A 572718-nucleotide genomic window follows, 5' to 3' on the forward strand; every position below is an offset into this window, starting at 1 on the left:
AAAATATGATATAATAACTTATAATGTAAAAGAATCTGAAAAATAATATATATATGTATAACTGAATCACTTTGCTGCACACTTGAAACTAACACAACATTATAAATTAACTATACTTCAATTTTAAAAAGTGCAAAAAATATATGATATGAAAGAATTATAAAGACATGCTTGGAGAAAAAAACATAATTACCTAAAATAACACAACCTTGACACAATACCTACTTTTAATTTTTTTCCAAATTATTTTTTAAAAACGCTATAAAGGCAGATATCTTAGAGTAGTTCTTTCAGGTACACTTTTAACAAAGAAGGAGTAAATAATTACTAATATTAATGGTCATTAGACATAAACTTCATTTCGCTAAAATTCTGGCATGAGATCATGATTTCCACATTTAGGTTAGGTCTTGTTTCCATTGCACTTATTTGGTAGAAAAATCTGATTTGGCTATTTGAGTTCACTATAATCAACTTCCTTTTTGTGATTGAACCCAAAAGCTATAATTCTAATAGTTTCAGACCAGTCTGAAGACAGAATAAAAAATAAATTAATTTTCTTTCCCAAGAATGAAATCTTTTCATTAAATAGAGGTTGGTAAAATAAATTACTATCAACCAGTATAGCTTGCTAGGTACTTTAATGGATTAAACAATTTTAAAGTGCATAGTTTTAAATGCATTAAAAGTTTTTTCAGCTCAGCTCCTTGGAGAATACATATTCTAAGTTCAAAGGAGAATAGTTGATCTCTCTGTATTTTTATAGAGAACTGAGGAGGCAGGGGAAGTTTCGTTGCTCGCCCACTGCCTACTTCATATTAATGCTTAATAAGTATTGGTTGAATTAATTAATTTTGACCACAGGAACTGGAGGGATGACAAGGAGTGTCATCTCTTCTTGGCAGAAGAGCAGATTAGTCATTAAGATCAAGTAGAAGAGAACATAGGATTTAGCATATGATTTAAATCCAGATTACTGGAGCCATTAGAAGGCAGGCTCGTGGGGGTGATGGGAAAGTGGAGACAGTCCTATGAATAAGTTTGTATTGGTCTGGGCTGCACTCCTTTCTCCACCTGTTATCAAAGACCAACCGAACCTGTCACAACTGGAAAAATGAAAATGAAACAGGGCATCAGGGTATCAGTGGGGTAAAGGGAGAGGGATGAGAATAGCCACTGTGACAGAAACAGATGGCTTTTAAGAATGTATCATTTTGTTTCTGTTGCCTCTGCCCTGTTATTATTCTCCATCCTGGCATCTTCTTTTCTCCTCTTTCCTTCATTTTCACCTAAAATGGGACTGCCAAGAAAAATGACTGGTTAAATGTTAGAAGCTCTTGAGCATTCTCATGAGGGTACATATTTTCTCCCCTTTGATCCTGTGATCTTTTAGACCCATTTCTGACTATTAACTCCATCATCTTATGAGTATGATAGTTAAATGGAGAATGGCATTACTCTTTCCAGGTGAGAAAGAATTGTTCTGTATATATATGTATATATATATGAAGACATATTTCTCATATATAAAATATCAGTTCTATTTCTCTATATGTATCTATGAAATATATGTATTATATATACACATGTGCTATATCTATATTATATATCATATCAAATTATTATATTATATATGTAATTAAATGTATATATAGAGGGAGAGAGAGAGAAGAAAATAAACTGGTAAAGTTTTTACCACATAACTATTCTGTATATAATTTTATTTTTCCTTTAGACATATTTTAATTGCTACTATTTGATATATGTTTTTTAAGATATTCCAATTTGGGGTTAATAATTTAACATCAAATAATACCTGTTTTAATTCTATTAAGGACACATCATACCATACTATATATCATAACTGTGTAGGCACTGACTAGGCCTTTTTTGGTATTATCAGATTGTTGAGAAATCCAAGTTCTATATGAATGTGTAGAAAGACTTATCACTTTATAGATAAAAGATAGACTGAGATAATAGATAGATAGATGGATACACACACACATACACTAATTTAAACGCATAAAAAATGACCCCACCGTAGGGGATATTTATTTTAAGATATCAGTATATTTATATTGTTTAAAAAGCTGAAATTAGAGTCCTATATCACTCCTTTTGTCTTGTTTTATTACCTTATTTTCACATAAAATGAGACCAGAATCTCCTACATGGAAGTCGGCTTGGCATTTGTCACATCTATATCAAGTGTCTGAACTCATTTTTATTAGCAGCCCTTTCCCCCATTACACTTCCTGTATTTGGAAGTGCAGACAAACAGAACATTGTGTCACTGTGCTGGTGACACTCCTTATGAAAGCCAGGGAGGAACGAAAGCTGGAACTAGGGTTAAAGGGACTTATTAAAAAAAAGAAAAAAAAAGTTTGGGTACCACTCCCTGATCTGGAGGGCCTGCTAATCTCGAGGTATGAGGTAATTCAGACTCTGTGACACAGAGCTCCCTCCCAGGCATCTGCTGTTTCAAGAATGCCCTGCACTTGGTGTCACATTTTGTCTTATACGCAATCAGAATAGTAAGCTTCTTGTAAACTGATTTGTGAGATGTTTGGAATATGTTGGAAGAGTCCTCCTTCCCAAGATGCAAGAAGCCAGTGAAATTATGCAACTTGTAAACTGAAAAAGGGACATAATCTACTCTGATTTCAAGTCATTATTTCTAAAACTGTCCTCATTCCCAAAATGTGGACTTGCAGCTGTAATGTGTATTTTCAACACCTCAAAATGAGTTTGGAGGGAAGAGGTCAAAGAGGTTAAACCAAGGCTGAAGGCAACGTGGAGAGTGTCTTTTGTGGGTGTATGCAGTATACTTTACATTTTCAGTGTGGACAAGGTCTTTCCAGCTATTGTGGTGAATTTGAGAATCTAGAGCTGTCACTTAACACCAAACATCAGCTTCATCTTTCAACACTGTGCCTCAGTTGTACCAGGAGAGCATTTATTAAAATGAGGTTCTAGCTGCCTTGTGAAATGCTCCTACAGATTTGTCTTAAAAGATAAAAAGTTAATTTAGGGACTTCCCTGGTGGTCCAGTGGTTAAGACTCACCTTCCAAAGCAGGGGGTGTGGGTTCAATCCCTGGTCGGGGAGTTAAGATCCCACATGCCTCGTGGCCAAGAAACCAAAGCAGAAAACAGAAGCAATATTGTAACAAATTCAATAAAGACTAAAAGGATGGTCCACATCAAAAAATAATCTTTTAAAAAAAGTTAATTCTTATAAAGACCATCTGACCTACTGATTATTATTATTATTTTTTAACCAGACATGTTTGGAGTAAGATCCTGCCTAAATGCCTGTCCTCAAGGCTTGTAAAAATTATCTAATGTCCGATGGCTCAACTCTGGTAATCCCCAGTGTTTGGATCCCCTCACTGAGAATGCCATGGTATAGGACAAACCAGTGGGGACAGTTGGACAGAGGTTGCTGTCCCAAAGTTTATTCCATAAAGGAGAGTCATAAAATTAAGTCCCAATGGCAGTTAGGGCTTAAATAACCTAGTTAGACTGTCCATCAACACTGCTTAAACCAGAGAAGGTAAACCAGCAGTTGGTGCCCTGGCTTGAGTCTCAGCTCTGTCATTTACCAGCTGTGATTTGGAGCAAAATGACCTATATTTAAATCCTGGTTTCAGTTTTTATGTGGATGCCCTAGGGCTGTGGTTCTCAGACTGGATGACTAGAAGCATCAGAATCACCTGAGGGTCTTATTAAAACAAGGAGTTTCTGGGTTTCCCTGGTGGTGGTGCAGTGGTTGAGAGTCCGCCTGTCAATGCAGGGAACGCGGGTTTGTGCCCCAGTCTGGGAAGATCCCACATGCCGCGGAGCGGCTGGGCCCGTGAACCATGGCAGCTGGGCCTGCGCGTTCGGAGCCTGTGCTCCGCAACGGGAGAGGCCACAACAGTGAGAGGCCCGCATACCACAAAAAAAAAAAAAAAAAACAAAAAAACAAGGAGTTTCTGATTCAGAGGTCCAGCATGGGGCCCAAGGATTTGCATTTCTAGTAAATTCCCAGGTGATGTTGATGCTACTGGTCTAATGACCACACTTTGAGAACCACTAACATATGGCAACTAGCTCAATCTTTTTGTTGTTGAGTTTTCTTCCCTGTAACATGGGGATGATAACACCGCTGCCCTTACAGTGTAGTGTTGAGATTAATTAAAGTAATATTGGGAGTCTTAGAATTCTGTGCAGGATATTGTGTTAATTAAACATTAGCCATCATCACTGATGATAACAATGATTGAGCATACTATCCTCAGACTGTCTTATGTTTATAGACATAGGCTAGCTTTATATCGGAAAAACCTGTTTCAAACATACTATTAAATAAAATTATCCAAAAGTACTGAATATGTAAGCTTTGGAAAAAATGCTCTGACTTTTGGGTTTTTAATAAAAGCACTTTGCCATTGTAAAACTTCTTTGGGAAGCAGAGACCCTTTGAAAGCTATGGAAATACACATAGGATTGTGACAGAACTTCTCTCCACAAAGATGCTTATATAAGCCTGTCCCTGAACTTGTGTTTATGCAATAGCTGCTTTGGATGCCCAGATGAAGGACACTGATAGAAGAGCTGCTTAAGTCAGGGGGGTAGTGGGTCCCACAAGAAGCAGTCAGCCGTGCCTTTTCTTCCTTATTTTTTATTATTTAAATTATGTAAAATAATTTCCATCTTCTCTGATGACTTACCTCCAAGTAGGGCTGAATAAAAAAGAATCCTGTTCTGGAACCAACCACCCTATATCCCAGGGCCAGCTCAGGGCCATTTAGGCAGCTGCTAGGACCTTGGGAAAGCCACAGACCCTCTCTGAGGCTTCGATTCTTTAACTAAATGAAAGGACTACAGTAGATAATGTCAAATCCCCTTCTAGAAGGGATGGTGGCAATTATCTTAGAAGATAAACACACTGCCAGTCTTAAGAATAGAGCCTTCTTTGCCATCCAGTGTCTGTAATAAGCTTTGCTCACATCACTGCTGAATTCTCATACGCCCGTTCCATTATTGAACACATATGAATTCAAACCGTATAAACTCAAAGGCCTCTCTTTTCCATAGATGTTTTCCTAATATGTTAATTTTGATACTTTGTCTTTTCTACCTAAACCAGTTGGGTACATCTCAGGTTATTAGCACCTGAATCATTAGCATATTCTCTTTTGCCTCCAGAGCTTCACTTGGTGACCACACCTCACCCCCTACCCTCGCCTGGAACACTCCTTCCCTCCTACTTGACTTCCTGTCCAGCAGCTCTCTCCCTCCCTCAGCACCCTTCTCTGGCCTCCCCAGTCTGGCTTCATCTTTTCCGCCAAGTTACAGCTTAGATTCCCTTCCTCTGAGAAGCCAGGATTGGGCTAGCATCTCCGACCCCATACAGCCCCACAGCCCGCAACTCCTTTATTGCATTCCTATTGACCTATGACTTTGGAATTTGACAAATATGCACTTACATCTTAGCTCTGGCACTTACCGACTGTTTGGCCTTGAGGAATTTTCTTTGCTGAACTCCAGGTGCTTGATCCGTAGAATGAAGCTAATGAATAAAACTTCCTCATTGGGCTGCCATGGGGATTAAATAAGAAAGTACACAACACCCAGATCACTGGTTGTGAGTGGTGACTTCCATCATAACTAACTCATCATTATTTTTAGGCAGCCTTTCTTAAATGTAAGAAAGCTAAAGTAAACTTTTGAAAAGTCATGGATCATAGTCAAATTATGGTTTAAGCCTTGGACATGGTATTGATTGAAAAGGGAGTCCATATGCTTTATGTCAATAGTTAACTCTTTCATGCTCCAAAATCACCTGGGGAGTCTAATTCTGTGCTCTCCCCCAATCCCCAAGAGTCAGTCAGCTAGCCTGGGGCAAGGGATGATCTTTGATGTCTATAAAGGCCCTCAGATGATTCTAATGAAGAGCAAATCTGGGAGCCCATGCTTAGGATGACCCACAAGCTGGTAAAGCAGGGGCCACGATTTGATGGAAGCCTGATTTGCATCTTAGAATGTGTACCTACCCCATTTATTTAGAAGTGGACCATAGTGGTACTTCTAGAAAAGTTGAGATGACATACACTCCTGTACATGTACACAGTGGGGAAATCCACCTCATAAAATATGGGAAAAGTTAACTTGGTCTGAAATTGTTTAATGGCAAGAGTTTGCAAGTGGCCATCTCAATCATAAAAGTGGTCCAAATGAGGCTGAATACTCATATGGAAAGAAACCAGCTATAAACCATAAATTCATGTAGCTGAAAGATTTGAGTGATTGATCAAGTTTTGTTTCAGTTTCCATTCAATGCTGAAAACTGTCAACCCAATACAGTGACTTGGTGGGGGGGGGGCATGATTGATGCTGAGCTGATATTTTTGAGTGTAATTACACAACAGGTTCAGCTACTTCATAAGGATGACTGCAGGTCTTCATAACATAGCTAAGGCCTCAATTTAGTAGACAGTAGGTGTCTTCTTGTTGGTTATGGTGTCTTATAGCTGTATCAAATTAGTTAAATATGTTTGATTTGCCTATGGTACATGACTTAATATTAGGACTAATCAGTCAAAAGATAGCTCCAATCCACTGTGAATTTGGCAGCAGTAGTAAGATATAGGGTTTGGGACAACATTAGAAGTCTGGGATGGTTATCACATTTATATTAAATAATCATAGGGTGTCCAGAGCTAATGGGAGGGCATGAACACTGGAATAAATCAAACATCATTCTCTACGTTTGTTCATGAATACTGAGGAAGAATTTGACACAAACAACAGTGGAATAAAATCTCACTCTAACATAAAATTTTTATTCCCCCCAATTTACAAACTATGTATATCATCACAAAGTAGAAATATATATGTAAAGACCTGACATAAGAAAAAAATCAATTCAACAACATTGTAAATCAACTAGACTCCAATAAAGACTTAAAAACTTTAAAAAAAATCAATGCAAACAAAAATATATCTTTTAAGAAGAAATATAAAACGGTTCATAAACTATTTATTTTAATTGTGACAGACAAGTAAGGCTTCTTGTCACGTGAATTGTAATTCTGATTCCTTGCTAATAGTGGTAAGCCAAATTATACCTAGCCTTCTCACACTGTCATAGAAGTAGATTATGACAATAGGTGAATTTCGACCAGGTGTTTTCCTCTTTTTGTGCAGATTTTCTTGGAGAAGTGTCTCATTATAAAAACACCATTGGCTGTCCTGATTTCTTGTGATAGAATCATTATCAGTCCTAGCAGTCAAAAGTAACATGGCTAATGAACTCTTGCACCCAGCAAGTATAGGTTGCTGGCTCAGAGTATGAGGCATCCTGGAGTTCAGGATGCAAAACTGCTGAAGAAACATGCGACTCACTGGTGACCAAGAAAGTGGCTCAAGAAGGAGAGGGTATTTAGCCCTTCTGTGAACCTCTGCAACTTTCCATGAACCAAGATCAGAGTCTAGCCTAGCTTGAAGGCTATCCAAAAAAAGAGACCAATACTTTGCTTTTGAAAATCCAGGTTTCTGTAGACAGATGAGGTTAAAGTCAACTGACGCTGAAACATTGGTTTGCCATATGGTTGTGTCCCCTGACTTCTGTTCTTTTCATTTCTACAGATTTCTCCGAGTTGACCTCATCTCAGATCATGACCTCACTTCCCCTTTAAATGCTTAAAGCCTTTCCTCCATCCAGCCCAGGATCTGGAGGTTCCATGGTCACCTTAAGGCTTCGTCAGGTCACTCTTATACCCTCACTGGTCCTCCTCTGCCCTCACTTCCTCCACCTGTGCCACATTGCTGCACTTCCCCCATCATTGCCTTAACACTCACATCTGCCTAGGATGCTTTCCCCCCAGACATCCTTGGTTGTCGCTTCCACAGTAGGCCCTTTCTGGACCATCTTGTCTTCTTGCTCAAGATGACCTTCCCAATTCCCAGCACTCCTGCCCCCACACATCCTGCTTTGCATTTCCCTTGAGCCACAGTTTAGTGGGCTGAATAATGCCTTCCCCTTAAAAAAAAAAGATATCTGCATCCTAATTACTAGAATCTGTGAATGTCTCTTTATATGGCAAAGACTTAGCAGATGTGATCAAATTAAGGAGTTTGAGATGAAGAGATTATCCTGGATTATCTAGGTGGGCCCTTAATGTAATCACAAGTATCTTTATGAGAGGGGAAGCAGAGGGAGATTTCATACAGACAGAAGAGAAGGCAGTGTAAACTTGGAGGCAGAGATGGGAGGGACGCAGCCACAAGCCAAGGAATGCTGGCAGCTGCCAGAAACTAGAAGAGACAAGGAATGAATTCTCCCCTAGAGACTCCAGAGGGAGCCATGCTGACACCTTGATTTTGGCCCAATGATACAGATTTTGGACTTCTGGTCTTCAGAACTGCATGAAAATACATTTCTGTTTTATGCCATCCACTTTGTGGTAATTTTATTACAGGGGCCAGAGGTAACTAATACGCATAGCAATTGCAACCTCTTTTCACACTATAAAAATTGCTTCTGCGTTATGTTTTTGGTGAATATTATGAGTCTCTCTTCACTAAAATAAAAGCTCCAGGAGGCACAGATTTTTGTCTGTCTTGTGCCTGATGTATCTCAAGTGCCTAGAACAGTACCTGCATATAATGGCACCAAAATATTTATTGGGTAAATGGTGAACGAATTGTCCCCACCTGCCTACATCCACTCATCTTCTCAAACCCATCAAACCGGTTTTCTTCTCAATTCCCTGTTTCGGGAATGGTGCCCATCAATTCATGCTCTTCAAATCCTCCCTCTCCTTCACCCCCTACCTCCAGCTGTGGCCACATCCTATCCAGTCTACCTCCTAACTGTCTCTCAATTCTCTCCTCTAATCAAAGTCCCCAGCCATGGCCTTGGTTCAGTCACTGATCATTTCTCTCCTGGATTGCAGTAGACTCTTAACTTTTCATGGTTCTCTCCACCCTTAGCTCCTCCTGGCTGGTACCTCATTCTGCCTCCTGCTCTCCTCCCCAGCCTCCTGACCCTCCATAGCATGATCTGTATTCCTGCTAAACTGAGAGCCAGAGCGTACTTGCACCCCTGCTCTGCCTTCCCTGTGAGCTTTGGGTGCACATACTCTTCCCCCTTGTCTACCTTCACACTCTGGTATCAGGGAGCCTCTAGTGCCAGTGCTGGCCCTGAAGTTTACTCAGCTGTCAAATGAATGCAATGATATTACCCACATCAGAGATTTTCTATGAGGGTTAAAGAAACCAACGTGTGCTGTGTTTGATTGATAACAAAAATGTTCCCAATTTTCTACCCTCCTGTGTCCATGTCCGTTTGCATTGTGCCTTGCAGGTTTTCCCATCAAGAGGTAGCATCTATGTTCTCTTGAAACCTTTCCTCTTGGATCCCCTTGAATGCCCTGTCTTGCTTTATCCTGTTGAAGACAGCAGAAGCTGTGCCATGCCAATCTGCTGCCTCTCAAGGAACCCTGCCATCTCCATGTGAACAAGCTAGGATTGGCACACTGGAGCACAGAGTCCATGAGGGAGACTGAGGCAGCCCAGCCTATAGCCAGCTGACCCCCAACATCTGAGGAAGCCCAGCCTAGATCAGCAGAGTTGTCCACCTCAATTTCACTGACCACAGATTCATGATTGAGTCCAGCCCATTCCAGGAGAACCATCTGGATGACCCATAGACTGATGAGTATGAATAAGTAATACTATTATTTTAAGCCATTAAGTTTCAGAATGTCATGCAGCAATAGTTAACTGATACATGGACAAAGAACAAATGTTAGGTACTATTATTAATTCATATTAAGGTAGAATGTTACCATTCCAACAAGAATTTTCCATCTCCTTCAAGAGACAATCACTTTGATATCCCATAGCACTCAGGCATAACATGCCCTCTCTCTCATCTCTATTGTTTTTCTTATCACCTTGGCATTGCTAGTATTTGTATATTATTTATACATGAGGCAGTGTGTTGTAATACTCAATGCCATGAGTTCTGGAGCCAGGCTGTGTGGGATTGTATTCTGACCCCATCATTTATTACCACATGACCTTGGCAAGCTTTTCATCTATCTGTGTTTCAGTTTTCCCATCAGTAAGACGGGGATAATGATAATATCACTACTTATTAGAATTGTTGGAGAATCAATTAAATTAATGTCTAGAAACCTCCAGGTGTGTACACTTTGTTCAGTGAATGGGGAAGGAGGAGAAGAAGGAGGAATTTGTTTCTCCCAAGTAGACAGTTGACTTCTCAGGAGAAGCCTTCCTGTTCTTTTCATCTCTGTGTTGCTAAGTGTAACACAGAATCTAACATCCAGTAAGTTCTGAAAAAACAGCAAATGTCTTTTTTGAGTGGATGATTACATACATTGAAATCAGGTCCATTTTGTCAAAAAGGATATGGGATTTTCTGTTTGTTTGTTTTGTCTTGTTTTGTTGTTTTACACTTAAAGAGAAACTCACTGAAGAATTGCTAAAATTTTCTATTGCTACTGTAACAAATTACCACAAACTTAGTGGGTTAAAACAGTTCGAATATGTTGTCTTACAGTTCTGGAGATCAGAAGTCCAATGCAGGGCCTCCTGGAATAAAATTAGGACAAGCGCAGGGCTGCATTGCTTTCAGGAGCTTCAATGGGAGAATCTGTTTCTTTGCCTTTTCTAGTCTCTAGAGGCCTAGTCTAGTCTCTAGGCCTCTAGTCTGTAGAGTCTCTCTCCTTGGTTTGGGGCTCCTTCTTCCATCTTTAGAACCAGCAGGGTTGCATCGCTGGCCACTGTTCTTTAGTCACCCCTCCTGCCTATCACAACCAGGAAGATTGTTCTGCTTTTAATGACTCATGTGATTGGGTTGGACCTGCCTGGATAATCCACGATCCTCTCCCCATCTCTTGGTCTTTAACTTAATCATAGCTACAAAGTCCATTTTTGCCATGTTTTAAGATAACATGTTTACATATATACATATAGATTCTAGAGATTAGGATGTGGAAATATTTGAGGGGCCATTGTTCGGCTCACCATAAGAGATAACAACATTGGTCAAATCTCCAAGTATAACCACAGAATCCCCAGGGAAATGACTGAAAGAACTCTTGAAAACCAGTTCATCCAGCCATTGGGGGCACTATTTACAGCGAGGCAACATGAATGGAGCCCCTCAATGTTGTGTGAATTCAACAGAGCTACCAGAAATAGAAGCAGTAACTTAGAGAGGGCTTGTCTGTTCTTCCATGGTGTGATCTTAAGCTTCAGTTTTGGATCTGTAGCTGCCAAAGTGAGGGTTTTTTTTTTTTTTGTAATTTATTAGAATTTAAAAACTATTTAAAAGTCCTTCTATGTCCTGCCTTGCTGACTGGAAGATCAGTTTAATCAGGTGCAGTCCAAAGCACTGTTGTAATATGTATAGATTCCTAAGTGACATTTTTGTCTGAAAGAAAAATATGGTTCCATTGTTTAAAACATGTGTAAGCCATTCTTCTGAAAAGATGCAAATAAGTTATATCCTATTTAAAATGCTCAATTTGCCTTTCCCAAAGGACCGTTTAGAAATGTCAAGAGAACCTGGTTCTTTTTGGTAAACATAACGACACTGATTGATTCAAGGCATCATCCTTAAGAGTTTGACTTTCTACCTGATTTTTTTCTCAGCCCACCATATTGTCTCTGTTCCCAGGGCGAAACAGTAACTGATACATATTTATGTTCTTAATAAATATTGGAATTACAAATAACAGATGAGGAGAATTGCTGGTGCCAGACAATGTCATAAGTCCAAGACTAGGTTTTCCCATTCTTTGAGACTGAACGACACAGTCAGTGGTTGTGAAACTCGGCCATCTCTGAGAATCACTGGGGCTGCTTTGTAATGAGTAAGAAAGTCTGGGGCCCAACCCAGACTCACCTAATAATCAGAATCTCTGGAGGTAAGGGTTATGAATCTATAATTTTAAATACTCCTAAAAATCAAAGGAAAAGGAGTTAATTTGGATACAAGATGTAAAGACAAAACTAATGCTTTTTGAAAAAAAAGTTTCTAGATTTAAAAGAAAAATCACTAAGATCAAAATAGCCTAAAGCTGTTTGTTAAAACCAATGTGTTCTAGAGACAATAAAGGCAACAAAGGCAAACAAAATTTAAGCCCCAGGGGCTGTGCCAGAGACAGAATCCCCTGCAGACACCCAGCTGTGAGTTTCTAACCTGGTCCATCCAAGCTTGGAGTTGCTAGTCTAGGGGAAGAGGCCCACTGTCAAATGCAAACCAGAAAAGGGTATCTGCAGCTGATTCTCTTACCAAGCCACCCCCTGGCAAAGTGTTATGTTAAGAAGCCATTCATGTTCCTCTCGAAAACTCCTGTCACCTGCAAGCATCAATTCTCTGCTCTTGGGTGTCCAGACTCGTCCAGGGGTGGACATACCCGGGTTTCAGTCCCGGGTATGAGTGGAAGGTTCCAGGGTGCAAGACATGAGCTAAGCACTGGGGATTCTGAGGCACAGTCCTGGTTCTTCCAGAACTCAGAATACAGTGAGTGATTTTTGCCTAATTGGGGAGGAATAAGATATGGACCTGAAAAGAGAATACTTACAAAGCCACCTGTAGACATATATGTGACAACATGCAGTGAATTTTTTAGTTGACATCAAGAAGGAAAGGGACGTTTCTTTTATCAAGACTTTCTGTAACTATCACATATGAATTTCCAGTTAGTAGAGCATTAAAATGCAGTGCAATTATTTGAGGAGCGAATTATTGTCTTTTGATGAATCAGAAGGGATACATGCTCCTAAGCCATCAGTAAGACGATCATTAGTGTTACAGCAGTGAAGCTCTGATAAGCTTACTAATTAGTTAGCACCAATTAATTACTGTATTAATCTAATTAATAGACAAAATAAACTTTATCAGCATAGGATCTATAGTTTGCGTATTCTCACCATATGCTGTTGGATATATTGCATAAAATATTTTAAACTAATGCAGTCATTAATAAATTGAATCCTATCTCCACTGAAGTATGACAGGGTAAGGAACAAACCTCAGACGAACCTAGCAAATACTCGGAGGGGACTGAGAAGGAAGAAGGATGTTTAGAGAATCACAGGGGAACAGTCCCTTGATACTGATCTTATTTTCTGTGTCCCAAACGCTAGTCTTTCAATGTGAATGACTCACTTGTACTCTGAGCAAGCCAAGAATATGTTTCTGGGGCTGGATGATTGGTATATTGGGCAAGTCCTCTGACAACATGCAGAAAGATACAAAGAGTTCTCAGATTTTTGGTAAATGATTTTTTCCTCACATGAATCTAGATTCTCGGCAAATCTTCCTCAGTTCACCCTAAGGTAAAACAGCTAAAATCTTGTGTATCAGTAGAGTGGAAATACATCCTGAGTCAGCCAATTATTGCATGCTGTTGTAGCATGTAGCACACCCAGACTAAATTTGGTAAGGTAGGAGCTACCCACATGTTTTTACCCAAACTGAGAACTGGAATCTATTTTCCTCAAAATGAAAATATCTTTACTGTTTTTTCAGATTGCCAAAATAATAGTGTGACTTATAATATCCCAGAGGATACATGTACTATATAGAAGAAAAAAATCTCCTGAAACAGTGTTACTTAGAGATGAGCACAGTTAAACGTTTGGTAAGTGTCTAGGTACATCTCTAGCCATATACAATTTTTTATTATTATTTTTTTTTTTGCGGTACGCAGGCCTCTCACTGTTGTGGCCTCTCCCGTTGCAGAGCACAGGCTCCGGATGCGCAGGCTCAGCAGCCATGGCTCACGGGCCCAGCCGCTCCACGGCATGTGGGATCTTCCCGGACCAGGGCATGAACCTGTGTCCCTTCCATCGGCAGGCGGACTCTCACCCACAGCGCCACCAGGGAAGCCCAGGCATATACAATTTTAACTAAACGGAATCATGTGGTTTATTAACTTGTTTTGTTAGTTAACAATATTGCGGTCATCTTTCTATGCTAATATGTATACATTTATACCATAGCTTTTGATAACTTCCTGGTATTTCATTTTATGACTATACCAAAATGTTATTAACTCTTCCCCAGTTATTAACTATGTTGTCTTCAATGTTATTAACTATGTTTTAATAACCATCCATATATATATATATATGCACATACATATTTGTGGGTATACTTGCTTGTCTTCTTCGGATCAATTCTTAAAAGTAGATACATACATTTTTAAGGTTTTGGTTTTTGGTTTCCACCTTCAGATTGCCCTCCTCCAGAAAACTCATCCAATTTATGCCTACGCTAGCAGTGTTTGAAAAACAGAAGAATATTAGTTCTCTTAATCAGGAATAGCCACTCAACTCAGGTGTTATTTTAACAAACTGAGGATCGCTTAATGCCAGCCTTCATGAAAAAAAGTGTTGCGTTGAGGATAACTGAATTTGAACTCTGGAACGAGATCTACATACCTCTCCAAGGGTGGGTTTCAGTTCATCCTCACAGGGAGGCTGACCCTCTCCTTATCTGATATGGCCAAGAGAAGAAGATTCCCTCTTGTGGTCCCACATGGATCTTGCCTGCTCTACCCGGGGGTTCCTGCTTCTTGATCTCAGCTCCTACTTCTGGTCTGCAGTTCCCCATCTTTGTGTCTCAACCACAGGAGGCTCCTTTCCTGGCCGTGATCCCTATACCGATCTTCTGACATCTACTATCTTTGTGGCCAGAACAATATGAGAGTTTGTAAAGCTTCACTGACTGAAAAAGATTTCTTCTTATTTGAAATTCCACATCGACACAGATCCTCCGTGTGCAGAGATCCTTTGCAATCCCTTAAGCATCCATCATGTGTGTAAAACTGGGCTACCCTTTCCTGCACACTTCTTACAACTACATGTTACTCCAGCCATTTATTGCAGCAACCATATAGCCTGACAGCCTCTTGCCTCAGCTGTGCTGATATCTCTTGCTTTCTAGGTTTAGATCAATAATGTACCTTTGGATGGACATTTGTTCCTTCCGTTTCCCTCTGTCCAGTCTCCCACTCCAGTTTCTTGTGACCTTTTCCAAAAATAAGCTACACACAAACCTTTGTCTCACACTCTGGTTTCTGGGAGAACCAAGGCTAAGATCCTGAACGACGTTAAGACTTGAGATGAAGTGAAGCAGCTTTAATTAGTAGCAAATATTTCCCTCTCAAGGAACCATTAAATTAGGGTGCTCTAAGCAGCTGTTCTAGAATTAAGAGCCCAAGGCTCTATTGGGAAACCCAAAGGCAAAATTGGACCAATAGTTATAATTCAATTTTGATAAAAAAGGGGTAAAATGATGCATCCTAAAATTATTCCAGTGACACTATATTAAAGAAATTTGTGTCCTAGAATATATAACAGAGGGCTGCATTATCTATAGATATATAATAGCTAATTTTCAATTAGCTGCCTAGGCTAAGTAAATCTGAATCCTTTATGCTTTTTAAGAAAGTAAAATTTTATTAAAAGATTTTTTTATATTCTTCTTTTCAAGACACCTTCCCCAAAACAGTATTTTTTTCTTTTTTTTTACAGAGATATAGTCTTGAATTAAAAGGCTCCAAATAGAGACTGAAAGTGCAAATGAAAATATCTGTTTTCTCAATGAATCATCACTGTGCTAGCCTAAAGAAAAAGCATTCCAACTAACAAAATGTAGTTTAAATTTCTATGACAAATTTTACTCTAGTATCCAAAGAATAGGGAGAAAACAGTGTAGGCTGATGTATTCATGACCATCTTTGTGCTGTTCTGTGATCATTTTTTTTTTTGAAGTCTTAGTTATAGGTTCCAGAGAATTCATTTTCTCTCCAATTTAGATGTCACACTTTTAATACTTGCCAACTTGAATCCATATTAGATATCTAAAAGCTCTTTAATCAAAAATCTCTCTAGAAATATCTGGAATAGGCAAATCCATAGTCAGAAAACGGATTAGTGGTTGCTAGGGACTCAGGGCAGAAAGGAATTGGGAGTAACTACTAATTGATAAGGGGTTTCTTTTAAGGGTAATAAAAAGGTTCTAGAATTAAGCAGTGGTATGGTTACACAACTTTCTGAATATACTAAAACCACTGAATTGTACACTTTGAAAGGGTGAATTTATTATATGTGAATTATAGCTCAATAAGGAAAAAAACCTTAAAAACAAAAAAAACTTTCTAAGAGTAGTTGATATTGAATATTTTTTTCCTAGGAAAATCTTGCATTCACTCGTTTTCATTTTAATTTTTTTAATTGAAGTATAATTGATATACAATATTACATAAGTTACAGATGTACAATATAGTGATTCACGGTTTGTAAAGGTCATACTTCATTTTATAGTTATTATTTTTTTAAAATGGCTACATTCCCTGTGTTGTACAAGGTATCCTTGTAGCTTATTTTATACATAATAGTTGTACCTCTTAAATCCCTACTCCATGTTGCCCCTCCCCCCATCCCTGTCCCCACTGGTAACCACTCTTTTTCTTTTGTTCTTTCTGCTGGAGAAAGGAAGGAGCTGCAGGAGGCTCCCACCTGACTTCCCTGATGGTCACGGTCAATTTGGGCCCTTTGCTAAATTATGTTACAGAAGGGCAAAGCATCCTTTTGACCCTAAGTCTGAAGTTTACCCCCTATGACCCCACCCAGTTGGATACCTCTATGGTACACTGCACATTTTATCAGTCTGACTACCAGGAGGCTTGACCACATGATTCCCTTGGTCAGGACTGTCGATTTCACGCTGTCATAAATGGCAGGACTGCAAAGAGGACAGCGGTGACAATCGCTGGGACCTAACCCCGCCCAGGAGCCACTGCCCACCGCAGCCACAAGTTAATAGTCAGCAGAGAAGTCGTGGAGGCTTGGCTTTTAAATCACAAGGAAAAAAGCAATCCCTATTGGCAGCTGAAGAGACAGCCCCTCTGGGGACCAATTATTCTATTTTGCGCTGTCCATACTGTAGCGGGCTGCTGCCAGCCCCCTTGGGAGCTGCTCTGCTGGGCTTCCCTATCGGAGGCCAGGCTGGTGCTCCAGACACAAGTTGCTCTTCATGTCAAAACTGCTGCTAATGACACAATTAAGTAACCGGGGACTACAGAGAAGCTCTTAATTAGGTAAACATGGCTCTCTGAGAAATGATTGCCCAGTTTTAGGCTAGCCGTTGCTGTCAGATTGCTAGAAGATGCATGCTCTGTGGATAAATGAAGCAGCATTTTAAAGACCCAATTTCTCCCTGACTATTTCTTCTTATTTAGCAGTGGAGGATACTTAACATTTTAGAAATAGTGTGGGTAGCTCCATTTTAAGAATTTATATCCTTTAGTTTTGCAAAAGGAAAACAATTGCATGGGGAGGAAAGAATTGCTTCACTTCCCTCCAGGCACCAAACAATTTGACTGTACGCGACCATCTTTTGGAATCTCTAAATGACTGGTATCATCTTACATGGACCAAAGTAAATGCACACACATTTAGATTAATTTCTCGTTCAAATTTTCCTGCCCCACCTGCCCCCACTATGAATCATAGGCTTCACTATTTTTTTCCTGATCATCCTTAGTTAGATTGTTTTTAACATCAGGTTATATTTAAGGGCTGTTGAAGATAGGCTGCGAATATTATTTTCACCATCTATTGACTGTATTTTGATGAGCTCCATTTTAGCCAGGAAGCTGGAAGGGCCACAACCCACTGGCAGATCTGAACATGATTTTGCAAAGTAGTTTTCACAGTCCCTTCCTCTCATAGTGTTTGGATTTGGGTGTTGTTTTATATATTTTTAATATGGAAACCACTTGTCTCACTTTAAGAATCTGAGTCAATGCTTTTTAAGGGCTCCACGGCTATTTAATGTTTGCTGCCTTTGATAAACAAACCTGGAAGTTCAGTTAATTTGCTTTTTGTGTTACAAAATGATAAACTAAAGCTGTTTTCTCCCAGTTATTTATTGACACAGTTTATTGACACAGTCAATAAATATTGACAAATATTTATTGTTATGATAATATTTATAGAAACAATACGCATGTCCATTTTTATCTCTTTTTTTTTACTGTCTTGGTTCATTCTTATATCAGATTGGGTGCATTTATTCTAAAATGGAAGTTTAGATGGTCATATGAAATGTGTGGAAAAGTCAGCACAGTTAGATTGCGTGTGGATAGAAAACGACGTGGTGAAGACCATACTGAGTGGTAAAGATATCAGAGTGTCCATTTCGTCATGGTTCTCATTGCATAGTTCTCAACTGTATGCAGTGACTTTATTCTTAGGGTTAGTTCTTTGTGCTTTTATTAACCTGATCATATGTCTAGAAAGTTAAGATCATTGGTGGACAAGGGAAAGAGTAATCTGCCTTTTCTTTGCTTCCCACTGGTCTGTGAGCCTCACTTCACTTTCCCTCTAATGTCCCTACCATCTGGCCAGCTCTACAGATCCTCTCCCCAATCATCACCCTCTTCCATGGTGACTTTAGTGGCTGAAGCACAGTTTTCTTTTCCATAACCCAGATGACTCCACTGATATCCAGCTTTATTCACAGTCACATACCAGTTCAGCTGCCACCTCTGACGTTCATGCTCTTTGGCCCAGACGGGGCCTCCAGGATCTTCCCCATTTCTGCTTCACTTTGTTTTTACCACTTGCTACTCCTAAGCCCCATCCAGCTGACATTCTGTGGTCAGACATTTCAACTTTGCTCTCACGCTCAACCCAGAGCCTCAAGGCTCCTTTGACCTACTCTTGAGCCTGTCCAGCCAACGTCAATCCTGGCCAGCTTACTTCCAAAGTCCCTTTTCAGTTCTTGATTTTAGACTTCAGTGTGTCACTGAAGAAAGTCACAGACATTTGCAGACCTGATCCTTGCACAGTGCAATCTGGGATCCAATCCATAAATCTTTCATTCCTTTGGGCTGTAGAGCTTATGTAAGTTTTTCAAAGAAGCTGTAGATTGCCTTTTCTCTTTTGAAAGCCAATCTTAATACTACCTCTTGCTTTTTATTCAATTAGCAAAGGTTTTTTGACCATCTCTTATATGTTCTGAATGAGTATGCAGATGCTGAAGATACCAGAGTAAAGAAAGCAGACACTGCACCTCCCTTCAAAGAATTTAGTGGTGGTCATGGGAAGGTTGTGGAGAGGACCAATAGGTACATAGATTTTTCTGAGATGTTGATGGGAGAGGGCATAAAGAAATGGAAACAACGTGAGACTTAGGGCCAGGACCACTTCTTTATTTGATGAAATCAACAGCATCCAGCATGAGCTTCCTTAGTTAATTTCTTCTGAATGTCAAAGAATTTCACTCTCTGATTCCATCTTTAACTCCATTCCAGCCTCAGAGGAAATGCTGCCCATTCTTCATTATAAGTCAACCTTTCCATCTGCCTCCTTAATACCATTCTCTCCAGCCTGCTCAGTCATCCCACTACATAAATCATCACTCTTAATAGAATAGTAAATCTCTCTTTTCCCACTGGCTTCTTTACATTTGCCCTCAAGACTATACAGGTAATCTTGGTAATGATTAAACTCTGCTGCTCACCTTTACAACAGGCTGCTCTCTCTACTAAGAATCTAGAAAGAATCTGTCTCCAGTTCCTCACCCCATTTACCTCTTTCTTCCTAGACTTTTGAAAGAATACTTCATATGTACATAAAGGAATAAAAGTGGTATACTGAAATACATCTTATTGATTAGTCAATAAAATTAATTAATAAAAATAGTACAATAATGACTCTTGTGCTTACTATCCAATAAAGTATTAGAAATTAAACATTGCCTTGTCATTATGTCTCTTGATATCATTCTCCTCCCAGCCTCATGGAAAGAACCATGCTCTGGGTTTGGTGTTTCTCATTCCCATGCATTTAATTATAGCTTACTACATGCTTTTCTAAAACACAACAAAGTATGAACTTACATATAAACTCCAAATAAATGGTATTACACCTATGTATCCTTCTTCAAATTGTCATTTTCTTCAGTACTTTGGAGATATATCCATGTTGATACATACATTTTGCTCCTGAATTGTATTCACATTTTTGTGAATGTGTGTTTTGTTAATGTCCTCAAACACCCAAATGTATATACATACATGTGTCGCACTTAAAATCCATTCTCCTGGTGTGATAAATTTAGGCATTTTTATATGTTTACAACTTTTGGCCACGAATATTCTTGTTTGTGTCTTCTCATGCACATGTGCAAGAATTACTCTAGGATAGAGACTTGGAGTGGAATTTCTGGGTTGTTAGAATGAATGGATAGAAATAACACTGTCATTGCCCCTTGATCACATATCACCTTGGAAACATGGAGCCCATTTTATGGCTGTAAAAAAATGAGGCAAAAAGAGGCATCATGTCATGATGGCATAATTACGGTGTGACACAAAACACAAATCTTGATTCCAAACCTCTGTGCAACAATCACTGTAGGTGATCACCATAGGTAGGTTGAAAGATAGTGAAACCCAAAAGTTAGTCTTCAAAATTCAGGTTTCCAGCTAAGATATTTTCCACTTGAAAACATTGCTTGGCATTAAGTTTTTAAATGTCATTCTCATTTCTCTGTCTTTTTAATTTAAAAAACCAGAGCAGTCTTTTCTTGTTGATCTACCCAAGACAAGCTTGGCCAAATAATTCCAGAAGGCATGTGTGACTCTCATAACTGAGGTCTAAGTTAGTCTAAATTAACCTGCTATGGCAGTTTGCAAATTCCTTTCCTACCGTGAGCAGTTTTTTCCTCTGCTCAAGGATGGTAACTAACAACTGTGCAATGGTTCTGAAACCAAAGCCACAATTGCAGTGCTTAAATTTAGGCCATTGCCTTGTGTTGCCAATTTAGAGAAGATGTGGTTAAACCAACAGTCACTTAGGCTGCTGACATTTCTGATGTTTTGAATTAAAAATAAAAGTCACTTTTTCTTCTATAACAAAATTAATTTGCTATTGACATAGGAGTTAAATGACACATTCATCAAGATATTTCTCATCCACAAAATAAATTGAACGTGTCAACCCGGAAGCCTCATGGGATAGTAATTTGCCAATATTTAGTATTTATTCTATTTCAGTGTTTCCAGTAAATAGAAAGACGCCTTTTCTATGCTTTAAATTTGCTGTTTTGACATTATTTGTATAACTGGCATTCACAGCTGACAGTTTCTATGTGTACTAATAACACTCTTATCATAGAAGAAAAGTCAAAACACACTGAGATGACTGGGCAGGTGGAAGATTTCCTATGGAAAATAAACAGCATTGATTTACTTCCTTCTTGCCTACCAATATATATTCTATCAATGGTCACATGAAGATATCAGCAGAAATGCTGTCACATCCATAGACAAAGTTATCAAGGTTTCTTATCTAGAGCAGAATGGACAGATGTGTTATTCCCGCCCCAGCACAGAGAAATGTTGAAGATGTACCTCTTCCTCAGAATCATTCCTAATGAGTTTTCAGAAGATTCCAATCTGTGTTTGGAGACACACAATCTCTTACACAGCCTAAGCCATCTGGGGAGATTAATGTATAACGGATTTGGGATTATAAAGAGACAACATAGATGTTAGATAGTTGGTGATGGAAAATAATGTTAATAGAAATTGATTTGCAAAAGGAAAAAAGGAAGTATTTTAGAAGAAATTCTTGCTTTGTATTAAAAAAATACAGTCAAGCAGTTGAGAAAATAGTTTTAATAAAGATCTATAGAGGTCACTTTGTATGTGAGTGGCCTCTTGATTCTGATTTGATTATTAAGGCTAAATGCATAATCCCTCATGTCAATGGGAGTAATTGTGAAACCAAATCAAACTTTGATTCATCAGCATTGGGTTCTGGCCAATCACTCCATTCTTTCTTATTGTGACCCCAAAATCGTGCATTAATTTTAAGTCCTCTTTAGCCTGTCTTCTTTCCACTCTGGCAGATGGTACAAATAGTTACTCTTGAATAATTAACAAGAGTTGGTATAACAAAACCTACTAAAGGCCTTAATTATCAATAAAAAAAATATTAAGTTGGGCCTACAAGTGATATGGTAAATGCTCACATTACTCGGTTTTCTGTTGACTCATGTTATTATTCTTATAAAAGGTGGGTGACATAGAAAAATATTTACTCTCAGCAACAAATTTTCCTTAGAAGTTTTAGACACTAGGAATGTATTTTTGTTTTTTGTTTTTTGTTTTTTGTTTTTTTTTTGGTTTTTTTTGCGGTACGCGGGCCTCTCACTGCTGCGGCCCCTCCCGTTGCGGAGCGCAGGCTCAGGACACGCAGGCTCAGCGGCCATGGCTCACGGGCCCAGCCACTCCACAGCACGTGGGATCCTCCCAGACCGGGGCACGAACCCGCGCCCCCCGCATCGGCAGGCGGACTCTCAACCACTGCGCCACCAGGGAAGCCCTAGGAATGTATTTTTAAAAGACCTGGAATTGAATGAATAAAAATAAGAGAGATGAATTAAAAAAAACACAAATCTGGATAAGTAATATTTCAGTTTTAGTATCCTACGGAAGCAATAAATAATTAAATTAAAAGGATATAAACTAGTTAAGGGAGGTTTTGTTTTTAGATTAAATTATTGAGAAAGACTTAGTTTCCTTTAAAGAGAAACATCATCATTTTTTTAAAGAGCTGACAGACTACAGAAGGATTAACAAGTTTAAAGAAAAAAAGATTATAAATGTAAATAAATGGATCATTCTCTAACCATCACTGAACCACTTTGAGCAGCAATACTGTAGAAACCCATGTCCTAATTAGACCTGTCTTGGTAAGAAATATATTTGGCTGGGAGAATAACCGATGACTTGGTGTTATTGATTCAATACATGTCACTCCCTTCATCGCTGCTAGAGAAGGGTCTTGGCTGAATCTTAGGAAGCAATGGCCCTTTGAAGTGGTCTTTTTTCTAGTCTTAAAACCATTGGCTTGACCTGGTTAAGTCTTTCAAGAAAATGCCTTGGAAACCTTACATGTATATAGAAGCCTTGACACTGATGTCTTGACCACTTCCTAACTCAGAAAATTGCATTCTGATTATCAGTGCTCTCTTCTTGTGGCTCTATTTTTAAAAGATTAATGACTCTGGTTGGAATCTAATTTCCTTTCAGAATTAATGCTGCAAAATTAATGGGCCAGTCAGTCACGTTTCAAGGGGCAAATAAATGGTTATCCTTGTTATGGTCAGGGTCATTGCTATGTCTCCTCAGTGACTCACGAGCCATGGGTGTACACAAAGGATTGGACCCGTGGGCTGGTAAGCCACCAACAGTAATGAGCATGACCAACAGGTAGCTGGAGAACACACTCATCATCTTTCTTCCAATTTATCCAATAGTCTAATTTTTCCAGCAATCATTAGTGTTGAAGCTGCTCTTGGAAGGAAGCACACAAGGCTCCGTGAATCCCTTGGCTTCCTCAAGATGCACACATGCACACATATACACACAACCCACTGTAAGTCCCAATAGAGCAGGGGCAATATTTACCAAACCTAGCTCAATGCTTAGCACAGGGTGTGAGTTCACTACATGCTTTTGGAAGGAAGGAAGGCAGTCCTTCTGACTTTCCTTCTGACTTTCATCTCCGTTTCTACCAGTGCAATCCTGAGGATGGTCTTGAGTCTCACGTATGTGCTTGGAGTTGAATAACCCACCAACAAAGAGCAGTGAGTGATTCATTGTGCATGCTCATGTTTGCTGGTGCACAAACCAGTGTACACACTTACATCCTCATAAGCATAATGAGGGCTACCCATACCCAGAAGCATTTTCTACAAACAGGGCAAACACTGATTTCCTCCATTTGGAAGGATTGTCCTCATCTGAAACCTCCCTGACTCTCTATCATGACATATTTCTCATGACCCTTGGACTTTCTTCATGACATGGTCACTATTCAAGGGTCACATACCTTTGGATACTCTCTCTTTTTTTGACAAAATTATTTACAGTAATAATTATATAATAATCTATAATAATCATGATCTTCTTAATTCATTCTGTAGTTTTAAACCAAATAATATTTGTAAGTAAATTAATTTCAATTTTAAAGATACTATTTAACTTCTATAAAATAGCACCTGTAGGAACTAAAATTTGCACTTACTAAGTAAAATTATTATGCCTTGCAGTTTGCACTCTGCTTCATCATTTTAAGTTTTAAATATGAATAACGTTTATAAATGAACACACAGAACAAAATAATTGCAGTAACTCAAGTTCATTTTTTCTATTTTACACCAGAGTGCTATTATCATTCATTTTGAATCTACTCTTTAGAGGTGAGAATATTATAAGGGTTGGAGAAAAGAACAGAGCCCAATCAGTGACAAACTAACTCTCAAAACAAATTCATGGAGCTGAGTCCTCAGGTGAGACTATATTCCTGGGAGTTGTAGAATTAACTTCCCTATAGAATACAATATTTATTAAAGGACAAGCAATAATAATGTGCTAAATGAAGCTGACATATATATTATCAAAACTCAACAGTAACTGCAACAGTTGTTTATAACTTAAACCAGGGATTGGCAAAATTTTTCTGTAAGAACCAGATAGCAAATATTTTATTCTTTGCAGCCATCTGGTCTCTGTCACAACTACTTAACTCTGTCTTTTTAGCATGAAAGAAAGCAGCCATAGATAATACATACATGAATGAGCATGGCTGTGTTCTAATAAAACTTTATTTACAAAACCAGACAGACAGCTGGATTTAGCCCACAGGCTATAATCTGTCAAATCCTGACTTAGACCAACAAAAGACTTCCTTGGAAGGAGGAGTATTTTATCATTGACTTTGTTTAGAATGATTGGCTCTTTGTTTTATTATTGTTTTTAAATTCTCTATGGAAGATGCACCCTCTTATTGCCAAAGCTGGGTTGCACCCTACTGCCTGCTATTGGCACAGCATCATCTACTTCTAACTATAGTGTAGGCCCTTGAAGGCATGATTGATGTCCAGTTCTTCTTGGTGGCCCCAGGATCTACCACTGGGCCTTGTACTTTAGGAATATGTTTAATAATTATTTCTGAAATACCATTGAGCCTTGAACAGTGGGGGGGATTAATCCATATACAACTTATGGTTGGCCCTCCGTACCCATGGTTCCTCTGAATCCCTGGATTCAACCAACCATGGATGGTGTAGTATTGTAGTATTTACAACTGAAAAATATCCACAAATGGTGGACCACAAAATTCAAACCCATGTTGTTCAAGCCCAACTGTACATTGATCTAGCTATACCTTAGATTTAAGCCTAGACTTACATACTAATTACTCTCATACAAATTATTTAATGTACTCCTAGCAGACTTTTTTAAAAAATGAAATATTATATATACTCCAAACATATTTATAATTTTCTTCCTACCACTAAACAAGCTTCTTCCAACATTCCTCAAAAAACAGGTCTGTAATTCTTACAACTACTGTTTATATATATACTTAGGGGTAGCTTTGTTTCAACGAATGGATTTAAAATTTCCATTCTTTTTTCTTCTGCTACTTCTACTCCATCATTTCCTAGAGGCATCATCTCCCAACCCATTCCTTTCCTGTTTTGTTTGCAAACTTAATGTTTTGAGCATTTCTGCTGATGCTGCTGTAAGTGTTTCATGTCCAGTAAGAATTCTTTGTTGTTTCTTCATCTGCCCCACAGCCTGGTTCGCTGAGGCCAGAGCTTACCCATCCTTCTGTCTTATAATCTTTGCCAGCTGTCTGGAAACCTTTGCCATGGCACGTTAGGAGAACAGGTGTTGCTGCATCACCCTTTCTCCACCCTCCATGTCCCCCACACAGGCGGGTGCTCCTTCCCCTAAAACAGACACCTGTCACCTTCTGCCATCAGCTTGTTTTGTAAAATTGCCCAGGTGACATCTCCCTTTCATCTGAAGTCTCCCATTTTCTGAAGATGATGACTTTTCTTTTCCCTGGATGTGTTTCCCCTCATCCACTAGCTTCTTGTGCAGGGTGGATGGTGATGTCCTTGGCTTTTTTTTTTTCTTTGGCCCTGCCACAGGGCTTGCAGGATCTTAGGGATAGAACCCGGTTCCTTGGCAGTGAAAGAGCTGAGTCCTAAACACTGAACCACCAGGGAATTCCCTCCTTTGGCTTTTGTTTTACTGACTCCTAGTAACGTGTTGGTTAGAAACAGTCTTTGAGAACCAGCACAGTGGAATCAGACACCAACTTCTTATTAGCTGGATGACCTTGAGAAAATGTCCTCTTTAAACTTCAGTTTATCTTCTCTTTAAAGTGAAGTCATATCATAAAACTGATGTGGAGATCTGATAAAGTAGCATATACAAAGCAGCTAATCTAGAATCTGGCTCCAGCAGCAACTCAGCACATGGTATTTGAATATTATTTTAGGGCCACCATGTCTGGTTGTGCAGTTAGTGTACTGCACAAAAGTGCCCAATCAGCTAGGAAGGGAGCAAGCAGGAGCTGAGAGAGTCATTTTCTGCCATTTATCTTCCTAGAGGACTCACCTTGTTTGAATGTGTCTTCCTAAATGTCTGTCTTTGCTTCGATTCATCAGCCAGGAGGGGTGTCCTTTGTGACAGGTGCTTGTCATCCCTTGTGGGTCTTTTACCTTTAACCTCGCGCACAGGCTGCTCCTCCCTCCACTCTCCCTAGGTTCCCTTTGGAAGGCTTTCCCCTCTCCAGGGGGACACAAACCCTACACCAGGGCCCAGCATGGTGGTTCACACCCCAGTCTCTGTTGGGCAGAGAGGAGCTGTCTTACCTTTCAGTGCAGGCAGGCTAGAGCTATTGACTGTGCCAGCTCTGTGCTGTGGAGGGGACCCTGATGCCTTACCAGGGTTCATGGCTGAGTGGAGGAGTGATATGTGAAAAGGAACAGTGTCCATGGAATGGGAAGGGCTGTGGCGGGTGGGATGTGGTTCCCAGGATTCTTAGGGCAGCAGAAGGGCCCCTGCCCAGCCTAGACATGGATAAATCTGCCTGGAGGAAGCCATACTTGTGTTGAATCTTCAAAGATGAAGACTTGTCCAGGTGTAGTCAGGTAGAAAAAAGTCTTCCAGGAAGAAGAAATTCAGGATAGAAAATAAAGTTTGTATTAACAGTGTTATTCACCTTGTCAAGGAACAGGCCCCTGAAGTGGTTTTACTAGAACTTCTGAATCCCGCATGTTCACTTTCTCAAGTTTCCTTGGTCTTCAGTGTTCCCCGGAAGTTGGCAGGAGGGTGCTGTCCTGGCCTCTGAGAGGTGAGGGCAGGGGACCCTAAGACCTATCCTACTTGGCTGAGGACTGAGGGTGACTTAGTTCCCAGACACTTCTCAGGCTTTGCTTGACCCCAAGCGTGGCCTTTACTCCAGCTCAGCCTGGCTGTAACCAGATCCCCGTGGCCACTTGCAGAAGAGCCAAAACCCTGTTCCCAGAAGAAGAGATGCCAGTGCCCATTGGGCAGCCTCTCTCCCATCTGCACCTTTGACCCAGTTCACCCAAGAAAACAACACTTCTGAGATCAAGCTGCCCTTGGCTTTCTTTCGGAGCTGGGGTGGGGAAGCTATTATGTTTCCACTAAAGGATTGTTTTTTCCCCGAAGAGGAAGCTCAGAGAAGGCCAGGGCTGTGCCCTTCAATTCTCCCATCACTGCATCACAAGCTGGTTCAGGGAATCAACACCATCTTTTTCTGCTGGATTCTCCCTCCCCTAATTAAAGTCTCTTCTTGCCCCTCTGGGGCTGCATGAAAAAAATAAAAAGGGGCTCCAGCCCTCCTCTCTCTGGGAAAATCGAATCTCCTCGTCCCCCATTTAGATCCTTTCATAGTTCCCTGTAGACCTCCAGACACAGACCACCCACTGTGGGGGGAGTCATAGTGAGGGGGGAAGAGCATGGATCTCCTTGCCTGGAGCCCCAAGTTGGGTCTCTGTTCTGCACTTACCAGCTATGTAACCTTGGGTGAGTTATTTAGTCTTTCTGATTCTCACCTTCCTCATTTATAAGATGAGATGACACCATTGCCTACCCCATAGAGCCATGGTGAGTAGCCCATGAGATTATGCATGTGTGGTATTTAGCATTCTGCCTAGGATAAAACAACCTCCCCAGACAGGTTGGCTATTCCTTCCTTAAAATTTTTATTGACACTTTAAGTTCTGAAAGTGGTACTTGCTCAATGAAAAGAAACTTAAAAATACTGAACTGTATAAAAAAAGAAGGAAGGAAGGAAAGAAGGAAGGAAGAAAGGAAGGAAGGAAGAAGAAAAGGAGGGCGGGAGGAAAAATGGAAGAGAATAAGAAAGAAACCTCTCCTTATTCTCTCTCCCAATAGGTGAAAACCATTCAAATGTAGTATATCTCTTTCTAGTCTATTCTTTATGCACTTATGATCTTTTAAACATATATTATGTGTATATGCCCTTTTATGTTTACTTTTTGCAAAAAATAGAAACCCAATATACAAACTATCCAGTAATTTGCTTTTTCTGCTTTGTGTTGTAGAGATAGCTTCACAATGGTACATGGAGGTCTATCTCTTTTTCTCTATTAACTGAATAGTATTCTATGGCATAACTAGACCACCATTTATCCAACCCATTGCCCACTGACTGACAAGCAAGTTGTTGTTAGTTGCTTACTTTTATAAGTGATGCTACGATAAAGCATCATTGAGTGGACCTCTCTGTGCTCATCTGGAAGTACCTCTTTATGATAAATTCCTAGAAGAGGCACTGCTGGGTCAAAAGTTAGGAATATTTCATATTTTAGAAAAATTGCTAAATTTTGCTTCCTAAAACACTGTGTTGTTTTCCCACCAAACAACAGTGTATGAGAGGACATTATCCCCACTGCATGAAATGGGGTACCAAGATTGTATATTTCTTTATTTCTTTGGAACTATCACACAAGATGGACCACATTGAAAGAATATTTGTTTCCCAGCCCTAACCAAATAATTTTCGATGTGCAAACTTCTATAGTCATAGCCCATCCAGATGTGCCTACATTTATTGCTCTCTTAGATGACAATGAGGTACTCCAATCAGGCAAACTCTCATTTTTACAGAGAGCAATAAAGAAGGAAGAATGCAACTTCTTGGGCTTGTAAATTAGACGTTTCTTTTGTGAAGGTCACACCTGGTCTTCAGTGCCAGAATTTCTCTTATATGTTGTCACCCAATTCTTAGAAGCATTTAACTTTCCAAAGGACACAGCCTGCTTTGCATTGGCAAGAGGGGGTAGGATTTATGGCTCCTGGGTCACAGTTTCATGCCAACTTCTGAGTAGAGTTTTTCCCTATCTAAATTTGGACAATGTGCCTACCTTTCCAGAATTTGATAACTGATGTATTCTCTAACTGATGGATTGACCCCAGAGAAAGCAGAGAATTGGATTATCTATCCAAGGGACTGTGACAAAATCAACTCCTTTCCACAGCATTTCCTTATAGTTCAGAAGACACTTTTTCTTGATGTTGCAATCCAGAATTTCTCGTATTTTCAACTTTCAGGGATGTCTAACTATCCAAATCATGACCAATTTTATTGAGAAAGGGAGAGGAAAATTTGGGGGGGGGTGAAATTGTCAATGAGTGAATTATCTGTACCCTTGTAGCAGAGCCAGGGTCAAGTCTTTGTCAACAGCAGATGGGACAGAGACCTGCCAAAACCAAATTACTGACGTGAAAGGAAGCCCTGATTCCTCGTCCTGATTCCTCCCCTGACTAGCTGTATGATCTAAGGCAAATTACTTAACGTTTCTGAGTCTCAGTTTTTCCATATGCAAAGTGGGCATAAGTCTTTGCATAACTCATACAATGGTGATGAAGAGAAATGCCATAATGGGTATAAAAAATGTGCTGTCTACTGGGAAACACATAAACATGAAAGGTATGGATAATATTTGGTTTTAAAATCTAGCCTTCATTTTATGGTGCCTGATTTTCTTGGCATTCACAACACTTAGAAACTAATAATAAAGCCATGCTGTCAAGAGTGCAATTAAGGACAAGTTGGAAGAATGCCCAGATCCTGAGCATTTGATCTCAGTGGAGCACAGCACATTTGAAAGCGCTGGTGAAGAAGAAGCCAGATTTCTGGGGAAGTCCCTCCATGTGATCCTCGTAACCCTCCCACCTCCCATCCTTCTCCCAACTCCTCAATAATTTGCTCCGCTCCGTCCCCTGCAACCTTAAGAGTCTAGGATCCCAAGATCAAGGTTTGTCCTAGGGAGGGATGGACCAAGGCAGACTCTACTTTTCTTTTCTCCCTTTCCCAGCCACCTAACTCAAGTATGTAAATAAAGGCTAGGAAAAGTCTTGAAGGAGGATCAGAGGATCTCTGATTTAGGCAGATAGGCGAGAAGGGGAGGGCTCCTTATGAGAATGTCAGAACTTTCTTGGCTCTGACTGAGGGTCTACCTTGCCCCACTCCCCGTTTTTCCAGAAGCTAGTAGAGAGGGCTCTCCTGGACACCCGAAGAGTCTAAGTGAGCACACTGCTCACTGACTACCTTGCTCCTAGACTCCCACGCAGGTTGTATGACTTTTACCCACTGGTCAAATCCTGAGCAACTTAGAGAACAAACCAGAAAGGGAGATGAAATTTTGCAGATAAATAGGCATCTCTCAGATTCCTGTCCCATCTAGAAGGTTAATCCACCCTACAAAACCAATGGGCCCATCTCCTAATCTCTGGTGTCCCAGCAATTAGATAAATTCCCCTGATGATGGGGACTCCATGAGAGGTCACCTGACAAGCTCTGTGATTGAGAATGACCCATTCCCCTCTGCTGAGGCCAAGTCACAGTCTTGCTGTCACTGAAGGTCACTGCAGTGCCCCTTCCTGTAGATCCTGACCTCAGGAGTCTCAGGCCTCTTCCCCCACTCCTGAGGCCCACAGATACAGCCACTGCAGCAGGCAGTTCTGGTTAGTTCTGAAATAAAGGAACTTAGGTCAGAGTTCTCACCAGAAACAGGGCACACAGCCAGGGGAGCACCGGGCTGGGGAGGCAACACAATTCGAGTAAACAAAAGGACTTTTCAGAAATGTTCTCTGAACCTACTCAGGCCCCCGCTACCTTCCTGGAAGGTGGGAACGGCCATCTAGTGGGATCCCCCAAACCCCCACTCACAGCACCTGAGTCCTGCCTGGCATCCATGTTGCTTTCCCATTTGCTAAAAGGCAGATTACCTCCATTCTCTGTTGCTAATTCAGTTTCAATGTTTTATTTTTTATGAACTCATACTCTTGTGACCTGGTAGCATGTGAAAAATCATTTAAAATGTTTCATTTGATACTCTCTTCAGAATTCTCAGATGGTGGCATGAAAGCATTGTGGAATGTTTGCTTGTAAATGACTCATGTGGTGGGTGTGAATATGTGGTGTATTGTGTGTGTGTGTGTGTGTTATGTACAAGTATGTAACATGTGTTGTGTTATATGTGTTCTGTGTGTGGTGTGTGTAGTATATGGCGTGTGTTGTGTGGGGTGTGTGTGTGTGGTGTGTGTGTGGGGATGTGCATGAATGCACACATCTTCACGAGCACACACTTGCTTGTGAGTACGTGTCCTCTACACTGAGCAGTGGGATAGGAACAGAGCTAAGAAAACACACGAGCCTCACAAATTTAATGCAGAACAAAAGATGCAAAGCTCACAGATTAATTCACTCATCAGAGAACCATTTACAAAGGTTTTGGTACATCTCATTTTGGCACATACATAGGAGGAAATCTACAAGGAAAACCAGGATTGCTGGGCCCGTGATGTATCATTTATTCGTTCACTTGATACCTATTCATAGAAGTCCTACCTTGGGCACCCTCTGTTGTGCCTGTACCTCTGGCCACACAGTGAAGAACCACAGTGACAGGGACCCTGCCTTCAAGGAGCATGCAGTCTTGGGGGAGAGAAAGCTCACGACAGTGCAGCCTGGGAAGTGCTTTGGCAGAGGAAGTACAGGGAACTCTTTAGCCCCCTTTGCTTTTATACCCCTTCCTGGTTTAGCCTCAACCTGACTGCAAGACTCCTTCTTTCTTTCTTTCTTTCTTTCTTTCTTTCTTTCTTTCTTTCTTTTTCTTTCTTTCTTTCTTTCTTTATTTATTTGCGTTACACGGGCCTCTCACTGTTGTGGCCTCTCCCGTTGCGGAGCACAGGCTCCGGACGCGCAGACTCAGCGGCCATGGCTCACGGGCCCAGCCGCTCCACGGCACGTGGGATCTTCCTGGACTGGGGCACGAACCCGCGTCCCCTGCATCGGCAGGCGGACTCTCAACCACTGTGCCACCAGGGAGGCCCAAGACTCCTTCTTGTTACTCAAACCTACCAGCCTCAAATCTGGCTCAGCTTTGGGATGCCCTGATGAACCCTCAGGAAAGGAAAGCGATGCTGGGCCCCTGCTGCAGGGAAAGCCAGAGCAGCTGAGCACAGACTGGGCTTTGAGGTTCCTATAGGACATGGCAAAGAGGGAAACATAAAAGACCACATGACCAAACTGTCTCCTGAAATACTCTGACAGATTACATCATCAAATGGTAAAATTTCTCCCCTGTCATTCATCTATTATCTAATTATTGATTTCAAGTACAGTTAGAGAGTACTGTATTCTCTAATTGCAATGTTCTCTCCTTTTCCCTCTTGATTCTCATCTTCCAACATTTGCAGAAATGAACACATACTGATGAAGAAAATTTTTGAAATTTTTATTCAAAATTTATTATTATCTGCAATTTTTAAGGTGGATTTTAAGACAATATTTAAATATTTTATATTAAGAAATGTTTCAAACATACCAAAGAATATGTGTACACATAATTTACTTTCAAGGTATAAAATAAGCATTCATGTACTCACCTCAGAGCTCCAGAAGTAGAACATAAAAATATATTGAAACTCTCTTTGCTTTCTTTCTAATTAGCAGGTAAACAGTATCTGAAACTTAGTGTTTATTATTGCCTGATTTTCATTGTAGATTTTCCCTTAGGTATGTGCCAACACATACCTAAGGGCGCAGGCCTTCAAGGACCCTAGTTTTACATGGGTTCACCTAACTCATCAGCTCACCACTAAGTTAAATCCAAAGCCCTAGCCTCCCGGAATAGCCAGGCAACTTGGGCTGAGGACAACTTTAGTGGTCACCTCTCTGGATTTGTGCTCCTGCTTTGCTTTTTTGGCCTCTGATAAATTCCCCAAGCCGTGTACTTAAAGAGCATTTAATATTTTATCCAGCATTATAATGTGTTTTGAAGAGAGCAGGTTTTAGGATATGTTGGGTGCCATATTGCCAAGGAAGTCTACCTGCTCCTTCATGGGCCTTTCCAATTGGCAGTCAGATCTTCAGTGTAGGAAACCTCATTCTGTGCAAATCCAGTGCACTGAAGTACAACCAAAGGGAAAATATCTTGGGGAAAGAACTGACATTTACAGAGTGTTTGCCATGGGCCAGCTGTTACAAAATGTAATCCTTACCTAATGCTTTGAAGGAGATGCTTTTGTCCTCACAGACTGAGTCTTCGGTAGTTAAGAAATCAGTCCACAGTTACACAGGGGTGGAACTGGGACTCAGAACCCTTTTTTTTGCTACTTTATAGATTCAGTTGTTCCTTCACAGCTCTTCTCCAACCATAGAAGAGTTTTTCTCTGCTGATTAGAAAGTTATCCAATGTCTTCTTAAACAGCAAAGGACCAGGACTTCTCTTTCACCAACTGATGCCAGACAATCTCATGCAAAATCTAGAATTCTAACCAATTTTTGGAAAACCTTATAACCAACATTTTTATAACTTAGAAAGAGTGTATATATATATATATATGTGTGTGTGTGTGTGTGTGTATGTATATATACACACATGTATGTATATTACATATATATATATATACACACACATGCACACACACAGACACACCTTCTTTGAAAATAATGAAAAAACCCTTTAAATAACTTTGAGACAGACACTTCTTGAATATCGTCAGGCTTCACAAGCCCCAGCACAATACCCTAAAATCGTAGATATTCATTAAATACTTCTTGAATGAACAATTGCTATTACTCGTTACTGCAGAACCAAAATGTGTCCACAAACATCAATGTCATGGATAATTCAAAATGTGTTGAGGTGTTACAAAGGCACATGCCTCCAAGATTAGGGTTTGAACATTCCAATCCACCCTGTGCTGTTCTCAACCACATTTCTTCTCCCTGAGTCAGTGTGCATCCACTCCCCAACCTTTGTCATTTCTTTTAGCGCCTCGCACCCTCCTCTGGTATGTGGGAGAGTTTGAGTCCCAGATTTCATTGAATCTGAAATCAGTGCACTCGATTTCTCTCAGGTGCTGTCATTGGTCTCAGTGAGGAGGCTTGTGCCCCCCTTCCCAGCATATGTACCTGCCCCTGAGAGCAATGTTGTCCTTAAACACCCCCTCTGCTGGGGGAGCCACTGCCATCTTGCAGATCTGTGATGCTTCCTGATACATTATCAGATTTTTCCATTAGACTCTTTGGGTTTACTGATAGCCCTCTTCAATGTGCTCACTTAAGAAGGGCAATACCTTGCTTCTCTTCAGTTGGTGGAGTCACCTAATCTCATCCAAGGATCACCTTCCGTTAGTGGCTTTGAGAAAGTCCACCTCTTTCCCTGGCAAGCTCATCTTTGGAAAGAGGTTGCTGTTGAAAAAGTGAACCCATGGAGGCTTCAGCTTTGCTTTGCTAGTGTAAAGAGACAAGAAAGCAAATAACTTTTTCAATATCACTTTAAGCAGAAGGGTAAGACTGCCTCTTTGAACTGGGAAATATTTATTTTTTAGTGAACTGCTCTTGGCAGGTTTGCATCAAAAGGCTCTATGTATGGGGAAGGAGGTGGAGACAGGTTAATCGCCTTGAGAGAAACAGCTTGTAACATTAGGTTCTTTCTCTCCACCTTTTCTCCAGCAGTAAGAAGAGCTCAGCTCAGAACTATGAAAAGTTGAATGCTTGGAAGCCTTCATCTGACTGCACGTTCATGTTCTAAGGAAACTGGTCTCTAGGTGTTTAGAATACTGAGAAGCAGTTTTTCTTAGATCCTGCCCTAGCTCACTGAAAGATTAAAAAACAAACAAAAAATAATACATTTTTATTTAACCTCCTTCTCTAGAATTTTGCTACTAACTGTAGTGTCAAGGGCAACAAATTTAGTATCTTAGAACATTTAGCAGTCTCCAAAAAGTAAAATGTTTCTTAATTACAAGAAAAGTTAAGCTTGTATTATTTGAACAACAGGGAATTTAAGTAAGCTCAGATTAGAAATAGAAAATATAATTTTTAAATCAGTACCTGAGACAATTGAAAAATATCTGGCTAAATTGAAAATGTTAAGTGCATACTATATATCTCCAATTAAGTGACCAAAACCCATGAATGCACTCTAAATAAATTTGTATTTATTATGATGAATGAAATCAGATTTTTACTTTGGGAGGAAGAAAAGTGCAATTTTTCTAAATTGCCATGTATGATTTTAGAAAGGTAGAAGAAAAGTGAGACACATTAGAATGAAAGAATTGTCTCATTCAATTTTGTGCACTTTTCTTGACAAAGAGGCAACATCATTGGCCCCCCACCTCAACCCTACCCTTTTCATACTATCATCCTGGCTTGAAATTCTACCCATTCTTGCAGGTGAGTTGCAAGTTCCATTTCTGGGAATCCTTTTCCATTCATTCCAGTCCAGGCTAATCCCTCTTTGGCCTCCAAAGGTGCTTTCTACTCTGTTTTCTCATCTGGCTTCAGTTCCTTCAACAAATACAAGCCCCACTGAGGTTCCCAGCTCTATGCTGTGTCCTGGGGATGCTGCAGTGAACATGACCCATCCCTGCTATCCAAGAGGAAGAGGTAATTAAAATATGAGTCCACTGTAAAGGTAAGTTCAGAGGGTACTGGGAACCAAGGACTGAGCATTGCTGAGGCAATGAGAGACACACCCAGAGAAACAACTTAGGACTGCAGGACGCTGTAGCTTAGCTGCTCTGGGCCACCTTTCTTCGTCTGCAAAAAACAATTGTTTCAAAGGTGTGTCAGGATTAAAGGAGGTAACTTATGTAAAGCCCCCGTCCCAGGGGCCAGCACTTTTGCACACTCAATGCATCCCTTCTGGGAAGCTTTGTTCTATGAAGCATCTGAACCAGGAGGCAGAAGGGAGGCCAACAGCTTCTCAAACCAAAAGTCTGAATAAGATAGTGTTGTTCACGCTAAGTAACTTCTGCTCTAGTTTATGTTAGAAAGTCAGCATAGGGCTTCCCTGGTGGCGCAGTGGTTGGGAGTCCGCCTGCCGATGCAGGGGACATGGGTTCGTGCCCCGGTCCGGGAAGATCCCACATTCTGCGGAGCGGCTGGGCCCGTGAGCCATGGCCACTGAGCCTGTGCGTCCGGAGCCTGTGCTCCGCAACAGGAGAGGCCACAGCGGTGAGAGGCCCGCGTACCGGGAAAAAAAAAAAAAAAAAAAAAAGTCAGCATAACACCAAAATCCTAAATAAGTGTGCTCGTGAAATGAAAGTTTGTCATTTCTATTTCCACCAATTCAAGAGCTAACATCTGCCATATCTTTCCAGAGGTGCATATATTGCTTAAATTCTATCCATTCAGCTCATTTCTCAAAAATGTTTCAAACTGAACTGAAACATAAACAGATTCCTCTGTATACATACCACTATTCCAACTGGGGAAGTTATTTTTGTAGAGAAATTCTTGGTTAAGTGATAACGTGGTACCTGGCAATGAACCCAACAGATATTTCTGTTAAACTGGGTATAAAGTAGTGATCCTTTAAGGATACTTACTTGCTATTTGTAAGTCGTCAGCTTATGATTGGGGAATATTTAGCAGCTTTTACTTTGCACAAGACTGTGGGACTGCCTTTCAGGTCCAGGGATGACAGACATCTAAGGGGACACAAAGCTGACCTCCACAGCTCCCATGGTGGTGATGGGTGGGTTTGCAGTAGGCAGAAGAAGTGCTGGTAGACCAGCAGCCAGAACATCCCTAAGTCCCTGCGGCCTGATGGAAGGAGAGGTTTGCCTCTTGGCACAGCTGCCATGGCCAACCCACTTCTCCATAATTCTCAGTTCCTGGGCTCCATCCATCCTCATTCTATGATTCTAGCTTGATGAATAGAGGACCAGGAAACTCAAGGTTTGGATATAAAATAAATACAATTTAAAAATCATTGCTGGGCTTCCCTGGCGGTGCAGTGGTTGAGAGTCCGCCTGCCGATGCAGGGGACATGGGTTCGTGCCCCGGTCCGGGAAGATCCCACATGCCGCGGAGCGGCTGGGCCCGTGAGCCATGGCCGTTGAGCCTGCACGTCCAGAGCCTGTGCTCCACAACGGGAGAGGCCACAACAGTGAGAGGCCCACATACCACAAAAATAAATAAATAAATAAATAAAAATAAAAATAAAAATCATTGCTGTACAGCAGAAACTAACACATTGTAAATCAACAATACTCCAATAAAAATTAATTTTAAAAAAAGGAGGCAGGCATAAAGAAGAAAATTGACACTGACTGCAACAACAAGCAAACACAATGAATTACACTGACAAGAAGTCCTCAAGCAGAAATAAACCTGCAGAAAGACCTTGGGGGAAAAACAAGAACTTCACAGAATTTAGTTTGTGAGAAGTATCAAGTTTTATGACATAAGATATTATGCTTAAAGACACATAAAATGATTTTAATATCCGTGTATCAGTCTCCAAAAGAGATCTTTCCATACTTATCTATCAGGAGACCTCTCCTGGAACTATTTTGGTTTTTTATTATTTTTGTTGTTTACTATAAAGTAAATACCAAAGCTACTTGAAAAGAATCAAAAACTAATAAATGTAATTTTCGTAAGAAAAAAAATTTAAATAAAAATATAAAAATTACTTGAAGCAATTTTGAAAATTTTTATATATCTACTTGAGTATGGGACCCTTCAGATTATCCTTTTTTTTTAAACTAAAAGACTGGTACTACCCTTGCCTTATCATCCATCTTTTCACCAAACCTTAGCCATTTGCAGAGTTCCAATCTATCCTCCAAGAACCAAGGTTCAGGATACTGTATATATTTCTTTAAATTGCAGCACAGTCTCCAAAGCCATCAAAACAGAAGCTTATTCCTATGTAAAGTAAAAAAGGCCAACTTGAAAAAAACAACAACAACAACACTGAAACCAAAACCAACTTAAATTTTTCTCCTATTTGAATGTTTCCCTTTCCATAAATTCAGAAAACACTTTGCTAATTAATTTCCTTACAGTGACTGGAAGAGCAGACCAAGGAAAACCAAACAAATGTAGAAACATAAGCAATGCTTCCCAATGAACGAAGAATTAAAATCCCAGCTCACTGTATGTATGTAGAATATCCCAAGAGAATATCAGCCAGTGCTCCCTAATGAAATAATCGATTCCGAAAGTGTTTTGGAGTTTTCTAGACACAACTTGAAGTGCCTCCCTAGGCTTTGCATGTACTGTCCCCTCACCCTGGAATACTTTCCATCCCTTGTCTGTCGGTCTGTCTGTCTTATTCAAACAGAAATTAATTCTTCAAATGTTAGATCTGTCTTTTATTCTTTTATAGACACTTTCTTAATCCCCTCAGAAGAATTCATTACTTCCTTACTCCTTGGAATCTTATAAAAGTATTTCTTGTGGCACATATTCTGATGTTTTCTTATTAATTCTTTCCATATCTGTATCTCATTGTAGACTGAAGTGCCTGTACTCTTCTTTATGTTTACAACATTGTACATAGTAACCAGGGCATGGTAAGTGCCTCACAGATGTTTCTTGAACTGAATTGGGATGACCTTGAACTTACATTACTGTTTAGTTCATTTTCTTTCCATTAATTCTCCCTTAGGTTAACCCCAGTTCTCCCTCCTTTAACGTCTACTCACTGCCGCTATTTCACCCTTTTGAGGCAACAGAGAATACGTTTATTTCCTCTTCCAAATAAAGCCTCATGCAAAATGGAAGGCATCATTCATGACACCCATAATGAAACACCCCTCAGTCTTTACCCACATGACATGTTTCTAGGACCCCTCACTGGTGCATGGATATGTATACTCTTGCATCACTTCCTCCAAGTGTGGTGGCCAGAATGAGAGCCCAGAGAGCAGACGTAGACTGACCAGTGAGCAGCATGAAGCATCACACTTCTGCTGGAGCAACCTACAATTATATCAGGGTCTTTTTAACATATGACACTGCACTGCTGATTCCAGTGAAATTCAATACACTCTAAGTCAGAAATAAACTGGCATTTATGTTACTATAATCTCTCGTTTGCACACTTTAACAATTTGATCACATTTTTTTGTAAATGATCTTAAATAATTCTCCAGATATAGGCAAAGACCGTCTGGCTACTGGCAAATAGGGATGTCTTTTTGACCTTGTGAATTATCCAGTTATGGATCATCATGTGAGCAGGGTTGATAAATACCATGAGGACAGATAAACAGGATGATTGTCAGACTTGAGGCTGGGGATTCTCCGTAGAAACCTGCTGCAACAGACCTGCCTATTGTTAAGATGTGGAGATGTGTCCCACATCAACGGGCAAAGAGCTGCTTCCTTGAGCCCCTGGAGTCCATTACAAGGAGTCGCCAGGAGGCTGCTCAAGCTCTGTGCTCAGTGGCCAATCCAGCTGCATAAATGCTCTGGCCTCAGCAGTTGTTAAATCTTACCAGTTGTTATAAATTTTGACCACCCTCTTCCCCCTGAGCTGAAAGGGGATTTCACGTGGACTCCAAGTACACAAATGACTGTTTCAGAGAATCATAGCCAGTGAGTCTCCAAATCCACAGGGAAGAAGGCAAAAGGAGATGCGTTCAGCTCTAGCAAGGACCTAGTGTGGACTCCAGGATGCGGGGCTGACCCAGGATGTTCCCGTTCTCCCATCGGTCAGCCTTGTAAGCCAGATGGGCCCCCCCAGGCGTTGAGGATAAAAGCCCAGGCCTGCCTGATCATGGCTCCGCACGGTTCCTCAGGGTCTGAGATCCTCTAGGCTGAAAGCCAGAAGAGAAGGAGCATGTGTAGGAGGAACCGTTCTCTAATATTAGTCTCTTGACGCTTATAAGAACTGAAACAAATGATCGTTTACTGGTATCTTGCACCAAACCCGCCTGGAGAAGAGAAACTATCAGATGTTTCAACTCAACAGCTGCACATCAAAAATAGTAGTCTTTTAGACACTGGGAGCTGCGAAACGAATGCCAGAAGCAGGTCCAGGATGTTGGAGGCGCTGACGTTTCTTGTTCCTGGAATGAAAGGAAGCAGCATTGCTGTCGCAGGTCCAATTGAATGCATTCGTGATTGCGATCACACTACTGTGTGTGTGTGCGTGTGTGTGTGTGTTTGTGTACACATGCTTGAGCGTAAGCACTCATTCCAACACAGGCAAACAATGGTTAAGGAAAGTATATGTTAAAGAGCTAGTTAATCACCATTCAAAAATCTCTCTAAAAGGATCCATGGGCTTGTTTTCTTCTAAACTAATCCATCAGGAGACTCACAAATTTTCAAAAGCTACGTCTATAGACAAGGGCATTCTGTGCACGATCTAGGCATTTCTCCCACGTGTTATACCACAGAATACACAGAATGTGGTCTATTCTCTGGGAAACATGATTTCCATACACAGGCTGCTATTGGTGTCATCGGGCTGGTAGTACATCAGCCTGCTCCGGGATGGGTATACTAGTTGTTCTACAACCAGCATCTGTTCTGATGGGTCAGCATCTAGACTGTACAGATTGATAAATATTTTGAATGTTGTTCCCAGTTATCATGGGCTTGTAATTGAGAAATAGTACCATGAACATAAGAAAAAATGGCATAGTGTTCTCTGCTTTGGAAAGCAGAACTGCTTTCTGGAGTGACCGGCTGCTCAGTTGACATTATATTCTTTTGTTCACCAGTGGCAGTTGTGTAAGGTTCTACTATGTGTTTTGAATCTAGAAATCCACTGACTTTGGTCTGATCTTTCATGATATTTATAACTTGTTTAGTTATGTTTAGGATTTAAAAAAAATCTTCAGTTAGCACCAGTAAAAAACATTATTGCTATTAAAATTTTATTATAATTGTTCTTCAATAAAAATACCTTTAAGTTCTTTTCCTCCAACTGAAATAATTATTTTTATAATGCAATTCTTGATAATCAAGAGTTTTCTTTGAATCCCAACAGCAAGTAACAGAGCAAAATTATAGCTTAACCAAATGAAAACTTCAGAGTGTAAGCAGTCCAGGGCTGGTATGGTGGTTACCTGATGGATGGCTCCCTAAAATACTCAGGGACCTAAACGCCTTCTAGCTCTGTGCTTCATCAGCACTAAAGTACAGCCTTGTTCCTCAAAGTTCAGTATTGCAGCGAAAGCTCCAGCTATTGCACCTTTATTCCAAGTATCAGAGTAGAGAAAGAGAAAGAAAAAAGAACGTATAGAGAATGCCTTCCAACTGTCATTCAAGGTAGGATGTCAGAGTCTGCTATAAAACACACAGCAGGTGGCAGTCTGATGACTTTGACTACACACTTATAACCTGGGTTTTGTAGAGAATGGAATGAAAAGGTGCAACATTTAGCTTACATTGTATTGGTCAGAACTTATCCAAAATGGATCACATCTAACTGCAAAGGATGTTAGGAAAGTCTGTTTTTTTTTAAGTGACCATGGGCCCAATTAAAAATCAAGACTTCTGTTGCTATGGAAAAATATTAGACCACATACTGGGAGACAACTAGTCATTTCTTCAGCAAAAGCCATGCCTTTAGAGAGGAACAGGTTATATCGTATTCACTTCTGCACTGAATATTCACTAGCTATTCTTATCCTATTCAGAGGTCTATTCACTTCTGAACTGAGCCACCTAGAAAGAGGGTATTTATAATTTTCAGACCCCCAGGTGGTTTTATAACTTCATTCATTCATTCACTCAATATTGACAGAACACCTATTATGGGATGAGACCTCTACTAGAGTTTAGGGATAGTGAGATGTTCATCATGGCCCCTGATGTCATGGAGCTGTCAGTCACAGAGAGAAGACCAGCACTGAACAAGTGAAGATAATAGAGTGTATACTCTGGGAAGCTTGGGGCAGGGAGACCCAAGTTAATGTGAAGTGACTAGCGTGTGGATGAATAAAAGGTACTGACAGAGTATTCCAAGGAAAGGGAGCACATGTCCCAAGTCCTGAGAATTAGAGAGAACACAAGATTTTTGAGGACCTGACTGATTTTCAACATCTCTGGAGTGTTGAATTCAGAGGGGAGAGTGCTGAGAGATAAGGTTGGTGAGAGGCAGGGACTCCAATATGAAGAGTCTCTCAGCCATATTAGACTCCGTAGCATGCTTATGGGCATTGGTCAGTCATTGAAAAGGAGGCTTATTGTGACTGCTGTCTAATAACCATACCCAGCATCTACTGAGTGTTGAATATGTGCTTGACATTGTGATAAATGTATTCCATGCATCGTCTCATTGACTATTCACAATAAACTCTGAGGAAGATACTATTTCGTTGTCCCCATTCCATAAGTGAGAAAAGTGAAGGCCAGAGAACTGAAGAAACTGCTCAAGGTCACTTAGTTAACAAGCGGTTGTACCAAGACCAACACAGAAATAGTCTGAAGCCATCCTCAGTCCATGGCCTAGACTCCATGCAAACTAGATGCGGCCAAGCCTGGAGTCTAGCTATTGGAAGGCACTAGGTGTACAAACACATTATTTTAAACTACAACTTTCACTTCTACTGCAAATCATTTCAGAGATCCTGGCTCTGAACCTGCATCATGGTGCTGGATTGTGACAGTTTGACCACTCTGGTAGACCCCACTTGTTCTTTTTTTTTTTTTTTTTTTTTTTTTTTTCGGTACGTGGGCCTCTCACTGCTGCGGCCTCTCCCGTTGCGGAGCACAGGCTCCGGACGTGCAGGCTCAGCAGCCATGGCTCACGGACCCAGCCGCCCCGCGGCATGTGGGATCCTCCCGGACCGGGGCACGAACCCGCGTCCCCTGCATTGGCAGGCGGACTCTCAACCACTGCGCCACCAGGGAAGCCCCCACTTGTTCATTTTTAAATGGATGCTGTTCTTTCTACTCTGCCAGTCAAACAGCACTCTTGTCTGCCTCTGTAGACCTGAATTGTCTGACCTGTGGGTCACAGGGTCCTCTGATTGGTTCTAGAAGCATATGGCACTCTCAACACCAGCCGCTGTGATGCTGAGCATGGATGATTCCCAATAATCTAGAAAAGAGGGGATATGGGAAAAGGAAGAAGCCCTAGTGCTGGCACCTTTGGAAAATGCTTCCTACTCCTGCTTTAGATTTTTAGTGTTCGTTTGTTCCCCTGGCACAATTAATGTTACTGACTACAGTGGGCCAAACATAGTGACCCCAGAGTCAGGTGGCTCCTTGGATCAATATGCATGAGGTTTCTTTGCTGCAGTAGAAACTACAACAGGGCTGACTCCTGATGCACGGTCTGAGTCAAAACTCCAGGTTGCCCTCTTTTCCCCGTGCATGCGTGTAGCCTCCTCTCTGTTGGCTACTGTGCAGAGAGCTTAGACAGCACCAGGCAGTGTCGTGTCAAGGTGCCAGATCCTGCTGTTACTATTTTTGACAGCAGCGGTAACTTACCACCAAACCTTGGACTCGGAGGGCCAGGAAGACCCATGTTCTCATCCACATCTGGTACTGCTGCTAAAACCAGCTCTGTTTTGTCTGCATTGACAGCATACTGAGAAAATCCAAGCATCCACAAAACAGAAAATCTGACAAGTAAAAATACCTCAGTAATGTACAAAGAGTTGAGGTAATGGGTTTATTCATTGTAAAAGCAGCTGGTTTTCCTTGTCAATGTTTGTTTGGTTTAAAACAAGGGAAGATCCTTGTTGCCAAAGGAATGGATGGAATACACTGTAGTTTCTTCTCTTTGAGTTCTCTCACTTCTAATAGAGGCAAACTGTTGATGAGTCTGCCAAGAGCCCTAATCTTCTTTGTCTGGATGATGTGTTAGATGGAGTTTAAAATTCTGGGATACAGCCTTTATCACATGCTTTTCTTTGTGGGAGGATCAACCCTCCACCTTCCTGACATGAATTTTATGATGGAACAAAAGAAAAGCTCAGAGCTTATTCTGATGGAATACTGTATTATGCTAAATGATTTTTTCTGGATAGAATCAGAATAATATTTTAAATTCATTAGATATTCACTGAACCATAAAGCGTTCTCAGTGAGAGCAAAGTGTTGACACTTATCTATACTGCTGCATGAAACGAGAATCAGTCCTGTGGTGGGGAGGAGAAAAGAGAGTATCAATTTGGTTTTTACCACAAAACTAGTAGGAAATGAGGGACTCGGTGACTTTTGTCTTTTACTTTGTGAGTTTTGTATATGCCACACACAGCTATTCCTGTGAAAACGCACAGTGGAGTTTGCGCTCTAAAGAAGCAATAGGATTGAACGGGGCTTGTCGTATCATCATTGGTGTTTTGTTGGTTGTGATATCATCATTAGTGGTTTTTATTTGGGGATGGGTGTTCTTGGGGAAAAAAAGGTAAAGAGAGATGTGTGACAGGGAAGAACAAATCTGACTCCATACTGGATCTGTTTCTTTTTCTTTAACCTTTGTATTCTATTGCTTTTACCACAAGTTAGTCAGTAATGGGATGTTTCCTATAGCTTAAAGTATACATAATGGCCTGTCTCCAGGAACCTTGCCTCCCATGCCTGAGCTTTAAGCTAAAATATCTTTGTTTAGCTCACAGGAAACATCCTGACCACCTATGAATGGCTGAAGAAAGAAGAAATGAACACATCCCCTCCAGTGTCTGAGCAGAACCAGGAAATAGTTGCAACAACTTAGCATCTTTTTTACTTTACCTCCTCACCTCCCCTCTTTGGTCTATAAAAGAAACTGATGTTCAAACCCTGGTAAGAGGGTTCTTTGGGACACGAGTCCACCATCTTCTTGGTCTTCTGGCTTTCTGAATAAAGTCGCTTTTTCTCTCCCCAACACCTCGCCTCATGATCGATTGTCCTGCTGTGTGGAGAGCAGTATGAGCTTGGCTCAGTAACAGATGGAGTGAACACAAGGAAGAGAAGGGCCCCAAAGTCCCCAAAGCAACAGAGGTGGATCCCCCAGGACGAAAACTTCATGATCTCGACAGCTTTTCCAAATACAACACAATTTCATTTCTCATCTACATTTTCCATATTTCCCGGAACCGTAGGCTGTTTACAGAGTCAGGAGAGTTTTTGCTTTGACATGAAGTAATCCTGTCCTTTGGGAGCCCCCAAAACTTAGCCAAGGTTTAAGAGAGTTCCAGAAACCACATTTTCGGTCCACCGTGGGTTTGTTTGCTTTCCTGTTGTGGGTGCTTATGTTGGAGGAAACAACCACACTGCTAGCACTTTTAAAGCTTTACTATATGGGAATATTTTTTTTCCCTTATAAAATCAGTCATGCTGTGAAAATCATGAAACTACTTCAAAATGTTCTTTACTGTCATCAAAATTAGCCTGGCTCAAAATGTTATGACATTTAAAATTAATTATACACCAGCAATCTATTTCAAGATTATCTGGGACTGAAGAAAATAAACAAGAACCGACAAAGAAAAAAACCAAAACCCTGAAGCAATTCTGCAAAGTAGATCATTTTTATTAAATGTATCCATTTCTATTCAAATCATTTACGCCTATGTAGTGCATGTTTCTAATGAGCACCCTTACAGCTGAAGACTGCTTGAACTGAGTAAATGTATTACTGAGCTCTGGGCTAGCAGCTCAACAGCCTGTACAACTTTCCAGAGGGTTCCAGAAGCTTCCAGCTCTCCAGGGTGGAGGAGAGGGGTCCATGGTAGTAGTAGATGTAGACCTGGTTCCACAGGGGTCTCAGGAACTTCTCATTCTTCCTCTGAGATGGAAACTAGGGATGGTTCTTCTCACATGGTAATATGCCAGGTTAATTAGCCAAATGCAAGCCATCAAGGGAAGAGGGAAGCTACATCGGGGCCACCCTCGAGGGTCCTGGAGAGGGCTGCTGACTGCAGATGTGAATAGCTAAGCAGGCTGGAGGCCGGAAGTGACCCTTGAGCAGTGACTCTGGGTTTCCAGGCTGTGAGATATGCTGAATGGGAGATAAACCGTGGGAGGGGGCCTGGGTACGTACGACCCTTGGCAGAGTATCCCCACAGGTCCCCTGTCCTGTGCCCAGCTGCAGTGTTGGGCAGTGCTCGGCAAAAGCCAGCACACAGGTACAGCCCTCCCCTCAGAGGTTACAGTCGGGTGGGAAGACAGACTCACAGACACCTAACTGCAGACCAGGGCTCCAGGCCGCTCTGGGAGATGAGGGCAGGGACCCACGGTGCTCTCCCCTCGGCTTTGAAATCCCAGTTTACGCATTTGACTCTTTATTTCAGAAGATGTTTTGTGGGGGCGTGAGGTGTGCTTTATTCACTTTTCTCTGTTTCAGTTGTGGAACCACATAGCAGTATGAATTATTTCACTCGTAGGGGAAAGGAAAAATAAGTTCACACATGTAAGTGCATTGTGGTGTGGGGTACCAACGTCCACTACGTCATAGGCATCCCTTGTGAATGTTTTTTTTCCTTACAAGATTTCTAAGGGCCAGGAATCCCTTGGTCTCCTTTGCCTCTGTATCTCTGGAGGCTAGGAAGAGAGAGGGAGAGATAGATAGAGAGGGAGAGAGAGAATATGCATGGGGCCCCAATGTACATAGACATTCCTTTCTCCTCAGCCACAAGTCAGTCTGAACATTTGTCCACAGTCTCATGATTACCCTTCCCCACATTTCCTTCTTCCCACTGGTCTGGAATTGCCAGTCTCTTAGCCAAGGTAGATAATGAGTGCAGGGAGGGATGATCGTTCATACTTTGCCAACAGCTTCGAATTAGACGTGGCCCAGTTTCCTGATAGCCCCTCCTCTTACACACGCCAGCGTGGACACTGGTTCTGAGCCCACAGGCAGGCAGCAGAGCCTTCTCCATGTTGGGCCTCACCCCCTCTCTGTCCCCAAGGCACATGGAAAGCCAGGTGTGTGTAAGTATTCCAGCAAGGCCAGGGAAACAAGAAAGAGAGCAACTGAGATGTCGAGATTAAAAATAGGATAAACAGGAACTGAAAAGTCTGGGTTTCTATTTCTTTTCTGGTTCACTTTGTTTTCACATTCCCCCAGTGAACTGCTGTAGCTAGAATTTTTCTCAATTAAGCGGTCATTTGTCATCGGGGATAAGAAAATAAGACTTCTCGGACTTCTCCATGTAAAATTCCCCACCCTCCTCCCGACAGCATGTTCATTCTCAGCACCTATGAGAACAGTCATCTAAAAAAAAAAAAAAAAATAGTATCAACTTCAGGCTTTGCCCAGAAAAGTTAACAGTTCCCTTCACAGCCTTTTATGGTCTCAAACTGAAAATGACATAGATGTAAGAATATCTGTTTAAACAGATATTAAACAGCCAGAAGGCCTCACAAGTTGAGTTCTCACTACTAGGGTCAGCCCTGAGATGGGCAGCTGTGGAATGAACAAGCACCATGTCATCACTGCCCTAGTGACGACCAGGTTTCTACGTGCGGGCACCCATGTCCTCCACGTTGCCTGTCTGGCATCTTCTTTAGACCATCCCAAGGGAGGAAGGGTTTGCCAACCTTGTTGTGTGTGTGTGGATCCCTGAGATCAACAGCCAGACCCACATTCATCACGACTTTGCTTCCTAAAACTATAACTCCAGGCATGTAAAGCTCCTTATAAATCAAAAGGCCCCAGAGGCTTCACTAGCCTGAAACAGTAGAGACAGTGGGAGGCGCCTGTGTTGTCTAAATGAAACGCCCACTCAGCCAGCTGCAGGCTATCTAAAGCAAACATCCCTGCCATGGCCACTTGCCCAGAAACGGCAGCCGAGCTAGCCTCCCTGGGCGGAAGGACAGCCCAACTCTGAACAGAGAGGTCCATGGATAGATGGATGGTGGTGGCGTGAGCTCTCAGGGCCCATCTCCCTCTGCCACCAATCAAAGTGGATGCTTCAAAATGACTCTACACAATGTGGACTCTCTAACTGCTAAGTCGATGTTTATTATATTCTAAGGAGCAGGGACTCTTCTGAACTTCCTGTGATCAAAAACGCTTGTTAATTGTTCTTACTTAAAGCCACATCTCCCAACATACAACTCTGTTACACATGGACTGAATTAAAAGCAGGAGATTGTTTTTGTCTCCAGAACTCAGCTAATGCCAAAACAAATGTACATTAAAATACTGGACCCTTTTTTTTTTCTTTTCCTTTTATCTCTTCCTTTATTTTCCCCTACAGGAGGCAATGAAACATAGGAAAGAAAAATGAAGATACTGGAACTTGAACCTCAGGGTGACTGGCAGGGAGTTTGCATTCTGTCTGGTGGAAGTATTAGGTCACAGGATTCATTAAATTGTCATGTTGCTTTTACTTTTTCCCCCGCTGGTTTTCTGGGGGTAGCTTTATAGTATGTGTTAATGGCTGGGAAAGGCCTCTCCAGAGTGGCTATTTTCTTGCTTAAATTAAATTTTGTTTTGATGTATTTCCTCTAGATTCCCCACTTCTTGCAGGACAATATTCAGAATGGGTTTTTGATAAAGTAGTACCTCAGAAGAGCTCATGCATCTCGAAGGGTTACCAGATAAAATATAGGTTATTCAGCTAAAATTTAAATTTCAGATAAGTAGCAGGTACATTTTTTTTGATGTCCAGGTAAAATATGAATAATGAAATGTTGCATGGGATATAGAGAAGCTAAAATGTCATCCGTGTTGACCTGAAATTCAAATTTAATTGAGTGTCTTGTATTTTTATTTTTTAAATTTGGCAACCCAGGACAAGACAGCTCATTCAACCCTAGGGTCCTCTGAGCATTTGGAAGGTTGAACGCATTCTAGATAGTAATTATTCTATTCACTGGAACAACTGTTTCATTTCTATATTGCTACTCATACCAGGTACCTAGAAATGGTTGAGTCAACTAACATAATATTGCCAATTTGTTATCAGGTCGTATGAGACCATCACTAGCCAGCCCCAATGAGAATCTGAAGATTATTCCAACATGTTTCCTAACAAGCTCAAGCCCTTTAGACTTGACTGGGGAAAAAAAAAAAAAGATTTTTCATACAAGTAAAAAAGGCACTGAGTAATTAGTTAGGAAGTCTTGACCATGAAGGAAGGTGGTGATGCTTCTGTGTTTGAATCTGAGTCAAGGCCAGAAGTGCCTGCTATTTGCAAGATAGTTTCAATAGAAGATTATTCCCTAATTAGTTCCAAATTTGCAATTTTCTGAAAGTAAAGAACTGAAGAGTATAGAGGTAGTCTAGGACTTCTGACCTTCCTTTCAAATCTCAATTGCCAAAGTCAAAGGAGCCTGCTCTGAATTTGAAAACATTCCCAGGTTTGGCACACAAGGTCTAAAATTAAACTTAATTATCATCGCTTCACGATGCTCTGTTAGAGGAAAGTCTGTGAGTCAACAGGAGACGTCCCGCTCAACCTCTGCTCATCACCTACAGAGTGGTCCAGCCAAGAACGGCTAGAGACGCCACCACCTGCATGTGGACTAGGACAGGGCATATGTGATCACATAGCCTCATTTTAGACATATATTTCTCTTAAACATCAAAAACAACAGAATGATTTTCTTGACTTACTGTTGGATGCACCTTTTTGTCTTTTAAAAATGTTCTTCCCTACACTAGCAGGGACCCTGCTGCTTGTTCACTCAAAACACCTCATGGGAAACTCTGAGAAATGCTTTATTTAGAAGCAATTGAGCCTGTGAGTCATGCAACTTTTTGCTTGTGTTTTTCTTCTTCAGTTCTCCTGCTACCATAAACATTTATATGAAGACAGGATATTTTACTGCATTTGAGAAGTCCATCTGCCACAGCTGCTTATTCCCCACCTGAAGTCATCAACTTTCATGAAAAGAAAATATCTGGTTTTCTTTCAAGTGCTGATAAAGACAAAAAAGAAAAAAATAATGACCCTTGAGCAGAATTACCTCTTCACTGAGTGTTTCTCACCATCCTCAGTAAAGCAGTGGTGCTTGTTTAATGCTGGAATCAGGCCTGTGGTCAGAGGTTCAGTTTTATAAGATGAACAGTATTCTAGGGCAAAGAAATCACCAAAGATGATGTTCCCTTCACGGGGCAGTGGAAAAATTACTCCTTTTCTTTTGGAGGAGACTGGGGAGAGAAGCAGGCAGTGTAAAAAGCACAGATTGATTTCCTAGTCACATTTTCCTTTTAAGTTTTTCAGATGTTTCATTTCAGCTCAAAAGTAGCCACTTGCTGAAAGTAAGACATTCCCTAGGTCTAAGGATTCTGATATAATTTAGTATATTCCTTCTTGGCTCCAGGGTAGGTTTATGGGTTTTAGATATTTGATTAAAAGACAGATTTCATTTGTGATCTGGAATATTGCTGCCTTTGTGCCAGCTTCAATCCTCTTTCAACAGCAGTTTTATCAATACTTCCTTGCTTTTAAAAAAATAAACAATAACAAAATTCTTTCTTGTTGTTTTTCCTCCATCACAGACTTATCCACTTTCTTTTTGGATACTTTTCCTTTCATGTTTTGATTACCCCTTCTCCAAGGTGCTGTCACATTTCCCCTGGATAGTGCTTAGCACTGGAAAAAAACGGGTTTAAAAGGTTACCTTCTCAACTATGTCAACACCAAGTAGATGTTAGTAATGATTCCTTGTTTCAGATGTAGAAAACTGACAATACACATCACTGCACATCCCTCAGTGGGTCTACAACATGAATCTGGAAAGCCAAGGCAGGCAGTGTGATGCAGCGATGGAAAGTAGAGGCTTCAACATTTCTCCAAAGAAGACATACAGATGACCAACAGGCACATGAAAAGATGCTCAACATCAGTAATTACTAGAGAAATGCAAATCAAAAGTATGATGAGGTACCACCTCCCACCAGTCAGAATGGCCATCATTAAAAAGTCTACAAAGGGCTTCCCTGGTGGCGCAGTGTTTAAGAGTCCGCCTGCTGATGCAGGGGACGCGGGTTCATGCCCCGGTCCAGGAGGATCCCACATGCCGCGGACCGGCTGGGCCCGTGAGCCATGGCCACTGAGCCTGTGTGTCCAGAGCCTGTGCTCCGCAACGGGAGAGGCCACAACAGTGAGAGGCCCACATACCAGGAAAAAAAAAAAAAAGTCTACACAAAAATGCTGGATAAGGTGTGGAGAAAAAGGAGCCTTCCTCACTGTTGGTGGGAATGTAAATTGGTGCAGCCACTATGGAAAACAGTATGAAGGTTCCTTAAAGAACTAAAAATAGAATTGTCGTATGACCCAGCAATCCTACTGCTGGGCATATATCTGGAGAAAACTCTAATTCAAAATGATACATGCACCCCAATGTTCATAGCAGCACTATTTACAATATCCAAGACATGGAAACAACACAAATCAACATAAGTGTCTATCCACAGATGAATGGGTAAAGAAGGAGATATATATATACTACTCAGCCATAAAAAAAAGAAATAATGCCATTTGCAGCAGCATGGATGGATGTAGAGATTATTGTATAAGTGAAGTAAGTCAGACGGAGAAAGACAAATATCATATGATATCACTTATATGTGGAATCTAAAATATGATACAAATGAGCTTATTCACAAAACAGAAACAGACTCACAAACATAGAAAACAAACTATGGTTACTGAAGGGGAAAGGCGGGAGAGGGATAAATTAGGAGTTTGGGATTAACAGATACACACTACTATATATAAAATAGATAAACAATAAGGACCTACTATATAGCACAGGGAACTATATTCAATACTCTGTAATAAACTATAATGGAAAAGAATCTTGAAATGTATATATATATATATATATATATATATATATATATATATATATATATCCATCCAGTATCTATATTATGACTTTGCTGAATCATTTTGCTTCATACCTGAAACTAACACAACATTGTAAATCAACTATACTTCAATAAAAAAAAAAAAAAAAAGAAAGGAAGTAGAGGTTCCAGAGCCAGGTCATAGATATCTGGGTTCAAATCTTAACCCCATCACTTACTAGCTGTGTGAGCTTCGGAAAGTGATCTCATTGACTGGAGTCTCAGCTTCTCCATCTGTAAAATGGGGAACCTCCCACTTCATCTGGTTGTTGTGAGTATTAAAGAAACTGGTATTAGTACTTAGAAGAGTATTTGTCCCATGGTAGGTGCTGTGAAAATGTTGCTATTGTTATTATTGAAAGGTTAGGCCTATGGAGAGATACTCAAGGGGCTGGACGTGGAAACTTTGCACACTGCGAATGATAAATGAATGAATGCATAGTATTTACATGTGTTTATTGGAGAAATAGTTACTGAGCACTTACTCTGTGTCGGGTACTGTGCTAGGTGCATGGATATAAAAATCCAAAGTGACAGAATGTGCCCTAAGGTAGCTTAGTCTTGGGAGGAAACTGTGGGAGGGTGTGAGAGAGCAAGGTCATAGGGGTCAGAGAGTTCTCAGTTTGAGTCCAGCTCTGCCAGTAGAAAGGGACTGGGCAAATGACTTCTCTCACTTGTAAAATAGAGATAATATCACCCCATTAGGTTGTTATGGAAAGGAATGTAGAATACAGAGTACGTACGTGGTAAGACTCAATAAATAAAAGGTGTTGTATATCATGTAAGCACATGGTTATATCTGTATCTATGTGTTTAGACAGGGAAAGGGAATTATGGTATGCAATTCCAGTCACTCTGGTAGGTTTGTTCCAGGTGAAGTTGGAGGTCATAGTTAGCCTGACTGGAGAAGTCTAGTTGTGGGGCGGAGGGAGCAGAGACAAAGACGACTAGGTCTGCCTTTGCAGGAGAGCAGACACGTCCTAGGGAGGCAACAGTACACACAAAGGCTTAGGGACCAGAGGAACTGGTGCCTCTGGGGACGACCATGGGTTCAGTATTGTGGAACAAAGTGAGAGACAGAGAGGTGGTGGGAATGGTGCTGCACAGAGAGGAGGGGACTAGCTCACAGCTTTATCAAAATGTCAGTGTCTCAACGAGGCTTTTTTTTTTTGCGGTACACGGGCCTCTCACTGTTGTGGCCTCTCCCGTTGCGGAGCACAGGCTCTGGACGCGCAGGCTCAGTGGCCATGGCTCACGGGCCCAGCCGCTCCGCGGCATGTAGGATCCTCCCGGACCGGGGCACGAACCCATGTGCCCTGCAACGGCAGGCGGACTCTCAACCACTGAGCCACCAGGGAAGCCCAACGAGGCTTTTCTTAATCCTCTATTTAAATAATCCCTTCCCCATCATTCCCTAGAATCCTGCTCTGCTTTGTTTTTCTCAAAGTCGTCCTCTATAACTTTTCCACAAGTCACCTTCCAAACATACATATCGAGGTGTGTGTGTGTGTGTGTGTGTCTCTCACACACACACACACACACACACACAATTTATTTTGTTTATTATCTCTCTCCTCAGTAGAATGAAGTTCCATAAGAGCGTGAACCTTGTCTGCCGCTGTATCTCCAGCATCTAGATCAGTGCCTGACACACAGTAGGTGCTCAATAAATAGAAGTTGACCTGAAGGGATGAGGGTAGTGAATGCAGAGCTCTCTCTGATGGGCAAAAATGTGAGCTTACCCTTTGGCCAGAGAAAACCTGAAGAATTCTAAGCAAGAGAAAATGCAGTCATGTTTTCCTTTTGGAAAGAGTGTCTGGAAGCATCATTGAGGGTGAACTGTTGAGGATTTCTTCTAACAACCTGAGCTGCCTGGACCAGGGCCAGACCAATGGAGTGGGGAGAAGTCGAGGACCAGGTGAGAGGCCTGGAAGGCACAGTGGACAGGACCAGGTAACAGATCGGAGGGGACAAAATGAAGAGTGGACAGTTAAGATCCCCTCAGGTGTCTGCCTTGAGCAAATGAGCTTTATTCACTGAGACAGGAAAAGAATATAAGTCAATGAAGCAAAGAAAAAAAATAATGCTCTCACTCCAAGAAGGGTCAAGGACATCGTAGCTGCTCATTGTGGATGACTGATTGATTGAAAACATTAGGAAAGAAACTGGCTGGTCAGATCCTATTAATTATTAAACCTATAGCCTCCTGAATTACGTGTGGTCTCAGAAAGATGATGAGACTTGAGAAAATGTCTTAACGTGAATGGGAAGAATTCAGCAACAGATATCTGTGCAGAGCCAATAACTTCTTGAAAGACAATATTTCACTTGACATTATTGTTATTTGCTTTAACAGGGTATGCTTTGCATGCACAAATCTTTTCTACACAGCTATGAGCACTGTATTCAGTCCCTATTGATTGGCATCCACAAGGCAAACTGAAGAATCAGTGAAACCCAGAGATAAAACCCAAACCCATTAGAATTTTTCTCCAAACGCCTTTCTTGGAGGCAGAGGTGAATCCAGGAGTTGCCAAGCCTGCATGATGACCCAGCCAAACAGCTTCCATGGGTAAATCTATGGATGAGTTATCATCACCCAGTCCTGGCTTGTACTAAATTCCTGGCCAGGTTACTGAGCTACTTCTACTTTCTGAGGAGGGGTAGAATCCCAGGAGGTCATGCGTTCTGTGTGGCTGGCTGAGGTTCTTCAATGGCCTTCCAAACACTGAGACTGGATAATTCTAAGCAATGGCCCAGCAGCAATCCACCCTAGGCTGGCCTGGCAGAAACCATTGGGATGGGCCCAGTGTATAGCTCTGTCTCCAGGTGGCTGGGCCATCCTAGAAACAAGCTGGTGTCTAGAGCAAAGGAGGCTTCTCCACTTGTGAGGAGAGAATAGACGTTTCAGCTTTACTTCCCTCACCCATAACATGAGGCTGAGAACACCCACTGGGCATTGTGTTGAGAAAAGTAAATGGAATAAGACCATCCAGCTTAACACAATGCCTGAATGGGGAGGTGCATAATTAGTGAATAGTAGGTTTGTGGTCCTGTTGGTGTTCAGTCCTATCTCTGCTTCAGGGATGTTGAAACATGGACAGATGTTAAAGCGAGAAATAAGTTCAAAAGAGAAGAAAGTAGAAAACATGAAAAACTGCTATGCTGAATATGAAGAAGATTTGAGTTTCCTGAAAGGACTTGGTCAATATTCAAAACTGACATCTTTAACTGAAATGTATAAACAAATTTAAGCCAATTCAACATTTTTATGACTTAGTATGTACTATTATTGTTAATATTTTGGAAAATCATGTATTGTTAGAAATGATTTTTTTTGTTTGTTTTTATTTTATTTTTTTTATTAGTTTCTGCTTTATAACAAAGTGAATCAGTCATACATATTCATCTGTTCCCACATCCCTTCCCTCTTGTGTCTCCCTCGCTCCCACATGATGTTTTTTTTTCCCCTATCAGTTGTGTTTTTAAAAATTGACTGTGTTCCTAAATATGGTTTTTACATATATGAAAGAACTTTGTTTTCTAAAAAATACATCCCTGATTTTGCAGTGGGAATCAATGAAAAATGTGGTTATATTCTTCAGAAACTCACTTATTCAAAATTTGGAAAGTTCCGAATTTTGTGGGAGGTTCCACTAAACAAGACTTATCAACATCTGGTGTCACTTTGATCTTTCAAGTCAACTGTGCCAAGACCCAATATTTTGAAAGAAGTTGTGCATATGTATTCCCACTTATAGTTTTAAAAAGTATATGTTATGTTTAGTTTATTAATTTACAACTTCCAAAGCCCATTTTTCCTCCCAGCAGTTTCTCAGGGTTGTATTCTTATGTATCATTTATCTTTTCCTTTATATGATAATATATCTTTTATAATTCAACCCCAAATCATGTATAAAACACTGTCTATGTACTATGTATTGTCATACCATGTAAATCTAGAATCCACTATGGTCAGAACATTTTATTCCTCTCTTTCCCTCTTTTCTCCAGTTCCCCAAAGAATCCAGAAGAATGAGGTTTGCCAGAAATTTCTGAATGGAGATCAAGCTTTTGGAAAACTCTCTTCTCTTTTAATTTAATTCCATTTGAATCTATGACTGTTGAAGTTTTCCACATTCTTATACTGACTCAACAAATGTCTCCTGGGGTATTTCCACCCTCTAACCATTAGTTCACTTTCTTTGCTTATTCATTTCCAGTTGCTTCATGGACTGAGCCAGGGTATCAGTGATTAATGACTCAGTGCTATTTCAGGAATCCCCAGCATCTTCCATATGCTGACTCACCTAACAGTTTTCTGTGTTCACCTGTTGGGAGCATGGCTTTGGCAGAGCATTTGAGGCTTTGGGTGGCCAGAAAGCTCCTGAGACTTATATGCAACTGCAAAACTGTGATCTGAACAAAGTTCTTTTGCCTGTTTTTCCTTTGACATCTTTCTTCCCTTAAGTGAATTCCCTGAGGATAAGAGAGAGATTTGTCTTAGTCATCTTTGAATCACCAATGACTACCATAGTACCTGAGGCACAATAAAACATCTATGCTCAATAAATATTTATTGAGTGATGGAATAATGTAATCTCAAGAAATCTTATAGACGGTTAATTTGTATTTTGTGGATTGTTATGGCTGTAAATACAGAAAAAACATTTTAGAAAGACAGAGACTTAGGTCAATATTCAGGAATGTATTTAAAAGTACTTAGATGGGGAGGGATAAATTAGGAGTTTGGGATTAACATATACACAGTACTATATATAAAATAGATAAACATCAAGGGCCTACTGTATAACACATCTGAAAGGTGCTATACTCAATTTTGTAATAACGTATAAGGGAAAAGAATCTGAAATATATATATATATACATACGTACATGTGTGTATATATATATATATATATATATATATATATATATATATATATATGTATGTATGTACATATAACAGGGTCACTTTGTTGTACACCTGAAGCTAACACTGTAAATTGTTAAATCAACTATACTTAAATTTTTTAAAAAGTGCTTGAATTCTTGGGGTTATCTGTAAAGAATGGGAATAACCAGAAAGTCATAAAAATATCAAAAAATAGTTAAAGCAGTTGAATGAAACCTGCCTAGGGTTTCATCACCATGGAGCCTGGTGATCTTTCTCTTAAGCCCATCTTTCCTACACCCCTCTTATTTCTTTTTGCTTTTAGAATTCAGTCCAGCTCTTTTGTTCATTCTGACTTCTGTCTCCAAATGTATGACATGAATTCCATGAAATAAGAATACATGTGTGTCAGGAGTCCCCAAGACAATCCCCAGAGACAATGATTCACCAGAAAGACCCATAGGACTCAGCATATAGTCATAGTCATGGTTACAATGTATTATAGTGAAAGGATACCAAGGAAAATCAACAAAGGGAAAAGGCACATGAAGTAAAGTCCAGAGGAAACCAGGCACAGGCTTCTAAGAGTCCTCTCCCATTGGAGTCACACAAAACAGGCATAGTTCCTCCAGAATTAAACTGGGACAATACACGTGAACTGTCGTCCACCAAGGAAGCACGTTAGAGACTCAGCACCCAGGATTCTTACTGGGGGTTGGTCATGTAGGTACTCTTTCCCCAACACATACCAAAATTCCAGACTCCCAAAAGGAAAGCATAAATCCCATTGTGTGTACAAACAGTTTAGGCACAGTAAACTAACCTTATCTGTTAGAGAATGGTGAGAACACTACCGAAATCCAAGTTTCCAGATGTCAGCCAAGGGCCAACCTTGCAAGAAGACCTATCTAAGTCCCAGGTCTGTTACATTACCTCTTTTCTGCACACATGTGTACACCAAGTTCATCCTCTTTCCCAATTTTGGAACATTCCACCCTCCCAGTGCCAGCAGTATAAGTAAATATGAAATCCACTGCAATAGAGGCCAGTACTAAAGTTGTCCACAGGGGAATCAATATCCTATATCAGACACTTGAAAACATGAGAGTGGATGAGCTCTCCCAGGAGCAACTTCTGGGCCACACCATTTCATTGGTAAGCAGAAGAAACTGTGTCTAAGAAAGTGATAGAAAGGATAGAAAGAGAATCAAGAGAGTACAAAATCATGGAAACAAAGGGAGTAAAGAGCTTCATGAATGTGAACTTGCAGAACCTCTTCAGAATTTCAGTGGAAAATTCCTCGGTTCTCCTCACAGAGCCCTCCATCTGCTTTGGGTGGACCTCTCCAATCTCTTCTTCACTACTTCCTTATCAGCAAAGCTTCAAAAAGCCTGGAAACTAAGGACTGAACTTTTTAGTAGAGTTTTCAGTAAAAAGATTACTGGTTACACTGAGAGAACTATTAAAATAGAGTATGATGATAGGACCAAGGAAGGAATGGTAAAGGAGGAAAGGGCATACTGGAAATATATGCTGTTCTGAAGCCACGTAGACAAGATGGAAATAGATAGAACAAGTTGGTGGCTAGATGAAAGCCCAATCCAGGAAGAAATGCTTACATTGGGAAAATCTTGAACCCATTAGTAGTCTGAAGTACGGGATCCAACTGAGATAAGTTCAAAGATATGGGAGAGAGTAAGGATGATGAATGAAAAGGACTTGAGGGGAAAAGAAAGAGGTGCCAATAAAGTCATGGCTTGTGGACTTCAACAGGAACAAGCCTCATGGTTTGAAATGGGAATCATAAGCATCCGAGTTGGTACACACAGATACATTTGCAGCAAGGTCGTGGAATAAACTGCCTATCCACTTCAATTTTCTATTAAAGTGTCAAGTTTGTCTACGAAGCCATAGGAGTTTGTATGAGAAATGGTTCTTAAGAAGAGTGATGAAGGTTTTTCATGGACATTGGAAAAGTATTGGAAAATGTCTTGCCCAACAATAAGTAAAAGAATTGATTGATGATTGAGGATCTAATTGAGACATGAAATCATACATGTTCTTTAAAAGTCCTCCACCTCCACCACCTTGGTCCGGGAGCCAAGAAGGTAGCTGGAAGGATTGATTCAATACTGTAGTTTTGTTGAGTGAATGTATAGAAAGCTAGAGGGTGAGAGAACTGATGGTCCTAGTGATGTTAATGGTAGGAGCCAAGGGAGAGAAAGAGATCAGGAAAGGCTGATTCTGAAAGAAAGTGAGGTATCAAAGGGCATGGTAAGTCTAAAAAGCAGAGAGAGTAGAAGTAGTGATAAAACCAAATGAACTGAAGATTTTAATCAAAGAGTAGAATATTTGTGTTTAAGAATTCAAGGATGGAGAAATTCTAGGATTTAACCTTGAGAGAGAGTGCCTGAAAAAGAGTGCAGATGAAGGCCATTGTAGATGTGGAAGTTAAGAAGTAGAGAGAAAGGAAAGCAGAAGGGTCTGCTTGGACTCCAAAGTCACTGAAGATAATGACTGATGAGTGAATTTTGAATAAAGAGGAAACATTTTTTTAGGTATCAGATTCTTCAATGGATGTGTAAGGTTGGCTTAGAAAATGGCAGGCAACTAAGAACAAGAAGAAGTAGAAAAGGATAATGTGAGGAGAATTTAGCCTCAGTGAAGCCATGATATTTCGAGGGTATTGGGGTAATGGTTTACAAGCCTCAGTGTAAAGTAAAAAGAGTATTTAATTCCACCTCTGACACCTACATCCTTGAAAAATAATCAGCATTCTCTCTAGGGGCTGCAGGGAAGTGGTATAATGTTCAAAAAGAAAATAAACCACTCAACCAAATTGAAGTCATATTTTACCCTTGAAATGCTTATCATTGTCTTCATTGTCATATGAATTAACCAACTATAGATATTTTGACCTCTCTTTACCAGGTTTAGTAATTATGTCAGAAGCTTTCAACAACAATCTGTGTATATTTGTATTCAAGCCAACAAGATTTATGAAATCTATTTATTTTTAAAGAATGAATCACAAAATTCCGTTACCTAGCTCTGCCAATCGATTTCAAATAAACATTCAAGACTGGTTTTTAGTAAAAACATACATCTCATAAAGTTTTGCCTAAGATTGTATCTAATTGCCATGGTTTTGAGACAAGCAGTTTGGTGTGTAGGTAACTTTATTCTGGAAAAAAAGGATTCAGATACTGTAAATAGCATAAAGTCTGTTGTTAACAATAGCAGTCTAATAAATATTAAAATCTGGTTATCACATAAGATCAATGAGTGATTATTTAGGTTTGAACACATGTTAAAACTATTTGGCCACAAAGTAGCCCATTAAAATAGTGATGATATAAAATCAGATATAATCCAGAAGCAGTTCAAACATGGAAATACTTAATCTGTCCATCTTTTTTTTTTCATCTTTTTAAAACTCTTATTCAATATTCATAATGCAAAATCTTCATGTTTTATTCAGAGATCGGCAATTTGGCAAATCCTATGTGAGAGAACTAAACAGTTTCACATGCTCTCCAGGTGTCTGTCTCAAAATTACTCCCTGAAATATTTTTTTAAAATATTATTCTAGAAAAGCAATGATTAGTGTAAGAAATGTAGCACTGACAGGTATTTTCCTCCTGCTAGCATTATTATTTCTGTTGAACATATGGAGCCATTTAGAAACTATTTCAGTCTCTCCAGAGCATCCTATCATACAGTTGTAAGAGATAATAAAAATAATCATAGTCACTAATTTTTTTGCATTTATTATGCTCCTAGCATGACAAATGACTTTATTTGGATTATTTTATTGAATTATCACCAAAAAGCTCCCATAAGACAAATACTACTTTTTTTTTCCCATTTTTAAAATGAAGTAACTGAAGCTGAGAGGGTTGAGTAACCCTATTCACAAAGCTGTTGAAGGTCAGGCTGGGATTTGAACCCGAGTCTGCCTCTGTATTACATACCTATTCATTTACATGAGCTCAGAAGTCTAATTGCCATGGACAGACCCTCACGCAAGGTAAGCTGACCTGCTCACCCTCCCTCTCTTTCAAGTCCATTATCCATAAACTCAAGCTGTAAATCAACCTTCCTTGAAAGGCAGAGAGCCTGAGGATATTTTTAATTCATTAATGGATTACTTTTGGGGTGGCATTTCCTTAATGATTTGCCTGTGTTTGTAAACATCAGGCAATGTTATAAGTTGAAGGAAACAGAGTTCTGGAGCCCAGCCTCTCATTCAGTGCAGGAATCTCTTTCTTTTCCCTGGCCTTCTTACACTTTTAGAGCCCAGCTTTGGTTTAAATATTACCTACCATGAAACTAGAGGGTGCTAATTTCTTTCTTCTATATCTTGCTTAGTGTCCTCAGTACTGATTCCTGACGTGGCCCCTGCCTTTGAGCCTTCCATATCTTGCAGCCAGATCCTGTTGCTCTTAGTTCCTTAGAGCTGTTGTATTTAGTGAACATTGAGACCATTGCTATGGATCTGTAAGCACAAGAGGATTGTGAAATCAAAATTTTTAATTCAAGCTTGTCTCAGTGAAGACAGCTTCAGGTGCATGCTGAGACACATTAAAAGACCTTCAGGGAACTCTACTCAATGTTCTGTGGTGACCTAAATGGGAAGGAAATCCAAGAAAGAGGGGATATATGTATACGTATAGTTGATTCACTTTGCTGTACAGTAGAAACTAACATAACATTGTAAAGCAACTATACTCCAATAAAAATTAATTTAAAAAAATAAAATAAAATAAGCTATAAGGATATTTTGTACAGCACAGGAATATAGCCAGTATTTTATAGTGACTATAAATGGAGTATAACCTTTAAAAGTGTGGATCCAAATCATTATATTGTACATCTGTAACATATAATATTGTATATCAACTGTACATCAATAAATAAACAAATAACCAAAAAAAAAAAAAAAAGACATCCAGAGATAGGTAAGTCCAGGGTCAGTTTGGTGGCTCATTGATGTTATCACACACTTGGGCTCTTTCTCCTTTCCTGTGTGCCATCCTCTGGTCACAAAATGGATACAGCTATTCCAGCGATTACTACAGCAACATCTGACCATAAAAGAGGAACATGTCCTCCTGGGTAGTGCTTTGTAATTAGGAAGTAAAACCTTTCTCATAAGTCCTGCAGATGTTTTCCACTCAGATCCCAGTCTACAGTTGATCCTCATGATCTAGCTCTAAATCTAATACCTGATATTTTCAGATACTCTAGTGGAGGTGAGGTCTATGAACCTGTAGGAGTGTGGAGGGAGGAGAGAGTTGAGTGTAGACAACAAACTTAGCTTACTACTCTGCTAGCTGTCTCATGCTTACACAGCCTGGCTAACAGAAATGAGAACTTCAGGGGTCCTTATATTTCCTGAGCCACCATTTCTAAGGCAAATAAGCAAACATTGGGGTCTAGTTTAAATGGATTAGACCTGGACAAATGTATGTATTTATCTGAGTCTAAATGGATAGTCTCAATGAATTTTAATTGAGATTAAAAAATATCCATAATCAGAGCAAAGTCAAATATTTCTCATATTTGGCAAAAGCAAATGGCACTGAGGTAGTTGCCTTTATTACCAGTAAGGTTTATTTTCCTTACTGTCTGCCTGTTGGTATTGTGTTTGGACACCAGGAGTAATCCTAATAAAGTTACCACCTTACTTACCTTCCTATGGGCCAGCTGTTCCATGGTTGTTTGGTCAAAGTTTCACCCAACACAGATGAATACATCAGCAGGGTTGGGTTCTCCCAAACCAAATGAAATAAAAGAAACCTCATTGAGGCTGAAAACTCAGCATAGAACACCTTTCTGTGAACCAGAACTTCATTTGACCTTTACCAGGTTGAGATAAGCAATAGCATCCTGGAATAATGACTCATTTCTGAATAAGCAAGGATAATTTTCACACCTGTCTTTAAAAAACTTTGCCCCCGGAATCTAGAGTCCCAGCAAAAAGACAATCTGTCTAGTCTTCAGAGGAAACAAGGTCACACTTGTAGGATGACCTTGAAAGAAAGGGAGTTACAACATTGTGGCAGAGCTCCACAGCTACCATTGCTGGCAAGAATGTTCATCTGAACCCCCAAACACCCTCCTGATAGTAGGTGAGGCTATCTTGAAAAAGAACTTTAAAAATAAAATTTCACCTGAAATATAAATTGAAACACTGTCTATCTATCTATCTATCTATCTATCATCTATCTAATCTATGCATCTATATAGATAGATATATCACAATGGCTATTTAGAGAGGGTATTGTGCTTATATTTAACACCCAAACTTTAAGGTATGGATAAATGTACAAATACTTTTTATATACATTCTTTAATGCCAATTTGTCTTTTAGAAAGTGTGAGTGATTCCTTTTAAATTTACTGGGGTATTTGGAGATACACAGCTTAACAATCTTTGGTTAACTATCAAGTGTCAAACTTGAGGATGAAACAGAAGTTTTGTGTGTGTTTCTGAGCAATTTTCCTGAAGCCACTTGAATTTTTTTTTTTTTTTTTTGGTAGTCTCTCTCACTATTAGCAAACATTGAAATGTATTCCAGCCTATGGAGCTTTCAACTTTGAAATTAGCCTATCCCTAGTCAGACCAGGTGCTCCATATTTTCCCCTCCTACCCACAGCAAGAATCCCTTAGGAAAGAAGGGAGGAAGGAAGACGTTTGACATGTGTGTGTATTGAAAAAGCTCAACAGACAATCAAAAAATGACCAGAGGCATTCTGTGAAAACCCAGCAAAATGATCTAATAAAACCTAACTTTTTAAATGTAATACAAGACTCATCTCCGTCTCTTGCTTAGAACAAAAAGCTCCCCCTTTCTTGTATTTAAACAACAGCTATCAAAGATTTAACGATTGGACCATTGGATACAGTTCAAACAATACAGGCAGGAAAGAATGTACAGCTGTCGAGGAACCAACCCAGTCAGAAGTGCCCCAGACACATCACTGCACATCATCGTCTGGTTTTAATTAACAGCAGACTCCAAGCTGTTTTTTCTTCCCCCCACTCTTTCTTCGGTAACTTTAAACAAAGTGATTTGTAATGTTCTGTCTTATATAGTATCTACCCCAGTGGAAATGGAGGATATTCATGGAAATAGCTGAGCCAAAGTTCAAAGCAGATTACAGCATCTAAAGGATACCTTGAGATTTTTATCTTGGCCCTCGAAGAAGAATGAGTTAAGTTTAGTCATTTTTCCTCCTGAAGGGCTGAATCTCTTGTGAAGTGAGGTTACACGGTTATTATTATACTGGGTTGTTATGAATGCTGATCCAATTTTAAGGACAGTTTTATCCTGTCGTTAATGAAAAAGCATTTTCTGTTGCAAACAGTCAAGAGAGATTTTTTAGAGCTTTATTTAAGGGAAGACTTCCTTTAGTGAGTAAAGACCTTCTTCAGCAAGGAAAGACTTCCCTCAGTGAGCAAATACCATGGGGAGCCATTAAATAATATAAATATTATTGATGGAAGATACCTTAGAGGTTACGCAGCCTGACCCTTTTATTACATAGATGAGAAGACATGATTGCTCTATATTAATATTTGTAGAATAAATGAATGACACCAATGCCCAGAGATAGAACTTTCCCTGAGGTCCCAGGCCTGGTGTTGAAAATGCCACAGCCTGTCTGCATATGACCCCCATGAAGGAAGGGGGATTAAAGTGATGAGAAAACATTTAACATATTGACAGAGAACTTACTGTACCCAGTAAGTTCTATACACATGCTGCCTGTTATAAGTAATACTGACCTTCATCCTTCCTGATAGGATTTCCAATAGTATGGTGCCAAAGATCCAAGGCACCATTTGTGGCCATGTTATTGGTCTGTAAATTATTTTGGGTCCAATATTTTTTTGTGGTGCTTTTTTTTTTTTTTTTTTTTTTTTTTTTTTGCAGTACGTGGGCCTCTCACTGTTGTGGCCTCTCCCGTTGCGGAGCACAGGCTCCGGACACGCAAGCTCAGCAGCCATGGCTCACGGGCCCAGCAGCGCCGCGGCATGTGGGATCTTCCTGGACCAGGGCACGAACCCGTGTCCCCTGCATCGGCAGGCGGACTCTCAACCACTGTGCCACCAGGGAAGCCCTGTGGTGCTTTTTGATATGTTTTGAGAAAGAGGAGGCTTGGAAATAAACTTTTAATCTCAATAAAACACACTGGTGTTTTTGATGAAATTGTCAAGAACAACATCATGCACATGCACAGAGCATCACCTGGTGCCATTTTCAGGAGCGGAACAGGGACTGAAAAGGGTATTTCCAGGTTCTAAGGTGGCATTTGGAATCCTCATGTAAACCTGACTCCACACGGAGGTTACTCAAGAAAACAAGTTCATAGAGAATAGACAGTATATGTCCAAACTCACCTTCCAGTTTAAGAAACTTCTCACTGCTTCCAGGCAGCTGTAAATGGGATATTCTGGCTAATCACATTATTTGGCAGAAAGGCTAACACTCAGTATCTCATAATCAGAATATCAAGCCTTGATGCGTTACCAGGGGCTGGCAAAATATGGCCTATGGGTCAAATCTGGCCAAGTCTTATTTTGAGCTAACAGTGTTTCTTTACATTTCTAAGGAGTTATAAAAATAACAGGGACTTCCCTGGTGGCACAATGGCTAAGAATCCGCCTGCCAATGCAGGGAACACGGGTTTGATTCTTGGTCCGGGAAGATCCCACATGCCACAGAGCTAATAAGCCCGTGTGCCACAACTACTGAACCCACACACCGCAACTACTGAAACTGCGGGCTGCAAGTACTGAAGACCACACACCTAGAGCCCATGCTCCGCAGCAAGGGAAGCCACCACAATAAGCCCGCACACCACAATGAAGAGTAGCCCCTGCTCACTGCAACCAGAGAAAGCCTGCATGCAGCAATGAAGACCAAACACAGCCCCACCAAAAAAAAATGAAATATACAACAGAAGCTGTTTGCAGCCCACCAGGTCTAAAATATCTATTATTTGGTCCTTTAGAAAAGATGTGTTGACCACTGAATTAGGTTATAACAAAATACATTTAACACAAAAACCTCATGGAACATAATTTAATTTTTTATGATTAAAAAGTCACTTCTAACTTGTAATATTCCAGGTTCAAGATTATGAACCTCAGTTACGATTAGCCTCTACAATGTTATAAGTGTAAATTCTGAAATCAGATTGCCTTGGATTGAATCAAGGCTCTGCCACTTGCTAAGTGTGCAGTCTTTTTCAAGTTAATCTTCCTAAACCGTGGTTTCCTCATCTGTAAAAAATAAGCATGATAATAGCCACCTCATCGGGCTGATGTGAGGAGATAATGCAGGCAAAGTGCTTTGCATGTTGGGGATGTTCATTAAATATGCATTTAATATGAGTTATTGCTGTTATGCCTCCCAACAAAAATCATATCGTTCTTTGAGCTTTCTGGTTATTTATATTGTTGTGTGAATGGAAACTGACAACACCTTCATCCTGGCTGGGATGATGTCAGTTTCCTGACTCTAACTGCTAGTTTATCCACTATAATACATCAGATTTAGGGGTGCCACATGTGGCTGTCACACATGATTGGAGTTTGAAAAGATTGAGTGAGGAGGATAATCCCTGCCAAAATCTACACACACATATTTACACCCTCCTGCCATGTGTCCCTTCTAGCACTGAAGGCTGCACCTGAGATGTACACATTTCCCTTCCTTCTAGGATCCTTAGAGCCCTTGTGTGGCCTTAAGATCGCTGTCTTACTCCAAGATTCAGGTGAATTGTGGTGATCATTTCACAGATATTTATCAAATCATAAAGTTGAACACCTTAAATATATACAATTTTTGTCAGTTATATCTCAATAAAGCTTAAAAAAGAAATAGTACACATTAAAAAAAGACACTTACAAAGAAGTTTGGAAATGATGCTTAAATAATAAAGTAATATAATAAAATAAAATTATATTTGCAGCAAAAAAGAAAAGAAAAAAGAATTACCCTGTAGTCGCAGAGGTAGGAGTGGTCCAAGTCTGCATGACTGCAATTCTTGGCCAGGGTTATCAGCAAAAAGTGCTCCTTTAATTCAGATGCTAGAATGGAAGGCACGTGAATAAATAAACTTTCATTTTTAGAAGCTTCTCATATTTGGGGGATCATGTATTATTACAAGATAACCTTGCAAAGCCTGATTCATGCAATAACCTAAATAAACCTAATAGGAAAAATCTATTTCTGTAGAGTTTTCTGATAAACCTAGTTTCTTCAAGTGAGGATCATCACTTGCCCATTTCTAAATACAAAAACAATTTTTTTTTGAGATTTGTGGTTCAAAGTCATGAGGTAAATTAAGAAAAGGTAAATTTTCAGTTCTAAATTGTACTGGAAAGTGTTTCTTTATCCATGTTTGAATATTCTTACACTCTTTTATCTACGTTTCTTTAAGGGTCAAAAAAGTCTGAATTTTCCTTCAGGCTTACATGACAAGTATTTCCTTTTAACACTTCAATTAAAAATATATAGAAATTTTCCGTAGATCTAAAAGGCTGAAGAGCAAGACAAAATTTCCACTGAATATTGGAAGTTGGCCTCCCAAATGGAACACACAGTCAGGGTGAGAAAAGTAGTCCTCTTTTACAAGGTTTGGAAGCCCAGTAAAATTTCTCCATCTCCCCAGTCTCTGACCAAGGGCAAAAATGCCCATGCACTATTAAAAAAATAAACAAAAATGCAGCCCACGACTTAGAGGAATATTAGAATAAACTATCTGAGCCTCATGTATCTTCAAGTACAACATCAAAGGGCTTTTATACTTGGGAGAAGATAAAGCAACATTCCCTTCCTGGTTTATCAAACACAACTTATAGTCTAAAATATTTCTACCATGCAACTTCAGTTAATATGAAAAATCTTAGTGTGAAATTGCTTTCAATAAATTTCTCATTAACCAACAACTGTCATTTTATCAATTGATTTGAACCACTCAGATTATCAGTTTGATGGCTAATAAACAGAGGCTTTATTAAGAGTTTGCTTTCCGATTTCTTTCTTAGCAAAATCCCCCACTAGTAGCATTTTCCTTCATGCAGTCCTAGGAGGGGGTTACAGGGGGATTTTCCCGTACATTACATGCTGTTTAGTATGGGCCACAGCTGCAGTAAAATGCTTAGTTTCCACTTCTTATGGAAGTTGCTTCAGCTTGCAGCACTGCCTTATTACTGCCATTAAGAGATTTCATCTTTGTGAATGGAACAAGTTAATAAAACGGGTCCAAATGGGTCCCGTTATTAGAAGCAACTCTCCATACTCAACATGGAAAGCACTATTCTTGGAGACTGTGCAATTTCCACTGGAATTCCAGCCTGATGGACTGATCTCCATACACTTCTTCAAATGCACATGTTAGCGTTACTGTTGTTGTTGTTTTTCTGGAAACGCTCTTCCTTGACCCAGGAGTGACGTACATCCCTAACCCTCATCTCTTCTATTTCATCCTTTAGCCAGAATTATGAATATGAGGAGCAATTAATAATGATGAAATATAAAATAATATTATTTAATAATCAGAGCTGGTGTAGTACAAATAATAGCTTAACTGGAAAGAGCATTGCCTCATGGAGCCTCCAGTGTCCCTGCTGTTCCATCTGTCTCATGGTAATTATTGTTAACTCACATTTTTGTTCATCTCCATACACCCAGAACTGGGGTATATACCGCTCACACCTCTCTCCCCAGCAGGATTATTCCCAAGAAATTTCTAGATACTGTAGCCAGTTTTCTTATCCTCCCACTGCAGTGGCCTCCTCCACTGTCTCCTGAGAGCCCAACAAGAACAACTTTCCATCCCAACAGGAGTTGGGATCATTTTCACCTTTCCACTTGTGAGCCAGTCCAACAGACTGGGCCAGCAGATGAAAACTTTCTTATTCATCTTGTTTTGTTTCTTTTGGGTCTCATTCAACCACCTGCCAGAGACCTCACATCTTTTTAAATGTATATGATTCTCACGATGACCCTAAAGATCAGTGTTATTATTGATATTGTTTTGAACAGATAGGGAAACTGAGGTTCAGAGTCTAAGCATTTGTCTAAATGTTGTGCAGTCAGGCACAGGAGCAGCTGGAGGATTCCAGAGTCATTGTAGTACATTCATTAAGCACCTACCCTCCACAAGGTACTCTCTACAATGTTATTAGTCTGTTAGTAAAGCCAGATGTGGACAAACACACTCACCCTGTTGACAGTCACTCCAAAAATAGAGTCAAGATGTCAAACTGTTAAAGAATCAAACTGTAGACATTCTATAAAAGTTGAAGATCTGAAAGGCTGGGATTTTTAACCATGTTCTGAAGTAGCTGAAAGTATGAATCTATAATTGTCTCCATTCTACCTTGCAGGATCCAGCATTTGCCCATAGCCCATGAATTGTTCATACCTCTAGACCATCTGTAACCTCTCTGAAGCTAGTGGTTTGGCGGTAAGGGAATGGAGTGGGTCTGCCGGGGAAAGGGACTGAATCAACCTTTAGCCCCAAAGTGCTTTCTTAGAAATAGCCTCTTCAAAATCATGCATTTCTTGAAATCTTGTGAACCTCATGTGTCTTCCATGTAAATCCCTGTTCATCTCCCTAGGGACCAGTTTTCTGTTTAGTTTGGGGGAATTTGATTTTACTTTAGATTACCTGTGTCTTATCCTATGGGGCATACTTCATTTCTAAAAGTAATATTTAAATAATTGGACAGCGTGACGCCACTTGTGTTAAAATATAATCCTCAACTCAGTGAGAAACCCTGGGATTTTTCTTTTCAGTTTCTTTTCATTTTTTTCCAACACTTTTCAAAAATTTGTTTTATTTTATTCTTTTATTAAAGTATAGTTGATTTACAATGTTGTGTTAGTTTCAGGTATACAGCAAAGTGATTCAGATATATCTATCTATCTATACATCTATGTATATAGATATATATATATATATAGAGAGAGAGATATTCTTTTCAGATTCTTTTCCCTTACAAGTTATTACAAAATATTGACTATAGATCCCTGTGCTATATAGTGGATCCTTGTCAGTTATCTATTTTACATTTAGTAGTAACTGAAACTTTCAAAGATACAAAAAAATTGGAAGGATTGTACAGAAAATACCCATATCCACTGCCTAGATTCTACAACCAATAGAAGTCCATTTTATTTCTGATGCATTTTAAAGCAAGTCGCAGACATCAGTATACTTCATCTGTAAATATTTCCTTATGCATATCATTAGTGAGAGCTCAATATTTTCTTATATATATTTATTTAGGAAAAAGTTGCCTGCAGTGAAATGCATAAATCTTATGCGTACCTTTCTAAAAGTTTTGACAAAAGCACACAGGTATATAATGCAACCCTTATCAAGCTACAGAACAAGACCAGCATCCACTAGGTTCTCTCATGCCCATTCTCAAGTCAATCCCCACCCACTCTGAGGCAACCATTTGTTCTTTTTACTTTTAATTATGCATGAAATGACATTTTCCAAAAGACACTAATACAGGATTTACATCTATACCACTGTTGGAATTTGGCAACAATTCACCTATTACTACCTAGAGTATAGAATACGCATAAGTAGGAACCTCATAGTTGCCTCTTATCACAATTCTCTCCATTTGTCCTTTCTTTAACCGAGTGTTATTTCCACCATTGGCCAACAGTTCACCCATCTTTCAGTGATTTCCAAAGCTGCACAAACAAACTTCAAGGAAGTTAAGGCTGGCACTCTGTGCTTCCTCAGTTTGGCTTTTACAGCTTCTACTTTGCAGTTGAAGTTCCATTTGGCTTTGGACATGGTTTTGTTATGGGGCACTAAGTATATACCATGTGCAGAGATCATTTGCATCACGCTGACACTGAGATTTTTCTGTACTCACTCATGGGGTTTCTTGGCTTCATTGGGCATTGCTCATTGGACACGGGGTACTGTAGAGTGATAGGGCCACCTGCTCCAGCTATACTGCACAATGCTCAATTCAGGTCCAGTCGTTAGTCAGATGGCACATGCTTCTGACTAAGCTGATTTTGTGTGTGTGTCACAGGATGCCATGAAGTGGCGTGACCTTTTACAACATGAACTGGTACATTCCATTGTAATCAGTGAGTTTTTGTTGGATTTTCTGCTTCAGGAGACTGCCAAAGTAAAGCCGTAGGAGGAAGAAAAGAAAATCCATAATGGAGTCCTCCCAGCTCAGCGGAAAAGAGAGCTGGCTGAAAAGCCACAAACATGGGTGCAAGTTGTACATTTGCCATTGAGATGTCCTTGGGCAAAAGTATGAGAAACGGGAAGGGTGCTAATATCTCTATGATTTGCCTCAAAAGAAGTTGCAAACATTCCTTCAGCAGATATAGACACACTCTTTGAAAAATAAAAGGCATAACATAAAGCAAGATGTTCTCAGAATTCTCGGGCTCCTTTGGAGGTATGTTTTCCACGGAGGCGGTGCACAGACTAAAAAGGCTAATCCTCTAGTTCTCACAGGTAAATACGGGCTCAAGGTCCTCACTGCATCTTCCAGAGCATGGGCCAAGGGTACCACAAGAATGATAAAAATGTTTGCTAATATTTCTTGGTGCTTACCATAGCCATTAGGCTCCTAGCAAGAAAAAGATGGTCCGCCATTAAATTGTAAGAATTAGGGAGAATTTAATGAAAGTAACAATTTACAGATGTATACGCTTGGGAAACTCATAAGGAATAGTGAGGCACCCAGGTAGTAGCAGCCTCTAAGTCTGAGGAAGTAAGGGGAAAGAGTAGAGCTGAGATTGGATGCAGAAGATGGACCATCCAACAGGAGCTGTAGCCATACAACCTGGTCCCCCGTGAAACTATAGCAAGGTGGGAAGAGGGGAAAAGAAAGAAGTGCTTTGACCTCTCTCTCCCCTCTTACTGCAGTCTCCTGCCAGAGGGCAAGGCAGCCCAGGGAACACAGTCATGCCCCACAGAGGTCATCCCCAGGGGCATGTAGCAGGGCAGAGGATCGGGGCAAATGGCTGTAGAGGGGAGCACAGGGAGAATAAGCAGTACCCTTATCAGAGCCACATCCTATAGGGCTCAGGACGGCAGGCAGGCCATTCTGATAGCCTGCGAAAACAGCCCTCAGGGATCATTCCAAAAGCCTAATTGGAGCAGTAGAACCAGCAAGTAGACTACGACCTACAGCTCATCAGGGAATTTGCAGATCTGCCTGAGATCAACAGAAAGATCTCCTTTGTGGTTCTGAGCGCTTTGTTCTGGAAACCCTCCTATTAGCATGAAGGGTCTAGAAGTTCTCTTAGGGCATGAACACTGAGCCTTGCTGTTTCTGGGTCCCTAAGATCATCTCCTGACCTGCAATCTTGTAGGTTCCAGCTTAGAGTTGGAGGTAGACCAGACTCCCATGTATCGTGTGTAGGCGCAGGGGCCCCAAAGCCTCACCTGCACCACCCTGCTCCTCTCCCCACCATGGGAAAAGCCAATTAAGCTCATCAGCGTTCCCTAAGATAAACACTGTGCCCTACCGGAGACACAACTCTTCAATTATTCCCGAAGCACTGATTGCACACCCACTCTAAAGCATTCAAACTTTAGGAACTGAAGTGTCAGCAGAGGCTTTTGAAAAGACGGATATTATGAGCTGATCTGTCTTTAGCAAAAAATAAACTCTAACAGCAGAGAGACTGGTGCCAAGAGAGGCGAGAGGCCAAAGGTAGGAGGATGTTGTCAAACCAGGATCGTGGGCCTGGAAAGGTATTCCAAGGGGAGATTTCACTGGGTTTCCAGGCTCTTTCCATGTGAGAGGTGCAAAGAGAGAAGAGTCCAATGTGCCTGTGAGATTTCTAAGATGCAGGACTGGGTGAGCAGGAGTGTGGCTGGTGAGAGTCAGAACCCAGGTGAGAGTGGGAAGAGAATATAAAATGGTTCTGTTTGAAAGCTGTTCAGTTGACTGGGTGAATGGTATACTCAAGAAGATGCTGATCAGGGAGTTGGAGCAAAGGTCCAGAGCTCTTGGGAAGAGTTGGAGGTCAGAGTTTGGGAGTCATCGTTTTGAGAGGAGAGTTTGTTGATGTTACCGGAACAGATGACATTGCCCTGAGAAGTGGTAAAGTCAAGAAAACAGAGGCCAGGAATGTGCACTGGCAGGAAAAGCATCGGGGATGGAAATGAGATAAAGCCTCAGAAAGGGAGGCACCTCAGAGTGGAAGACTGTCAAAGGAGAAGACCTCAGGGAGGAAGTAAGGGGACAGAAATGATATCTATTGAGCTTTTAGCTTGTACAGGATCTGTGCTAAACTGGCTCATCTAATCTTACCAACCTTCATAAGAAGGTTTTAAGTCACATGTTGCAGGTGAAAATAGTAAGTTGAGGTTGTACAAAAATCTTGTTATCAGTAAAGGTAAAGACTAAAGCCAAATTCATCTCTTAATGATTTGATAGATAATCTACTCCATAAATCCAGGACAGCAGGGATGGAGTGAAAATCATGGGGGTGAGAGAGGTAGGTAGGCCAGAGGTTGTAGTCCAAGAGTAGACTTTCAGATTGTGTGTTCCTGGAGGGCAGCAGAGGGTGGCATTTCACTTGGCAAGTGCTTTCCAACACAAGGTAGACAACTAATCCCTGGAACCTGCAAACATGCTACTTTCCATGGCAAAAGGGACATTGCAGTTATGATTAAATTAAGAATCTTGAGAGAGGGGATTATCTGGGTGGGCCCTATGTAATCACAAGGGTTCTTATAAAAACAATGCAGCAGAGTCTAAGTCTAAGAGATGTGACAACAGAAGCAGAAGTGAGAATAAAGTGGGGCTATAAACCAAGGAATGCAGGCAGCCTTTAGAAGCTGGAAAACGGAAGGACACTGATTCTCCCCTGGAGCCTCCAGAAGAAATGCAAATCTGCTGATACCTTAATTTTATAACTGTAAGACCCATTTTGAACTTCGGAGCTCCAGAACTGCAAGATGATAAATTTGTGTTATTTCAATACATGGTTTGTGATCATTAGTTACAGCGGCAAGAGGAAAACAATACAATGTGCATTGAAGGCCATGTGTGAACTATCTGCCCATTTGGACAGCCCCTTTATCTTCCTGTCATTACCCCCAATTCTCCTCCCAAGGGAGCCTCACTGCCATCTCGACCTCCGTCTTCACATGGCCATGTTCCCTGTGTGCCTTCACTTTGTCTTTCCTCTGTGTGTGTCTGTCTCTGCATCTCTTCTCCTCTTGTATTGGGACCCATGCTAATGATTCACGATTTGAACTAGATTAGAACTGTAAAGACCCTTGTCTTAGTCTGGTTGAGCTGCTGTAGTAAAATACCATAGACTGAGTCACTTAAGCAACAGAAATTAATTTTCTCTCAGTTCTGGAGGCTGAGAAGTCCAAGATCAAGGTGCCAGCTGGTTTGATATCTGGTGAGAGCTTTGTTCCTGGTTTGCAGATGGCCACCTTCTCACTGTGTCTTCACATGGCAGAGAGAGAGAGGGAGAGAGAGAGAGAGAAAGAGAGAGAGAGAGGGAGCACAAGAGAGAAAGAGAACAAGCTCTCTCTTCCTTTTTGTATAAGGTTGCAGTCCTATTGGATTAGAGTCCAACACTTATGATCTCATTTAGCGTTAATTACCTCCTGTATTATCCAGATATAGTCACATTGGGGGTTAGCTCAACATATGGATTGGGGCTGGATGGCAAATTTCAGTCCCAGCAGCCCTATTTCCAAATAAGATCACATTCACAGGCCCTGGGGGTTAAGACTTCAACATATCTTTTTGAGGGACACGATTCAACCTACAACAAAAGGCAGTGGGCCTGGGGGTTCCATTCAGAGCCCCCTGGAGGGTGATTCTGGAGGACTCACCTTTCCATACTTGTCCTGGGGGGACCCCCACTGAGAACAGAGATGCTAGTGCCAGCCTCTTGTGGGCTTCTGACAACTGGAGGAACCTCAGAGCAGAAAGGCAGCTGTGGCTGGGGAATAGGGGATGCCCCCCACCCACGTTTGCCTGCACAGGCGCAGGACGGATCCCAGGTGCCCAAGGCTGATGCAGGCCACGGCTTTGGCAGGGAAGGTGAGTCCCCCAACGTGGGCTCAAGCTGCTGCCTCTGGCCTAAGGCTCTAGGGCCTTTCACACCTCTTTCTTCTACTGCTCAGATACCTTCCACAAGTCGTATACATGGGGGTGGAGGGGGCTTAATCATTTCCTTCTTTTTTTACTACACTGATTGGTTACATATGCCCATTCTGGGAGGGTCTACACTATCGGAGGCGTTCCACACACCCGTAGCCCATCTGAGCAAGCTTGGCAAGGCCAGAGACCTGGCAGTCAGATGTGGGCAGAACCACTTTGGCTCAGGGAAGCTGGAATGCCTCCCTGATCCCTGGGCAGGAAATGCCCTCAACAGGGAATCCCATTTTTCATTGAGGAGGGAGCTGTGAAATTGTGATTAGGAAACAGAAAGATCTGCTTTTCAATCTTCGTATTTATACGACTCGAGGGAAGTTGCTTAAGCTCCCAAGCCTCATCTTCCTCATCTGTAAAATGGGGCTAATACCAGTGCCTACCACAGAGGGCAGTTGTAAGGACACAATGAGATGATGAATTTAAAATGCTTTGTGTGTTAATGGCCATTTAAATTTAGTCACATATTATCCTTTCCATAATTCTCATTCCTTCCTGAACTGCCATGATTCTATCTAGGTTCATTATTCAAAAATTGAATGTCCTTTAATATTTACTTTAGTGCATATCTTTTTTTAAATTACTGTAGCTTTAGAGTAACTCTTGAAATCAGATTGTTTATGTCCTCCAAATTTGTTTTCTTCTTCAAAATTGTTTTGTCTCTTCTACATCTTTTGCACTTCTACATAAATTTAAGGTTATCTTGCCAATTTCTAGAAATATAACTCTTCATTTTATTCTTTGACTTTGCTATTAGTTCTAGTATCTTTTTTGAAAATTTCTTAATTTTTTAATACACAGGATCATGTTGTCTATGAATAAAAGGAGTTTAACTTCTTAAAAAATAATAATAAAATAAAATAATAAAAAATAAAATGCTTTGTGTAATGTGCTGGGTCCTGGTTGGTGACACATCACTCCATCATTCACAATAATCATTTTGTTTTATACACATGCCTAGTAATATGTGTGCACCCAGCGAAGCATCCAGTGAAGAGGGGAAGCAAAGCAACGGGGACACACGATCCACTGGTCCATTGTGTTTGAGGCTCACCTGCACAATTGCCACCAACTTTCCTATCCACTAACCCTAACCCGAACCCTAGCCCAAACTTTAACCTTAACCCTTATTTGGTGGGGTAGAGAGAAGGCAGCATCAGGTCTTTGGGGCATGTCAATTTCCCTCACCACCCAGGCAGCCCCATCCTGAGTTGATTTAGGGAATGTCTTTAATGTGGCCTCCAGGATCTCTAAACCCTTTACAGAGCAGATTTATTCAAGTTGCTGCTCTCAAGCCCCTTTTAACTCCACGCTCGAATTTTATTTGTTTCCCTGGAGTTGCCAACTGAGCTGTGTGATCGGGAAGGAAGTATTTACTGAAGTGAGCCATGAATGGTGTAAAAGGATAAAGCTGTGACGATTTATGTATGTGATACTGCTGGTCCCAAAGCCAGTGCTACTAGAAGACAGAGCACAGAAGTCACCTAGTACTTCATCATACTGCTGGTATCGTTGTTACCGGCATGGCATTTTGTTATTAGAAGAGTTATATCACTTTTATTTCGGAAGAAAGTTTATTCACTGAAGACAGGTAGGTACCTTTATTTGCTTTTAATAGGTGAGGACACTGATGCTCACGGAGTTTGAATGACATTGAATCGAGAAAATGGGAATTTGAACACCGTCTCCACCTGCTTACTCATTATATAATTTTGTCAAGTTCATTATTTTATCTGAACTTCTATTTGTTGGACTGATGAGTACAATATATATTTTTCAAGGTCATTGCAAAGAAGCAATAGAGCATCTATAAACCAGAGTGCTTGGTACACAGCACTTACCTAAAGTACTTACCTAAATGATCTTACCTAAAGCAATGAGAAGTGAAGTGGCAGAACAGACATTCAGTAAGGGCCCCTGTGCTTCATAGTCTCAGGTCCTAGATGGGGCTAGGCAAGCTTTTTCTATGGGCCAGATAGTAAGTATTTTCAACTTTGTGATCCATGTGGACTCTGATGCAACCATTCAGATCTGCTGTTGTATCGTGTAAGCAGCCACAGACATTACTCAAATGAATAACCATGACTGTGTTCCAATAAAACTTTATTAATAAAAACAGACAGAAGGCCTGATTTGGCCCATGGCCCATGTGACAACCCCTGACCTTGAATAAAAAGTTGTATATAATATGATAAGTGACAACATCTAGTAGATAAACCCCTATTCATCTTTTAACAATTTAGTCTCTATCCTCCCTCTTCTGTGAAACTTTTCCTCCTTGACGATGCTGGGCAGATTACAGGTACCATGATCTCTGTACCCTTTGGATGCAACTCATGACAGCCCCCTTCCTATTGGGAGGAGAATGCAGGCGCCATTCCCCAGTGGTCTGGGTGGTCCTGGGAGTCACTGGCTATGTTTCTTCATCTTTCTTAAATATTTAAAAAATGAACAACAATACTTCTCATCTCCCCAGAGGATAAAAAAATAGTGAAAAGGCTTAAACTGACGTTGGGGGAACTTAGACTACTCAGTGGTTCTCAACGGGGGAGACATTTGACAATGATTGGAGACATTTTGGGGTATCAAGATGGGAGGAGGGGTCCTATTTACATCCATCGGGTAAAGACCAGAGATGCTGCTAAACATCCTACTGTGCACAGGACAGCCTCTCACAAGAGAGAATGATCAGGCCCCAAATGTCAACAGTACTGAGGTTGAGACACCCTGGACTGGCAAAAAAGGAAGCATTTTATAGGCTACTAGTGTAAATCATGCACACAGCTTATACATTGTATACAACTTTACAGCTTATACAGTGTTACCTACTCTGTTCCCCACAAAAGAGCATGGGGAGACTCAAATGAGTGAGGTATGTGAAAGGAATCTGCATAAATCATTAAGTTCATGCTAAAGTAAAGTCTCTTCTGTCACTGAACCAATCCCGGAGTGTTGACACATGTAGGCTAATTCTGGAACATTCTTCAGTTTATCCCACCCAAATCTCCCCATCCAGTCTAAGCCTTTTTCCCATCACTCTCTTCTCATCAGGAATAGGAGTGCCTTTGGACACCTTTCAAATGCGGGGAAACTGGGAAGCCGCACCTCAGTCTGCTTTCCTGCAGGCGAAATTATCAAATTCCTTTCGGCTTTTTCTCTAGGTCCTGTTTTTGAAGTCTTTAATTATTTCAGTTTTTACAAAGATTTCCCTGTGGATTTTCCCTTAGTTTACCACATACCTCCCACAATAGTCGGTCTTAACCCAAAAGGGCTTCCAATGAGTCTTCCTCTTGGACAAAATTACCCCACGGTTTTTGCAAGCTATGCTGGCTTTCATCTTCCATTCATTTTTGCATGTAACTTTGGTGATAATCCGTCTTCCTGCTGAGTTTGGCCCACTTTTCTCTTTAATGTGAGGGAGTGAAGTGAAAAAGTCCAGTGGCTGTTGTTTGGGGGAACGGCTCTAAGCACCTAGGTCGACAGGGGGTACGATGCCTTGTTAGGTGTTTGCCCACTTAGGGAGACTAAGTGGGTCTTAGGTGGTGATTTCTTTTCATTTGGCCATGCTTTAGATTGAATTATGTCCTCTAAAAAAATAGGCTGAAGTCCTAATACCTCCATACTACAGAATAACCATAATTTGGAGAGAGGGTCTTTGCAGAGGTAATCAGGGTAAAATGGGATCATTAGGATGGGTCCTAATCCAATATGATTGGTGTCCTTATAAAAAGGGGAAATTGGACACAGACAGACACACATGGAGGAAAGGCCATGTAGAAATGTACAGGGAGAAGATGGTCATCTATAAGCCAAGGACCAAGCTGCGAGGCCGGGAATCTATAAGCCAAGGACCAGGCTGAGAGGCCGGGAACAGATCCTTCCCTGGAAAGTTTAGAGGGGGCATGGCCCTTCTGATACCTTGACTGTGGACTTCTGACCTCCAGAACTGTGAGACGATGTATTACTCACTTTGTGGGACTTTGTAACAGCAGCCTTAAGAAACTATCTGCTGTAGTTTCTGCCACAGATGCACTCGCTGGAGTTCATGATCATTTCAGAACATTTCTGCCAAGGATGGTTTACTACCATTCCTCTATGTAGCAGATGTCACCGGTGGTCCACACATTCATCCCATACACACACACACACACACACACACACACCTATCCCAGAGGCTACCTGTAGCCCTGCTGATGGCTTCCTGCATCTCCTGGCTAAGAGAATCCTCTGACCATGGGCACACACACTCACATACAAAACAGGCTAAAGTGCCAGAAAGTTCCCAGAGTGACCATCAATCATGGAGAGGCAACAGTTGTGAATAAAGACCCCTGATAGGATCACTTAGAGTTGGGTTCAACAGAACTTTTCAGAAGGTCCCCTGCAGCCTGAGCCCAGTTTGCGCATAAAGGAACCTACTAATTAAGGTATCTCTTCTTAACTTTGCACCCTTTACTTTCCCACTCCCTCACCATGCAAATACTTGGCGCAAATCCTTGTCTTGGGGTCTGCTTTAGAGGAACTTCATCCTAGGTCACGCTGCTTCAAAAATATGAATGACCGGAGTTGGGATATGAGCACCAGCACCATCTCTGAGGCTAAAAATCAAAGGAAAGGGAGAGGAAGTAGGTATTAGGAGTCCAAGAAAAGACATAGTGTCACATCAACCAGGGGCGAGGTCAGAGTCAAAGCCAAAACCTGAACAGACACGGGATAAGATTCAGAGGTCCTAGCCAGAGTCACATCAGAGAATGAATGGTTCAGTATTGGTATGATCCAGCCATTCCCATGTTCACTTAGGAACCACCTCTATGCCAGACACTGGGCGGAGAGCTAAAAGCACAGAAGGAGATAAGACACATTCCCTGAACTCAAGGAGCTCACCTTCTTGAGGGAAGAGATCAAGGTGTAAAAATATATGATTTAGGTGTCATGAGACAAATGCTAATTGGGACCCTGGGGAACCCAGGATGGAAGCCTTGTATACTGTGCTAAGGCATTTGCATCTCTTACTTGTAGGTTATAAGTGGGGCTGGGTTCATGACCATGTGACATGGAGAGTCAAACAGGGTCTTGTGCTTAGAAAGCCCCACCTTAGTTTAATGTTCTCCTGTCACCATCTTGAGTTTGTTAATAATTTTTAAATAAAGAGCCTTGATTTTGCACTGGGTCCCCCAAATTATGTATCTAGTCCTGACAGTAAGGAGCGTAGAAATGAACACCATAAAGAATGGTGTAAGCCAGGTCAATGGTGTATGAGTTGGAGATTTCCAAGGAGGGAAGTGTGCTCATGGGAAACCAATGGTGGTTGCTCCACTGGGGGGAATTTTTTTTTAATTTATTTATTTTATTTATTTATTTTTGGCTGCTTTGGGTCTTTGTTGCTGCGTGCAGGCTTTCTCTAGTTGTGGTGAGCGGGGGCTACTTTTTGTTGTGGTGCACGGGCTTCTCATTGTGGTGGCTTCTCTTGTTGTGGAGCACAGGCTCTAGGCACACAGGCTTCAGTAGTTGTGGCATGTGGGCTCAGTAGTTGTGGCTCGCAGGCTCTAGAGTGCAGGCTCAGTAGTTGTGGCGCACGGGCTTAGTTGCTCTGCGGCATGTGGGATCTTCCCAGACCAGGGCTCGAACCCATATCCCCTGCATTGGCAGGCAGATTCTTAACCACTGCACCACCAGGGAAGCCCCACTGGGGGGATTTTGAGGAGCTCACTGACTGATCGGAACTTCTGCCTCCAATTATATTGGGTGTGAAGGCAGTCAGGCATTTTAATGCTTCATTCATTCATTCATCCACTATGCATGAACTGTTTCAAACCCTTCGATATATTAAGACACATGACACAACAATATTTATCATAAAGTGAGAAGCCGGGTGTAAGTCATGTCCATGTGGCATGACTGTCTAGGGAATTCAGTCAATGCTATCTCTATCTACCATCACTTATGAAGCATTTTTCCACCCTCGAGTATAATTCTTTCAAGTTATCTGTGTGGAAGCTATTGCTTTCCTTGTTTCACAGATTAAAAATGAAACTCAAAGAGGTTTCATGTCATGGAGGATAAATCCAGACTTACTAGGACTTTTTTTTTTTTTTAAGAAGATGTTGGGGGTAGGAGTTTATTAATTAATTAATTTATTTTTGCTGTGTTGGGTCTTCGTTTCTGTGCGAGGGCTTTCTCTAGTTGTGGCAAGCGGGGGCCGCTCTTCATTGCGGTGCGCGGGCCTCTCACTATCGCAGCCTCTCCTATTGCGCAGCACAGGCTCCAGACATGCAGGCTCAGTAGTTGTGGCTCACGGGCCTAGTCGCTCTGCGGCATGTGGGATCCTCCCAGAGCAGGGCTCGAACCTGTGTCCCCTGCATTAGCAGGCAGATTCTCAACCACTGCGCCACCAGGGAAGCCCCTTACTAGGACTTTGAGCCAAGGTTCCATCTAGGTCCTTCTCTCCAGGGGCCCCATCCACCTCTCCACCACTGTTTCCCTAATCACCTCTCACTCTAGGGTCTCTTGCAGAATTGTCTCCAAAAGTGAGGGTTTCTTAAAGCAGTCACTGTATTTTATAGACGTAGTGGACAATATTTTGAGGCAGTATTTTAATCTCCTTCTTGATTGTCCTTTAGTTTTGTAAAGTATTTTTGAATCTCTGTGGAGAAGCTCAGGATTTTCTACAGCATATGTTTAGTCAGTGGTATGGGCTTTTCCATACTGACCATGAACCCAGCTCTTCTAACAGGAGGGTTGCTGGGGATTACCTAAGTGATGTCCTTGTGTCTCTATCTTATCCTAGAGAACACTGGTTCTCCTCCAGTATTTACATACACACACACACACACACACACACAGCCATGGTCTTACGGGAAGCTGACCCATCCCCAGCTCCAAGGGGACCTGATTGGTCTGAGGATAACCCCCTCCTCTTGCATGACTGGAAAGGGCATGTGACCTGATCTGGCCAATGAGACAAGGGGAAGTTTAGGGGGGCATCCCTTCAAAGGAAAGTTTCTTTCTCCCTTAAGAAAGAGTCACTAAAAGTTTCAGACTCCTGTCAACCTTCCTACATAGCCTTTTACCCATATGAATTCCAATCCTCAGTGACCCTGGGTAAGTCACTAAAAAAAAATGGATGGAGTATTTTCATAAACACTATCTCACGTTTTGGTTTTGCAACTGAGGTGAAATTAACAAACCTAAAATTTACCACTTTAAAGGTGAACATTCCAGTGGCATTTAGTACATTCACAGTGTGTGTGACCATCACTTCTCTTTAGTTTCAGAATGTTTTCATCACCCATTCTTTGCCCATTAAGCATTCCTCCCGTTCCCCCTCTTCACAGGCTTTGGCAGCCTCTTACCTGCTTTCTTTTTCTGTGGATTTAATTATTCTGGGTATTCATATATATGAAACCATACACTGTGTGACTTTTTGTGTTGGGCTTCTTTCACGGAACATAACGTCTTTGAGGTAGATCCACATTGTATCTGTACTTCATTTCTTTTTTTAGCTGGATAATATTCCGTTGTCTGTAGATATCACAATTGGTTACTCACTCATCTACTAATGGACATTTGGGCTGTTTCCACCTTTTGGCTATTGTAAATAGCACTGCTACGAACATGCATTTACATGTATTTGTTTGAATACCTGTTTTTAATTCTTTTGATATATACATAGCATGGAATTGCTGAATCATGTGGTAATTTTAACTTTTTGAGGGACTTCCAAGTTGTTTTCCATAGCAGCATATATTTATATTATATATTCTCACCAGCAATGTGTGTACATTATCTATGTTGCCATGATACCAACTTGATGAGGTCAGGTTATCTTATAAAGTGGAATCCTAAGATTCAAGGACCTAAAATCACTTGCCTATCTCAGTTCATCGTGTCAGAATTTGATTCCACATCTTTGAAGAGATTTCTTTCCATTGCATAAACTTCTCAGGTCTTTAGCGTCCTCCTCTGGAGAGAAAAACCACAGGTCTATGATATATAAGATCATCCAGATATCGATTAAGAATTATGGGAAAATTCCAGCTCAGAGTACCAGGCATTTAATATTCTGTTAACACAAATATATATGTTTATTTTGCAAACTTACCATCTAAAATGATCTAAATGATATCTAAATGATACCCAGTTCATAGTAAATGCTCAGAAAATATTTGAATGAATGAGTCTTGTGCGTTCATTTACGGGTTCATCTTTTGTGTCTCTGGCAGCTAGCCATCCATATGCTGCCTTTTCTTTAACATCTTTCTTTGGCCCTGTAATGCTGCCAGGAGAAAAAGGGACCGGATCCACCAGATGTGACATAACTCCATCTGCGACAGAATGTCTCTCTAACCTTTACCAAATATGTCAGTATCCTTCTTCAAATTGCATGGCCATACCTTTCTCAATTTGACTTACTATTATCTAATTATTTAATCTATAAACAGATATATCACTGATGTATTTTAACCAGCATGTTTGTTATTTATTTATAAATCAGTGTTCATCTTTCGGGACTTTGATGTTCTCTTGCCAAGAAATAACTAGTACTAATTTCAAATAAGGAATATCTTTTGTAGTTAATAAAAGTCTTCCCAGATCAATAAGGTTAATAAGTGATACTGTCACTTGGGCATGTTAATAAGTTTTTAAAAAAAAAAAAGAAAAAGAGGCCTAGCCAATTGAAAAGCTGGAACTGAAAATAGATTATAACATTTTGCCCCAAGGCTTTGGCAGCAATTGAAACGAAGTGTTTTGAAACAGAGCAAATTGGCATTTCTTTGACTTCTAATGTTCAGTCTCTCCAAGCAGGACACCTGGTTCAACGACACAAAACAGCCATTCAGAATTACAGTCTGAGCTTTTGTTATGCAAAAGGTAAATGAGGGCAGCAGGAACTCTTCCAGGAAAAGCTGTTTTTACTTTTTCCCTAGGGAGAGCTCTCATCAAAAAAAGAAAGAAAAAAAAAAAAAGAAGAAAGAAAAGCAAAAACTGCTGTTGACAGGAAATCAGGAGTCTTGAAGATGAGTGGGTTCTGAAATTATCTTATAGAAGAATATTTCATACAAGGCTGTAAAGTGTTTTCACTGTCAATGAATTAAATGGAAGCCGCAGCCTTCCCTGTTTGAGAACACAAAGTTATCATAGTTTCCGGCTGGCTCTCCTTCTCCAACACTCAAACTGCAGGGACTTGCTTTGGTCTGAGTTGCATTCATGCTCTAATAGAAGCAGTTTGACCAATACTCCTGTTGACCCGTTAGAAGAGAACCTTGGCTCCATATGACGACAAGCCCATGAATGTGCACATACTCATATGCAGATATGTGGTTTGCACAATGCAATGCAGACAGTGTTGAAAACTGCACTTGAATTTAGTGTTGAGGTTGCTTGTCCTGCTGTCCAGCCCATTATTGTAAAAGCCTAGAGTCCAGAATAAAAGGAAAATGAAATGAAGGTCGTTTCACCAAAGCAAGTGCATCTGAGAAGCCTGCCATTTGCCTCTACGACTTTTAACCTTTGGATCCACTGACCTCCCTTTGTTATGTTGGGTGGGTGCTGGGCACTTGTGGAGCCAGACAGCTTCAAAATCTAATGGAAGAGTTTTCATTGGATGAGTATCAAGAGAATGAGGGGATTGAGTGTATTGTGTGTCCACTGCGTGCCAGGCCTTGTTCTGGGGATGGGATACACGGCAGTGAATGGGACGAAGCCCACGCTGTCATAGAGGTCACCTTCTAGCAAGGAAGACACATGAAAAGAGGCCAGTGATGTTAGGGAACTGTTGACCCAAACCGCCCGCCTTGGCCAGGCATGATGATAACTGCTTGCCTGAGTTGTCTCACAACAGGAGGTTCTGATAAAAATCTCGGTGCTGTCACCGAAAACTAACGAGGAGAATTCAGGAGGTGGTGAAAGGAGCGGGGGCATGCCAGCCCATAGTATGTGGTGTAAAACTAACCTGGAAGAATCTGGGAGGGGCTAAAAGGAGGAGAGAGGAGATGACCAACATTTCAGAATCCTTTGGGCTGGAATCCACCTTGGCTGAGAGATGTGCACGCCACCAGGAAGGACCCTGAGTCAGACCAACTATGGGCCAAGCAACGTGATTGGCCTGAGACAACCCCAAAACTAACCCCATCACCATAAACCCTGAGACCGTGAGCCTCGTGGCAGAGCCGTCCTCCTGGGTCCCCTAACCCTGCTGCTCTCCTCCCGAGCACCCTTTCCCAATAAAGTCTCTTGCTTTGTCAGCACATGTGTCTCCTCTGACAATTCATTTCTGAGCGTTAGACAAGAGCCCACTCTCGGGCCTTGGAAGGGGTCCCCCTTCCCGCAACAGCAGGACTCTAATTGCCCATGAACAGAAGTGATATGAAGAAAGAGGGGAGAGGGGGGCATTTTTAGTCCACGGAATTAGAGAAAGCCTTAGGAAAGGGCAAGCCCTGCCAACAGTTCGGGGACACATCAGAAGGAGCAGTAAATGCAAATGTTCTAAGGGGGCCATGATGTGTCTGGAAAAATCATGACTGTGAAGGAGAAGAGTGACCCAAGAGGAATACCAGAGTGATGGGCAGGGTAGGCAGGGCCAGAACATGGGGGCCTGGAGGGCCTCTCAGCCTCAGCCCCCTTGACCTTTGGGGCTGGAGAGTTGTTTGTCATGGCAGAGGGAGGGAGGTCAGAGTCCTATGCATAGTAGGACGTTTAACACATCCTTGGGCTTTACCCACCAGATGCCATTAGCACCTCCATAAGTTGTAACTACCCCAAAGTTTTCAGACACTGCCAAATGTCCTCGCATGGGGAGGGGTGTGTGTGTGTGTGTGTGTGTGTGTGTGTGTGTGTGTGTGTGCAAAATCACTCCTGTAGGTTATGGCAAGAATAGGTCTTGGCAATGACTCTGGGTTTTATTCTAAATGCAATAGAAATCTGCTGGAAGATTTTCAGCAGGAGAGTAATGCAATATAATTTTCATTCCAAAGAGAACTCTGACTGGTGGGCAGTGAAGGTGACTGCAGGCTGGGGGTGGCTCAGAACGTGGTGAGTGCAGGAGCAGAAGCTTGGGTTTTCACAGGACATCTAGGCTAGGAAGGGAGAACGTACCCGATCCTCATGCATGTCCCCAGGTATCCAGCCATGTCATGAAATGACCTTTCTCTACTGTCCAGCACCAACTCCAAAAGTGCTGAAGCAGCAGTGGTCGTGACCAAACAAGTAGCTCCTGATGGGAAAGGCATCTGGAAAAGACAGTTTCTTAGGTGGTTGAGAGCTCAGTGGTAGGAGGCTAAGGCTGCAGGTTGGTCCAGGCACAGCCAAGTGGATCCGTACACATGGTACCTTGGGTGCATGTCCCCTCTCTGGATTGAATATGCCACATCCTCAGGCAGCACCAACAGTCAGTACTACTAGAAAACAGCCCAGTAACAAACATTCTTACTGGAGGGTCGCTCTTTCCTCACTCTGCGAGTCCATTGCGGAGAACTCGCAGATGCCATCTTCGCGGAGGTCTGTAAGCCTCCAAAGTCAGAGACATGTCTTCTCATCCACGAACTTCTCTCAAGCAGTACATCATTCCTTTTAATCTGAGAAACTGATTCACTCCATAACTCTGAAATGCTGTATCTTTTCAGTTCCATTCCGTGTCACCATTTCCCACCACAGTTCCTGTTACACCCTGAATTGTGTCCAACCCAACTGCATCTGCTGAAGCCTTTACCCACAGTGCGACTGTATTAAGAGCTAAGGCATTTACAGAAGCAATTAAGGTTAAATAAAGTCATAAGGATGAGGGTCTCTTCCAATAGGATTGATGTCTTTATAAGAAGAGGAAGAGGCACCAAGAGTGTCCACACACAGAGAAAAAGGCATGTGAGGCCACAGTCAGAAGGTGGCCATCTGTGCGCCAAGGAGAGAGGCCTCAGGGGCCAGACCTGATGGCACCTTGATCTTGGACTTCAGCCTCCAGAATGATGAGAAGATAAACTGCCGTTGTTTCAGCACCCCCAGTCTGTGGTACTCTGTTATGAGCCTTAGCAGACTAATGCAGCCCCCTAGATGTCATCCTTAGGTAGATAATGTCACTCTACCTCCAGGGTATTCATCTGTGACCTCAGCCTTGGTAGCTACTTTTGAAATCCTTACTGAAATGCTCTCCTCCCACCCACAGCCCTGAGTTTGCCTCATATGGTGCTTTTTGATTCTCCAAAGGATCCTCTAACTCCTCTCTTTTGCTTTGCTTCCCTGACTCATCTTTCTCGGCTTCACTCTTTCACGTTAGTGCTCCCCGGGGTTTTTTCCTCAAAGCTCTTCACATCTCAAGTCTAGACACTCTCTTAGGAAGGCTCATTTGTTCCCAGAGCTTTAACTATCACTTCCATGTGTATGACTCATACATTCATTTTCCCAGACTCAATATCTCTCATGAGCTCCAGAGATTTACTTTCTGGCCCTAACTTGACCTTTCCTCAATTGAGCATGTCACCACCAAACCTCTCACCTAAGCAAGATATTTGAAAGGCACCTTTGACTCTTTTCTCTTTTGCTTCAAATTCAGATGACTCACGGGCTCTTTTTGATGCCATTGTCTTCCTTCAATGTGTCATCTCCTGAATCAGCTTCCTAACACTTGCATCTCATCATGTTATTCCCTTACTTAAAAGTTATTAACACTATATAAAGTAGATAATAATAACTACCTACTGTATAGCATAGGGAACTCTATTCAAATACTCTGTAATGACCTATATGGGAATAGAATCTAAAAAAGAGTGGATATATGTATATGTATAACAGACTCACTTTGCTGTACAGCAGAAAGTAACAAAACATTGTAAAGCAACTATACTCCATTAAAAAAAATTAATTAAAAAAAAGTTATTGGGCCTCCCTGGTGGCGCAGTGGTTGAGAGTCCGCCTGCCGATGCAGGGGACACGGGTTCGTGCCCCAATCCCGGAGGATCCCACATGCCGCGGAGCGGCTGGGCCCGCGAGCCATGGCCGCGGAGCCTGTGTTTCCGGAGCCTGTGCTCCGCAACGGGAGAGGCCACGGCAGTGAGAGGCCCGCGTACAGAAAAAAAAAAAAAAAAAAAAAAAAAAAAAAGTTATTAACAGCTTTCAATTACCTATTGAGAAATCCTAAGTCCAGTCTCCATAGCATGATACCTCTCCAGTAACACCTTCTCCCCTTTTCCCACCCAGATAACTTTTGTTCCAGGCCCACTGACACCAATTTTGCTCCCTAAAACACATGTTCCTTTACATTTTTGGCCTCTTCTGACTGTAATGGCTCCACCAGCAACCCCATTCTTTTGTAGTCAGGTCTTCTCCTTTGTCCCTTCTCTACTTTGCAAACCATACTCATTCTTACAGACCAAGTTTATATGTGCCTTCACCCACAAAGCCATCTTCTCCTGCGCCAGAGTCCCCTGATCCATGTTATGTGTCCCCAGAGCATTTTGCATGCCTGTCTCCCCTGATTGATTAAACTTCTTTACCATTGCAACCATGTTGCATTCATCCTTGAAGTGCTAAATAACCTGGTATTATTCCTGACATCCAGTATGGGCTGTGAAAAGTCCTAGTTGAATCAAGAACAATGAAGAAATATCTTCTGTGATTACCTGTGATGGAAAGCTCTTCCTCATTCTGCCATTCCTAAAACTGAGGTTATAGTAAGGCTCATGATTGGAATGCAAAAACAGAGGGTATAACTCTTTCGATAGAACTAGATTCAAAGGAACAGCTGGGGGAGTAGAAATAAGAAGGTATACATTTTCATAGAAATCATGTGCCTCAGGTCCAAAATAACTTGGGAAGTAACTGAGTGAGAGGAAAACCAAAAAATAAATTAATGTTATCAGTGTCATGGAAGATGGTTACAGATTGCCTAGCCAGACAGAAAATACAGATGTTTCCCCACACCCAAATAAACTATGAAGGTGATCAGGGATGCAAGACATCCAGTATTGTACCAAGACTTTACTCTGTCAAATGCAATTATTATATATTGAAATGTAGTCATTAAAATATTTTTTAATAATTGTAAATAGTGATTTTATGCTTCTTTATTAACTCATTAAAAAGCAAGGTCTATTGCTGAGACGAATGACTTTAATTTCAGGGTAGTGATGAGCATACACAATATTTTGGTACATTTGTAACAACTGTAATGTGATTTGAAAATATCTGTAATTTCTATTGGTGAGAAAGTCATAAGTATTTCTAATATTACGGCCATGAATTGTCTATATTCATGATTGAAGAAAACACTGCATTTGAGTTAGAGGTTAGTAAAGTAAAGATGTATTCTAGCCCAGGTCACAAAAATGCTCCTCATAGAAGAACTCCTGAGATGCAGAGAGACGTTTTCTTTTACTTCTTCCTGAATAAACAACCCTTGAGAAGCTACATTTAGAAGGACATCATAAATAGCCAGTGGGCTCTTTGATTCTCAGGATAACCAATACTGGATTCCTAGAGGGATTGCAGACATTAATGTCACCATCAAGCACCTGAAAGACACAGGAATGGTGATTCCCATAGCATTCCCATTCAACTTGCTTACTTGGCCTGTGCCAAAGGCAGATGGAGCTTGGACAATGACGATGGATTATTGTAAGCTTCACCAGGTGGTGACTCCAATGCAGCTGCAGTGCCAGCTGTGGTTTCATTGCTTGAGCAAACTAACACATAACCTGGTACCTGGTGTGCAGCTATTGATCTGGCAAATGCTTTTTTCTTGAAATATATTAGAAAAGACCAGCAGAAACAGTTTGCTTTTAGCTGGTAAGGTCAGCAATACACTTCCACTCTCTCACCCTGGGGGTATATCAACTCTCCAGCCCTGTGTCATCACAGGGCTGGAGAGTGATGAAAACCCTGTGATCTGCAGGGAACTGGATTGCTTTTCTCTTCCATAAGATATTTATTATACTGGTCATTGTGTTGATGACATTATGCTGATTGGACCTAGTGAGCAAGAAGCAGCAACTACTCTAGACTTACTGGTAAGACATTTGCTTGTCAGTGGCCCCCCCTACAACCAAAAGGAGGCACAGTGCCTAGTGGGCCTCTTTAGATTTTGGAGACACCCTATTTCTGACATGGGTGTGCTGCTCCTGCCTGTTACTGAGTGACTTGAAAATGTGCTGCTTTTGAGTGGAGGGCCCAGAACACAAGAAGGCTCTGCAGCAGGACCAGGGTCCCATGCCACTTGGACCCTATGAGTCAGCAGATGTAAAGGGCCCTGATGGGATGGCAGAGAGGGATGTTGTGTGGAGACTTCAGCAGGCCCTTGTGGGTGAATCATAGTGCAGGCTCTTAGGATTTTGGAGCAAAATCCTGCCATCCTGTGCAGGTAACTGCTCTCCATTTGAGAAACAGCTCTTGGCCTCTTACTGTGCCTTAGCAGAGACTGATTGCTTAACCATGGGCCACCAAGTTACCATGTGACCATAAACCATTATGTTGGGGGTGTACAGCAGCACTCTGTTGTCAAATGGAAGGAAGTGATACCTATGTGATCGGTCCCAAGCAGGCCCTGAAGGCATAAGTAAGTTACACAAAGAAATGGCTCAAATGCCCATGGTCCCCACTCCTGTTACACTGCCTTCTCTCTCCCAGCCCATACCTATGGCTCAGCAGGAATTCCCTGCAATCAGTTGACAGAGGAAGAAAAGACTTGGGCCTGGCTTACAGATAGTTCTGCATGATATGCAGGCACCACTAGCAAGTGGACAGCTACAATGCTGCAGCCCTTGGGGACATCCCTGAAGGACAATCCTTCCAATGGGTAGAACTCTGAGCCATGCCCTTGGTTGCACTTTACTTGGAAGGGAAAAGGTCAGGTGGGTGATTATATACTGCCTCATGTGCTGTGCTCAATTGTTGAGCAGGAAAGTCAAGGACTTGGAAAGAACAGTATTGGAAAATTGATGACAAGGAAATTTGGGGAAAAGGTATATGGATAGACCCCTCAGAATGGGCAAAAAAAAGTGAACATATTTGTGCCTTATGTGAATGCTCACCAAAAGGATATCTCAGCAGAGAGGCAGTTTGATAGTCAAGAGAATAGGATGACCTTTTCCGTGGGTACCAGTCAGCATCTTTCCCAGTCATTCGCATCATCACTCAATGGACTCATGAAGAGAGCGGCCATGGTGGCAGGGTTGGAGGTAATTCATGGGCTCAGCAATATGGACTTCCACTCATCAAGGCCAACATGGCTCTGGCCACTCTGAGTGCCCAATCTGCCAGTGCACAGGCCAGCACAGAGCCCCCCGACGTGACACCATTACCAGGGATGATCACCAGCCACCTGGTGGCATGTTGATGACATTAGATCCTGCCTTCACAGAGGGCTAGCATTTCCTTCTTACTGGATAGACACGTTGAATATGGACTTGCCTACCCTACACATAATTCTTCTGCCAAAACTACCATTCGTGGACATATAGAATGCCTTGTCCATTGCCATGGTATTCCACACAGCATTGCTTCTGACCCAGGCTCTCACTCAACAGTAAATGAAGTACAGTAATGGGCCCATGCTCATGGAAGTCACTGGAATTCTAACTGTATTTCCCACCATCCTAAAACAACTGGCTTGATAGAATGGTGGACTGGCCTTGTGAAGACTCAGTTATAGTGCCAACTAGGTATCAATACCTTGTAAGCCTGAGGCATAGTTCTCCAGAAGGCTGTGTATACTCTGAATCAGCATTCAATATACGGTGCTGTTTCTCCCAGAGCCAAGACTCCCAGGTCCAGGAATCAAGGGTGGAAAGGGGAGTGGCACCACCCACTATTACCCTTAGTGACCCACTAGTAACACTTCTGCTTCCTGTTCCCATGACCTTAAGCTCTGTCGGCCCAAAGGTCTCAGTTCCAAAGGGCACGGTGCTTCCACCAGGAATCACCACAATGATTCCATTGAATTGGGAGTTAAGACAGCCACTGGGCCCACAGCCACTCAGCCCCTTTGGGTTCCTTGTGCTTCTGAATGAACAGGGAAAGAAGAGGGTTACTGTGCTGGCTGGGGTGACTGATTCTGACCTTCAAAGGAAAAATGGGCTTCACCTGGGCCTCCAGCTTGCTGACTATACATCTCAGGACTCGTCAACCTCCATAATTACATGAGCCAATTCCTTATACCAAATCTTTCTATAATAAATCTTCCTATAATATATATATATATATATATATATATATATACATACATACATATTTACTATTGATTCTGTCTCTCTGGAGAATCCTAAATAATCTCAAAATAGTTATTAAAATAGTTTTTTTTTAATTATAAGTAGAAACAGTTATGCTTCTTCACTAACTCATTAAAGAACAAGACCTATCACCAAGCTGAACGACTATAATTTCAAGGTGGTGATGAACATATACAATATTGTGATACATTTGCCACAACTGTAACATGGTTTAAAAACATCTGTTATTTCTATTGATGAGAAAATCATATGTCCTTCTAATACTACTGCCATTTGTTCTCTATATTTGTGATTGAAGAAAATGCTACTTTTGAGTTAGAGGCTAGGAAAAATAAAGATGTATTTTTGTTGTAACCAGTCTCATAAGGATCCTCACTATGGATCCCTCAGGGTTCATAGAGCTCAAGAAAAGAACCTCTGAGATAAAGAAAGACAACCATCCCTTTACACCTTCCTGGATAAACTACCCTTTGAGAAACTACCTTTAAAGAGACATAGTAAATACCCAATGGGCTCTTTGATTCTCAGGATAACCAAACATCTGAAAAATATCATGTGTCCTGTAGACAAGGAAACTGAAGTAGACTTTGGTTAAAAGAGAAAGAGAGAGAGAGAGAGAGAGAGAGAGAGAGAGAGAGAGTCTCCTTTTCCATGATTCATTGGTCTTTGGGACAAAAACTTGATCCCTACCACAAACTATTTTAGCCCCTCTGGGTCCCTAGTGTAGTACTTCCATGTAACAGACACTCAATATTATTTACTGAATTAATGATTATCAATGGATGGATTGACAAACTTACAAAAGTGTCACTTAAAGTTGCAAAGAGAGCAGTGGCCTCACACAGCTTGTTTTCTTATGTGCTCTTCTAAAGTGTCCTCTTTCCTTTCATGCCATCTGTGAGGCAGGCAGAGGCACTGTCTTTCCTTAGAGCAGCTGGCTCTGGCGGCTGTCAGGCATCGTCAGCCAGAAGCCAGGTGGTCTTACGTTCCGTTCCTTCCACGCCAAGGGCAAAAGGGGCAAGATGAATACGCCCAAACCACTTGGTATTCACTCTTGATTTTTCCGTGGAGGCACACAAGGCTATGTCCCATCAAGAACTCTGCCCTTGTTGGTTAATGGATCCTTTTCTAAATGCACGCAGGGAGAGCACAAGTGCCCCCCTCATCAGATAAGATTCGCCACTTCAAACAACCATATTTTGTGCTAATGAATTTACATATTAACTCTAATGTACACAGTACCGAGGAGAAACAGAAAATACAAAAAGAGAAACAAATACATATCTATTCCTACAACCCAAATAGACATATTGTTAATATTTTAGCATATTTGCTTCAAGACTATATTAGCTTTATTAGCTTTTGCATAGTTTCCCTCCCACCCTGTGGGGATTTTTGTCAAGAAGAATGAGAATGAGGGGTTGTATACACTTGTGATGATTCTAGCGTACACTATCTTGTTCCCATTCCCCATCATTTACTATAATAGGTTTTTATTGTATACATATAAATAGTGTGTATATGCATACAATTTTTATGTATATAATAAAAATAAATTTATACCTATAATAAAAATAAAGTTGATAAATAAAAGCATATATATGTATAACCCTAACCCTAATACAAATATGTTTTTATTTATCAATACTCTTTTAATGGTCACTTATTAACTCATCAATTAAACATATTAATGACATATTCACACTGTTTCACCTTTTCTCTCTCATGGATAAGGCTCCCATGCACATCTCTTTCAATTCATTTTTTCCTGTGCTTACTTTATCATTGGAATGGTTTCCTTGAAGTGCAAATCATGAATCAAAGAATGAAATTGCTTAAGGCTCTTAATATAAATGGCAACCAAACTGCTTTCAATATGTTTTTTTTTAATTTTAAGTTTTAATATTTTGGTGGCTTCATTACCTAATTCAGGGGAAATTCTTGAAGTCTCAAACAATTTATTTTCTTTCATGCCCAACAAGCCTAGAACTTTCTCAATGCTAGCACGTGACGAGCAGGATCATACAGCAAAACTTGGTCGTCAAAAGCACAGGCTTGGAGTTAAAGTCATGCTTTCAATCCCCAGCTCTGCCCCCCTCCTGCTGGGCAAACTTGGGCCAGTTATTCAACCCCTCTCTGCCTAAATTTTCTTATTTTAAAAGTCGGTATAAACAACAGTACTAACTTAATAAGTAATAATACTTACTACATATGGATGCCATGAGGATTAAATGAGCTGCTGCATGTTAAATGGTTTGACATATGGTATGACTCCAAAATTAGTTTTATTGTCAGTCACTGAGAGCACAGTTTACAATAACTGTGGTCTTGTAAATACTAATATATTTGAGACAAAATTTGCATCCTATTATTTGCTTTCTACTTGTCCTACCTGTTTCTATATTGCTTTTCCTCTGTCCTCGCATTATTTTGGTTTTAAGGAGTATTTACACTTGTTTTTTTTTTTTTTTTTTACATCTTTATTGGAGTATAATTGCTTTACAATGGTGTGTTAGTTTCTGCTTTATAACAAAGTGAATCAGTTATACATATACATATGTTCCCATATCTCTTCCCTCTTGCGTCTCCTTCCCTCCCACCCTCACCATCCCACCCCTCTAGGTGGCCACAAAGCATCGAGCTGATCTCCCTGTGCTATGTGGCTGCTTCCCACTAGCTATATATTTTACGTTTGGTAGTGTATATATGTCCATGCCACTCTCTCACTTTCTCACAGCTTACCCTTCTCCCTCCCCATATCCTCAAGTCCATTCTCTAGTAGGTCTGTGTCTTTATTCCTGTCTTACCCCTAGGTTCTTCATGACATTTTTTTTCATAAATTCCATATATATGTGTTAGCATATGGTATTTGTCTTTCTCTTTCTGACTTACTTCACTCAGTATGACAGACTCTAGGTCCATCCACCTCATTACAAATCTGGTTTTCCCCTCTGAGCGTCGGAGTTACTGCTTTTTCACAGCTGACTTAGAGGTCCCTGCAGACCCGCTTGACTCACAGATTGAATCCTTTTCACCTCATTCAGACAATGCAGGGACTGCTTTACCCGCCCTTTCAATTCATTTGCTATTGTTGTCATTTAATTGCATACATATTTCATATTCTATTCAAATATTATTATTACAGATTTGTACAGTCAACATTCATTTCAATTTACAGACATAAACGTCTTTTCTTGTTCTTCATCCTTCCTGCATCTCCAGGTCCCCATCTGGGATCATTTTCCTTCCCCCTGAAGAATGACTTTTATATTTTCCTGCCCTGTAATATTGCTCTAGTAAGTGCAAGCTTGCCAGTGACAAATCCTCTCTGTTGTTTGCTTTTCTGAAAATGTCTTTATTTTGTCTTTATTCTTGAAGATGTTTTTTCACCTAATATAGAAGTCTAGGTTGGAAATTAACTTTCAGCATTTTGAAAATTTTCTTCTGTTACATTTTGGCTTCTATTATTTATTTTATTTTACTCTATATTTTATTTTAAATGTTATTTCATTATATATTTTATTATTTTTATTTTATATTTTATTGTATGTATGTTATGTTATTTAATTTTTATTTTATTTATAAATATTATAATTTAGTTTTATTTCAATTTATTTTATTCTATATTTTATTTTACTTTATATTTTAAATTTTATGTTTTTTATTATTTTATTTTGCTTATTTTATTTTTATTTTATATTTTCAAAATTAATTTTATTTTACTTTTAAAATTCATTATTTTATATCATTATTTTAATTTATTTTCTTTTTCAAATGACAGCTGTCAATCCACTGTTTTTCCTTTGAAATCAATATGTCTTTCTTCCTCTGGTCACTTTTAAGATTTCTCATTGTGTTTGATTTTCAGCCATTTTTCTCTGATGTGATTTTCTCTGAATTTATTCTGCTTCTTGAATCTCTACTAGTTTGGAAATTTGTCAGTCACTGCCTCTATTTCCACACCATTCTCTTTCTTTTATTCTTCTGAAAGGAACTTATTACATGTATGATAAATCTTCTTATTGTATTCCTTTTGTCTCTTACCCTTTCTTCATTTTCCTTATTCTTTTTTCTCATATGACTTTTCTGGATATTTACTTTGAATCTATCTTTCAATTCACAGATTCTCTTTTATCCTTTAATAGGCTTCATTCCTTCTACTGTTTCTAATTTTAGTTATTACACTTTTCAATTCTAAAATTTCCCTTTGATTATCCTGACAGTTCCTATTTATTCATCAAACTTCTTCATCTTTTCTTGTATCTCTTTGATGATTTATTTACAATTCATTATGTTAAATTCTATTGTTGGTAACTCTAATCTGGATCCCTTAGGGATCTGTTTTTATCTGTTATTCCTTCCTATGTCTTGATATTTTTGATGAGCTACCTGGTGTATGTCACAAATTATATAATTTATTTAAGACTGTAGCTTCCTAGGGAAATGATTTACTTTTGTTTGTGACCAGAAACACCAGCATGCTATTGATCAGCATCAATTTCAAGGACTGAGATGATTCTAAGACAGGCTTCCATTCCCACAGGGCTGCATTATATCCCACTCACCCTCACTCCTATTATATAGGACTTAGGTGTCTCAACCCAAATCATGAGAGGTTTTCCAAGCCCTGCCTCATGGGGGGCCTTGAACTCCTGTTTTTCTCCCACTCACCATGTGAGGTTGGCAAAATCTCAGTACGTATTTTCAAGTTCTTAGCTCCTGCTTCCTGAATCCCATTCACCTTTAGAGTAAAAATAATCCCAAATTTTGGGACCACCTCTATGTATTTCTGTCTCCTCCTGGATCTTGACCTTGTAATTCTTTATTGCATTGACAACTCTCCAAAGACTTCAATTACTTCAATTAGATGGTGTGTGTGTGTGTGTGTGTGTATGTGTGTGTGTGTGTTTTACCTAACTTTCTCCTTGTCTTCAGCAAAGAGTTGGTCCAAATCATCTGGATCACCTAGTCTACTATTTCAGGAAGTAGAAGTTTGAAGTCTATTTTTTCAGAAGTATGGCTTTCTAAATTATTATTATGAAAAGAGATCCAGGAAAAAAAATGTTTAATCTCAGTATTCCCAAACTTATTTTACTACAGATGCCTTTGTTTTTGTGAAGCAGCCCATAGAACAAATGGTCCACAGCATCTCAACTTACAAAAGGCTTAGATTTCAAAAGGCTGTCCCTAAGAACTTTGCCTTGTAAGTTCAAAGTGTTGTTCAACAAAGAGCCATTGTATTCATGTTTATGCAAAGTTAAGTTACAAGAGAAGAACTCTGATGGTTTTGCTGTGACGCATCCCACTCCATGTAACAACTGCCATTCCTTCACCACTTTCTTTTGTTATAATTATTTCTACTTTTATTTTCATTGTAATCATACACACAGAGAAGATAGGATTGGTCAAGAAGGCACTTTGTGACAGGTATGTAATGCCATTTTTAAACACGTTTTATTTTGAAATGAGTATAAGATTCTCAGGAAGTTAGAAAAATAATACATGGAGTCTAAGTGTACCCTCTGCCAGCTCTCCCCAATGATGACATCTCATACAACCAAAGTAAAATATCAAGACCCAGAAGCTGACGTTGGTACAATACTATTAAAAGGCCTGCAAACCTTAATCAGTTTTTACCACTTTTTAACATGCATTCATTTGTGTGTGTGTGTGTATGTATGTGTGTAACTCTATGCAACATTATCTAGTGTATAGACTCATGTAACTACCAACACAACCAAGATACAGAACTGTTTTATCACCACAAAGAAACTCTTTCATGCTACACTTTTACAGGTATACCCACCATCCTTGTCCCCTGGCAACCACCAATCTATTCTCAATCTCTATAACTTTGTCCTTTCAAGAATGTTACATAAATGGAATCAAAGACTATGTAACTTTTTGAGGTTTACTTTTTCACTAAGCACAATGTCCTTGAGGGATCTACCCAGTAATAACATTTTTCCTAGAGCCAGCATCTTTTCTATCAGATCCTTAAAAGATATAAGTTTTTCTATTTCCTTTCCTTTTTTTTTTAACAGATAAGACAAGAAACTGACTAAAAATCATGAGTAAATTCATGACAGATTTCTTGACCCTCTAGTTCAGAGTTACAGAAAATAGACCTTGTTTCTCCGAAGACCAATCTTTCTGTTTCCTGACTAGTTTGGAACAACAGGTCAGCTGAAGGTCATGGTTGATAAACACAAGCCACTGAGTATTTAATCAGAAGTTTGTTATAGGGAAATCAAATTTTTCTTGACATTGCCTGCAGCAACTACTGCATTATCCCACTAAGTATGAACTACAGAATGGGTTACTTGGAAGTCATTTATATACTCACTGTTGCAAGCATGTCTAAATAGAATTTCTAAACTCTTAACTCAAGAGTTGATAACTTCAAAAACAAGAAATCAATGCTTTGACTGGGTCTACAAGTGACATTTCCTAGTTTTTTTCTTCATCTTCTCTCATCTTTGGGGGTTTGCCTAAAAGTCACCAAGTTAGGTCACCAATGAACCTAATAAGTATTCGACAGCTTTCTGGAGTGGTGGAGAATGTTTCTAGAGGGGGCAAGAATATTTCATGAAGTCCAAGAGCAGACAGTAACAATCTGAGGTTTGTACCATCCCATAAGAACTTTTGAAGAATCGTTTTTTAAAAAGTACGGGATACAAAGGGACCTAATATACCTATGCAACCATGTTTTCTCAAGTAGCCTCCCAGGGCCATCCAGTGTTGATCAAGGAAGCTTTTCACACCAGTCCTTACCTGCTGCAGACTTTCCTAGCGTGAGGCCCAGAAGAACATCCAAGGACCAGGAGGTCCACCTGAGTGCTGGTCAGTCTGTACTAAGTGTAGAGACACTTGGAATGGGTAGAATTTAGGGACAAGAAGGGAAGGCATCATTGCGCAGTATCTTACATGACTGACTTTCTCTTGACCAAACATCCCACTGGAGTTATGCTGTTTGGGAAAGGATGAAACTCTCTTCTTGGCACAGCAAATGTAGCAAAATAATTTTAACCTAAGGAACCACAGCCAGGTTTTTAAAAACACTTCCTATCTCAGGCACATTCCTTCCAAAACCACCTTCATAGTCATCTTCAGAGATGGGCTGGATACTGATTCTGGGGCCATGCTTTAATTAGCGATCTCCCCTATAGATGCAAGGGTTGATCTTCTATTTGGGAAAATTAACTCATGTAATTTATTCACATCTGTAATAACAGGTGAGCTGCTCTCCCTTTAGGACTTCTTAATCACTGAGTCCTTTTCCACTGATGTTTTATCATCATAACAGCATTTTTAAAACGTTGGCTCACAGGCGATTTGCCTTATAAGGCATTTTTATGTTTTAAACATGGTAAACATTAGAGTTGCTTAGAGCAGATTTGGAAATTGGAAGGTGCTTATCTAAACAGAGGAAGACTTTGAAGACCTTGTCATTCTTCCATTAGTGCTTAATGATAGTTTTTTCCATCAAATGAGGGAGACCTGTAAACTTCTGAAGCAAGAAGACTCAGCTACTAAGAAAGGAAGGTGCTTCTTAACCCTACCAATCTGTAGTTTGGAGAACTGAAACAATTTAAGACGTGGAAATTTTAAGTTGCAGAGAATAGACTGAAATACTGGATATTGAAGATAATGTGCCCTTGGCAAAAGGCAATATCTTTTTTCTAGGAAAAGAGCTTAAACAAGCCTTATTTAAAAAAAATAAAAACGGGGTATATTGAGCACCAAATACCTCTTAAACAAGTAACATTTGGGTGAGTTAACTGTAAAGGTACCCACTGTGTATTAAATTTTCCTCTAAATAAGAAATTCATGGGTACAAAAAAATAAGGTGGAAAATTCACAGTTTTTTCCCTCACAATACAGGGTAGAGGCCACCCATCCAGTTTGGGGGTCCTGCACCTTTCATATTTAAAGTAGATCAAAGAGCATGAAAACCAAAAGTTGACAAACTCAGGATATTTTTATAACCCAAGGGGGAAAAAATCATTTTGAAATTTCCATTACACACAGAAAAGTGATTAATTATATTGGGAGGGAGAAACTTATAATATCAAGGAAACTATATTATTCCTCCTCATTTTATACTTGGTATAAAGGCCAAAATGCTTTATGGCAATGCATGGGAAGGTAGTCGCATGGGAAATGAACATGTTCAATAATCTATTACTGAAGTTTAGAATTATAGACCTTTACTGACTTTTCAAAGGTAGAAAAGTTTCGAAAGGTAAATTAATATTATTGTTATTTACACCAAATGACCATCCATGGATTTCAGAAAGACAACGAGATAAAACATAAAGTGTTGCCTTAAAAGACTATCAACAATGAGTCTATTTTGCAAAAGCCCCACCCATCCAACAATGCAATCATTTTATCAACGTTCCCCTTGGAATATGCTTTCAAAAGATGGGGCTGTCCTGACTTGTAGAAATAATAAACAATCTTGAGAGATTAAAATAAATGACTGCAGGCTTCTTTTAATTTTCTGCAAACCCTGTGTGAGAATAAAAGAATCACTATCCTTAAATAACTGGAGAATTACATCATTGATCAACTATGTCCCCAGTGGATAAGAGCTCAAGGTGAGACATAGTGTGTGTGAAAGAAATTGCTGTTTGGTAAAACCCCTCAGCAATTAACAACTCCAGACAAAGGACCTTCTCTCTCCATCCTTTGCCCCACCCACTATCCACCCTTCCTCACCCAATGGGGAAAAAGACCAGAAGTTTGGTTGTGGGAATGTGACACAGTTCTGGTTATATTTTTTCCTCTCTCTAAGGTTAATCATGAAAATATTATGACTTGTGGGTTGGAAGTGGTTTTGCAGAAAGTGTTTTTAAGCATTACAAATGTTGAACATTTTGAGAAAAACTTACTGTATTGAACTGAAATTTCATTCAGGTGACAGTTTTTTTCCTGCCCTTCTATAATAAGTTTTGGTTCATCTTGGAGACTCTTCTGACGTTGGTTCTGTGGTAAGGTTCCTGTAAACCACTGCAGAGTCACCATTAAGATGGAAAAGAAAGCAAACTATTAAAGGTATCTTCTGTTCAGTGAACAATGATCTTCACAGGGGTCAGAGTTGAGGTTAGGAGTCTAGACAGCTTTTCTCTGAAGAGTGAAACGTGGAACGTGTGACACAACCAATCGATAGGATTCTTTAAGATTGGCTTTGAGCAAAAGAGTATTTAAATTTGTGCTTCTGGGCTAATTTACTACATATGTCAGTTTGGGGGTTGTGATGACTATTTGCAAGTCAAAATGCTTTTACCCTTTTGTTAACTAGCCTGGAAATGTTAATGATGATGTTGATGTTGTTGATGATGATGATGATGATGATGATGATGGTGATGATAGTAATAGTGGCTGAAAGTGAGGACTGACTCTGCACTAGCCCCCTCACTGAGCATTGTACGTGCAAATTCCCAGTTAAACTAGTCAACAGTTATCTGAGATAAATACCATTATTCCCACAAAGAAACAGCTTATAAAATCTTATAGGGACTTCCCTGGTGGTGCAGTGGTTAAGAATCCACCTGCCAATGCAGGGGACACAGGTTCGAGACCTGGTCTGAGAAGATCCTGCATGCCATGGAGCAGCTAAGCCAGTGCACCACAACTACTGAGTCTTCACTCTAGAGCCCATGAGTCACAACTACGGAAGCCTACATGCCACAACTACTGAAGCCCACATGCCTAGAGCCTGTGCTCCGCAACAAGAGAAGCCACCAAAATGAGAAGCCTGCGCACCGCAACGAAGAGTAGCCCCTGCTCGCCACCATCAGAGAAAGCCCGTGCATAGCAATGAAGACCCAATGCAGGCCAAAATAAATAAATTAATTAAATAAATAAATTTATATAAAAAGAATCTTATAGCATGTGCTCATGGTCACCCAACCAGAAAGGGATAGAGCAGAGAAGGAAGCCTAGAGGTCTCTGAGTCTTTACTCATTCTGTGATGGTCTTTCTCATCAGCAATACTTTACAACTCTTATATGAAGGCTTTGTACCAAACCTTTTCATCTGAAAAGCAAGAAACATTCAGACTCTACCTGCTTTCCCAAACCAAATTGTTTCTTTTCACTTACTTAATTAGTTACTACTCTGGACTGAATTGTGTCCTCCCCAAAAATTATATGTTGAAGCCCTAACCCCCATTGTGACTCTAATTTGGGGATGGGGTCTATAAGGAGGTAATTAAAGCTGTGAGGTCATAAGGGTGGGGTCCTGATCCTATAGGATTAGTGTTCTTACAAGAAACACCAGAGTGTACTCTCCCCTCTCTCTGTCTCTCTGTCTCTGTCTCACTCTTTTCCTCTCTCTGCCATGTGAGGACATAGTGAGAAGGTAGCTCTGCAAGCCAAGAAGAGGGTCTCCAGGAACTAGATCTGCTGGCACCTTGACCTTGAACTTTCCAGCCTCCAGAACTTTGAGAAATAAATTTCTATTGTTTCAGCCACCCAGTCTGTGGTCTTTTGTTATGGCAGCCTAAGCAGACTAATCAACTGTCTATAAAAAAAAAAAGAAAGGAAGGAAGAAAGATAAGAAAAGAATGAAAATGAAGCAAAAGAAAGAAAACAAGTCACTCATGAACACATAAATTGTTGAAACTGTTAAAAAATTAACCCTTGAAATCCACTGTCCACTGCAGCCAGTTAGCAGCAGACCAAAGACCATGACTGAGGTCAGATTAATTGATTTTGCTATTCAAAAGATTTGGTTGCGAAAGGACTAGAGGGTTCTTTTTTGTAATTTTTTGGACATAGCTAAAGTTTGACAGATTAAGGTGGTAACACAGTAGAATGAGTTCAAAGTTTTCAATAAGCATTCTATTCAATGCTGTATTCCTAAACCATGATAATTCCATAGCAATGTTTAAGGGAGTGACATTTGGATTAGCGTGTAATTTTCCAAAGCATCCAGAGAAAATACACACAGTGCCTTTTGTTGTCCATATTCGGAAATGCAATTTGTGTTTTCATCCTTCTGGGTTAACAGTGTATTTCAGACAGGAAGGCTTTGGAGCTGCACATCAGCCATGGACTGTTGTATTTCCAGCAACCCCGTCTGGGATCTAAAGCTGCAGCCTACCAGGCGCCCTGCCAGTGGTGGAGAGGATTGTAAATCTGGAGAGGGAAATTGTGCAAACCTTTTTCTGCTTAATTAAAATAAATTGGGGGAAATAGATAAGGAGAAATTCACTGCTTAATAGGATCACTAAATATCATCCTTCACACCAAATGACTTGTCAAACTGCAATAGGAATATTCATGTGAAAACTTGTCAGGAATCCTGGCCAGTGAATCAAACCGTACACTCTCATCAGACTTTCTCATCAAAAGCAACGAAGGATATTTTGGAACCCAGGTGTAATTTCCAGACACAGAAGGAAGTTAAGGGGTTTTCAAAGGCAGAATTGTCAGTGATTTCAGGACTGTCTCTGCTTTCTCCTGAAATGGAGAACAGAGCACAAAGAGTACAAAGTTAGGAAGGAAATTTCAAAAGTTGTAACATAAATGCATCCAGTATTCAGGTGAGTGTTTAGGGGTGTGGCCGGGGATTCTGTTGGAAAGATGGCAGCCAGGTCTTTGCAGGGCACAGCGTCTAGATTATTTTGCTTTTTTCAGACTCCACCAACTTCTGCAGCTGCTACAGGACAGGTGAGAAATTGGCGGGGATGCTTGCTCTAGAGGAAGTCAGGACTTGAGATGTGTTAAAGGCTGCAGAATGAGCCTTCCATTTCATGCATGCCAAAATGTACAATTCTGATATTTCTAAGAAGAGTATGTATTATTTCTACCCACCTTCCAAGCTATGGTTCATACCTTGGGACACGTGGCAACTTCTCCTTGCCCAGCACCATCACTAGCCAAGCCCAGCAAATCTTAGGCTTGACCTAAATCAAAGCCTTTTCTGGGAAACTTCCTCCTAAAGGCCCTGTAGACTGACAGTTTCACTTGTTAGTAGGACTCTTCTCTTAGTAAACTAATACTATCAACAGAAGATTCTTTGAAAGACATCACTATTTAGCCTTATCAAAGCAATGTAAAAATTATTAATATTGAAACTTTCAAGGTGAATGTTTTCAAACAAAATGCACTCACTTTGAAAATTGTTTATAAGCTGCAGTCTTCTTATTTGGGGGACAAAATAAATAAATCATTCTAGATTCTAATCTAATACACACTGAATTCATACAGGAGGGTTGCTGCTATTAAAACAAGGAGTAAATTTCTGTTTATTCATTTAGCATGTCTAGTCTAAGATCTTGTGGTCGTACAGGGAGATATTGTCTGTGATCCCCTCCCTGTTCTTGAATTTCTAGGCATCAGCTCTTGTTCTGTAGCAAATGTCTGTGATCGACATTCTATGGAAACACTTCTTTACAGTTAAGTGCCATTGCCTTGGTACTAGAAATAGATGCCAGTTGAACCATGGGATTATTTTTAATAGAAATGACTTTATTGCTTTTTATATTATGAATATGATGGATAGGTACTCTAAAGAAATATTGAAGAAACTTTAAAATACCTTATTCTCAATGCCCAAAGAGAAATATTGTTAATATGTCAGATGGGGGAGAATTACAAATTTCCCAGCCACTGCTATTTCAAATCTGTGCCACAAAGATGAAAAGCCATGTCCAAAATCACACAGCTAGTTAGTGGCAAGACTGGATGATTTATTATTCTACTTTGCTCAGGTTTGTCCCAGGTTTAACATGGAAATTCCTGCATCCTGGAAAATATCTCAACCCCTGGAAAAATGAGACCCTAGGCAAAACCAGGATTGAACCTCAAACCTAGGTTTTTGTTGTCAACGCATACATACTCACTCATACATGTTAAAAAATGAGCACCTGTGATGCATAGTTTGGTAACTTTATTCACTTTATATACATGAAACATATTTCTATGTCAATAAATGTAATTCTGCAATATAATTTTTACCAGTTGCACATTATTCCTTTGTGTGGATCTATCAAGATTTACCTCACCAATTCTCTATTGATGGATATTTGGAATATTGCCAAATATTTGATACCATAAGAAACCCTATGATGGAAAAGATCCTTACACATACATCTTAATACACTTCTCTTTTAGGAAAATTTATTTAAAATAGAATTACCTGGTCAAAGAGCATGCACGTATTTTAAGGCTTTTGCCAAACTGCTCTGCAGAAAGGTTATGTCAGTTTACCTTAGCACCAGTCATCACATCCTTACCAATAATGGATATTATCAATCTTTTAATCATTCATAATTTGATAAGTGGATATCAATAATTCACAAATATTTTAATTTATATGACTTTAATGATTAAGGAGGTCAAAGACACTTTTATGTTTTTATTGGTCACTTAAATTTCCTTTTGTGTAATTTTCTATTCACAGGTTTTAATCCTTGTTCTATTGGATTATTCATCTTCTTATTGATTTCAAAACATGCTGCACATAGCACTTTATCATCTATGTTGCAAGTATTTTTGCAAGTTAAAACATGCCTTTTAACTACCTTCGTGTTATTGGTGGTGGTGATGGAGGCCATACAGAAAATTTTGATTTCTGAATAGTCCAATGGTTTATGAAATCCCAAATGTTCAATTATTGATATGTTTTTCTTGAACTAATGTAATTAAAACCTTTTGTGTACATTTAAAAGAAAACTTTTACATTGAGGAGTATGGGCATCAGATAATGCAGTGAAGAGGAGGAGAGGTGGAGTCAGAAGGCTGGGACTCAGAATCCAGTCCTGCATTGTCCCTAATCAGTGAGCGGCTTTGGACATGGTTTTTACATGTGCGAGATTAGCCTCATCCAGCCCCTTCATTTCATCTGCACGACAACAGAACTTGCTCTAGCTGGATGGGCTTCAACCTTGACTGCCCTTGTAATCACCTGGGGAGAGGTTAACAGGCCTGACACTCAGGACACATCCCAAACCATGTAAATCAAAATCTCTAGGGTGGGATCCAGGCATCCTCACTTTTCTAAGCTCCCCCGTGATTCCAATGTGCAACCAAGCTTGAGACCACAGATCCGGATGGAGGTTGTGTTTTTCAAACTTGCCTAATGATTTCTATGATGGCTTACCAGGCCTCTGGATTGGGAATTTAGATAGAGTTAAGTCTGCCTTACGTCCTGAGAATCAGTGTCATTAGCAAGCTTTTTCACAGTTCTTCTTTTTAATAACATCCAGTTATTTTAATAGTCTTTTTGAACAGTCTTCTTGCAGCAATGTTTTTCAGAAGCTGAAGTTACCCACGAAGACTTGAATTATATCCTTGGAATTAGCACTCTGACACTTGTCCATTTCCTTGACACCATCACAGATGATTAAAACTGTCTGAGACATTGAGGATTGTCCATTCCAAACCCCTAAAAAATCTGAAGGAAGGCACACAACGTCACCCAGCTACCGAGTGGCAAACCCAGAGATAGGACTCAGGCACTCTGGCCCCTAATCCAACACCATTTTCACTTCCTCCTGCCTCAGTCTCTTCATCTATGAAATGGGGGTGAGGGGGTGAGAGTGTCTCTGTACCTTCCTTTGAGGAATGTTCTAAAGGCTGGTGAGGTAATGTCTGCGGAGCTTGGGAGTGCTGTGGAAGAAAGAAACCGTAATGAGTACAAAGTACTATTTTTCGTATTACGCTTTAAAGCTCTATAAATGTTGAAAGGCCCTTTTTATATAAACACGCAGAAACAACAGTAAAAAGGAAGTCCCCCTTTATCCTGCTGCTTTTTTTTTTTTTTTTTTTTTTTTTTTTTTGTGATACGCAGGCCTCTCACTGCTGTGGCCTCTTCCATTGCGGAGCACAGGCTCCGGACATGCAGGCTCAGCGGCCATGGCTCACGGGCCCAGCCACTCCACAGCATGTGGGATCTTCCCGGACCGGAGCACAAACCCGTGTCCCCTGCATCGGCAGGCAGACTCTCAACCACTGCGCCACCAGTGAAGCTCTATCCTGCTTTTTATATTCCCAGATTCCTTCTACCCAATAATATTTTTTGAGTGTTGCATGGACCGTGCACTTACCTGGTCAGGAGCTGGAGGAGAGAGTGTGGAGATGACCAAGCGCTATTCTCAACCACCTTCGCCCGTTTTACTCTCCCAAACCAGCCTGTACTTTGCTTTTACAACACTAATCAGAACTTGAGCTAAAATACTTCTCTGCATGATCATTTGCTTAATGCCCGTCTAGCCTGCTGGAGTGCGAGCTGCATGAGGACAGAAAAAGATCCAGTGCATGTTTCCTACGCCCCAGAGCCTGGGATGCTGTCTGCCCCAGGGATTTTTTAAATAAATAAATGCATGAGTGTGTGAATTAAAGATCCCTGTCAAAATGCAAGGCTAACTGTTGAGTGAAGCCAACAAGGTCACTTTTACAAGCAAAGAGGATAGTTTGTACTTGAGATCTGCCCCCTTCACTCTGGGAACTTCAGGTTTTCCTGGGCACACTATCCGTTTACCCCATCTCTATCTACCTCTACCTTGAAAAATGTGTGTGATGCCGGCTTTAATAATTGTCACTGGGGTATATGGGAGGTAAGGATTGGGGGCTGGAGAACTCAGTGTTTTTAGTTGTTACGACTAAATTCTAAGTTGTAGCTAAAGTATCCCCATTTTAGTTGAGGGTCTACTATGAAATAGTGTACATTATCTCATTCAGAATCACTAAAACCATGGGAAATAGGTAATATTAGTCCTATTTTGATCAAGAAATCAAGACTCAGAGAGGTTAAGTAATTAACACCAGGTCACACAGCTAAGACTTGACTCAAGTCATCAGGTTCCTAAGTCCCTGTTCTTTCTGTGATATCACAGTGCCTTCCTGCCCCATGAACTTAAGAAGATTTTTTTCTAGACTGTCTCTCTTGGTCATAAATAAGGAGCCTTCTCGAATGACAAGGTGGTTTGTTGTTTGCAGGGGGGTGATGGTCAAAACATTTAAGAGCTCACAGGCACGGACCAACCAGTAGACACAAATGCTGCTTGTAAAACCACCAGTTCTCTCCATAAGTGTCCCAGATAAAGATACAGGACCTTAAGGTAACTTTAAATTTCAGATAAAGAACAATTTTTCAGTATAAACAATACTTGGAACAGGCATATACCTAAAAAAAAAAAATTGTGTGGAGCTGAAAAACCTGGGCTTTCAGTGCAACCTCACACTCATAATAAGCACACAACACAGAGCAGTTCACTCGACCTTCACTAGTAGTTCACTAGTCTTGGTGGCCAGTTTCTGGGGATAATGTAAGAGGTGGTTTAATGGGAGAGCATCAGCTTAGTTCTTAGAAGTGAGCTGTTTTATTTTCAAAGCTTGAACAGTTGTGATTGGGGCAAGAACCTCACCTCTAGTCTACACCTTGTCCTGCATCCTATTGTGATTCCTGTGTACTCTGTTCTGATTTTATTTTTATGATAAATAAATTTGCATCCCTAGCTAAAACCACCCTCTTCACTGAAGGGCAAAGCAATGAAAGTTTGAAAAATAAGATAAAATAACAGCATTATTAAAATATATGTTAATTTAAGACTAATCCTGCACTAAGATCATCATAGTTATTATTTGTATCAAAGACTAATAGAATTCTAATTGTTTAATAATAAATACATATTAAAACCATCCAAATGTTCAACAAAAAAGATTGGTTAAATAAATTTGATAATACTTTTTCCTGGGTTGTGGGCCTGTAGTTAATTTTTCTTTTCTTTTTCCATATCTACATTTTGAAATGTGCAATAGTGAGCCTGTATTGTTTTTCTAATCAGAAAAAATTAAAAGAAATGACTTTTAAAGTTTCATCATGACCCAAGAACTTGACAATCTACAGCAAGATCAGGAAGCAAGAAGATGAGGGATGATAAGTTGAAAAATGTACCTTGTTCATGAGGGAACAGTTACATTCATGGAAAAATGTGGCAGTTAAATTCAGAGTGAAAATGGCAAGGATGGCTCATTATACAGTGGAAATAATCAGTCAACCAACCCAGTGTTTTGTCTACATGACATAAATAACTGAGCTGTTTGTTTTATTTTTTCCACTCCATTGGCCAATTTAAGAGTACTGTGAACAGAAGATTTGATTTTAATGTTTCCAGAACTCCAGTTTAGTGTGAGGTGTAGCTTAACGTTGACTGTGAATGTTCTTGAACCCCCATCGGTAATGGTCCCCACTGGAACAAACACACCACCTCAATCAACACCCCTCCCAAGTGTCTTCTGTCCTTGCAGAGCTGACCCAGTAGATGAAATATTGCTGTGTTTTCTCCCTTATAGCCAGGGTGTGTTGCCTTCCCCTGGAGAACATTTGTTTATAAAGGGGTATGAGTTTTTAATATATTTTCAAAAGACAATAATAAAATATGTCTGGCCAGAACATAGTCAAGAGAGATTGCATCTAGTTTCAACAACTCAGAGTGCCAGGGCTGAAGCCATTTTTACCGAAACTCACATTTTCAGGCCTGTGAAGTTACCACCCACACAGGAAATGAGTTGGAACAGGTGGTCCTCAGAGCTTGCTGGTCTTGTCTGGCTCCCGGGTAATGCTTGTGGGCTCCTGAGTCACTGACTAATTATGAGCCCGAACAAAAGGCTCTCAGATAAGCTTGAAGTCAAGACACGGAAGAAGGCAAGGTGTAGCCAGTGACTGCCTCAGCGTGCTGGCTGTCCAGAGTCGATGAATGTGGTTCCTTGGGAAACAATGCCCCCTTGGTTTGTGCTCTTCACAGCTCCCCAGACACCTGGTGGCAGTGGGATGAGAAAAAAAAGGTGAGGCAAGAGCCGTTGCACATCTCAGATTTTAATGAATGTAAATGCATTAGAAAACATCCTACTTGGAGTCACTGCTCGTAGGGACAATGAAGTATCATTTCTCGAGTGTCTAAGCTATCAGGTCCATCCATGGATGTGCGTGCTGAGCAGGTACATGCTTTCATCTCTTTGATCCCTTCCTAGACAGGGAGGTAGTGATGTAACACTTCCCATTTCACAGATGAAGGAACTGAGGCTGTAGGAGCTCACATGTTTAGCTTTAGTTTTCAGAAAGGGGAAATGGAGGGTGTTAGGGATTCGACTGTATCCCTTTAGAAAAGATATTTTCGTGTCCTAACCCCCAGTACCTGGAATGTGACCTTATTTGGAGATAGGGTCCTTGAAGATGTAATTAGCTAAGATGAGGTCATAAAGGAGAAGGATGGCCCTCTAATAAAATATGACTTAGAGAAAGAAGTCCATGTGAAGAGACAGACACAGGGAGAAACCCACGTGAAGATGGAGGATTGGGGTGATGCAGCTACAAGGCAAGCAACACCAAGGAGTGCCAGCAAACCACCAGAATCTGGAAGAGGCAAGGAAGGCTTTCCCTACACGTTTCAGAGGGAGGACGGCCCTGCCAACCCTTTAATTTCAAACTTCCAACCTCCAGAACTGTGAGAAAATGAATTTCTGTTGTTTTCAGCCACCAGTTTGTGACACTTCATTAAAGACAGCCCCAGGAAACTCATACGGGTGGGAACTAACATTTATCAAGAGCCTACTATGTGTCATTTTGTCTAACTTCCACCATTCCCAGAGAATGTGTACATCATATCAAGTCTACAGATTTGGAAATGGAAGTAGAAGTTTTCCTTTTACCTGGATATGTAAGCCTTAAAGGAATCATTTAAAAAATTATATCGGCTGAACATAAGAAGTAATTGCTAGTTTGGATATAAGTGACTCAAATGAAAATACTGTAGGTGGATTAAGTGCGGCCAAGAGGTAAGAATAAGAATAAGTAGCTCTTAGGAAGTGGAGAAGTGAGAAGGTTCTAGAAGGCTCACCTTACAAACCCTCAGATCCTCACTTCAGGAAGAAGACCCCAGGAGAGAGAGAGAAGGCTCTTGCTTACAGTAGACTGGCAATTTCCAAATGGTAAATGTAAAAGGAGTGATGGAGTTGAAAAATCGTCATTACGTATATTTTAAATTTTCCATTACAGAATTTTTCTTTTGATTAGGAAAATGTAAATAAAAAGACCCCAGGTGAGAACCCTCACCAACTGCGAAGTTAGAGGGACAATGTCTGGAATATCACTACCTTCACTTCTGACATCAATTGCAAGTCCACGGTGTTCTGAAAGCAACCTTAGTTTCAATAATTCACTAGAAGGACACACAGAGCTCTTTGGAAGCTGTTATCCTCCAGTTGCATTTGTTAAAGGAAAAGAGCCCAGGTTAACATTAGCCAAGGAAGCAGGAGCATGGGGTGAACTCCAGGAGGGCACCAGACCCAGAGCTAGGTGTCCTGTCTGTGCACGTAGGACAATTATCCTCCCGGGGGTGATGTGTGATGTATGCACAGAGCATTGCCCACCAGGAAGCGTACTTGAGCCTTGGGGTCCAGAGTCTTTCCCGGGGCTCCATTATGCAGACAGAGTTGAGGGGCAGAGCAGACACCAGGGGATCCAGAGCCCCAACCCTAGAGCATGATGCTGTGGCTCACAATCCCCACCCTAAATCATTCTGTTATTATCTGACTGGTCCACGGTCCCGAGGCCAACAAAGACACTCCTATCAGGATTGACATTACAGGGGCTTAGCGATTACCTCCTAGAAAACAAGGGCAAAGACCAGCTCTCTCTTTGGGCAAGTTTAAATTCTTCACTACCCTTTAAATTAGACACAGACCTCCATTTTTCCATCTAACCTCATCCCGAGGAAACAACATTGCATCCCCAACTCTGGGACCAAGCTTTCCTCCCTGTAGACCCGCAGGATGGGAAGAAACAAGGCCATGCCACCCTCTCATGGGCTCCATGGTGTTCTGGCAATGGACCTTGCTCTGAACCTTCTCACAGGTGGGGGTCATTTGTGCAGCTGGCTCCTTGGGATCCCCAATCTGTTGTACTCACTGGACCTGCTGTGCTTGAGAACAAGACAGAGCTGAACCCAGGAGGAATAAGAAAGGCCCGATCAACAGGGATGGTGTGTGGGACAGGGGGACACAGGGCTAAGAGAGGGAGATGACACGGCAGTCCTGCAGCACTGGGGGTCCCCAAGGTCAGGGTCAGAGCCTGCCATTCTCTGCAGGTATCCCTGTGCCAGAGATGCAGGGAAGACGATGTCCTCCCTTGGCTCAAGTCGGTGGTGGGCTGGGGGAGGAGAGACAGTCCTCTCTTTCTTATGATTTGGTTTTACTCCAAACTACAGTGCATGTGAGACTCCTCAGAAGCTGCCTTCCAGAACCAAGTTAACCCAAAGGAGAAGCCGGAAGCAGACCTACAGGCGATGCTCTTCCTTCTGCTTCTAGCATCTGTCTCCTCCCTTTTCGTAAAGTTCAGAGTCTTTAGAAAACACTCACCTCTCTTTTGTCCATAAGCACATCCATGCGTCTGTCTAATTTCTTAAAATTTCTCACCAAACGGTATTTTGTTATTTCCACATTTCCGTTTAGCACGCCAACATTTGTTGAGCATTTGAAATATTTTTACAACGTGGACAAAATTACTGAGTGAGGGAAAAAGTTGCCTGAGTGATGCTCCATACCAGCTGCTGCCTTAATGTACATCTTCTGTCCTCCTCCACATGTTTGATGCAAAATATGCTGCAGGCGAAAGGGACAATTTTAAAAGGCAAAGGAGAAAAGAAATGGAAAGAAAACAGGAAATTAGTGTAATCATTTACAGCCAATTTGAACTTTTTTCCACGATTTTACAGGACTGAGAAAGATTCATTGCCTGATAAATGACTGAAATGAAGAGATTTTTTTTTAAGAATAGAACTCTATGAACAGTATACCTTCAACTGACAATGAAATTAAAGTTATCAGAATCATTTCCATGGATGCAGGAGACCTACAGGACGGAAGAAATGTGTTTCAGATCTTGAGTTTTGACCCATCATTTGAAATTCATTTTCTCTGACTTTTCCATAAGCCATGCCAAAGAAAATAAAGGAGCCACCCCTTGCCCCATCATGGGGCTACCCGCTTGCCCACCAGGCCCACTAGCTTTCCTGTATCACCATGTGGTACCTCCGGAGTCTTGAGGATTCAGATGAATACAGAGCAAGTCATCCTGATGCCTGTTTTTCATTGACAAGAGCAGAAATTAGCATCACCTTCGGGCAGATCCTGCATTGTATTCCATAATGCATTAGGGGCGCCTTTATGGTTTTGTTTCGTATCCTGGCTTGATAGCACAGTTTCTCCTAACTTCAAAGGTTATTCTCTGCCTGAGTAACTCCTCCAAGCTTGGGGAGGTAAAAAATGAAGCTTTATTCTAAATAGGAATTTACCTCCCAAACCAAGAAGGGATCCAAAAGGGAAAAAGTCCTTGATAATGAAGTAAAATAAAATAAAACCTTAATAAATCCTTGGATGAGAGAGAATATGTTTTCTTTAATTTAGAAAAATCCAGATCTGGCCACACCCTTAGGGGGTGACTAATTGTTATAAGCATCCTGACACCAGCCACTGCAAACCCTAATACTCAAAGCTAACTGTGAACTGTTACTTCTAATCCATTAGGGGCATTAGCATGGCTTGGTCTTTGCATGGCACATTTGTGCTTTTCCACTTTCCACGGATCCTTTAGAATATATTAATATCATGCATAATGTCAACATTTGGAAAAGGTTTGTGACTGACGGGGCTGAAAAGACATATTTCTCCAACAGTGTGTTTCTATCACGGAAGTCATTTTTCTTTAAGACCCAGACCACCATATGCTTCCACTTTTTTTTTTCTGTTTTTATCAGGAGACCTCAGCACACTGGATTTCAGTATAAATTTCAAATATATTAAGACAGTTCCAAAAATTCAAGCCAGCACATCCTCGGCTGCTCGTGGCCCCCTCTCATGAGGATTTATTGGAGCCTTAGAAGCCTCTCATCTGTAGCTGGAGTCAGCCCTAAAAATAGTAATAGCTGATGTTTATTGAGTGTTTACTATACATCAGGCTCCATACTAAGTGTTTTATGCGTGTTGGGATATTTAATCCTTCCAAGAACTCTATGAAGGACAGATGAGAAAACTGTAGCCTTGAGAAAGGTTAAAGAAATTGCCCAAAGGCTCAGAGCTGGCACAGGGAGCCAGCCATCCAAAGTTCAAATCCAAGTTCTTCCTTTGCACCTTATTGGCCTGCACTGACTAGGCCCTGCTCACAACAACACACCCACAGGGACACAACCACACACGTCCCAACACCCCTTCTTTCAGAGCTTTCACTTCTACCGCTAAGGAAACAGGTCCTTTTTTCCATCCCCTAGTTCACTCTAAGCCCTCATGGGGGTGCAAGGGGTGGGGGGAGGTGTGAGTCCCTGTCATGGGCTTTTGATCCACAACTAATTGGAGAGCCACCCATCTGTGTGATAGAGAAGTCATCCAATGCTATAAACATTTAGTAAGCACATATTATTTATAATATTCATATTATTATGATGAGGATAAAAATATTTACAGATTCCTGGCTTCAAGCCACTCTGCGCCCACCTCCACCCACAGACACACACACACACACACACACACTCACACACACACACAGTTTAGAAGCTTGGTCTTCTGGGCTTCAGAGCCTTGTGCTGTACTCAGGAATCAGGGTGAGGAAAGGACTCTGAGTTATTCACAAGGGATGAGGACAAATCTGGAAAACGACAGTGAAGGAGGCACTTAGAGAGAGAAGGTGGGATGTGGGGACTGGAGAGGGATGCGTCTAAGCTGGGTGCTGAGGGCGGTTTCATTCTTTCTATGGAGCATCATCCCCAGGCTGCCCCGTTTCTGCCTCTTCAGGTGACTTCACTAAGGACTGACCTTACTTCCCAATCTCTCACAATCCCAACTGCACCTCTTTTAGATGTGCAGCTTTGAAGGTGGAAGTTGGGAGTGGAAGGCAGTTAGACTAAGAGGGACATGAGGATGACCTCTGACCTCAGAGAGCTTTCCCCCAAGGTTGCTATGAAGGCAAATACCCAGCAACTCGAATGCAGAATAAACACACTGCAGTACAAGGTTGAAACAGCATTGAAAAGAGATCAAAACTAGTGTAAGGCATCGAAAAACTGAAGATGATTTCTATGTGGTCCTGGGCAGAGGGAGAGGGGTGTGCACGGAGTTTGGAGGGGTGCTGTCTGTGAGTGAGGAGGGGGCCTGACGCCCTCTCCAGCAGTGCTTCCTGTCTCAGTGACCCCATGTCCGGGGAAACCGGACATGCTGAGCCTGTGATGCAAAGGGATTAAAACTGAAAAAATCAGACACTATGTGGATTTTATCACTTGGACCTCTAAGTGTTTGCTAGCATGAGGGTGAAGACACTAGTATCTCTAAGCCATACGATGTTTCTAGGTTCCTTCACATAAGCAAATTCAAAATTTATCTCAAAAGATAGGATGGAATAGTCATACATTTTGTGTCTTGCACCTGTGGAACCATAGAATATTCCAGAACAATCTGAATGGACCTCCTGATAGAACCATGAGCTGCTGCCCTATGCAGAAGAATCAACAAAGCTCCAACTTCTTCCAAGTCTTTTTTTCCTACATTGTTAAGGAACCTTAACTGATGTCTTGATCCAGATTTAAGAAAAATTTAGAGTTCCTTGGCCAACATGAATATAGAAGTGACATCGTTTTGGTTCACTACCCTGTTTTCCTTGGAAGTCTAGAGGTCTGAGTCCCTCACTCTTGCTGGTGTGTAGGCTAAGGAGACATTTTTCCTTTGTGGATCAGTAAGGGTCAGGGAGATGACCTGAGTATCTTCTAGCATTTGGAATAGTCTTCATCATCCTGTTCTAAATTCAGGGCACCAATCTTGTGCTATAGGGAATCTTGGAGAATGCCATTTCATGTGTAGACAGCGCTCCTTACTTGTCCTCTCAGGGTTCCCATGAAAATGTCAAGACTGAATTAAAATCACACCGGAAGGATTTGGGTTGAACATTTTGTCCAGGGGGTACATTACCCCTGAAGACCTGTTCAACTCCTCAACTGGAAGTTTGATAAGTCTCTAGGAAAGATTGTTTGGTTTAATTAGACAAAAAAAGAAAAAGAAAAAGAAAAAAAAACCCCATAGGATCACCATCAATAGTGATAAATCTTTCTGAAATTTTAGGAATCAGACTTTATCATCTGCAGCTGTTTATTTTCACAGCCCTCTTAAGATTTATACCCACGGTTTTATTGCAATCATTAATCTAGATGATCTAAGATTATGTTATTGCCTTAAAGGCTAACGTGATGAAAAGATCGGGGCATTTAATGAAGTGCAAAATTCATCCCACTTAAGAAAAGCAAGGCTTTGCTCCCAAGGGAAAACCAGACAGAAAATGAGGTTTTTTCATGAAAGTTATTTGTTTTTGTTTAAAATTGTGGATGGCAGGATAAATCTGTGTCATTCTCACACATAAATAGCAACAAGTAGCAATAGAGCAATTGATTTCCTTGGCACCGGTCCTCACTTTCCAGCTGAATACCTCCCCATTTTAATGAGATACATCAGTAGAAAGTCACTTATATAACCGAGGGACATAGATAAAAAAATGTAAGACCCCTGCACCACTCCAGGATTGGTTTAGGAGGTAAAACACCTACTGAGGGCTTAGAAGCTCAGATCCACTGCGGTTCTGGCTCAACTACCTTTCATCTTAAGTTTACTCTTTACCTGCAGCTAGAATTCTGTTCTAAAAAAAATATCATTTTTTTCTTTCTAAAATCACATATTTCTTTTTTATTGTGGTCAAATACACATAACATTAAATTTACCATTTTAGCCACGTTTTAAGGGTCTAGTTAAGTGGCATTAAGTACATTCACACAGTTCTTTCCTCATAATAAAGATTTAGATAAGTGTTAAGAAAGGAAATTGAGAGAATTCCTTGGCAGTCCAGTGGTTAGGATGCCGAGCTTCCACAGCAGGGGTCACAGGTTTGATCCCTGGTTGGGGAACTAAGATCCCACATGCCTCGCAGTGCAGCCAGAATAAAAAAAAAAGGAAATTGAGAAAGAAAATACATATATGATGGATGATATGGAGGAATCTAGCCACATGCCATATCACCACTGAATTGGTGATAGACAGCTGATTGGGAGAGAGGAGACAGCACAGAATATATTCAAGAAACTGTTGTTCTTTTAGACTGAAGTCAATCAGAAATATTGGATGGACTCTTCCCCAAGGTCTGAAATTCAACATTTTCTATGAATTAACACCTGATGCTTTCTGGAAATAAGTGCACACACTACTTTCACAAATCACTGTTGCTTTAATAGTACCATCTTACTCATTCTTATGCCTTTTCATATGTGCCAATATTTTTTTATCTTTCTTATCTGTTAGCTCACTGAAGGTAAGAATTAGGCCGTGTTCACACTTGTGAGTGTCAAAAGTAGAAATAATTGACTAATCTCTAAAACTTTGAGGGCTTGGAAAAACCACAATGGTGTTTTTCTTGCAATTAATCTTCTAGACCATTGACAACCAAGCTGGGATTAGGAAAGAGGGTCACAAAGAAAGTGAGCTGCGTGGGCTCTGCCTGCATGTCTAACTGTAAACATGGAGCAGAGAAGAGGAACTTGAGAATTAATTTTTGTCCTTTTCCCCAAGAGCAAACTTGTCAGTGAAATCTCCCATTTGGGGTTAGTGATGTTGAAGGTTAGTGTGGATCGAGGCAGGCATTTGGAAACATTACACGAGGTTTGAGTTAAAGCAAAGTAGGAAAGGAAGACTGGCTAATACCAAGTGAAGGATGACAATGGATGCCAGTTTCCAGAGTGTAATTGATGCTGAAACTTGTCACGTCACTCTTGAGGCTTGAATGCTTCAGAGCAGATGTCTCTGTAGGAAGGGACCCACCCAGCGTGGGGGAAGGAGCCCAGAAGTAAGAACCAGCAGTTCTATGATCAAGGCTTGACTCTGACGCTAACTGGTGGTGGAGGTTCCAACAAGGCCATAAATTCAGTGGCTCTCAACTCCCCTTAAAACGAGGCCACGTGGGGAACAAAGGTCAACTCCAGCTCCTACAGAGTGTTGCAGTGTAAATCATAAAGGAAAAACCAGCTCCAGGACTTGTGATATTGGTTTCAACCTAAAAACTTTCTGATTGAAAACGTCCTTCCCGAGGCCACAGGGATGAGAGAGGTACCAGGGGTCATTTGTGAACCCTGAGCTGCCACTTGTCAACAAAGCCCCCCATATTTACGAGTGTCCTGAGTGCTATGAATCTCAGTGGGAAGCAGAAATTGCAGCTCTCTTGAATCACCTATTTAACTCTATACCATTCCCTATTCCATATTCACTTTCTAGGGAATCGGTTTCATCAAGCCAGAACCAGCAGTCAAAGTCATTACATGCGGGCTTTCCTGGTGGCGCAGTGGTTGAGAGTCCGCCTGCTGATTCAGGGGACATGGGTTCGTGCCCCGGTCCGGGAGGATCCCACATGCCACGGAGCGGCTGGGCCCATGAGCCATGGCCGCTGCGCCTGCGCGTCCGGAGCCTGTGCCCTGCAACGGGAGAGGCCACAGTAGTGAGAGGCCCGCGTACAGCAAAAAAAAAAAAAAAAAGTCATCACATGCAATCAAGGGTCCAGTGTCCAACTTGGTCAACCAAATCTGTCTTGCCCCTTCACAAGAAGCAGAATCACAGAAGAAAAGCTCATGGAGAAAAAAAAAATCTAGCAAGGAAACACAAAACTTTTCTTATTCTGGCGTGCATTAGTGAGACAGTTGATGAAATGTGTAAATACCTCTATGCATATTAATAAAAACCTTCCCTTGTGCATGTTTATCCTTTAGCAGACCTTTAAAAAATAGATCTCAGCTTGTTTCATTTTCTCTTCATTTTTTCATATTCTGGATGTAGGATTCAGCAGCATTCCCGTACTGGGGGTACAGAGATGTGTTCTGTGGGAGTTTTGATAAGTTGCTCTGTACTGGACATGGTACTTTCTACTGCATTGAAGCAGTTCACATGCCCTCTATTGTAAATCTCTGCTCTGGCCTGCACTTTATGGAATGTTTTGGGAGCAAAACATTGTTTAAGGGTATACATTTGCAATGAATAGTAAATAAGACAGACATCTGATGCACAATATAATGAATACAGACAACAATATTGTACTATAATTATGAAGGGTGATAGAGGTGCTAAATATCACTACAATGACAATCATATTACAACATATAAATGTATCCAATTAACATCCGGTATACCTTGAGTTTACACAATGTTATATGTCAAATACACTCAATAAAATAAAATTAAAAAATAATTTCAGTGGGCTTTTTTATATCCATGGGGGGAAATACGCTTTCCATGTCACGCCAAGACTGCTTTGCCCATGAAACAGCCTGATCAGAGTCCCCTCTTCATGTTAGTCCCTGCAAAGAAGATGTGACTGACCCTAAATCTCACAGCCCTGGAACCTGGGAGTGGTGAGAAAGGAACAGCAGAATCCAAGAATATTCTTTCTCTAGACTGTCTCTCTGTCTCAATTTCTCTTGCTCACCTCCCTGGTTTCAATTTTGTGAGAGGCTGAATTTTGGAAGATGGAAAATAAATGATTGTTTATTTTGAGAAGCAAAGGGAAACAGTTGTCACAGAGAGCCCTCAGCTGTACAAATATTATCTCATTTAACTCTTGTTATTTCTGGGAGATAAGCATTATTTTTATTGTGCCTACTTTAAAGATGAGGAAACTGAGGCACAGAGAGATTAAGTAGATTGCTCAAAGTCACTCAGCCAGCAAGGGGTAGAGGCAGGATGCTATCACCTAGGCAGGCTAGCTGGAGAGCACATGCTCTTTACCACCAGTGTTTGTTCTCTCCAGGAGAGCCTATGCATGGAGAAGGGGGCTGGAGGCAAAGAGAAAGCCCCTAAAATGGGCCTCGTGGGGAGTTTTCACATGTCCCCTCTCTGGGCTTTCAGGGGTTGGTCCCCTGCCTCATTACCCTTGCCTTTATCTCTTATAAATGAGTCCCCAGATGATACTCCATATTTCAGTGTGCTCCTGGATCCTGAGTCATCCCTGCCTGAGGTGGGAGGAGCATCCTCTTGTTCTTCTCCCTCCTTCAAGTTTGGTGGATCTTGGTAAGAAGCACCCCTGGACCCAGCATTTGATTACAACCTTGTTGTCAGCAGTGAGCTCCTGTCAATCAGTGCCTTTCCTGCAAATCAGACCAAGCCTGCAGCCCTCGGTGGTGGCTTCCAGGCTGCTGTGCTGCCCCAAGTGCCCCCTCTAAACTCTCCTCCCCACTCTGAACTCTCCTCCCCACTCTAAGCTCTCTTTCCCCAATCTTTGCTGTCCCAGTCTATAAGGCTCCACACCCTTCATCTGTGTGGGCGTGTGTGTGTGTGTGTGTGTGTGTGTGTGTACATAAATACATAGACACTGCTGACTTTGGGAGCCAATGGGCATATAGGGTGTTAGCAGCACCCTGATCTCTTTCCCCTGGATGCCATTATCCCCCTCTCTCCATTATTATGCCCCTAAACGTCTCCAGACACTGCAAAATAGTCCACAGTTGAGAACCTCTGAGCTAGATTTGGGCTTCAATTCCTGCCCTTCCCCCACTTCCCCTCCCTTCTGCACTGCCTATCTTGCCCCAGTCCTCCACCTTGGACCCCACTGTCCATGAACAGGTGTCCTTGGTGAACACAGCCATACACTCCAGTCCTGAGCCCCCCTTGATCCCCCATGTCTGCAATCTACCCCCAGATTGGGAAACCAGAGCTGCCCAGTTTCCGAGTTGACAAGACCCTTGGACCCCTTGGACACTGGGTCCATCCTGTCTACCAGAATCTCCGGAGTCCTGTTCCAAAGCACTCTCACTTCTCCCAACCCCTGAGTGCAGTGTCATCCCTGGTCCTGATTCTGTCTTGAGAGAGCCACCACCATTCTTGAGTCTGGGTAAAATCATGCATTCAGGGACGAACAACCAACGCTGTGCCTTGGCATTTACTTTCGGTGCCAAAATTGCCAGGGCACAGCACCTAAGGGAGAACAGGTGAATGACTCCACCCTTCTGCTTTTGAGAACATGAATTTGAGCAGAACGCTTATATGGGGTGGCCAACCTGATGGTGACAACAGCTTGCTTTTGTGTGTCCACCTCACCAAACCACGGAAAGACTGATAATGTACTTCCTAAGTGTCAGGGAAGAATTTAAACCATATATTTTGGAATTTGAATAATTTTGCTCTGATAGAGTACATCTGCTGTACACAATTTAATTCAAATCAAATATATACAAGGATATTCCAATAACTAATTCATGGTATTGTCCAGGTCTCTTGTGCCCCAGCACTGTGGGGTGACCCCAGGAGAGAAAGTCAGCCCAGGGGGCCACCAGACTCAACAGGTCACATGGGAACAGCACTTCAGGAGGTACGGGCTCAGTGGCTTGTGCCCACTGAGACACATTTGTATGTTGGACAATGTGATGGCTAATTTTAATCTCAACTTGACCTGACCATGAGTTGCCCAGATATTTGGCCAAACACTATTCTGGCTGTGTCTGTGAGGGTGTTTCTGGGTGAAGGGAGCATTTGAATTGGTTGACTGAGGAAAGCAGATTGCCCTCCCTTATGTGGGTGGCCATCATTGAATCTGCCATAAACTGAATGTTTGTGTACCCCCCCCCCCACCAAATTCATAATGCTGAAATCATGACGCTCAATGTGATGCTTTTAGAAAGTGGAGCCTTTAGGAGGTGATTATGTCATGAGGATAGAGCCCCCATGATGGGATTAGTGTCCTTATCAAAGAGATCCTAGAGAGCTCATTTGTCCCTTCCACCACATAAGGACACAGCAAGATGATGACTGTCTCTGAACCAGGAAGCGGGTCCTCATCAGAGCTTCTAGTGTTGATCTTGCCTTCTCAGCCTTCCGAACTGTGAGAGACAAATATTTGTTGTTTAAGTCACCCGGTCCAGGTATTCTGTTATAGCAGCTTAAATGGATTAAGACAATCGAATACGTGGATAGAATAAAAAAGCTGAATAAGAGGGAACTCCTCCTGCCTGAGTGCTGAGCTGGGTCATTGGTCTTATCCTGCCTTCAGACTTAGCCTGAAAAATCAGATCTTCTCAGATCTCAAGGCTGTCAGCTTTCAGACTCAAAACACACCATCCTCTCTCCTGGGTCTCCAGCTTGCCAGCTACAGATCTTGGGATTTCTCAGCCTCCAAAATCACATTAGTCAATTCTTTATAATAAAAGTTTTGTCTCTCTGGAGAACCCTGACTAGTACAGACAAGATGCACAGTACCAATACTGTCAAACAAGAGTGCATGAGAGGTGAAATCACATTTCAATCATGCTACTAATCATTAGCTCTCTCTAGGCATGGTAGAATGTGAGTGATACAATAATCCAAGCTTCCAAGAACATAAGACAAACAACTTAATTTCATCTGAACTTGGGTGAAGGCAAACTGCATCAAAGAAAGAAAGAACGAAAGCTCATGTTGAATAAGAAAGTGCTTGACGTTCCTAGCAAATATTGACACTAGGATTAACAATCAAATAACTCAGGAGAGGTGGATGACACATTAAAATAAAAATAATGACCAAGAGAATAGTATAGACCTTCATCTATTAAATCTTTATTAAAATGCTCTTTATTACTAAATTAATAAATGTATGTTGTAGAAATTTCAGAAATTACTTGTAAGAAAAACAAAAGGAAAAATCATATCTCCCATGATTCCACGGCTCAAAGATAGCTGTAGTCAGCATTTGGTGTACATTATTCAAGTCCCACCCCCCCAATAGTGTGTGTACACATGTGTGTGTATATATAGACACACATACATATATATAAGGTCAGACTATATACATCACTTGTATATATATATATATATATATATATATATATATATATTTTTAGCTATGTCATGGACACCTTTGCACGTTATTAGATATACACGTTATCACACCAATTTTCACCATGATTGCATGATAATCAGTCCCAGGTCTGCAGCCCTCAGTGGTAGCTCTGCTGCCAAGTTCCCCCAAGACCAGCTTTCCTTTCCTCTCTCCACTTCCTCTACTGTCCCCTGAGGTGGTTACCTGAGCTGCCGAGAGCATTCTTATCCACACGATCTCCCATCTTTGACAGGACTGTTTCAGCAAGATAAAGTCATAGAAGTAGAATTATGGGGTCAAAGACTATAGAGGTCTTTGAGACATACTACCAAATTGCCTTCCAGAAGGTTCTACCAGTTGGCAGCCACTCCAGCACCATGCGTGACACTCTCTCCCTGCCATGAGGGCAGTAAATGCCTGTCTTCATGCATTAAAGGGTGCTGCCTGGAGCTGGAAGCAATTAGGGGTATTTTACTCAGAATTTTTTTTTTCCTGAGAGATCTGTGCCTTCCTTCATCTTGCAGTTTTTGGCAGCAAGGGTCAGCTTTTCAGCCAAATTCGGCTAAAGAAGCAAGCAAATGAGATGTACTGATAAGGCAAGCATTCCTATCGTATTTTTTCTGTCCTTGGACGGTGCCCATATAGTCAGCCCTAACTTTGTTTAGAGAGTTTATGTAAGTTCCCAGGACAGCTACCTTAACTTTTGTGATCTCTATTTTTTTTAATTAAAGTATAGTTGATTTACAATGTTGTGTTAGTTTCAGCTGCACAGTAAAGTGATTCAATTATATATATATATATATATATATATATATATATATATATATATATATATTCTTTTTCAGATTCTTTTCCTTTATAGCTTATTACAAAATACTGAGTATAGTTCTCTGTGCTATACAGTAGGTCCTTGTTGATTATCTATTTTATATATGGTAGTATGTGTATGTTAATCCTAAACCCTTAACTTATACCTCCCCCTACCTTTTCCCCTTTTGTAATCATAAGTTTGCTCTCTATGTCTCTGGGTCTACTTCTGTTTTGTAAATAAGTTCTTTTGTATCATTTTCTTTTAGATTCCACATATAAGTGATATCATATGATATAAGTCTTTCTCTTTCTGACTTACTTCACTTAGTATGATCATCTCTAGGTCCATCCATGTTGCTGCAAATGGCATTATTTCATTCTTTCTTATGGCTGAGTAGTATTCCATTGTATAAATATATGATCCCTATTTTTTTAAAGCATGGATTTTCTGATTAAAATTATGATGTAATCTCTTACGATCCTTCACAAGGGAGAGTGAAGTAGAAGCTCAAACATGAACCTTGGAAGCACGCCATGTCTTCGTGACCTACATCTGTCCCACAACATTGAGTGACTGGTCTAGTCCCACCTGAGCCCATCTTTCTTCATCTTTAAATTGGAGTAGAGTGTCTAACCTCTGTGAAACTAGGAAAATGGCCCTTGTCTCACACTATTGCCAGGATTCAATAAGATCAGGATATGTAAGCATTGACAAAAATGTTATTCATTAGTATTAAATTTGTAATGATGTAATTGAACACAGTGGAATCATGGAACTCTGTATTGGTTTGCTAGGGCTGCCAGAACAAAGTACCACAGACTGGGCAGCTGAAACAACAGAAATGTATTGTGTCACAAGTCTGAAGACCAGATGTCTGAGATCAAGGTGTCAACAGAGTTGGTTCCTTCTAAGGCCAATTTTCTTGGCTTGCAGATGACCGTTTTCTCCCTATAGCCTCACGTGATCTTCCCTCCTTACATTTCTCTGTATCCAAATAACCTCTTTTTATAAGGACATGAGTCATATTGGATTAGGACCCACCCTCATGATCTCATTTTACCTTGATTACCTCTGTAAAGGCTCTAGCTTCAAGGATCACATTCTGAGGTTCTAGGGATTAGGACTTCAGCATATGAGTTTTGAGGGGACATAATTCAACCCAATCTCTGTAGCTGAAAAGAAACCTAGAGATTCTCTATCATAATAATCTTGAACCTACCATAATAACTGGGAGACAGGTTCAGAGGGGCAACATGCTCTACCAGGGACTCCAAAGAGAGCAGTAGCAAATGCAAGAATCAGTCTTCCTAGATGATAAAATGAATTATTAACTTGGTTCCTCAGATTTCAGTTCACTTTTATTTCCTCATGCACTCGAGTACACAACATTTTTAAACACAGATTCAACATTTTCTCAGTGAATGAAGGTAAGAGGCTGAGCTCACTCCCTTCCTCACACACAAATCACCACTGATCAGAGAAGGTAAGGGAAGATTCACCACAGCTCAGCCAGAAGGAGAAAATCATTTCTTGCTTCAGTCAGAAAACCATAGTGTCACATGATTGTGTTTAAACTCAAGTGTGTGAAGGTACCACATCTAAATATTAATACAAAAATCTACACTTAGGTCAAGATTGGGAGGCAGGAAGTTAAATTTTATAGAAGATCATGTTCTATGTAACAGATAGGCCTTCGGTGCTTTCAGATAACTTATTTCAGTTCAATGTACGTGCATTTTAAATCAGTTAACGTTTTGAATTCTCTTCCTCAATGCTTGTGTCCACCCACAGGAAAGCTAAAGGCTGCCTCTTCATCTTAAAGGGTGGAAAGATGACTAATTTTTTCCCCAGACTGGACACCATAGTTGGGCAACCCAGTCAAGTCTTCAGACTCCTTTGTCTAAAACCCAGTCTTTGTATGTGAAAAATGGTAATAATTAGCCCTATGCTCTTTTATCTCCTACTAAATGAGAAGATAAGTGTACTAAGGGCTCTGGATCAACTAGATAATTCCTGATATAAACAAGGCCAGCAAAATGAGTAGGGTTACCATGTATTGCTTCCTACAGGTCAAGTCTCAAGGAAAACTTTGCAGGAAGTTTAGTGTGGGTGAAAAATGTAGGGTGAGAATCAGAAGTCAAAAAAATGTGAAGGAAATGGAGATAAGTAGACTGTTTCTCAGTGCTAATATAAAATATGCAGTATGTTTTAAATGAAGAGACTTGGGACGTTTTTCCTTGAACTTCTTATAAGCTGTCATGACGGGGATTTGAGAATGAAATAGATTAGGTACTAATTTACCAACCTGGATTTTCTGGAAATGAATGTGCTGGATTCCAAGGGTGTGGAATCTCCAACCAAGTTACCAGAATCCAAGGGATGATCTCAGCTTCGAGCACCATCCTTTACTCCTTCCAGCTGGAGGCCAACCAAGTCAGTGACTAATAGAAAAATCCAGTGTGTACATCTCCACCCCAGACACTCAGGTAGATGGAGACGGGGCCTTAGGAATGGTTAAAACACTATGTTCAAATACAGGCAAGATGACAATGGAGCAGTTCACACCATCATTTCTTGGGCACTTTTTTTTTCTTTTTTTTTAAATTTACTTATTTATTTATTTATGGCTGTGTTGGGTCTTCATTGCTGTGTGCGGGCTTTCTCTAGTTGTGGCAATCAGGGACTATTCTTGGTTGCAGTGCACAGGCTTCTAATTGTGGTGGCTTCTCTTGTTGCAGAGCATGGGCTCCAGGCTCACAGCCTTCAGTAGCTGTGGCACGTGAGCTCAGTAGTTGTGGCTCGCGGTCTCTAGAGTGCAAGCTCAGTAGCTGTGGCACATGGGCTTAGTTGCTCCACAGCATGTGGGATCTTTCTGGACCAGGGCTCAAACCCACGTCCCCTGCATTGGCAGGCGGATTCTTAACCACTGCACCACCAGGGCACTCTTGATGTTCATCTTCCAAACAAAAGCAACTGTGTCATCCAGAAGCTTTCCAGTCTCCATGGCATGTGCTGGGTATCTTCCCGGAGAGCTGTTCTTACTAGGGATTTGTTGAAGCAGGAAATACACTTTCCACTTTGGGTTGATGAGTGGACGAGTGGGTGTGGGGGGCTGGAGATGGGGATTACAAGTAAACAAAGAAAGAAAACTGTGGCTTCATCAGCTTTCTTGGTGTCCTCATCTCTCTGTAGCTTGGTTATTACTCATCTTTTCCAAATCACCCTCTGCTCACCCATTCAATGTCAAGTTTCACAGAGTCTCTTGTTTCCCAGAGTCTAGGTTGCTCTTATCCTTGTGCATGGATTTTCTTGTGCTCATAATTGTAGTTTCCAGGATGTATTGAGTCCATCTCTGCATGCATTGTTCATATATCATACTCTCTTTTTTAGTTCAGTCCCTTAACTCATCAATATATATATACAGTAGCTTCCCAATTTGTCTCCCTACATAACAGACCCTGGGGCTCATTTAGCAAGCATCTAAAGATGAAGCAGCCACTTCTCTTCTCCCTTGTTATTTTAATTCTGATTTTTGTTAGATATCAACCAGAAAGCTCTTGATATCCATAGAAGAATTGTAAGCCCCTGACTGAGGGCTGTGTCTGTGACTCAGAACTGGCCACAGGATGTGAAGGGATGCCTGCTGGGCACTTCTGAGAAAATGTTTTGATCCCTGATTATAGTGAATTGGATTGTATCACTCTACAAGTTATGTTCAGGTCCTAACCTCAGTACCTGTGCCTGTGACCTTATTTTGAGATACAGACTTTGCAGATAATCAAGTTAAGATGAGGTCATATTAGATAAGAGAGGATCCAAAATGCAATGACAAGTGTCTTTATAGAAATACAGGAGATGGAGGAGATGGAGATTTGGACATACAGACACAGAGAAGAGACACAATGGGAAGAAGTCCAAGTGATGACACAGGCAGAGATTGGAGGGATATAGCTACAAGCCAAAGACTGCCAAGGATTGCTGTCAACCCCCAGAAGTTAGGAAGAGGTAAAAAAGGATCCTAGAGCCTTCAGAGGGAGCCTGGTTTTACCAAAACCTTGTCTTCAGACTTCTGGCCTCCAGAACTGTAAGAGAGCACATTTCTGTTATTTTAAGCCACCAGTTTGTGGCACTTTGTTAGGGCAGATTAAAACACTGATTAAAGGTGAAAGCAACACAAGCAAAAAATTTTCTTTGCCTTGATGACACCCCTGACTCCTGCTCTCATTTGAGGTTATGAAACATGAAGCTAGCAGTCATCTTGTGGCCGTGAAGTGTAAAGCCACTAATGTGTGCTAAGCATGGCAGAGCAAAACAACAGAAAGAGCTGGGGTCCTTTGTGGTTATAACTGAACATCTGACCCCAGCCAGCCACTAATGCCCTCCACAGCCTGGGTTACATGACAAACACAACCACTCTTTATCAGCTCCTTTTACATTTACCCTGAGTTGCAGCTGACTAACTGATGATATACCACCGCTAGTACTTTCCCACTAAATCTAACTTTCACATTGTTCCTACTCAACTACACATCTGATCACAAACTTCCCAGTCACCTTCCCAATAAGGTCCAAACTCCACGTCATGTCATTCAGGTCCTATCATGATGGGGTCCAGCCTCACTTATTATTCCCCTAAATGGTTTCAACACAATTCACAATTCTGAACGAAAAACTTACACTTCACCTCATTAATAATCTCTCTGACCCCACTTTCTCAACTCATCCAATTCAATCTCCATTTCATCATGAATTCCTTTCTAAAGAACTCTTCATAGAATAGTACTCAGCTGAGTTCAGTCCCCTTTTTTTCTGTTACTTGTTTGGAAGTTTTATATTAAATTTTTATACTTTTTCTTTTTCAATTCCAAACTAATTAGACTTTTAAATTGCACATTTTTATTTAATATTAATCAATATTCCCCCTCCTCCTGAATAATTAAGAGAAAATCAATATTGCTCTAATTCTCATCACCCTACTTCCTGTCTTATATATTATAGTTTCCCTGTACTGGGTTTTAATTCCACAATGTTCTCTATGCTATAATTCATCATTATTACTACTGTTGGTTTATACAATCAAAGTGTGTTTGGTTTTATCCCCATGGTTCCCAGTTTTTCTTTGCTCACATTCCTGAGCATATCTGAGATCTGAGATATTGCTTCTGTATTTATGTTCTTTTTCTCTGAAGTACAGTCCACCCTTGAACAACATGGGTTTGAATTGCATTGGTCTACTTATACAGAGATTTTTTTCAGTAAATATATTGAAAAAAATTTTAGAGATTTGCAGCAATTTGAAAAAACTCACAGATGAACCATATAACTAGAAATATCAAAAATTTAGTGTATCAGGAATGCATAAAATATATGTAGTACTGAAATATAAGATATTGCTTTTATGTGGAATCTAAAAAGAAATGATGCAAATGGACATATTTACAAAACAGAAACGGACTCACAGACTTAGAGAACTGAACTTATGGTTACCAGGGGTGAAGCGGGGGGAGGGATAGTTAGAGAGTGTGGGATTGACATGTACACACTGCTATATTTACAATTGATAACCAACAAGGACCTACTGTCTGGCACAGGGAACTCTGCTCAATACTATATAACAACCTAAATGGCAAAAGAATTTGAAAAAGAATAGATACATGTATATGTATAACTGAATCACTTTGCTGTACACCTGAAACTGTCACAACATTGTTAATCAAGTATACTCCAGTATAGAAAAAAAAGTTAAAAAAATATTTGTAGTACTAGTCTATCTTTATATAGGCATAAGGTGAGTGATATTTAATATAAAATTAATAATGTGTTAAATTTCTTACTATTTTATAACTTTGTTTTCAAAAAATTACATTATTGTACAGTATGCCCCTCTCATACTGGAAGAAGATGCATTTCAGCCTATCATCACAAGTAAGTGTTTTTTTAAAAGATGTAACAATGTTTGCAGGACTGTATTATGAACATGATGGTAATACTGAATGTCAAAAAAGTTTTATAATGATTTATTCATTAGTGTATAGGCTGGGCTACCATGAAGCAATCGTATCTATTACACTAGGATATAATAAGGCAATTATATTGCTGCTTCTTTGATTTCAATACATGAATCATTATACCTGTAAGTAAATATAAATTTCCTTTTCACATTATCTTTTCATTGTTGATGTCTAGTGTTAGTAATAATATAACATCTACAGTGTTTTGTATAATATAAGACAAGATTGATGTAGGAACTGAGAGAAAGACTATTTTGTAAACAGGCAATGTAAACTTATGGTATCAATAAATACAGTGCAGTCCCATAAATGTATTTTCTCTTCCTTATGTTTTTTAAATAACATTTTCTTTTCTTTAGTTAATGTTATTGTAAGTACTCAGTATATATAACATACAATATATATTTGAATCAACTGTTTATGTTATCAGTAAGGCTTCTGGTCAACAGTGGGCTACTAGTGGTTAAGTTTTGGGGGAGTCAAAAATTATATGTGGATTTTTCACAGCACAGGGGTCAGTGACCATAACCCCAGCATTGTTCAATGGTCAACTGTATATGTTTTAAAAGCTCTTCTTTTGAGGATTCTTTGGAAGTGAGACTATAGTTTAACTAGGTAAATTTATTTTCTCTTTGCATTTAGTTCACTGTCTTTGGACATCCATTATTGTTGAAAATTCTGCTGTTGATATGATTATTGCTCCTTTATGTATCTGCCTTTTCTCTATGTCAGCTTTGAAGTGTTTCTGTCAAAATTCCATGTTTGAAATTCTACAATGACATTATAATGTGCCTTGATACAAATTTCCTTTTTTAATTCCACCTGAGATGTATTATGCTCTCTGAATCTAGGTCTGTCTTTCATAATGTCTGAAAACCCATCAGCCTTGATATCTTCAACATTTCTTATCTCTCAAGTCTCTCCTTGAAATTTCAACTAGTCCTTCTTATTTTAATTGCCCTTTCATATTTTCCATCTTTTCTCTGTGGGCAGCATGCCACATTTCTTCAAATCTATATTCTAATTTGTTATTTTGACATTCAACTGCTCCAGGAGAGTAAGAACAATGTCTCTCTACTCTGTGCTATGCGTGGAACCTAGGAAGGGGCCCCAAACATCTCTTGACTAAATGAATTAATTTCACATTTTACAGGACACTGAAGTTGAGCGATACCAGAGACTTGCCCAACAGCACCCATCAAATGCCTACTAGGATGGGTTCGCCCTGACCTAACTCCAAAGCCTGTGAATAAACTAATGAGTCAAGGAACACACGAAGTAAGAAAATGGTCCAGAGACTGAAAACAAAGGTCCCAACACTTCTCCACACCTTCTCCTGATTATCAGAATGGAAGATTTATCTCAGAGCTTTTATCTCTCTGCGTTCTCAATATTTATATTTAGTCCCTCAAAATAGCTCTATAAATGTCTCCAGGATATCTATGGGAAACGCTATAGGATTACTCTCAAAGGTTCATCAGTGGATGACAAGAAGCAGTAGAATTTAGCATCTTCCATTCACTTTAACATTTTTTTTTTCTTTTTGTAAATACTGACTGTACTGGGCATGTTGGCAGCTTGGAGAGTCAGGGAGAAATTGTGATGGAACCTGTCTTTGCAGAGCTAAAGCTACATGGTGGAATACTCCATCTGGTCCAAATTAGGAAACCAATAGACTAGAATTAGAATTTCCCATTGAACTTTTAGGCTCCTTCTGGATAGTAGAGGAGGCGTTTTTACATTGACACTTTAAAAGGGATAGGCAGAAAATGGAGAAGAGGCAAACTGCGTGTCCTACTCTTCTTAATTTTTTTTAGCTTTTAAAAAATTAATTAATTATTTTTTAACCACTTTTAAAAATTGAAATATAGTTAATTTACAAGGTTGTGTTAGTTTCAGATGTACAGCAAAGTGAGTCTGTTTTATACGTATGTATGTTTTCAGATTCTTTTCCATTATAGGTTATTACAAGATATTGAATAGAGTTCCATGTGCTATACAGTAAGTTCTTGTTGTTTATCTATTTTATATAGAGTAGTGTATCTGTTCATCACAAATCCTTAAATTATCCCTCCCCACACTTCTGCTATCTCCTTTGGTAACCATAAGTTTGTTTTCTATGTCTGTGAATCTATTTCTGTTTTGCAAATACATTCATTTATATCATTTTTTAGCTTGCACGTGTAAATGATATCATATGATATTTGACTTAATATTTATTTTTTATTGAAGTATAGTTGATTTATAATATTATATTCATCTTGGGCATACCCCATGTGATACTAATACTAAATAATACTCCATTTAGAGTTATTATAAAATACTGGCTGTATTACGTCCTTGTATCTTATGTATTTTACACCTAGTAGTTTGTACCTCTTAATTTCTCCCACTAGACCTAGCACACCTCTGAAAGGCTTGTTATAGGTTTTTCCAAAAGCTTTGGCTGATGGCCCTCTCCCGGCCCACTCGGCAGGGCTGGGCTGGCCCCAGGCAGTGGCTATCTAGGGACAGGCTCCTTCCTGCTGTGCTGACAACAGCAGAAAGCTGCTTTGAGAGCCACAAGCCACACTAACAACCACTGGCTGGTCTTGGGAAGAGTTTCTTCCCTGGCAGATAATTCAGGGTTCAAAGAACAAACATGTTGAAAACTCCAAGGAAAGTTGTTAAGAAATGTGATGTGTGTTAAGAAGATGCTGATGATAACAATGCTTTTTTCTCAGAACACCACTTAGAAGAGCACTGTTTTTCACATTTACTTAAGGCTGCCGAGGCCTTATCATGCACTCGCCATGTGCTCCCACTTATCTTCCAACACTGACTCCACTGAAGGCTGCACTCAAGTCCAGCTCAGCACAGATGACCAACAAATGAGGCATCAGGTGTTAGAAAAGAACTTTTTCTCTCCCATGTTTATTCTCAGTACAACTGTGTGTTTCTCTTAACAGCAGTAAGAAAAGTGTCTTTCTAAAATTATCACAGTTAGGTTTGTATTTAGATTTTTAGTGACCTCGTGTATCTAAAATAGCATGAGGGTCCTATTTGCAGGAGCAGCTGAAGTTGTAAGATGAGTTATCGAAGTTCCTTTGGATACTGGGATCATGTATAATCTGAATAGTCATGATAATCTGAATAACCCATGGCTGGAGTTAGTTTTCTAAGAGAAATTAAGAGATACAAACTACTAGGTATGAAATAAATATGATACAAGGATGTAATGTATAGCTCAGGGAATATAGCCAATATTTTATAATAAATATAAATGGAGTATAATCCATTTCCCAATCTATACATTTGATCAAATGGTGTTCATAGTCAATAACCGTAGATGTCCACTGAGTTGATCCCCTAGGGTAGGGAGGCAGGATTAGATTTGCAGTATTAAATCAAAAGATTTGTGTTGATCTAAGTGAAATCACGGACTTCTGTTCACACACAGACACACACATGGACATATAGACATACACAGAGACACACAGACATAGACACAGATACACTCTTTCAGGTTAGCATTTACACATATAGATCATATGTACACACACGTACAACATGGGAGATCTTTATACAGAAAGCCTAGTGCCATGGTTAAGAGCATTGACTCTGAAGCTAGACTGACTGGATTTGTATCGTAGCTTCTTCTCTTAAGAGGTACATGACCTTTAAATATTCAACTGCAAAAGTAGGATAATAATAGTCTGTACCCAAAAAGGGTTCATGAGAGAACAAAATGAGCCTGTATGTGTCAGGGACTAGAAGAGTAGCTGGCACTCAGGGAGTGTTATGTAAGTGCTTAGTAAATAGAAGACTCTCTCTTTCTTTATTAGAAGGAGGATGTGGTCTTTCTGTCTCTGCCTGGGCAGCCATGAGTCCAGCTAACTGAGGCGTGCTACCACTGAAAGCCAAGAGAGAAGCAGGATGGTGGTGGGTGACCAGTAGTCTCTGCCATGCTTGTATTGCTGGGCTGATTTTTGTTTTTGTTTTTGTGAATATCTGATTAACATTTGTATTCCTCACTAGACAGCAGGGTCCATGGGACGAGGGACAGTTTGAGAATGTCTCACAATTTTCTCCTCAGTTTATAGCGTGCTGCTTGGCAGATGCTTAACAAATGCTTAAGCACTTGGTAGGTGCTTAACAAATACTCGTTGAATGAATGGTAACTGCTGCTATTCCTACTTTTACTGCTAGTACTACTACTATTACAATTATTGTCAGAACAGAATTTGGTTTTCAGAATTATTATACTGAAATAAGAATTCTTGGCTAGAAATTGTATCTCATGAAGATAAGCCAAAAAAAAGTTCAAGTAATAATAACAATAGTAATAGTAATAACAAACAACTTTGTTCTGTAAAAAAAATGGAATAGAAAGTTAAAAATTTAAAAGTCAAAGCTAAAAAAATAAAGAAGAAAAATAAGGCTTTGTTCTGCAAAAAGGGTAAAATCAAATAAATACTGGGAAAATTTATGTGGAAACAGAGAAAATAATACTATATAATAATACTACTGAGAAGGTAATTCACAGTCAAAAATCACTCACAAGAAGCCTAGAATTAGTGCTTTTGTCCATATACAAATTGGTAAGCATAAAATATAGTTAACAAAAAGGTAAAATGGGTTTTAACAAAGGAAGATAAGCATCACTTCTTGTCATCACCAGGATGTAAAGAAGCAGAATCTTGACTGGCTGAAGACACCACAGTCTAGGAAATGTCTGTTCAAGAGAAACAGGTTCAATGCTCAGCCAGACAGAGTCACGAACACCTGAGATGAAACATGTGACTAGGATGATGCTATCATAGACGAGAGAGTTTGGTTGAAGATTAAAGGAAAGAAGCAGAGTGGGACTATGCTGAGACCACCCATCCAGATGGAGGAAGCGATGATGTTTTCCAGGCATGGATCAAACAGCAGACACAGATGCAGCAAGAGGAGCTTGTGATGGCAGAGGAAAGGGGCTGGATGGGAGGAGCCGTAGAGACATCTGCTAGAAATTGACTTGCCAAAAGAGGAAGCGATGCAGAACTGCTTCTCTGGATCTATTCTAACCAACCAGGAAGTGGCAGGGGCCCTGGAAGAAAAAAAGCAGGTTACTCCAGAGACAGCCAACGATGGGTGAGCTGGGTATTGTCAGATTCATGACCTGGTTTTGAGAAGGCAGAGTTCTAAAAGTTGAGAGCAAAGACCAGTGGGATTCTAAGACTTGATGAAATAGCAGCTTGCTTCCAAAGGAATAGGGATCTCTTGTTAATAACATAATCCTGACTGGGAAGAAAATGGGGAAGTAGTTAAAGAGGTGGCCAAACAGGAAATTCTTTGTAAAGTCAGATGTAAAAACACTTGTAAAAAAAATGAAGATGAATATAAATGAGAGTAAGAAATAGTGTCAAGAAGCCTTGTGCTTTGAAGAGGTTTGAAAAATATGCTAAGGTCTGAAATGAGAGTCAAGAAAAAGAACAAGGACAGGATAGACATTCTGTAAGGGCAGCTGGTACAAAATATAAATAGACAACAGAGAGGAAGGATAGCAACTCAACTCAGTTCAATTAAACAAGTATTTACTGTCTTCTATGTAAAAAGCCATTTCCAGGAACACACAAATCACTAGATTATGCATCAGGATGGTAAGTTTCCATAGTGTTGAGGGCTTCAGTTAGGAAACACTTCACCAAGGAGAAGAATGGAGAGGTAGGTTTTGAAGGATGCTGGTAGGGGCTGTGGATTGGGATATGCCAGTGTTTAAGGGAAAGCAGAGGAAGAGGGACCTACAGAGGAGTATGAGAAGAAATGCTCAGAGGAAGAAAAAGATCCAGGAGGCGACTATCACAGCAACCTGGGCTGGAGAAAATTTCCACCCATATAGTCCCTGAAGAGGCTGAATGATGTGAAACGGTCATGCATGATGATAGGAAGATCCTAGTGATTTAAGGATGTATTCGGTGGAGTGGTGGGACAGAAACAAGGTCCCTAGAAGGTCTATGAGATGAGGCAGAGGAGGCCACTATTTCCAAAATTTGCCTGTTATGTGAGTGAAAAAGTGGACACTATAGAAAGATATAAGATCAAGGATGAATTTTGTGCTTTGTTCTTATTTAAAATTTTTGTCTGTTTATACATGGGGGAATATTTAAACATAAGTATATGTTTAGAGGAAAGAGAAAGTAGAACAAAAGTCACTGGAAATTAAAGATAGTGAGGAGGTAATTGATAAGGAAAGACCCTGGAGGAAGCAGATAGGGGATAGGAGTTGAAGGCCATGTGAGGACATTAACTGTGAGAAGGGGACATCAACTTCTCCATGGAAGATTCAGGGCCCTGAAAACAGGTCCCCCTATCTTCTGCTTGGGGAAGAACATGAAGGTATTACATCTTGTGGTCTCCATTTCTTAGAGAATTAAGAAAGATGGCATCCTCTAAGAAGGAGAAGGGAGATAGTCCCAGGGTCTGTAAAGACTGGAGAGAAGTAGCAGTCTCCATTCCATTAGAGAAATGAAGGAAACAGCTATCATGAGATTTGTAGAAAGAGAATTGGATAGAGTTGATCTCAGCTCAAGATGGAGACTATGGATGTGTAGGACCCCAATCTACATGGTATCCAAGTTTCATCAGTAGTCCAGGTGCAGAAAAGCTAGATGGTTGTGTGGGTCCAGGGATGGGGCTTACCAAGCAAGTGTGATGAAAGGATAAGAACACCTGGGAATGGAAGATGAAGACAGGACATGGATTGAAGTTGTGGGTCATGAGATCTAGGCTACTTAGTCCTCAAAGTGAGACTAGTAAGGGATGAAGAGCCAACAGATCTGCCCAGAGATAAAAGAACAAATGTAGTAGTCATATAGCAGTATGAACGAAAACATAATACAATATTGTGGGCAGAAGGAGAAATAACTGGGTGTAAGTTTTCATAGAAGGAAGAATTCCAGGTTATAACAAGATCCAGTGCATGGACCTGGGAGTGTGTCTGGAGTGAGGTGGGGGTGTGTGTGTGTGTGTGAAAATCAATGGTGTTGAGAATGTCCAGAAAAGAGTTGAATGAAAAAAAATTTTTTTTTAATCATTGCTATGTTTCTTTGCTCTTACACAGGGGAACAACTTAAGCATGCTTCTGTGCTAAGGAGAAGGACCTGGAACAGAGGGAGATGTAAGGATACAGCCAAGAGGGAAGATGGTTGAGGGGTCAAGGTCTGGAAGAAGTAGGAGAGAGAACAAACAAGAGCAACACTAGTAGGATTGGCTGAAGAGAGCTGAAACGAGGGGCAGGAGTTAAAGGTGAGTCTGTGCATGTGATACATTCCTCTGGGCCTTCAAGACAAGAAGTTGAGGGGCTGGTTGTCCTCAGAGGCTAGGCCATCTGCTGTGATACAGGAAGCTAGTGAGGCAAAGGCATGGAGAAAGGAGATGGAGGTTTGGAATAGCCACGCAAGCTTCCTGGTGTGACTGGTTGAATAATCTTAGTGATTTTCTCCATCTGTACGCTGCCTTCCAGGCTTGAGAACAGAGAAGGTCAATGATGGAGGGATTCGACAGTTGGCATTTTGCTGGGCCTGGATGACAAGAAGACAGAGAGAACAGGGGATTACCAGTGAAAACTAACATGCCCTGTAAACCAAGGAGCCTGGACTAGAGAAGGAGAGAAGCCAAGTCTGGTAGATCCTGATGGATTGAAGGAAAATGGAGGAACCAAAGTCTGGACAGACTTTAGGATATTAAGAGTGGGAATGGTGAGAACAAAACTTTGAGGGAGTGTAAAGCAAAATGGGGAGCTGTGGCTTAACAGAATTGGTGAGGACGGTTTGGGCGTTTGACTTAACTGGAAGTATCTATGAGTCAGAACTGAGATGAAATCTCTGTGATAGGAGTTGACCTCATTACACTTGAACGGAGACAACACAAGAATCTTTTTCTTGTTTAGTAAAGCTAGAGGGCTGGGCGAACACTTAGTTCCACTTCAACTCTGAGAGTCTATGTAAAACTCCACCCAACACACACTGAAGGACATACCATTCAATAAACATATTTTGTATAAACTCTTACATAAACCATGGACCACTTGGGGAAACTATGTTTTAACTCTTTTTATGCTCTGCATACTATACATATGTGTGATGCTCTTTTAGACACATGCTGAATTTGGGGAAAAGGAGGAGTTAATCTATGTCACCATGGCTCTTATGCTTTAAGATGTAGGGATTAAAGAGCCCAAATAAATATTTTCCTCATGTGTGTCCAATAGGGATGAATAATTTAATCCCTGGAATTATGCTCTTTGACAGCCCTGGAAAAGGAGGCTAGACCAATTAGATATTGTTTGTGACACACGACCATTTACTTTATAATAATACAATAAGAAAACTAGAAAAAAATGTAATGAGTACACCTTTTAATTTAATTTAACCCAAACAAATGGCTATATTTTTTTCTTTATAGAGTCAAATTATTATATTCCTATACATGGGAAGGTTTATTTGCAAGCAGAGCAATGTACCTGATGAAAAAATAAACCCAGTGGTCATCTGATTTCTCTTTAAACCTTTATATATTATAGTTTAACCTGCAACTAAGTCCAAAATACAAATTATATGTAAAAAACCAATTTAAATCAACAGGACCTCAATGGGCGTTGTCATTAGCTAAGAGTAATGAAATTGAATGTCATAAAGACAAAATGCATGTAACTCCCCTCTCTCTTCCTCTCTTCATGGTGAAATGGTCACTATTGTTGCCAGCATAGACCACTGTCTTCAAAGATCAAAAGTCAGTCAGAGGAGTCCAGAGTTAAAACACGCCAGAAGGTTAAGTCTGCCTCAGCTACATCCATTTTAGGAATTACTCCAAACAAGATGATGATGATGATTATAGATAGACAGATAGATAATAGATAGATAGATAGTAGGTAGATAGATAGATAGACAGATAGTAGATAAACAGACAGAGAGAGGCTATGGAAAGACAAATGTAGCCTAAACAACTCCCCAAGGGTCCAATCCATACTCAAAAAATTCAGTCTTCTAAGAATTACAAAGACTCTCCATTTGCTGTTTCCCTCCAGAAGTAGCCAACCCCTGTTCCTTTTCTTCCTAGGCCTAAGAGCTCTGTGGCAATGGGCAGTCCCACCAGAGGCATTGAATCTTTTTTTTAACTTTTTATTTTATATTGGAGTATAGTTGATTAACAATGTTGTAATAGTTTCAGGTGTACAGCAAAGTGATCAGTTATACATATACATGTATCTATTTTTTTTCCAATTCTTTTCCTGTGTAAGTTGTTACATAATATTGAGCAGAATTCCCTGTGCTAGACAGTAGGTCCTTATTGGTTATCCCCCGTGCACCACAACTACTGAGCCTGTGCACCACTAGAGAGAAGCCCGCACACCACAAAGAAGAGCTTGCACACTACAAAGAGGAGCCTGCGCACCACAACGAAGATCCTGCGTGCCGCAACTAAGACCCAACACAGCCAAAAAAATAAATAAATTTTTTTTAAAAAGAGGCATTGAGTCTTTATAATCCTGGAGTTGATATTTTTAGATTGGAGTCAGGTATTGTCAGGTTTGTAGGTGTCATGAAAAGAAAATAGTTCAGTCTTCAATTTGACTGATGATCTTCTTGCCAACTCTGCACCCAAGATATTACTATCCCAAGGTGTGGGAAAATGGATTTCCTTAGGTCTAGAACTGGGTTTGAGACCAGTGAGAAAATAGCATGCTAGTCTGAGACTGACACAATGAAAGAAGTACTGTCACAGTCTGTTCATGGCAAAAGCTGGATGGAAGGGGCTTTACAAATGCTTGAATGAATGAGTGAATAAATGGATACAGACTATTCCATTTCCTGCTTCTTAAGTATCTAACTCTAAATACCATTCAATAAAATTAAACCACATCTGTTTCAGAAAAAAATAGAATCTTCTTGAAGAGTTTCAATAATAGGATGGACTCTACCATACTGCTTGGGTATCCTTGTTAATGCCCCAGGAATGGAATTCATGCCACTGGGTGAAGTAGACAAAATAGTTCAAGAGATCATTTAAAATATTTTTATTTTAATGTATCTGATGGACATAAATGTCAATAAAATATAATATGTGATTTAAAATATCAAAGGTGAAGGATAAAACATCACACATCTCTGTCCTTTATTGGAAACTGTTGGACATACTCTTTAAGTGATGGATGCTATTGCTCTTAGACCATACAAATGGAACACAGATAGACATGTATATGGAGGATACTTATCTTAAAATAATAATTTGTAATGGTAAAATACCAATAACACAAATATTAACACTAGAAAGAAATATATCCCTGGCACTGGGAACTTCAATCCTTTCTTGCTTTTTGTGTGTGAAATCATTTATCAATATGGGGCCTAAGAGTATCAAGTTCCCACCATGAAGCCCAAATTGCCAAAATGATTTTTGAGGCCAAAAGTCAAAATGTTACAGTGAATGTTACCAATATTATAGAAATAATTTCTACAGAATTACCAAATAAGACAGTAAATGGATTATTTTACTCAACTTATCCATTGTTCCAGTGGGCCATACGAGGTGAAATTTAAAGATGACCTTGAAATTGTTTTTCATAGGCCCTGGGAAGAATGGGAGCAGAGTGAACAGCTTAAACTCATTGACCTTTCCAGAAAATCAGAATAAAAGATCCTCATGACCCTGGGCTCTCCTGCCCGGATCCTTCAAGGTGCAAGAGAGCTAGTGTGACACAGAGGTGTGAGTCAGCCTCTGAGCCAGCCTGCCTGGGTTTTAACCCCAGCTCACCTCTGGATAGCTGTGTGATCACAAACACACCACTCAATAGCTCTAAAGCTCAGTTTCCTCATCAATTAAATGGGAACAATAATAATGCTTATTACATAGGACTTTGGTGAGGATTCACTGAGGAAATTTAAATGTGGCCATACATTGAGCCCTCAAGAATTGCTTGCAATCATCATAAACCTTTACAAAACACTGTGAACTTGGGCTTTTTCACCTTTAAAATGGTTCGGAAATTTTCTATACCCATTATTGCAATTAATGTGATTTCATTAAATTCTCCACAATATTTCTGGTGCACCCACAACTGCTCTGTGTGCTAGAGTCTGCCAGTCTGGCTGAAGATGCAAGTGGAATTCACTGAAATTCTGACTCTTTCTTTCTATCTTTTTTCATTTTAAATAATGGTGTGAATAAAACGCTGTGAGGCCAGAGATGAGAATAACTAAATCTTCCTGGGGAGTCATGTCAGGGACACATTTAATAGAAGGGGTCACATTGGGTCCACACCTTCACAAGGGAACATGAATTAGAAAAGAGAAAGGGTGAAAATGGATACGGGAGGAGGGTTTATAAGCGGGGAAACCTTTCAGGGAGAAGTTTAGACCATATGAAAATGCAGTGTGTTTCCAGAACACTGTGAGACATTAGATGTGACTAATGCTTAAGACTCGGAGGGAAGGTGAATGAACCTGGAAAGTTTCCCCTCCCCTGTGGCAGTGGATGCCCTTGAATGCTGTACTAAGGAATTTGGCTTTTATGTTATACGGTTGTGGGCAAAGGGTTAATCGACCAAACTGTCTTGCCTTCTGTGTAAGAATCCAACCTTTGATTAGCTCTGTTCTCCTGACACCTGATAAAATTAAAATGTCAACTGTGTTCCTAGGCAGCATTCGTTATGGTGAAAATGACCCTGACGTAGCTCACATCTGGACTGGGAGAAACTATCAATGAACCCAATTAGGGTGTGCTGTTTGGAGGCTTCCCTGAACATGGTAACTCTTACAATTAGATAGGACTCTTAAGGGGACCCTGGGAGCTATACCTCTGCAGTTTTACAAGATATGTTGGTGCACTTTGCAGGTATGAGGCTTTGAAGTCAGGTCAGATTCCATACATGCCCAAAGTGGATTCATCTCCCTGCTGTGTAGACAACTATTGCAAGAACTCCTATGAATGTTAGATATTTGTTGGCAAACTGTGACTCCTGTCCCACATCCTCTGAGTAAATGGATGTCAAGCATATCCTGTGATAACTTGCGAGTCTGAAGGTTTAGTTGAACCTAAAGAAGAACCCTTGGTAGGCATTGCGATGGGTAACAAAAGACCAAAAGAAAGCAGTTAAGTGAGACTGTAAGAAAGAAAAATCTGATGACATTATTCAGAATTATTTTTATTGTAACTATGGGGAAGAGTTTTCTAGAATATGGAATTTCTAAATTAAAGCATTTTGGATGACTGTGTAAAGTTCTCGAAAAAAACACATTTCTTCAAAATAAAATTTGGAGGGCAGCAATCATAACATGTAGATGTGTAAGGGTCGAGAAGGTTCATATGGAAACAGTAGAACAAGCAGCAGATGGTTGGGAAATTATTTCCCTGGTCCAAGAGACTGGATGAAATAGTCTACTATGACCCAGTTCACCTCACACTTCCACTGAAATTAGGTAATAATGAGCAAAGAAACAACTTCAGGTGCTAAGCATTTATTTCTCTTTTTTCACCATAGCATCTCTATGTGAAAAGTATAGCAAACTGAAAGGGATTGCCTTTACTGATTCAACAAGTGTGTGCTAAGAGTCCTCAGTGCCAGGCTGTGGGTCAGCTCTGAAGATGAGAAAATACATGATGGAGTCCCACCCCTAACAAAACTAACCATCTGTCTGGTGAGGGAGACAGACACACAAACACCTAATTACATTCAATATACTAAGTGCTTATAAGAAACGTGCCCACGTTCCTATAGGAACCCAGAAGAAAGAACCATTAATTCTGCTTGGTTGGTCTACAGAGGCTTTCCAGAAACAAAACAAAACAAAACAAAAAACCTTTAGTCTGCATTTTTAAAAATAAATAGCATTTTCTAGGCAGGGAAGAGAGAGAGAGAAAGTGTGTGTGTGTGTGTGTGTGTGTGTGTAAGGGTGAGTGGGGAAATATGGAGGAAGATGCTAGATAACGCAATAATAGCGAAGAAGTTCCGTATCTCATTCACATCAAATACCAGACCGCTCAGAGCACTGAAGTTCTTTGCGACGTTTCTGCCAGCATCAGAATCCCCTGTGCTCTGATGATAGAAAGACCATTCTACCCCTCCTTCTGGAAGAACCACTGGCTGCCTGAGGCCTCCTCTCAAATTGGCCTTTCTCCACTGGGCAGACCTTGACATTTCTTATATTGTCCTCACCAAACACTCCATCTGGTGAGCAGTAGTCTTCTAATAAAATTCTTTTATTCACCAAAGCGGGTATACAAATGATTAACACGTACATGAAAAGATGCTCAACATCATTAGAGAAATGCAAAACAAAACCACAATAAAATATCATGTCACATCCACTAGGATGCTTATAATAAAAAAGAAAGACAAATCTAAGTGTCGGCAAGAAGAAACTGGAATCCTCATGTTTTATGGTAGGAATATAAAATGAAATATCCAGTTTGCAAGCAGCTTGGCATGTTCTTAAAAAAAGCAAAAATAAACTTACCAATGATCCAGCATCACTTATGAAAATATTTGTCAACACTAAGACTTGTTCATGAATGTTCATAGCAACATTATTTATAACAGCTAAGAACTGGAAACAATACAAATGTCTCTCAGCTAGTGAATGGACAAACAAATTGTGGTACATCCATACAAGGTACACCCATACTCAACAGTAAAAGATACCCCAAAACTACTGATACATGCAACAAATGGATGCATCTCACAAACATTAGATGAGGTGAAATAAGCTATAATCGGAAGTCTGTTTGCTGAATTTATGGGAGCAGAGATCAGACTAGTGGTTTCTAAGGGCTGGGGTATCAGGATAGGACTGACTGCAAAGGAGCAAGATGGGGCAAAAGGTGACTTTTGAGTCTGATGAGAATGTTCTATATCTAGTTTGTAGTGGGTGATTGCATAGTTGTTTGGCAAAACTCATTAAATTGCGCAGCTAAAAATGGTGAATTTTAATATATTTAAAATATACCTCAATACACTTGACTTAAAAAAATGAGAAACATTAAACTAGACTCAGGGAAGCCAGCTAACAGAACACTGCTAAGGGAGGAGAGCAGTGAAGAAAGGGAAAGGATTTGATGAGGGGAAGCCTGCTTAAGAAAAAGGAACATGATAGAGACAAGCTTCCTGGAAATCAAAGAGTTTAGAATTATAAATAGAGAAGGCGGAATGATAAAATACAAGACTAGTTGGAACAGCGGAACTCAAAGTAGCCTCTTTGCAGAGACAAATACCAGGATAAAGAAGAAAGTTCTGGTAAGTTTGTCATGAATAAGGAGAAAGGCATGCACACAATCACTCATTCATTCATTCATTTACTCATTCATGCGTTCATTCTTTCATGCACGATGCATGCATTGCATTTTTTTTTTTTTTGTACTTACCATGGACAGTGGTCAGGGCAAAGGAGAAGATGGATAGTTGAACTCACCCTGTAGCACCAGATGCCTGGGTGCAAAGCCCAACTTCAGACTGGGTTCTTATGACCCCATGTTTACCCAGTAGTTGTTTTCTCCTAATTTTGTTTCAAAATGTTGAACAGAGGTAACATCATCCCTAGGAAATGAGGCTCTTTCTGAATTTAGCATGAATCCTTATTGGCCTGAACCAGTTGTGGGAATCCTAATACCCTTCACCAGTGATTAACGAGAGACGGGAATGTGCCTTTGTTCTCCAACTTGAGATACAAAGGGAAATATACTGGAGGATCTTCATGTTCTGAATCAAAACACAACTTCTTGAGGAGAATGCCTTTTGTGTCATTCCCTTCCTTCCTGCTTGACAAACTGGAACGACAATGTGTCATCTGGAACCATGTCAGCCATCTTATCACCACCAGGTGACAAGTCTGTAGACAAAAAGCCAGCTGGCCAAAGATCCCAGAGAAGGGAGGAGAGAAAGAGCCTTAGTCCTTGAGGACACAAACCATCTGCTACACCAAAGATAAAATCATCTACCTCCAAACGTTATGGAAGATAATAAAATGACTGTACTTCTGAACCACAATTACTTTCTTTCTGTTCCTTGCCATCACAATGCAGGCAGCACGGATTCCAACGGGAGGTCTCAGAGTAAGAACCTAGCGATGGCCTACGTGGTTGTTCATGCAGCCCTCACTCCCAAGGCTCATCAAAGAGGTGGAGAGAGGACAGGAAATCTCAAGGACATGGAGGAAGGAAAGACCCTGCCTGGCTCTAGGGAAGGATCTCATCCCTGAAATGGGGACTAGTGGGGAAATGGAAGGTATCAGAGATGGGATAAAAGGTCAGTTCTAATCTCTGGAGCCAATGAGTGACAATGAGAACCAGAGATTAGAGAGAATAAGGACCCATAGTGGAGGGAGGGATGAGTAGGAGGTCCAACTGGTAGAAGTATTTTTTTGCACCCACGGAGAATGAACCCAGAGTGTCTCAGCAATGAACCCAGAGTATCCCAACCCATTCATCCTGTCATCATCAAGTCAAGGATGCAAAGGAGATATGTAATTTACTGTCATGCCATTTCCTACCCCATTAAAGTGTAGGCAGAGAGCACTGAGATGGAGAGCTAGGAATTTGGGAGTTCAGGTCTATGCTGTCAAGGCCCTTTGAGGGTAGCCAGCGGGGTCAGGCAGTTGAAGTCTGAGGGTTCTTTGATGATTCTCTTGGCTTTTGATGCAGAGTTGAAATTTCCTTCACACAATCCTTCTCCTGCTCCACAGGAAACAAAATGTTCACAGTGCAGCTCTGCAAGTAATTTCCCAGAGGAATTGGACTAGAAGGGAAGCAGGGAGATGTTAGAAGATGATCAGTTTGGGTTTTATACAATAGTGGAAATTTTAAGAAACAGATGTGTTGTCTTGAGACTGCCTTTTCAGTACCTGGTTTTATACTTTCTTCATATTGTTATTTTTTTAATCAATAACAACTATGGTAGAGTGACTGTGCTTTTTCAAGTTCTTGGATTATGGTTTGATTCTAGAAATTGGAGCCCAATCTTACCTAAGTCCAGCTATCCAGCCATCTCAGCTCAACTTTGTCCTATTACACAACTATCCTCTTTATCTATCTCTATCAGGCCTGACCTGAAACTGATAATCCTAAGCTTTCTAAACCCGAATCAAGGCAGAGAGGAAGAACAGATGAACTTAGTGGGAAACGCCAGCATCAGTCAATGTCACAATGCTTGTATCCTGGCCCTTGGTCCGTACTTTACTAGATGTGTGATAATAGACAAGTAGGTTAATGCCCCCTGCATCACAGTTTTCTCATCTCTCATAGGGAGTAGAGTCAGTCTTTCCAGTCCTACTTTACAGAATTACTGCAAGGATGAATCAATATTGGATTGCCTCATTTTAAAATTTTTTAATAAATTTATTTATTTATTTATTTATGGCTGCATTGGGTCTTCGTTGCTGCATGCGGGCCCTCTCTAGTTGCGGCCAGCGGGGGCTACTGTTCACTGCAGTGCACAGGCTTCTCACTGAAGTGGCCTCCCCTGTTACAGAGCACGGGCTCCAGGTGTGTGGGCTTCGGTAGTTGTGGCGTGTGGGCTCAGTAGCTGTAGCTCATGGGCCCTAGGGCACAGGCTCAGTAGTTGTGGCTCACAAGCTTAGTTCCTCTGTGGCATGTGGGATCTTCCTGGACCAGGGATCGAACCCGTGTCTCCTGAATTGGCAGGCAGATTCTTAACCACTGTGCTCCCTGTCTCATTTTTTTTAAATAAAGAGGGGAAAAATTAAACCGAGACTATGTGCTTTGAGTACTAGTGTGTTATAGAATTGTAAAGAGTTATTATTATTAGTTATTGTTGTCATTATTGTTATTATTTAACAACGTACAGAAATACACAATGAAAAAATATTTCCATAAATTGATTTCACTGTTCTAACAAAAGTTTTCCTTTAAATCCCCCAAATTTATCTTTTCTAGTTTCTGTATTTATACCCAACAAAGAGGCAAATCAAAATAAAAATGTAAAAGTATCACAAGTATTTTTTCTTATTTTGCAGCTTACCACATTCTGACACGTTATTCCACTGAATGCTTTTGTTTGTTTGTTTTTTTCTTTTTTTGCCATTCACCTATTTTTTCAAAAAAGATTATACTAAGTTAGACTGTATACCTTTCTTTGCACTAATATATATCATCTCAGTAACTGCAGCTTCCTAATAAATCTTGAAATCTGGTCATATGAATCCACCAACTTTGTTCTTCTTGAACATAAAACTTGGCTAATTTTGACCTTTTGCATTTCTACATAAATTTTAATAGCAACTTGTCCATTTCCACACACATAAATACAAATTTGCTGTTATTTTCCTTTAGATTATATCAAACAGAAAGTTTAATTTGGGGAAAATTGTTATGGTGTGATATTGAGTCTTCTAGCCTCTGAAAATTATCAACTGTTTTGTGTTTATTTTCATTTATTTATGTTCATTTTAATTGATCACAAAACACTTGTAGTTTATAGTTTTCTCCCTGCTCTAATTTGGATATTTTCTGCTGACAGATTCCCAGTAACAAGCCGTCCTTCAGCTGTGTAATGAATGCCAGGTTCTCTTCAATTAGTGACCTTTCTCTGCAAGATATTAGACCCTCAAATATAGTTCATTTTAGTAACTCTTTACTCAGACTCTGTGCACGTGTGTGCATGTGTATGTGCACACACATGTACACAGGCCAACTTAATCCAGTTTTTCTTGGTTCTTGACTGCAGTACTGGTTTGTCTCAAGCTGGTCCTTCAGAGCTACTAGCTGAAGTCTTTTCCTAGAGATTGAAAAACCAAAAAATACAGGATTCATAGTAACCTTTCCATTAAATACTTTTTCTTTCCCCTTTAGGGTAGCCTGGAAGAAGGGATTTGAAGAAAATCTTGAAATTACCTAATTTCTCAATAGAATTCCATGACACTGATGAAACACTGACACGTGTCAGGCATAAAATGTTGTCTGGTTTTAAAGGCCTTCCATATATTAGACTATGAATTCTTATATTACCACAAATGTAGTAGTCATTAGTGCTGGTTTCCAAATATTCTCATCCTTCCCTCTTCTCAGCAATTTCACCTTCTGGACAATTGCCCACCTTGGCTCCCTTGTGGTGGGCTATGACTAGCTCTGGCCAATACATTGTGAATATAAGCACGTGTGTCACTTTCTGGCTGGAGGAGTTCCTTGCCCCAGTGAGACCCTATAGAACTCTCATTTTCTTCTGCCACAGTCACCATAAATGTTCCAGTTAGTACTGTGTCCCAGACTGAAAATGATGACAACAAGGAAGAGAGCCCCCACCCCAGCCTCAGGGAATGAACAGCATGGGCAAGAAATTAACCTTGTTTTAAATCACTGAGATTGTGGGATTGTTTGTTACTGCAGCATAACCCAGTTTATACTGATTGATACATTAAGGAAGGCAAAAAAATCTACAGTCCCATTTCACTGATAAAATTAAACAAGACTCAAATTCTTGTCCAGAAACCTCCTTATGAATGTGAAGAATGTCCTATTTATTTTTACTGGCCTTTTACCTTGTATGGTTTAACTAAACTATTCAATAGAGAAGCTGTCTGAGGAATTTTTGAAATGACTGGATAGATGACCAAATTAATCCCTTTGAATGAGTCAGTGTATATAAGAAGACAGGAAGGCAGGATATTATGATCTCATTGATTTGGAATCAGATAAATATGTATTCAAACCCTGATGTTATCATTAGCTGTGTGACCCTGAGCAAGTTTCTAAATTTCTCTAAGTCTCTGCTTCCTGAACAGTAAAATGAGAAAAACAATACCAACCTCTAGGGGTTGTTATGAGAATTAAGTGAGAGGACATGTTACCTCATTAGCATAGTTTCTGGAACTAATATTCAAAAATGGCAGCTATCATTATTATTATCCTTCAAAAACAGTTGAAAAAAAGAAAGATTATAGGAAGCAACATAGGTGAGGGATGTCAGTATTTCAGAAGTTACTTATATATTCCCTCCAGACTTTCATCAAAATCCAAGAAAATGAATCTGGAGGACAAAACAAAGCTAGTTTCCAGAAAAGTGAATCAAAAACTAAAATAACTGAATTTATTAATCCATTCAAGGAACAATGAAATTAAAATATAAAGTGTTAATATATGTATGTGTATATTACATATATGAGATATATTTAAAATTTGATATTTGAGATGCATGAGTAGATAAATAGATAGGCCAACAGATAGTAGCTAGATATTGAATACGAGGGTCATACTCATAGAAACTGGCAATGATCTCTTGAATAGAGTCACCGTGGTGTAATTGAGAAAGGCTTCTAGGAGGAAATGATTGTTACTTGGACATCAAGTCATTAAAAGGAAAAGCTTCATAACCTGGAAAAATATACATCATTTATGCATGCCAGTGATGGCATGAAATTCTTAAAGATTCATCTTAAAGACACCACAGGATAAGCAAATACTTCTGATGGCTAATGTTAACAAAAGTTTTTTTAGAAAAAAAACTTTTTGGCTCCAAAGAAGGAGCTGATGACATGCTGATGCAATCTTTGCATCTGAAGGCTTGAATGGGCTGGGAGTCCAAAATGGCACACTCACAAGGCTGGCAGCTGATGCTGGCTGTCACCAGGGCGCATGGCTGGGGTTGTCAACTGGTTCACACACGGCTGCAGCATGGTGGCTATGTTCCAGAGGCCAAGGCAGAAGGTGCCAGTCCTCGTAAAGGCTAGGTCCAGAACTGACATAGCATCACTTTCACAAAGCTCCATTCATCAAAGTAACCACAGGCTACCTCATAGTCAAATGGAGAAGCAATAGGCCCACCTCTTGATGGGGACGTGCCAAAGAATTCGCGCCCATCTTTATTTTGCCACAGTCCGGTACATAGAAGGCACTATACAAATATCTTTTTAACAAGTGGCTGATTAAGTAGTTGACCACCTTAACCTGTTTCTGTTACATGTATGTTCTCTTCTTTTACCTCTGAATATATCGATTTCCCATATGTTCCAAAATTTTAAAGTCTTCCCTTCCACCCTTCCTTTGTATCTTCCTTCCTTTTCCTCCTTCTTATCAATTTCTCTATAAATCATTCTCTCTTCATCTACCTCCCTGCCCTAACCCCCGCCACATACACACACACATTGCCCATGGTGAGGGAATATGGCAGTAATAAAAGATGGAGACTCATCCATGCAGTTGGTGTGGATGCTTCTGGAATTCATGTGTTTGCAAGTTGGCAATGCCCCCTTTGAAACTTGGAAGAGGAGAAAGAAAACAGCAAACACACATATTTCTTCATTGTACAAATTTGTGGTTTCAAGTCTACACTTTGCAAAATATGATTTTACTTTTTCAAATTAAATAAAGAACTGAAAAGATCTGGAAATCACAGAAGCATCATTGAGTAACATCTTGATGATTTAAGTGTAAATGGATAAGAAACATATGGATTCCATTGCACACAAGTGCACACGTTGGAAGTGAGTGGGGAAAGCATCTGGCAAAACGTGTTTCTGGTTTGGGAGAATTCGGACTGCTCGGGAGGTGTGGTTCAGGATGTCAGTAGCCCAAAGACCAAGTATGAGCTGAGTTCATTTCATCCTGCTGCCAAGGCAGAGCTGGGAGTTCATTCACGTTCAAATGCACCTCACCTAGGTTTTTTTTTTTCCTCCGTATTATAGACTTGGCAAAATTTGAAGATTCCTTCCACTTTGGGTTCACGTGAGCTCTACGTCCTGGCATGAGGAAAGTAATCTAATACAAAATGATGTAAAGTTTGGGAAAACCGACAATCTGATCTCATGTTCACTTTAATATGGAAAGGTTGATAACATTCAATTACAATTCACTCCAATTTTCATCTTCTCAATGAGAGGCAAGGGGCTGCCAAAGAGAGGTAAGCTGGGAAGATTTCAGCACCTGAGGAGGGGTGGGAGTAGGGAAGGGGTTCTGCTGAGGGTGTGCACAGTCCTGCAAAGATTTAAGTATGTGGCACATTTCACAACTACATGATCATCTACCTCTCTTCCCTTTTGTGATAAGTTAATTTACAAGACATGCTTTAAATAAAAAGAAACTTTACTCTGAATTAAACATCAAACATTTGAAAAAGAAAGATCAGTATCTAATTCTAAACACAAGAATTAAGGATGGGGAGAGGAGAGGAAAGGCTGGTAGAAAGATAATCAGAATTGATAAGCTACTTGTAAGGCTGTCAAATTCCATCCCCACATGAAATAAGAAGTTTGAGAGTTTATTTCTGTCTGATGAGCTCCAACAGTGATCTGTAAATGGAACAAATGCCATCTTGGTTGACTTGTCCTCTTACAAATACTTTGTGCTGCCCAACCCCTGTCATGCCCTAACTTTGGCCATTATCACATCTCTCTGGGATCCTTCAACCACCCAGGGCCTGACCCCCACCATGAGCCAGTGCTCTCTTCTCAGAAGCGAAGTCTGATCATGCCACCCCCCCGCAGCTCAACACCCTTTAGTGGCTCCCTAGTGCTCTTAAGCTAAGCTGTGACTTCTACAACATCTCAGAAGAGGTGAAAGATAATCAGCCCCCAAGTTCACCCCTCTAGCTTCATCTCACCAGCACTACGAGTCTCGCATTCCTTCCCCATAATGAATTTATTTCAGTTTCTCAAACACCTCTTGCTTTTCTTTTACTCTAAGTTTTGTCTCTACCTGTGATACTCCTCCTTCCTTTACCTTCCTCACTTCCCTTCATTCACACCTATTTTCCTCCCAGCTTGGAGGAAACTTTTCCAGGCACCACAGCTGTCAATCAAGACCCCTTGGGGTGTTCTCCACACCTCTACACACCTTCAGGTGTTGTAACCGCTGCCTTGGTTTGGTCTACATTGATGGGTTGATGGTAAATTCTATGGCATCAGAGGTCACAGCTGTCCTGTCCACTGCAATATCTCTAGCACTTAGCACAATGCCTGACACTTACTAGGTGCTCAGGAGTATTTGAAGAACAAGTCAGAATTTCAAGTCCACATGCTCCAGTGTATAAATGTGACAGTTAATTTTATGCATCAACTTGGCTAAGGTTACGGTGCCCAGTTGTTTAGTCAAACACCAGGCTAGCTGTGGTTGGGGAGGTATTTTTTAGATGTGATTAACATTTAAATCAGTAGTCTTCAAGTAAAGCAGACCATCCTCCATAATGTGTGTGAGCTCCATTCAACCAGTTGAAGGTCTTGGGAGCAAAAACTGAGGTTCTCCAAAGAGGAAGGAGTTCTCAAGACTACAACATAGAAACCCTGCTAGAGTTTCCAGCCTGTTGCCCTGTGGAATTCGGACTCAAGACAGTGACCTCAACTCTCAGCTGAATTTCCAGCCTGCTGACCTGCCCTATAGATTCCAGACATGCCAGGTTCACAATTGAATAAACTAATTCCTTAAAATAAATCTTTCTCCTCTAATGGTTGTTTTTCTGAAGAACGCTGATGAATACATTAAGAAAAGTACATCTTCAATTTCTATTCTGACTCTCTGTTCAGAATCACTGGGTCAGAATGCTCATCTCCTCCAACTCAGTAGCACCTTCTTGCCCAGAGTCAAAGCTCCGGGCTATGCCGTGCCCACTCAGGGTGGGAAAGTGGGACCTGGGTCTTTGGTAATCTTCCATCTCTAGGCTTGAAACTACTGAGATGGCCATCATCCCACCTGGCCGTACAACTCCTTTGCCTCACAGGTGGGTGGTCTCTTCCGACATGGCTTCCTCTTTCTCAACTGTCTCCAAGCCCCTCTGAGACCCACAGACATCATTTTGCTGAATCTAGAACTCAGGAGCTCAGAAACAGCCAGAGAGACTTGTCTGCCTAGGTAACCTAAACAGCTCTTTGGCTCTGAGCTCTTCCTCCTTCCCAGAGTTTTGTCCAGGGAAGAAGGCCCTACCCAAGGTCTAAACCAGGAGGGTTCAGTAGCTCTTTCTCTTTCTCATCTAAGCTCTGACATTGGAAAAGGTCAATAGTGGCCCCCCCAAATATACATACATCCATGAGCTAACCCCATTCACAGAACCTGTAAATGTAAACTTATTTGGAAAAAGGATCTTTACAGATGTAATTAAGGATCTCCAGAGGAGATCATCCTGGATTATCCAAGTGGACCCTAAATCCAATGACAAGGGTCCTTAAAAATGCTCAAAGAGTAGAAGACATACAAGGAGAAGGCACAGACATGAGAAGGCCATGTAAGACGGAAGCAGAGACTAGGGTGGTACAGCCCCAAGCCAAGGGACACCTGGAGCCACCAGAGGCTGGAAGAGGCAGGAAGCATCCTCCCCTGGAACTGTCAGAGGGAATATGGCCCCATCTACACCTTGATTTCAGACTTCCGGCCTCCAGAAATGGGAGGAGAGTACATTTCTGTTGTTTTAAGCCACACAATCTGTGGTACGTTGTTACAGCAGACACAGGAAACTTTCCCCACTAATTGCCTTCCCTTTTGGGGGAGATTTTGTAGTCAAGATGAGAGGGATAGTAGGCTACTCTTACTCATCATCAAATTTTTTTGATCTAATGTACGTGCTAGGAATCTTTTCCATTTCACTCTGGGACCAAGCTCTTGGAGCTAAGGGTGTCAGCGAGAAACTAGGTGACTAAGCCAGGCGGGGTTGGGGGCAAGTGAGGCGGGAAAACACCATTACACCAGGGAAATCTGTTTCAAGTGATCTCTTCCGAGATCTTTTAGGAACATAATATTTTTTTTTCTGAAATTGTCCTGAATTCTCACTTCGAGTGTAAACACACAGTCCAACAGACACATAGCACCCCAAATGCTACTTTCTTAAGGTGGAAACCAATCTACCCTCCACCACCCCCATTCCTAGATTTGTTCTTCATGAGTATACAGCCTTCTTTGCTAGCTTTTCCTAATGTGTGAATATGACTTTCTGTGACCAAAAGAATTCCCATTAACCAGGAAATAACTTCTGCAGTGATAGTTCTTTGGCCCAGAGGTTGTTCTTGGTCATTATGTTTCAGGATCTCCAGACACCTCTCAGTTCCATGGACTCTCCTGACTGCCTTTTCCCAATAGCAGAGAACCTGCCACCCCTGAAACATCTCCAAGGCTCTAAATGATGAGCTAACTCAGGGACTTTTTTCAGAATAGAATAATAAATTATGTATCATTGTCATTGCAGAATGATTTGAATATAAGCTTTGCCTTCATTCCAGCTTTGCCCTAATAAATGTGTGACTTACAGCTAATTATTTAAATGCTTGGTGTCTCAGTTTCTTTACCTGTGTAATGGAGATAACGTCTCACTTATAAGGCAGTTGCGAGGAGTAAAAGAGTTATAGTATGAAAAGGAATTAGCACTAATTGTGTCATCTTTTCTCTGTTTACTATTTCTCATTTATTCCTAAGTGGATTCTTTACCAACCATGCTGGAATAGTATGTAGCCATTAAAAATAATTCTTCATAAGAGTGTTTAATAAAGTGGGTGAGGCCTGGGTCATATTACTGAGTCAAAAATGTTATTAAGCAGTATAGATGATATGATACCCATTTACATTGGAAAATATACAAGAACCTATAAAAATTCTTACTTCAGAAATTATAGAAAAATAGAAGCATACATACCCAAGCTTTAATAGTGGTTTTCTCTAATTGATGGTACTTTATGAGTAATAAATGTTCTCTTTCTCCCCATAGTTTTCAAACGTTCTATATAGTACACTTATAATCAGGAAAAAATATTGAGTGTGGCCTTGGGGAAGTGACTTTGCCTGTTTGCATATTGGCAAATTGGGAATAATAAGAACTTCTTAAGATCAAAGGAGAAAATACATATAAAAGTGCTAGAAATCTAATGTAAGAAATCAGTTTTCATTACTAACATACTATGACTGCATCATTGGGCTGAAAGGAAAGTTTTAGCACAAAGTAAACGTTCAATTGCTCTACGCATGTTCTTTGCTGGCTACTTGTAAGGAGATGTGTGTGAGTATGATTACTAAAGCAGTTGGGGCTGGCAACAGGGACATGCGACCCATGTGGTCTTACAAGGATTCATCTCAGAAAGGCTTCATTCTTGGTTTAATGCTCTTGAAATTCTGTTGCTGCCATCTTGAAATTCTTAATAAGTTTGTTGCCATCTTGAAATGCTTTATAACAAAGGACCAACATTTTCACTTTCCACTGGGTCTCACAAATTATATAGCCTGTTCTGAATAGAAGTGACTGTGTGTATGAGGCCTTGCATATATTTAAATGAACTGAATATTCTACAGTAAGAATGATGGATGGCAAACGGGGGGAAGGAAGTGTATTTGGCTGAACCTGGAAGAAGCTACAGGCAGAAATGAAGGGGTTGGAACCCACTGGGAACTAACCAAGCAGGAGTGGCAGCTGGTTGTCTTTCTGAAATATGTAATCTGCTGGCAAACAAAACCAGTTAATTGAAATCTGATTAAGGGGCTCTTTCCTCTCAGTTCATACTAAACATTTGAGGATTTGTTCACACTTCAGATAAGATTCTAAGTAAAATGGAAAAGACATCTATAAAAATAGAAAATGCTCATTCTAAAATAAATCAGTGGGCTCTGTCTAGGAAGGAAAACTATTACCTAAAAAGACACCAAAGTCATGCTGTCTATGGGGCCCATTTCTGCCACAGAAATCCTTAACATGATCTATTCATCCAGAGATAAAGGCATCTCAGGGATTTGTTTAAGACTTGGCTGGATGCCCCTGGTTTTGCTCACCCTGATGCTTCCTGAAGGCTTAGGCCATGGGGCTGGGTGATGAAGAATGGGTGATAGTGGTTGTCTGTGGCCACTTCATCTCAGCCAATGGGACTGGCTATTTCAAAGTTGTATTTAGCATACCCTCGGACCTTTGGGATGATGTCATCTTAACTCACTGGGAGGAAGTTGGTTGCTACCAGTTTCTGAATTAATCAGTTCTTCTCTAAGTAACAGATTTCACATCAAGAAATTGAAGAGCTAAACATTTGAAGTCAGGGCCGCCACCCCCAGCATTTTTCAAACCATCTCTTTTTGGGTCAAAGAGTCTCCTTCTCACACCTTCTTTTATAAGTATTGCCAATATATTTTTTAATCACAGTGGTTAATTTTTAATTATGGAAAGATAACATGAGACATTCAAAACCTTCTGCCACACCTATATTTGTCTTTTCAAACTGCCCCAGCATTCCAGAAACAATTTTAAATATCTTCAGTAATGCACTGTGTTATTTGAGATTTACTTTCAGAAACTGGACACCTCCAAAGTTCACAGCTAAACATGGGAATTTATGAAAATAACAGGAAGTTCTATTGGTTATTCAATGGTCACTTTTGTCCCTTGCTCCTTATGGAAAAGATGTCTGTGTCCATATCAGACATAAATTTTTAATTTTATAATTTTTATTCAGATTTCATACTTACAAATGCCAACTTCATGCCCTGGCACAGCACAAAGGTAAAATCTTTGCTCCCTTGTAGGTGAAGTATATCAAGTAATTATCTTCCCTAAGGTGAAGAATTTGGGAATTCCAATCTCAGAATTTTAAGAACCCTAGGATAGGTCACTAATTTTCTATAGCTAACGACTACAAAATAAATGCAACGTGTTTATCTAGGACTGTGGTTTCTACACTGTAGCTGTAATTATAATTTTTTTTAACTAGATATAGGTAAGTTCTGAAAGGACCCTCTTCAAGCCCTTCTGCATCTTGTTAATTTGGAGCCAGGAAGTGAGTGTCATCCCTTTCTGAGCCTGCTTTGAAACCATCACTCAGGACTCTGCCTGTTTTAATAAGAAGACAACTATAAAGAGATTCTCTTAATTCACTTAAAAAATTCTGACATCTATTCAAGAAGTGAAAGTCCCTTCCTTGCTCTAGTATTCAAATTATTTCCTTGAAAGGTGATGATTCAAAATCAGGGAAATCATTTGCTCTTTACCCACTGAAGAGCTTAACCCTCATGCTTCTAAACTGGTCTGTATCACAAACCATAAAGCACAGAGATAATGAGAAGTGAGCAAAACCCTTCCGTGGTTTAGGCTGGATAAGCTCACCAGAAACGTGGCCTTTCCAAACAAACTTGGTTTTGTAAAACAAAGATGGGAGTTCCTTAGCCATCCAAGGAACTCCATCGAAAGCAGGAATCAGGCATCTGCTTCCTGTATTTTTCTCACTAGCAGGTCAACCCCACCCGGCTTCCCTACCTAATCTCCCTTGCCTGTCTTTGCGCGATCATTGTGAGCCTGACGTAGAAATCGTTTTGTCTGTGTGTAGTGGAAAACCAAGTTTAAACAGGATGTTGGAGATCATGACGGCTGACCCAGAACACGGGCCAGGGCAGACATGAAAGCACGAGAGTTTCATTCACAAAGGTTTCCTGGGACCAGCTCTTTCTCAGCCTAAACAGAGTCACGCACAGGCTGGCCCCAATGCTCCCACACTGCTCCCAGAGAGGACACGATGGCTTTGAACGTCCTGCAGAGCTGCAGCCTCTGTGGATGGCAGCCCTGAGCACAACTGGGAGTAATTACCAGTTGGAGAGCGTGCTCCTTGCAAAGCCAGCCCCTCTGCCAGCTACTACCCTTGCAGAGCAGGAGGGAAGGAACACAGGCTGTCCCACGCCTACTTGTTTTCTTTCCCTTCAGTGGGACCGTTTCAACTGATTTTGATTACCCTGGCGCCAAATAAATGAAAACATTTCATAGACATATAATCATCCATCACTGTGAAGAAAGGAAAAATGTTTCACGTTCAGTATGTTTATAAATACATTTAATGAAAAAAGGACATTGCTGTCTTTCCTCCACTACTTCGCTGCTGCTGTTGGCCAGATAGTTCAGCTCTGGGATCCCCCCCAGAGACCCTACCACCCTCCCCGCAGACAGTTCACCCTGACAGCACGATGGCGCTCCAAGGAAGTCAAGGGAATGACCCATTCCTCCAAGGTCACCTTCTAAACTCTAGCCCCTCTGCCAAGACAAGAGAGGGACAGGGAGCTAGGAAAAGGTAAGTGGCTTGTACATTAGGAAGGCAAAAGCCAGCCTTGTTTTTCCCCCTTCTAGCTTAAGTCAGTCCCAGCAAGTGAAGAAGCTCCATTTCAGAGGAATTAATGATTGTATGTGCAGAAATGGTACAGCCCTTGCCTTTGGGTCTGGTTATAAATGAATGGCAGGTTGAACTTCATATATTGTGTGTGTTATGTCAATGCCAAGAAGAGGGGAAAAAAAAACTGTGTTGTGGGTTTGCATGTCCCATTGTTTTACATACAAGGTGTAATGCCATTTAAGCTAATTTGGGATTTAGGATTTATACAGGCAGTGATAAATCTTTTGGAGAATCCAGAAGAGTGACAAATTCTCTCTAACCTCTCTCAGGCTGGCAAGTTCTTTTATTTTGGGGTCCCACGTGCTCTCAGGCACCATAAATGTCCATGGAGCCTCTCAGAAGCCTCAGTTGCAGACTAAGAGGCAACTTAGTTGAGAAAGTACAATGTGGGCCGTTCCCTACACATATGAAATCAGTGTTGGTCTTCTTTCCCCTAAATGTCATTTCTTGTGATGTGTCAAATACTTGCATTCACACTTGGCTCATAAACAGGGACAGACCCCTGGGGTATGTAAGAGACTCCCTAAAAGTCATTTATGCAAAATGCATCTCTATTTTAATCACAAGGGATGTCACAGAGGGGGAAATCCATCCATTCAGATACAGTCGGCCCAGCGCTCTGTATCTGTATCCTTGGATTTTGTAATCGCCCATAGAGAGGGCAAACTGTATTCATTGAACTGAACCATTTCATAAGAGATTTGGGCATCTGTGGATTTTGGTATCCATGGGGGCTCCTGGAACCAATCCTCTGCGGATACCGAGGGACAACTGTTTTCAATATCACCAGAGACTATTTCTCACATCAACAAAGGCCATAAAAATCATCCCAGGCAGCAATAAAGAGGGAAGGCCCCATCAGGCTGTGACACAAAATCTGGAAGAGGAGAAGTTGTGACTTTATTTTTTTTAAGAGCTTGTTAATCCTTCAAGCAGAAACAAATAGAGAAGTCGGATGTTCTGTGTGCTGCCCTCCTTCAGTGTGGGAGCCACCCAGGGCAGGAACACGTCTATACTTCAGAAGGTGAGGGTTACAGCAGCAGATGTAGACATTTTCTGCATTTCAGGTGGGCTCCTGTTGACACCTTGTACACTATGTAGGACCATCCGTGATTCTCAGGAGGCATCAGATCCAGGTCTGGAAGAAAGTGAAGAAATGCTGCTTAAAGAGGTTGACACATTCTTTGTCGGTGCTCTTCAGAATTTGTCAAGAACTTGAATTGTCAGAAGGCTTCTCAACCTCAAATAAAATAACAGCAATGATGATTCACACATGCGTCGAGATTTATAATTTACGAAGCAATTTGGAGTGTGTTATTCCATCGGATTCCCCTAACAAACTTGAGGAGATGAGGAACTGTGATTAAGGACATGACATGACATGACAGGATGAGATATGACGTGTTCGTGACCCATCATCTATGGAAAGGGCAGGGACTTTGAATCAGCTGCTCCACCCTTACCCTTCTTCCCATTTCATGACACCATTCATTTTTATTTATTTATTCTAGTTGTGGCAGATTGATTTCAAAGATGGCCGCAATTCTTCACCCATCCTGTGCACCCATCCTTTATAATGTGACTCTGCAGCTCTTCCCATCAAGAGATGCAGCCTACTTCTCTACCCCTTGAATGGTGCCTGGCCTGGTCACTTGCTTTGGCCGATAGATTATAGTAGAATTGACTGCTTGTCATTTCCCAGCTTAGACCTCTAGAGGCAATATGTGTTTCTGCTCGCTTTCTCTCCCTTCTACCTCCATGAGAACCTGCCTAGGCTGGGGTCCTGGAGGACAGGAGACCATGTAGAAGACAGTCTGGCTATCCCAGCCAACTCCCAACCAGTAAGAGAGCCCAGCCAAGATGAGTAGAGCTGACCACCCAACCTGCAGCTGACAGAAGATGCATGAGTGAGCCCTGCTGACTCACAGACCCAAGAACGGTGATAAATGTTCATTGTTAAATGCACTCAGGATTGGAGGATATTTTTTAATTCAGCATGATTTTAGCAATAGATAATGGACACACTAGTTAACAAAAAGTGATGGGCCCCTACCACTTTCTAAGTCCTAAAGGTACCATAGCAATGATTGAGACAGGCCCTTTGCACTCCAAGTATTACAGTCTGTCAGGGAAGATAAGGTGTGGGCATTGGTAGCTAGGGTGGTACACAATATTAATTGCATGAGTGGTTAAAAAATGCCCATGGTACTTGGAGGAAGGAAAGATTTCATGGTCATTTTGAATGACCTCACAGACAACCTAGTTAACTGCTAAATCATCCCCTTCCCTTGTTGAACAAGATCTAAAATGAACTAAATGCATCCTATGTTTCACAAAAACAAGGACACTTGCAGGCCTAGGCATGGTCAACTTATATTATTCCTGAAAAAAAATGTTATTTAAATCTCCAAAGGGAACATATGACCTCTTTGTAGTATAATTGAACATCTTATAAATAACTCATATTGTGGAGACAAGAACGACCATAAAATTTGGAAACTACCTCCTAAAAACCCTCTGAACTTGAGTGAAAATATTTCTACTAACCTCAAGAAAAAGATCCCAGCGCCAATCTACAAAGCATGTAAAATTTGACTTCCTGTTGAAGCAAATCTTCTCTTTCCTAATCTTAGCTGATTCTTGGATTAAGAATAAAAACAAAGAGTAAGGATGAAGGCATGGAATATTCTGAGCACTATTATGTAGTGAGGACGTGCGTAGAATTTGGAGTCAGGTTACCTAGGTTTGAAACCCTGGCTCCCCCACTTTCCATCTGTGTGGTCTTGGAAATTACTTAGTCTCTTTATACCTCAGTTTTCCCATCTGTAAAATGGGGATAAATATGGGGTTGTGAGAATTAAATGAGTGTAAAGCATTTAGCAGGGGGGGTCAACCCATGACAGTTGTTAGTCTAATTAATAAACTCAATGAATTCCATTGTTGATGAAATCAAGATGTCACATGTCATGATGTGTCAAAGATATATCAAGTGTTTTCCTATTATTTCTTCATTTTTAATTTTTTTATAAAGGGAGATGTTTTAAGTTATCAAAGGTTATTAATTTGGCAATTAAAATAAATAGAATCATTTCTTTCCTTTTCTGTTCATACAAAGAAAACTTTCCAAGTGAAAATATGGTTACCAGAGAAAAAAAATATTTCTTGTTATTATTATTATTTTATATCTTTTTAGTCTAGCTCCTTACTTTGGTTGAGATGCAAAACTCCAATTGTCGATCTTTACATGAAATGTTAGGTTTATTTGTTTTAGAGTTTAGACCTATGAAAATATTTTAGAACTTATTAAAAGCAGAGTCATTTGGCAGTTAATAACATATGTCATATACCCAGAATCCTGGAAAAAGTGACAGTTTAAGGAATTTTACTCCTCTATTCCTGGACCCCAGTGTGTATAACATTCCAAGTGCAAGTGGATGACAAGGGAAAAGAAATAGAAGACTGGACCCGTGATCTAGAAAGTTCTAGCCTGACACTAATGTCAGTCAGAAATATGTTTACAGTGTTTATCACCTGAACTTTTTTTGGAAGGAAAACGGCGGGAAAAAAAATTATCTTCTTCTCCAAAAAAATAATGGGGTGGTGAAACCTGGAGAGATTTTGGTTACCCTAGATATCTGCCCAGAAGAGAAAAGTTACTGAGGTGTGAATAGCCAGTAAGAGGTAACTAACAGTATTGAGGAGATAAAGGGGACACTTGGGAAGAGATTATTTTAATTAAAAGCAGTGTTTATCTTGGAAAGCTAATGAGGGAGGGATGTGATTTAGGTTGTAACCCTTATAAAGGTTACTAGTTAGGGCACCACTAAGACAATACCAGCTCATAACTAGGGCCTAGGGCTTGAAGTGAAGGGTAGGTGGTAAAAGCCAAATATAACATTACTTTACACAGCATATAATAAATGTCTAGAATTCTACATGTCTTAAAACAAATGTTTTCCACTCTTTTGATAAGCACCTGAGGACAGGAACCCTGCCTTATGCATTTCTGAACTGTCTCTCTGCTTCTCCCAGCACTTAGTCCAGAAAGTAACATAGACTGGGTGCTATCAAAGGGTCTGTTAAGTGAATAAGTGAAAGAATGGTGCACTGAGATCAATGCATGAGTGGTGGAGCCATAATAATTTAGTAAGGAGACAAGAGTTGTTCTGGATGCAACCCTTACTTTTTAGTACATGAAACTTATACTCTTTCTATAATAATCAACCAACTAACAAAAAAGCCATAGTTGACTTCAGAGAAAGAGAGAAAACCATGAGTTAGGTGAAGCCAATATATCAGTCAGGATGGGCTAGATTATGGCCCCAAACTACCCAAATCTCAGTGGTTTACAACCACAGAGACTGAGTTCTTGCCCACGTTGCTTGCCAGCTACACATTGGCTGTGGCTCTGCCCTTTGACTGCTGAAAAGCAGCCCCAGCCAAGATGCTGCCAGGCTCAGGGCAGATGGAGCCATGAAGGATGCGACATGTGATGGTGAGGCACCAAGGAACCCAGAGAACACTCTTGACAAGAATCCAGTCTAACCATCCAACAGGATAACTCTGATTTCTAGTTTGGTGGTGGTAAATGTGCTTTCTACATGTTCTGAAAGATGGCTCATATCACTGATGCCATTCTGATAATTTTTAAAGAATTACTTAAAGGAAGAAATTCTTTTTATTGTATAGCACAGGGAACTATACTTAATATCTTATAATAACCTATAATGGAAGAGAATCTGAAAAAGTATATATATATATATACACACATATATAACTGAATCACTTTGCTGTGCACCTGAAACCAACACAACATTGTAAATTAACTATATGTCAATTTAAATAATAAACAAACAAACAAACAAACAAATAAAAGAAATGCTTTTGACGTTTCGGGACCAACCAAGAATGTGGCGAATAAAAACAATTCCTTAAACCATTTGCTATCGTAGGAGGGCGCATGAGCATAAAAGCCCATCTGCCCAGTCTTCCACTAATAGGTTTGAGAGGTAATAGTTTCTCCCTTTCTCCATCATTTTTGCAACACGTCCCACAGATAGCACATTAATTAGCATTGAATAGCGACTCAACGATACCGCCAAGTAAGGGCTGATAGTGTGTGCCAAGGGTTTTTCTAAGTGCTCCATGGGCATTCACCCATGTAATCCTCACAATACCCTGTGAGGTAAGAAATATTATTATTGTCATCTCACAACAGCCATATGAAGGGAGTAATGATATTATCCCCATTTTTCAGATGAGAAATCCAGGTCACAGGTTAGTTAGGTTGCTTGCCCAAGGATGCAGAGCTAGTAAGTGGCTGAGCTGGGAGGCCAACTCAGGCAGTGTAGCCCCAAAGTTCACATCCATAACCTCTATTCTAGACTGCCTTGCCCCAGAATTTCAGTGGGACAGGCATTTTTGTCTATTTTGCTCACTACAGCAGTGCCTGGCACACAGAATGTGCTGAATAAAGGCTTGTTGAAGGAATAGAAATTTCAGTCCCTGAGCTGTGAAATGGAGATGATGTCTTCAATCCCCCATCTGCACCCCTCACCTCTCCCCCTCCACTTCCTAATGTCCTTTTGGGGTTTTTCTGTCAAAGTCATACCTTGGGGGAAAAAAAGAGATCTGTTTTTCCTTTTACCAATTTCACAATTAAGTGTTTCATAGATGACTAGTTATGTCCTGCTTCTTTCCCTTTATTAAAGTTTTCCCAGCACTGTGCATGATCTGTACCAGTTGTTTACTCAAAATAAATCAGGAGATCATCTTCCTAAGTTCCCCATCTTTGGCAACACTGAAGTCAGCTGTCCCAGGACAGAAGTGGGAGGGAGTCCTAGACTCAGTTCCGGAGCCTGGCCACTGCAAGGGGCCCCCAGCGCCACGAGGAAGGTCAGGAGCCCGCAGCAGCCCCATCCTCCGGTGTTTTGTTGCTTGAGCATTTGCCGCCCGCTCATGGTGGTTGGTAATTGCTGGGTTCATTGTGTGCCTTTGGTCTCTCAGGTGTATTTCCTAAACCAACATAAAAGGAAAATGATAAGGGCAAGCACACGGAGGTGCTTATGTTTTCAGCTCTATTGCTTAAGACCAAAAACAAAAGTTAGTGCAGATGGAAGGGTGCAAGATTATGACGCTGACTACAATGGAGACCCAAACTTCTCCTTGTAGAACGTGCCTTGCCCCCAGCTGTCGTCCACCTCCACTGAGTGGGGCTGCCACCCAGCAATTAGCACACCTGGGTTCTCCTTTGGAAAAGGAACACAGAAGAACAATGCCACAATGAGTCCTCCTGGACAAGAAAGCAGGTGAGTCCAGCATGGAAAAAAACAAGGTAAATGATCCCTTTGGCCATTGTTTCTTTACTGTTGGACAGACCACTGGCAAGGTGAGCTTGGTTTTAAACACTCCTCCTGGGTCTTGAAAGGGCTGCAAGAAAGGGGAAAACAAAAATCCACCCTAGCCTGCCGAGCTTGAAGTCCACTGGCACATTCTATTATCTTCTCCTGTATGCTTAAATTTACTCCCAAGCTTCCTGCTTCTTAGATGATATGTATATAGATCCATATCTCACATCTTGACCATCAGTGAGGACTGCCAGGTAAAATACAGGACACCCAGTTAAATGTGAATGTCAGTTAAACAGTGAATAGTTCTTTACTAGAAGTATGTCCCATGCAATAGTTGAGACATATTAAATACGTACGCATTTTTTCCTCTTTAATTCAAAGATAACAATGCATCTTTTTTTGTTTTGTTTTGCTAAACCTGGCAACCCTATCAGATTGCATCACAGAAGCGTAGAGATGAACTTGAACTTGAAAGTAAGTGATAAGCCAAAAATATGTTTCTCCAATAAGGTTAGGGCTTGAAGTACAGTGAAACCACCTAATTGTTCCAGATGTTTTCAGTCCATCCTAAAAGAGAGAATGAGCTAAATGAATAATGATGGAAATCTTGGAGTTAAAAGGTTCCTATTTCCATAGGTGAAGTGTTCTGAATCTAAAAGAACCCATCAGTACCTTCTCATCACCGTAATAACCAGGTCCCAGGTAGTCCAGGGACAGCATGGCACAGGGAGCATAATTGTCAACATGGAGTCATTCCTCCATCTCTTACTGTCAATTTCCACTGGCATATCTGAAAAGGGAGCACTGGGGGGCACGCCAATCCCAAAGGATAAAACAATTTAATCATCATGTTTTCATAGGTTCATCTTATTGACCTGGGAGCTAGAAGCCCAAGAGGCTGTTGGTGAATCCTTGAGGAGATCCAAGAAAAAGATAGGTATTGTGTACAGTTAATCACAAGTGGCAACATATTTATAGTTCAGGCATCAAAGAAGGTAACGTCTGCATGTTAAGATGCTGCACAAAAAGATTAATCATTGACTCATCAATGAATCAGTTATCTCCTCTAGGTCTGCCCTCTGTGTGGTCTACTAGTTACAGGAACAGGGAACATCGAAAGATAATGTTTGAGTTTGCTCGCACATTGGTGGCCAAGTAAGGACAGAATCAGTACCCTGGATTCAAGTGTGTGTGTGTGTGTGTGTGTGTGTGTGCAAGCACACACACACACATGCTCATCTGAGTGTGTGGGTCTATCTAATTTTTGAAACAAAATTTATTACAAGATAACATATCCTGGGAAAAATCTTAAATTTCACTTTTCTCAACTTAAGATAGAACTCCAGATTCTTCTATAAGCAAGGAAAAAGTATAGACTACCATGTAAGGTGCAGCCAAAGTCAGAAACTTTCTGAAGAATCATTTTTTCTGGGCGGTCTTCTGATTTCTTCCAATTATCATAGAAATAATAAAGATTTAGTAAATGCCTATCAAGTAATAAGTACTATTTTAATTGTGTCGCACATGGAGGTAAAGGAAACTTCTCGGGAGTCTCAAGCCATAATATATACTCCACTGACTCAATTACCTAAAGGCAGTATCTATACAGGTAGACCTCAGAGATACTAAGGGTTCAGCTGCAGACCATCACAATAAATCAAATATTGCAATAGAGTGAGTCACATGAATTTTTTGGTTTCCCAGTACATATACAAAAGTTATGTTTACAGTATGCTGTAGTGTCTTGAGTGTGCAATAGCGTTACATCTAAAAAACAATGTACATACACTAAAAAATACTTTATTGCTAAAAAATGCTAACCATCATCTGAGCCTTCAGAGAGTCATAAATTTTTGCAGCTGTCCTATGAGAGATCACTTATCACAGATCACCATCACAAGTATAATAACAATGAAAAGATTTGAAAGATGGCAAGAATTACCAAAATGTGACACAGAGACACAAAGTGATTAAATGCTGTTGGAAAAATTATACTGTTAGACTTGCTTGATACAGAGTTGCCTCAAACCTTCAATTTTTAAAAACTGAAATATCCGCTAAGTGCAATAAATGGAAGCACAGTAAAATGAGGTATGCCTGTCCAGATCGGGCTGTATCTATTTTAAACTGATGAAGCCAGCATTGCGAAGGAGAATAAACAATAATTAATAAATAAATCCCACTGCTACTTACCCCGGAGCTTTGCGAATCAATATACAAGAGTCCTACCGTGGATATAATCAGTTATTTTGGACATAAAGAATTCATTGGGTCCAATCATAAAAAACACTTGACTTTGCTTTATTGTGGTGAAATATACATATTCATTATTCTTTTTATTGAAATGCAGTTAATTTCCAGTAATGTGTTAGTTTTAGGTATATACATATATAACCGAATCACTTTTTTGATTCTTTTCCACTATAGTTTATTACAAGATATTGAATATAGTTCCCTACGCTATACAGTAAACCCTTGTTGTTTATCTATTTTATATATAGTAGTATGCACCTGTAAATCCCATACTCCCAATTTATTCCTCTCCCCACCTTCCCCTTTGGTAGCCATAAGTTTGTTTTCCATGTCTGGGAGTCTGTTTCTGTTTTGTAAATAAGTTCATTTCTGCTATTTTTCAGATTCCACATATAAGTGATATCATGTAATATTTGCCTTTTTCTGTCTAACTTACTTCACTTAGTATGATATTGTCTAGGTCCATCCCTGTTGCTGCCATTGTATATATATACATCACTTCTTCTTTATCCATTCATCTGTCAATGGACACTTAGGTTGCTTCCATGTCTTGGCTATTGTAAATAGTGCTGCTATGAACATTTGGGTGCCTGTATCTTTTCAAATTAGAGTTTTTGTCTTTTCTGTATATATACCCAAGAGTGGGTTTGCAGGATCATATGGTAACTCTATTTTTAGTTTTTTAAGGAAACTCCATACTGTTTTCCATAGTGGCTGCACCAATTTACATTCTGACCAACAGCATAGAAGGGTTCCCTTTCTCTGCAACCTCTCCAGTGTTTATTATTTGTAGACTTTCTGATGATGGCCATTCTGACCCATGTGAGGTGGTACCTCACTGTAGTTTGGATCTGCATTTCTCTCTAATAATTAGCAATGTTGAGGATCTTTTCGTGTGCCTGCTGGCCACATGTATGTCTTCTTTGGAGAAATGCCTATTTAGTTTTTCTGCCCATTTTTTACTTGGGTTGTTTGGTTTTTTTTGTCATTGAGTTGTATGAGCTCTTTGTTTTGGAAATTAAGCCCTTGTCAGTTGCATCATTTGCAAATATTTTCTCCCAGTCTGTAGGTCATCATTTCATTTTGTTTTCACATTTATCATTTTAACCATAAGTGTATAATTCAGTGGCATTTACAATTACTCTCATAATGTTTTGCAACCATAACCACTATACATCTCCAGATTTTTCATTTTCCCAAACTGAAACTCTACACCCATTCAAAAATGACTCCCCAACCCCCCTTCCTCTCAGTCCCTGGTAACGATGACTCTATTCGTTGTCTCTGAATTTGACTACCCTGGGTACTTCACATAAGTGAAATCATACAATATATGTCTTTTCATGTCTGGTTTATTTCAGTTAGCATGATGTTTTCAAGGTCCATCCATATTGTAATACATATCAAAGGTCATTTTTTTTTATGACGTATTCCATTGTCTGGATGTTCCATTGTCTGGATAAACCACAGTTTGTTTATCCGTTCATCCACTGATGGACACTTTGGGTTGTTTCCACCTTGTGAAAAGCCACTTGAGTTTTGTCTTTCACTGTCTTTTTAAATCTGTTTAGTGTGAGTGACCCTTTTCCTGATCCTCATGTAGATAACAAAAGTCATAGGGACCCTCTACATTGTATACAGAGTCCCAGATAACCAAAACTGCAAACTTGGTTAGATGTCCATGGCCGCAGGTGACGCCCATTGGGCTGACTGCTTGGGTGGTTAATGGAGTGTGGTCCAACTCCTTTCTTCTTACAGCCTAGCATTTGTCTGTCCACCTCCAGCTTTTGGTAGCTGAAGCTCCTCACAGGGCAGTGCTTGGGAGGGCGAAGGGAGAGAGGAGAGCGATCAGGAGGCACTTACTTATCAGCCACTGCTGCAAATGGCTTGGCTCTCTCTGGGCCTCATAGATGTTTGATATGGATTGTTTCTCTGTGTGTACTTTTGTGGGTTCTACATTGGGCTCTCTCATCAGGCTCCTTCTGCTATGTCCCTTTCTAGGCTCTTGGCCCCCAATCCATCTCAATTCCTTCTCCCAGGGATTCACACCATTACCTCTTTGGGGTTGAAATCATTTTACCTGGGCAGCCCAACCCTGGGCAGTATCCCTTTTAAAATAGTGCCAGCATCCTACTTGGGGATTCCATATTTGAGGCATCTTGGAGCGGGTTGCTGGAAATTCCTAATGCAGCCCCCATCCTACCTTGCAAGAGGTCACTCGCTCTCCCAGGGGTGACTCAAGGCCCAGACTGAGGGACACATGATTGCTGTATGGTCCAACTCAAGCCCCCTCACTAGATTTGTTATCTCAAGTGACAAACTCTCTCCTAGGCCTTGGCCACTTGGGTGGGGGGAAAGGAGTGGGGTAGTCACACCTCAAAACCCTCTCCTAAAACCCTCCTCTTTAATGCCCACTCTTGACCCTTTATATCCTCACTGGGGATCAGTTGTCCAGGTGGATCTTGAACACCTCTTTGGAAGTTTACACGTGGTACATGGCTCACCCCTCACTCTGACATGGAATATCCATTATATCTTGGTCACATGGGTGACCACCATAGTGGAGGGTCCATCTCTTTGAAGCGTCCCTCATTTGTCCTATGACAGCTCATCTCAAACATACCCTCAAAGTCTAGCCACTTTGTGGGATACAGCAAAAAACACTACTCAAAATCTTTCTTTGGATGCACTTTCTCTCCATTCTCTCCCGGTAGATGCTCTATAAACATTTCTTTTGAATTGAATTGAAACGGAAAAAGCCATATAACCAACTTAGATATATTGGGACAAATAGAAACGTGTAATAATATAATTTCATATTAGCTTTCCATTCAAGCAAACGAGGAGCTGCTTGTCTGCCTACCAGCAAAATTAGATGTCACTCTTCTGTTTAGTCTGAGGAGGCATCACAAAGGAAAAGATCTCAAGTGGGTTCTATTTGTCAAATCTGTTGACTTTCCCAAAGTTTTTGTTTTTCTGGTCTCTCTCATTTCCACATCTAACTCTGTATACCATCCATCCCTTGAAAGTTCTTCCTCCCTTGGCTTGTACCAAGCTTCTTTTTCTCTGTCCTCTTTCTCTTGCTCTCTTCCTCTGGCTCCTGTCTCCTCCCACTCCCTTCTTATGTGGATTTCCCATCTTCAGCTTTCTATTTTCTTTCACCTTGAAAATTTACTGATTCTGCCTGATTATCTCAGCCAGCAGCTCAGCACTGCTCTTTCTGCATCTCCACCTCTTCTACAACAAAAACTGTTTCTATAATGATGCAACGTTGCAAACCACCCCAAAACTATGGCTTCTAACAACCACCGTGTGTTACTGCTCATGTGTCTATAGGGAGGCTGGGCAGTTGTGCTGGTCATGGCTGGGTTTGGCTGGTCAGTTCTTCTGGGTTAGGTGGAGCTCGTTAAGTATCTGATAGTCAGCTGACTACTGGCTGATATAGGATGGCCTCTGCTGGGACAACCACACTCTTCCGTGTGTTTCTCTTTCCAGTGCACCAGCCCAGGTGTATTCAAGTATGCAAGCACTTTCCCGAGCCTCTGTTTCCATCAGCTTGTTACTGTCCCATTGGCCAAAGCAAGTCATAAGGCTGAGCTCAGGGTCAGAGTGGGAGGGGACCAAGTTACAGGTCAAAGGGCATGATTCCCCAGCCTCTTGTCTTAATATAGCCTCATATTCATCTATCCAACTGTCCATCCACCTGTCCATCCATCCATTCATCCATTCATTCAAAAAGTTTCCACATACCAAGCATAGTGATAGATGCTGAAGATACATTAATGACCAAAAATAGTAAAGACCCTACTCTCAAAAGTCAACAGATGAACCAAATAACCAGAGGTACCACTGCCAGATCAATTTGCCAAAAGCTCCAATTTCACTCCATCATTTTCCTGGTCCAAAGCTTTTGACAGCTCCCCATTATGTACAGAATAAAGGCAAATTCCTTATCCTGGCCTTTGCAGTCCCCTTTACCTGGCCCAGGCTTTTTCTTTCTAGATGGGTCCTTCTCTGGTCCCCTTCACCACCAGGCTAGGCTTCTCACTATCTCCCAAGAAGGCTGAGTTTATTTCTGATCTGCCTTTGGCCTCAGAGCTCTGTTCCATCTGTCCTTTTATCTTTCAAAAATGTACATGTCAGGCTTCCCTGGTGTCGCAGTTCTTGAGAGTCTGCCTGCCGATGCAGGGGACACGGGTTCGTGCCCCAGTCTGGGAGGATCCCACATGCTGCGGAGTGGCTGGGCCCGTGAGCCATGGCCATGGGGCCTGCGCGTCCGAAGCCTGTGCTCCACAATGAGAGATGCCACAACAGTGAGAGGCCTGTGTACCAAAAAAAAAAAAAAAAATGTACGTGTCTGGTGAAGCAAAATGAAACCCATATCTGCCAAGGTCCAGCTCAAGACTCCACTATTCCGAGGCTACAGGCTTTTCAGCCACACAGTTTCTTCCTGACTTAGACACCACCCTCTGCCCAGCCAGTGGTCTATGTTCAGTTTTGTGAGCCAGACCCAGGGACTGGACTAGGGTGAGACAAGTGAGGCACCTAGGGTGCAAAATTTAAGGAAGCACTCACTTCTAGGATTCTGCAAGTTTAGGGTTAAATATTGCATCCTGGGAGCCTCACTCACCTCTCCCCAGTCCAAGCCCTGGCCATACCTGTCATTTTGGTATTTGCTATTCATTTTGTTTCTCATGTAAATGGTTCATACGATTGTAAACCTTCTTCTGAGCAGGACCAAGTCCGCCTCGCCGGAGGTTCGGAAATACTCAGTGAAACAACAAGGGTTGTCGTTTCAAGCGAGGTGTTCCTGATATTTGGTAAAGCCCAGGGAAAAGATTGGAAGAGGCAAAGAATGAAGGGATAAAGGGTCAATTGGATAATTCTGCCAAAGATGAAGACAAGCGAATTCATGTTGTGATAAGAGTTAAAGGCAAACAACACTGCCATGATATAGAACATCCTTGGGAGGTGCACTGCTCACTGGATGTAGAGAAGCATAAAAATTGGGAGCCTGAGGGGAGCAGAGGGAGGGTCCAGATGTAAATTCATAGAGATGGAAAAAACTCACATAGATGGGGAGGCCTGAGTTTTTGGGTGAGGATAAAGCTAAATACATACATACTTGGCTATGGCCATAGACAAGATAGGGGGTCACGAGAAAGGAGGCCCATCACATCATGGAAATGTTGTGATTTTAAAAGGACCAGTCAGAAGGACAATAATGGGTTCCCATTTAACAAAGACAAGAATTATGGTTACCGGGGGGGAAGGGTAGGGGGAGGGATAGATTGGGAGTTTGGGATTGACATGTACACACTGCTATATTTAAAATAGATAACCAGGGACTTCCCTGGTGGTCAAGTGGTTAAGAATTTGCCTTCCAATACTGGGAATGTGGGTTCGATCCCTGGTCAGGGAACTAAGATCCCACATGCCGAGGGACAATGAAGTCCATGTGCCACAATGGGTTAGGTGGAGAGGACATGCGTCCCACAACTAAGACCCGACACAGCCAAAAATAAATGAATAAACAAATAAAATATTAAAAAATAAAATAAAATAGATGAACAACAAGGACCTACTGTAAAATAAATAAATAAATATAAGGGAATTTAAAAGACCAAGGCACAGCAGGAAAAGGTTTAAGGTCACCCACAAAATTTGGTAAAGTGCAAGTTCCTGAAAGTCTTTTCATTGACAATGACAGTAATGTAGATATAAGAAACAATATTCTCAAGGAGCTCAAAAATTTTTTAAGAGCCTCAGATGACTTGGGTATAATTCCAGACCTTTCAACATTCATTAGATTGATTTTCTGAAACCCCTTAATGTCTATTGGACAACTACTTTGAGTTTCAGTAAGTTCTGGAGTTTCAGTTCACACCATGAAGACCTTGCGGGCAAAAGCTAATGTCTTGTGTCTCCATTTTCAATATAAATTAGAGAATTATAAACAAGCATTGGTAAAATCTGAAAAAGCACAGGGAAACAAACTAAGGATAATACCTCTGCAACAATCGAAGGCCGTTAAAGCTCTGATGTGGCCTGCAAGCAAAGATCATTGACTGCCCTCTGATGATGGAAACCCAAATGAACACTCCTCTGTTTTACCTCTCAGTAACCTTTTTTTTTTTTTTTTTTTTTGCAGTACACGGGCCTCCCATTGCAGAGCACAGGCTCCGGACATGCAGGCTCAGTGGCCATGGCTCACGGGCTCAACCGCTCCGCGGCATGTGGGATCTTCCCGGACCTGGGCACAAACCCGTGTCCCCTGCATCGGCAGGCAGACTCTCATCCACTGCATCACCAGGGAAGCCCCCTCAGTAAGTTTTTAGTTCCACTAACGCTTTCCACTCCTGGAAATTTCCTTATCCCGCAAGGAATATTATCTCAGATATAAGTCCTATGTGGGAAGCAATATCTTCAATAAGATCTGAACATGTATATGTATCTCTTAAGACCCCAGGTCCCAGTGGTAATGTTACATGACTGGCCATTCACAGGAGTCCCAGATGCTGAGGGATTCATGGTCTGATAGTTGTATGTAGCAGAGTGGCATAAAGTGATACCTTGGTTTCTTCTTTCTGCTTTGAGTAAACTAAAAACTTGAGAAGAAGATGAAATCAGAACCAGAACATGAACAAGACTTTTCTTCCTGCCCTCCTTCCAGAAACCCAGCCAGTGTCTGAACTGGCCATAAGAGGGGAAGGGAATTTAAGGAGAAGGAAATTAAAATACACACCACAAATTTTAAGTGTGATATTCTGTTTTCTCAATAGAGTTGATATTTTTTTCATTTTGACATTTTGAGGTTCTGTAAGAATTTGCAGCCTGCATCTGTAAGGCTGAATGATATTATTCCAAAAGAACATTTAATTCAATAATTAAGTGATGAACACTAAGGATTTCTTTCCGCAGAGGAGATTTTCAACTCATTCTTACCCAGACCTCTAATTTAGGGGTCTAATGCCATGTCTTTATGACACTTGGCAAATGCAAGTATTAAAATTCACATATTGCATTTTTCCATATTGAAACATCAACCACAGATCTCCCTTATTCCATTCAAACCCGCTTTGCATAGTCCAAAAATTACTGATCCTCACGGCACCCCAGTGAAAAAGGTAGTATTATGCTTCAGTTTCTAAAGAGCCATGTGGACGTTTGTTAATTTGCCTACCACCAGGAAAATGAGCAGCAATTACAGTAAAAGTCAAAAGTTCCTGAGGCCAGGTGCTTTGCTCATACTGGGGATACGCCCCACTCTTTGCCACACAAACTGTATTGTTGACTCCGCCATTTAACCAATATGAATTCTGGCTTCTCTCACTCAGAAAAATTTTAGTTTCCTCATTTCCCTTAGCTTTCCCTGCCTGGATCTCATGCTAAAATTAACCTCAAGGTTGGAGGACCTGGAAAGTTCAGTACCAACCAGAAATGTTTTCCATCTTTTGACCAAACCTCGAATACTGAACATTCTAACATTCAAGGAGGGTTTGTTGAAGTTTTCCAGCTTTACCCTCCTGGTTTCAATTCAAATGGCACCAGAAGCAGAAGAACTAAAATGCTGTAAGGAGAAACTATTCCAAACAAGATTCTTGGCCCAAGGCAGGCCTGAAAGGATCCAGATGCATCTGAAAGAAGTAGCCAAACTCCTGGGTGCCTATGGAAATGGGGCCTCTGGACTCTGGAAGGTTTGGCTGTTACAAGCGGGTGCAGGGTAAGGCTGGGTCCCTTCTTCTGGACCAGAGTGTGGGTGTGACAGTGGCAAGGCCATGGCTGGAGAGCAGAGGCAGGCAACCAGTGATGAGGAGGACAGTCCATCATGGAGTTGGAGACCACCTGCAATGGTGTGATGTGCTGGAGGAAGTCTCAGGATGAATGTGCTTCCAAACTGCAAGCTAGGTGAAAACTGAGAGTCTCATGCCTCTGGAGGAAAAATAAGCCTTCTGTTTACATGCATGTGGTTGCCGCCCTGGCAGTGGGAGGGCACGGGAGCCTCCTACACTGTGTGTCTGTCAAGCCTCAGACTGCAAACGTGACCCGAACCCAACACTTGAGTCAAGAGTGACAATCCAAGAAATCTCAATCTTGGAGGCCATGAACCATGCCTCTTGGTGGTGTCTGTTGTCTAGAAATATCCAGGGCTTACAAAATTATGCCAAGGTAGCAAGGTAGAAAAGTCAGACCTTTCAGAAAGTTCCAAGGAAAAAAAGCGATCTCAAAGAATGTAGAAAATTATCACATTCTTTCTTTACCAAATTCCTACATTTTCAAGGCTTCTCTCTGAGCTACGTTTCTCAGACGTTAATGTGTGTAGGAATGCCCTGGGAGATCTTATAAAACTACTGGATTCTGGTTCAGTCGACCTGCGGGGGAGCCCAAGATTCTGATTCCTAACAAATTCCTGTGTAATGTTAGTACTGCTGGTCCACAGGCCACTCTTGGAGTCAAGTAGCTTAAAGTCTTATATTTGAAACAATGGTCATTAAACAGCTTTTTATACCATTAGACGGCTTTCATCTGATGGGTTGGTTTCAATGCCTTTTTTAAAAAAATCCTATTTTCCTATTTCCCCGTTGAGCAATACATCTTCATCTAGGGAAGGTTAAGAAATAAATACTGAAACCCTTGCCTGACTATAAAACAAAGTCTTACATTTGAATTGTACTTTTATCCAGAGGGGCTTGTGCATAAGACAGATGTGCCCCACTGGTGACACCACCATGAGGGTCCAGGAGAGAAAACCTTTAACGTTTGGGCCTGCAGAGCTCTCCAGTTGTTTTAAAATACAGGATTTGCCAAGAGCAGATTATATTCCTTCCATGAAGCTCTGACGTCTATGTCCCAGTTTAAAAATTATCACTGAGGTCATTATCAGCATGGCATGGAAGTTTCTGGATAGCACCTCTGTTGGAACAGAAAGATTTAGAAAATAATGGAAACGTGTGCTACGGAGAGATTATTTACAAGCCTTGTCCTCCTGGGATTTTAGACTATATATAGTTTGAGGGGGATCTTCTTTGCCTCCATTTTATGGCCAGAGAATCTTCTTAACAATAAACACGTTCAGAGAGAGTGTACAGTAATCATGGAATGAAAAAGCCTAACAGAATGTTTGGATTGGATTGGACTGCACACAGAAGCCTATACATTATTTATAAGGTTACACAAATATGCATCTTCCCACCTTTGCTAGTATTTTTACAGAACCATTAAAAATGACACCTGAGCACATTTGCCTCCCTAATAGAAGCTGTAGCCAAACTGAGCGGGGATGAAAACTGCCATCCAATTACTTTGCAAAGCCACAGTTGCTGTAGCCGCTTGGGTAAAATTCCCAAGCCAGCAGCCCAGAGTCTGAGTCACTTGAAGGAAGTAGGAGAGAGGGTGTGGGTCAGTGCACAAACTTAAAGAATCCCAAACGGTTCTAGCTGAGATACAGTTGAGTATCCCCCTAGGCGGTTCACTGATGACACACGTGTCCTTTCGTCTTGGGCTCCTAAGGAAGAGAGAAGGCCAAGTTCACCACCAGCTGGATGAGTCTTTATTATTGTCATGACTTGGAGGATGCCCAGAAAAACTCCAACGGTGGCCTCAGCGAGCCGTCAAGTTCTGCTGTGGGTTGTCATGTCAGATAACCCGGAGGAAGGCAGCTCAGGGCCGGCGTGCAGGCCTTCAGACTCTGCCCCCTGGTGCCCCATGGAAACCCCAGCCCAGATGATTACAACAAACCTCGAGGCCACAGCAAATCCCAGCCTTACTGTCATCTTTAAACTTGACCTGTCCTACGAAGACCCCATGGGAAAGATACGTATTTGACTCCAACTAGACCCACAGAGAAAAGCCAAGAATTTGGGCATTTAACTGACACATCCAAACCCTCCCCTCAAGCATCTGGACACGTAAGGCTAAAATCATCTGGGGAGTTCCTAAAATGAGATATCCAAAGGATTTAGCTGCATCACCACTCGAATTTCTAAGTCATTATTAAGTCTCAGCCGACTCTGAAGTGACAGCTGCATGTTAACAGCATTGAGCTCCTAGGACCCTGCCAGGCAGTATTCAGTGTAGCAGAGAGAAAAGAACTTGATATGGGGTTTAACCAGCCACGACTTTATCAGGGAGCCCAGAAACATACTGTTAATTTTCTTCACAAAGGATTTTCATTGAGAGTTCTACGCAACACGCATGGCATTGAGATCTTCATAAACTTCATAAAAGAAATACACACATTATTACTCTTTTAAATATTAATAAGGTGTCAACCTTTGCCAAGCTAACTTCACACAAGTCTGAGAGAAAGCAGTCTCTCGAGTTTCAATTCCTGCTTAGGTCAAAACAGGAGTTAGTAAAAATCATGTCTATTCCTTTTGAAAGCCCTGCGCCATGGCCTTTGAATGTGTTATCCCTGGTGCGTAGGGACAAAATTGAAAAGATGAGGGGAAAACCTGAGGAGCTGTCCTGATAGTACAGACTTTACAGAGTGCCTTTGCTGGCTATCACAGACCAGCTTGGAACCCAGGGTTGGCATTTTAAAACCTCTCGTCTCATAGTTTCTCTTAACCGTGTGCGTTGAAACTATACACAGAGTGCCATGGATGACGTATATGGAGCAGAACAAAAGAAATAAAGTCACTAATGGGGAAAGGAGATGCTTATTTTGGAACTTCAGATCAATATTTGATTTGTTAGCAGGTAAAACCAATGGGCAGGAAAAATAAATAAATATGTGTGCCCAGGTTGGCTGGCCCATGTGCAAAATTAACCTATTTTTAGCACTTCCAAGCAGGCATGTCTTCTTCCTAAGGTAGAGGATGAGCTATATAATATTCTTTCATCAGCCTCTTGCTCTGGAGGATCACCGCCTCTGGTTCCTCTATCTTTTGTGAGGTCTTCTTAATGCTTTCAAAGTACAGTTACAGTCATCCTTGTCTGAGTTTTACCTAGAGGTATGAATTAGCCTACTGATTTGAATTGAAAAGGCAATACAGTGATCTTTCATGGGTAAGAACAAAAAATAAACAGTTGCAAGATAGCCACTGCTTTGACCCAAAATACAGAATCTCTCTTTTCTTTGTTTTCCTTTAGCTTCCTAAGTTACATGTGTGTATGTGTATGTAAGAGAGTACTATAATTTTATCTCTTTACTGAAAAGATGTCCAGTTAGCAGGAAGTAAACCACAAACTTTTGGTTTTATTAAAATGGTCTTTTGATCACAAAATTAAAATGCTTTCCTTTTTACAGGCTTTAAAATACCAGTAAGTTGCTAGACCCCCTTAGGGGTCAGACTCTCATCAAAACATTTCCTTTTAGGTTTTTTTTCCTTTTATAGTTTCACTTATGCCGTGATCGTCTTTACCAAGGGCTGAATTCTCCTGAGCCAATGCCCAGCATCTTAAATGGTGAGGTCCACATCCTGTCTGAGCAGCAGCCTGATGTTAGGGTTGAATTCCTATTGAATAAGCAGCAATGAAATCCTTATCAAAATAATCAGGAGTTCCCAAAACCACAAATAACAACAACAGGACCCAAGTTGTACTAAATCAGCAAAGACCATTGATAAAATAAGAGACTGAGTCACTTTCTTCTTCAATCTCTCTCTCTCTCTTGCAAAGCCTACTCGGCTATTTTCTTGCACCGCCCGGGGGAGGGCAGGTGGAGGGAAGGAAGGACATTGCTCAGAAAGTAAAAAAAAAAAAAAAAAAATTGACATCACTGAAGTCACATGATTGGCGAGAACCAATTAAGATGGGCTGTGGAAAGGGGAACAGTTAAATTTGTAATTTGGGTTGTGTGAAAACTTCTTTGGGCCTCATAAACAACCACAGAACCACAAGTTGGGTAGCCTGGCAGTGTCAGAAGTCTGAGCCCGGCATAGTGGTCAGCAAGCAGGACGAATCACACTGACTGCAAACCACAGGGTTTTGCAGAGTTTTGAACATCATCAACCCACAGCCAAGACGCCGCTTTTTTTTTTTTTTTAATCTTTACCAATTTGAATATTCGTCTTCGCAAAGGTACATTTTTTTTCATAAGGCTCAGGGAGCCCCAGAGGCGTCGAGGGGGGAGAAAAGGAGCTGTAGGAAACCATGGTTGGGGGTGAGGTTAAAACAGTCACCTTTCTTGGGTTTTCGTTCTTAAGGTAAAAGAAATCATTGAATCCCCCGCCTTCAGAAGAGGTACCTTTGCAGGAGGAAGCGATGGCTTCAGACAGCATATTTGAGTCATTTCCTTCATACCCACAGTGCTTCATGAGAGGTGAGTACGCTCTGGGCTTTTCATATCTACTTTTGCTCAGCTTTGCTGATAATGAAGAGGCAGCCTGTTGTAACTTGGTGCAGAGAAAGCCCCTGCCGGTGCCCTGTCTGTTTGGTATAGGAGGATTTCAGACTCGGGCGTATGATTTCAAGACTATTGGATTACTTCTTCATCAGATGGCCACTCTTCAGAAATGTTTTCATAAATACTTAGTTAAGCTGCTGAAGGGTTCAGTCGGTGGGTGAGAACTTTGTCAAGTGCAAGTAAGTTGGGCTGCTCCTGATTAAAATCCTAGAGATTAGAAAGTTTGCAGGAAGCTCTCTGGGTTTTCTTCGGTTGCCCCTTGCCTGGGATGACTGTGGCTGAGCTGTCCTGCACTCGGCATGCAGTATGCCCCACATGCCAGCCTGTCCCGGGCTTTAGTGGGCTCATGCACTGCCAGCCAGGAGGGCCGGTGCCAGCGTAGGGCAGAGGCAGAGGTAGGCTCACAGCCCGGGCGGGAACAGCAGGGACCAGGTAGCAAGTCAGTTGTCTCCAAAAGGCAGAGAGAACAGGAGCTGGGCAGACTTGTGTAGGTTGAAAGCCATAGGATGGGGCCATGCTGGGTTATTCCTTGCAGCCTCAGTGCAAAGAGGCAGCCGGCTTCTTTTGAGAGAGAAAGAAAGCAAGGAGTACAGAGGTTTCTCTCGCCAAGAGCAATGAAAAAGTTGCCTAAGTCAAGCGTTTGTGGCAGCTGAAGTCATTAGATTACCCGTTTCCTAATAGGAGCAGCTACTGTGGGATACCTGTCTGCATTTTTGCAACCAGCCTCTTGAAATACACAGAGCTGTGGTTGAGCTCTGAGTGTATGAGTACGTGTGTGTGCATGTGTATTCGGTGTATCTTTGCTGGGAATATAGGGCCGCGCCTAAACCAACACAAATAATAACATGGAAATGTCACGGAGGCATTGCCGTGTGCCGGGGCAAGCACTTTGACCGGTGCCTGCGGAGTGTGGCTTGATGGTTTGGCAGAGCTGGGATAGTGTGGGATGGATGGGATGGGGAAATAATTAATTTTCTGGCTACAAACTCTCGCGCGCACCCAAATAGTATCTGTGACTCATTATTTATTCATCAAGCCAAGTGAGCCGAAGAATGCAGAGGGCTGCCAGCCACTTTGTCACAACAAACGCTATTGTGGATGTCACAGAGCTTCTATGTTTCCGGGTCTCTAAAATTTAAACACTTGACAAAGATGTGTGTGTGTGTGTGTTGGGGGACAGTAGGATTTCAGACAGAGAAGAAAGCAAGTCATTAACCAATTCAAAGCTTCAAATTAAAGGGTTTTCAAGTGCTTCTTTACTGGCAGCTGAGGACATTTTAGTGAAGTTGAATCATGCGATGCGTATGAGTCACACATCCTCACGGCGATGGGCCGAAACGCCGGCCGCTAGTGAGAAGCTGTGGACGACTCTCGCTGCATTTCCTCTAGGCAGCTAACAAGCAAGGAAGCAATATTTGTAGAATAACAGCAAAAAAAAGATCTTCCTGCCTCGACTCTGCTTTCAATACCCCCTCCAAACGATGATTGTTTCCTATTCTATCAACTCAGGAAGGCAGATTCAGGAAATTTTTCAACATTCCACTGGGTAATAGATTGGATTTCTGTGTGCAGTGCTGGCCTGTCTTCTGTCCTTGCTGGTCGGACAGCAGAGATAGTGAGGGGACCAGTTGACCTGCTCAGATGCCGGGAAAGACAGGGAGCTCAGCCTCTAACGCAGCCCCACAGCCGCTGTGTCCCCAGGACAGTCACCAGCCTGCCCCAGGTTAGGAACCGGTGGCAGTTAGCTTTCAAGGGGGCAGTATGGAGCGGACCCCAGGACCCCAAGCAAGACCTAGAAGGGCTCGTGGGTAAAGGTCTTTTCACTCCTTCTTCTCCAAAGGAACTCGGGGCCTCTCATAATCTCTAACTCAAGGATAGAATATTGAGATTGAATTTCAGAGAATCAAAGTGAAATCTTGGCCATTTTCACAGCTCACTTTATCTAGGTGATTTGTCAAGCCAAGGGTTTACGTTGTCTGCGTTCGCTGTCCACACCACTCATCTGAGCTGGAAAGGTGGCAGAATGTCATGGCATTTGGTGCTATGTGGGCAGTGCCTCAGAGTGTGATGCTAGAAGAATCGCCCCCTTCTCTAACAAAGTGTTCTCCCCAGAGTCGGTACCCCTGTTTCCCCACCCCGGCCATCAGCGGCTCCCAGCACTGTGGTCATTTCTCACTGCCTGTAATTTAGAGCGTGTGTGCCCTCCCCAGCTGCAGCTCCGAGCGAGCGGGGAAAACATCTTGTTTTGTTCCTGGGATGGTCCTTTATCAGTGCATGCAATTCTCGCAGGAGGAAACCCGTAACTCATTTTTAGCAAGATACCCATGTGGAAATGGAGGGGAAAAAGAAGTGTGGCGCCCAGCAAACCAATGTTCCCTTCTGTGTGACAGGCAAGCGAGAGTCTGAGGGCCTGGCATGCAAAACAAGTGTGGTCTACCACAGAGAAGGCCGTTCTGTTTCTGTCCCACTGCACCAGCTTCTCACTGAAGGTGCTCAGGCAAGAAGATGAGGTGTGGTTGAAATTCCCTGGCATGATCCCACGTGGTTCACGGCGTGAAGTCCCTGCAGGACCCAAACTTGGGTCTCCTGGCGGGGTACCACGTGTGGGCCCTCAGAGCTGCGGTAGGCTTAGAGAGGAAGAGCATCGGCACGTATGTTTTTGCAAAACGCCTCAGGTAGCCTTGTTCTTAGAAGTGGCTTAGTGGTCTATGCAAAGCCTGAATGCTAATATGCCTTCGAGTTCCTAGAACCACAGGTAAAAATCTCAGCGGGGCTGACTCTCCGCTGTCTTCTCGAGGCATCTCTCAAAAGGAATTGCAGGATCCAAAGCTGCATGTGTGAAGCGTGCTTCTCTGTGAGCCTCGGTTTGCCTCTTTTTTCAGAGAATATTTATGAAGGCACTTCTGGCTCTGCTGAAGTTTTAAGATCACAGAAAGCCGTCGCTTTAACTGGGTATCAGACACCATGTGAAAACTGTATTCGTTTGCTAGGGCTGCCGTAACAAAGTACCATGGACTGAGGGGCTTCAACCACAGAAGTGGATTGTCTCATGATTCTGGAAGTCAGAAATCTCACGGTGAATCCTGGTGTAGCTTTGTTTTTTTGGAAGGTTTCAAGGTGTCAGGAGGTGGGTTTCTTCTGAGGCTTCTTTCTTTGGCTTGTAGAAGGCCATCTTCTCCGTGTCCTCAGATGGTCTTCCTTTGTATTTACCTATGTGATCATTTCCTCTTCTTACAAGGACACTAGTCATATTGCATTAGAGCACACCCGAAGGACCTTGTTTAATCTTAATTTTCTCTGTGAAAGCCCAATCTCCAAATACAGTCACTTTCTGAAGTACTAGGAGTTAGAACTTCAAGTATGAACGTGGGGAGGCCACAGTTCAATCCCTAACAGTGTGTGTTAGCAAATCTGATTCCCTCTGACCCACCGGGAACCTGTACTTTTCCTAAGTGCCCTCCTGGATGTGGAAGAATCAGACCCCAGCTCCCCCATATGAGATGCAGCTTTGCATTCTGAAACTGCCCACACATTTTGAAACTGAGGGGGAAAAAAAAGGTGTTAAAATCTATCTAAACTCACAATCATAGCCTTTGCCATTTAGTTCCTTTGCATGCTAAGAAACCTTTGAAAAATGACAAGGCAATTTTGAAATGCTGAAGCTTTAAAAGAGCAAAAATCAGTCCCCAGAAAGACACCACCTCCTTGGCTTTACCGCTTCCCCAGGGATCGTCCCTGTAATTCCAAACCCTCCCAAGACACACTCCCCCCTTGGGGGTGGGGGACAGGCCACAGGAGGCCCCACACCTGCCCACACTCCAAGGGCAGGCACGGTGAGCCACCAGGGCCAGAAGCAACTTCAGAAGAAGCAACTGAGCCAGAATCTAACCAGCAAGACGACTTGAAGAGCTTTTGGAAGCAAATTCATAGCCGGGAGATTGCTCTCTTCTCTTGAAATAGATCTGAAATGTGTCCTCGGAAAAGATCTGCCCCTTTACTGAGAAAGAAAGTGATGCTGTGGCCGAGGGAGGCTCCAGGGCCACTGCACGTGCAGCATCTAATAGGGAAACGCTTGCGGGTGTCCGTCTAGAGGACAGGGCCCAGGAGTTTGTAAAAGCAGCCAGGACCAGAAAGAGAAGGCGCTGGGGCTGAATGAGGGACAGGCACAGACTTAGTACAGTGATGCCCTTTTCTAGCTTTTCCATTTTTCTGGCTTTTCCCAAATAGCAGCTTCTCTCTTGAGCTTTGGTTTCCTCGTGTCTAAAGCGAGGATGGTAGGAGGACCTATCGTTAAAGTACCTGCGTGGACCGAACTAAACAACCGGTGTGAAGCGCTCAGCACAGTCGTAAAAATAACGGGCAGTTAATGTCAGCCGTGGCTACTGATGTTCGGTTTCCTAAGATGACGCTCAGTCAAAGCTGTCTGCTCTCAGAAAGGAGAGGCCACGAGGCCGTGGGGGGACCCTGGGAGAGGCTCCCTGGGGACGTAGAGTCCCAGGGGTTGGGGAGGAGATGGTGTGGACGGTTGGAACCAAGAAGGGAGGGAAGGGGGGTGTAGGTGAGGGTCCACCCAGGGCAGGTGGAGTGGCAGGACCACAGTGGGGTGTGGGAGGTCCACGTCTTCAACACCATGTTACCCTTGTTTTACTTGTAAGTAACCAAAAAGAGGAGAGAGGAACAGCAAGGACTCTTTACATCACTCCACGGGCTTAGCTTTTCAATATCAAGGCTAATTGGGGCGTGTTGTACTGGAACCTTGACAGAAGTTTCTCCTCCTTGAGGTCCTGGTGTCGCTTTATTCTCCTGAAGGCCCTTCTTAATGAAAAAGCCACTTCACCCGGTGACCCTCTGCAGGTTCCTGGCTCCACGCTTCTGGTGACATTTCTGACCATGCATTTGTCAAAGCCCAGCAGTGAAGGCACCTCGGGTGCTTGTCCTGTTGGGGGCAGGAGTGGAGGCTGCACAGGAAACTCAAGCGAGTTTTCAGTTTCTCAGGTAGCTTCCTAGTGACCTAGATGAGTCATTAGACATCTCTGTGTCTCGTCTGAGTTCTGCAAAAGGGGCTAATAATGTTCTAGACAAGCCTGCCTCCGAATGACAGAGTTCCTGTTGGAAATCTTTGAACGTGTCAGAAAGAGGTACCATAAAATGCGTCACAAATGTTCTTAGTTGAACAACATGAAGAGACTATTTTTTTTAATTATTTTATTTTCTGGTGGGAAACAGTGATCCTACCATTTCACATGTGGCAAGCATTGTCCCATATTCTCTCAAAAAACAATTGCTTTTTCCAACCCCCATTCTTCAGCGAACTCTCCAGAAGCTGCTCTGGTGCCTGAAACAGACCTTAAAATTTGCAAAACACTTTTTTCTGAAAAACTCTTGTTCCTTAAGCTCCCGTCCCTTCTCCTTGGGGCCGCCAATACCCTGCCTCAGCCTCCTTGCTGAGTAAAATAAGCCCTAAGTGATGTGTCTTTCTTGGCCTGCTTTCACCCCCGCCCCCATAAGATGATGCCCCAGAGTGGTAGAAAGGGAGCATTTCTTTTAAGAGCTTTGCAGGCTGTGAACATAATCAGGGGGTGCGTTCAGAGAACTGTGGGTGATTCTTGAACATGAAATGGAGTTTAAAGCCTCACGTAACCTTTGACCTACTGGACAAGTAAGATGGACACTCCCCTGGATCACACAGACTTCCCTTTTCGTCGGAGAGACATCCCCTCATCCTCTCTTAGCTTCCTGAGTCTCTCGCTCCCTGATCTCTCTCCCCTATCCTCCTCCCCTCTACCCTCCAGATACCACTGAACAATGCCAGAGAAGGGAAGGAAGGGACTCAGGTGGAAAAGTAAACCACGCATCCAAAAGCCGACTGAAGTGCTGCATTTTCTAACAGTGACATAAAGGGCGTAAAGCTCTTGCTAGGATTTACCAGTGAGAACTGTGTTTGGCTGCACATTATGGGAAACTTGGCTACGGTGGCTCAAGCAGCCAGGCATGGATAGGGAGTTAGTGGTCCAGGGCTGATACGGCGGGATGCTCCTGTGCTCTGGTTCCACCGTGAGATGCCTGCGTCTCAGACCTGTCCAGGCAGGAAGGAGATGAGGGGCTTCAAACCCTTCTCCTTGCAAAGCTCCATCTTTTTACTCAGGGAAGGAAGCCCCTCTCTGCCAATGTCCCCTTATGTATCTCATAGGCCAGAACAATGTCACAGGGTCTCTAGCGGGAAGGAGCCTAGGACAGTGGACTTGTTGCTTGTCAGACTGCTCCCAGGCAGATATCCTGTTTCTTCCAGGTGACATCTCACCTCCTATATTTTCCATGTGGATAGTGCTTTGAAAATACATGTAGAGAAACTCGAAGTTCTTCCTTCAGTCCTTCTTAGAAGTTGCAGGTGGATGCTGGGGGTGTGGGAGAGGGTGATATTTATCCTTATTTTTCTTTCTTTCTTTTTTCTTTTTCTTTTTCTTTTTTTTCTTTATGGAAGAAAATGAAGGCACCTTCAAGGTCTTTTTTTTTTTTTTGGAAGTGTAATTGATTTACAATGTTGTGTTAGTTTCAGGTATACAACAAAGTGACTCAGTTATATACATACATACTATATATATACATATATATATAGGATATATAGAGAATATATATATCCTTTTTCAGATTCTTTTTCATTATAGTTTATTACAAGGTATTGAATATAGTTCCCTGTGCTATACAGTAGGTCCTTGTTGTTTATCCGTTTTATATATAGTACTGTGAATCTGTTCATTCCAAGCTCCTAATTTATCCCTCCCCTGGCCCCTTTTATTCTTGACTTACTGAAAGCAAAACAGGCAGGAGATGGGAGGGGGCGGAGCAGGGAGCTGGTTAAAGGGAAGCCAGGGTTACACCTATTTTCAGGGTCAAAACCCAGAAGCACACTTGACTCCCACAGTGTTAGGAAAGAAAAACAGACAGCCTTGTATGGACGGGAGTGTGGCTTGTATATGAACCACCACACCTGGCCCCTGGATTGATGTATCTATTAGTAACTGGAAATAGTTTCCTTTTTTCTCTTCCTCACTCTTTTGAATTCTCAAAACCCCACAGCCCACACGCTACGTATTTTTATTTTTTTTTTTTTGCGGTACGCAGGCCTCTCACTGTTGTGGCCTCTCCCGTTGCGGAGCACAGGCTCCGGACGCGCAGGCTCAGAGGCCATGGCTCACGGGCCCAGCCACTCTGCAGCACATGGGATCCTCCCAGACCGGGGCACGAACCCGTGTCCCCTGCATCAGCAGGCGGACTCTCAACCACTGTGCCACCAGGGAAGCCCTACATCTTTTTTTAAGAGAATTCTTTCCTACAGAATTTCTTGAGGGAAATTTTCTTTTAAGTCGCCCTCCTTAAATTTACCTAAAGATGTTTTTACCTTTGGTTGAAATACGACAACCAGATAATACCCCTCTATCTGGGTATTAACACATTCATACCTTATATTTCCACAAGTTACAGATTATTTTTGCTTCGTAATTACTGGCCTGTCTACTTCCTGAGTCTGGATACAAATCTACCTCCCTACAAGTCAATGCCATTAAAAAAAAAAAAAAAAAAGCCTTTATTCAGTTTTTCCCTGAACTAAGAAATTGTGTCAAGCTTTCATTTTGCTTTGCTGCAAGATGAGTATTCATTGAGGATCATTGCTTTCGTGGACAACACTGCCCTACCAGCCCGTGGTCCTTCTGTGTCTATTTTCAGATGGAATTCTTTTTAAACAATGGGCTCCCCCAGACATTTTTAGGGGCTCCCAAGGTGAAATGTCACCCAAAATGGAAATCGCAATTGGCTAGTTGGGCTTATTCAATGGCTCTGCTGATTTCCAAGTCTGATGCTTTTTTGTGTAAACTTGCAGCCTGTGCTAAACTGATGCAAAGTTAACGACTCAACTTAAGTCTTGAAACCATGTCCATTGGGAGAAATATGTGACTCCAACATTTTGCAAAACTCCTACTTACCTTCCCTGCCAACCATCTGGCTTTTACTCCTGGTCTTTTGGATGTCCTCTGTGAAGACTAGCTAGGACTCCTAAAATAAACCTTCTCTGATCTCTGATAGGGAACAAAATTACAAGATATGAGCAATAAATCAAATATATCCTGGGACATCAAAGCAAGCCTCTGTCTCCTCTTCTTGAGAGCTATGTTGGTCCTGATCAGCACTTAAGTTTTTCTGAAAATGTGTAGGAATTCAGATTTTTTCATTAGTAGTAGATCCTAAAGACCGATCTAGAAAATATTGCAGTAGTCAGGTTGCTAAATAGGGATATGTTAAAAAATAGCAAACAAAAGTCAGAACCCTGGGATTAACAGATACACACTACTGTATATAAAATAGATAAACAACAAGGACCTATTGCATAGCACAGGGAACTATATTCAATATCTTGTAATAACCTGTAATGGAGAATAATCTGGAAAAGAATACCTATATAGATATACATGCAAAACGGTATCACTTTGCTGTACACCTGAAACTAACACAACATTGTAAATCAACTATAATTCAGTAAAAATAAAGTCAGAACCCTGAGCACGCTGTTTGGTGGTCACAGGCTGTTGTGGGTGAGTTTTTTAAGGGAGGCTAAGCAGAAAGTCTTTAAGGGAGGTCATCAGAAAACCTCTTATTGCTCAGGGGAGGAATAATTTCCATTTTCTATATACAAAAAATCTTGACATGTATAGGCTTTGATGTTTATTTCTTATTACAGCTTCAAAATGTGCAAAAGAGAATATAGACTAAAATACATGAGTTAGGGCGCCATTTTTCCAGGAGCAGTTTCAATGCCAACCACAGTTTGCTGCTTTATTACACAGCTTCTGTTTGCACTTTGAACTACGTGCATGAGGCCCCTCATTCCACACCATCTGCAGGCTGCATCTGTGCAGCCCTCTCCACCTTGCTAACAGTCACAGCTGAACTTGACATTAACCCACTTTGAAAGTGTACAGTTTGTAAACCCTGAAACTGCATATAAATATACATACATGCAAGGGTCTGGAGGAATTAGGGGGAAGGGAAAGAATAGCCACATCTTTTATGAGTTTTCTCTCTTGTCTCTGCCCTTTGCAATCCAGCCTGAGCAGCATGCAACCACTGGGCAAAAACGAAATGATCTAGGCATTGATGGGTATGAACAGAAACTCACACTACTGTTTAATTATCATCGACTCCGCCATTCATAAAAATCAGAATGGCTATGACTCTCAAAGTCCAAGAGGAGAGGAACAATCACTGAACAACCTTAAACAAATATTAGGACTGCGAAGCGGGTGGGGTCGTATAAAGAAGTACAAATGCCAACAATGGAAATTCTGTTCAACTGTCAATCATCCCACATCATTACTTCATGTTAAAAAAACAAAAGCTACACCTCCTACATGCTTCCCTCTAGATTGTGTTCAAAACAAAGAAATAATTGTATCCTAGAGGTGGATGAATCTGTTTAAATAACAAATGAACTACAAGGCATAAAAACTATGAGGCACTGTCCCGTGTGATACTTTCTAAGTTATGTGTGTGTGTTTTCTATATATAACTCTATATAGTTTCAGTTGGCATCTGAAACTATATAACTATATATAACTATATATATAGTAATATATATTACTATATATATATATATATAGTTATATATATGTGGCTGGAATCATCTTAGACATCTCTCTGCCTTAGGGCACCACAGATATTTCCTTGTCCGAGGTCCCACCACTGGTCAGTACCTGAGACAGAGCCAGAAAATGGGTCAGCTCTCCTCCTGGCCCTAGAGTTTTGCAGACACTGGACTTGGCAGACTGATTCAACTTGGGGGTCTAAATAATCAGCAGACTCCTCTCTTAATCATGCTCCATTCCTTTGCCTTAGTCAGACACCACAGCTCTTGACAGGCCAAGTCCCTTTCTCTGTGTGGAAACATCAAGTAGACAATTTATGTGGAGCCCACAGCCCAGAAGAACTGCTGTAGGTACGTGTCAGGAATGGAACAGCCTCACTAGTGCAGGCTGGACACTCTTTCCTGCCCTGTGGTTTGGGTGTCCTCTCTTACCCAGAAACCCAGCACTGCCTTAACAAAGCACCCACCATGTGCCCACCGTCCCCCTTAGGCAAGTGTACAGTTAACCAGGTTGGTTTTGATGAGAATCTCTCGTGAAATCTGAACGACCAGCAGAAGAGCAAGCAAGCATGTTCACACAGAGGGTGCAGAGACCAGCTCTCAAAGGAACCCCTGAGATGTGTGTGATTGCTGTCTTCCGACCAAATTTGAACCCAGCTACAATTCCCATTAGGGATATCTATCTTCACAGCACTCTGGATTCAAAGCTCTTACACTCAGAAGTGGCCTCCCTCAAGAGAAATAAAGCCCTCTCTCTGTCTCTCTGTCTCTGTCACACACACACAAGCTGGTGTTCAATTCTCATGCCTTAGAGATTCCATTGGCATCTCTTCCCCTGACGTACTCAACTCAGTGAAGCGGCTTCCAAGTGGACCAGGAACAGCTGAGCAGCAAGACAGTCATTTCCAAACTCTTCTGATCATGCCAAATATAAGTAAAACCTATTTAGCACGCCCCCAAACCTATGCACATTTATTTATTTAGAAATTACATGCCTGCGCTACTGTACTCATATAATTATAGTATGCGCAGTATACAACACATCCCCAAAATAGAAATTAAAATAAGATAAAAACTAAAAAGGCAAGTTGTGATGTTTTTTCCTTCCACCCCCCATGAATAACTCAGTTTGAATCAGGAGGTCCCCAGATACCTATACTTTTCGTGTCTTGCTCGCTGAGACTCAACTTGTACCAGCAGTCTTGAGTCTTTCAGCTGAAGTTCCAATCAATGTGTTTTGTTCTTTTTTCGTTTGGTTTGGTTTTTTATTGAAGTATAGTTGATTTACAATGTTGTGTTAATTTCTGCTGTACAGCAAAGTGATTCCGTTTTATATATATATATATATATATATATATATATATATACATATATATACACATACATTCTTTTTTATATTCTTTTCCATTATGGTTTATCATAGGATACTAAATATAGTTCCCTGTGCTATACAGTAGGACCTTGTTGTTTATCCCTTCCATATATAATAGCGTTTATATAACCTTAACCTCCCACTCCATCCCTCCCCCATCCGCCCATAGGTGTTGAAGTATCAACTCCACTCCAGAAGGGACCGTGTGTTCTTGAGCCCCAGCCCTGCTCTATGAGCTGTCATTGACAGGGAGACCACGAGAAGGACAGGCTTGACCACCGAGTGGGTCGGGGAGAAGGGAGCCCAGCGCTTTGGGGCCGGGAGGTTCGTTTCTACACCCTCACCAGCACTGACCGCCTGTGTGAACTTGACTTGCTTCCCCAATCTTGCAGAGCCTGAGTTTCTCACCTGTGAAGTGGGTGCAATGATCCCTACTTTGTATGGTTGTCAAAAGGGTTTGAGATAATATATACGAAGCAATGGACACAGAGAAGAAGTCAGTAAGTAAAGGTAACTCTGGAAAATGCCACTGAAGGTGTACAGAATGGAGGTGGGGCAGGAAAGGAACCTGTGCTAAGCCCAGAACACGGCCCTGTAGCTGTGCCAGGAACCAGCATGTAGCAGGATGAAGACCTGGGTCTCTTCCTCTCACCATGCAGCAGTGCACAAACGGTCTTAGTGCTCCTTGGCAGACGCTGAGCTTACAAATGTTAAAGAGGACCATAGCAACAGGTAGTGTTTATTGAGCATATGCTATGTGCCACCGCACCAAGCTTTTCCTTGTGTTACCTCGTTAAATCCTTCACACAAACCTGTGAGTAGGTACGCTCATTACTAATCCTATTTTATTCAGGGGAGCATGGCATGAAGAGGTTAGGTAACCTGCCTGAGGTTAAGCTGCTGGTAAATGAGGGGTTTGCTCTGCAGAGCCCAGGGTCTGCCTGCAGGGAGGAGGGTGGATGTTACCATTCTGTCAGTTTGACACAAAAGAAAGCTGAGCTTTGTGGAGTTAGAGACTGGCCAAGGGCCCTGGACAGCAAGTGACACTATGGGGGCGGGGGGCTGAACCTCAGGTGGCCTCAAGCTGAGGCCACTGTCCACTGTCAAGTTCACCGTCCTGGACTGTTTGCATGATTCTGGAGGCATTCGGTGGCTTTAGGTCCCCAACGTTGGTGTCAATGTCTCCCCTGACCACTGGTTTCATCCTCATGGCCCCTCCCCATCAGAGCAGCCCCCCAAGGGAGACATCCTAGTAGTTCCAGGGTTGTCCACAAGGGATGCTTCTCTAAGCCAGCAGTGCTCAAAGAAGTGTACATTGGAATCACCTGTTCCCAAGATGATGGTGAGATGCTGGCTGGGGGAGAGGGTGGAGGGAGACCATGACCAAGTCTATCTTCCTACCAGCTAGTTGCCAGTTTATCAGTCTGGTAGTCCATCTGGGGTAAGACTAGTTTGATTCAGCGAGGCACTTCCCCAAAAAACCTTCAGGAGGCGCTCACTTTCAGGGTCATGTAAGGCTGACCCTGCTCTCACATGACTTGGAGAGACATTTTGTGCCCGAGATGCCTCTCTTGCCCCATCCTCGTCCATGTCCTGGGACCCACGTACAGAAGAACCCATGGAATGATCCCTCCCCCACCAAAATCATGGGCCTCATACGGGAGTCCATCCTTCAGGACGCCGGGGAGCCCCTGGGAGCCAGCCTGTCAGGACCTTGATCCCAGCCAGGGTTTTCAGCAAGGTTCCCAGCAAACACCCACATCCTGTTATTCCCATGGTTGGGATAAAAATTCCACCTGGAAGCAGTTGATAGTAAAAGTGGCCTCACGCCCTCCTGTCAACAGAACTCTCCACATCACAAAGTCCTCAGTTGTAAAGCCAGAGACCCACTCAGTGATGAGACTTTGGGAATCATCTCTCCATCCTTCTGCAGAAACATCTGCAATTTCAAAAGTCCACGTCACCAGCCCTCTGACATCATTACAAATCCTTTTCTCAAGTAGCTGGGTTTGAGGTTTTCTTTTTTTCTCTCTAACCTTATTTGTACAAAAGGCATTTCTCATCTGGTTATTCTCCAGCGAGTGACCACAGAGTCTCAGAAAGTTCCTTCCCTTTCTCCTTGGGCTCCACGTGGCAAAGGACGGAATAATTAATTACATGCCCCCCCCCCAACAAAGCCAGGTCCCAGCCAGCCCCGCGAGAGTCCCCTGCTCGCCTAGAAAGAGGGAGACCTACCAGCCTCTAACTGTCGTTATGCAAACGTCTCAATGGGAACAAATTAAAAGGCGCTGGTGCTAATTATTCTTTGCGATAAAACTAATAATAAACTAAGAAAGCTCCTTTGGAAAGGCGACCTTGTGTGAGACTTGCTTTCCTTGTACAAAGTACTCAGGGAAACAAAAACTCCGTGGCATAAACTGAATGTTATAGTTGGAGGATTCTTGTGACTCAGAAAACACCCTTGCCGTGCTTATTTAGCACCCTCTGCATACACCCCAGGGCCTGGTCTGTCCCAGCCCCACTTCCCTCCTTCCCTCTTCCATCTTTGCTCTGCGAGATCCACTTGACCTTTACTCAGGCTTTGGTTCCTTCTGGGGAGTCCTGCCCTCAGGTCCAAGCTGACCTGCCCACAGTGGCCTCCCACCATTTTGTGGGACACATTTCACCCCCAACAGGGACAAGTTAGTTTAGAATCCAACAGGTCATTTACACAGAAGTAGTTGGAGTTGTTTCTAAACAGCCTCCTCTCGCTAGTCTGATTTTCTGTAAAGATCACACAGCCTGAAGGAGTAGAAAAACAGAGAGGGACCTCGACCCTGTGGCCTCACGTGAGCCTGGACAGCCCTTGCAGCCTGGGCCCAGCCATGGGTTCTGGAAAAGTCCACACCAAGGGAGATAGAGAGGGAGCCCCCTCCCCCAGTTACATCCTGCCTCCTTCACGCTCTTGCTGGGAAAGATTCTGGTCTTCACATTAGATAATTAAGTTACATTGCTGCTTATCAATAATGACAAGTACAATTAACATTCTCCAAGTGCTTACAATATGTCAGGCACATCCCCTCCATCATCCCTTTTAATCAAAAACCCTTGTGAGATAAATACAGCTCTTAATCCCCAGTTGATTAAAAAAAAAAAGGAATACAAAATATTCTGTAATAACCTATATGTGAAAAGAATCTGAAAAAAAAAGAAAGGATATATATGTGTAACTGAATCACTTTGCTGTACACCTGAAATTAACACAATATTGTAAGTCAACTATACTCTAATATAAAATAAAAATTAAGTAAAAAAATAAATAAAACTCATAAAATAAAATAAAAATAATACAATTTTGAATAAAAATAGATTAAAATGTTTAAAAATAAAATAAGTAAAATAAACTAAAAGCCACCCAGGCCATACAGCTTGTAGGAGGCTGAGCCCATGGGAAGCGTGTATTCTCTCTGCCTTACCCAACTCCCATCCTATGGGCAGACTGCCTCCCCACTCTGGGCCTCGCTTTTCTCATCTGTACAGAGTGACAATGACGATGATGCCACCTTATAGACTGTCGTGAGGCCTGAGTTAGGAGCACCAGAGGGCTGCCTGACACACGGAACACTTCGAGTTGATTCTATCGATTGTAAAGCGCTTTTCCTTTCCACCTGATTTGCCTCTTTTTCATTAGACACCGTTCTGCTTGATTTTCCTGTTTTCCTCTTTACACACTACGGCAACCCAAATCCCAAAAGTCAACCCTAATCCTGTCATTCATGTGACCGCACGTGGCCTCTAATGCCTCCGTGCTGCTGGCGGTGAATGGCTGATATATGGGGCGAGTCATGGAGTGTGACAGAAGGAGCCTCGGGCTGACTCGGGGTCTCCACTGGGGTTCTGTGCGCCCTTGCACCCTGATCTTCTATTCCCTGTAAAACTAGGAAGCAGGTGCCTGAGATCTGTCAGCTCTGGTGTTTTAAGGAAGGCATCATGCAGGCTAAGAATTTGCCTTGAATTAACCTCACCAATGTTGACATGGGGGATGGGCTCATTCTTCGTTGAAGGGGCCTGTAGATCGCAGGATGTGTAGCCGTGACCCAGACCTGCACCTACTCGGTGCCAGTAGCACCACCTCTCCAAGATGTGACAACCAAACCTGTCTGCACACATGGCCCAATGTCTCCCAAGGGCTACAATCACCCTGCTTGAGAAACACTGCTCCAGAGAACCCTTAGGAACAAGTGCACTGTGGTCAATTCCCATTTACTTATGGGCTAAGGAAATAAAAAGATGTAATGAGTTGACCCTCTGCAAAGTGTTTTTACTCCTACGCCTAGTTTGAACCCTGGTCCCACCTCAGCCCCCTCTTGCTGGTTCAAGCCGTCCACAGAACCTAACAGTCCATGAGCAGGGAGCTTGAAAGCAGGGCAGTCAGTCATATACCCCATAACTAAGAGCAGAAACTAAAAGCATCCATGATTCCAGTCTGCTGAAGACAAACCAGAAAGAACTGATACACTCGGATTACTTTCTAGAGGAAGCCAAGCCTGTTAACTCAATTTTTAATAATTTTTCTACTGAAAAACTAGGGCAAGGGAGAGAAAATTAGGTACTCCTAGAAAAATGCATCCAGGTTGCTTTGGTTAATGCACACTATGATTAAATTCAGAAGACAGAAGTCAGCTGATAGGAAGTGATGAGAAAGCACTGCTGGAATGTCAAGTTTTATTGAACAAGCACTATTATGAAGCATTTTCCATGGGCTGGGCCCTGTTGCAAGTGCCTCACAAATAGAACTCATGTCATCATTGTCACATAGACAGTGGGGACAATTAGCCTCCTCATTTTACACATGAGTGGCTAAGGCCCAGAGTGGCCCAGAGATTTGTCCAAGGTCACATAGCTGGGAAGTGGCCGGGCTGAATTAAACTCCAGTCTGGTTTTGGCTCTTCAGCACTTAACTACTAAACTATGCATGTTCCCAAGAGATGATCTTCTAGAGAGGGTGTAGCCTGGACACTCATGTCGTCTGAAATAAATTCAAAATGAGTGATCTGAGTCTCTAATTACAGACATCATGGGAAGTAGGACTATGATTTGATGATGAAAGAGCCCTTAACTATTCTAAAACTGTACTTGAAATGCATGGTACTGTCAGTCTGAATCCTTCCAGTGCCTGATTTTGAATAACTTGTTTTCCTTCCCTTTTCGTAAAGGGATTGTTAGCATGTCTTTGATGAGGCTCTTGAAATCTAGAAAAGGGGTAATCAAAAAGACCAGCTAATGATCGATCCAAGGATCCCTGAAGATTTGGTCAAAAGTTTCAAAAATCCCAAAGCACATTCAGTTTCACTTTTCTACATGCTATTTTCAAATCTCCTCTGGGAGTATATTTCTCCATGCTCCTTTGCACAATTTCCACCACTCTCATAATTTCTGGTAACAGGGTCACTGGAGCCACCTAACTGGACTGTTGATAAATGGAGGGAAATCATTGTGCATGTCACAAGTGCTGGGACATGTGTCCACGTGGGGTGCTGGGGTACCAGAGCAGGCCTCCCCACATCTCCACACAGACATGGATGGACACAATGTTTGCTCCCTGAAGCAGTGGGGTTACCACAGTGATGCGCTGATGACCAAGTCTTCTAGGATACCCACTGGGAGCTCATGCAAAAGACCATGCTCTAGTTATGACTCCTTTGTTCAGTCCATATATCTACTGTAGCACTTACCAAAATATAATGCAAAGTTTTCTGTTTATAAATGTATTCTCCCAGAGACTCTGAATTCTTTGAGAGATAAGCTCTTCTCATTTTTCTCTTTATTCACAACACATGGCAGTGTGGGGGCACTCAACAAATGTTGGATGGATGAATGGATGGATAGACAGATGGATAAATGAATGGATGGATGGATGGATGGATGGATAGATGGATCAATGAATGGATGGATGGATGGATGAATGGATGGATGGATGGATGGATGAATGGATGGATGGATGGATGGATGGATGGATGGATGGATGGATGGATGGACGGATGGATGAATGGATGGATGAATAGGTGGATAGACAGGTGAACAGATAGAAGGATGAAGATCCATCAGCCTTGTACTTAGTGCTGAGGTGTAGAAACCCCAGTGGGTATGAGCAGAAGAGTCCGCAGTAGTGTCTCCACCCACACAGCCACAACAGGGAGCAAGTAATTGGACCTCCAACCAGACTTGGTTCCCCTTAAGACTTGTGATCAGCTAAGAATAGGAAAGAGTGTGTGGGGATATTGGAGCAAAGAAGAGCATGTGGCAGGGGCTGGTTCCACTTCTGTCCAAAGGGTAAGGAGCTAGAAATCCTGTGCGTGTTCCTTGTGGGAGGTTAGACAAGTGCAAGAAGAAGCATGTGAGAAACACTACATAGTCAAGGGGATTCTTTCTGTTCCTGAGTTGATTGGTTTGTGCATTAAATAGAATACCTATGTGGAAAGATAAATGTCTATGACCAAGAGAGTCATAATCACAGGACTGACAATGAGGTCCAGTCCATTTCCTGCTGGGTTACCTCTATGACACCAAACAAAGGCCAGAAAGGATGCTCTGTATTCTTCTGTTATCTGCTCAAAGAGACATTTTTTTTTTTTTTTTTCTTTTTGCGGTATGCGGGCCTCTCACTGTTGTGGCCTCTCCCGTTGCAGAGCACAGGCTCCGGATGCGCAGGCCCAGCGGCCATGGCTCACGGGCCCAGCCGCTCCGCGGCATATGGGATCCTCCCAGACCGGGGCACGAACCCGTATCCCCTGCATCGGCAGGCGGACTCTTAACCACTGCGCCACCAGGGAGGCCCAAAGAGACATTTTTTTAATGGGAGAACTTAACCATGTTTTTTCCTGTTCAAAAGATGAAATTAGTGGAAAACCAGAAAGGGTTTGGTGAATAACTTACCGTAGATTTTGGCATGAAGCTCTAGGTCTTACCTATCTCGGTGAAGTTGGGGAGCTGAGTGTGCACATGTCCTGTCCTGCTGGACCTCGAGCCCATTGTGCCCAGCACTCCTTCTCTATATCCCTCAATTTAGGGGAGAATTTTCTTCAGGGAATTGTTGGGCAGGTGATGTTGTATTGTGTGTTTTCCCCTTCCATTCCAAGACCTTTGGCACCTGTTGAATAACTGTAGGGTCTGGTGCTCCAAATCACCCCTGACCATTCTCCAAAAGTCCCTCTGCACCTAAATCCCCTTTAGCCAAGCCTGGACTTCGGTCACGTGGAAACACTCACCTTTGTCCATAGCCATGTCCACATATGAGAGGAATTCCATGAAGGTTGGACCTCATTCTTTTCTCAATTGAAAAATGTTCCTTAATGGATCTTTTGTCCAAATAAATGCCTTCTTATCTTTGTAATTGTCATACTTTTCCTTAAGATTTGATCTCATGGCTCCTTCCTCATGGGTCTGTTTGTTCAGACTCCTTTCTTTCATTTAAATCATATACAGGGAAATTCTTGCCAGAGCAGTCCTTTCTCATTACTTTTCCCACTTTTTTCTCCATGCCTATCACCTTCAGATATCTCAAATCAGTGGTTCTTAACTGGAGAGAGAGGGTAAGAGGTAGGGGGCGTAGTTTTGCCCCCAGGACACATTTGGTAATGTCTAGAGACATTTCTAGTGGTCACAACTGGTGGGGAGGAGGAGAGGTGTATTGACATCTAGGGGGTAGAGACCAGAGAAGCTACTGAACATCCTACAAGGCACAGGACACTGCCCCCACCAACAAAGAATTATCAGTTCCCCAAACTGAATAGTGACAAGGTTGAGAAATCCAACCACCAGAATGAAGCTTGTAGAGACGTATTTTGGCCCTTTTTTCACTCTTGGTGTTTTACTTTCTATAAAGTGAAACCCTCATTGCCTCCCAAAATTGGGAAAACAATTGTGCGTGTCTTCATAACAAGTTCCTGTCAAAGGGTAAAGGGGGAACCTGAAAGGTCTTAGAAGTTGTGATGGTAGCTGTCACAAGGATCTCCAAGGCCTTTCATGATCCAGTATCTATTGTAGGCACCTTAATATTATAAAAGGGGATCCTAATCTCTGTATTATGTGGAGGAGGGAGGTATCACCTTAAACAGATGGTCTGAAGACTATCATAAGGCCTTTGAGCATCAGAGGAAAAGGAAGAAGACAGAAGAGAACTGAGTATGAAAAGTCAAGGCTGCAGGAAGCATTGAGAGGCCCCAGATCAGAGGCTGGAAAGAGAAGGCAAGGTGAAGGAGTCCTCGGAGCAGAGTTGGGGGCACCACCAGGCTGAGGGTGACCAGGTGGCCAACAGGGCTATGCCTGAAACCCATGAAGGAAGGTATTCCTACAGAGGCTGAAAGATTCCCTTAAGAGAGAAGCTAAGGACTGGAGAGCAGCAGCAGGGTAGGACAGGAAGAGCAGGGGGACTGAGGCTGAGATGATAGTAAAGTGTGGGAAGCAAAGAAGAGCCTAGAGCATGAGGAGACATTCATCCAGGAAGTACACCTGGGCTAAGGGGCAGGGAACTATGGGTTACTCGCAGCTGCTGGGAGCCAGGATCTCTCAGCAGTCTCCGAAAGTTATTACACTGACCCACTCGATGCCTTGTGAGCTAATATTGTTAGGCTGACTTTGAAGATGAAAACACGGAGGCTCAGGGTTTAGATAAGGAAAACCAGAATAGTGAAGCTTAGAAACATTAAGAAAGAAGAACAAGGTTGCATGATCAATAACCCTAGCCATGTCGGGATTAAAGCAGAGGTATGTTGGGAGTTCCCTGGGTGTCTAGGGGTTCGGATTCGGCGCTTTCACTGCCATGGCCCAGGTTCAATCCCTGGTCAGGGAACAGAGATCTCCCAAGCCATTCGGTGTGGCCAAAAAAACGAACAAACAAACAAAAACCAACAAAAAAAAGAGGTATGTTTATAGCTTTCCACTAAATCATTAAAGTACTACCATTCTTTTAATCTGCCTAGCTATATGTCATACCCTGTAATTTCTTCCAGTCTGAGCTTGGAGTTTGGCTATTGAGCTGACCACCAGCTGGGCAAAAAGGAAAGAGGGAGGCCAACCAGAGCAAGAGACAGTGGGCCACCCAAGAAATCTACCACTGGGGGATGGGAGTGAAAAGCAAACACCATCCCTTCGGTTCCTTTATTTAATAATCTAGATTTCAAGTAGAATGCAAACTATATTTAACAAAAAGAAATCCCTTCCCCAATTCATAGAGCAGAGAGATGAGTGAGGGTCCACACTCCCTTTTTCTCACTTTCTCTGTGTCTTTTGTGACCATATAACCAGATTATCAACTCTCTCACCACCACCCCCATTTCCCTTCCCAGCTTCTTCCGATCCCAGAACCTAGTGTACCAGGTTCATCACACGCTGTAAAACGTGTCAGTGATGACCCATCGGTAAATTTACTGAACAGTTGATGTGTGTGTGATACCGTGTTAAAAAATGTTCTGGAATACAAAGATCATATGGCATGAAATGTCTCTCCAGAAGCTTACTGTCTAGTTAGAGAGGCCAAGCAAAGCGTCAGAAATAGGCAGTGAACAAAATGAGAATTGAATAGCACAGGCCTAATGCAAGAGGAGGGCAGGAAAATAACTGATCACTGAATGAGGAGCCTTGATCTGAGGAGGGCTGGGAGAGGAAGAAGTCATTTTATACAGGGCTGGGAAGACGCAGGAGATGAAACGAAAGAGGCAGACAGTCAGACTGGGCCAGGGCGTGCTTATGGGCAATGAAGAGGCCACTTCAGCTCACTGGTGAACAGCGAAACTGAAGGCAGATCTTTGAATGCTGCAGCAAGAACGCTGGACTTGAACTTGCAGACCAGGCAGTATGTCAGATCCTCTGGCGTGTCTGTTAAAATGCACATTCCTGGATCCCATCTAACCTAGGCTCTCCTGAATCCCTGAAGGTGCTGCCAATTAGGATTTAAGAAATCTCTTGGCTTTTTCAAACTTCCCTTCCCTCTGGAGCACAAAGGAAGTTTCTTCTCTATTAGCAAGGTGGCTGGTGCTCAATCCGAGCCACGGGAATAAATACAGCTGCGCTGAAATACTTGCACGGCCTGCATTAGGATTCATTCTAATGTGGAATCCTCTGTATGTGGCTTGTAGCCTGTACAGAGACAGGCGGCAAGAAATTTATGGAGGGCTTCCCTGGTGGCGCAGTGATTGAGAGTCCGCTTGCCGATGCAGGGGACACGGGTTTGTGCCCCAGTCTGGGAAGACCTGGGCCCGTGAGCCATGGCCACTGAGCCTGCGCGTCCGGAGCCTGTGCTCTGCAACGGGAGAGGCCACAGCAGTGAGAGGCCCGCGTACCGCAAAAAAAAAAAAAGAAAGTTATGGAGAAGGATTGGACAGGAATCCCCCAAAGCCTTTGCCATTCAAAGTGTGGCTTTGGATCGGCAACATCAGCATCACTGGGAACTGTGTAGAAGTGCAGAATCTCAGGCAGTGAGTGTCCCAGACCTGTGGAATCAGAGTCTGCATGTTCACAAGAGCTGCAGGTGATTTCCGTGCACATAACAGTTTGAGAAGCCTTGTCCCGTATCTCCAACCTTTCCCATGCTTTGGGCCTCTCTGACTCAGTGGAATCGGCTGCAGGGCAGGGGGCGGGGACGTGGAGGGGGACGGCAGGTTTCACACCCTCCTGCCTCCTCGTCCTTGTTAATATTCTCCCAGCGGCTGCCCCCGCAGTGTTGTCGCCTCTCTGGGAAGCCTCTTGAAACAGAGCCCCCTGGCCTTGCCTCTAGGGTGGGGCTGCACTACCTCTTTTCTCTCAGAGACTGGGATGCTGACAGCCTCAGATGGAGGCATCCTGTTTGTCGAAAAATAAACCGGCAGTTAAAGCAGGGTTGCGAGAGCGAGAAAACCACAGGCCTGCGCGCCTCTGATAACGCGCGGGCGGGCAGCTTTTGCAGAAGTTCCGTCGCTGCAGCGCGCGGAGCACCAGGGCCCGCGCCACCGCCGCCTTTCCTGTCTCGGCCGCTCGCGTCCTCGCCGTTTCTGGCTGTTGCCTCTGCCCTGCTCTTTCAGTTACTTCACCCATTGTTTTTTCTAGAGGATCCCCTCGCTGCTCCCTGAGGAGGGATGGAGGGACTACTCCCCTGGCGGATAGGCGTGCAGATCCCTGACGGGCCTGAAATTTACAAGCTGTCAGGAAAATGACAGTTTAGGAGAGACTGAAGTTTCTCTCTCCCCTGCAGTATGTAATGCTTTGACCTGGCTTTAAAAAAGAAAGGCAAAGAAAAAGCAATCCGGACGGGACCTGTAAGACCAAAATCTCGTGTAAAAGGAACTCCCAAGTCCAATATCCACATTGTTTTCTTTCTTGGAGTAAAGCTGACCTGGCCTGATTCCCTGCGGTGAATAACTAATTACCAATCTTCCCCTTTTGGGGGATATTAAAAGCTCTTTCCCCATTCGCCTGTTATCAGATAAGCAAAGCAGATGAGAGGTCGGTGGGTAACCACAGGTACAACCACAGGATTCGCTGGAAACCAAAGGACTTGACCCTCCAAGGCAAAGTGTGTAATTGAGAATTAACCTGAAAATAGGTTTGCACAAGCTGTAAAACTCACTGTTCTCAAGTCAGGAACGCAGACTTCTCTGAGTGTAAAAAGAACAACCCCCCTCCTACCCCCTGCCACAAACACACACAAAAGAACATCTCCAGTCACAGAAAATGGCTCCTACGAGGGCTGATTGAAAATACAGCAGACCACCGTGCTTCCAGGGGTCAGGATTATTGCTGGGGCCTCTGGCTACCCTGACTAAGACTCTCGTCCTGAAGTTTCAAATTTGCTTCTGTTATTTTTCTTTGCCCAAAAAAGCAGGCTAGAAACAGACCACACACATTCATTAATGTTTCTGTGTACATGATGAATAACTATGCTCCGTGAATAAGAACATACCTATTTTTAAGGATTTCCAGAGAGCCCTGTCATTTTTCCGTTTCCTCCCCCAGAAACTTCTGCAGAATTGCTAACTCTTCTGTTGAGCAATTCTCCAGGGGAAATCACTCCTCACACCTCTAATTAAGGAGCTCCTGTTCCCATTTCTATGACCTTTTGTTCTTTTATCTCATGGATGGCCTCATGTTCTATTGTCTTGTTCTCCTGGTTGGAGTTCTTTGATTTGATGCAAGTAAATAAAGAGACCCATATATTTTGGCTAAGCAAGGTACAGACTCTAACAAGGAAAAAGTCAACTGTATAATGAAATAAAGGAGTGAAAACTCAAGTCAAAGGATGGTTGATTCTTAGGGACAGAGGAGAGGATGAGATGGGCTGACATGAGCCAGGTAGGATTGGTGATGTACACAGTCTAATGGGGAACATTGGCTGTCTCCTAAGACTGGCCTAGGGCACCGGAGGCGCTGGGGGTGAGGGGTACGTTGCTGCTCTGGTGGTGAAAGGCCAACGGAGAGCTCTGAATGCACTTAAGAAGGAACTTTCTTTTGCGGGCCATTGCCCAAATTAATGCGTGATTATTTTTGTTATATACTTTGCAGACCCCAATGAAAGGTCCTAAGTGGACTTCCTTCTCATTTAAAAATTATCATAAACAGATGAGTACAAAGATTGTGGATAGAAAATAATAGACCTGATTTTAACTATACAGTCTGGACTTTACACATCTATAATTGCAGTGTCCTTCAAAGTAGTCCCCTGGGGAAAATACGCCACCATTCCAACAGCTGCATTATTATTTTAAGCCTTTTGGGAGCTGCTGTTTTGAAATGACTTTCAGGGCAGCTTATTGGTTAAACAAGTAAAACAATCTCCTGACTTTTACATCCACCTCATTTTTGACCCAGACAAGCATCACCAGTCTTTGTTAGCTACCTTATTTATCACTAGTCTCCATCTTAAATGGCTTCTGGCTGTTCCTAAAATTCAAATCCATTGCTGATGTTACAGACATTGTGGTTATTCCAGAGAATATGCTCCATCCTATGAATGCTCTTATTAAAAAGGAATTCTAGCTGGATGCTCAGAATTTCAGCATCACCAAAATATAATGTAAAGTTGCAAGGTATCTAGGTTGAAAGAGGAAATATTATCAGCCTACAACCTCTTATATACAGTCTAAAAAATCAGCTTCAACTTACAGTCACACCTGGTTAAAAAGAAAACAAAAAATAACCAGCCTGATGCACTAATGTCATGATATAATACTTTTAGCCTTAAATTACTTGCACTGGGTAGGAACTTTACTGTATAACTTATCCTCACTATTTAAAAAGTTAAAAGAATAAGGTGCAAAAATTGAAATTCTGTAAAGTCTTTTGGGGAATGTTAAGAGATCAGCTATTACATGCTCTAATTATTAATAGCAGGCTGATAAATACATTGTGCTGTATCAGGGTATTGGTTTGCCTGCTGTAACAGAGAGACTCCAAATTATTTGGGCTTCAACAAAATAGAAGTGTGCTTCTCTCCTTCGTAGAAGTTTGGGTAGGCTGGTATGGGATCTTCATAATCACAAGGAACCAGGTCTCTTCTCTAAAACCTGGTTCTTAACTCATGGCTCAAAATGGCTGCTCTAGCCCTCAACATCACATCCACATCCCAACCAGCAGAAAGGGAGAATATGGAAGGAAAAGATCTATTCTTTCCCTTTAAGACCAGGCTCTGAAATTTGCCATAACACACCTGCTCACAATCCGTTGTCTAAACAAACACCTAGGGGTCACCTAGCTGTAAGGGAAGCTGGGAAATGTAGTCTTTTGCTGTGCAGCCATGTGTCAAGCTAAACATATATATTTATATCTATTCATATTTAATATATTAGCATATATTTATATTTAATACAATATGTAAAAAATATATATTTAATATAAATATGATATAATATACAATAATTTAATATAATATAATTAAATGTTTAATTTAATATATAATTATATTACTATATTACTACCTAAAATAAAATATAATTATATTAATTGTAATAATATAATAGAAATAGTTTAAAGTATAGATTATAAATATATTAACATACTATATTTTTCTGATCATTATAATAATATATCTTAACATATTAAAATAATAATATAATACATATCAACATCTAATATATAAACATGTAGTTAATATATTTATATTTTAGATTTTATCTATATATTATCTATATGTACAAAAGAAACAGTCTGACATACGGGAACTTCCAGCATCCACAGATGCTCCCCGTATTTCTCTCTCCATCATCCTCAGTTGTACACACCAGCGGTCCCCAGCAGTCACCCTGCGGACTATGCAATGCTGGGCTGATTCCTAAGCACCACTCCCCTACCTTTTCCCCACCCTCAGGCTTTTGTCCCATTTATACCCAGATATTTGCACATGTATGGGAGCACCCAGGAGAGAAGGCCGGGCTGCTCAGCTGGGGCACAAAGGCCAGGGAAGGCTCGTCTGGCCCGCAGGCCTCTGACCTCTCTGTGGGAAGGGAGCCGGTCATTTGCAGCCCTCCCAGTTTGCCTTGTAGTGGGCTGCTTCAGCCCAATCTGCCGCCAAACTGGGAGGGAGAGAGAATCACAGAAGGAGAAGGGAAAACTTTGTGGCCTCTTCTTCCCACAGCAAGGAAAGATGGGTTTCAAACATGTCATGCCTGACTCATCTCACAAGAGTCACTTGCAAATTTGCAGGAATTTTTCATGCTGGTAGTTAAATACAGCCATCATTCAAAATGAAATTATATAAAGTTGGAGTTCAACAAATTACTTTACAACACATGTAATAACTACTCGAAACCCATCACTGCCAGATTATTTTACTACAGTTTACAATGATCAGGTCATTTACGCCAGTTGTCTCTAAACAGTGAAAACACTATATCGTGGATGGCTGCTGCAGTGCGGGAACAGTACCGATGGGTAATCGCTGAAATCTGCATATGCCCCAACAGACATTTTGTCCTGGAGACCTGGTTGTTAAATTCTCTGCAGGACCCGCTGGTTTAGGGCTGGGAAAGAGCTGCAGGCTCTCCTTCAACGTCAGATGCATTTCAGGCCATCCTGGTGGGTCTGAGAAGACCATGGCCTCCATCAAAAGCAAGGCCACAAAGGAATCTCTTTGTCCCCCTGACCCTAACTCTTGGCCCCCTTTGATTGTACCCACCCAGTATAGACGCTTCCACTCTGCTTATCCTGTTCAAAGACAAGCCACACTCCTGTCTTCAGTGCTGTCTGCAAACCACAGGCCCACCGAGCAGCTCCCTCTGGAAAATTGCTATTACCCACATGCCATCTCAGCTGCCCACGAACCTGTGCCCAATCCAGATTAGACAATGATGGTCCTTCAGCAAACTGCTTTTTATACTTAGGTTGATGGTGTCAAAAAAATAAAAATATGGGGCTTCCCTGGTGGTGCAGTAGTTGAGAGTCCGCCTGCCGATGCAGGGGACACGGGTTCGTGCCCCAGTCTGGGAAAATCCCACATGCCGCGAAGTGGCTGGGCCCGTGAGCCATGGCCACTGAGCCTGCGCATCTGGAGCCTGTGCTCCGCAACGGGAGAGGCCACAACAGTGAGAGGCCCGCATACTGCAAAAAAAAAAAAAAAAAAAAAGTAAAAGTTGTAGATTAATTATATTTCTGTCACTTACTTTTTAAAACCAAGATTTCCACCTGTTCCTCAGCCTAGCCCCCAGAGAATCAGTCCTGGCTTAATTCTAAAACAGAGATGGAACGTGGGGTAAGAGGAAGAGGTCTGTGCAGGTGACATTGGCAGCTTCCTCTCCCCCATCCTCAAGATGACAGTGAGACTGGACTTCCCTGGTGGCGCAGTGGTTGAGAGTCCGCCTGCCGATGCAAGGGACACGGGTTCGTGCCTCGGTCAGGGAAGATCCCACATGCTGCGAAGCAGCTGGGCCCGTGAGGCATGGCCGCTGAGACTGCGCGACTGGAGCCTGTGCTCCGCAATGGGAGAGGCCACAACAGTGAGAGGCCCGCGTACTGCAAAATAAATGAAATAAATACATAAATAAATAAATAAATAAATAAATAAATAAATAAAAATATGCATTTCTCACTGATTCCGTGTTAGGGTTAGGAGACCATTTTCACCTGCTCCTGGAGCTCTTGCCATCCTCGTACATGGGAACTCCCGCCCTCTTGAAACATGGAGATAATAGCTCTGACCTTCCTTTTCCCTCCGTCCCCCTCCTCCTGTGGGAGGAGAAACACATCTGATGGGAGCCATTGGGACCAGCCTGCCTGGAACGGGTACATATCCTCCGGCTCCCATCTCCTGGGATGATGCCCCAGGCAGGCCGGCCTTCCAGATTTCCTGCTCCTTGCCCAACTATGGCAGATCTCAGGGCTCGACAGAGGTAAGGAATTCAGGCCCTTGTGGCTGGCTTTGTGGGTCCCTAGGGGTGCTTTCCCATGGTCCACACTCGGTGGAGACTGCAGGAAACCCCAGTTGGACTCCTGGATTCAGAACTAAGCCCCATCCTCCAATCCATCTCTACAAGCAAAATGTTGACACCTTATGTTTCCATTTGATTTTAGGGTCTATTTCTCAGTTGCTTTTGCTTCAGAGTTTGAAGTGGGGAGGTCAGTAGTGTTTGAGTTGGCATATTTCTCTCATGTATATATTCACAAATACACAGAATATACATAGTGGCCCATTTTAAGTGGCTATGTTTCAAGTTTCTGTGATTGCTACTTATCTCACAAATAGCAAACAAACAAAATTTCCCCAGTAGAGAAAAAAATTCACTGCCTGGAAGGTTAGGACCATCTCATTTATTTAGTTAGTTACTTAGTTCACAAACACTTACATGCCAGGCATTGTTCTAATGTTTGCAAATGATAACTCATGTCATCCTCAAAGTGGTCCCCTCACATGGTAGATACTGTTGTTAACCCCATTTTACAGATGAGGAAACTGAGGCACAGATTGGTGCCCAGGGTCTCGAGTTCCAACTCAGGCTGTTTCCTGGGTCCAATTCCACCTTGCCTAAGTGTAGCCCAAAACCCAAGGACAAGGTATCCACTGGGCTCTTGCAGGCATGGGCTTTTCTCTCTTGAGAAAAGCCACATACGTCCCCACCTCCCCCCCAACCATGGTCAGTTCCCAGGTGCTGCTGCCAGCCAGCATGGAGATAAGCTGGGAATAGTGTGAGGCCTCAAGGTCCTCTGGGCACCTCATTCCCCACCTCCATCCAGGCCTAATGAAGCTTTCTGATGAGTCACAGATAGGCTAGAGCCCCTTCTTATGGGGAAGAAATAACGGCCTTCCCATCACCCTTCTCAAAGGCCACCAACAGAAACTCAGGTCAGAACCTTCTGTGAGATACCTGGAAGAAAATCCTCTTTTAAAAGTTGTAGAATACACTACTATATATAAAATAGATAATAAGGACCTACTGTATAGCACAGGGACCTCTACTCAATACTCTGTAATGGCCTATATGGGGAAAGAATCTAAAAAAAGAGTGGATATATGTATATGTATATTTGATTCACTTTGCTGTACGGCAGAAAGTAACACAACATTGTAAATCAACTATACTCCAATAAAAATTTTTAAAAAACAAAAGTAGGGCTTCCCTGGTGGTGCAGTGGTTGAGAGTCCGCCTGCCGATGCAGGGGACACGGGTTCGTGCCCCGGTCCGGGAAGATCCCACATGCCGCGGAGCGGCTGGGCCCGTGAGCCATGGCCACTGAGCCTGAGCGTCTGGAGCCTGTGCTCCGCAACGGGAGAGGCCACAACAGTGAGAGGCCCGCATACCGCAAAAAAAAAAAAAAAAGAAAAAAAAAGTAAAAGTTGTAGATTAATTATATTTCTGTCACTTACTTTTTAAAACCAAGATTTCCACCTGTTCCTCAGCCTAGCCCCCAGAGAATCAGTCCTGGCTTAATTCTAAAACAGAGATGGAACATGGGGTAAGAGGAAGAGGTCTGTGCAGGTGACATTGGCAGCTTCCTCTCCCCCATCCTCAAGATGACAGTGAGACTGGACTTCCCTGGTGGCGCAGTGGTTAAGAATCCGCCTGCCAATGCAGGGGACATGGCATTGGTCTGGGAAGCCCTGGTCTGGGAAGATCCCACATGCCATGGAGCAACTAAGCCCATGCGCCACAACTACTGAGCCTGCTCTCTAGAGCCCGCGAGCCACAACTACTGAGCCTGCGTGCCACAACTACTGAATCCCATGCACCTATAGCCCATGCTCTGCAACAAGAGAAGCCACCGCAATAAGAAGCCTGCGTACTACAAAGAAGAGCTTGCTGCAACTAGAGAAAAGCCCATGCACAGCAACAAAGACCCAACACAGCCAAAAGAAAAAGATGACAGTGAGACTAAGAAAGCCTCCAAGACCAAGGGCCTGCATTTTTCTGGGGGACATGGATATTCTTTTGCATAACCAAACCCATTCAGGTCTCATTTCCTTTAACTTTCTTCTCCCAGTCTCACCTCTGCCAAGAACCTGACAAAGCCCTTCAGGATCATCCCTCAGAAATCAGGATACAGTCAATCTTTCTTTAGCGGCCACTTTCTAAATGAGGGCAAACCAAACCCAACCACTAAATCACTGTGCTTTCTACCGGGCACCACTGCAGCCCAGGATTCATGTGTGCTAGTAAATAGATGACTTTGTGATGACACATGTACAAGAGACCATTCTGTGTGTTTCCAGGCTCTCTGGAGAATAAGGTCTAGGAGAAAATGACAAAAACTTTCTACAGCGAGTTTGAAATAGAAATCGCACTATTTCTATTTCAAAACCACTTATAAATTTTAAGGATTTAGGGAATAATAATTTTTCAGCTCTTTCTTTGCTATATATACAGTATTGAATCATTTGGGGGGAAGGTAACGACTTGTTTTGATGTTTTCCATGTTTGAAAAATCTAAAATTGGGAAACCCTAGGTATTTTGTATGCCTGAGACTGTGCAAATGGCCCATTATCTGCTTACAGTGCCCTGCTTTGCCATGAAAATGACATCTTGCTGATAATCTGCCTTCTGCTAGAATATTCTGGGTGCAGGAGAAAGTTGGTGCTGTGTGCCAGCCAAGCAGTAAATGGGTTTCCCAGTGAGTCCATGTGCAAAGGGCAATATTAACTGTCCTTTTGTTCTGGCGATGGTCTTGGCTTCTGTAGGTTTGGGTTTATGATTAACCAGACAAGAGGCTGGCTTGGCGGACTATCAATCCCGTTCCCTGGATGGTTGCTGAGAATAACATCTTACTCATCTTTCTAGGGCAGGGACTGTGCCATATGATCCCATATGACCTGGGATCTCAAGGAACTTCACCTCATTTACTTACTTTGAATTCAGAACGTTTTACCCAAGTGTAGGTAATCTCAATATTTTTCCAAAGAACTTATTTTTCCAAAGGACTTTTAAAAACATATGCTAAATCATTTTTATTTCCTAAACGTTAGTACTTTATAACAATTTGTGGCTGACTTGCTCTGCACATTGACGGTAGTATACCAGGCCTCTTGTAAACACAGAAGAGGCCTGTGTAGCTTCTGCCCCCAGCAATTACATAATCGTTGGGTACAAAAGACACGTGGGCATGGAATAGCTGTGTGGGTGGCATCCTAAAACTGTATGAGATTGAGCGATACCTGCAATCATGCAATGGCAGTTCAAAGAACTGGCAGGTCACAATGTGGCTGAAGCCATCACAGAGGCCTCAGGCCAAGTCAGGATTTAAATATTAAGAGGAGAACAGGGAAGAGTTATCCAGGAAAGGGGAACAGCATATGCAAGGCAGGAAGTGCTGACACATGGTTGAGTACGATGAGCCGATCAGTTTTACTAAACGGAGTGTAGGGTAGTGAGGTCATGTTGGGTTGGTGGAACCAGTGTAAATTAGTCCAGGCCAGTCTAAGTCAGGTGGTAGGACTTCATCCCCAAGGCAGTAGGGAGCTATGGAAACTTTTGAGCTGAGGGGGTCCAGGTGAAATTATTCCCTGCTTTCCTCCAAATCCAAAAGCAAATCAAGATGCTTTTTTTAAAATCTATTTTTTTAATTGAAGTATAGTTGCCTTACGATGTTTCAGGTGTACAACAAGGTGGTTCAGTTAGACATATATAATATATATATATTTTTTTCCAGATTCTTTTCCATTATAGGTTATTACAAGATATTGGATATAGTTCCCTGTGCTATACAGTAGGTCCTTGTAGTTTATCTATTTTTTTAATTATTATTTTATATTGACTATAGATGATTTACAATATTGTGTTAGTTTCAGGTGTACAGCAAAGTAATTCAGTTATACCTATTCATATATCTATTCTTTTAAGCTGCCTTTATTCAAACAAGAAAAGTTAGCTAAGGGTTCTTGGAGAGCCAGCCCTGGGCTAAGTCCTAAGGCCCCAGAAAGAGTAAGATAAGTCCCTGTCCCTGACAGGCTCCTGGTCTCATGTGGGTTCACTGTGGATAGTTGAACAGGTTGGGCACTGAACAAGGCAACCAGCTGAGGGGACAGTGAGGGCTGAAATCCAGCCTGGGCTCCACTGGCTGATCAAGAATCACTGTGTGGGGTGTGACTGCCCAGAAGAAGAGGTGCCTTCTTCAGACAAAGGGATCATCCGCTCACCAAGCCACACAGCCAGGGACCTGCATATGTCTAGAACACCTTTATCTAGTCCCCAAATTGACTAGTCACTTGAACAGTATCAGATGACCCTAATAATCAAATTACTCATGGACAATTCCACTACTCAACTTCCATTCTTTAGCTGAAGAATTTAGTTCTCTCTCTGGAAGGGTTGCTGGTCATTGGTATCCAGAACAAAGGGCTCATAGATCCCTTCCTGAAAGCTGGTTATGATAAAAGCGAATTGGAGATGCAGAACAAGGAGAAAGGTTGAGGACACAGGCTCCCCGGGGCTTGAGTAGCTCCCTAAATATAGACCCAGAGCAAGTCACAGCAAGACAGACTTCAGGACCCGCTTGTTCCCTGCCCCTTTCATACATCGGTGCTTCCTGGCTCAGAGAGGTCAAGTAACTTGTCCAAAGTCACACAGGGCAGCATGACGACCTGACCTCGGACATCCTCATTTCCAGTTCAGTATTCTTGCACTTTTCCACAGTTGAGCCTGGTTCCTTCTCATAGTTTCCAGCTCGGACTTTCTGGTTCAGAAGTGGATAAAAATGAGCCTGATTCCTCACCTAAGGGTGATGCTCCAACCATCTGCAAATTGGTGATTTTTAGATTCTGCTTCTCTTCCTCCAGACCCCTTTATACTCTCAGGGCTCCTCCACTACCTCCAGCTTTGTGTTCTTCATTCCTAATGAACCAGACAGGTTCTGAGAATCATTTAAAGATGACGTCTACTTGTGCTGGGGTGTCACCGCACCCAGAAGTCCCTGATTTCACTGTGGAATGACGGGCTTGGCCCTACCGAAGACATTTCTCATCCTAAGCAGTAGGGACGATCTGGGTATAGGGAAAGGAAGGCTGGCACGGGCCCCGCTCCCTTCATGCCTCCTAGGTGGCAGGTGAGTCCAGCTTGGTTGTGAGGGAGGTCCCCTCCACCCACTCCTCCCACCCCCACCTACCTCTCTTCCACTTAAATCCCTCGTCCCCTCCCATCCTTTGCTTTCTCGCTGTCACTCAGCCTTTTCTGAGCTTCACTGCCTCCTGTTCCATCCCAAGGCCATGGGGATCTGGCATCAGCTCCCCAGACACACACAGAGAACATCCACACGGCTTAAGCCCCAGAGATTCTGATGTAAGAGCCCCTCTGGCTGCTCACTTAGAGCCCTCAGTGGGAGGACAAGAAAGAGGCCTGGATGCCTGGGCACCTGGGCAAGCATTGGGAGGCCCCCAAGGGCTCCTGTCTTGGCCCCTTTATTCCTGGATCCTCCTGGCCCCAGAAATGAGGTTTGGAAATGACCGCACTGACCCTTGGTTCATGGGCCTGGAAGGATTAGGGTTGATTTATTGAGCCTGTCCATGTCCCCTTGGTAGAAAGAACTTGCCCTTCTGACTTGTAGTGAGATACACAGATGACAGTGGAGGCGGTGGTGACCCAGGTATGAACATCAAACATTGGTACTCATAACAAGTACAAGAAAACTCATGGCAGGGCTTGACTGGACAAAAGTCACCTGTCTACCAGGTGTGCCTGACGATGATTCAGGAAGGAGGAAGCAAAGGTGTATCTAGTGAGCACCTACTGTATTCCAAGCCCTGGACAAGAGGAGTGTTTTACTTGCATCATCTCCCATTTACCTCACAAGAACCCGATTGGGTAGGTGTCGTCCCCATTTTAGGGATGACAAAACCGAGGTTCAGAGAGGTGAAGAGATCACCCGAGGCCAAGAGCTATTTAATGACACAGAAGAGAGTTCAGCTTGGGACTTTATGACTCCAACACACTAGCTGTTTAACTCCATACCACGCAGCCCAATAGCAATTACAGAAACCATTGTATGTATGTTAGGTTAACTGTTGTGATGTGTTGTTTTGTTTGATGACAGTAGCCTGATCACCTAATCACAGCTTTGGAAGCCTGCAAAGAGCCATTCAGTGGGAAGGAGACAAAGCTGGGATACTGGGTGGACTGGAAACAATTTCTATTTTGCGAGTTTGCTGAGGACAGGCTTTGGGTATAGTTAACTATATTCCCATTGCTCACCGTCTGCAACCCAATGTGGCATCATCTTCCAAAGCCCCCTGCCTCACTCGGGCGTGGGGGATGGCTACAAGGTGAAGGGGCCAATCTGGAGTGAGGGTTGCAGGATGTCCCCTGCTTCTTGTAAACAACTTCTCTCATAAAGAGCACTGATGTGTAAGTCGTTTGGAGCCTGAGTCAAGTTTTCTATTAAAATAAGGTTATACGTGGGAATTAGGTTTATGGGATGGTCCCCATCATATGTCAACTGCAGAAGTCACTGAAGATCCTAAGATAAAGGCACCACGTGCTGTAGGAGGAAGAGGTAGCAGTCGCCCCCCTTCTAGAACACAAACAAATTGTACAGTAGGTGTAGTTTATGTCCCTCCTCCTCTTTCTTCTTCTGTAAAGTCTCTCTGGCTGTGCTCCCCTCTCTGTGGTCTTCCGAGTGTCCTGTTATCCACCCTGGGGCAGACTTCCCAGACTATCCAAAGGAAGCCACGTCCTACTGTCTTCTCTGTGCCCAATCAAGAGATGGCTTGTAGCCCAAATACAAAGGCAGCCTGGGACAAGCCTGCATATATGCAGGGAGATTTTCTCATTCAAAGTGGTCCCTTTGAAAAGGTGCACATTCCTCCCAGGGATGAAATCTTTATGGCAAAGGGAAGCACACTTCACAGTGGTTTTGCATTAATCTTGGTTCTGCAACTCACTAGCTTTGTGGGTCTAGCCAAGTCACCTTACCTTCCTGGGTGCATGCCTCATCCAGAGGGTGAGAGGGCATCACCAAAGTGACTTTTTTCCAAAGAAGGGTCCCCAGAACATTGGTCTTAGTGATGTTTATGGCAGATATGTTTCTGTTGTCCACAAAGCCCCCTCTGGAAGAATCACAAGGCCCACTGGTACGTTAAAGGCTCTCAGAAGTTCTGCAGGAATGAAAAGTTCCTATTTGTGTTTAACTCTGTTCCCCAACTGATGTAACAACAAACCCTCCTTTTATTAGTACCCCAGGACATGCACACATTGGGATTAGCCAAACAGATCATATGTAAGGAGATCTGTTTTGAGATCTTCTCATTTGGAAATAAATCTCTGGTGAACATCTTCAGAGAAGTGGGGAAGAAAATCTTCTTCCTTCAAAAGCTGATTGACTTCTAAAAAGAATCACAATTCATGGGGATCTGAGAATGGACAATAATATGTATTTTATGTAAAAACTGAGAAATACTGTGAAGGACTTTAATGTCCTGTGGAAATCACAGGCAGCCTCTAAGAGAGGCCAGGAGGGAAGTCTTTCAAACGGTTTGAGAGGCAGCAACTAGGCTGGCCACACGTGGAGCCTCCCTCTGTAACCGTGTCCACTGCCCCCCGCCCCGCCCAGCACCTCCCCGAAGGGAAAATCCACTCGGATGCCCGTGTGTCCGAGCAGGTTGGAGCCCATCTGTCAGCAGGTTTGAGAATCCACCGCAGAAGGAAAATGAGACCCTGACCTCACAGGGACAGCTGCTCAGAATGAAGTAGAGGATGGAAGGGAAGGTCACTGGGGAAGGTCAAGGTCAGGTTGAGGGTCTTGATTGAGGTTTGGTTTTTGAGATTCATGTTCTACCTCTCACGGAAGTCAGGGAGGAGACAGATGTTGGATAACTGGTTCAGATCATTGTTTTCTGTGCTTCCTGAATTTTAACCATGGGCCATGGGGCGCAGACTAGGACTGGAGGAGCTGAGTCTGCTTGTCATTGGTACCTGCAAAACCCCCCGAGCCCATCGCCTCATTCCACGTGCTGTTGGGAGCCCGTTCTTAGTCGTCCTCCCATGCCTGTGCCTCCCCTCTGTTCTCCTCCCCAGGAACTCACGCAGCCACTTCCCGGGAGCCACTGGTCAGCTTCTAGAGACTTCCAGCCCCGTCATCGCTGCTTTGGCTGCAGTCTATGCATCCGTCCCTTCTGCCCAGACCACCTTGTGGGACCCTGAGTTATGCTCTTGCTTCTCCCTTGGCCTCCCTCCATTCCCATGAGTGTCCACACTCCAGCCAAGGGCCAACACCATCACCGCCTTCACCACTCTCAGCCCAGAAGCGTAGTCCGGCAATCGTGGGTTCCAAGCTCATTTTACTTGACCTTGCGGCAGCCCCTTCGTTCCCTGCCACATCTCTGCCGGCTGCTGCTCCTTCCCCTCAACCCACCTGCCCCTCTCCTTGGGCAGCCAGACCTGCATCCTCACCTGCAGACTTGCACCCTCCATGCCTGGCTCCCTGCACCTCCTCCCATGAGCCCCGTCCCCACCTGCGGGTGGAAACTGCCCATCAGTCCCGCCCTCCCTCTCCACTCATACATATGCCCAAGAGCCTCTTGTGCTAAAACACAACAAAACAAAAACCAAAAAACACCTAAATATCTTCTGTCGACTTTCCTCTGACAGCGACCGTAATAATAATAAGAGCACGCCCTCACATGGTACCTCTCCTAAGCGCTTTATATATATTAACTCCTTTAATACCCACAGCAGCCCCTCGAGTCAGGTAGAATTATGGTCCCATTTTACAGGTGAGGAAGCTGAAATGCATGGGGTTCAGGATGCCGGGGTCTCCGCCCTGGGAGAAGGCAGAACTGATGGACGATCTCGGGCAATTGGCCTAAGAGTCTCTGCTCTGACCCACTCTCCCCCCTTAGCTGTGTTCTCTCCTTCTTCCCCAAAGCTGTGACAACTTGGATACTCGCTCGTCCTCACAGGACAGCTGCGTGGATTGTGCAGCGTCAACTCTGCCACCCGGACCTGGCGGGAAGCTCGCGGGAAATCCCGGGTGCATCAGCCCAGCTCCCAGCAGAGGCATCCCCGTGTAGCTGGGGAGACACACACACACACACAGAGTATCCACGATAATGCAGCATCTCAGGTGCTGGGATGGGTCCACAGAAGCAGTGCACCTGCTCCAGGGTTGCAGGACTGGAAGTCGGTCAGGAAACTGGAGGTGCAAACGTGAAAGGATGTACCCGAGACCCGACTCCCCCAGAGCTGTTCTGGATACTGGCGAGCTAGACTGACCACCATCTGCTCTTTCCTCACCACGGCCAAGGCTGTCAGCTTTCAGAATCTCCCGTCCCGCCCTCCCACTTGTCTGCATATTCTCTGGGGTGAAATTTTAGGCGGGTCATAATTACCTAGGCTGGAATTTGACCAGGTGGTTGAGTTGAACATTTTTACCTTTGCAGATGGGTTTGAGGACAGTATGACTTGAGTTCCTAGAAGGAAGTTCTGGTTTCCCGTTTTCCTCGGCAGAGGAAAACCTGCATTAAGTAGAAAGTTCAGGAAGAGTCTGGCACATTGGATTGTATGGTTGGCTCAAACTTGACCAGAAAACGTCTTTTGTTTCTACCTTGTTCCTCACCACCACTCTAAAATCTTTAAGCTCAATTTCCTGTCTAAATACTGCATATAGTATTATGTAACTACTGATTGAGGTAGAAGACCATGATTTTTTTTTAATCCTATGTCTGTTTTTCACATTTACATACCTATCATGCTTGACCTTCCCAGCAGCTCTTTGGAGGTAAACTGAGCAAAGATGATTAGCTCCTTTTTATAGCTGTAGAAACTGAGGCAATGAGTTATGAAATGTGCTCAAGGCTAGACTTGATCTTGGACCAGAAGGAAAGTTGTCTGATTCCTAATCCAGTCTATATGGCATCAGCTGAGCAGGACTTACCACACTATAATTCAGTAGCTGCAGGAGACTGATATATCAGACTGATTCTGTGTGGTCCTCAGTGTGAAAACTGTACTCTTAAATACCTGGGGAGACTGTCCATTTCTTTTTTTAAAAAAATCCAGTGAATTAAAATTCCTCTGACTCTGGTTAATCACAATATTGATTTTTAAATCAAGTTTACTTTTTTCTTTTTTTTCAAAAGTTGATTATAAAAAAGAGTGGATATATGTATATGTGTAACTGATTCACTTCACTGTACACCTGAAACTAACACAACATACTCCAGTCAACTACACTCCAATAAAAAAAAATTTTTTTAAGTTAATTGGAGAAATTTTGAAAAATCGGAAAAGTATAAAGAAGAAGTTTGCATCGTCTATAAGCCTAATAATTATTCCTGCCCCTTGTTAACATTTTGGTGTCCTTTAAAGTATATTTTTAGTTGACATCACATTTGAAGTATTACTTTATAAACTACCTTTCGAAATTTAATTTTTCTTTTATATTGGAGTATACTTGATTTACAATATTGTGTTAGTTTCAGGTGTGTAGCAAAATGATTCACTTATACATATATTAATTCATATATCCATTCTTTTTCAGACTCTTTTCCCATACAGATTATTACAGAATATTGGGTAGATCTCTCTGTGCTATACAGAGGGACCTCATTATAAACTACTACCTTTTATCTCTTCAAAAATATTGTGAGCATTTCTGTGCCATTAAAAATTATTGTAAAATGTTATTTTAATTATTGCATGGATTTTCATGACACATAATTTATTTAACCAGTCTTAAACCTTTGGTAATTTCTATTGTTTCCAATGTTTCACTATAATGATGGATGTGACATTGGACATCTCTGAACATAAGCTTTGGGTGCATTTCTGATTATTCTTTAGGATAAATTCCTAGAAATGGAAGTTGGTTCAGAGGCTACAAGCAGTTTTTAAGAGTTTTGATTCTGATACGTTACCCTCTGGGAAGGCTACACCAATGAACATTCCAACCCAGAGTGCGTGACCCTTACCATCACTGAACAAGAGCTTCACTTTGTTTTATTCTTTTTTGATTATAGCCCATCTCCAGTTTGGGGGTGAGGGCCTTTAATAAACTCACCTCTGATCCCCTCCCCCTCTCATTTCAGCTTCTCAGAGTTGCTCTTTTATTTTGGCAGCATTCCTTACTGTTTGTGGATCCGTGATTAAGTACATAATGGATAGAACAGTTGATATTCAATTAGAAGCCAGATTTATACGTATGTTTAAAGGTGTCTATGAGTTAGTTGTATCTAGATAAGACTTCATATCATGCAAGTAGCAGCTCTCAAGTGCATCGCCTGAGCCCGGCTCTCTGCCCTACAACACCAAGGTGAAAATTCAACTACACCTGTAGACCTCCATTCAATTTCATTTACTTACAAACACAGGTGGATAGGAAAAGGGCGGGACATCTTTAATGAAGGGAAATGATGGCGATGTGTATATTAGGACTGGGATAATCTATTTGCAAATGTGCTATACTGTGGACATTTGCATTGCGCACTCACGACCGGAACTATCATTTATATCGGGGATCAGCGAACTACAGCCCATGGACTAAATCTGGCTGCCACTTGATTTTGTGAATAGATTTTTATTGGCAAAGCCACGCCCATTTATTGACACACTGTCTGTAGCTGTTCCCTTGCTACAGTTTCACAGTTGGGTCGTTTTGGTACGGACCTTATCCACAAAGCCTAAAATATTTGTTGTCTGGTACTTTACCAAAAAATGTGTCCAGTACCAGTTTATATTCTACTTAAGAGCATACAAAGGGTTTTCACTAGAAAGACCCATTAATTCCTCACTGTCCCGTGACAGAGAGCTGGCAAAATTAACTCATCTCAGTGTATGGATGTGTAAATAGTCTCTTCAAGGTAAAATTTGTGTTCAAGATCATGCTTAGTTTCTGTGAGCAGAAGCTGAAGTTTGAATCTAGATCTTCAGGTCTGATATCTGATGCTTTATATTTTCTAGACACAAAAAGCTACTATATTTTGCCCATTCTTTTATCTCTCCTCACCAACCACTGTGTGTTATTTTCTTCCCAAATTCTCCTCATAAGCTCTTCACTTTGGTAACTTGAGAGATGTGATGGTGGTGATGCCATATACAAATAGATCTTAGCCTATATCTTGTATATATAGATATAAAATATGTGGATATAAAATTGGAGTCCTAGGTATATTGACAGAGTTGACATCTAAGTTAATCTTTCTTCCATGATTCAGAAGCCCAAGGCATCTTCAGAAATACCTGAGAGTTATCATAGGAAAATCTATTAATATAGCATTGCCCAGAATTATAGGTGTGTGTGATTGTTCTGAATCCCAACAGACCTTGTAATATCCCTCAAAAGTGACTTTAAAAAAATCCTCCCCCCACTGTCAGTTCATTAATATTCCACTAGGTTTTCTCTCATAAAGGCAGGAAAGGCAAAGTCATGTGGGTATTTGAGCTTTTGGAATGCTTGGATCCTGATAAATAGGAATGTACTGGAAATTTCATCATTAACATTAAAATACAACTCTTGGAGAAAAGCACAGAGATCTATACACAAATAATAGATGCACATGCCAACCAATATTTTTAAACCTCGCTATTAAATGTGAGCCTCATGTTAGATACATTAGATACGGGAGATTAAGCTAACGATCATATTTACTTTAGTAAACTCTTTTAAAAAGAACCCTAATTCAAAGTTTGTTCCTGAGCAGCTACCTCCTTAATCCCATAGCACCTGCCAGAAGACATCCAGTAACCCACTCTTTAGGTCAGAGAAAAACATACAAAAGAGAAAGCCTTGACTGGAATGACTCATGTTACAAGCCAGCTGCTTTCCAGAATCCGTTAAGCTGTAGGGTCCAGATCTCCTTTTGTGGCTTTCTACAGACTTTATTTGAACAGGGAAATTACAACAACCCTGCCCACATAAAAGCCAAGGAAAGAAGCTAGTTGGGGTAGAGAGAGTGCCCCAAGTTTTACTATACTTTGAAACAAAATGGCAAGGGTGTTAGCAAGCATTCTCTTTGTTTTGTGGTAATAAGTGTTCCTCTGCTTTCATTCGCTATTAAAATGATGAAACGTGAATGCGATAGATACCATTTGACAATCAGTAGAAATTTGTTTCCTCAGGCAATGACTGTTAAGGGCACTAAAACTTCATCTGGCGTTTTTGGTTACTGTAGCTTTATCACCTATCTTCCTTTACTTCCTTTGACCAATATTAAATTGTTTTGAGTTCTTTTCCATTTCAACCCATTGAAGGATCTACCTTAACCCAACACATGAACATATTCTTGGCCAGTGAGAAGCCATGTCTAGTCCAAACATTGATTTTCTCCCAAGTGACACCTCATGAATCAGTAGTGGCCTTCCCAGTGCCTTGGAGCTGGGGGAGGAGAAGGATCTCCAGTGAGGTTGCCAGGATCAATTGTTTCTTGTGCAGGACTCTGTGTGAGTGTGTGTGTGTGTGTGTGTGTGTGTGTGTGGTGTGGCTGCCATCTTTTACATTCATCTATTGATTCCTTTAACAAACTTTTGTTGACCATCCTTCTCTACCAGGAAGTATTCCAGAGACTAGGAATGGCAAGAAATCCAAGATACAATCAGATAAAGACATTCTCATAAACAAAGACTGTGCCTTTATGTGACAAGTATAGTAGGAATATACTAAGTACGGGAGTTGTTGGTGTTTTGGGCCTCTGCTTAGTTAAACATTAAGGTGGAAAAGACGATGAAAAGGAGATTAAAGAACAGATTAAATTTCCAACTGTGGTTATCAGTATCCCCAAATCTATTGTATTGGGTATTTTTAAGAATTATTTTCCTGAAGTTTATGGAGCAATAATCCCCTGCTATTGGTCTAAATGTAGGGGGAAAATTACTTGAAACCAGAACATGCAATATGGTTTTCATATACCCTAAAGCCAGAGTTGAAAGAGACTCTGACTTCATATCACCAGGCAATAGTCAGACTATCACAGACAGAAATGCTTTCCCTGAAATATTCTAATGTAAGATCTCATTCTCGACATCATCAATTTTTGAAACTCTGGTGAACACTCAGGGGAGATTTTCATCTAGAATATTTATACAGGGGTGTAGTTTGTCTAACACAAATCACTGATAGTTCTTCAACGTCCACTGATAGAACTTTTGTGTTTGAGAGCAGCATGGGCTCATATGCTCATTTTCTGTGCAAAAGGAAACTGAAGCACAGAAATTTTAGGCTATTTGGCCACAGTTCACATTTAGTTAGTGTCAAAATTTTAATCCAACTGGAAAATAAGAACCTAGAAAGAGCCATTCTTAAAGCATTTAGCTTCCATTTTCTTCCTCAATAAGCTTCATTCCATCTAAGTCAGAAGTACAGTGTGTTTCTGTTGTCGATTCGGACTGGAAACAGAGTTGAACAAAGCCAACTCTAATCAGCCCAGGTGGCCCTGCATTAAGTGGGAGAATGTCTATTGCCCTCCAGCTGGCCTGGCCCAATGGAGGGTTTGAACCACCCTGGTCTCCCTTATTTTTCAGTGGTGCACATTCAGTATCTTGTATGCTTGTATGTAAAGGTACCATTTCCCAGAAATATAATAATATAATGAAGTGTAAGTAATACTAAAATTGTATTGACCAGGGTGTCATTTTCTTTGAAGAATCAGACCAAACTTCGTGGTCTTGCACCCCAAGTTCATGGTGGAAAGCAACACACAGTTGATTTGTGCAAAAATGTTGCTTCCTCCCTTCTGGATTGACTGCCGGATGGCAGAGAAGACATGGAGATGGATTAATTTCAGTCTTCAGAATCACTCAGCAATGTCACAGGCCCAGTTTGGCTTTTTCAAAACATGTGTCCTGGGAGAGAAATTTATCCTCACATCAACTTTCACCAACAGCTATTTGTGAGACTTCAAGAATAAAATACATCATGGAAATAAAATACATCATCAAAAATAAAATGCATCATCAACCCAGCAGAGTTGGCCCAGGGTTAAAAGATGCAGTAGGATTTCCCTTCTGATAGATCATATTTCCCTTTGATGCTGTTCAAAATTCTTTAGGGCCAGCAAGGAGACCACCGATAATTGCCTGTAATACAACACACACACGATCAGCACTCCTGAAAGCCAAGCATGAACTTCTCTATTACAACGGATGGCCTCAAGTCTGGGTTTGGTTTTTCCCTTTATTTTTTTTCCCTTTGGATCTGTGTCTCTTTTCATGCAAGGTCCTGTTTGAATCCTAATATAAGTGTAATTTCATCTTTCTCCAGAAGCCTACCTTTTTCATGGCCTCTAACGACCATTCCATCATCAGTGTGGTTAGAAGGACTGAATCCACCTCTAGGCACCTGTCATACCTGTAATGAAGGGAAAGAAGGTGGAAGTAGTGGAATAAACAGTGTTTGAAGCACATCCTGGGCTCAATACTCCTGACATTTGATCTTTTTCTTTTTCTTTTTCTTTTTTTTTTTTGCGGTACGTGGGCTTCTCACTGCTGTGGCCTCTCCCATTGTGGAGCACAGGCTCCAGACACGCAGGCTCAGCAGCCATGGCTCACGGGCCCAGCCACTCCGCGGCATGTGGGATCTTCCCGGACCGGGGCACGAACCCGTGTCCCCGGCATTGGCAGGCGGACTCTCAACCACTGAGCCACCAGGGAAGCCCCTGACATTTGATCTTGATAGTAAATATTCTTGAAGTGCATATTCAACAAATATTTTGACATAGCATAATTAGAAAATCTGCTTAGAAAGATGTGCACAACCTCACTTTTCCCTTTTTCTCCTTAAATGCCACCTTGGTCTGGCCCCTCCTTATCTGCCCTCAAGGAATTCTCCCAGACCAGAGCTGAAACAAGCCTGGCAGGCAACCCCTCCCAAGAACATGCTAAGCTCACATTTGTTGCTGATTCAACTCACCCTCATGGATTGAGCACCTTTCAAACACTTGTTGGAAATCGGGGCTACTTGTCATGGGGAAGGGAGGGTCAGAAGATGAATAACCTAAATATTAAAGAAGTCTACCTCTAGCTGGGAAGAGGAAAAACTCATGTAGATGATGCTAACATGGAACCAACTTGAATGTGCTATCACGGCACCATGATGAAAGTAGGAGGATACATCAGTTCTCCCTGGGGGAGGGGCTGGGGAAGCTTTTGAAGAATGTGTGTTTTAACTGCATCCTCAAAGCACATGAGGCAGTGAAGATGACATTGGCAGCAGGAAGCAGCACCAATTAAAGGCTTAGAGGTGAAAGGGCATGGTTCATCTTCATGTAAAATAGTGTGGTCTGGTGAGGGGTGGGGGGCATAGGGTAGGTGGGAGGGACAGGGAAAATAACAGGGAGTTAAGCAGGATCCATAAAATGGGTTCTCAAGGGCTTTGGGATGAAAGAGCTTAGACACAATAAAAGGCCAAGAACATTTTTTAAGTTGAGATATGAAATAGTTCTGGATTGTAGAAAGATCTTGCCAATGTTGCTTGGAGAATGTTTGGGACAGTGGTTCTGAGAGAAGCTAGAGGATTCATTTGCAGAATGTTGAAACAATATTATTCTATTTTTATAAGTGGGAATATTTATTATTAAAGAATACAGATGCCTGAACATGGACAGTAGTAGCAAGAATAGTGAAGAGATGTGACAAAGACGTGACCCAGGAGATTGGCAATTGGTTTAGTCTCTGGAGGGAAGGAGTCAGGGCCAGTGAGAGGTGCTGTGGAAGTCTGGAGTCTGGTTACCGGAAGAGTAGTTACCCCAGGTGAGAAGCAAGACCAAGGGTGGAATGCAGGACATGATGGGGTATGTTTTGGATTTGTTGAATTTGGGCCCTTTTCAAACATCCATGTGATGACATGTAGCCAAGGTGCAAAGGAGAGAAGTCAGGCTCAGAGGCAAGGTTTTAGGAGTGGAGATGCAGCCAGCCAAGGGCATTATGGCACAGTTCTGTGGCGACGATATTTGTCCCCAAAGCCCGAGAGAAAATTTGATGGCAGGCACAGCATATGTCCAAGAGCAGTAACGTGTGTATGGTCCACAGAGCTTAAACTCTAGAATAGCACTGTCCATTAGAATATAACACAAGCCCACATATTAAATTTTCTAGTAGCCACAATCAAATAAGTAGAAAGAGACATGCCAAATTAATTCTACTTATATTTTTACTTAGCCAATATAGCCAAATATTATCATTTCAACATGCATTCTATTATAAAAATTATTCATGTGATAGTTGACTTTTTTTTTATTAGCCACATTTGCTATTGGCTACGATATTGGACAGCACAGCTCTGGAAGCTACTTGAGGTAGCTCATAGATAGGGTGACCTCATCATTTGTCCTCCTAACTGGGGCACTTCCGGGAGTAGGAAGGGATGTGGCAGTAAATGAGGACTGTCCTGGTGAACCGGGAAGGGTGGTGTCCTACACAGGACTCCTTGTAAGACCTCTCATTTTCTCCCCTGTTATTCCAGTGCCTTCAGCCTGGCAGAGGAAGGGAATGGGCTGTGTCCAAGCATTGGTTCAGGTCTTGCCGGCAGCCTATCTAAAGCACCAAGCTGAGCCCTGGCATCAAAGGATTGGCTGACATGACTCCTGCTGCATGCCCCTTGTTCCTACCCTGAGAAAGGAAATGTTAATCATTGCAATGTCACTAACACATACTGAACATGTATGTGCCCCATGCTGGGCTGAGCACTTCGTATGTGACACCATTGACATTGGTATTACTGTTACCTTCATGAGTTTCAGAGAGGTTGCCTAACTTGCCCAAAGTCACCCTGCAGGACAGGGACTCATGTTCAGATCTGACTGACTCTAGTTCTCAGGTTCTCAGCCTCTGAGCCACAGGGAAAATGTTCGTCTGTGTTGGCTGGAGGGAGGGTGTTACATATGGAGGGCTTTGGAAGCCTTGAAAGACAGAGTAACATGGCTTTATTTTGTTAAAAACCAGATGGAATATCCTTCTCGTTGTGCTTTCTGAGAAAGATATTGAGTTCAGTTTGCCTACGTGAGGCTTTTATGCAGGCAAAGCAGATTTTTTGTAAAAATATCGAGGACACTGAATTTGTAAATCTCCAGTCTTCAGTGTGTGCGTGTTTTCACGGGATCCCTCCGTGGATCCCGTCTCTCAGATACAATGCACCCGACCCCTGGCTACAGAGTGACACATTAGCTCCTCAACACTTAAAGAACTTGTGGCAATAATTGATCAGACTTGTCAGTCTTGTCTTGGAGGATGACTTACGACTGGGATCAGCCTGCCAAGGATGATGTGAGAAACTTACACATTGTCGGAGACCCTGGGGAGACGCTTCCCAGCTGTGAAGATGCCGATGCGGTAAAATACAATCCCAGGCATTCCAGCTGGGGGTGGGGGGCACTGGCTGCCACGAGTCCCAGTTGAGCAGGGAGTAACTTTAAACGTGTCAAGGCCGTGTAGCAATCCTGCCGGGGCAGCAGGAAAATCACAAAATAGTGACACCCCACGCTCTGGGTATTGGCATGAAATTCAAAGGGAGCTTCAAAGGTATGAGGTCAGGCAGAGGTTCCAGCTGCAGCCAGATGCCAGGTTCTTCCTCCTTAGGCAGCGTCCTCAGTGGGGAGAAAATGTGCCCTGTGGGCAAGCTCTAAAGGAGCGCTTAGAGTCCCACTTACTGGAGGCTGAGCTTCAAGAAGGAAGCTTAGGGGCAGCAAGAACAATTAGTGTCCTTTCTGGGGATGGAGATTAGGTGCCAGGGATGAGGATGGGATCGTGGAGACTGTCTGTTAAGCAGTACAGTATGCTTGGAAAAGGGAGAGTTCCTAGGCTTAAAAATAGAGACTAAGTACTGTGGAGTTTCATAGTATTTATTAATTAAATAATTGGTGGGGTCTGGAGGGATGGGGGCATAAATCAAATCTGATTCCAATCAGACTCAAGGCTAGAATTTAAAATGTGGTGCTTTGGAGGGCAGAAGAGACTATTCTCTGGGATATAAAATGAGTCACACAGAATCCAAATGGTGTTTATAGACTGTAGACAGCCTGGTCTTTAAAAAGTAAGATACAGTCTCTCTCTCTCTGTCTCTGTCTCTCTCTTCCTCTGTCTCTCTGTCTCTCTCCCCCTGCCTCTTTGTGTCTCTCTCTTCTCCTTTCTCTCATCTCTGCCTCTCCTATTTCCCCATCGCTCTGTCAAATGGGATGAGCATACTGGTAAAAGTAAGAAGTCCTACCCTAATAAAGGACATGCTTCCTACCTCTGTATAGATCCATAACATCTGCCCAGGACTTCTTTTTCAACAGTGAGGCAGTGACAGCAGGTTTCAAGATTTTTGCTGCAGATGGAAAAAGCAGGAATGAGATCGGCTTAAAACACTGAGGCACAAGAAACTTAAATTAAAAATAAGAATTTCCCAATCTCATCTTAGAAAGAGCTAAAATCAAAGTCCCTTGGTGATGGGAAAGTGATGCGAATTTGAAACACAGGCATCACATCCAAGTTGTGCTCTTGGAGGCCTGGGCTTTTGTCCAGGGCTGAGGGCGAGCTGGGCCTGGGATCATGAGATGGTCACTCCTCCAGTAGGCAAGCAACAAGCCAGGACTGGACTTGGAGCTGCCTCCTTCGTGAACCTGAAAGATTAATGTTTCTGTTTCCCCTGGACATGACCCCAACACATGGTGAAATCCCAAGGCACAGAAGCAATAGGATAAATTGGAGGTGGGTGGGATCAGGTAAGACCCCACTGCAAAAGATCCCTGGTCCATTCAGGAAAATTAAATGGTTAATTTTACAATGAACAATGATAAGAATAGGGTCAAAACTTCTGGGCTCTAGTCTGAGCTTTATGGGACTTGACTGGTGATACGCCCTTAGCTGTGCCCTGTAATCGCTGGGCTGTTCTTTAGGCAGCACAAGAAGAGAGCAGATTTTACTCAGGGTCCTTTGAGATTTACCATGATGCTAAGGTCTGCAACTCACATGCTGTCACAGGAGCTGCTATGGCAATGCAAGTGAGGTCTTCGTTATTCATATAAAAGGGATGTCCTAGTTATAGCTTCTTGGCCTCTTGGCTTTTTAGAATTATTTGATACAACAAAATTCTGATGCAACCAAAGATGCTGAGCCATCCGTGGAGTACCATCATCATGGTGTGACTCATATCACATCAGTCCCTTGGCTCAAGTTTGAACAAGTAGCCAATGGCTGGCAGAGCCGGATGAACACAGTTCTGAATTTTCAAGTTCTTCCTTCTTTGACTCTACCATTTCCTGAAGGCAGCTACCATGGCTACCTCGTACCTTCATTTTCTCAACAGCAAATGGTAGTGAAAAGCTTTTCCACTTTAAAGAAATCTTATACAGGTGGGGTTCATGAGTCTAAGTGGATTATTTTGAAAATATGTTGACTACATAGATAAATACAAAGTTGGAAGGTACACACTTTTACCAAAAGAGGCGGCAGACTCCTCCTTCTTAAGGGCAGTAGCCACCCTGTGAGAATGGAAATGCAGGAATTGAGCCTTGAAGAGGGGCCGTCGTGATGCATTGACCCTCCCACTGAAAGTGCAGTTTTGTGCTGTTCTCTGGCGATTTCACGGATTCATGAGGTCATTGATGTAATTCAGGAGAACGCTCTCAAGATCGATTTAAAATAAGACATAGATGAGTCATTCCTTTTAACAGGCAGGTCTCCTCCTTCTTGTTCACTCATCATCATCACAGTGAAAATCATAAGTTAAGTATGTGAAATTGTAAATTTGTTTGGCATGTAGTTGCGTCTACACGTACTAAGTTTCCCACTCGTGGGAGTCTCCCGTTACTGTTCATCTCTTTTACTTCCTTGCATACATTCCTGTTATTTTCCTACCAGCTGTCTGCTTGCTCCCTTGGTATTGAGATTTGCTCTCACCCAGCCAAAGTCAAGTTCTTGGCATCCCACATAGAGTCATAACTGAATCTCTACGCACTCAGTTCCTTTGCCATGGAAGATTAAGATGGATTAAGATACTCTGATGACTTTTTCAGACCGGGAAGTGATTTCAAATATATTGGGATTCAGGGAGCTGTACATTGGAGAGAGAATTGATGATCTGAAAACGGCCCAAAGTGAACATGACTTTCGAAAAGGAGGAAATATTTGCATTCACCACTTCTTTGGGTGTTTAATGAAGCTGTATTGTTCTTTCACCAACGTGTTTCTTTCTCTTTAATGCTAAATTTTGTTAAGGAGGATGTGAGGCAAAACTCCAATTGGTAGTCACTTGTTGGTCTTGTTTCATTACAAAAACAATAGACTCAAATCTATTTATTGTTCTTGTGTATTTTACATTCATTCCTGCTCTCAATAAATATCTATCTTTAGTGCCTACTATGTGCCTGACACGTTCTGGGTGCTGGGAGTATAGCAGTGAACCAAGAGACAAAAATCCCTGACCTCATCAAATTTATATTCAAAAAGGGAAGTCAAAAAATAAATAAGTAAAATATAAAATGTGGGCAGATGATATTAAGAGCAATGAATAAAAGTAAGGCAAATAAGAGATGATTGGGAGTGCAGGGTGGTGAGGGAGGGCCATGATAAGAAGATGACAGGTGACATGTGATTGAGGTGGTGACAGCCTCATCCTTACCTGATGGAGGTGAGACAGGGAGCCATGCAGATAATGGCAGAGCATGTCAAGCAGAGGAAACCACAAGTGAAGAGCCAATTAGGATTTTAGAATAGGTTTTCTATTTCTGTAAAAAACACTATTGGGATTTTGATAGGGATTGTGTTGAATTTCTGTATTGCTTTGGGTAATATTAAAATTGTGAATTATGCATCATCTTAACATTACTAAGTCTTTTAGCCCATGAACGTGGAATGTCCTTCCATTTATCTAGATCTCCTCTAATTTCTTTGAGTAATGTTTTGTAGTTTTCAGTGTATAAGTCTTTGCCTTCTTGGTTAAATTTATTCCTAGTACTTTGTTCTTTTTGATGCTATTGTAAGTGGAACTGATTTTTAATTTCCTTTTTGGATTGTTCATTGCTAGTGTATAAAAATACAACTAATTTGATGTGTTAACCTTATATCTACAGCTTTGTTGAAACCACTTATTAGATTTAACAGGATTTTTTGGAATTCTTTTGGGTTTTCTACATATAAGATCATGTCATCTATGAACAGAGATAATTATTTTCTTGCCTAGTTGCTCTGGCTAGAATTTCCAGTACTGTGTTACACAGAAATAGCAAAAGTGGGCTTCCTTACCTTGTTCCTGATTGTAGGGGAAAAGCTTTCAGCTTTTCATTGTTGAGTATAATATTAGCTATAAGTTTTTCATATATGGTCTTTATCATGTTGAAGAAGTTCCCTTCTATTCCTAGTTTACAGTGTTTGTTTAGGGGTGTTTAAACAGTTTTGGTAATAGATAGTGATAATAGTTACACAGCAACCATCGTGAATATAATTCATGCCACTGATTGTTTACTTAAAAGTGGTTAACATGAAAAATTTTATATTATATATATTTTACAACTCAAAAAAATTAATAATATAATATACCAAAAATTTGAATTTTACACTTTAATTAGGTGAATTTTATGTGAATTATATCTCAAATAAAGATTTTTTAAAACTTTAAAAAAAGCCAAATAAGAGAATATTGCAAATGGAGGCAAGAAATGAGGGTAATTTGTGGGAACAATAAAGTGGCCATTTTAAAGGTTCAAAACATTATTTTATGACAGTTTGGATGGAGAGCATGAGCAAAAGAAAAGAGGCAGGGAAGAATCAAATGTTCTTTAGCATAAGCCATCTGGAAACTACAGTTGCTATAGAAGCAGGGAAAACTATGGGAGGAATAGATATGGAAGAAATGATCAAGAGTTCAGACACACTAGGGGCTGCCTTTTGCTTCCTGCTGCCTTATCCCCAGCTCACCCTGACACTGGAAGAAGTGGCCCAGCCACTGGTAACTAACTGTTCCCTGTATGTGCCAGGCTAGCATCAAGAGTGACCCCAAACCCCAGCTCCCCAAGAACAGACCTCAAGTTAGGAGGTCACTCCAGAAGACAAGGATGTGAGACACAGTTGAGAGAGATAACAAAGAATTTCTAAATATTGAGAGCAGTTATTGCTAATGATACAAGTGCAAAGAGCAAGAACCACTCGACCATGGGAACATTCACAAAATAGCTCTCTTTGTGCCCCACAGAACCTTACACACAGTGGGTATATGGTAAATGCTTGTTGGTTGGTTGGTTGTTAAACACTAGTTTCCAATGAAAATTCTGGGACCATCTTCCCTGTAGATTTGAAAAAGTCAGTAGATGTGAGTTTCCTTTTTTGGAATTCATTATGGCTCAACACTGAGTAAAGATCCCTTAGACATCTTTCAGCCTAGTGTTTTGAGATGTCTCAGTGTCTTACAGTTTAAGTCCTAACCCTGGAGATCATTGGTCTTCAATTGGATTTCATTTGTGTAAGAGTCAAATATTGTAAGTGTGGCTCCAACATCTTTGGGGAGAAGCTTATCTCATTTCCCCCAATGGAGATGAAGCTCCACGTGGGCAGATGAGGCTGAAATAGAACAGGGCCAGCTGAAAAATTTCACTTAGTAATAGACTAGCAAGTTCCTCTTTCTGTTGACTGGTGTCAGTGGTGAGTTCCTGAGAAAGTTTAGCCTTACGGATGGTCATATTGTTAAAAGGAGAAAGACCAGAATCTGCATGTTCTTATGCTTCATAGGAGAGAAGACCCAGGAGAGAAGAAGGAGTCAGGTCTTCTGCTCATTTCCACGTGCTTCCTGTGGGGTGAAGGCCTCACCACGTGTGGTCACAAAGCCCAGTACTGAAGCAGCCGACCGCTTTCATCTGGGTCCCCACATGGTGAACACTGGCTTGTGTGTGTGTTTTTAATACCACTCTCTCTTCCAGGGAGTTTGGAACACATGTGTTCCTTTTAACTCCCACCAGCCCCTGAGATCTGCCAGCCAGCATGACCATTCTGGAAGGAGTTTGGAAAGGTTGGAGGAAGCTGTTTTGCAACAGCCCGAGACTCAGGAAGCACAGGTCTCCCAAGGTCAGCCCCTCACCACTCACACTCACATGGCAGAGCTCAAAGGCCTTGCTGTATCTTGGTTTTGTTGCCCATAAAACACAGATAGTAACACTTGCAAAACAGACACTAAATGGAATGCATTTTGTGATCTTTGGAGAAAAGGCAGCCTGTTAACATATGCTGACAGTGTGTTATTCTGGGGCAGGCCTGGAGTCACAGCCCCACATTGCCACCAGAATTGTTTCTGGAACCCGTGCCAAGAGCAGCCCGAGCACTCCAGCCTCCAAGGCCTGTCTCTGGGTCCAGCTGGCAGGGGATTAAGGGCTGCTCTGCCCAGCTGTTTGTGCCCTGCTCACCCACAGGACTGAATTCAAGGCCCCCAATGCTTGACAGCCACTGCAAGTCACCAATTTAACCTCATAATAAACCTACTTGCTAGCGTATGCCTGCCTCAGGTCAGGTCTATTAAATCGCCTATTTGTAGGGCAGAGCAGTAAAGGCTGGCTCCTTCAAAGAGAAGGGTCTTGCTTTGGAACACAGATTCCTTGATTGTGCTTCATGGGTGGATATTTAGTGGGATAAGAGGGTTTGTGGTTTGTTTTGGTCTTGAGAAGAAAGAAATTGACAAGATGGGATGCGGATTGAACTCACAAGATTCTGGCTCCTTCCCCGCTCTGCAAAGTTGAGGTTCATGGTGCCCAAAGCAAAAGAAAGATTCTCTGGGGAGGAAGACAGATGATGGAGGGGGAGGGATGGAGCAAATGTTGCCAGGAACTGCCATCGTTATCTCTGCGAGTCACACAGTGGTCTCTGGACATTGTGTGGTCCTGCTGAGGAAGCCACAAGGAACGTTCTCAGGGAAGCGAGGCTGATCTCTGTGGTCCCTACTCAGGTCCCCTTTTCCTAAGCCCCTTTCTTCTCCTACCCATCCCCTCTCCCAGCCTGTCTTGCTTCCCTAAATATTTTCGAGAGAGGAAATCAGGGCAGCAAAGATATTAATTTTAAGGGACTTAACCTTTTCCTGATGGACGTAAAGTTTCAAAGAGAAACATAGAAGGAGGGGCAGTGCTTACCCCAGAGCATAAATCTCAAGTGGCAGACATTCAGATACTGTCACCAGAGCCAGGCAAGGCGGCTGGAAAGGGAGATAAGAGGGAGATAAAGATGCTGCTGAGCAGGTGACCACTCGCTCGCTCGGCCCCAGTAGGAGGCTGGCCCTGACCCTTCCAGCCCTCCTTGCAGGATTTCATGTGCGTCCCAAATGCACCCAGAATACCAAAATGAAGACCATAGGACAGCATCCCAGATGAATAGGAAGGGCCAAATGATGGTCTCAGATTATTAAAAAAAAAAAAAAAAAAATCTTAGAAAGCCTGGAGGAAAGTACAGGGCCTAGCTGCCCCCCATGTGCACTGAGCCCCGAAGTAAGAGGAAATTGACTTTAATATCAGCATGAAGAGCTTAAGATAGACGGAGGAAAGAATCTCCCAGCAGAAAGGCATTCCTGCCTGTTGCATAAGCCCTTCTCTTTGAAGGTCTGGAAGGTCTGACGGGTTCTATCGTTGATGGAAGCAGATGATCAGCAAGATCCCTTCCAGCCCTGAGACTACCTCACCATCTAATTTTAGCAACTCCTCTTGACAGATGGTGGGTTCCCCCGCTTCCCGGGGCTATCTGGGGTTCCACACACCATCTCCTACAGCTTCCTTTGATGTTGGTGGGAGGCTCTGTGGACTCAAGGCCAGATACACTGCAGGAAGAGACACGCTCAAAGCCATTACGCTGCCCTATCTCACTGCAGCAATAAGAAGCCTGCTTTTTTTTTCTTTCTTTTGGTTTTTTTTAATTGTGAAGTTGCAATACTTGAAGTTAAATACGGGCCGTCAGATTTGGGATCGATCCTCAGAAACGATCACGAGGGCAACTGCCATCCAATATCCTCTCTTTCTTTGTAGGGGAGGATGTTTAAAGCATGACGTTATTTTGACTAATTTAAAGATTTCATTCATATTTCTCACTCATTATAAATGAATGCAATTTAAGCCCATCACGTAATGACAGAAAGTGGCCAGAAGCCATGGGAATGTGTTTCTCATTGTGGAAACTACAAGTTAGTCATTTTCTTCTCCCAGTAAATGTCTTTGGTTTGGTTAAGGGAATTTTTTTCGAAGAAATCATAAGTTCCAAATTAGTTTTTCATCTCAAAAGTTAACCCTATGGAAAATGTAGCAATGTTTCTGTAATTTTGCAAATGTTTTGATAGTATCTATGTCCTTTTGCTCAAGAGCTAAAATCTTATTTTTTGTTGGGTTGGGTTTTTTTTTTTTTCTGTTTTTGCTTCTCCTGGCCTCATAGTGTAAAGAAAAGCGATAAGCTCAGGTGAAAGTTATAAAGCAGAAATGCCGATGTTTCTAGATAATTTACAGCCACACTTTCTGTAACAATGATCTTTGGGAAACTAGCTTTTTTTCCACTTACAGTTTTAACAGAGGAGAGATGGGTTATGAAGTCAAGTTGGGAAGGAGAGAGAGAGAGGAGGAGTTTGCTATTCTTTTTCAAGCTAACTGTTATTGCGTCAATATTTTTCCGAGAAGTCTGCTCTTAGGCCAAAGTTTCCGTCTTCGAGTTCTCTGCAGCACCCAGAAACTCTAGATGTGTGCGATGGGCTGACTTAATAGACTCATCTTCGGGGTCTGAGAAGGAGGAACAAGGGCCAGAGGCAGGCGGGGCAGGACGTGGGAAGGCTACGTCTCCAGCCCTCTTCCTTCCATAGAAGTCCCCCAGCTTGTGACCATAGCCCCATGGGCAAAACCTCTCCTACCATCTCCCGTCTCTCCATTTCCTCTCCTGCACCGGATCCAGGGCTTTCCTCACTTTGCCCACAATTTAACTCCCTCCTCATCCCCTCTTCAGCAGAGTTATCACATCTGAGCTCGCCAGCTGGGCTGCAGGACAGAAGCAGAGATGGAGCCTGGTTAAGTTACTTTGGGGAGGATTCCTGCCCCGTGAAGGGAGAGTCCCATGGCTCCACAGTCCTACCAAGTCTGAACTTTTATTATTCTCCATAACTAGGGGCAGGCTGCAGACATATCAGGTTCAAGGTGTTAAAAAAAAAACTGATCAGGAGCTTCAAATAATTCTCAGTGTTCAAAATTCTAAAAAGCAAGTGTACCCTGAAGGTGGGGCAAGGATATTCTAGAAAGGAGGAGTGATGGATAGAAGTAACTAAGCACACAAAGACATACCTACACATAACCATACCTATGCATACATGCCAAGAGGCAGAGGAAAGACAGAAAGAACAAAGAAACTGTTAGTTCCTAGTTCCTGTAGCCTTTGCTATAAACCATGCCCTGTGTCAGTACAGGACAATGAGTAAATTAGAACATTTACACATTTAAATCTCAAATTATCTCCCAGAAATTTACAGTCTGGATTCCAAAGACGTCGTCTCCAACAGAATTGTAAGACTTTTTTTTTTTTATTTTCAATTAGGAAAAAGATGATTTTAATGCATTACTCATTCCATCATTTTTAGTTTACCAAAAGCAACGAGAAATTAGTTCCCAGGTCCTTAAAGTCCACCCTCTGTGGTCAGAGCTGCAAGGGTTGGTCCATCTCCACTGGGAAGGGTGGAGCTTGGTGTGTAGGGTTGGTGGGGACATGCTGGCAGGCCCTCCACGGCCTCCCCCAGACTGCACGGCTTGCTCGATGCCCTTTGTTGACTTCGGCTACTAGTCAAGTTTCCTCTGGAGCCCAGTGCCAGGGATGCCAGTGCTGAGCTGACTCATGCTTTCCCGGACTTCCTGACACCCTGTTCACGGGCTTGTCTGCAGCTATAAGACTCTCTGCCCCAACGGTGTCGCAATTCCAGTCAGGAAACCAAACTAACCGTCCCAGAATTTGGCTGAGGTCTTTGAGGGTGGATAAGAACAGAGGTTCCCAGTCAATATTGAAGCTGGAGGTGAACGCCAATTTTTTTCTGTTTTTTCTTCCGCTCTTTTTTCTCCCCACTTTATTGAGATATAATTGACACACAGCACTATGTAAGTCTGAGGTGTGCAGCATAATGATTTACGTATCTTATGAAATGATTATCACCATAAGATTAGTTAACATTTACCGTCTCATATAGATACAAAACACCGATGCCGATTTTTTTTTAGGTCAACCTACCACTATTGAGGAATTTCTCTACAAGCATAATAATGTGGATGTATATGTGCATGAGTTTAAACAAGAAACCTTTCATTACACCCTCACCAGTGGGAAAAGATAATGGATCATTTCATTTAGACAGTTTACATCTTGGGTTTTTTGAATTTTTTTAATTGAAGTATAGTTGATTTATAATACTAGTTTCAGGTGTACAACATTGTGCTTCAATATTTTATAGATTATACTTCATTTAAAGTTATTAAAAAATCTTGGCTATACTTTTTAATTTTTTTTAAGAAAACTTTGAATGTCAATGGTCAAGAAAACCCTGTTCCTCCTGGTTGCGCTGGAACCATTAAGTGATCCAACGATCGTCAAAACGAGTTCCATATTTATTCAGTTAGAATCACTGCCTTCATTTTCTCCTTCTTCATTCACAAAGGGGAGCTTTCTTCTGTTGCTGAAGGGGCTCTTGAGATACCTTAGCATGTTAACAGAAACCTCAGAGAGAATCTGACTTTCCCCAAACCCACTTGTCTGACTTCAAAGTATATGAGAAAATCAGCTTTTAGGAAAATTAGTGAGTGGGGAATTTCAGTGAGTGATGTGGAAGAAATTAGACCAGTGCATTTATTCCAGGTTTTTCCCTCTACATTCCTCAATCACTTGTGTGTGTGTGTATGTATGTATAGTAACAAGCAAACAGGCCAATATTCTCTCCCAACCCCGCATTGGCTCATAGTAATGGTGTTTGACCTCAGAATGCAAATCAAGTGAAAAGTCAGTGAGGACGCAGGAGCCCTGGGAGCAGTTTTGTTTGCTCCTCTCTCCAAAATAGTTCTGTTTTACAATAATGGTTTCTATTATCCCGTCACTAACAACACCCTGTATTTTCTATTATCCTTTTCTGTAGCTAAGTCACTGCGCTTGCATCTAAAACCATCCTTGTTCATGTTCATTATCATGTTCATTAGATTTGTTCTTCCTGAAAGTTTTGTTCTTCCTGCAGTTGGCTCCATGTGTCTTTCTCAAAGCGGCCACCCGAGATGCACCCCCGGGGGGATGGTATCTGCAGACGAGAGACATGTCCGGTGTCCAGCACCTCTCGCAGGTATCCCCAAAGGCCCTGCGGAGGCTCTTCCTGGCAGGAAGGAGCGTGGCCCTTTCGGGGAACTGCCGGCCTTGCAGCCTGGGGAACTGGCCCGGGGGACACACTCTCCCTCCTGCGAGGTCTGGGCAGGCTGCATGCCCAGTCATCCCTTTTATTGCTGGCCTCGCAATGGAGAAACTAGACTTGGATGGGCCACTCTCTGACGGCACATTAGGCTGGCCTCTGGCACAAGTCTAGTGGGGCCAGCCCGAGGACCATCTGAGTCTGAGCTCGCAGGGTCCTGCCTGGTCCGCCACGCAGACACTCGTGCAATCATTAACAAGGGCAAAGAGCATCACCATTCAATTTGGTTTTTTGGTATTTATTTATAATGCTTAATTTTGTGAAACCTCACCATCTTTTGAGGGGGGAATTTTCCTTCCTATCCCTTGTCACTGTTTGTATTCATTACTTGTTTACTGATTGAGTCATAGCCTGTCTCCCCTAGCGTGTTAATTTCGTGGGGACAGAGACGTGGTCAATCACACTGTCTATTGCACTCCCAGGGCCTGACTCTTGTTCATGTAAGGGCTCCACTTTTAAAAAATGAATCTTGAGGCACCAGGTGGCCACCTCCTATCTTCCCAAAGTCCAGCTGCCAGCAATGTGCCCCAGGCTCCTGCCTTGTTTTCCAGGCCTGTGTCCCTCCCAAAGTGCCATCTCATGAAAGGACAGGCAGGCTTGCTCAGTGTGTGTGTGGTCTGGGAATCCTGCCACCGGGCAGAGCTTCCAAGGGAAGCAGGCCCGCTGGCCCTCTCCCCTGTCCAGGGAAAGCACGGGGATGCCACAGCCCCCAGAGAAACTTCCCTGCTCTTTCTGAGAGGTAGTTTATTATTTTTCTGTGTCTGCCATAACAAACGACCATAGCGCAGATGGCTGTAAACAACAGAAATTTTTTTCTCTCATAGTTCCAGATGGTAGAAGTCTGAAGTTACGGCAGGGCCAACCTACCTCTGAAAGCTTCCAGGGAGAATCCTTCCTGGCCTGCTTTTAGCTCCTGCTGGTTGCCAGCCATTCGTGTCTCATGTCTGTCTCCATCATAGTGGCAGTCTTTCTTCCCTCTGTGTGATTCTGTTTTCTCTTCTTACAAGGACATCAGTCAATGGATTTAGAGCCCACTGTAATCCAACATGACCTCACTTTAACTAGTTGCTTCTGCAAAGACCCTATATCCAAAGAAGGTCGTGCTCTGAGTCTCTGGGTGGGCATGAATTTTGGAGACACTCTTCAACCCAGATCAGGCCTATGGACACCATCCACCACTTGTTAGTTGTGTGACAGGCAAGTCGTCTGACCTCTTTGTGCTCTATTTGCTCACCTGTAAAATAGCAACGGCAGTAATCCCTGCTTCCGTGGGTTATTGTGATATGCTTAGTAGGGTGGCTGGCACACCTTGAGAGCTATGAAGAGTAAGATGAAGTCAGCCAAGTTCCCGGAGACATTTCACAGAGGTCAACTGGAATATCCATGTCATCCAGGACGCCTCTGGGGATGACAGACAAGGAAACAGACTCACAGGGCCAGCCAGGAAGCACAGGGCAGGACACCCAACCAGTTAGAGGAGGCGATGGCAGACATGAATATTCTTGATCTGGAAGAACTGACCCAAGGGAAGAGGGGGAAAGGGGTCTCTCATCTGGAAGGAGGGGAATGTTCAAGGATGCGGGCGGTCAGGAAGGGAACTGGTGTGTTCAGAAAACCCCCCATTGGTCAAGATGGTTAGCAAGAGAGGTAGACAAGGTGGAGGCAAGGGGCCAGGCCCCTGGGCTTCACCAGCCCTGGAGTCCACAAAGGTTGCTTCTGGCTTTCGACTGTCTTAGTCCGCTCAGGCTGTGCTATCAAAAATACCATTGACTGGGTAGCTTATAAGCAGTAGACATTTATTTCTCACAGCCCTGGAAGCTGGGAAGTCCAAGACTAAGGTTCTAGCAGATTTGGTGTCTGGTGAGGGCTGGCTTCCTGGTTCATAGATGGCCATCTTCTCTGTTCTGTCCTCATATGGCAGAAGCGCCAGGGGCTCTCTGGGGTCTTTTTTATGAGAAACCGAATCCCACCCATGAGGGCTCCACCCTTATGACCTACTCACCTCTCAGAGGCCCCACTTCCAAATACCATCCCCTGGGACATCAGGATTTAACTCGAGTTTACAGGGGACACATCCATTCAGTCTGTGGCATCAATAGTTCTCCAAACTCCTGGTTGGTCAGAATGACCCAGCATTCCCTTGAACTATCCAGCTCTCAGGGCAAACATGTGGGTTGCCTGTGGCACTGTGATCACAAATGAAGCCCAGAGCTGATGTTTCCTATGAAAGAGGTGCTGAGCTTTTGTCTAGTTTTATGAAAAAATGTCAGCAAAAATTCATTTCGTCTCCCAGCGTTGTACCTAGTAAAGGAGGCATTCCAGATGTGTGTGTGTACATCAGCCTGGTTCATGATGCAGCCACAGCAGGGCAATGAGACTCACCATCTTGAAGGCTTTCAACTTGAACCCGTCCTTCTGATCTACCTTTATGACCTATCACATCTGCCCATTTTTCCCACTGTGGCAAGGACCCACACCTGATTCTCTTTGATGTGAGACCTAGGCACACAGGTACCTCACTATTACACATCTGGCTCTCCCATCCCAGGGATCCCTGCTTATACGTGGGGAGCTTCCAGAAGAAGTCACCTTCTGCAAGTCCTCCACGATTAGTAGGGTCCAGACCTTACTTGCTTCACAAGCAAACTAGAAATAAAAGCCCAAGATTCCAAGTCTCCGTGACTTGTCCAGGACCACTCATGCACTCGGGGTGCGGGCTTTTCCTTCACCTGGCTCTCCTGGCATCACTTAGGACTCTTCCCCAATGGAGCGAGCCTCCCCACGAAGGCAACAGCCTCCAGGTCCATTGAGAAATCTTGTCTTTTTCTTTTCTCTTCCTGAGTAACTTCTGGTTCCACTGAGTTCCTGCTCCTGCAGAGCTGTAACTGTTTCTCATCCCTGTATTCCTTGGTGAGACTTTTTTTTTCTTTTTGGTTTTATGAGACTTTTTTTTTTAGTGATGTCAGGCTTCAAAGGAAGCCTCCCACCATAAAGATCACGAGCAGACTCACATTTGTGATTCTTTCTCATTCCTGAGGGGAAAGGATGGTGGTGGTAACACATGTCTCATCTCCCCTTGACATGCAGTCTCTTTTAAGTGATTTCACAAAGCCCCCTCACTTTCTCTTTCGGGTCCTAAAATAGTATGTCAGGAATCAACAGCTGCCTTCCCAGCCAAGAAGCTGAGCTCCTGGTGACTTCATTCGTCACCCACCGCCCCGAGCCCCCTAATCTCCACACTCTCTGCCTCGTGTCAACACTGGGCTCCCCGTCTCATGTCTGGCTTTCCTCAGTAACTCCCTAAGTACCCCTGTTCTCACTAAGTCACCAAAACCCTGGCCACAAGGTGGGAGAAGTGAGATTTTAATTGAATCTTTTGGCAATGATTCACAGAACAAAGTCCAATGGTCTGACCTGGAAACCACATAGTGGGGAGTTTAGAAACCATCGGCGTAGTCAAAACAATGTTCCTGGTTCAGCCATTGATTAAAGTTCAAAGGAACAAAGATGTAAGTCAGAACGATGTCATGACAAGGGCGGTCCGAAGAAATACACTTACCTGGGCATGAAGCCTTCTGGGGCGAGGTGTCCCGAGACTCTCAGTCATGTTAGTTACAGGGAGACTGGCTCCAGGGAGGAGATTCCCAGGTGGGCAGTGACAAGTAAGTCAGCAGGGTTAGGGGATGTATCAGTGTCCTAGGCTGCCGTAACAGATGACCACAAATGGGCTGGTTTAAAACAACAGAAATGTATTATTTCACAGTTCTAGAGGCTAGAAGTTCAAAATCAAGGTGTCAGCAGGGTGATGCTCCCTCCTAGGGTTCTAGGGAAGATCCTTCCTGACTTCCAACGCCTCCCAGTAATCCCTGACATTCCTTAAATTGTATCTGCCTCACCCAGTCTCTGCCTCTGTCTTCAGATATGTTCTCTCTGTGCATCTGTGTGTCTCCTCTTCTCACAAGGACATGTGTCATCAGATTTAGAGCCGACCCTCATCTGGTGTGACCTCATCTTAATTTAAACCAATCACATCTACAAAGATCTTATTTCCGAATAAAATCACATTCTGAGGTTCTGGGTAGAAATGCATCTTTGAGGCCACTCCAGGGACCATGGCTCACTGGCTGTATTCCACACATCACCGCCTGTCCCATCTTGGGGAGTTAGTTGTTCCTGGCCTCGATTTTAGAGACTCCTGGATTGGAACCTTGGTGCGTAATGTTGAATCCTGACCTTTCCACTTTCCTGTTTGAGAAAACAAACAGTGTCAGCCTGTGACACATGAATGGTCTGGTTTGATAGGAAGAGTATTGGATGTTACTGCAGTGAAACCTAGAAAGTGGAATGCTGGGCAACAGCCAGTCTGCAGAGTCTGGTCAAAGAGTTACATACTGAAGGACCAGCAGACACATTTCCCTAAAACTCTTTGTTACATCTGATGCCCCATCATTGGAGAAGGAAATGTTGATTCCAATAAAATGACAGTATTAAAATAGTAAAAGATAATAAAATATGATTGAATAAGATACATGTTTACCCCATACATAATAATCTCTGTCCACATGTGAGAAAGGAAGATACACCCACTAAGGAACATGGGAGGAATCCCAGTAACATGTCCCAAGGACCCCCCTCCAACTTTTGGAGCAGGGAATCAGGATGGGTGTTGGGGAACTCATGGCCTTGGAATGTTTTAATGCTCACCATAGGCTATTAGCCTTCAGAGCAAAAATGGTACTGTTTGCAAGAGTTTACATTCTGGAATGTTCCTCCCTCCACAGTCTCCACTCTTTCCCGCCAACCATCCTCACTCCTTCATGGTGACCCCAGAGGTCTCTGGCCAACCTTTTCCTCAAGCCAGGCGGCACCTTGATAATCCCCGTCCCGCCACGGTGGGCTCACCCCTCAGCTCCTTCATTCCCTGGAGGTCTCACCAGCACATATAGATGCCTACTCCCATCAACCCTATTGCAAGGCACTGTGACTGGACCATGGGGAAACGAAGGGCTTCCAACGCAACACTCAGATGAATTCCCTCCTCCTTTCAGCAGGGCTCTGAGCCCCTCACCTTCATTCTTTAGCCACACAGAGTGACTGTGTCAAGTCACTTCTCTTGTAGGCACCCCACACGTGCTTTCTCTACCTTCACTCTAAGTCTCCTAAACATTGCTGGAATCACAAAACCACTGGGACACGCGTTTTCTTAATTCTAACCTGGGCTTCAACTTTTCAGACTTTCCATCTTCCCTATTTCTGACAAGTAGCCCTCAGTCCCCAGGGCTAAAATTTCAGACTTGACTTGAATGCCTTCCCCCTTCACCCCCACCACCAAGCACAGCTGAGCTCTACTGACTCCACGTCCACAATGTTTCTAGAGCCCATCCTCTGCTATCCAAGAACCAAATGTGTTGTAGGTCCAGAACGCAAGAGAGATTGGGTGTGTGAGACGACGCAGTAAAGAGACTGTGCATCATTGCATTTATTGTAATTAACGTTTATTTTATACCCAGAAGGCACGGGGCATGCTATCAGATGTTTTGATGAGCAAAGAATCCAACATGTTGATAACTTATCAAAAAGTGAAAGCGATTTAGTAGTAGTCGTAGTAGTAAATTTAGTTTAATATTTATTAGTAGTAGCCATAATAGGAAATTTAACTCACTTCTATTTTACCCTGGTTTATAAAAGTCTATTAAGAGTTTGAGAGAAATAAAGGCCATTGTATATGGAAAGAATGACTCAGTCAGTATTTTAGCTTAGCACTTCCTGTGATTCACATCACCTGAGACCTTCTAATGCTTAACCTTCCTAGAAGTCATAGTGAAAGACAAGACAGATGCTTGGGGCATAATTTGGGGTGTCCTGTAAGACCTTAGTCTTCCAAAAATTCAACTTTGTGCACTCGCTGGTTGACAACATGCACATTTAGTGCCTTCTCCCTTTGCAGCCTGCCAGGTGCGGGGAAGAGCTGCAGAGGACATAGAACTAGGGGCTTGGAATGTTTCTGAAGATTCACGTGGTTAACAGCATAATGGAGTAGACTTTGGAACATGCCAACCTGGTTTCAAGTCTTGGTTCTACTAACACCTGGTTGTGAGACCTTGGGGGATGGTTTAACTCCTCTGAGTTTATTTCCCTTTTTAAAAAATGGAGATAATATCACAATTTTTTCATGAGGCTAGATGTTTTCAGTTATAAAAGAAGAAAAAATTGACGAGGCTGAGAGTCTAGGGGATGGTAGCACTCTCTCTCTCTCTCACACGCACACACACTAGCATCTTCTGACTTCATAACTGAGTCTTGGGCTAACCCTGGAACCCTCGTAAGAGCTACACCTTTATCAACAGTAAACCTTCATTTTACTTAATGTCTGGTATCAGTGGTAGTTCCACAGTAGACTGGATTTAAAAATCTGTCCCTAAAAGAGTTCTCTATACCTCGTATGTGGCGAAAGAGACTTTAAATCTTCGATGGGGGGGGAAGAGCAATGCATAGTTGCAATGATTCAAGGAGATAAACCCTGATGTCCATGTGACAGAGAAAGTAGAGCCAGATACTCAGTGAATGCTGGACAAAAGGAAGCCCCTTCTGTCTGCATGCAGCCCTCAGCCTCCACACGTACTAATGAATGTGCCCAGCTGACTGCTGGCATGGCTCACTGCAACCTCACTTTACAGCTGCATGTCTAGCAGCTATTCTAAAAGCCATCCTTTCAGGCTTTTGTTCAAACAACAGCCCCATGTAAAGAAGAGAAATCTGAACTGGGGGCTCCCATGGCACTGATGGCAAGGACCTACAAAGACCGAAAAAGCAGGTCTCAGGACATTTTCGCTGCTAAGGAAATAGACACAGCCATTGTGAAACTTAAACCTGTATCATTATGGTGAACAGAAACTTAAAAAAAATAAGTCAGCATTTAGTAGTTTGGAACATCTAAATGATCAAACTAAATGGATCAAATGAATGATCAGGTAAAATCTACCATGAAAAATCGGTTCTCAATATAACAGGAAATAATATTCTTCTGAATTCCATGGCTCATGTGGATCCAGATATTTGTAAAGTCTAGTCATTATTAAACTAGGCAATGATAGGTATCAAATTAACAATTAAATCTTTTTTAGACTCTCAAATAAACTTCCAGGAAAAAAAAAGTCCATTATTGGGTGAGCTAAGACAATCCACGCAGGATCTATTCTTGGTGCCAGGTCCAAAAGTTCCATATTTTTATTGATTTTTGCTTATTTTTTAAATAGGACATTTGAATAGTACTGTTACAGATTTTTCACAGCTGATTTTCTGTGGGAAATCAGAAGAGTATTCCCATGTCTCAGTTATCCTAAACAACCACAACAGGTTTGTCATTTTATCATCACCAGAATTAAACATGTGGCCCTGGGTTTGCCTGGTCAGAACAGAGCCTTCAAGAGGAAGCAAGTATTTATGTTTTTTCACATTAGATTGATGTAGAAATCAAGAAGTTCAAAACTCACTCTCTAAGGAAAGTTAGTAAAGCAACTCTCTCATATTTAGACCCTCAGCTGCTGTTGATCTTAACAGGGACCTTTCCACAAACTTCATCTTCCTCTTTGATATTTTAGCCTCTTAATCATTTTAAGTCAACAATCCATAGCTGACAGTTCTGCTGATAAAGTACCTTTATAATGATAGACTTGGTGTTTAAATTTCTGCCTACGTCTTCTCTAAGTTGGTGACCTAATTGTAGTTGATGCTTCCAGTAGAAATACTCACTTGTTAACCTCAAGTTATTTCTGGGCACAGCTGAAATAAAACAAATTGCTTTTTAAGCTTACAATTCCAGATTCTGTGTCTTATTTTCCATTTCTCCTTGTCCATTTTTCCATGTAGGTTTTATCTGCTACCTATAAACCATGGAAAACAAATTATTCCGTTCAAATCTTTGGAAAGGGCTGTTCACTGGCACAAAATCACATTGTCTGATACTTTTTCTCGTTTTGAATTTCTGGAAGGGAAATCCTCCTTATGAGAAGACTTAACTTTCCATCAGTAATGGGGAAAACTGTTTCTCTCGGGATGGTGGAGGTAGCTTTAGAAGAGAAAACTCAGCAGAAATAAAAATCAGCACGACTGATTTTTAATCCAAGCCTGTTTTTTTAGTGATTTTGATCCTTATTCTGCCTGGGAGCTGGGAATAAATGAAGAGGGACATTGAAAAACGTGGGAGGACAAACAGTACAGCATGTTTTGGAAATCGTTGGTTCAATTGTGTGCTATTTAAATGTCACCCTTACAACCTGAACCAGTAAACACACCCTTCCTATCTTTAAAGCAGAATCCCCCAACCCCAGTGTATGTAGGGCTCACGACTTGCCTGCTGTATGTGGTGTGACTACACTGGCTTGACTTTCGGCCTTGCCCAGTGTAGCTCTTAACTAGTCGTAGCATCTCCATTCAAGCTGAAAAGTATTCTATTTTGATGATAAGTGACATGATCTCCCTCCTTTCTGTGACTTACCCCTAGGTGTTTGCAAGATGCCTTATTTAGAAAGAAAACAACAAGACAAAAAGGTTTCAGAGAACTTAGTCCATTGTTCATAGGGAGAGACTGCAGACCCAGAGGGGTCCAAGCCCTGCTCCTCCGTGACAAAGACAGGATCAAAGTAGTAATGGCAAACCTTTGTATGGCACTTATTGTCAAGGCAGGCGCTCTTTGGAGCCCTCTATGTATAGTGACTCATTTAATCCTATCTGCAGGGTAGATCCAACTATTTACAGCAAGCAGCTTGCCCCAGGCCATGCACCAGCGGAGGACAGGGCTGTGCTGGAGCCAGGCTCCCTGGTTCGAGAGTCTGGTGAGTTCCACACCTCACCCCACCAACCAGAGCCAGCATTTTGGACTTTTAGTCCTACCTTCTTCTCTGTATTATGTTGCTTTTGGACCAAGGAGAGAAAAGTTGTTAGTGAAAACTTAGCCCGATTTTTCCAAGCTGATATTTTTATATTACTATGAGCAACATCCAAGTACTACCACAGGCACTTAAAAAACAGAGGAGGCTGAAAAATAGATATTGCATAGACTTACCAGATAATAAATATGTTTTCAGGGAAGATAATCAAAATGTTGAACGACAGGTACAGTGACCGATAACAGCCACTCAGAAAGGAAGGTGGCAATAAGATGATGACTATGGCCACCCCCAGACAGACTGGCTACCTATCAGCCCTGTGGTTTTCATGTTAGCATTTGATTGTCAAGGTCTGCCTGAATGACACCATAAGCCCCTCCAAATCATGTACACGCCTATATAATTCGCTTTGCAGAGCATCTGGTAAAGCACCCATGGAAAGGTTTTTCTTAATATTGTTTGATGGTGATTATAGAGAGTGCTTGCCTCTGAGTTGCCTACCTATGCAAAAAAGAAAAAAAATGCATTGGCCATAAAGACATTGACTTATAGGAAAAAATGAAGAAGGTTTACTGTATATAAAATTTGCAGCATATATTTCAGAGCAAAACCAAATCTGGAAAGAATCTTTCTATCATTCTATGGGCTGTGTGGATCACAGGTTAGATATCCTAGAACTTGGGCATGGGAATATATACAGCATCCCTGATCCTTCATGCTCCCAATTAGCCATGCATGGCTGGAAACTTCAGTGCTCATGGCCCACTGAAGAGAGTGGACATCTCAATGGAGCTTTACTCTTTCCAACTCAAGGGATAACATCTGTCTCCTAAAAGAAACAAAGAGCTTACCTGGCCCAGTATGAATAAAGGTGTTAATTTTGTCTGAGAACTCTGGCCAGGGACACCCCATGGCCACCTAAAAACTCCTTTTTTGAATCCAGGTAGCTTAGAGAGACATGCTTCAGTATCAGAAAAAGGAGACTTAGAAGCATGCAGAGCTTTAAATAATAAAGCAACCCACACTTTATCAGCAGAACTGGCCGAAACATCGGACAATCCCTTAATTACCCTCTACAGCTCTTCTTAAATATTGGAATTTCCTAGCCCTGATCTGGTTCACACAAGGAGCAGCAAATGTTGAAAAGTTTGGTGCTTTTTAGCCAGGAAACACACAGCTATGAAATATGTGAAGCTGTGGTAGACAAGTTAAAAAATAAAAAATAAAAACTTTCCAATAAAGTAATGCTCTTCCAATGACATCTTGTTATTCTAGTAAAAAATAGAATCCTCAAGTTTGGCAATATTTTTTCTTCTTGTGAAAGTACAAATAAAAACACAATAAAACTAGGCTTTTTGTCATACACTTGAGGGTGGTAAAAAGGGAAGACACATTCATTTCTTTTTTTCTTTGTGAAATAGTATTCCCATTCATTTCCCCCATGAGGACCGCTGAATTCTGAGTTCATTGTAAAACTAACCTAGAAGCAGTACCTTCATACCCATCCATGTAAGGTAATTCATTGTGGTAGAACTTTTGGATAGATTGTTCACTGGCATAAAACACTTCAGTGTTTACTTGGTGAAGACACTGGACATTTCAAATAATAGCCACATTCAATTAAAAGAAAACAAACGACTATATGTTCAAACACTCTCAAACTTTAAATGATGTTTGGTTTTATTTATTTATTTATGTTTAATTTGGGGTTTTGTGGAAGTATTTTTTAAGTTTATTTTTCATTGAAGTATAGTTGATTTACAACGTTGTGTTAGTTTTAGGTGTACAGCAAAGTGATTCAGTTTTATATATATATATATATATATATATATATATATATATATATATATATATATATATATATATATATACCTATTTTTTTCAGATTCTTTTCCCTTATAGATTATTACAAAACATTGAATAGAGTTTCCTGTGCTATACAGTAGGTCCTTGCTGGATATCTGTTTTATATATAGTAGTGTATATATGTTAATCCCAAACTCCTAATTTATCCCTCTCCCCCCTTTCCCCTTTGGTAACCATAAGTTTGTTTTCTATGTCTGTGGATCTATTTCTGTTTTGCATATAAGTTAATTTCTATCATTTTTTTTAGATTCCTCATATAAACGATATCATGTGATATTTGTCTTTGTCTGGCTTACTTCACTTAGTAGGATCATCTCTAGGTCCATCCATGCTGCTGCAAATGGCATTATCTCATTCTTTTTTATGGCTGAGTAATATTCCATTGTGTATATACATAGTGCATCTTCTTTAGCCATTCATCTGTTGATGGCCATTTAGGTTGCTTCCATGTCTTGGCTATTGTAAATAGTGCTGCAATGAATATTGGGGTGGTTTTTATTATTTAAGTTGTGATTTCTCCAAGGAATATACATCTGCTTGTTTAAAATGAATATTGTCACAGCCACTGCTTAAAGGAACATTGTCTTATAAGTGAGACTGGTTGGAGAGCCGGTGTAATGTCAAGGCTTCAGAAGTATATTACATTAATGAGCACCTTCACATTGTGTTTTGTGGGACTTATAGCATTTTCTTGACTTTGCTACTGCTGGAATGCATGGTAAAAAAATAAGTTATTTTATAGAAAGGACTGGTAGCTAGAGGGAAATAGACTCAACCAACATGTTACTGACCTTGATGCTCTAATAAGATTGTCCTCCATAATAGTTCTCTGCGTTCTCCATCTAATCTTTGCATCTAACCTCTCAGGTGGCTTCTCTATCAATTGTCAACCCACTGGGCTTGGAGACGGTATCTGTCCTCCCTTCTGTAATAAAGACTTTACCAGACATTAGTGTTTCCTTTGTGTTTAGGAAAACAGCCTGCCAAAGCAAGCTTGGGTCTGTATCATGGGTTCCCAATGGGGGCAATATCAAGCCCAAGGGGACAAATATTGGTTCTTAGGGGGTGAATAAAATCTTTGATATCACAATGATTTGTGACCCTCCAAAACTCAATACTGCTTGACCAAATCTTATTCCTTAGTGTTTCATATCTCTCATTAGGGAGAATCTAAATTTAATTTCATTTTTCTCTGGTGGGGTAGATGCAGGGATAATAATGAAAAACAGACCCCATATGTTTGGGGAATTGTTTTAATTTGGAAAAATAAGCAGTTGACAGTGTATTCCTTCAAGATATATGCTAATAAATTCTAACTTCAAAATTCAAGCAAGAGCTTGATATTATTCTGTAATTTCAAGTATAACTCATTGTTGAGCTCAAACAATATATGAGTGATTCATTTTTCTTCAGTGATTTTTTAAGACCAATTACTGAATTATTTTTTATCCTCATCTGAATTTCCAGTGAGACCCAAGCAACTTTCAGAATTAAATCATAGGCTTTTGCCTGCCTTTTGCCCTGAATTTATTAATTCTCAACTCAAAAATATGAAATGGCTTTCCTCCACAGGTAGAATACAACTCCTAAAACCAAGACCTTCTAAGATTTAGTCCCAACCTTTCCATCCAAAGTTACTTTCCTCAACTGTCCTTTATAACCTGTCCTTAAACCACTAAACCTCTCATTTCTGTGATTTTACCCACCCTATTTCCTCACCATGACTATTTTTCCCTTCCTCCCCAAAATTTCCACACCCAACTACTCTTCAGTGTCCCAATGTCACTGTTTCCACAAAGAGTTTTTCCAGCTTTATTGAGATACAATTGACATATAATGTTGTGTATGGAAGTGATTTCCCTCTCCTCTGAACTTACACAATTTGCCATCTGGACAATTCTTAGGACACTTATCACTTTCCACTACATACTATGGTTTTAAGTATATATTTTGTCTCCTTCTCCAAGTTAAAAGCTCTTAGAGGTCAGAACTATGGTCTGATTTCTAGGCAACATTGTGTAATGAAAGAGCTAGAGAAAGACCTGAGAGCAACATTTTCTTCTACCATTTGTTGGCTGGGTCTACCTAGTGTTATAATTGCTTGCCTTCCCTTTTTGTATATGGGCAGGTTATCCAATCACTCTGAGCCCAGTTTCCTCATCTGTAAAATATTCTGATACATGGTGAACATTTAACAAGTTCAAGTATCCAACAGAGTAGAAGCTTAAAGCATGACATGCATGTCACGGTCTGTTGCTTAAAATGTTTTCTCCAAATATTTCAATGGTTGACCTGAAGAAAGATTTATTAGTGTACTTATTGGAAAAAAAAAGCAAAAGCAAGATAGGCTTTGCTAGTTTTGTATGGTGTTAATAATTTTGCTCCTTTAAAGAAAATCTCAGAGAACTATTTAGTGTGCAGAAGATTCTTTCCAGAAGGAATGTTGAAACAAAGCAGGAACCGACAGTAACCCAGGAGAGTGGTATGGCCTTTATAAACCTAGTGCTGTCTTTATCTGCCCCAGATTTCATGCCACCTTCATTTTCTTTATTCAGCACCCCTCATCTGAACCCCAGATTTCAGGTTGGGGAAACAAAACCAAATGGAACATGAAACATAAAACAAGATCCAGCCAAACACAGTGAGCTCTCTCTGGCTTCAAGTCAAAACGTGGCTGAACCACAAAGCATCACCTGGTTTTGAGTAAAAACCACACCGAACCACCATTTTTTTTCATGGTTTCGGTTTGAAAATGGGGTTTCATGCAAAGTTTGCCCTAGTTTCAGAAGAGTTCCCTGGCAGAGTGCGGGCAAGGCTTCCATGAGCGTGGACTCTGCGTCATCAGCAGCCGCCGTCAGCCTGTGTGGAGGCGATTCCTTCTCATTCTGCCCTCCGAAGGGCCAGGTTTTGAGCGATCTTGATCACGTGATCATTAAGATGGCTGAAAATCATCAGACGTATCAATAAGAAATACAGTCAATTAGTTCATCTCTGCACTTCTCTGTTTACGAAAACAGAGAAGAAAATTTTTGGAAAGCAATGAATCAAAAGGAGAAGTGGGATGGTCTAAAGCTTTATCTACATATGGAGGCAAAGAGGAGATTTGAAGCAATTCTTAGGGTAATCTGGGCCAAAATTCCACATTTGTTGGAAATACTGAGATAATAAATGCAAAGTGGCCTATATGAGTATATGGAAGAAGGAAACCACTCAATTTTCCCCTCCTTAGAAGGAGATTAAAATCCTCCTTAGAAGCTAACAGTGTCAGATGAGCCATTTGCCCTGGGAGGTGATGACATTTGGAGAAGGATGAACATGAAGGAACTCCAAGCTGAGATCTCCATGACATTAAAGGAACCCACCATTGTTCTCTCTGTAAATTAAACTAGTGCTTGGGATTTATAAGAAGACTATAACAGTGAACACATGGAACAGTGGATGGAATCTATAATAAAGCATTTTTTACATCAATAAATGCAAAATTTAAAAGATTAACCATAAGAGAAAATAAATGGCTTGTTAAAAAGAGCTTATATCTGTGTAATACTATAAAATTCACACACAAAAATTTCCCACACATGACCCTACTGGATCCCACCCACCCCCCCAAAAGAAAACAATACATGAGGTAGTCAATTCAGGTCCTGGAGAGATGGTGTACTTGTCCAATCCAGGTCCAGAAGCCTGTAAACTGCAGGAATTTGACCTTCACTCATTAACCTCCATCCACAGACAATACTATATCCTTGGCATGAATACTGTACAACAAAGAAGACAATCAGATGCACTAATCATTGCAATATAATGTCTCAGGGACCAGGGTGGGAATATCTTGTAAGGAGTGAAGGGGTAGGATTAAAGATCCCCACATCTGCATCCTTTGTTTCTGTGTAATAGAATGCAAGACAGAAAACTAGGTACTCTCCTGGAGACAGATCTGTGGAGAAAGAGCCTGATAACATAGTGCCATTCAGTGAGCGACAGAAGCCATCCAAGTGGTGGGCTTGGTTTTAGATATATTGGTTTTGAGGTTCCCATGAAATATACAAGTAGAGCTCTCAAGGTCCTCCAGAAAGTTAGGTCTAGAAGTTCAGGGAAAGAGTTCTGGGCTGGAGACATGGATTTGAGAGTCACCAATGTAAAGGTAGTAGGTCTGCAATACCCACCAGGGCAATATGTTGAGGAAGAAGAGGTCAAAGGGAGCAGCAGGAGTTTTGACCCGTATGCCCTATACATACAACTGGATGACACAGGACATCTAAGAGAACAGGCCTAGTAAATGATGACTGTTAGCCAAGGCCACACACCACCAACTGAAAGGAGCATTCTCCTCATCATCCTGCAGAGCTGATCATGCAAAATCCCAAACCACTTTTGCCTTTAAGTAGAAAGTCACGTCTCACTATCCTCTATAGGATAGTCTATAGTAAATACCAAACCTAATGTATAAACACCTTATTTACATAAAAGATCATCAAGGGTGATCATTTATTTTATGATCTGATTCACAATGGAATTCTATCAAATAATAACAAATATCTTTGGTGATGGTAACATATGACTCGCTTCCCCAATCACAAAACAAAAATTACATTTGCCCACACTTTTGGGGAACATGGGTTTGCTTTTGGTTATTTTCATGTGTTTGCTTTTTAGGACCATGCATATTATACATTTCTTTAGGCAGATAATATGTGAGTGGATAAATGGGGCCAACAGATATAATCAATTTTCACTTCCAGAGGTTCTTTAGCACAAAGCCTAGTGAAAATGTCTATTTGTTTAATAACCATGGAATTGGAAGATATTTTGCCATTAAATATTGATATAGAAGCAGATACCAAATGGACATTTCCCTAGATGAAAAGTATTAATTAAAGGCCCCAGAGGTCACTGTTGGGCTCTCTAGTTCAATATTTCATTAGTCACCTGGAAGTTGGAGCAGTGGGCAATGAAATTTCCAGTATTTCTAGTGAAAACTGAACTTATCCAAGTGCCATATAAATGGAATAAACTAAGTAAAGTTCTGGGTAGTGGATATGAGAATGCCCCATCAACTTAAATGTGGGCCTGTTATTGTGTTTAGGAGAAATTCTTTTGAACTGTATTTAGAAGATTATGGTCTCTAAGTGATCAGTTACAGCTCTACAAAGGGCCATTAAAATTGTCCCAGAAAGTGTTCTTCCAGTAGAGACATCAGTGCAATGTACTGTTCCATCCAGGCAGGCCACAGAAATCCTTTATAAGGGGCTGGTGAACCACACAACATGTTGTTATGCTTGTTCTGTGCAATATGTGGTGCTTGAGGTTTGATTGTTGCAATTCATGGGCCTCATAGAAGAATCATTTCTCCTTCCTCTGAGCTGCTGGAGTTTTCCTCCCTCTCTATGTCTAGTTATGCATACATCTCCTTCTTCAACTCAGTGAAGGCAAGATATGCATCTTCCCTTTAACAAAGACCTTGTTCATGGTACATACACCATACATAATGGATGATGGATGGATGGATGGATAAGTTGGTGGATGGATGGCTTGATAGGTGGATAAGTTTTTGGATGGATAGGTTGGTGGATGGACAGATGGATGGATAAATTGGTAGATGGATGGGAGGATGGATGGATGGATGGATAAGTGGTGAGTGGAAGGAAGGAAGTATAACAAAAATTTTAACTGTGCCTAGAAGGAAATTAAAGCCATCAAGATGTTAAAGTATTTTCTTAAGATACGGTAAAAGAATTATCGTTCTTTAAACTGTAATGAATACAAAGAACAGATAACATTAACAAAATTCCAAATGTTTAGCCTTTCCTGGATTCTCCTTATTGATCTATTATCCAGAAATTAATTGAGAAGTTAAAGAATTTCAAGTTACACACCCCATCTCTTAAGGTCAGAGTCTTGATTGGAGCCTGTTACATGTTCCATAAAATTTTATTTGGTGAAAGGAATTGACCCAACATTGTATTTCTTTTTTTCCAGTGCTTTAGAGAGCTTAACACTATGTTAATAAGTCAATTCAAACTGTGGATAACCAGTGTAGTATACATGAGCGCCAGCTTTTTTGATATGTTCTTCAGCTTCTAAGAACCTCAGTTTCCTCATGTGTACGGTTGGGATAAATATATAATACCTACCTCACCTTATAGGATTATGAAGATCGAGTGGGCTAATTTATGTACCTTAGTTTACAAACAGCTGGTAAGTGGTGGAGGCAGTGCTGAAATCCAGAATTACCTAGCTCCTGAGACATTTTTTGCTTTTTATTTTGAAATGAGTTGAACGTACAGGCAAGTTGAAAGAGTAATACAAAGAGCTTCTATATGCTTTTCACTCAGATTGACCAATTGTTCACTTCTTGCTCCATGAGCCCATGTTTTCCATCGGTGCACTATGGGGTCTAGGATAGTCTGTAAAATGGGCTCGGTAATGGTGCCGACCTCAGAGGGTCATTGTGAGGATTGAATGAGTTCACAGATGTAAAAAATAAGACCCATAAATGAATAGCAACAACAAAACCTAACGAGACCTCCAGCCAGTAAGGAGGCCACTACAGAGGAGGTGACCCTGAGGTTGGTCTTTAAACACCCAGCCATGCAGCATCAGAACCAAACAGTGATTTCCATGCTCACCCATTGTCTTCACCCAAGAAAGGGCTGAATTTGAAAAATCTCTAAAGAATATTAGCTGGATATTAATTTGGAGAAGTAAGTGCTGTTAATTCCACCACCATCCATGGAGTAGAGGTCATCCATAGCGCTTCCAAGTTGTTATTGTGAAGATTAGAACATCCTCCTGCCTCATCTCTTCACAAACCCCCAGCCCTGGAGTAGATTCATGATTTCCCAGTACTTATCACGATTCTCAGAAGTGAAAAGTGGCCCTTCCAAAGCATCTATTCATTTACCTGCACAGAGACAAATCCTTGTCCAAAGGCATGAAAACCACTTAAATGCCATGCACAGCCCAAATAAACCATCTCAATACACAACAAAGGATGTTCTTTGACTAATTCTCTCAGGAGGCAAACCATAAGGGCTCGAAGAAGTTAACGTCTGCCATCCAGGCCTTCATGGAGAATGCACATGGCCATTGCCAGCAATGTCCAAATACCCAGAACAGATATGACCCATGCCTTGTAAAAAGTTCTGTATCACATAAAAACAAGCCTGAAGAGGATCGATTTTGCAGAGTAAGCGTGACCCACTCCTTTTGTCTTTCTTTCGGTTCTCATTCTACTTTTGACTTATTTGTGGAAAGTTATAATTAGATCGTGCTTTGCCTTTTTTTTTCTTGAACTGATAAAGTGCCATAAATCCTGGACAACATCCATGAGTGCAGTCACTTATGAATTTTGCTATTTTTTGCACATCGCACCATGTGCAGGCCCGGCAGAGAGGCATGGTTCCGTACTCCTGGCATGCAGGAGAGTCACTGAAAGATATCATATGGTCTCCTGGCAGAAGTACAAAGTGCCTCTTGCTGTTTGATCTCCTGTCTTAAACTTAAATGCAAAATCTGATAATTGGGTCAGGCAGGAGAAGAAACTGAGCAGTAAAGTTCTTTTCATTTCCTTTTGCTATTTCATCTTTTCTTCCTTTTTTGCCCACACTTTCTCCAACTCCCTCTCTCCTTTTTTTTTTTTTTTTTTTTTAAGCCCCTCAAGGAGACAGTCTGTCTTGTGAATAGGATGGATTCAAAGAGGAGGTGGGTTTACAGCCGGATGACCCGTCAGAGGGTCTCCAGTCACCTCTGTCAGCTCCTTGCTAGATGCACGTTAGATTTCTGCTCTGTTAGCAGCAGTCCTGGATAACCATCTCGAGCTTTGCAAAGGCCAAAGTCATGGCTGGGTTTACTTATTTAGAAATATTACTGCCTTTCCAGACTCAGATTTGTTTAATGTAAAAGGAATTCATCGTAGTCTCTCTGGCTTAGGGCATTAAGCAGACAGAGGCTTGTACTTCAAAGGGCACAAGAGATAAAGGAAAACTGAACCTCGTCTTCAGACAGAAGGAGACTGTGATACGAAAGGTCTGACCTAGACCTCTCTGCCCAATTGTTTCTAAACAGGGAAAGAGAATTTTTCGTTCTTGATTTTGCCACTCTAAGACCTATTGCAGAAGTGCCTGCGTGGTTGCTGAATGTTTTAGCTGGATGTAAACCCCAAAATGGCTTCTTCCTAATATACCCAAATTTAGCCCTCACTAAGGAGGGGACAAATTCAGAACTGGTGAAGCTCTCTATCAGAGTTACTGTTTCAAATCGCAAAGGGCAGTTTCTCACCCTCGGGTGAGTTACTAAAGTTTTCCCCAGGCCAGGCCACCCTCTCACTGTGGTACCTGCTTCATGGACACCCTGCAGCAATGTTAGAATGTTCCAGAAACCTTCTCCCCATAAGACCACCTGGGGTTTGGCCAGGGGGGATGCATGGGAGCAAGTCACATGGCTTTCCTCATAGGCAGCCCCATACCATTACTGTCAGCTGGACTAAGCATGAAAGAACATACCAGACAGTCTTAGCCTGGAATGGAAAATGGAGTCCCAGGGAGGCCACCTGAAGGACAGGTGAGATCAAGATAGATTTTGCCTCTGTGAGAATGTGGAGCGGAAATCTTGCCGATGGCGGCAGAGCCACTTCCTTCCACTGGGAGCCTCTCCACCAATGGCTCCACAAGTCACTGCCTTCGGGTCCTGTCCCAGATTCAGACTCTTCAGAGGGTAAGGCCAAAGGGTCCTTTTAACTAGGACCAAAATTTCTACAGTGTCCCAGCATCCCTTCTGATTGTACCATTCTGCCTGGTACCTAAGGGTCCCTGTGGAGGGTTGCATTGCTCTAGAAGAGTCTCCAGGCCAAAGCGACAAGCCACCCAGAGCCCTGCCGAGAGCCTAGAACCAATTCGCTTGCTCAAACACCACAGCCAGACCAGGATGCAGTCCTAGATCCAAGCAACTTTGCAGCCTGCCTCCCGAGGACGTTCTGGACCCCAGAAGGTTGTAGAGAGCTGCGTCCAGGGTGCAGGGCCGGGGTGGGGAATTCAGCAGCCCAGAAAGACCAATCAGTGTTTTCCCCAGACATCCAGGCTGTGGGCAGAGAGGGCTTGGGGGCAGGGGAGCCATCCACTGATTCTCTTGCTTGCCCAAACTTAGGAGTTACATTTAGGAGGCCTCCAAACTGATTCTGATATGAAATGGAAAAGAGGCTGTTTCTCTGGAACAGGCGTGACACAGTGAGTTTGCAACCCTCTTTGATGGAAGCTGCTTTAGAAACAAATGCCTACAGCCCTAGAAGAGGGCAGCCTGCTTCTGGCCATCTCCAAATTGCAGTCCTTCAATCAAATACTTAGGACACTGCTGGGGGTCTCAGAGGACCCCGGTACTAGTATCAATTAGTCACCTTGATGTTACAAGGACATCATGCCTTGTCATTTTATTTAACATGACTGTGTATCACTCACTTCTCACCACAGTGGGGCTGGAGAATCCTTTTGTCTAAGACACTAAATTAGACCTGTTCAAGCTAACACCAGAAATGACTCCTGCATGCCTCGTGCACACCTACGGTGGATTTGCAACATCACGGGGCCCTCGTGTTCAGGGGCTTTTGGGGGGAGCCAGCCTCCCTCACTGATGCCAACATATTTATGAGAAAGACTGGTGGGTTACTATACTCACAGTGGCCTGGTAAGAGGGGTCCACCAACCATTCCCTACATCCAACCCAAAGCTCAATGCAAAAACAAAACACAATTTTTAAAAATTGCAAACTTATGAATTTGCTTTCATTACACCACTAAGATTTTTTTCCAGTTACTGAAGAAATTAGATGGTTGTCTGAATATATTTTTTAAATGTTTCCTTATTCTCAGACTCCTGCCCCATCCCTTCCTCACCTCCTCCACGTGCTTCAGCGACAAGAACCATTTACCATAATTGTAGTTTCCTTGTTGGTAGCCTCCATCACAACAACAAGTGAAAATCAAAAACTCTTAGGTGGAAATTAATTTAGAAACAACATTGCCACAATTCTTGTGTGGCATAGGTAACCATAATAGCCATTTCAGTGGGAAAAGCAAAAATAAATAGAAGGCCAAATGACATTAATTTCCATCTGCAGCAAACCCATAATTGGATCAATTATCAGATCCTTGGGAAGAAAGTAGGTTGCCATTGACTGGTGGGTGAAGCCCTCTATGGACACACAGGATAGAGGGAAATGTATGTGATGATGTACATTGAAACTAGGTTGGCAGGGGTGGGAAACCCTTGAAACCCCAGTGGGAGTGGTGGTGACCCCCGGGCTTCCTCTGGGCAGCAGAGTGGTTTTTAGACCAAGGCATCCACTTCTCCACTCATTGACAGGTGGCTTTGGGCAAGTTTCTTGATCCCTTGGGGCTCGATTTCCTCATCTGCTCACTGGGGATGCTAAAAGTGCCCACCTCATAGGGTTTTAAGGATTAAATAAGCTGATCCATGTAATGCACTTAAAATGGTGCCAGGTACCTGGTAAACTTTTAAAATGTTAGCTTATTATTAAAATTATTCTTTCTTTTCATCATTATTTATTATCCAGTAATCAATGGTCATAGGAGTAGATCTGGGCTTAGAAGATGCAAATCTGAGTTTAAGCTCTCCTGTTTTCTTGACATGCCGTTCTGGGCAAGTTAATCTCTCTAAGCCTCAGGTTCCTTATCTGTAAAATGGGCCTCTATCAATTTGTATAACTATGCCCAGGACACTGAGTAAGAAATAGGAGAGCATTTTGTAACTGAACCTGACACCACAGAACTCGCCTTTCTTCTGGGGACGTCGGAATTGCCACAGAGGGGACAGTTCCAGCAAGGCTCCCTGGGATTGTAATTGGCAGTCCCTCCCCTGGTGTGCTCCATTTCTGCATGGCTTTCCTGAACTGCTACCCACAGGATACACAGGTATCTCCAGGTGTGACCCCCAGAGATGTTCCTCAGCTTCTCTCTGCAGCTCCAGGGTCAGGTCAAGCAGTGATGAGGAGCAAGGTAGACATTTCATCCAGAAACGTCCCGGATCTCAGAGAGGAGACCAGACCTGAGGATGCCCCTGGCCTCGTGTGTGTGTGCATTTTCTATGTCCCAGATTTTCATCTGAAGAGCCCCGTAACTGGTGAGTCTTACCACCAGGAATTCTAAGGAGGAAATGGGGCTCCACATAAAGTAAACAAGAACATACAGTTCTTTATACAAAAGAACACTCCAAAAACCCTTCCTCCCCTCCCCACATGGATGGGGGTGGAGCGACTTTTTCCTTTTTCTCTCTTATAAATGTCTTTGCCTTTGCTCTTTTCTCCTAATGCCTTGTTGCCCTGAAAGTGGTGCCTACGTAAAAACTGAAGTATCTGGTCCTCTGCAGTGGAAAAGGAGGCTAAACCAGAGGCAGCAAGAGCATCGGAAGCTGATAAAAACACTCCAGATGATTTTTATTTTAGTTTCCTGACTGGTCTGTTACCACTTTCTGAAAATTTGGAGATGAAGTGTGGAATCTGTACTCAGACTGGTGCGCATGTATGTGTTTGTGTGCATGAGAGTGTGTGCATGGGTTGAAGTACGTGTCAGGGAGTGTGTGTGTGTTTCTGTGTGTGTGCATGAGTATAGGCGTGTGCGTGTTGCTTGTGCATGGAAGTGTGTGTGTCTGTGAGCCTGTATGTGAGTGTGGGTGTGTCAGGTTGTGTATGTGAATGTGCGTGCACACGCACAAGCATATGAGAGGGAGTGTATCTGTGTGTGCATGTGAGTGTGAGTGTGTGTGTGTGTGTATGTGTGTGCCTGCACTGAGAGTGTTCTGTGTGTGGGCTCTGTTCTATGCATCCATCACGCCCTCAGGAGAAGCCAGAAGACATTTGGGACATTTTGCCTTCCGTTCGTAGATGAGGGGCCTGAGGCCGGGGGAGGGACAAATCTCACCTGATGGCAGAGCTGGTTTGTTGCAGAGGCCTGACCCGAAAGCACTTTCCTCTTCCACCTCTCTTTTGCGCTCCTTTTCCTTCCTCTTTGCTGACCACTGCGATGCCACCACCTCCGGGCTGGTCTCACCTCCGGCCATGTCACCTGTGTGTTTCTCCAGCCCTTGCTATGGGGGACATGCATCCAGGTCTAGAGGAGTGTCTGCAATCCAGGGTTGACACTAAAATGCCCTTGAACGCCATGAGACCCACAGCCTCCCTACCTGGGTCTTCACGGCTCCGATGGGGTTCATGGTGGCATCTGGGTTCCCCGACCCAGTCAGCTGGTTTTTCTCTGTGGCCCCCAGGTCAGCACGAGCCCAAGTGCACGGACCCTCTCACATCAGCAGTGTGAGCACAGGGACAGGATTTGGAGGCAATGAATGAATAAATGGCAGCCCCAGCCTTCCGCCTACACAACTGAGCTTTACTTATTTGAATGGGCGGAAAGCAGGCTCCTAGAATATTCAGAGAGAGAGGGCACCACTCAGTGCACCAGGCTCGGCGCTCCTCGTGGCCAAGCACGTCCCTCAAAAGCCTCCCCACCTGAGGCATCTGCTCTCCGAGTCAGCTGTGTGCTCAGGGTCTCCCTGTTTTATCATCATGACAGAAACAGCGGTGCCAGATACAATGTCCCATTGATCCGCTGCCCAAATCCACCTCCTGCCTGGTCTTGCACTGCCTGCCTCTAATACTCCTCGGGGGTGGCCTAGAGCTTGGACAGCACATCATATGGGAAAAAAAAAATCAAAAGTCATCCATCCCTCGTGGTCCAAGTTGCCCCCTTCCCGACCTTCTCTTCCCCCTCTCCCTTCCTTGATGGGCCTGGCATTTTAGCAAATGGAATGATGGATTTTTAACAGTGCAAAGGGCCTTTGAGACATCTGAGTGTGGCCGACTCACGTGTTTGAGAACATTGAGACCCAGTGAGGTACTGATACTTGGCCAATCTATAGCCAAGCTGGGGCGAGAGACCACACTCCGTTCGGGGCTTTTTCACCCTCACCTGGCAGGTGCTGGGGTCTTACACCAATGCCTCCTCCCTGCTGGGGCTTTGAAAGGGCACTGCTGTCCTGGAAAGCCATGGACACCCCGTAGTGCAGGGATGTGGGTGTGTCTTCCGTGTAGGTGCTTAGTGAGTGCTCCTGCCATGCTGCCTTGGGTCATGTGCCTGGGACACCAACACCATGAGACATGGCCCTGCCCTCAAGGGGACCACAGCCTGACCTGTGGACATCAAATGCTCTGTCATCTGGACTCTCAACCTTGACTCCATACTAGAATCGCCTTGGGAGCTTTTCAAAACTACTGAGAACCAAGTGCTGGTTTCAATAGGACCATTTTGTTTCTTTCCTCTGTTTGCTGTGGCCTCTCCAGGGGACAAGAGGGCAGGCAGGTTTTGACTGGCAAAACACAAGAACTTATATTCAAACTTATTCAAAGCTTATATTCACGGCCAAGGTTGTAGAGAAAGGGACAAGTGTGGGCAAATTTCATTTGCTTCTCAGAAGAAACACCGTGCTCTCCATCCCTTAGTCATACTCTGGAAAATGGTTGTGGTGGGAATGTGTATGTCTGGGGCTGGGGACATCGAAAGTTACGTGGTGCTTAAATCTAGATTTGGGCCATTTGGTCAAGATCTTTTGACTTAATTGTTTGAACTCAAGCATAGGCTTCAAGTGCCAGAGCAGAGCAGTAAAGAAACTAACACAAAACAGCAATAATAGAGCAATAGAGAGATCTCAAGTCTTCATAGTTAAAGGAATAGAGTGGGAAAAACTACCTCATTCGTGCACATTTCGGTAAGCTGTCCATTTACTGGCTGTCTGATGATATTCCTCTCAAATCCCATCCAAAAAGAAGAGCTAACCGGAGCATTAAAAGCAGAGAAAGAAATTTCTTTTGGGCAAACAGAACATTGTGTTTTGAGTCCCAAGCAAGCTCTTAAGTCAAAAAGGGTTCTAAGCCCTTTGCCTTTGGCAAAACACAGCCTCTTCTCTCTAAATGTTTAAAAATGTTTAGTGGCAGCAGACAGTGCAATGAACTTAGACATCAAAGATCTGTAAATTCATAAAACACATAAATAGAACTTCCCTTAAGCTGGGCAAGAACTTTGAAACACAGAAAGAGGCATACTTAGAGAAGGACACCGATTCAGAAAGATAAGTTGCTGAGAAAAGACCAACTATGCCTGTCCACTCCTCTCCCCAGCTCTCATGGAAGGTTTACTTGGGAAAGAATATCCTCTGTGCATCGTGACAAAAATTATTGCTCACTGTAGAAACCAAAATAACAGGCTGACATAGGGTCACACCATGATCCGTAAAACATGAAAGCGGCCACTGCTTGCCTTGAAATAATTTACCTCTCTCCCACTAGTACAGTTGTCGAGGAAAGTTCCACAGCCAGAGTTTCAGGATAGCTAAATTTCAAAATGTATTGCAGAAATGTCACTCAATTTTTTCTTCATACATCATCATTTATCACTCTCTCAAGTGGTCAGTCAAAATATGGAGGAAACATATGAATACACTTGTTTCTTTTTTTTTTACTTTATTAAAAAATTTTTATTCAAGTATAGTTGATTTACAATATTGTATTAGTTTCAGGTTTACAACATACTGATTCAATATTTTATCGATTATATTCCATTTAAAGTTATTATAAAATATTGGCTATATTCCCTGTGCTGTGCAATATATCCTTGTAGCTTATTTATTTTACACATGGTAGTTTGTACCTCTTAATCTTCCACCCCTATGACCCTCACTCCCTCCCTCTCCCCACTGGTAACCACTAGTTTGTTCTCTGTATCTGTTAGTCTGTTTTTGTTTTGTTACATTTATCCATTTTTGACTTTTAGATTCCACATATAAGTGATAACATACAGCATTTGTCTTTCTCTGTCTGACTTATTTTGTTAAGCATAATAACCTCCAGGTCCATCCATGTTGCTGCAAATGGCAAAACTTTATTCTTTTTCATGGCTGAGTAATATTCCAGTATATGTATATGTGTGTGTGTGTGTGTGTGTGTATCTCGTATCTTCTTTATTCATGCATCTGTTGATGGGCACTTAGGTTGTTTCCATGTCTTGGCTATTGTAAATAATGCTCCTATGAATATGGGAGTGCATGTATCTTTTTGAATTAGTCTTTTTGTTTTCTTCAGATACATACCCAGGAGTGGAAGTGCTGGATCATATGGTAATTCTATTTTTAGTTTTTTGAGGGATCTCCTTACTGTTTACCACAGTAACTGCACCAACTTACATTCCCACCAACAGTTCCTTTTTGTCGAGGGGTTCCTTTTTGTCCACATCCTTGCCAACAACTGTGATCTTTTTGATGATAGCCCTTCTGACATGTGTGAGGTGATATCTCATTGTGATTTTGATGTGCATTTCTCTGATGTTTAGCAATGTTGAACATCTTTTCATGTGCCTGTTGGCCATCTGTATGTCTTCTTTGAAAAAATGTCTATTCGGGTCTTCTGCCCATTTTTTAATCGGGTTGTTTGTTTTTTTGATATTGCATTGTCTGAGCTGTTTATATATTTTGGATATTCGCCCCTTAAAGGTCATATCATTTGCAAATATTTTCTCTCATTCACTAGGTTGTCTTTTCATTTTGTCAGTGGTTTCCTTTGCAGTGCAAAAGCTTTTAATTAGGTCCCATTTGTTTATTTTTGGGGTTTTTTCCCTTTGCCTGAGGAAACAAATCCAAAAAAATTATTGCTATGGTTTATGTAATAGACTGTTCTGACTATCTTCTCTTCTAGGAATTTTCTGGTTTCCATTCTTACATTTAGGGCTTCAATCCATTTTGAATTTATTTTTGTATATAGTGTGAGAAAATGTTCTAATTTTATTTTTTTACATGTAGCAGTCCGGTTTTCCCAGCACAACTTATTGAAGAGATTGTGTTTTCTCCATTGTATGCTCTTGCCTCCTTTATTGTAGATTAATTGGCCATAAGTGCATGGGTTTATTCCCGGCCTCTCTATTCTGTCCCATTGATCTATATTATACGTCTGTTTTTGTGCCAATACTATGCTGTTTTGATTATTGTAGTTTTGTAGTACAGTCTGATGTTAGGGAGCATGATACCTCCAGCTTTCTTCTTTTTTCTCAAGATTCCTTTGGTTATTCAGGTTTTTTTGTGGTTCCATACAAATTTTAGGATTATTTGTTCTAGTCCTCTGAAAAATGTCATGGGTATCTTGATAGATAGGGATTGCACTAAATCTGTAGATTGGTTTGTGTAGCGCAGACATTTTAACACTATTAATTCTTCCAATCCATGGACATGGGCTATCTATCCTTGTTTTCTAAAGCTCATTAAGTTTGGTTAAAGTCTTTCTTATGGCTGCTAATGTCTCTTATGCCACAAGAGTGACATAGAGTTTTTTCTTCACAGTTATCTGCTAATTCAGAAAAGATATGATTCCTGAATCATAGAGTAACTTTGCAGGACAGCTCCCAAACTTTCCCTCCCCTTCTCGTCCTCCCTCCCAAAGACATTTATGATACTCCTTTGTCCATACTTCACTCAGTGCCATTTCTCCCACCTTCTCCAATGTGTCCAGAGACACAACTATTTATCTGGTCATGGTCAACAACATAAGGGACTCTTGGGGTTAAAAATTATACACAGTCAACGAAAAGTAAGCTCTCTCATACAACTCAGCCACCTTGAAGGGTCATGGCCAATGGCAAAAGGGTCCTCCATTGTTTCTCAAGTCTGAGAGGGTCTTAGGATATCTTCAGCCTTAATCTTACATTGACTCTATCCATGGGAGATTCAGTTTAGTAGTTTGGGGACCACCAATTGATATAACAAAGGAACTCAAAAATCTAGGTTAACATAATAAAGTTCAAAACAGGTGTTCCTGATTAGATTCAGTGTCCCAAGTTTCCCCGTCTTGTAGCTCTGCCATCTTCCAAGGTTGCTGTACTGGTCTGCACCCAGTCAGCAGGAAGTAGAGTATGAAGGATGGTGCAGGGGAGTCTGTGGGGCCACCTGGAATGATGCCCACCACTTCTGCTCACATCCCACTTCCCAGTCTAAGTCAGTGCCTAACCACCAGGGAGGCTGGGCCATTTCCCTGGTCATGGACCTAGAAAGAACAGGCAGTCGATTTGGTGAATACTTGGTTTAATCACCCACACACTGAACAGCTCTGCCCCTGGAGATCCCAGGTTTTGCCCCAAGCTTCTCTCTCGTACCTGATATCCTGGATCAGCTGCTGGGCCCTGCCCTTCCATGTCTTTGCCCAGGGTTTGGGGCCTGTTTCCTGGACCGTTTTGATCTATTTCCTCAGGCTTGCCAACCTCCTTGTGCATGCTGACCATCTCCTGCCAACTTTCCCACTCATCCCCCTGTGCTTAACCTCACCTGCCAGCCCAGCTCTGCACAAACCTGGTCCTCACCTCTAGTTCTGGTTAGTCCCCTCGAACATGTTAGCAGGTTGCCCACCCTGCACCAGTGTCCCCTGTACAGTCACTACGGTTCTGCTCAGAGCTGATGGGTCTCTAGCCGAGAACAGCCTTTCCCAGGAAGCCTTGGCTTATCCATGGAGCTGATGCCTTGAGCCACTCACTGCTTTCGAGGTTTCTTTTCTTCTGCTTCCAGCTCTAACCCAAGCTTGCTTTCTCTTGGGTTTTCAGATCCCTGAGGCAATGAGCCCTCACCCCCACCACTCATTCAAACCTGGACACTTCAACTCCTTTACTTTCCTATATACTTGTCTTCTTTAGTACACTCAGAAGGGGAATTGGGTGAAGATGGTAGAAAGGTACAAACTTCCAGTTATAGGATAAATAAACTCTCAGGTGTAATGTTCAACCTGATGACTGTAGCTAACAGCACTGTTTTGTATATTCAAAACTCACTCACAGAGTAGATCTTAAAAGTTCTTATCACAAGGAAAAAATGTATAACTATGTGAGGTGATGGTTGTTAACTAAATTATTGTCGTAATCATTTCAGAATATATACATATATCAAATCATTTCATTTCAGAATGTATACATATATCAAATCATCATGCTGTATGCTTTAAACTTATACAATGTTATATGTCAATTATATCTCAATAAAACTGGGAGAAATAAACTTTAGAGATATTGTAAGAGAAGAAGGAGGAGGAGGAAAGGAGGGTCTTTTTATCTTCTCACTCTGGTCTTATTTTGATCACATTTGTCACTGGCTCATGAGCCTTCAGCCCTCTTCATCCCCCTTTGGCTGCCTAAGGAATCCATAGTTTAGTTTCCTTATATTTATTAATAAAAATCCACACAGCATTTATTATATGCTATGCACTGTTCCAAGTGCTATACAAATATTAACTTAACATATTCCTCAGGATATTATGAGTTAGTTACAGTCTAACCCCCACTTTGAGGTTGAGGAAGCTGAAGCACAGAGAGGTTAAGTAACTTTTCCAGGGTCACATAGCCAAATAGTTTCTCCCCATGCAAGTCAAAATACTCTCTCTTCCCTTCCCCGGGTGATAGCATTTTAGACCTAGCTCAGAGGACATTGAATCTTCAGAGCAAGAAAGGAACTTAAAACCACTGGTCTAGCTACACTTCATCTTACAGATGTCAATACTGAGTCTTGGAAACGTGATGGAGGTTGTCCACAGCCAAGCAGCTTGTTGTTGGCAGTTTTCAGAGGTGAATCCCTATGTTATCTGTTCCCTCGATAAGAAGGCACCACATTAGGTCACTTCTATCACAGCCACATATCAGCTTGTTAGAAAATCCCTTATCTAAAATGAGGTAAATACAGTGTAATTCCTATGAGTGCCCCAAAGTCTTCTCTGTCTTTCAAAAAAGGTAAATTGAGTTTTCATTTCACCACCATTCTTTGCAAGGATGAGTTTGATTCAAGACTCCAGCAAACAAACTGATGGCAGAAGGGATTCCCATTGGCACCATGACAGGCAAGAGGGCAGAATATTGGCACAGACATCCTGCCCAGCAACCTCCAGATGAAGCCAGATAGTCAACTGTCTGCACTCCATGTGCCATTAGCCAGACACACCATCAGCCTGATGACCTTAGATGACCAGAAAAGGTTACAGATTTCTGAGATGAGAAAGCTCAAGTTTATAAACACCAACACATGACCAGAGGAGGCACACCTCATTCTGGGAGACATGAATAGGGTGATTATTCCAAAATGTGTAAATATCTGAATGACCCAAAGTTCTTCTATCCATCATCCTATTCCAGAACAGGCATGCAGAGAAAGCCCAGGCCAAACTCTAAATAGGGTATTCCTTTCATGGCACCCATAGGGCAGCGCCATGCTTGAGAGATGCTTCCTCTCAGGAAGTAAGAGGCACACAAGCACAGTCAGCTCAGGATGCCACGGGTGCTTAAGAAGACAGATCTTTAAGGGAGCTCCCTCTCATCTCCCCCAAGCCCCCAATATTACTACTTTAGCTCAAGGAGACATTGACTTTCCAAAGGCAAGTGAGTTCCTGGCTGCCTACAGGCAAGGACAGTGTGTGCTGAGCTCCTCCTATTTCACAAGCCACCCTGGATCCTGGCTTCCTGTCACAAACATTTATATTTCCTGCTTATTTATCCCTAATTTTCCAGGGAGTTGTGTGAGGATTTATAATTGATAATTTTCATGCTTAGTGCCCCATAATGCTTTGCATCTTCAAAGCAGTCAGCAAATGTGAGCAAACACTCGTAACACCCGTGTTGGCCAAGTCTGTGTTTTTCTCCCTGTTTGGCACCTGGATGCTGTGAGGTTCTGAGGAGGCAACCTGGACGAGCGCAATGTCACAAAGCTCAGGTGCACGACGCCAGCTTCTTTCTGGTGTCAGCTCTCCCTGGCATCCTCTTCCAGAACACCATCTTTTCAAACAAGAACAGTATGGGGGTTTGTCCTGGTGGCCCACCTGTGCTCTGTAACCTGCTGTCCTGCCACGTGAAAATCGTTCATTCTTCACAGCAAACCTAGTGAGCAAATTCAAAGCTGAAGAAAAAGAGCAAGTTGACCTCATGAATAGAATTTTGTCAGCTGTGAGGGATGAGCTCTACTTGGTAATGATATACCCTGCATGTTACTGTGTAGATGGGAGAGAATAAGGAGAAATTGGGGCCAGTAAGGCCAAAAGTTCTACCAACTCAGACCCACCTTCCTCAGTATTCAGGGGCCTTGGAACCACAGCTAATGAGTGAGGTAGTCACCCATCCTGGCGGGAGAAACATAAACTCCCAAAGTTGTGCCTGGTGTGTGTCATAAAAACAACACTCATTGTTGGCAAGTGGGTGACAAGCAGGACTGGCCAAGACTTTGACATTGTGTGAACAAAATGTCCAGGTAAATGAGTTTTCACTTAGTGGCCGTATGTTTATGAAAGTGTAGACATAAAAGGGGCTTTTTGAAAACCCAAGAACTTGAAATTGCATAATATCAAGTTCACCAAAAACTGACCACTTTTTGTCCACTTACATTACTATTCTGTGTGTTCGTGTTTTTCCCTCAGTTAATTTTTCAAATGAGAAATTTTTGGACTTTGTATTTTCAGGAAAATGCTGTCAATGGAAATCATCCTAACTAGAAAAATCTCTCTCTGCTTGAGTTGTAGCAAAACGTATAATGGCTCTCCCTGCAGTTAAGGGCTGCTCAAAGCTGCCTGTCTTAAGTCATTGGAGATCCTTCTCACCCCAGCTCTGTAGTTGCTCATTTCAGGGCTTAATACTGTGTCAAAAACCACCCTTCATTTCCCCTCCCAATATAAAAAAAAAGGAAAAAACAAAAACACCTCTTTCACTGAATTTCATTTCACAAACATGCAAGGATTTATTACAAATGTGCTGTTGTGTTTTTACTATTAGTTGACTTTGTTTTTCAATTTTTGTTTGCATATGCATGAGGGCAAAAAAAATACGTTACTTGAACTAAAAGAAATTTGAGCCAAACTCCTCTTGACAGTTAACCTGGTTGAAGTGCAGTTGACTTCTTGCCTATTCCAGCAAAGCAACCAAATGTTCCTAGTAGCTCCTTAATGCAATTACTTGATGAGAGAAAGGCATTTCATTTCCTAACCACTACAGGAATAAGCAATATAGCTGTCAATAATTTCTCAACAGAGCTTCAGGCATGGTGGACACCATCCGACCACATTTGTATATGCTCATTAACGCGTTTCCATCAAGCTTAAAAATTCACCTTGGTAAAGCCTGGGAGTCTTTAGGGATTTTGCTGATAGGAGACTGACCTTCTCCTTCATCTGTTTTCAGGTTGTTACTTTGTTTCTGAATATGCACCACATCACAGCAATTTGACTCAACCCTCCATTTAAGTCAAATCGGGTTACATTCAGTATGCCTGCCCCCCGGCTTCCTTTGAGGCCAGAGTGATAAGTCTGAGAAAACACAAAGCCTTCTCCCTCTTTACACTTGATGTACTTGCCTGCTTTCCTGAGTAAATTAGAGTCTTATACCATTGTGTTCTCTAATGATGAAAGTAATTGCTCCCATTTATGGAGGCCTCACCATGTGCCAGATATGTGCTGTGCATTTGTTCATATGATCTCATCTAATCCTCACAACCCCTGAGAACAGTCATTCTTGAACTACAAAGTGTAGGAATCAGCTGGGGGAGCTTATCAAAAACAAGACTTCCAAGTCTCCCCCCAACTCTGCAAATATTTGGGTTTAGCAGGGTATTGATGGGTGGTCTGTGTGATTACATTTTGCAAAATGTTGCCCTAAGAAGTAGGTACAACTATTATTCCCATTTTGTAGGTAATAATCTTGGGCTTAAAGAGGGTAGGAAACTTGCCAAACTAACTCAGGAATCAAACCAAGGCTGTATTATGCCAAATCCGAATCCCGTGCTCCTATCCAGAGGCACACCAACTCTCACTCATTTTATGAAGGACTGATACTGATTTTCCCACCAAGGGATAATGTCAGAGTAGTTAACTCTAGCTGACATTTTAAATAGTTCCCAAGGTCCAAGGTCTTCATACAACCAAGGCTTATTTCTCTCTTTTGCAAAGACTAATGTTCTGAGGGTAACTCGTCTGCAAGGATCTCCTCCATCCAGTGACTCAGTACTCTAGGCTGCTTCCACCTTGTATATGCCACTTGGAATACAAGATCCAGCGTCACCACAATGGGAAGAGAGAGGTCTGGACGATCACCCAGGACACTACTGGGTTCCCCCTGGAATGGGTTTGATCATTTCTACCTACATCACATTGGCCATATTTCAGCCAGTTGGCCCCAGTCTAACTGTGAGGGAGGCTGAGGAAAGGATAGGATCACATGTACATTTAGTGAACACCCAAGTGATAGAGCTGGGACTAACCATCAGTGCATAAAGCTCCCCCAGTTTCATTAATCACTGGATCTGGACCTTGTTTCTTCATCTTCTGCATTCTGCTAGTTTTGTCTTCTGCCTTTCAGGATCACCTCCAGCATGATCACTCCTGCAATGAAACTGTCAGCAAAGCACCCCTCCACAGGTAGTAGTGTGTAAAACGCATCTGTATTAGTCAGTTCAGGCTGCTATAACAAAATATCATAGACCACAGGGCTTAAACAGCAGGCATTTATTTCTTACAGTTCTGGGGGCTGAGAAGTTCAAGATCAGGGTGCTAGCATGATCAGATTCTGGTGAAAACTCTCTTCCTGGTTTACAGACAACCACTTTTGCTGTGTCCTTATGTGGGGGAAAGTGAGAAAGAGCAAACTCTCTGGTCTATTCTTATAAGGTCACTAATCCTATCATGAGGCCCCCCACCCTCATGAACTCATCTAAACCTAATTACAAAGACCCCACCAGGAGGGGTCTCCTATACACTGGGGCTTAGGACTTCAACATACGGATTTGGCAGGGGTGGGGGGGGTGGTTGGGAGGGAGGGTTGGAAGGGGACACAAACATCTAGTCCTAGTCCATAACATCATCCCAGAAGGGATCCCGTATAAATGACATTCCCCCTCTCGTTTTCTCCTCCCACCTCAAAGACAGTTATTTAACTTAGCCCTAAAAATGTGAACTGAAACTTATATTTTTAAAAACACATTTTTAACTCAATTATAGCCAAATGTATAAAGGAGAACTATCCTTTCTATAGCTTAAAATATTGCCACTTGAGTGATATGTTTGAAGAAAGGGATTTGAATGAGCCAATAGACAATATCCCAAATGACACACAAGAACTTGCTACTTGGTTTACATTTGGGTCCATAAGAGCAAGGTTCACAACTGATGGTCAACGCTTTGCTGAAAACCTCAATAAAATCACTCCTGAAACATCAATGCCATTCGTTACAACAAATCTGCCATTTCTTCAACTTGACTGCTCCATCTCCAGGCTTTTGCTCAATGTATTCGCTCTTCTACCTCTTACCTCCCTCCATCCAAGGGGCAAGAGCCTTTCTGGACACCCTCCTCTTAGCAGAATTAAGTTCCTCTATCTCTGGGATGCTCCCCCACTGATTTTATGCTTTTGTTAGCTCAAATCATATTCAAAACATACACTAGTGAGTTGTGGATTTGTCTTTCCATGAGACCAATAAATGTATTTTTATTCAGTTTTCTTATACTCCATCATTTAGAAATTGCGTTTACAAACCAGAAGAAAGGAGTGGCTTAAATAAGATAAAAGTCTATGTCTTTCACATGATTCCAGATGTAAGTAGTCCAAGGCTGACCTGGCAGCCCCATCACATCAGGGATCGAGACTCCTTATATCTTTCTTCGCCATCATCCTTAACACTTGGCTTCCATTCTCAAGGATGCTTCATGATCCAGAATGGCAACCAGAGCTCCAGACGTCACATCCACACTCTAGTCAGAGGGAAGTGGGGGAGGGTGGAAAGGCCCTTTAAAGAGCTTTCTGGGACATCCCATCTAGAATGTCAGAAATTGTTCACATGAGTGCCTAGCTGCAAGAAAAGATGGGAAATTGCATCTTTTACCTAAACACATTGCTGTCCTCAAAAAACAAAAGGGGGGGGGGACTTTTTCTAGGGAAGAAGGGTGAATAGACATTGGATACCACACAGAGCTTGTAGAAAACAGGCACTCATCAAAGCTTGTTGAATTAAATTACATTTATTGGACAGTATAATAATGCTGCAAAGGACGTCCTTTTTTTAAACTGCCAAAAACAGAAACTCCTTGAATGAGCTTTAACACTGCCTCAAGTCAGTGCTTGGTGCTTTTCAGACTTAAAAATGAAAAAGCAATAGCCTTTTACTTTCGTTGGAAGAGCAGCTGGGTTATAGCAGGAAGGTCAAAGCTCTAGAGCAGAGAGACCTCTGACTGAAGCCCTGTGCGATTAGTCACAGCCTGTGGGATTCAGTCAAATTACATAACTCCATTGAGCCTCTCATCTGACAGATGGGGATAAAAAGACATACCTCATGATGTGAGGCTATAACTAATTAGGAACAAATGAAATGAAGGAACGTACAAGAACTAACTGCTAATACCAGCACCTAAGATGTTCAGTAAGTAGGAACTCTGATGGACATGAGAATAAAGACCTGCCACTGCCCTGGGACAAGTTAAACCTCTTAAACCTCAGTCCCTTTTTCTGTAAAATGAAGACATTATTTTTTAACCTTTCAGAGTGGTGAGGATTAGGCAATTAAATCAGATAAATATAAATATAAAAGCTGAGAAGTCATAAAGCAGTATAAATTTACAATACATTCATTCCTTCAGATACGTTGACCTCTAATCCATGCCACACAATTATTCTATATGAATAGGAAGCACCCAGGTGACCCCAGGTTGAAATCTCAGGCACCCAGCATGATGACAGGCCAGTTCCACACTTTTTGTAACAGAAATTCTCCTGTTCAAAAGAATTACAGTTCATTAGAAAGACACAAAAGTGATTCCACATAGCTTCTCAGCTTTAAGTGACAAGGCCACTTTGGTGAGATTACTGTCATGCTCCTAGCTGGCTTGGAGAATTCACTATGGTATGCATTCAAAACATCTGAGCCACCTGTGTGAAGTCCCTTTGGGAAGATGAGTTGATGAAGCGTCCCCACCTAACAGCTGGCAACACTGTAAAATGTAAATACCTGGTCACTTGATTTCCAGAGGCTGTTGACAAATTGCTTCTTTTTTTCTTTTTTAACTTTTTATTTATTTATTTAATTTTTATTGGAGTATAGTTTATTTATAATGTTCTGTTAGTTTCTGCTGTACAGCAAAGTGAATCAGTTACACATATACATATATCCACTCTTTTTCAGATTCTTTCCCCATATAGGTCCTTACAGAGTATTGAGAAGAGTTCCCTGTGCTATACAGTAGGTCCTTATTACTTATCTATTAAGTGTGTATATGTCAATCCCAATCTCACAATTTATGCTTCCCCCCCCCTTCCCTCCTGGTAACCATAAGTTCGTTTTCTACATTTGTGACTCTATTTCTGTTTTGTAAATAAGTTCATTTGTGCCATTCTTTTTCATTCCACATAAAAGCGATATCATAGGGCATTTGTCTTTCGAAATTGTTTCTAGTGTCTTTTCTAGTGAACTTCATAATGAGCTATTACAGAAAGGGGCAACAAGTAGTACTGTAATCATTGACTAAACATAAATAAAGGATTTATAAACAGAACTTTAATCATACTTTCTAGAACCCGACAGGATGTTAGTGCTTCCCCTAAATCATGCTGGAAGTTAGTACAAAGAGGAACACCTGTTGGGATTAGGGTGGGAAACCTTGGGGGGGCTGTCTTAGGATTCTGCCTACCATAGACACTCTATAAAATGCAACTAAATCATTGCATAATTATAAGCATAATTCATCATTACTTAAGCTCATACTTACAAGTGCTTGAATTCTGCAGAACAAAATTGAACTTGCATATAATTTCCTTCCCATCATTTCTATGCATCTATCTATGTGTATTTTCTGTTACTCGTGGTATAGTATTTAAAATAAGATATTAGTTTTGAATACTTAAGAAAAAATAAAATATGAGCTGTGATTATTAAACTACAGGTGTAATGAGGTGGCCCTAAAACCCTGGACAATCACTTAACTTTGTGTCAATCCTTCTCCTTCATAAACTGAGAGGCTTAGACCAGATAATAATGTTTGTTTAGCCCTGGGCAGTTTATAAGCAACTAAACAGTCATTTCATTTTACCTCAATTTGCTACAAGATCTTTAAGATCCTTTAGTCTTACAACATTCTACAATCCTACGGTGGCGGTCGAGCAGTGATTCTGTAACTCTGAGCACAAGATGCTGATACCAGCGTCATTCACTGGTGTCCAGTCTGTTCAGAAGGACCCTGATTTGGTTTGCCTGAAAGAACTGTAAGCTCCTTGTAGGAGGGCCTCATGTATTATTCATCTTTGTGCCCCCAGGGCCTAGCTCAATACTTGCCAGAAGGGATATGACCAATAAATATCAGCTATCGGTTGGCTAAATAGAGCTGGGTGACAACACTGAGATGTCCCCTTCCCATTCCCTGTAGGGCTGTGAGAGAGTACAAATCTCAAGACAGGCCTTACTGACCTTTTTTCTCATTGGTATGGTTGTCCTGTCCCCTGGAGTTGTCTCCATGCTTGGCGCTGCCCTCGTGTCTTTGCCTTTAACAGATGAGCACCCCTGGGGAGGCCAGCCTGACGAGCAAAGTCCTCTTTCCTCATTCCACTGGCTGGGGACATTTTCAAAACGTCCCCTTCATCAGTCCCTGGACAGATTCAACCCAGCCTCATCGAGGTGAAGGTTGCATCTCTGTTTTTATTATGGAAAAATAAGATTTTTTAAAACACACACAATTTGCTTTATGGAAATTCACTCTACAGTTCTACAGCTGGAGGGAATGTATTCAAGAAGATGGAGGTTACTGTTTTAAAATCCTGCCATTCATTAATAAAGCCCCCCAGTGAACCCCAAAAGTAAGCTAATGGAAATATTCGAACTAATTGCTCTCCTGATGTTGGTTGTTGAACAGAAAGGATTTTGGTGTGTTGTATAGTTCACGCCTCCCTTTTTAGGCCAGACTGAACTGAAACCTCAGAAACATCTGTTCTTTCCCATCTTCCAAATCTCCAGATAAGCCCTGTTGCGTTGTTTGGGGGGAATGGGGCAGAGAAGTAATGTCTAAATAAATGAACATCCCCAGGCAAGAAATTCTGCACATTCCCTTGTTTCTGCATGGCTGAGATGGACTGGAAGTGGTCTGTGGTCTGCTCTGCATTGTTCCAGCAGCCCGAGTAGCACCATCCTTGGCAATGGGTCATTCCCAAATTAGGGCGCTACTCAGTCTGCTCCCAAGGCCACCTCAGTCCCCTTCATGGGCTCATAGCCCAGAGAGTCTGGGCATCGGGTAACCTAAGCAGACCCCTTGGGACCTCCTCTGAGAAATTCTCCCATTCCTAATGGGCTCCCATAGAAAGCCCATTCCTTTCTAGAAAGGAGCCTTTTAAAACTATTTTTTGTGGGTGAGTTCAGATGAGCAAAATGAAAGTCTCTCTCGATTGAGGTGGAGCTTAGAAGGCTTGATTCTCTTGCACGAGGCTCTGGCCTGGCCTCGCAAGGGAACATGAGACCACATCAGCCATGTCTGAGGCCACTGTTGAAAAGGTCTTGTTGTCCTGGTTTTGCTGATAGCCCCCTTTTTAATTTATAGGAAAAATGAATTTTTAAAATAGATAATCATTCTAAATCTAAAGATGAAATCCTGACCTTCATTTTGACAGTAAAACAAAAAAGGATTGTTTCCAATGAACATTTGGTGGAAGTGTTGAGGCTGGTGACAAGCGGGACATAGGAAGGAGCACCAAACGAGATCTCGTGTGAGGAGAGTGACTTCGTGTCGGAGTCGAGGCCTTGGGTGTCCGTTAGCAGAGGAGATGAACTACCCACAGAGACCCGGCTCTGAGGTGTTGGACGCTCACTCCCATAACCTCCCACAGCCTGACAATTACTTTCCAAACGTGAGCCTAGGGCCATCTTCTCTGCAAGAAATTTTATAAGGACCCTGGAGGAAAGGCTTCTGGGAAAGGCTTGAACATGAGCATGTTTCTGTGCAGTACAATTGTTGGTCCCTTCAGACAGTGGACAGGCCCCTGAGGGAAATGCAGGGAGGAAGATAAAAACTTCTGTGGAGAAAATTAAGGAGTCATGTATCATTTACCACAATATAGAGGGCTTCTGCAAAAGAGTTCATACCACCAGAGAGATAATGGTGGATTCTCGTCCCTTAAAGGACACCTTTATGAACACATCAGGGGAAAAACTTGAAAAAATAAGACAGAGTGACTTATAGTGCAAAGGATTTCCATTTTCAGGAAATAAGTGAAGTTTCAGCATATTTACTTGTATTTACATTAAAAAGTTTGAGATTATTCAACCATTCAATTGAGAGGGTACACCAGGGTGTGTGTCTTTATCCTAAAAGCTGCCCTACTAGAAGCCTATAAAAACTCATCAATCTGAGTGGTAGGTTGACAGATACATGTTTCTATGGGACACATGTCAACATATCTGGGAGTGATGGTGGTCCAGAGAATCTGAAACTTAATTCTACCATGTTTTTTTCAACTAACATTTATTAAATCCCAATTATGAGCAAAAGAGTATGTTAAGTGTTGTCATAATGAATAGAATTCAGTCTCCCATTCAGAAATTTTGTATTCTATTTGGAGAGATGACACATGTAAAATAGAGAGTATAGTAATCAGGCCAATTGAGGTACCCATATATGATTGACCATGTGTGTTCCGAGGAAAGACCATGAGTCCAAGGGAGACCACAGAGGAGGTACTCCCTAAGCCTAAGCCATCTACATTTGTGGCTCTATTTCTGTTTTGTAAATAAGTTCATTTGTGCCATTCTTTTTTATTCCACATAAAAGCGACATGATGTGTCGCTTCCCCTGATGTGTTCATAAAGGTGTCCTTTAAGGGATGGGAATCCACCATTCTCTCTCTGGTGGTATGAACTCTTTTGCAGAAGTCCTCTATATTGTGGTAAATGATACATGACTCCTTAATTTTCTTAGGTACTCCCTAAGCCATCTCTAGAAGATGAATTAGCTTGGTCAAGGTGGGAATAAGTAATTGATTACAGACTGAGGTAGGACCAAGTGCAGTGCATATGGGTGAACCTGAAGGTGGAAGAGCTTGTCTCTCCTCTGGAGCTCAGGAGTCATGTGATGCCCACACTGCAGAGTCCTGTGGGGCTCACTGGTCCCTTTGAGATGACTGGGAGAGTCTGTAGACAGCTGGGATATCACCACCCAAACTCTTTTCTGACTGCCACCCATGTCTGCCTGTCACCAGATGACCCTGGACAGAGAGATTCTCGTACACTCAGCTCGTAGAGCTGGATCCTTTGGTAAATAAACCTCTGCTCTCAGCAGCCATTTCCTATGTTGATTTGTCAATCATGTGTGGCTGTATGATATGACATCTCCGACAACGTTTGTATCTGTAGCACATTCATCAAGCCAAGCTATGGAAAAGTGAAAAGGTTTATTCTAATTTTCAGAGCATCACCACAAGCTTTGTGGAAAATGTGACAACAGAACTGGGACTGGAAGGAAGATAAGGGCAGGGATGTGTGAAGGGGGGTATTCCAAGCAGCTGGAAGAGCACAGACAAAGGAGCAGAGAGAGGAATGTCGTGTGTGATTTGGGCCATTGTCATGTCCACTGGGTTTGAAGGACAGGGTCACCTGTTTGAGGAAGAGCAGAGAAAGGCTAAAAACATGAGTTTAGGAGTCAGAACTCAATAAAGTATTTCTGTAGAGAGGAATGTCTTGTGTGATTTGGGCCATTGTCATGTCCACTGGGTTTGAAGGACAGGGTCACCTGTTTGAGGAAGAGCAGAGAAAGGCTAAAAACATGAGTTTAGGAGTCAGAACTCAATAAAGTATTTCTGTAGAGAGAAATGTCACAGTGGTATAATTTCTTTGGAAAGATTAGCCTAGAAATTTCGTAAGACATGAGCACATTGTAGGGTGGGAAAGGGTGGGAAAGGACTGGAGTTGGGGAGACCAGTTCAGAGAGGAAACCCATGAGGGACTGCGTGGAGGTGATAGTGGGACAACCCAAGGGGTGAGACATATCACTACACACGGTGAGAGGAGGATTGAGAGGACTGGGCAACCAACAGAGTGGGAGGACCCACGTCTATGATTACATGGGTGACTGGCAGAACAGAGTGCCACGTCCAAACCAGAACATCTGGAAGAGGAGATAATTAGAGAGAAGAAGTCAGTGAGTTTCTTTGGGATACGTTGAGTACTAAAGCTCCTCAAGAGATGAGCTATCCAGCTAGCAGATGGAGACATAAGACTGGAGTTGAAGAAGGCAAGTCTGGAGGAAGATTTTCAATAGTCACTTTCATATATACATTCAGTAGCTGAAGCTCAGGAAGTACCCAAGTTCTACAAGAAAGGGTGTGCACAGAGGGAAAAGAAAGCCTTAAAGAAGGCTTCCATCAGGGGGCGAGAGCAAAGAAGATGGAAGGAACTGTCAAAGGGGTGGAGAAAACTCCCGGCTGCTACAGTGCCAAGGACATACCAAGGGCAGAAGACATATCAAGGAAGGTGCTGTCAAGGGTGTTGCAGAGAAATCTAGAGGGGAAGAATTGAATCAGCAACTGTTGACCCTAGTGACATTTGAGAAAGCAATTTCAGGAGAGCAGCGGGGCAAAAAGCAGGTTGCTGGGCTGGGCAGTGAGGAGATGGTGAGAATGTGGAGGTGGAAGGTGGGAGCACTTTTGCGAGGTTTCTGGCAAAGAAGTGGGGAAAGGAAAGTGCACTCAAAGGAGATAGGTAGCAAAGTCAAGGGAAGGTGGGTGACCTGCCCACTAGGCAAGCTCGAGCTTATTTCTAATCACAGAGAAATGGACTTGCTTCCGTCTGTATGATCATGGAATTGTTTTCCCCTTGAAAAAGAAAAAACTCTAGAATATGTTTTCCTGTATTTTATGTATTTAGGATATTTCAGTCCACCTGAAGCTATAGATTATATATATATCACAAGTAATGTCCATGAGTGATCAATAAATGCTCAGCACAGTATGGCTGGCAAATAGCTGATACTCAACCAATATTTTTTGGCAAATTATGTGTCTTTATAATATCTATATTGGCATGCCTGTTCTCAATGAAATGATTTATTTAACTGTACTCATTATTAATCTTAGGTATCAAAAGAGGTAATTTAAAAGTAACTGGAAACAAAAGATTACACTCAAATACAATGCATCATTTGCCAAGCCTCATAAGCCAGGCTTTGATGTTATAACAGTTGCCAAATAAGTCAGAAGTCACCTGTTAAACAAACAATTCATTTGAGAGTGGAAGTGTTAACACTGAACCTATCTATTACATTGCTAATATAATTAGCTCTTAGCTGATTGATGAACATTAGCCACAGAAGATATTAGAGTTATAGATTTATTCTCAAAATGCTCACTTAGCCACTGATATTACCAAAAATAAAATAATTCTCTTACAGTCACAACATGATTATGATGGTTAGTATATTCTCTAGTCATGTAAATGCAGACCAAATTCTTCCCAATTCTAACATTCCCAGTGCAGCATGAACCTTCTAACCCTTTCCCTCCATATTGGTCATTTGAACAGGGAGGATCAAGTTAGCCAAATGAACTTCATGCTAGAAGAAACTAGCCTTCATATTAGGCTAAACACCCAAAGCAACATAATATTTAGCGACAAATTCATGTGCTGGCATGCTTGTGCACCCAAATACTCACCAATCCAGAAGAATACTCTCCCTGCCTAAACTTTCAGAAGAACTGCTCAAGAAAAGGAGAAGTGTTATATGATTTTCATCTACACAGTTTTTCCCTGATCACTATGTAATTCAAGGAAACTCTCTTTATTCAGTAAGGCTGAGACTCTCAAAGAATAAGAAAATTGTTGGGAGGGTGTAGTAAGCACATGAAATAATTTCCTTAATCTCCTTCTCTCTTCCTCCTTGATTACAAAAGGAAAAAAAGAAAGAAAGTATTGGGGGAAAAGAGAAAAGGTATTATATAGGCAAATGCTCTATTTAGGCAAATCTACCACCAACATCCTTATCGAGTGACTAGAAGTGAAAATATTGTTTTTGGCTCGAACACATTTGTATACAATGGACTTGGGAGGGTTAGAAGTTTTACTAGACCCAGTTGTTGATGTACAAGTAAATCAATATGGGATTTTTACTTGAGTTCATTAGAGCAAGCCCAAAGGCACAATCTTATAAATCTCTGAGCCTGCTTAAAGGGGTGGGAAAACATCAACATGAATAACATATGGAAGATCATGTGGTCTAATACTTGGACCGACACTGGGACCTGGTTCCATGTTCTCTCCCCATAACCCCACTGGCTTTCTATAATCATTCCTCTCTTCCTTATTAAGTAAAATGGATCTTGATTAGTTGGTCCCCTTATCCCTCTTTGGTATAACAACTGGCAGACTGGCGATTCATGTGAGCACTCTGCCAGGAAGATATTCAAGATGATTCTTACGCTTTAAACATCCGTGTTTTACATGCTGTGTGCTGGACTAGGCCTAAGGTCCATTGTGGGGTTCCTGTTGGAGCCTCCCTGGGGTCCATCTGGTCAATACAGCAGAGAAGTTAAGGGCAGAAATTGTCCTCAAAACAGATTCTTTTCTGTGTTTAGTTCCTGGGCAGTTGTTTGTATTTTTCCACCCAGTGTGGAAACCTGGTCATAAAACTAAGAACAGTAGAAGAGTCAGAGTGAAATTAGTCTACTTTCATTTGAACATTCGTGGTTGTTTTCTGCAGAAACTGATACTGATGACATGATTGATGGGCCCCTGTGGACCTTTTCCATTTGTGTTTCCCAATTACTTGGAGAAGTACAATGTGCCGACACAGGCTGAGGAAAGAGGGTTAAAAGCTGACCAGACTTACTTGGGGCTCTGAACTCAGGACAGGGGGCAATCATGACAGCTTTGAGGAACTTCAGGGTCCATGCTTGATGTGGCCATCCATTAGAGGGAGGAAGGAAACCATCCTGCAACCTGACCCAAGGCTTCCAGCCCACTTGCTGTCCCACTGTTTTACCGCAGTAACAGAGTTATACCATCAATGAATGGACCCTCCTGGGTCCAAAAGAGTGTGATTTGCTACACAGAAGAAAAAGAGACTTAAGTGTGCACTGAACGCAAGCAACAGAAGGGCAGCTGGTGTCATCTCATCTCTGGAAAGGGTCCATTAACCCTGCTAATTGTCCTCACCACTTTTCCTTAAAACCCTGCTCACCCTCCCAAGTGGATGCAAAGGGTGCCTTGTACTCAATTTGTGGCCAATTCCGGCATTTATCGCCATTTGTATTCATCAGACTAATGGAAATATCAATTAAGCACAATCAAGAGTAGCTCTTAGAGTAATAATGGATACTTACCTGACTTGGAGCAGAGTGAAGGAAGCTCCTTGAGGCATCTGGTGAATGATTGTCAAGTGACTATGAAATCTGCACCGTGGGCCAATAGACCGTGAAAATTCTGCACAATGACACTGGTAGACAATCTTACCAGACACAGCCATCAATGTATAAGTAGTTGAACATGAAATTTTTGCTTGATTGCATTAGGGCAAGTCCAAAGATGATACAGTCTTATAAATCTTGGAAAACTGCAATATAAATAACCTATAGAAGATCACCTAGCTTAATGATTGAACCACTGGAACTTGGGTCCACATCCCATCCTCAGAAACACAGAGGTCCACCCCAACATAGGTGGGGTGCCTCAAGGGAATGATTTTAAACATCCCACTACCATAACATCTCTGGTATTTGAATCTCATTAATTCAACCCTGGATTGGGTTACAGGGACAAGTGGGTGATGAGCTCCTAAAATTTGAAGGTACATTTTTCTTCATTGTTTACTAATTTTCCTTGGGAAATCAGATCCTATTTTGCATGATTCAGAGTGCCCTCTGAAAGAAAATCCACAGTTTAAGGAGTTTTCTGCATTACCAAGATGAAGTAAGCTTGCAAGCTTTAACTTGCTGCATATGTGTCTCGTTAAATAATCCACTGAACTTCAAAAAAAAATAGAGAAGAAAGAAAAAGAAATCATCAAATCATCATCTATAGTTAGACATCAAACAATAAACTATTATTAGCCTTCCATACTATTAAGAAATTAGATTTTATACCTTCATCTTTCAGATGTCTAGCTTTAGTAAAATGACCTTCAAAAAGAATGTGGATGAATAGAGGTAAAATATTTCCTGCAGAGTATATTGGCTGACATTTAAGAGAGCTTTTTAGTAAGAGTCTTAACATGTCATACATGAAAAGATGAGAGTTTTGAAGGACCAATTGGTAGATTATGGTAAAAATCACAAAGTAAAGCCTGTTTCTTTGGACTTATGTTTGGGTAGGTCTTTATGTCTCATTTTCAGACTCTTCTGTGTAGTAAAGTCAGATATCTTGTTCAGGATATGTTGAACTAGGCATGAATCTGAACCCATATGGAAGAGTAGATAGCTATTCACATAGAATATTTGGGAGAAGTCCCAGGAGTTGCTGCAGGAACAGAGAGGCTGAAATTCCAGGATGAGGGGAAGGGAAACTTGGTATTGGTGTCTGAGAATACAGTCAACATCAGCAGGAAATCGCCAGCTCCTTCTTTTTTCCATGATAGGCCCCTTCCACAGTCAACCTCAGCTTTCTCCCTCAAAGAGTGCCATTGTGTTCGTTTACCTATTTCTCTTATTCTAAAACACATGGGGGTACAAAACAATGCATTGCTTAAGACTGCTCTGAAAGAGAAGGGGTTAACATAGATGGTCCACAGTTTGGGTTCTTGGGTATCATTGGATAGCCTTCCTTTTAAAGATGCAGAAGCTGAGTCCCAAAGAGGAAATTTCCCCATGTCTCACTCCTAGTTAGTGACAGAGCCAGGAGGAGAAAGTGGATCTTAACTCCCAGTTCAGTGGTCTTTCTCTCTCTCCATATTTATTTAGACCAATGTCACGTTAACAGACTTGCTTCCCTCAGAGGCAGAATAGTGCATCCTTAGCAACTTGTCACTCTTGTCTGAGACCCTCTGGAGGCACAGATGGTAAAAAGAGCCAGATTGACTCCTGGACACTAGAGTGAGCATAGGAATTGGCACAATTCTGGATGAAGACTTGTCAGAAGGATACTTTGGTTGTTCATATGTTGATTAAATGATTAAGGTTAGAGAAGGGGACAGAATAACCCTCAGCCAAGATATTTAGAAAAGAGAGACCTGAGGAAGGACCATTTCTTGGCATCTCCAGTGCACTGGTAGCCACAGCCATCCCTCCAGGGCAGGATCAGACATCTCCAGCTCTCTGTACTGCTGTCTGTATAGTGCTGAGTCATTGCTCTCATCAAGAAGGAAAGCTAGGTTTGCATTTATTTGATTTTGAGTTGAAGAAGGCAAATATATTTTGGAGGAGCCAGAAGCACAGATCAAAGGTTTCTAAGCCCAGTGGAAGAGACACCTACTAATTATCACTCTTTAAAGAACCAGGAAGTTCCTACACTTCCTTATGAAAATTGTAGGTTGAAGCATCATCTTACTTCATTTGAAAAGGGGAAAAGTTCAAGGCTAAGTGTATTTGACTAATGGTGAGACTTCTGAAGTGCTCACAAGCCTCTTGCTCCTAAAACAAAACTAAATTGTAGTTGACTCATCTCTTTCCTCAACTCTGATTTAGGATTTAGGAATAAATTGGACCCAAACTGTTCTTTTTCATCTATGTTTGTGTTAGAGGATGTGTACATATGTGAGTATATTCTCCTGCCCTTCTCTATATAGGAACATGGGCAGTGTGCTATCAAAGCACTGAGTTTAAAAATCATGAGGATAATTATTCCTTTTATGTACCATTTATTATTTTCTGTGTGTTTAGAACTTGGCTTGAGAAATTCCAGATTTTGATGACTAACAGAAACCATGTAACTGGGACACTAAAGAACCAGTGAGTAGTTACCACTTGACGTACCACAAGCAACACTTTACTTACGGCCCAAGAATTCTGGGCTGTGGCTTATGTGGGCACTGCCATTATTAATTTGCCTCATAATTCATTAATGTTTCTCTTTCCCATTGGAAAGTTTCCATTCCATGAGATTCTCAAGAACCACTTTCTGTCATTATTTCTCAACTCGTGCTACCCATTGGATGGACTTGCAAAGCAAAAGCAGTAGGGGTTGACAGTGGACCAGAAGAAGCTAACACTTTTTTTTTTTTTTTTGACACAGAAAAGAATCCAGAAAAGTTATAAGGGTGAAACATCCCAGTCTCTTTGTTGCAGATCAATAAATGGGTGGCTGGCTGTTGATTTCTCTTTTAAATGAAAAACAAAAGCAAGTATGAATGTGAGAGGCGTAGCTGGTTATAGATTGCACAATTGTTAGGCTAACCTGAAAGATCTTGTCTGAGAGGAAGGAACAAAACAAAACCTGGAAACAAAGTGATGCAAAGATCTCAGAACTGGAAATGTTCCAGAGTTTTCCAAACCAGCCAAGCAGAAGCTGGTGAGGGTCTAACATCCCCACCAACATGAGCAACTCTGCTTCCACAGGCTCTTGTTTTTGCAGATATGTCTAGACTCCCTGGATAGGAAGTTTCAGGCAGTTTCTAGTAACCCCTGTCTTGGGGGATGATTCTTGGTGCTTATGTTCTTTGGTACCTTTCTGGGAGGCTGGACCCTGGAAGGCTGGCTCCAAGTGCTGTTTGCTTAATGTGCTCAAGACTGAGACTAGGGCACACCTGTTTCTCTTCCCATTCTGACATGGCAGGGGTACTTTGGCTTGCCAGGGTAAATTTTCTCCATGAATATGTATCTTTGCTATATATCACACATGGTTGTTATGTTCTCCAAAGGAAGAATTCAAAGTCTGTTTTAGCTGTATAACTGAATCACTTTACTGTACACCTGAAACTAACACAACATTGTAAATCAACTATAATATAATCCAATAATTTTTTAAAAAAATAACGGTCTACTTTAGCAGTAGATAAATCCATCGATGGACAATATAAAAGCAAACTGGTGCTATTGGCAATTAGCAATCCAACAGATGTGGCCATTTCTGCTGTGAAATAATAACATTTGTCCATCTTCTCTTGTTGCCCACAGAAGCAGCTGTTAGAATAAGAAAGGGTATCTATTGAGCCTAGCAAGAATTCAATTATGTTTTTTGAATTTTTTTGTGGCCTGGGATAAATTTTTTAATGAAAATACAATAGAAGTCTCTAATACAGAAAGCACCTATCACTTACATTAATCATTTACTTGTTTTTTAAAGTAGCAAATGCTGGCACAGTATGATCATTGATTAATCATCCGATTTGCTTATAAATTTCATCTATAAAACTTTTGTGAAGAAAACATTTAAAATATGAAATTTGCCTTTATATGAACTGAGTCTAGATAAACAGTGATAAATATAAGTTTTCTTTAGAATTCTTTTTGCCAGTAAAATACATAAGTCCCTTTGGTCCCAACACTTTTCTAGATAAGTGACAAAACCAAGATTAAACTTTACCATCAGAAAATTCTCAGCAACCTATTTGACTAAAAGTTATCATAGGAAGGTTATTCCTTTTTGTTACTCTATATAATAGACATAGAAAAGACATAGGCAAAGACATAAAAGTTTATTACAAATGACAATATCAAATACAAAAGTAAAGTATTGATAAAGTGGGAGATTGGGATTGACATATACACACTACTATATATAAAATAGATAACAAATAAGAACCTCCTGTATAGCACAGGGAACTCTACTCAATACTCTGTAATGACCTATATGGGAATAGAATCTAAAAAAGAGTGGCTATATGTATATGTATAGCTGATTCACTTTGTTGTACAGCAGAAATGAACACAACATTGTAAATCAACTATACTCCAATAAAAATTAATTTTAAAAAAAGTTTTTAAAAGTATTGAGAAAAAGAGAATGGCATTTGTTTTATAGATTTTAATGAAAGGCTAAGTTTCCAACTTTTTTATTATTATTGGTTTATAATCACCTTCTTTAATTAAGACTTTATTTTTTAGAGCAGTTTTAGGTTCACAGCAAAATTGAGGGGGAAGGTACAGAGAGTTCCCAGATACTCTCTGCTCCCACACACGCATAGCCTCCCCCATTACCAACTTCCCCCGCCAATGATGAGGTACATTTATTACAACTGACGAGCCTACACTGACACAACATTATCACCCAAAGTCCATAGTTTACATTAAGGTTCACCTTGGTGTTGTACATCCTATGGATTTGGACAAATGTATAATGGCATGTATCCATTATGGTATCATATAGAATATGTTTACTGACCTAAAAATCCCTTGTGTCCTCCCTACTCACTCCCTCTTTTCTGCCCTCCACCCCTGGCAACCACTGATCTTTTTAACTCTCTCTATAGTTTTGCCTTTTCCAGAATGACATACAGTTGGAATCATACAGTATGTAGCCTTTTCAGATTGGCTTCTTTCACTTAGTAATATACATTTAAGATTCTTTCATGTCTTTTTGTAGCTTGATAGCTCATTTCTTTTTAGTACTGAATAATACTCCATTGTCTGGTGTACCACAGTTTATTTATCCATTCACCTACTGAAGGACATCTTGATTGCTTTCATGTTTTGGCACTTATGTATAAAGCTGCTAAAAAAATCTGTGTGCATGTTTTTGTGTAGACATAAGTTTTCAACTCCTTTGGGTAAGTACCAAGGAGTGAGATTGCTGGATTACATGGTAAGAGTATGCTTAGTTTAAAAAAAAAAAAAACTGCCAAATTTTCTTCCAAAGTTGACTGTACCATTTTGCAATCCCACCAGCAATGAATGAGAGTTCCTGTTGTTCCACATCCTTGTCAGCATTTGGTGTTATCAGTGTTCTGTATTTTGGCTGTTCTAATAGGGGTATAGTGATATCTCACTGTTGTTTCAATTTACATTTCCCTGATGATATATGATGTGAAGCATCTTTTCATATGCTTATTTTCCATCTACATATCTTCTTTGGTGTGGTAACTGTTAAGATCTTTGGCCCATTTTTTAATTGGGTTATTGGTTTTCTTATTGTTGAGTTTTAAGTGTTCTTTGTATATTTCAGATAATAGTCCTTTATCAGCTGTGTCTTTTGCAAATATTTTCTCCCAGTTTGTGGCCTGTCTTCTCATTCACAATATTGTCTTTCACAGAGCACAAGCTTTTAATTTTAATGAAGTCCAGCTTATCAATTATTTCTTTCATGGATCATGCCTTTGGTGTTGTATCTAAAAAAAGTTGTCACTGAACCCAAGCTTATCTGGCTTTTCTACTACATTATCTTCTAGGAGTGTTAGAGTTTTGTGTTTTACGTTTAGGTCTGTGATTTATTTTGAGTTCATTTTTGTGAAGGGTGTAAGTTCTGTGTCTAGATCCCTTTTCTTTTTTTTTCTTTTCTTTTTGACATGTGGATGTTGTTCCAGCACCATTGGTTGAATCCATCCTTATATTTAAACAATGTGTGTTCAGCACTTTGACAGATATGGCCAGAAGGATCCCCACAGATAGAAAAGCATTAAGTTCCAAGAAAAAAAAGAACAAATGCAGAGCAGTATGGAAATGGAGAGGAACTAGGAAACAAACAGAACTTGTCTGCACAGACCCTGACCAATATGTCAGACTAAGAGAAAGTATCTAAGCTTAAGGGAGCTTAACATGCATTTCTTTGGAGCTCAGAGGCCTTTTGCATTACTACTAAATCCCTGAGTCAAAGAGAAAGCACTTTTAGAGGAAGGAAGGTTAACTTTACCTGGTATTTTCTATTTAAAACTCCCAATATATGGGTGGCAAGTGGGCTCACTGACATGGAAGGGGATGCTCCCTTCCCATCCCCATACTCAGGGGACAGAGTATTTTTTCTTTTTGTTTTTTCACTATAAAACCGTATCACTTCATGGAATGAGGTATGACATAAAATGTGAACCCCAGAACCCCACACTGAGCCTCAAAATGTTTTAGGATCCAATGTTTTAGATTTTTTTCCAACTGAAGAAAACCGTTCCTGGAATGTTTAGAGGGACCTCAAATAAAGACTGATTGTTGGGCTCCCCTGGCAGCGCAGTGGTTGAGAGTCCTCCTGCCAATGCAGGGGACACGGGTTCGTGCCCAGGTCTGGGAAGATCCCACATGCCACGGAGCGGCTGGCCCCGTGAGCCATGGCCGCTGAGCCTGCGTGTCTGGAGCTTGTGCTCCGCAATGGGAGAGGCTACAACGGTGAGAGGCCCGCGTACCACAAAAAAAAAAAAAAAAAAAAAAAGATTGTTAATGAAGTCATCTTACAAGGTGTTTCTTGGTTATGTCATTTAGTGTGAATCTATTTCATGTTATTAATGTATTTATAATTAATTTATTATTCATTTTATTTATTCATCTCAAAGGAGATAAAATGCAGAGACTGAGGAATGTAAGCAGAACTAGTCGATTAACTTTGGGGGATCATTGCAGGCATATTACCCCAGAGCCTCTATGAGTCACCCAAGGCATTCCAGTTCTCAACAATAGATGATTGTAGTTTTTTTGGCTCATGGCCACAGTGTCACAATGGCACTCTCCCAGGTCCATCTGTGTTTTAAAAATATTACAGTACCAACAACAGTAATAATAATGATAATTGTTTGAGTATTAAGAAAAGAGTGCATGAAAGAGGGAATGTTGCATTAGTCAGTCCAGCAGAATAAATAATAACCTGACCTTTGATTTAATGAGTCTTTATTAGGTGACAAAGATTGGACCCATCTGTGCATAATCGTTCGTGCTTTGGGCCAAGCCCTGTGTCTGTGTACAGAGGAAAAAGTCACGGCACGCCTAGGTCAGGGGTACAATAGAATCCTTTGTCTCTCTCTGTACTATGGAGAATTTTTTAATACTTTTTTTGAAGCCAAACAGAGAATCATTTTGAGCTTTTAAATCGAATTAACCCCTTTTCCCAGTGAACAGTCATAAATAGTAGTCTGGATAGGGAGAAAAAAATAGTTCTTCTCAACTTGCAAGCATTTACATCAAAATTACAGGAGATAGTATATTTTCTGCTAAAATCAGAGACAAATTCTTCCAGAGCCTTAAAATAGAGTGCTTGCTCTTCCACCTGGGCTGACAATTATTAGCAAGCAGACAGTACTAAGGGGCAGCCTGCTTGTCAGAGCCCTGCTGAGCAGATATCTACCGAGATTTCTGGCCACACTGAGATTTTTTTCCTCCGTCCACTCCAGTGTTTTTGAGAACCCATCTCTGGGCAATTAGAGATGAAATACCACACTTGTACCGGACTCCTACGTGTACACAGTTACCAGCTTTTTTTTTTATCACCAACGCCTTCTACACGGATACCCATCCTGTTTCCATTTAAATTCGTGAACATCTGTTACACAGGAGATGGGTTAGCTACCAAACACTACTGTTAGATTTCTCGCCAGCAAGTCTCATGCCTTCATGTGGTTTTTGTTTTCTTCTTTAAACCGTTAATTATGTTTTATTCGTTCTTCTATAAAAGCTAAATTTAGCCAAGTTTTATACTAATTTAAAACATTTTCTGGAAATGACAGGGTGCTTTTGTTAAAAAAAAAAAGCAGAGAGGCTGAATTTTCAATGGTTATCACAACTGAATCTAAGGGGGAAATGAACACGTCGGCTTATGTCTTTAAGTCTCAGATTTTATTTGATGGATGTGAACAAATAGAGTTTGGGTTGTAAATCAGTTCATAGTCAGTACTCCCATAGGCATTCTGATCTGGAAGGGGGGCTTCTGGAGAGTGAAGTCTGGCTTTTTTCCCCCTCATATTGGTCTCTTCTAAGTAAAGACTGAAAGTAAACTCTGAATTCCATCATCACTGGCTGGAGCTAAGTAGAGCTATGTGTTCTGTATAAACATTGGCAAACATACTTTTGTGTATACCAACCACATTAGCCCACTTTGCTGTTTTGGGGGGTATCTATTGTGTTTGCTTTCTAAGTCTTATTCAAAACATTAGTATGAGGGAGGGAGGCTACAGCTGTACTGGGCATGTTGCATCACAGTGGTTCTCAACTGGGCATGATTTTGCTCAAAAGGGAACATTTGGCAACGTCTGGAGACATTTTTGGTCATTGTACCATAGGTAGGGGGTGCTAATGGCATCTGGTAGACAGAGGCCGGGATGCTGCTCTATATCCTACAATACCTAGGACAGCTCTCCACAACAAAGAATTAACTGCCCAAAATGTCAACAGTTCCGAGGTGGAGAAACCCTGCTTTAACCAGTTTACAAAAACACCTCAAACTTGTTCACTGAGGGGCTAGTTCAGTTATTCTCATCATGAGTATCTATCATATTATTACCACCAATACAAAATCCCTGAATCCAGAGTGCTGTTGAAAATGTTCAAAGTCACATTTACCCATTGTTTCATTTATCTTTCCTAAACTTCCATAACGCATATGTTTGGGAAGGTATTATCTGAGTAGCAAAGGAGAAATTAAGAAAACATGTACTTAACTCAAGGTCATATAATGTTGAATATTAGAGTCAGGATCCAAGCCCAGGTTTCAGTCCAACTCCATCCAAATTAGAAACCACCAATGATTTGACTCTGTAAAGGGAAATCATGGTGTAGAAGGAGAGCCCACAGCTGTGGGATCCACTTCTTGGTTCTCTTTATGTTCCTCAAGAGCAATCAACTAGAATCAGTGAACATATGAAGAACATGTTATTTTAATTATAGAAGTATATTTTGGTTTCCTCTCTAATCCTTTTTATTAAATTCACTCTTTTAAAAATGTCATTGGTTTAAGAACTCATTAGCTGTAAGGAGATTATATTTGAAATCATCAAATGTTGAATGAAGACAGAACCAAAAGTGTGAAAAAGAAGGCAGTGAGAAAGAGAGAAAAAAATGAATAAAGGAAAATCAGGGAAAAATAAAAAGGAAAGGGGGGAAATGAAAGGCAATGACTTCTGTTTCCTGGTGGGCGGCTGAAAGTCTTTGCCTCGTGAGACCTCCGTGGAACCTTTGGGTCATGTGCCCATTCTCCAGCCCAGCTCCCACCCCTGCCTTCACCCTCCTTCCCTAAGTCCATCACACCCTCCACTGTCACTGCTAGACCTGCAGAGGCAGCGGCCACAAAGATGGCCCTGCATCCTCCATTTCTGCTTCTGTGACATGCCTTCCACGACCCCTAAAGCACTTGAGTCAGCCTGTGCATTCATATATCTTGGAGTCCTCTTAACTCTTTAGTGACTCCAAGGCCAAGGTTTCCAACATCTGGCAAGACCAAACAAGCCAGGTGAACATATGTGTAGCAACTTGGGCATAACATGAAGGTCAAAGCCAGGTTGAACTGAGAGATCCTCATCCTCTTGGGTAAGCACCCTTTGGCAGTGTATCGCATGCCCAGTCAAACCAAAGACTAAGGCAATACATAGGAACTTTTAATTTAAAAAGAAATATTGGACTTGACAATTTTCTACTTTTACCTTATACATTGAACATAGTAAAATGAAGCATTTGTTTCCTTTTCTAGTAATAAATCTTAATAATTCCAACTTTTCAGAAGTCATTTTTAAAAAGCACATCAAAACTTGGTAAAAGATGAATAACATCCCACGACTCCTAAAATGTCACATGTCAGGTGTATTATTAGTGACTTAAAGTGTATTCAATGAAAAACTACATGTAACTGCACCAGAGCATCACAGCCTAGCTCTGGATGTACTCTGACCTAGTTACGTGGTTATTTGGAAACACGGACTCCTACCTGCAGCACTATTTGTAGCATGTAACAAGCATACATCTCATGACACCCATGCATTGAGTGATCTGTAGAAGGCAAGTGGCCTATAGGTTGGAGAAGAGGTGTTTAGTTCTAAACAACTTCACCATCATGATGGTCCCAACAAACAATTTTCTAAGATAAACAGTGAATGTCTTATGCATATGCCTTTCCAACCCCTGGTTGGAGCCTGCAGCTTTGCTTGAACCAACATACCACAATGCACCCATATTTGTCCCACATGTTCCTGAACAAATTATCTTAGATGCTCCAAAGATGTGTGGTCACTATGCCCATAGATGCATATGTACCCATGAGAGAAACAGGAGCAGAAAGTGAGAACATCAGTGAGGATGCAGATGCAGTGAGGACACAGATGTGTCTGGAGAACAGGAAAGCATAGCTTATTGGTCAGAGAAGCAGGGATGAGGCAAATTGGCGAGTAAGTAGGAAAGGATAGAAAATGCAGGGGGTGACGCAAGGTCCACTGTACCTGATCAGTTAACATGATATCAGCAGCCTGGGATGAGCATTTTCTAGAATATATCACCTGGTAGTGAGAGGCAGTGTGGGAAAATGGAATGTGAGTAAAATTTGGAGGGAGAGAGATTTGGGTCATCCTGGCTCTGCTTCTTGAGTTAGTAACCATCCCTGTGGGCTTTGGCAGGTGGTTTAACCTCTCCATGGCTTGGTCTCTGCTTCTGCAGAAAGGGGAAATAAACTCTCCCCAATATTAGGGAGTTATAAAGGTTTAATGACACATTGTATCACACATAATATGAAATTGAGTCCTCAATAAATGGTAATTGTTTTAGGTGGGTAAAGACCTCTGGCATGGTTTCCTAAAGGAGCATCTTGGCCCAGCCATAGGGAAAGTGATGTGTTGAAAATAGTTGTTCAGGGAAAGGAACCTACAGTCTTTCAGTGGTATCAGGGTTGAAGAGACCTGGGGAACTACATCTGACCTGAGGACATCTCTTTCGTAAAGGCTCTGTCAACACCCAAAACTCGGAATGTCTACAACAAAAATTGTCCCCTTGGGCTTCCCTGGTGGTGCAGTGGTTGAGAGTCCGCCTGCCAATGCAGGGGACGTGGGTTCGTGCCTCGGCCCGGCAGGATCCCACATGCCGCAGAGCGGCTGGGCCCGTGAGCCATGGCCACTAAGCTTGCGCAGCTGGAGCCTGTGCTCAGCAATGGGAGAGGCCACAACAGTGAGAGGCCCGCATACCGCAAAAAAATAAAATAAAATAAATTGTCCTCTTTTCCTCGAAACCAGTCCCTCTTCCTAACTTTCAGTCACTCACTCATTCATTCCTTCACACATGTATTATTCATTAACCATTTTTACGATGTCTATGGTATACAAAGAAATCTATTTGGAAATAGATAGAAGGAAGAACAAAACTCTCTATGAATCAATCATCCAAAATGGCAAATCTCATGGTTTCATTGGCTCCTGGGAAGTTCTAATGTTTCTGACATCTGCCCTTTCCTTGTCTCTTCGTATTTGGACTCCTTGTCCATTGGTTACCCTGTCCCACTTCAATTCATCTTACACATATGGCCAAGTTCCCTGACAGTTTAAATCTGATCATATTTCTATCATGCTCAAGACTCTTCCATGACTCTTCGCTGCCAAAGGAAAGAGGTACAAATTTTATCATGAACCCAACCTTCCTATACTGCCTTATCTTCCACTATCCTCTCCAAATGTTTAGTTCCTTAGTCCAGAGATTGGAAATATCTAGCATGTATATGGCCACATCTTTCCCCCTTGCCTATTGCAGACGTCAGTAATTGATCACAGCACTCCTTCCTCCTGTGCCTGAGTCATGGTCTCAGAATCCCTCAGCCAGTACCAATCAATCAGAGTTGGGACTCCAGCTGAACTTTATCTGGCCATCCCTCCACTAGTTCATCTTGTCAGAAAAAAAGAATCAGACTCTAACTTGGTTTCAGACTATTTGATTGCTGCTGTTAGTTGTTTAAAAAAAAAAAGCTATGTTGATTAACCAGTTTTCAAATGTAAATAATCCCTAGCAACCAAAAACTCTACCTTCCAGACACTTAGAAAAATAATAATATTATTGGAGAAATTTTAAAAGAATGAGTCACATCTAGGCATAAGTGTGTAAGAGCAACTACCACAAACCACTTCAAAACCCCTGGCATACAGTTATCAGGATTCTGGGCTCCAAGAATCACGTAGAAAAACTCAGAGATAAATTAGATGATCCTCATACTGGACAAAAAAACTCACCTGATCCCAGCCCAAAAGATAAGTGGATGACAGAGATGAAGCTTCTCTTACTAGTTCCCAGTCAGCTTTGTTCACTGCCACTGAGACTTCATGGTGGGCTCGTAGGTTAGTAAATATGAATTACCTGGCAGAGTCAACCAGTTCCTGGGAGAAAAACTGTCATCTTCTTTCTAAAAATCAAGAAAGAAATGGGTATGACCTTAGAACTGAGTAACTGCCTCTAGATATGGGGCAACTTTTATCCTTAAGGAACAAAGAATTCTGTCTTATACTTCTTTGTGTCTGCTATGGTGTATATGTTAATACTCAAATATTAGAAATTTTCCAAGACCGTTCAAAGAATACATAGGTAGCAGCATTCAGAGCTCTAAAGAACACAGTGTGAGGAGTCTGCTACACATGTGCTTGTGTGTGTGCATGCGTGTGTGTGTGTGTGTGTTTGGTGAAGGACACAGACAAGGGCAGCAAAAGAGTAACTTAAGTACAAATTATTAAAGTTGGACCCTCCTGAGGGGCCTCAAGGTGGTTCTTAGTTTTATCTTTTGAGGAACCAGTGTTTCTGTTCATGTCACTTGTTTTTCTTAGATGAATCGTGTACTGAGTTTCTTTAAAATTGTCCTCATCTGTATTTTATCAAAACCAACACCAGTCTCTCCCTTGGTGGTCATATTGTCCAGCCAAAATGTCTTTCCACCGAAGGATTGATCTAGGCACCTTGGTAAGCTCCATAAGATGTCAAAAAATTGAGAATCTGCCTTAGATAAAGGACAAAGAGATCAGCATCCTCCCTGGATGCCCTCTTTCTCTGTTGTCTCTCATCCCCCGCCCCACAAAAATTTCTGGGGATAAATCTATTTCTATTCATTTAAATGGAATCAAATTATCAAAGTGATGCTATTTCCAAGTTGGCCACCAGATTCCACATTCCCCCCCCCCTGCATAAGATGAGTCATTCAATAGTGTTGCTGTAGTAGTGTTTTATAACAAACCCTTAAGTAAATATATTCTGAAGAATTCAGGAGTTTGTTGAAAGTCCTAACTTGAATATCTGATTTTTCCAAATAAGAACTGCATTTTTTTCTTTTTTTTAACTTTACAGCAGTATAGTTGATTTACAGTATTGTCTTAGTTTATGCTGTACAGCAAAGTGAATCCGTTATACATATACATATAGCCACTCTTTTTTAGATTCTTTTCCCATATAGGTCATTACAGAGTATTGATTAGAGTTCCCTGTGCTGTACAGGAGGTCCTTATTAGTTATCTATTTTATATATAGTGGTGTGTATATGTCAATCCCCATCTCCCAATTTATCCCCCCTCTTACTCCCTGGTAACCATACGTTTGTTTTCTACATCTGTAACTCTATTTCTGTTTTGTAGATAAGTTCATTTGTACCTTTTTTAGATTCCACCTGTAAGTGATATAATATGATATTTGTCATTCTCTGTCTGACTTACTTCATTCAGTATGAAAATCTCTAGGTCCATCCATGTTGCTGCAAATGGCATTATTTTGTTCTTTTTATGGCTGAGAAGTATTCCATTGTATATATGTACCACATCTTCTTTATCTATTCCTCTGTCAATGGACATTTAGGTTGCTTCCATGTCTTGGCTATTGTAAATAGTGCTGCAATGAACATATGGAGTTCATGTATCTTTTCAAATTATAGTTTTCTCCAAATATATGTCCAAGAGTGGGGTTGCTGGATCTCATGGTAGCTCTATTTTCAGTTTTTTAAGGAACCTCGATAGTGGCTGTACCAGTTTACATTCCACCAACAGTGTAGCAGGGTTCCCTTTTCTCCACACTCTCTCCAGCATTTATTGTTTGTAGATTTTTTGATGATGGCCATGCTGACTGGTGGGAGGTGATACCTCATTGTAGTTTTGATTTGCATTTCTCTAATAATTAGTGATGTTGAGCATCTTTTCATGTGCTTAATGCATTTAATAAGTTGCATTACTAAGTTTGAGAGGAAATCTGCTTCTAACCTTCTATTTTGTGGTGGCAAGTTGCTTCAGGCTGATCCACAGAGTTGTCACAAAGGGGACATGCCTAGATGCTTCCTCACAGATTCAAGAATTGGGGGCAGAATAAGAACAGCTCTAAAGAGGATTTTATTCACAAAGTGAAATCCCAAAGAGATCTAGGGAAAGAAACTTTCAAGGCTGTAGGGGCCTTTCTGAGCCCCAGAACCCATCAGTGCATTCTGGTGGGACTGTCCCTTCTAAAGGGCTTGGCAACCACCATGGGCACCAACCACAGTCATGGTTCAAGAAAGCACACTACTGTTTTGGCCTGTACATCAGATTCCCTCCTTCTAAGAAGGATGTAGCTTTGGCCAGAAAAAATCTTAAATTATTTTAATTAGCCTTCTAATTGTTACTTGACCGTTTCAGAGATGGATATCACAATAGAGGAATGATGACAATGCTCAAGAATATTTTATTTAAAATTCTTATTGACAGTGTAGTCATTTGGTATTCATTCCGTTTCAAGATCTAGACATAAATCTAAACCTCCAGACTCTAGAGTAATGCTGTACAATGGAAATTTTGGCCATGATGGGCAAGTTCTATAATCTACTCTGTCCCTTATGGTAGCCACCAACAACATGTGGCTACTGGGCACTTGAAAATTGACTATTGCAGCTGAGGAATTCATTTTAAATGATATTAAATTCAAATTACCACGAGACTAGTAGCCACTTTTGGATAGTCTAGCTCTTGTCTAGAGTAGTAAATAGTCCTCAGATTTGGCTACTTAATGGAATCACCTGGGGTGTATTTCAAAAAGTCCAATGACTGAGTACCACTCCCGGGGATTGTGATTTCATTTGGTATGAACAGTAGACTTGGCATCATGACTTTTAAAAACTCTTCAGGTAATCATTAATGTATGGGGAAAGTTGAGAATCACTGTTCTAGAAGAGACATCCTCAGAGCTAGCAGACTAGACAATCCATTAACTGGATGGATTCAAACCCCTGCATATCATCAATGCAACAGGCAGTTTGATTGTGTCCCCAAAACAGACTCTTTTAAGACAACAATGTGTCAAGTATCTACCACCAGCAGGCATTATGTCTAATCTATTCTAACAGCACCCTTAATATGCTCTGACATAGCCAGTATATGATGCTACAATGCTGTTATATGGTGCTCGTGCAAATCACCAAGTCAGCGCAAGGGAAACTTAGCTGAATTCAGAGTCCAAATATACAAGCAAGTCATCTATAGTCAAAGGAAAAGCCTCAAGAGAAAGGAGTTGCCCCAAGGTACAGAAGAGAAGAGGAACCACCTTTGGAACAGGGCTTTTGCATGCCACCCATCGCCTTCTATCCCAAACAAAGCATCATCTTTGGAAAAGTAATTGCCTCATAGGTAGCAGTCAGCAAATCGAAAACTGATTAACAATTGAGGGCCAGGTTACCCTACAACTGTGCACAGCAGTAACCACACGCGTGGCTTGGTGTCTGTGCGTTCTGTGTTACAAGGAGTGTGGCAAAGGAAAAGAAAGCTGAAGCCCAGGCTCCTGTCATTCATTCTTTACTGGTGCTTCCCAAGACTGAGTTCTTTCCCTGGGTCGGCATCCTGTAAACTCCATTCTGTAATGTGCTCGTTTTCTTCATGGATTTTCTCCCTGCTCTTATAAAATAGGAGTCAAACTTTCTGAAATGCTTGAATTCATCCTTTTTGTCCACTCCTGGCTGAGCAACTCACCGTGCAGGCAACTGGTTCCAACAGCTCATCCTTTGATAGCACTTTAGCCAAATAGGAAAGCCCAGGACATCTGGGGAAACAGAGGCAGGGGAGAAAAAACAAACCAGCACTACTGAGCCACGCTTTATGGACAGTATCTGCCTCTCTCACTATCCTTGTGTTTTTCTGCTGAGTGGCTTTGATTTTCTATGGAAGGTGCTGATATCTTCAGGGAACATCTGTTTTAACTGTCTGTCCAAGAGTAAAAGCAAAATGCTCCATACAAAAATGATAAACAACTACCTGGTTCTTCCTATGCTCAGGGAAGAAATCCCCTATTAAATCTTCAGTTCTTATGGCATTATAAAAAAATCCCACTTGGAACGACTGTTTCACATACCTTAACCTGATCTGTTCAAAACATTGCTTAAAAAGCCTGCTTTATGAGAAGCCCCAAAGAGCTTTAGAAAAACCCAAGTTGTTTGTGTTTGCTGTGGATCCAAATGCTGACAGATTTAATCAATCAAGAATAAATGGTGCTGTCTTTTCATATTGGGCACAGGAGACATTTACCTTTTTTAAAAAAAAACTATGTATGCCTTTTATTATGAAAGTAATACTTGTTCGATTTTTAGAACACTAGAAAATACAACCAAGCAAAAAGTGGATCAAAATGCTCAAAGTTTCACCCTCTAGAGATAATTTCTGTTAAAAATTGTGTGCATGTTCTACCCTTATTTTTGTTTTTCATCACCATGGAAGAGGGTAAGTTTAATGGAGAGAAGCCCAGCTTTTCCATGGCTAAATGAGATGCGCAGGAAAGCCTGCTACAGTGAACACAGATCACTCTATGCCCTTCTGACTATTGTAAACCCCACCTGCACTCCAAGCACTTATTCTACCTTCAGTCAGTAAGTGTTTCTTGAACACCTTCTGAGCTGTGCTGTAATGCTGCTAAAATACCCCATCTATTTTCAGCCTCTAAGGAACTTACAATTTAGTTGGACATATTAGTTTCCTGCGGCTGCCTTAACAAAGTACCACAAACGGCAAGGCTTAAAACAACAGAAATGTATTGTCTCGTGGTTCTAGAGGCCTGAAGTCCAAAATCAAGGTGTCTGCTGGGCCACACTCCCTCTGAAACCTGCAGGGGAGAACCCTTCCACGCCTCTTCCTAGCTTCTGCTGGTTTTCAGCAATCCTTAGCGTTCCTTGGCTTCCGGCTACACCACTCCAATCTCTGCCTCTGACATCATGTAGCGTTTAGTGTGTCTGTGTCTTCCTATGGAATTTCTTCTTCTTATAAGGACCCTAGTCGTATTGGATTAGGACCCACCCTAATGACCCTCTTCTTAACTTCATTATAACTTCAATGACCCTTTTTCCAAATGAGGTCACAGTCACAGGTATACTGGGAGTGGGAACTTCAATGTAGTCAACCCATGGCATTGAGGAAGCAAAAAAACTCACAGGATTCAATTAGAGAATGATAAAAGACCTGCATAGTTAAGCTTTCAGATATATGACCCAAACTGCCAGTGCTATGGAAATTCAAAGAATTATTCTAGAAGGATGAGATAGGTTGGGAAGTATTGATGGATTTCATTGCACTTGTATGGATCTTGGTGGTAAAGGTGGATGGAGGGAGAAACAGACATTCTAGGGAAAGGGACGAAATTTTAACTCTTTGGCAGAGTAAACAAGGTACTCCTCCAACTGGCTCTTGCTCTCCTCTTGAGTCTCAGGCCCCGGGAGACTCACTCGGCAATGCTAAACCACACAGGATCCCTCAGACACCTTCTTCTTTTGCACCATCACACCTGCTCATTTGTCACTCTTTCTAACCAGAATGTCTCCTCATCATTTCCTACCATCACAACTACCCCCACCAATTTCCCATTCATCCTTCTACAAGCCCAACCTTGACATCATAGCTCCAGGAATCCTGGACCCCTGGAGAGAATTAGTCACCACCCACTCTGGGCCACCACTACACCTTGTAGATATCATAGCCTGGTGTCCCTTAAGGACAGGAACTGTGTCTCAAGAGTCTCTGTACCCCCAACGTATAACACAGAGCCTAGCACTGCCAGAGGTCACCAATGGTTTACTGAAATTCAGTTGAACTGAATTGTTTGTGGACAGGAAATGAGGTGATGAACCTAATTGCAGCTTAGCCAAGGGCCAGGTTCTGCAGATGGGCTGATGACTAAGCTGTCATGAAGAGAAGCGAGTCACCACTGCAGAATGGGCAAAACACACCGTGGGTGGGGAGTGGTGGTCACTGTGTGAGTAAAGGCCCTGACTTGTGACATGGCCTGACGAGCTAGGAAAAAACAAAAGAGTCAATACAACCAGAGCAGGGGATTCAAGAGGAGGAAGACAGGAGATGAGGATAGAGGCCCAGTGATCAGGGCCTCGGGTGACGGGTGACTACAGAAATTTTTCCAGCAAGGAAATGTGTTCGTATTTGAATATAAGAGACATGGTTTAGCAGCGACATGGGGGATGGCAAAGTGAGGTCAAGGCCAGAGGCAGGGAATATCCTAAGTCAACTCTAAAGAGAACATGGGCAGGCAAAAGAAACATCGGGGGTAGGAAGGAGGTAATGAATGTGAAGCAACAATGAGGAGGTAAAATTGACAGGATTGGAATGTTGGGAAAGAAAGAGGTGAGATTTCTCCCTTGAGTGATGGGTGACAGAATTGCTGCTTATAGAAACAGGGACTATGGGAAGCTAGGTAGATGTGGGGTTGGCCACAAGTTCAGTTTCACACGTGAGTACTTTGAATTCCCATGAGACATCTAGGTTTTATAAAGTTAACAACTAGTTTGTGAGGGTTGGGGGGGGTTTGTGGTTTTTTAGTAACAACTATAATTAGAATTTCATTTGAGATCAAGTTCTGACTCTTGAGAAATGTGCCTCAGGTTTTCATGACATCATGACTTAAAAATGAACACAACGGCCGTTCAAGGCGAGCAGGACCCCTCTCATCATCTCACAGTTTCTTCATGAGTCCAGTTGTGAACTGGAAAGAAATGGAAACCACAAAGCTAACAGACGGTGACCTGGCTCTTGAAGAGTTCCATTTAAATATAGTTCATCTTTGCTGCTGCACATGATGAAAGGGGATCAACAGCCCCCAGGTGCTCGGTATTGTCACTCGGCTTTCTGGGCACCCTGAGCTGTACAGCCACCTGTCCTAACGGCCAGGGTTCAGCATTCTCAGAGAGGGTGGACCAAGAACCTCACTGCATTACGCTAAGGAGAGAAAGTTGACCTTGAGAGTCTAACGCAAAAGGAGGACTTTGGTAATGACCATCCGCAATTTTTCGGACCTCCATATACTTCAAATCATGTCCCTGCCCACTCCTAGCTGTGTTACCATAAACAAGTTGCTTACCTTCCCTGGGATTTATTTTCTTCTATAAAAGAGAACGATCTTGGAACCTACATCTAAGGATGGTAGCCAAGACTTAGAAGATTAATACATGAGAAGTTCTTAGAATAGTGCCTGGCTTAGAATAAACCGTCCATCAATGGTAGATTCAGTCAAAATGATTTTGATATTTTCCATCTGCTTCTACCAGGAGCTTCCAAGCAGCAGGGACACAAATCAGGCAGAAAATACCCTGTGGTTTCCTAGTGTCTGGTCTCTGCAGATGCCACAGGTGCCATCCTACCCAGAAGGACAATGAGGAAGAGATGTGGAAACAAGGGACTCCCCTCCAAGCTGAACCACTGAGGGCTCCAGTAGGCAATTGCTTGTTAAGCCACTTGGAAAGGATGTGCTTTGAGGCTCTCTAATTCCTCCATGCTCCTTCCTTAGTCCGTGCATCCAGCTCACTTCCTGGAATGCCCGTCATCCAGCCCCCCACGTTACCTTGTCACTTCCTGTTTGGAACACCCTATAACAGAGTAGTTAAGAGCTGTAAAGTGCTAGGTGTGTGACCTTGGAAAAATTACTTAATCTCTCCAAGCCTTGATTCTTTATCTGCAATGTAGGGCAATAAGGCACCTACCTCATAAAACTATTGAGAGAATTGCACCAAACAATATATGTCAAGTACCTGACACAGGGACCACACATCTCAGGGGCTCCTCCTTTAGATCTTGTATCACCAGCACTCAGAACCTCCCCGACTATCCAGGAGAGGTGAAGCACAACTGCACTCTCCTTTCTAGCCAGCACACACCTTGCTGAAGTCACGCAGAGCACCGGCCTAACCCCCCACTTATAGATCTGTCTGCTTTAAAAAGCCGGAACCACTCCTAGTACCTACCGGCATTCCCAAGATCTCACATAGTACTTAGTACCCAGTGGGCATTCATCTGTCCAACAAATGAATGAATCTAGCTAAAGGGTACAAAGTGTTCAAGAAAAATTAAGTTAACCTTATTCTGTCACGGATATTCAAGAGTGTGTTCATAGTTGAGTCTATCACATTTTTTAAAGATCTGTTTGTCAAGAGAGTGAATAAGAATATTGATATTTGTATACGCATGTTCAGAGCAGCATTAGTAAAATTTGGAAGCAACCCAAGTGTCCATCGACCACTGAACAGGTAAACGAAATGCAGTCTAACCCATACAATAGGATATTATTCAACCTTAAAAGGGAAAGAAATTCTGACACAGGCTACAGCATGGATGAACTTTAAAGACATTATGCTAAGGGAAATAAGCCCATCACAAAAGGACACATATTATATGATTCCACTTATATGAGGTGCCTAGGTAGTCAAATTCATAGACACAGAGCACAGAATTGTGGTTGCCAGGGACTGGGAGGATGGAGGAATGGGAAGTTAATATCTAATGGGTACAGAGTTTCAGTTTGGGAAGATGAAAAATGTCCAAAGATGGATGGTTATACAACAATGTAAACGTAATTAGTCTCATAGAATCGTACACTTAAAAATGGTTGAAATGGTAAATTTTTATGTATAGTTTACTACAACACAAAAGGAGAAAAGAAGGTTTAAGTAGCTCCTGGTAGTTATGCAAAAGGGCTTCTTTAATGCATGTGGAATTTGTCCATGTGGACACATCTATAACTGCTCCAACCCACCCCAGTATCACCAAGGGATTAGGGGCAGCAGCCTCAGAACCCAGGTTTTTTTTGTTTATTTATTTTTTTAAAAGAAAAACTAGTCCTTTGTTTTATTAATTAATTTATTTATTTTGGCTGTGTTGGGTCTTCGTTTCTGTGCGAGGGCTTTCTCTAATTGTGGTGAGCGGGGGCCACTCTTCATCGCGGTACACGGGCCTCTCACTATCGCGGCCTCTCTTGTTGTGGAGCACAGGCTCCAGAAGAGCAGGCTCAGTAGTTGTGGCTCACAGGCCTAGCTGCTCCGCGGCATGTGGGATCCTCCCAGAAGAGGGCTTGAACCCGTGTCCCTTGCATTAGTAGGCAGATTCTCAACCGCTGTGCCACCAGGGAAGCCCAGAACCCAGGTTTTTAATTCTAGTTTTTAGATGAAGAACAGGATAGTGCCTTCAGTCTGCAAAGAGTTAAGGTCTTCTCCAGAGATTCACACCAAAAGATGTTTTCCTGTGTCCCCAGGAATGTAATTATGTGTAGCATAAATAATAGGAATAAAGGAGGGAATGCTTGTGTAGATTTTTTACTGATTGTTCCATTTGGTCTGAAATTGGAAGATTTCTTGGTGTGTTTCCTGTTGAGAGTTATCCCCTTGTAGGTGGTACCAGGAGCCTCAAGTGCTTTTTTCCTTGCTGCATCTTTTTGGCCAGAAACTGGGGACAGTCATCATCCATGATGACTTGGCCATAAGTATCTTTGGGAGGTGGGAAGCCTGGGGTCTTGGGGAAGGCTTTGGTTGTGAAATCAGAAAACAGACAGTTTTCTGGAAGAGTCACAGACAGTTATGGAAGGTGTTGGGGGTGAGGCCATAAAATGTGCTAAGATGCTAAAATATATCCTTGGAAGAAAATAGCTGGGAATACCCCCCACACATTGGTCAACAGTGTGAACGTAAGGATATAAAGAGAAGAGCGTTTTTAGCTTTGACAGTGGTCATTTGCTTTGTCCATGTGCCAAACATGGAACTTGAATCCATTCAGCTTTCTCCATCTGAACCTAGAAGGTCAGCTTTCCGAAGGAAGAGGGTTTTGTTGTTTGGTTCACTGCCTTCATCCAGGTTCCTAAAACAGTGCCTGGCCAGGAGCACCAGCTCAGAAAGATGTGTTGGATGAATGAATGCTTAAATCTAGTTCTCAAGGATGTTACAAAAATAGAGCACTAAATACAAAATAAGATGTGCACATTCTCTTTACTATTTGATTCACATCTAAAAATGTTCACCTGAAATAGTCTTTCCTAAAAATCTACAAAGCTTGCTTAGGGCAAAAACCTGAATCTAATAATACTCAATTATCAAGTATTAGTTTCCAAAATACCTGCCACTTCCTGGATCTAATTTTGTTTCAGTTCTATAAGGAGACCACCCAATCAAAGAAGGAAGTATTTTTATCTCCACGCTAATTTGGTCAATCATTTTTCCCCCAGAAGAGTCAAGCTCTGCTGGGCACATGCAGATACGGGGTGGAGACCAAGCCCCAGAGGAGTGAAGGCAACCCACCAGACCCACTGAAGCAAAGGATAGGCCATGGTGCTGGTGAAACCTTGTACAGTGGGGCTTCCACGCAAAACTGGTAAAATAATATAGTAGGTCAATAGGTCAGAGAAGTCGAAAGAACTGGGGAGGTCCCTTATCTGGTCTCCGGCAAAAGGGTGCAGTTGTTAAATACAGTCATAAATGAGTTTAGTCATCTGATTCTCTTTGGTTACTAGATCGGAGCTTCCTTCTCTCTGATATCTCTTCTCTCCTTGGTCATCACTTTTCAAAAACTGTACCTGTGAATCCACACCAAGGATTAAGCTTTGGTATCAAGAGGGGGCAGTTTAGGAAACTGGTCAAGAGCATGTGCTCTGGAGCCCAAGTGTCTAAGTTCAAATCCCAGCTCTGCTAGCTGTGTGACCTTAGGCAAGTTAATCAACAGCTCTGTGCCTCAGTTTCTTCATCTATAAAATATGGATGATCATAATAATACCTACCTCATAGCACTGATATGAAAGGAGTTGATACATTAGTTTGTAAGGAATTGATATATTGCAACAGCATCTAGTGTGTATTAAATATTATGCTATATCTCAAAATACACTATATTGTAATTTTACATCTATCTTATGTATTTTACTTTATGTAATTTATTAAGTTTGTGAAAGATTGAGAGTACAGCCCTCATGATTATAAAGCCATGATTATAAAGATATTTCTCCCCAAGAAAGGATAAAATCAGGTTATCCATAAGAGAGCACAGTATATTAAAAAAATCAAAATTAAAAAAAATAATCTAATGAACATAGATTTTTCCATGTACCCCTTACAGCTGCGGATAAGCACTTCACCAAGTGAAATGTTAATCTGGCAATGCTGGTGATCGGCCAGACTTTTTCAATTCACAGGCCAGAGGACAATTGTCATAGACCTATGTTGAGAAATGTTCCCAAGACATTTTCAAGGTGAGAGGTGTCACCATCCACTGTATTTCCCACCTCATGAGCACCCACAGGGGAAAAACTCAGATTATTGCACAGTGATTCTCAGATAAAGCTGATCTTACCACACAGCCTTATAACTTGGGCAAAACCAAGGACTTTATAACCATCTCTTATTCTTCTGTTTATGTGTCTGGGGTCCCGTTGAGCCATCTTACACATTGATTCTAAGTTCCAGCGGTGAGAATTGACTCGCCTTTTGTAACTGCCAAGCTCCACATTCATTTCAGCACTTTCTGTCATTTTCTCTGTGTCTGTACACATTTCCGTCTGTCTATCTTCTCTGAGATATTTCTGCCAAGAAGAAATATCAAGGGCTGCCATCATCTCATTACATTTCTCAACCGCTATAGAGCCATCCTAGGTTTGATATAGCATTACGACTCTGTCCAACATCTTTTACTACCTAAGAATCAAATACTCATGCATTCAGAATTAGAATGTAGAAAGCTAAAGAATTCTATTTCTTTGAGTTAAACAAAAAGCCATTTAGTGATTTGTTATGTGGGTTTTTTCATCACCCAGTCATCCAGACTAAAATCCTGGGCATCTCTACCTGTGCCCTAGCCCCACTCCAACATTCAGTTCCAAGTTCTGACTCTTCTTTTCCACTCCCTCTTCTCCATCCACCTTCTCTTTCTGTGGCTGCCACAGTCCCCTCGCCAAGACCCCTGTCACATCTTCTAATTGGTCTATGGGCTTCTAATCCCACTCAGACTTGTCCTTCTCATTGATCCCTGCCACTCTCCCTGAAGCATGGCTGTGCTTAGGACTGTGATGCTTCCGTAGGGCACACCTCCTCTTGGGAAACAAGTCTCCTGTGATACTGTGATTTATAATAAGAAATAATATATTTGGTCTTTGTCCCTGTTTTTTGACACAGAGCTCCTAAATCCATTGGAATTTCCTATGATGAGAATGATAAAGGTGTCTCTTGTTATATTAAGGTGACTTTGGGACTGGTTGCCAGGAGAATCAACCATGTGATTAGAGGCTTGGAACTGTCAGTCCCACCCTACCCTCCCCCTCAACCTCTGGGGAAGGGGCAAGGGCTAGAGGTTGAGCTCAAGTCCCAATGGCTAATGATTCAATCAGTCAGCCTATGTAATGAAGCCTCCATAAAACCCCAAAAGTCCAGGGTTGGGAGAACTTCTGGGCTGGTAACACACAGAGAGGTGAGTAGAGCTGTGTGCTGAAAAAGGGGCATGGAAGCTCTGGGCCCCTTCCCTGTCCCTTGCCCTGTGCATCTCTTCCATCTGACTGTTCCTGAGTTATGTCCTTTTATAATAAACCAGTGATCTGGTAGGTAAAATATTTCTCTGAGGGCTTCCCTGGTGGCGCAGTGGTTGAGAGTCCGCCTGCAGATGCAGGGGACACGGGTTCGTGCCCTGGTCTGGGAAGATCCCACTTGCCATGGAGCAGCTGGGCCTGTGAGCCATGGCCGCTGAGGCTGCGCGTCCGGAGCCTGTGCTCCGCAACAGGAGAGGCCACAACAGTGAGAGGCCCGCATATCACAAAAAAAAAAAAAAAAAAGTTTCTCTGAGTTCTATGAGCCACTCCAGCAAAGTAATCAAACCCAGGAAGGGGCGTCTTTGGAACCTTCAGTTCATAGTCAGAAGCACAGGTGACAACCTGTACTTGCATTTGACATCTGCAGTGTGGGAGGGGTGGGGGCAGTTTTAGAGGGCTGAGCTTTAACCAGTGGGATCTGACGCTGTCTCCAGGTAGGTAGTGTCAGAATTGAGTTGACTTGTAGGGTACCCAGCTTGTGTCAGAGAATTCCTTGAGACTTACTGTATAGCACAGGGAACTATACTCAATATTTTATAGTAACCTATAAGGGAAAAGAATCTGAAAAAGAAATAGATATATATGTATGTATAACTGAATCACTTTGCTATACACCTGAAACTAACACAACATTGTAAATCAACTACACTTCAACTAAAGAAAGAGGGAGAATTCCTTGGATGTGTGGGGAAACCACTGCCCCCCCATACATAATTTGGAATTGGAGTGAATAGATATATATGTATGTATAACTGAATCACTTTGCTATACACCTGAAACTAACACAATATTGTAAATCAACTACACTTCAACTAAAAAAAGGGAGAATTCCTTGGATGTGTGGGGAAACCCCCCCCCCCCATACATACTTTGGAATTGGAGTCAGAACTTTAATCTCCAAACCTCTTAGTGATAGAGTCAGGGACCTCATGTTATACAGGGAACAGCATGCATTCCGAGCAGGGACTTGGCCACCCACAGTCTTGAGTCCAGGTCCTGTCTCTGCACTTATGGTCTCAGTTGCCTTGGGTATTACTGGCTCTCTATAAACCTGCTGTTTTATGTATGGTGACTGTCTCAAGGGGTTGTTGTGAGCATTAAACTAGATAATATGTATACAGGACTGACTCGGGGCCTGGCAGCCCACGGTAAGTGCCCAGTAAACACAGCCCCTTACTGAGGTTGGCCTCCCCACAGCCTCGGGTCCCTCCTGGGCCTTCTCTTCCCCAGGCCAGCATACACTGCAGCTGTGTCCTGCATCCATCACTTCCCCTGTGCTTCCTTCTTCCCTTGCTCATGTCTTGCAAGCTCTCTTAAATTCTCTTCCCAAACTCTATACTCTCTCCAGGCTCAATCCTCCCTCCATCTCTTCCTCAGAGGGTCCCCAGCCCTTCCAGATGGATCTCATTTCTCCCCTTTCCTAAGCTTCCATGACACTAGGTTTATTCCTCCATCATCACATTCATTATATTCTACACCAAACCGTCAGTATTTGGCCATCAAACAGCCACTCCTTCTAGACTGTGCATTGGATAAGGGCTGAGCCCATGTCTTCAGCAGATATTACTCCTCAAGAATGTCCAGACTAAGTCTTTGGTACATGAGTGAAAAGTGCTTGCATGACGTTAATTGATTATAGAATTCATATTTTGTTGATTGCTTCAAGAATTTTACAGGTTGTACTAATTTTAAGGCAGCAGAAATCACCACCCTTTCCCTTACCCTGAGACACAAATTTCTAGCACCTGAAATGCAGCTCTGCATTGAACAGGGGATGGTGTGTCTGACATGTAATACCAATGGGCCACTGGAGTTTCATTTCACTTCTTGTGTCAGAAAATCAATCAGTGACTTCAGCAAAATCTTCAGACTTTCCCCCGTCTCTAGGGCCATGGTAAATAATTGATGTCCCTTTCCCCACTCTTTCTTCAAAAAAAACTCTTCTATTCTTAAACCTGAATAACTTTCGGAATATGCATTATTGAATCTGCTTGGATCTCCTATTACCATACTTAAAGAATAAAGAAGACAACTTCCATCCCAAGGTAAAACTTTCCACTTTCCAAGATTAAGAACGTGAAGAGGTTCTTGATATTCAACACTTCCGACCCCTGAGGTTACTTTCTTTCATATATTTATAATGTTATCGTTTATTCTCCGCATCAGCAAAATAACACTGACTTAGAAAAAATGGAATTTACCAAATGTTAAAACTTGAAGAAAATTCTGAAATGAGTCATCTAAACATTCTGGATCCCTTGCCCTTATTTCTCTGGTCTGACAACACCTTGCACTTGGCCAAGAAGCAACAAACATGGTAATAGATGCCATCAAAACAGAGTGTCATATGAATATCAATAAGAACATTTTGTATTTGCATATAATTCTTCTTTGCTGATTTTCAAATGCTTTCCTCCTTTGCGGCTCACCACAGCAACCCTTCTATGCAATCAAAACAGGTGCTATGAGCATGAGTCTTTACGCCCACTTGGGTTGGACTCAGCAAGGAGGAAAGAAGCGTAACTTGAATAATTACCAAAGGAATGTTAAGTCTGTTCTCAGCAGGACCAGATCAGTGATGAGCTGGACTTTACCTGTGAAGTGTTTCTTACCCGTCTCCCTCCTCTTGAAAGGTCCACTCCTTTTTTTCCACGTGGCCTTTCATTCTTCCATTAAATTTTCTTCCTCATAAGACTCAGAACTTAAGATGTTCTCAAATTAATAAAAAGAAAAATAACATGATATGGAAATGTTTTAAGGTTTTCAGATACTTTTGTATGTCCCTCTTCTGGCATTCTGCAATAGAAAATAGTTCAAGTCCCATTAATGGGCAACAGATAGGCTAAGCATAGTCTAAGATTTGTCTTATAGGATATTTCACTGGATCCTCATAACAGAGCTATAAAGGAAGAATTGCCCCCATTCTGGAATTGAGGAAACAGATACATTAACCAACCCAAGGGGAGTAACAGAGCCAGGAAGTCAGACTCAGCTCTCTGTAAATCAAGTTCAAGTGGGCTTGTTCTCCTTTTACCACGTGTTCTGGCTTTATGCTCAGATGCTCTATGTTCTGTGGATGCTAAAGACTGAAGCATGCCCAATAAATGGCAGTCTTCCTGAATTCTGAATCAATATGAGATAAAAAGGAGTGGGACATGTAGGTCCCAGCGGTAGATGTAGGTCCAAAGGCCAGCTGTACTGCTGCTCAAAGACAGACTGCAGAACGAAGCTTAGCCATGCGGCAACAATGGCCTCCCCAGCACTACACTCAAAATTCAATAGACTCACTCTCTGTCTCAGGCACCTCGAACCAGCGCTGGGCCTGCAAAACACACAACATGAAGACACAGACCAGAACATGTGCCTCCTGCAGCTACCAACCCCGAGGAGAAAGGGAGGGGTCCAAGTTCCCAGATCCATCACTTCCTTCTCCCAGACCCACCAACCCAGCAAGTGAGAGGAAGAGAGAAGCCAGGAGCCATACCTGCCAGGGCGGCCCGCCATGTGGCAGCCAGCATCGGGAATGGGGAAGAAACACTGGTTCCCTCAAAGTTTACTCTAAGGAGTTTTACATCACGGGCACCATTGGTGTTCAAATATACACGGCGACTTCCTGGCAGGTATAACCCTTCAATAGTCCACTATCCCCACTGCAGAAGTTTGTCACACGAATCTTGGCCTACAGAGGCCAAGATGTCAGAAGTCCTTGTTTCCAGGGCTTCACTGACTCACTGTATGACCCAGGGCAAGCCACTTAATTAGTCAGTGTCTTAATGTCCCCATTAATAAAGTCTGCATTGTGGACAGGAATCCTCTCTATAGAGAATTCCTCCATCACGGGCAGCGGTAAAGGGATCCTGCAAACTCAGCTACAAAAAGAGCCAGCCTGCCGCAAGACGGGAGACCACTCCCAGTACAGGGCTCGTCTGCCTTCTTCCAAGAATCCTGAGCAAACCATGTTTTGATGGCATTCCTCCTGTCAGACACCGACAGAGAGAGAGAGAATTCCCTCAGCAGAACCCAGGCCAATGTTCATCCAGAGTGTTGACCGTATTGAGTAACAGTAGGTTATTTCATGCCTCTTGAATGTTCAATGTCTGAACAGCTACACACACTTGAACCTATATTTTACCCCATTGACAGGCCCGGAAAGGACATATGGTTTAGATTTTTAGACGACACTCCATGTAAAAAAGCCTTTCCTTTTATAGAGGCATATTTTTAGAGTCTCCAAAGCTGAACTCTGGGCTGAATTTAATCCATGCAGTTCTCTGGCCCAATCTAGAGCCTCAACGCAATTTTGTGTCAGTGGAATACATTGTTAACTGATCTGTCAGAAAATCAATTAATTACTTTTAAGAAGCAGTTAAGAGTATCCCTACAAAGCTGCCATGTGAATTATTAAAGAATATAATGTAACAGTCCCCACCCCCGCTCCCTGTGTTCAAAAGATTCCCTGAATCCTAAATGAAAATCATACAAAGCTGAGGGGGCCAAAAGAGAGAGAGAGAGAGAGAGAGAGAGAGAGAGAGAGAGAGAGAGAGAGAGAGAAAATGACGAGGCTTAGGAGGTGTGGAGCAGAATTAGGCATTTGCTGATGCTGCTAAAGGCTGCCCCATGACGCTACCCAGCTCTGGGTTTTCCAGCATGTGCCCCTATGTCTTCAGACAAGGCAGCAGAAAATATACCCCCATCTGCTCATCTCCATTCATTGGTAGATGGGCGGCCCTGTGCAGAACCCTACAGATTTCTTTCTTTCCCGGAGCCCTACTCATCCCAGAGACAAGCTCCTGCAAAGCCCACCGCCTCCCCCGACTCCTGCAGTTCTAGGCCTGTCTCCAGCCTGGCCTGGGCCAGTAGAGCTCCCTGGGTTGGAGGCCGGAGATTCTCCCATGGCCCAGTTTGTGTCACCACGGAATGTTTAGCTCAGATCCAATCACACTCATCTTCATCCATGTCCTATTTATCTGGGAACAATGCTAAGACTGACCTGGCACTTCAGATATGCATCAGACGTGGATTCCCCAAACGGAGAGAGAATCCCTTCCCACCTCAACTTAGCCTGCACCCCAAAGACAAGGAAAGCAGGGGAAACAATAGTCTGTAGCAGTAAGATGAGGGCCCAGGCTGGGGCCTAGACAGATGAGTCTCCCTTGCTGTGTTTCTTTGGTTTTAATTTAACCAAAACCATTTAGCATTGGAGTGAGAAAAACCATACATTTGCATAACCAAAGCGTCCGCAGCTCCTGTTAGGAAGATGCCTCCTCCAACTGCTGGCCAGCTGTGGTTATCACTGTGTCTGAAACTCATATGCCATCTGAAGTGGTTCTGCAGGTTGTTGGCCATGTCAACCTCCAAAACCCACAAGGCACCAAGAGTCAGAAACAGAGAAGTGTTTCCCTGGGCTCCTAGACGGAGACCCAGAGATTAAAAGAGCAAGTCATAAAGGGAGATATTTTTTCACCACTCAACACCTGCGAACAGTTACCCTCTTGCTCTGAGACTTGGGCTGCCTCAGGGCACGAAAGGCTGGAGAGGAGGTGGCTACTACAGTTCCTTATCATTCATTCATTCACTCATTTATTCATAAAAAGTATTTAATGAGAATCAACTCAGTTCCAAACACTTTTTTTTTTTAATCCTGGGTGCTCTCCAGCAATGAACAAGATAAAGTCTCTCTCTCACGTCCACTCCACCCATCACTTGGAAGATGGACGCAGGCAATCAATAAGTGAACACAGAAGTTAAATAAGACAAATGCAATGTCGAAAATAAATCAGTGTCGTCATATGATACAAGTGACCATGCAGGGGGAGGAAGTGGGATATCTCTAGCTGTTACTCTAATAGATGACATTTGGGCAACGTTGGGAAAAACTGGGGGCAAGGCAGGGGGAACAAGTGGTCCAGGCACATGAAAAGATCCAGGAAGAGCTTGGTGTGTTTGAGGAACAGAATGGAGGCTGAGACCGAGCAAGCTGAGGGATACAGGGTCTCTGTGATGTCAGAGAGGTGGCCCAGGACCTGGAATCTCTGTGCCCTGGAATTCTCTGTACCCTGGAAAGCCCTCACAGAGTCTGGGTAGAGGAGACACAGGATCCGATTTACATCGGTCTCCGGCTGTGAGATTACAGCAGGGCTGCTCCCCTTTCTCCCCACCACCAAACTCAGCACCGAGCAGACCACAGCTCTTCCTCTATGGGATCTTGGCTTCAAAGGTAACCGTTAGGTACATAACCTTGTCAGATTCCCCCATCTCTCTGTGCCTCAATATCTGATCAAGAATGAGATCCCCTCCCAGGGCTGCTGTCTGCAAGACGTCTGGTATTCGGCTTCTCATTTCATAGACACTGGTTGATGCCGTTGTTAATTTCAGCTTCATTCCCTACGTTACCTCCAGGAGTGCATTTCTGATGCTGATTTTTACCAACTTTTTTCAGCAAACATTTACGGAGCACCTACTCTTTATCACCTGGGTCCTGTAGCACCACAGGAGCAGTTTTATGATCCAGAATCAGGAAGCATCCCTTTCCCCCCAAATCTGATAGCTCCTACTTCCCCCAGGAAACTCCAACAAAGGCTTTCTGTGCCCTCCTCACAGGTCTTGTATTGAAGTATTAGGCAATATTGAACCAACATGCAACATGCATATCAGGAGTCCTGACTGGTGTGTGATTCACACACAAGCCCACCCGTAGTGCCTGGTGTTGGCTGGGTGAGGATGGAGCCCACTCAGAGGGCAGCGTCTAGACTCTGTCCAGTATGCAGGGAGCTCTATCCGGTGCTGGGTTCCAGTGGGAGAGGGGGAGTTTGGTGTCGCGTCGAGGGCTAGCGATGGAGAGGATGATGCGTGAGAGAGACTTCTGTCTCTGCAGGTCACTTTCGTTATGCGGTGCTTGATTTCAGAAAGGCAGTTCATTTGTTCTTAGCTCCCAGAAGCCTAAATGAATTCCCCACCAGAAAAAAATAAATATATTTTGAAAATGATCACCATCACTGATGATTCGATCAGGAAATTACAAAAAGGAGAAAACGAGGATCTGGGAGAGCCTCAAGCTTCCAGCTAGTTGGGGAGGTGAGGATGCAAGAGAAGCAGAGCCCTTTGCTCACTTGCCAGACACCAGGGAGGCACGAGGCATGACTCAGGCACACCCACACGGCAGCTTTGGTTTTCCAAGACGGCAGACCGAGGGGGAGAGAAGTCTGTGAACCTCTGGGGAAGAGACAGCTAAGCCAGGAATACAGCTGGTTGGCGGAAGCTGATTTCAGGGTCAGTTGATGTAAATCTTTTTTTTTTTTTTTGCGGTACGCGGGCCTCTCACTGTTGTGGCCTCTCCCGTTGCAGAGCACAGGCTCCGGACGCGCAGGCCCAGCGGCCATGGCTCACGGGCCCAGCCGCTCCGCGGCATGTGGGATCCTCCGGGACCAGGGCACGAACCCGTGTCCCCTGCATCGGCAGGCAGACTCTCAACCACTGCGCCACCAGGGAAGCCCTGATGTAAATCTTGATTGGCTTAAAACTGGACTTCCGTGGACTTCCCTGGTGGTCCAGTGGTTAAGACTTAGCCTTCCAAAGCAGGGGGTGCAGGTTCAATCCCCGGTCGGGGAGCTGAGATCCCACATGCCTCGCAAAAAAACAAAACATAAAACAGAAGCAATATTGAAACAAATTCAATAAAGACTTTTAAAAAATTATTAAAAAAAAAAAAAAAGAAACTGAATCCGTTGGCTTGTTTCACCGTCCATGCTGGCCTGCGGGTGTCCTTCACACCATAAAGCACTGCAGGGTGGCCCAAGCACAAGCTGGCAGGGAAGACTTTCAAAAAGGAGGAGGAGGAAGAAAAAGAGAAAGATGTGACGTGAAGCGAGGAAATTTGGTGAGAAGACCCAGAACCCCAAAGAGTAGGTTTGAATCTTGCAGAGATGTATCTGCTTCCCTGTACTTTCCAACCATGAGAGAAGCTCATCTTCGCTCTAGTGAAGGATGGCCGGGCTGGAGCCAGAAAGCCAGGGGGAACCCTCCTGACCCATTTCAGCAGCTCACCACCCTCTGCATGTCCCTCTGGGGATGGGCAGCACATGAGACAGAAGATCATCCATTTTTCTTTTTTTTTTTTTAAGAAGTATAAGGTGGTCCCCATAAGAGCTCAACATTCTCTGTGCTGGGGGCAGTGCGTGAGCTGAATTTAGAATTTGCCTCTGTGCCCCAGGAGGCGACAGTGCCACCCTCATCTGTCCGCATCTCTCCTTTTCTAGTTGATTTTCACAGATGCAGCATTGGGTTTGATGTGAGACCTGCAAAAAATGAGAAGCAAGGGATGAAGTTATAAACCTATCTGATGTGATCCAAATGGATTCCATCTGCTTGCCGAATAAAGGAGCTATAAATAAAATGAGTGAGCATCCATTCCTCTTGTGAGGGTGGGCGCTCAGTTCCAGAGAGCGCCCATATCAAATAAGGGGAAAGCAAGAGTCTAATTAAGACCCTGGCTGTCTGACCACAAACTGCACAAAAAAAGAACACGGAGGTGACCTGGTGTGCAGTCCACGCAGGGGGTCCTGTGAACAAGACCCCAAGGTCAGCCCCACCCTCAGTGGCCTTTCGTGCCAGCCAAGACAGACTGGCTGTTAGCATTTTTTATGCTGCCCCAGGATTCAGGTTTAATTTGTGCGGAAAACAAAAGGCATAAGCTATTTGCTTAGAGTCATCAGTTGCATAATATCTTAAAGATAAATAACAAGATTATACCTCCTGTCTCCTTGGCATCCGTACATACTCGTGCATACAAACACACACACACACTGGCCCCCAAAAGATCTATTATATCAGAAAGATCAATGACTCCTTCCTCTTTCTTTAGAATTATAAGGTAAGTCTTTTACATATCCTGAATCATTGGTCACATTCAGTGTATATGCAAAAGAAGTTCAAAGGCTGACTCTGACAAAGGGCATTTGGAGAGGGATGATAAAATGTGTCTGATAAAACACACACAAAAGACTTTAGCAATAAAGACTTACGAATTGGGAAAGCAGGACTTGCGCAGTAGGTGTGAAACTGTTATCGACACCTTCAGCACTGAAGATAGTGGCCCAGAGCAGAAGGCTTTATCTGGCCTCCACAAGAATAGAGATTGCACCGGCCCTGAACTACTCTGTCTGCAAAGCCCAGGAAACACCTTGCAGAGGAGTTGATGCAATATTTGCCATCCTGGCCTTCAGTGACAGTTGAATAGTGTTACAACACAGCATTGAGCAACGACCTTGCTATATCATCCACGTCTTTGTTTTATAGCACTTTTTCCCCCCGCTGGAGAGACAAATGGGCAATTTTGGCTGACATTTTTTGGTTCATTACTTTCAATGTAAATGATCAAAGAGAGAAAAGAGACATTCTCCCTTCTTCCTTTCCAATACAATTCAAAAAATCCCTTTCCGATTGACATTTCAAATAGGAGATGAGTCATATTCACTCTTTGCATCTTATTGCATTATTTCTCGAGATTTCCAAAGGATTCTTGGTATCTGTTCTTGGAGATTTATTACTCAGTCCCTGTAGTTTCTTTGGGGCTGGAGTTTAATTTATGTGATTGCAATCAGGAAACCACTTTGAAAGGGAAGAAATCAATTTAGTTTTTCGTGAGCTGTAAATTTTCTGTAAAAAAATTTCACAAGACTATCCCTTTCTTAAAAGGAGTCACAACACGGTTGTTGAAACAGTAGCAGGTTTGGGAACAGGACATTAATTCATGGGTCCAGGAGTCCCAGATCGGCCACTGTTTAAGGACCTGGGAAAAACCACTCATTTTCAGAGCCTCCCTTTCTCTCTATAAGATGAATGGATTGCACAAAGTCTTTGCTCAGGTTCTTCTCATCTCTCAGAAAGATCAGATGACATTCCACCGAAGGGTGGCCCTCGAAACAGTTTCACCCTGATTTGTTTTATAATAATCCTTGAACTTTGATGATTGTGTCTGGCTTTTCCAAGTGCTTCAGCAGTGATGGTTGAATGTGATCTTCTTGATAAACCTGATGACAGTGGCAGGGGCTGTAGACGTGGCCAGTGAGGAAACGGAGGCACAGCAAGGTTAGGGGACCTGAAGAGTGTCACAAAGGTTTGCACACCGAGTCCTCTTAATAAAATAAGTACCAAGAAAAAGAAGACATTTTAGGCCAGAGGCTTTCAAACTTTTTTGAATTGCAAGCGACAGTAGGAAGTAAGTTGCATGCATGACTCAGGAGATGGCTCTATCAATCAAAAAAAGGGTTTCAGGAAGCAATACTTGTTCTTACTACATGTGAGGCACTCTGTTTTCCATTTATTTCCTTCTATTTCTTTTTCTTCCCTTTCTTGTATTTGTATAATATAATAATAATAATTATCATTATTGTTTAATTTGAAACCAATGAATGGTCAAAATCTATGATTTTGAAGTCACTGTTCAGAAACTTTTCATATGGCAGTGTCTTGCTATTTTCTAAATGAGGGACATACATCTGAGTTCCTGAGCCCCCCACGGGGGATACTGAGAGTGGTTCTCCTGTTATGGTTTCCTCTCTCTGTCAAGAGCCCCCAACCCACAAGGCTGTGCGCTAAGGAAGCACTGTCCTTAGGGTCAAGCCTTCCACTGTAGGTGGTTCATGAGCCTCCTGGCTATGAATACACCATCAAGTCCTAATAAATAATGAATACTACTGACAACACTGAGACACCTATTTGCTTTGTACTCCCAATAAAGTCAGAGGGAGAACCAGGGCTGCTCCCTAAAAATGGCACATGGCTCTCTAAATAAAGGGCTTTAATGCATTTTATATTTAAACCATAAGGCCCTGGGCTCAAACCCAAGTTGAGATGGGTTCTAATACTTAAGTACCATTCTGGAAAAACCTTTGAAATATTTATCCATCAATCTGGGCTCAGTGCTTCTGAAGCAGCTCACTTCCTTGTGTCACATTCCTAGAGTGGACCTGCTTTACACATCCCCATGAGCTGGGGACGGGCTACCTGTCAGAAGCAAAGGCAGTCCGTTTGGAAAGGCATTGTCTATGAAACTTCTTAAATGAGAAATAGGAAGGACAACATTGTTATTAAAAATACACGCAACTCAAAGATTGATTTCTCAGTGCAGCTGGTCAAGTTCTTGCTTTCACTGCTCCATCTCTACATGGCCAAGGGCAAGCTCTTTAACCTCTTTAAACTTAAGGGGATAAGAGTTCCAAACTTAATAGGATTATGGAGAGGATTAAATGAGATAATGCATGGACAGCATTTGCCACAATGCCTGGGGCTCAGAGAAGCTCAGCCTCTGAATGAATCATTCTTATCTGTCCACTAAAATGATCATTCTTATCTGTCCACTAAAATTCTCTCACTCATCATAACCCTATTAGCATAAATAAAGCTTTCACATTTGATAAATCAATTCTACAGCTTTCTCTATTCTCAGAGACAAGGAACACTTGATGGACTCCCAGAGGTCAAGTGACCTAGTCTCTTGTCTTCAGGTAAATGAACCCCCCAAACCTGTTAAAACATAGCATAGCCAAAATCCAATGCCATCGTGCATCGAGCTGTTGTAATGCTGTCCAGGCTGCTCCTGATATGATCAATTATTTCCTTGACATACTAAGTCAATATAAACAATTATATATTAGTTTTCTTTTAAAAAATAGAAAAAAAATTATATTTACTTTTAAAGATCCAAAAATTTGTCCCAGAGAGGAGTTTTGCTTTTTGGGGGAATGACGATTTATAACACAAGTCAGAAATGCTCCTCTCCCTTCTGTTCAAAGTGAAACAAACAGACCTTCAGAAGAGAGAAGATTCTTGTTTCACAGGTTGCTACCAAGGAGTTATTTGAGGTCTGTGTACTTTGGATTGCAACATACCAAAATCTTAAAGATCAATAAAGGGAAGATATTTTTCTCTAGAAGTTTTTATTCTTAGATTCAAGGAGGAGAGAGCTACTTGATAAGTTTCAGGTGATCCAGCAGTTTCTAGATATTTATCCACACTTTTCTTTTTTAGCTCCAGATATTTCAAGCTTAGGAAAAACCAAAAAGAAAAAAAAAATTCCACTTTTACTGTATCCATTCTCTATAATATGGGGAAGCAATGTGCATTTATTGCCATAACTTCTTAGGGTATATCTGAATTTGTATCTAATTTTACTCATAAGAATTCTAGAACACTTATAAAGTTGACATATAGCAGTAGCCATAACATTCTCATAAAAGAAGTTTTGTTTTTTGTTTTGGGGTCTTTTTCTTTTGTTTTTGTTTTTTGTTCTGGGTTTTTTTTTTTTTTTTTTTAGTGCTTTACCTTAAGGCATTATCACATTTTCACTAAAGGAGTGTCTTTGGGAGAGAGTATGATAAATCAAACTGTCATTTATCATAATCAGAAAAATAAATCATACACAAAAGTGAAAATAAAGCTTCCATGTAAGTTTCCTTCTCATTCCTGGTAAGCAAGGGGTTAACCTGAAGTCTTAATCCATTTCCACTCTAATTGGGAAGGATGGGTGGAAAATCATTTCATTAACAGAATGAAAATTGCTAGCCTATAGATGCCTGAGGCAAAAAGAAAAGAAATGAATTCTCCTGTGAGCTTGGTTAGTGAGGAGGAAGGAAATCTCCATCTTCCACCTGACTTCATGTCATTGTTCAGTGCGCCAGTGTTAAATAATGATCTCCAGAGCAGTGTGTGGATCAAGAGAAGGGGCCTGTCTGCCCAGGTCTCTTAGCCTGAGGTCACAAGGAAATTTCTGGACACTCTCCCTCATTCTGCAAAACCTGGAGTCAGCTCAGTTTGACAACTCAGCGTGGTGTTTACAGACACAGAGGGGATCCCCCAATGGCACACTGAGTAAAGTTTTCTTCTTCCCTCCTTAGAAATCCATTTCACTACGTGGTGTCTTCGGCAAAAGAGAGTTCTTAGCTAAATAAATATTTCCTAATTCAGAAGTGAATAGGCTTGATCTGGGATATTTTTCTCCAAAGAAAAAGTGAGATGTCCCCTTAAATGGAGAAGGTGACAATTATAGAACTTCTTGTAATTGAACGCTTTTTAAAAATTATTCAAATCCACATTTATATAAATAGTTATTTCACACCCTTTTTCAAAACTTACCCTAGAGTACTGTATTTCCCAATAATGCCTGTGAAATTCTCCTGGGATGGGTATCTTCATGGGCAATGGAATTGTTAAGGTGACAAGAGAAACAAGAATTATGGGAGTCCCTTGTAGTTGCTAAACATCAGTGAACTTCCAGATCAGTAGTTCAACTAGAAAAGAACTGGAGTTCATTTGAGGGCTTATTTGTCATCATATTTGGCCAGTCATCTGTTCCTTTGCTCTTGCTATTAAAAAAACTACCAGCTTTGCAAAAATTTATGACAAAAATCTTTGAGCTTGTGTGTTTAATCATTTTTAATACGTTTTGGATCATCTCTGTATATTGCTTTCATTGTACATATAAGTGTAAATTAGCTAACAGATAATATCTATTTTTCAGCTGCTTTTAATTTTGTTAAAAATTATTTCACTCTTCCCTTCTACCTTTTAAGAAGAGGTGAACTCTCTAGAATTAGCACCATTATTCATTCAAAAAACGTAGTAAAATTTGTTTCATTTTTTGAGTAGGTTTAAATTATAGTGTTTTTCTAAGCAAGTCCAAGACAATCCTATCCGAAAGTTTAAATCGGACTTGACCATTGCTTGATTGAGAAATAGGCAATAATGTTTCATTAAAAAATCTCCACAAAAATTGTTCTAATTAAAACAGACATTTTTTATTGACATATAGTTGCTGTACAATATTATATAAGTCACAGGTGTACAACACAGTTATTCACAATTGTTAAAGTTATATTTCATTTATATTGGGTTGGCCAAAAAGTGCGCTTGGGTTTTTCCGTAAGATGTAGGTGAGGAAACTGAGACCGGCACAAAGTAAGTGACTAATCAAACAGACCTACAATTAACCCCCAACCCTCCTCCCTATGTCTAGCAGTTCAAGAACCAGTTTGGGAAAAACCTGAACGCACTTTTTGGCCAGCCCAATAGTTATTATAAAATATTGACTATATCTCCTGTGTCATACAATATATACTTGTTAGTTGTTAACAAAATTGTTAATATTCCACTTCAGTGTCTGGAGCCTTATCCATAAAAATGTGATTGTTACTGGAACATCAAATATATAATATTTGATTTTCTAATATTATTACTGTAATCTGAAAATTTGTAATTACAATGCAGATCTTAGGATATTTATGAAACTTAGAAAATGTAATTCTTCAATTACATAGAATGATTGCTTCCATTGTTGCTGATTTTTTTTAGGCTCTTTTTAATTTCATACTACAACATGAAATTTTAAAGCTTTTGTGGAGTATAATTCCATGACCTCACAGAAAGCAGGATAATGATAGTCTTAGCCCATTATTCCATATAAAATTCTGTTTTCCAAACCTGAAGATAGAAGGATTAATACAAAAGGATTAATACAAAAGGATTAATCTTGTCTGAATGCCTGTAAAAACCCTCTAAGACCAACAGTTGGCAATTTATTATTTAATTGATCGATATAGATATCTCAGCAATTCCTTCACAGATAAATATACTTCTTATACTTGATTCTTAGGTAGACTTCCCATGTCTAGGACAGACTGGGGAGTCAGCACCCAAGATTTATCTCAAGACTTTAGATTCTCTTTCTAGAAAGTTCTGCTATATTTGGGGAAATTTCTCTACCGTCTGTATGGGATCACAGATAGAAAATTTTTTATTTCAGTGGGGGGGAAAAAGCTCCAGTTTGATGTACTAACAGCTGTAATAATAATGACAAAGAGCCTTTAGTTTTTATTCTAAAGGAATTAAACTATGTTGTATACCCATATTATGTTTTAGTTATTATATAATACAGTATATAGTGAAACCTCGCTAGTTGGGTTGACATGGAGAAAACAGAATTAGTGAAAGGATAACTTTAATATTTTAAAATAACTGTAGTAATAAATTATAAGTAATATTTGTGAGTAAATATGTGTTTCTCTCTAATCTCAATCCTATGTAAATTATAAGTACAGAACACCAATGTATTTCTGTTATTTTCTAGAAGATGTAGAATCTCAAAATTATTTGTGTGGTTGTTCAAATCACAGCTCCTCAGGCCTGCTTGAATGAATAGAAATTACATATGTGCAGTTAGAGGAACCCTATGTAAATTGGTAACACCCTTAGAATATATTATCTTGAGTTGATTCTATGTTCCCCTTTTTCTTTCCTTTCTCCTCCTCACTCAAAATCCAAGTTCACCCCAGCCATATGCTGACTTCAGTCAGCACCAGACCAGGTCAATTTCTCACAGTTCCAAGTGACGTTTATATATAAAGTTCATGGAGCTGGAAAGCCTTCTTGCCCAAGGCTCCCATTTTGTAGGTGAGGAAACTGAGACCAGTACAAAGTAAGTGACTAATCAAACAGACCCACAATTAACCCCCAACCCTCCTCCCTATGTCTAGCAGTTCAAGAACCAGTTAAACTGACTCACCTGATTATTTTTAAACATAAATGTTGCAGAAGGAAAAAAAGTTAGACCATCCCAGGTCAAAACTGCCCCAGTGAGAGGGTAAAGATAAACTATAAATACAAGGAATAAAACAAAAGTGCTTGATTTGGGGAGGAGAGCTCCCTGTGGAAGGGCCCATGGGAAACAAGGACCGAGATTCCTGTTTATTCATTCAGACATTCATTCAGTTATTCTTTTCCTCAACTTAGAAAACTTGTGTTTTGTTTCTAATTCATAGCAGCAGAAATTGTTTTAAATATACTAATTAAAATGTCTAAAGTAAAGCAGACTCTAAAAGTAACTTTTTTAATAGACGCTACTTCCATCATCCGCCAGAAAACTTGACTGCTGTAACATTCCCCAATTAAGGGACTCAAAGCCATAGAAAAATACGTAATTCACCTCCCTGTTCCTCAAGGGTAGTAGACTTTGGGACACTCCTTGACACTTGGGTACTTTCCATAGTGCTTGCATAAGGGAAAGCACTCAAAGAGAGAACTAGTTTCATGCACAGCAAGTGGTTTCTCAGTCTCTCATTTAAATGGGGCCAAAGAGAATGTGGGGAAGATCCAGACCCCTTCTAGGGTCTGCGCATCAGCCCCCTGACCTTTGTACCCAACCCAAAACACTAAGGGGTGGAAACCAGGTATGCTTGCTCTTAAGAGATGCTCGGACCCCATCTCCCAATTCCTCCCACCCCCCTCCCCCCTTGGTGTCCATACATTTGTTCTCTACATCTATGCCTCTAGTTCTGCTTTGCAAATAATATCATCTGTACTATTTTGCTGGATTCCACATATATGCGTTAATATACGATATTTGTTTTTCTCTTCCTGACTTACTTCATTGTGTATGACAGTCTCTAGGTCCATCCACATCTCTACAACGTATATACACTATTGATATTATGTATAGAATAGATAACTAATGATAACCTACTGTATAGCACAGGGAACTCTACTCAGTGCTCTCTGGTGACCTAAATGGGAAGGAAATCCAAAGAAGAGGGGATATAGGTATATGTAGAGCTGATTCACTTTGCCATACAGTAGAAACTAACACAACATTGTAAAGGAACTATACTCTAATAAAAAAAATAAAATAAAAATAAAAGTCAAAAAAAAAAAAGAGAGAGAGAGAGATACTAAGACCTTTGAAGGTTCCAGCAGCCCCGGAGGAAAAAATGTAGTGAGGTAGGGCCTGTGGTTTCTGTTACAGACCTGACTCCATATTTCTTCTTTGTTGTCTCTTCTGAGGACTGGAAGAAAGACAGGTGGACCCACTCCATAACTGAGGCCAGGAGCTACCTCACGATTGCTAGCAAATTGACATACTGAGTGGCTTTTTTGTTTGAAAAATTTATATGCTATATTTCAAAATAAACCTGTTTATAAGAATTGCTATTTGAGAATATCACTGAATCACTTTGCAATCATTTTGAAGTCATGAGCTAGTAAAAGTAAAACCTCTTGTTCTAATCCGTGTTGCCTATATGAATTTCATAGAAAAACAAGTATATTGGAAAAGAAAGGGTCAAGAGATACTTTGGTAGTATTCTTTCAGAGTCAAAGAAACCAAAGCATATTGTATGGGCTGTGGCATCGGCAGCTGGTAAACATTAAATGGAAATGAACACTGCATGAAGTAGACTTGTAGCTTAGCCATGGCTGTGAAAATGCTTTAGTGGCAACGACAGTGGTCAGGAGGCCTTTGCAATTTAGTTGTTTTCACCGTGTGTGTGTCTCCTTATGACTACAAGCCAATCAAGTGATGCTGTAATAAAATCCTGAACTTTGCTTCAGGACAGCTCAGAGGGAAAATGAGTCAAGGAAGATGAATTACTTAATGGCCTTTGCTAATAGCAGGTTAAAAACAAGGCTCACTTGAACACAAGCAGAATAGCAGCAAAACTGCTCTTCAGAGGGAATTGTGTTTTGAGTGGTTGCCCTTGAACTGCACTGCCTAATAAAGTAACCACTAGCCACGGGTGACATTTGGGGACCTGAAACGTGGCTAGACCGAACTGAGCTGCACTGTGAATGTAAAATACACACAGGAATTTGAAAACTTACTAAAAAAAAAAGAAAAAGAATGTAAAATATCTTATTAACAATTTTTATATTGATTACATGTTGGAATGAAAGTGTTTTGGCTATACTAAGTTAAATAAAATATATTATTAAAATTAATTTCACCTATTTCTCTTTACTTTTTTAATGTGGTTATTAGAAAATTTTAAATTACATATATGGCTCATATTACATTTCTAGTGGACAGTGCTGCTCAAAATAAGAAAGAATGCCCACATGGTTTAAAGGCAACTTGTCAAGAACTAGTAAAGAAATTTGATAATAGCATAATGATATGAATCTTGCAAGATGGTTTAGCTTGCTGGCTGTGACTGGCACTCCAGGGGCAAATTGCATGGGTTCAGATTGGGCCAATTACTGAATCTCAATTTCTTCATCTGTAAAGTGAAGGGAATAATTATGGACTGTTTGCTGCTAGCGGGTTAAATGGAATAATGCATGTAAAATCATTAGTGTGAGGTCTGACGCACTGATAAAAGGGAGCTTCTATTATCATGGTTGTCTCAGTCAACTCAGGGCTGCTATAACAAAATACCATAAACTGGGTGGCTTACGCAACAGAAATTTATTTCTCATAGTTCTGTTAACTGGAAGTCTGTGATCAGGATGCCAGCATGGTTGGGGTCTCGTGAGAGCCCTCTTCCCGGCTTGTAGTTGGCTGCCTTCTTGCTGTGTGCTCACATGACGAGAGAGAGAGAGAGAAGGGCTCCAGTCTCTTCTTACAAGGGCACTAATCCCATGAGAACCCCACCCACATGACCTCATTTAAACCCAATGACCTCCTAAAGACCTCACCTCCTAATACCATCACATTAGGGTTTAGGGCTTCAATGTATGAGTTTGGCTGGGGGAGGTATGCAAACATTCAGTCCACCCCATTCATTTTAAAAGTCCAATCAGAGATAGATTTCATGTCAATTTGCAATGCCGTTTACAAAAACCTTTTTTTTTAATTTTTAAAAAATTTTTAATAAATTTATTTATTTTATTTACTTATTTTTGGCTGAGTTGGGTCTTCGTTGCTGTGCACAGCCTTTCTCTAGTTGCAGCGAGCGGGGGCTACTCTTCCTTGTGGTGCGCAGGCTTCTCACTGCGATGTCTTCTCTTGTTGCAGAGCACGGGCTCTAGGTGTGTGGGCTTCAGTAGTTGTGGCACAAGGGCTCAGTAGTTGTGGCACATGGGCTTAGTTGCTCCGCGGCATGTGGGATCTTCCTGGACCAGGGCTCGAACCCATGTCCCCTGCATTGGCAGGTGGATTCTTAACCACTGCGCCACCAGGGAAGCCACAGAAACCTTTCAGAGACTGCAGTCCAGTGTGTGCTAGGCACAATGTTTGCTGGGTACTGAGCAGTTGGCCTTGCCAACTCTGAGTGGGTTCCTTGAACCAGCAGCAGTGGCATCAAAGGGAGTTTGCTGGGAATGCAGCGCCTCAGGCCCCTCCCCAAACCTGCTGAATCAGAATCTGCACTTAACCAGATTCCCAAGGGCTTGGGATACACCTTGTTTATCCAGTACTGTCTAGTACTTGAAGAGGAGGGAGCCTCACTGGTAAGGTATCCAAACTGTAGTGGTTATGTGTTTGTGTGGGGTGAGGGCGAATCAGAAGAGAATGACACAGGTACAGAGTTGGCTTGAGGAGGGCCAATAAAAGACACCCTCGCTCCCCAATGATCTAGAAGCACCTGTGAGACAGGCAAAGTCAAGCAGACAGAGACCAAACTATCAGCTTCATCACTGACAGGACTTTTGGAGAACAGTGACTTAGGTGTGTGGCTTCCTGCCACGGAACCCCAGAAACAGAGATTTCTAAGCACACAGGCAGCGTCTCCCTAAAACAATAAGAGGAGGGGAAGGCGTGCTCGGTGTGGTAGTTTTCTCTTGCTGCCAAACTAGCAAATGATCACAAACTTAGCAGCTTACACAACACCCATTCCTCCTGCTTTTTCCACCAGCACCTATAATTTTTTTCTGTCCAATCCAAGCTGATTCCTGATGTCTACCCCCAAACCCATCCTCTCTGGTCTTGACTGCTACTAATGGCACCTGGGCCGGACATGGGGGAAGACCCCTCTCCCTCCCTCACCTAAGTACCCCCTTTTCTGTCCCCATTGTTTCCACCTTAATGCTCATGAGTCCTTGCCTGGCAAGGCTGTAGTTTCCTGCTCCTTCTCTACCCCCTCTAATTCACCTATCCACCTCCGACAGATTTATTTTCCTAAAATATGTATTTGTTATGTTATTTCCCAGATTTCAAGGCTCTGATAGAACCCATTGCCCTCATGTTGAAGTTCAGATTTCTTTAGGCTGTGTAAGCTGCCTCTGACCTGCGTTCACATCTGCCGGCGTCCTGTCATTTACGAGCTGCCACACCCCAACCTGATCCCCAGCCTATGCTCCAACTGTACTGCCGGTCTGTGTCATAACTTCATCCATGCCTTTCTCAGGCTCATCCTTCTGCCTGGAAAGGCTTCTCTCCCCACTCCCCACCTCAAGCCCTTCCTTCCACCCTCCCAAGCACCTGGTGAAAATCTACACGACCTCCAAGGGTCAAATCAAATATCATCTCTAACCAGGAAAGAAGTCTTTCCAGAGCCCACCAGGTGGTGCCAACCCCTGTGCCTCTTCCCATCAGCTCCCTGGACCTACACACGTGTCCATCAACAGTCTGACACTCCATTGCTCTCACTTATTGGCCAAAGCGACCTTGATCTGCTCCTCAAACTTTGTAGATGGCCAGAAATAACCTCAGGATATGACTCCTAAATATTTGAGATTTTGCAGGGTAAAGAATTTCAGGGCTGTTTTCTGATGGAGACCTTGAGACCGGGGGCTAAAAGTGAAAGATGAGATCAGAGTTAATTTTTCAGAAGGCTACAAAGGACACCGATAAAGATACATAGTTGTGGTCTAAAAGAAACAGCTCATCATGTGTGTAGACCCATATGTGGGGATGCAAGTGTGTGTGTGTGTGTGTGTGTGTGTGTACACAGAGATCAAGCGTGAAGCAACTTTGGGCAGGTTTCCTAAGCTCTCCAAGTATAAGGTTCCTGGTCTGTAAAATGGGGTGGTAATGGCATTGTTGCAAGGAATAAACTGGACGAGGTATCCGAAAGCATTTTGGCCATGGCCTGGCATACAGCAGCATTCAATGGAGAGAGTGGAAGGATATGCTCCCCGGAGTCAGCTCTCACTGTCATGAACGTCCAAGACCTCCCCTCTCTTACAGTTCAGGTTCTAGCACCTTTAACAGCTCCTTGGGCAAATCATTACAAATCTTTACAGGTATGACTTCATGTACAGACACCCATCCCTTCTCTCTTCCCTCCAACACCCCCCAGCTTAATGGTGTGTCCTCAAAGCTACTGACACAGGGCAAACTAAGAAAGCTTTCAACAGACCGCATGCACACCTTTCAAAATCCACTACTTCTGCCTTTGCTTTTAGGTTTAGAAAAAAAATCTTGGCTCTTCTCTCAGAATCACTGAAATATTAGGTGTGTAGACAAAACACTTGCCTTTCCACTCTGCTTCTCATATTTCTCAGGCTCAGACAGGGAAAGGCTCCTCGGAGTCTCAAGAGAGAATTTCCAGGGTGGTTAGTTTTGTTGGGTCTCTTTAGTGTAAACTCAGCTGCCTGGTCAATCTTACTGTTGTGGATTTCCTCCGACCCCCATGCCTATTAAAACTAAACTTACTAACTTTCGGGTATATTTGTTATTTTTTGCCTTATCATTCATTATTAGTGCAAATAATTCTTTCCCTGCTCTGTTTTTAAAAAATCTTTATGGAGTCACTTTATGTACTTGTAAACCACAATCTTGTGTGTGTGTGTGTGTGTGTATGTGTGTGTTTTAAGGATGCTCCTTTAAGACTACACATACTGAATTCCTTTAATTTTTTATCATAGGGCAGTCCTTCAGAGCCCCTTATCATTTTAGTTGCCCTTTTTGCTTTGGCAAAAATATAAGACTAAGGAGTTGAAGATCTTGTTCTCCTGCCTATTCATACATCATCCGGAAATCTGAAATAATTACTTCCTTTCTTAGTTTTAAAGGTTTTATTTAAGCTATGTTATACTAATATTGTGCAGTGGAGTTGAAAGCTTTAGGTCTGCAGTATTTGAAATGCTCAAATCCTAAGGCTTTGAAAAATGCTATTTCCTCCACATTAATCATTCAGTGCTGACCATTATCAATATACAAGGCTGATGGAATAATTTCACATTCAGAACATTATACATAGATATTCAAGGGAAAGAGAAATAGCTTCATATGGCTTTGCTTAATGGACCTACCTGTGACTTTACCTGTAACTGTACATGCAGTGGTATATAGTGATTCATATATAGAAATTATCATATGACAAATATTTTCAAAAATGATTGATATCATCTGTTACTTTAAGAATGAAAGCTTTCCATATAAATAATCTGCCCTCCTAGTAAAGGGAAAGGAAATCAAGCAAAGAGGGAATATTTCTAAAATGTCCTATCATTGGAAGTAAATGATCATAACATTTATCTACTAGTTTGTTTCTTTTAGAAGGTGTATTCCAAATTGTTTATCACTTTGAAAACTATTCATATTTTTACTTCTTGCATTTAGCTTCCAGCATGTTACAGATTTTTTAATGTTTTTGTATTAAGTTGGGTTTGGTTTTAATATCACTATGAATTGTGATCCATCCTTACATTCTCCAAATGGATTTTTAATGTTCATTAAATAATCACATTTGCATCACATATAGAGCTTGAAAGAGGTGATTCTATGAAAGATAAAGATTCAGTATTACCTAGCAATGGAAAACATTGGTCAAAGGTACATAAAAATCATATGCATAGGTAACAGTTCATTTTTTATATAATGATTTAGTGTTTTAAGTTAATTTTGAGCCAAAGCTAGACAATATGCAATAAAAATCTCCAGTGCTAACAAAGTGTGAGAGGCAACAAGCTACCAAAAAAAATGAGAGGGGGGATTTAGTTTTTACACTGGCACTGATTCCAATTACAATTAAATTAATCAACTTTGGTAAATTTGGTGTTTGCTGTCAGTATATTCATACAATTATTTTTATTTTCCCACTTTCTACTTTTTCAGAATGTGTACATGGAATGAATCCATCTAGAGACGTTCACGGTATGTTAGATTCCAAATTATATTTTTAACAAAATATGCACATTCATATATACATATTTATGACATTTTATCCATGTATCGCTATAAATAACTCACGATATAAATTAACCAAATAATCAAAACTTTTTTTGCTGATTCAAAAATACTTAAAAGCTGTTTTCCATATTGTAAATGTCAAACATATAAAATGTTCCAATGAAACTTTAAAAGATACCCTCGGTTCTACAGCGTTTACCACAGGTGCATTCTGCTGTTTATTATTAAATGACTCTATATGACTCTCTAAAAAAAAAATAGAGCTTGGCTTCTATGTGTTATTACCTAGTTTATTACTTTTGCTATAGCAGTGTTAATGCAAAATTTTTATGAGAGTAAAATGTTTACTAAGCATCCATAATTTTTAAAAAGATTTAAAATTTTTTTTCTCAATTTGCTACTTGTGAGTTGTAAATTGATTTACAAAGTTAGTGAAATAGTCACATATCAACCGCAGGATCCCATGGAAGTCATCACATAGAGGAAGGACATAGTGGAAGAACTAAGGGATCTTGTCCGCAAAGTTATTAGACTTCAAAAGTGAAATAATCTCAAATCCACTGGGGGGAGGGGATGTTTAATTAAATTCCAATGTTGAAAACTGGACAGTGTGTATTGTACATACATTAACATGTATGTTAGTCTTCAACAAAATTGTTCTCCCTCCCTGTGACATTAGTACAAACTGAAGCAGTTTGGTCCAGAAACACTAGCAAAATACATTCTCCGTATTTTTATTTTCATTAAAATAGTCACTGAAAACAGAAATAGTTCTTTTAGAAATATTACATTTTTAGAAATGTAATTTTAGAAATATCATATTACAGAGGGGGATTTTAAGAGAATGGTTGAATCTTCTTTATTTTTGAGAGGGTTTTGAAAGAGCAAAAAATGTAAAATATTTAGATATTTTCTGAGACCCCCCCATAGTTATATATTTACCTAAAGTTGTAGAAAAAACTGTCAATAAGCTGTTTTTTTCTGGTGAAACTGTTTGTTTTTTTTTCTTCCAACTAACCAAATACTGCTTTTTAAATTCACTGTGAAAACTTACATTTCATTCAATCAGTTGATGAGCCTTTTTGAAACTTCCCCCATGCAGCAAATTTGGAAGAATCTGTCACATAGCATCCGCCCAACATACGACTTCGTTATATTTTTTGTATTGTATTATGACAAAAGTAGATTTTAGTATTATTCCAGGGAAACACCAGGAGTGTATACTGTAATGTTTCCTTTCCTTTTCTCTTAAGAGAGGCAGGGGAAGGGAAATTCTACATCGCCCCTTAAATGAGCGCTCCTGGTGGAAATGAATTCTTCATTTCGTACATGACGTTACTCAACTTCATAAACTATGTAAAAAGTCCTTCAGACTAAGGGGTTCCGGGTACCCTTTAGTTGAGCCCCATGCTGCCTGCTTTCCATTCATTTTAGTCCCTCGATAAGGAGGGGCAGTGTTGTTTGTTTCTGGTTTTCAAGCGTGCACCGCGCAACGCAGTTACAACCTGCGCAAAGTCTGGCTAGCCCCAAACGCCCGGCGGCCCGATTCAGAATAAATCAGCAAAAGCTTTCCTTGCTATTATCATCCGTGTCTGCGTTCGAACTCGGGATTTACTGGTTGAGACTCTGAGCTGAGCAGCGCCCACGGCGCTGCCCTTGAAAGGCTAAGCCTGGTGCATCTACCGCTGTACCTTACTAAGGGAACTTGATCCCCGCCCGGGAGACCGCAGCGCGGGGTGCGCCCCGCAGCCCCTCGCAAGGTTTAGGGTTTCAGGCAAACGGTCGCAGCCCCAGAGGAGCCTTCTCTGACCTTTCCGAGCGGCGGCACACCCCAGACCGCTACATCCCCAGAGTCCCAGCCCCCGTCCGTGGGGGTCTACGGGGATGCACTTGGAGGCGGCCCCCAGGAGCGCTTGATCGGCTCTTAGGGAAATGCACTTGAGCTGAAGCAGAAAGATGTCACTCCGCCCGAACTCGCCTCTAGAGCGGGCAGCGTCGAGCCCGGACGCAGAGCGACTGTGGCCCCGGACAGGAGGGGCGGCAGACAGGGAGGTTTGGGACTGCGCAGTATTTGGAATCCCTCGGCCCAGGTGGAGAGAGGACGTTTGGGGCCTTTACACCTGAAATGCGGCTTCTTCAAAATTACTTTTAAAGAAAAATACAAAGGCGTTTTCTGAGATCCCAGACCCATGAAAACAAAATGCAGCTGGGGCCTGGGAGCTCCCAAACGTCCCGGGTTTTCCGGAGCGAGGGGCGCGAGGGGACCGGCCCACGTGGGGAGAAGCCGGGCAGGATGGAGGGCGCCCGGGACGCCTGCAGCACCGACGGCCTGGGGCCGGCCAACGGCGGGGTCCGGGCAAAGGGGTTTCGAGAAGAGACCCTGACGCGCGCCGGCCGGGACAGCCGGGACCCCTGTCCGAGGGTTCCCTGGCCGCCAGCTGCGCTGCCGGTATAGCGGGTGGGGCGGGGGGAGGAATGCCGCGCAGGCTGGCTTGGGCGGTCATTTCTTGTCGTTTCTTCCCCAACTGAAGTTCGTACGGGAGACCCAAAGGCCGCGAGAAGGCCGGCAGAGCCCCGCGCCGTCGGGGGCGTTCCCCCGGCGCGCTGCACTGCCACTGGGCGCCCGGGGCAGCGAGCGAGGGCGGCTGCTGCCCCCTGGCGTCCGCCCCGAGGCCGCGGCCCGCAGCATCTCCCGGCCTCTTTGGGCCTGGGGCGAGGGAAGCTGCCTGGGCGCCCGGAAAGGCCTCCGCGACTGGCTCGCCAAGGCCCCTGCCTCCGGCAGGCCACAGCGCCAGAGCCCGAGGAGAGTCCGGACCGGCGGCAGGGAGGGGACCCACGGGGGGAGGGCCAGAGACCCCTAACCGGGGAGTCGACGGGGGGGAGTGGGTGAGCGCCCTCCCCCGAGGGAGGGAGCGGGTGGGCTCCGCGCGGAGGGGGGGAGCCCCGCGGCCGGGCGGGGGCGTGACCCCTCTAAGCTCCGCGAAAATGCCCGCGGCGCCGCGGGGACTGGAGCGGGGGAAGTTCCCGCCAGCGCGCAAAGCCGGGGTGGGTTTAACACCCGCGGCGGCTCCCACGCGCGGGCAGGGAGCGGAGCCGGGGCCGTTTCCGGGGAGCCAGAGGTGGGTGGGGGGCGCGGGCGACCTGGGCCTAGCGAGGGAGCCGACGCTCCGAGGATGGGGAGGGAGCCGAGCGGATGCTTTCAACTTTCCAGTCGCTTGCTCTTCTTTTCTAACTACGAAACTCCTTTGCTCGCCGCTAAACTTAATCAACCCGAGTAAGGCGCGCTGCGTAATTAATCCGCAGCCCAGCCGCGGCGAAAAAACACCAATTAAAGAAAATAAGCCAAGAGAGAAACTAAAAACACAAAAACCATGTTGTGGAGACGACAACCTTCTGGCCTCATTAAATGAATCAGCGCCACTTCGCCGCAGCTGCCAACGGGGCCGTGTGGGCGCGCTGAACGGCTCCCCGGCCGGGCCCTCCGCCCTCCGGCCCCCTCGCGGCCGAATCCCATCCACGCCGGGAAAGCAGAGGCTCGGCCGCGGGCGGCCGCGCAGGGCCTGGGGTCGCCCGGCCGATACGGCCCCGGTCTCCGGAGCCTCGCGGCGGCTGATTCATCTCCATGGCTCGCGGGGCGCCTCCCTCGGCAGGTCTCCGGTCCCGGGCCGCTCGGGGCTCAGCAAGCTGCCCGAGTCCTCCCCAGGCCGGCAGGCCTCCTCTTCTCCACCTCCTCGGTCCCTGGACCGCGGCCGTCACTGGCGAGGCCGTTCACTGCAGCCCCAAAGCAGGCGGCCACACAACCCCGCGGGTGTGCAAAGCCGCAGGGCCGCGGTCCGCACCGGGGCGGGGCCTGGGGCGAGCGTGGGAGCGTGTGCGTGTGTTCGTGTGTGTGCGTGGATGCGGATGCCCGGGGAGCGCCGGGTGGCAGCGGCGGCGGTGGACTCTCCACCCCGGCTGCGTACAGTAGCGCGTGGCGGCAGCGGGGGCGCGCGGGCCAATTCCAGGAGCCCGCGGCCGCGAGCCGCGCCCTGGCTGATACCGGAAAGGCCTGTGATTGGCCAGCGGCCGCCCCTATGCAAACGAGCTGAGGGAATGGAATTCCTCGGGCCGGGCTTACAGTAAAAGCACGTTCATTTCCAGGCACTCTCATTCATAGAGCCAGCGGGCGCAGGCAGGACGGGCGTCCTGCGGCCTGACCCAGCCAGGGCACCACGCTGCCCGGCCCTGCGCCGGCAGGCACCTCTTCCGGGGCTCCTGGGGACTCCAGAAGAAAGTCAGTCTTTACCGTTTCTCCTTGACCCGCGTCGGAGCTTCGATTTTTTTTTTTTTTTTCTTTCTTTCTTTCTTACTTTTGAATGAACTGGTTTCTTGGCTGGATGGTTCAACTTCTTTCCTGGGTGTGAACTTTCCCCCGGTTGTTTCGTTTGGCAACTGCTGGAGAAAGTACGCTGTGCTTCGAGGCGAGTGGTGAAGTTGCGTGAGCGTGGCAGTGTGTGCGTGCTTGTGTAACTCGAGCCGCCCCGTCTGTTACGACCTGCGCTGCGGAGCCTCACAAGGCCCGCTCCACCTGCTGCGGTTACGCTGTGATCGTGGGTATTGGCGCGTCTGAGTAGTTAACCGGCCGACGCTGGGGCGACGTTGGAGGAAGATCGTCTCGCTACTGCCCAAGTCGGGGCTGACTCACCGCAGTCGATGCAGACAGCGGCTGGCTTCCGAAGAGTGTGTGCCTGCGTGCGTGTGACTCGGCTGCTGTTCACCTCCCACCAAACCACAGGACCAGCCGCAAACTTAACCAATATCCCCAAGCCCGAGTTCTCAGATGTGGAGAGCTGAACTCTAGGTGTCATTGACTTGGACTTTTTTTTTTTTTTTTTTTTTTAAGATTAGCTTTTCTTTGAAAAGCTGAATTTTCTGAACTGAGCATTTTGCCAGAATTTATTGAGAACATGACAAGTACTTCTCGCCCAGCCCTTCTCCAACTACTGAAGCTGAGTTTCAAGGCTACTTAAAAAGAAAAAAGAAAAAAAAACCTGCAGCGAACATTAATGGATTTCTGTTGTGTTTAAATTCTCTACAGATTGTATTGTAAATATGTTATGAATTAGAGCATATGTATATATTTATATATATATATATGTGCACGTACATTAGAAGCAGGACCTTTGGAAGTCTCAGCTCTTGCTTTTGAGGACCGAAGCCAGTTTTGCATGATAAAAAGTGGCGCCGTATTTGGAAGACACTCCTCGTGTATTTTCTGTTGTGTTGGACTTTAGACAAAACTCACCTGGGAAAAATCTGACAGGCAGTTAACTACTGGAACTTCCAAATTATGTATCTGCTGGTCCTTTGGCTCTCCGCATAAATATTTTAGGAAGTGTATGGGAATTTTGCCTCTGGGAACTTTGGTAACAGCCAAAGACTGAACTTAAAACTCTCAAAGCAAGACTCAGAAGAAGATAGTCTCCCTTGGCACTTGACTTTGGATTCTGGTCGCCCACTTTTTAAAGCACTGAGCGGTCGGTTGCTAAAGAGTCCTGCGTGGGTCTGAGGCCGATCGGCAAAACTAGAATTTCCCCCCTCCTGGACTGTTAGTAATTTAGTCTGCCCCCTTCCCCATCCACCCCACAACAATAAAGCTCCCTGAACTTGTATGTTGGTCTCCCGGGAGCTGCTTGCTGAAGATCCGCGCCCCTGTCGCCGTCTGGTAGGAGCTGTTTGCAGAGTCCTAACTCAATCGGCTTGTTGTGATGCGTATCCCCGTAGATGCCAGCACGAGCCGCCGCTTCACGCCGCCTTCCACCGCGCTGAGCCCGGGCAAGATGAGCGAGGCGCTGCCGCTGGGCGCCCCGGACGCCGGCGCCGCCCTGGCCGGCAAGCTGAGGAGCGGCGACCGCAGCATGGTGGAGGTGCTGGCCGACCACCCGGGCGAGCTGGTGCGCACCGACAGCCCCAACTTCCTGTGCTCTGTGCTGCCCACGCACTGGCGTTGCAACAAGACCCTGCCCATCGCTTTCAAGGTACTCGGCCCGGAGCGGGTGGAGGGAGGACAGGCAGAGGCCGGTCGAGGCCGGGGAGATCGAGGGAAGGCAGCGGCCAGGCAGGCGGGGCCGGGTTCTAGAAAGGGGCCGGCGCTGAGGCCTGTGGTCCATCCCTCTGCGCTCGGGAGACTGGGGATGCTGCGTTGCCGTGGCGACCCTCGGGGGGCCCGCCTTAGCCGGCCTCGGCGGCCTCCAAGGATGGCCGAAAAAATCAGGATGCCCCCAAAGACGTCTACTGAGGGCCGGCTGGACCTCTCCCCGGCAGGGGTCCTTAGCTTTGATCCAAAGTAGGAAAAGTTATAACCCAGCAGGGACAAGCCTGTCTGTCGGCTCCCCTGCTTCTCTCCCCACCTCTGGCTTGACACCCAAACCATTCTGAGGGAGACGTCAGGAAATAAAATAGAGATACTTTTATACCTTCGGGTCAATGTAAATAAACTGACAAGGAAAACTGTCAAGGCTTTCCACTTCCACCCCCTCTTTAACAGCCCTGTAGGAATTAGCAGGTTCAAAGTCCACGGCGGGAGTAGTTAAGTTTGCAAAAGTTTTCTGAAGAGTTTTTTCGAGCTTCTAGGCTGCTCCTGCCAGAAGCCGCAAGTAGCGAATGCTCTTTCTTTGCCTGGTACCTTCCTGAACTTTATCGCCGGCTCACCTAGCTTAAGCCCGAGGCAGCGGAAGGAGGCAAGGCTGTCTGGCGTGAGACGGGCGTCTAATCCGCCCTCTTTGCTGTTTGAGGAGGGGGCGGTGTGGACCGGGTAACTTCAGCCGAGCAGCTTGAGAGGTCCCCGTTCACTTTTCACCCCTGATCTTGCCCTAGCTTTGAGCTCTCTATAAAAACCTTGGCCTTCAAAGGGGATACATAAACAACCGCGGGCGTTTTTAGACAACCACCGCCACCCTGGCAGCAAACAGTAGACATTTCATTTCGGCGGTGGGGATTCAGTTCTTCTGTCTTGGGTGAGTTGAATACAATCAGTGCAGTCATTTCCGGTTCATTGAAGGGACTAAGGAAAGCAGGTGGGGAAAAAAAAAAAAAAAGCTGTAAAGATCAGCTACTCTTTTTTCTTAAAAAATCTGGTTAAATAATTGTCCCCTTAAGGGGAGATTAATTTAATATAAGCTTTTTATGGTTCCAAGCCTGTGCTGGATCTTGAGTTACTTACAATGAATAATGTTCACTTTTTTAAAAAAGTACTGTCAGAGTTCTTTATTTTTAAGCTTTACGTACCTTCCAAACTTAGATTATGATTTCTAAAACAAACAACAACAAAAAAGTGCAATTGGCTGTGTCTGTAGAATTACCTCAGTCTTCTGAAAGCAGGAGTTTTTGAGGGGGATGAAAATGAGGATAAGTTTGAGCAGCCGCTGGCCTCTTTCCTGTCCTTTCCTCCAGCTCTGTAGGTTTGAGTTAGGAGCCCATTTCCATTTGAAATCACTCTAATCCCTTTACATAAACAGACTCAGCAGGCAGACCTCCTCAGCTCTCCCTCAGTTCCAGAGGACCTGACAGGGATGGGCCCTGGGGTCACTTTCAGATAAGTACAGAGGGGAGGAGACAAGCTGATAATCAACCAAAGGGTCCTTTAAGACCAGGTGCTCTGGACACGCCAAGGGTGTTGGTTCTCAGGGATCTGTGGCTTCCTTTGGGGTAAATCAAGTCTCCTCTGTATCTCTCCTCCTCTACTAGGGAACCCACACCCCAAGCACTACGTGATTAAGCGAGAATCTTCAGGAGTTAAAGTGATGTCATTTCTCAAGCCACCACATGAAAGTATTTATTTTCTTCTAAAAGAATGAAAAAAAATCATATAAACTGTTTTCATGAGCCATCAGGGAATTCCTTTTAGCGGAAATCTTAATAACCATAGAAGTTTCCGTTTTAAAATGACTTTTGACAATTCACTTTAAAAAAAATTCTGTTTTACTGAGTGATAGTTTCTAGGTTAAAGATCAAGGTATAGATATCGTGAAAAAAGTTCAAGTGGGTCTTGAGAACATTTGGGGAAAAGGGAAGGACAGCACAGGAATCAGACCACTCCACGAATAATCTGTCACCACTCCCGTCCCCATAAAGAGGGGCCTCTTTCGGAAGGAGACCTGCTCTTTGCATAACGGAAGGAGCAGGCAAAATTTCCAGAGAGGTAACAAGCGCAAAGATTAGGGATAAAGCAAACTAAACTTGAAAAAAGTGGCTGTATCCGGCTTGATTCACTATGTGTCCCTGAATCCAGTCTGTACTCATCCTCCACCACCTACCTCCCAAGCAGTTTCTATAGAAATTATTACTTTAAAATTTGGATCTTATATAAGCCTCAGACAATCTCTTTAAGAAGTTAATCAGTAAAGAATTATTACATTCCCTGTATTAAGGAGGAGAAAATGAAAAACAGTGATAAAGTCTGATGATATTGATGAAAAGAGCATTGAAGTGATTCTTTAGGAGTCTTCTGAATACGTGTAAATCCTCAGCTTTAATCTTTGAAACTAAAGGGAGATTTCAAGTTATGAATTTTCCTTAAAATAGATTACAGTCGTCCTAATTGCTTATCCTGGACCCCAAAGTGCCCCCCCTTCTCCCACGAAACACCTTTATTTTTCAGCCTAGGAGAGATCCATTATTTTACTACCGAGAAAATCTTAAATTTGCTACTGTTACCCGTTATTTACAGAAGCAGCCAAAAAAGCTGTTTGGATGACTTAGGATATATTTTGTAAGACTATAATATTAAAGTTTATTTAGGCCCTGGTACACCAGAGTCCAAAGGCATAAACACGCCTTCAGCAAGTTCAGAGGCCTTGGGCGCTGATAGTAATATTCTTTTCATAGGAAAGAAATAAGTAACGTTTGTGTCAGCAAGATCGTGGTCCCCTAGCTCTGCATTAAATATCATCTCAGCTGAATGTTAACTTCCACCCTACAGCTTTCTTTATAACACTGGAAAATTAAGGGATTTGAAATAAATGAATTGTGACTGTAATTTCAATATAACTAGAGTTGGTTTAAAATGCCAGTTTGAACTGTGAACAGGCCGACCAAGAGCAGTGTGGGAAGGTTCTGTAACATAGAGGAGGCTTGATATTTTGCCCAACTTCCTGATACTTTAAAAACAGAGAAGTAAAAAAAAAAAAAAAAAAGAGATATTCTTTGGCCAGCAAGTCCCTTCTTGTCTGTTTGGTCTGCGTTAAAATGTAAATGTTTGTGTTTCCTTACCTATTGTTTATAGCTTTTCATTCCAGTTGCTTCTTTTTCTCTGTTTGAAGTTAGATTTTTTTCAAAAATCTCTGCATATTGCCTATCAATGATCAAATCTGTATCAAATTAATAGACACGTTAGTTTTAAATTTAAATTCTTTTTTCCTAGTCTAAGAATGCTTGCTAAGAATTAGATGATATACTTTATTAATGTAATTTTCCTGGATTTAATATTCTTTCCCTTCCCCCCACTATGAAAAATCAATAAAAGGCCAAGTAAATGATCTTTGAGCCCCGAAATATCTTTGACTCCTGCTACAGTTTAAAAAAAGGGAAAAGAAGGAGTTAAACTCCTGATTTGTTTAGTCTTAAATTCCAACATCAACAGCATTTTCTTGTTTAGCCACCATGATTCTTTTACTCTCTATTTGTTTCTGTTTGGTGTTGGCCTCATGAATGTGCCATATTACTGATGAGGATAGTTTTGGAAAGATGAGTGAGGCACAGGCATGGAGCACTGTGAGAGGGGCCAGTAGGATGAAGGTGATTTAGAAAACATTTGGTAGTTATAAAACAAGATTTATTTATTTTAACCTATTTAACCAACAATGACTTATTCAGTTGGAAAACCATGTGGTTGATCTGGTCCCTGTATACTTACTGAATGTGGAATTAAAATAGAGATGCCAGGTCATCACAGGGAGATGGGGATAAGGAAGTAAAAATATGTTTTCAAGGAGGACATTTCAACATTGTGAGCTAATTTTACAGAGGGAAGTGAAAACAGTGGGGAAAAAAAGGAGGGGGGATTTTTAAGAGACTGAGAAAAACAGAATAAAGTAAGTATATTTTATGGGAATAGAAAAAAAAGGGTAACAGTAACTAAATAACTGATCAAGGAGATTTATTTCAGTAATGTTTTTGAAACAAAAGGGAATTGTCATATTATTGCTCTTAATTAAACGCAACTAACATACTTATAATGGGCTCTAAATACCTAATTAGAGGGTGCTTGAGGAAGAAATAGCTGTGTTTTTAAATTTCCTTTATAGAAAACACGTCCATTTGGATGGAAAGAAAGATAAGAGTGCAAGTTGGATAAAATAGATGAAGAACATGCCTACCTATTGCTGTGAGAATTGATTCTCCTGGTGTAGTCCTGGGGTTGGAAGTACGTCCACCCCTTATAGTGAGTTGGTTCATTTTCCCCATCGTACTCCTTAGAATCCAAGAGCCAAAGCATCCTCGGGAATAAAAACAATAGCTGGTCATCTGGATCTCACAGAGAAAGGGTGATGACTAAGCAGGCAATAAAGATGGGAATTTAGAGGAACATGGCTTTTGTATCATACAAGGGAGCCTATGGCAGCCTTATTTACAGACAGAAAAAGAGGACTGAAATATAGGTGTTAACCCCCCAAATTATGTAGCAAATATTAGGTAAAAATGGGGAGGTGGAGAACAGAAGGAGGAATAATCACTGTAGGATGCTTTATTATCACAGCTCAAAACTAAAGCCCCCCAAATGATTATATAATTGGAATGATGAGCACACATTTCACTAGTGACTGAGAAAGTACCATAAGGGGTATCGCAAGTAATAGGAATAAGTAGAACTTGGGTTATCTTGATTTGAAATTTGACAACTACCTTAAAAAACAGAAACAATGGAAATATAGCTAAGAATAAATGCTGTGATCAAGAAAATAGTTTCTAGAAGGGTCAAATGATGATCAAGAAATGGATACTACTGCATGAAGCATCTTCGGGCCATGCTCTTTAAAGCATTTTACCTTGAAATTGCTGCTTTTTTTTTTTTTTTTACCTAAGTGTCAAAAAATATGTATTTACTGGTTTACTTTAGTAGTCCTGATGGAAATCCATTCCCATTCAGTTACATTGAAGGAATTCTTCTTCAAGATCAACTGGGTTTGGAGAAAACCTCCATCATCTATAAGGTCCCAAGTTAACACATCTCTGGGATTCACAGATATAAAAATGCGACATAGTTCAGCTCCTGAATTCAGAGGAGCACATCAAAGTGAGCACCCCTCTTCTCTGAGGTCTGTTGATTTTGTAGTGAGTATTAAGCCAAGGGCATGTTTCTGATATTTTTCTCTTGCATAGCAGAATTCACTGCTAGTGAAAATCAAGGTAGTAGAAGCAAGTAGGGACAACAAGGATGAACTAATTGCTAAGGGAGAGTTTAAGTCATTCAAGAATCATCAGCAATTCAGTGGTAACAATCAAATTTACTTTTAGCAGAAGTAAGTTTAAACATCTAAAAGGCAAAATCCGCCCTATTTGGCCTGTCGGTGGAGGTCTAGACAAATGAAAGATGGGTTAGGTTATAAACTTATAAAAAACAAGAATTCTGTTTCTCAAATATGAAGAATTAAGAGATGATTGTATTCGTGAGAAAGCATAGCTTTTCAAAGTCCTTGCTATAGTGAGTCTTATTCCACCTCTGCTCTGTGACCTTATGTGGCTTCACCAGGTGAATGTTTTATTATTTAAACATTTATATTTTTGCATAGTGGAATTTAAAGTAAATCTTCCCATTAAGAACTTTTCTGTTATTTTGCTTAATTTATGACTGTTATTCCTTTGCAAACTAAAAAGCATCACTTAATATACATTCAATTTTAGAATAATTATGCAAATGACATCAAAGTTTCTAACATGCCTGATGTCTGGTGTTTAGGTGGTGGCACTGGGGGACGTTCCAGATGGCACTCTGGTCACTGTGATGGCAGGCAATGATGAAAACTACTCAGCCGAACTGAGAAATGCAACAGCGGCCATGAAAAACCAAGTCGCGAGATTCAATGACCTCAGGTTTGTCGGTCGGAGTGGAAGAGGTATGTATCTGTCAGAACTGAACTTGAAATACCCAGTATTTACCTAGCAACAAACCCAGATTTCAAAACATCTAAAAGTTTCTGTGATGGGATTCCCTAGAAATACAGTCATTTCTTCCTGTTATTATTGCTACATCAGCTTTTTATTTAAAATTTAATGTTTTTAGCAGAATCTGGCTTTACGTTATTGCTTTCTATTATTAAATTGGTTTAAGACTGATTTGGAGCAGGCAAAACATGAATTGTGAATTTCAAGGAAACCTCTCAGATCTTTTCTAAAATGTAAAAATATAAAACTTACCATCATGGAAACTAAGATTATACACCTGGGGTTCTCTCTCTTTGATAATTTTCAGATATCTCTTTACTGGAAACCTTTAACTTAGGGTCCATGTGTTATCTTTGACAAGTGACAGAGTTTCAAATGATCACTTCTAATAATTTTAAGGGCTATATAGTGGATGATTATTGAAACGTGTTTCGAGGAAGCATTTTTTATGGTAAAATATGAAGAAATAGTAACATTCTGGCTTGGTGAATTTGATGGCAATGTGACCTTCCTATATGTAATTTGGATGCCTTATTAGTATTTTAGGTACTGATAATATTAAAGACTGGATTCTGCAGAGGAATTATTGCATCAGTGAAGTTCTATGTGTAGTTTTCTTTCTCCGTGCCCATTATCAAAGTATTAGAGCAGAAAGAGGAATCTTGGCATATTGTAATCTCCTCCGGTTTCCAGTTTTTTTCAAATATTGTGTTTTCTTTGTATTGTAAGAACCTTAGTCCTATTTTACAAATAGCAATAAGTAGTATTAGTTTAATTGAAGGAGGTAAGATAGTTTGTTTTGAAAATCTCATTTTTGTAATATAGTATTGAGTAAGCTTAGGAATAAAAGTTATTTTGAGTATGATAAAAAAGACATGGTAACCTAAATAACAGTAGATGACTCTTGTATTGAAAAAAAGTAAAAGTACAACCAATGGACATTTAAACATAAGAGTAATCATTACTCTTTATAAAGGCATTTTAAAATATAAGAAAATCTGTGTTTGGGGGGAATTTGATTAGTCAAAGAGGAATGGGGGTAAAGGCATGCTGCTTTTTTTGGCTATTGTTTTTGTGCTATCCTAGCTGTCTGGGGAATTTTCGAAATAGAATCAAAGCTAGAGAAAATTGTAAAAAACGTATAACATGATTGAAAATATTTGTTCATAGCACTATGTTAATAATAGGGTAATACCAAGAAAATTACATCCACTTATTGAAAGCTTGAATGGTGCTATAAGGTATAAAGGCACAAGTCATTCTATGGGTTCACTTGTTATATTAAAAGTCCCCACCTTTCAGTAAATGGAATTCCCATTATGATTCAGAGATGTGTGTTTAGAAAACATCTTGAAGGCTTCAGATGAGTAGCTGGCGGAGTGGGTGAGAAGCCAATAAAAAACAAAGGCCCGACCGCCTGGTCCATGCCTTCCAGCCTCGTAACCATCTCAGGTCAATTCCTGTGGATTTCTGTTCTTAGGAAGCCACAGCTGAGTAGCATTTCATTGCATTTCCAGAGGAAGTAATATTATCATCATATGCATCTATGTGGGTCTATGGGTCAGGTTTTGGTTATGAAAGTTTTGGAAACTCTTTAATGGCCCATGGCATTTTCCCATAAGAAGTGCAGTAGGGGCGTTTTGGCAAGGCCCAGGAGGTTGGTGATGATAAAGAATGAAATTTTGAAAGCAGCATGCTTTCTTTTCTGGCGTTTCTCGCCCCTCACTGGCCATGTCTGTTTCAAGTGGGTGACTAAGAGAAGCTCGTGTTTACTTGGGTAACGAGGAACTGTTTCCCCAAGGTGTGGAGTGTTTGCATTTGGCTGCCTGATTCGTGCCAGGATGCCCTTGAGTTTGCAGAGTGAAATAACTGCACCCAAGGCTGGGCTGTCTTCTGATAACCTGGAACGAGAAAATTAATTGAAACGCTCCATATATGGACAATATCTGTTCTGACCAGTCTCTGCTTCCCACGCATGACAATAAGCAATCCAAAGTAGAGGAACCCCGAAATGAACGTTTTGCCCAATTACAGTTGCTGTGTATATTGTCAGTCTTGAGTGATTTCTTTTTTTTTCGGTTAGGACTACAAGACAAAATGAGCCATCAAAAGGCCCAGTTTGACTCTGTGTCATAACTTCTCCCCATAGTGGTAGAATACAACTTGATTTTACTCTTTCAAGTGTAAGTGTCAACATCAAAGCCTGCCAGGTTTTTTTTTTTTTTTTTTTTGCAATTTGCTTCCCATTATGAAGACAGCAGATGACTCTCACTCATTTTAACAATTAGTCTTAATCTGCCTCACTGAATCTTGGCCTTTAAAAGTTTCATCACATTTTTTTAAGTGATCTTAAGACTACCCACGATTTCATTTTTAATCTTAAGACTATCCACTATTTCGTTTTCTGGTTTTGAAAATGTGTCTGAAAATATGACATTGGCATCAACGCACCACACAGGGGCCGAGAAGGTCCTGGCTGTTGGCTCACTGAACATTTCAGTGCCAATTTCCCATTCTGTCAAAAGCCACTGGTCTGATGGATTCTCCAAGGGGCCTGGTGCTCAGTTCCAAATAAAGGGTAGAAAAAGAAACTCCCTTTTCTTTTCTCAGCTGCCAGTCCCTGGGGATTGTAAAACCTCGTAGAAATTGCCAGAGGTTGAACATGGAAGGGTTTTTCTCTGTTCGACAAAACCAATCTGTCTGGGCGCTGGCTGATGTCCAGGACCACAGCTCCTAACCTCGGGTTCAGCCTGCAACTGGGAAAACCTGCCCATCCGGCTTTTACAGCCTTGCTGACAACACTGGGCCCTAAAAAGTATTGGTGAAGGCTTCAGCAGTCTGAGCCTTCCTCCTTCCTGTTCTTTCCTTCCCTCCTTTCTGGCCCTGACCATTTAAATCTCTCCTTCAGGGATATCTCCCCCTGGGAATTTTCTCCCTTTGATGCAGTATCTCCATATAGATCAACCATTCCTTTACAATGGAAGAAGAGATAGCAACTCCCAGAAGAGGGGAGCTGACGCCCAGCACACTGGTTCTTGTTCAGAACAATTCACACTTAAACACACGTCCTGGGACTATCCCTTACCTCCAGAAAATCACAGTTCAGGATCAAGAGGTGACGATCATTAGCAGCAGCTGACATCAGCTGACATCTGTCATTGGGGCAGGTGCTACGGATATTTTCAGTTACAAGAAAGTGTATCATGGCTGCAGCCGAGAGACGTCGAAGAAACTTCAGCAATGAAATCTGTGAGGGCTCCCGTCGCTATTGGAGTACTTAATCAGTTGTAAAGGAACCGATCAATCAGGGATTATGGCCTTAGTTAATTCATTTTAGAACCAAAGAGGAAATCTACCAGACCGTATTAGCTCCCACATCGTAAATGGGGGAAGAGAATCCACTGCAAATTTCCTTCTGATTTTCCTAAGACTATGGTTTTTAATCTTTTGGGAGCGTCATGAATAATTTTGAAAATCCTTGGAAGCCTTCTCCCCAGGGGGGAAAAAATGCACACGTGCACTTACACACACAGTTTCTTGTACAATTTCAGTTTTCAGGGCCGCTGAAGCTTGTTTATGGACCTTCTGGGGATCCATGGACCCGCCAAGCCAAGAATCTCTGAATCTGGAACTTTGCCTTGACTATGGAGGGCCCCCCTAGCGCTGTGCTGCACATTGTAGATAACTGGAAAGTGAGGAAATAAACAAACAAATGAGTTAGACATTCTTCTTGCACCCTGTGCTGTTTTGGTTACACCTGCTTTTATTATAGCCAGGACCTGGTGTGTATAATTAGGAAAACAGATCCCAGTCAAACCGCCGGTCGAGACCTTTGAGAGGCCATCAGGTGTTCACGCATATGGTCCCTTGCAAAGGAGAGGGGCTTGTTTTGTCATCGAAGGGGCAGCCTCCTCTCTAGCGACTGCCTGGCCCCCCAGCTGCAGACCTGCACCTCGAATTCCACAACCAGCCCAGAGAGGGCACGTGCTCCCCCATCCGTTAGGACTGGGGTTAATTTCTTGGTGGACGTTTGTGTTTATGCTGATCTCCCTGGCAACTTTAATCTTGCCCACTTTCAAACAAGTACCCTTCCCAACTCTTTTATAAAATGAAATTCCTTCCTTATGTTCTTGCTGTGGATGTCTTCCCAGACATAATATTTACGCTGTCACAATCGGGGTTATTGCATATTTGTGTCATGTTTGTTACTTAAGGCATTTTCATTCTTAGGGTATTTTATGTTATTCGGGGAATAGTATGGGGAGGCTGCCTTTCAGATGAGGGATAGACTGTGGTTGAAGGAAAGGTACATGTAGAAAGGATAGAGTGTACCGGTATTCTAAGCAGAGACGTGTCTTTATGGAGTGGTCACTACTGAGAAATGGTCTGAATGACTCACAATATTATCACAGGATCCAAGTCATTCTCTGTTTTATCACAGACTCATATAATAGTGGGAGGAAAATTCATCTGACAATCCCAGTGTTGTTTCATGGATAACATTGAAGATAATGAGCTGGCAGTCAGGTCTCCTGGAGAGAATACAAGGAAAAGACGAGAGTTGTGTTAAAATCAACTCTCCCATTTTCCCCCTCTTTTGAGTTGCTATTGATCTACATTTTAAAATTATATATATGCTGAAATCTGTTTTCAGACTTCGGTGTGGGCAAATATGGATGGGAAAAGACCCAGCTTCTGATACACGCAGTCTCTGGCAGCCCTAGCAAATAAATGCCTTTCGATGGCAGGGCGAAAGCTAGTGCCCATGATCTGATGTAGAATTCATCTCTAGAGATCAGCTTTCTCATTCTGTTTCAACTTGCCCGTAAAAGAGTAAAAACACTTTCTCAAAGCAAGTTGCTTCCCACCCCTCCCCCAAACCACCACCCAGCAGTCCCTATCCCGCCTGGTGTCATGGCAAAAGGGAGAACTTTCTTGAAAACGGCTTGTGCCTGGAACACGCAGCTTTGCAGTTGATCTCTTCATGGTTTTCTTGCTGATTTAATGCAGTACCAGGCATTGCTGATGGTGTTGGACCGCTTTTTTAAATTGAGGTTATTTATATGAACAATATTTAAGAGTTGATGCGCAGAAGCTGGACTTCTCTCCACCACCCGTCCCCCAAACCCCTTCCTTGCCAGCCGGCTTGCTTTGGATTGAGGCAGCCCTTTTTGGTGGGGACAGAAGACTATCAATCAGAAAGTGCCTCCAAGAGAAATAATGGTTGACTGATTTTTAGAGCTTCCTGTTTCAGCAGCAAGCATTATAGACATAAACAGTGATCCGGCCAACGGCTGCAGTGCTGCTCTCGTTCTAATGAATCAGTTTTGTATTTTCTTTTGTGCTGGTTGGCTAGAGGCAAGAGGGAATGGAGAAAACTGGTTATGGAAGAACATATTCTGTTTCTTTTTCTTTATTATTTTTAAAGAAAATGACTTGTTGAAAAGAGAGATGGTATATTGTCTGATGATTGTTTTCTTTCTGTTGGTGATTATAAAGCATGTTCAGATGAGAAAGGGGATGTTGATGAATAACCATGTACTGTCAAGATGGAGAGGTTATGTGGTTTTCAAGGATTTCGTGGACTTTCAGCCAGAAGGGTGTGTGTGTGTGTGTGTGTGTGTGTGTGTGTGTGTGTGTGTGTGTGTCCGTCCATACTACCACTGAGAAGACTTCCTGGACCAAATTATCTTTGAGGACTAAATCCATACTAACAAGGTCTTCTCATCTGAAGCCCCAGTAAAGCAACTAACAGGAATTAATAAGTGAGCAGTGTGGATTTAATGAGCTGCCTGTGCATACTTTCAAAGGTGCCAGTTTTATCAGCTCACTCTTGGGGCATTCAAGATTTTATGTTTATAAGCCTGCATTAGTGGACTTCAGGCAAAGCCCACCCTCCATCATTGGTCCTGAGGTGAGTCCCACTTTCAACAGAGATGTATTTCGGTCCATGTTAAGAACCGAGCTTTCCATGGCATTCCTGTTGCTGGTGCCGATTTGGGATTCCAGCACGCTCCAGTCTCTATTAGGCTGTATCGAGCAGCGTATCCCACTTAGGAACTCCATTTTATGTCACTGAACTTCCTCCAACGAGGGTTTCAGGTAGTTGAAGGACCCATAAATCAGAAGGTGATCCCAACCACCTCCTTCGAGAGGCCCGGTGGCCATCCCGCCACTGGATTCAAAATGCGTTTCCTCTGGTTTCCTTGGTGAAGAAACATTCATGTAGGAGCCACTTAAACTGTGTTTTTCTCAAAGATGTAAGTAAATTTCCTGTCTGTTTCTCAACTTAGATGAATCCCTGCTTTTACCTTGAGATTTAAGAGCGTCATTAAGGATGGAGGAGCAGCCCAGTCTGCAGAGCTGCACCCTCCCCCCAGCTTCCGGATCCAAGGATGCTTCTGGGTCTGGTGAATGGGAGGTCTGGCCAGCACCCTCGCGCTGGTGTGTGGCCTTAACTGAGTCACCTTATGCAAACAAAGGAGACTCTCCTTGGCTCAGACAAAGGCTGTACACAGGAATACAGGCATCTGAGCACAGTTGGTGGACTGTGTGCTTATCAGATCTCAGCAGAGAAGGCAAGGAGGGATGGGCCTGTTTGTACGTGGAAACACCCCAGTTTGCTCCAGGCATTGGTTTCGGGTTTTTAGAGATGTTTTTCCTTCATTCTATTTGAAACCATTGTATGGAGTACAGTCACTATCTATCTATCTATCCCTATCTATCCATCTATCTGTAATTAATGAGAAACAGTCTAAACTCATATCCTAATACAGCTTTGGCTTCTTTATGTGGTATGTTTCCAGTACCTATGGCACTTGGGTCTGTCCAGATGTTCTGGCACTTGGGTCTGTCCAGATGTTCTGCCTTCCCCGTCCTGCTTGAAACCTCAGGCAGGTCATAGTTGGTAGATCTTATCTATCAATCTGCCTATCAATTTGGTCTCCCTCGGTGGGCCCCAACATTTGGCAATACCTGCAGACATTTTTGGTTGTCACCCCTGGGGTGGGGCGTGCTCCTAGCATCTAGTGGGTAGAATGACTCCCACAGCACATAGGACAGCCCTACCCCTGCAAAGCATCAATCACGCTGAGACTGAGAAACCCTGGGCTGGCCTCACACGAATGATCATGATAAGTCATAAAATGTCTCCTCTCTTCCCTAACACTTTCTGCCTCTTTACCAAACTTATGAAAAACTTCAATTCACACAGAATAAAAAAAAAACAAAAAAAAAATGAGAGAACATCACTGCATATTAGTCTTTTTCTAAATATGAAAATATACTAGAGTTCTGTGTGCATAGGATCGCACCATCTTGGCATCTCCTGGGTTGGAGGATGTGTGGCAGCCAGAAGTAGAGGCTGCAGGTGGAGGGGGCCACCCGGCAGGGAAAGCTCTCCCTCGAGGACTCCCCCCACTTACAGCTGCTCCCTCAGGAATACCACACAGGTGCAGGTCCACAGGGACCATCAGAAACAGTGAAAGTGCACGCTGGCTTCTCATTGCCACTCCCCTCCCCATCAGGCTTCAGTCACGGGCCACAGATCCACTAATCCAGGAACATGAATTGATGTGAGTGGACAGTGTCCACTTGAACTAAAAAGGGCTAAAAGCAAGGTCCTGGTATGCATCACTGACCAATACCTTACAGACACCGAAAAGGAGTCAGTTTGCACACCCAAGGGCAATGCATGGAAGGCGTAAGGACGGGACAGAGGCTGATTTGCCGTCCATCCCTAGGAAGCCCTGCTTCGCTGCCCACGTGTTAGGTGTGCAGGGACCACGGGCAGACAGAGGGCTGGGTTCTTCTGGAGCTTTCTCCCACGTGCTTTTACGTGTTGGTTCTGCTATCACCTATTTTCTACAATACAAGAAGTTTCAGGGGAAGATGACTTGAAAAAAGTCTGAAAAAAAGAGTCCTCTAGGAGTTCTCATTGAATCACAGTGGTGTCTGCTACAGGTGGAGTTTCTTGAATACATTTTGCTGTGACTGCCGTCTCTAGTTGGTTGTTTGTTTGCATTTACTCTGCAGGGGGCCCTCACTCCGAACTTTCCTGCCCCTTCTGTTTCCTGTAAGTTTTCCTCAGTAAAGCAACCAGCTCCCAGGTTCGGCATGGAGATCGGTTGTGTGTCAAATCATTTGAGACCTGTAAGAGTTAGCTATCCTCCTGGGAATTCCCGGGCGGTGTCTGGGCTGGGCTATACGGAGCCCACACGCTGCCCACGTTCTGGGAAGTGAAGGTCGCTGGGGAAGGAGCTTAGGAACAGCTGTGGCAGGCAGACGCGCACGGGTGCACTGCGGTGCTGGGACCCCAGCGCCAGGGAAAGGATGAAGATGGGCGTGGAACTCCCCAGGAGGTGGCCTTCCAAGAATTTTCAAAGCACAAGAGATCCCGTCCTTAACTAGAACAGCACTGTATGGTATCACCCGTCACTAGACCAGTGCCTGATACAGAGCGGGGACTCATTAAATATCTCCAGATGAGTGACTACCCCAGGACTCTGCTTACTCTAGGCAGTAGAGCATAGTGGTTAGCACATGGATGTTACTGAATTCTCCCTGGGAGGACAGTGTCTCACCCTGGGCACCATCAACGTTTAGGGCTGATTATTCTTTGTTGTGGGAGCCATCCTCTGCATTTTGGGATGGTTAGTGGCATCCCCGGCCTCTACCCAGTAGCCAGGAGCATTCCTTCCATGTCATTCATGGGTGGTGACAACAAGAAGTGTCTGCAGACTTTGCCAAATGTCCCTCTCTGGGGGAGAGATGGGGGGAAGGACCACTGGTTGAGAACACTGGCTCAGAGTTGTGTGTCTGTGGGCAAGTCACTTGACGTGTCTGAGCCCGATTCAGCATTTGTCCAAAGGGGGCCGGGTACGGTGATGATTACCTGAAATAACACAGACTTTAGGGGTTACTGCTTTTCGTGGTAAGATCAGTTGCTGTGACTAACTCTGCAGGGAAGCTGAGGGCAACTCTGTGAGCTCCTAACAAACTATACAACCGGGACCTGCTTTTTTGTTTGTCTAAATGAATGACTTTTCTGGGAGGGAACATCAACCCTTATCCTGATCCCTCGGCCCCATAGAGCCAGCTCTCAGGACACGGAAGGGTTATTTATGCGCAGCGGGCACTGCGATTTCAGATCAGCAGTGGAAGAGATGAAATTAAATATGTACTGTAATCCGAGGCACTGTTTTTCATGGGAAAAGAAGTTCTCCCAACTTAGTCCTTCCAACTCTTTTGCCCAAACATTAACGGCATGCAAATATTTATGATTCATACATGCCCCTTTAATTCCCAATCGCATTTTAACAACAAACACTGCATTTTCACAATGAAGCAGAATAATCCCTTTGTCCTGTTGCCGGGCTCCGCAGGCTGGCACCCAGCAGCATCACATTCTTCCTGCACCGTAGTTGCTGACTCCACCCTGGTTGAGGGGAGTTTTATAGAGGTGCCACGGCAGCTCGCCTTGGACCACACTTCAGGACATCCTGGCTGTTCCCCTGGAAGCCATTTGAAGGTTGTATCTCAGCATTTTCAGAAACTTCAAGCCAACATCCACACATGTTTTTTTCTTTTTTGGTCACATGTCAACAGAGAATCGATCAATCTGGCTGTTGCTTGGAGAGGTAGCTTGCATTCTGCCCAAATCCATGGGCTATGGAGTCCACTAAGGCCACTGTGTCCCGTATAATATTCCTCTGATTCATGATAACAACATAGAAACACACGCATCTATTTGTGCCGATTCTGCGGGTCTTTGGAAGGTAGTGTGACAAAGTATGAGAAGGTGGTGTGCTTGCCGGACTCACTTAGATGTGCCGGCCTCAGTCTCCACATCTGTACAATAGGTATGACAGTGCTCTTCATATGTACCTCAAAAGGTTATTAGGATGATTAAAATGAGACGGTGTGTGTAACAAAACTTAGGAAGAAAGAGCTGTGACTCACCGCCGCACCGTTCTTCCTTCTGTGGGAGAGTCACTGAAGGAGGAGGGAAGAGAGTAGGCAGGAGGTAGCCCGTGTCTCCCTGAGTCAGAAAGTCAGGAGCGCTGCTATTTCCATTGTCCACTCCTCGTTGGCAAGGAATTTATATTCCTTTATCCTCCGAGGAACTTTGTAAAATTAGAGTGCCTGAGACGCAGCAGGAATTTCATAAATATTCATAAATAAATGAAGGAATAATACTACTATAATCATGCTGGGCATTTGCTGGGCAGCAGCCTGGTGATGGACCTTGTGTTCTCTGTTTTCATTCGTGAGTTGCTCACAGGCTTCGGACCCTGTTCGATCAGGGCAGTATAGTGCCCATGGCTACTTTATTAGAACTGTCCCCCACCCACAGAGGTCATTTCATGGGGGTGTTTCTTTCATTCATTCATTCATCAGATGTGCATTGTGTACCTGCTGCTTGCAAGGCACTGGGCTAGCACTGGAGATACAAAGGCCGGCGAAAGAGAAGCCACAGCATGCCGGGGCCAGGGAGGGGCCCGCAGTTAAGCAGATGTCACTGTTCTGAGTGGCCAGCAGCATAGTGAAAGGAGTGACAGAAGCGAAATGCACAGCTGGGTGCATAACCCATTGCAAGCTTAGGGGTCTCTCTGGACAGCTTGTCGTCTCAGTGGAGATGTTTCAGGGTGACGAGGGGGCTACCAGCTGAAGGCATCAGGAAGAGTGTCCAAGCAGAGAAAACAGAGTTGGGGAGGAACACCGAGCTGGCCAAGAGAGGTGGTAAGGGCCTTGGCATCCACATTGGGAATTTGGTCTGGTCCCCGAGCAGGTTTTAAGCAGGGAATTGACATCACCAGATACAAATGGTACGAAGATGCTGGGATTGCAGACTGAAGAGCAGACAGGGCTTTTTGGAGGGTGCTTGGGAGCTTAGAGATGGGATGCAAGGTTAGTTGAATTCATGGATGCCAAACCCGTGGATACAGAGGGGTCACTGTATATCCAGTTTGCAGACCCACCATCTGGTAAATGTCACCGTGTCTAGAAATCAGCTCCCTCCAGGCCCCGCCTACCACACCTTGCAGCCTTGCCTAGACCTTGCTTCTTCTTCCTACTTGGCCTCCACCCCCACCTGCCCTCCCAGCTTCCTGCAATAGAGCTATGGGTGCGAACAGGCTGGCGAGCAGGCACTGAGGACCCTGACGCTACGTTCCCTTCAAAATGCCCACCCCCCCCGGGCCTCTCTGCCGTGGTGGCACGTGGCCTTGGGCTGTATGTTTGAGGCACTGGTCTATGGGCACCAGCAGGTCAGGGCTAGGAGTAGGCCAGCCCCAGGAGGTCACTTTGGTCACCTGTCCTGTGTGGCATTTGGCCCGATGGGTGGAAACTGTGGAATTGGGGTGTGCCAACCAAAGGGTTCTCCAGGATGGAAGTACAGGACAGCAGGCGTGGCCTTGACCTAAAGAGGCTGTGAATTCAGGGTCTTGGAGGTGTTTGGGCTAAAAGGATTAAAACTTGGTTCCTCCCCCGAGACACTCAGGCACTGGTACACCAGAAGAAAAAAGGAAGACCAGAAAGGGACCATGACATCTGAGGAAAGGAAATGCAAAAATAGCGTGAGAGCATCATGCTTCTTTGGGGTTCCGTAATGCTCCTCAAGAAGACAAAGCCTTGCCCATCCAGCCCTTTAGTAAAGCTGGGCTCACACCCATGCCCCCAAAAGGGAGAACTGAGCCTTCCAAGTGAATTCAGACCTCAGACAGAACCAGCTGTCAAACTGAAAGTTTACAGAATAATCCATTGATCCATTCATCAAACATTTTTGTTTACTGCCTCAGAACAGAAAATGCAAAGATTAATAAAACACCATCCCTGTCCTCAAACAACTCATTTTTGTAGAACAACTCCAGAGAAAACACTTGGCATGTTTTTGGTTTTCTCTAAGTAAAACTGCTGTTTTTCAAATGCTCCATCATGCTCAACGCATGCTGTTTGTTGTTGTTGTTGTTGTTGTTGTTGTTGTTGCGGTACGCAGGCCTCTCACTGCTGTGGCCTCTCCCGTTGCGGAGCACAGGCTCTGGACGCGCAGCCTCAGCGGCCATGGCTCACGGGCCCAGCCGCTCCACGGCATGTAGGATCTTCCCGGCCCGGGCCACGAACCCGTGTCCCCGGCATCAGCAGGTGGACTCTCAACCACTGCGCCACCAGGGAAGCCCCAACGCATGCTGTTTTCTATGGAAAGCTTAGTTCTGTATTTTCAGCACCTGACTTTCAGGCAACTTGGGGGAGTTATCCTCGTACCGATAGCTGGGGCCTCCCCCCTACATTTTGCCTGCGTGGCTGCAGGTGCCATCGGATAAGGACATTGTAAACACCAGCACTTTACACCCAAGTGGACACCCACCAACATCGTCGCCTCAATTCAATGCAGAGAAACCGGGAGATTCTGCACAACTTGAAGAATCTGTCCTCTATTCAGAAATCCCCAAATAAATAATTATACAGCCCCACTGTCAAAAATGGTGGTAAGTGTTTGGGTAAGGAAATGGATGAGGAGAAAAACACACACTTTGGCCGTTAGGTTGTTCCAGTGGAAAAGCGAGAAACATACATTCAAGGTACTTTGTGAAAAATATCCCCGATTCAGATTTCTCCTGGAATCTGAGGGTTTGTTAATTATAATACTTAGTTATCTGTGATTAAAATTAGACCTGGCACAAACTACATGGTAAGAGCAACATTCTGCAACATCGCAGAATCTTTTGGGATTTCCAGAATTTGCAAAGAGTAAAACTTGAGCCTTCCCTGGCTTTGTTGGTTTTCAAAAGCTGCATTTTTTTTTTCTCTCTGACTTTCCTTTTCTCCCTCTCTTGGGTGTTTAAAGTGTGTGAGCGTGACCGGTTTCCCCGCAGAGATGCACAAATGAGTGGAAACTGTCGTGATTTCGTTTCCTAAGCTCTGCGACCCCCTCAGCAGACGGTCCTCCGTGTGTACAGCCTGCCCTTGCGTGACAAAGGGCAAGTTTCACACCCCGTCGAAACTGGCCCGAAAAGGAGAAGGTGACTCATGGGTCCAAACCTTCACCAAGGAGAGTGACCAAAACAGAACCCAGTGGCAGAGGAGCCAGCGCAAGTGGCTTGGCTACCCGTGAACCAGACTTAGGGAGGGGCGATCACAAGAGAACGGAGGGAGACACCCATCGCCATAGGAAGACGTGGCCGCGACGTGACGGGGCACGAGCTTCTAAGGGCGTGAGATGATCTCGATTCGCCTTTTCACCTTCTGCTCCTCTCCCCACCCTCGCCCTTGGGGAACAGGGTGCCCGTTTGCAGCAATCCTGAGGTTTCGCCACTTCCCCGATGTGGTGAGGAAGTGGCGTGGTGCCCTGGGCCCTTGCGGAACTGCAGCGTCCAGCCGTGGCTTTATGAGACCACAGCCGGCTGCCAGAGTCCACCAGCCCCGGGGCCTGTAAACGTGGGACCTAAGAAAGCACAGACCTGGGGCTTTGTCACTGCCTCACCCTGGAGAGTGTGTTATGGCAGCAAATATCCAGGAAGATTCGCCCCGTGACCTTCCTCCCAACTAAATAAAGCACTTAAGATTTTGCGCTGGCATTTGGAAGAACACACTGGCATCGAGGGGGACCACACATGGTCTGAGGGGAGCGTTTGATCCGGCTCGTTTATAAAATGGATCAGCCAGTTGCAATTGTGCCTTGCAAAGGTCGCCAGCTGGTGGGAGTAGGACTGACGTTGAAGTGGAAGTTCCAGTGGAACGTGCAGTTTTCCCGATGGGTCTTCAGGCCCCATTCTGCTGCCTGCGTTTGCTGAAATTCCTAAAGAAGAGAGGATGGGCCTGGAGGGGCTCCATCGGCACCACCTACCGCACGCTAAGGCTCGCCTCACCTCCCACCATCAGACCTCAGCGTCGATTCACCGCCAGCTGCACCTCACAGGATTGCCCGCAACTCTGGTCTTTGTGGGCTCACGTTTGTCCATCTTTAGTGATCATTAAACTGATATTTGCTGATGCATTATTTCAGTTAATTTGCATAACAGCACTATGAGATGGAAGGACTGTTATCACCCCTCTTTTACAGATGACGAGGCCCCCAGAGAGGTTAAGTAACTTGCCCAAGGTCACACAGCTAGCAAGGGGCAGAGCTGGGGTTTGAGCCCAGGCAGTCCTCACTGTTAACTAGCACCCCGTGCCTTGGCACTTCCGCAGGGTTGTATAATCAAGTTCTTGTCTTTTGCTGCTTCCAGGCTCCAGTCAAGACAGCCCTCCTCTCCTTCACTGTTTCTTCCCGCCTTCTTATTCAGTCCCGCTGTTTGTGCTTCTAAATAGCATTCCTCCCGGACACAACCCGCCAGAACTCATGGTGCTATTTGGGTGAGGTTTCCGTGAGCAGGAGAAGGAAGGTCTCAGGGACCCCCTTTCCTTAGTTCGCTCCACTGTGAATCCCCACGCAGGGCACCTGGGACCCTGCAGCTTGCCCCCTGGGGCGCTCAGGGCTGCAGTCTTTCAGCAGCACAGCCAGGGGCACCTCTGTTCACCCCATGGGCCCAATCCAGGGCGGCAAGGAGCCTTCCGGCCTCTCCAGGCAAGGACCCGCTCAGGCTACAAATGGGAACGTTGGCTCTCTCTACGGCAGCCCCATCTCCCAGCCCTGCAGTTAGTCCCCAAAAGCCGATTTCGCTGGTTATTTAGATGATCCGTCCTCCTTCGCTCTCCCTTACCTTCCTACTAGCCTGGCCACAGCTTTGCTGCGAAAAACACTTGAGAGGCTTTTGCTCTCCACACCCACGCACTTAAAATACCAGGCCCGTAGGTCATTTTGATGACGGAATTTGGCTAATAACCCGCATGCTCTAGGCGCAGCTACCACTGCTGCAGGTGCTGGCTAAGAAGGGCTGCATCTCGGCAGGGACAAGCCGGGGCGTGGCGGGGCGTGGCGGGGGCGTGGCCAGGGCAGAGAGAAGAGGTCAGAGGGCAGAGTTCCCAGGGTTCAGTGTGCCCACTGGTTGGCTGTCCCCAGGTGTCAAGTCTGGTGCCAGGTCTGCTCGGAAGAATACAAGGAAGCAGAAGGCAGAGTTCTCCTGGAGTGGAAAATTGTCACACACACACCTATGAGCAAAATGACGTCTCTTATTGCCTTTGTCTATGAGGTCATAAGCAGATGTCCTGGTGCTCATGCTGTAAACAACAGCCCTTTGTGCAGGAGGCGAACCGGAATATACCCCACCTTCGTGAACCGCAGTTACTGTGGCCAAAATGCCCCACCTAGTAGCTTTTGCTGGACGGACACTTCTTGACTGCACGTAAAATGATGGGCATAAAATAGTAGAATTGTAATTACAAGCAACGATCTCACAAATATTCACTCTGGTTGAATTTCCTTCCCGATTCAGTAGGCCAGTCTGTGGTTAACCGGGGTAAATGCCAGGAGCCCACATTCAGCTCCGTTAGAAACTGCTTTGGAACTATAACCCAGGCTTTCAATTAGCTGTTGAGTACAGTTTGGGTACATTAGTGTCACCAGGACTATTTTCGCTTTTGGGAGGCCGGGGCATGGGAAAGGTACCACGAGTCTGGATTCCTGGTGCTGGTACCACCGAGTGTGAAGGTAGAGATCTAGGACCTCATGACAATGATGTGAAGCACAAAGCCGGAGATCTGGGTTTTCCATGTATCCCAGCTGTGTGTCTTTGGACAAACCGCTCATCCTTTCTGAGCCTTAGCTTTGCTACCTATTAACCAAGGACAATAAAATCTGTCTTGTTTGTTTCATGAGAACCAAATAAAATAGTATATGGGAAAGTGCTTGAAAACTTGTAAGTTTCACAAAGACCTGAAAAGGCCAACATTAGGAAGACAGTGATTCTTTGTTGTCATTTAGGAAATCAAGAGTAGGATGGTTGTAAACTTATGGTTACCAAAGGGGAAAGGGGCAGGGAGGGACAAATTAAGAGTTTGGGATTAACAGATACACACTACTATATATAAAATAGATAAACAACAGGACCTACTGTATAGCACAGGGAACTATATTCAGTATCCTGTAATAACCTATCATGGATAAGAATCTGGAAAGGAATATATATGAAAAAGTATATATATATGTAACTAACTGATCACTTTTCTGTACACCTGAAACTAACACAACATTGTAAATCAACTATACTCTAATAAAAAGTTTTTAAAAATTAAAAAAACAAGAATAGGATGGTTGTAGGAGGGCCGCCACAGGAGTGGGACTGTTTCGGGGGTAAAACCCACAGGTACATAGAGAGCAGTTGTCACTTGTAGTGCCAAGACTGGAACTCTATGACATTGGGTGTTTGTACTGAATTGAATAGTGTTCCCTAAAAAGTCATGTCCGTGGGTGACCTCAGAATGTGACCCTATTTAGAAATAGGGGCTTTGCAGATGTAATCAGGTTAAGAGAAAGTCATACTAGAGTAGGGTAAGCCCTAAATCCAATGACTGGTGTCCTAGTAAGGAGAGGGAGATTTGGAGACAGAGGGCAGAGAGGGAGGGAGGCCACATGAGGAAGGAGACAGAGAGTGAACTGATGCTACCACAAGCCAGAGAATGCCAGGGATTGCTGGGAACCACCAGAAGCCAGACAAGGCCGGGACGGATTCTTCCCCAGAGGGAGTACGGCCCTGTCGACGCCGTAATTGTATCAACACCTCAGCTTATTGTCTCCTAGCGCTGTGGACACCAGAACTAGGAGACAGTAAGTTTCAGTTGTTTTAAGCCACCCAGTTTGTGGTAATTTGTTACAGCAGCCCTAGGAAGGAAATGCAGGGTTTTCATGGAATCTCTGAAATGCTGAAGTTGTAGGCAGCCGGGGAAACACCCCTGGGGCAGGCACACGCCTACACATGGAGATGGGCACCGGGATTTCATCTAGAAGATAAAATCAGGGACTTCCCAGGCGGTCCAGTGGTTAAGACTTCGCCTTCCAATGCAGGGGGTGCGGGTTCCATCCCTGGTCAGGGAGCTAAGATCCCACATGCCTCGGGGCCAAAAAACCAAAACATAAAACAGAAGCAACATTGTCACAAATTCAATAAAGACTTTAAAAATGGTCCACATCAAAAAAAAAATCTTAAAAAAAAAAAGAAGATAAAATCAGAGTTAAAGGGACATTGTATGTATCCCATGAACGCCTTCATTTTGCAAACCAGGAAACTGAAATCTGGAGAGGTCAAATATTTGTACAGGAACCTAAATCTTCTAACTCTCTTGCAGGAAGAGCTGTGCCTCTCCCTCTCCCTCTCTCTCTCTCTCTCTCCTCCCCCATACACACACACACACACACACACACACACACACCTTTGAATACCATGTGCCAGATGCTATTTTAATTATGTTACTCATATTAATTCATTTAACCTCTCCCCAAATTCGATAAGGTAGGAAAAGTTATATGTACCCATCTTCCAGGTAAGGACACTGAGTTACAGGGAGGGCTAGTGACTTGTCAAAGGTCAGCTAGCCAGAATTCAAAACCAGAGGGCATTCTCTGAACTGCTTAGCAAAGAAGAAATGCTTTTAAGTAACTAATGTATTTATATATTAATACTTTTATTATAAATTATATATTTCAAAATAATTTTTTGTTTGTTTGTTTGTCTTGCGGTACGCGGGCCTCTCACCGTTGTGGCCTCTCCCGCTGTGGAGCACAGGCTCCGGACGCGCAGGCTCAGCGGCCATGGCCCACGGGCCCAGCCGCTCCGCGGCATGTGGGATCTTCGTGGACCGGGGCACAAACCTGCGTCCCCTGCATCGGCGGGCGGACTCTCAACCACTGCGCCACCAGGGAAGCCCCTCAAAACAATTTTTAAAAATTATTAAAAGCATTGCACTCAACCTATGCAATGAAGACATGCTTGCATTTCTTAAGTATGTATGAAATGCTTAGATGGAAATCCATCTGCATATTTATGCTAACAGTTGTCATTGAATCTCAATCTGTCAGTTACATATCCTTAAATCCATGTATTGAATATAAATTTTGTCTGGCCAACCCCACGAGTGCCTATAATAACATCTGGCCTTTCAAAACAATATTTAGAATCAACCAGCAATTAGTATTTTTAACATAGAGAGAATCATTCCAATTTAGCCTAGCCTCAAACCTAGGAATTCTGTCTTTCCTAATCCTTGGAGGTACAAACAAGGTTAGAGGGCAAAGACAGAAATGGTTTCTTTTCCTCCATTTGCTCTGAGCTTATTAAAAGGGAGCACCTGGGGGCGAGGAGTGGACAGTGCCAATCTGCTCCTATGTCCCTGGGGTCCCGACCTGAAAGAAAACACGTCCGAATCTCTCTTGATCCTGTGTTATTCATGACTAAACAAAAGCCACGTGACTAAGGGAAGGGTCACATCTAGACAACGTAGGTGTACATTCCAAAATTTAAGCAAAGCCAAACTCAAAGGAGTATTGGAAAAACCAGTAATGTGTGCTGAAGCCCTGCCGCCTTTCCAGTGTGAGGGCTGGAAATCATAAATTAATTTTGAATTACCCAGCAGATATATTCAGGCCATCGCCTCATTCTTCGTTGCTCTCTTTTGTGTTCCAACAGGAAAGAGCTTCACTCTGACCATCACCGTCTTCACAAACCCACCACAAGTCGCCACCTACCACAGAGCCATCAAAATCACAGTGGACGGACCCCGAGAACCTCGAAGTAAGTGGGCCGCCCCTCGGGGCTGGCACCTCCCCTCCCAGCTGGTACACTCAGGCACCAGAACCCTTGTGTTCCATCAGCATCACTCAGGTGTGGCTAAAACTTCTGCCAGAGGGAAATGTCAGACCCCTGCAGGGAGGAAGAGTTTTTCTTTTGACACTCTCACTCCTCAAAGTTGTCTCTGAGCCCTGAGCTCTTTTTTTGAAGCATCTTCTTGGAGGGCAAAAGGAAGTCAGGCTGACTCAAGTGCATGTCAGAATCATTTCAGGACTGCATGGGCCTAAGGACCAAATACGTGGTAAAGTTCAAGGAAGATTGGCCAGGGGCAGAGGTGGTCAAAAGAGGCCAGGGGGTCAGAGTGGACCACAAGGGGCTGATCACCATCCATGCTGGCCTTTTATTCACTTGGAGGCTGGAGATGAAATCTATGAAAATGACCCTTTCCTTTCTGTGCCACAGATCAAAATCTTATTACAGGATTGTTTAAAATAGAGAATGGGAGGGGAGAAGAGTGCCTGAGAGAAAACCAGTAAATATAGAAAGATGGTACAAAAAAAATAGTTCCTGTGAGGAAAGCTTTTTTATAAAAGGAGTGGGGTTGTTTAGTCTGCAGAAAAATGTCTTCACGGTGACTTAATGACTATCTTTGAGTAAACACACAGTAACACTTTTCCAGAACCACACCCTTCCCTGGGATGGAGGCTGGGTTCCAGTTCCAGATCTGTGGAGCTGACTGGAGCCCCCGCCCAGCATCTGCATGCCTCCTAACCATGTCATGCCCCCGGTGGAAAATTAATATTCTCTATTAATTTTTATAAAGGGTGGGGTTGAGGGTGTCAGAAACAGGGCTTCCTACTGTGCCAGCAAGTTGCGATGCAGGGATGACAGGTCGTAAAATGAAGTGGTTAAGAATTTGGGTTCTGGGACAAACAAATGGAGTTCCGGTTGAGGCTCGTAAGCCTTCAGGAAGTTATGGAGCCTCTCTGAACCTCAGTTTCCTCATCTGTAAAATGGGGATAACAATGAGAGCTTCTCTATCAGCTTGAATGACACAATGCTGTGTGTGCCCGGCACAGAGAATGAACTCAGGAAATGCCAGCAGAGCCTCCCTGCCTGCATCTCTGGCTGCTGCTCGGCTCCCCTACCCCGGGGCCATTCTTCCAGAGGACCTGCCTGGTGCCTCTGGGGACTCTAAGGTCGCCCCTGGGGCGTGGCTCTCTGCAGGTCCTGTGAGCACCGCAGCTCATGGCAGTCTTTCCTACAGCCCTGGCCACAGTCTCATGGCATCTTGATCACCCGCTAGAACCATCCTGGGTGCTGCCGCAACCTTCCCCATACCCCAGAGTGGGCAGAACCCAGCAGAGAACCACCACATCCACCAGGGACAACCCCCACCCCCACCCCCCAGGACATGGTGTCCATTCACCATCTCCTTGGTGCCATTTGCCTGCTCCGTGACGCTCGTCATTTCTGACCTCATTTCCCCCTGGCAGATTTTTCTCTTTAAGCTCCTGGAGATGTTCTGGCCATATCCGGACTCAGGAAACTCTGGGACTTGGTAGCATCCCCTGATTCCAGTTTCTGTGTGAAAAGCAAACCACAGGTTCAGAAACACACAGTTCCAACCAAACCCAACTTGGGAGGTTTCCAAAGTAGGAATGGCAAATGGAAGACTCCTAGTGACCCTGCATTAAACATAACAGACACACCACACAGGTACCTTGGTGCTTGCAGAGGACCAAAGAGGAAGCGGGCTCAGATTACAGCAGGCATGGGGTTGGGGAGCCGGCAGTTGTGAGGTGTAAGGCAATTGACCTTGGGGGTAATTAAACTTCCAGACAGGCTCACTCAGGAGGCTGTAGGTTCCCTATCTTTAAAAACAGAAGCAGGGAAGTGGGGAGGGGCAAGATAGAGGTAGGAGATTAAGAGGTACAAACTACTATGTATAAAATAAATAAGATACAAAGATATATAGTACCATAAGGATATAACCAATATTTTATAGTAACTATAAGTGGAATATAACCTTTAAAAGTTGTGGATCACTGTGTTACACACCTGAAACTTATATAATATTGTACATCAACTATACCTCAATAAAAACATAAAAAAAAATAAAAATAGAAGCAACAGCCATCTCTGGGACAGTTCAAAGGTAGACCTGCCTGGAGGAGGAAGCTTAAACCAGGAGACCCCTCCGTATACCTTCCGCTGCGCCTCTTCTCTCAGGCATAATAAAGGGCAGTTTTTGCCCCACAGGCAGTATTTCCTGTAACATTCAAAGAACTAATGGTGGTTGAGCTTTGGAAAACAAATGATGGCCGCTTGGATTTTTAAGAACTGGCAGTCAGAGGGGAAAAAAATGCGATTGTAATGGCCCGCCTGTATATACAGTTGACTCTGCTTCCTGCTGTTTTATGACTTAAGAAAACAGTCATTATTGGGAAGGGCTCTTTGAGCAGGCAGAAGGGATTTGCTCCAAGAAGGCACCCATTTTTACAGTCTTTCCTGCCAGATGGAATCTGGGGTCTAGGGAAAAATTAACTTAAAAACCCAATTAAGTTAAATGAATACGTACGTATACGTATGATATAAAGAGGTGTTAGAGGCCTAGGTAGATAGTCTCCTTTTCACAAGGGACTTCTACACGAAAGTCAGATGCACACAGTCTCCCAGGGTGACTCAGGTAATGCTGACTTTTCTATTCACTCTCTGAAGCAAGGCAGGCCTAAAGGCATGCTGTTTTCTTCTTCTTTTTTTTTTTTTAGAAGATGTTGGGGGTAGGAGTTTAGTAATTTATTTATTTATTTTTGCTGTGTTGGGTCTTTGTTTCTGTGCGAGGGCTTTCTCTAGTTGTGGCAAGCGGGGGCCGCTCTTCATCGCCTTGTGCGGGCCTCTCACTGTCGGCCTCTCTTGTTGCGGAGCACAAGCTCCAGACGCGCAGGCTCAGTAGCTGTGGCTCACGGGCCTAGTTGCTCTGCGGCATGTGGGATCCTCCCAGACCAGGGCTTGAACCCGTGTCTCCCCTGCATTAGCAGGCAGACTCTCAACCACTGTGCCACCAGGGAAGCCCAGGCATGCTGTTTTCTTATGATTACTTGAATGTCTTGATTCAAGGTGGGAACTACTTCTTTGGATGAAACTCTGCTCACAGCCAGTTTTTTTTTTTTTTTTTTTTTTTAAGAGAACGTTAACAGGATTTTCCCCCAGCTTTACTGAGACATCATTGACTTATAACATTGTATAAGTTTAAGGTTTACAACATGATTATTTGATATATGTTTATATTGCGAAATGTAAGCTTAGTTAACACATCCATCACATCATATAGTGACAGTTTGTTTGTGTGTGTTGAGAACTTTTAAGATCTACCTTCTTGGCAGTTTTGTTGTTAACACTTTATTGACCAGGGGATTTTTGCAGAAACTAACGCCTGTGGCCCTAATACACGTCTCTGGTCAAAAACGTGTTGACTATAGTCCATGCTGAACATTAGGTCCCCAGACTTTTTCATCTTCTAACTGGAAGTTTGTACCCTTTGACCCATTTCCCCACCCCCAACCCCTGGCAACCACCAATCTACTCTCTGTTTCTGTGAGTTTGTTTTGTTTTAGATTCCACATATAAGTGAGATCATACGGTATTTATCTTTCTCTGCTTGGCTTATTTCACTTAACATAATGCCCTCAAGGGCCATCCATGTTTTTGCAGATGGTAAATGGCATGATTTCTTTTTTATGCCTGAATAGTATTCCTGTGTGTGTGTGTGTGTGTGTGTGTGTGTGTGTGCGTGTGCGGGTGTCACATTTTCTTTATTCATTGTCTGTTGATAGATACTTTGGTATCTGTCTTTACTATTGTGACTTATTCTTTCTAATGCAATTTTAAGAGAGGTCATCGCACAGAAATTAGTATGCCCAGGCAGTGTCAAATCTATGGTTTAATAACGCCTCCCAAGTCCCCTTCTATCATTATGATGGTGCTATGAATTCTGGGTGATTTTGGCAAAATGGTCCCAGCATCACCAAGTTGAATAGTTTTGGAAAGTTCTTTTGTTTGATGAAATCAATGACTTTGAGAGTTCAAAGGGACCTGAAAGGGGCTTCAGGGCTAATTGCCTCATCGATAAGGGAAAGCAGCCCCAGAGAAATGACATGACCTGCTTAGGTTGGGAGAAATAGTTGGTGATGAAGCCAGGATTAGAATGAGGAGCTCCTGCTCCCTCATCCTGTGCTCGTATCCATCCGTCTGTCTGTCCGTCCGTTCATGCATTCACCTCCCATTCCATACCACACCGTCTACACCTCATCTATTCTAGGCTCTCTGACCCAACCTCGGTATCCTCATTTTTTAAACGAGGTGTCGGCTTATAGGACTTCTCACATTTGTCCCGGCTCTAAGACTGTCTAGAAAGGGCAATTGTTGGCACTTGATTGCAGGCGTGAAGCCTTCAACTTAAACCATTTGTGCAAAACCAGAAGGAAAGCTTATCTCATTCAACCTGCCAGTCAGGTCAATAAGAAAAGGACAAAGAATTAAGAAACATGCCACAGCTAGTCTGCTGGCTGGGCGGATGGGATAACTTGATGTTTCCCAACCATCCTCCTGGTTTTCAGTGGTGAAGTTGTAGCAAAAAGTGTCTTCCGAAGAGAACTGAAAATATTTTTCATTTCAGATGATTACTTGCCCTTTGACAGTAACTGGCCTGCCTCTTAGTGAGTCAAAACTCGTTTTTCCCACATTCCACAGGATTATTTTTACATCTCAGATTAATAGAGAAATTATTAATTGTTGAAAAATTAAATGTATTACAGAGAAAGAACACCATCAGAAGGTATCTCCTGCTGGGATAGTTCTTGCAAGCAGCAATGTGGGATCTGTTTTCAGTTTGTAGGTAGAACATTTAGAAGCTTGTCAACATATTAAAAGATAGTCTTCTCCTTAAGCATGAAAGACAGAGTGAAAGGAGTTTTCAAGAAAAGGATATTTGAGATTGTTTTTATGTTTTGTTTTTTTTTCTTTACTATTTCAGAAGATCTAATGGAAAACTCTAGCTCTCAACCCATGTGCCTGTAATTTAGCCCATGTGTCTGTAATATGACAATATTGAGATACCAAAGCATATTCTCTGTAGATATTTCACTAAATAATTTGAATGCGTGAATTAATTCAGTGCTGTAGAGGAAGATACTTTGCTAATGAGGGGTTGAGGAGTAGTTGGGACCCCAATGACTGACCCAGTGATGGGGGGCCGGGGAGTGGGGGAGATGTTTCAGTAGTGTGGATCGTGGATTGGACATTCATTCTGATGGCACAAGCCATCATCTGGCTGGCCAGGTATTTGTTACATCTGGAACACTGAGTAACTAATTAAAAATTGAAAAGGTTCATAAAACAAATATTGGCCATTTCTGGGACAACTTCTGCCCTCAGGTTAAAGGAAGCCTTCACAGTAACTGCTGTGTCTGGGCTCTTGAGATTCAGAATAACGGATAGCCAGGTGGAGCCGTTACTTAAAAACTTCGGAATATGCTACTTTCTGGGACATTAGCCTTTTTGCCAACTAACTATATGGGGAGTTATAGTTAAAATATGTCAATTTAAAATACGCTTAATTCCCCATCGCTCAATTGCTTTGTTAAGGACTTTGTTGAGAGTACATCACACAACTATAACTTTCTTCTATGATATTGAATGTAAATAACAAACCTATAATATATATATAGAGAGAAGAAACAGGATCTTTGTTTGTGACAGTCATGTTTCAAGTGAAAAAGAGGAATGCATGACAGGCACCTATAAACTTATGGTGATAATGGACCTAAAAATGTTTGAAATCAAGTTTGTCCAGAAAAGTGTGGGATGAGCAGAAATGTTCATGGATTGCTCTGGTGCTTGACTGACATACAGTTCTCTTTTAAAATGTTATTTTCTCTTAATAATAAAAATACCTAAAACTAATAATAATACCTAACTCTCAGACAGCGCTAATTGTTTGCTCAACACTGTTCAAAGGGCTGCGCGTACCTTAATTTACATAATTTTTGCAAGATCAGGTAAGGAAATTGACACAAAGAGAAATTCATTCCCTTGCCCAGGGTCACACAGTTAGTAAGCCAGAACTGACACAAAGCAGTCCAGACACTGCAGGACACAGACGCCAAAGTCTGTTTTAAGAACTACACCAACTGCTACTTGAGCTTTACTGTGTTGAAATTTCTATGCAGAAGTTGTTTTATTAGGAGAGTTTATCAATAACATTCTGGTTCACATACAGTTTTCTTGGAGAAAGCAGAGCCTCATAGCCTCGGCAGTCGTCATTTTTGTACTGATGGGATGGAATCAGCGTTTTCCCTGGGGCGGTGCTGCAGTGAAACGTACCAGCCATGCTGTCACACATGCCAACTTTTGGTTCCACGTCTTTCACCAGGGTCTGCTTGGGGGCCTGGCATCCATGGGGGCCTGAAGCCGGGATGCTGCCCAACATAAACCTCCCCTTCCAGTGCGGGCAGGCAGGAAAGATGAGTCATGTGACAAAAATGACCACCAGGTGAACCGTCCAAGTCCGTCTCCCCCTTTGGCAAAGAGCTTCCTAGAGGGCCCACGTACACAGTGTGGAGCCTGTTAGGAGGATGCAGATTTGTGTCATTCTTTGCTTCTGACTTGTTAGTGGAATGCCAGGTGGTTTTCTGGATCTGTAACCTCAGGATTGTAATTATCAATCCCCGATGACTTTGTTCGCTGGGAATTGCTTCAAGCATGTGTTCTAAGTGATGAACGAGGATCGACGTAATCCCCCTTTCCTTGGATCCTTCAAGTGTCGGATTTGGATTTTCGTTCTTTCTAGATGAAATTGCGATCCCCGAAAGAAAAGGAAATAATTCCTTCTTCCCTCTCCCCCACATATAAAGTAGGAGACGGAGGGTCAAAGAGGTAGAATGTTCTACGTATATTCCTCCTCCCCACTGTGAAAGGCAATTCATTGCTAAGACAGACATTCTGGGGTGACTTCCACTGGTGCTAAACTCCCCAGCTATCTGATGACTTGGCAAAAGCAGTTTTGAAAGCACTGATTATCCTGCCTAAATGTTTCCAATGAATTTGAGAATGTCTTTCTGGTTTTTATGCTTAGTAACATCAAACTAGACCAAGAAGAATTTTATATACATAAAGACTTCCAAGACCCTTGAGTTTTTAGTGGACTTATCCAGGCTGAGGTCTGAGAGGGTCCCTTGGACGAGGGTTGTGTAAAAGGACCCTGGAGGGCATAGGGTTCTGCCCCTGGAAACAGTGACCATCTCCCTCAGTAGCTCGCCCGAGACCTGGGCAGACCTGTCACCTCTTGGTAACTTGCCCTGTCTTATACAGAAGCCACCAAGATGTTTAGGTGGCATTTGTATTGCTACAGAAAGGAAGGAAAATTAGTTCCTTCCAGGTACCAATGAGAACCCAGCGAAATGATCTAGGTACCTTCTCAGTCTAACGTAGCGGGCGTGGGGGAGAGAAGAAACATGGAATGAATCTTAAACCATGACTTTGAATATCTCCTTCCATCCAGACCATTGCAAACCCATATCAATATTTTAAATGCCACACCAGTGAAGTCAAGATCTAAGCTAACATAGCACAGTCCTTGTTAGAATTTAGTATATGAAGTGCTAAAAGAAAAAAGAAGCTCGTCTGCATTTAGCCTTCCATCTCTTAATCTTAAAACATGTATAGGGCTTCCCCGGTGGCGCAGTGGTTAAGAACCTGCCTGCCAATGCAGGGGACATGGGTTTGAGCCCTGGTCCAGGAAGATCCCACATGCCGCAGAGCAACTAAGCCCATGCGCCACAACTACTGAGCCTGCGCTCTAGAGACCACAGGCCACAGTTACTGAGCCCGCATGCCACAACTACTGAAGCCCGTGGGCCTAGAGCCCATTCTCCGCAACAAGAGAAGCCACCGCAATGAGAAGCCTGCGCACCGCAATAGAGAGTAGGCCCCACTCACTGCAACTAGAGAAAACCACGCACGGCAATGAAGACCCAACACAGCCAAAAATAAATAAATTTATTTATTTTTTTAATGTATAAAGTTTTCTAGATCCCGAACTGGGGGACCTGGGTTTCAGACTGGCACCACCAGGCCAGTGGGTGTGAACTTAGGCAGTCATCTTAAGTACTTTCTCCTCACTTCCCTCTTCTGTCCAACCAGGCAATGGGACGAGATAATATCTAGATTAGTCCGCACTGAAGGGGTAACAAAATATCATCAGAAAAACAGAAGCCATGGGCTGCCCCACAAACAGTGCCCCTCAGAGGCTGACCCCCGTGGGCTGTCTTCCACAGGGGTGTATCCTTCATACATCAGACATATCCATATACACTCAGGTCCTACGTTAGATATTTTTTTGCTCTAAATTTTTGAACGGCTTTTATCATTTGGTGTTGAAATTATCTGGCTATGAATTTAATTCCCTGCAGCCCTGATCTCGCTGCCATCAACACAGTGATTGCCATCGGGTTGAGATCTCCATTTTGGCACTTGCTTACTATGTGGGCGACCATACCTGGGGTGCATGCTAGCCTGGCTGAGCCTCCGTAGAACAAGGACAGGGGCTGTATGCGCCTCCCAGGGCAGGGAGCCTGAACGCGACAGTCTTGGTAGAACATTTTGAACCAATGTCTGGCACACAATCAGTGTTCAGGAGATGGAACTGTTATTTACCTTGAGTCTTGGAATCCTTTGGAAATGAGAAAACTCTAAACAAAAAAGAGTTGTGATTCCTAAGTTTAAAAATTCATGAAGTTGCCATAATGTTTCATTTTTTTAGACACAATTAAACATTTATCAATTTTGATTTTTTTTTTCAGTTTTCCTTTTGTATTTAGACACGGTAAAATTTCTTTTCTGGCATTTTTATGGACGCTTGAAACACTCCGGGCACCGTTCCTAAGTCCCTCATGGGCAAATGGCTTTGCCCCCAAAGGTTGAACTTTGTTTTCGCAAACTCAGGAGGAAAAATCCTGCCTGAGTAACATCGAAAATATTTGAGGTCTAACATCTGGGTCCTTTCAGATACATGCATGACACAGCTTGGGAGAGGCTCTTCCACACTGATCTAGAAAACTGACATGGAATATGCCAGAGTCTCTTGGGGTCTGAATTCTCACGTCAGATGCATGCAACTCACCTCGGGGGCAGTGGTGCCTGGACCCGTTAGCCGCAGCCAAGCTTTGTGGGCATAGAAAACACTTGGCCACTCTGAGTTTTCTAAACCAATGTGTCTTTCTAGATTCGCCTTGGGTTTTTTGGATTTTTCTTTTTCGATATGTGTTTGCTAGGGCTTTTCTTCTTTTTCCCCAAAGACATTCAGTAGCACATTTCAATGACTGTACTTCCACCTTTCACCATCGGAAACCCTTCTGGGCATGCGCAGTGCCTCGTTTGTGGCCTGCACACCTTGTGACCTGATGGAGTGGCCTCTGACCTGGGATGGTTGGGGAACAGCTCCGCTGAGGTCTGTGCTGCCATCTAGTTGCACTTTGGGAAGCACCTAAGCGTGTTGGAACCCTGGGTGCTGCGCAGCCAGATGGGCCCCATCTCTGTGTGCGAAACTCTCCTGGCGGGGGGTGGACCCACAGCTTGCAGATGGATTGCTGTTGACACAGCGCATTATAATGCGTCTGCTTGTTGGCTTTGGGGTGGACTTAGAAATTTTTTTTATACTCTAACCACGTTCTAGTTTTTATTTTTCAAAAAAAAAAAAAAAAAACTCTACTTGAGTTTTTGCAAAGGCTTGTATTTTTTTCCTGTAAGGCATGTAGCTAAGAAAGGCATTAGTAAGAATTGGATCCAGTAGATCTGATAGAACTCCACCACCGCCAAAAAGAAAAAAAAAAAACGCAGGTTAAGTTTAAGTAAGTTAAGTAAAACTACCCCCTTGCCCTAGATCTGTGTTTAAGTTCATTTGAGCTAGCTTGCAATTTCTGTGTTCTCCCATTTTTTCCATGTTCTTTTCCTTTATAAACAATTTGTTTTAAAGGTTTGCTTTTTTTGCTATGAAAAACTGACGAAAAAGAAGGGGTAAATTAGGTATAATCTATTACTGAACATTACAGCTGTATTAGACATATCACAAACACTGACATTGGATGTGAAATGCCTTTTTTATATTCTGAGCTACACGTGGTATATTTGCAGTGAGTTCTTTCTGCAACTAAGTTTTGCATCGTTACTGGGAAAATTCCCAATAGCCAAGCCAAATATTCTGGCTATACATTTGTAGATGAAAGCCAAGGTAAAAGACACTTAAGTACCCAAAGCAAAGTTCTTTTCTGTTTGCCTTTTTTTAAGGAACACAGTTGAATTAATCTGCCAACTCCCTAGACCCCTATAAAGTAAGTTAGTGGCAATACATTACTTTGGTACTTCCACGATTTACATATACTCAGGGTTCATTAAAGCATGTATTGACTAAAACTCAGCCTGTTATTGAATCTTTCAGGGTACTTTCATACACTGAAATGTGGAGCATTTGAGATCCCATTTGTTTGTTTTTGTTTTTGTTTTTGTTCACCATGGCTTAGAAGTCAGCCTTCTGGTCATTTGAGATAAAAAGTAAATATTTGCAATAACTAAGCTCTTAAGAACTGTATACATTTATGGCCCTCTTTGGATTTGTTCCTGGTATCACCTTATTTTTACTTACCTCTGAAGTGGATTTATGATATGTCCAATTCACTCATTTTAAAGAGCTAAGGAGAAACATCCATAGTCACATCTTTTTGTTCATTTCTGGCATTGCTAACAGGGCATAGCCCCACGTTTCAGAAATGAAGCAGAGAGTTCTGAGCTTGAGGGAGTGAAAGAGGAGTTTGGAACTGGACCAACCTAGCCTCACGTCTGAGCCCTGCTACTTACTAACTGTGTAATTTCCCCATCTGTAGAATGGGCTTGTGACACCTACCTTGCTGGGGGATGTGAGGATTAAATGAGGCAGCCTGAGGGGCAGGCTGGAGTGGTGGTCGGCAGCCCGGCTAGAGAGCTGACTGCCTGATTCAAGGTCACGTCTCCACTGTGATCAGATTAGCTTCCCCAAGCTCAGTCTCCTCAGGTGTAACACCGGGAAGAAGATGTCCCCATCTTGGGGGATTCTTGTGCTCACTGAATTAAGTAACACATGTGATGATACATAGTGCCTGGCACAGAGGTACCCCTTGAATATTAGCTGTTATTATTAAAGCACATGCCCTGGACACAGGTGGGCCCCCTTCCCACATCCCGTAGCCCTCACCGTGGAAGCAACTGGAATGCTGCCCAAGTGGGAGGCCAAATACTCGCCATTGCCAAGTTATTTTTTTCTTAAACTTTTTATTTTATATTGGAGTACAGCCGATTAACAATGCTGTGATAGTTTCAGGTGCACAGCAAGGCGACTCAGCCATACATATCCATGTATCCATTCTCCCCCAGACTCGCCTCCCATCCAGGCTGCCACATAACATTGAGCAGAGTTCCCTGTACTGTACAGGAGGTCCTTGCTGGTTATCCATTTTAAATATAGCAGTGTGTACATGTTGATCCCATACTCCCTAATTTTTTTTTTTAAATCATTGCAGATGGAACTCTCAGGATACAATACAGTGAGGGCTTTTTTCTCTTTTTCCTTCCACCCTACCTATCATTAACCCCAAATACTGAATCCGGAGCCAACTTCACCAATATTCTCCTCACTGAAGCAAAACCAAGTTCACCATATGGCCCTGCTTCTTTGTCTCTTTTCCCAAACAAAGATTTTATCAAAAGGTAGTTGTTTCTTAACTGAACACGCTGCTGTGTGATCTGCCAGGATCCTTAGCATCTAGAAGCTTCCACTGAGTCATCTATAAGGTGGGGATAATTATATGAGCTCTAATGCATAGGATTGCTTTGGATGAATTGAGATAATAGATACCAAGGTGCTTTGTAAACAGTCTATCAAATAATAGAAATATAGAGATATGTAATTAGATTAACAGAAAAACAATCAGGAAATTTTACTGTTGTTGTGTACATTATATTGTACAAAAATCTCAGGGATCTTAAATCAAATAATTATTGGTTTCTTGAAGGTACATTTCATCTCATACTTTCTTCCAGGATTGACGAGAAGAAAACCACAGAGAAAAATAGAGACATTTTAATCAGCCCCACTGTGAATCCATACTTTTAGAAAGTTTACTTTTTGCCATTAAAATATCTTAATATTTTCTTTCCTACTGTTATACACCCTTTAGGCATTTTGGAAACAAACAGACAAAAGGCAACCTTGACAGTTAAGAGAACTGAGTTTTATTTTAATATCTATTTCTTTTCCAAAACCAAATACAGTTTTTCCTCTCCAGCTGTATTATTTCATTTTCTTTCCATGAAAGGCTTAGGGAGAATTTCAAAGACTGCAGGGCAGCTTGCTGAGTCCTTCTTTCTTTCTTTTTTTTTCCACCGGGGGCTTTTTATATATGCTGCTCGCCTGAGATTTCTGGATTAGATTGCAAGGAGGCGAAATATTACACCCTTGAGCCTTCATGCCAGTTTCCCAGGAGGAGTCAAAACCTGCAGCTGCTCCAAGGTGGGAAACTTGCAAGGCTCTGGAGGCCAGCTTGCTGTCCTGTTAATTTGCGGGCGTGCTGCTCAGAGCAGGTTGGGAGGAGAAACTCTTTCTATTCCTTGGGTGATTCAGCCAGTCTCAAATTAAATAAGTAGCCAAGTGCAGGGAGAAAGAGCTGGAAACTGCTGAAATTTGAGTCTCGAGTGCTGAGCTGTTCTCGGAGCCACTCTGTTTTGCTGTAAGAGGAATCCTGAGCCCTGGGCAAGGGAGAGGCAGCCGCATGGAAAGACTGCTGGGAGCCCTAGATCCTGGCCCCGGCTGGTTCTGCAAAGCTCAGCAGCCTCCGTTTCCTCCTCTTCAGAACAAGAGAGAGAGAGGATTTGATGGTTTTAAGATCCTTATCAGACTCTAAAAGTAAGACTCGATGTCTGTAGGAGTGATTGCATCACCTCCAACTCCCCCCCCCCACCCCCCCCACCCCCACCCCTGCCAAGTGCATCACCCAACCTGGAGAAGGAGAGCCCCGGCTTTGCAGCCAGCCCATCCACCTGGGGAACCAGATCCAGGGCTAAGAAGATGGGCGAGGGCCAGGTGGAGGGAGGGGGGAAGGCACAGTTACTCACACCCCAAACAGGGGAGAGAAATGGATAAAGCTCCACCCAGAGTGACATTCCATAAGGAGAACAAATTATCCTAACTAGATTTCCCATGACTTTGGCATCATTTGAAAGAAAGAGGGAAGGAAGAGAGGGAGGAAAGGAAGGAAGGAAGGAAGGGAAAGAAAGAACGGGGGGAAAAAGTCATCCTTATACCCACAAAGTGCTCAATTGTGCAAGCTACAGAGCCCCAACCTGGCCAAATTCCGGAAGCTGGCCGGCCGGAGACCTCAGTGTTCATTCCTCAGCCAACTTAAAAAAGATGGGTTGAGTCCTGTTGACCTCATTGCTGGATGTTTCTGAGTGAGGCTGCCTCTCTCCTTTGCCTCCTCGCAGGCTTATGAGCTGTTCTTCACTACCTGCCTTACTTACCTATCTTCACAATCTAGCCGCAAACAGCTTGGGTTGACCACACCACTTCCCTATTGAAAGTTAATACTGTTTGACTCATTCTGTGTTACTAACCTGAAGCCAAAGAAAACAAGCCAGAGAATAACCGGCTTGTACGGAGCTTGGAAAGCTCTCAGAGGCCCTGCTTTCAAAATCCTATACAGTAGCTTTCCTATATCTTTGGGCTGCAGCTGCGAAGAAAATGAAGGAAGCAGAAGTGGTTTAAAAAAAATAAAAGTTTTGGGGGGTGGGGAAGAGACAGGGAAGGGAGTGGGGGTGGGCCTCGGGCTGGGGAAAGACAAAGCATGACCTGCAGTTTACAAGGGCGCCCTCACCCAGTGGAGGTTATGCTTTCACACAGCAGAGTGTTGGTACAGAAGAGGGACTGTTGACGGTGTGAAAAGGAGAGAAAGTTCAAAACACTGGTCCTGTTGCATTCATAGCAGAGCAGGGAGGCTGGGCCTAGCATGCCAGCCTTCTAGAGACAGAGTCCCAAGGTAAAGCCAGAAGGAGGAAGGCCTGTTGGTTTCCAATCTGGAAAGGACTGGGATGGCAGAATGGTGCCAGCGTTTTGGAGGGAAGTTCTGACAGCCTTTTTGTCCTGCACTCCAGAACTGACTCAGATGCGCTCATCAGGGTGAATAGGGGGCACTTGTGTCTTGGAATAAATGGAACTTTCCCTCCCAACGTTACATGGCAAGCAGTGGGACCAACATTTTCATCACCGTGCTGTGACTCTTCAGGAGTCCCAGACAAAGAGCCACTGCCCCTTCAAGTAACTGAGGGGGGAGGACCCCTGCCCCACAAACGCTCCTACTCAGCTGTGGACAGTGGATAAAAGTTAGCCTGAGTGAGGCCATCATACCTAAAAACAATCTGCCAGCTTCTTCTCTGGATGGTGTGAGGTAGGGATAATGGCCTGTTAAAAACAACCACTAGGGCTTCCCTGGTGGTGCAGTGGTTGAGAGTTCGCCTGCCGATGCAGGGGACACGGGTTCGTGCCCCGGTCCGGGAAGATCCCACATGCCACGGAGCAGCTGGGCCCGTGAGCCATGGCCACTGAGCCTGCGCGTCCGGAGCCTGTGCTCCACAACGGGAGAGGCCACGACAGTGAGAGGCCCACGTACCGCAAAAAAAAAAAAAAAAAAAAAAAAAAACAACCACTAGTCACTGTTGGCTTTCTTACTAGCAAGTGCTCAAGAGCTGAGAGTGGCCAGCGGGTCACTGTCCTTTTGTACCAGTCAAAGCCTGCTTAGCCATCTATTAAAGGACTTGGGTTAGGACTTTGGCTGGCCCCTTGGTCTCCTGCTGCCATGAGGCCAGCCCAGAATTCAGTGGGCATTTGTGACATGAGAGGAGATGGGAATCAGATACTGCTCCCCCAGAGACCAACAGGATGGCTTTTAGGAATGGGAGGGAACTTTCCTTACCCTTTGTTAAAAATGAAGAGGAATGGAGCATCCTGCCCACTGCTAGATGTGCATCCCAGAGTAAGTCTAGCTCAGGAAGGGGGTGTTCATTCACTTATGCATTCATTCATCACTCGTTCATTCACCCAGCATTGATTGGGGCACCACCCAACCTCCAGAGGGCCCTCAGTTTACCACAGCCCTCTCTGAACAGGCTCGGGGCCTCTGGCTTTTATGCGTGGTGTGTGCGGGTACAGGAGGGGAGTGGAGACCCTCAGGGGTGTCAGAACGCCTGGTGGAGAGACCAGGAACGCCCAGGCAGCCCAATGCAGCAGGTGCAGCCTGTGGACTCTGGGATGATGCTCCGCTTCCCCCAGGCCTTGCCTGTCCTCCCAGAGCTAGCACTTCTGGGGACCTGGACTCCAAAGCCAGGTCAAAGCCTCAGGGAGTGTCTCCTCTCAATTTGACCCCTGCCTCACCACCAGAACGTACCCTTCCGAAGTCACCTGCCATTCACAGAGCCTGTCCTTGGGGAGCAGGACCCATTCGGATAAATGGATCACATGACCGACAGTTACCCCTCTGGGGTTACTTTCTGTTACCCTCTACCAGGGTTTTCTTGAGACAGTTTCTTCACCGAGGACGGGCTGACAATACTTGGAATCACATGCTTGTAGAGGAGAATGAATCTGGAACTCGTGAGCTGTCTGCACCCTTCCACGGAGATTGCCTCCGCTGCCCCCCAGAGGGCTGCCTCTGGTCAGGAGTGAAAGAAACCAGGAGGTTTTTCTCTGCTCTAAGCTACCATGACCTCCTTAGTCACCAGACAGAAACCGGAGGTAACCCGTGGTGACCGATGACCACAGATCCTGACTCTCTGCTTTTAGGGAGGCCCAGGTCTCCAAAAGCTCATGCGTATGAGCTAAAAACTCCACTGCCCATTACTGTGAGCCTGGAACTTCAGGAAATTCAGTTTTGTTTCTGTTTCTGTCCCATGAATTTTGAGGGCAAGGTTCAGGGAGGGATGGAGGGGGCGGGCCCCGTGTTGGCCTAAAGTCTGGGTTAATTGTTGTTCTCGCTCTAGCCCCAGCCCGCTTTGCTCTCCACGTTGGCTTTCTACACCTTTCCTTTCATGCTTTGCTCTAGCAGTTATGTCTTAGCCCATGTCTAGAGGGACGTGGGACGCTGCGTGTGTGCGCGTGCGTGCGTGTGTGTGTGTGGGGATACTCTCTCCAGAAACACAAGGAAGCTGTAGCAGTGCCTTGCTTATATGAGGGTGCTACACTCTGCTCTGCACGAAAGGCCTTTTATCCATTCTTTTTTTTTTTTAAGTTCTTGCTGATACGTTTATTACTATAATCACTACTTTTAATTTTGAAACTCTAAACAGTAAATTAACCCACAAGATCATATGGGTTCTATGAAAAATACATTGCAATTTATTGTAAATATAGCATTACTATAAATACTAACACTATTGTATCCATTCTTTTTAATCTTTTTGTGTAATGAAGGGGAAAAAAATAGAGAAGACAAGTTTTACGGACGGTTTAACGTCTCATGAGTCAATTCTCCGTGAAACTCTCTATGTTCAGTTATGATATTTTTCCTCCCCAAGTAGTTTTCCTGAGCCCTCTACAGTTCCATTTCAGCTGAAAACTTTAGTTCACATTTCCTTTGCCCCAAATAAGTTCTACTTTCCTACAATCTAATGGAGGACAGTTGGTTGGCACCAGTGTTCAGCCAGTCAGTCGGTCATTCAGTGAACATTTAGTGAGCCTACGGTGTGCCGGGTACTCTCCTATGCACTGGGGATACAGCTGTGAAGAAAAGAGACAACATCCCACCTTCATGGAGCTTGCAGCCCAGTGGGCCTAGACAGACTGTAAGTAGCATTAATAAATGGTATGGAGAAAACCCAAGGTAAAGGGTCAGGGATTGGCCAGGTTGGAGAGGGTTTGCAATTTAAACTAGGGTGTTCAGGAATTTCTCAGGGAGAAGATGAAATTTAAGCAAAGACTGGAAAAAAATAGGAGAGATCTGGTCCACAGATATCTGGAGAATAAGTGTTCTGGGCAGAGGAAACAGCAAGTGCAAAGGTCCTGAGGCAGGCATATAGGAGCAGTAACAAGATGGCCAGTGTGGCTGGAACAAAGTAGGGAATTCAAACTGTCTGCCTTCTAGTCTAGAAAGCAGGCTTAGCAAAATGCCAGCCTGATCTCTACAACATGCGCTTCATGCCATGTGAGGAGGCAGTGCAGGACCACAGTTTGGGGAGACCCAGAATAGGGAAGCCCCATGCACAGGTAGACTCAGGGGTCACTCACTTACCTGTTGCCACCTGCAAGAGAACCAAAGCTCTTTTCAGCCAAAGGCATCGCCATCCCTGCTGGTGATTCTCCTGGGGTAAAGCATCACATCTGCAGAATCCCTAAGTCCGTAGAAATGTGTGGCCTAGGAAGTGGTGGCATCCTAGTGGATTTTCCCCACTGGCTTGGTGTGATTTAGAAGGAGCATGAGCGAGGGGAACAGAAGCCCTCACAGGGCACATGGGTGAGGGCGGGTGGACAATTGCACAGGTAGGTTGATGAACATTAATCTCAGCCTTACAGTCCTCTGGCCGCTGATGGGAAGGGGTGGGCAGGGAAACAAAGAGTATCATTATTTTCTAACCAATAAGAGATGCAGGAAAATGAGACCCTGGATTAAGATTCAACAGAGTGGTTTTCTTCCCAGCTGCAGCCCCTGACAACCTGCTAGCAGGTTTTAAGCTGAGTTTAATGGCCCACTCCCCCTGGATGCAGCCTTTGGGCCATCATGGGGAAGGGGCAAAAACAGAATGGGATGTCTCAGCCAGTGGGTACCAGGAAAGGCTCAGTGGAGGCTTGAGGGGAGAGAGGGAAGGATCTGGGAAAACTGATGTCCAAGGTCACTTTGTAACTGTTCAAAGGGCCACGGGATGAAAGAGCAGGAGGCAGAGGGAGAGTGAATTCTCAGAATACCTTGTACAAAGCTGCCAGCCACCAGCACACCCAAGGGTAGGGCAGGCCAGGGAGAATCCTGGGTTCAAGACGGAGCTCTGAAGACCAGTCTAATGGCTCCCAAAGGCCAGGTATTTGCCTTAAAAAAAAGAAAGAGAACTCTGAAAGTCCTAATGTCACATGAAGTTGTTCAAGAAAGCCCCTGCTTAGAGTCGTCTGACAGGAACCAGTTGAGTAGAATCGCTGCAGATGTAATTGCCGTGAATGCTTTTAGAGCTCCTCACAGTAATCCATCTTAGTCCTTTAATTCCAGGCTTGCAGATAGGGAGGCTGAAGAGACTTGCTCTTGTCCTCAGGAAAGTTGGGTGGAAAAGCAGATTTACGATGGAGAGTTATTAACATCCAGACTGGCAGTCCCATTTCCTTGGTGCCATGCTGTTTCTCTCGGGGAGAGAAGGATTATAGCATCTGCATTAGCACCCCCATCCTTGCGGGGGCTCAGAGGTCTCAGCCGCTGCATTTCTGGGATGGACTAATAGTGTCCAAGTAACCCTTTTCTGCTGTTCCCCAAAGTCTTTCCTTAGACGGCAGGGCGGAGGTTGCTTCCTGCGTGAGAATGCTGGGTTCCCCTTGCAGACCCACCTGATTATTGCAACAGCGACTCAGGGAGTCATCTCAGGGATGGTGGGAGAGAGACGGTCACAACCCACCTGTCTGCGGGCAGAGTTTTGGCATTTTCAGCCACTCTGTACAGCACACTGAAGAATTTTAAAACTTTTTTTAAAGGCCACAAAATAGTTATCACCAAAACAAGGCCATCACTCAGGTCCATGGGCATTTAGTCTAAACACAGTTCTGGTATATTTGGTGTTTTAATTTCCAAGCCCGGCAGATGAGAAGCATGTTGGAAGTATGTGCACCACAGGGAGGAATGGCTGGCGCTCACACCCATGCTCCCAGGGTGGTGCCTGGACCAGCAGCCTCAGCGTCACCGGGACCTTATTCTGAACTCACTGGCCCCACCCCAGCCCTGCCAGGACGTCCGGGTGGTTCGGATGCCCTTGCAGACGTGTGCAACCCAGCTCTCTGCCAGGGGTCACCCCACGACTCTGGCTCTCTTCTGTTCTAAGGACGAGCTGGGAACAGAAGTGGGACTGTAAAGGCAGAGTATGCAAATCATGCAAGTGCCTGGGGTCCCTGTGATGGACACCCACGGGACACTGTGCGCCTCTCCTCTCTGCTACGTGGGAGTCGTGGAAATGGGGATTTCTAGGTGCACAGAGCATGAGGTGGTGGGGGAAGGTTGAGGGAGTGGGTGTGTTTTCAGACCTGCCCTCTTTCTCTAGTTGGCTGTGTGAGATTGGGAAAATGACATAACTTCTCTGAACTTCACTCCCACGTATGGGTTAAAAAACGAGGCTAATTTCTCCAGCCCTTCTTCAGTTCAGAAGGACTCCAACCTTGCACTGTTCTCTAAGCTTAACGATATGGGAGGAGATGGAGGGGGGGGAAAGTTAGGCTACCTGTGTACATATAACATTGGATGATATATAAACATGTATTATAATATGTATTCTAATATAGTTACATATATCATATTATATATTGTGTATATAAGGTGTATACAATCTATATATAATCTATGTATACAATTATATGTATAAATCTATGTAGATATCATCTATACACAATATATAATATGAGACCATATTTCCCAACATTTAATTAGCCAGCAGATGGGTAGGTTTGCAGTTAGGAAGGTTTTTTTAAAAAATAAATTTATTTATTTTAAATTTATTTTTGGCTATGTTGGGTCTTCGTTGCTGCGTGCAGGCTTTCTCTAGTTGCGGCAAGTGGGGGCTACTCTTCGTTGCGGTGCACGGGCTTCTCATTGCGGTGGCTTCTCTTGTTGTGGCTCATGGGCTCTAGGTGTGCGGGCTTAAGTAGTTGTGGCACGTGGGCTCAGTAGTTGTGGCTCGCGGGCTGTAGAGCGCAGGCTCAGTAGTTGTGGTGCACAGACTTAATTGCTCCGCGGCATGTGGGATCTTCCCAGACCAAGGCTCGAACCCGTGTCCCCTGCATTGGCAGGCAGATTCTTAACCACTGTGCCACCAGGGAAGTCCTAGGAAGGTTTATTTCACTGCCTGCAAGGTACTTTGAGGAAGGATCACATCCATGTTCAGTACCAGTGCTTTAAAGTCCTAATGACTTTGATGACCCCGGAACACTCTAACCCTGGGTAGAGTGTTAAACCAGGAAAAATGAGCTGTTCTCTACACGTGTTGGTTTCTTTTCCCTAGTCATAAAGAATAGCAAATTAAAGAAAGAAATATCAATGTTCTTATATCCGGATATATGTCGTTAGTATCAGATTCATTGGCAAACATCTTTTGAAAAACATATATCCTTTTAGAAGAATCACGGTGAGATAGATAGATGGATGGAAGGAAGGAGATAGAGATCTATATACACACACATATAGACAGATATCTTTTTGGTCTCATCATTTTGCATCAATTTTTTTCAACTGCTCATCATGACAATGCTTTGAGTATATGCCTTTTCTAATTTTTCTGCTGAGAATCTATCAAGAAAACTAGTAAACTCATATCAGAAACATGGACTAGCATTTTGATTGTCAGGAAATGATTCTCTCTACCCAGAACTTGCCAAGAAAAGGTAACAACTTAGCCTCATCTGTTTTCTTTCATAGAAAGTCATATACAGATAGTCCCTGACTTAGGATGGTTCTACTTACAATTTTTCAACTTTATGATGGTGTGAAAGTGACACATATTCGGTAGAAACCACGCTTCGAATTGTGAACTTTGATCTTTTCCCAGGCCGTTGATGTATGATGGTGTGATGCTTGTGTGATCAGCCATGCTATCTCAAGGATCAACAACTGATACACTTAACCATTCTGTGCTCAGACGACAATTCTGTTTTTCACTTTCAGTACAGTATTCAATAAATTACTTGAGATGGTCAACACTTGGTTACAAAATGGGCTTTGTGTTAGATGATTTTGCCCAACTGTAGGCTAACATAAGTGTGCTGAGAACGTTTAAGGTAGGCTAGGCTAAGCTAATTTGTTCGGTGGGTTAAGTATTTTAAATGCATTTTCAGCCTATGATATTTTCAATTGAGGATGGATTTATTGGGACATTACCCAATTGTAATTCAAGGATGATCTGTGTTGTATTTCAGTTACTTACAGCCACAGATCAACAATGGTTTTTTGAAAAAGGCACTTCATTTGTCAGTGAAATGTGCATACCTACTCAGCCTAGTTTTTATAGCAGAAAACTGAAAGCTGGTCTCATTATCCATCACAAATATCCTAACATTTAGGGATACCCCTTGGGCACCCATTCCAGAAGACGGCAGGACATATGTCTTTGGAATGAAGAAGTAAAATTTAGCAGATGGGATTAGTTTGTTTTTATTCTTTTGGCTTTGTATAGTTTTGCATATATATAAAATTCTACTCAAGTACTTTTTTGAAAATGTGAAAATAGTAAAAGAGAAACATAGTTTAGGATCTTTTTCAACTCTGCTAAAGATTCAGTAAGATGTCCCAGTATGAAATCTTGAGGTAGCCACTATTTTCAGGACCACCACGTAGACATACACAGCTGACTTCCAATGTGTTCAAAAAGCCAGGCTGCCAACATGCACGTGTTTGAGGCTTCATTGTGTAATTCTACCACCGGGGTTGAATTCCCTATTGCCCTCTGAAGCCCAGTAGTCAGTAAGAAAGAAGAAAAGTGAATTTGTTAGTGGACATTTTCCATACTCCTGTATTTAAAATTCAGGGGGCAAATTGACATTTTAATTGCACACAGATACAGGAAACTGGAGACATAAAGCATTCATTTCCCCCAGCTTGAAAGTTTATATCAGAAGCTTCTATGTTTCACGCAAAATATTGCTCTTTGGCACACGAAATCTGATGGTTTCAGAAAAGAAGAATTAGGTCTTCCTTTGATCTAGCTTATAAATACATCAGAACCACAACTTTAATATGATAATGCTTTTTATTTCCCCCATGCCTTGGTGTTACAGCTCTCTAGCACTAGTAGTGAGGAGGGGGCTCAGGGTTCCTTGGGAGGGTAGTAACGCTCTTACTTACTCTGTGGATCACGCATGGGGAGGGTGTGAGATGAACTCTCATCCCCTCCTCCAGCATTAAACTCAGCCCTGCAACTCTCAGGGCTTAAGAAATAGCTTAGAGTGAAGAATTGTTTTCTCTGAGAGCTATGCCCAAACATTCCTACTAAAGCAGACAGTCATCAGTTAATCTCTGTAAATGACTACGATTTTGGCAGGTGTCAGCTGGTGCAGAAATTGCTCACATGTTGAAAACTTTTTTATTTTTTTTTTAAGCATAGGGTAATGAGAGGGGTCTCATAAAAAAAGTAATCTCACGTTTTTCCTGGCCGCAGTAGTGGCTTACCTGAAATGACTTATTCCCGTTTGGTTTCTTGGTGGCACGTGATGGCACCCAAGATTGGTGACTGAGGCAGACACAATTGAAAGCCTCTCTTCAAAGGCTGGCCAGAGACTCCAAAACGCCTAATGCCATGTGTTCAGAATGATCTGGTACACATCATTCACCTGGATCACCCACTGTCCTTGACATGATGTTCCTCAAAAATGCCAGTGGGTGCCCAAGGAACGTGAAGTTTTGAAATGGGTACAAAACTTGCTAGAAGCCTCTGCACCATAACTTTGCCAACCGGCATTTTTTCTGAGGAGGTAGAACTTTCGAATCATTTGTCCTGCCCTCTTCCCTGCTTGACCCCTAACACCAGGTCATGGTAGGCATTTAAAGGGCTGAATTATTATGCCTGGGATGGCTTTTGAGTTGGCATTGTTTGCTCTTCTACAAGAAAACTTCAGATTTTTCAGTCTGACCATCAGGAAGCCAAGAATGTATCACAAAGATAAGAGGAAGGAGGAGTCAAGGGAAGCTCCATCCAGAGACCACAGATGAGTCCATGGTGGACTGAAATAGAATGTTCTAGAAAAAGATGTTTTTGTACTTCTGAGGGAAAGGGATGACAGGGGTTGTTCCGGGGCCTGGCCCCGTGGCTTTTCGCCCACAAGGCCGGTGCTTAAAATACTCAGCGGGTAAGAGGCCTCTCACATGTGTGCTGGACCCGCGTGACTCAGGCTGCCTGTGTTCAGACCGAGTACTGTGGGCTGTGGGGCTGAATCAGAGTCCAGATTTGCCTTGGTGACACATGAAAAGAGGGAGCGTTGCATTTGAACTACACAAATATTATGCTTAAGTATTTTTCCTCATCTCGGAGCCAGACAGGTCTTGTTCATGATAAAATCACTGCCATATAGTGCGTCCTTTTTCTGGTCTGGAATTTGAGACAGTCAGCTGTGCCATGGGGCCTGGCAGCAGGGAGAAACGGCAAACCACAGAGATGTGGAACCATAATACAAGTTATAAAATTTAATTTTATAATCGTAGCCAGCGGGAGCTGGGCTAAAATATACGTCTCCCACCCCGACTCCCACGCTGGGCTGGGGGGCGTGGAATCAAGGGATCCTCTTCCTCACTGAGGACTGGATCGGGTGTGTGAAAGCGCACTTGAGGGTGGCAGCAAGGAGGCTGCTTCTCCAATCTTGGTTTGAGGCCACTTGACAATCCGGCGAGGGTTTTGTGAAATTGGTCAATGACTCTTTCTTCGAACCAGCCTGGTTCAAAGTGAGGAGGAACAGGAGGGCAGCCTCTCTGAAAGAGGAATGAATCCACCGAGCCCCCCCCCCCCCGCCCTGTGGCTACATCAGTACCTGGGAGCCTCAGCTCTGCTTGACAAGCCTGAGTCTCCGATGTAAAGACATTTTGATGAAGGATTAAGGCCCAACCCCCCTGGCCCTTCTTGAGTGAATGGCCTCTGCCCGCTGCATCCTGGTGACAGTGATTTGGACCAGGAGCAAGGCGAGGACACTTGCTGTCTCTACAGATGCTGAGGGGCTCAACTCCCCACCCTGGATCCCTGAGCCCCCTGGGGAAGCTCGGCCAACCTGCTGGCGGCTCCCTCTGGGCTCCAGTGGGCCCAGCCTGCTGGGAGTCTTGGACTGGACAAGGCCGAAGCTGGGGAAGTCGGCTTCAGGGAAGAAAGGATGCTCGTGCAAAGCTTGCTAGCAGAGGAGAGGGGCCACCCATGCCCTGCACTTAACAGGAAATCTGACCTCCCAGGGCTGTGGGCTTGCAGCCACACCTCGCTTCCTGTTAGAAGGGGCGCGCCTCTAAGCTCCAGGGCCCACATTGCTGCCTCTGAAACCTGCCCGGGGTTGGGTGTGCAGCTGGGGCAGCTGTTCCTATGACACTGGCAGGGCTCCTTTCCTGGCCAAGTGCCAACAGCGAATGCCCTTTCTCTCCGTGCCATCGCCACTGCCACCAAGCCCCACGTGCCCACCGCGTCCCGCCCAGTGGAGATGGGCACAGAGGGTTGGGGTGGGTGCCGGGGCCCAGTCTGGGGGGAGCGCCCAGCGGCCAGTGTGACAGAAGGGGCCCCAGTCTTCTGTGGGGACAGCGGCCCCGAATGCCCCCCGACCCCGGGAGCAGCTAAATGCGCAGATCTCCAGCAGATCCACGCTGAGGGTGAGGGGAGAGGGAGGGGAAAGACGAGAAAAGCCCGAGTTTTAGCAAATCCACGGTACCTTTTCTGATCTCTTGCCTCCCTCTCCCCTCCCCACCCCCCTCCCCGCAATAGGACATCGTCAGAAACTAGATGATCAGACCAAGCCCGGGAGCTTGTCCTTTTCCGAGCGGCTCAGTGAACTGGAGCAGCTGCGGCGCACGGCCATGAGGGTCAGCCCACACCATCCGGCCCCTACACCCAACCCTCGGGCCTCCACTGCCTTTAACCCTCAGCCTCAGAGTCAGATGCAGGGTAAGTACCCGGACGGACGGAGCCCGCTTCCCGCCTCACCCCTGGGCGGAACCCACCCAGGCCAGTTGTGGCTCCTCGTCCACACTCAGAAACGGCTGGTCCCCGGACCAGCAGCCTGGCAGCTTGTTAACAGCAGAGTCTCCGGCCCGCCCCAGGCCCACTGAGTCTGATCTGCGTGGTAACAAGATCCCCAGATTGAAAGGCACTGCTACAGAGGATATGGACAGATATGTATCACTGTGTAGATCAGATCGTGAATTTTTTAAGCATTAGCTTTGGCTAGGTTATTTTCTTACCTCCTTGGCTTGAAGACACACACATGCACATACATCAGGCCAGGTGAAGGTCAGGATGTTTCAAGTTCTTACTGATTACTTGAGGGGTTTGTATTTACTATACGTTCTTTTGCAAATGTAAAGAAATAGGAGGAGTGTCTGGACGCCATCCCATCAAGGGTATTCATTGCAATTCATAAATCTGCAATCAATAAAGAAGGCGGGTTATTCCCCCTCCCACCGTGGGGTTAGCTGGCAATTGCAAAAACACTGTAAAATACAATAATTGCATAAAACCCACTGGGCCAAATTAGATAATACAAAGAGTTCATTTACACTGTAGAAAGCACTGACGTCAATGATTATTTGCTCTGTGATACCATGTCAAATTTCCGAAAGGCAGTCGTTTTCTCGGTGCTGTGCAGGACACAGCTGTGTATGGTAGGGTCACAGTAAGATTCCTTGCTCAGAGGGTCAGGCTTGTTTAACTCAAAGGAAGAGATAAGCAACACATCTGAGGGAAAGGGCAGGTGGCCAGCAAGGGGAGTTCTCCTTGCCCTTCTGCGACAGCAGAAATTAGCTTTCCCGGGTGTTTTCTCTGTTTGAGTTGTATTGTGAGATGTGCAAGCATCCTAAGTCCTTTAGGGTTTCTGGGACCGTAGGTTTCTTTTGGGGTTAGCACATGTGGGGCTCTTAAAGACACGCCCACCCTCTTCCTCAGAGCCCGATGGCCATGCCATTCACTCTCACAGTCATGATTCTGGGTGAAGTTATTTTTATTTGCGGGGGAAATTCCCAGAGAACTCCTCCCATAAGATGCTATGCAGACAGCTGTTAAGTGGCCTCTCTGTAGAGTAGCCCTTTTGTGGACAACAGAAACCTCAGCTTGATTTTGGGGGGCTGCCTCTCATCTACAGTTTCATCTTAGGTGTATTTAAGAAGAGGTCCCATGAAACCATTGGTTTCCTGGTGCTTAATCATTGCATACCTATTCAAAATATGCATATAAAAAATCTTCAAAACATGCATATAGATTTTTTTTAATTCCAAAATGCAAGTGTGTATAAGAAATTAGATGAAATGGCACATTAAGTGAGAGAGATGGGCTTGAGGGGAAAATGCCACTTTTCTTCTAAATAGAATAAAATTCTCCAGGGGATGGCTGGATCTTGTGTTTAGGGCCATTTACATTCATTTATGTCATCTTCAGGATTCCATTTGTAATATCTAAGAGGAGACTTCTGTTCTCTTATTCTCTCATGACATAACTGACCATTTCTACTACTAGGTTGTTAAAGGGATCTGCCTTTTTCTACTGCTATTGGAACTAAAAATAGTAAGCATTTTGGAAGGCAATGGAAAATTTAACCACATGGGGGCAAGTGGAAATCGTCACCATGAATTCGGCTTGGTTTCAGTTTTGGTGAAGCGTGAATCAGATCTGATTTCCCTCCTGGTCAGATACACTCTCTTTACCAAAAAGAAAACGGCAGGGTGGAGTGTTGAATTCTTGTCCTCAGCAGCCAGCATGTCTCAGGCGGAGGCATTGCCATGGACGGGCATTCCTCAGCTCTTTGGAATACTGTACGCTTAGCAGAGTATCAGGTTTAACCCCGTTTCTTGTTCCTTTTCAAAACTTTTTACTTCTGCAACATCTAAGTAATAATAACTTGCTTTTGGAGTGCTTTGGAGGCTTAGTTGCTACTCGAGAGAATGTGTTAACTACATGATGTTCTTTCCTTCCAAAATATGATTTGCCGTTCAGGGTGTCACTTGTAAAATTGTAGGAACAACTTTAAAAAAATAAGTATCTGGGAGATTTTCATGCAAATCTACTTTTCCTTATTCTTTCTTTCTTTTTTCCATAAGAAAATGCTTTTGTACCTTCGTCCTGTTTTGATAGACTCTTGGGAGTTTCCCTGAAGCTAGAAAGTTAACAAGGATAACAGTAAAGTCTCTTTCAGCCAGAACCTTCATTTTGTTCTTGATGGACAGGAAAATGGTTATTTTCCCAGCTTAGCGCTAGAGCTTCTATATTATATTTAAGAAGATGCTTTATATAAAAATTCAGCATGTGTTTATGGCTCGCTTTGAAATGGCAGCACTCGTTGGAAGAAAAACATCCCAAAAGTAGTCAGAGCAGTTTTACAGCAGTGCCGTACCAATGTGTGGATGTTTTCAGCCCGGCAGAATTGTCAACAGTTATGGGCTCGGAGAGATCCTGAGTTGATAGGCTGATACACCCTGTCTTGCTAGGACTTCATCAGAGGGTCATGCCTGGCCCTTTAACTCCTTCAGTACAAAATCACAGATACAGAATAATGCCTCTATTTATCTAGAATGAGATGTGCTTGAGAATCACTCAAAATAGACATCTCAAATGATCTGCAGCAGGGTGCAGATGGAAAAGGGGGCCAGGTTACCATGCCACCAAACCACTGTTTATTTGTTGAGGTTTCAGCTATAAAAGGGCTGAGGTTAATTTCAACTTCCTACTTTACCAGGTCTTTAAAACTGAACAGAAAGCCATTTTGTCGTGGCTACACGTTTAAGTAAGTCAGGACATCATCATGAACTTCTATAGCCGAGTTTTAGAATTCTTTTACAGTCAAGGGAAAGAAAACTGACACATGTCCTTTTCAAAGATGGACCGGGGCAAAATCTAGACCAACAGGGCACTGCTGCTGATTCAGCCATACCTACCCTTAGAGATGGCTTCAGGCAACCCGAGCAAGTCATTTTAAGAATTTGACTCCTGATTTACCAAAAATGATGAACCACATTTAAGCTACATAACTCCCTCCTTTCTGGGAAAATGGAGACGGGGTGAAATCTACTGGTGCAGAAAACTGTCAAAACCAGAGAAACTAAGAGGCCAAGTTTTGTTCTTGTGTGTGTTGCCGTCAACATCGAGGCACGAGGTTTAACTCCTTAATTGGAACAGTTATGACATATTTTGAAACCAGTCAGACGTTCTGTGTACATTGTGTTATACCGACAATCCTGTTGTGTGGTTCATAGACAGATAAACTGAACCTCAGAGGTTAACAACTGCCCAGATCTCCAAGGTTGGGAGTGAAAGACTTGGACTCAAACACAGACCTTTCTGGCTCCAAAGCCAGTCCTGGTGGCTGGCAGTTTCTCCCCGGCTTTCACTCTTGGATCAAGGATCAATTAGACACAGGGCTGACCAGTGTCAAGTAAAATCCCAATCACCAAGGGGGAGACAGGAGCAGTGCTGGACTGGTTACTCACTCGGCAGGCCTGTAAAGACTGTGTTCTATTATCATTAGGTGTTGATAATAGTACCTCTAGGGCTGGACTCCGTGGTGGGCATCTGAATAAATTCCCTCCCTTGGAGATGTGTACATTTGTTTTTAAAGATGGGGAGAAAAGAAAACTGAACTCAGAATAATGACTCTCTAAGCATGAGTGAAGGAAGGATGCGTGGGCCACGAGAGAGCTTCCCAGCCACTCTGTTTACTTTATTGGGGTAACTGCCTGGCCTTCTTGCGTGAAAGGGTCTCGCTTGTGGGGTCCGTTGGAACCGAGGCCTTCTTAACCTCCAAACTCCGGCAACATCTGATCAGCCTGCAGGAGTGTGGGTGCCTTGCTCTAAGACTTCTGTATGTCTGGAGGGGCCTTGACCTCTTAAATCACCTCCTGAATTTTAGTATTCCAAATGATTTTGTTTTGCTAGCGAGTTACCCTACAAGTTAAAGTTACTTTGGATACACCATTTTCTGGTGCCTGTTGTCTGTGTAGCTTTTTGAGATACTGAAGCTCAGCTGTACCAGGTTACTTATGTCAGTCTTTATCAGCTGGATTGACGAAAGAAAGCAAAAAACAAAAAAAGAACCTTTTCACTTTTCTGTAGGAGGAGAGATAAATGCCCTTTCCAGCCTCAGGGGTAAAATATCAAAATGCACAACGTCTCTTCCCTTCCCTTTCCTCTTTCTCTGTCTCTCTCTCTCTCCTTCCTCTCTCTTCTAGCAATTCTGGAAGTTCAAAAACAAAGTGGGTGGGAGGGCAGGGGCGGGAGCTGTTGGAATACCTTGGAGGTAGAGGCTACCGTCAGTCAAACACCGGACATTCTTCTGCGTAAATCTACAAATGGTCATGGTTACACAAAGCAAAATATTCAGGGTGCTAGAAACCAGCTTACAAGACATGCTGTGAACATGAAAAGGGAGTGATCTAAAAATAACTCTTATCTAGGTATAGTAGAGTTTGAGAGCCTTTCAAGGTCTACAGCATCAGAATCCTACACGGAAAACAAGCCTGCATCGGGTGTTCCCAAGAATAAATAAAAATAAATAAATGTAAGAAGGAAGGGGGGCGGGGAAGAGAGGAAAACCAGTGGGATAAACTCAAAATGAAGAGCTTTCGCGTGGGGTGTAAGCGGGTTGGTGGGCGCTGCAGCCGCAACCCCCGTCCTCCTCACCAGCAGGCAGAGAGGTTACAAGTTATTAGAACTAGAGGAACTGAGAACTCAGTTACTGTCTTCCGTCTTCTGGGCTGATGCCACATAGACAAAGTTTAAGGAAAGCTTGAAAGGCCCCTGCTAATCAGTTGCATCGTAGACATTTAAAAAGTGGGGATGAAGGATGGGGAGAAAGCTAAGTCTTCATTTTTTTCCTTTAAAAAAGGCCCTCGGGGGCCTCCCTGGTGGCGCAGTTGTTAAGAGTCCGCCTGCCGATGCAGGGGATACGGGTTCGTGCCCCGGTCTGGGAGGATCCCATATGCCGCGGAGCGGCTGGGCCCGTGAGCCATGGCCGCTGGGCCTGCGCGTCCGGAGCCTGCGCGTCCGGAGCCTGTGCTCCGCAACGGGGGAGGCCACAACAGTGAGAGGCCCGCATACCGCAAAAAAAAAAAAAAAAAAAAAAAAAAAAGGAAAAAAAAAAAGGCCCTCGGGCCTTGGCTTCCTAGTCCGCCTGTGGCCTTTGTTGAGTCTGATGTGGCTGCAGCGTGTCAGCTGCCCTTGCTTTCCATCCGCTGCCTGGAGTGACTTACGGAGAGGTGGTCAGAGTGGCGACCAGCCTTACGTTTCCTCCGCGCTCTATTTATGGACGGCACGGTCACCAACACAGAACTCCCTTGAACAGCGCTGCTCCGATGCCTGTGATGTATTTACAAGCACCTCTCAGCTAAGTACTTAATAAAGCAGCCCTTCAAAGGAGCCGCCAACCTGGTGAGCTGTCAGCACCCTAGAAATCAGAAACCACCTTTTAGTGGGACTGCGTTTTCAGACCAAGTGTTTTCATGGATGTCGTTCAAGGTGATCAGACCATGCTTTCCGGAGCATGTTGTTAATGCCTGTGGACATCTTTCCTAACTAGAAGAATGACGGGTTCATTTTAGGGCTTGATCCTGATGATAAAAGATTCCTTCTGTGGATTGGATACCTTCTGAAACGTTCCCTTCTTCTTTTGATCTATGGGCCAGCACACACTCAGTAGTTATTATCAACACCTAATGATAATAGAAACACACACACACACTCACACGCACACTCACAAATGCACAAAGGCTTTGTTCAAAAGAATAAGTTTTTAACAAAGCTGTAGTTGGAGCACTTATTTGTTATCAGTGGTACAACGGCAGGAAGGTTAAGCTGAAAATCTCTCGTCCAAGAAAGATAGCAGAGTCTGGTGGCTAAGCATGAGGGCTCAACAGGCGGACCACCTTGGCCCCAAACTGGCCTCCACCACGTATTACTGTAGGACTTTTGGCAAGTTACTTAACCTCTTAAAGCCTCAGTTTGCCTATCTGCAGAATGGGAGTAATAATTATACTTGGAGATCCTAGAACCACTGTGAAAGGTGAAGCAGTGGGCATGAGAGCCAACCCATGGGTAACACTTAGTAACTGTGGGTTGTTACCATCAGCAGCACCACACCATGTCTATTAGTTTCCTGTGATTGCTGTAACAAATTGCCACAAACTTGGTGGCTTAAAACAATAGACATTTATCCTCTTCCAGTTCTGGAGGCCGGGATCCAAAATCAAGGTGCCATACTCCCTTTGAAGTTCCCAGGGGAGGATCCTTTCTTGTCTCTTGCAACCTCTGGTGGCTCCTAGTGTCCCTTGGCTTGTGGCTGCATCACTCCAATCTTCGCCTCCATCTTCACATGGCCTCTTTCTCTGTGTCACCTCCCCCTCTGTCTCTAAAGACACTTGTGATTGGAATTAGGCGCCCTCTAGATAACCCAGATGATCTCATCTTGAGATCCTTCACTTAATTACATCCGCCAAGACCCTTTTTCCAAATCAGGTCACGTTCACAGTTCCGTGGGTCAGAACATGGACGTAGCTTGGCAGGGCCACCATTCTACCCATGACACCAAGGTGGAAAGGATACAGGGCGTCAGGTGAGTCCTGAGATCACTTTCCCTTGTCCACTCCCCCAGAACAGATATGATGGGCAGGAAACTGTGAATCCAGTGTCTTATGCCACGCATAATCAAGCACATCTTCCAGCTACTCTCACTTCAGGCCATCATTTACTGGAACTCAGTATCATGGTACTTTTATTTTCCAGCCACGAGAATGTATGGTTTTTTTTTCTACATGAGATCAGATATTTCTTAACATTTTCTAGACCCCTATGTTGATGGAATCAGAGGGCCCAGCAGTGATAGAGAAAAGGGATTCTCCCCTGTGTCATGGGAGCCATGAAAAGCAGGAGGCCTGGGTGCCTCTGGCCCTGGCCCCCAAAAGCTCATGGCATCGCAACTGGGAGTAAGAACGGGGACAGAAGATGACACGGGGACCACAGCCAGCCAGTTGGGAGGGACTCAAGAATGTGGTCGCCTGGAGCTCAGCATATCACTGTTGTTTTGAACAAGCTGCCTTGTTAAAAATGGCTTTATTGCCAGGCGCTGTTGACCAGAAACCCATTGCGAAAGGCTGGTGATTCACTTTGCGTATCTCATAATCCCACATTTAAAAATCACCCGAAGATAGCCTTTCACATTTGGATATTTAAAAACAAAACTTTGACTGTGGCCGTGAAGTAGTATCAAAGTTTACCAAAAGTTTGTACCAAGAGAGGGGCAAACAATATACGCTGATAAGGGAAAAAAAAGTCTCTGGTGAGAAAACGACCCGTTGTGTTTTCTTGTCAGTTGTAGTTCTCCAAACGGAGCTGGTTTTCCTCATTTGCATTATTTTTCCTCACATCATGAAACAGAAATGCAGGCCCACTGTAATTCGGTTATTTTAGTGCTCTTTAAAATTCAACACGTATGATTTAAATAATGCTGAGGAACTGTAATTACGTCTATCTTCCCTTACTTCCCTCTGACCCTCGGAGAACTGCAGCCTGACTTTTAGGGGGAAAATGTAGGGAGGCAGGGGGGTTATCAACTGTTCAGAGCCACCTCAGTGTATATTTGTATTATATTTTCACATTTTACTTGCAAAGCTTTAGCCCTACATGAGCTTTCCTTTTTTTTTTTTTTTAACATCTTTATTGGAATACAATTGCTTTACAGTGGTGTGTTAGTTTCTGCTTTATACCAAAGTGAATCAGCTATACATATACATATATCCCCATATCTCCTCCCTCTTGCGTCTCTCCCTCCCACCCTCCCTATCCCACCCCTCTAGGTGGTCACAAAGCACTGAGCTGATCTCCCTGTGCTATGTGGCTGCTTCCCACTAGCTATCTATTTTACGTTTGGTAGTGTATATATGTCCATGCCACTCTCTCACTTTGTCCCAGCTTACCCTTCCCCCTCCCCGTGTCCTCAAGTCCATTCTCTACGGAGCCCTACAGGAGCCTTCTTATTATTGAACAATTGCTTTCAAAGCCCTAGAACAGCTCAATTGTTATGAAGATTAAAGATCCGGATTGCAAAACTCCTGTAAATAAAATCTTCACTGACAAACCCAGTTTCCTAGCATAGACTTTTCTTCCATAATCTCCTTCTGGCAGAACATTTGATGTTTTGATACTAGAGATTCAGTTACCAGCCACAGTAAATAAGACAAAATAATAATAATTTTTTAAAAAACAGTATAGAACGCACCCTAAAACCAAACATTGGCCAATCATGTTTATTTTCTCTTTCTTTGGGCACTCCTGACAATTGATGGGGGGAGGAAAAAAGGAATGTACTACTTCTTATCCAGTTGATTTTTGATTATCAAGCTATGGAAAGTCTTCAGATTGAGTGTTGGCTAATTCAGGCTCTCCCAAATGGCATGGAATATAACATTTATTATTTAAAAGAAATGAGCATGTTTCAAGGGAAAACAGAACCATGGCACCACGCCCCCGAATGAGCCATGGGTAGGAGACAGAACCATTGGGCAGAAAAGATAGTGCTTTCCTCCAGACTCAGGCTCAAGGGCCCACCATGATGTCATACCACCTAAGGGTCAGGTTTGGGGATAAGAACATTCCAAGTATCCTTTCAAGGTTGTCAAAACATCCTCCAATTGCAATCAGTAGCAAGAGTTAACTGTCCCTTTTGTAAAGTTGATTCTCCTTCTTCAGATGGGACCCCCTGCTTTCCCACCTGGAGGAAGCCTGAACAAGAGGGCGGAGGAGGTAGTGGGGGACTCTGATCGGTGCATCTCAGGTCACTTAACAGCTCGGGAAACCTGAGCATTAAAACACTCACCACCACGGACTGAAATAGGGCTTCTTTCTGCACACCACTGGTCCTTCCACCCAGTGTCACTGGATCTGAGCCTCCATAAGTCGATGCTCTCAAGGCTGGCTAACAAGATCTGGGTCCTTCTGGGAGCATGAAGGAGGATGAGCTGTGGTCCTTCTGCCTTGGCGTCTGGGTGTGACCACCCAGGTGTCGTAAGAGCAGAGCGTCCCTAGGGGAGGCGTGTGAGGAAGGTCTCTGAGGGGCCCAGGTGAGTCAGGACTACTCTGGGTGTCAGCAGCTCACCCATCTGGGGCAGTGAAGTCTCCCAGATCCGTAACTTGCTGGTTCCTGCTGCAGAAGAAGTCCTCTGTGCCCTACAGCTTTATGTGCTCAGCCTGGTCATCCCAAGACCAGATCAAGACCGGGAGAGCACTTATGCTATGCATCTTGGGAAGGGCTACACACATATACTTGCTTGGGAGGTTTCAACAGAACATCTCGAGTTAAAAAGGGAGGAAGGAATAATCGGACTAGTGATTGCGCTTCTTGGAGTTGTAGCTCATACAAGGAAGAGAACATGATTGTCTTATTACGTCTCCTGGGGTTATCTCACTGGGGCGGCCACTCATGCATGCTCCGTTAGTGCATCTCTCTGTCCATATCAGATGGCAAATTATATAACAATCAAATTATTAAAATATCTGTAAAAGTCAGCACAAGCTCAAGGGCTCGACTTGGCATTTCTGCCCATTAAGTAGTTTATTTGGATTGTTCCTCTCAGGGTCTGTCCATCTTCATCCGTACTTTGTTGTAAATTGCCTGCTCTGTGGAACAACCATCGTTGCCTGAGTTTTAAGCTGTGCTTCTCTTGGTCATCCAACGGGGCTGGGATCTTCGGGATGAATGCAGAAGCTTTTGAAACGTGCAGATCTTTCCCCTCCCAGGTTTAAAACTGCAGCGTGTGTCTGTGATCGGGTCTATACCTGGGTTGTTATTGGAGCCGGGGCCACCGCAGAATGACGAGGACATTGCCTGGTTCTCACGTTTACTAAAGGCAGTAACAAAATAATTACGGCTCACATTTCTGGAATGACTGATACTGTCGGTTCATTTAATCCCCACCACTAGCCACCCACGAGGTGCGTGGCATGGTCCTGAGGGTCCTGCCTGCTGTGCTCACTCAGGTGCTGGCAGGCACGTGAGTCCCAGGCCCTCACCGATCATGGAAGTCATTAACAAGGTGGCCCTGACTCTAATAGGCTGTAATTCTGCGGCTCTCACGGATTAACGCCTAACATTCTCAGGAAGCCCGTAGAGATGTCCCAGAGCTTCCCACTCCGCCCCCTGATTAAGAGGCCCCCCTTTCTTTTTTTGGTAATATTTTTGCTGTGTGATTGGGCTTTCTGAGCCACCATGTGTTGCTAAATGGGAGAAGCCGTTGCCCAGACGTGGCTCTGTTTAATATGATTTTCCACAAATTACAAGGCATGACTTTAAAATTGAATTAGTGCAAAATTACGGATGGCCAGTTCAGGTGGAAGGGAGAGGAAGTCTTGTTATTCTTATTCCTGAATCTCTTCCCGATTTCCTCATTGGATACTTTCACGCCTTGTGGGGAGGGCTGTGGGCGGAGACGCCTTAGAGAGTCTATAAGGAATTTCTCTTACTTTTCAAACTTTCTCCCTGGTCGTTCACGGGAGCGCTCAGTGGCCTGCAGAAGTCAAAGCGGAATGCCAGTTCTTCTGTCCATCCATCCCATCCGTCGGGATGGAGCTGTTCCTCCCACCTTATCATCATAAGGGAATCAGAAAAAACATGGGAACCCCCAGAATGCAGTACATGAGGAAAGCAGAATCTGGATCCGCAGATTAACGCTAAGATCTATGTGGATATAAATAATGGGAATTCAAATCCCTGGCTGGCCACTTCCCAATTAGGTGACCTTGCAAGACTTACTTTAGCCCTCTGCACCGCTGTTCCGCATCTGTAAAGCAGGCACGGTGATGATGGTACCCAGCTCACGGGAGAGTTGCGAGGGTGAAATGGGTTCACGTGCACAAAGCACTGGATGCCTGGCGTGTGGTATTTACCCTCACTGCCTCACGAACTCACCACAGGGATTGAGATACACTTATGTCAAGAATTTACGTAGAGCCCGGTACACTTTAATCACTCAGTAAGTGGTCAGTGTGATGCTTTTTACTATTATTGCTATCGTTGTGCTCTTGTTGGTGGCGTTGGTGCTTCACCGGGGAGTTGCACTTCCGTCCTCTCCTATGAGCCACACAGCTGCTCTGTGGTAATGACCTTCCGTGTCCCCTTACTTCCAGGAGCCATGATAGCCCTGGGGCAGACAAGGGCAGGGTGGTCTTAGTGTCGTCTTTGTTCAAGTTCAGTTTGCTTGGGTAAGTTAACAGGAGAGCACATACCCACTTCTCCACAGGGTCAAATGCAAATGGAAAACTCTTATAGTTGAAAGGGACCTTAAATCTTTCTAGAAGCCCTTTATTTCACTCACGAGGCGCTGAGGCCCAGGGAGCATCAGTGATTAGCCCACTTGGAGGAGGCCCTGAACTCCCAAGTCCTGGGGCTCCTGGTCCAGTGCCCGTCCTACTGGCCTGCTCTCTGCCTGGGGCGGGGCACAGAATGTGGGCTCTGCTGTGAGTACAGAAGGCGCATTAGGACGTTTACTCCGGCTTTGCCTCTCCCTATCTTTCTCGACGAGATGGTGGATCCCCATGCTTCGATTTGGTATCACGTGCTTGCGTCTCCATCCTTTCAATGTTGAATTTCATACTGAAGCGGTAGGGATTTTTTTTTAAAGGCAAGGGTAGCACACCTGTCCCAAGGCCACCCTCTGTCCTTCTCAGCCCCGCCAAGCGTCCCCAACCTACTCCGGGGTGGGGCGGGGGAAGACGGCAGCAGGGAGGCTGACAGGACACTCCCTGTCCATAGGGCCCACGTGGGCAGCAGCCAGGGGTGACCCCTGCCCTGTCCCCTTACTTGCATGAATCAGACACATTCAGAGGATGTGGCAGGTCAGCCTCTAAGGCATTTTGAACGAACCATCTACAAAAGGGGTTCTTTGAACTGCTTCACCCTCCTGTGTGATCTCAAGTAAATGCCTCCCGTGCTGATTCCGCCCCCAGGCCCAGGCCTCGCAAGCCTGCTTGCAGCCTAGGCCATCGGGCAGAAGCAGGCCAGGAAACAGGTGTGGGGTGAGACGGGCCAGGGCCGCGGCCGCAGCTGCCGGAGCGAGGCGCAGGGTGTCGGGGCCTGGGGCTGAGTGACAGTCCCCCTTGTCCCAGGTCAGGATGCTGCCAAGTCCATGTCATTCACTCCCTGAACGGTGCAGGGCAGTGACAGCCAGGGCGCCTGGCCAGACCCCAGCATCCCTGCGGTGGCCACGCCCTTGCTGGTGAACTCAGGGTCAAGGGCACAAATGCCCGGGGCCAGAGCCACCCAGGACTGTGGCAGGAATCCCACGAGCGGAGACCAGATGCCTTTCTCCCTCAGGTGCTGCACTGACGGGTGGCTTCCGGGCTCCCTTCCTTGGCTCAGATCCCATGACTCCGTACTGGCCTGCCCTAAATGAAACTTAATTCAGGGTCAACAGGAGACACGGGCGGCGCTGGGCTGTCGGAGCATCCTGACCACCTGCCCCGAGGCCTGGAGCTCCGGGTTTTGAGGATCACACATGCCTAAGGAACAGATAAGAGGAGAAGGCCAATGCCGGGCCTTTTCTTGCTCCCAGAAACTGATCCACTCAGAAACAGAGCATTCAGTGGAGTTGTACATTTTCTCCCAAGGGTGATGATTTCCTCTGAGTTAGGCAGTTCTTACAATGACTCTGAACTTCTGACCACTGGAGATGAGTGCATTAGAGATAGGCCAGAATGAGATGGCCAGCCACCTCATTAGATGGAGAAGTTGGAAGCCCAGAGAGGTTAAGTGACTTACTGAAGGCCACACAGACAGCACCCGTATTGGAGGGCTCCGCTTCCCCCTGCCCGTCCTGCCCAGCTTGAACACATTCTTAGTATCTGGATAGAGCAAAGCGAAGCTTCCCGAGCAGTCCCTGCAAAACAGCACTTAGGGAGAAAAAGGGGCCGTTGGAACAAGATAGGGCAAACACCAGTATGCCTCTGCACGCCGCTCCACCCAGTTTCTCATCTTTATATTACCAAAAAAAAAAAAAAGTCTCAAATAACCCAAACAGGCAGGGTCTGATCTGCAGACAGTCTGCAGGCATTCACCCAAGAAACTGCTGGTCGGCTGGTCCATCCTCCTCTGATTTATGCTGTGTGTGTTAAGCCTTAAATTGTTGAGACTCTGGCTGGCTGCGGTGGTATTACTGGAGGGTTGGTGCATGTTTTCGGCTCACAGACCTGGCTCCGGGACTGGAGGTGTTGGCCCCGAATCAAGTCCAATCTCACACCTGTCTGAGACAATGAGGGCCTTGTTAGACGCATCTCCAGCCCAGGCAGCTCATGCTGCTTACTTTTCACATTCAGAACGGGGGGAAGCGGGGGCGGTGTCTGGGGGCCCCGGAGAAGCCGAGGCAAACCTGGGACATGCTGGGGCTGGGACATGCTGGGGTCACTGCCTCCCTTGCCCTCTCCTCCCTCCTCCCCTCCCCCCCATCTTATAAATCTTTCCTTATTTTTGGAAATTAAAAAAAACAAATAAACAATACCAACAGTAGCCCTCTTATGAAAGAGAATTTCCTACTGCAAAACAAGGAGCTCGGGGCTGCTGGAGAATGAATTCAGTCATCGGGCGGGTTGAGCAAGGCAGTGGGAAGCCGGGTGCCTAGGGCTAGGTGTACGGCTCCCGCAACCGGGGCTGACACTTGAACTCTTCCCACACCGATGGGGTCTCCTCTTCCTGGTTTTCCCTTCCATTGCTGACGTGTCAGTGACTGGAGCAGAAAGCAGGAGGGGACTTTGTCTTTAGCTCCGTCCTTATCCACTGACAAAACAGCAAACGGTTCTCTCCCAGTTCAGCCCTCCTGTCCCTTGTCGTCAACAGACAGGACAGAGCCAGCCACCAGCACTAAGTCTGCGAACCCTTTGCAAATCCAGTTCTCCCGAGACCCTGACTCGAGGCGACCACTGGGCAGGACCTCTTCTGAGTCCAGGTTGGCACCCCTCAAGGCCAGCAGCTCTGAGAGCTCATTAGTTGGTCAAAGCCATCCTGAAATGACTTTCTTTTCATAGGAATGCATGATGTGGAGGTCCATAGGAGAACGGCCCAGAAAGGAGTTTCCCAGAGTTATAAAATCCACCCCCTCCTGCAAGCCCGCCCAGTGGGGAGCCCATGCAGGAGCACCTCGTGATTGCTCTCCTGTGGAGCTGTTGTGTCTTGGGGGCTCCGGTGGCCAACACCTCCCAGCCTCCTTCTCAGTAAGCAAGGCTCTTACCTGAGCTGGGAGGCATTTGGGCACCAGTGGTCCCTCTGTTCGCCGGGTTCGCCCACAAGAAGCAGGCAGCCCCATCCTCCTAACCTGCAAACTACTGTGTCAGCACTAAGGGCCACTGCCGTCTCGTCACCTCAGCCTCGGAGATACAGCAGGGCAGATCTGAGACCTAGGACTTACCCGAGGGGAAGTGTGTGCCCCGGCCATTTTCTTAGCATAAATCACTTTTAACTGGTATCTATATGTGTATCAGCCGATGTCCCCAGAGGGACCAAAGGACAACTTTTCAGGGGCAGCAGAGTGAGGCATGTAAACAGCAATGGGTGACAGAAAATCTGGGGCTGTCTGGCTCCCCTGCAACCTGGGTTTGGACCCTCTGCAGTGGGAGATGGCATCACTGCTGAGACCTTGGCCTTCAGGGAGGCCGGGATCGCATGGGCAGCCTCCCCTCAGGCTCCTCCTAAAACCCATCCTGTCTAAGCATGTCACCTGTGGAGGAACGTGGCGGAGGAAGCAGATGTTACCATGTCTCATGGCCACAGGGGGCCTGGTCCAGAAGTAAAAGAGCACCTTCGCCACTGACTTCCTAGCTTCCCCTCCAGGCGAGGCCTTCTCTGGGTCATGAGATGTTCCTCCCTGAGCCCGCCGTGCTCTGAAATGACCGAAAGACAAGCAGACGAGCTGAAGGGAAGCTGGGGCCCCGACGCTGTGAGCAGCTGTCTTTTTACCTGCCTTTTCTTCTGGGCTCTGAGCACCTGTGGCCAGCCCTGCCCACCTGCTTTGGGCCATGCCAGTGGCCCACCCAGAAAGCCCCTGCCCCTCACCCCCTCCACCTCCCCAATCCCGCCCCATCTCCTTCAGGACATCTTCGTCCCCACCAAGGACCAAACGGACCCCCTTCTCTACTCCTGGACCCGTCTATCGGGACCTCTCACTTTGCCTTCTCCCCTCCCCATACGTTGTCCGTTGTTATTGGATAGGGTGAAGGTTTGCTGCTTCTCCAACCCTCATGGGCTCCCAGGAGCGAGCACCTAAGGTTTCCCTCTGTGCTGCGCGACCATCGAAACCTCAAAACCCACCAGAGAGAAGCCGCTCAGACGGTCCACACAGCTCCCCACCGACCTGCCCCCTCTCCTCCCCATCTGGAATCACAGTTTTCCGAGGATGACAAGTTCTCCTAGAAGTTCCAGGCAGGCAGGAACGCTCTCTCCCACGTCTCCAGACCCCACGACCCTGGCCCGGATCTCCAGGGAAAGGGCTCAAGGGGAGTCATAGAGGAAGCATGTTCCCTGCTCTCAGGATTTGCAGGTTTTAATCCCAATTTCAAAATCTCCTGCCCCAAATTTCCTCCCAAAGCACCAAGTCTCGGTACTTTTGCTTCTTGCTTTCGTGATTTGCCCTTTCTCCGCTTCCCAGAGCCGGGCTGGGAGCCTGGGGGAGGGAGCCCAGCTGGGCCTACCGGGGTGACAGTACACCGACCCCTCCCTGGGGCCTTTCTCTCCACTTTTGCGACAAAGAGGAAATCGGCAAGTCTCTACCTTCTTAATCTTCTGCCCCCGTTCATCACCTTCTACAGCTTCCGTTCACTAGAGAGCCACCCTTCCCTTTTGCTATCCCTGCCCCGTCCAAGCCAAACTCTCTCCTGCCTTCCTGGCCATCATTCAGCTCCTGACACAGCTCACCCGGGCCTGTCACTCAAATGCCTGAACCTGGGTTCACGTGTTTAATTACAGACTTGAACCCCAAAGTTGGACTAGGCTGTTTGTCCACTGCTTCCTCCTAAGGCCATCCCCCCACCTCCCTGCCATCTCCCCGCCGTGTTCAGGTGTCCCAGTGTCGCCTCCTTCCCCAGAAGCGTCCCTAGGTTCCTCTGCGTTCCAGCACTTTTCAAATCCATCCTTCCAAGTTCACTCTTTTTTTTTTTTTTTTTTTTTTTTTTTTGCGGTATGCGGGCCTCCCACTGCTGTGGCCTCCCCCGTTGCGGAGCACAGGCTCCGGACGCACAGGCTCCGGACGCGCAGGCTCAGCGGCCATGGCTCACGGGCCCAGCCGCTCCGCGGCATATGGGATCCTCCCAGACCGGGGCACGAACCCGTATCCCCTGCATCGGCAGGCGGACTCTCAACCACTTGCGCCACCAGGGAGGCCCCTCCAAGTTCACTCTTTATCTTGCTAGCCCGTCTTATCTTCCCACCCCTGCTCACAGCCTCTTGCCCAAACTGACCCACTGACCGGCCTCAGGGCCTCGGGTCCCCAAACACTGAAAGCTTTCCCTGCCGCCACCTTGATGGCTTCACTCTGTGCCTAACGGGACTACAGAAGTCCAGTTAATCCCCTTCCCCCAGACCCCTTCTCCTGGTCACATGATAGTTTTCAGCTGGTGGACAAAGGACCACGCCAACCCATCCGTGTTGGCCCCGCTGGTCTCCATCTGAAAAAAGTGCTGGAATGTGGCCCAGCAGCAGGAAAGCCATTTGCCACCCTCCTTATCAATCTTCCTTCCACTTTTGTCTCCTCTCCCTTGGTCCCTCAGTTCCAAAAGAGGGGAAAGTACTTTGGACATGTTGTTGAGGCTGGTTTGCTCTTTTTTTCAAGGATGGCAGGAAGTTCCTGTTTATTGGAAAGGTTGTTCGTTTCCAAAGACGTTACAGAGCGAAGCAACTAGCTATAGGGTGATTTCTCGCTGCCTTTTTTCAGGGTGGTACACAATACCAAAAAATAAACCAACGGGAGAGAGTCAGTGAACACAAAGGGAGATGTTATAATGGGCTTTTGTTGGTACTTGCATTTTCTTGTTGAAAAACACGGTAAAGACCCTGAGGTGCTGAGGTGTGGACAGAAGCCTGATGTTATCGGGCCCCTAGAAATCCTGCCTGGAGTCCAGTGGCAGGCAGCATCGAGAACTCGAAAAGACGGAGGCAACTGGTCTTGCTCAGTACAAACGGTGCTTTTAGTCTGTCGTAAACAGCCTGTGCCCCAGGGCTCAAATCCTTCAAAAGTTTGCCTAGGTAATTGCGTTTCATTGCCGTCTGGCATGTGCTCATCTGTCTAATCTGGACGTTCAGACAGCCAGGCCAAAGCTTGCGAGACTGCAGGAGAACGAGCCCGTGAATTTAATCCACTTGAAAGACAGACGAATACAACTGCGCCTAACTCATTATTTTAAGTGATGTGAGAAGAGGGTATGGCACTTTCCATAAAAGGGTTTAAAGTCAGCATGTTGGTTGCAGCCACTTGGCAGTTGAAGGCTATTAGAAGAAAAGGCAGAGCCTGGGTGACAGTGTGACCCTGCCTCCCACCTCTTGCGACCCCCCCGAAAACACAGCTGGGGGGTGGGGGGCACGGGAAGGGTCCCCTCCCTCCCTAATTTTGAATTGCATTATGCATGAATTCACAGCAACAGATAACAATTTTATTTGCGATTTGGGGTTGTTTGGGCTCAGTTTCAGGATGGAAAGGAGACGTAAATGGAGTAAGGGCTTCCCAGCCAGCCCCACAAAGCTCAGAATCCCAGGTCTGTTAGCAGGAAAAGGTACCCCTCCCCAGCCTCCAAACGGCACTGTACTTGGAGATTACTTCTGTGTGTGTGTGTGTGTGTGTGTGTGTGTGTGTGTGTCTGTGTATTTTTTTCTTTTGTGAAGCTTAGACCAGTTTCTTCATTTTGCCAGTATACGGTAATTAGGTTAGAGGGGGAAATGGCTCCGATCATCATACAGTAAAAGCAGCACCCTACAAGCAACCAGAAGGTCTGTCGCTAACCTGCCGTGGGGAACAAGAGGCAGTCATCTCACCTCGCCACACTTCAGCTTTCTCCAACATGGGCCTGGCTCGAAAAGTCTCCGAGGTTGCTTTCTGCTCTATCATTCCATGAGATGTTGGAATGAAACCTTAGAAATGTTGACAGTGATTTGCATCATTATCTGGCTACATGTGACTCATGCCCGGGTAGCTCAGGAGAGGCAAGCGCTAGCCTGTCCCTTCCCAGGTGGCAAAGCCGACGGTCAGCTCAGGAGCGATCTTGTCAGTCGTTTACACCTGCGGCTCACCCGGGGCTCGGCATGCCAGCTCTGAGACTGGGTGCCAGGCCGTGAGACTGTGAGAAAGCAGCCATCCCAAACCCTGGCATGGGGATAGAGCCCTGGCCGCAGCATGACGGCAGACGGATGGCCACCCCTGGTTCCCAGAAGGGCCCCAGAAGGTGCCCGCCACACCCCTTATCTCTTAACACCCCTCAGTTTCACTTGTACTCGGCCCAGGGCACGTGCTGCATTAAACTTCTCTGAGTCTGGGGGCACCTCTGGAAGTCACAGCGTCCAGCTTTGTCATCATGGTTTGACACTAGGGTTGTACATGCCTACCCTGGGCTGGGTTTCCCTAAGGCACCGCTGGCATTTGTGGCCAGATCATCCCCTGCTGTTGGGGGGCCGTCCTGTGCACTGAGTGATGTTTAGTAGCACCCCACCCCTGGCCTCCACCCACAAGATGCCAGTAGCATCCCCTTGCCCCAGTGGCAACAAGCAAAAACATCTCCAGACGTTGGCCAGCGTCCCCTGAAGGAGAAGCCACCCTTGTGGAGACCCGTCTGGGAAATTCACAAGGGTTCAGTCGGTCCACACAGGATGTCAGTGTCGGCCACAAATGGCAGCCCCCTGGGCCTCTACCCTCATCAGCAAATCAGTGCTGACTCTGGACTTCTGGAGGCCGCTAGGATCCCTGTTCTCCGGGGTCGTCCCTATTGCTGAGCATGAGTTTCTAATTGTCTGCTCTCTCAACCTCAGCTTTTAATTTTTAAAAAGTTTTCATTTTAGTCCAAGTCACTAAAACCTACTGCTTCTCTGAGAAAGCCTTCCTTGACCTTGTAAATCACAGCGGTTCTCTGGAGGGAGGGTTCCCACTGCTGGGCTCACAGTATCATCTTTCTCAGAGTGACCTCATCTATTAAAGTATGAAGGTTGTATTTGAAATGCCATTTACTTTCTCTGAGTCAGTACATGAAGCTGTGGATCTTTAGATCATCAGAGGTCTGCTTACTACCAAGAGTTGTGTGTGTGTGTGTGTGTGTGTGTCAGTTTTAAAATCGAGGTCTCTGTTGGAATTTAAAAGAATTCCGGCAGATTTCCATTTGCCTTTCTGAATCAGAGTTTGGGGTGGTGTTCCCCTGTGAGTGTAGATTGCCCGCAGATGAATCTGACTTGATTAGTTTGCGTTCTTTGTTCAGAGCACCGGGGATGAGCCTATGAAAGTACACGGGCTCTTATCTTCAAAGGCCTCCTTGATGCAGCAAAACTCCACCTCAGCAACCTGTGCTATTAATCTGTCGCCGTCCCAATTAGTTCACGTCAAGGTCAGTTCTTCGGGGTGTGCGAAATGGCTGCAGACTTAGGTGAGCGGATTCCTCTTGTGCGGATCTCGCAGGGAGGTGGGGAGGAGAACGCAGGAGGGGCAGGAGGCACAGAGGAAGCCGATCGCGATCCCCCCAGCTCGCAAGCCAGAGATACCCAGTTATCCTGGCACAGGAACCCGCCACCGAGCGGCCAGGCAGCTCGGCCTCTTCCTCCCAGCTGCTCCGATGGCAAATATCCAAGTGGTTACCGATTTTCAAAAAACAGAGAAGCGTAACGGAGCCACTCCTTGGGCGCTTTTTATGTGTGGAGAAGCCTTGCGTTTAAGACGTATAGTAAGCACTACTCCAAAAAGATGTTTACAAAAAGTGAACCAGAGGGCTCCCCTGGTGGCGCAGTGGTTGAGAGTCCGCCTGCCGATGCAGGGGACGCGGGTTTGTGCCCCGGTCCGGGAAGATCCCACATGCCGCGGAGCGGCTAGGCCCGTGAGCCATGGCCGCTGAGCCTGCGCGTCCGGAGCCTGTGCTCCACAACGGGAGAGGCCACAACAGTGAGAGGCCCGCGTACCGCAAAAAAAAAAAAGTGAACCAGAGCTGGCGGCGCTGTAGGGTGTCACGTTCTAGGAATGAAGCAGGACACTGGGCTCAGGACTGCCGGTCTCATCTCCCAACCGAAAAGATGGGAGTCCGCGAATCGCAGCGTCTTCTGTCTCTAGCGTCGGGGGTAAGGGCCCTCCTTATGTGACGAGCACAGGCTGTCTCGATGTGTCATTACTTCAGGCACAGCAGAGTGGGAGGAGAAAAGGGTCGGGGCCAGCTGGGATGGCAGCGCCCTTTAAGAGGGAGAAATCTATTGCTCTGTACATCCAGAGACCTTCCCAGAGCGTCGTGGACGTGCAGAGTGTCGGATGTGAAGGGACGGGCAGGAACCAGGCAGTGCTGGCTGCCCCCTCGAGACAGGCGCAGTGTGCTCATGCCCCCCGAGGAAGGGTGCTAGAGGGATGCGGGCGGGTGATGCCCCCGCGGGGTCTGGCCTCCTGGTCCTGCTGCTGGGAATCCCGGGAGCCCGGGCCTGATGTGTGGGAAAGGAAAACCAGGAGCGTGTGGGTCGGGAAGGGGAAGTTGGGACAGGCCGGTGGGGACAGGTTGGGGGACGGGAGAACCAGAGGCAGCCGCTGCCTTGGCCGGCGAGCACGTGTGTGGGGGGGCGCCCCGGCTTGGGCGTCACTGCACTTCCCTTGGCAGAACGTTCTTCAGGCTGGGAGTGTGGACGGAAGCTATTAGAGAGCGAGCGGTTGCCATTCAACCTGAATCCCAGCCCCGAAGGTGAAGAACCGCGCATCCTCGGTTTCCAAGGCTCAGCTCTCCGGTTTCCGTGCAGCGGCTGGCGGGCGCCTTCCGCGGGGCAGGGTGACGCGGTGCTCCCGCTGAGCGACGCTGGTGCTCGGCGGGCGGAAAAGGGCTTGTATTCGGTTTGGCAGTCTGTGCAGGTGCCGCGGGAGTGGTGCTCCCGTCGATGGTGAAACCATGTCTCCCCAGGTGAGGGGCTGAGGGCGTTTTGCACCTCCGGCCGAGGCCGAGGCCGAGGCCGAGGCGGGCCTCATCCTGGCGGCTCCGTGGGCTGTGCCCGCCCTACTCCCTCGTATGGGGCACTCAGGCCTGAGGGGCACGGAGCAGGCCCTCTCTGGACACGGACTCTTTATCTGAGGGGACAGGGGAGAGGAGTCTTACTAGGAGCCAGATGGTGCATTAACGACGCTGGAGTCCGGATGCCGTTTTTCCCCCCAAGCCCCTCACAGGTGGGGAAACTGAGTCTCCGAGGGCGTCAGCTGCTGCCCTCAGCACAGGGTGAGTGAGGGGCGAGCCGGGGCTCAGTCCTCATCTCTCAGACCCCCAAACCCTGCCCTCGGGCCCTCGGGCCCTCGTCCAGGCCCTTTCTCCCTGCGGGGCAGCTCGGGAACGAGGTTCCCAAAACTTGGAAATGTTTGGAGACAACACAGACCAGAGGGGAGTTCAGTGTCTTTTGTGTTCTCTTCCAGCATTCTCTAGACGGCATTTGTTGCACTCCCTTTTCCCCCATTCATGAGAGTTCTTCTTCTGGTTTTATTAGAACGCCATGTTTCCGAGTTTGCTGCTTAAAATCAGAGTGTCTGGTGTAAAATCCAGTACGGGTGCATTGGGGCACATGTCACATGAGAGCACAAGACACAGAGGCTGCTTGGCCGGGCTTCGAGCCACTCTAAAATTTGTGTGTAGGCTACAGCCTGGAGCCCGAAAAGCATGGTGGAATGGATTTGCATCATGACTTTGCAACAAATAAATAAATCTCATAATAATAATACAACAGAATTTGTCAAAAGGTCCTAACATTTTACAAACCCGTAGAAGTGCTGAAGTTAAAAGTTTAGCACAGAGCCGGAGCGGGTGGGCGGCGCTCAGAGGCAGCCAGGCTGCAGGATGGCCTCACGGGCACCTGCTGTGCGTCAGACGTCCTTACTTGGCGGCCTTAAGAGCATCCTCCAATACCGACAACTCACGGGGCAGGGGTGGGGTAGCGGCGGTCATCTTATGGCCCCTGAGGCCCCAGTGATAACATCACTCTTTTTTTCTTGCCTGCCGCCACCCTGAGGCATTTCAAGGACCCTGGCAAAGCTTCAGCCACGTTACTTGATAGGATCTGCCCAAGGGACGGCTGTTACTGTATCTACTTAGTCGGAGAGATGGCTGCTCCCCCCCCACCCCGGGGAGTCCCGTAGGCTCCCCTCCCACCCCATCGACACACGGCCTTCGGTGGTCAGCCTGGACTGTAGCTTGGCTCTGACGGTCTCACGCCCTGGGCCACGGAACAAGGCTCTCAAGCCCGCACCGTCCTCTTTAGGGCATGTGCTGCCCTCGGTGCGATGTTCCTTCATCAAATTAAGTTTCTTTAGCTGTGGGCAGTCCTAGGGGTGCCGTACCTCTCCCGCTGGTAGCGTCCCGCTTTGAGGCGTCAGTAATTTGGCTCCTATGAGTGACTCATTTCTGCACCGGGGACTCGGTCCCAAGCTAGAAGCTGCCTGAGATTTCCCAGCCCTCGACAGGTATCTCTGGCTCATCCGTTTCGGGAACTAGCAAAGGGGGCGAGGGCGCCAGAGAATGAGTGCTTGGGAGCAGAGAGCCATTTTTACCCTCCTCCATGTTTTGAGATTTTTGTTGGAGGAGACAGACATGGAGGAATGGACAGAAGTTAGCAGGGCGGTCGTGGAATCATTTGAACATGCCCGTGATGGCCTGGCCTTACAGGAATGTACCCAGCCCGTCTGTAGAATCAGTTCAGGCCTGGAACGTGTGTATGGGGGCGGGGGGACAGAGGTTCGGAAAGTGAGGGTGAAGGTCTTTACGGGAAGGTGTCTGCATTGGATGATTGTCTGACAGAGGCCAGGGAAATAACTTGTCTGCGAGGGAAGACGGAGCAGAGACCAGAAGGTGCCTTCCTTCCTCTTGGAACCAAGATCCCTGCACCCCGTGTGACCTGAAGGCCACTCTCCCCCAGACTTAGGGAGTCACTGCTGGCAGAGAATCAGAGGTGTTATCCAGACCCCCATCTTTTCTAGAAGCCAGTGACTTGTCCCCAAACCCTGCCTCGGAGACAACTGTGCCTGAGTCCAGAGCCTTTTTCCAGACACGGCTCAGACTGGCCGAGGGGAGAGGCCTCGTGGCTGGATTGGACTGTTTCCCCTGGGAACTGTCTGGCACGTCTAACGAGGAATAGCTCTTTGCATTTACAGAGCGCCTTTCATCTGCGGCTCTCAAAGCTGCTCCACAAACAGTAATTAACTCTCACACCTGCGAGGCAGGTGAGTCTGGTTACCCCCATTTTTAGAGATGAAGAAACAAAGGTCTGAGAGGGAAAGGGCCGTGGTGAGCCGCCGGAGTTGGCAGTGGCTCTCACGTTAGGAACCAGCATTCTGGACTCCCAGCGCCCCGACCACAAAGCCAGGGAGCCTCTCCCGGTCCGGTAAAGAGGAAGGGTCCCCAAGGCAGTGAGGGGTAGGGACGTGGCCACACAGCTCCCCTCTGCCCTCCCGCAGGTAGCCTGTCACTTCCCGGGCCCACCGGTCGGCTATGAGGACAGGATCCCTCAAGACCCTAACAGCCTTTAACACGCAGCATCCCCAGGCAGGCCTCTGCCCCGGCTTGGTGCTGGATGCTTCCCTTCAGAGTAATTGCTGGAACAATGAACGCAGCCTAGCTGTCCATGACTAACCAAGATGTCTTCGGCCAGCAGAGACGAACAGTTGGCAGATACCAGAGCTCTTTCACAACTTCTTTTTCCAGGATCCAGAGCTGGTGGGAGCTGACTCACGTTAGCAGGGTGTTTCACTGAGAGCAACACCAGGCTCAATAGTGTCGTCTCTGCCTGGGTGCACCACTATTCCTGCTTGTTGTTCTGTGCTACACTTGTACTGCCCAGGCCGGAGGAAACAGCGCTGCAGACAGACGGTGGGACTTTCAGGGAAATGCCTCTTTCGTAGCAGAGAAGGACGCAGGCCCTGGGGCCATGAAAGCTGATAGCACATGGTTCTGAAGGTAGCAGCGGAGCATCTGGGGGCACCTTTTTTGTTCACAGGGGAGCCCGGATCTTTCTTCCAGGGGTCCCAGACAGGGAGATGCAAGCCACCACTGGGGCTCGCCCTGACACATCGCCCTAGAAACTGACTCACATCTCTGAGTCTTGAGTCACATCCTGTTGTGTGTTCTCAGGCATCCAAGAGGGCATTACACCAGCTGCCCACGACTGAGGTGAACTTGGAGGGCACCCTGGGAACTGCCCTGCCACGTTCCAAGCTGAAAGGGGGGAAAAAACCCTCTAGGGAAAAAACCAGAGCCGCCTGGAGGGTTTATATGTTCACCACTTAGGTTTGGCTCTTAAAAACAGACAGTGGGGCCCTGATGCATACGTAACTTGTCTGGTCTTTGTTTTTAAGTGGCTCTGAAAGGTGTCTCAAAGATCAGGTCTTTAAAGATACCAGCTAAACAGCCAAAGGAAAGGGCCCTCTAACTCTAACCAACAACAGAACCCATCAACCTTCTGGCCCCAGGCTGAGGTCACCCAGCATGTGTGTGCCTGTGTGCCTTAGGGGACCCAGGTTTTGAGGGTGGGTGTTAAAAAGCCCACAGACGTAGGTGCTCAGAGAACCAGGAGGCGTCTCTGGCCATCCTCTTCTGTGGCCCTGCGGGAACATGAGGACAAAGTAGGACTTTTTTTTTTTTTTCTTTTGAGGTACACGGGCATCTCACTGCTGTGGCTTCTCCCGTTGTGGAGCACAGGCTCTGGACGCGCAGGCTCACGGGCCCAGCCGCTCCGTGGCATGTGGGATCTTCCCGGACCGGGGCACGAACCCGTGTCCCCTGCATCGGCAGGCGGACTCTCAACCACTGCGCCACCAGGGAAGCCCCAAAGTAGGGCATTTTAAACTTTTCAAAGAGCAGCTTTTGGTGTTGTTCATTTTCTGTTGCTTTCTTGTATTCAATTTCTTTGATTTCTGATTTTTATTATTTCTTTCCTTCTGCTTGCATTAGATTTTGCTTTTTCCCTGGTTTCCTAGGGTGGAAGCTCATCGATTCTGATTCATTCCTCTTTTCTAATATATGCATTAAGATGCTATAAATTTCCCTCTAAGCACTGCTTTCCGCTGCATCCCACAAATTGTGGTGTTGGATTTTCATTCAGTTCAAAATACATTTTAATTTATCTTGAGACTTCTTATTAGACCCGTGAGTTATTCAGAAGTGTGTTGTTGAAGCTCCAAATATTCGGGGATGTTCCAGCTGTCTTTCTGTCATTGACTTTTTAGTTTAAATCCATGTGGCCTGAGAGTATACTTCGTATGATTTCTGTTCTTTTAATTTTAAGGTGTGTTTTATGGTCTATCTTGGTGGATGTTCCCTGTGAGCTTGAAAAGAACATGCACTCTGCTGCTGTTGGATGGAATTTTCCAAAGATGCTCATTGGGTCAAGCTGGTTGGTAGCACTGTTCAGATGAGCTGTGCCCTAATCTTCTGCCTGCCTGATGTATCAATTACTGAAAGAGGACTGTGAAGACTTCAGCTATAACTGTGTATTTTTCGCTTTCTCCCTGTCGTCTTATCAGTTTGTGCCTCATGTCTTTTGACACTCTGTTAGGTGCATACATGTTAAGGATTGTTATGTTTTCTTAGACATAACATTTTTCATCATGTTAAGTCCCCTCTTTTTTTTAATGTATTTTATTGAAGTATAGTTGATTTACAGTGTTAATTTCTGCTGTACAGAAAAGTGATTCAGTTATATAAAGACTATATATATATATGTGTGTGTGTATATATATATATATATATATATATATATATATATATATATATATTACATATATAGTCTTTTTCATGTAATTCCCCTCTTTTTCCCTAAAATTTTTCCTTCTTCTGAAGTCAGTTTTGTATAAAATATAGCTGCTCTGGCTTTCTTTTGATAACTGTTAGCCCAGTCTTTCTCTACCCCTTTACTTTCAACCTGACATTCTAAAGTAGGTTCCTTGTAGACAACACATAGTTTTGTTTTTAATTCACTCTGACAATCTCTTTCAGTTGGTACATGTATTAGACCATTCATCTTTAAGACGATTACTGATATAGTTGGATTAACATCTACCATGTTTGTAATGATTTTATATTTGTTGTACCTATTCTTCTTTTCTCCCTTTTCTGCCTTCTCTGGTTTAAACTGAGCATTTTATTTGATTCCATTCCATTTTATCTCTGCTCTTCGTGTATCAGCTATACTTTAAAAAATGTTTTTAGTGGTTGTCCTAGAGTTTGCAAAATACATGTGTAATGAACGTAAGTCATCGTCAGATAACACAAGACCACTTCTTCCTTCCCATTTCTATCATTACTGTCATTCACTTCACTTATCTATCTCTTCCAATCACCCAATACATTACTGTTATGACTTTAAACAGGTATCTTCTGGATCAATTAAGAATAGGAAAACTAAGGCTTTACCTTCATTTATTCTATTATGCTCTTCCTTTCTTTATGTAGATCCAAGTTTCTGACGTATATTATTTGCCTTTTCCCTGAAGAACTTTTCTTTAACATTTCCTGCAGGACAGGTCTGCTGGATAAATTAGCTCAGTTTTTGTTTGTCAGAGAATGGCTTTATTTCTCTTTCACCTTTGAAGAATAATTTTGCTGAATATAGAATTCTAGGTTGGTAGCTTTTTTCTTTCAACACTTTATTTACTAAACTCTACTTCTGTTTGCGTGGTTTCTGAAGAGAAGTCTGAAGTAATTCTTATCATTGCTCCTGTCTGGGCAAGGTATCTGCCCCACACCTTTCCTTTCTGGTTTCTTTCAAGATTTTCTCTGTCTTTAGGTTTTCTGCAGTTTCAATATGATATGCCTAGATGTAGATTATTTGGTGTTTATTTTGCTTGGTAGTCCCTGAGTTTCTTGGCTCTGTGGTTTGGTGTCTGTCATTAATTTTGTCAAGTTCTCAGCTATTAATACTTCAAGTATTTCTTCCACTCTGTTTTCTCCTTTTCCTTCTGATATTTCTATTACACTTATATTACACTTTTGAAATTGTCCCAAAGTTCATGGATGTTCTGACTTTTTGTTTCTGTTTTTCTTTCTTTTTTCTCTTTACCTTATAGTTTGGGAAGTTTCTATTGACATATTTTCAATTTCATTGAAATTCTTTCGTATTTCATTGATTCTTTCCTCACTCATGTCCACTCTGTTGATGAGGCCATCAAAGGTATTTCTCGTATGTTACAGTGTTTTTCATTTCCAGAATTTCCTTCTGAGTCTTAAGAGTTTCTCTCTCCCTGCTTACATTACCCATCTGTTCTTCCATGCTGTTTTCTTTTTCCATTAGAGCCCTTAACTTTTTTTTTTTTTTTTGGCTCAGTTGGGTCTTCATTGCCGTGCACAGGCTTTCTCTAGTTGCAGAGAGCAGGGGCTACTCTTTTGTTGCGGTGCGCAGGCTTTTCATTTCGGTGGCTTCTCTTTTGCAGAGCACGGACTCTAGGTGTGCGGGCTTCAGTAGTTGTGGCACGCTAGAGCCCTTAACATATTGATCAGTTAAATTCCCTGTCTGATAACTCCAAAATTTATGTCACATCTGAGTCTGGTTCTGACGCTTGTTTTCTCTCTTCAGATTTTTTTCTTGCCTTCTGTCGTGCCTTATTTCTGATTTGGAAGCTGGATATGATGTATCAGGTAACAGGAACTGAAGTAAACAGGCCTTCGGTGTGAGATTTTATGTTCATCTAACTAGGAGTTCGGCTGTGTTTAATGCTTGCTGTAGCTGAAGGTGCCAGAGGCTTTAAATTCCACTAATGTCCTTGTTTTTGTTTTTGGGCTTTCCCCAAGAACCCTTCCTTAAATAGTCTGCCTTGCAGCTCCTTCAGCTGTAACCCGCTGCTATTATACAGGATCCCATGCAGAGCTGGAGGAGTCCCTAAATGAAAAACCCATGAAAGTGTCCCTACCCCAGCCCCATACACACAGACAACAATGCAGCCCTCAGGAGTTTCTTACTCTCACACTAGTCTATACTCAGCCTCCAACAATTTGTCAAAATTACCATTTAAATGTTCCTACCAGTTCATGGCTTCAGTGGCTTCTGCTCCCAGCAAGCACACCTCAGCATAATTTTCTGTATTCACCTCTCTCAAGATTTCAGGGTGGCAGTTTGCCCTATGACCTCAATTCTCTACTAGGTCTGAGAAAAATCGTGGATTATCAGTTTTAGAGTTTTTTTCTTGTTGTAAAGATGGGAGCGATAACTTCTGAGCTCTTGACATTTCAGAGCTGAACTTGGAACCAGCAGAACATTTTGACTTTAATTATCTGATAGGGTCATTTTTTACTTTGAAGACATTTTGATATTGCTGCATCAAAGGTAAAAGCACTCTACTCTTATCTCTTATGTATGCTATGGATACCTCTGAGCTCACCACTAGCCTCAACCCCCCTTATTCCTAACTCCCCCCCTTCTTTGACCTCATTTCAAATGGAAAGGAGTGGGGCTCAGGATCTCAGAGGAAGGGGGCTGTTTTATCCACTACTTGATGGATCAAAAAGCTAAAAATAACCCATCATAAAACGGCCTCAGTAAAGCAGCTACATCAAAACATTATGTACCCTGGAAAAAACAGGATGCAGACAGACTCAAACTTAAATTTTCTAATCCAGTAGTTTTTTTAATGGAAACATGAGCTGGTTGAGATTGGATCCTCACCTTCTCCGTCCTCACCTCAACTCTCCAGTTTTCTTGCCCATTTACCACTTAATCTCCTGAGTCCAGTTCTTCTCCAGTGCTGAAGACTCTGCGCGTCAGCCTTTTTTCAGTGAACAGAACAGTGTTACCTGAGTCTCATCCTGGAGCAGGTGTGTGTAGCCTTACCAATAAATATCAGTAAGTCCCTTGGCACGGATTTCTTTTCCTTTTTAATAATATAATCATAAAAATTAGCCAGACTTACTGAGCATTTAATATGGCCAAAAAACGGTGATATCCACTTTATATACAGTTTATCTCACTTATCCCTATTACCCTTTGAAGTAGGAAAACTATGTATCCGAGAAAATCAGTGACTTGCCCAAGGTCATACAGCTAGTTTATGGTGAAGGGAGAATGCAAACAGAAATCTGTTTATCACTTAAATTAAGTGCTTTCCCTTGTCTCTTCCTCTCAGAGGTATAACAAAGCATGTAATAAATACCACTAGGGTTCTTATCTCTAACTTGGGAACGGCTGTTTGCAAGTCCTGTTTAGGAAGGTAATCCAGCTGTTCACCTGGATACAGCCCCCACTAGCCATAACTCCAGAAGGCAAGGACTATAATCCACTTACTACTGAGTTCCCAAAACAGTGGCCCTAATAAAGCAAAAAGTTCACTGGCAACATGAACGAGTGAGGAAGTAAATAACTTCACGAGCCTAAGAGTGAATGAATGAAGTAACTCAGCATGATGATTAATGCAATAGGAAAAAGCCTTTCCAAGCATCATACAGTCCTGGGATCTTCACTAAGTTCCAATGGGACAGGGACCATATTGGTCTTACTCATAAATTAGCACATGCCTGGCACAGAGCAAGTTTCAATAAACTTGTTCTTTTTCGTGGATTGACCTATCAGAGGCATTCCGTTCAAGAACAAGCAGCCATCCTCTGAAGAATGACGGACAGTGGTTCTCTTCCTCAGCCTATGACTTTTTTCTTGATAACCCCCATCTTATCCCTGTCCTACTTCCTTTTCCCAGAATACACGTATTTACTATTACAAGCACCATTCTTCACCTGAAACACCCACCTGATTCTTCCCTAACTCTGTTTAACATACGCATTAGGCAGAGAAGTACTGTTTGGGACCTATTTGAATTAGGATCCTGCACTGTCACCACTGAAAGGGGCTTAGAGATCATCTCCTTTCAGAAATGAGAATGAGAAAGGGTAAGCAAGTAACCCAGGGTCATCACACATACAGGCCAGAGGCCATGGTCTCCTGCCTCTCAGTCCAGTGCTCGGGTGGCCCACAGCACTGTCACTTCCATACTTGCCTTCTTGTGTTCACGTTGGCCCCATCATGGCAAGAATGGTAACTCAATAGTAAACTCAGCAAACCATATTATTGGCCCTTCGTTTTTTGTTTTGTTTTGTTTTTGTTTTAATGAATAATCCATGTAATAGAAGAAAACACGCGAAACTCTGACATGAGAAGCTCGCCATCACCACCTTCTGGCCCACTGCTGCCAATGAAGCCAAACACAGTTCACTGTGGTCACAGATATGAAAAATGATCAGGGGTCACTGGGTTTTTAGTGCTGTCCCCCAACTAGCACTGAAAGGCTGAGTTGTGGTGTGAAGTAAGAAGATGTTGAATTTGAAACCCTGTGTTAAAAAAAAATCACAGAACCTGGACTTTAATCATAAAGATCATTTTACCAAAGCATATTTTTAAAAGGCTGTGAAACATTATGCAACATTTGCATGGTTTAATTATGAGTTTAGAAAAGCCTAGCACAACTTTTTCACTACAGTAAAACATGACAGAGCATGAATCATGGCATAATACTTTATGCTTACTGTGGTTTTAGATATGGGGTTAGGGGCGCTGGGCTGTCTACACAACAACACATGAATTACTGTACCGCAATTCACACCCAGAGGGCTTTATGACAATTATAAAACCTCTTCTGTTTGCTTTTTAGATGATTAAAATATTCGAATACTATATATATTCACTTTGTAAATACGTGTATCCAGGACATGTGCATGTCTTATGGAAAATATCTGAGTATATAATTTTATTTTCACTTGGAGCAAAATACTTGTAGCAGTATGGGAATGTTAAACAATCTGCTATTGCTATTTGCTTTCAGTTGCTGGAAACACTGTTAGCTGTAAGATTATGCAGGATCTCTGACTGTAGTTGAACACTTATTTTCCACTGAGTCTGGAATGGACCGGCTCTTTATTCCTTGCCATCCCCTCAATTCTCTAAAGTTCAGAAGAAAATGAAGACCTTTCTTTAAGAGTAGATTTCAAAGATTCTAAGTTAAAATATTTCCCCAGGTTCTTCAAAATTCAAAATTAAAATGTCAGTTATTTTAAAGAAAAGAAAGAAGTAGATCAGTATGAGGGAAACCGGGTAGAGGGCTCTCGGGAAAAGAGTAAGAAGGCAAACTTGGATCTCCAATTACTTGATTCTGTTCTCCACTGTGACAGCTTCAGAGGCATAAAAGGGACACTGTAACTGGAAGTGAAAAGCCCCAGAGGGAGGAGGTGTGGACAATGTATAACGAGTAGGAATAACTCATTTCTTTATGTCACGACACACAGAAAACTGACACCTGTTGTTTTCCTAAGGAACTTTGCTCTTTCTGTATTTACTCCCAGCATCATGAACCCCTGGCTATGAAGACCCTTTGGAGTTAGTGTAGTTTGCTGTCACCTTTGTCTACAAAGAAGGTGGAACACAAAGAGAAAATTAACGTTTAATTCTAAGACAGAAATGTAAAGCTATCTTATGATGAGACAGTGGTTGATTTTTAAATTTTCTTACACATTTTGCCTAAGAATAGAAGGTGTTGGATTTTTTTTTCCTCCTCTGCAAACAGTATGATGCTTTTGAAAACTAAGACTCCTATGAATGCTGGAGTCAAATTTACAAAATGCTTTTTACCTAAATCTTCTGAAGTCAGATCTTTGTCTCTTTTCTCACCCAGGCCTCTTTTTTTTTTTTTTTTTTTTTGTCAACATCTTTATTGGAGTATAATTGCTTTACAGTGGTGTGTTAGCTCCTGCTTTATAATGAAATGAATCAGCTATACATATACATATATCCTCATATCTCCTCCCTCTTGCGTCTCCCTCCCTCCCCCCCTCCCTATCCCACCCCTCTAGGTGGTCACAAAGCACCCAGCTGCTCTCCCTGTGCTCTGCAGCTGCTTCCCACTAGTTATCTATTTTACATTTGGTAGTGTATATATGTCCGTGCCACTCTCTCACTTCGTCCCAGCTTACCATTCCCCCTCTCCGTGTCCTCAAGTCCATGCTCTACGTCTGCGTCTTGACTCCTGTCCTGCCCCAGGTTCTTCAGAACCATTTTTTTTTTAAAGATTCCATACATATATGTGTTAGCATATGGTATTTGTGTTTCTCTGAGTTACTTCTCTCTGTACGACAGACTCTAGGTCCATTCACCTCATTACAAACCAGGCCTCTTTTAATGGCAACCTGTAAAATACTTGCTCAACATTCTGCCCTTTAAAAGTTGCCAACTTGAGGTCTTGAGAAGAAGTGGAAGACATCTCTGTTAGTCTGGGTTGACAGAGGCGGCTCTGCACTGCCGGGTCTGTGAACTAGTCATCAGGCCTCGTCGCCAGGTTCCTAGCCAGACTTTCTTTTCAGTTATCCTTGGGAGAGAGTTCACCTGAACAGAAAACATTTAAAAGCCACAGAAGATTTTTGCCAAAGGTATAGAAAAAAGACCCAAACCCTTGCATTCTTTTGCACTTACTGAGTACAGAGAGACGGATGATCACCTGATAATGATAACCATGACTGCTGGTAAAGCTGGGCAGTCCATACGTGAAGTCAACAGTCTGAATGTTAACACTCTACCTGGAAAGCATAATCAGCCTCTCTCATCATTAGTGTGATTAAAGAAAACCTTTGGAAGGAACAGTTAGCAGAGGAAGATCTTCAAGAATCAAACATAAATTATATTTCAGTATTGTATGGGGGGGAAATCATCAGACAAAAGCAAATATTGGGACTTAAGGAGGCTTATTAAACACTGGTAAACAGGCCACAAACATGTATTAGATTTAAACAAAAGTAGCTGGTTTGGGCTTCCCTGGTGGTGCAGTAGTTGAGAGTCCGCCTGCCGATGCAGGGGACACGAGTTCGTGCCCCGGTCTGGGAAGATCCCACATGCCACGGAGCGGCTGGGCCCGTGAGCCATGGCCGCTGAGCCTGCGCGTCCGGAGCCTGTGCTCCGCAACGGGAGAGGCCACAACAGCGAGAGGCCCACGTAATGCAAAAAAAAAAAAAAAAAAAAGTAGCTGGTTTTTTATTAAAAGATTTTATTTTTCTAAATCCTGACCCACTCTACATGTGAGTGACCTCCCTGATTCTCTGCAGATACAAGGCAGATCCAGCCGTCCCCACCATGGTCCTACGAGCAGTCCTACCAGTACCTGGGACCCATTGCCTCTCCTTCTGTCCACCCAGCAACACCCATCTCGCCTGGACGGGCCAGCGGCATGACAACCCTCTCTGCAGAGCTTTCCAGTCGACTCTCAAGTAAGCTGCTTGCAAATACACTCTTTGAAGTCCGGCTGCAGTGGAAGGTTCTGGAGACCAGACGGGATGCACGAAGGGGGTGGCAGTCATTTTTGACTGGATACAGTACGGTTTAAAGACAAGGCTGTCTATCTCTAAGTCTCCCGCCCATGCGCTGCTTTTCCTTGACACTCAGGCAGAGATTACGTACAGATGTGAAGGTAGAAGTGGCTTGGAAAAGTGGATTCCTTGGGCGTTTGGGGGTGCTCACATTTGGCAGGCACGGGTGGCAGCTGAAGGGTCAGTGACAGAAAAGGCCAAAGTAGTCAGCTTCTGGGCCTCAGATGGGACTGATCCATCTTGTGGCGAGCTTTCACAGGCCACGTGAACAGCGCACTGGGGCACACGTGGAGTGGGACGCACATCTACCCCAATGGGACACTCCCAACTAAGAGCCGCTCGTATCAGGTTTGAGGAAGAGACTGGAAAGCTCAGGTGTCGTGGTTGGCATAATTGTTGTTAATACGTGCTCATTAAACCTAGTCATTTAACCTATGAGACCTTTGGGCTTGGCACTCACCTTTGCTTGTGGACAGGGAAATCAGAGTTATAGAGAAAAATTCCTTTGTTGAAAGCAAAAAGAAGCGACTCCCTGTTTGGGGCTTTGAAATTGGAGCTGGACCAGACTGTGAAAATACTTCAGAGCACTTCAGCAATAGGAAGCCTGAGAACACACTTCTGTGGAAGGGCGGCTGTTTTTGCTTTTCAGCTCCTGGAATCAGATTATAGCAGATTAGGGGCAGGCGAAGGGGCAAAGGCACTGCGTCTGCCATTTTACGTGTGGTTAATGTTGTGTTTTGCGGACGATTGTGATTATTTGAGATTTCCCCAAATGCTTCAGCTTCCTCTCAGAGCTTCACAGAATCCCTCTCAGCTTCTCAACAGCAGCAGTGCTGACACGTGGGGCCCAATAATTGTTCACTGTCGGGGGGCAGTCCTGTGCACTGCACCTTCATCAGTGTCTCTGGCCTCTAGATGCCAGCAGCACCCCCAGTCATGGCAACCCCGAATCACCAGACGTTGCCAAATGTCCTGAGGGCCACACTGCCCCCCATTTCAGAACTGTCTTCTTGGGCGAGGTAGTGGAACAGGAAAGCCAACTTCGTTGCCCAGTTTCCACATTATTTTCAGCCACTGTTGCCAAGAATTTCATGGCACCTGCCGGGCTAAGGAGTTAAGGGACTAGTGTAGGAATTATGAAGTCCATTCAGCTTGTTGTTGTTGTAGAAGTCCCCTCAGTACTGGTCTGCTTCCAAAGGCACTTGTCATCTTTCATTGTTTCTTCTTCTTGTTGGCACTGCTCTGCCCACTGGCTGTGGGCTGCATCTGAAGCAATTACTGTTTTTCTTGGAAATGTCCCTGCTGTGGGTCTGTCCCTTGGAATTTATTTCATAAGTCTTTTGACTTGGTCAGCACCCAAGATCATCGGCACCTTAGAGTCCAAGAGCCCTAGGGGCCAGCTGTTCTGGCTGACCAGTTCAGATGGAAGGGTGACTTCTTTTTTTATAGGAATGAGTAACGTGTGCCCTCCCAAATCCCGTCTCACAGTTACACTTCTGAATAGCCTGGACTTCAGTCAGCCAAGGAGCCATGGAAGGGCATTTCATGGCATGAGGGTATGAAGGAGATAAAAACCACATCCCATTTCAGCACCCAAGCATGACCCTGCGCTGTCCTGGAGGGTGGACCCAGGAGAAGGCCAGAGGAGCTTTCACCGGTGGCAGCGCACGGCATGGGAGACTGCCCTCCACCTTGGCAGGTCTCCCTCTGAGAAATCGAGCCTGGAGCCCAGGCCTGAAAAGTGCTGTCATCTACCTGTGGGCAGGAGGGGTTTGGGATACTTGAAAGAAACGTGGCTGCTTTGAGAGCCTGCTTTCCTTGAATCCCGCCCCCCAGCTCAGCTCTGGTCTCTGCCCCTCTCCCCACCCCCAGCGCCACCTGGGCTTCCTTTGGCCGGAGAGACCTGTACTGTGTCTGTCTTTTACCTTTGCAGACAGACTCCACACCTTGTCTGAAAAGAGGTGTCATCTGGAGGTTTTCTTTTCTTTTTTTAAAATAATGTTGAGCTGCCAACCTGGGCGACAGACAGCATGCATTAATCTGAGTCATGCAAGATCCTTTTAAGGCAGCCATTATCTGCTCAGGCTGTTTAATCCTTCGGGGGCAGTGGGAGGGGCCCAGAGTAGGGCTGCTTTCATCCACAACAAGCTGCAGAATGAAGACTTGAGCTGTCATGGCAAATATTTAGCTCCATCGGTGGGGAAACATTTCCAACCAAAATACCTGTACCGCCTAATCCCCAGATTTCCTACTCTTTAAAAGCTCCCTGTGACTATCAGGGGTCCCCACCTCTGCCCACACTGCTACCGAATAAGGGGGCACCCACCAGCCCAGCCTAAAGGCCAAATGAGCTAAGGCCGGGTGGGTGAACTGTGCGTCACTGGTGGGGCTTGCTTGGCAGGGGGTGTCAGACTGGAATGAAAACAAATATTTTAATAGGTCACTTGAATGTGAGCCCACCTAGTGGGCCGAAGTTGTTTTGTTATCACAATGTGTGTGTAAAGGACAATCTGGCCAAATGGATGGTCTTTTGTAGTGTGACATTGGTACCATGTGGACAGAAGAAGAATCACAGGCAACATCTAAGATCTTCCAGATATTCTGCCCACAAGTGAAAGAACTATTTTCCCCTGACAGCTGAGACCATAACATCATTCCATTACTTATGTCCGTGACAAATCACGGGCTCACTTGGGATTCCAGTAACTTGCTGTCATCACCAGGTTACCACACAGCAGTTGGAACAGACTGGCAGAGCATGTCCAGACACCGTCATGAAACAGGGTGACCTTTCATTCATTTTCCAGTGGATTCACCTTTTTGTCTCATGGCAAAGGAAGCAAGAGGAATAATGGGTGGAGTCATTTATTTGTGTCCAGAGTATTGCATCAGATGACAACAAATTGACTGTATTTGCCTAATGCTTCTCCCTGGACTATAGAAATCTAACTGGAAAAATGGAGTAAAGCTTCCTGTTAACTCTCAAGTATGTCACAGCTCTCTGTGTGAACACAAACAAGTGACATAGGGCTTGCTCACAGAAGGCCCCAGCGGGGCCTTCCACACAAACCCTGTTGAATGAGGTGCGGCCTGGCTTCAGGACGAGCTAGAGAGTGTCCGTGGAGGGGCAGCCCTAGAACCAGTGTCAGTTTACAACCTTTTCCCTGCCCACACGTCTGACTCGCTTTGAAAAGGTTAACAGGAGTGTCTGTTTCAAAGTCCGACTCCTGGTTTCCTCATCAGTGGAGAGATTTGCTGCAGACTTCGGTTGTTTCTCTAATTACCTCTCTGATGAGGAGTATATCCCCTTATCAGAGGCACCCCAAATTTACAGGAGTTCACTTGGAGGGAGGGAGGGGGAAGGGGAGAGGGAGAGAGAAAGAGAAAGAGAGAGAGCAAGAACGAGAACACTAGCTCTCCCTGCTGGAATAATAGGCTTGAAATATGAGGAAGCTGATCAACAGCCGATGCCGTCCAAAAACAGATTAATCCCCCCGATGGCTTTCCTTTCATAGCAAGCTTTTGGCTCAGTCAGGTTTCTCTGTGGGCCTAAACACAAAAGGACACAGGCCACATGCCATCTTGAGCTTGGAGTTATTTTGTATGTTGATTTGAGAACTGATAAATTTTAAAACATTCAGTTCTTGCCTCTGCTCTGTTTTGTTGCTGTCTTTTGGGTTTGCTGACGTAAAGACTACGGTCGTGGCCTGGTCATTTAATGAATAATTCTGAGGAACAGAAACTACCCCAGGACACCATCCTACATGCACAGTGGTGGTTCTCAGCGGGGGCGGGGGACTTTTGCCCCCCTCACCCCTACCCCCAGGACATTTGGAAGGTCGGGAGACATTGTTGGCTGTCACAGCGGGGGGAGTGGGGGTCACTAGTGACATCTGCGGGGCAGAGGCCAAGGACGCTGCCAAACATCCATCCCAGGCCCACGTCACCCCCAACAAAGCTGGCCCCAAATGTCAGTAATGCCCCTGTTGGGAAACTCTGATCTACAGGACACAGGAAACCCATCCTACCACCCAAACCCCTGAGTAGTTCCCAAGGGCAGCCTGTGGTTAAGGAAAATGCAAAAAGATGCCACAAAGGACAGCCAAAGCCAGTCCGCGCAATGGTAAATGCATCATCCTAACCAAATGAGTTTTATAGACAAAGCTTTGCCATTTCTGGTAGAATTTCAACATGTACAAAAACGGAGCAGATAAGTCAAGGTCCTGCAGCTACTCCTCTCAACAAACCGGTGATGCATCTTAGAGAAAAGCACATGAAACCGACGCTGTACTGTTTCTAAAACTGGGGAACTAGTCTGAAGGTAGACGTGGGAGAGAAAGAGTGATGTGATGGTTCACGGGCACCCACTTCCAGTCACTACTATGGCGTGCATCAGCTTCAACCATAGGAAGCGGCCAATTTTTAACTATTCCGGGCCTACCGAAACAGCAGTTTCCTAGGATTCAACCTAAATATTATCTATAACGTATTAAAATGTTATTACATATTGTTATGAAAATACCGTATTATGTATGTATATTCTATTAATATTAATCTATTAATGCATCCATTATATTAGTAGTGCTAGTGTTAAATTGTTTTGTTATATATTGTTATAGTAATATCACCGATTAAATCTACCTTACTATTGACATATTAATATATTGATTATATAGAGAGGTGGCAAACTTTGTTCTGCAAAGGGCCAGATTCTAAATATTTTAGACTTTCTGAGCCCTACAGTCTGGCCCTCCAGTCTCTGCCATGACCACTCAACTCTACAGCAGTGATTTAAAAGCAGCCATAGATAATACATAAAAGAATGAGTCAGGCTCCTTCCAATAGAACTTCATGTATGAACACTGAAATTTAAATTCCATATCATTTTTACATCAGGACATCATCTTTTGATTTGTTTTTTCTTTTTCAACCATTTAGAAAAGTAAAACTCATTGTTAGCCTGTGGGCTTACAAAAATTAGTAGCTGGTGGATCTGGCAGGTGGGTTTGCCAACCCCGGAGTTACAAAAATATGTTTATATTAAGCAAGTTATATTAAGCAAGTATTATATCATATACCGTATTACGTTGCATGAGATCGTATATTACCATCATCATCGTATCAGCTGTCCGGGCAGCAGCATTCTGGGTAATCCTCCGGCGGGCGGGCCGGCGGGGGAAGGGGCCTGGCCTCCTTGAACCCCCGTCTCACGATATTTTTCTCGCCCGCCCCGCAGCCGCGCCCGACCTAACGGCCTTCGGCGACCCACGCCAATTTCCCACGCTGCCCTCCATCTCCGACCCCCGCATGCACTACCCCGGCGCCTTCACCTACTCCCCGACGCCCGTCACGTCGGGCATCGGCATCGGCATGTCGGCCATGAGCTCGGCCACGCGCTACCACACGTACCTGCCGCCGCCCTACCCCGGCTCGTCGCAGGCGCAGGGCAGCCCGTTCCAGGCCAGCTCGCCGTCCTACCACCTGTACTACGGCGCGTCAGCCGGCTCCTACCAGTTCTCCATGGTGGGCGGCGAGCGGTCGCCGCCGCGCATTCTGCCGCCCTGCACCAACGCCTCCACCGGCTCGGCGCTGCTCAACCCCAGCCTCCCGAACCAGAGCGACGTGGTGGAAGCCGAGGGCAGCCACAGCAACTCCCCAACCAACATGGCGCCCGCCGCGCGCCTCGAGGAGGCCGTGTGGCGACCCTACTGAGGCTGCGCACGCGCTCTCCGTGCGTCCGGGCGTCGTCCCGGAAGCACCTCCTTCGGGCTCCGGTCTCGTGTGCTCGGGAAACCCGCGTGGGCCCGGCCGCCGGCCCTGGGGAGCGCGCCGCTGCCAACTATGGTGATGTCACTCCGGGCGGGGCCTCGGGGCCGCCTGTGCTTCTCAAGTCCGTGCAGTTCACAATTGCCATTGGCCCATCTCAGATTTTTCTAACCTGATGCAACTTGAGGGTGTCCGCTTCACCACACCGTGGACACGCTGTAAGGCAAACAGAAAGATTCCCAGAGGGAAACTGTGAATGCTTCTGATTTAGCAATGCTGTGAATAAAAGAAAGATTTTATACCCTTGACTTCACTTTTTAACCAAGTTGTTTATTCCAAAGAGTATGGAATTCTGTTTTTTTTTTTTGGTGGGGGCAGGGGTTGGGGGGGTGGGGAGATGCAACTCATTCTGTTTGGCATCTAATTCATATTTTTAATTTTCTTTTGCAGCACCTTATAAATTGCAAAATGCGTATTTGCATTTGGGGTGATTTTTATTTTTATATATACATAAATTTGAGCTTGCTTCTTTCTTGCTTTGACAAATGAAAGAAATATTCCTTTTTCTGTAAGTTTTATTTAACTTTTCTTTTGGACTTTTTCTGTAGTTGTTTTTTGAGAAACGGCTACAGCTTTGGGTCATTTTCAACTACTGTATTCCCACAAGGAATCCCTAGATATTTATGTATCTTGATGTTTAGACACTTACTTAATGTGTTGATACTTTTTTATTATTTAAATGTACTTATATTAAGAAGAAAAATATCAAGTACTACAGTTTTTGTTTTTGATAGTAGCCAAAGTTAATTGTATCACATTGAAGAAAGTTGGAAAACAAGGATGGGTAATGTGATCACTTGGTTATCTAAATATTGTTTACATTAAACTCCCTTTAATGTTAATCAAACGAGTTGGTAGCTAACGCAGCAATGTTTTTAGTAGGCTTTTTAGATACTGAGGGTCACTCCAAAGATCTAAAGTATGGAATTTTCTGCCAAGCTCAACAAAGGGTCTCATATCTGACTCCCTCCCTTCAAACGGAGAAGGTCAAATCTGGTTCCAGAGGGTTCCGGCAGATGCCCTGATTGCCACCTCTGGAGAGGATTTATCTTCTGCCTAGGGGTTTTCTCACTCCACGGCCTCTTGTTAATGTCAGACATGCTTTGTAACAGAATGAATCCGAAGTAAGCTGTGTGGAGGAGCTGTATCCACATGGAAACCCAGTGGATGAATTCAGGGGTTCCTTAACTGCTTGATTCTGGAGATCAAGAAAGGAGCTCATCTGAATCTAGAGTTCAGATTTTTTTAGCTCCAAGAAAATATTCCTCTTTGATACAGTACCTGTTCATTGATGCAGAACGAAACTTGTGGCTGTCCCCCAAGGCTGGGAGTGGAAGGGACTAGACCGGATGCCTTTGACAGCTGAAGGTCTCCAGCTCAGTTTTCATTGGGTGGGGCCAGAAGCAGGCCTGAACAAGCCAAATCCCCTCCGTGTGCCTCAGTGGAGTCATGTGGGAGAGCATCGTCCCACCTGTGCAGGACCCCGTGCCATGCTGCTCATTGACCACCCATCTTTGTGTTGCTCTCACTAGGCTGAGACCCTACCCTGTAGGGTGTGTGCACTTTTACCCGTGCATCAGCATGACAGGAAAGATTCATGTCACTGCTGCCCATGGCTACAATCCAAACATACCCAATGTCACTGTACATTTTATGGCACTATGTTTAGTGGAGGATTTGGTCAGAATGCAGTTGTTGTACAACTCATAAATACTAACTGCTGATTTTGACATATGTGTGCTCAAAAATGATCTGGTTGTTATTTAATGTACCTCTTAAATTAGTTGAAACGATTTCAGGTCAACTCTGAAGAGTATTTGAAAGCAGGACTTCAGAACAGTGTTCGATTTTTATTTTATAAATTTAAGGATTCAAATTAGAAAGATCTTTGGCTGCAGGCAGCAAAACAGCTGGTCTTATTTAAAACAACTTGTTTTTGAGTTTTCTTATATATATATATATATATTGATTATTTGTTATACACAGATGCAGTAGCACTTTGGTAAGAATAAAAGAGTGAAGCAGTTTGTGTTGTCAGTCAGGTCGTTCTTATCTAGAAAAGAGCTAAAGCAGATCTTGGAGAAACTCAGAATATATTTATTTTCATTTTAGGCATAATTCTCCCTCCACGACACATTTTCATGTTTCATTCTATGTTACATTTTTACAGCAAAATGACCCTTCAATGTCAGTAAATTTAAAACTTTTTATTTCTGAAAAGGACCATTAGCCCATTTGCCCCAAATTCAACTTTCTTTTCATGATCAGCCTTCTTTTCATGATCAACGTTCTTTTCAGCACGTTGCCTTATCTGACCTGACAAAATGTTGGTTAAAAAAATGAAGGAAAAAACTGTATACTTTTCAGTTCAGTTCTGGTACCTGAAGATATTCCAACTCAAAATCAGCCCAATGCCCTACAAGGGAAATCAGATAATCTCTCACATTGAATCTTCACTCTCAAAGCCATGTGCGAGGAGAGCTTGTCACTTTGTCATGGACCCACAGGTTTGGCCATTCAGAGTTTCACAGACACTTACCAGCATGTATAGTATTTAATCTTTCCAGAAAAAAAAAAAAAAGTCAAACCTTAGTTGTTTTGGAGATAGGTCTCATACTTAATGCATTTTTCCCCTGAGGAATTCCATTCTGTTGCCTTCAGTTTAAATTAAGACGGTCCTTTTATCAAGTAGATCCTTAAGCCAATTAAGTAATAACTGGATGTATCTGGGAGCACTGGTCCAGGAGAAGAAAGATTAAATAGCCATCTTTACTGCTTGTTCATGCCCTTATTTATCATTTCAACATAGACATATTTCAGTTCTTTTTGTTTTTCTCACTATCTAAAAATCTTCTATTTTTCTCCCTCTCTGCCCCCCCCCAATTATCTCCCTCTTTGTCTCTCCCCGTCCCTCCTCCAAATCCCACCTCTTCCCTCCTCCGTTCTCCAGCTTTGTATAAGGAGATAGCACGCACACCCATCCCAACACCAAACACGTTTCCTCCCTTTACATAAAGGAACATAGTGAGTCAGCCTTTCTCCTGCGTATGGGTTTCTTCCAGCAGAATGGAGACATTGCCAACCATTTTGGATCTGCTTGCTGTCCAAGTGCAGCAATAGAAGCCTTCCTGGGCAAATTACAATCAGTGACTTAACAGACAGCCTTTCTGCTGCCTAGGGTTTCTGTGCAGATAAACAGAAATGCTCTGATTAGAAAGGAAATGAATGGTTTCACTCAAATGTACTGCAATTTAGGACTGCAGATTTCTGTCTTGAAATACCTGTTTCCTTGGGACATTCTGTCCTGGTGATTTTTGTTCTTGGTGTTTTTTGTTTTCTGGGGGATGACATGTTTGGGGTCTTTTAGACATGAAAAGTCAGTTTAACAATGATATCAGAAAACATTTTTTACATCTGAACAAAATGCCTTGTTTACCTGCAGTATACAGTCTTTTGGGACTTTTTGTTTGTCTGTTTCTTTGTTTGGAGTTTTCCCCTCCCTTTAGCCAGATCAGTATTGATGAGGCTGATCATTTGGCATTTTTTTTTTCCTTCCAGAAGAGTTGCATCAACAAAGTTAATTGTATTTATGTATGTAAATAGATTTTAAGCTTCATTATAAAATATTGTTAATACCTGTAATAATTTTTTTCAATTTTTTGTGTGTGTTTCTAAGGACATTTCTTATGTTTGCTAAATACTGTAGACAAAAAACACCCCGCTTCTTTCTACTTTGTTTATTTTAGACTTAAAAACGAGCTACTTTTTATTCACTTTTGTAAAGGCCTAATAGCATGGTTCTAATTTTTTTTAAGAAGTTCACTTTTTGTTCTGGGGAAATGAATGTGCAAAAAAAAAAAAACTGTTGGTTATTTGTGCTATTCTGGATGTATAAAAATCAATGGAAAAAAATAAACTTCCAAATTGAAATGACGGTATAACACATCTATTGAAAAAGTAAGGATGGGAAATGCACACTACTTGACTAGGCTCCACCTCGTGTCTATTTGTGTAGCAGTTACTGGATCTGTTCCCAAAGCATCCTGGACATTTGTGTGTGGTTTCTTTCTTCCTCCTACTAACCTAGTGAACATTTTTCTGCAAGGGAACTGCCAGTCTTGAGTTTTAAACCAGATACATTGTGAGAGGACACCCCAGAAGCCCCTCTCCAAGGTGTTTCTATATAGCACAGGAGAGCAGACACTCCACTGTGCGTGATCCCACTCACTGCACGTAGTCACAGCGGCTGCCCCCTCTGCCAGGGCATCATCCACCGGGCCCAGCCTGTGCAGGGCAGCTGGACTGCTGCTGCCCAGGAACCATTGGGCCCTACTTTCTTTGTACCACAGTTTCTTCTGTAAATTCAGTATTATAACTAGTGAATGGCAAATAAACAGTTTGGCAACTACGTACACCATATCCCACTGGTTTTGTCTTTCTCTGAGATGGAGGGCTGGGAAGCCAACGGAAGCCCCCTGCAGCCCACGGGAAAGCGCCTTCAACGGGAAGTTTATAGTCTGCAAGCTGAAGTCTGTGCCTCTACCTCCCAGGGCCTCCTGCTGCCGACAGCACCACGGCCTAGGCACAGCCCAGGCTCCCGGGGTTGCTGCTGTGGGTATGAAGGAATACCAAAACATGCATAAATGGCATAAATGCCTATCTTACAAAAGAAAGTAATTAAGTGGGATTTTCAAACACAAGGTGGAAAGGGTATATGTTCAACCTGAGGCCGGACACCCTTACCTGCCTCCATTTCTGTAAATTTCAGGAGTCAGCCCTGATGCCTGTGATGGGGAGTTGTTCATAAGGGCTTCCCTCACCACCAGCTCTGTGCAAAGGAGTATTAGTATTTCAGTCTCAAGGCTCTGTGTGATCCAAGGTACCTCCCAGCCAAGGACTAGGCTAAAGCTGCTTCCCAGTTTTTGGCATTGCCACCTCATGGTCTTAAGTGACCTACAGCATGGCCACAAAGAATGTCAGGAACCAAAGCAAGTGGGATCAAAAGAAATCACGGGGATTTCCCTGGAGGTCCAGTGGTTAAGACTTCGCCTTCCAATGCAGGGGGTGCGGGTTCAATCCCTGGTCGGGGAGCTAAGATCCCACATGCCTTGTGGACAAAAACCAAAACGTAAAACAGAAGCAATAATGTAACAAATTCAATAAAGACTTTAAAAATGGTCCACATCAAAAAAAAAAAAACTTAAAGAAAAGAAATCACAGACGTAGGAGTTAATGGCTAACGAGCAGGGGCAGGAAATGGGTGGAAGGACTGGGTTATATACGTTCCGAAAGGGAGCCTAGGGGAGCTGCTGGAAGCATGTACTCAGGGCTGGAGTTCTAGTTCTGTCTCACACAAGGGGACAAGTTAAACTAGTGACCTAGTTTTTCTCCCCTGTAAAATAGAGATAATACTGTTTTAAGTTATGAAACTTAAATAAGTTAATACATATCAAACACTTTTAAAAGTGCTTGGCACATAATACATGCTCAATAAATGTTAAATACACGAAGTGATACCACACGTTATTAAACATGTAAACAAGATCAAATAACAAGTTTAAATGCCTTCCACTTTGCCCAATCCCTGCCTTGCTGTTGCTTTCACTGTTTCGTGTTCACCATTCCAGACTCTTTTCTATAACCGTAACATACACCATGTATTTAATCTACACCTAAGCAAAAAGGCATCAGATGATACATATCATTGCATAGATTTTTCACTTAATATGTATACAACGTGCATCCTTCCACATCCGTCAGCTTAGATCTCCATCATTCTTTTTAACGACTGCACTGCATCGCATTTCACGGTTGTACTAATCCATTTACCACTTCATGTATTGCTGGACATCTAGGTTGCCCCCAACATCTTGCTATGACAATAGTTCTCTGTATATATCTTAGCACCTTGTGCTAGAATTTTTGTACATTTAAAAGCAACTGCTGGGCTTCCCTGGTGGCACAGTGGTTGAGAGTCCGCCTGCCGATGCAGGGGACACGGGTTCGTGCCCCGGTCTGGGAAGATCCCACATGCCGCGGAGCAGCTGGGCCCATGAGCCATGGCCGCTGAGCCTGTGCGTCCGGAGCCTGTGCTCCGCAACGGGAGAGGCCACAATGGTGAGAGGCCCACGTACAGCAAAAAAAAAAAAAAAAGCAACTGCTGGTTCAAAACAATTTTACATTTTGACAGGTACCTCCAGATACCTGTTTCGGAAGGTTTTATTGAATTAGATTTCTAGGGTCGGGGCCCTGTACTAGGAAGAAGAAAACAGAAACTTGCCAGGTAGATGCTTGATTGCTGTCTATAGCAGGCGTTCAATCCAGACCTTAGTGTCAGAGAGATTTTGGATCTTCTGAAGAAGTGCTCAAAGCATTCCAGAGGAGGAGTGTTGGCCTGAAGAAAAAAATTACACCAAACATTTTTCAAGTGCCTACTACAAACCAAGCTCTGGTTTAAGCGCTTTACGTATGCTAGCTTGTTCAGTTCTGACACTGGCCCGTGGGAGAGATCCTGTCGTCTCCATTCTGCAAATAAGGAGACTGAGGTCCGTGAGGCTAAGTAATTCACATGGTCCCACAGCTATTGGAGGAGCAGCAGTCCAGCCCAGGATCCCCTGTTCTTAACCATTCTTCTTTCTCTACTGAAGCTCTGAGCAACGCTAGACATTCCTGATGACAAAAGAGTTGTCTAAACCCTCAAGGGTGGCCGGGCTCTTCAAATAATGCTGCTTCTTGCTAGTCTGAAAAGCAGAAGGGAGAGATGATTGTGGGAGTGTTTCTGGTAAAGGGGGGCAGGGCTTGGAGCCCACAGGGCTTCCATGGAAATGGTTCACCCCTGCTCAGCGCTCGAGACCGGGGAGGGGTTCCAGATTAATATCTCCTTCCCTGCAGGACGGAGCGTGTCAGGCAGACCCCGTGAATTCTGAGGGGAAGCCTCTGCAGGAGTCGTCCACACATTCCCGAGTCTGCCCTCCATTTATCTATTTATTTTTAATTAATAAACTCGATTTTTAGGACAGTTTTAGGTTTACAGAGAAACTGAGCAGATAGTATGGAGAGTTCCCATATCCCCGACCCCTACACATACCTCCTGACACCAGCACACAATTCTCCGGGTTATTAACATCTTAAGCATTAAGGCGGTGCATTTTTTGTAACAACTAATGAGCCAATATTGATACCTCATTATTAACTAAAGTCCATAGTTTATTCAGATGTTCTTAGGATTCACCTGATGTCCTTTCTCTGTTCCAGGATCCAACATTACATTTCATTGTCAGGGCTTCTTAGGCTCCTCTGGGCTAGGACATTTTCTCAGATTTCCCTTGTTTATGAGGATCATGATAATTTTGAAGAGTACTAGTCAGGTGTATCGTAGGATGCCCCTCTATCAGAATTTTCTGCTGTTTTCTCTCGTGATTTGACTGGGGTTATGGGTTTGGGGAGGAAGATCACAGAGGTACCATGCTATTTTTACCATATCATACCAAGCGTATGTACTATCAACATGATTTATGACTATTGATGTTGACCTTGATCAGCTGGTGGGGAGTGGTGTTTGCCAGGTTCTCCTCTGTAAAGTTACCCTTTATTTCCCCCTTTCTGTACTGTACTCTTTGGAAGGAACTCCCTACACACAGGCCATGTTTAAGAAATGGAAAATGATGCTCTCCCTCCCTTGGCTGGGGCAGCTCTACCAGCAGGCAGCAAGCCCTGTGGGATGCAAGGGCCAGATGCTCCCAGCATGAAGCACTCTCTCTGCTCCATAGGGGATGGGCAGCTCCCCTTTCTTCTGAGTGCTTGTGCACAACCCCCTTCACCCCTCCAGCCTAGAGAATCCAAAGGTTCAGGGTTCTAGAAGCATCTCCATGTTGCCTGTCACTTTAAGCCCACTTTGGACAAAGCCAAGTTCCCCCAACGCCCCCCCACCCCCGCAACCAGATGATGCTGATAAAATCCTCACCAAAGTATCCAAGTGTGGCCTATGACCGCAAGAGGTCACCACCAATTTTTCTTTTTCTTTTTCTTTTCTTTTTCCTTCCTTCCTTCCTCCCTTCTTTCTTTCCTTCCTTCCTTCTTTCTTTTTCTTCCTTTCTTTCCTTCTTTCTTTCTTTCTTTTTCTTTCTTTCCTTCTTTCTCTTTCTTTCTTTCTTTTTTCTTCCTTCCTTCCTTCCTTTCTTTCTTTCTTTTTTCTTTCTTTCTGTTTCTTCCTTTCTTTCTTTCCTTTCTTTCTTTTCTTTCTTTCTTCCTTTCCTTCCTTTCTTCCTTCCTTTCCTTCCTTTCTTCCTTCCTTTCTTTTCTTTCTTTCCTTCTTCCTTTCTTTCCTTCTATCTTTTCTTTCTTTCCTTCTTTCTTTCTTTCCTTTCTTTTCTTTTCTTTTTCAGTTTGGCACCATTGGCTGAGCTTTGTCTTATGCCCTGACAGAATTCTCCACATATTTGTTCAAAACCAGCCCACCTTGTGTCCATGACTTACCTTAGGAAGGGTCTCAGCATCCTAGATCCCAGCATCCTAAGGGAACTTTGAATCCACCCCTCTCTCTGATGCACAAATATCCATCCCCACCCCTGGGGGTTTCTCAGAAATAGGTGTGCCTCCTTCTTGACATATTACAGAACTAAGTTCCCAGCTCACTTTTACAAAGGGAGAGGAGATGGCATGGAATGTGTTTACTGCCCAGGCAGGAGGAGTATTAGTCGTGTGCCAAATTTTAACATTAGAAATTAAATTTTGCATACTTTAAATTCTCCCTCATTTCTATTTCACTGATGCTGTTGTAAGGATTAATTAATGTTTTAAAAGGGTTTTGAAGATAAAAAGTCTTACATGCATACAAAGTACAATTATTTGTTATTACAAATAATTGTATGAGACCACTTTCTTCCTTGATTACATGAGGGTTTCTTCAGGTAGTTAAAAGCTGCAGTGTTTCTCTTACAGAATAGCTGCCTTCATCAAAAATGTATCCTATGGCAGTGAAGCACAGAGTCCTTTCCCTCCTAAAGGGGGAAGCAGACTCCAAACCAATGAACAAGTAATATACTGTATGTCAGAGGGCATAATCATTTCCTGGGATTGATGTAACAAGGTACCACAAACTAGATGGCTTCAAACAACAGATATTTAGTCTCACAATTCTGGAAGCCAGAAGTCCAAGATCAAGACGTTGGCAAGGTTGACTCTGTCTCTAGACTCTGAGGGAGAATCTGATGCTTATCCCAGTCCTTGGTGTTCCTTGCCTTGTACATGTAGCACTGGAATCTCTGCCTCTTTCATTAGGCGTTCTTCCCTGTGTGTTTCTGTGTGCAAATTTCCCTCTTCTTATAAGGACTCCAGTCACTGGATTAAAATCCACTCTAATCTAGTATCACCTCATCTTATCTTGACCACATCTACGAAGACCCTATTTCCAGATAAGATCTCATTCACAGGTACAGCACCGGGGGTTAAAACTTGAACACATCTTTTCAGCCCACAGCAGGTGGGGGTACAGCTATGGAGGGTAAGGAAGACGGTGCGCTCCAAAGATGGAACATTAGATGTCTTGAAGGGTGAACGGGGGAGTGAGCCATTTTAGGGACTTTAAGCAAAGGGGACAGGAAGTGCAAAGGCCCCAAGGCAGGACCTTGCGTGGTGTATCTGAGATCGATTGAGAAGGCCAGTGTGACCAAAGTGAAAGGAGATGATGTCACAGAGGTAGCAGGACCAGGTCACACACAGCTATTATTGTGGGATTTTGACTTTCTTCTTAGTAAGAGGGTTTTGAGCAGATGAGTGACATGAGCTAACATACGAGGCAGTTGCCTGTCTATAGGGCATCTTGGTGCAAATCGAAAAGGGTGCCCCTTGTCCAAATGGACAGCCTTGGAGCAAAGCACATGATTCAGTGAGTGAAGCAGGGCTGGGTTTCAGCTCCTGTTCACCTGCTCAGCTAGGCTCTCCAGGTAGGTAAGGGATGTTACAGTAGAGGCAGCAAGGATTGTTTGGATTCTGAATCCATTTTCAAAGTAGAGTCCACAGGGTATGCTGATGGGTTGGATCTGGTGTGTGAGAAAGAAAGGATCTGAGGACACCTTCAAGGATTTGGGCCTGAGAAACTAGAAGAATGATGTAGCCATTCTCTGAGATGGAAATCTGGGGAAGATTGAGTTTGTCTAGGGACCCCAGTCTCATGGTGGGGCAGGGGAAGGAGAGACTGGACTGTATATGCTCTTCAAGATTTCTTCCAACAATGAAGGATCCATCCAGGTGGAAAGAGAAGCTATGAAAAAAGTTGATCTACCTTGCTTGTTAAGAATGCTGCTTGAGAGCCACACACATAGGTTTGATAAGAGAGCAGTATTCCATTTTCTGACATGTACTCCATGATCTAGAGCTGACTCTTTGCAAAACAAGGGGGACCCTTGAACTCTCCTCTGCATGTCCTCATGGTCTACTTTGATAAGTGAGGGATTTCCTCTTCCTTTGGCCTTACTGCCCACAGGCAGGCAGCCCCACAGCAGTGTCCTAAGTGTTAGCTCATCTTCCTCTTATGCCAACCAGCTGGCACCCAAGGATGGAGGGAGAATTTCACAAAGTTTCTGTGCGCCTTGATTTTGATTGCCAAACAGAATGGCCTGCATGTTAAAACCTGCAAAAACGATAGGATTCGCAGAGCCAAAATACCTGTAACTCCCTTCCATTAATGAATTTAAGAGAGTGAAAACCTGCTAGTTGCTTACCCCAATCTCTATTTTCCTTAGTAACAGATTCCCTTGGGCACATGACTGCCTGGAAGAAAGACCACATCTCCCAGGCTCCCTTGCAGTTTGGTGTCCCATGTGACAAATTTCGGGCCAATGTTATCTAAGTGGAGGTGGGGTGTGGCAGCTTCTGGAAAATCTCCTTAAAGGAGAGGTGGTATGCATATCTTCTTCATCCCTTCCCCAGCCTTGCTGCCTAGAATGGGGAGATGATGGTTAGAGGGAGAGAGCAACATCCCGAGAAGGGCAGGCGGCATTAGAAGGAGCCTGGTCCAATGACTTTGTGGAGCCCTCATCCCAGCCCTGGGCTGCCTGCATCTGAATTCATCTATACCCAAGAACACTAAATATTTATCTCTCACTTAAGCCACTCATCTGTGGGGGTTCCTGTCACCGCAGACAAACTTAATCCTAATTGACACACATACATAAATGGTTTCTGCTGGGTCACCTCCAGCAGAAGCAGTGACTAGGGGAAAAAGTGATTTCTTTTCTCCCAAACTCTAGTTCCTTCCAGGTTATCAAGGGTCTTTCAGGGTGTTCAGGGACTACAAAGTAATGAGAAAGTGAGAGGGGGTACTAGGGTTGCTCCAGAAACTACCATGATGAACAGCCTAGTGCCCTCACAGAGGGCTCATCCCTAACTCGGCCCTAGGGTTTGTAACAACTCAAAAATGTCTAGGTCATCTTGTTGGAAACTACATGGCCTGTGATCCATTTGCCTGAGAGAGTCAAGTCACCTTAAAATTCAATCCAGCTTCAAAAGTTTTGGCATTTTTTCCCATGTCCCATCCTCATTTTCCATCCTGGTTTTTAAACTGTTGAATATGTCTAAGGGCAATTCTGAATTTCTTTTTTTTAATCTTTGACAAGCAGTCAGCAAGCTTGAAGTATTTTATGGATAATGGGTTTTTTTTTAAATTGGGTGTCCTTTTTTCCCCTTATGAATAAATGTGGGACTTTTCAGCTTTTTTTCTAAAGCACCTTTTCTCAAATGTTAAGCTATATTGGTTTTTATTTTTTAGTTTAATTTTATTTAGTAATGTTGCTTTGTATTTAGTTTCACATGAAGAGCTTACAAACAGATGCAAAACTTTCAGAGGTGAATTTGAAGAGAACTGGCCATTAGATGATCAATCATTAGGCAGGCTTTCTATGGATTGGTTTTGGGTAATACGATCGCCTTCCTACATATAACACACTTCCAGAATCTATGTTCCTTAAACCTAATCAAATGACTTGAAACCTACAAGCCTCGGCATCCACACAGTTAAGGTACAAATAAAAATGTCCATTTAACCATTTTGAATAGTAAATATGTTTGGCAAAAAAAAATGAAAAGGAGGACAATAGAAAACATTGGAGTGGATGAGGAGCACTACAACTCTCAAACTTCGCAGTTGGGAATATAAATTAGTTTAACCACGTTTGGAAAACTAGTTGACGCTACTCTCAAAAAACTGAATGCCTACTTACCCGAAGTCCAAACATTTCTACCGGTAAAAACATACTCCATAAATTCTCTTCATACACACCAAGAGATGTGTTCAAATGCTAATAGCAGCACCGATTGTGATAGCAAAATCTGGAAACACCACAGTGTCCACTACAGAAGAATGAATAAATAAGTTGTGTTTTATTCTTAAACTGGGATAGTATTTGGATATGAAAGTGGATGAACTACCATTGTAGGTAAGAAGATAAACTATAGGGGAAAAGAAACAAGAAGACTATATAGAGTATAATTCCGTTTATGTAAACTTCAAAAGCAAGCAAAGCTAAATTATTATTTTTTAGAGATTCATACATAGGTATCATAAGAAAATTGGGGAGTGATTAATACAAAATTCAGGATACTCAGTTACATTTGGTGAGTAAGGGGAGGGACACTTAGGAGATTCTGGGATGCAGTTATGTTCTGTTTCTTCGCTTAGGTGGTAAATATGTGTATTTATTTTATTATTATTCATAAAACTTAGTTTAAGTAGACAGCTAATGAGATCAAAACTCACTCAATAGAGTTTGCTCTGACCCAAGGTTCCCTTGGATCCCTAGAACCAAACTCTCATGTGACAAATACATATCTGTGGTCACCATGGGAACCAGGTAAAAGAGTAAATGGCTGCTGTTGGAACCACACCTCAGATTCCCTATTCCAGTGCCTGTGGTTCTTCTATGCAAGGTAGAATTTATTTCTTCTCAAGGATGGACTATCTGGGTCAGGGGAAGAGAAAATCCCAACATGCTATTGAGACTGAAAGTAGCCATGAATGTAAGTTGCATAGTTATTTGACTTCCTTTGACTGTCCCCTAACAACCACCACGTTCAAAGCCCTGACAGTGGCCCTGCAGTTACTTATGAGCCCTCTCTAGTTGCTCTGTGAAACAGAGGAAGTAGGCATGTTGTCCATAGATTAACTCTCCATCCATATGTGGTTAATGATTTCAATATCAAAGAAGGGGTATCTATATATATATATAGATAGATAGATAGATAGATATAGATATATATATGGCACTGATGGGTAGGAGATAGTTGGACACCCTTCATTGAAGTAAAAGAAGGTGGCAATGACCACAGATTTAATTCAGAAACAAAACATCCCTTCTTTTGGTTTCCATTGTCTCTTCCTTTCTTCACAAATACCTCACGTCTGTGTAATGATTGGCTCAAACCTCACTTAAAAAACAAGCTCTTAGCAAGGTTCCAGTTCATTGGTTAACAAAGAAGGAAGAAAGCTTGCTCCATGCCATAAAAAGTTTGATGTAATTTCCCTCCCCCCGCCCCAGCCTCTTTTTGTCTAAACTGCAAATTCCTGCAGTCCTGAGACTCTGCTTGGATTTTCTCCCAGTATCTGAATACATAAATATAGGTCTGCAAGTGCACTGCCCCTGTTTATGAGCCTTTTAAAGATCAAAGAGTCATGGGCTTGTCACTTAAAACATGCTGTACTTTACCATTTAACAGGTAGTTCTTTCAGAATGGCCCATTAGGCTCTTCCCATCTTGTCTTAACACCGAGTCCTACAGTTTGTGTAAAAAAATGTCTTTAATGGAGGATTCAATGCTATTTCCAACATGTTAAAAGGCCCAGCCTCCCTTTAATGAAACTGAATTTTAAAGGGTGCAGGTCAGGACTTCCATATGTAATATCATTCTGAAGATGCCATAACTCTGATTAAAAATTTTTTGGTCACATTGACAAAAGAAACCATCACAAAGTCAGGAAAAAGATAAGAGCTTATAAAACACCAGTTCACTAGGTGCTGCCAGAACTTGAAGTGTAAAGAATGGTTCCAAAGCCATGTACAGCCTGGGGACCAGGTCACATTTCTTACCAGTCGTGGTCCCTACATGTTTACTTTGTGTTGTCTTTGCAACATCTTTACATTCAACACTGAGTTCTGAACTTTGGGATTGCTGAAGTATTTCTTACACAGACAAAGAGATGATGGACAAAACTGGAGGATTAATAAATAGAAGCTTTCAGTTTTAATTTATGCCTTTCCTGACATCATAAATATAATTTAGGTTTTCAAAGACTTGGTTCTCAGAAGTATACCAGGCTGCCTATCCTGAAGTTAAAAGATTTATGCATGTGGTAGGTGCAAAGTAGATTTTGAAAGATCCCTGCCTCCAGTAATGATGGACTAGTGTGTTGCAAATCAACACTCCCATAGATAAGAACTAAAGAAAAATCTTCCAAGTGTGTGTGTGTATGTTTGAGAACATCAAGCCAAGGGAGCATGGACTTAAGGAGCCAATACACTAAAAGCATATAGAGCCTCAAATTACCTCAAAAACTGTTTATAGGGGCTTCCCTGGTGGCGCAGTGGTTGAGAGTCTGCCTGCCGATGCAGGGGACACGGGTTCGTGCCCCGGTCTGGGAAGATCCCACATGCCGCGGAGCGGCTGGGCCCATGAGCCATGGCCCATGAGCCTGCGCATCCGGAGCCTGTGCTCCGCAATGGGAGAGGCCACAACAGTGAGAGGCCCGCGTATCACACACAACTCCCCCCCAAAAAAAAACTGTTTATACACAATGCTTAGTGTTCAATTGGATATTACTTGGTGCACCAAAAGACATGAACAAATAACTGAAAACCAAGAGAAATCACAGATAAAAGAAATAGTCCCACAGGTATTATCAGATATGGACTTCAAAATATATGTGATTAATAAATGCAAGAAAGTTAGATGGCTATGGTGTTGATCCTTAGCAAAAGAAAAAGTGGACATTCTACAACTGAAAAGTACTTGTACTGAAATTCAGAGCTTAATCAATGAATTTAATAGTAAATGAGAGACAGCTGAAGAGAGGATTAGTGAACTGGAAAACAGGTCAAAAGTAATATCCAGAGTTTAAAAAAAAAAATATGTACAGAACAGAGCACAAGAAACATAAGGTACATGGTGAAAAGTCTGATACACATGTAATCAAAATTCCAGGAGAAGAAAAAGAAAATAGATAGGTACAAGGTTCAAAGAGATGACAACCAAAAATTTCCACAACTAATGGCATCAAGCCACAGATTTTAAAGTGTTAAAAAAAAAAAAAGCAAGCAGTGTAAATACTAAGCAAACTACCCTTAGGTACATCATAGTAAGATTGTTGAAAACCAAAAACAAAGGGCAAAAACCTCTTACAATTAGCCAGAGAGAGAAATAAAGACATATTACCTTCAAAAGAACAACCAAAAAAAAAAAAAAAAAAACCCAAGCATATGACTGACAGATAACTTTTAAACAGAAAAAGCAAAACCTAGAGAATAATGGAGTGGTGTCTTCCAAGTGCTGAAAGAAAATATGCAATCTTAGAACTCCTTACTCAGTCAAAATATATTTTAAAGTGATGGAATAAAGACAGTTTTAGACAAACTGACAAAAACAAAAAATTTGTCACCAAATAGGACTGCAGCACAGAGCAAGTACAGCACAGAGCAAGTACAAACAGAATTCTTTGGGTAGAAGGAAAATGATTCCATATGGACGCATAAAATGGAATGAAGAGTAATGGAAATGGTAAAACACCTGTGTATGAAATGTGATAATAATGTCTTGTGAGGTTTAAAAAATAGAGAAATTTAAAATATGTCCTGATAATAACACTAAAGGCAGAAAGAAAAGTTAAGGTGTCTTATGATCCTTGCATTATTCATGAGTGATAAAAAATACTAATTTACAGTAGATTTTAATGTCAAAGATGCATGTTGTAAGCTAGAGTAACCATGAATATAAGTGTCTGACAGTTGGGGTTTTTTATTATTATTGTAATGCAAGTGTCCTACTTAAGCTTTTGATTGCTGAGACATCTACTTCAAAGACAGCTATCTCAAATAAACAAATTGCCAGCCAGAGACTAGAAAAAGAGCCAAGCCACCCCACCGCTGAAGTTTCCTTTGTTTTAAAGATCTCTGGTTGACTTAGATAACTGACTATTTGGGCTATTTGTTCATTCTTTCCCGCACTTTAATCTTCACTCTTAGGTTTTCAATTCACCAATAAAGAATGAACCTGCAAAACCCTAGGCCCCCCTTCTCGACCCCAATAAAAGCAGAACCCCAGGGCAGCTTCCTCACTCTCTCTCTTCCCTCACACCCACCTCACTGTGTGACCCCAGGCATGCTGTATACCCTCCAAGACTTGGGAGTGATAAACCTTGTCTCTTTTTTCAAAGTTTCCAAGCAGTTTTTGCTAAGGGCATTTTGCAATCATAATAAGAAGGGCTGGTCCAGCTACAACATTGGTTCTGAAAGGGAAGATATCTGTCGGGGGAGCTCGACATGGACCCAAGTGAGTGTCCCCAGGCATTTCTAGCTGATAGTGTCACTATCCATAAGCTGAGACAGGTGTAAAAAAACCCAGAATAAGAAATGTAAAAGAATGTGTGACCAACAGATGTCTAACAGAATAAAAGAATAATATGAAATAATTATTCCAAATAAAGTAAGAAACGTAGAAGCTTAAAGAAAACTTAGCAGCTTAAAACAACAAAACATTTGATGCTTCACAGTTTCTGTGGGTCAGGAATTTGGAAGCAGTTTATCTAGGTGGCTCTAACTCAGAGCATCTCATGAGGTTGCCATCAGGATGTCAGCCAGAGAGGCAGTCATGTGAAGTTGTGACTGAGTGAAGAACCTACTTTCAAGATGACTCATTCCTAAGGCTACTGGCAGGAGGTCTCAGTTCTTCACTACATATGAGTGGTTGTTCTAGTGTCCTCAGAACATGGCTGCTACATCCATGATCTAGTTTTTTAAATCACTCACTGTCATTTATGCCTTATTCTATTTGATAGAAGTGAACCATTAAGTCACACTCAAGGAAATGTGACCTTGAAAGTCAAGATCTCAGAAGATCTTGACTTTCAAGATCCACCTCTTGAAAGATGACATATCAAAGAACCTGTGGACTCATTTTAATACCACAAAAAAAATGAGAAAAAAATATCATAGAAGATGAGACAAATAGGAAACAAAACATTTTTAAAAAACAGATTTAAAGCTACATATATCAGAAACTCTTAAGTATAAGGATTAAATATTTCAATTAAATAACAAAGATTAACAGACCAGGCAGAAAAATATGCTGCTTTTTTGAGGCATACCTTAAATATACGTGTACAGAGAGATTTAAGATAAAAGGATGGAAATAGATATACCTCCATGCAAACACTAACCAAAAGGAAGTGCATGTAACCATATTAATATCAAACAAAATAACTTTGAAGGCAAGAAGCCTTACTAGATAAAGAGGAACATTTTATAATGATAATGACATTTTGTAGTAAAAGGGTTTATCCTCCAAGAAATATACCACAGATATTAAATAGATAAAAGATATTAAGAACAAGTCTACACCAATCAGTTTGAAAATTTAAATGGATAAAAAAATTCCTAAAAAAATATAGCCTACCAAAACTGACATAAGAAGTAATAAAAACTCTAAATAGATCTCATGTCTATTTAAGTGATTGAATCCATGATTTAAAACCTTCCCATAAACAAAACTCCAAGCCCATGTCTTTCATTGGTAAAAAGTTTGTGTACAAGGTGCTATTAATTCCTTAAGATTAATTGTACACAAACTTTTTCAGAGAAAAAAGGAAAAGACATTTCCCACCTCTTTTTATGAAGCCAGAATGACCTTGACACCAAAACCTGACAAGAACACTGTAAAAAAAAAAAAAAGGAAAAGTACGAACCAATTTCACTCACAAGCACAGAAGCAAAAAGGTTGAGCAAATACTATCAAATGGAATTCAGCTATATAAAAAAAGAATAATACATCAGATCAAGTTGGGTTTATTCCAATAATTCAAACTGGTTTACTATTCAACAATCAATCTATTAGATTAGTATACAGTGTGATCTATTTAGGCAATAGTTTACTAGGCAGTAGTGAAAATTAATAAACACCTGCTTCTTTCTCACAAACATAAGGTTGAATTAAGAAGCTAAACAAACAAAAAAATACATACTGTATGATTCCATCTACGTAAAGTTCAAAACTAGACAAAATGAATCTAAGTTTAGGTCAGGATAGTTGTTACTGAAAGTGGGGTCTGGCTGCTCACCGCTCAAAAGCCAATAAAGAGGCTAAGTTGGTGGAAAGGAAAGCTTGCTTTATTTTGCAGCCCGGCAAAGGGGTGGGGAGCGGACTCATGTCCAAAGGCCGACAACTCTCCCCTGATAATCCGTGGGCAAGAGCTTTTAAAGGGGAGTTTCAAGGGTGCACAGGTGGAGGGAGGGGCTACATGCAGAAACAGCACCGTTAGATCTGACTGTCATCTTGCAATTGGTCATCAGTGGTCTGATCAACATCATCTTGATTGTTTTCAGTACAGTTAGTCTTCATTTCCAAGGTCGATTTGTTCCCATTTCTTTGAGGCCAGTTCTCAGAATTGTGGCAGCTTATGTGATGGCTACAGTCTAGTCATTACATAGTTAACTTCTTCCACCTGGTGAAGGTTTCCATATCTACCAAACAGCACAAAGGATATGGCTCAGAGTATTATCAATAGTCTTTGAAGAGGAACTAAAGTCCTTGATTTTGCTTAATGACTAAACTATAATTATTTTGTCCTGCTTAACTGCTTTCCTTTGCTTCTGCATTTTCTCACTTCTCTGATGAAACTTATTCTTTGCCTAAACTTTTTCTACAGACAAAAGATAGGCTGAGGACACTTGGGGGGAATGCGGGAGGACCATAGGGTCCTGCTCTGTTTCGTAGTGACTACCTCTAGGAAGAAAGAAGGGAATAGTAATTGGGAGGGGACATAAGAGGGGCGTCTTGAGTACCGATAATGTCCAATTTCTGATATGGGTAGTTACATAAAAGTGCTTCATTTTGTAATAATTCATCAAGCGAATTACAAATTATGATTTGTGTATTTTTCTGTACCTATATGTCAATATAAAAAAATCTAAATGGATTTGAATATAAGAACCAAAAGCTGACATTTGGACACCAGAGACCTAGTAAACCAAGTTAGAGCAAATCAAAATTGCATAACACGTTACGATTCAAAAATATACATTTTATTTACTTGCTCTTCACTTCAGTCAGCAAAGGTAGTATAGGGTATTATGATATTATTATTATCCCAAGTACAGACGAAGAAACATTTTAACGAAAAGTTCAGTGACTCATCCAAGATGATGCAGCTACTATCACAATGCTAGGTCATCCAATAACAACAGAGCAATCCAGGATTGACCATAGTTTGCCCTTGGAGGCTAATTTCACAAAGCTTATTTAATGAAATTCATGAACATGGCTACCCAGATTCCATTTTTCCATTGCTTTTAAAAGTCAGATCATACTGTGTGACGGAGCATCGATTTTGAAGTAAGATCAAATCTGGGGGTAATCCATACCCTGTCACAAGTTTACTGCATAAAGTTGGACTTCATTGCTCTAAGCATCGCTTTTCTAATCTACAACATGGGACTAATAATATGCCTCTCAATAGGGTTTTGGGGAAGAGTAAATTAGATGGCACAGAAAATTGCCTAGCATGGTGCCTGAAAGCAACTGGTGCTCAGTTAGGTCAGTTCTACTCCTCCCTCCCAGCCACCAACTTCATAAAGGAAGTGAATCATCTGCCCCATGGAGATCAACACAAAAACCAACCCTTCAAACAATTGTGGAATAAGGCATAGAGGGACACCCAAGTTTATCTAATCCAGCAGAGGCCCTTGCAGACAAACAGGCTTGTTCAAGGTCATTACTTAGACACAAGCTAGTCTTAAAAGCTAAGTCTAAAGGTCACCTAGGCTCCCCAAACTCAGATGAATCTACCCGCACCCCCTCATCACCACCACTACCATCCTTTCTTTTCCTCTGTGTCTGCTTTTATCCCAGCTGAAGGCAAGAGTGAGACGTGCAAACTTCATAGAAATCCCTCGAGATCAGCCTGTGCAAATAGAGGACTAACCCCACACAGAAGCAATCACTCCCTCCCATTTTCTCCCATTGTCTCTTATATTTCATCTTTCTGTAGTGCATGGTCCCAGTTCATTGTGATAATTTGCTAGTTTACCCTTAGTCTTCTCTTGGGAACTCAGAGAGGACAGGGTCTGTGTAGTATTTATTTTTATATGCCTAGTGCCAAAACAATGTAGTGAGTCTCAAAAAGGCTTTATAGAAGAAAGAAAAGAAAGAGAGAGGAAAGAAGGAAGGAAGGGAGACAGGGAGGGAGGGAGGGAGTCAAGGAAGGAAGGAGGAAGGAAAGAAGAAAGGAAGGAAAAGGAAGGGAGGGAGGAATTCAAATTAATTTGGGGGCAAAGGAAGCAAGGTTTGTCTTTGAACACTTAAGCCTCTTTCTCTGCAATCTTGTCCTTCTCCTCCCACTGCTTCCATCACCCCGTTGAGGCTTCCAAGTTGGGCAGTATTTTTTTCACCTTTCCAATGTCCTCTTATCCCAGTCTACTCTCAGAAAAAGACCCCAGGCCAGTGATTTACATGCTAGTGTGATTAGGAATCACTCGGGTTTTATTTTTCCCTGCTATGGTGGGATATGCATTTCAAGTATCCCCGGGAATTACAGGAGGCTTGGTGCCTTGTTAAGGGAAAGCTGGTGAGGAAGATGTGGAGTTGGAGACAGGGAGCCTTCTCAGTAGCCATGAAGTTAACCCTAGTGTAAGTCATGAAGAAAACTAGACCTGAGGTGCTGACTTAATCTCAAAGCCCTTGAACTTCATTCCCTATTTGTCTTCTCAGAACTTACCCCTCACACCCATTTACCCACCAGGGCACCTTTTCCTTGGAGACTCTGACCAGAGGCCTCCATCTCTCCCTGCAGGTGTCAGTAGGTTAGTGGCCACCTCACCTGGGTTCTGCGGCTGAATACACCCATGTGGCCCAGCCATCTCCAACCTCACAGTTGAGTAAGTCTGAATGGTATGATGGTGCAATCATTGCTGCCCACATTTGCTCCATGTGGGGTGTTCTGTGGTTTGTGCGGCATTGTCCTCCCTGCCTCTGCCACAGAGCCTGGGGTTGAGTAATCGGCTTGATCCTGGCTAGTACTGGGCTTCATGATTACCTCTTTGCCCTTTTGTGCGTGTCTGCATCTTTTCCCTTCAGCAAGAGGTGGATTTTTTAGAGGGCATCTGGGACCATCTTTTGGCATTCTACTGTTGGGAATGAGGCTGGGGGCACCTGCTGAGGCACAAAAGCAGCTGAAGTCCATCCAGCCATGGATTAGGCAGACCACGGTCAGAGCCATTTGAAGTAGGACTTGAGGCTTCATTCCCTGCATTGGGAAGGATGCAGATAGAGGCCCTCCACACATGGATCTATAGGGAAGGGATAAGTAGGGCTCACATTTTCCCTTCAAGGCTCAAGTTCACCCGGTGGACACTACCTCCCATGGGTGATTTAATTAAAAGGAGCACACACACACACGCACACACACACACATTTTTGGTAAGGGGGATGTACACTCTCCAGAAAAGAGGCAACAGAATTTCTCTGGTGCTAGGCCAGGGTCATATTCATCCATACTCCTCCTAAAGTACAAGAACACAACTGTAGTGCTGCTAGCAATCGTTATAATAACTAGCAAACATGTATTGAGAATTAACTCCGTGTCTAATGCTTATGAAGCACACTTCATGGATTATCTCATTTAATCTTTAAAATGACCGTATGAAAAGCATGCTATTATTTTCACATCACAGATAAAAGCACCTGAGCCTTAGAGGCTTTAAGCAACTTGCTCACAATCACACAGCTAGTAAGTGGCAAAGCCAGTGTTCCAACCCAAATTATCTTTGTCCAGAGCCCATGGCCTTGGTCCATACACTATACTACCTCCCCACAGAGTAAGCTCTTGTTTGCTGAATTAATTAATGAACAATTAAATGAATAAGTGAATGAAATGGACTATGGTTTGAGGACATACTTCATGCCTTGCAGCAAACTAGGGTACTGTTAAGTTTTCTCACTTTCACATCCAGGTAGATGTTGCCCTCAGACCCTGAGATAAAGAACACAACAGGTTGAGCATCTGTTCAACCTGGAAGAAAGGTGTTAGGTTGAGTCCTGGCTGTGTGGAGGGCCACCTGGGAAGCTCCTCATAATGATCTTCCTACATACCTCCCCTTCCTAAGTTTGCAGTCCATGCAGGTGGAAAAGAAAGGAAATCATAATTCTCTGGCATTGCACATGTACCTGTCAACTGAGCATGTTAGGATGTTCCTAATCAGACTAGGAGCTCTTAGAGAATAAGGACCATGCCTCCAATATTTGCAGGTCCTGGCTCAATGTGACTGTTCTCAAATTTGGGCCATTGCTTGGGGGAGCTAAAGTCTCAAGAGTGCGCCCATCAAACCTGCTTCCTGGTGACAGGGTACATATCTCTTGGCCAAGCAGGAAGAATTCTGCTGGCTTTCTATGAGACACCTTGTCATACTGTCAAAGTTGACTTATGTGCTTTCAATTAGTTATTGGGCTTATTCCAGAAACAGCATCCTTCAAGACTCAGTACAAATCCTATCTTCTCCACAGGGCACTCTTTGAGCATCCTGGTTCAGGTCAATTTCTCCATCCTCCAGACAACCACCAAAACTCATGGTCTGGACCATAATTTGGCACTTGCCATTCCATATCTTTGTTCACTTTGTTCATCCCATATCTTATACCAAGTGTAAGCTCCATGAAGGCAAAGACTATGTCTTCTATGTCTTTGAGTAGCATGATAAGATTTTTAGACGTGTACTAATTTTTAGACATGTATTGTTGGCATATCAACAATATGCCAACCAAAAAGACAACTGAGACAAACAGACCAAAATCCCTTCTGCAGTGGGTGCACTCTCCCTCTTGCTGCCTTGTTCTCCCCACAATTCTCTTCCCTTGTTCCTGTAGACACAAATGAGAGGGGTTACACAGAGGACAGAGATCAGAGTAAAATTTTCTAAGGTAATCCCCAAAGAATGCCAATCCCCAGTCAAGCATAACGGGTTAAAAAGAGCACAAATAGGAGCTAGATTACCATTTCCCTAGAGATTGGAGAAGGGCTGCCCCAGCTAGGGAATGCAAACTGTAAAGGAGAAAGTTGTGGGTGTCTAGAGAAGACCCCTGTGCCCTATCCCAGTGGTGAACCTGGAACCAACTCATTCCAGCAGCCAACTGTTACATTTTCAGGAATTTTGTGAACTGGTTGGGATTAGCAGCTTGAAATTGGTCAGAGTGGGGGTTTTCACACCCCTGAAAACAGTAAACGCTACACATTAGGTCCTCTCTGCACCCCTCCCCCCACATCAGAGCCAGTTATTAGACACCAGCACAGGTGAGCCTGGGACCTCACAGAGACGCTCCCCCACCCTCCAAAGCAGTGGAGTGCAAGAGGTAGCAGAGCCAGACGGGAGGGTCTGAGGTAGCAACAGAGAGGCTCAGAGAGCAAGAGAGGAGAGTGCAAAGGGGTCACAGTCAGGACAAAAAGGAGACAGAGTCATGGGCTGAGAACTAGAGACCTTGGTGGGACCACAGGCATCTCATAAAATGCCTAATTATTTTAATCATTATTAGAAATAACTAACAAAAAAGGGGACCATAATGATAGTATGGCATGAACTAAGGGTTATGATTAATCCAATCTGCACACCTGAGGCCCAGAAGAAGAAAAAGAAGCAGGCTGATAAAGGTATACCATGTCCTGGAGGCAGGAATGTTGGGATCACAGACCTCTCAGTGGAAGCCAAGGAGGGCAGAGAAAGTTAGTGACAAAATGCCATGATTTCAGCCAGATGCTGCCCTGGAAGCAAGGGGAAGGCAGAGACTCCTAAACTCTCAACCGTGATCCCAAAGCAATTAAGAAAAACACAAAAGTGAATGAGTTTACCCTGAAGTAACTAAGATTTTTCTACCTACATTAGTCTTCTTGGGCTGCCATGACAAAACATCACAGACCAGGTGGCTTAAAAAACAGATATTTATTACTCACAGTTCTGGAGGCTGGCAGTCCCAGATCAAAGTCCATCAGGGTTCAGTTTCTGATAAGGACTGTCTTCCTGACTTGCGGGTGGCCACTTCGTCCTCACATAACCTCTTCTTTGTGCTCATGTGGGGAGAGAGTAGTCTCTTTCTCTTCTTATAAGACCACCAATCCTATTGGATCAGGGCCCCACCCTTATGACCCCACTTAACCTTAATTACCTCTTAAAGGTTCTGTCTCCAAATGCAGTCACAGTGGGTGAGGGTAGCATTTCAACATATGAACTCGGGGTGACACAATTCAGTCCATGGCACTATCACTAGGTAGAAAGAGGACTTCCAACATGGACTGAGTTGATGATGCTCTGTTGGTGCAGTTGTGGCCAACAGGTGCTCTCTCCAGGGCTGGCTGAATTGACACAACCTTGTGCAGGGGAGTTTGGAAATGTCTATAAATCTTACAAAAGCATTTTCCCTCTATTCCAGTGACTCCACTTCTAGGAATTTCTCCTCTTGACCTACTTGTTCAAATTGACATAAACATATAGTCACTCACTGCAGTTTTGTTTATAATAAAGAAAAATAGGAAACAGCTAACATCAACAAGAGACCGTTTAAATCAATAATGGAATATTCTATAGCTATGAAATAATAATGATATGGAAAGGTAATGAAGAAAGCAAGGTGTAAGCAATATGTTACATTTTTATGTAAAAAGGGAGGAATAAGAATATTTATATTTGGGGAATTCCCTAGTGGTCCAGTGGTTAGAACTCAGTGCTTTCACTGCCAGGGGCCCAGGTTCAATCCCTGGTCAGGGAACTAAGATCCCACAAGCCACAACATGGTCAAAAAAAAAAAAAGAGAGAGAGAATATTCACATTTGGTTCTACTTTCAAAGGATTCACAAGCAACTAGTAAAATAGAAAAAAAGACATATTAAGTTATAGGTTTTTGTATATTTTTTGCTTATATGTAATATGATCATGTGATCTATTGAAAAATAAGAAAAAAATGAAGTTCATTTCTGCATACCTGAATTTGAGGCTTGTAAAAAATTACTACCTGCTCTACCTGTATCCTCCACATTGTGATGCTCAAGGAGTGTTTTCTGATTGACTAATTCTGATCTATTGAGTCATGAATATAGCATTCTTCAATCAAATAAGAATGCGATGAGAATCTAGGCTATGCCCAACCCTGCCTGAGAAGCTGATGAGCACATGACTTTAGGAAGGTCCCCATCCCTCTTGTGGCTTCAATTCTTACGTTAGAAAGAGAGGAATTAGTTCAGTTCCATAAATATATATTGGGAGGTGGCTCCCATCCTGGAGACTCAAAGCTGTGTGAGATCCAGAGCCTGCCCTCAGGAGCCTTTCAGACTGGCTGAACGAGACAACTAAGACAAGGACAAGAGCAACAGAATGTGTCAGAGATCATAGCAGAGACATCTCCAGGGAGCTCTTGGGCCTGGAAAAATTTGTCCCTCTCTGGTGTGGTCAGGGAAGACTTCTTGCAGGAGAAGCGTGATGGGGCAAGGTGTCCCAGACAAAGAGAGGAGTGGGGGAGCAGCACGGATTACTAAAGTGGCAGCATGGGTCCGGGAGGAGTGGCAGATGCAGCTATACCTGTGTCCTTCCTGAGGCCCAGCCCACTGATTCTCCAGTACGCTGTGGTCCTCCGTGGGAGCATATAGAAGGAATCCTCAACCTCGGTGACCAAGGCACAGGCCAAGTCAGAGGTGGTGAAAGCAAAAACAGAGCTCTACCAGGACCAGGGCCAAGGGAAAGGTCCCCTTGCACCCAGTGGGAGCCTAGACCAGGTAGGCAGGAACCTCTCCCTCCAAGTCCAGCTCTGCCAGGCTGCCTGGGAGCTGCCGGTCCTGCTGCAGAGGAGTTGGGGAGATGGTCCCTGGCACCTGCAGGCTCCCACCCCCAGAAACTCTAATCTTTGCCGCCCTGGGGAAATGTGTGCACCCAGATCTCTTCTGCTATCTGCATCCACAGGGTCACCACAGCTTCTAGCTGCAGGCATATGCCCAGCTGCTCAGCAGCCTTGCAGGACCAGACCCTGGGCTTATGTTACATGGCCTCATTCTCATCTCATTTGATTCCCACAAAAATCTGCGAGGTTGTCTTTCTGTATTCATTGTACAGATGAGACACTGAAGCTCAGAGGGATTAATTGGCCCACGGTCTCAGGGATACGTAGTGGCAGAGCCGGGATTCAATTCCAGGTCCCTTATTTCTAAGTCAAGGAACTAAGCCTAGAAGGGAAAGTCTGTTCCTTTGCTTGACCAACAGGTTGGCCATTCAAGCTTTGTCCCAACCACCTGGGGCGAGATCCTCCCACGCCCCACTCATTCCCCCCAATCCAAGGCCAGCCCCGCCCCCTCCTGAGTGCCCGCTGGATCAGATTAGTAAAAGCAACGGCCCTCACAAGATTGCTCCACTTGGCTCCGGCAATTAATTAAGTGCCGTCTGAGAGCCTCCAAAGGACCTGCAAGCTCCAGCAAGATACGGCACACATAGCTGAATCCAAAATATTTGCTGTGTTTTTCCCCTTGCTGGGGAACCAGTCCTTACCTGTTACCTGAACCTGATTAAAATTTAAGCCTCTCATTCTCAGTGCCAACCGTGAACCAGACTGTCGGTCATATGGAAGATGAGGAGACGGCTGGAAACTTGACAAGGATGATAAGTGATCAATCAATAAGTCGTTGTTTCCTGGCTGTACCATGAAGCACCCAGGACCTGCACCAAATGCGGTTTGTTCTGGTCATCAGTGCTGTCTGCACACACGAGACCTTGAGGCTCAGTCCCGGCAAGGCAGGAACCCATAGGTCCAGTCCGGAGAGGTCTACGGGCAGAAGCCACATGAAGGAATCTGATATCTCTTGAGTTTAAGAAAGCTACTCATGAACAACTAGATTTAGATGATAAAAAAGACTAGATAAAGCACTCTACAGTTTGCCATATTGTTTCATCACATTTAAGCTTACAGCAAACTGGGGGTTATTATTGGTTTTACAGAAGAGATTCACAGAGGCTGCTACTTTTCCAGCATTGCTTAGCTAATAAATCGCCAATCTGAGATTTGACCCTAGACTTTCAAACTTTGGACTCAGTCAAAAGTTTAGCTGGTAAGTACAATGTTTTTCCATAAGGGAGCAAATTATTTTGAACATTTTTTCAAGGAGAATTAGTTGGACAAGTATATATTACTGCAGATTCCAAATTTACAGGATCCAAATTAATGACGTTACTGTTGTATCAGTGACTGGTACATGAGAAATTCTAGCTCTTTAAAAGCTCCTGGTCCCTACAAATTTTTACTGAGAGAACTTTCCAACTTTCCAGTTGCTCAGGGTTATGAGGTTCCTGTTTATTTATACAAGCAAAGTAGAATTTTACAGCTAGATTTCTTTTGAGGGACTTCCCTGGTGGCACAGTGGTTAAGAATCTGCCTGCCAATGCAGGGGACACAGGTTGGAGCCCTGTTCCAAGAAGATCCCACATGCCGCGGGACAACAAAGCCTGTGTGCCACAACTACTGAGCCCACGCACCACAACTACTGAAGCCCGTGCACCTAGAGTCCGTGCTCTGCAACAAGAGAAGCCACCGCAATGAGCAGCCTGCACACCACAAAGAAGAGTATCTCTGGCTCACCGCAACTAGAGAAAGCCCGCGCACAGCAATGAAGACCCAACACAGTGGAAAATAAATAAATTAAATAAATAAAATTTTTAAAAATCTATTAGATTTCTTTTGACAATTACTTTAGAAGGAAGAACAACCCCTGGACTCAATTATTTCCCCTTGATCCCCTGTGGGCAGAGAGGATAACACCAACAGAGATTCCATTCCCACATTGGGCTGTTCCTTCATTCCACAGACGTCTGAGTGTCCAAAGCATTGCTCTCCCATGGATGACTTTCATCCTCTTATCTCCCACAACCCTATGAAGCAGAGAAGTGTGGAGGCAGGTGGGGCCCCTGTCACCAAGGAGGATAAGGCAGCAACTGAGGAGGGATGAGGCTGACCCGCTTGGAAGTTGTCAATCCACCTCGAACCTCGCCGAGACTTTGACCTCTGTGAGCGCTGCCTGTCCACAGGTTTCCATCAGCACCAAGCCCTGTGCTAAGGATTGAGAACTGAAGACCATTGTGGTCGGATGCTGATATGGGTAAGGCAGTTGCTGGAACCGCTTCCCAAGGCATCTTAGTTTTATTGCAAATGTTAATACAGGCTTAATTAATACTTGGTACACCATGTAAGGCTTTTGCCATGGAGTCTTTTTTTTTTAATGGAAGTATAGTTAATTTACAATGTTGTGTTAATTTCAAGTGTATAGCAAAGTGATTCAAATATATATATTCTTTGCCAGATCCTTTTCTCTTATAGGTTATTACAAGATATTGAGTATTCTTGGGACTTCCCTGGTGGTGTGGTGGTTGAGAACCTGCCTGCCAACGCAGGGGACATGGGTTCGAGCCCTGGTCCGGGAAGATCCCACATGCTGCAGAGAAACTAAGCCCGTGCACCACAACTACTGAGCCTGTGCTCCAGAGCCCACGAGCCACAACTACTGAGCCCATGAGCCACAACTACTGAAGCCTACATGCCTAGAGCCCATGCTCCACAACAAAGACAAGCCACCACAACGAGAAGCCCACGCACCGCAAGGAAGAGTAGCCCCCACTCGCCGCAACTAGAGAAAGCCCGCGCACAGCAACAAAGACCCAACGCAGCCAAAAAAAGAAGATACTGAGTCTTCTCTCCTGTGCTATACAGTAGGTTGTTTATTTTATATATAGTAGTGTGTATCTGTTAATCCCAAACTCCTAATTTATCTCCCCACCCCCCCTCCCTGCCACTATCCCTTTTGTAACCATAAGATTTTTTTCCATGTCTGTGAGTCTATTTCTGTTTTGTAAATAAGTTCATTTGTATCATTTTTTTAGATTCCATATATAAGTGTTATCATATGATATTTATCTTTCTCCGTCTGACTTACTTCACTTAATATGATTATTTCTAGGTCCATCCACGCTGTTGCAAAAGGCATTATTCCATTCTTTTTTATGCCATGGAGTCTTGAATCACCCCACACCTTTCACTATCCCCACCTCTGCATCTACCTGTGCAGCCAGTCTACAGAAGGCAGGCCTGCTCAATGCCCCCGGAGGGTCTGGAGATCTGCTGCTTAGGTCCCATGAAAGCATTAGTTCTTAATCTTGGCTGCACCAGAATCACTTGGGGAGCTGCACAAAATACCGATACCTACTGGAACTTCCAAAGATTCCAATTTACATGTGGCCTGACTATCAGGATTTCTAGAAGATTCCATGTGGTGCCAACATGCAGCTAGAGTCTAAGCCTTCTCTGAGTCAAAGATTTGTGATTCTGGAAGTTTCAGCTCCACATAAAGGGAACAATTAAGGCTTTTATCAATGTGAGAAGGCAGCAAATATGGTTAAATGACCGAGGTCTCTATACTTCCAGCTCTCCAGATGATCAACTTTCACAGCTCTATGGAGCTTAGGCCACTTCAAATTTCCTGTATAATGTGGGTTTTGAGGTGATGCACACACACAAACACACTCTCAACTAACTGTAAAATAATGAATATTCCTCAATTGAGTTCAAAGAACAGCTATTAAAAAATAACAATAATAACAGTCAACTTGTTGATCTGCAGGACAGATTATCAGGGTTGATATTTTCAAACACACCTACAATACAGAGGCGGTCTGAAAATGAGGTATTCATTGCACGTGGAGCAAAGAGCTTCAAGTCTTTCAAATAGAATTTCAAGGGATTTATGTCTATATTTGGTTCCTAAAGGCTGCTGTAACAAATTATCACAGACTTAGAGGCTTAAAAACAATGCACATTTATTCTCTTATAGTTCTGGTGGTCAGAAGTCTGAAATGGGTCTCACTGGGCTCAAATCAAGGTATCAGCAGGGCTGCATTCCTTTCTGGAGGTTTTAGGGGAGAATCCATTTTCTTGCCTTTTCCAGCTCCTGGAGGCCACCCTCATTCCATGGCTCATGGCCCCTTCCTCCATCCTAAATCTAGTGATAGCAGATAGAGTCTTTCTCAGGATGCTCCGGACTCTTCTGCATCCCCGTTGAAGGACCCTGTGATTACACCAGGTCCCTCATATAATCCAGGATAATCACCAACAGCTCATTAGCAACCTTGGTTCCATCTGTAACCCTTAATTAATTAATTCCCCCTTAATGTGTAACATAGCCTAGTCATGGATTCTGAAGATTAGAACCTGGACATCTTTAAGGGGCCATTACGCCCACCTAATGTCCAAATTAATTGATGACAGATTATCCTAAAGGCATAAATGGTACTTGAAAATCTTTCTTCACTGAGGAAGGAAATAAAAAAGCTTATCACCAAAATGGGACCCATGTGTCATCCAAATCAGTCAGGAGTAGAGATGGTCACTCTGATGTCTGACCTCTAGCTTAATGCCTCTGGTCATGGTGAAAGCAGCAGGTGAAACCTTCAACAGTGCTGCAGATGTGAAAAAGCAACATGATTTATTTACCTTTTAGGGACCACTCTCAAGACCCCAGGTTGAAACTGTTTCTTCTGGATCCAGCCTTTGTGCCTGCCTGTGTATGTAGGTACACTCCCACATGAGCATCTTTCTCGATTGGACTCTGATGGTCTCTGATGGTCTCTGCCTATGTGCATCTATGTGCTTTATGTGGAATATCTGTCTCTATTTCCCTCTCTGTCAATCATCTCTCTCTCTCTCTCTTCCTTCATTCTCCTTCTCTGCCTCATTCTTTTTGCCTCTCTCCATCTTTTTATTTCCATCTATCCTCACTCCCCTTCTCTTTTTGCCTCCTTCTCTGAACTAACTTCAATATTAAGCCAACATATGTATTTTATTATTTTTGTTTTTGTCAAATGGAGTTTCCTGTCCCATATTGTTTACCAAAAATGTAGATAGCATTACATGTATGACCCTCCCAAAATTAAACTCATTATTAAGTTGTTTTCTATTATGTAGCCCACAATGGATTTTTTTTTCCTCCTTGCAGCTCAAGGACCCTCCTTAGGACAAACATGTTATAAGTCAAGAGAGTGCATTTGGAACTGAAGCACAGAGGATTAATTTCACCTTGTCCTCCAAAATCCTATTGTCAGTGCCACAAACAGGCCAGTTTTAGGAGGTTGGAGGAAAGGCCTTCCAGTGGACCTACATGTCTTATTCTGTATTCTTAACTTCTCTTTGCTTTTCAGAGCCTGCTGTGTCTGAGGCAGGTGTGCACTGGTCCCTTGTGTGGATGCTCAGGGCCACACCTTGACAGCACTCGGGGATTTGAAAGCCTCCAGAACCTTCCATGGTCTTGACATCTGCCTCCTCCTGCTCCAAGGATAGGCAGGACCACAGCTCTAGGGACTCTGAGGGGAAGATGCCCCATGAGCTGCAAGGTGATGCCTCACACTGAAGAGGCTGGGACTTGAACCAGGCCCTGGGAAGATGAGCACTCTGTCCACAGTGGCTCAGCTGGGTCGGGCAACAGCTGTTGATTCTGTTAGGTCACTCTAGCTCCTTATCCATCAGAAACACCTGTCCAAAGCCCTCTCCTTTTTGAGTTAAGTATTTATTTACATTTTTTTCTTTTGATGTAAGATTTACATACAAGGTAATGTACAATCCTTAAATGTACATTTGTGATCTTAAGTGTCCGTGCATGCACCCATGTAACCTAACCCCTCATCGAGGTATAGAACATGACCGAAACCCCATACGTGTCCCTCATTTCTCTTCTCAGTCAATCCTTGCCCCTGGAGAATTTCTCTTATTTATTTTAAATAAATAATTCTATTGAATATCTAGTATGAAGCTTGGGATTTATTTTATACTTTAAAAATATGCAATAACATTTAGTACATGTACGAAATGCAAACTCCTAATTGTTCCTCAAATGGGAGCTTGATCAAATGGGGATCTATGGAGAGTTTTTAAATTGTTCTTTTTATTGTGGCAAAATACAGATAACATAAAGTTGACCATCTTCACCACTTGCAGGTGTACAGCTCAGTGGTATTAAGTGCATGAATAATGCTGGGCAACCGCCACCACCACCCATCTCCATGATACTTTTCATCTTGTAGAGCTGAAACTCTGTACAACTTTGTCTCTTTTTGTCCAGGATGGGAATCCTGAATCAGTTGTCACTCCTTTGTCTTCACCTAGTCTGGTTCCCTGTTCTTTTCTGCAGGGAGACAATTTCTGGTAAGATTAGTAGAATTTTTTTCTTTTTTCTTTTATCACCTTTTATCTTTCCATTTTTGCCTCTTCTTATTTTTCTGTTCTCATCTCTTTCTTTCCCTGTTTTCATTTTTCTTCCTTTCTTCTCTTGCTTTTCCCTTTTCATTGTCTGTCTTCCTCTCTTCATTTCTGTCTTCCTTTTCACCTCTCTCCCTTTTTCTCGTCCCTTTTTCCATCCATCCCTCTTCCTTTCTTCTCCTCCCCTATTCTCTTGTCTCCTCTCTCTCTTTGTCCTCACTTTCCTGCTAAGAATCCCTTAAGATTTTCCAAACAACAGATGGGACCCACGTACGCTGGGATGAGGTGTCTGGGTGGCCGGAGGAGGCGGGGAGAATGAGGTGTCACCCAGCTCAGCCGGGGAGAAAGTGGAGGGCGGCTGGGGACACCGTTCTGTGCTCCAAGGCTTGCCATTGAGTTGGGGAGATAAGACACGCTCACATGGAAACGTGGTGAGACAGCGTAGTACAAGAGGTGCTTGATCCAAGGACAGGCAGAATTCCAAAAGTTGGTAGGTCGGTGGGTTAGAGCATGTATGTGATGTAATGCATTTTCCTGTAAAACGATATTCTGAGTAGAGGTTGTTTGGCTAGCTCATGAAAACCTATGTACCCCTGTGTCTTTAAGCACAACACTCAAAACGTTTTCTCAGGTTCACCTGCCGATGTAGTGTTGTTTACCTCTGCAGGAAAATTGGTTTCTGGTTCCAACTTGTTACCAAAACATTCTGATTTCCTCACCAACACCATGGGCAGCCTGAGGGTAGGGGCTCTGGGGAAAGAGGGGTTGGGTATTCTCGGCCACCAGTAACTTGCTGAGGTGCTAAGTGTCCTGCTCCTGGCCAAGCATTTCTCAATGGTTTGAACTGGGAAACCAATCTGTTTGTGGTGGGCTGTTCATAAAGTAAGTGTCATGAAAGCAGAGCCCATCCTCCTGATCTAGGTGCCAGGTGTGTGGGCATCTTGGTCCGGGTCACTTCAGAAGGAGGCAGGGGTTGAGCTAGGCCCACAGGACCAATAGGATGAAGAAGAGAATGGGATACACTGGGACAGGCAGAAAAGAGCCTTGAGCATCAGGAACCGCTGAGAGTGGGCCAGTTTGGGGAAATAAAACCAAGAGTTCCTACATGGAGTCCTGAAATAAAAGCTGAAGGGATGATGGGGGCGGGTGGCAGGAGTGGGGAGCCTGGGGCTGGCAGGTTGGCAAAACCTTGAAAACAAGGCTAAAAATCTTGAACTTTCCCTCTGAGTCAAAGTGAGACAGTCAAAATGGGACAACCCATTAAGGGGTCATGAAATAAAGGCATTGGGGCACCAGCAGAATTAATTTTAGTGGAGTGGAATCAAATAAAATGAATGGAATAGAATGAAGTAAAATGGAATGGAATAGAAGATGCCAGGGAGGACTTCACATAGGAAATTCACATCTCATGAATCTTGTCTTGAGTTTTTCACCTGTGCGTGTGTATACACATATAGGTATGAATACAAACGTGTATATATGTGCTCACTTACATAGCTAGGGGGTCACAGTCTAAAATGCATTTATTTACTGTGGGATTTTGAGTAATGACATGTTGACATGAATGGTTTTAGATGAATCTAGAAGTGATTTGGGGATTGTTTTTGGGGAGAGCATCTGACAGGGAGTGGCAGAGAAGGGAGGCACTCAAGAGTCACTGAGGGGCCAGTGGGGAAGCCTGAAATTAGAGTGACGACAGCAGGGATGGGATGAGTGGCCACCAGCCCCACTGAGAGGAAGGGGACCTGCCACACAGGGTCTAGAAAATTGGCGATGGGGATTGCACAACTGCAAGGGATTCAGTGGCCTGTGCCCAGGGCAGAGCTGGGGTTGTCCAATGTCCAGCCCAGGCACCACCCCCCAGACTGCTGCAGTTCCCAAGACAAGGAAGTGTGTGTGTGTGTGTGTGTGTGTGTGTCCAAAAAACTTTGTCCAAATCCCACTGTTCTGTATTCCATCTTAATTTCTTTTTTAGATTTTTGAACTTTTAGTTTTAAAAATACTTAAATTTTAAATACCGCATCTTAATAAATCACTGTATAATAATTTCCACTTTATATCACTGTGCACAGGTAAGTATCAATATGACACCTGTGGTAGGTATGATTGTTATTCAGAAAAATTGCGGATTAAATGACCTACTTTTCTGTGTTGTACATAAAGTACTTGCAATGAACAGAGTAGAGTTGGCTGCCACTATTATTTCAGGAATCACTTCTCAAAACTGGGAATATAGGTGTCTTGGGCATGAGAGGAGGATGATAAAGAATTAAGTACACCTATGTCTCCAACGACGATTTAGCCCTGCACTTACAAGACTGAGCTAGACAGCCCTGAACCCAAGCCGTGTGCAGGAGAAAGCATGCAGCGCAGTCTGGCAGGAGCCAAGGGTATCAGCGGGGGTGGGGGTGGGAGATACAGTGTCATGGACTGAACTGAGGACTGACAGATGACCACCAAGGGGGTCTCAGCTGCTTACTGCCCAATGGATTCAGAAATCTTGGTCACACTGTCTCTTCCAGTCATGAGCACACAACCCCCCTTCAAACAGAATCAGCCACATCATGGAATGAAATCATCACTCCAAAAATGATTGTAAAGGAAGACTCCACAACTCCCGCCAGTAACCTTGACAATTAATGAATTAGTTGCAAATTCATGAGGTGGTAGACTGTCGTGATCTGGTGTGCAATGGCATACATATGAATCCCACCTCAATAATTATTCACCGTACGATTTTAGGCAAGTTCTTTAAACTTTCTGTGTCTTAGTTTCTTCTTCTATAAACTATAAGGATTGATGACATTATATATAAAACCCTGAGAGTAGTGCCTGGTCCATAATAGGGTTTCGATACTTGTTTGCATTCAGCCCCATTTTATCTAAAAGCATGTATGTCTTGGCAACATGCATGACCAAGTGTTAAAGTAATAATAACAACAATAATAATAATAATATACAAAGAACTCTTAAAATAAGAGTTACAGTAACTCTTGTACCTTATTGTAACTTATAGTAACAATAAGAGATACAGTTACTCCAATACAAAGGAAGGGTAGAAATCTTCGTGAACAAGCAATTCAGAAAAGAAATCCAAATGGTCAATGCACATGCACCAAAAATAATCAACCTCACCTCTAATAGTAAAAATACAAATTAAACCAGAATGTCTGAAATTAAAAGGACAAATATACTATGTGTTGGCAAAGGTGTGGAGCAACTGGAACTCTCATGCATGTCTGGTGGGAAGTTAAATTGATACAACCACTTAGAAAAATATCTTTGGAAGGATCTACTAAAACTAAATATATGAATGTTATCTGACTCAGCACTTCACTCCTGGGCATAGACTCCATGGATGTGAGTGCTTAGGTCCAAAAGACATTACAAGAACGTTCATAGCAGCTTTACTCATTGCAGCTCAAGCCTGAAAACAACCAAAATATCCTTCCACAGACGAATGGATAAGTAAAGTGCAGTTTATTCATACAATGGAATAGGCTCAGCAGTGAGAATAAGCAAACTACAGGTGCACATATCGACATGGGTGAATCTCACGGACAGAGTAGTTACTGTATGTTTCAATTTATATGAGGGTCACAAACAGACAAATTGTCTAAAGCGGAAAAGGGCAGAATAGTGGTTATGTTCCAATGGGGGAAATTAGCTGAGATGGGGCACAGAGGGCCTCCTGGAGCAGTAGAAATGTTCCATACCATGATCTTGACAGTGGTTACATGGGCATTTCTATACATAAAAATTCATCCAGTTGCCCTCTTAAGATGTGTGTGTTTACAGGTTATACCTCAATAAAAAGTATCTATAAAATATTAAAAAATTAAGACACAATGAAATGTCATTGTCTCCTATAAAATAGGAAACTATTTTGCAAATGAATAATACTCAGTGTTACTATCTTATTTAGTACAGTGGGGAGGACTTGGTATAACATTTCAGAAGGGCATTTGATCCTACTTATCAAAAAACCTTAGGGGGGCTTCCCTGGTGGCGCACTCGTTGAGAATCCGCCTGCCGATTGGGGGGACGCAGGTTCGTGCCCCGGTCCGGGAGGATCCCACATGCCGCGGAGCGGCTGGGCCCGTGAGCCATGGCTGCTGGGCCTGCGCGTCCGGAGCCTGTGCTTCTCAGTGGGAGAGGTCACAACAGTGAGAGGCCCGCGTACCACAAAAAAAAAAAAAAAAAAGAATCTGCCTTCCAATGCAGGGGACGCGGGTTCAATCTCTGGTTGGGGAACTAAGATCCCATGTGCCGCAGGACAACTAAGCCTGCGTGCCGCAACTACTGAGCCACAAGCCCCAACAAAAGACCACGTGTGCTGCAACTAAGACCCAACACAGCCAAATAAATAAATAAATATTTTTAAAAATAAAAATAAAATAGGGTCACACAAGTTTAAAAAAAAAAAGGCAAACCTTAAAAAATATCCATCTCTTAACCCAGCATTTGTACTTGTAGAAATTTACCCTAAGGAAATAATCAGACAGATGTACAAAGATGTTTCTTCAAGGATGTTTATTTCACTGCTTATAACAGCAAAGAATTTGAAGCACCTTAATGTCTAAAAATGGAGGACTAAGTAAATAAATTTTGCTACATGTATGTGATAGGCCCCATTAAGCACCCATTTTAAATGATGGAAGAGACTAGCTAATGGAATGGGAAATGCAGCAAATGAAGAGAAAGATCACAAAACAATGTGCTCATTATATGTATATACATTATAATACATATACATTTTTATTACATGCTTGATATATGATACGTATATGATATCCACCAAAGGAGACAATTGTTCTCTCTGAGTGGTGAGATCATGAGCAATGTTAATTTTTTTCTTGGTACTTCCTCTGTTTTATAAACTTTCTATGAACAGAAAACCTGATAACCCTTAAAGAAAATATGCTATCTTGTAGGAAATATGCAGAGAGCTAAGCAAAGAAAATTCTAGACATTAGTGCTCTTTCCTGCTGAGTTTAGCATTCGGTAAGAAAAAAATGATGGCCCCTCTGCTAGGGTTACAGAAGGTCATGCATGAAAATATATGCTATGAAATACACAACCTGGAGAACCTACTGGTTCCCTAAAATCACACACACACCTACACATACACTCACACACTGACCCTCTAGCCACACCCCATTGATCTAAGCAGATCCAGGCTCCGGGGAGTTGGAGGTTGGACCAGCGACCCCGCACATTGTGACCAGGAGCTGAGGCGGCCAAGTCAAGGTCGTCCCTCTGATCTCTCCGGACATCTGCGCAAGGAAGGGACAATTTCGCCCGCCAGCACCCTCTCTGAGCCAGGAAACCCGGGTCTCCCTCCAGGACATCCCCAGTTTTAATTATGCTTTGATTAAACCGATAAGCCAGAATCCACTTCTGTGGTGTGTAACCAAAAGGACCTCAAGGACCACAAAGCCGTGTTAATGAATCCGGCCCCTCTCCTCGCGTCTCCCCCCGCCCCGCGCATCCGCGCCCTCAGCACGCGCGTGCGTGGAAGACCGACGTAGGTGGCCCTGTGCTGGGCGCTTCGTGCCCTTTCCAGGGAAGCAGGTCAAGGTCTTGCCCTTGAGTCTGCAGTAATCCAGCCAAGAGAGTTGTTCAGGTTCCCCCAAAATTAAGTGACGCAGAGCGAGGTCAGGCTGTGGGCTGCGGTGAAAGGACACCCGCGCTGGGGAAGAAAACACGCTCGCCCCGCGCAGGAAAACCCTGGAGCCAGGGCTTCTTTCCCCTCCAGCCCTTGGCAGTGAGACTGGACTGTTTAGGTTCTTCCGTGGTTCCTCTTGCCCTTCGGTCTAGATGCAAAGGAGAACGATTCACAACATCTACAAGAATTCCTTCACTAAGAGCAGCAGAGTGTCAAACGTCCCGCTTTATAAGGGATTAATTTTAAATTCTGTTCCCACGGAGGCTCCCATCTTAGCCGAGGTCACAGTTTGGGGATGGTGGCCTTTAGGATTTCGCCTTTGTGACCACATCAGCGGTCCCATCTGATCGGAAAGAGGAAGCGGGGCAGCGGGGCTTTCAGGGAAGAGGCTCCGCTCCCGGGTCCTTATCTCCCTGAAGCATCTCTCTTCCTTCCGCGGCTCTGGGTGTCTCCTGCCTACTCCTCCCACGCACATCCTCAACTTCACAGAACCTTGCAGAGACTCCCAGGAGATAATGTCGCTTTGAACGTGCTTTGGAGACTAAGCCTCAGCCCCACATTCGAGGGTTTCCATTATTACCACCACTCCCCGCTTCCACTGGACGATGCACCCGAGCAGAGCTGGCCCTGTGCCTGGAGGTGGTGCTCAGTTATGTGGCCAATACCCTCTGACCCCGAGCAGGGCTCCCGTGTCAGCTGGTCTCAGCCCAGCAAAGAGTCATTCATGAGCCAGCACCCCTGTGGCTTCTCAGCCACCACTGGGGGCCTGTGACTTGGGCAGAGCAGTGACAGGGACACACACCACGTGTGACTAAGCCCTTTGCTGGGACTCTGTGGGCAGCTTGGTGTGGCTTGAGCTCAAGACAGTGTTTGCAAGTGCCTTCACGGAGGAGACCCACAGGGGTGGGGTGGGTTGTCCGTGTCACTGGAGAAGGCCACCAGAGTGAACCTGATAGTTTGAAGGAGACACTCATACGGGCCTTGAGAAAGAGCTCCCCGCTTAACACAGCTTTGTCGTCTTCAAAGCCCAGAACATCAGTCAAGTAATTAATAGGTCTGGTCATGTTCACAGATCTCTAAAAATGAGACTGGGGGAGCTCTGGCTTTCCCTCCAGGAGAACTTTCCCGTCAAGCCCAGAGAAACGCCTGAGAAGGCGACCAGTAATCCAATAAGCATCCCCCTCTGCTGACAAGTCCCAAATCGGCTCTGCGGGTTGAGGGGCTGCCCCGGCCCCGGAAACGCGGCCAGACTTTGTGGTTTGCTGCCCCCTTGAGGATGCTTTGAGGATAGCAGGCGGATGGAACACGGCATCCAGGAACGGGAAGAAGACTGCTGTTTTCATCTGAGAAGGAGTATCAGGCATGCCCAAGACTTCTTCAAGACAGGAAAATATTTCCTGCACAATAATTCCTCTCTCTTTTTATTCAAAATCTAGACAAACTGTGTAGATACTGAGTTAACAAGTTCCAGGGGCCAATGCTTTCTGAATGAAACGAGAGGGTTCTTGAATTTATGGATGAGAACACTGCTTCACACATCAGAGGACCGAGGGAAGGTAACTGCCCTCGATATTTATTTTGGATTTGGGAAATCCAAAGCAAGAAGGCTTTGGAGAAGTCAAGAATTGATTATAATTCTAGGCTTGGCGGCAATGGGATAAATTATCTGGTGACTTTTTGCTGACTTATTGACTCTGTTTGCATCTAACGCCAACGGCCTTGCCTGGTATAAAGGCTCAGAAAGCACTCAGAAAAGAGCATCATTCCTACATCACTGACAAGATGCAGAGTGCCGGGGCTTCAGGACTGCCGCCCATTGATCATAAGCCGGTCACCTCAGGGGGCTGCTGGCAGTTCAGTCCACTAGAAGACCAGGGACTGGCTTAGCCCACAAGGAGTCTTCAGTCTCTGTATGTTTTGAAGGCTGCCTGGCCTCTCATGATTTAGGGCTCTGGGCTGGCATGTCTAGGGACTTCTTGCCCTAGATAAAAAAATTTTAATAACTGAAAAGCCCCCAATAGAGGGGGGGGGCACGCACAGTTGTGTGCCCCAAGCTAAACTCTTTTCATTCAAGTTTTATTTATTTATTTTTTTTTTTTTTTTTTTTTTGCTGTACGCGGGCCTCTCACTGCTGTGGCCTCTCCCGTTGCGGAGCACAGGCTCCGGACACACAGGCTCCGCGGCCATGGCTCGCGGGCCCAGCCGCTCCGCGGCATGTGGGATCTTCCGGGATCGGGGCACGAACCCGTGTCCCCTGCATCGGCAGGCGGACTCTCAACCACTGCGCCACCATGGAAGCCCTTCATTCAAGTTTTAGATTCACAGAATTTTCAGTGTTCAACCTATCCTGGTGTCATAGGCAATGGGAACTGACTGCAGTAGCTCCTGAGGGCAGGGAGGGATGGGGCCCAGTCAGCACACTTGGGGGCAGCTGGAGAGCAGCCAAGAATGGGTGTGGCAGCCCAGCTGACTGAATCCCTGCCAGTGGAAGGGACCTCAAGGTGGGAGGTTAGCGGGAAACATGGTGGCCAGGGACATGGCTGGCTGGGGCTTCTTACCTCTGCGTCCCCCAGAGCCCAGATGGGTGAGGTGTCGGGGGGCTGGAGAAGGGGCTTATGGCCAGGGAAGCACCGAGATGGTCACAAAGGAGAGGTCAATGCCTTCTGGATGGAAACAGCGATCCCAGTTGCCTTGCAATGGAGCAATTGCCATGGGAGTTGGTGTCACACAGACTTTGAATGGCTGAGGGGTGGTGAAAAGAAAGCAGCTTCCGGCATGGCTGATGACCCTGTCTGTCCAGGAACAGGTCTTTCCAACGATACCCAGGGTGATCCAAATTCTCTCCGGGAAAGTCCAGTCTTAAGACAATGCAGCTGCCTGCCATGGAGCAGGCTGCCCAAAACCACAGGGGGGAAAACATCCAATAACCCAATCCCAGTGAGCACATCCTTTCTGCAGTTACTCAGAGCTGGCTGGCTGAGGTCCAGGGTGCAGACCCAGTCAGGGTGAAGTCTATCCAAATTCAATTTCCAATTGAAAATGGAAACATGTCAGGCCAAGACAAACCCAGAGCCTGGCTTAGCAACTGCCGTGGCAAAGCTCTTGTCACACGGGCCCAAAGGTCAGCCCTCTACCCACCACCTTTCACAAAGAAACTCATTGACCACATAACCTCTCTATGACCCAGTTACTGTTAAGGTCCTCATTGTACAGGTGAGGAAACGGAGGCACAAGAGGTTAGCTCTCACGGTAGGTGGTGGGGCATGGCTGAACCCCCGGGTCTGGCTCCAGATCAGCCTCCCAGGGTGGGGATCCCCCTGCCCCAGCCCCTCACCCACCCGGGCACCCTCTTCAGCTGCAGACCCCAGGGTGGGCGAATGGGGATCCAGCACCAGAGGGGCTCTAGGCCTCCACATCCCTCTCAGACACTGTGCTTGGATGTGGCCCACACACTCCTGGGGGCGAGACCTCATTCCCAACATCCAGGGTCCTGAAGACTTGAGGTAGCATCTTGAGGGCTGCTGCTGTCTCCCTGCCTCAAATTCACATCCAAGGGGGAGGCTCCTGTCCCCGCTGCCCACCGTAGCCCCCGATGCACGGCCACAGGAAGCCCTCTCACAGGGAGTGCTTGGGGGCAGGTCAGCACACAGCCTCTGGGCCGCAGCACCAGCATGACGAGCTTGATTCCTGTGAACATTTCTTTCGTCCTTTAGAAGATGGCCATTGTGAGGCTGCATGCCTGCGTGGAATTTCAGAAGACTGACTAGAAAAACTACGTGATAACAACAAATTATATCTATCTCTCCTGTGGGATTTACCAGCCTCTTACATATAGGGAGTATCTATCTGTCTATCTATCTATCTATCATCTATCATCCATCCATTTAACTATCTTTCCTTCTTTCTATCACTCTATCTATATTATCTATTTATCAATCAATCATCTATCATCTCTCAATCACTTATTATTTATCTATCTATATCTTCTCTCATCTATCCATTCATCTATCCTCCATCCATTTAACTACCTTTCTATATTTCTTTCCATCAAGCTATCGATGTTATCTATCATTTATTTATGCCACCTATTATCTACCTACCTACCTATTATCTACCTACCTACCTGTTATCTACCTATTATCTATCTACCTATTATTTATCTACCTATTATCTATCTACATATTATCTATCTAACGTCTATCTGTCACCTATTTATCTTCCCACCCACACAGCTCACAGTCTCAGACATTCAAGCTGCCATGTGGAATTTTGATTATGAGCTCTCAGTAGCACCTGGGTCAGAGTCCAGTTTCCGAAAATCACTAGCTATGTGACTTTGGATAAGTTACTTGACATCTCTGTGCCTCCTTTTGGGTTTTTGCATCTGTAAAATGGGAAGCATAAGAGTGGTTATCTAACTGGATGGTTTGCAAGGACTACATTAGCAAAGCTATGTAAAAGGCTAGTCTGACAGACTGGAGCTTGTTAGGTCTTAATAAATGGGAGGGAAGCTATCCTGGGCTGCAGCAGGGGCCTGGCTTTACTGTGCCCTAAAAGAGGAAGCAGCGAACCTCAAAGCTTTTAAAGCAGTTCTTTTGCGGAGAGCCCTGGCCTGTGCCAGCTGATCTGAGCTAATTTTCACATATTTCCTGGAGGGAGGTAAGGCCCAGAGAAAAATCAGATTTGGCTAGGAGAGAAGAGAAACACAGCTGAGTCTGACACGCAGTTCTGTGGAACAATTAAGGGCCATAAACAGAACATGGGAAGACCCAAGGCAGAGGACCAGGGTCCGGGAGCTGTAAACCATCCTCAACTGGTCAGCCCGCTGTGACCTGACACAGACCAAGGAGGAGCCTTTGCTGGGCCCCAGGCCCCCTACAAGTGCCCCTCTATGTGATTCACAGTCACTGCCCCAGGCAGGATGCTGAGGCCCGAGTCTGGAGCATTTCTGGGAACACATGCAGAATCCGTAACCTCTACAGCTCCTTGAGGATTAGGTCATGTTGGGACCTTCGGGCTTCCCCAGGCTGCACTGGGCAAGCCCCCAGGCACTGAGGGGGTCAATGTCCATGGCAGGATAGACGGGGGCATCTCTCCAGGACCCGAGTCGGGGCTGCTCTTTACATTGCCTTAGGGTTTCAAGAGAGAGCGAACTTTGGGGAATGTGTCACTTGTTGGGCTTTAGAAGGTGAAAGCAGGCAGAGCCCAGATGCCCGAAAGCGCTGCCCAGATCTGGATAGAGGTTTGGAGGTTATCGGCAAGTCTATTGAAATTGACAATAAATATGATTTTGCATGTGAGGCCTTGGGAACCATTGAAGTACAAAGAGGAGATGTGGTGAAAGCTATTAACACGTTCAACAAAGCTATTAACCTGGCCAAATCGGACATGGAGATGGCTTATCTATAGGCCAGAGGAACCTTGCAACAGCACTGCAAACTGACTCAGTCCAAGGAAATTTAGAAAAGATGCAAGATACCTATTAGGCCATTTTTACCCAAAGCTGATGTTATGGGTTGAATTTTGTCCCCCCCCTCAAAAGAAAGATATGTTGCAGTCCCCAGGACCTCAAATGTGACCTTATTTGGAAGTAGGTTTGTTGCAGATGTAATTAGTTACGATGAGGTCCTGATGGAGTAGGGAGGGCCCCTAATCCAACATGACTGGTGCCCTTATTTTTTAAATGCCGTGTAAAGGGTCAGAGACACAGGGAGAAGGCCACGTGAAGACGGAGGCCGAGATGGGAATGATGCCGTCACAAGCCAAGAAACACCAGGGATTACTGACCGTCATCAGAAGCTGCGAGAGAGACCTGGGCGGGATTCTCCCTCACAGCCCTCGGGGGAACCAGCCCTGCCAACGCCTTGATTCAGATTTAAGCCTCCAGAACTGTGAGGGGATGAATTTCTGTTGTTTTCAGCCATCTCATCTGTGGTACTGTGGCACTGCAGTCTTAGCAAACTAGGGCAGCTGGTAACTGATTTGTCCCCAACTCCCCAAACTCAGACATGGGCCCTGGGGGAAATGCTGGGGGTGGGGGTGGGTGCTGCCTGAGGTAGAGTGCAGGGAGCAGGGAGCCCTCAACGTGTCCCCTCTGAAAGCCTCAGGGATGTAGCAGGTGGCAAGGCAACCTTGGGAATGAACCTAGCACTGGGTGTTCTCTCTGGGGAACAAGCCAGCAGGGCAGGCTCTTTGGGTTTTTCCCTGAGCTACTTCCAGCATCCAATAGGTCCAGCTGATGGTGACTCAGAGCTGGGCAAGGACCACCAGCCTGGGCTCGAATTCTTACTGTACCAGCTATGCTGTACCTCTGGGACAAGTCCTTACTGGTTTCTTCCTCTGTAAGATGAGGATTCACATAGAACCACCTCCATGGGTGTGGAGAGGACTAGAGGAGAGAGAACATGTGACTTGCAGAAGATGCTGGGTGAGCAGAAGTGTCCACAAGGTGCTCCTGTGTGTCAGTTCCAAGGGCTCATCCCGGACTGCGACGTGGGGTGGTGGCCTGATTGTCTTCTAGGCAAGGACCTAGGGAGGCGGAACCCTGGAATCCACTTTCACTGTGGGCTCCCTTTCATAGAGAGTTGCCCCTAACAACAGTCCACAGTCATAAAAATAATGAATGTGCGTAAGGCTCTCAATAAATCACTTTCACAGAAATGACTTTCTATAGTCGACGTAACTACCCTGTGAAGTCTGTGTGATTCTGACCTTCACTTTTCGAATTAGGAAACTGAGCCTCTTGGAGAGAAAGTGACTTGCCGAGGTCTCGTAACGGATAATTGAATGACACCAGTAATCACCATATTTTTGGAGGCTGGAGGATTGAGAGGGGAGACAATGGGGGAGCAGGGCAGCTGTATATGTCTCCAGGCTCCTGCAAGTAAGGATTGGGGCTCTAGGGCCGGCCAAGAGCCTGCTGCTCTGCCTGGCTCCCAACCCCAGTCCTAAGTAAAGGGTCCAGTCCAGAACCTCCCCTGGATCTGTGGGCTCATGCTGGGGCACACTCACTGCTGGAAAAAGCCACTGACACAAGAATGTTGGTGAGAGCCAGGACCTTGCTTGGCATCCGTCCGCTGCAAATGTGCCAGAGGGCACAGCATCTCTTTACAAGAGGGACTGGGAGGAAGGGGTTGGGAGATGATGGGCAACATCATCTTGGCATCTGTCTGTCCTGCTGGCCATGCTTTACAGCTATAGAGGAAACCTCGCACACTCAGATGCTGTAGGAGTTGTCCTCAAAGGACACGATGGGTGTTACCTGGTGATCAGCAGGTTTGCTGAAAGTGGAGAAAGCTGGGCCTCAGGCAGAGGAAGGCTCTTGACTGAGGTCATGCGGCAGGTCAAGGACAAAGCTGGGGGGTGGTCCCAGCCCACCCAACTCTCACCCCGGTTCCAACACATCCCGCCTCCCCCCCTCGCAACATCCTGCCCCCAACCGAATGGCAGAGGAGAGTGATGATGATTTTAAGAGAAGCAGGCTGACTGCATGCTCCTCCTCTGGGACCCAGGGTTCCTACCCAGGACCCTTGCCTACTTTATCATTATCTGCAGCTTAGATATAACCATTCTGAGTCATGAATTCCAGGGAAAGAACTAGATTCCTCCCACCTGAGGGCTGGGGGAGCTGTGTGCACATATTGGTAATAAAGAAAGTGGTGAAAGATGGTAAACTCAAGCCATGTAGCCACATTGTCTCTGTTTACCCTCCATGCACAGCTGGAGCTGGACCATAATCAGAAAACACACAAGGACTCACCTTGATCTCTCTTCCCTGTTCCAAGCAAAATCAAGCAAAATTCAGGGCTGCCACCAGCTCATGGTCCCAAGATTTTTTCACCTTTCAACCACAGACTGGGACCTCTACAGACTTGAAATCAGAGGTGGCCCCAAAGTCCTGAAAGGTCTGGGCCCCACAGCTTAGGGCAGGCAGGACCCTGAGGCACCAGCTCGACTTAGGGGCCAAATCTCATATGAACCACCCTGGGAAGTTTCCATGGCTGCTGTATTCCTGACTCTAAGGCAGAGCTTCTTAACCTGCGTCCTCGGTGACACTTTCAGAAGTCCATGTGTGCTTGAGTGTGTGTGCATATTTTTGAGGAGAGCCTTTCATGGAGTTTGAAACCTGCAGAGGGGCTAAGCATCACTGTTCTGAAAGCAGCTCATCCCCCAAAGACCATCACAATCAGGGAAGTACCATCTATATTCTGGCACGTGTGGGTGGTGATGTTTGTGGCTGTGTGAGAACACACCAAGTGGTGCCCCATGCCACCTTTACTGGTGATACCCATAACAAGTCTCCCTGTGTCCTACAGTATCCCTACACTGGGATGGCGCAGGAATTGTTATTGATCCCTATTTTGCAGGTGAAATTCCTGACATTCAGAGATTTTTGTGACCTGTTCAAGACTGCTCAGCTGGTCACCTGGAGGCCAATTACTCAGAACCTGGCCTTGCCTCCAGATGACAATGGAATCATGAGCATGGAGAGGGGGCTGCTGTGTGACAAGTCACTCTGCTGTTGGAGGTGACAGAGGGGAGTCCTTGTCAAGTTGCTCCAGCCTCCCTCCACCACCCTGGCTGGGGGAGTACCTGGCCTCTTTCAGATGCTTCACTATTTACTCTCTCTTGCCCTTCTCTTAGGCAAGATACTGGCATCAGTGGCCTGTTTAAAAGCTGTTCTTTTTGAATGGACATTCCGGATCCCTGGCCAGAAGGCATGCAGTGCAAGCTCTGTAAAGGCTCAAGTGTTTGCCATCCTCCCCCATTCCTGAGCCCCCCACACGACACATCAGAGCCTCTTCTTTACAAACATTGATAACAGAAGGTAATGAATTTGCACAAAGAAAGAAAGGGTCTCTGACATGAAGGGCAATGAGACAGGCAGGACCCTAAAAGGAATCCATCTCTGGGGGGCTCCAAAGCTAATGTGCTTGAGGGGAGCAGGCTGGAGACAGGTGGGTTATCAGGACAATGTGGGGGAAGACAGAGAAGGGAGAAGAGTGGAGAGAAGCAGAGGTTTGAGAGCACCCACTTTTTGAGAGAATGGGAGAGTCTGCCAAGTCTAGGGCTCCCTGCCCCCCAGACCCTGGACACAGCAGTGCCTTCCTCTGGAAGCCATGGGCAGGTGTGTATTGCTGACCTTGCTCTTCATGACCTGCATACCTACAACCAAAGTGTTGCTGATGAAATCTGAAAGGCTTCCACTGCAAGAGGCTAAATGGTGGATGACTCAGTGGGGCTATTTCAGAGACAAGGTTGAATTGAGGCCTTTTAAGAAACAAAATCTAGGGGGCATTGGACTTAGTGAGTAGAGACCACATCTTAACCTTCTTTGTATTCTCAGGGCCTAGCCTTGATATGTGGGCGTGTGGATGGATGGATGGATGGATAGACGGATGGATTAGTAGATGGATCAGTGGACTGACAGATGAATGGATAAATGGATGAATGGATGGATTGGTATGTGGATGGATGGGTGGATGGATGGATTGTTGGAAGTCAAGGATGTATTCACTCCTGCTGTACCCCAGACCTTTTCCCTCACCTGTCAAATGATGTGGGTCAATATAATGTTCTCTAAGTCCCTCCATGCTCTGTCATTCTATGTTTTTATGGTCTCATGACTCTGAGCTGCCCAGGACCCCTGGGCTGATTTTCAGGGGAAAAGGAATAAGTGTTAGAGGTTCCATCACCAGTATGGGCACCAAGGAGCTAAGATGCATAGAAAAATCAAATGGAGCCAAGTCAGATAGAGGAAAGGAGTCCTGCCTGCTGAGACCACAGGAAGACAGCACACAGCTAAGTTCCTCCCATCCATCTCCTCTAACTCTCCTGGTGGAGAAAGACACTGGCTTTGGAGAGCACAGCGTTTGCAGAGGTGGTAACACTGTTCTCTTACCCTCATGTAGGAAAAAGACACATTTTGTAATGCCTAGCCTTGATCAACAAGGGAATATCTTGAGGCTTTTGTCTGCATTAGAAGCAGCTCCGCCAAAATGTTGATGCTCCAAGAAGTCCCAGGATTCACGATCTCAGAGGTACTTACAGGAATCTTCACAAGGTTGAGATAAAATAATTTAAAAATAAGTAACAAATCATTATTCCTTTAAATGATTTCTAGATTAGAAATGCTTATACATGGCTTTTGGATGATGTATGTAGCAAAGAGGGAACTAAAATGCGTTGAGTGCTGTATTGGTTTGGGGTCTCCAAGAAGCAGACAGCAAGGTGGGATTAGACACGTAAGAGATTTGCAGGGGGGCACACCTGTGAGGGAGAAGGGGAAGGAGTCAGAGAGGGTGGGAGAGCCGTCAGACCATGTGCAGTTCTGACCCTGTGAGCTGGGAGGGCAGGACACTGCAGAGGCAAAATCTCTCCCTCAGCACAGTTCTGAGAAAGTTCCAGCCATGCTCACAGGGAGTCCTGGAGCCAAAGCTGTCTGTCAGAGGAACCCACATCTCTCAGGACCCACCTGTCTTAGTGTCCCTGTCACGCTCGGTCACTGCCTGGGGAGAGTGGCTCTGTGCAGACTCACTGGTGGATGCCAAGTGCAGCCCTGGGGTCACTGTCAACCATGAGGGACACTTTTTCATGGCTGCCACCATGCTTTCTATGGGGCCAGGCACTTTCTAAATGCCTCTTTCCATCCTCAGCCATTGCTGTTGGACAGCAGTATTGGCAGCCCATTTTACAGATGAAAACACAATTTTGGAAATATTAAAGTGCTGCCGGACTGTCAGTGACCAAGCCAGGACTTGACCCTCTGTTGTTCCCAAGGCCTCCCTGCACTGAGAACCAGAGGCTGGGGTTAGCTTGGGGAGGATTGGGGGGAGAGGTTGGGGTATTGTATTCGGGGGAGAAGAGGCAGACGGAGTGAGGGGAAATGGGGATCAGGGGACTGAGGTGACACACTGACCAGCAGATGCAGGGAGCCCAGGGGTCCACGCCTCACAGCCTTTTGGAGTAAAGCCTCCAGTGGGCTCCTGATTCAACACTTACGTAAGGAGCATTCAGCATCATGAGAAACGTGGCAGGGAGAAGTGCTCCCGGGCGGGGTATGTGGTGGGAAGGAATGCAGGCTCCACCAGAGAACGTGGGTGGCCTCAGTGAGGAGTCGCCCTTTGCCTGGGCTGAATTTATTTCCCTGCATTTAGAAAAACCACCCCTCAGCTGTCCCCCGGGGCGATGGGATGTAAACACGGCTGCAGGGCAGGGTCAGCATGCCCTCCCAGACATCCAGGAGGAAATGGGAAACACACGCAGTAGGGAGTGAACCTGTCAGCTTCTGTACTGAAAATACCAAATCACTTTGTAACAAAGATGGGCTCAGATGACCCATGGCCCAGGGAAGCAGAGACCTTGCCCAGGGCGGTTCTTTCCAGGTAGGGGAGGGGTCCGCAGGCTTGGGCTAGATGCTGCTTTGGTGGATCTCACTGGACATGACAAACAGGCAACCAGGGAGGTGCCAAGTACATTTTTTTCCTTTAAGAAGACAAAAACAGAATAATTGTTCTTTAAATCTTGTTTTTTTTTAATTGAAGTATACTTGATTTACGATATGATATTAGTTTTAGTTTTATGATATGATATTAGTTTTCATTGCAGCTCTATTTACACTAGCCAGGACATAGCAGCAACCTAAGTGTCCATCAACAGATGAATGGATAAAGAAGATGTGGCACATATATACAATGGAATATTACTCAGCCATAAAAAGAAACAAAACTGAGTTATTTGTAGTGAGGTGGATGGACCTAGAGACTGTGATACAGAGTTAAGTAGGTCAGAAAGAGAAAAATAAATACTGTATGCTAACACATATATTTGGAATCTAAAAAAAATGGTTCTGAAGAACCTAGGGGCAGGACAGGAATAAAGACACAGATGTAGAGAATGGACTTAAAGACACAGGGAGGGGGAAGGGTAAGCTGGGACGAAGTGAGAGAGTGGCATGGACATGTATACACTACCAAATGTAAAATAGATAGCTAGTGGGAAGCAACTGCATAGCACAGGGAAGTCAGCTCGGTGCTTTGTGACCACCTAGAGGGGTGGGATAGGGAGGGTGGGACGGAGACGCAAGAGGGAGGAGATATGGGAACATATGTATATGTGTAGCTGATTCACTTTGTTGTAAAGCAGAAACTAACACACCATTTTAAAGCAATTATACTCCAATAAGGCTGTTAAGAAAAATAATAAAGTGATTACAAAATAATGGCTATATTTCCCTGTCCTGTACAATATATCATTGTTGCTTATTTCTTTTATACATAGTAGTTTGTATCTCTTAATACCATACCCTTATCTTGCCCTTCCTCTCTTCCCTCTCCCCACATGTAACTGCTAGTTTGTTCTCTATATCTGTGAATCTGCTTATGCTTTGTCATATACAATCGTTTCATTTTTTAGATTCCACATATAAGGGATAACAGAGTATTTGTCTTTCTCTGTCTGACTTATTTCACTAAGCATAATACTAGGTCCATCCACTTTGTTGCAAATGGCAGAATTTCATTCTTTTTTATGGCTGAGTAATATTCTATTATATATATATATATATATATATATATATATATACACACACACACACACATATATACGTATATATTCCATTGTGTATATATATATTCATTGTTATATATATATGTGTATATATATATATCACATCTTTTTTTATCCATTCATCTGTTGATGGATATTTGGGTTGCTTCTATATCTTGGCTCTTATAAATAGTGCTGCCATGAACATTGGGGTGCATGTATCTTTTCTAATTAGTTTTCACTTTCTTTGGATATATAGTCCGCAGTGGAATTGCCAAACTGTATGGTAGTTCTACTTTTAGATTTTTTGAGGAATAAACCCTATTTCTTTTTTTTTTTTTTAAGGAATTTCGCCTTTTTTTGTTTGTTTGTTTTGTTTATGGCTGTGTTGGCTCTTCGTTTCTGTGTGAGGGCTTTCTCTAGTTGCGGCAAGTGGGGGCCACTCCTCATTGCAGTGCGTGGGCCTGTCACTATCGCGGACTCTCTTGTTGCGGAACACAGGCTCCAGATGCGCAGGCTCAGTAATTGTGGCTCACGAGGCTAGTTGCTCCGCGGCATGTGGGATCCTTCCAGAACAGGGCTCGAACCCCTGTCCCCTGCATTGGCAGGCAGATTCTCAACCACTGCGCCACCAGGGAAGCCCTAAACCCTATTTCTTATACATATGAATAGATACTCAAATGAAAATTTGACTGAGAATGAGAACACATAGAGGTCTGGTGACACTCAGTGGCGGGGGCTATGGAGCTCTCCTGTGTTGCCAGGGAGAGTGTAGATGGCACAGCCCTACAGCAGGCAACTGGATGATAGTGAACGGACGTATAAATCCACACGCCCTTTCACCCAGCCTCGCATCTTCTGAGAATTTGTGCTGCAGAGACACTTTAGAGATGACATGTGTCCAAGATGATTCACTGCAGCTTCATGGGTGATGACAAACAACCAGAAACAAATCCAGAAGCCATCAAGAAAGGATTAGTTAAATAAAGTGTGGAACCTCAGAACAACAAACTATGCCGCTATGAAAAGGAACAAAGAAGCTCTCTGTGGACTGATATGGAAAAAGTTCCAGGACTTTTTGTTAAGTGACTAAAAAACAAGGTTCAGAATGCTGTGTATAGAATGTTACCTTTTGTGTGATAAAGCGTGGGGATAAAATATTGGCTTGTATAGGGATACACATATTCTAGAAGAATAGATAAGAATCTACAAAGATGTAGAAGAGGGGCAGGGAGAGACGAGGACTCCTGGGGGATGAGACACAAAAAAGGAAGATATTTTAGACTTTTATATTTTGAGTGTGAACGTATAGCATGTTAAACATTTTTAATTAACAGACTCATCAGTCTTATATGAAAATATCCCAAATGGACAGATCCCTAGACATAGAAAGCAGGTTAGTGGTTTCCAGGGGCTGGGAGAGGGAGAAGTGGATATGTCTGTTTAATGGGTACTGGCTCTCCTTTTGGGGTGATGAAAATGTTCTGGAATAAATAGAGGTGATGGTTGCACAACATTATGCATGTACTTAATGCCGTGGTAAATTTTATGTGATGTCTGTTTTACCACAATTAAAAAAAACCCCTATCTATCATAACAGCTACCTTTCCAATTTCACAGGGCTTCATTTGGAGATCATTTTTTACTTCAAGAAATATTTCCAAAGTACCATTCATTCTAGAAAGATAGAGTGCTAATATTTGTTTCTGTTCCAGGCATAAAGCTTTTTCATGAGCCCTTGAGAGACACGAGCTCACAAGAACACGTGTTTCAGTAATTAATCAAAAACTAAAATCCAGGGGCTTCCCTGGTGGCACAGTGGTTGAGAATCTGCCTGCTAATGCAGGTGACACAGGTTCGAGCTCCGGTCTGGGAGGATCCCACATGCTGTGGAGCAACTACACCCATGAGCCACAACTACTGAGCCTGTGCGTCTGGAGCCTGTGCTCCGCAACAAGAGAGGCTGCGATAGTGAGAGGCCCGTGCACAGCGATGAAGAGTGGCCCCCGCTTGCCACAACTAGAGAAAGCCCTCGCACAGAAACGAAGACCCAACACGGCAAAAATAGATTAATTAATTAATAAACTCCTACCCCCAACATCTTAAAAAAAAAACAAAACTAAAATCCAGTGAGTGAAGAGCAGCTGTAGGTGAGAGGGAGGTCAGGGGTGGGCTGGGGGGAAGGTTAGTTAGCAGGTTCCTGAGGTACCGGGCAAGGGATAAAGTAGGGATATAAAGGTCTATGTGCCACCGGGGGCCCTAAATCACCAGCTGCAGGGGCTGCTGGGTGAAGCAAAGGAAAATGTGACTTCCCCAGAGTGGAAGAGTGCCTAGGCAACCGAACACACAGGCCCGCAGACAAGACATCTTTATTTTTAGGGATGTCACCATCCATGCCATCCATCTGTCAGAGCGCTGAGCAGGTCCAAGTCTGTGTCAGCATCCCTGGCTCGCCAAAAAGCTCCGTGTTCAACCGGTGGTTAATTGACTCCTTAACAGGTCACCTGGCCAGACAGATGATTATGATAAACTAAACTGACTGGCAGGTTAGGAACAGAATCAACCCATCTGAGTTGATAAGGGAGTTGGATCAGGGCTCCTAAGGCCGCATCTACATCCATGACCTACAGAGAAACCTAATTTGTGGACATGGTTGGCAAGGGAAAGGGGGAGGTGGTTTATAGAGCAGAACTTTTCCACGTATTTTCTCATTTTCTCCTTGCAACCAACCTGTGAGGAAGGGATTCTTTCTGTGTTATCGAATAGACAACCAACACTCTAAGAGTTTACAAGTGGCTTCCCCTATGTTCTCCGCCTGTCAAAACTCAATTATCAGACATTAGCTTGAAATCCTTACTTCTTTCCAAGATACAATACCCTCTCCCACCAGGATTTGAATGGTGTGGGGCAGGGGTGTGTGTGATGCAGATTTCACAACTTGCTGCAGGATGCTAAAGATATCATATCCTCTCTGTCACTCAGTTTGCCCACTTGTAAGATGGAGACAATAATGATGCTTACTTCATAGGATAATTGTGTGTATGAGACAAAATAATGAATTTAAAGCAGCAGTCCAATGCCTGAGTCTACTAAATTAATGCTAGCTAGTGTTATTTTCAAACATATCAGTAGTTTTCACTGCAATAAATAAATTTGGTTGATAACGATGTTTTCTGATTAATAAATTCTGATAACTAGATTTATCATTTAGATGACAAATGTATGATTAGGTTTCCAAAATTAAAGCACAGGGAATTCCCTGGTGGTCCAGTGGTCTGGACTCTGCACTTCCACTGCAGGGGGGACAGGTTCAATCCCTGGTTGGGGAACTAAGTTTCCACATGCTGCACAGTGCGGCCAAAAAAAATTAAAAATTAAAGCACGACAAAGTTCCCTGAAGCTGGATACTCAGCTAGATATTTTTCTTGGACAATCTAGCAGGTCTTTGGGAATCTAGTGGCACCTCATTATGAATACCAATTTTATTTTCATGCAGATACGCAGATATACAGGTATATAGAGTGATCCAGGTAAGAGAAATCACTCACAGAGAATTTACATTTACAATTTGAAAATGCAAATGATGGAAGAAGCCAGTACCACTTCAATCCCACTTCATGCTCAGAAGAAAAGACGGGCCTTGATGAAGCATGAACTCATGACTCAACCTTTTGTGTCCACTTGCTGTTTGCTGGACTCTCTTCCAAGTTCAGATTCAGCCAAAGGCTCTTTCTTTAAAAAATAAAAAATAAGTAGCTCAGCCCAAGGAGGCTGCTCAAGAGACATGTGAGGCTACACAGTTGTTTCCCAATCACCTGAGTGATGCCAAATTGCTTAAGGCTTGTACTGTAGTGAAGTCTGAAAATATTTCTTCTTATCCTCCCAGACAGAAGGTTGCAGAGTCCATCACTGAGCCGTGGACCTAACGCCAGCCACCCACTGCCCTCTGTTGTGGAGGTCAGCATCTCTAGGGTCCTCAAAGGAATGGAGAAATTCAATCTTGAAACTTCCCAGAACAAGCAGTCTCCCCTAGCCTGACTGGTCTCAGGTTACTGTTGCTGTTTCTAGAACTCTCCAGGCCCAATTCCACCATCTGACTGCTAATTCTCTCTCCCCATCGACATTCCCAGCCTTACCTCTGCAGCCCAAAGTGTTCCCAAACTTGTACTGCCCTTGATGTCTGTACCATTCAAGGATTTAATCATATTCTGTCTTACATCTCAATATAAAAGTTTCCTTTGTCTATGCCATGTTCCCATCAGCTAACTGAAGAAAGAATCTTTGTCCAATGTCTTTCCAATCCACGTGGTACCTAATATGAGAATGGGTGCTCAAGAATGATTGTACAAATGAATAAAAGAAAGTGTGAGAGAAATCACTGCTCATCACTCAACCTGTGTACAAATAATGAAAAATATTGAATTGACCCCCAAAATGTTTGACATGCATACCATAGGATAGTGCTTCTCCAACTTTAGCAGCAAACATCAGAATCCCCTACAGGGCTTCTTTTTTTTTTAATATTTATTTATTTGGCTGCACTGGGTCTTCGTTGCGGCACGCGGGATCTTCGTTGCTGCATGCAGGATCTTTAGTTGCGGCATACGGGATCTAGTTCCCTGACCAGAGATTGAACCCAGGCCGCCTGAATTGGGAGTATGGAATCTTAACTGCTGGGTCACCAGGGAAGTCACAGGGCTTCTTAAAATATGGACTCCAGAGCTTCTGGTTTAGTAGGTTCAGGGTAGGACCCAAGAGTGTGAGTTCCTGACAAGTTCACAGTGATGCTGCTGCTGCTGGTCTGAGGACCACACTTGAGAAGCATCTTCTTGGTTTATGGTCCTCAGCTATGAATCAAGAGGTTTAGATACTAGCCCCAGCTCTACCATAGGTGTCTGAGAGACCTGGGGCAATAATTTAAGTTCTCTGGGATTCCTCAAAGGAATCTTTCCCTGTATGATTGCTAATGTTACTTCTAGCTCTAATGTTATCTGAGTACAAGAGGTATAAATTACCCTTCCTTGTGTCATCTACAATGCTATAATCTTCACGAAATTTTAGGCAATAAAGACACTAGTCAAAACAACGATTGCTTATCAAAACTTGGACCCATGAGAGTTCAACCCCAAATGATACTGCATTCCATTGAAAAGCTAAAAGAGGTGGAAACTAAGACCAGGCATCATGGAGACATGAATTTGACAGGGGCGGAGAAAGCCCCAAGGAAGCCAGACCAGATTCTCTTAAGGAATTAGAGCTTGATCTGAGTTTGGTTGCTCTCCACGGGCTTCAGGCCCCAAAGGATGTTGGCTTTTCTTAGGAAGCTGGAATGGCAGGCTCCACAGAGCCCAAAGTTGGCTCAATGGCCAGTGCCCTGAGAGAGGATGACCAGCTATCATAGTCAACTGGTTCTTCCCTGCTTTTAGGATGGATCAAAACTTTTCCAGATAGGTGGTATCTATTTCAGTTTTTGGCATCACGAATTAGGGGGTCTCTCTCAAAAATGGGATTTCTACCTGTGACTGAGTATGTGAAGAGGTATCGGTCCTTGAGTGTCTTCAAGGGGAGAGAATTACCAAGACTGGTTTCATATCCTCAAAGGGAAGGGCAGGTATAAAATATTCACTTCATGAGAGAGTGGCAGGGACATATATACATACGTATATACATACGTACATATACAAAAACAGATAGCTAGTGGGAAGCAGCCACATAGCACAGGGAGATCAGACCGGTGCTTTGTGACCACCTAGAGGGGTGGGATAGGGAGGGTGGGAGGGAGGGAGACGCAAGAGGGAGGAGATATGGGAACATATGTATATGTATAACTGATTCACTTTGTTATACAGCAGAAACTAACACACCATTGTAAAGCAGTTATACTCCAATAAAGATGTTAAAAAGAAAAATATTCACTTCACTTTTGTGTTGAGTCAGAATTTCCAGCGTTTCAGCCACTTCCTGCCTTCCGGCCCTGCCAGCCTCCGACACTGAATCTCTGTTGTTCTTGGGACATTGACCATTGAGGAGCTGGCCATTCTTGCTTCATAAGTAAAGTCAACATCCTTCAGGCCTGGAGCTCCTGACGCACACTTTTTGAAAAGCACGTCTTTGCAGAAAACCATCCCTGGGAGGCGAGTGTGTTGTGGCTCTCAAACATCAGTGAGCAAGTTAAAAGTAGGATGCTTGGTCTTTGGTCTTCAGCATTTTCTCTTAGACATTGTTCATCTCACCTCTGGCTCTTTAAAATTTTTCTCAGTTAAAGTGATTTAAAAATCAGTGGCTAACCAGAAAACTATCAACGTAATGAACATTTGTGTTGTACCCTGCAGTTTTCAAATGTTTTTCTATCAGTTATCTCATGGAATCCTATCTTCTCTGTAGTGATTGATTTCTCTAAAGATCTGGGGTCATGTTGAAGGGTGGCTCACAATCTAGATGACAAAATGGGAGCATCTAAAAGTGGGAAGGCAGAAATGTGATTGATACTTTGCAAGGCCCTTCACATGCCTCTTTGACTACAGGAAGTGATCAGACTTGATGTGGAGGCCCTGGGCTTGGTTATAGCTTCACAGGTGACCTGGACCCAGAGGGGACTTCCTTGCAGGTCAAGAGCTCTTTTGGAGGAGTTTCTTCAGGGACAAAGGGCAGCTGAAACAGAGCTAAGTAGTTCACATTAAAAATGTTTTGGAGGGCTTCCCTGGTGGCACAGTGGTTGAGAGTCCGCTTGCCAATGCAGGGGACATGGGTTTGTGACCTGGTCCGGGAAGATCCCACATGCCGTGGAGCGGCTGGGCCCGTGAGCCATGGCCACTGAGCCTGCGCGTCCGGAGCCTGTGCTCTGCAATGGGAGAGGCCACAACAGTAAGAGGCCCGCGTACTGCAAAAAAAAAAAAAAAAAAAATGTTTTGGAGTGATAAGCTCTCCTTAACACTGTCTTTTAGGCAAAATCAAAATGATTTCATTTCCATTTTTTCCTGTAATCTCAAAAGGACAAGTATGATCCTTATTGGTCTTGGGGAGAACAAGTGGCTTGTTCAGGGCCTCCCAACCAGTGGAGTGATTTGATCCCCATCCCAGCTCCCTGCCTATGAGGCTGCCTTGCCTTGTAAGGCCTAGTCCATTTAACCAGGAAAAAAGCATATTAATCTTTGCTTTTACCTAACCGTTCATGTTTTTGTGCCTTTTCCTCTACTTTCTCATAACAGTTCCCAGGAGCTGGGTAGGAAAAGTCTTTCCCAGATGAGCAAACTGTGATTCAACAAAATTAAATGACTTGCCTAAAGCCACATAGCTCTTTGCCCAGTTATCTTAAGACCAGTTAAAGAAGGTGGAGGGGCCAGCATAGAAAGAAACTACAGACTGAGGGTATGCTGATGGGGGATGAAAAAGGTAGGTGTGAGACTGGTCTTCAGGAAACATCTACCAGTGGTTGGTAGTCTCAGTACCCAAAGTGGACACATTTATGCTCCTCACCCAAGTAAACTGAGTCCCTTCTGAAAGCATTTGAAAAAGGGAGAATGCTATGTCCCTGCACAATCTTTCTATTATCTTAAAAGTTCATCAAAATCATTAAATACCGGGGCCTACTGCTTGTGAAAATCAGTGTCCAAATTAACCCAAAGTTTCTTGCACTCACCACTGGGGCAACTTAAGACCATGCCAGAGGAGACCGACATTGACCATGACACCCAAATTCACCTCTGCGGGGTTAAAGCAGTCACCGAGACAAGGCTCCCCTGAAAGGGCTCTACTGATCGGTCTGTTTACTAAATCTCCACTGGCTTCTGTTTTGCATTTGTATTTTCTGCCTAACAAAGGATATGTTGTTCTTTCCTAAAATCCCTTGATTAAAAATCCAAGTGTTGGGCAATCTTGTGGCTCCCACCCATTCTAAACCCTCTCCCTGGTCCTTGATTCTCATCCACTCCAACTTCCCCCTCCATGCCCCTTATGAAGATGTGGGTCTGAAATCCACGTCTGCGTGATCTTGCCATGCACACATGTATCTATACCAATGGTAGCCCGGAAGTCCTCAGACAGAAGAGAGGGGAGGAGAGTGCAGGGTAGTTAAGAGTTGCCTTTCTCCTGATATTACTTGGTTCCACAAACATGAGCTTCAGGCATTAACCCTTAACCAGGCTTTGGGTTCTAGATCCAAACTTCCTTTATTAGGAGGTTACACAGTGTGCAAGAAGGCCAGGACCAGCCAGCCTCCATGGAGCAAACTGGGAGGGTTTCCTGTGATCTTGGTAGGTAAACATTGAATTTCCTGAGGTGTCAAATCGATACAGTGCCACCCAACTCCAAACCACCAGGCAAACACCACAGGGTTCTCGTGGCAGTCTTCCAGGTGCTAAAAACCCCTACACTGGTGTTGTTAAGGTAGTGGTCCCTGCAAGGTAGCACTTCAAAGTTTACGTGTAAGTGTCATCATATTTTAAAAACATTTACTCTTGAAAAATGGAAATGGATCTTCAGACTTCTCAGAAACACCAAGTAGAACCTCTTTTATGGAACAGTAATATCATTGACATTTGGGGTAACTTTGATAGGAGATCTAACCATTCTCTGCTGCCAGACAGGGCCACCTAAGATGTCTCTGGGAGATGAGATGTTTCCTTTGTCAAGATCTCCTGGGGGAGCTGTCACACCCCCTCCATCACAGCCACTTCCATTTCTAGAGATTTTTACTCCCCGGAATCACTTTACAGACTGAAGGCAAATCCCTGCTGTGCTTATGGAGAGCATTTCCGGGATCTGGTCCTGAGGACACGGCGGGAACATGCTTCTCCCTAAAGACCACATTGTCGGGGAAGCCCAGAGCCCTCAGACAATGTGCTTTTTTAATAAAGATAGAAATCATTTTGTCTGTGAAGATACATTGTGGTTGAAACTGTATATTCATTTCTTACCAGAGAAACTGCTTTTATCTCATCCAACCTGACTGCATCAGATAGCTGCTGAGAACAAAATCAGCATGCTTTGATTGTTTGTATTTAATCTTTCTCAAAAGAAAAAAAAATCACTTTGTTCCCAGAACATGAAAATGCAAGAATAAGAATAGTAAAAAAAAAAAAAAAAAAAAATTTATTTATTTTAAAAAATTGTGACATTGTGTTATTCGACATCTCTCACGAGGAGGTGATCCCCCAGGGCAAACAAACAAACTAACCCAAACTTGAGAGCTGTTGCCTTCCAGCTCTTCCCAGGGTGAGATAGTCATGATTTATTTGAAGGTGGCTTCGTATGAAAGTTAGACAGCCGTGTCATAGCTACACAGACTAAATGAAGATTGCGTGCTGTACACAATCAGAGCATTTTACTGCTAAAAGCACCTGGAGATGATGGAGGCCAAACTCCTCCCTAAGCAGTAAGCCTGAAGCCTGAGGACCAGGGTTCCAGCCACATGAGCTGTGGTCCGTGACCTTCCATTGGCCAGGGAGGTCTCCTTTGATTCTTGTGTGCACTCAAGCGTAGGGTTACACTTTTGCCTCCGCTCCCCAACTCAGCGTTCCTATTTTGACAGAGATTTCACTTTCCCGTGGTTTAAAGTCCATGGGCCTATGCCTCCCCAGTGTCTTACGACACAAGTAAGAGAAAGCAAATCCATTTCCCAGACAACTTTCTTCACTGGAAAGCCTGCCTGTCTTGGAGGGATAAACCAGGAGAATCCCTGAGACAAACAGACAATAAAACCTGCACCAAGACGTGAAACCATCCAGCAGGCATTGACAAGTGACACAGAATGAAACTCAAAGAGAAGAGAGAAGAATTGGGATCTTTTGTTTTGTTTTTTCAAACTCCGTGTAACCTCTCAGGCTCTTTACTTCTTTCTAAACATAGCTTTTCCTACCACAGGAGAAACAGGGGCCTTTTTTCCCTCCTTATTTTTAATCTTTACAACTGGCTTTTGGGCTGAATGCAGGGAAGGCCAGGGTGGAGCTGGGGAGGGGACCCATCTACCTTGTACGTGGGACACTTGATCACCTGTACACCAGGGAACAAAATCATAACAAAGCCCTGCATTGACCAACTGCAAAAGAATCCTTCCTTCTGCTCCACCCTGTCTCCCCACCCTTTGGCGAGAGCCTCAGTAAATAGGTACGTTTGGTGCCAGGATTGAAGGTCAACAAGCTCCTGCTTTGTCAGAGGAAGCTGGGACTCAAGTCAGAGGACTTCACGGAAATGCCATACCGCCTTGCTCCCCAGGTGTTGGAGCCCTAACGATTAGAAGTAAAAGAGTCTCAGGGCAGCTTGCCAAGAACACAGGCAGCAGGCACTTAATGCTACAGTGTGGCAATCATACCAGGCATCTCAGCTGACCTCAACCCGTGGGTTTTGTACAGCGAGGCAAACTTCCTTTGGAACGGCCATTACAGATCGTCAAACTCATCTGGGACAGGAGAATCCAAAGACGGCCCCCAAGATCCCCAGACCTTGGTGTACACCCCCTTTATAACCCCCCTGCCCTCTAGGGTGGGGCAGAACCTGTGATATGGTGAAATATGACCTCTGGGATTGGGTTACTTTATAAGGCAGAGATGAAGGGATCTTACATATTTCATTAGAGCCCTTGGTCAGCTGACTTCAACTAGGGACTTTATCCTACGTGGACCTGAGTTCATCAGTTGACTTTAATTCCAAAGGAGAGTATTCTGGGTGGGTCTGACCTAATCAGATGAGCCACTTAAAAGAGGGACTGGAGGTCAGGGATGGGAGATGATGTAGGAGAGATTTGAAGCAGCAGAGACATTCTTCTGTTGGCCTTGAAGAAGCACACTGGTGCCTTAAGGAGAGGGCTGTGTGGCTGGAGGCCTCAGTCTTACAACTGGAAGGAACCAAGCTCTGCCATCAGCCAGTGAGCTTAGACGTGGACCCTGAGCCTTAGAGGAGAATCACAGCCCCAGCTGACACCTTGATTTCGGCCTGTGAGACCCTGAGCCAAGAACCCAGCTATGCTATGCCTGGACCCCTGACCTATGGAACCAGTGAAATGATAAATGTATGTTGTGTTAAGCCCCTAAGATTGTGCAAATTTGTTAGGCAGCAGAGAAGAGTAATACAGCTGGCCCTCCACATCTGTGGGTTCAGTCCATGGTGGGTTGAATCCACAGATGCAGGACCTTCAGATACGGAGGGCCAACTCTACAACGCCATTTTATATAAGGAACTTGAGCATCCAGGATTTTGGTATCTGTGGAGGTCCTGGAACCAATCCTCACCACGGATACCAAGGGATGACTGTACATCATCCCAGGAACTGCAGAGAGAATGTGTGTCCATGTTCTCTCCATCATTTCTCCATATCCATGTTTCCCATTCCCACTTTTCCCTGTCAAGGTGAATGTTCAAAGTCAGGGCTTATTTTATATGAGGGCAAAGCAGACTGCTGCCTGATGGGGGCGGGGTGAAGACTGGGGCAGGCTCCTAAGATCTCTACGCCTGGCTGTTTGGGTTACTGAAGGCCTGGTTGACCATGTAGAACGTGTTCTGAGAAAAGGTAGCTTCTTAGACCCATAGTGGGGGATTAATCTATCCTTCACATTACAGGAGCATATGACTAGATATTGCTAATTCAGTCAGACTGCATTGCTATCCTAAATTTGGGGAGTGGTTCCATCAGAAAGCAAAACATCCACCAAAAATCCCTAAAGCAAATAGCTAAACAGATCTGAACTTGAAGCGCAGACCTGGGTCAAGGGCAGTAGGCAGCATAATGCTGGTGTGTGCCAGGGGGCCTGTTCCCAAAGCATTAAGACTGGCACTTCATTGCCTCACTGCCTCAGTGTTCACAACTTAATATCTGGGAAGGACATGGAAGATGATATCATCCAATCCCTGCATTTGACAGACAAGGAAACGGAGGCCCTGGGAGGTTAAATGTCTTTCCCAAAGCTCTCCATCCAGACACAGCAGGGGCAGGACCAAAACTCAGGGCTTTCAACAATTTCCCATTTTGTCACCCTTCCTCTAGCAAAAAATGACCCCAGTGTTGCCTGTTGGTTAAATCGCCAACTCTCTCAAACAGACCCGGCTCAGTCTGCACCTGGCTGTCTTTGCTCGGCTGGAAACGTGACACCAACTCTCCTGACGAGCCGACTTGCCTCTCTCCTTAGCTGTGCCATCAGCTTGAGTCACTTATAGCTAAGCAATGACAAAGTGACTCAGCCATTCTGAGATCCAAACCTCACCTGGGAGATAAGTTTCCTGCGGCTGCAGTCACAAAGGGGATGGCTTAAAAGAACAGACAGAAACTTACTCTCTTGCTGTTCTGGAGGCCAGAAGTCTGAAGCCAAGGGGTCGGCAGAACCAAGCTTCCTCTGAAGGTTCTAGGGGAGATCGCTCCTTGCCTCTTCTAGCTTCTGGTGGTTGCCGGCAATCCTTGGCATCTCTTGGCTTGTTGCTGCAGTCTCTTCCTCCATGTTCACATGGCCTCTTTCCTCTCTGTATGACTCTGCATCTCCTCATCTTATAAAAACATTAGTCACACTGGATTTAGGGCCCTTCCTAATCCAATATGACCTCATCTTAATTTAACCAATTACATCTGCAGAGAACCTATTTCCAAGGTCACATTCTGAGACCCCAAGTGGACCAGAGTTTGGAGGGGGTCACTATTCAACCACTGGTTGACTAGTACACTGGTTTTATATGGCTGGCTCAGCCAACTGCCCTGAGAGTAGAAGTAATGGGTATGGGCAACCCCTCCATCACTCTTCCCCCTCTCCCACCCCCACCAGGACTGTGTAACCCAGGACCCAGAAATTAGAGAGTTAATGCTGGAAATAGCTTCAGAGAGCATCTAGCCAGTGGCTGTTAATCCCAGCTGCACAAGAGAATCTCCTGGGGAGATTTTAAAAACACCAATGTCCAAGCCCAAACCCAGAGACTGTGATTCAAGCTGATCTAAGGTGTGCCTTGGGCATTGGTAGCTATTAAGGCTACTCAGATGATTCTGATACACAGTCAAGGTTGAAACCCACCAATCTAGCCCACCCCTTGGTTTTCAGATGAAAGACGAGGCAAACAAACCTTTAGCCAATATTCCACCCACTCCTCCATTTATTGCCACCTCTAAGCCTGTAAGCTGCCGATTCTCTGACTGCAATGTCTCACCCCCTCTGGATGGTACAAGGCCCCAGAGTTGACAGAACCCAGTAAGCCAGTAAGGCCCCTCCTGGACCATGAGGAAAGATGGCGGCCACCTCACTGCTGTCACAGTGTCCTCCTCAACTTCTGACACACACCCATGACCTGTGGAACCATCTACTTGTTACAGGCTTGGTAAAGTGCTACCCAAATGCGCTTGGTCACGCTATTACATCGTTTGTATTCACCTCAGCTACAGAGTACAAGTGTGCACTTTGGCCACTCACCCGTTTGGTTTCCATTATACCAAATGTTCTGGAGCATCCTTCTGGCTGCTGTTCTATTTTGTCATTATCACCACACAGTCTTTAAAAGCAAGACACATATTTTTTACTTCTTTTTAATTTTTGTGTATTCTAGTATCATACTCAATACAACAAATTCTTCTTTCCCTTGCCTGAGCTGGAAAAAATGCCAAAATATGCACCAAAATGGCCTGCCCAACACCTGAACCACCACCAAATAACCCTAAGATGTTCTTTCAAACAATATTCTCTTTTGGGACCAGTGAGCTGCAAAAAAATAAAATAAAATAAAAGTTGAACAATTATGATGGAGGCAGGACACATCCTGCTACTCGGTCTCCCTTAGAATTCCAGGTGCCTCCCGAGTCCATTTCCCCTTCCTCTTGGCTCCAATCTTGGGAGAACCCAAGATCATGAAGAAATGGAACCCCATGAATAAGCTTCTCATCCTTGTTCCAGATTTAAAAACCAAGAGGCAAAGAACCTTGTTAGAATAACCTGTGTGTTTCTTATACTTTTTTGAGTGCAGTCCACACTGTTGGAAAATCATGTGCAAGTGTTTCAGACACTCCTACACACCTTTCAAATACTTTGGCACATGATATGACCAGCAAGGGCCAGGTCGGATGACACTGCCCAGGGCTCATGGGCAGCTCTGGGCCTCTGGCCTCCCCCCAAGTCACAAACCTCAGCACTGGGCAGCTTGTAGCTGCAGCTAAACTCAGTTTTTGTGTCAATTTCATGGGCTTCCCGAAAGGTCCGTGGGCATAAGAATGTACTTACATACCTGTGGTGTATGTTACAGCCCTCGCCCACCCCTTTTTCCCTTGAGTCTCTTTCCAGGAACCTCCAAGTCTCCATCTTCTGCTTTTTGTGGGTTGTGAGCAGCCACCTTCTGGTTAGATGAAAGGCGGCCAGGTTCCTTCACTAAGGAACACACTCAAGACATCAGCCCACTCGGATGCCAGAAAGAGCCAGCAAAGAGGTGGGCTTTGGTGACAAACGAAGCTGAGCTCTGTGGCATAATAATACACTCACAAACGAGCCACAAGACATTCATTACTTTCTTCTTCTCCGGCAGCAAAATAGCTGAGGCCCAATTTGGACAGCAGTCTGAGGACTGTGGACTGGGCATAAAGATCAGATGTCCAGACTGCCCGGCTGTTTTTTAATACAGTCCTACAGGGAAATCAAATGGACGGATTTGTCCATTGCTTGGCCATTGATTCAGGAGCGATCCAGTAGTCTGTCGTCCAGCGGTAACCCCAGGGCTCCCACCGGCAGCGGGAACCTCATTCCCCATCCTCCCCTCGGGGGCCAGTGAGGGGCCGGGAAGACGTCTGGGGATGCGGCCACAGGATGGAGGCAGGAGAGTGCATCCTCCTACCAGCCACGCAACCACCCGTTCAGGTGTCCGCACACCTTCCTCCAGGCCCGGGGCCATGAGGACAAGTCTGCTGGGCAAGTGAGCTGGCTCCAGGAGCCCAGGCTTGCGAGGTGAGGAGTGGGACCCTCCACCACTGTAGGCCTCTCAGGATCCTGGGACTTGGCCCTTCCTTAAGATCCTCGTGCACCTCTGAGCCATCGGAGCATTGGGCTCATGCGCTGGGAAGGGAGGAGGCCAAGGAAGGACCCCAGGGCTCCTTTCAGCCTCTGAAGTCTACAAGGCAGGACGCGCCTCCACCCGCATCTGTTTTCACCAACAGGAAATGGGTGAGGGGCCATCAAGACGGAGTTGTGCCTGAGGTAGGGTAACAGGGAGCTTCCAGCCCTTGAAGACATTCCAAGGCAAGGCAGAAAGCCACAGGACGGAGCGGGAGCCCCTCCATGACAGCCTTCGATACACCAGAACACACAGCCTGTCGTGGGTGTGGACCTCCTGCAAGCCGGCTGAGACCAGCAGGATCCTTCTATGCTTTGCTTCTCTGGCCCAGAAAAACCACCCTTTGACCCGTGGTCCACCCTAGGCTGACACCGAGAAGGCTGGACCGGGTTTGGATGAAGGTCTGAGGCTGAATCTTCCTCAGGCCAGGGTGGTTAACCCAACAGGTTCCCGTCGGAAGCCCCATTCCGGGGAAAATGGGAGGAAGCGCCCCCTAGTGGTGAGAGGAGCATCCTGCCCAGGTGGGCTTTGGGCTCTGGCTTGCAGCCCGCTCCCCTGGGTGTACCTGCCTTTCCACTTCTCAGGGCCTCCAGTAAATGCCATGCGGCTGAAAACTGTCTCCCAGCCAAATGGGAGGGGTCCCAGTAGAGCCAACCGTCCACTGTGGAGCCCACCCAGTTCACAGGGGCCTGAGAGAGGACTGGCCCAGCCCTGGCCGGCCCACAGGGACTAACCGAAGGGGAGAGCTGGGCAGTCAGCCAGCACCATCCCCCAGGTGGTGCTTCACTGTAGGGAACCAGGAGGTCAGGGTGTAACTGTTTTCCTCCTCTGTAAGAAAGGTTCAAGGTCCTGTAAACTTGTCATCTCGTGCTCTGTCCATTTTGACACAACCCATATAAGAGCAAAAAATACCACTTGTATGCAGCCAGCTGCCTGGCAGTTTTCACAGAGAGCTAAACACACCAATTTCTATGTGACTGTGAGATATTGTTCCCATTTTACAGTTGAGAAGAGCGAGGCTCAGAGAGTCAATGATCATTCAGATGTGTCAGAGGTACTGAGGGCCAGTTTAGGATCCTATGTGTCTTCTTGTTTGTTTTTTGTTTTTTCTTTTTTAACATCACCACTGCTTCAAAGTGCCTTATGGGGACGAGGCTAGAAACATGTTTAACTTGTTAGCACTTAATGTCAGAGAAAAGCAATCAAGCAAAAACCCTTCATGCTATTTCAACACCCCCTTTCACCTGAGTAAGGATGGTTCCCCTCTTTCTGGAGTGATTCACCTGGAGCCTGAGGGGATCTGAAAGATTGACCGGCTTCCCCGGGTTCTAGTAGGTGTTAGTTAAGTGTGTAGCAGTAGTAGAAGGTCTGGCTTTCAGGAAGGGGCCTGACTCAGATTCACAGTAGCCACCTGGAGAGATGGCTTTGCAGGGAACAGAGCTCGGCAGGTCAGCTGAGCTGTGGGTGATCCCCTGGGCAGTCACGGATGGCCACTGTCCTAGTCCACTCACCCAGGGGTACGTCAGGGAGCCCCTTACCAAAGGGAAGTGAGGAAAAGATGGAAGTGCGTGTGTCATCAAGAAAAGTGGCCTTGCTTCAAGAGGGTTGTTGGGATGGCTGCCAGGTCCAGGGGCCATGGGAGAGAGGCGGGGCCACATGGGCAGTGGTCTCTGACAGGGCAGAGATGAAAGGCAGATGCTCTAAGGTCCACTGTCAACCCAGTACCAGGCCTTACTCCCTAAATAGATGTTTCCATCCCCAAATCTGTAACTCCCTGATTCTGAACACAGTTTCCCCTGGACTGTGGCCTGACACAAAAATGGCAGCTCAGACCTTCTCCCTAAGTGACCTGTTCAAGGCAAGGGAGACATGGCTGGAACCCTCTGCAGTGGGAGGGTGACTTTGCCCGAGCACAGGCCGTATGGCCGGCAGCCGCCCCTCTGGTTCCCTGAGCCCACGGGCAGGGGGCAGGGACCCCGGGAAGGCCCACCACCTGCAGAGGCCCCAGCGAATCACGGGGATACACCACACGCAACTGGTCTTCTGACACCCCAAAGTGCCCTCACATGTTAAAGCTCAAATCAAACATGTGAAGGGAAACTGGTCATATGGAAAAATTCAGAATTGTAACATAAACAAACATCCCTTAATTGATCCATTTTATGTATCCAGGGTTTTGTGAGTCATATGTTCTTAGAATGATACACATCTTGGTTCTCTAAACTGTAAAAGAAAGATTGGGTTTTTCTTATTTAAAAAAAGCTATTCTTTAATTTTTTTTCCAAATCCTAACTATGAACCACTGGAAGTTGTGGGGGAGACATGGACGGAATATTGCTAAGAGTGTGTTTCTGGTCAGTGATTGAAGGAGGGGTGGAAGGAAGCCCAGATCTCGCCTTGCAGGTCGTGTGTATGTGCGTGTGTGTGTACATATGTAGGTACATGAGTGTATGCCAATGTGTGAGTGTGTGTGTGCGTGTACTGCATGAGTGTGTTTGTGTGTGTGAATGTGGATGAGTTTGTGTATATGTGTGTGAATGTATATCAACACGTTTGGACATGTGTGAAAGTGCTGTGACCGTGTGGTCAGTGTGTGTATATGTGAATGTGTGTCTCTGTGACTGTGAGTGTATGAGAGTATGTGTGTATGTATGTGAGTGCATGTATGCAGTATGTGCATGTGTGTCCGTCTGTCCGTCTGGACAGGAGGGCTTGGGCATACATTGAATTCCTGGGGATGGTCCCGTAGATCACAGGAGACCTTCTGAGAACTCTGGTCTCTGAAACTTCTTTCCTGAGCTACATTCTATCGTTCCATCCCTTCTCGCTGGACCGTGTCCAGAAAGTACAACTTCATGACACATATTCTCTTTCAGCCTACATTTGGAGATTCTATGTTCAGAAGTAAAGCTAATTTTTTCTGAATTGTCCAGCCTCTTGGGCAACTAAAAGCAAGAACGGAATCCCCTCAGCCTGAGAACCTTCCCACGATCAGCCTCAAAGGAGTGCTGCATTCACAACTTGTATTTGCATTCTGCACGGTATGCTTGGAAGAACAAATGCATGTCGTTTGAAAAACACCCACACCTAATAGATTTTAAGCCAGCTGAACAGCCCTGGAATATTTCCCACCTTCCCACATATGAATAGCTTTTTAGAGGCCTCTGAAGGGGGTGTGCAGGGCAGGGCCCCCAGGAGGGGAAGGCTGCCAGGAACCAGCCGATTTCCTACAAATACACTTAAAAATGGAACAGTCCGCAGGGCCTCTATTTCAGCCACCTGGACAAGGACAGGTTACACGTGCTTTTTCAGACCTCTTTAAGGGTCCATTAGAATGTCTTTGTGGGTCACAATTCAAATACAGATAATCTCGAATTCAACTACTGATAATCTCTGGTCCAAAGTTGCTCTTGCTGTTTTAAAGGAAGCTCATTCCCATTCATTTTATTTCTTTAAATCTCAGTGGGGTCCCCCTTCTAAAGTTCCTGTAAGTATTAACTCTATCCCATCCTACTTTTTTAAAAGAGAATTATAGTATAGGACTATCCCTAGGATGATGCGGATCAGGGTCATTTTAGTGATGTGTGTCCTGGGGCAAATCATATCCTGTGACTTACTACACAACCTTTTCCCATCAGGCAAGGGATCAGGTGAAACGATACAAACACACACACACACACACACACATACACACACACAATATCTCACTGGAGAATGCAAAGTAAAAAAAAGAAAAATCAAAGATATTGGTTCCATGTAAACATTTTTATAATTCATTTAATTTTTAAGGCATCACGGAGTTTATGTAGATTACTTTAACCTCTAAAAATACAAAGTTTGCACTAGTAACATCAGGTAGTCAATTCATGTACTAAGTTTAACTGTAACACGGTAAAACTCATCTTAAAAATCTGACTCCTAAACAGATGTGAAACAGGAATCATGGCGGCACATGCTAGACACAACCTCCAAAAATACATGGCTAACAAAGCAAGTGGAGGGCTGGGGTCGGCCGCCTCCAGTAAAACCGTAGCATCCAGCAAGAGGGGAGAGAAAGTGGCCACCATCTCAAGGACTTTGTTTCTCTCACTAGACATCTTTCACTAAATCCCAGAACGGTTACTGTTAATGCATTTTCCTCTCTTCCAAATGAATCACCCGGTGAGCAGGCGTATGTATTTTTTTTCTAACGAGCATTTAACATCAACCACATGCCGTCACCAACTGGACAAGCAGGTCTTCTGGAAGGTGTGTACAAATGTCAAAGGGACACAGCCTGGCAGATAACACTCAAACCCAGTGAATCTTGATGAATATGGAAACAGCCTCCCATTCTGTCCTCCAAGGCTTGATTAGGAGCCGGGCCCCAGCCCACAGGGAGCTGCGCCTGAGGGGCTGACTCACGGATGGGGCACGGGAAGTCACAGATGAACCAGAAGCTCTTTTGACTCAGTAGTTTCCACTTCCTCCCCAGCATGACTATTTGTCAGAACTGCCCAAGAGGAGTCACCATGAATCTAATCTCTCTGGATTTTCCTTGCTTGACCTCGAAATGACACTAGAGAGAGCAGAGAAGCAACAAGATCCGGGCTAGCCCTACACGGCATCATGGCCGAAGAGGCGCAGTGTTATGTCTTGGAGAGAGCGGCCATCAGAAGGGATCAAGGTGTGCTTGGTCCCCATTTCAACACAGGGCAGGGAGATTCTGCAACACACAGCTGATGTCAAGAGTCCTCCTGAAGGCGTGGTTTCTGTGAGAGGGGGTGAGCAAGAAAAGGACCCCGAAAGGGAGCTGGAAAAGGACACAGACAGGCACCCTCCTCCATCCCCTCCCTGGAACCAGGAGCAGTGGCATCACAGAGGCAGGAACAAGGCAGGTGGGGACCCTCCATGGCTTCCGGTCCCTGCTTGTCCCTGCAAGTCCCTGTGGGTCTGTGACCCTACAGTTCTCCATCCCTGTGAAACTTGGCCACAAGCGCCCTCTTGAGCTCTGCATTGCTGAATCTGTTGTTTTAGGTCCTCTATGGCTGACCATCAAGGCATTACCAAGGGGTCCCCTCACCAGTCCTTGAAAATAAACTAACACAATACCATGGAGGCATGAAATTATGTGCGGTGTGAATGTGTGTGAGAAAGAGAGAGTCTGAGGATTTGGAAGATGTTCACCAATAAGTTATCGGTAGTTACCTAAGTGTAGTGAAAGTGTAGGTGATTTTTTTCTTTCTTCTTTATACCCTCTGACATTGTTTTAAAATATTAAAATAAGCGTGTAATTTGTAATTACAAAACCAGAGTTTTTGTTCTGAAAAATATTAAACTACTATTTTAGAACAGAAAAAAAAATAGGCTATGCATGATTAAAAACTATCAGAGACAGATACAATTTTTTAAATAAAGGTGGAATTGAACCAAACCTTATTTGCTTTGAAACTTAAACTGCAAAACACATGCCCTAAATATTGTGGATTACAGATATTTAGGGCATGTGTTGCAGGTCCCAGAATGTTAAAGACATAAATGAATATAAATTGGATAATTGGTGTGTATAACAACAGATACTGGTATTATTCAGATACACGAGTTGACAAATTACAAGACTATGTATCATTTGGTGTTGTGTGGATCACGCTATGGCCTGTGCACTGTTAAAATATGGGCATTATTTTGCAAAGGATGGTTACTGGGAGAGAAACACACACTCTTTTCATAGTCTAGCTCATACGACTGAGATGAGACAGAAAACACCCTGACTTCACTTCATTCTTTTTGCAACATCTGAATATGCATGTTCTATCTCCTGGTTGGCTGGACACGTGTTTGTGAACTCATCCCTAGCATACGCATTGTTCAAGTATCTCCAGATGCCAGTCATTTCAGAAGGAAATTCAAAATCTCTGTACCTCTTGGCCACGATCTGAAAATGAAGAGGAAATAGTCAGAAAGGGACAACCCACTAACATAGGCAGTTAGATCAGACAATCCATTCTTTTGAGGCATGTAATATATTCTCCTTCTCAAGTTGCCATGTCATCCTATAGCCGTTCGGGCTGCTCTGAGTTGCATTTTGAGTTTGCACGGGGCATACTGAGCGTGGGACTCAAAACAGAGGCTCTACAGAACCATGCCCATCAATTTATCACAGACGATCCTTGTGACCCACTGGCATGAATTTGCTCCATACTCCAGTGGATTTCTCTTTGTGTTTCTGGCAGTTTTCTCTCCCTGTGTTCTGCTGCTGTGTTATTTTGTGCCTGAGGTTCATGTTGGATCTTCAGTTTAGATTGTGCCAGGATCACTGTGAAGTGCCCTCTCTTTTTCCTATTTGCTGAGCCTCACCTCCTGAAATCCCAAATACCTGTGTATGTTACTCCTGTGGATTTCTATCATTCTGCCCCTGACAGGATCATTTCACTGTGGGTCTACCACGTGCAGAGGATAGATTCATGAACCAAAAAATCCTTATTCTCATCCTCGTGGAAATAGTGGATGTACGGACAGGGTAGCTGAGAATGAACATCAGGACAACACAATGATGGGAGATGTTTCCTCTGGCTGGAAGGGTACCGTTGGGGAATTCATCACAAAGGAGGGTATATACTGTTGGAGATAGTATGAGTTTCCTGGAGTTGCCTTAACAAAGCACTACAAGCTTGGGTGGCTTGGAACAACAGAAATGTATTCTCTCACAGTCCTGGAGGCCAGGAGTCCAAGATCAAGGTGTCAGGAGAGCCGGGCTCCCTCTGAAGGCTCTGGGGAAGGACCTGTTCCAGGTTCCTCCCCCAGCTTCTGGTTTGTGGGGGCACAGCTCCCGTCTTCACATGGCGTTTTCCCCGTGCTGGTGTGTCTGTGTCCAAATTCCCCTTTATAAGGGCACCAGTCATGTTGGCTTAGGGGTCCACCCTACTCACCCTAACTAATAACATCTGCAAATAACACCTTATTTCCAAATAAGGTCACGTTCTGGGGTACTGGGAGTTAAGACTTGAACATATAAATTTTGGGGGACATGATTCATCCCATAACAAGGACCCAGGGCTGCAACAGCCCATTCTGCTTTGTTCCTTTCCATTGTATTGGCTCCTGGGACATGGGGATGGCGTGAGCATGGAATGTATCACCAATTAGAAGATCTTCGGGACTTATTTCTCAGATGTTGGAGGCCAGGAGCTATTGATGCAGTAAAACAAGACCACAGAACTTTCAGAGAGGCTCCTAAATTAACATCTTTTGCTTGAATTCAAACTTACTGACGTTAATGTCAAGAATTCTGCTTTCCTTTTGTTTGCATTTGCCTGGCTTAGCTTTGCCCCTCTTTTTATTTTAGCATTTCTGAGAAAGTTTGTTATCTATATGCCTTTCATAGACGTAACCTTGTATTTGTATTATATCTTATGAATGTAATACTTTGTTTTCCAACTTTCTGTGAATATTTCTGTGTTCATGTGTGTGTGTGTGTGTGTTTCCCTTTCTGGTGGTTTAGAAGGTTTATGGTCTGTTTTAACTCTTCCAGTGGTTTCTTAAATAACTTTAAATAATAAGAATTCTTTATTTCTTGATTTATCAACTTTAGATGATCTCTACTTACTCCTGATAATGACAAATGAGGAAATTAGTATACCTACACTTCTTTTCTTTTCTGCTCCCTTATCCTCTTTCCAATGGTGTAAAACATCCAAGTTTACTATATTCTGTTTCTTTCCAGTAGCTATAATTCCCACTGCTGTTTAGGCTTAGTTCTGGTTTTAGATTTAAATAGGTTCTATATTTATCACCAATCCTTCTATACCACACACCTTCTCTGTTTCTGGATTCTTATTTTATTATCATTTTTTATTATTTCATCATATAGCAATTTTATTTTTAAAAATGGCCCAGGAGTGCTTATTTCATTGAGACCAGAAGTCTAGGTAAAAACAACAATTTACAAGGATATAAAATTCTTACATCATACATCCTTTCTTTTAACCCTTTAACTATTAAACCACTGTTTTCTGGGTTTTAATGTGGTCCTAGAGACATATGAGGCTAGTCTGAATTCCCTCCTTGTGTAGGTGGCTTTATCTTTATTATTACTATTATTATTATTATTACCATCATCACCATTATCATCATCATCATCTAGACACCCAAAGGGTTCTTTTTTATCCTCAAAGTTCAGTAATTTACCAAATATGTGATAGTGTGTTGATTATTCTGGGCAATATTTTTCTAATCATGACATGTTAAACTAAAGGTTCAGGTCATCCTTTAGTTCAAAATAATTTACCTTTGAGCCTTCTTTTTCTCTCTTTTTCCTTTCCTGTTCTCTTTTTTCTGATTATGGGGTCTCGCTAATTACCCTTTACCTCGTGCTTCTTCTCCTTTTGATTTGGGATCATTTTCTCAGGCCCATCCTCCGATGTCTGATGAATTTCTGCCATGTCTCTTTCCACTTCTTGCTACTTCTCATATCACTTTTGTTTCTGAAATTATTTTCTTTAAGGGTGTTTTTTAGTTCTACTAGCTTAATTCTCATCTTCCTTGTGGCATTATATTTTTTGGTATCTTGTGACTTGTCTTTGAGCGTTTTCACCAAAGGTTCTCTTTCATTTTTTTGAGGCCACAGAGAAATATCTGTCTGAAAAATTCTTTGGTTTACTGGAGGAATCTTTATCAGATACGTGTTTCTCATCTGCCTTTTCCTCTTTTGTTCTTTCTTTAACCTTTGCCCCTCCCTTTGGATCATCTCTATCCACATAGAAATTCCACTTGGATTCTTTCTGGTTATTAACCATCTTTAAATGGGCGGATCTAGTGGACCTACCATTTGTTTAAAAACAGTGTGACGGGCAAAGGGAGTGAGGCACGGCAGCAGGTGGACCAATATGGATTTTACCCTCAAACACCCACTTATCAAACACTGCTCTACACTCTGTCCCAGGGACACATTAGGGTTAGGGCTAGAGTCAGGGTCAAAGTCAAGGTGAGTGCATCCTCCACTCTGAGGCTCACAGATTCAGAGGCGGTCACCATGGCTACACGTGGAGCTCAGATAATTTACAGTCTCTCTTTTGACTCGTTCAGAGCTTGTTTCTTTTCTCCGCTCAGCAGTCACAAAGCAGAATGCCACTTGTCTTCTCTCCTCCCCTTCACCTCCCCTCCTTGTACCTTTGCATTAGAGGACAGTGGTGAACATACAGATGGTGCCTCTGAACAGTTTTGCCTTCACCTCTGCCTCCACAGAGATCTCAGCTCTGTAGGGATGGTCCCTGTCTCTCTCGTGGCCCAGTCCATGCCCTGTCCTCAAACAAAGAAGTCTGGGTTGGGCATTTCAGGGCTGTAATATTTACTTTTAGAGCCATCTGAACCTTGCTGAAGATCTAGAGAAGCATGCCTAGGCTCGGTGACCCTTCACACTGGCTGAAGTTTCTAAGTCTTTGAGTGGGTGATCCATCCTTTTCTAGTTTTATAAAAGGTGGAGATAATGCTTTAGTCCTTCATAATGTTTTTGCTGGGTTTCAGGAAGGGAATAAATAATAAATTGCTCTATTCTCTCATCTTTTACCATAAATTCCTTTACACTGATTCTCATTTCCTTTCAGAAGTGCTCCATCCTGGAAGATCAGTAAGCTGCTTGGTATTTTGAGTGCTAACTGGCTTTGAAGATTTTGCAGTTAGGTTTTATATGGGAGCCATGGACTGCTTTATTTTACTCTGAAGTTTACCCCCTCTACTGACATTTTAAACTATCTTTTTTTATAGGGGCTAAATAAGTGGCAATTGATGTGTGTGTGTGTGTGTGTGTGTGTATGTATGTATTTCTCTTGCCTTCCCTAACCTCCATGTGCTTCTGTCATGCCACACTGGTCATAGCAATGATTAGAATACATTCAGTAAAGGGACTAAGCCAAACACAACTACATCAATAACTTGATGGAAACTGGCTCCCAAATGTCCAATTTAGAATATCTCCAATGTAGCAGGTTTGAGGGGTTCAGATGCTTTCGCTAATTTTAAGTGTCAGAGGACTGGCAGAGGTACGGAAACGAACATTCACTTACAGGATCAACAGTGTCTTCAAGGCCGGAATTTCAAGTTGGTACCCTCTGAGCACAACAGGGAAGACAGAAGAAAGAAGAAAAATGTGGCAAGGACTGGGATGGAGTAGGGAAGGAAGAGAAAGGCAAGTGAATGACTTGCAGTAACCAGGGGTGGCTAGTAGCCCCCAGGACATCAATGCCACAGACTGTGTGAACCTAATTTGTAAATTTCTAAGTGCTAATTAAATGTGTTATTAGAACACAGGGTCCTTGGCTTGTATTTCCCTGTGTCTTCTCTCCCATCTCCTCTATGCTTATACCAAGGACCTAGCTCTGGAGCTGGTAGGATTTGAATAATAAAGATGCCCCAGAACAAGGGTTGAGTTTCTTCCTGGGGCATCTGAGGCTACTGAGGACCAAGGACATAGCAACAGTGATCATGATAATAAAAACTAACACCTGTACGTGATAGACAGGCTGGGGCACTTCTGAGAGCAGCCATAACTAAGGAGTCCAAGTGTGGGCTTGTCACAAGTCCAAGTCAACCACCTGGGAAGACAGGATGCCAAACCCGGCAGAGGTTCAGCCAAGGAGTTGTCAGCTGCTCCCCAGCTGTAGGGGGTTGGTGATAGGAACCAAACCTCTCTTGTCCCAAGACAGGGCTAGGCTTATCCTGCCCATCACCAACAATTGACTGAATTCACATTTTTTTTTCCAGGTTGGCTCAGGTTTTTTTGTTTTGTTTTGTTTGTTTATTTGTTTGTTTTGCTTTGGCCAATCGGCTTGCAGGATCTTAGTACCCCAACCAGGGACTGAACCTGGGCCACCACGGTGAGAGCACCAAGTCCTAACCACTGGACAGCCAGGGAATTCCCCAAGTTCACATTTTAATACTAGCAGATTCCACACACCCTCTCCAAGCCTGGAGCATGAAACACCAGGTATAATCAATGTGTTCCCTCAAGTGGCTTTCACATAGCTTTTCTTCAGGCTCTGGGGGTGAGACTCGAAAAGAGAAGCAGTGAAGATGGAGGGATGGGAGCCAAGGTCTCAGATGCTTCTTAAGAAGCTCTGAGGAACACCTGAGAATATTATCCACAGATCTGAAACTTGGGGCTTGCCTGCCTCACACAGAAACAAGCTAGATGTTTAAATTCAAGGGTCCGCATTTTAGATTGTTTCGAGGTCTGGCAAGAACACAAGTCAAAACAAAATGAAACAAAGCCCCATTCATGGATTCAGCACCTGAGGTACGAGGAAGGACAAACCTTAATAATGTGGAGCTTGGGTAAGAGGTTACAGTCGGCTAGCGTGAGCTCATCCCCATCCAGGAACTTCCTTCCAGAAACAGTAACTTCCTCGGTGCTGTAGGCATCTATTTCATCAGGCAGAGGACTATTTAGATAATTATCCAGCTTCTTCAGGGCCTTTAAGAGGTTCCTTTCGTAAACTAAAACACAAGGGGAAAAATGACTCACATGAGCCATGGGAGTTAGGGTCACCTCTCTCTAGATACCGAAGAAGGACTTTGTCCCTTCCTTCCCGAGACACGGCCAGTGAGCACTGGAGACTTGGGAAAGAGAGAGGTGGACTTACGAGATCGGAATAAAGGACTCCCTTCTCCCTGGAAAGTGATTCTGCCATCTACACAACACTGCTACTTCTAGAACTCATTCATTTATTCAAAAATCTTTATGGAAATCACATAAGGAAGTAAGCAGCCCTAGAAGCTTCATTCATACTGAGTCCCATGGTGCGGCAAGGAATCCCTGGTGGTGATTCTTTGCCCCTAAATATGTGGTTTTCTGGGCTCCCCACCTCTAGAAGAAGCACTCAATCTCTTGAAACCCACGTGTCAATGTCAGAGGTACTTTTTCCTCATTTCTACGTACAGGTCCCTCCCCACTGTGAAACGAGTCAGAATTCCCAAGATCTTATAAGAAGCCACACCAGAGGCGGAGCGGAGGTCCCAGTAGAAAGCAGAAAACAGGAAGATGGGAGGGACTCACTCTCGTTTGCATCCTTCTTGGTGTTTTTTATAAATGCTGAGAACTTGGCAAACACATCATTTCCAGCAGAGTTAGATTCAGCGTGTTGGGTCCCCAGCTTAGGGTACCTTGAAAAATTCAAACTGAGAGTATCACAGATCAGCCACGTTTGAGTTAGGAGAATATGACGTGAGGCAGGGGAGGAAGTGACTTTCTCTGAGTGGATATCAACATGAAAACTGCCCCTTGAATGTTTGCCTAATCTTTCCATCCTCAAAGTTGAGAGCAACGCCGTCCAGGGGAAAAGCACTGGACGGACTGTTCTCATCCTGGGATGCGGGGCCCCACCTGGCCTTACTGGTCTAGTTCCCTCCCTCCTGAAATAGAGGTAATGGACTAGAAGGTTCCCTTCCAGGTCCAGCCCGCTGTGATGCTGCGTACTAACACCCGCTCCTTACCTTCCAGCAGAAACGACCCACCCACGTGACATCAGCCTACTTCCTCCCCACTTCCTGCCGTCAACCCCTAATTGCCAAACCGCAGGTGCGGAGCAAAGAAATCCGAGCCACCTAAGTTCAGCGTTTCTAATCTCGCTGTGTTTTCTGTGGCACTGCACAGGTACAACTCGGGAAGTAGGTACCATGGCCAGAGGAAACCAACACACGGAATTGTCTGTGAACGGGGAGAAGTGACAAGTGAGCCGTGGACACGGGTTTCGATGAGGCCCACCTCGGGGGGGCCAGCTTCTCCTCCAGGAACTCCTCGATCTTATTCACGTCCGTCTTGACCTCACCGTCAAAAGTCATGAAAGGCGGGTTGGTGCCGGGAGCCAGGTTCTGCAGGTCCGCGGGTTTCCTGGGTGGGAGGCAAGGGCAGCATTGGAAGCGCCCGCGTCTGGATCATTTCAGGCTGAAGTGTGTCCTCCCCAGTTTAAGAGAAACCACCCTTGAGAACGTCAAAGGCGATTGTGGGTTTACAAACTGTCCTACTGGCGAGGAGAGTGTGGCCCTTTATCCGGAGACAGAGGTGAAACGTCAACTCTCCCCAGTGTTATCAGCCAGGAGGGGTGCTCGGACAGGCTTTTTTTTTCTTTTGGTATGCGGGCCTCTCACTGCTGTGGCCTCTCCCGTTGCGGGGCACAGGCTCCGGACGCGCAGGCTCAGCGGCCATGGCTCACGGACCCAGCCGCTCCGCGGCACGTGGGATCCTCCCGGACCGGGGCACGAACCCGTGTCCCCTGCATCGGCAGGCGGACTCTCAACCACTGCGCCACCAGGGAAGCCCCGGACAGGCTTTTGAGAGGTTCACAGCTGACTGGTAACTGGCCGAGCAGGCTCTTCATGGCGCACCCTCAACCACCACTCCTTCTGGATTACGTCTGATCCCGTTCTGTAATTACTGTGTGGCCCACACTACTCCCGCTTCCATCCAGGGTCCAGACCCAGGGTGGACGTGCCTGCGATATCACCCATGGGTCCTAGAAGTGTGTGTGTGTCTGTGTGTCTGTGTCGGTGTCCGTGTCTCTGTGTGCCTGCATATGTGTCTGTATGCCTGTGTGTGTCTGTATGTGTGACTGTCTCTGTGTGTGTGTCTCCATCTGTGCATGTGTATAGGGAATTAGGTAGTTATGTCAATACTGCAGAAACCCTGTCTTACCTTTTCAAGTCCACCGTTGTCACATTAAATATAACACCCTTTAGCCAGAGAATCATAAAGAGACGTTGACAAAATGGGCAATTTCCAATACTCTCACCATCGCAACCAGCCTACAAATGGAAAAAGCAATCCTCATCAGAGCCAGTCTCACAATTATAGATGCCAGACTCTGTGATGCATGCACACAAAATCATGATGAGTTTTCGTGAATGGTGATGATACTGTGAATAGCCTTCTGAGGCCCCCTCCACCAGCCTCCAAGTGGGAGCTGGGGAGACACCCATGCACTCACTGAGCATCTTCTGTTCTCCTTCCCACACCTCACCACTTCCTGCCACGCTGGGCCTCTGAGTAGCAGTACACAGAGGGAAAGAGTGGCGAGAGGGAACCCCCTTTGCTACTAAAGGCAAAAAAGAGAAACATGCTCTTTCCCTCCCTCCATCTCTCGATCCTCTTTAGAAGAAACACACCTCTCTTTCCAGGATGATCATGCGTAAAAACAGACCAGCAGGTTCTCCCACGGAGACACCATCCCCAGTATTCTCTACTATTTTCATCTCTAGAATGAAGGCTGGATTATACGAGTTCTTAGACCCCCGGACGCTGTAAAATTTGTAGGTCCCCTCATCCGTTGGGGAGCATTTGTACTTAGATGGTAGATTGTTGCACAGTTGACATTGAGGGTGGAAGGATAGGAAACAGTGCCTCCCTGATGACCCAAGCAGGTCACATCCACACACACATCCCCGAGACACAGGCACAGAAAAATACTGAACAGACATCCTCCTTCCTGTGGGCTCCTGGGAGAGGAGAAAGGCAGGCGTTGGAGAAGAGAGGGGAGCTGTGGGGCTTCTTCCTCCTGGGGGAGTTCCCACACTCTTCTTTCTCTTCCCATCTTTCTCCACCCCATGCGTCTCTGGCAAGGTTACAGTGATAACAAAATGCTGCCGGAAAGACCAGGAGACTCAGCCAGACTCCGATCACAGAAACACAGCCATATTTAATCCAGGAAGTCCATTTCTGCCACATGCAGTTCAAGGAAAGTTGAGAGGAAAGCAGTGAATCTATAACCTGAATAACAGAAGGACACAAGGCAGAAAGTGAGCTGTGGTTTGGGAATTGAAGAAAGGAAAATGATGCCTTAGAAAACTGGACAACTTAAAGAGAACTTCAGAGGTGGTTCTCTGGCATTAGGTTCCTAAGTCACCTGGAGAGGTTGTTAATAACAAGATGTCCCTATAAAAGAAGAGTATAAGAAACCCCAGACCCAATGTTAAAAAGACTTGATCAGCCTCTTCACAAAAGACAAAATCCAAATGGCCAATAAGCACATAAAAACACTCTTAGCGTCACTAGCCAGTAAGGCAATGCACATTACAACCACAAATAGATTCCACCACACACCTACCAAAATGTCTAAAGTGAAAAGATCAGACAATATCAAGTGTGGACAGGAATGCAGAGCAACTGAATTCCCATCCATTACCAGTAAGCGTGCAAATTGGTACAACTACTCTGGAAAACTGTTTGGCAATTATCTACCCAAGATAAATACGCATTTATGCTATGACACAGCTATTCCATTCCCAACAGAAATGAGTGCTTAGGGGCACAAAAAGCATTTATATGAATGTTCTTAGCAGCTTTAGTGTAATAACCGAAACCTAAAAACAACTCAGACACCATGAAGAATAGAATGAATAAATAAATGATAGTACATTCATATGGTAGGACACGAAACCACAGTGGAAAAAATTAGCTATTACTACAAGCCACAATGTAGATGAATCTCACATACATAATGTGGAGGGAAAGAAACCAGACTCAAAATAGTCCTGCATAATTCAAGGTAGGTGAAGTTCAAACACAGGCAAACTTCTCTATGTGATGGGAATCAGAAGAGAAGTTTCCTTTGGAAGCTAGGGATTGTCTGGAAAGGATGAAAAGGAGGCTTCTGGGTGGTGGCAACATTCTATAGCTTGAGCTGTGTGGTGGCTGCATGGTAGGTATACTGAATTGACTAAGTCTTAGTTAAGGTTTGTTTCCTTTACTGCATGTTTTATTTTAATACAAAAAAGAAGCAGAAATATTAATTTAAAAAATACAGAGTCGGATTCAGTGCATCTTGCATGGGGTCCAGGGATCTGAATTTTTAACAAGCTCCCCCAAGGTGATGTGATGCTCGTGGTCAGTGGCCTCAGCCCCACCTTGGACAAGAGGGAAGGCTGGTCCAGTGTTATGATGAATGCATAGGACAGAATGGTTCAAACCCCCCAGTTGGATGATCTGTTGATAAGAAGACTTGCAAGACCTCCTAGTTGATGAGTACAGCTGCATAAGTGTAAAGATAAAGGGTGAACTTAATACACCTGAAGAGGCACCAACAGATTCAGATTAGTGACTTCTGAGACCCCTAAGCTCTGGGTACTTGCTTCACCCCCTCTCTTCCCCCCTAGTAGAGGGAAGGGCTGAGAATTCCCCCAGCTGGAGTCTGAAGCTGCTGGAGCTTAAGGGGTGGGGGAGGTGCATAACTAGGACCCAACTATCCAAGTAGTCATAACAACTGCCCTGCAGGCGGCCCCGTGCCCACCTGGTCCCATAGCCTTATGGCCATTTTGAGGGCTGCCCCGTCTCCTCTTTGCTCTGTCCTGGAAAAAGAAACAGCGCAGAGCTGAGTTACATAAAACTCCCAGCGGCTTGGTGCTGGGGATCCCTCTTAAAACATGGTGCTTTCTTAACCACTGTAGGTTTGGGCAGAGTCATGCCAGAAAAGGGGGCCAAGGGGGGATGAAAGCACTGGGACACAAAGGCACATATTTTGGCCAGTCCTGACTTGTTCTGCAGCTTTTAAACCTCTTATTTTTATAGTAGTTACACTAAGCTCAGCAAAGTCTGAGATAAGTTCTTCAGAGTGGGGCAATTGTTTTTCTCCTCTGCCTTGTGTCTCTGACCTTGGAAATCCTGTAATAACTCATTCTGAAGGCAGCAAGATCCCCGCAGAGCCCAGGCGATCTTCACCGGGCTTCCTGATGAAACTCACCTTGACCAAGAAGAGCCCTGTGCCTGGAACAGCAGCATCTGGAGAATAATTACTCTGCCGCACCCTGTCTCTTTCATGGTCTCAAACTCAAGCCAGTGTTTTCCCTTGAAGTTGCTCTCACCTTTTCCTGAATCCTGGCAGCTCTTTCTTTAGGAGAAATAAAAAGGAGGTAGGAGCAATACATCTTTTAAAATATACCAATGGCCTGTGTCATCCACTCCATCAAAACTTAGCCTTCTTAACAGGCTCCTTCCCAGAACTGCAACTGGCACCTAACATGGGTGCCAGGAAGGTGGGACAACGGTCTGCACGGCCATAGCGCCCACAGCCCAGAAGATGGTGATAAAAGCCGTGATTGTACATTTCCCCCCGTGTGGCCTTCAAACAGAATTGTTGCAAGCCAGCGCAGCTGCTGGACTGAAGGCTGTTAGGCAGTTTGGAAGAATTAGCCAGCTGCCACGACTGCCCATAAAACAGGATTTACATATCCAGCGTTGCCTCATCTTAAATTGCTCTAAAATAAATGTTTTTTTTCTGTCTCAGCCTGTTGTACATGTGGGGGTTACGGGAACGTGGTGGAAGTGACTAGGACGCCTTGCTGCCTGATTGTATCACTTTAATGTGCTTCAGTGCTGGGTGTGCCAGCAAAAGTAAAGGCAAAGATACACCATCTCCACTGCCCATTATTGGACAACAATGGGAGAGTATCGCTCTGGTCACAGTCATCACCAGACAAGATGATGGGGTAAACACATAGACATTAGGGGCGAATAACCGACTCCGTTGCCATAATCGGGACGTTTTATCGTATGCAGTTTTATTTTCTGATGCTGATAATTCTCTCAGGCTAATTACACTCTGGGCTAAGATTTCTCAGCAGAGTTCTCAACCTACGGGGAAATTCTGTATGTATACATTTCTGATTAAAATCGAATTAGGCAGTTTAAGAGATCAGAGTGTCTTTTGTTTCCAGTGAAGACCCAGGCACTTGGATAACCCGGATTTGGAGGTCTGCCTTTCAAATGCAACTTTGTTGAGCGCCTACGACGATGACGGTCATTCTCAAAAGAAAAACATTGGTGCCTCTGACACGTTCTGAGAAAGTTCTGAGAAATTCTGTTCGCCACTGAGCCCAGCAGCGGCGTTCAAGTACGTTGGTAATTCTGCTGGGTCCCCCCTCACAGCCTGAGGTGTCAAGGTCCAAATGTCGCTACAGAGGTCAGCCGATCCTCTTCAGATCAGAGCCTCTCCCACCTACTCTTTGCATGCTTACTCCATTCAGAATCTATGGGGAGCATTTTTTTAAATTTCCTCTCAGTGCTTTTGGCTTCTGCCAAACGACCTTTCCAGGGCTGGTCTGTAGTTACATGGAAGGGGACCACCCACCACACCTTCCACTAAAATGACTCCCACTCACCACTCCCTTTGAGGGACCTGCCCACACCCCGCCAGACCTGACCAAGGGGTGATGACCCCCTCAAGATATTCCTGGTGGCTCCCTAGCACCCCTCCCTGACCTTCCCACCAGAACAGGTCATGCACCCACCACCTGATTCCCCACCTTCTTTCTGGTCCCTACCTTCTCTCTAGAAAATTCCATGAGGGCCTCAATGGTAAACACATTCTGAGAAGGAAGCATTTGTCCCTACTCTATGTAAATGTCATGAAAAAGCGATTTGGGGGGGTGGAGGGAAGATAAAGGAAGAGGCGATAAATTGGAAATATTCTAATTGGCCCCTTTCTGAGAACTGGCTTTCAACCAAGGAGGTAGGATGTCCATCCTGTGTGCGGGGGAGTGTTCCTGTCCCTGCAGAAAAGGAGGAGGGATCTGGGGGCAAACAGCTAATTTGGTTGGCTCCATCCCAGGGACCCAGAGAAAACTGGTGAGTAATGATGGGCTGTGTGTTTCCAATGTTCTGGAGGGACCTGAGGCTGAATAAAATCAGTAGCTGATCTGAGGAGGCCAGAGTCAGAAGACAGTTTGACGTGGGAGGCCAAGGGGAAGCCACCAGAATCAGTCCTCCCCCAGGAAGAACAATGTGGTCCAAAGGGCCTGCCAGAATGCTCCTCTGTTGGCAGCTGGTCCAGCTGAAGGCCGGACACAGCACAGCCAGAGAGAAACAGCTGCAGCCAACCAGGTGGGAGCCGACTCCGCCCTCCAAGCCCCACCTACACATTTCCCTGAATTCCTCCCGGGTCCTTTGCAGAAAGCAGACAGCCTCGCATGCTTTGGGGCCTGGTGATCGAACCTGCCCAGCACGGCCAAGCACAAAGATCCGGCCTCCAAGCTGGGCAGTCAGCCCTCCCGGTCCACAGATGCTGTCCGTGCACACGCCTCTTTACAGATGACGTCAGGGTTGCATGAGCACCTCTCGTGGAATGTGTGTGCTCTAAACTCAACCCCAGGAGGACGGGAGGGGGACCACCGTGAGCTCGGGGCACTGGAGTAGCTAGTGCTTGTAAAAAGAAATGTGGGTGCAGTGTCTGCACACGTACCCCCCAGCCTGCACCCACCATGTCTGCCTGCCATTTGGAGCAGGTCAGGACCAGGGAAACTGTCCCAACCCAGCGACAAGGCCTGTGGGACAGGTGGGGGACACTCCTCCTGGGTCTTTTCTTGCTTCCATGTGGAAGCAGGCAGAAGAGCCAGGATGTCCCTAACCCTCGACACGGGTCGAGTCCGGGACCCATCTTCCTTCATCCGGGCGGCTCCTGCCGGCCCTGGCGGAGTTCCTGGCACACAGTAAACACTCCAAGCATTACTAAGGGCCTGAATCCCGTTGCTCCCATGCCCCTGGAGCCTGGTACACTTCAGAAAGTGCCTCCCTGGGCCTCTCTCCTCTTTCTTTGCTGGGCCAGTGCCCATGAACTTTTCCCTTTCAGAAGCTCACAACTTCTCACTACTAAGAGATCACCCAAGGAGAGTGGCATCCAACTGGAGGGGAAAGAAGAGAAGGTGGGCAGGAGGGAGGGGGAGGGGAAGAGGCGGAGGGAGGGGACGGGAGGGGAGGGAGATGGAGATGGAGAAGGAGAGGAGAGGAGAGAGGGAGGGGGGGATGGTTGAGAGAGCCCAAAGGGCCCAAGTCATGGGCAGCAAAGTCTCCCCCAAGCCTTCTGGACTAGCGGTTTGACTTAAAATGCAGTATTTAAATCAGTCAGAGACTTCCTGATTTTGAATAATCTGCAAGTTGAAAAAAACGTATAATTCTTTCCATTTGCCAGACACATTGAAGTTTCCATTTTGAGCAACATGAGGTCTCTTGGAGACAACATGGTCCAGGGGAATGGGTATGGGGCCAGGGAGAGCCAGTGTGAACTTGGGCCCCACTACTTACTACTCGAGTGGCCTCAGGCAATTCATTTGTTCTTCCTGAGCCTCAGTTTCTCCATTTAGAAAATAGGGATAAAAATCCCTGTGCCTCGCAAGATCTCTGTGTGATACACTTGAGTCTCCTGGGCACCCAATAAAGGCAGCTATTCCATCATCATCATTACTCTTCCAAATCTGAGAGCCCCAGAACAGACAATTATGGAACTTAGGGGACTTTTTAACAAGGCTAGATTCGTGTGATTTTCATGCCAAACCATATAGGCCTTAAAGAAGCACTGATTTTTCCCCCCCAAACCTAACACCTCCTATATCTATTCCAAGTGAAAATTAACAACTGAAGTCTTTTTCTTAATTGCAAAAGCAAACAGATCTTTAGCCAGGAGGCAAATTAGCAGGGCCCTGGCCTGGCATTCGTGATTGGGAGTTACACAAACCTCTTGGGGAAAAGTCCCGAGGAAAGGGCGTCAGGAGAACTGGGTGCACCGGACCGATGGCAGGGTTGACAAGCCCAGGGAAACTGCTTACTTTTCAAGAAATGACACCCAAGGCCTCTGTCTTTTGTCTGTGATCACCTGGGGGAGAGTGGGTTCCGTGTAATGAGAGAAGAAAGCAACCACTCTTCCATCAGGACTTGGCATTCAACACGCTGGAATTGCAGATCCACGTGGAGAAAGGCTATGCTAACTAACCTGGAGGGGAAACAAGCCATCCCATCTCTTCCTTGTCCAATAAGAATGTTTTTGAAGAAAATGCCCTCCCAAATCAGCAATACTGAAGGTGATTTTTAAAAACTAACACCTCTTGAAGACCAACTCTGATTTCAAGTATCCTTCCAAACTATTTACGGACGTGATCAGATTCAATCCTCTCAAACTCCTGTAAGATGTCCTATTTCAACTTCCATTTTACAGATGAGGAAACTGAGGCACAGAGAGACTAATAAATAACCTGCCCCAAAACCCAAACAGGATTAGGTGAACAAAGATCACTCGAGTTCTTGTCAACTGGATCCAGTCAATGGTCCCAGCTTCTTTCCAGGTCCTCACGACGAAAACCAGATCTCTCACCCTTTTCCTCAACTTCACTCAGACCCCAGCACAGCCTTCCTCCTTTGAAATCCTTCTTGCCCGGGTCTCCGAGCCTCCCACCCAGATTCCTGAAGCAGCCTCCTGCCGGGTCTCTCTGCCTGGGCTTTCTAGCCCCTCCTGGATAAGATTAACCCAGATGCCACTGTCCTTAGCTCCTTCTGCTGGAATGCTGCTCAAGTGCAAATTCCAACTACGTTGCTATCAAGCAGTGTGACCAGGGCAGAGTACCTAACCTTCCAGCACAGCTCTTTGCTCATTTACAGCATAAGGTTAATTTTACCTGCCCCTCCACGTTGGGTGAGAATGAATTAGATGTTAAGCAGAAAACACACAGAACGATGCCTGACATGCGGAAGCATTCCGTTACACCCTCCCTCCCCCTCCCTCCCCCCACCTGCCTCCGCCTTCCCTTCCTTTCCGACTCCCTCCTCTGCCTTCCCCCCTCTCTCCCCCTCCCCCTCCCCTCCCCCCTCCACCAACTAATAGATGCCGGCCAGTCAAGCCAGTTAGTTACTCCCCTTAAATGCTGTCCTTACCTACCCCACGTCGCCTTCCTGAAATCCCCCTTGTCCACCTGCTACCACTTCACTCCTGCTCAGGTCAGGTCAGTGACTGTTTCCAGCTCTGTATCCATTTCTATGACTCTCTGGTCGTCGTTTCTTTTTGCTTTTTCTGAAGTTCACTGACAATCCAGTCGGCTCTGCCTGGTTTAGTACCAAACTGTTTCCTCATTATTTTCTGTTAGTTCCATCCCTTCAGGGAGGACCGCATCAGCCTCTGTAGAGCCGGTGATTAACTGTCTTCTCCCTGGCAGTGCCCGTGACACGTTCATTTTCCTCCAGCTCCCCTGGCAGCGTCACGGAGCATAGTCAGGCCCACGGAAGTCACTCCAGGAAAAGTCACCTTGTGGAGCCAATGGTCACTGTCCTCAAAAGTTCTAAGAAGCTCCTTGCCACGGGGAGTTCTTTTAAACACAGAGAAACCACACCCCTGAGGATGATCTCTGCAAGCCCAGCCTCATCAGCCCCATCCCCTCCCCAGCCTGCCTGTCCTGGGGCTGCTTTCTTCACCCACCCAAAAGGACAATCGCTGGGTGACCCGGTTTGCCTGCGACTGTGGTTCTTATAGTCGGAAATCCCTCATCCCCCCCCCCCCACCCCGGTAAGTCTCAGGCAAGGTGGAACGGCTGGTCACCCTACTGTCCACCCAGATAAGAGCTTTATTTTTTGTGAGGGTCAAAAACATTATTAACGGGGCTTCCCTGGTGGCGCAGTGGTTGGGAGTCCACCTGCCGATGCAGGGGACACGGGTTCGTGCCCCCGTCCGGGAAGATCCCACATGCCGCGGAGCGGCTGGGCCCGTGAGCCATGGCCGCTGAGCCTGCGCGTCCAGAGCCTGTGCTCCGCAACGGGAGAGGCCACAACAGTGAGAGGCCCGCGTGCCGCAAAAAAACAAAAACAAAACAAAACAAAAAAACATTATTAACGACCTTCTAGTAACCTAGAAGTGGGTCCTTGTTCCTCTTTCATCAGAAGACCATCAGCACAGATGATCGTAACCGACTGATCAGATTGGGTAGTTGATCTCTTGAATGCTGAGGAGTTGGGACTATCAGCTTCCCGGGAGGGAGAACAGATGAACAGAGGCTGAGGCCTTCTGGGGTGAGGAAAGGAGGCGGAAATTTAAGACAAGCCTGGCAAACTCCCCAAATTGTGCAGAGCCAGCTTATACAGGAACGGCATTTCCCCTCCCGGCTGTCAGGCCACCTTTGGGAAAGAGAAGCAGTTAAAATCGGTGGTACAGTTCAGATAGCAACTGTATCCCAGAATTGCCCAGCTCTGGGTGTGACAGACCCCAAAACACTAACTTGAAAAGATATATGCACCCCCATGTTCATTGCGGCATTATCAATAATAGTCAAGATATGGAAACAATCAAGTGTCTACTGATGGATGAATGGATAATGAAAATGTGGTGTATATATACACAATGGAATATAATTAAGCTATTAAAAAATTGAAATCCTGCCATTAGTGACAAGGTGGATAGACTCTGAGGGCATTTGAGGACAGAAAATACAAATACCATATGATCTCATTTATATGTGGAATCTAAAACAAAACAAAGCTCAGAGTTACAGACAACAGATTGGTGGTTGCCAGCGGGGCAGGGGGAGGTGAAATGGGTGAAGGGGGTCAAAAGGTACAAACTTCCATTTATAAAATAAATAAGTCCTGGGGATGTAAGGTACAGCATGGTGGCTATAGTTAATTAAGTGTATTTTATACTTGAAAGTTGCTAAGAGAGTAGATCTTAAAAGTTCTTACCACAAGAAAGAAGAAAATGTTATAACTATGTGTGGTGAGGGATGTTAGCTACACTTTCTTGGGGTGATCATTTCAAAATATACACAAATATTGAATCTTTATGTTGTATACCTAAAGCTAATATAATGTATGTCAAGTAGACCTCAATTAAACATTTTAAAAATAAATAAAACTAAAAACTAATTTAAATTAAATTAACAGATAAATAAAGAAACAGTCCTTCCTTGTGGATACTCTGTATGCTGGGTACCAGGCCATGTTAAACCATAGCCACTGGAAGAATCGTTTAGTATTTCAGTCAAGATCTATTCTCACTGTTAGGTTCAGCCTCTGAAGCTCTAGGTAAGAAAGAAAATAAGCAAACTGAAATGAAATCAGAACACATCCACATGGGGAGGCTGAGACTCACCTTTCCACACTTTCACATATTAATATGTGTCAACTTCCTGTTTCCCTCTAGTGGCGCTCGGTTCAGAAAACGGAGGGGGCCCTGAGAGACTGGATACCAGCAAAACGAAAGACCGACTAAGTGCCTTCTCCTTCCTCTTAAGTTAGAGGATGAAAACCTTGAATTCTTTTTGGTATTCTTTTTTTTTTTTTTTTTGCGGTACACGGGCCTCTCACTGTTGTGGCCTCTCCCGTTGCAGAGCACAGGCTCTGGACACGCAGGCTCAGCGGCCATGGCTCACGGGCCCAGCCGCTCCGCGGCATGTGGGATCCTCCCGGACCGGGGCACGAACCCGTGTCCCCTGCATCGGCAGGCGGACTCTCAACCACTGCGCCACCAGGGAAGCCCTCTTTTTGGTATTCTTGTTTGATTTGGGGGTTGTTTCTGTTTTTTTTTTTCCTTATCAGATTACCTACCTTATCTGAGTATCATCAAAAAAGACCTGAGATTTTAAAAAACTGTAATGCGGATATACGTATATTTCATAGCCCTTTCTTAAGATTAATAATCATAACCATGAGGTGCTCAAAGAGAGGGAAGCAGGCAGGGTATCACTGAGATCTAAGAAATAAAATGATGAAAACCTTTTAAAAATTGGTGGTGCAACTCAGGTGGCAAACCCACCCCAGAATAGCCCATCTCTGGGTATGACAGACACTCCAGACCAAAGGGCACCACACTAGTGGGCCAGAAACCATGACCTTCTCATCCTTAAATCCTTAACTTGATCTCAGCAAAGACCACGATTTCTGTTTGATCTTCCATATTACCCTTTGGGTCAAAAAGAACAGCAAGAAATTCTGTCCCAGTCAAATAGGAAAACCTTCCAGGTATCCCCTAGGTCATCGGCTGGGAGAAACCCTGGCAGACTTGAGTGTACACCTCCTCTGAGGAATTTAGGGCTGGAAAGATCAGTGTGATTAGTAAGTATCAGCTTGGAATTCAGCTCCCACCTCTCATTCTGAAAAAGAAGACACATAAGTCGATTCATCTTCTCAAAATAGTTCACCTAAGGCCTTAAGAAGTTCACAGATTTCAGATCTGTCACTTACAAATGTCATTAGAAACAAAATGGCTATTTTATGAAATGATGATGATGGCGATGATAGCAACTAACACTTACATAGCCTTTGCTCTTTGCAAGTCATAGTTCTAAACACTCTGCTTTTATTAACTCAATGAATCCTGAGAGCAACCCTATTAGATGTAGGTACGCTTACTATCTCATTATGCAGGTAAGAAGATCTCACGGTCGGATTTGAGCCCAGGAATCAGCTAGAGGCTGTCTTCTTCATCCCACTCTGGACCCTGGCCCATGTCCAAATGGAGAGGCTCTAACTCCAGCAGGGCCCCTCCTCAGCACAAAGGGCACTGGCTGGGTAGTCTGCTTGTTTGTTTTACTCCACTTCCTTTCAGTAAGGTGACTTGGAGGCGACTTGCAGGAATCCACGATAATAAAACACACAGCAAAAGCAAGTGAAAAGTGCAAAGGACAAACAGTGCTTGGGACATTTCACAGTCCTGGGGGACAACTTTGGTAGCCAAGTGGGCTGGGGGCATGGAGGGAGCCTCTGGCTGGGTGCTACATATTCTGTTCCCTCCCTAGGAAACCTATGCTAGAAGTCAAGACGACAGTGAGCTTGTCTTGTATCCCCTAGCCCCACACTTGGAGGCAAACAGTCTTCCTGCCAGCTTAACAACAGAGCACCCCCTTCCCGGACACACACAGCCATGCAGGGCTGGCATCCCCCTGTGAGAACTGGGGAGTCCAGCAAAGCTGTGCAGACAGCCCACTTCTTCTTCCAGCAGGGCAGGTAGCGTCAAGGTACTCCTTGAAAGATCCTGTCAAAACCACTCTAATCCAGTCCATCACAGCCCACCGTAGCCTGCTCCTTGTCATGTGGCCAAAAGAGTTTGGGTCTGGGATTTTTAAGGCAGGTAGAACCAAATGCCTAATCTTGGCCATAAACAGCTTTCCATAAAAGCACCAGAGTGTTGAGCACAAAGCAAGACCACTGCCTGCTGTAGAAAAAGGACTTTTTGGACTTGCCCTTCTCATTTCAGAGTCCGAGAAGGCATTGGTTAAGGACCGGTGGGCAATCTCAGAAGCAGCCAGGAAAATAACCACCCATTAACTTTCCAAGTAGGTCTATGCTTGACCGCAACTCATTCTAGCCATGGCCTGGGGTGACAATGACAGAATGTGAAAGAACAAGTTCAAAGTCTATTTGCCAGTGCAGTAGGCAGAATAATGGCCCCTCAGAGGCCCACATCCTAATACTCAGAACCCGTGAATATGTTACTTTAATGGCAAAAAAGGACTTTGCAAATGTGACGGAGGTTATGGATTTGAGATAGGGAGGCTACCCTGGGTTGTCAGGTGGGCCCAGTCTGGTCACAGGCATCCTCAAAAGTGAGAATCTTTCCCAGCTGTGGTCAGAGAAGATTTGACTAGAGAACAATGGTCAGAGAGATGAATGTTGCTGGCTTTGAAGATGGAGAAAAGGGGGCCCCAAGCCAAGGAATGCAAGTGCCCTGTAGAAGCTGGAAAAGGCAACGATATGGATCTCCCTTAGAGCCTCCAGAAAGAAATGGAGGACCACTGGTGCCTTAGTTTTAGCCCAGTGAGACCTGTGTCAAACTTCTGACCAATGGAACTGTCAAATAATAAATCTGAGTTGTTTTAAACCACCAGGTGTGTGGTAATTTGTTACAGCAGCAATAGAAAACTAATATAGCTAATGATTCCATATGGGAATCCTAAACCTTTTCCTAAGACGATGCAGTGGATCAACCACACATCAGTCACACAGAAGGAGGAACCCTGAAGTAGGCAGCACTTAGCCCTTTTCTAGAAACTTCCTGCATGAGCCTCTCCTCATTTGCTAGGGATTTGCAATGTTGTCATGTGAAGAAGCTCTGTATTGAGCCCACCAATAACCAAGCCAAGACCACAGCTCCTCTGTGTGGACTTGTGAATTACAATAGCCTTTTTGATCTGAATTATGGGGAGGCCTGCTCATTCCTCCACGTCACCTATGGGGCCACAGAGTCTGGCGGACAAGCCCTTAACACAGGGGGCTTGACTACTTGACTCAGCAGGCTGTATATTCCCCCCAATTTTTTAATTTGGTAAAACCGATCTGAGGATACATCTGGCCAAAAATCTAACAAGGCACAGTTACAGATCATCCTCTCAGGATGAGGGATCCACCGTGACATTTTGCTCTTTTTAATCTTGGTTCCTTACTATGGTTTTTAGAACCTGCCTTCTCAAAAGGACTCTGGCGTCAGGTGTGCAAGGTCTTCAAGAGGTTATTAGCTCCTCCTAGTGGTCTTGAGATGCACTTTCTGACTTAACACCTTCCCTTTAAACACACCCATTCCTCATTAGGGTCTGGTGGAAAATGTCACAAATAAGTTTTTAGGCCCGGTAGGAGGCTAAACCTTCCCAATTTGCCTGGGACTCAGGTTTCCTGCTACCCAGGATTGTCAGTTTTAAAACCAGGATAGTCCTGGAAAGACTAGAGTGCCTTGGTCTCCATACCCATGACCCCCTTCAGACCCCATAGGAAAACTACCCAAAGAGGGCATTGTCTTCCTGTCCTTGGCACTGCAATAACCGGGTACCAAACACAATTGGGACCCAAATGGTAATGCCTTTACTAATGCAACTCTCTGTGAGAACAGCAGCTGACTTGAGCACACTTTGCTCATGATAGGAAAGTAACAACTGAAGATCTGCAAGTTATTTCTGGATTCTCATTGAGGAGCCATGGGGAGAGGAGGGAGGAAGCGTGGTGGGTGGGAGAGTCAGGTCACCTATATGCTGGGCAGAGCAGACCATGAAAAAGAAATTCTGACTTTCCTAAAAGTGTTCAGGTTCAGTTTGTTCAGAATTCTCTAGCTCTTTTGCAAAACTCTTTAGAAACATGCAGTTTCCTGAAAAATAAATGAACTCCCTCTCTATTTTTCTTTGTAATGTTCATAAGTTTTAAGGAGGCCAAAGGTCTGAAACTATCTATTTACAAAGATGGAAGTCTAGTGCCTTAAAGGCACTCATGTTGGTTTCGATGGCCAACTTATGAAAGTTGTATAGATCTGGGTCAGGGAAGGAGGAGACTAGGAATTTTATAATATTTTTCGTTCAATCTGAAACTAGTCAGTTAATCAGACATATCTTAAAGGTTATTGAGGGAATTCCTATTGTGGATTTTAGAATGCTTTCCTTTTAACATTGAAAGATGGCAGAAATCAGAGGCTTTGTGATTAACTTTCCAGGTAGAAGGCAGGGATCACCTGTATGGTATGATATGTGAGTGTTGGGAGAATCCACCTGTCTAAAAATGCCCACATCATCCTTCCACAAAAGCCTGAATCTCAGAGAATTGTCTAGAAAAAAGCCACTGTCTGTTAAGAAATGGTGCTGGTTACTCCTGTCTTCCCCAGGGCCAACCTAGGGGAGGACACCAATCCCAGAAACCTCAAACCTTCCCACAAGCTGACACTGTTTGTCCATTTCCTCATACACAGCATGAAAGGGTCCATTTTGGCAACACTTTCTATGCCTTTACAGGTGTTTGCTGAAGTGGCAAAGTCGTTAAAGTTCCTTTTGTAAAGGTATGCTTGTCAGATCTCATTCCAAAAATTCAAGGCACTTTTAAGAAGCCATATTAATTACTACAGCTGGTCACTATAGCTATGAAAGGTATTCAAAATATAAAATTAAATCCCAAAGACCTTGAATAACCAAAGAAATCTTGAGAACGAAGGTCAAAGCTGGAAGCTCACGCTTCCTGATTTCAAACTACATTACAAATCTATAGTAATCGAAATAATATGGTATTGGCATAAAACCAGACACATAGATTAGTGGAAACAGAATTGAGAGCCCAGAAATAAACCCACGCATGTATAGTCAATTAACTTACAACAGAGGAGGCAAGAATATACAATGGGGAAAGGACAGTCTCTTCAATAAATGGTGTTAAGAAAACTGGACAGCAACATACAAAAGAATGAAACTGGACCACTGTGTTACATCATAAACAAAAATTCATTCAAAATGGATTAAAGACTTGAATGCAAGACCTGAAACCACAAAACTCCTAGAAGAAAATATACACAGAAGGCTCCTTGACATCAGTCTTGGTGACAGTTTTTTGTATTTGACACCAAAAGAAAAGGCAACAAAAGAAAAAATAAAAAGTGGGACTACATCAAACTAAAAAGCTTCTGCACAGTGAAGGAAACCATCACCAAAATGAAAAGGCAATTTACTGAATGGCAGAAAATATTTTCAAGTCATATATCTGATAAGGGGCTAATATCCAAAATATATAAAGAACTTGTACAACTCAACAGCAAAAAAAATCTCAAACAATCCGATTTTAAAATGAGCAGAGGATCTGAACATACATTTTTCCAAAGACATGCAGATGGCCAACAGGCACATGAAAAGATGCTCAACATCACTCATCATCAGGGACATGCAAATCAAAACCACAATGAGATATCACCTCACACCTGTTTTAGAATAGCTATTATCAAGAAAACAAAAAATAACAAGTGTCGCAGAGGGTGTGGGGAGAAGGGAACCCTCACGCACTGTTGGTGGGAATGTAAATTGGTGCAGCCACTGTGGAAAACAGTATAGAAGTTCCTCAAAAAATTAAAAATAGAGCTACCATTTGATTCAGCAATTCCATTCCTGGGTATTTATCCAAAGAAAATGAAAACACTAAATCAAAAAGATACATGCACCCCCGTGTTCATTGCAGCACTATTTACAATAGCCAAGATATGGAAATTAACTAAGTGTCCATCAACAGATGAGTGGATAAAGAAAATGTGGTATATGTATATATGTGTATATATATACACACACATATACATACATATATATACACACACACACACAAAGGAATATTATTCAGCTATTTAAAAAGACTGAAATATTGCCATTAGTGACAAGATGTATGGATTTTGAGGGCATTATGTTAAGTGAAATAAGTCAGACAGAGAAAGACAAATACCATATGATCTCATTTATATGTGGAATCTTAAAAAAAAAAAAGAAAAGCAAAACAAGCAAACAAGCTTATAGATACAGAGAATGGATTGATGGCTGCCAGAGGTGGGGATGGGGTTGAAATGGGTTAAGGGGGCCGAAAGGTATAAGTTTCCAATTATAAAATAAATAATTCATGAGTATATAATGTACAGCATGGCAACTACAATTAATAATACCATACTGCAGACTTGAAAGTTGGTAAGAAAGTATATCTTAAAAGTTCTCATCACAAGAAAGAAAAAATTTTGTAACTATGTGTGATGATGGATGTTAACTACACTTGCGGTGATCATTTTGCAATAAATACAAATATCAAATCATTATGTACACCTGAAACTAATATAATGGTGTATGTCAATTATACCTCAATAAAAAAAATAATAATTAATTAATTAAATCAGGTATACTGAAAAGTAGCATCCTAGGGTACTAAATAGATTTGGTGTTCTAAATTAAAGTTCGTAGTAGATCTCATGGATGACATATTCACTGAAAATTTTTGCTTCATTTTAAAGAACAAACAGAAATGTCTAGTCAATCAGGTAATCGGTTTCTCCTGCCAGTGTCTTGTTTAATGGAAAAATGGAATTATCCCTAAATGGTTTTTGCAACTTCGACAAGAACAGCAAACAAATGAACAGCTCCCAGCACAAACAAAACTTCTTGTAAAGGAGAGGGGCAATTATGTAAAGCACAATGGGAGATGCCAGATCAATGGTATAGTGGGAAGGCACTTTTTAATTTAAATGCAACTTTATTCAGTTCAGACCTACATCTTCATGTTTAAGAAACCTAAGCTACATCAATTTGGTAATTTTCCCCACTGCTGTCTTTTCTCCTGGCCACTGAGTTGAAGGTAAGCCTGCATTACTAACCAGAAACCTCAGGTTTCACAAGTTTAGGAGGTTCAAACCAGCGTGTCATCTTGTATCAGTGAAAAGAGACAAAAGAATCAACCAGGAGTACATAAAATCACATTGTGTATAAAATAGGAAAAGTTGGCTTTATGCTTCAAAAGCAGGAAAATCAGAGTCAGAATCCCCCCAAAAAACATATGGAGTTTAGGAAAATCCCAAAATTGTCCTGGAACTGTGCTCCACAGGGTAGCTACTCCCATTTTAACAATTAGATTTCATTTTGTATTTCCTTGTAATCTGAGAATCCTTACAAGGTCAGGGGTTCCTAGGTCATGGATAATTAACTTGCTGAACTTGAAAGCTCTTTGTCAGTGAGCAGAGGCACACAGTACCACCTTGTAGTGGTACTACAAGGTGCTAACCTTGATGTTAACCTTGATGTTAACTTGACGTTAGCAATTTGAACGGAGAGATTTTAGAAGACTTCAGACGTTACAGAATTATCTGGAAGCTTTACCTTCTCCCGTTTCCCACTGTTAGTTATATGACTATATTCTCTGGCCTGGCTTGACCCACGCAACAGGGAAGGTCTGTGGCCTCAGACCAAAAGGGATCAGCCAAGTTCCAAATTAGGAGAAACACCTAACTGGCTGACCAAGGCCAAGGCTAATGCCCTGGCTTTGTTATACAAAAGTCTTTTCTGTGCTACAAGCTTTTTTTTGGTGAACTCTCTCCCCACCTTCACCCCTGAGGAAGAAAAAGGAGGGAGTGCTATCCGGTTTCAAGATTCCCTAACCCTGACCTATTAGGTAAAAAAAAAAAAAACAGTGACCCTGAGGCCAGCTTCAGCAGTGGTTCACAAACCAGCCAATGAGCAAACCGTTCAAGGGCTCCTGTTTTCAAAAATGACATTTATGCTAAGTGGCTCGGAACTGGTGTCCCTAATTTGTTGCAAATCTTACTGTGGCCCCAGCAATGCAGTTCCAGGTCAATGGAACCCTGCATCTGCCTTGTGGAGAAGGACACACCAACACTATAGGAGAAGAGGCTGGGGATTTCTCAAGATGTTCATTTATTATCCTAAATCCAATCTGGGCAAGGCCAGTTTCTTATGGAAATGTCTTATTTCAGTTTTGTAAGGCTTGAAAAACTGGGATTCAGAGATGAAGCAACAGAATATTACTTTTTATGTAGAATAACTTGAAAATATTTTACACTAGGGTCCCTGTAGGTAATTAACTAAATAGGAAAAGACACGTGCTCTGTATTTCAGGAAGAAAATAGAAGGTGAAGATTTTGTGAGGGTTCTCGTTTATCTGTTGCCAAAATAAAGGCATCCAGGGCCTCCCTGGTGGCGCAGTGGTTGAGAGTCCGCCTGCCGATGCAGGGGATACGGGTTCGTGCCCCGGTCTGGGAGGATCCCACATGCCGCGGAGCGGCGGGGCCCGTGGGCCATGGCCGCTGAGCCTGCGCATCCGGAGCCTGTGCTCTGCAACGGGAGAGGCCACAACAGTGAGAGGCCCGCGTACAGCAAAAAAAATAAATAAATAAATAAATAAAAATAAAAAAATAAAAAAATAAAATAAAGGCATCCACACAGATATGAAAATGAGAAAGTCAAGGGGATTTACAGGGCCAGGGAAAGGACTTACTAGGTCTTGGGTGTCCTAAGTGGGCTACATGCCATGCTTGTCCAGTCCACCCAAGGGCACCACGTAAACCAGACCTGCTCTGGTTCCCTGGACCCCATCTGTGTTCAAATCCACACTCACTGGTAATGATCTGCAAGACCCTGGTCATAGAGACCTTCCCACAACACCAGGAGAAGAGGCAGCTGAGGGGGCGTGGTTTGGCATTATCTCATTTGGCACGAGGGTAAAAATGGCACAAAACATTGGGTGCCCCAAACCAGGAAACAAAACCTCGTTCTGAAAGACAAAACTGTGCAAAAATAATAAAAGAAAAGATTTTCTTTTATGGAATTTGGGATGTTTAAGAATGCTTGAGAATGTTGGCTGAATCAATGAATCCATGAGTCAATCAATCCATCAGTGACCCCTTCAAAACACACTGACGGTCAGCACTCCACCACACTGTGAGCAGAAATCCTCAGTGTCTGATATGTCAACACATCCTCAAGGTGGACAGGACGGCGACAATGTGGCAGAAGGAGAGACCCCACCCCCCAGAGAAGAGTCAGCTTCCAGAATTCCCGTGCTTTACTCTATTCCTGACCCAGTTTGGGGAACCCCGTTGTGTTGAGAACATTCCGAAATCCCACCTACAGTGGATACAGTTTAAAGCCGTAAACTCACTTCACATTACTATTCTCTGTGAATCGGCTGAATAATTTCAGGGGATTTTTAACTCTTTCCATTTTCATTCTGACGTTATTGGTGCAGGAAGTAAGAACTTAATAAACCACACTCTACAAACCTTGAAAAGCCAATTCACCTAATTTGCCAGAATAAGGTATAGTTCTGAAAATCTGGACTGCAGATTAAAACATAATTCTGTTACTGAGATATCACCGCTGCTACCTTTTAGTGGAAAGACGTGCATAATAAGTGGCCCTGGGAAAGACGATGGAGTTGAACTGATATATTCACTGATTTTCCCACGGAAACAATGATACAACAGAAGATGATTTTCTTTGCCAAGAACTAAAGGAACAACTTTTGTAGAAACGCCCAATCAACTGCAAAATTGGGGGAGGAGTGTCCAATGAAAGACAAAGTGTTCTAAAGGGTATATAAACCCTTTAAGTGGGTGACAGAGATGACATGAGGAGAAACCAATAGAAAAGTGATAGAGTCCCTTAAAGTACTAAATTCTTAACTAATTTCACAATTTCTGTTAGGGGCAAGGAATGCAGGAAAGCTTCTTTCTTTGGGGAGATTCCGACATGGCAGTCATCGGAATTTGACATCCTAGCTGAAATTCTGGAATTCCTACTTGCGAGTCTCCCTTAGAGACTGAAGGACACCCACATTCATGAGACACACCACTTACTGAGGTCCGATAACCTCTCTTCCGGCACCCTCTGCCCAGGCTTTTCTCAGCTCAGCATCATCATCTCCCTTCTTCCTCTATAGTCTGTGCCAGCAAAGTCCCCACTGGTCCCCACCTCTTGGTTAGGGCAGGAAGGAGCCATGTGGGGTGGTGCCAGACAGCAGAACACTCTGCAGTTAGGAGGGACGAGGGTCCGTGGGCAGGGGAACAGAAAGCTGGACCATGCAGCTGGGCTCCCATATCACCACCCACTATTCTGTCATGGTCAACAGGAAGGGCTGTAAGAGGCTGCTTGCAGGTAAAAGGCCAGCGGTTCCAGCTGTAGCATCACCATGACTACTGTGTAGCACAGACCATCTGAAGGTCTTCTCGGTTTCTTTAACTCTTCTGAAAGGCAGAGGGAACGCTAACTGGAGAGGAAACTGCCCAGTTGGCCCCCTGGACTTGCGCCCCTTCTGGTTCCTCTTCTGCCCTCTGGTGGAGCAACAAAATAGCCAGCGAGGACAGCAACAACCAACAAAACCCAGCACCAGAAACAAGGCTCCTTGCAGATAAGAATCGTGGCCCCAATTTTCATCTTTGTTGGTATTGTTTATTGTTATTATACTAGCTCATCCCATGACACAAACATTATGCATCACACTTCTTGTAAGCCTATAAAGGAGAAATGTATCATAAGTGTAGCAAGTATTGAGTATTTTTTTCTTAAAGAAATAAATGACTGCACAGTTGATATCATTTTCTAGACTGACTTTGCACACGCAAGGAGGGGAAAGCTTTGCTGCACTTTATCAGTAAAATGTGTTTATTAGAGTCCTCGGTCCAGGCCAGAAAGGGGATTACACTCTGTCTTGAAACATACTTCTCACTCCTCCGTAACCTTAGAACTTAGGGACGATTTCATTCCTCATTACACCTAGATCCTAAGGAATATATTTTAGATCTTAAAACTTTGAAACAGATCTGAGCTTTCCAAAAAGCCTATGAAACCTAAATTCATTCCCAAGAATGTATAGTATTTATTCTTTTCGACTGTTGTAACAATGTCTTATTAGGTGGATTAGGTGGGTGACCACCCTTGACCCACAAACTTAATCACTGAACCCAATGGCTCTTAGCTTTAAATTCTGGCCAAAGGCTTAGTTACGTTGGTGTTCATTGTCACAGTGGGTGGAATCAACTCAAGAAGTACACGGACGCACAAAATGAAACTTGCTATTTATCCTCCTATATGAATTATGCTTTAAAAACTCTGGGGCTATTTTTAATCCTTATTTAATAATATGGCCTGATACCAACTGAAGCTTTTACACAGAGATGAAAAGCTTATTTCCTTGTAAAATTCTCACAAGGAATTATTACAACAAAGGAGCACCTTGTTCTGGAAGGCCAGCTTAATAACGCAGCCTGTTTCTCTATACCCTGGTGGTTTATGTTCTTGAATGACTGAGCATATTCCATTTCTTAGAGTGACTCCAAAGGGGAAAACGCATGCACCAAACAGAAGAACTGGCCCCATGGAGACCTCCTTTTATCTGCACTGCCCCCCACCTGCCTTGGAACTGCTTTAACCCGCTCTGCATCCCTCACCTTGGCCATCTTTCCGCCCACTCAGATTTCACCAGCTTAGAAGGGTCATAAGTCACATGTCCCAGGTACCTTTTGCCCAGTAACAAATCACTCCACATTTAGCAGCCTAAGTTGTGTGCTTTATCATATATCATGATTTGTGAGTTAGGAATTTGGGTAGGGTAAGGCTTGCCTAAATGATCCTTCTGTTCCATGTGACATTGACAAGGTCACTCAGGGGTGTTCAGTTGGTGAATGGGCTGGTCCCAGGGGTTCAAGACAGCTTCACACACTTGTCTGGTGTCTTGGCAGGTTGGCTGGAAGGCTGTGCAGCTGGGATGGTCAACTGGAGCGCCTACAGGCAGTCCCTCCAGCATACCGGTCTCGGGGGGCTCACTGAACAAGGCAGAAGCTGCATGGCCTTTTGTAATGAAAACCACACAGCATCACTCCCAACATATTCTACTGGTTACCAAGTGGTCACAGAGGTCAGGCCACATTCAGAGGGAGGAGAATCAGACCCCACTTCCCCACGGCAGGAGGGTCAAAGGATCTGTAGCCTTCTTTAATCCACCACACTATCTGATTTCAGGGTGTGCCGAAATGCTCAAATAAATCATTTATTTATAGATCCAGGTCTTGACTAACTTGAACTGGTTTAAAAATTGTTTAGCAGTGCCTAAAAGCAATGGTGTTGTTTTGTATTGCCCAGTGATGAGCAGAGCGCTGTATGTGCAGTACTTACTAGAGCATATCTCACTAGCTGGAGAGTGACAGAGTAATCTTACTTTATTGCTGCTGTTCACGATGTGGATAATCATAATATATTGGTTAACATGGCATTAACAAAAACAGCCTCCCTGCATATCTGATGAGTCAGTACCTCTGAGTTTTCTTAAGCATGGAATTCTCTGTTCAGAGACTTAAATGACACCAAAAAGCCATTGAGTGCAACCCAGACTTCATCACGTCTGACCATTTATGGGAAGAGAGTTGAAGGCATCCAGCGTGGATGGAGTTCAAACAAAAGGAACAAAGTTGGGGAGAGATTAAATCTTTCCCAGATTCTTTGAACTCACCGTGTCCAAGGCCCTGACAACAAAGGCATCAGAAAAAAAAGTGTTAATCATCCTCATTCAGGAAGAAAAAGCCTTATGTCTCCGGATCTCCAATAACACCTTTATGCTGGGTGACCTTCACAGCACGTGACAGCTGAGCTGTGCTGCATGTCTTGGTCATGCTCGTGGTCACTGTCCTAAGGGCCCCATCAGAACCCCTCATGTGCCCCCAGCCAGGGAAGAGAACAGGTGCCTCCCTAACCCTGATTCCTCATCCCCACAGCCCACTGTGGCTGGAGGTGGGCCAGCGGCACCCTAGGGGGATGGAGAGGGGTGCATAATGAGGGTCTTCCTACTGGCCACCCTCACCAGCAAAGAGTCTCACTGGCCGGAAGGCAGAATCCCACAGCTTTAAAAGAGAACCCAATCTCTCGCTTCTCCAGAACAGCTCTAAACTTGCCCACTTGAAACAAAAAGGGGGCACTGAGACTAGTAGCTACTTAACCAGCGCATACTGCTTCTCCTTTATATCAATAAGTGGGGCTTCCCTGGTGGCACAGTGGTTGAGAATCTGCCTGCTAATGCAGGGGACACGGGTTTGAGCCCTGGTCTGGGAGGATCCCACATGCTGTGGAGCAACTGGGCCCGTGAGCCACGACTACTGAGCCTGCGCGTCTGGAGCTTGTGCTCCGCACACTGCGATGAAGAGTGGCCCCCACGGGCTTCCCTGGTGGCGCAGTGGTTGAGAGTCCGCCTTCCGATGCAGGGGATACGGGTTCGTGCCCCGGTCTGGGAGGATCCCACATGCCGCAGAGAGGCTGGGCCCGTGAGCCATGGCCGCTGGGCCTGTGAGTCCAGAGCCTGTGCTCCGCAATGGGGGAGGCCACAACAGTGAGAGGCCCGTGTACAGCAAAAAAAAAAAAAAAAAAGAGTGGCCCCCACTTGCCGCAACTGGAGAAAGCCCTCACATAGAAATGAAGACCCAGCACAGCAAAAGTAAAATAAATTAATTAATAAACTCCTATCCCCAACATCTTCTTAAAAAAAAAAAAAGAATAAGTGGCTGTCTCTTAGATATGACAAAGAAATGACTGTCAAAAGGGCATATGGAGTGGCCCAGATCGGGGCTCGAGACCCTCTTTGCTTGTGCATTATAGTTATGGAACTGAGATTTGTTGCGGTAAGTACTACAGTACATTGCTCTGCTCATCACTGAATATAAAAAAATAATAATAACTTCAGTGCTTTACGCACTGCTACAATTTTCTTAAACCAGTTCAAGTTAGCAAAGACCTGGATCTAAATGAATGATGTGAGCATTTCGGCATGCCCTGAAAGCAGATAATGTGATGGGTTAAAGAAGGCTACAGATCCTCTGACTCTCCTCGCATTGGGAAGTGGTCTGATTCTCCTCCCTCTAAATGTGGCCTGACCTCTGTGACTACTTGGTAACCACTAGAATATGGTGGAAAAGGACATGCAGCTTCTGCCTTGTCCACTGACCCTCCCTGAGGCCAGCATACTGGAGGGGCTGCCTACAGGAGCTCCAGTTGACCATCCCAGCTGCACAGCCTTCCAGCCAACCTGCCAAGACACCAGACAAGTGTGTGAAGCTGTCTTGAACCCCTGGGACCAGCCCATTCACCAGCTGAACACTGCTGAGTGACCTGCATCACTCCCCCATTTTGGTCGTCAACTGTATTCCTTACCAGTCTCCTGCCATGGAATTAGAAAGGTAAAAATGATTTTTAACAGGCCTAGTACTGTAATAGTTGGTCAGTTACCGTGCTCAGACAAAAGCCAATGTCTGTACATGCAGTCTGACAGTTGAGGCATTGCTGGCTTAGATGGAAAGAATCTACGAAATCATAAAGTTTACATTCTGCAAAACGTACCATTAAAAGCTGACCACCCCCTCACAGACATAGAAAACGAACTTATGGTTACCAAAGGGGAAAGCAGGGAGGAGGGATAAATTAGGTGTTTGGGATTAGCAGATACAAGCTACTACATATAAAATAGATAAACAACAAGGACCAAGGACCTACTGTATAGCACAGGGAACTATATTCAATATCTTGTACTAAACCACACTGGAAAAGAATGCAAAAATATGTGTGTGTGTGTGTGTGTGTGTGTGTGTGTAACGGAATCACTTTGCTGTACACCAGAAACTAACACAACATTGTAAATCAAAAACAGAAATAAAAACCATAGCTGACCACCCAGTTCAGTCCACCTGATATAGTAGCCACGTTTGTTCACTGACATCATTCATTCAGCCATGCACTGTGCACAGCACAACCTTCCAGACAGAGGGGAGTATAGCAAAAGGGCAGAGCCCTTGCTGTCAGAGACCTAGAGGCCAAATCTCTCCTTTCTGTCCGTCAGCACCCAGGCTGCCATCCTGCTCTGCCCACCTGTCCCACCAACCCCTCCCCAAGCCACGTTCTCCTCCCTCACACGGCATCGTAATTATCTCCTTCTGGATCACTCTCTAAGGCTGAGGCTCCAGAAAAGCAGGAGCTGTGTTCATCACTGTTTGTCACTGTAGTACCCCCAGCCCCATGCAGAGTGTCTGTTACGTGGTGGGTACTCAATAAACACTCACTTTCAATAGCCTACTTGGGTCCAAAATACCACTTGGTAGTTTGAAAGACTGAAAAGCAGCTTTTCTTTGCCCCATATCAAGACTCAACTTTCAGACGGATAACCAAGTAAAGAAGGAAAGAGAAAGAGTAAGTTGGGGTAGAGTCCATAAAACTAGTAAAAATGGAGAAAGTTTTTAATCTGATGATCTTCCATGCATATATAAAATCAGACTTTCCCTCACAGACTGAATAAGTATATATCAACATGGTCTGTGTTTCTCCATAAAGCTACCCTTCCAGAAGCTTCAAAATTATCTTTCCAAACAATCTTTGATATTTGTGTATTTCCATCCTTCCTCTCATCAAACATAAGCTATGGGTAGGCTTCCACAATTCACTGGTCCTCTACAGATAGGATTTGTGATCATTCTGTATACATTTTGGTCAATTCTTTCAATGCATGGAATCCAAAAAGAACATCTGGCTAGGAGACACAATCTTGGAAACAATACTGATATCACTTCACTGCAGATGATTACTGATCACAAATCCATTTCGGAAGATGGCAAGCCAAGATCAAAGTGATATACCTTACATTTTCAGATGGAGCAGGGTGGGGTATGAAATAACACTGCTATCTATACATTTTAAGCTTTGTTTTGAACAGGAATTCATACAATGTAAGAAAGAGTTTGATCCTGAAAGGGTGTGGCTTGATAAAATGTAACCTGCTAATTAAAAACAAAGGTAGGGAGGCAAGATTTTAAATACCTAATCCCTCAGGATTTAAGAAGTTATAGGATAAAAAGTAAAAGAGAGCATTTAAAGATTCTAGGAAATGAAGTTGAAGTTTCTAAGAGTGTTATCACAGCCTATACTTTGTTTTCCCAAGCATCAATTACAAGAAATTACTAAGACTAAAAGGATAAATTACTCCAGTGCAAATAGTCAAAACGGTCCCATAAAAATATATGCAACATATGACAGAGGTCTAATTTCCTTAATATAAAAATCGGCAAGAACAAGACCAAAAGGCAATTTGAAAATGGGCAAAGGACATAAGTGGCCAGATCACAGAAAAATAGATACTAATGGTTTTTATTTATTTATTTAATTTATTTTTTTTGTGGTATGCGGGCCTCTCACTGTTGTGGTCTCTCCCGTTGCGGAGCACAGGCTCCGGACACGCAGGCCCAGCGGCCATGGCTCACAGGCCTAGCCGCTCCGCGGCATGTGATATCTTCCCGGACTGGGGCACGAACCCATGTCCCCTGCATTGGCAGGCGGACTCTCAACCACTGTGCCACCAGGGAAGCCTATATACTAATGGTTTTTAAATACATAAAATTAAACTCAATCTCACATATACTAAAAGAGATGTGAATTAAATGACAATGGACATCATTTTTCACCTCTCCGATTCAAAAAAGTTGGGGAATACACTGAGTGGGGAAGCAAACACAGCACTCATATGGTGTCAGGGGAGCATTATTTGGTATACCTTCTTTGAAGAGGAAATTTGATAAAAGTTATCAAAATCTTAAATATGCATATCCTTCCTCTTAGCAATACCATTGCTAAGAATTTAGGTTCCATATATGATTGTACCTCTGTGGAGGGATTTTTCACTATAGCATTGCTTAACGTATCAAAAAGAGGTAACTACCTAAATATCCATCAGTGGGAAACTGATTGTAGAATACAGCCATTACTAGAAAAATGCAAAATTTTTAACAAGAATGTGAGAGAGCTACAGGCACTGATAGGGAATGAGTTCTAAGATATGATGTTAAGTAAAGAATGTAAGATATAACTGAATGTATTTCCAGTGTACTACTTTTATGAAAAAAAAAAGTAGGTGTGTTTTTTTAAAAAATATGTCCACAAATTCTTTGACTTTCTCTTTAAAAGGTGGAATGGAATTCCAATCTCCCTGAAGGCTGGACTTAGTTAAGAGAATAAGACAGAAATGACTGTGTGACTTCTGAGACAAGGTCATAAAAGGCATTCTTCTCTCTTGGATCCCCCTGCTCTGGGGAAAGCCAGATGTCATGCTTGAGGACACTAAAGCAGCCCTATGGGGAGGGTCCAAGTGATGAGCAATTGAACCTCTTGCCAACAGCCATGTGAGTCAACCACTGTGGAAGTGGATCCAACCATAATCAATCCTTCAGATGAGACCACAGCCCTGCAAACATCTTGGCTACAACTTCCGGAGCCAGAACTACCCAACTAAGCTTCTCCCAAATTCCTGATGCAGAGAAACTTTGAATAATAAATGTTTGTTGTTTTAAGATGCTAAGCCTCAGAGTAATTTGTCACACAGCAGTAAGTAACTAAAACAGTGAGGATACTTACATATATGTTTGAATATGCACAGAATATCTCTAGGGAGAAAACTGAGAGGTTGGGCCTCAGGCATGGAAGAAGACTTATTTTTCATCACATTGTATTGTTTTATAAGTTTTTCTTATCCTAATATATTGTTTTTTCTTTTAAAAAAAGTACATTTTACAAAAGAATCTCATGGATTACATGAATGACCAAACTGTGCATAAATATCTTTAACCTCTATTTTATTTCAACTTTTAAAAAATTTAATTTACTCAACTTTTGAAATAAGGTAGAAGTAAATAGTAAAATAAACGTTGAAATATTTTAGAAGATACCTCCCTCAACTTTGCCCAGATACAGAGCCCAGTTTACAAATCATCACTCTGTCAGAAAAAAAGCAGAGAAAATCAATGATGGAAAAGGAGACGCTTAGGAGATTTAAGCATCCACCTCCCCAACTCTCAGAGAAAACTTTTCTTTGCTGAATATCAAAGGAGCTCAGAGAATGGCTAGAGCAAAGCCAGCCTATTTTAGAAAATCTTGAAGAATTTGTGCTAGGGATTATCAAAGGGTCCCACTCTCTGTGTCTCCCCAAATACAATTGAATCAATAACTCTTTAGTGACGACCACTGTATGTGCAGGTCATCCTACATATACTCTCATAGCTTCCTACTCATCCTTGATCCCATCTTCACTTCCTACCAGCATTACCAGGGTGCCCATTATGTACCAGACCCTGTGCCAGACTATGACATCTTCAGGGAGAAGAGTGTCTCTGGCTCTTCCACAAGGGACGCTAGACTGGGGCAGTGGGGAATGGGGCTTGAGTCCAGCTTCTCACTAGCCAAGTCACCTTGAACCAATCATCCATCCATCTGGTTATTTACCTACCATTACCAAAAATCACTGATTGAGGACCTCCCATGAGCCCATCACCATGCCAGGCAGTAAGGACACCCTGTGGATCTCACTCATGTGCATGTACTGTGTGCACACGTGTGCATAAGAAGTTAGCAAAAAATTGTATCAAGTATCTTTTCCGACCACAATGCTATGAGACTAGACATCAATTACAGGAAAAGATCTGTAAAAAATACAAACACATGGAGGCTAAACAATACACTACTCAATAACGAAGTGATCACTGAAGAAATCAGAGAGGAAATTAAAAAATACCTAGAAACAAATGACAATGGAGACACGACAACCCAAAACCTATGGGATGCAGCAAAAGCAGTTCTAAGGGGGAAGTTTATAGCAATACAATCCCACCTTAAGAAACAGGAAACATTTCGAGTAAACAACCTGACCCTGCACCTAAAGCAATTAGAGAAAGAAGAACAAAAAACCCCCAAAGCTAGCAGAAGGAAAGAAATCATAAAGATCAGATCAGAAATAAATGAAAAAGAAATGAAGGAAACGATAGCAAAGATCAACCAAACTAAAAGCTGGTTCTTTGAGAAGATAAACAAAATTGACAAACCATTAGCCAGACTCATCAAGAAAAGAAGGGAGAAGACTCAAATCAATAGAATTAGAAATGAAAAAGGAGAAGTAACAACTGACACTGCAGAAATACAAAAGATCATGAGAGATTACTACAAGCAACTCTATGCCAATAAAATGGACAACCTGGAAGAAATGGACAAATTCTTAGAAATGCACAACCTGCCAAGACTGACTCAGGAAGAAATAGAAAATATGAATAGACCAATCACAAGCACTGAAATTGAAACTGTGATTAAAAATCTTCCATCAAACAAAAGCCCAGGACCAGATGGCTTCACAGGCGAATTCTATCAAACATTTAGAGAAGAGCTAACACCCATCCTTCTCAAACTCTTCCAAACAATTTCAGAGGAAGGAACACTCCCAAACTCATTCTACGAGGCCACCATCACCTTGATACCAAAACCAGGCAAGGATGTCACAAAGAAAGAAAACTACAGGCCAATAACACTGATGAACATAGATGCAAAAATCCTCAACAAAATACTAGCAAACAGAATCCAACAGCACATTAAAAGGATCATACACCATGATCAAGTGGGGTTTATCCCAGGAATGCAAGGATTCTTCAATATACGCAAATCAATCAATGTGATACACCATATTAACAAGTTGAAGGAGAAAAACCATATGATCATCTCAATAGATGCAGAGAAAGCTTTCGACAAAATTCAACACCCATTTATGATAAAAACCCTGCAGAAAGTAGGCATAGAGGGAACTTTCCTCAACATAATAAAGGCCATATATGACAAACCCACAGCCAACATTGTCCTCAATGGTGAAAAACTGAAACCATTTCCACTAAGATCAGGAACAAGACAAGGTTGCCCACTCTCACCACTCTTATTCAACCTAGTTTTGGAAGTTTTAGCCACAGCAATCAGAGAAGAAAAGGAAATAAAAGGAATCCAAATCGGAAAAGAAGAAGTAAAGCTGTCATTGTTTGCAGATGACATGATACTGTACATAGAGAATCCTAAAGATGCTACCGAAAAACTACTAGAGCTAATCAATGAATTTGGTAAAGTAGCAGGTTACAAAATTAATGTACAGAAATCTCTGGCATTCCTGTACACTAATGATGAAAAATCTGAAAATGAAATCAAGAAAACACTCCCATTTACCATTGCAACAAAAAGAATAAAATATCTAGGAATAAACCTACCTAAGGAGACAAAAGACCTGTATGCAGAAAATTATAAGACACTGATGAAAGAAATTAAAGATGATACAAACAGATGGAGAGGTATACCATGCTCCTGGATTGGAAGAATCAATATTGTGAAAATGACTCTACTACCCAAAGCAATCTACAGATTCAATGCAATCCCTATCAAACTACCACTGGCATTTTTCACAGAACTAGAACAAAAAATTTCAAAATTTGTTTGGAAAAACAAAAGACCCCGAATAGCCAAAGCAATCTTGAGAACGAAAAAAGGAGCTGGAGGAATCAGGCTCCCTGACTTCAGACTATACTACAAAGCTACAGTAATTAAGACAGTGTGGTACTGGCATAAAAACAGAAAGATAGATCAGTGGATCAGGATAGAAAGCCCAGAGATAAACCCACGCACATATGGCCAACTTATCTTTGATAAAGGAGGCAGGAATGTACAGTGGAGAAAGGACAGCCTCTTCAATAAGTGGTGCTGGGAAAACTGGACAGGGACATGTAAAAGTATGAGATTAGATCATTCCCTAACACCATACACAAAAATAAGCTCAAAATGGATTAAAGACTTAAATGTAAGGCCAGAAACTATCAAACTCTTAGAGGAAAACATAGGTAGAACACTCTATGACATAAATCACAGCAAGATCCTTTTGGACCCACCTCCTAGAGAAATGGAAATAAAAACAAAGATAAACAAATGGGACCTAATGAAACTGAAAAGCTTTTGCACAGCAAAGGAAACCATAAACAAGACCAAAAGACAACCCTCAGAATGGGAGAAAATATTTGCAAATGAAGCAACTGACAAAGGATTAATCTCCAAAATTTATAAACAGCTCATGCAGCTCAATAGCAAAAAAACAAACAACCCAATCCAAAAATGGGCAGAAGACTTAAATAGGCATTTCTCCAAAGAAGATATACAGACTGCCAACAAACACATGAAAGAATGCTCAACATCATTAATCATTAGAGAAATGCAAATCAAAACTACAATGAGATATCATCTCACACCAGTCAGAATGGCCATCATCAAGAAATCTAGAAACAATAAATGCTGGAGAGGGTGTGGAGAAAAGGGAACACTCTTGCACTGCTGGTGGGAATGTGAATTGGTACAGCCACTATGGAGAACAGTATGGAGGTTCCTTAAAAAACTAAAAATAGAACTACCATATGATCCAGCAATCCCACTACTAGGCATATACCCTGAGAAAACCATAATTCAAAAAGAGACATGTACCAAAATGTTCATTGCAGCTCTATTCACAATAGCCCAGAGCTGGAAACAACCTAAGTGTCCATCATCGGATGAATGGATAAAGAAGATGTGGCACATATATACAATGGAATATTACTCAGCCATAAAAAGAAACGAAACTGAGCTATTTGTAATGAGGTGGATAGACCTAGAGTCTGTCATACAGAGTGAAGTAAGTCAGAAAGAGAAAGACAAATACCGTATGCTAACACATATATATGGAATATAAGAAAAAAAAATGTCATGAAGAACCTAGGGGTAAAACGGGAATAAAGACACAGACCTACTTGAGAATGGACTTGAGGATATGGGGAGGGGGAAGGGTAAGCTGTGACAAAGCGAAAGAGAGGCATGGACATATATACACTACCAAACGTAGGCTAGATAGACAGTGGGAAGCAGCCGCAGAGCACAGGGAGATCAGCTCGGTGCTTTGTGACTGCCTGGAGGGGAGGGATAGGGAGGGTGGGAGGGAGGGAGATGCATGAGGGAGGGGATGTGGGAACAGATGTATATGTATGACTGATTCACTTTGTTATAAAGCAGAAACTAATAAAAAAATGGAAAAAAAGAAAAAAAAACATATTATTATGAAAAATAACTATTTTCAAAAACAAATTTAGTGAGAAAATGATTCTGCATCATCAGTGCCAACATTGACACAACAAAAAAGGCAATTCATATCTCTGTGTTTTTATGAAGAGTTGTGAACTCACCGGAACCTCTGAAAGTGTCTCAGAAGATTTCAGGATACCACACTTTGAGGACCAATGAAATGATCTACAAGCTTCAACAATATCTTGTAAAGATATTGCCTTTTCTATTATAACACATAATAGATAATGTATAATATCATTTATTAAATCCAAACTCTTAAAAAAAAAAAAAAAAAGAAGTTAGCAAAGCATGATGTTTCACCTTGGTTTCCACCCCAACTAACCTTGTATGATTTCATAGATGTAATTTGTAAGTAAGTGGCGTTGACACCCAGAAAACAAATGACAAAAAAATGTCATTTGGGGGGAAAAATTAAAGTCCCAGAAGTGCATTTTTGCTCATTTCCCTTCCAAACACATAATTCATACTTAGTTATGAAAATAACATCTCCCTTTCAAGCTCTTCAGAGACCAAACCCCACAGAGCAGGTCTCAGCCTGCTCACACCTGGCTAAAGATGCACAGACAGCTGCAGCCTTCTGACCCACCAGAAGTGCATCAGATGTTGGTCCCAACAGACTCCCGCCCCACTCCCATCCCCCCATGTGATATGGCAGTGCTTGGGAGGCTTGATTTATTTACTTATTTATTTGGGGAGGGGATGTATCTTCAGGTGACAATGCTCATTCAAAGGCTTGTCTTTTTTTTTTAACTTTTTATTTTATATTAGAGTACAGTCGATTAACAACGCTGTGATAGTTTCAGGTGCACAGCAAAGCGACTCAGCCATACATATACATGTATCCATTCTCCCCCAGACTCCCTTCCCATCCAGGCTGTCACATAACATTGAGCAGAGTTCCCTGTGCTATACAGTAGGTCCTTGTTGGTAATCCTCAAAGGCCATGTCTTTCTCAAGTTCTACTTTGTTCCCTCCTCAGTTTCACCTCCCTGGAGAACCCAAATGTGATGGCAAATGCAAGTTTTCAAGCTCAGCGTTAGCTGTTTATTAGTGGTTATATGAATGATCTCCAAAACGTAATTTAAGAAATCCTTAGACTCTGGCCCAGGATTATTCACTGGACACATTAAGATTTTTTAAGTCATGTGAATTTGCCAGAAAATCCATATCTTAGACTATCCCATCCCTAGACCCTGCCTCAAAGTATTAGACGAACCGAACCTGTAAGTGAGACTTCCTTAGCGACTAAACCGCCACAGCCGCTGAAGTCCCAACCTTACGCTGTGGTGTTAGTATTTTGTCATTTGTTGTTACTATGTTGGTGTGTTATTATGTTGTCATCCTTCCTTTTCACGAACAAAGAAGAAAAGAATCTTTCTTACTAAATATATTGCAGGGTTGCCATATAATTTGATGGTAAATACTTAACACTTAGGCTTTCCTGTGGCCTGGCTCTTTTACATCCAAGAATACATTCTTGCATACGTATAGAATAAAACAAAATGACAAATTAATAAAATGACAATTCTCACAAAGATGGGGAATATAAACCACCAGGTGGCTAAAATTAGAAGGAGATTTTATTAGTATATTTTACTCGGTCATATGTCATTACTTTCTGGTAACCAATACATACATTTGTAACCAATACATTTATTTTTTTAAACAGGAAGAAATTTAAAAGTTCCCAAATAGAATGAGGGCTAGTTAATTTTAAAAATTGTGTTTAGTAGGCTATCATATGAAGGTTAGGAGAATGTTTGGAGAAACACTGTAGTTGTCTCCTTAAAGAACAGTTCTGTGAATTTTACACATCAATCATGGAATCAAAAACCCACCAAGACACACTTGCCTGACATGTTTACAAAACTCAGGAGGTCAGACGTCCATTATGGAATACAGCATCCAGATAAAGTGGAGCCCAAAGAAGGAACCTAGAGAAGGTTAAATCTGGCAAAGAAATCCTATTCTGAACTAATTTAAGGATCTTAAATCGAGTATTACAAACTCAAGATCTAAACTAGTCTAAAGGGTTTTTGCTTGATTTGTGCTTTGGGATCTTTTGTTTTTCACGAGAATGATTAGAAGGATAAGAAGAAAGTAAGGAGTTCCCTGGCGGTCCAGTGGTTAAGACCCCATGCTTCCAATGCAGGGGGCACAGGTTCGATCCCTGGTCGGGGAACGAAGATCCCGCATGCAGTGTGGCATGGCCAAAAAAAAAAAAAAAAAAAAGAAGAAGAAGAAAGTGAGATATGCCTTAACAATCCTACGGGGCACATCCTAGGTGACCCTCAGAAGCTGTATTAAGCAGTAGTTGCTTGAAAACCAATTTCACTGTTTGGAGATCCATTTGTTTCCTTAAAGAAAGGAAAACAACAACTGAGCACCAAGCCAATCATCAGAGTCAAACATTCTGGTTAAGCAGTCCACGACATGCCGTCTTGTCTCTGCCTTCACAAACTACTGAGCAGAGTCTGAGAAAACAACTTGTTTTTACCTTTCATAATATTCTTTTTCCCAGAAAATAGAGGTCATTAGGAAACTAGAGATATTTGCCAGAAATAAATAAATAAATAAATAAATAAATAAATAAATAAATAAATAAATAAAATGGCAGGGATGGAATGGGAAAGGGACTATTCCTGTGCAAAATCAATGAAAGTTTATCAGAGCTGAGCAGATGTGACAATAAGAAGTCACATTTATTGCAGGCTTATTTCAAGTCAGGTACTGTTCTGAGTGTTTTATACAATCCTAATTTTGAATGCCCCACAAACTCATGGAGTAGGAACTATTATTGCTCCTGTTTTATTCATAAGCAACAAAAGCACAGAAAGATCAAGTAACTTGCCCAAGGTCACACAGCAAGAAAGGAGCAGAGACAGGATTTGGTCCCAGACCCAGTGGCTCTAAACTCTGTGCTATTGATCACTGCAGTCTACTATCTCATACAGGCAGCCACCCGTTCACACACACCTTCACGTTCCAGACCTGTGCCCCACGTTGGAGACACCACGCAGAGGGTAGTGCCATGTGTGAGTGGAGCTTCGACAGAGGGATACCCAACCCAAACTGGGGTTGGAAAAGTCTCCCCAGAGGAGATGATGGCCATGCTGAATCTTGGACACAGAGCAGATAGCCAGGCAGGGGAGACCGAGAGGGGTGAAGGGAAGGAAACTCGGTTCAGATACAGCACATGCAAAATTTCCAGACAGAAAAGAATGTGGTTCTCTCTAGGACCATAGAGAGAGGCTGGCATAGCGGTACCATGGGTAGCAAAGCTGGGTGGGAAGGATACTCAGGCAATGCCAAGGAGACAGGAATCACATCACGGATAGCCTTGTGACCTGGCTAAGGAGTGTGGATGTATCTGAAAGTCTGTAATAAACAACTGAAGATTATACTAGGAAACAAAATGATCAGATCTTTTCTTTCTTAGCTCACTGGCTATGACAAAGGGACTAGATTCGAGAGAGCCGAGGATGGAAGCAGAAAGACTATTAGGAAGCGGTGTGTCCAAGCTGTAACAAGAGGCTGGAATTATGTAGTCAGGCGACCAGAACAAGGGGAAATTTCTTAAACCAAGGAGCAGATTTGGGGCAGCACTGTGATCGGATTTCCCCCTCCCCTAATTTCCCTGAAGTCTTCTGGCTCCCAGGGACCCTCCCGGGGATTGTACCCTCAGGTGATGTCCCAATACACAATCTTAAAATGTCTCAGCATCTTAAAAATTGCTCAGAACAGCACAGTGAAGAAACGCAAGCCTGTTCTTCCCAAACTCTCTTGCCACCCAAAGAATTCCTGAAATTCTGATCTTAATCACTTTGGGAACTGTTTTTGGTTTTTTTGGGGTTTTTTTTTTTTTTGGCTTATTAAAATTTGCTTATATTTCTCCCAAGGAGGTCTAGGTCATAACCGGCCTCTATAAGCCTGAAAGTATTTCGGAAGGATTATGATTCAACATACAATGCACATTCTTGACCTTATTATCTGCTGTTTTCCCCATCTGGCCAAAGGTCTTTGGGAAGGGCTTTTTCAACAAAGATCCTCCTGTGAGCTGCCCCCGGAACCTAGTTCCTCATGTGTGATGTCTTGTAGGAAGGCCTATTTAAACTTAAAACTTCCCCACTTGTGTCTCTACAGAATCTTTGTTCTCTTTGAATCTTTGAAGTAAGGCTGAAAATAGGATAAAAAGGCAAACGATGTCCAAGTCGTCAGCATCTTGCATTCTTCCAAAGTAAATGTTCAATGTTCAATAAATATTTCAGTATTTATATAAACTTCCACTTTCCTCCCAGACATACCTTATCAATTCTACAGAAATGGAAGACCTTTTTGGAGCTGAAAATTTGGGCCGGCTCTGGGTCTCTGAGGTTTGAGTCCGGAGATATTTCTCACATTACAACCTACCTGTTTGCATTTATTCACTTTAGGTATTAGCGTTTCCTTTGGCAGAAATTGCTTTGAACATCAGCAGGGCTTGGTGGGGTTTTGTTTTTGTTTTTTTAAAGTGAATTCTTTAATAACCTCCTGACTAGAAGGGCCAGTTAGGATTTTCAGTACAAAGGACAGGGGGACGCTGGACCCGCATCCCCATCTCCCACCACTCTCACCCCAACCTTTTTGCTTCCAAACCCTCAGTTCTTCTTCGTGACGCTCCTTTACCTCTTCTCCCTGAAACCCAAGCTGTCCCGCCTCTCCCTCCCCGCCAGCCCCCCCCCCGCCCCGCCCCCGCGGATAGAAGTGCTCGGTGACCATCAGGGCGCCAAGAGCTTGATCCCTGCGCGTCCCTCTGGGATCAGATCTTAACAGACCAAGACTAAGGCTGGGAGGGGGCGTCCTGGGAGTTGCAAGAAGCCAGATTTACCTTCACGAAGAGGGTGATGTCATGCTCCTGTCCCGGGGCCCCCTCCTCGGACACCTCGCCGTCCTCCTGGCCGCCGTTCACCGGCGCGGTCTCGTCGCCGCGCTCGGTGCTGCCCCCCTCCGCCAGGTGGTTGCTCAGCTCGGCCTCGGGCTCCCGGGCCTCCGTCGGCGGGGCCGCCTCCCCATCCGCGCTGCCGTCGAGGGGCTCCTCCTCGCCCCCGGCTGTGGCCTCCTCGCCTGGCCCCTCCGGACCCCGCTCTCGCCTCTCCTCCTCTGCCTCCTCTCTCTGCCCCAGGGGCCCATCCTGGTCCTCGTCCTCGCCAGCATCTGCCCTCGCGCCCGCGGGGGCCGCTTCCTGCGACTCCTCTCCCTCCTGGTCCCCTGTCTCTTCCGCGGCCCCCGCCGCTGCACCCCGAGGCTCCCCCGCAAGCTCCCCGGGGCTGCACTCCGCGCTCTCCGCCGTTGCGGCCTCAAGCGCCTCGGCCTGGGTCTGGGGGCTGCCGTCCCCTCCGTCCCGGGGCTCACTCTGGGCCCTGTGCGCCCCTCCCGCCGTCCCCTCGACAACCGTGCTGTCCCCCGCCGGCCCTTCGGCGACCGTGCTGTCCCCCGCCAGCCCTTCGGCGACCGTGCTGTCCCCCGCCGGCCTCTCGGTGACCGTGCTGTCCCCCGCCGGCCTCTCGGCGGCCGTGCTGTCCCCCGTCAGCCCGTCGGCGTCCATGCGGGCCCCCGCCGGCCCAGGCGCGCTGCCTCCCGGCTCCTCCGGCCCGCTCTCCGCCTCTTCCTTCGCCCCGGGGGCCGTGGGATCCCCGGGCTCCACCTGAGCCTCCCCAGGGACCTCGCCCTGCGCGCCGCACCCCGGGCTCGCCTCTTCCGCCAGCTCCGCGCCGCTCGCCCGCTCCTCTCCCTCCCGGGCGCCCTCCTCCGCCTCGGCCTCGCCCTGCTCTCCGCTCGCGCCCCGCGTCTCGGCCCCCGGGCCACCGCCTGCGTCCGGCACCAGCTCGCCCGCGCGCCCTCCGTCCGGCCCCGGCCCTTCTCCTTCCGTCACCTCGGCCGTCGCGGCTGCGCCCGGCCCCCCGCCCCTCGGCGCCTCCGCGGTGCCCTCTCTCGCCTCCTCCCTCTGCGCCTCAGGGCCGGAAGCCCCCGGCTCGCCCCGTCTCTCCGCCTGAAGCGCCGAGCCCTCGGGCTGGCTCTGGGGACTCGGGGCGCCCCCCTCCGGCTCCGCGACCTCGGCCATGGCCACAGATCCCTGTCTTTGACCAGAGACCCTTCCTGGAAGCTGCTGAGGAGCCAGGTGGCGCTGGGCGAAGGGCGCGGTGCCAGGGGCCACTGCGCCAGCTGCGAGAGAACCCCCTGCCCGGGACTCTGGAGGCGCCTGGGCGGTACGTTGGGCGCGCGGGGCGAAATCCTCCCGCCCCAAAACGCTGCGCCCCTTCTCCCGGGCTTAAGCTCTCTGGGCTATTCCTCCACCGCTCGTGCTTCTCAATGGCTGCGCGCCTGATTCCCACCTGGACCCCAATTCCAACCTTGGTTCCCTGGAAACGCGCTCGCGGAGGTGCAGTGCGCTGCTGGGGAGGGCGCTTAGCTGCTGCACCCTTTGAAATGCCTGGCCCTCTGTCCAGGGGTTGACCAGAAGTCCCTGGTGCCAACTCCATCCCCCCTGAGGCTTGGGCGGGGTTTGCATCCCCTCTTCTCCGCCTATTTGGGTGGCCTGAGAGCCTGGCCAATGACAGTCTTTCCTGTGACCCTTGTGGATTTCAGTGAAAAGATCCTGATTCTACTGACCGCTTCGGTGTTTTCTGGAACAGCTTCAAGTTCCAGAGCCATTAAAATCACCCCCAAACACACACGACACCCAAACACCTAATTCCCACCTTCCCAGGGGTCAGGCGTTAAGCTCAGCAGCTGCGCAACTGCAGATGCCCCTGTAGTGCCTTAGTGTCCTAGAGCAAAAGAGGTAAATCCTTAAAGAAAGAAGGGGACACCACACCGCCTCCTTCCAATTTCTGCAGGGCCCTGCTGAGAAGTTCCAGAGGCCCCGATATAGGAGCAAGTGGAGCCAGCTGATCTTCTTGGACCAGAGATGGGTCCTGTACTCTCTCCATGACAAGTACTGGGGGTTCTGCCCTCTGGGGTTATATTCTGCATCTCCCTGGTCCCTGAAGATGCCAAGAACCTGTTTATCTTTCTGATTCTCCTAGATTTTCTAAACCCATGTTCATGGCTTTCGCCTTAAAGTTGTGTGTTAAGGGCTTGGGGAGCTGAAGGTGGGGAAACGAAAAGGGAAGATTTGAAGAAAGGGAGCTATGGAAATCAGTGGATTAGAAATCTCCCAGGATGACAGACCTTTCCTCTTAGAAGAGGAAGAAGGAGAAGAAGAAGAAAGAAGAAGAAAAAGGAGAAGGAGAAGGAGAAGGGGAGGGGGAGGGGGAGGGGAGGGGGGAGGGGGAGGAGGGGGGAGGAGGGGGGAGGAGGGGGAGGAGGGTGAGAAGGGGAACGAGAAGGAGAAGAAGAAGTTATGATGAAAATTATGTAGTCAGCTTGTTATGTGTCAGGCTGGATCATGTGGGTGACACTAAGGGGCTGGTTGCCCAGGATGGCACAGGCTAAATGTGAGCAAGCAGGGTTCCCAAATCAAGACTGACTGAATTTGTCAGGCTCTTAAAAGCTTTAATACTGCCCTGAGACTCATTTGTCTATCATGTTCACAGAGGGTTCTATTATCACTAAAAAATCAGGGAGCATCTATGATATGGCCAATCACAGTGTGTGAGTCACAGATTTGGCCAATCACCAGGATGTCTCAAGATGTGGAAACAACCTGAATGTTCTCCTATGGAGGAGTGGATGAAACAAACATGGTAGGTATGGGATTGGCCAAAAAGTTCGTTCGGGTTTTCATAACATCTTACCAAAAACCCAAACGATCTTTTTGGCCAACCCAGTACTTACAGTGGAATATTATTCAGCTTTGAAAAAGAGGGGGGGCTTCCCTGGTGGTCCAGTGGTTAAGAATCCGCCTTCCAATGTAGGGGACACATGTGAGTAAAGCTGCAATGAACATGGATAGCACTCTATTTTAAAACAGAGCTTCTATTCTCAGTCACCGTTTTCTGCCTTATTTTTCGCCATAGCAGGTATCTCCATCTGACATGTAATATATTCTACATACTCATTATCTGTCTCCCTCATCCCACCCCACTAGGATGGCAGTTCTGTGAAGCCAGGAGTTTCTGTGTGTTACTGCCTAGAACAGGACCAGGCACATGGTAAGCACTCAAAAAATATATGCTGAATGAATGAATGCATGCGTGCTTTCATATATGTATATATCAACCTGTACCAGTTTTCAAAAAGACTTTTCTCAGTTGGTTTTATACTTGGGGGACAAGCTAATGTCACAAGACAGGCTGTTCCCAGAAATTCTTATCTACTGACGGTGGTGAATACTTCAGCAAATACTTTTAATAATTAGCAAAGGCCGGTCAATTGCTATAAAGGAACACAAAGGAAATACCAAATAAATCGTGTTGCGAAGGTCACTGTGAAGTCACTTGGAGATTTGCACAGTGTTGACTCGGCAGCCAGCACCAGATTAGCTATTTAAATACTAAGGAGGGTTAAACAGAGGTGACAAATTCAAGGATGGGAGTCAAAACTGCCGATAATTAAGTCAATTTTAGTAATTTTAGAGTTTTCCTACCATATTTTACGAGGAAGCCTGAAGCAGGGTAACTCAGGGATTACCAAGAAAATCTCTCAAAGGCTTATAAATAAACGTTTTAAAGATTTGTTGTTTTTTCTGTTTTCCCAGAACAAACAGACTCATTTCCACAGAGATCCCCTTTTCTCTAGCAGATCTCTGCTCCTTTCAGAAGAGCCCTTGGGATGATGATGTGTCTAGAACATTCAGATCACTGGCTGCACTTATGGCCAAACAGAAGTCCCCCTTGCACTGATTTCTCTTCAAGCTCTTCCTCCCCACCTAAGAATGGCCCCAAACCTGGCTTTGCTCTGTTATCTGTTATGGTATAGTTCAGTTAAGAGAAGGATATCGGCACAGAATAGTCCTCAAGTAGGAGGCAGGGACTAAGCATGGATAGAGCATCTTGCAAGCCGATGAGAACATCACACAAACCAACACAAATAATGCCATGTGAACCGGGTAGGTTCTCTGGTCACATTGCCTGACTTAAATCCTGCTTTATCATGTATTAACTGTGTGATCTTGAGTAAGGTTTTCATCTAGAACAGTGAGTGTTATAATAGGATCATTGTAATTGTGAGTTTTAAATCAAAGAATGTATGTGTCATCCTCAGCACAGCGCCTCTTCTTGTTAACAGTACAGCCTCACTGTTGTACTTGTCCCAGAGGACAGGGCGGTCACATATTGACAGAACGGTGTATTACAGGGATGGAAGAGCCATGGAGAACTAGGGTAACATTTTGTCCCCCTTAGCATGGGATGGTCCAGGTTATGCCTTCTGTTTCGGCAGCATGATCATAGAGCATCCCCTGCCTCTCTCGAAAGTGTCCTAGTTTGGACAGTAAATTATATGGTCACTCCACCACGGACTCATCTAGCTAGTGAGAGGTTCTTCTGTTTTCTTTCCATGTGATTTTGCACTGTTCTCAAAACAAACTAGATTTTGAACCAATGCTTTTTGGATGATAGAAGAGATTTTTAAAAGCAAGAAAAAGAGGAGGAGGGAGGGGTGAAGGAGGAGAAGGAGGGGCAGAGGGAGGAGTCCCCACATTTTTATGACAAACCACCTGCTGAAAGCCTTTCTGGAAAGGCAGCCCATAATCTGGAAGGAGTGCTGATAGAACACTAGCCCAGGGAGAAGGGCAGGGGAGGAAATGTATGGAACCCTCCTGCCAAGCTGGTTTCTGGGTCCTGGAGGCTGTAGTTTGAGCTTCTTATTCTGTTTCCTTTCCTTCTGACACCAGGAAGGTGACTGAAAGTCAATTTTAAACCTTTCACCTCTATCTGTAAAGTTTTTTCTTAGCATGTTGGTGTTTTTCTAAAAATGTCCAATCTCCTGTATTTGCTCCCTACAAGTTTTAGAAACTTGAGTTTCGTTTAAGTCTTTTAAACCCTGAGTTTGTGATCTCTTCTCTCCAGTCCTCCAGAACCCTGTAATCTATGGTGATGGATGCTGACCTGATGGAACAGAGCTTAATCTTGAACAGTGGGTTTCGGCTAGGGGCAATTTTGTTGTGGAATATTTGATAATGTCTGGGACACATTTTCTGGTTGTCATGATGGGAGGGTGCTACTGGCGTCTAGTGGGTAGAGGTGAGGGTTGCTACTAAACCTCCTCCAACACGCAGGACAGTCGCCACAACGAAGAATTCACCAGCCCATGATGTCAATCGTTGTGTTAGAGGAAATCCAGCCTCCCTCCAGCCCCCTAATTACACGATCTGCCATAGAAAACGCCTTAATCCAATATGTTAACTCCACCAGGAACTTGGAGCAGTGGATGAGGGGGTCTATGTTGTATTGGGGTGGGCTGCCACCCCTTAAAGCATCTCCTACATTTTACTAATGAGTCCTGATGAGAAGCTTTTTGAAATGATGGAGAGGTTACAAGATTTGTGTCTAGAAATCTAGTTTCAAATCATAATTCTGCTGCTTACTGGCCATTGGTGATACACTTACTGCACTGGATTCTTCTGAGCATTGAAAGAGATAATATGTAAAGTGTTTTGTAAGCCATGAAATTTCTGCACAATAGTCAACTAATATTATTAATTTGCCTTCAGGTAATGACTGGTCCTGTTGTTTTGTACTGCCCAGATATTGGAATCCACCTCGCTCTTCCATAACACAGGGCATTTTTCTAAAATATTAATCCCTTGGCACTTGACAGGAAGCCAGCTTTCATGGCCCTGGGCATCCATTGATACATTGACTGAATTTAGGAAATTCAATTTCCTAAACTTCTATTCCTTACCAGAAACCCTGGAAAAAATTTATCAGAACAAAAAAGATACTCAGCCGTAAAAAAGAAGGAAATAATGCCATTTGCAGCAACATGGATGGACCTAGAGATTATCATACTAAGTGAAGTAAATCAGAAAGAGAAAGACAAATATCATATGATATCACTTATATGTGGAATCTAAAATATGGTACAAATGAACTTATTTACAAAACAGAAACAGACTCACAGACATAGAAAACAAACTTATGGTTACCAAGGGGGAAAGGGGGGAGGGATAAATTAGGAATTTGGGATTAGCAGATACAAGCTATTGTATATAAAATAGATATAGATGAGCAACAATGTCCTACTGTATAGCACATGGAACTATATTCAATATTCTGTAACAAACTATAGTGGAAAAGAATATGAAAAAGAATATATATGTATATATATATATATCTGAATCAACTCTGCTATACACCAGAAACTGACACAACATTTCAAATCAGCTATACTTCAATTTTTAAAAAATGAAAATGGGGCTTCCCTGGTGGCACAGTGGTTGAGAGTCCGCCTGCCGATGCAGGGGACACGGGTTCGTGCCCCGGTCTGGGAAGATCCCGCATGCCGAGGAGCGGCTGGGCCTGTGAGCCATGGCCGCTGAGCCTGCGTGTCTGGAGGCTGTGCTCCGCAACGAGAGAGGCCACAGTAGTGAAAGGCCCGCATACCGAAAAAAAGAAAATGATAGATGAAGCTAAAGAGAAAGGATGCACTGGAGTATGTCTTGTTCCTAAACACACAGAAAATACCTGTCACCTGCCAGGAGCTAGGTAAGTTCTAAGCAGCCAGGAGAAGCACACACTGGCCATTGTTAGACTTTCCAATCCTTTTTTTTTTCCTTCTACCTGTAACTACAGGTCCACAAAGAAAGCATGTACCACATCTCAAAATTAGGTTATCATCTCTATGTGATGTAGTCATGAAAACTGTCATCTAGAAAAGCTATCTCCATTTTACTCACAGAACTGAGAAAATCTACCCATGCATCCTTCTATCCATCACCAAATCTATCCATCCATCATCCTTCTATTCACCCATCCATCATTTATCCATTCATCTACCACCACACAAACTTTTTCTGAGGACATTTCTTGTGACACAGCCTCAGCTAGTGTTGTAAAAATAAACATAAACAAAACAAGGCTCCTTCCCTGCTGTGTAATTCTGCAGAGTGGAAAAAGCTTACTAAACTATAGAGTTTTTCATATTCACGCTGGTTCATGCTGGTGTACCACGCCATGTTTCATCAATAACTTTGATTATACATTTGTTTACTCTGAAGACCCTTAACTACATCCTCTAAGCCCAAATATGCCAAGGCCATGCTTTGTAAAAACATTTTTGCTGCTCATATATTGAAATACCTTTCTTAAAAACTTGGAGTCAAATGTTTGAAATTTGTTTATTTAACACAGTTTTAAAAAATCACCTATCTCATGATTTTTACACTCTAAAATACTACTAACATCTGGATTTTCCTTTTTAATTTGGTTGGGTTTAATCTGATTGGACTTGAAGGAGATAAAGGCTGAAAAGGAGGGTCTGCCTGGGTGAGCGCCTCAGCCCTGTTGGCACATTCTCCCTGGAGATGCATATGTTTAATGGGTAAGTTATGAGTTCAGCGACCTTGGGAAATCCTTTTCGTTTGATGGGCATCATCTTGGATAAAATGATCTTGGGGTTCCTTCAGCACTCAAGCTCTGTAATCTATGATCTAAGTCACTAATCAGAGCAGAACAAAGCTCGGAATGAGGAATTGAGCAAAGAAGGTCTCCCAGAGCCAAAAACAATATAACTGAGTTTGCCTCTTAAAGTGTGAGTGTTTTCCTCAAGGATGAGCAACAGAACTCTCATTCAGAGCCCACGACTTTATTCTAAATTCAATCTAACCTATTTTCTGGTGTCTTAATCCAGAATACATTAGAAACAAATGCTTACATTAAAAGCAAAGAGGGAAGTCAAGCTTCAGTTATTGATAAGGTTTACTTCTTCATCTCACATGAACCAAGAAAATGACTTATTGATTGAAAGAAAGAAAAAAGGAAGGAAGGAAGGAAGACAGAGAGAGGGAGGGAGGGAAGGAAGAAAATAAAGAGCCCTATATGCCTGGCAACAAGGAACAAAAATCTTAAAAGCAGACTGATGACTATGCATGTTGGGGAAAAAACAATAAAGATATTTGGCTTTATTTTATTATATTTACTTACTAATTAGCACAATATTATTGAGGCAAAACCCCAAATGTAAATATTTCAGGTAGAGTAACCTGATGTAAACAAATTATATGTAACTATTTATTATATATTATAATAACCCATCTTGAAAATAAAGCATAATTGCATAGATTAGAAATTTACATGGCCCAGTAATTTATCCTCTTTATACTTTCTTTCCTGCAGTCTAAATTAGGTTTCAAATTCTTCCATAAGTCTATTGCTGGTGTGACTGCCAGAAATAAGAGCAAAGTTCTTGTTCATTTAAAGTTGGTTTCTCAGGAATGGCAAGGAGCAGACTCGTTGTCAATGGAGTCAAACTGAAGAAAGGCAATGAATAGAGCCCAACGCTGAGACAAAAGGGCGCTGGAGGGGAAGAGATCCCCTGTCCCTGGGGATAGCACTTAAACTTTCACTTGCCACTTTCTAGGCAGGTGTGCTCTGCTGGACAAGCACATGTCATATCCACAACAAGTGCTCAGTAAAGATCTCACGCTCTCTTACAATATTAAATATTGAAAGGACCTTAAAGGTTGTTCTGTCTAGCTCCCTCTTGTAAATAGAATGTTTTGCATTTTGCCACTCTAAAGAAAGCTCTCAACACATAGGTATTCTTTTTTAAATAATTTAACACTCTCAACAACCCTGGGAGGTGGTCACTGTCCTGCAGTAGAAACAGGGGATGCCACAGAGTGACATAACATGGAATTGAACTGGATTAAATTAAGAGTTGTGAAAAACTGACTCTATAATATGGCTTTTTTCTGAAATACTTCCCATGAGGACAGCTTGATCACTTTTGGACCTTGTATAAAAATAACAGTCATGGGACTTCCCTGGCAGTCCAGTGGTTAGGACTCCATGCTTCCACGGCAGGTGGCACTGGTTTGAGCCCTGGTCAGAGAATTTAGACCCCGCAAGCTGCCAGCACAGCCAAAAAAAAAAAAAAAAAAAAAAAAAGATAACAGTCATGATAATAATCCCTGACAGTCATGACATAAGATTGTGTGCTCCACTTCTTTTCCCTGCTTTATTGAGATATCATTGACATATAACATTGTGTAAGTTTAAGGTGTACAATTACAATGATCTAATACACATCCATACACATCCACCTGAAGCTGAATAAGGCTGCACTCTGCCTTCTTATTTCAGCTCTCATGCTGTAAACAAGTGTCTTTTTCACAGTCTATTCAATGCCAAGGTTTTTGTGCTTTTTTGCTGACTTCACTGTTTAAAATGGCCCCCAAGTGCAGTGCTGACATGCTGTCTAGTGTTCTTACTCACAAGAAGGCTACAGATGTGCTGGAGAAAATATATGTGTTAAATAAGATTTGCTCAGGCACAATAATGTGTTTTAGAAAGAAACACACATTAAACAAGGTTATATATTGATCAGTTGATGAAAGAGCTGTGACCAAAGACTTACAGGAACCTAACCCTGTGTTTCTCCAGGATCAACGATTCCGTATTTGCTAATTCAGTGTTCACAGCAACTTCATAGAACTACTGTGAATAACAAGAATCAACACTTAGAAGGATGCCCGACACACACTAAAGCCTCATGAACAACTCCACGTAACCATTATTATTTGAAAATTAATATGTGCAAATTAATTTTAAATAATTAAAAATTAATTATTATTTGTAAATTCTTATAGTCAGTGTTTTGGTGTTAACAGAGATTGTTAGTTGTAGGAGCCCCATGGAAATTTGTTGTCTATATGTCAACGAAAGAATGAATTGGGTTCACCTTCATCACATGAGCATTCGGGCCACCTCCATCTTAGCGTGGACCACTACAGTAGCCTCCTAACACTTCTCCCTGATTCCAGGCTTGTCCCTCAGGTGAGTCCTCAACTTGGCAATTTGAGTCACCCTTTAAAAATGTTAACTGGATAATACCACTCCCCTCAAATCCCTTCAATGGCTTCTGAAGGGCTATGTAAACTGGTGTCATCTCCCAATCTTTCTACGACCTCTCTCCTGCCTCACTGTGCCCCATCGCTGTCCCACACGATCTAAACCAGGCCCCCTGCCTGAAACTCTCTACGCCCATCTCTACATAGCTCACTCTCTGACTTCCTTTAGGTCCCTGCTGAAATCACCTCCTCAAGGTCACCTTCCCTGATTGTCCTGTGCAAAACAGCTTCCCTCCCTTCCCTCCCTCTCTCATTCTCTTGCTCAGCTCTGTTCTATTTGTTGGACTTCTGTCTCCCCACTAGACAGGAAGCTCCAGGAGGGCAGGGAGGCTACCTCTCATCAACTTGTGTCTCGTCAGCACCTAGAACAGCTCCTGGCATACAGGAGACCCTTGATAGTGGTGTGTTGTATGAATGAATGCTATTTTGACTGAACTGACTTGACTTGCCATCCAAGTCCACCGAATGTTTCAGATTGTTTGCACAGCCAGTGCTTTTTCTTAGGGAGCAAATGTCCTCCTCGGTCAGTCAGTGAGCCATCAAATGTTTTAATTAGCAATGTTCCTCTGTAGTTCCTGCCCAGGTGGATGTGAACTAGTAAATTCACCTGTGAGCTGTCTATAAAGTCAATATTGAAATGCAGCCACCTCTTTTTTCTTTTCACAGACTCACTTGCCTCATTAAAAGGAAGTCGAGTATCTTCCTCTTGGGCCTCTCTCCCTCATTTGATTTGCCCGAGAACCCCAGAAGTTTCCTCATGCCAAAGGGGTGAGATACTCTTCTGGTTTCCCACCTTCACCAAATGCTGATGCTCAAGCCAGGGGCCCTTATCCCCTCTGCAGGGACGCCTGATCCCGGTCCCCACCCAGCCCCAGGGGCTAAAGCTTCGCGGGTCAACAACCCCATTCCTAGACTCCATGTTCCCACCAGGGGAGTTCCCATATCACAGCTCTCAGCAAGTCCCCCCTCGGTTCCACCCCAAGTGGGTTTCACTCCCTTCCCCGACCCGGGGCCCAAGCAGGTCCTGAGAGCCTGAGGTTAGGGCACAGTCCAGCACCACTCTACAGCCCCTACAGTGAGCTAACTTCTTCTTTACCCTCAAAACAAAAACAACCCAACTCTACCCTTCCTCAGTAACCCAGGGCAACCCCAGCTGCACCTGTCTTTCGGTGAGTCCAAGATAAGTGACCAGCCCTTGCTCTGCTGACACGTAGATGGCAGCTTCTCTCACCAAGAAAAATAAAAGAAACACACCCTTAACATCCAGCATGGCACCCTTCTGGAAGGCTCCCAACTACATGTGTAAATGAAAGCCAGCTTTTTTAAAAACTCCATTTCATATCTAAGTCCCTGATTTCACAGATGCCACCATGACATGTATGAATATATAGGATTTTGCCTTTAAACAAAATTTCAAGACAATCCAAAGGCAGACCCAGCCCTTCCTTCCCCCTCTTTTCCTTGCACTGGGCATCTGGGTGTCTTTGGATGCAACCCTTAACATTTTCAGTCCTTGGCTTCCCAACCTGTACTTTTGGGAAGTGATCCCTGTCCTGCTCTTGCAAGGTTATTTAGGACTAAACAAAACATCTGTGTGAACAGAACCCATAAACTGTGGACACACAAAGGTAAGGCATCTTCATTAGACCTTCAGTCCACGAAGGCAGTGGTGTCCAACCCCAGCTGTGCATCAGAATGACAAGGGAGTAGGTCAGAAAGAAAGACTCCCTAAGTCTCATCTCCAGAAATGATTTTTCCAATCGGTCAGACTTGACTCCCTGGTGTCTGTTCCATAGATTCTGCAGGCATGTCTCATGCTCCTCCAGGTTTAGAAAGACTGCTCTAAGGATCAAACATCTATACCTTCAAGGCAACTTGGATCAATGAACTACCACTCCAAAGAATATTTACACATTAAGTCCTATTTCTATTTGAGAAATAAAAGCTTTGCACCCATTAAAATTTTACAGGTACCCAAAATCAAGTGAGAAAGCTATTTTTCAGGTGGAGAATCTTTGACCGTTCCTTGAAGATAACCTAGGTGGGACTTTTGTCTAAAGAATATAATAAGGTATATTTGAACCATGTGAGTTTTTATAGTGAAGGAGTAAATAAGGAACTTGGTAGGCCTAAAAGTAATTTAGGCACATGGTAGAAAGGGGGAAAATTCCTAGATTTTTTTGGAGGAGTGAGAAAAAGACTTCAAAGCGAACTTATCTGGAGATTTTTTCATATATATTTATTTCTCCTTATAAGTCTAATTGGCTTTTTAAGGCATTACTGGTCTGTATGTCTCTGGTGCACTTATATTCATTACATTTGAAAAAAAATCCTGTTGGGTGAGTGCAGAAGCATTTGATACATGTAAAACTTGGAAGCTCTTTTGTAAGCCTCTCTTCAAACAAGGAAGTTGAATTTTCCCAGAATCAAACTGGCTCATGTTTCAATAGAAACTCAGAGCTCACAAAATATGGGTTGTATTTTTCTATCCCGGCTAAACTTTTCTTGCCTTTTTTTCCCTGCTTTTTCTCTAAGTGTGTGTACATGGCTATAAATTCAGGTAGCAGTTCTCCTAGGTCGAGATAAAGTTAGATGTTTCACCTACCTGAGGACTTTGGGGGCTTTGTTCAAGTTTCTGTCATGGGATTTGAAGGCATAATTGTTAGATGGCTGTTAGTAAGCTGAACAGTTTCTGAAGTCACAGAAAAGACCAGGGATCATGTACCTGCTGGAAATAAGCAGGTTATACACTAATCAACAGCTGTGAGTCAGCAGAGAGAAAGACCGGGCTGTATCTCTGTGGATGTGGAAGTTGGCAAAAAGGAGTTACCCTCCTCCCCTTTTAAAGATGGTAGCAGCAACATGAGTGGATGATCTAATTATAGCATGGTGCCACAATCCACGTCCCCAAAGATACAAGTCAGGAGGCTCCTAGGAAAAATTCCTGTTGTTATATTCACGAAAATCAAATTGAAATTTAGCATCTCCTTCAATTATGAAGGAGAGGGGAATAGCAATAATTGTATCTGTGACTCTGTCCCCAGTTAAAATCACAGATATTTTTAGATCTCATTCCAGACGTGACTTAAAGTGTCACATGTGCTCCTCACTACTTCAAAATTTCAGTAGTTATTAGATCTGCCTCTGGATTTTATTTGATGTGTTCATAAAGAAATACATATATCCCTTCATTGCTTCTTATATTTCTTCTTAAGCACACATTTCTTCTTAATAATTGATAACTGAATTTCAGTGTAATTGGCTTTCTTTGATAATCCTATGCATTTTATTTATTTACTTATTAATAAATTTATTTATTTAATTATTTATGTATTTTTGGCTGCTGTGGGTCTTCGTTTCTGTGCGAGGGCTTTCTCCAATTGCGGCAAACGGGGGCCACTCTTCATCGCGATGCACGGGTCTCTCACTGTCGCGACCTCTCGTTGCAGAGCACAGACTCCAGACGCGCAGGCTCAGTAGTTGTGACTCACGGGCCTAGTTGCTCCGCGGCATGTGGGATCCTCCCAGACCAGGGCTCGAACCCATGTCTCCTGCCTTAGCAGGTGGATTCTCAACCACTGTGCCACCAGGGAAGCCCTGCATTTTATTTTATACATTAAAAACAGTATTCAGAAAAGAGTTTGCCAGACTAGCAAAGGGATACATAGCTCAGAAATGGTTAAGAACCCTTGAACTAGAATTTGTTTCACAGTAGTATTTTATTTTTTATTTTTTATTTTTTTGCTGTATGCGGGCGTCTCACTGTTGTGGCCTCTCCCGTTGCAGACCACAGGCTCCAGATCGCAGGCTCAGCGGCTATGGCTCACGGGCCCAGCTGCTCCGCGGCATGTGTGATCTTCCCAGACCGGGGCACAAACCCGTGTCCCCTGCATCAGCAGGCAAACTCTCAACCACTGCGCCACCAGGGAAGCCCAATCGCAGTGGTATTTTAAATGAAACCTATATGTCTATCTTAAAATGTTCCTATTCTTGGCTTCTCCTCAAGAGGGATATGAGTTACACAGGTGTATTGATTTCTAAAAATTATACAGTTAATGAAAACAGCCTAAATGTCCTTGAACTGAGGAATGGATAAAGAAACCAGCACATGCATACCATGAAACACTTCTCAGTAATAGAAAGACATAAGCTACTGAAATATGCAACAACATGGATGAATCCAAATGCATGATGAAAACTGGAAGAAGCCAGACTCAAAAGGCTACAAACTGCATGATTCCATTTATACAACATTATTTTTCCAAGCCTAAAACAGACAGACAGAAAACAGATTGTGGTTGGCTAAGGGCAGGGTGTAGAGTCGGGAATTGCCGACAAAGGGCACAGGAGATTTTCGAGGGCTGAGAGAATTTTTGTATTTCAGTGTATGTTAATTTACCTAAAAAGGCTGCAAAAATAACCCATATGCTAGTTTCATGAATATCCCCTGTCTTCCAGCTCTCCCCAAAGAGGCAGGTGGCTGGAAGCCCCATCTGAGCATGGAGGGTAACTCAGCATCTCTCCCTTTGACTGTGCCCCATCTCACGTGGTCCCCTCTGGCTCGGAGCCCCTGTGTCTGCCCCACCCCCGTCCCATCTCTACCTGCTTCTCCCTCCTCTCCTCCTCATCTCAGCCCAAGGTGAGCCCAGCCTCTTTGCCTTGGTTTTTCAAACATACCTCCTCACATAGGTATTTAGTTGGCATAACTGGGACATAATTGATAGTTCAAACTTGGACACTTTTGAAAGTGCAAGTATTATGCTGAGGCTACAAGTGTAAACCACGAGATTGTCCTGGCAATTTAGAACACATGGCTCCATGGTATGGGAGGTGTCTACTTAAGATTTAGGGCTAATGATGGGTAGTGGATTGGGGGTTAGTTACATCAGAACCACGACAAGAAAAAAAATGCCAAAAAATTGAACAGTAGACGTACAGATTCTTAAGGCCCTTAGTCCATTCCTGGCCCCAAGAATTTTTATTGGTTATACCTGTAACAGGGGTCCCACTCTCCCTCTCCACCTTAGCTGGCTTACACTTAACTCCCAAATCCCCGTTAATCAATCATGCAAAGCAATTTAGCCATCTCTCTGTTTCATTCCTCACCCAATCTGCCTATTCTCTGAGAGCTATTGTTTCAACCAAAATGGCTCATCAGGGGGCTTTTGCTAATCAGTTCTCTCCCCTGATAGGATCCTTCCATCTGCTGGAGAACAAAACAGAGGCAGTAACATTAATAACTAATGCTCGAATGTGCTCAACTCTGCAGGTGGCTTATCTCGCTCCATCCTTTCAGAGCTCTACAAGGTACCTGAAATTATCATCCCCATTTTATAGATAAGCAGATTGAGATTCAGGGTATCAAATAACTCTGGAAAGCAGCAGAGTCAGCGGTCCAACACAGGTCTCTTCCCACAGGTGACGCTCGGAACCTCTACAACAGGCCACCTTCGCCCTTGCCTTGTCCCAGGTGCCTTGCACAATTGTCAGGCAAATATTTCCTATCTGCCTGCCCAGCTGCCTGCCTGATGTAATTGTTTAAACAACCACATTAACTCAACAGCTTCCAAATAATCTGGCTGTTTCCATTGCATTCCCAACTGCTTGAGCTCAAATAATCAGTAAATGCCAGTGTGAGCTGATGGACGCAGGATCAAGAATCAAGAAAATGTTCCTATTCTCGGCTTCTCCTCATATGGCGATAACCTTGCTCAGAAGTTTGAAGTCGTTTCCCCTCTAGACACCAGGACCCAGACTTGACGCCACACCAGGTGATTCCTCTATGGCTCCAGACCTGTGAGTGCAAAACTGAAAATGCGGATGAAGAATTTGGGTTTTGTAATATTGTACGTCAACTACATTTCAATTAAAAAAAAGATTTCAGATTTGGGTTAACTATCCAATGGCATAAATATGGAGAGTTAGAAATCCCCCCCAAGGCAGATTTAAAATTTCCATTTCAGCCAAATGCTTGATAACAACAAACTACCCTGGTTTTATATAACCTGCAGCCCCTCTTTTCTAATGGATGTGTTGACAAGTCAGAAGGGAGGAACCTGAGAGGCATTTTTCTCGTGGAAACATTGTGATAAATGGTGATTAGGTATCCAGAGATGCTTCCTCATGTGAGTCCGGGGGAGGGAGGGCCAAACAGGGGAGAAACCAGCAAAGAAAGTTTCCGTCTTCTTTCCTGGACCCAAAATGAACAGACCATAAATTCTTGTAAAATGAGTGAGTTTCTGGAATCCTTCCCCCTCTTCTCCCTCCTCTCCGAGGTCCTAATGTTATTCTTGAGAATTCCAGGCTCTTGGTTTCCTCCTTTTCTGACATGAGGACTCCGGAGCCTACCCTGTCTCTCTCCTCATCTTCCTCCCAATCACCTACCGTCTCCCTCAGATCAAAACTCTTATCCCCTTAGTGTGGGTGAGTTATAGTGAGTGTTCAGAAACTCTAACAGCAAACTCTTATTTAGCACTGATGTTCTGCCAGACACTGTTTTAAGCATATAACTTATATTAACTCATATGGTGCTTATAATAATTCTTAAGGTAAATACTGTTATTACCACCCTACACGAAAGAGGACGGCACTGTGGAATAGAGAGGGTAAGTACTTTGCCCAAGGGCACCCAGTTGGAAAGCAGCGCAGTCCAACGATGCACCTAGACAGCCTGGCTCCAGAGTCTGTAAACTTAATCCTATGAACTTAACCCTTCCTAATATTTGGGAGGCATGGACCTGGTGCCAGCCACCGTCCAGTGCATGCATGCCCTAAGACCTGCTGGTGTGCCAGTCACTGTGCTGGGCACGGGGATTCAGGGGTGACAAAGGCACATAGCCTTTGCCCTAATGGAGCCACACTCCAAGGAGGCCTCAAACAATTAACCAAGCAATTACACACGGGGACAGCAAATGTTCTGTTAGGAGAGGGCCGCCTGCTAGGAACCCATAGGAGCAGCGCCCTGCCCTGACATGGGGCTGGATAGACATGGAGTGAGTCTTGGTCAGGTCTAAGGAACACCTGAAAAAAGAATAGAAGTTTAGCTGGCAAAAAGGAAAGGAAAGTAAAGGAGAGAAAAGAAGAGAAAAAAAACAAGAAAAAAGGTGGGAGATAGCATGCAGCAGAGGAAGGAGCATGGGAAAATCCCAGGGCAAGAACTATATCAGGAAAAAGTCATCTCAGGGAGGATGGAGCAAAGCGTGGATGGGCTCAGGGAGGCGGGCTGTAAAGGGGGATCGCCCTGAAGATGCAGGCAAAGACCAAGTGTAGAAGAACCCCATGAGCCAGTCAGAAAGCCTGGGCTATCTGAAGAGCACTGAGGCTCCCCAAAGGGTTGTCCACTGAGGGGTGATAAGAACTGCTATGCATCTGGAGCAAGCACTTTCAGGAGGTGAGTTAGGAGGACGTGGCTGCGGTCCAGGAGAGGGCACTGGCCACCACTCTCTCAGATCTCATGCAACTGCTTCCTGGAAAGTGGAGGCTCCAACCTCGAAGGGTAGGACACTTGCACTGGGCTCCATAACAAAGGGTAGTAGAGTAGGGGTGTCTGGAAAGGAACAACCCAATGGTGGGGCTGACTTTCCACAAGTAGTTCTCAACTGAGGGGGACATTTGGTCAAATCTGGAGGCATTTTTGGTTGTCCCAGCTTGGGGGAGTACCACTGTCATCTAGAGGGTAGAGACCAGGGATGCTGCTAAACATCCTACAAGCAACAGGAGCCCCCTACATCAAAGACTGATCCAGCCCCAAATGCCAATAGTGCTCATGATGAGAAACCATGTGCTAAACAGATGACCCAAACAAAGCAACTTGTGAACCATTCACAACAAGTGTCCCGTGGGACGAAGATGGAGGAATATTGCTCTCTGAAGTGGCTACATTCAAAAAGCAAAAGAAATAAAACAATGTTTTAAAGAACTTCCCAGCAGAAAAATCAACAAAAAAAAATAAGTTAACATGTCCCTGTGCTGGACTCTAAGTCCTGGTTTCAACTTCCTGACTCCCTGGAGTAGGTTTGCACGGGGGTCGCACCCTGGTCCAGCCTGTGGAGGCTGCATGACACAGCACCCACCTGGGAGTCTCGTCTGATAAGTGAGACACTAATCCCTGAATCCAGGATAAAAATGAGTTGATAATGTGCTGACTCACGATAGACTGTCAATCAACATAAGCCCCCCTCCCCCCTTTCTCCCTCGTCCCTGTGAGTCTGGAACAGAGAGATGAAGGCGCGTCTCACCGTCCCCCCACCTCCGGGGTCAAGGGGTCCCAAAGGGGGTGGGGTGTCCATACCCTAGAGGCGAAGGAAGTAAATACAAGCACATATTGAGACTTTTTTTTGGGTATTAACACTCCTCCGGCTTGCAGGGATCTTAGTTCCCTGACCAGGGATTGAACCTGAGCCTTCCAAAATGAAAGCCCCGAGTCCTAACCATTGGACCACCAGGGAATTCCCTTAATGCTCTTAATACCTGCTTTCTGTGTATGTTTTATAATGTAACATTCTGTAACTAATATATAAAATCTATGAATAAAACAAATATGCAAATTTGTGGTTAAATTTTTAAATTAATACATTTACATAAATTAGGATATGGGGAGTACGGGCTCAAAAAAATTGTTTAGTGCTAATAGGGGCTGTTCCATCAAAAACTGTTGGCTTCAGCGATAGACCATCTGATGGTGTGAGCTCTGAAATGGGATGATTTGGGAGGTTGCTTATTTTCTTCCCATGCATTAAAGTTTTTTTTAGACCAAAGGTTTCTACCCTCCCCAAACTGAACTTCTTCCCTTAGGAACTTTTTCAGCCAATGTGGACTTGAAGCAAGTGTACAAATGAGGTTGGTTTTCAACAGTTGGCCTGGGTCTGGCTCCATCTCGGTCCCAGGGCCTCCCTCTGCTTTGCCTGGAGGCTCTGCTCTCCACTTAATTAAGGGGACCCGTCTGCCTCCTCAGGGGGATAGGAGCCCAGATTAAAGGTGCCGCCTCCTGGCCAGAGCTGCAAAAGGATTGTCTGTTCATCAGGCCCTTCTCTTCTTTCCTTTCCCACATTCCCAGGGCTGGCTGTAGTCTCAAGGCAGGAAAAATAACAATATATAGTTACTAGGGGAGGGAGTGAGGGTGGGAGTGAGTCGTTTCTCTGAATACTTTCTTAGTATGGCTTTGACTATTGATTCCTCTGCATTCAATTTAGGATGTTTAAAACTGATAATATTAAGAATTATTGTTGCCACTTCAAAACTAATATTTAATTCATTTTTTAAAAAGAGGTTAGCAATTCAGATTTCCAAATGTCTATCCTTTCTGACCTTTATTTGCAAAGGCTGGATTTTTCTGATGACCTTTCTTCTTAATAAATCGGTGGCATCTTTCTCAAAACGTCATAGGGGCTGTTATTCCCTGCCTGTGAAATTTACACAGCCCATGTGCACCCTATTTCTTTGAAAAGGCTCAACCTTCCCTTTAATCTTTCCTGAAGCCAAGCCGTGGTCTGGTTTCAGTGAATCTTGTTTTGTTCCAGAACTGACCTGCGTTTATTTCTACAGGGAAGCTTTTGAATGGCTCGATCACCGGATCCCTCCCTGGTACCCACAGGCTCTGAGAGCTCAAGGTTCCTGTTTTCTTCCACTGCTGGCACCCCATCCCTTCACAAGCCTTTTTAGAGGCCACGGGCTCGTGAAGAAGGTGGATCATGTATCTGAGGTGTGCAAGCCCTCCTTTCGGGACACGTTCACTTGTGAGGGGATTTTTGGCAGGTGATCAATCTCCAAAGGAATCTGAAGCCTCGACTTGCTACCAAAAGCCCCGGATCATGGGGCCCAAATTCCCCAAATTAGGGGGTCAGCCCATGGAATTTATGACGCACCTGTCTGTTATCAGACAGGCTGGCATGCCTCCACCACGCCCAGATAAATGGAATCAAAACCCTTCCCTCATTTCCAGGGGCTGCACCTCAGCCAGCTCTCTTTGGAGGTGTTGTGAGGCGAAGAGAATCCAGAGTCCTGGCTGGACCCATGGGAGTAAACAAAAAGCAGACTTGATGCAGAAGGAGATTCAACGTCCAGTGCAAGAGGGAGTTTCCCTTTTCTAGAAGACCTGAGGGACATGTAATGCCATCAGGGGATACTCTAATACCAGAATCCTTCCCCCAGCAGACAGCATGAACTTTTTTCATTGAAATAATTTCAAAGTGCGATCGTTTTAATGATGCTGAAATAGACAGCCATCAATACTGGAAACAGGGCATTAGGGTACCTTTGTAAGTGCCTAATCACTAAGTAGCCAAATTGGTTTGTTTTCATGCTTAATGAAGACTCCAATTCACAGACACATTGAATAGAACCTGTAATGGGAACTAAAAGCTTAGTTCTGTCAATGTAATTTTTTTCTTAAGTGGGTGTGAGATAATAGGGGAAAAAATACCTGTATATAACCATACTGGTCTCCTGGCTCAGAGCTCCTGAAACCCTTGTCATTTCCTGGGTGATAGGAGTGTCTTTTGTTCTAAGGAAGCAACTATAGGTGGGCTCCCGGACAGCTCCTGGATGGGGGCTGGCCACCACAAAGAACAAGTGATGAGACGCTTGGAATTTTCAGCCCCGCCTTCCATTCTCTTCAGAAGGGAGAAGGGCTGAAAATGGAGTTAATGGTTAACCATGCCCACATGATGAAAGCCTCCAAAATCCCAGCAGTAAGGGGTTCGGAGAGCTTCCAAGCTGGCGAGCGTGTGGAGGTGCCAGGGAGAGGGGTGGAAGCTCTGTGCCCCTCCCCCGACACCTGGCCCTCCACATCTCTTCCCTCTGGATGCTCACCTGTGTCCTTTATCATATCCTTTTATAATAAATCAGTAAACATCAGTAAACTGGTTTCCTGAGTTCTGTGAGCTGCTCTAACAAATTAATTGAACCCGAGGAGGTGGTCGTGGGAACCTCTGATTCATAGCCGATAGGTCACTAGCGCAGGTGACAACGTGTTCTTGCTATTGGCATCTGAAGAGGGCGGAGGGGAGTTTTGTGGGACTGAGCCCCTAATCTGTGGGATCTGACACTCTCTCCAGTAGTGTCAGGACTGAGTTCAAGTGTAGGACACAGCTAGCGTCGCAGAAATGCTTGGTGTGGGAGAAAAAACCCACATACTTGGTGACCAGAAGTGTCAGAAGTGACGTGTCCTGTGTGAAACTAAAGGAGACACATTGGGGGGAAGGGGGCAGGGCAGGGAGGAGATGGGTTGTCTTGTTTTTCTAACTCAGTGGGACACTTTGACAATATGTTCAACATAGAGCTTCAACATGGTTTAACAGCATGAGAGAGAGAGAGAGAGAGAGAGAGATAAAACCATGTGATTCAAATGGTCTAACTCTACAGAGGAGGATTTGGCATTACCTAGCAAATTTATATATGCATATATATATATATATATATATATATATATATATATATGCATATATATGCCCAGCAATCCCACTTCTAGGAATCTTTCCCAAAGGTATACTGACAAAATGCAACTGAGATACATGCACACAGCCATTCACAGAAGCATTGCTTTTAAGAGCAAAAGGCTGGAAACAACCCGAATGTCCAACAATAGGGTAGTGGTTGAATAAGTTAGAAACTGGTTGAATAAATTGGGGCCCAGGTACACGATGTGGAAATGAAAGAGGAATAGTTCCTATACCGCTATGGAATGATTTCCAGAAAATCATACTAAATGAAAAAAGCAAGAGGGAGAAAATAGTAAAGTACACTCATATTTATTAATAGATAATGCCTGTTCCTCATGCTGGGTGAGACCTGCAAGTGAGGAGAGGACCTCTAGGATTCCCCAAGAGATTCCTCTTTTCCTAGTCTATTTCTAAACCCCTGAATTTCTCAGAGGTAGTGTACTTTGACCATTATCTCTGGATTCCAATACCTAGGGCAACCATCTAGTTATGGATATCACGGTAACATGATGCTTTCCTTTGAGTACTATCAAACTATCACAGGAAGAGCTCTTCAGAGGAAAGGGTATGAGAGGCTGATCTGTCCTATCAATGAGCTTTGTTTGCTTGGGACATTTTATAAGCTCCTACATGGAAATGGCCTTCGAGGATAAATAAATGAATGTATGCACAATTCTTTTGTAGTAGCATTTGCAACCTAAAATGGACCTGAACCCCCTATCTTGCATCTGAAGGGAAGTCCAGTGTGCTCACCAACATCTTGATAAATTCCCAGGGGTAACAGTCAGGCTATGGTTATGGTGGCCTCCAGTCCAAGGCAGAGTCTCATTCATCTAAGCTGGTCATGGTGGTCCCATCCCCCCTATTAAATTTGAATTCTGGAACTCAAGCACCAAAGATTAGTTCAGCGGTGGACCCATTAGACCCATTTTGCCAGGGGAGGGGGTGTGCCTCTGGGGAAATTCCTTTGCTCTTAGAGAAAAACCACAGGAGGAAAGCCCTTCTGGTCCTCCGAATGCTGTTGTGCCTGGAGGTGAGACCTAGAACATGGCATCCATCTCACAGGACAGAACCAAAAGAATCATGGGACATGGAGGTCTGACTTGCAGTTAGGTGAGCCAGTAAATAAGCCACTTGTGTGTCTAAGCCAGTCTGAGTTGGGCTTTCTGTTATTTACAGCCAACAGCATCCTGACACAGGGCACTCTGCTTCCTATTCCTGTCCCCCCTGAAGTCTTGAAATCATCCATGTGTCACCATTGGTGGCTCTTCTTTTCCACTGACCCGTGCGGGGCAGGCACAGAACACACATCCCACATCTGCCACCCTGGACAAGTGAGCACCCAGGGGGTGAAGGTTTGGGTGTGCCCGGCCACCCAGGTTTATGCTGGGACCATCAGCAGAAAGCCTAAAAGAAAGTCATCCTTTTCCTAGGATGTCCTTCAGCTACACATGCCCCCACCTTCCCCCATGCTGTCCGGTCCCCACCCCTTGTCTATGCCTTGTGAATAGAGGTCACCTCTAGGGTAGGAGGTGGGTATACACAGAAGGGTGCCCTGGAGCTTCTAAGTTACTGGTAGCTTGGGTGGTAGCTACATGGATATTTGTTTGATTACTCATGAATCCAGACATAGATATTTTATGCTTTCTCATGTCTAAGATGCATCTCACAACAAAAGAAATTCAAGAGGCAGCTGGGAGATGAGATGGGGAACAAACAACCACAGCAGAGACCACGGTTCGGAGCTGGGGGAGCCACACTCAGCGCCTCCCCCTCGGAGACCTGCCCAGCTCCTCTCTGCACCTGCAGAAGGAAATCCAAAGCCCTCAACCTCAGGCCTCCTGTTGTCCATCCACCTGCCTTTCCAGGCCTTCATCTTCCATTGCTGGAGTTTTTTCTGAAACTCCTCACTCACCATGGCCTTCAGCCTCCCCCGACTCCCTGCCACCACTGCAGATCCCCGCCCAGAATGGGCCTGAGGGCTCTGGGCTCTCCAGACTACGGTTGGGGTGTCATTGCACCATTTGTGTTTCCTCGTGCAGCCAGCCACGTCCATTTCCTGCAGCACAGGTGATGGGCTCTACCCCAGGGCTCCCTCCCAGCTGGGGACCAACCAGGGGGTCGGTAAGTTTGAGGACCCCTCTGGGTTGCCCAGGAAACTGCACTCACAGACAAGGCGAGTAGGCAGCCGCAGCTGAGGGAAGACGGGCGTAAGGGGTGAGGGCAGGGAAAGACCCAAGGCCAGTGGCTCTAGTGACTGCCTCTGACTCCCAGGACTTGCAACAGAGACAGAAAGATTGTTGATTCTGTGACTTTAATACCAAGTTCAGCTCTGTGGGTCTTTGGGTTCAATCCCAGTTCAGGCCAAGGCTTGGAGGCCCTTGGACTTTGTGAGGAATCAGGACTTAATGCAGGGCAAGTGGGGATTCGAGTCATGCATCCAGAGAAATATCGCCATGTGGGTGATACTGTGGCTGAGCAGGCAGGTGGCTGATGGCTCTGGGGTCACATCAACGAGCTCTGCCCATCGTAGGCAGGGACCACGCCCTGCTGCAAGTCCCAGATGCTCTCCAACCCTCGGGGTGCCTTTTTATCTAAAATCATCATCTCAGCAATGGACTTTTGTAGCAGCATCCTGGGACACTCCAGGCTACCATTCAAGGCACCACTTTTCTTCCATCCAGGTACTTGGGGTGCTGACTAGGAATCAGCAGGTTGCTTGGTGAACATGGGCCAGAGCACAGACAGGCATTTAGCACAGGTCGTGAGGGGCATCTGATGACATGGCATTGGCTGCACAGCCTTGGGTGCCGAGACGCTTGCACCTTCCAATTCCTGACCACCTCTCTTTTTTCCCCTAGATTCCATACTGGTCACAGTCTTTTTCTATGGCTGTTTTAAATATTACAGAGTTTTCTCTTAAATTCTGAAGCCCCAAGGTTTACACAGGTCTCCAGAGGGAAGTGATCTTGTCCCCGTAGAGGACCTACAGACAGCCCCCTCATCTGTTACGTGGTGAGTTTACAATGTAGACCCCCAAGAGTGCATTGTCACCCCCAGCATCCAGGCTACCTATGGTAACCACTTTACACAGACTTAAATAGTGAGTGCTTTCAGTGGGAAGGAATCAGACAAAGGAAGGATTGGCAGGACAGAGCAATGGATTGGGTGTGACAGTCAAGGATTTAGGATTAACAGATACACACTACTGTATATAAAATAGATAAACAACAAAGACCTACTGTATAGCACAGGGAACTATATTTAGTATCTTGTAATAACTGATCATGGAAAAGAATATATATGTATGTATATATAACTGACTCACTTTGCTGCACACCTGAAACATTGCAAATCAATTATACTTCAATAAAAAAAATTTTTTTAAGTGAGGGAGAGTTTGAGTCCTTGTGATGGTTAATCTTATGTGTGGGTAGACTCGCCATGGGCTGCCCAGATTAAATGTTATTTCTGGGTGTGTCTGTGAGGGGCTTTCCAGATGCTTAGCGTTTGAATTGGTGGACTCTTAACGAAAATGGCTCTCCCCAATGTGGGCGGATGTCTTCTAATCCACTGAGGGCCTGAACAGAACAGAAGGTGGAGGAAGGAGGAATCGTGCCTGGTTGCTTCAGCTGGAAATATTGTGTGATTCCACTTATATGAGGTATCTAGAATAGTCAAATTCACAGAGACAGGAAGGGCAATAGCAGTTACCAGGCACTGGGGGAAGAGGGAGAGAGAGATTTATTGCTTAATGGTTACAGAGTTTACGTTGGGGATGAGGGAAAAGACTTAGGTGTAGACGATGGTGATAATTGTGCAAGCACTTACTGCCAGTGGACTGTATACTTACCCATGGTTAAAATGATAAATATTAGGTATATGTGACTGCTGTTAAAAAAACACAGAAATTTATTTTCTCAAAATTCTGGAGCTAGAAATCCAAAATGAAGGTATTGGGAGAAAAAAAAAAGGAAAGAAAAGTAGGTCAGAGATTTTATTCTTTCTAAATGAAGTTTATACAATCTACTGTGATAAACCCAACATCTTAAATCCCATTGGAATAAGGTGGGGTATAAGTACATGCATATGTACTTCCCCTAAGATATCTGATAGCATAAGATGTACTTTTGCTCATGGACAGGTGTGTGGCTGTAAGGACCGATGTGCTTCCTGTCCTACACAGCTGACCCATTGGAGAACCTGGAGGAAACAGTTAGTTAAGACTGCCCGGGCCCATTCCATCATTCCTCAGATCCCTCGGAAAACAGCTTGAGACAGGTATTAAAATATCTGGTCATCATATTATTCTGATGACCGGAATGCCTAAGACCAGTGACTTCCAGATTTTAGTGTGATTCAAATCATCTTAGATTCTTATAAATGCATATCCCCAGAAATTCCAACTCAGTAAGTCTGGTTAAGCCCAGGAGTCAGAGTGTTTAGCATGTGTGTCCAGTAAGTCAGGCATATGTGGTCACTGGATCCAATTCAATAAGTCCTGTCTTAGGTACTCATTTTCTGATGGGAAGAAATTGTGCTTTGTCAAAAGCTATTACTTCATTTTTTTCAAACTTGCATCACAACACAAGTTTCATCAACCTTAATGCTATGATCACCATAGTCCTGGAAATCTCATGGTGGCCCCAGTAACTCAATAGAGTGTTGTAGGAGGTTACCTTCACCAATCACTGATGCACCATAACCGGGGTCGCCTCCCTTCTCACACTCAGGGTCATTTGAGTTCAGTTGCAGCTGCAACTGAGGTTTCTGGCCTAGGGCCATCAGAGGGTGACAAAACTCCTGAGCTTCCCCCATCAGGGGAACAGTCAAGTACACCTGCCCTCAGGTGTTGTGACCTATTACATCAGCTCCCAGTTGGTGCTGGTGGTTTGAATGTTCTGCTTCAGAATCCATTCTCTATGTCCTTGAACCTGCAGGTAGAGCACCGTGAATTCTTCCAAGGTCTGGGTAGGGGTCGGTGCTCTTCAGCCCACAACTGCAGGCCTCTGGGAATTTCCAAGCTGCGTGTCTCTGAAAGAGGGCTGCCAGGGCCCATATTCCAGCAAGATCATACCACTCCCACCCACCAGCTCCTGGGGAAACTCAGAAACACAAAAAACTTTGCATCAGTATTCCAACTGAAAGCCAGAGCAAATGTCACCAGGCCTCTCACCAAAACCCAAGGCCTCTGCCTGGCCCAGAGGGACGCTTCATTCCAAGCCCTGGTGCCTGTGACCTGTAAGCCCTCACATTCCATCCCTACTAAGTCAGCTTGCTAACCTGAAAGGCCCTGTGGTCACTTATCCTCTGAAGGTTTCTCATCCTCATGCTGTTGTCTTCCCTTCACTGACTTATCCTCCCATCTACTGTGTCTTCAGGGACCACAGCACTGTGTAAACATGCTCCCCTACACTGTCCTGCCTCTTCTTCACTGGGGTCATACCTGGGTTCAGACACCAGGGGAGGCCCTTACAACCTCTAAGCCTTGTATAGCTGTTCACCTTTCCAGGTCTCACCTGTGCAAGGGGTGTGAGTGTTCCCATCTCTTTCAGCATCCCCTTGCAGCTGTAGGAACCAGTCTAGTTATTTTAAGCAGAAATAGATTTAATATCAGATTTATGTGCTTACAAAACCTTCAGAAGGGCCGGAGAAGCAGGCGGCAGATGAGGCTCCCGGGAGTGACTCAGAGAACTAACCCGCCAGGGGAGCTGCCTCTTCTACATCCAGCAGGAAGCTCTGGAATCAGGAGGCTGCACAGCCCGGGAACCTCTGCCTGCGGTGACAGAAAACTTGAAGTGGTCCCTCCACACCTATTAGATCTGCATGGGCAAATAGGAGATAAATAAATAGGTGCCCCCAACTGTGCCTCTCTGTGCATTTAATCCCATTCCAAATTCAAGTCTCTCCTGGCTGCAGCTCATCTGAAGCTCCCGAATCATGTCTGGAGCCTTGTTGGCAAGGCAGGCTGGCAAATTCAGTTTTAGCCTCTCCAGCCTCTGCAGAAAAGGAAAACCCAGTGGAAGCAGGTTGGAATAGATGAATGAGATCTATCCCAACAGCCACACCACCTCATAGAGGTGTTAGGAGGAATCTAGCCAGCACCTTCTGACATCCTCTTCATTTCATTCACTCATTCATTCATTCAGTAAGTATGTCAGTCAGTATTTATTGCCATTTATTGTACCAGGAGCTCAGTGATCAATGAGGCACAGTGCCAGCCCTCAAAAAGCTTACAGTCTATGCTCTGGACTGAACTGTGTCCCACCCCAAAATTCATATATTGAAGCCCTTACCCACAAGATAACTGCGTTTGAAGAAAGGTCTTTTTTTTTTTTTTTTTTTTTTTTTTGCGGTACGCGGGCCTCTCACCGTTGTGGCCTCTCCCGTTGCGGAGCACAGGCTCCGGACGCGCAGGCTCAGCGGCCATGGCTCACCGGCCCAGCTGCTCCATGGCATGTGGGATCTTCCCGGACGGGGGCATGAACCCACGTCCCCTGCATCGGCAGGTGGACTCTCAACCACTGCGCCACCTGGGAAGACCTGAAGATAGGTTTTTTAGGAGATAAAGTAAAAGGAGGTCATAAGAGTAGAGTCCTAATCTTCTAGAGTCAGATAGGGTGACCCAGCCTTCTCTTTTTCCCCAGGCTGAGGGGGATAACCATTCTGGTTATCAATGATGTATCAGGAAAGCTATAGAACAGACTGCAGACAAGCAGACTTCCAACAGCTGGCCCTTTATTGGGGCAGAAACAGCCAAGCAGAGATCCCCCTTAACTAAAAGGAGCCCAAAGTCACAGACAGACCAAACCAAATGCATCTCTGGCACAAAGGGAAAGGATGTCGTCCCTGGTGTATTATTCTATAAAACAACTCAGGCAGGGTGTTGGGGTGACCGCCCCCCCAAAAAAGCATGTTGAAGTCCTAACTCTCAGCCCCTGTGAATGTGACCCTATTTGGAAACAGGGTCTTTGCAGATGTAATCAAGTTAATGTGAGGGAGTATTAGGGGCCCCTAATCCAATGACTGGTGTTTTCGTAGGAGAGGGAGATTTAGAGACAGAGACACACAGAAGAGAAGACCATGTAAAGATGGAGACGGGGGCTTCCCTGGTGGCGCAGTGGTTGAGAGTCCACCTGCTGATGCAGGGGACACAGGTTCGTGCCCCGGTCCGGGAGGATCCCACGTGCCATGGAGCAGCTGGGCCCATGAGCCATGGCCGCTGAGCCTGCGCGTCCGGAGCCTGTGCTCCGCAATGGGAGAGGCCACAACAGTGAGAGGCCCGTGTACCGCAAAAAAAAAAAAAAAAAAAAAAAAAAAAAGATGGAGACGAAGATTGGAGTGATGCAGCCACAAGCCAAGGAATGCCTGGAGTCACCAGAAGCTGGAAGAGGCCAGGAAGAATGTTCCCCTAGAGCTTTCAGAAGGAGCATGGTCCTGCTGTCACCTTGATTTCTGGCCTCCAGAGCTGTGAGAAAGTACATCTGTGACTTTGTAAGCCTACCAGTATGTGGTATCTTATTTCAGCAGCCCTCAGAAACTGATACACGGGATAATCTGGGAAAGAGCAACAGAGGCTGAAACACTGCCTGGAGTCCCTTCATCCTAGGAAGTTTCCTCCGTTAAAGCTGAGCCGCCTAGAATGGGCCACCCATTCACCAGCTGAAATGTTTCACCAGGGGCTGCTGACTCTGCTGTTGGCAGCCTGAAGCAAAGTCAGGGCGTGGCTAACTTCTTACCCCGCGGGTCTCTCCTGCACCTGGTAATTGGCGTCCCTTTGCACTTTCTCTCAGCCAGGAGCCCTGGGGGTCCCCTCCTCGAGCTCCAGAACCTCCCACCAAAGTCTCCATTCCTGCTCCCCTTTTAAAGTCAAAGGGAAACATCTCTTGGTACCCAGGAAGGAGTGCTAGAAGGCTGCCTATTTCCAGATGACATGAGAAGTCTCTCGGTATAACATACCCCCACGCGCCCCCAGGACTGCCTGGAGCAGCATAGGTGCTCACTAGAGACCCACTGAATGAAGAGTAGCCGTGCCTTTTGGCTGTGCCTTCTGCGTCCTGTGGGAATCAACATCAATAGGAACATATGGGCAGCATTACGTGGCAGAGATGTTTTTAAGCAGACAGATTCTGCAGTGCCTTTGTAATCACTCTTATCTGTGTAGGAGCCTTCTGGGTTCTCCAGATCTGATCCTTCTGCCAATGTCAGTCTGTTTGATGGAAAATGCTAGGGACCTGACCACGTGGGCATCCCAGCCCTCCTTCTCCTTCTCCTGCTCTTTTGCCCTTCTCTCATTGCTTCTCTCTCTCAGCTTTTATAAAGGGATGTGGGCCCTTTCCCTGTGTTATTGATAACAGCACGGAGTCTGACCAGTGCAAAGCCGTCATCCAAGTTTTTGAAAGTCTGTCTTCTAGCACTAGGTGGCAGTGTTTCCACGGCTTGCCGCCCCTCCCTTACCCTGCAACTTGCTAGGAGTGGCCCCCATAGACAGAGGAATATGTTCTCTCACTGTTTAAGGAGGGAGAAACCCCCTCACCCTTAGCTACTCTAAAACCGAATCACTCCTTTGACATATGTTCTCCAATATTATCCCAGAGAGGTACAATTTGCAACTTGTGTTCCGTCAAGTTTACTTGGCTCTCTTGCTTTCAATCAGGTGTTTTGTGGCCATAGTATTAGGCATGTTTTTAATTAATATTTTTTCAGACGAGTTTTAGGTTTACAGAAAAGTTGAGCCGAAAGTATAGACAGTTCCCTTTTATCACTTTATCACCCCAGCCCCTCCAACAGCACAGTTTCCCCTCTTGCTAACATCTTGTGCTGGTGAGGTACATTTGTTACTATTGATAAGTCACTATTGATGCATTATTATTCACTAAAGTTCATAATACTTTAATCATATGGCATGACGGTTCAGCACAAGAGTGGACAGGACTTGGTGATTGGTAGTCCGGAGTGGGGGACGGGTCAGGGTGTGTGTGTGTGTGTGTGTGCGTGTGTAAGGCAGAGGGAGCAGTCTGTGGGATTCCTGGTTTCTTCCCTGCTGACAGGGCAGACTGCAGGGTACAAATTAAAAGACAGCAGAGTAGGATAAGCAGGTTCGTTGAGGAAGGTGAGGACTTCTATTTTCGCCTTTTGAATTTGAAGTGTTTTTTGGATACAGCCTGTGTTCCTCACCCCAGTGATGAGCTGGGACGGTGAAGGCAGCAGAACTCAGTAAAGCCCAGTTAAGCCCCATGGTCAAAAGTCACAATCCTGGGTCCAAGAGAGAGAGTCCAGGTGGAGGGAGCTGTCCTTGGTGAGTCTTGTCCATTTCTGTTTATTTGCCCTACTGGTTCAAGGCACTCACTGGGGTGCGTGAAAAATATTAGGACTTCCGTTTTATTGGTTTCTATCAAGAAAGAAAGAGAGGAAGGAAGGAAGAAAAGAAGGAAGGAAGGAAGGAAAAAGGAAGGAAGAAAGAAAGGAAATTATGGTCTGTCGATCTGCTGTGTGGGTTGACCCAGGTGCTCGCTCTCACTGCAGGAGCCAGACTGGCAGGTGTCACGGGGGTGCATCAGGCACCCTGATGGGACATCTGGGGCTCCAGGTGGCATGGGTTGATGCCACTCCTCACACCTTCCTTGTTCCAGAATTTTGCTGTTATTGAAGATCCCAAATTCCCATTAAGAGAATTTGCAGACTATCTCATCTAGTTTTTAACTAAACAAATCCTCATGAAAATGGACAAAGATGCCCACTACACAATGGCATGAAGATATTTCCAAGGAAATAAGCAGAGGTGGACCAGAAGGGGGTGGGCTGGCACTTCTCCACTCCAGGTATGAGCAACCAGCAGCCGATTTAGGAAGTCTGAGCCTTGGTGGGAGTTTTAAATAAATAAATCAACAAACTTAACCTGCACCTTCAAAGTCAAGGCAACAACTAACAATGAGTGAGAAAGTAACCACTGTCAGGGACGTGTGCTAGGGAGAGGACATTTTGAAAACAGAAGTTTGGAAAGGTTTCTATCATTAAGTGATTTTATTGCCAACAAATGATGTGTGAATCCATAAAAGCTCTCATGGCTCACATTTTAAAACTTGGGAACACCGTTTTCTAACCCATTAAAAAGCTTCCAAGGGATTCTCTGGGGTTTAAACCCCATTTGTAAAATATATAAAAACAAATAACTTCCAATTAATTTACAGGAACCATGCTCTGACATCAAGGAGAATGGAAATGTACTAACTGCACCTCGACAATAATAATAACTTATAATAAACCTTTGCATATTTGGCAGACAGGACTGAAAAATGAGTATTCTGATTTAATAAGCAGAGCACACAATACCCACTATGATTTTTCCAAAAGGATGAAACAAGTTCAATCACGTCACTCTCACTAAGACATTGTTAAAAGTAATTGAGAGAAACAGAAGATTTTTGAGAAAACGGAATGTTTTTGACTGTTGATAAAGACCTCGCCTTCATTGATCTTCCAAGCTAGAGGAGATGAAGATAAAAACACAGTTGAGTGGGGAAATTGGGATTGACATATAAACACTACTATGTATAAAACAGATAACTAAAGAGAACCTGCTGTATAGCACAAGGAACTCTACATATTGCTCTGGGGTGACCTAAATGGAAAGGAAATCCAAAAAAAGAGGGGATATATGTATACACATGGCTGATTCACTTCACTGTACAGTAGAAGCTAGCACAACATTGTAAGACAACTATACCCCAATAAAAAAATGTAAAACTAAAAAATTTTTTAAACACACAATAAACATTTAAATTTGTGTTTATTTCTCTTTCCTTACACTTTAAAATTTTCTATTTCTGTGTATGTTTTATAATATGCATCACATGTATTCTGAATAGAGCTGGGGAGACAGATAACTCACAAATAAATGTTTTAATTGTATATAATATACACAGCTTACTACTGTGTTATTACATACATTATCTGCATGTATTTCTATATGCACATATGATGGATGAACATATATTCATATACCATATTAAATTCATATATATTAGACACTATTGATAATTATTTTGTAGTATGTATTATATTATACATATATATAAATATTGTATTTGTTTATACCTATTAATATATATGTATATATTATATTATATACATGCATTTACATATGTTACACTACATTTGTGTGTATATGTAACCCTACATTTTCCTAGTCCACTCACCATTCACTCTCCCGCATTCTTGGAGGACTTCGTCACATTTTCTTAACACGCCTTAAACTCTCAATGCCCTGCCCCTCATCCTCACCCTCAGCTGACAGCGTTGCTTCCTATTTCATGGAGGAGATCGAAGCAGCCACAGGCAACTGTCACTATCCCCGTCTCGCTATCCCATCACCCAGCCACCAGCACCTGTGCTGAACTTGCTACCTTCTTTCCATGACAGTGAATGGATGCCAGTCTTCTATCTGGGGCCCGCCTCTCCACTCATGACCAGGTGCCCTCCACTCCTATCAGCA

The 572718-nt window shown here is 43.5% G+C and overlaps 2 protein-coding genes across 4 annotated transcripts; one reads left to right on the top strand and one right to left on the bottom strand.

Annotated features, from left to right (window-relative positions):
• Positions 1-178472: 178472 nt before the first annotated feature.
• RUNX1 (RUNX family transcription factor 1) lies at positions 178473-423355 on the top strand. Of its 3 annotated transcripts, XM_060098511.1 has the most exons (9): positions 178476-178678; positions 178804-178919; positions 327898-327936; positions 333736-333989; positions 339908-340064; positions 358671-358775; positions 383523-383702; positions 417021-417182; positions 422518-423355. In XM_060098511.1, exons 2-9 carry the CDS (start codon positions 178862-178864, stop codon positions 422991-422993), a joined length of 1431 nt encoding a protein of 476 aa, XP_059954494.1. In that variant the 5' UTR covers positions 178476-178678; positions 178804-178861; the 3' UTR covers positions 422994-423355. The 3 variants fall into 3 exon arrangements, with proteins under 3 accessions (XP_059954497.1, XP_059954494.1, XP_059954495.1); XM_060098514.1 differs by lacking the exon at positions 383523-383702 and having other exon boundaries at positions 178473-178678; XM_060098512.1 differs by lacking the exon at positions 327898-327936 and having other exon boundaries at positions 178477-178678.
• A 71231-nt stretch (positions 423356-494586) lies between these two features.
• Positions 494587-540894, bottom strand: CLIC6 (chloride intracellular channel 6). Its single transcript, XM_060098771.1, has 6 exons — positions 539662-540894; positions 502498-502607; positions 501571-501696; positions 500863-500969; positions 500122-500303; positions 494587-494748 (listed from the first exon to the last, which is right to left on the bottom strand). The coding sequence occupies exons 1-6, from the start codon at positions 540892-540894 to the stop codon at positions 494587-494589; spliced, it is 1920 nt and encodes a 639-aa protein (XP_059954754.1).
• Positions 540895-572718: the final 31824 nt, after the last annotated feature.

This window comes from Mesoplodon densirostris, chromosome 5 (assembly GCF_025265405.1).
Source record: "Mesoplodon densirostris isolate mMesDen1 chromosome 5, mMesDen1 primary haplotype, whole genome shotgun sequence".
NCBI classification, from domain to species: Eukaryota; Metazoa; Chordata; class Mammalia; order Artiodactyla; family Ziphiidae; genus Mesoplodon; species Mesoplodon densirostris.

Coding starts and splice junctions, on each gene's coding strand:
- RUNX1 (XM_060098511.1), top strand. CDS start 178,862: ATGGCTTCAGACAGCATATTTGAGTCATTTCCTTCATACCCACAGTGC. Junction 327,937..333,735: donor TCCATCTAGAGACGTTCACG/GTATGTTAGATT, acceptor GTATCCCCGTAG/ATGCCAGCACGAGCCGCCGC. Junction 383,703..417,020: donor GCCTCAGAGTCAGATGCAGG/GTAAGTACCCGG, acceptor GATTCTCTGCAG/ATACAAGGCAGATCCAGCCG.
- CLIC6 (XM_060098771.1), bottom strand. CDS start 540,894: ATGGCCGAGGTCGCGGAGCCGGAGGGGGGCGCCCCGAGTCCCCAGAGC. Junction 502,608..539,661: donor ACATCACCCTCTTCGTGAAG/GTAAATCTGGCT, acceptor TTCCATTTGTAG/GCTGGTTGCGATGGTGAGAG. Junction 501,697..502,497: donor ACAACGGTGGACTTGAAAAG/GTAAGACAGGGT, acceptor CCTCCCACCCAG/GAAACCCGCGGACCTGCAGA.